Here is a 501,340-nt window from a genome sequence, read left to right on the forward strand (position 1 = left end):
GCTCCATGGCCTCTTTTCAATTGCAGGAGAAAGGTGGCGTCTGATAAACTGGAGGATGTCCCTGAAAAATCAGGCTCCTTTTCTCTCCATTGATATTAACCTCCTTGTGCAAACCAGGCAACAGAACACAAGTTCTTTGCTTTTCAACACGGTAGTAACTTGCAAGAGGAACTGTAGTCAGAATAAAACATTGTGGGCTTCCCAGGCAGAGTCACCCAGGGAGCTGTTTTCAGAGTCTGTACAAACCTTCGCCGTAATGGGAGAGGAAACTGAAGCAGGAGAGGTCCTTCCTCCCCTCCCCACCCCAGAACAAGTGCCTGAGCCTCAGTCTGGGAGAAGCTGGTAGCAAAATGTCCTCTACATTGCCTCCCTCTCCTGCGTTGAAATGAACAGGAATGAATAATTCAGCTGGACTTCTGGGCCCAGATCCTCAAGGGTCTTTAGGAACGTCAATTCCGTTGAAACCAATGGGAGATAGGCACCAAAATGCCTTTGAGGATCTGCAGCCATAGTGCTGCAGGAACCAGACGTGTTGGGTCAGTAATGCCCAAGAAGCTAAACATCACCCTGAGTCATGTAGCAGGGTGCCCCCCATGTTCCCAATGGTCTCTTTCCTCAGCTTGCTTGTAGTACAGTGCCCTGAAAAGTGGCAAGAACTTGCCGGGATAAATGAATATGAGCTTGGCAATTAAGTTCTGCAATCCCCTGCCCATATACACAATCTGAACTGATCTCTGTTCCCTTTACTTGTTAAGGGAAGCCTGAAACAAATTACTTTATGACCAAAGTTTGTAGCGGAGCCTAAAGGGACTTCTAAATAGCATGCAAATGTCTAGGTAACACATTTTTTGTTATTTATCGTAACTCCCTTCCCATTTATTTAACTAATTACAAGAACGTTCTTTGCAGTAACCATTTAGAATTTTTATTCCAATTATTTTCTGATAATTCAAGAGCTTTTTCCCTACTATTAATCAGAAAACAGAAATTTAATTTATTCATTAGCGCATCGAATGGCTGATTTGAAACCAGCCATGGATTATAAAATCATGCTGAAGATGCAAAACGTAGATACACTGCACATAAAGCTGGGGAAAAAAAAGTGCGCTGAAAAAACTGCTAAAAAGTCATGTGTAATGTTCAAGAAGAAATCCAGAGTTACAGTTCCTGCATGAATCCTCACATACTGAGTGTGGCCTTTGTATGTGGCATTAGCAGAGAACATGGACATATATTAGCGCAAAATAACTTCTCAAAAAACGTTGCAATTCAAGGAGGGCTTTTAACAGGCTTGAATCAGCTCCCAGTGATGTCAACAGAAAGGTTCCCGTTGACTTTAATGGCAGCTCTGTTGGGCCCAACATGGATAAAGATTGGTACTTGTATTTGAAAACAGGGTTTGATGCAGTACAGTTATAAAGCTGAGCCTAGAGGGAGAGAAAGAGAGAGAGAGAGAGAATGTGTGTGTGTAACACAAGAACTATCTTGAGTTATTTATGTGGTATATAGATACCAAGGAGAGAGAGAGGATTTAGGCACCAAAGGCTATAACTAGGAGTAAAGAAAGTTATTTTATTTTCTGGGAAAGGCCAAGCTGTCTACGTAAATAAATAGGTGCAGATAGCAAGATTCCCAAAGCACAGGAGATTAGATAACTGCACTTCACAGAAAGGTTTTGGACTTCTGGATTTTTGGATAAATGCCAAAGATTTGATCCTCCCAACTCTCCAAAACCAGCACAGCAAGATTCAAAGCAAGATCTAAGGAGTGATACTTCCAGACAATTTGTCACTGTTACTAGCAACGACTGGGAGAGTTCTATTGGCCCTCTTGAAATCCAGGGCTGAAGGAATGCATTTTGTTATAGTACCTCAAAGGGAAGCTTTCGAATCACTGCTGTTGCAAGAAAGGATGCCGTTTAATACACAACCCAACATGGAAACATGAAGGCAAGGCTCTTCAAAGTTCCTCATTAAATATAATTACATTGGATACAGCACTGTGTCTTAGCTCTGCCTACGCTAACAAAGCTCAACGGCTCGGAGGACCTTTCAGACCTAGAGAAGTTGAATGAACTGTTACTTTGGCAACCTGCAAAGACGCTCAGACACAGCAGAAGTGGGCTGTTTTGTAGGGAAACCTTGAGGGAGCATATATAATTTCTAATGTAGCCCAATCTGAGAGACGCATAACTGTATCTATAGCTAAACCAGCTATAGAATTGATGAATAGGGCATAAGATGCCACAAATAACAAGCTTTTTTTTTTTTTTTTGCAAGAGGCTTAGCACTAATACACAACGCTCCACAGGGAAAGGCTTCACAACACTTTAGTTTCTGCCCTAGAGACACTGTCAACTTAGAATTCCCTGAAAACATGAAAACAAATCATGCTGTCAAACACCATGCCTCAAAAACGAATTAGTTGCTCCAAATGTGTCTTGGCAATATAATTGATAAACGGAGGGTGCCTGAAATAATTGAAAAAGCAGGGAGGGAACTTACAGGAGAAAAGATTAAAATAGGAGAATAATGAACACGTGTAAATAACAAACACAAACAATACATGTAAGTTACTGTCGGACAAACTATAAATAATCAGAGCATTTCAGGCCTCCAATGTGATTCTTCTTTTGGGAAAGCTCCCACTGACAAGGAAAATAAGAAGGATGTCAATTATTGTGGGCCTTCAAAATGTCAGGCCAGATGACTGAGTGCTTGGATCCTTTACTCAGATAATTTACCCTGGGTAAAAAAACAGTAAAGGGTGCTGCCAACCCATTTTCCTGGCCTCAATAAGATGTTGTCTCCAACCACGTCTAGCAATGGTTCTTGCAGCACTGTGCCAGCACTGTTTCAGATCCCTGTATAGATCTGATTAACCATATAAATCCTAAGACTTTGTATACACATAAATGTTGTGCTAGCGTAGTTAAAGTGGTACAGGCGGGGCAGCAAACAGTTCAAAGGCCCCAGGTGGGGGTCGGGGGACGCAGGCCCACCCAACTCCACAGCGTCCCAGCCCAGGTCCCTAGCCGTGGCAGAGGAGTATGCCACAGAGTCAGCGGGGTCCCAACCGCAACACGCTGACTCACTGTCTGGCTCCCCAATCCCCGGACCGGGGGGCCCCTCCCCTGGGCTACTTCCTTCCCCTTGTCCCTCGGGTACCTGATGTCCTGTTGTCTACTCGCCCTTGTCGGGGTAGGTGCCCAGGGGCAGGTTGTAGAACCCCTTGATCTCATCAGGGGGCAGCAGGTTGGGCAGCTCTTCAGGGCCATCGGCAAGGGGCAGTTCCTCCAGGTCCGGTCCAGTCCCGTGTTTCACCGTCATCCTCTTGCAATGCAAGGGTAGCTCCTCCAGGTCTGGCCCCGGTAGGGCCATCTCTTCCACATCTGCATCTGGCAACTCCTCCAGGTCCTCGCCCCTCAGGATCACTGGGTTCGACAGGAGGGATGGTTCCGGGGGTACCGCTGGGCCCCCAGGCCTTGTGCTGCTCCATCGCCAGCACCCAGATGCAGGCCCTGGTCCGCTTCCCCAGGTACCTGGTCGGCTCGCCTGGGTATCAGACCATAGGCAGCCTTGGAGGGCCGGGAGGGATGTCCTTCCCCTCGGGGAGCTGGCCCCTGACTGAGCTCCTGGGCCTCTCTTTTATACTTCCTGTCCCGCCCCCTCGCTTCCAGGCTGGCTGACAGGCAGTCTCTGGCTCTGCCCCCACAGGCCCAGCCTGTTGCTCCTGTCAGTCTTGGAGGGAGGCCACACCCACTCACTACAGGCACCTTTATATTGATATGACTGTGTCTATACTAGGTGTTGCATTGTTATACATATATTGGTTAAAAAAAAATCACATGGCCAGAGTTATATCCGTGCAAAATCTGTGTGTAGCTCAGGCCTTACTCAGGCTATCCCACACTGGGATGTGAAAGAGGGCTGATATGTAGTTAACAAGAACCATTTTCATACATGGTTCTGGCTACCATGGTTTGGTGTAGACAAGGCCCTTTAGGTTTACAGCATGGTATCACTGTTGACCCTTAAGCTGTATGAAGACAAGGCAGGGCTGGTGCTCAGACAGAACAACATGAAAAAATGATTTTTGCACCCATAGCACCAGTTTTCTGGTAGAGTAAATTGTGGCAGAGTAGAGCTAATGGGCCAACTCCTCAGCTGGAGTAAATGGGCATAGCTCCATTGGCTTCAGTGGAGCAACACCAGTTTACACCAACTGAAAGTCTGGCCCAGTGGGTCTAATCGGAAGCCAGTCACATCTGTGCCACTCCCATGGAAATCAATTGGAGTCATGTGCATATTGATTTAGTTGGGGTTGGTCCTGCATTGAGCAGGGGGTTGGACTAGATGATCTCCTGAGGTCCCTTCCAACCTTAAACTTCTACGATATTCCTCAGGGCAGCTCTGTGCCCCAAATGAGTCTTCTTCCAAATGCCTCCATGATCCAATTCATACAGTTCCTGGTCACTTTTTAGCTGTGTGCTATTAAGTGATGTCACTGAATGGGTCTCTTTCATTTGACTGTTTCTCATTAGATCCTACCCATATTTTATCATCTTCCATCCTCGCCTCCTTACTAGGACACAGAGAATCTCCATTAATAGATCCTCCCCTAGTTAAGTTTAGGCTCTAGAATGCATGTTATGATTTTAGTTTCTAGTTAACTCTTCATTTACAATATTTCTGTTTGCTATTGTTTGATTCTTGATTCTTTGTTAAATAAACTTAGACTTGCTTTCTCTATAAACAAATACATGTCTATACTCCAAATACATGTTACACAGAGCTGTGTCCACTGGTGTAACTAGTATGCTGTGGTATACAGTTCCTTTGGGTACAGAGGAGTTGGAAATTGTATGTGTTGTTCAGGGGCTGGAAATTCCCGGGAGACGCTTGGAGGACTCGCAGGTTGGAGTGAGCCAATTGCTTACCTGCAGAGGGAAAACGGAGTCTGTGTGGGCGGAGGGGTGGGAGGTTGCGTTGCTCGGGGCTGGTGGGGCTATCCCACAGCAGGCACAGACAACGCGTCCTCCCACTGAGGGCAGATAGCGGCGAGGTGCCTCACAACAGGAAGCGTCACAGCGGGTCGCTTTGTGTTTCTGCTTTCCTTCATCTGAAATAAAAATAATTTAGACTGAGAAACACAGATTTTGTTCACACGTGGGAAAAGAGAACACCAAGCAGTCTGAACCCTGTGCTGGGAGGGGGATTGGCCGATTGACTTTTACAGCTCTCAGTCCTTTGCCTCGAAGCCTGAAGCCTTCACTCAGTTTTTGCTCAGTTCATACAGTTTCAGCACTTCAAAATTTGCCATTTTCAGCCTACATCAGGAGCAGATGAGCCTAGACTTTATGTAGGCGATGCAAAACAAGGTGCAAGATGCCTGCAATTTTGGCCTTTATAATACAAACAGAAGGTATAGAAAAGCCAGCTCAGAGCCTGAAAATCTATTTAATAATCTCATGCCCTCCGCAGTTTTGTTTTTTCTAAACATAGTATCTAAAGCATAATAGCTAAAATCTGACACGTGTCAGACAGTTTTGGAGTGGTTTTGTTAATGCTAAGCTCAGGTGTACTCAGAATCAGGCAATTTAACATACTATAAGTTATTTTGTCACCAACAGTTGCCATATTGCAAAGAATGTAATTAAGTAATTTTACATAATTTAGGGAGGATTCTTAGCACAGTCCTGACCCCTGATGTCACAATTCCCTCTTGTGATTTGGGTTACAGATGACAAAAATACCTGTGATTGGGATAAAGGTGTCCGACTGTGATGTTTTCTGTATTTGGGATTAGCTAAAAAGACGCAATTTCATGTTGATCTGATATAGACAGTAATAGAAAGGAGTCTCTGGGTAAGTGAATTAGCAGGGTTTCTCCTTTAACTCACCTGTCAAGCTGTTGCTCTTGGATTTCCGTATGCCCTGGTGTGTATCTCAGCTCAGGTCAGCTTTAGTCTGGAAAAATTTCTTTAGTCAGTTCTAATGATTTCCCACCCATCCCCTGAGAGTAAATAACTGGTAGGGAAGGACGTTAGCCTCTATGAAGGTAAAGTGCCAGATCATTTAAAAAAAAAAAAGGTGAAGTGTTCAGTTGTGCACCCAACTAGCGTGTGCAATTACAGGGCTTGCATGCTCTGTCCATGTTGTGTCCTGTCTGACGCCCAGACTACAAGTGCTTCTTTGCAACTTGTCTGTACAGTGCCTAGTGCAGAGGGGTACTGATCCTTGACTGGGGCTCCTAGGAGCTACCACAATAACGGTAAATATTACATTCAAACATTTCTTTTTCACCTTCAAGACACCTTGACAATCTCTCTCCTACCTACATCTCTGCCCTTATTCCCCTGCCCCCTTCTCGCCTCCACTTCACCCAGCCCCTCTACATTTATCTCCTCCTCACAGCTTTGCAGCCCTTTCCACTTCCTCTGCAACCGCCTCTTCCAACTCACCTCTTCCAGGAATTCTTCCTTTTCTGTTCTCCCGCACCAAAAATCTCCTTACATCCGTCCTTTGCTGAATGTGACCTCATGTCTTGCCTTGGCTGTTGAGACAAATGTCTTTGGGGGCAGGGAATGTGTCTTACTCTCTTTGTAGAGAACCAAGTAAATTTACAGGGCAGAAGGATGTAAGAATGCAAGTCTGGGACTTGGGAGACCTCAATGCACTTCTCCAACTTCCTGTCTGACTGTGGGCCAGTCACTAAGGTATTTAAAAATTAAAGATATTTACGTGTTGCTGTGCTCAGCATTGCAATCAATGGGATTTAGGTGCCTAAGTCTTAAATCCCTTTTGAAAAAGAGACAGGCTCCTAAATCAGTTAGACGCTGTCATACTGCATGCAGCAACGGAGAAGTACCTTTAAAAATGTGGTCCTTAGCCCCCCCTCTGCCTCCGTTCCTGATATGTACAATGGGGATAATAGCAGTGCCCTGCCTGACAGGGGTGATGTGTGGATAAGTACCTTAAAGATTGTGATACTACAGAGATCAGGGCCAGATAAACCCCTTAGCTATAATAGTGTTAGCAGACAAGGTGAGAGTAATTAACCACCGAAACCGTTTACCAAGGGTCATGGTGGATTCTCTGTCACCAGCAATTTTAAAATCAAGATTGGATGTTTTTCTACAAGATCTGCTCTAGGGGTTATTCTCCTGTATTATACAGGAGGTCAATAATAGATAATTATAGATAATAGATAATCACACTAGTCCCTTCTGGTCTATGAATCTATGAATCTAAGGAGCAACCCTGGTAACACGCGTCTTAGCCAAGGAATGTACTTTTATACTGATTAAAATGTATGGAAATATGGCAGAAAGGAAATGGAAAAATCATTTCCCATTCAATACCTGGCAGCTCTATGCTTTTAATATTGGGTAACATTAAAGTCAATTAATGTTATTGTACTGAAAATAAGCCAAATACATTGGATGATATTAGCAGACTTAATGACCCAGTCATAGACACAAAAGTCGAGATTGATATAATTATGAATGATAAATGGTTTGTTATTTTTTCCCAATGGTGTTTTCATTTAATTTCATTTGATTTATATTGTAGGTAATGATGTTAAGCTGCCTAGATAGTATGGCGATGGATACTTTCAGGAGAGACTTATTATTAAACAGAAAATCACAATTTGCAAAACTTAATTGTGTAGGAAATAAGCTTGGAAAGAAACTAAGTGAATTAGGTTTTTTTTAAAATCAATTTTTAATACACCCAGTTAGCAGTTTTTTGGGTTTTGGTTTTTGTTTTAAAGTACAGCTTTCTAAAGACATGCCATTAATTTCACAGATTTAACAGCAGACATCGAACAGAAGTACAGATATAAAACTGAAAAATAACATGGACCAGCCACTTCAACACATGATTCAACTGCTGACTCTAAGTACAGCAATATTTTGGATTCCCCCCTGCCCCCCGTTTAATAAAACAAAAGGCAGGCAATGAGGAGTCGCAGACAAATTAAAATTTATTGAAGACAGACAAAAATGTAGCTATTTAAGACTACAATTAAGCATTTACAGTTAACCAAGGAGTTTAGCAAAATGTTCACATTCCATTTAACTCCTTGTGGAAAAAGCATTCAGAATTTATTACGCTATTCTAATTTACTAGGATAGTCTACATTCCATCTACAGTAGGGACATCAAACTTAAACACATAATATTTGGATCTCTTCCTTACAACGCTACACATTTAACAGTAACAGACATCAGCAGCATTGAGAAAAGTATAAAAAGACCAAAAACCACCTACTGTAGAAAGGGCTCTCTCATGTATAGTACCTGTACAAAGCAGTCTATGTATTATGAAGAAACTAGAATGGAGTACAGAAGGGACTGCAATTAAAGCCAAAAAGTGTAAGAAGCTAAGCATGAGAGATCTGGTGGTCTGTAGCAAATTATGACCTTAGAATTTATGTCATTTGCTGCTTGGGGGGGAAAATGCTGCAAAAAACATGCAAATATTAAAATATTCCTATGCCAGAAAAGTACACTGAGACAACAGACTAGGCTGAATAGGCAAAGAGAAGCTTCCACTAACAAAGTGTGTGGTTTTCAATATAAACTTTACATTGGAAATATAAACTGTAGAATAAATATTAAATAAACACACAAAATGGGTTAAAACAATAGCCAACGATATTTTGATGTACTCATCGTGCTCATGAAGATGCCAACAACAACAAAAATGGTCTCAGAAACTGAACTGAAGGGATATTCTGAGCTAACAATAATCGTGAAAAGGACACTTTGAAAAATAAAGCAATACTTGGCAATGTTTCATAATCTCTCATATGTAAAGGAAATGTGACAAAATTAGTCTGCATCTTTAAATAATAGAGCACCTCTGTTTCCATCTTTCACATTTGGAAGGTGAACAATACGAGAAAAGTGGAATATTTTCCTTTGTAACAAAAATGGGAATTAACTCAAGCCAGAAGCAAAGCTAAATGCTCCTGCAAACCTCCTAATCATCATGAAGGAGAAGCCTGAGCAGGGGGATATTTAATCCTGTTGCCATTTGCAATGGCCACTGGCTCTGGATACAGTGTGCTGAATGCCTAATTTCTTTACTACTTCAGTAAACTGGGTTATCTTTTTAAAGCGTCTTCTAAAATCAAAGGGGAAAAAAATCAAGAGAAAGAACTCTGCATTGTCATCCCACCGTTAACGGCATGTACTTTAACTGCTGTCTTAATCGGACAACAGCAGTAATGAGATAAAAAGTTAAAGATCAGGAGTTACTGTACGTGGTGGGAAACTGAGATTGGCAAAATTACAATATTCTTCTGAGCAAGTTGATTTGCCAGGCAGTAGCTCCTCAACGGGTGAAAACTGTCATAGCTCCACTGACTTCAGAGGAACTTTACCTCACCTGGAGATCTGCCCCCAGATCAAGACATATTCTCAGCTGTTTTTCCCAAAGCATGAGATTCTGCCTTACACGATTCTTACCAAAATATGGGGCATTATTCTTTCATCCATTTGGTATAGGTTTTTACATGATACGTTGTATTTCTACTCTACTAAACTAGATAACAATACTACTCTTCTCAAATGATGACCTCCATTCAGCAAAGCACTTAAGCATATGTTTAAAATTAAGCACACACTTAGGTGATTTCCCGTGTAAGGATGCCTTCCTGAACCAGGGCCTCAGAGCTGAACTGGAGCAAAGAGCTTTGCATTAGCCCTCCAGACCTCGATGAGTGTCACCCAAGGAGCAAGAGCAGAAGTTGTCCAAGGCCAAGTTCTGCTGTCCGATGTACACACACAACTCCATTGACTCTGATGGGACTTGTTTACGTGCATCTAAGCACAGGTCCTGGACCGTAATGTGTTCTATTTTATGTTGATTACTTAGTATTTGTTGAAAATAAATGCAGCCAGTCTCCCCTGGAATAGTCACGTGAGCAGAGGCTGCAGGATGAGACCCTAATGCTAGAGAGAATGAGGATGATGACCTGCTGGTGGTGGAGTGGTCGGAGTGCCTGTTCAATTAAGCTGGAAGGCTGGTTGCTTTAATTTAAGGAAACGTTTAAATAATCGGGAGAACAAAGGAGGCTCCTACAGGATCTGTATGTACATGGATCCAGTAACCTGATGCCCTTTGCAAGTGGAACAGAGGGGCTGTAGCCACTACTCACATCCTCCCTACCCGCCTGCACTTCTGAACAGTGCCTGATTATATAGGCTGTGTGGGGAGATTTGACTCTCAAGTCTTTCCATGGTGCATAGTGCCTTGTAGGAGCCTTTTGCACTGGGATGAGCTTAGCACTAGCAGAATGTTGGGGTGATGTTGGCTTTTGTAAGTGATGGGAGTTGTATGGGGGTGATACAGTTCTCAATGATTGCAGATACCTTCTTGATTTCGTGGCCCAGTGGGGTGCCCCTCCTACTTTGACGGTGGGGACAGGGGTTGGTGAAATGGCCAGGCAGTGGGCAGAGACACTTCATTGGATTAAAATCAAACCCAGAATGAAGACAGCCCTGATACGTGAGATGCAAGATATTACCAGTCCTCCAGGGTCACTACAAATAACAACTTAGTGATGTAGAACTACAAGATGTGTTTGTTCCTTTTGCAGACCCCCATCATTTTTATCAAAGGCAAGTAGAAAAGAATTCTTTTAAAGGTCTTGAATGTATATGAAAAAAGTGATTTTCAAGAGATGGAAGCAGAAGAAAAGGATTCAAAGCCCAGCTTCCTGAGGCAGTTCCAAATCACTAGTTTGGTCTGGGACACACTGGGGCTGCAGTTGCTGACCTCACAGCCGTTTTACACCATCTAACCCCAGTAAAATCAATGGCCTCGCTGCTGATTCACACCAGTGTAAACGAGGTTAGGATCAGGCCCATTTTATTGTTCTTCTTGTCATTCATTATACAGAAGAGCAGAACGGGCGTCCCATCATTGTCTGTCTGTCTGATGCTCATCTGGTAGCAATTTATAAACATCACAAGTCAAATAAAGAAGTAGGCTCACCAGTATCACAGACAGGAGACATAACCCTCTGGATCATGCAAAACAGTGGCTGCATTTATTATTTCATTCCACATACACAACCCCCTAAACCAAAAAGAACCGTCCCTCCCCCCCATCCCACCAATTTTAGTGTCATGAGAAATTCATTGCAGGATTCTCCTGCAGCCTGAGCGAGCATCTGGAGACCATGGCATGCTGTCTGCTTAGGGCTAAAAAGCACTCTGGTCCTGCATGGTCGCATAAGGTACGTCTACACTGCATTGTAAACCTGAGGTTGTGGGAACCAGGCTTGTGGTCTCAGCATTGTCAAGCTCACACTTGAGCATCCACACTGCAGCATAAAACCGGGCTAACAACTGCTGGACCCAGATCTCAGCTGTGCTAACACACCCATACTGCACTATGCAGACCTTCTGACCTGTGTCTAGCTTGAGCTGCGTCCACACTGCAAAATGACAGGGGTTGGACCGAGTCACAGTGGACTCGGGCTCTGACACACACCCCGAGCAGAGTTTTAGGACTCAGTCCTGAGTGTTTGCTGACCTGAGTCAAACTCATTTATGTATGGACAGAACGGGGGCTTGGGCTCAAACCTGAGTGAGACCCTGGGCTTAGTGTGCAGTCAGTGTAGACATACCCAGAGAGGAGTAAGAGGGAGAAAGACCCCCTCACCCACTCTCTGTTCAGCCTCACAGGACCTATATCGTCCTTGGTCTAGTGGCAAGAGGGCAAGGCTGCATGCATGGTATTCCCCTATGGGAGTAAGTGAGCAGGGGAGGTTGGGGAAGTGTTGAAGATGGGCAAGAAGCAGGTAGAGTCATGTTTCCATCCCCCGTGAACCAGCCAGTGGAGCTAGCTGCACGCAAGAGGGAGATTTATGCTACATCTTGTAAAGGGCAGATATGGCAGACTCCCCCTGCCACCCCGCGCATACAGGGAACTCTGGAGGACCAACGCCTTTTAGGGGCTGCTCCTGAGCCATGGAGGCTACATGCTCTTCCATACTCAGGGCTGATCCTAAAGGCTCAATCTTGTCCTAAAAAGTAATCCCGGTGACTCAGAGTGGATTGTAGGATTTCCACCAATTGCTTTAGATGCCAATAATTTTTCCTCAAAATACCAAAGGGCAAACCAAACCCCAGTGGATACCCGTGCTGCTTCCTTTTCTATTGACACCAATCACACAGTCCTGCTCTTTATTAACTTTCAGTTCATGACTCCAGACAAACAGAGAATCAAAGAGCAGAAAACAACTAAACTCTGTCACAAGTTGTGTTTGAACCAGTCAAATACAGGCTCATTTGCTATACACAATTCCCACTGTTGAGGGCTTTTCTCATTTTGTTGTGTTATTGTACCAGAGAATTCCATGGATATGTGGGTGAACAAAGCCCTTCCTTTCGCTTTCAAATCATCTGCACACTGACGCTACCTTGATAAGCAGAAAAAATATTTCTCCCCTTCAGACGAGTTCTGCTTGTAATGAGCAGATTTTCTTTCTTTGAAAGAAATTGCAGGCAAAGGATTTGAAACAACACTTCAAAAATAAAACCAGCTCTTGCAGTTTCTAATTGTCAACTACAGGAGCTAGTGTATATTTTAAGTGTGTGCGTGTGTTTGCACATACACGAATTGTAGCCAAAGATTCAAATTACACTGCTAAAATGTTTTAAGTCCTAGCTACTAGTGCATAGGTGCAGTGATGCTGCCCAGAAAACAAGACAAGGCATGGGGAGTCTATTTGTTGGACTTGCATAATAAGATCATACATATAGTGGATTCTCTAGTATGTAACCTTCGGGTTAGAGCCTGCAAATCTCTACTCATGTGGCCTGAGGAGTTTGCAGAATCAGGCCTTCATCTGGAAATGTTTGAAGCAATGCTTTTCCCCTCGGTCACTAGAGACCCTCTGGATAGTAGCCAATACAAATACCAAGACTATATCTGGAAGGTACACTCTGAGAAGGATGTCTGACTTAGGCTCATGCTTCACAAGAACAGTGAATTCAGACTGTTGGCTTGAGGACACGAAACGTAAAGGAAACGGGTAAAATATTGGTAGGTTTCATTTAGCAAACTTTATCTTCTAATGACAGGATTCACCCTCAAAAATGAATCATGGAATAAGCAAGATAGATAAGCAGGCAAAATGCCACTTATACAGACTAATGGTCTTGGGGCAAACTGCACTGCACTGCTGCTTTTCAAAATGCAAGTCAATTCACACAAGTAAGTAGTATCTTTAACAGAAATATAAAGGTTTTCTTTGAAATGCCTATTGGGCAAATTCATTCCTGGTGTAGCTTCATTAACTTCAATGGAATTACTCCTGCCACCTCGGGGTGCATTTGACCCTACAAGATTTTGGAATTAAAGATCTATCATCCTGGGTCACTTTTGTTCTCTTAAATACAAAAATGAACTTGCTTACAAACATATTCTGTCCCTCGACTCCTTATTGTTATCGTGTTGTCTGATAATCTGTGCAAAATAACAAAAAGAATAAAAGACGTGATATGGTACATTCATTTTACCAATGACTTTCAACAGGGAAGGGCAGTAAATAATTTAGTTTCAGAATGCTATGATGCAGCTGTGGAGATATGAATAAGTGGGAACAGCTTAAAGAATCATTCTTCTATTTTATAAGTGTGTATTATAAGTGCATAACATCTCATATTAAGCAGAAAGGATGTTAGTTGGAAACAGGACTACCTAAGGTTATTTTTTAAACAGACTAAATAAATATTAACAATTTAAAATAAAGAAGAGACAGCTTATTACTTTTGATGCTTAGTATCTTTGACAGCTTCATAGCTTCTGAATGAAGAGTCACTTAGAGTAAATGAAGAACAGTCATTTCCAGCAGATCCACTGGTGTGTGATTCCAGAAACAGAGGCAGCTTGCCTGACGTTAGTGCAAACTCTTAGTGCAAACTAGTTCAAACAGAAACCCAAGATCTGCTAGCTGAAAAATGGTTAAAATGATCTAGATTTGCAAAGCATTCCAACATTTTGAAAGGCTGTTAAATCACGTTACCCTGCTATGGGGCCTGAAGTTAGTGGAAGCTGCAGACCAGGGGAGTGTGGAGAAATTTAACTTTGACCCCTCTTGGGGGAGCACATTCTGTGCCACCCCTGGCCTGGGAGGAGCTCGCTCCCCCTCTGTCCCCCCCACCCCCCGAAGAAGCTTGCTCTTTCTTCCCCTTCTCCTGGACCCGGCAGGAGCTCGCTTCCCCCATCACTGTGACCCCAGGGTCAGAAACATTCTGTGTCCCCAATGATTATTGCGGGGCCCATGGCTCTGATTGGCTCCCCTCCCCCGGCGCATGCCCCTGCTGCAGACACTCAGCATCTCTCAGGATCAAGATCATATTGTCTACTATGGAAACTAGGCGACAATGACCTGATCCTGCACATTTACAGCCAATGGGAGTTGTAACATTGACTTCAATAAGGGCAGGTCTGAGCCGGTAGTAACCATTCTTAGAGCACGTGAGAAAAAAATACGGTGGGATTTCTTCCTGACTTAAAACCATCAGTATTAGCGAGCTAGAAGTTATTATACACAGATGACTGGCTCACTGGTGACAAGTGCCAGATACGGGAAAGAAATGGAGGCACCTGCTTTTCTATATTACCTACTGCATAAAAGAAAAGCAATTGCGTATAGCACGATCAGCAAATTCAGTTAACAACTGATGACAAAACTTCTCCAATGTTGATAACATACAATGGGCTTCTAATTCTTGCACTGGTTTGTTGCGCCTCTGCTGTTTTTTAAATCCCATCGGCTATATTTCACAAGCTGTGTGGGCTAGTTTAAACAAAACTAACAAAATTTATAGCCCCGTTGATAGAGAAAAATAATTAACTATAATCAAAAGAGTAGCTAGTCAGAAAAAAGCTGTCTTGAAAATTATAAATGCACTGTACAAAATTAAACAGAGGGGAGAGAGAATGTTTTGTGCCTGGTGTTCTTAGACACAATTGCAGAGATATGAAGTGACTTGCAATATTGTGCAAAACATGAGTCCTCAGAACTGTGACAACTACCATATATAACCAATTTCATCATCCTTATCGTCATCTTCATCTTCATCATCCTCATTAGCTGCTCTTACATGAATCTTCATTCTCCCTTCTTTGTCCTTTTTTGCTGCTTCACGGTCCTCTTCCAAATCATCCAGTAATACAACAGATCCACCACTGCCGAAATCCCCTGAGGTTTCTTGCTCTTCTTCTAAAATAGGTAAGAGTTAAAGGTCATTCTGTTACCCAACACCCCTAAAATTTCTTTAGCCAATCCTCGGCAATGTCCTAACTATTCAAGCAACTTGATTTTTTTGCAGTAACTTGATTTTTTAAAGAGGAAATTTGGCAAAGACAGCACAGCAGGTCCCCTTAAAAATGTACATACATCTGTTGTGCCCGTGACCACATACTTGGGGAGGAAGTAATAGTTCAGGGGAATCTAGAATCAGATACAAGGTCTTGCATCTCTAGATTTCTAATTTAAATCCATCCAAGGTCAATGGTGACTGAAAATCATTACCATCTGAAGATTGTTTGGTGGTCTACATGAAAATGGGTTGGTGGTCTCGGATCAGTCACTGAAAGTCAAATGTCTACGTTAGAACTGGATGGAAAATAATTTTCCCAACCCATGAAAATTTTCAAGATTTCAAAACCCCCATCCAGCCCCCGTTTATCTCAATTCAGGACAAAATGTCAAAATATTGAAAATTTTCACAAACTGAAAATTCCCCCCCAACGTTTGGTTTGGTTCGGTTCCGTTGAAGTATTTTGTTTCAATAATTTTAAAATATTGTGTTTCAATGATGACCGTTAAATGTTTTTTTATTCTGATTAGGTTTTTGTTTTTAAAAACAAAAAGTTGCTTTGAGCCAGTAAGCCAGAATTTTTCATTTAGAAAATACTGAAGCAGAACGCTGACAATTACAATACTCCTTTTCAAAAAAAATTTTTTGAGTCAAGAAATTCTGCAAAACTGACCCTTTCCTTGTCAAAAGTTTGGATTTTAATGAACCAGCAATTTTCCATTAAAATGTTTGGTCAAAAATTGCAAGCCAGCTCTAGTCTACATCACAAAATCCCCATCAGAATCAACACTGACTGCCCCCTCGGTGGCCAGTCTCAGCAGAGCAGCAAAGAACCGAATGTGCATGGAGACTGAAATACCCTCTCAGTGCAACTGCTTCACCCAGGCACACGGGTGGTAGTGTGGATGGGGGTGTGCTATTGCCACCTATACATGGGTTGGGATTGGGCCACCAGGCAGTCGAGATATTGGATTGATCTGCTTCCTCGTGTACATGTTTGCAATCTGCCTATATTGGATGCACGTCTGGATGGGGTGAGGACAGAGGCAGGCACATAGGAATCCGCGTGTACATCTCTGGTCACCACAGAGGCAAATGGTTCTCAAATGCCCATGTATATGTTGCAATTGTTTGATTTTATGTGCGCACATGCATACATGCTCCTGAAAAAGCACCTGCTGACCCTGATATAGTAACTTGGGATGTAACCATGTACGTTTTCGAGCGTCTAAAGCTTTGCCTTCTCTATTCTTGCTGGAAGTAGAGCAACTGAAGCTATTATTACCACTGAGTCACATTGAAGAAACTCCACTTAAATCTTGTTTGCCTGATTATAGAGAGCTATGCAGTAATTTTCCATGTCAGTGTAATAATACTGTAGTGTCAGCACTTTCATAGGGCTTGGTTGTTAATTTATAAAACTTTGTATAGTTAAACCTTCCTTTCTTAGGGAAGCCCTGATTTATGAAGCATCTGTAAATGTGTATTCCACTGTATAAGGAACAATATATTTAATAACCAGGCATAACAACCTCATATCTTTTATTTTAATAGCAACTACTGCATTTTCTAAGCTGGTAACAAAAACATTTTCTTATCAGTGGTTATTGCCAATTTCATACCCTTGTACACGCACTCCAAGATAAAGGCACGTGTGGGACTCTGGTAATTGTGTTTCCTGGTTTGTCAGTTTTTATTATCACAGCTGATCTTACAGCAATTGCAGGGCTTACAACGACGTTACTGTTTGGGTTGTCTTAGGGAAGCATGTCATTACTCACCACAACTAACGGTGCCTTGTTTTCTTGAGCCTGCTATCTCATTTCCATATTTATCAACACACCAGCATTGCCCTGTACTTCCATGACACTGAGTTGCTTTGTAATATCCTTCCTCATTGCACCGGGGAAGGAAAACACCTGAATAAAGAAAAAGGTATCATCAGGAAATCCTAGTCTTTACAGGATCAAGCAGAAAGATACAGTGTAGTGGGCCTGTTTCTTGGTTACATTAAGGTCCCTTTACACTGCTTTATGCCTTAAAATGGCATAAATTACATTTAAGTGAGGGCGTGGCTTTACTAAAAGCAAACCAAGAGATGGAGCAACCTGGAGTGGTTTTGGTTTTACAAACTGTCCTTGGTCAGGTTCTGGATTTGCAAAACCAACACCCAAACTGTGGGTTGTTTGACCCAATCTCCCATTGCGCAACGAATATACTGAAGTCAAATAATAAAAATGACACTGGATGCAAATATATATATTTTTGTTTTAACTTAAAACATTTGCACTGGTTCAAATTCTAGCCAGTGATCCTGGTTTCTGAACCACCCATAAGATTTTCTTATTTTTTATTAAAATTAGTGCAATTTTTAAATGTGGCCTGCCATTCTTATCTTTAGCAGAAGCCAGCTATGTTTCCTTCCTTTCAAACAGATGGTTATCTCGTGGTTGCCTCAATCCCAGCAACCTCCATCTCCCATAGTGATAGTAATAATTGGCACGCAGAGAGCATCTGGTACCCAAAGATCTCAAAGCTCTTTACAAATATGAATGAATTTAACCTCCCGACACTCCCGTGAATTATTTAAGTGTTATCATCCTCATTTTCCAAGCAAATCATCACCTGCTCATGGATGTTCTGCAAGCAGAGAAAGAGACTATGTTTGTGGAGTAAATTATTCGCTATGAATTATTCCCTTGGCGCTACTTATCTATGAAGTTGAACTTCACACACTAAAGCAGAACTAAAAAGATCTTCACTATGCAAACAAAGGTCTGAAAATTTAACTTCGGCAAACAAAGTTATTTAAGCATAAGGACGAAAGGGGGGTGGATGGATCCTAAAGCACAAATGGTATTTTGGTGCCTAACTTCCACCGAAAGCCATTTGTGCATTTTGAAATCTCTCCTGAGATGTCTTGCCAAATGCCTGATGAGTTGAGAGAATTGTATTTGGGATGGGGTGTTGGTTCAGAGAGAATGACCAGGCTACTATGCTACTATATGCTATTTATACGAAGATTGTATGAGATAGTACATTTTCCCTGTTGCAAGGCTGCTCTGAGCATGGGATGGTGCCTGCTGACGGAGGGCTAGAAAGTGCACTAGACACAACCCTATGTACGGGATGGTGCATTAGTTGCACTGTCTGGGCAGGAGCCCAGGGTAGAACTGTGGCTCAGAGATCCACCTCTGAGACACAGTGCCTCTTTTCCCAGGGGAAGGGAGTATGCTGTATCGACCCTTTACAAGCTGTAGCATACACCCTTGTTCCACTGTCCAGTCCCTGTCCAGTGCTTCCACGGCTCCATATACTCCCTGCTCCTCCCCACCTACTTGCTCATAAAAGCACAGGCTGTGCATGGACTTTGTTGTGCCGAGGGTCCGGACCAGGATTCAGATAGCCCTAATGCAGCCACACAGGATCGGGATTCCTTAATTCTCTTTACTCCGGCTGTGTGTACTGGTGCCAGCCACCAGGGCCGAATGAACCTTTTGTGGGCTGGTGCCAAACATATCTGTGAGCCCCCGGCCGGGGGCAATGGGGCACGGTGTGGTGGCCCCGCTCCACCCAGCTCAGCGCAAGGGCACTGTTTACAAACCAGCCGCCACCAGATGCACACTGGCCCGCCCGGCCCTGCGCTGCCAGCGTGCCTTTTCTGCTCGGGGGTGGGCCTGTGCCATGCCAACTTCCCAGTGCCCCCCTCACTGCACAGTGCTCCCCCACAGACCTCCCAGAGACCCACTCCCCCACACTGCCCCCAGCCACACTCGCCAGCCCCACCGGGAGGTGACCATGTCCACCGGGCTGACCGGCAGCGTGGACAGGGCCGATCCCAGGGTGGGGATTGCTCCAGCCCCTCAGGAGCAGCATGATCAGCCAAGCCGGAGAGGGGTCTTCCTGGGCCGGGCTCCTTCTGGACCTACTTGCCTGGTGGAGCCCAGCCAAGCCCCCCATGCTGCTCCTCTTCCCCCCACTGGCCAAGATTGGCCCAGCCTCTGCACTGGTCCCAAGCGGCTCAGCCCCGGGGAGGCAAGCGGGGCCCCACGGGTGGTGGGCAACAGAAACTGCTTGGATCCAGGGCCGTGTGGGGAAGTGGGGCAGATCCCTGGGACGCAAACTTTGAGAGCCCACCCGCATGGTGGAGCCTGGCTGCTGTTTGGCGAGCCCCCTACAGGCATCAGGACCTGCTGACTGGGAGCTGCTCACACAGCAAGGCCTGGTGCTGGACTGCCCTGGGCGAGAGGCTAGACCCAGCTGTGTGGACGGGTTAGACGGGTCTGTAATGGGCCCCTTCTGAGCGTGGGCCCGGCACGATGGCACCATAATAAACCCAGTACTGCCAACCACAATACATCCTTGAATGATTAACATCTCTAGAGGCCTCCTTTCAGGTTAAAAATGCCATTCTTACCCCCTTTTCCTCCCAAATGTAACTCTACCCAAGACAAAATTAATTCCGTGTTTCAATTTTAATTTCCACTTTTTCTAATGTTTATAGTATGATCCTTCCACAATATTATCATTACCCCTGGAAGGCATCCGCCCCTGCTTGCTATTTAATGTTGAAGTATAACTCCAGGCTGACTAGAAGTATTGAAGAATCACTAACGCTTGAGCTTTTCAGGAAGAGACACTAGTACAGTGAGGCTAACCAATAAAACAGCCGAGATTCATCTTATAACAAACACCATCAACCTTTCAGAGTGTGGCACATTCTTGTTTCTTCAGACAAGAGAAGCCAGTGTTATTTCTGCCACCACTTTCAGCAGATATAATACAAATGTGCTTCCCTACAAAAAAAAAAACCGCTTGTCCTTGGAGATCAGTTAGCTTTATCCCCGGGAGAGGGGAGGGACTGAATAGACACTTCCCATTCTCTGCCAACTGCTTCTGTTCCAGGCACAGAAAAACAACCTCTTATTGTCTCAAACGATTTTTGCGAAAGTATCTTTTTTCTTTGTCAAAGATACCCATGATTTACTGGTCACACAATACTTACTTTACTACTTCAGCGTGTGCAGCATCTCTACAGATTGTTCATATGTGTCAAAAGAGCTATTTCTACTACATTTCCCATGGAAAAAATGAACGAGAAAACATTGCCCATATGCTATGCAATTACTTATATAAAAGACAAAGAAATGGGAAGTCAGTCACATATACATTATGAATCTATGAATTTACCATCTCATCCCACAGCAGACGTTAAAGTGGCTGTCTAATTTTTAAACGTCACAAATGTAGTTCTGAAACATTTGAACATTAATCTTTCTATATCTGATCTGATCTCAGAGAACATTTTCACACCTATTAACTGCTATTTCAAGCAAGCTGAAGCAGTGGTTTTAACAAGTTTGGCTCAAGGTACCATCAACTGTGTTCACGCACTAGGACAACTGAAGGGAAGACGAAAGATTATAATTAACAGAGACTCATCTTCTTTATATATCCACAGTCTAATAATAGTGTGGGCATATTAAACCATACAGTTTTCCAAGCTTACTCTCACTGTTCAGTAGCTTTTTTCAATATTGATCCAGAAGGACTTACCATATTCATACTCATTTCCCTTCTTATTTAAAGACTAAGACATGCATTGGACTAGACAAACCTGAAACAGATCACAGAGGATCAGATCCTCAGCGGATGTAAACTGACATAGTTTCATCAGAGTCAATGAAGCTAAGTGATCCTCAGTTAGTGTAAATCCACTGACTGCAATGGCATTATACTAACTTACACTAGCTAAGGACATGGCTCCAAGTAATGTTTGGTGTATGAGTCTCATATTATATTAAAAAAATATTCTCGTGACTTTTTTTGAGGAACTCTAACACCTCCACTGTCCTTTGGAATTCAGTATGTAGCATTTGTGTAATGTTCACACAAATGCTTTACATTTCTTGCAAAAGACAGATTTACAAAAATAATGGGACAAAGTCTCTGTTAGCATAAGTGAGTGCAACTCAACTGTTCTGAAAGGAGCCCCCACTTTTGGTGAATTTGGCCCTGTTTATTTAGGAGTTAAAAGGAAGACAAAGAACAATGCACAGAATAAGGGTCATTTCCCTGTGTGCTGTAATTTTGCACGTGCATTTACATGATGCCTTTGAACAGCTAGCTGTGGATGCAAATACTCTGAGTTGGGGCTGCAACTCATCTCGCATACCATAGTCACTGAACACATTTCCCAGCGCTCTTTAATGCACTCTTTAATGTATTAGCTGTGGGGAATAATCAGGTGGGGGCAGAGTGTCTCTAAGATCTCACATTTCTATGAAACAAAAAAATCCTTTAGAATAATCGATAACATCGACTAAAGGTGTCACATCACAAATCCTGAATTTCTGGCATTCAGATTTCAAACACCCCACATTTAGGGGATAGTCTGATCCCAGGTTTTGGATTGGCCCATCCAAAACAGGGAGAATCTGGATTAGGAGCCAGGCCTCATTTCTTTTCTAATTCCTCTGTTTATAGTCTCCCAATACGATAGGAGTGTGTTCATATTTGGGGTTTTGAATTGAAGCCATCTCCAACATTAAGGTTGTGTCTACACTACTGGCGCTACAGTAGCACAGCTATGGCACTGCAACTGTGCCCCTATGGCACTGGAGCATAGATGCTTCCGACATTGACAGAAGGGGTTTTTCCTTCAATGTAGGTAATCCACCTCTGAGCAGTGGTAGCTAGGTCGATGGAAGAGTTCTACTGTCGACCTAGCCTCGTCTACACTAGGGTACTAGGTCAGCTTAACTATGGTGCTCAGAAATGTCACACCTGGGACTAACATACCTAAGTTGATCTAAATTTTAAGTGTAGACCAGGCCTAAGAGTTAATTAACTCTGCCAATCGAGTGCTTCTTGATTTGTGTTCAACATTCCTGTCCCTCTTCTTCTCTCTCCTCTTTTGTAGTTGCTCCCTTTTGTCTTTTGTTCCCACTCTTATGGAATGTCTACACTACCGCTTAAGTCAATCTAACTTACATCACTCAAGGGTGTGAAAAAGACACCTCCCCGAGTGATGCAAGTTACAGCGACCTAAGCGCAGTCCACACTGGCGCTATGTTGGTGGGAGATGCTCTCCCTCAGACATAGCTTCCGCCTCTCATGGAGGTGGAGTAATTGCTGACGGGACAGCGCTCTCCCGTTGGCATAGACCGTCTTCACCAGACTTTAGAGCTTCTAGTATAGACCTGCCATTAGCTTCACACCTTCTCATATGCTGCCCCTTACACCTGGCACAACCTCCCATACCCCATGAGTCAATGGCTTCCTCTCTTCTGGGTCAAACCATCTTCTTTTGTGATGACGGCTCTGTCTTCCTGCATTTCAACTATCATCCTGTGTGCGGAGCAGGGAGTGTTTTGTAAAACTCTGTGTGTGCTTACATCACTCTAGAAATGATACACTCCTATCAACAGGAAAACACTGCCTCAGTCTTAACTATGGTATTGCTACTGCTCCACTCCAATGGCCATCTTTTGTGGACTATATAGAAAAGGCAATATAAGCTTCTCAGGATGATGCATTGGTTAGAGTGCTAGGCTGGGCCGAGGGAAGTACAGGTTCATTTCCAGCTCTGCCACAAACATCCATTGTGACCCTAGGCAAGTTCCTTAATCCCTCTGTGCCTCAATTTCCCATCTTTAAAATGGGGGTAATAGCACTGCTGTATCTACAGGGCTGTTGTGAGGATAAACGTATTAAAGATTGTGAGGTGCTCAGATACTCCAGTGATGGGGGCCAGACTAGTACCATAGATAGAATTAACTGCAAAGCTGAGACCTAAAGAAGAGCTCTGTGTAAGCTTGAAACCTCATCTCTCTCACCAACCAAATAAAAGATACTACCTCACCCACATTGTCTCTCTAATATCCTGGGACCAACACTGCTACAACAACACAGCATACAAACTGAGAACTGGCTAGCTGGTCCCTGTATTAGCTGTTATATCACAGGATTGATATAGTAGAAGACCCATTTTGAAGCTACTGAGGAAGGCAGAGATTGGGTACCTTAGTGATGAAGGAGAAGTGTGATCAGGCTAAACAGTTCTGCTCTTTGAAAGTACAGTCTCCGCATTTAAATGCACCCTAGGAAAATCTGGCAGGACAAGATGAATGGGACTGTTTACTTTTTAATTCAGACTCCGGGGGTGATGGACTGCATTTGAAAGTCTCCAAATTCAACAATACAACATATTTAATGACAATGACTTTGAAGTACTTTGTTCATTGTCATGTGTTTTGTAAAGCAGAGAGGAAAAAGTGCCCAAACTCCTCATTTTTTCAATAAATCCAAGTTTCCAGAAATCCTTCTTATTGCACAGTGTCCAGAATATAAAGATTTCACTTTACATGTCAGAGAAAGCGAATAATTAAAGGACCGTCCCTTTTACGCTCCTGTCTTTTTTATCTTTACGGTGACTACAAGCAGCATTTTCAGCATGTGCATGTTTTGTTTTCCACCTGCATGGTTTTGCAACTGAGGCAAGAAAAAAACCCAGCGTTGTTCTATTCTGTGGAAATAGCAATGGGATCAGATAAGAGACTCTCAGAGGGGTATTATTATGCAGGCAGACTTTCAAGTTGCTAACTGAACCAGAGAGTTCCTCCTTTCTATATTTTCTTCTAGCCTGTAGCGCAAAGTATTACAGAAACCTGCTGATTTGTTGAATTTAGCTGGTTTTTTTCATCCTTTTAAAAAAAATATTGTAGACTGACATAATTATTTGTGGTAAGAGAACATTTTATACTGGTGGTATTTTGTCATTTTACTCCAGCTATTGTGATTGGATCCCAGTGGCATGCAGAGGGGGTTGTGTGTATGTTGCACTTTGTGAATAGCCACTATTTTCCCCATGTGTTAGAACAAACCATTTATTTTTCAGACTAGATGACATTTATTTCATACTGCAAAAAATAAAGAAGAAATGTAGGGTTGGATTTTCCATGTCGTCTAATGGACATGGACACCCAATTCCCATTAAAAAATAATAGGAATTGGTCTACCCATTCTCTTAAATGGCTTTGAAAATCTCACCCAGAAAATCCTTCATGAGAGAGAGAGAGAACAGAAACCTGTGACCTCCTCTGAAACAATCTGCATCTGAACTGAACTATTTGTTGGCTATTCTACCTATCCTTGTGTTCCTTAAAACTCTCAGGGATTATTCTGATATGTTTGAATGCAAAGGTCTTTGGAAACGAAAATAAATTTAGATTCATTGCTAATCTGACCAGGATGTCAGATAGCAATGCACCTTACACTTAGTCAGCTTGTATGTTCTGTATTTTGCCTAATTAAAATGTATTATATATTTAATATGAATTTTGGATTATAAGGCAAATCTTGCAGTCCTTATACTTGTAATCGTTAGTCAAGTAAGACTCCTGCTAATGTCTTGGGGCCAAATTCAATCCTGTCACTTTAACTGGTGCCAGTATCCACCCCATGTGATTTGGCCCTAGGTAAATTAATAAATTGGAGTACACACAGTGCCGTGAGGTCTTAGTGATATGCAGTTACCCATTTAACGGTCTGACTTTTCTGCTTTTAAAAAAAGAAACTGTATGTCCCAGATCTCTGTATTGCCAACAGGGAGTAGTAGAACAAAACATTTAAAAGTGCAATTAGACAAAATATAACTTCAACAAATGTATTTCTAACATTATAACTGGAAGGAGCTGAACTTCCTTCGTCTATGCACTATGCATTTTTTAATTAGTCGTAGCAGATTTGAATTAAAAAATACTCTCTTTTGCATTTACATGCTCAGATACGGTGACAAGCATGGTTTCAGAACCTATACAGAATAGTATTTATGTTGTTAGTGAGATGATATAAATTTGTTCTGAATTAGTTTATAGAAATGTACATTGCCATCTCATTATTGGTTTAATTTCATGAAGCATCAGGCACAGGCTCAAAATATTAATTTCTAATTGAGAACCATAACTGCACATAAAGTTACAATAATCACAGAAGCTTTAATTAGTTATTTAAACGAATGGCAAGTAATCGAACTTAACTTACCCAACAGACTCTTCCCCCTACTTAGCTTTTGAATCCTGTTCATTTCATTCTGGCAAGGGAGACCTAAAAAATAATGTATGAAAGTCAGTTTCCAGATGGTATGGGACAGAATCTCTAATGGTTGACTTCACTGTTTACATGAAATGCAGTCTATTACTGTACACCTGGGAATGAAATAACCCCATATGCTGGTAATACACTGCAAAACCTACCTATATAATTAACTTTACTAATTAAAAAAATCACAACACTCTCCACTTAATAATAGTGTTTTGTGGCTATTTGGGCTGTTAAGCAGTTTTCCTTCTCCTTCATCAAACTGAAATAATGCCAGGTTTCTAATTTATGATTTGCTAATAGACTAATTTCCACATTCATAAGAACACAAGTTCATAAACTTGCTAATAGCAATAGAACTAATTCCTGGATTTGAATGCCAGTAATTTGATTGGATATGTACATATATGCCTGCTATCTGATTTCTATTCCTTATATCTGACGAAGTGGGTTACAGCCCACCAAAGCTTATGCCTGCAGAAATTAAATTTGTTAGTCTTTAAAGTGCTACAGGACTCCTGTTGTTTTTGCTGTATACAGACTAACATGGCTACCCCTCTGGAACTTTTCAGTAATTTGATTACTTTGTTTGTTTCACGTGAAATACATGTAATTGAGAGACATCTATTACAATTTATCGACAGTATTTGCCATTGAGATATAATGCTCTTTCTCATCAGGGATAAAAAAAGGGCTTTTAAAAAAAATTAAATGATCTATGAATTACCAATTCAAGATAAATAGCAGGGCAGTCAAAATACAAGAAAGATGCAGAAACTGAGAAAATCCTAAAAATGACTACATATTTGTGAAAAAGAAAAACCAGAATAGCTTTCTTATCAAGACAACTACGAGGTATTAAAATGTACAATATTATTTTGAAATATTAATCTGAATATGGTTAACATTTTTGAAGAAAAATGTAATGATACCACAGCAGTAGAGAATACATGCTGCAACAGTCTTGTGTGAAATAATAATAAACAATACTACTACTTAGTGCTTATATAGCACTTTTCATCTGTAGGTATCCAAGCACATTACAAAGATGGGCAAGCGTTACTATTCCCGTTTTACATCGACAAACTGAGACATAGGGATATTAAGCCAAAAGTTTTTAATTTGTCTGGCTAAAGTTGAGTGTCTAATTCCATATTTAGACACCCATATGCAGGGCCGTATTATCCATTAGGCACAATAGGCACAGTGCCTAGGGCCTACGAAACTTTTAGGGCCTACGAAAAATGTTGTGAACTAAAATAAAATGTATCCGAAAATTTGAAAAGCAAACGATAAAATCAAAATTCATATCTTCTTAAATTAAATATATTTATCTAAGGTACAAATTACTATTATATTATTACACATATCCATTGTAAATTTAATTCTGTGACAAGATTTAAAATTTTCTAAGCTTTTAAGGAATATGGTTACAATATTAGCAAAAGGGAATGCATTAAATGCAGGTTTCAATTTTGAACAATTTTTATTTGACATTTTGCTCAGAGTGGCATAACTAGGGGCCACAAAACCTCGCAATTAATATGCTTAAATTAATAGCTTAAAATCAAATTAGTTATTTCAGTCGGGGGGCCTACGAAGGCAAGTGTGCCTAGGGCCTACGAAGGTCTTAAAACGGCCTTGCCCATATGAATATCATGAGATTCCCAGGTGTGGAGCATCAAAAATTCCCATTGACTTCAGTGGCAGCTGCAAGTTGCTCAACACTTATCTGACCACTCTTATTTAGGTGTCTAAACATGACTCTCAAGTGTGTAAATGATCCCTAAAGTCTCCTAACATCCTGTCCAATGCTCTGTTCACTGGATCATACTTAAAAGCCCCTCATTATCTTCCCAGGAAGTATGGTGATGGCTGTCTTGCATAAATATTACTAACAACAACAATAATAGGAAGACATTTTGCCAAATTACATTTTCCATATTATTATTTTAGCATCCATAGTAATGAATTATAGATCAATTTTACATTATATAAGGGAATGATTTACCTCCTGGCTTCTGAAAGCAGTAGCACCATTCATTGTTAGAAAGCTTTCCGTCTTTGAAGGAGTCACAGGAGTTGAAGAGTGGTTTAATGCATGGCTCATACTTATCGAGATAAATTGCATTGATCTCTGAGTGATCCAGCAGGAGGTCATAGTTCATATCAAGTTTGTTGAACATCCAGCCCAAGGAATCCTTACAGATTGGTAGTATGCTGGTATCAAATCCTGTGAGAACACGGGCAAACAATTCTTGGTGAGTCACACCACACAAGTCTTAAATGCATCATTGATAAATTTCCACGTGCTCTCTCTTGCATATTCTTTTAACTGACATATGGAGCAAACTTTGTTTCATATTAACCCTTCTCTGCACAACCAGTAGGAAACCAGAACAATAATTCCAATTAAGAATGAATGAATTGGTTGAATCAAGTCAAGCTCAAAACTAGATGTGATTCTGAACCAAACCCTGCATAAGAATGCCACTGACATTTCTGGGAGAGAAAGGGAGTTAGAGTCCACATCCGATTACTGCAGCTCAAGCCCATCTTTACTCAAAAACCAGCCCAAATTTTTACTGTTTCTCTCTTTTTTCCCCCAGTTGTAAGTGTATTGGCTTGATTTCAAGAAGGCTCAGAAGCATCATGAGAAAGGCTAAATTCACTGTGTTTTCAAACTGGCTGAAATCAGAAAGCAAAAGAAATCGAGAGAAAGCCTGCTCTCATGAGATTACCAGCCCCGTTTCTAGTCCCCTTGTTGAATCCTTTATTGGTTTCTTCTCACTTTCTACATCGGATCCAAGCTTCTTGCCTTCTCCTTCAAGTCCCTGCACAACTTTGCTCCTGCCTGCCACTCTGCTCTAATTTTCTTGTATTCCCTCTCCTGCTGCCTGCACACCTCTCCAAGTTTCCTTTTCTGTACTCCTCCCAACTTCCTTCTTTATATATTTGTCCTTGCTGCTGTTTACACATGAACTCAGTGCACCAAATGACCTTCTGCTCTTTGTTCTCAAATCCCTTCTGAAAACGTACATCTTTTACCACTTCCCTCCATGCTAACCCTATATTTCTGGAAGATCTGACCCTCAGGTTTGTAGTAGATCTGACCCCGAGTTTTTTTTAATCTGATCTAGAGTGTGAAGTTCTTCAGGTTGAGTTTATGTCCTCTTGGCTTGTACTGCTCTGAAAAATCACAGTGCTGAGTTTGGTGAGACCACAAATGCACATGAACTGGGGCATTTGTACGTCACAGCAGCGCTCTGCATTTCAGCCAGGTTAGATCTTTTGAAGCTGAAGACAATTCTGCTCTCCCAACACCTCAGAGAACCGGATTCTTGTTCATTTCAATATCCCACATCCTCAAAGGAATGCAACAGGCAGGAGTACCAGAGGAACACCATTACATTCACGTGCACATTTGCAATGTAAACGTGCATTTCTGCAATCTCTATACACACAGTGAGGGGCGTCGTTTCAGAAAAACGGTGTCATCATGTAGAACATTATATGATTATATTATATCTTGCAAAGTTGGGGTAGGGAGGCAAAAAGAGGAGCATACAGACCCACGAAAAGTTGGGGGAAAGGCAAACCAAGTTGTGTGTGTTTGGGGCAATTGTCTCCCTCTGAACACTGAGTTCTGGGCTTGTTGGAGGAAAGTCACCCAAAAGAGAAGTTGAGATTTTAAGTCTTCAATATTAGTTACTGTACTTGCATTTCCAGAGCCTAGTGCAAATGCTAACTAGCCGCACAACACCCCTCTATTGCAGAAAAGTATAATTCACAATTTCTAGCTGGGGAAAAGGACATTAAGGACTCCAGTTTCACAAAACATGCATGTGCTAGTCAGGGATTTGCACTCATGTAACCCTAACAAGTGGGATTGCGTTAGGCACCTTGCACACACCCACTGCCAAGCGTATACAATGAATCAGTGCACATGCTTGATCCACTACACAACCTGCCTCTCTTGTGTTAGGCTGACCTTCTTTTCAGTGTTAATTCAAGGGACAGTAAAGCATCTTTAACTGCAACTCTAGCTGAAGATTGGCAGTGATACAGAGGAACAGGCAGAAAGGTAAAGTAATGGGAAAGTTTATGTCATTCACAACACACGTTTCTCTAACAAAGTCAGAGGATAACACCGTTTCCTTTAGGCTAAAGACAACTCAGGCAGGGAAGAGAGATCATGCTGAATTTTTCATTATCCCATGTCCTGATATCTGCACCTGTGTTATCTGATCAAGTTTGAGTACATCAAAAAGGAAAACCTATATGCAATACACACCGATATAGTGCCAATTTGGCTCATCTTAGGCAAATGGTGCCATTTGCTTCAATAATTCTACTCTTCTGAGGAAGGCATGCAGGATTTGCCCACTGTGCAAACATCAGCTGAGCAAACTTCTGTAAGAGGCCCATACCCTTCCCCTACAAAGTGCATGGAAGGGGAGAGCTAACCTGCTGAGACCTGCCATTCTGCCAGAGCAACCTCCCAGAGGCAGCACAGTAGGCAGGGGGTGGAGCCTGTGGAGGCCAAAGATCCATGTGGGGGTGATGTCCTTCCATGCTCCCTCTGAATCTTCCTTACCCCTCAGCAATGCCAGCATGGGAGGACACAATTACTTGGCTTCCATTTCACTGCGCCTTCCCTCTGTGGATGCAATCTACGGTGCGGGTCAAGTGCCATGCTGGGGGACTTGCTGCTGCTCAGATATGTGATTACAAGGTCTTGTGTGCGGACGGGCGACCCTCAGCCACTCCTCTCTCTGGTAGCCACTTCTTAGCTGTTTGTGGCTCAGCTTGCGCTCTCCGGCAGGGTCAGAGTCAGTGCCAGGGTGGAAGGGAAGGCTGATGGGGACTTGCCTAACCTCTTCCGATGCTCCCTGATTTGTGTCTTATTTCTGTGACTTGGCGTCTTTTTTCTGCTGTGCAGCCTTGTCTGTGTGTGTGTGTACAACATGCATTCAGGGACACAACTGCCGAACGTTTGCAGGATTAAACTGGTCAAGACAATGACTAATATGGATAAGAAACTGCTCTGTGGCATGCGGTCGGGGCTGTATCAAAGAGGCACTTATGGAAGGTCACTTATGAAGACAGTTGATATTAGTTTAATACTTTTCTCTTGTTGCTATTTTAAACAAACAAGGCAGGTTTCATGATACTGTCAGACTTTACAGGTTAAGGTTTATTTGTAGGTCCCTCTACTAAGCAGACAGTGCAGTCTGTGTGTGTTCAGATATTACAGTGATGGGTGGATATTACTATGAAAAGGTTAATATGAGGATCACCTTTCAGCATGCAGATGAAATTTAGATACAACATCAGTTTCTATCTGCACTTCAAATTGCCTCTTGATAAAAATTACTTCCAATAAATCACCTTTTTGTCCAGGTCAATATCAACAGTCAAAAACAAAAATGCTGAAACTCAAGCTCTCTTCCTCCACCTTCAGGCTTTAAAACCAAGTGGACTCTGAGTAAATAAAGCTGAGTTCAACAATGCAAAGCTCAGAGGAGTAAACTCTCAGGGCAGTGTATTGGAAATCGTTCACAGAACTCCACTACTTTTAATTGGAAGTCACTGCTGGAATGTATAACCCTTTGTGCACCGTAACTAGAATTCACCTTACTCATAGCAGGCCCGCTGTAGACAATCAGCCTCAGCAATGATAAATGAAGTAACTGCATTTCTGGGACCTAAAGCTTTATGATAAATGTGACATAATGTGCAGGACAAAATAAATGCTGTTTACTGCTTTTATTAAGTGAACAGAGCTTGTTTAACAACAGCTAAAGCACAGGCAACAAGCAGCAGGGTGAGTTTCTCTCTATCATCCTGCCCATCTGCCTCAACCCTGCCTGGCAATGACCACCACTAAGGGTGAGAGTATAGCACAGGCCTCATACTCAGGCAGTTATTGGTTCCTCTGCAGAGACTGCCAAGAAGGACACCAATTAGTGTCAGTTGTGGCAGTGGTTTTTCTTATTTGGACACCTGTTGCTAAGAGCTGGACTGAGACCATTACATTTTACATTCCAGCTGACAACAGCTCCAAGGCATAACAATGGCCATTCACTAGGAATCTGGAAGGGATTCAAACTCGTGACCTACATGTGCAAGGCTCCATATCCCATTATTACCCCAAACCATCCATCTCCTCTGGAAGCAAAAGCAACAACAACAACAAAAAACCTTTTAGTGAAATTCCTAATGAAAAATAAACACATCTTCTGGCACATTAAATTCCTTTTTTTTTTTTCCCCTACCAAGAAGACACAAATGAGTTGAGTTTATTTAGTGACTTTATTAGACTACACTACAATTAAATTTACAGGAAAATAATTAACCTAATTTCCATCATCACTAAAAATACAAAGCTAAACCTTGAAATATGTATCTCAAGAGGATTTTTTACATTTCACACAGCTTCACCAAATGTAAAAGATAAAGCTCTCAGACCAGCTGAGTACATTTTAGAAACATGGGAACATTATGAGCTAGCAACAGACTCAGGAGCAATTTGAATCTGATCCCAGCTACTAATTTGTTTTATTAGTTCCTTATTTCAATGCATATTTCTAAAGTCATTCACATTAGTATTATGTACTGAGGTGCTGTCAGTTGGACAGAGACAGAGGAAGACATAGTCCCTGATCCAAGGTGCTTAATTTAAATCTGAAAGACAGCTATTACATCGGATGAAGGTTCAACTCTTGAAACAGTGCAGATTTCCCTCTTTTTTCCTTTTAGGAGAGAAAAAAATTGGAGTGATTTTTTTTCCACCTGGAGGTGAACTTAATACATTCAAAGATCTTATTTACACTCTTGAAAATGTCTTGAAAAATGTATCTTGAAAATGTAACGTAGCATAGAGAAATCTCCACGGGAACACCTTCTCTAGATAGCTGGTGTGTCCAAGGCATCTTAGTCATCTCCTTCCACCATCTGCTCCTTTTATTACTACAGGGGCATACCCAAAATGGATTACTTTGAGGATGCACATGCATCTTAAGGCTCCACAGGCATAACCAAACCAGCTCAATTTAATGCAGCCAAAAAGAATTAGGACTGCAGAATTTGGCCTATTGGGATTAATCCACAAATAAAAGGCCTAATCTTGCAATCCCTTACTGAGAAAACAGGCCCAAAATTTGTGTTTACAATAAAGATTTAAACACATTAATTTGTTTTTGTTTTTTTAATTTAAACACACACAAAAAAATAAATAAAAGCAATATATGCCAAATTTGCAGCTCCACAGTTTAGTAATGAATGGCTTTTAGATGAACAGTTCAAGAACATTAAGACATCCTTTCATATAAAAGCTTCAGGGAATACAACTAGAAAAAATATCTCCTCTGGGAATCAAAGCAAGCAAGCAACCGGGGATTTACTTGAAATGTTTTTCTCACCAAAATTACTTCAAGGCATTCAAACTAAACTACTGTGAGGAATCACAAGAACATAAGAATGGCCATGCTGGGTTAGACTAATGATCCATCTAGCCCTGTATCCTGCCTTCCAACACTGGCCAGGGCCAGATGCAATTTATCAAGTGATCCATTCCCTATCATTCAGCACAGCTTCTGGCGGTCAGAATTTTAGGAACACCTAGAGCATGGGGTTCACCTGATTATCTTGGCTTATAGCCATTGATGGATCCTCCGTGAACTTACCTAGTTCTTTTTTGAACCCAGTTATACTTTTGGCCTTCATAACATCCCCTGGCAATGAGTTCCACTGCGTTGTGTGAAGAAGTACTTCCTTATGTTTGTTTTAAACCTGCTACCTCTTAATTTCACTGAGTGATCCCTAGTTCTTGTGTTATGTGAAGGGGTAAATAACACTTCCTTATTCACTTTCTCCACACCATTCACGATTTTATAGACCTGTATCATATTGCTCTTTAACTGTCTCTCTTCCAAGCTGAACAGTCCCAGTCTTTTTAATCTCTCTTCATATGAAAGCTGTTTCATACCTGTAATCATTTTTGTTGTTCTTCTCTGTACTTTTTCTAATTCTAAAATATCTTTTTTGAGATGGGATGACCAGATCTGAATGCAATATTCCAGGTGTGGACATACCATGGATTTATATAGTGGCATTATGATAATTTCTGTCTTATTATCTATTGCTTTCCTAACAGTTCCTAACATTGTTACCTTTTTTTACTTTCTTTGCAACTTGAGCAGATGTTTTCAGAGAACCATCCACGATGTCTCCAAGATCTCTTTCTTGAGTAGTAATCACTGATTTAAATCCCATCATTTTGTATGTGTAACTGAGATTATGTTTTCCAATGTGAAATACTTTGGATTTATTTACTTTGAATTTCATCTGCCATTTTGCTGCCCAGTCACCCCATTTTGTGAGATCCCTTTGTAACTCTTCACAGCCTGCTTTGGACTTAACTATCTTGAGTAATTTAGTATCATCTGCAAACTTTGCCACCTCGTTGTTTGCCCCTTTTTCCAAATCATTTATATATACATTGAACAGCACAGGTCCCAGTACAGATCCTAGGGGTTCACTGCTACGTACATCTCTCCACTTAGAAAGCCGACCATTTATTCCTACCCTTTGTTTCTCATCTTTTAACCAGTTACTGATCCAGGAGAGGACCTTCCCTCTTATCCCATGACCACTAACTTTGCTTAAAAGCCTTTGGTGAGGGATCTTGTAAAAGGATTTCTGAAAATCCAAGTACACTATATTCACTGGATCACCCTTGTGCACATACTTCTTGACCTCCTCAAAGAATTCTAGTAGATTGGTGAGGCATGATTTCCCTTTATAAAAGCCATGTTGACTCTTCCCCAGAATATTGTGTTCATCTATGCGTCTGATAATTCTGTTCTTTACTATCGTTTCAACCAATTTGCCTAGTACTGAAGTCAGGGTTAACAGCCTGTAATTACCAGGTTTGCCCATGGAGCATTTTATAAACATCGGTGTCACATTAGCTATCTGCCAGTCATCTGGTACAAAGGCTGAGTTAAGCAATAAGTTACATATCACAGTTAGTAGGTCTGCAATATCATGTTCAACTTCCTTCAGAACTCTTGGGTGGATACCATCTGGTCCTGGTGACTTATTACTGTTTAATTTTATCAATGTGTTCCAAAACCTACTCTAATGACACCTCAATCTGGGACAGGTCCTCAGATTTGTTTCCTAAAAAGAATGGCTTGGATATGTGAATCTCCTTCACGTACTCTGCAGTGATGATTGATGCAAAGAATTCATTGAGCTTCTCTGCAACAATCTTATTTTCCTTGAGTGTTCCTTTAGCATCTTGATCATCCAGTAGCCCACTGATTATTTGGCAGGCTTCCTACTTCTGATGTACTTAAAAAATGTTTTGCTGTTAGTTTTTGTGTCATTTGCTAGTTACTCTTCAAGTTATTTTTTGGCCTGCCTACTTATACTTTTACATTTGACTTGCCAGATTTCACATTCCTTTCTATTTTCCTCAGTAGGATTTGACTTCCAATTTTTAAAGGATGTCTTTTTGTCTCTGATTGCCTCTTTTACTCTGTTGTTTAGCCAGGGTGGCATTTTTTGGTCCTCTTACTGCTTTTAAAAATTTTTTTATTTGGCGTATATATAGAGTTTGAGCCTCTATGATAGTGTTTTGTTAAATGTTTCTATGCAGCTTGCAGGCAATTTCATTCTTGTGGCTGTTCCTTTCAATTTCCATTTAACTAACCCCTTCATTTTTATGTAGTTCTCTTTCTTAGAGTTAGATTCTTTGGAATTTCCCCCCCTACACACGTTAAATTTAATTACAGTATGATCACGATTACTGACTTGTTCAGCTACATTCACCTGTTGGACCAGATCCTGTGCGCCACTTTGTCTTTCTTTGTAACCTCTGTGTGAGTCTTTCCCTCCCTGCTGGGTAAATGACAGCAAAATTAATCACTTGGGTTATACGTATAGGGTGCTGTTTTGTTTTTGTTTTTAAATAGGGGCAACAAAAAGAGCAGATGCTGAGAAGTGTTATTAGATACTGGGGATGTATTGCATGAATGTATCTTTTTCAGCACATACAATTTCAGCTTTTCTAACCTTTCTGCATCAAGTAATGTTTCCAGGCCAGTTTTTGTCCTTTTCTCTGGACATTTTATTCCCATTATCATTCCTCTTATATAAGGCTAATTGAAAATAGCAAAATGAATCCTCACTGTAATTCTTGTATGCTTTATACTTATATGCCAAATATTCTGTTTGCCATTTTGCCCATAGTCATATAATGTGGTGGAAGGTTTGTTGTTCTCTCTACTAGCATCTGAACCTTCTGTGGCTTTAACAGCAGACCAAATTGTGTGTGTGTTTGTGTGGTATGTGTCTTACTGTCTTCTTTTAGGACAGCTTGGGGTTCAGAGTACCCTTAGAAATAAATGGGAGCTGTATTTTTTAGCATCTCTCATGATCAGGTCTGTTATATGGCTCAGAAGTCTATTTGCCCAGTGACACTAAAGTGATGAACTAGAGACTGTACTTACTGTTCTGCCCTTTAAATATCTACTGAAACTGTGAGCTTGTCTAGAACTTTATTTTTATAAAGAGTTTTCTTACTGCCTTGTGCTGTGTCTGAGCTTGTTGGCTTAATGACACGATTTGCATCCTCATGAAGAGCACCGAACCAATCTTTTAGGCGGGAAGCAAGACTTCTCAGCTCCTTGTCTGTGCAAGCTGTCAAAACAACAGAGGAACAAATTAAACGGCAAAGATCATGCAAGTTAACTTTTCTGGATATTCTACTAAAACATAATTGTTTTTGTTACTCACAGCATGGCCCTGGCCTAGCAGCTTAGACGTAAAAGACAGACAAAGAGTAGGGGAAAGGGATACAATATATAAGGAAATATAAATCACAATGAAAGGATTTTCTTATTACTATAGCCAACTATCTCCTTAGAGGTGGATGTGAATTGGGATTTAAAATCTAACCCATACACCCATCTCCCTGCAGTTTCTCATTTAGAGATACATGAGTATTTAGGGCAAGGGTTGTCACTTTTTTAGAACTTCAGAGAAGGAATATCAGTCAAACAGGATAAAAAAAACCTCACCTAGAAGTTTTATTAGAACAGGACACTGGGAATAATTTATAACCCACATTAGGGTTAGTTTAAGGCTATTGTTTATGCCATAGGAAATCTGTTTCTTATAGAAAGTTGTCATGTTCTTCCAATTCTACTGCAAATGAGGCTTTGACATCTTAAAAGGTTGCCATAATTCCTTTTTGTTAGCTAGATAAGGCATCTGTTGCTTGCTCCCCTTATGAATTTTTATTGAGAAGCATCTAATTTTTCTATAAATTTTTACCAAGAGATTAACGCCCAGCAGAAGCCAATATTTCTTAGAAAAAAGGCTACATTACATACCACTATTTATCAGAATGAATTTTCCTGCTTCTGCATTATCTTTAGTGCTTGCATTCACAGATTCAACCATTTTATCTTTCTTGCCATGAACTAACTCTAAATTTTAAATGACAGTTTTTAGAATACAAAGCATGGTTTTATGCAATAGAGTCAGAAATCCCTCATGAAATAATCTACAATATATCCTCTCCAATTCACTAAGCATTGTAATACTCCTCCCACCGATTTACCCAAGACCAAGTCCTGCTGCTTGCCTTCTCAGGTTAAACACATTGCTCTTATTACTGCAACGAACAAATCTCTTATGAGTAGTGCAAATAGGTATGGGTTTGCCATTTTTTCTGCTTTCTAACTGCTCCCCACTCTGCTTCTGGAGATAACCCGCTCCTAATTTTCAAGTAAGACACTACAGCTTTTTCAAGAAGTAACTTGGGTCAATGTCGATGTAGTTAAGTCACTGCAGACACTGCATTGCTTACATCAACTGTTGCTGGCTTTCAAAAGCTGTCCCACAATGCCCCACACCGACAGTTCAATCAGTGCAAGTGGTCCTGTTGAGATGTGCATAGATGACAAAAGGAGCAAAGTATAGACATGCACAAGCGATATAATTACTGCGGAGGCTGTATGCCGAAGGAAGTTAGGTCAACTTAATTTTTTACTGTAGACATGCCCTGAGGTTGGGAACCACTTATCCAAATAAGTTCTGCCACTCAAACATTTGGGGTTTGGATAGCATATCCTTCAGATCTAAGTCTCTCTTTTGCAAAACCAAAATAATCCTCAGATTTACCTATCTCTAAAATTAATGCTCCAAAGAATTTTAAGGGCCAGATTTTGCTCTCTGATGCACATAGTCCCACTTACTTCAATAAACTGGCATTATGCAGATGCCATAGCCAGTTAGCTAAATGAGTCTGGAAATGTCCTGTTGCTGCCCAAACGTATACACAAAGATCCCTATCTTGCTCTCATCATTCAATGGCAAAACACAGGGAGCAGGAGCAGGCCCTTAGTTTGAACTGTAACATAGCAACCCTGGGGACACAGCAAACCTTGAAATCAATCTGTACCTTGCAGGACTGGACCCTGGAGGACGCATCCTCTTCACTTCACTGACAACCCTGCTATATGTTGCAAAATGCTATAACCTTTGCTACTTTCTTTTGCTATCCAACATAAGGCAAGAGTGAGCATGACTTAACAGGAAGCCCAGAACAGAAGTTTTTATACATGAAATTTGGCCTTATGTGACATTTTGCAGATACGTCCTGATATTTTGTGACATTTTTTGGAGACATTGTTCAAGGATGATCCATCATAAAATATGCTGAAAGGCTTCTCTGTGGGGACTACAGTCTTTCTGCAGAAGAATAACCTTTCATCATGTGGATAAAATATAAAGCCAAGGATCTAATAATCTGCGGTCGTTAAAGATCCCTTGGCATTTCCCATAAATCTACAGATGGTTAAACCCAGCATCCTGGCCAAATTTCAACTCAATTCATTTCATTCTACGTATCCAAATTTCTCTTGCACTTTCAATAAGACATTGTGTCTTTTTCCATTTCCTATGTTAAATTGCTTTGTGATGTTACTGGGCACTGTTCAGAAATGCACCGTTTGCATTTCACCCCAGATGCAGCTGCATTTCAGTGGTGGAAATAAGGAACCCATACCAGTATTTTCAAAAGTAATTAGTGATTTTGGATGCCTCTGTTTTTTGGGAGTGCTGCCCGACACACCTTCACAAGGCTGATTTTCAAATGGTGGGAGCTCAGCACTTTCCGAAAAACAGGCGCAGTCAAGGTGTTTCCAGTTAGGCACCTAAAATCACTAGGTACTTTTATTTATTTATTTGTGGTAGCACCCACTATGTGTTAGGTACTTTCCAAACATTTAAGAAGGACTCCAAGGAGTTCCAATCTAAGGAAAATCTTGGCTGCTATGTATACATTTGTCTATCAATTTCATTTATAAAACACTTTAGGAACCTTTTGAATGAAAGAGGCTATGCAACTAAGATATTATTACTCTTATTAAGAAGGGGCTTCAGGTAATGTTACCTAGATATTGAGATGGATTAATGCTGTACGTGTATAGATGAACCAATGGTTCCAGGTTGTTATTTAAAGATCTGTAGGGTTCAAACAACATGACTGCCAAAATGAGTGGGACCACTGATTATATAGGGCTTCGATGGACACCAATATGAGGGAAGAAGTCCTTTTATTGCCAGATCTGCAGCAGCTAAAATGTGAACAAAACTAGTCAACATATGGTATAAAACCTGCTGTCCTGAGAACAACACACACACACACACACAACTAGTGAACATATGGTATAAAGCCTGCTGTCCTGAGAACTAAACGTGAGCACATGCACACATGAAAACTTTTCTCTGGTGTACATTTTCTTCAAAAAGAGAAGGATTTAATTTCAAATAATTTCCTACAAATTTTGAAAAGTCAACAACAGAAGTTCCTAGTTCTAGTGTCCTTACCCACTGACTTCTCTGAGAGTTTTGTGTGAGTGTACGTGCCAGGATCAGGCCCAATAAATACTACTAATAATATTAGATTAATCATTGCACTTTTTATCTGCAAAGCACTTAAAAATCAATTATTTTTAACCCTCAAGTGACTCTTAGAGGCAGATCTATATAATTATTCCCATTTTTTTACAAACCAGGAAATTGAGACTGAGAGATTAAGGGCCAGATTCCACCCTCTTAATTCACCCTGAGTAATATCTGTCTAGGTAGTGGGACCACTTGCTGAGAAAGGATGGCAGAATTTGGTCACTCTTAGTGGCTTGCCCTGGCCAGAATCAGTGTAAGAAGCAGGAGTAGAATGAAGCCATTCTGGAATCCAAGTGCTATGCCCAGATCAATAAACCTAACCCTGCTCAAAGTCACTATACAGACAATGACTTTAGAGCAAGCTCTGAAACTGTAGATTTATTCCTAGGGTAAAACAATTTGCATAACAGTTTGGCATCTATTTATTGCTAACAAACAGAAAGCATTGTAGTACTCCTATTTCCTAATACCTATTTCCCCCAAAATAGAAATAACTAATCCAGACTAATGTAAAACCATTACCATCTTGTAATTTAGGTGTGCTCAGATTTTCATAGGAGCACTGCCATTATAGAGTTTTTTGAGTCCATGGTCACTAATGCATACAATGGGGGTGAAGATGAAGTGTCGCAATTTACTTTTATTCTTTTAGTTTGCGATATTCAGAAGTGAGTCAATGCTGAAACTTGAACTGACTTCTATGGAAGCAAAGTTAGGCCAACACTGAGCCCTTTTTATATCCCATTGTTAAAGTAAATCTTTCGCCATATGATTATAAAAGTTATTCCAACTTAACAAAGCAACCAATATGAAATTAATAACTAACCGAATGATGCTTCTAAATCATACTCAGTTAATTCCAAGCAAAACCTAGTATAACAGTACATTCCTTTGTTTTAACATTTCCAGCATGAGAATGTTAGTCTGATTCAATGTTCTCATTTTACCAGGCAATGTAAGTAATCTATACTGTTCAGAAAACTCCTGTAGTGAGATTAAGCAGTGATTTCATAGTTGGCAAATTAGCTCCAGCTCATATAATGTGGGCATAATCTGATTTATGACTATGATTTATGACTTTCCATAGTTGGCACTGATCTATATGGCATACCTTGGCTTTTTTTTTTTTTAAATACTATGTTTACTAATTGGCTAAAACTGAATTTGGAAAATCTGGTCAGATGGAAAGATATGGTTGCCTTATGACACTAAAAGAAAATCTTGTGCAAAGATTCAGGAACAAATTCTTTGTTCCCTGAATATCTAAGAAAACTCAGCAGATGTGAGCATCCCCTGAAAGCTGTACTAGTTGCAGCTGTCTGTGCACTGCTGGTGCGGGGGCTAAGGGTGGGGAGAGAACATCAGAGACAGAGAAGGGAGGAATGAAAAGGAAGTGCTCTAAGAATCATTTATGATGTTAGGTTATAACACTGTAGAATGTTGAATGTTCTACCTGGTTGAATCCAGGTAGAAAAAAGAAGGTGAAGAAAATATCATAAACTACAGGCAAGACAAATACCAAAACAATCACTGTGGCAAACAGGAGTCTTTGGGATTTTTGTCAGTTTACTTTTTTGCGTTCTGTACATCACAGCTAAATATTGGTTTCATTTTTTACTTTATCTGTCTAACCTTGGTCTTCTCTATCACCATACAATATATTTGGTAACAGGACGGTTGTGTATATTACCCCTCTACACCACTAAATAAATACAATGTTACAGATAATATGAGCTGGTGAGATAGACAAAGATCTGCAGTGGATAATGAAGGCAGTATATAAAGGCAGAGGACCAGGAAAAGTGAGCTAACATGTTTCATCCCCAACCACTTCTAATTTTTATTATTCTATTCTAAGTGTGATCTCACACAGTTTTAAATCGGTGTAATCCCTGCTCCCAAAACTTTACAATCTTTTAATATGTGACAAGAAACAATGGCTGACTAAAATCAGACACATGGGGGGTATGGGGTTAGTGAATTGGATAACAAGATACAAAGAAAACAATTATAAAACATGATACATATTATAAGCAGCAATGCAGCACAGCACTTAACATGTTTGTGAGAATGTTCACACATTCTGAAATGTTATTAATTTTTCATTACTCTCCTGCTTAAAAAGTTTCAGACATCCAATCAGGAAGCAGAACCAATACCATGTGACCTAGGTGACATCTCATGAGGTAGAAGCACCAGTACCATGTATATAGGTGACAAATCACATAACATGTAAAACAAAAGGTGAATATTCAAATTAGAACAATTCTCAGATAACATACAAGTCTGAAAATTACTCATCTAAACTATTCAGTAAGTACCTACAAACATGTTAAAGAAAACATGGTTTGTGAATGATTCACAAAGAAAAAAAGGAGCTATATATATAAGAAACATTACATATAACCAACAGTTCAATCATCTGTACTGAAAACATTAAGGACAATGATGTAAAGATTCAATTAAAATGTGGTATAAATCACATAGCTGTCCAAAATTTGTACCTTTATTCATACTTCTAGTCAGAAGTATGACACCGGACAAACACACACAATGTTCCTATAAAACTACCCGAAATGACAATCAGGCACCGTCTAATTAATCATTCAAATAGGTAAAATGCATATATTTAGAAATATTATAACAGCACACTATTAATAAGTGTGATATCAATATTCTCTTCCTATTGTGAGGGACCCAACAAAAGATTATTCTTATCTTTTATATTAAATAGTAATTTTAATATGATTCATCTTCATATGAAAAGAAAATGCTGCTATTTTTATGCTGTCTCTGACCAAAGTTATCACTACGTTATCTCCTCTAAATATGTCAATAACTTTTCCTACTCTACTATAACTGCTTGTTTTGAGCTTGAACCAGCATGACTGACTCTAAAAGAAAAGTAAAAATCCCCAACTATTTTATTTGAGTTTTTCCTTAAATTCGTAGACTTTAACCCCACTTTAGAGTATGCTTCTGTTGTCAGACATGCAGGTGTGCAGCGCATAGCATATTGTGAAATCATCCACTGTACATATCTTGGCAAGTGCAACAGCTGATTTCAGAAAATTCACACAGATACACACCTGGGTATCTGAGCAAAGAACCAATCAATTCCCACGCCAAGTGGTTTATCTCTACTTTCCTGGAAGGACAGTTTTGTCCTCCAGCATAAATACCAATCATCACCAGCAGAATTCTTAGTACCTGAGGTCACCTACTAGGTAGTGCTGCAATTATATGAGTGGCTTCTTTACGGTGCCTTAAGGGGGGTATTTTCTAGAGCTATATGAGATATTTATGTCAAACCTTAAACGCACTGGAGTTGAGCCTTTTGTTTGAGATTCAAGGTGTTCTCAAAACTGGAAAGCTGGTGATCATCCCAGCCAAACTTTAAGTTCTAGCTCCAACCACCTATGATGTCCTGGGACACCCCTTATATGGTTAGAGGGGAGATTCCCGGGATTTACTGGAGGGAAGTGGTGATTGAGGGGATAAAAAAGGGTTGGTTGTGGAGGTTCCCCTTGTAAGCTCTCTTTTACAAAGCACAATGCATCTACGAACCAAACTATGAGTTCAGTTCAGGAATTAAACACCGCAGAGTTTGTGCAGCCATGTTATTTTCCTGTCCATGTGTATGCATGCTTTCCTCTTCTCACTATTAACGGAGGGGAAAATTATTAGAACTGTGGGAATTTTCCATCCGAATGATTTTTCGATGGAAAACATACTTTCTGCAAAATCAAAATTTTCCATAGCAAAAATTCAATGTTGTCAAAGTTTTTCAATTTTTCATTGGGACAATATAAATAGGATATTTGTGTTTCAGATCAAAATCTAAATATTTTGGTTTGAACTGAAAGATTTAGTTTCAAGACAGCTCAACATCAAACTGCAATTACCTACAGTACTGAGTGCCTCATGGGAGTTCAGGTGCCAACATCCTCTCCTATGGGCCATAGGATCAAATTTGATATGGCGACTTTATCTTGATTTGGGAGAAAAACAAATGTTAAAATATCAGAATTTCCTGTAGGATGGAAATTCCAATTTTTGCTGAACTGCAGAAATTATACATATTCACTAACATGATAATTACCCTTAAAAAATACCCAGCATTTGTCAGCTAGGATACTGGGAAGCCTCAGTATATTTATGACGCAAATGTCCTAATTATCCATAGGATTTACTGCTGACATTTCCCTAAAATAGCAGGAAGCTTTTTTATAAATAGGGCTGTCATTTTCATGATAAATAAAGGGATCATACTTTATTACTATAGAAAGGAAAGGTTTTTGTCCCATTCCAAACATGCTTTCTGATCCAATAAAACCTCACCTGTTACCCTCCAACATTTCATGTCAAAGTTATAGTCATACCGCATCTCTGGATTCTGTGGCTATCCTTCCACAGAGATGACACCTATCTTGATAACCACCTCTGATCCTTCTGTCACTTGTTATGCTCAGTACCATAAATAAAGCAAAGATGCCAAGAAACTGTAGTCAAAGCTGTGAGATGAATACATGAGCAACTACATTACTGTGCAGAGGAAACAGGCTCCGATCTGAAGCTTGCACAAAACTGGTGCGTTTATAAGACAAAGCTCAGATAAAACAGTAGAGACAAAGATTGAGGGCTATGCTTTCAAAGGGTATGTGAAGCACAGTGTGATGGTTTCACGTTGTCTGTTTTCATATCTCTTCACATTAGAAGCTTTTGTGAGTATTAATTAATGATGCAAAACCTTGAAAGGTTTGGACATTCAGCTCAGCTAGACACACAAAAAGTTTTGATGTTTAGCTGAAGTTCATCAAAACTATATGAATCTCTTGGGTCTGCAAAAGTGGGCAGAAAGCCTTGTGAAATTTTGTGACAGTACCAAAAGTGGTCAAAATTACTACCCACTATGTATTTGGCACACCCTCCCAAAACCCATTTGTCAGATCATTGTCCTTTTCTCATTCAAATTCTTCCTAAAACCTCACTTCTGCCATGTCACATAAGAGAAATGACTGGATTAATATCTATTTAAAAAACAAGCAAGCCTAATTAGATGGAACCATCCAGACCTGTATGTTTTGCTCAATAATGGTGTGATCTCACACCCTTTCCCTTATCTTCTCTCCCCCTTTTTGTTTGTTTATGACCCTTGATGTTTGCATGTTGAGTCCCCAGTAGGGCAAAGACTTATGCACATACTTAATTTTGCACACTGCAAGTAGTCTCATTGAGGTCACTTGGACTACTCACATTAAGCAGATATGTTAGTCTTTGCAGGACTGGGGCCTTAGACTGTAAATTCTTTGGAGCAAGGCTGTTTGCCTGATTTTTCAAACATGTTGCTCATTCATAGCCATAAAAGTCAATGGTAGCTGTGGGTGCTCAGCACCTCTGAAAATCAAGCAATCTGCCCTTACTAATTTCTGTTGAGCACCTAACATGCTCTTGGGCACTCATAACAACACCTAATAGTCGCAGCTATAATAATGATAATAATAATGCAGAGAAATGAACTTGTTCTGGGTTTAATTTGAGACAGGTCCAAGTTGGTTCTTTCATGCAAACAGGTTCACCTATCCCACTTGCTTGTGGGATTAGAAGAATTGGATGATAAGTGTTCATCAGATTTGGAGTCTGGAGATTCAAGGACACATCTGATAGAGACCCTCACTCCTGACTCCTCTGGAGCTGAATATATGATGTGTCTGGTCATCGTTATAAATAGATTTATGGAAGCTTGACTCCATTTGGCAAATCACTCTTGAATGACAGTGTCCTTTAATGGTCATTGATGATCACTTGCAAATTACCTGCTGAGGTGATTGGTTGGAACATTCTGAAGACCTGGTAAGAGTAGTGCTCCTAAGTTTATGTCATGACTGATACGCCAGTTCCACAGATGCACAAGTTCCTGACAAAGAAGAGTGGACCTTGCTCCTCCTGCCTAAAACATTGCTGTGGGATTGTCTGTTAAGACCTGATCTAATGATACTCTGAGAACTGGAAGGAATGCTATACAAACATGATGAATTGCTCTCAACTCTAGAATGTTTATGTGCAGACGGGCTTCTTGATCAGATCAGAAGCCTTCAGTCTGTAAGTAGTCCAGATGAAACCCCCCAACCCAGATTGGAGGCATCCGTCTTGGGTGGTAACCGTGGAGGGAAAGGCTCTGGAACTTTCTCAGGAACTTTCCACCAATTTAAATATTATAGCACTTTGCAGGGTCCAGGAGGTCTTTGTTAATGGGTGTCACCAGATGATGTAGCAAGATGTTCAGGAGCTTGAGGGACCTCTCCAGGACAACTTCTGCTTGGATCCTTAGCATGTAGTCCCCCAGCTGTGAATATTGATGGAACAACAGCCTAATCAGGAGATGATGAGGATATGGGAGCTCATATTGGAATTCTTGGCTTTTTTAACTCTTCCTCAGAGTCCTGATCCACATCCTCAAAAATAGGGGCTGTTCCTGAATAGTACAAAGTGCTACACTCTGTGATGGTGGAGATCTAGGTCTGGAACATGTTGCAGATGCTGATTTTCTTGCAGACAAAAAACACTATGGAGCCCAATAGGGCCAAGCATGCTGATACACATAAGGAGCAGGGGGCCATGGTGAAGGATACTAGGGTTTCTGTGAATGTTAGAACTAGGATAAACCATAATAACATCCAGATTCCCCATGAGAGGTGTATGGATCTATGGATCTAGACCCCAGGAATGAGAAGGAGATAGCTCTACTGTTGTCAGAGGCTAAGGAGTACTCCCCCTCAAGGGATGGAGCTGATGTGGCAGGAATGCTAGGCCTACCTCAATTCAACTTCTAGTCAGTGAAGAGGAGTGCTTGGTACTAAGATCTGTGAAGCAGTACATAGTGGAAGGGGTAACCTGAGTGACCACTAGCAATGGCAAATCTGAGACTCATGAGACAGATAAGTCTCCAGGCACCAAATAAATTGTCGGCACCAAGATCTCCAGTATGGAAGGCAGACAAACTGACATCACCAGGTCAATATGAAGCTCAAACATGTATCATCCACACAAAACATCAGAAGCAACTGGAGAGAATAATTTCAGTTTTATGGGAGTCCCCCATCTTTATGCACTTCCTCAGGGATCCTTGCAAAGTGACAGATAAATCAGGTTTGTCTATGCTTGAGCAAGATGGAGAGAGATACTCATGAGTCAGCATACGCTGGCAGAAACTATTTTTCTTCTCCATTAACTTCTTTTGCACACCCAGCTATTTTTATTTTACATTGTGCATATCCTTGTATTTATTTTGTGGCTCCCTCCTGAGTGTCTCCAAATCTCATACCACCAGGGCTTCATTAAGACACAATGTTATCTTGTGATGAATTATTCTAAAATGTGAAAACATAAAACTCCAGGAAGGACAATGAGGATTCTGGGATGTTATTTGGATATGTCCCATAGGAATTCTCCCTGCAAATTGTTGGGAAACATGATAGAAATTGAATGTGAAAGCGCAAATGAGACAACATAGATTCTCAGTGGATTGCAAAAGCCCCCTGGAAAGAAATCAAAAACCTCTCTGCACCACTATGCCTTCCACAATCAAGTACAGGCAACTGCAAGTATCTTTGTAAAGTGGACTGTTTCAGATAAAATGTACTAAATCAAGGCAGGAAATATACAGTGGCGACATGTGTATATGAGAATGCATTAAAATCAAGTTATGATTTCAGAAGTAAATATAGAATAGAGAATAAAACTTGATTGGTTCTAAGACCTGAATCTGATCTGATCTTACACCAATTTATAGCAATAAAACTCCATTAATGTCATTGGAGTCACTTCTGATATACACCGGTGGGAAGTCAAGATCAAATGTCTCGATCCCAATTTCCAAGTCCTGAGCAATGAGATTGCCAGCTGGGGCACTCACATCAGGAGAATCATCAGTGGGCTGGTCAGCTTGGTTTTATAGTGCTTTGGTATCTTCAGTGGTGCAAAAGGGCAATATGAGGGCAAAGACTTTGTCCTCTATTATTTAATCACCAAGGTGAGCTTGAGGGTGAAACAGGAGGTTTACAGAGGAGAAGGCATGATGGGTTCTGCTGGTTCTGGCTAGATGGAATCTAGTCATTGGTTCTCCCCTCTAGAGGGAAATTTAGGAGGCCCAGGAGCTACCTCTGCCATGGGCTATGGATGCAGCTGCAGAACAGATTGTTGGCTTGGGAAAGGAAGGAGTTCCCTTCAGAACCATCTAGTGCCCAGATACTTGCCTGAATGTTCATTAGCAAGGTGGCACAATGGGTTAATTTTTAAAGTCTGGGTGCCTCTGTTGGGGTGATCATTATGTTTCTGACGCTTGAGCCATAAAAGCATAATACAGCAGAGGACCAAGCTCGGAGGCTTTTACTAAACTGTAAAGGAAACATCTGCTGGATTAATGAGAGGATAGTTAGCTGAGATACATATCAGAGAAGCCTACAGATAAAACAGGTTGAGAGTAGCTACCACCTGCTGATATACCTACTGCTACATGTGCCATTATCCTATGTCTATGCAACAATTCCATTCCATAATGTATGGAAAAGTGTGAGCCCTTCAACGAGCACCTGGTAATTTAGACACTGAGATAATTAATAATATTGAAAAGCTATAGAATGGAACTGGAAAAATCTCCCAACAAGGCATTTCTTTGAAGAAACCTGTAAGGAGATGCCAATTGGGCCCCCAGTCTTTCCCAGGCATGTGTTTATTTTTGATTCCCTTTAGAAAAAGGCAAAGCTTGGTTTTATGTGCTCATGGATATAATCATTTATTGAAAACATCTGTTTTCTTAAAAAATATTTTAGCGATTAAAATATTTAACCCCCAATATAAAGGAAGAGGGTGAGATCAAACCCAGGCTGTGGAGTTAGAAAAACCAGGTGCTGAGCTCTTCTGAAAAAGGGTAAGAATTGCCTGTATGACAGGTAATTGTTTAAAAATCTGAAACATTTGGAACTGTGGATGAAGAGGTTTTGAAAATGGCCTGGCTGACAGAGTAATATTATAGGGTAGGTGGAAGCTTTTGTAAGCAATTACTCTAATCTTTCTATAGTTCAGACAATTCTTTGAGAAAAAGAGCAAAGAAAAGGAGAAGGGAACTCCCCCATCCCCCAGATGCTTAGTTCAGAAATGCTTAAGCCAAAGTGAAAACAATCTGAATCTAATTTAAACTTCAGTAGTTCTGAAGAAAATTAAATAGCTGGAACTGTAGCTATTGAAAGAAAAAAAGCAAGGAAAGAGTAATACACTGGGAATTGGCCAACAGTCCTCATTTAAATGTAGATATTGTGTGGTTCTTTCAAAACAATCTCTTGTCAGTCCTCATAGGTGCTGTTTGGAATAATTATTTAATCAGAGTGGCTATGGATCAATGCACTCAAAGTGTTTGCAATTAACAAATTTTGTAGAAGGTCCAGCCAGGCATTTTTTATAACTAAGGATTCTGAGCTCCAGATACTACTTTTACATTATGCATACATCATCAGCTTTACAGTGGAGACCATTTAATTGCAAACAGTTTAGTGACATTCACTGCATATCCTTAACAGGTTTCTTTTATAATGTGAATGGATTTAAACAGGAATTCATTGTATATATAAACTGAGACTCTGCTTGGTTATTTAAGTCACTAGGTTTATTTAATTTCAGGAATTATCTAAGGGACTCTGGGCCTGATTCTCCTCCCACTGACACTGCTTTTACAGGGGTGTAACTCCATTTGAGTCAAACCTGATTTACAAAGGTGCAGGAGACAGAAGGACTATTTGTAATGTTTTATCTAGTCTCTTTATTAAAAGCCTATCTCATGCTCTTTGGATGCCAGGACCCCCAATATTTTCAGTGGGTTTTTTTTGATGATGCAAGGATTTGGTTTTTACTTCTGGATGTTTTAATGGCTCTCTACTCGTATAGAATGCTGGAACCTATTGTTCTCATTATTTATGAGGTTTTAGGACATTAAAAGAGCCAACCTGGACTTTGGGAGTTTACAAAACATGCAGTACAATATTTCCGCTTGCTGAAGCTGACAGTCATTACATATAAGGAACAGAGTCCTATTATTCTGTTCTTAATAATCAGCCACAGTGTATGTAGCATTCCAGTCTTAGTCCAAAGACCTTAAACTTTTAAAAGGGTTAAAATAATTTCCAGACTAAAATAATGCAAGAGCACATGTTGGCAGTAGATCATGGGTGTTGCACATAAACCCATGCATCTGAGTATTATCCAAAGTAATTCCAATTTTCACATTTTAAATTTCAGATATAATACGAATTTGTATCCTTCAGGAAGACTGCTCTCAGCTACACCTGTGCTAACCTATGTGGATGCACAGGTGTAGCTCAGAGCAGAATTGGGATGTCTACTCTTTATGTTATGTAGATAACAGTAAAAACTGCTGTTTGGATTATACATTTGGTCCCCAAATGATTCGGTAGGTTTGATAATCATATCTTGTTTAACATGTAATCTTTGGAATGGCTTAAAATATTGATATGAATGGGAAAACCTATATGCTAAAATGGATACATTTATCTATTAAACCAATTAAGACTATTCTGGGTAACTTGTTTTGAGGAGGCTTGTTTCTATTGGTAATCCTTCATCTGGAAAAGAAACATCCGAAACACTAGAAGTTGTACAACATTTGTAAAGTGCATTAACTGAACAATCCATTTTGCAGAATAATCTGAGGTGGCTGGGTTTTCTCAATGGAATAAGCAATTTAAAAGTGATGCCAAATTATCTGTTACATTTCTGAAAACTGTCTAGGTAAAACATTACAATTATCCCTTGTTCTAAACAGCATAGATTGCGTCTTTCACTGCTCATTAGTACTTATGTCCTTCTGACTAATGCACGTGACGGCTAATGCACATTGGCACAAGCTGTACCAGTAGGACTATTAAGTCCACACTTTGTGGGTTATGAATCACTTGAGATTTCAGATCTGGGACTGAGAGATTCTTTATTAAGTTATGAAAGTCAAGGCAATGTCCTTCCTGATTTATAGTTGAGATATCACAAATTACAATCAGCAGAAGTAGTATTTGTGCAAAAAAGTGACTATTAATAAGGAGGAAGGGCCTGATTTTATCAAATGTGAAAGACCAGAGCATGGTCAAGCATTGATATAGTTACATAAGGTTGAAAAATAGTGAAAATGAATTAAGAATTAGCAAATATTGTGTTGATTTTTACATACACGTTGCTTTCGTTATTGAGAATGCTGCAACCAGGAATACAAGAAAAGTTTCATTAAGAGGAAGAATACCTTTTTCTAAGACAGATTTAAAAAAGGAGCAGCAGCCCTCTTTAGAGGCATCTAAGAGAAATGCACATCAGCACATATTTAAGAGACCCTTATTAATTACATGCAGCCAAGACAAGGGATCAAGTCAGGAGCAACCACTTTAAATTCAAAGGAGATCTCTCCTAATGTTCTGTTGGAGTGCAGGTATTCTGGGAATTTTATCTTGGCAGTAGATTTGGTACTATGAACTACATCTTTATCCAGGAATATATAAACATAAGTTAATAGGAATGGCGTTGACCAGGTCACCTCCTCTTCCTTTTATATTTTGTATCTTGGAGCTCATCTAGAAAATTAACCAGGTAGAGCGATTGACTTGCTATAGTCCATGTAAAGAGGCCTCAGGTTGCCTATATGTTCTATTTCCTACAGCCTTTTCAAGAGCTCAAGCTTTCTCCACCGCAATCAATGGAACTTTTGTCGATGATGTCAAAGGGAGCATGATAGAGTTCATGGTGAGCATGTCTCACCATCTCTCTCATGCTGATCTTGGGTACTTCTCTGTTTAAAAAATATCTATAAAACAGCTGGTACAATATTTCAAATGTAAAATACATGCAGGCTGGCCCAAATATATTATAGATATTGTACCAGATGGATGACATTAAAAATTTCATGGATGAAAAATCTGACTTTTTATGGAATTGCTGAAGTTCTATAGAATTTTGAAACCATTAAAATTGTTCCCAAACATGCAAGTATACATAAATTCAATAATCTCTTCTGACAATGAATTAAAGAATTCACCAGAGATAGACTAACCACTTTGGTAAATTAGTCAAGGCAATTCTGAACTGAATTGTAGCATATTTATTGCCGAATTTACTTCTTTGGAACTGAGAAAAACAGTACGTTTCATTTAAGTCTACAGCAGATATAGCTGAAGTTTGAAACTAGATATAGATGTTGTCTTCACTGAGCACTTAGACCCAGATTTTTTGAGGTATTTATGCATTAATGCACTCAGCATCACAACACCTAACTGAATTAGGAGCCTAAATCTCATTTGCAAAAGAAATTTAGGGACTTAGAAGTCTAAATTCCATTACAGGCTCTTAAATTTGTTAGGCATTGTGAAGCTGAGCACAGCAACACCTAATACAGAAGTTCTCAAACTGGGGGTGTGGAGGTTATTATGGGGGGGGTGTGTGGTTACGAGCTGTCACCCCCTGTGCATCCCAGTAAAGATGGCATGGCATGGGGGGGGGGTCATCATTTTTGTGGGGGGGAGAGGGGGAGGGTCATCATGGCCTGAAACATTTTCAAAGGCGGTCCCAGCAAAAAAAGTTTGAGAACCCCTGACTTAACATACATAGAATGGTTTGAAAAATGTAGAGCACTAACTACATGCAATAGAAAATTTAGTTTCCTTAAGTTTATATGTGTGCACTAAAACCTAAATGCAAGGCAACTGTATTTTAATAACTTTTCCTTCCCTTTAACAACACCTAGAAAATTAAAGGAAATTAAAAGTAAAACCTAGAAGCAATGAAACAATAAGGTTGTGAAATCAAGCATTCAGTAGTTAGGAAAGTCCAGAATATAAGGTTGCTCTGTCAATGTTTATTTGGCCATATTGTGCGTAAGCACTATTTTCCTTTATTCTCCTTGTTAAATGTAAATCCTTAAATATCAACCTTTTTTATGAATATAAATAAAATATTCAGCACTCACAACATGGTCACGTTAACAATGCTGAAACAACCTTCACATTTAGAATGTCTAAACTTTCGTGTGTTTGATCTTGCAAACTTTATGTTGCAATTGGTCCAGCATTTTTTGCATTTAATATCTGATTAGCTTGATCTTGATCCTAGTCTAAAAGTTTAATAATCTTAAAAAAATTGTCTGTATGTCCATTCACAGATAATATAATCTAGTTATTTTATTCCAGGTCTATATGTATGTTCTTTCTCTCTCCCCAAATGCCTGTGCTGCACCCATCAATGTGTTATCGATGGGCTTAAATCATTTTAATACTGTGTAACCTAACTTGTTAATACTTATATCATAAGGGCATCACCACCTCATGTCAGGGGATATGTGACTCAGCAAGAAACTTATTTTCAATAACATTTATAAGGTCTCCTGCAAACCCTTCCTTCCCCCCACCACATTCTTTTCTTCTTTTTCCCTTGTGGATCTTTTTCTTATTAACCCATTCTAATAAATCATCTGGAATAAATTACGTTTAGAAAATTTAATTAAAAAATGTCAACTAATTAATGGCATTCTTCGAATCAGGGTCTGTGGAAGCTGACTGAATATACAGTACTAAAGCAGATAAAATACATTTTGGCTCCCAAGCATATTCCAATGCATAGGCTAGAATAAGAAGCTTATCTACAGGTAGTATGTGTGAAATTGCCCAATTCATTAGACCCGTAATTGCTTGTTGTTAAACAGAGTTGTACTACATATCCTCTTTTAGCAGACATGTTGATATGCACAACTAAACACATTACAGGTAAATTGCAGATGCTGGGAAAGAATTTGCTAATGTAATAACTAATAACCCAAATAAAACTACTTTAATGCTTCAACATTGTTTACATGTGAAAGCATTTGGTACAGTTTACTTTAAACTTGGCTAAGATATGTGTAAAAACAAGGTGCAATAAATGATCTTTTGATGTTACTTATATCTTTGACACCACTCCTCGTATCAGAATGGTTCTCGAAAATACTGTATACATTTTATATTCCCTAGTAAAGGTAAAACATACAGAAGGAGGGACAAAGTCTAATATCACATACATCCAATTTATATTTAGAGTAACCCCAGTTATTTCAACTGGGCTAGTCTGGATTTTTAGTGGTGTAACTGGGCATAGAATTTGGACTTTGTTCTCTTTCTTTTCTGGTATTTGCTTTGTCTAATTTACTGCTGAACACATTTGGAAGTTTAAAAGACCCCACATTATAAATACTTTCTTTCATGACGCAAAATACAATATTTTAGTGCACAAATTTCACAAAGTCTGGAGATTAACCATTAACTTCCAGACTGTTCTACAGCAATCTGGACAATGGAAGGAGTACTCCCGTAACTGAGGGCAGAACTGAGACGAATTTCCTGTTTCCTCATTAGACTAGTATCAAAACGTTTTCACTATGAATATCCATGCGAATATCCATGCGTATGGCTTTACAATTCACTTTCAGAAACACTTGCAGCAGTAAAACAGTCTAGCTCAGATGTTAGTGGAAAATGAACACAAGAGACAGACAAGCAGAGTTCATTACATATTCAAATGAGAATTTATGGAGGGTTGTTTTTCACTCTCCACTTAGTGCTACCTGCAACACCCACTGTAGTCAAGAAGAGTCACAGGGTAGTCCCCCTCAGGTTATCTGGATTTGATCAAGACATGCACATGTATGAAAGACCAACACAGGGATGAATTTAAATAGCACGCCTAAAAAATGAGTGAGGGGGTGACACCCCTCTCACATACCAAGCACTGAATTGGGTTCTGGGTGGGGTTACAGGGCTCCTACCATATAACCAATAACTCAACCTCTTCAGCCAACCCCCTACCACTCAGCTCACTTCTAAATCCTCTGGTCCTCTCCAGGCCCTCATAGGGGGTAGAGAGTACCAAGGAGGACATTGATCAGCGAAGACTTCAGGTCTCCCCTTCTTTTTACAGGCAAAAGGCACAACCAGCCAAATCCTGGCTCTAATTTACCTCTGGGAGTTGGGCCTTTCAAAAACAAGGCGAGAACTGGCGATTGGTCAGACTCTCAGCATCCTGTAAACATGGCTCGGCATACGTTAATTACATGGAGGGACGGCAGGGCAGTTATTGATGTAAAATACCCATGGAGGCTTTTAACTGTGGGGAAGAACATGAGAGGCAATTGGCACCACTGTTCCCTCAGGCTGGCCAATGAGAGGCAGAGAAATCTTCCCTCCCCTAGCACATTCCCACATGCATCAGAGATTGGGGGAAGGGTTCTCCCACCCAGGAGTTTGCCATCTCCCTACTAGTCTGACCAACACCCACACTCCCGCTGAGACGAGGAGGAACACTCATGCAGCTGTAGTCTCAGCAGGCAGAATGTGGACTGGAAAGTTAACAAGTGAAGTATCTCATAAGGAGACACTGGGTAGGGGAGAAAAAGTATCTGGTGATTTCTCTCTCTGCATGTCTGTCACAAGCATTGCAAAAGGGCCATTACTTGTGACTGTTGTATGGGGCTGAGCAAATATAAGGACTTATGTAAATCATAACGAGAGCTCTCAAAATAGCTCTAAAAAAGTGCCTAAGGGCTTACAGTAAATAATGTTTTTGGAGAAAGGGTAATCAGACTGCATTGAAAGCTTCTGATCATAACACCTTTCCTTTAGATCTTGTTAGTTCTGTGCATCCTCACAAGTAGGTGTTCTTTGAAGCATGTCCACTCCACTCTATTAATCATAAATGCCCTCTTTATAAAAGAACTTTGCCACTGCCCACACATTTTTCTTTCCAAGAGTTAACTCATTTCCAAAGAAGCAGACTGCAGTGATTCTTGCCAATACAGAGTGACAAGTCTGGTTGCTTTTAGTAAATGTTATACTAAAATCTGTACAACAAGAGAAAATAATGAAACGTTAACATCACTGTACATTTCCAAAGAAGTGTGTGTGTGTGTGTGTGTGTGTGTGTGTAAAAGAAAGTTCTTTATTTAGAAAGTAAGTGATTTATTACAACAGGACTGAGTAGCATATGCTATGTTGTGTTCCAGCTTTAATTTTAGTTCTTCCTTTGCAGTCGCACACAACTTCCTTAAACAATTTCTAAAATGTTCTATATGTCGTTTCAGCCAAAAGGTGACAATTTTTAGAATGTTTGAACAAAACCAGTTGGGACATTTTAAAGTTATGGGAGCATAAAATTATATTTCCCCCTCTATATTTTCTGCTGTGTTTTTACACCATTATCTTTAGCATGGCAACTAAGCACTTTGGGTAATTCAAAAGTAACTCAAGCTAGGAATTTCAAACTTGAATTTTTTAGTAGATCTCATTGACTTCGTATTGAGAATTAAACAGCGGCAAAGTGGGTGAAATGACTGACCCATGCGGACTCAATAAAGCTGTGTGTGTGTCACATGGATCTGCCTAGGTTATAACATAGTCCTATGCAAATTTATTAGAATAAACAGTTTTATGCTTAAGCATCTTTATCTTTCAGTTCATGCAAAAAGAAAGATCTAATATTAGCTTAATTAAAAGAAAAGTGTCTAATTCAGTTCAGTAGTTCAACCATTGTAAACAAAAGTGAGCAAACATATTTAAAATGTGAATGTAGGAGCCCCAGAAAATGTAAATTTATTTACATTATGATTAATTAATTCAGGATGGTTGGTTCCTGTTCTGTAATTATGTTCAATCACGGTCTGTCAATACAATTTTCTATCAATTGTCACTTTATATCAAGTATAATGGGTTCAGTTGCACATGTGCTGTAACTGACTGTCACATGAAGTACTGTGCTACTCAAGGAAAAAAAATAGCAGCAAGATTTTGACAATGAAAGAACTAAGTGGAGATGGCAGAATCACGGATAGCTGATCACCAGGTTGGATGGACCTAGTGGAAAACAGCTAAGAATTTAGACTGCAGCCCCTCATGGAGTTCCACTAAAGATAATGGGGATGTGGAAAGGATGGAAAAGTGAACCTTAGACAGATACAATGAGATCCAGGGAAATTGCATGAGAATAAATGATGGCACAGAACTATATCCTGCCCTCATTTACATCCATTGCTTATGTGTAACAGCAGAATCTGACCCTTTTTGTGAAATGGAAGCAGCTTCAGGCCCTGAGTCTTATTATTATCATCAGGTCAGGGCCCTATTGTGCTAGGGCACTGTATAGACATATAGTAAGTAACAGGCTCTGCCACATGTTCAAAGCCTCTTTTGAAAAAATAAAAACAGAAAACCCTTATTCCTGAAGGGATTACTTGCCAAAACTTATGAAAATAAATTACTATGAGAGGTTTCAAATGTGCAAAAAGTGAGGTGTGTTTACCAAAGCTCATAAAACACAAACAAGGATAGTAACATTTGCTTTTTCAAAACCTATATAAATGAATAGGACCGGTCACATAATTTCTACAACATTCTATATAAACACAATGGATTCTGATCTCAGATACATCATTTAAATCCAGAGTAATGTTGTTCCCTATAATTAAACTGGTATAACTGAGAGCAGAATTTATCCCAAAGTCTTTGTAACATAAATTAAAATAAAAAAAAACTTGATGACATCAGTTATGCTAATGTCTTCCTGTCAAAATAATAAAACAAATATGTTATCTCAGTTTACAAACCCATTTACTGTTTAAGCGTATTGTAGAAGTTAACTTCTTTATCTCAAATATCCTTAATTTGTTAAAAGAGGCCATAGTATTATAGAATATCAGGCATATTTAACAGGAACACAGTAAAATACAAAAGCAGATACTGGTATTATTTACAATGAGCAGTCACAAGGTAGCAGCATAAAGTGTTGTACTACATGGATCCTTAAAGGCACTACAGAGGTGTAAGTTTACATATCCAGTGTAATCAGGAGCAGATGTAAGAGGCAATGCTGTGTAACCTGTACCGATTTGGCATTCAGTGAGAACTAAATTCAGCTGTGGTGTAAGTGGCTGCAAATCCCTTTGACATCAGTGGTCCAAATTCTATCTTAGTATTTCATGCAACTCTATTAATGTGAATGGACTTACTCTGGATTTACACTTGGGTACATGACAGCAGACCCCGTGAGAGCTGTGTCAACTTACTCTGGTACTGCACTTGGCCCTAAGGGAGATAGCGCACAGATAAATTAGAGTACTGTAGAGAGGATGTTTTATCATGCAATATGCTACAATGTCTCATTAGGTACTTTGTCTGTTACTGCCCTTCTGTTCTTGTATTTTTTCTACATACAACCAAAGGAGTACTTTCCACTTCCATTCAATCCTTTTCCCATTGCACTACATAACTAATGTATCAAGTAAGGTAATTTTGTATTCTCAAGGGTAATTAAAATCCCTCTAGTAACAAATAAATGTAAGGTTCTACAGGTCAACACATATATTAAAACAGCCTTCCTGAGCCATTCAGTTAAAATAATTAAAGTAATAATAATAACAAAAACGGAGGACTGAAAAGGATGAATTAAAAAAACCTCTGGCAGAACATTTTCAGTTGAACATTCACAGATTTTTCACAGGATGCAGTGTCGAATTGAATATGTTTGGCTATCAATCTGTAATCACATTTTCTATAATAAAAAATTCAATTATTCTGGTTTCAACGAGTTGCTTTTGTAGAAGTTGCATTTGTGATACACGCTTTTACTTTATCATACCCCAAAATAAAAAATTCAGTAGCTGCTGAATTGAATTCAGAATGCAATTATTCCACTTGTTTGTAAAATGAAAAGATACTAGTTCTCTCCCTCGCCACCTTAAATCACTTAAAAAAAGATTGATATATTTTAGAGAGTAAAAGATATACATCTTTAGTTATCTAATGTTTCTTGTGAAAGCCCTACAGATGTTCCCAAATTTCTGTGGCATGATGGCCTTTTAAATTACACCAGTGTTCTTTGTTATGAAGAACAGGGTTTGCATAAATCCCAGCAAAAGTGTATTTGAAGGAAAATACTCTACTTAAGGATAACTGAGAGTTGAATCTTTAAAAATTTGAAACTATTTGCATTACTTGGTAGAATTCTACTGTAGAAACTGGAGGAAGTGAAAGTTGCATAGATGGAAATACAGATAATTCAGACACTTCTTAGTAAATTATGCCTTCCACCAAAATCTATCTTTAAGGATTAAATCCTCTGACAATGATTGGGGAGATGTATCTTAAACCAGAAGACTGAGGTCAGGGATCCCATCCTCAGCCTGATGAAAATCAGCATTGCGCCACTGAATTAAATGGAACTATGCTGATTTACACCACCTAAGGATTTGGCCTACTATTTTCAATCTATCTTTGAAAAACAGTGACCCTTTCATTGACAGTCTTGTTTTTAATCCAGTCTCATCCTGCAGTGTAGGACTGAGGACCACTTACTTTTTGTCATAAAAAGTCCATGCCTCATTCTTTCCTTTCTGTTAGACTGCTAGTCCAATGAGATAAACATAAGTGGCAATCTACAGGGTGACTTCTCAAAGTGGACCCAGCCCACTAGTGGTATTTGTAATTGGACTCCTTTTAGAAAGGCTGATAAAGACAAATGACTTCAAGATTTTGAAGCAAACTTTCAATATGCAGATATAAAGAGGAGAGAGAGAGCCACAAAGTAGGTGATGTATGACCTCTCCTTTACCTCTCACTCTCCTCTGGATGCAAGTCAGTGCAGAATCTGTCCCACGTTTGACTTTGATGGATGACATCACATCGATTATTCCTCTTTCTCAGATTATTCTCTCTCCAGTCATTACAGATAAGTTTTGAATCAAAATCACAAACTCTGAACTAAATCTCCTTCGTAACTACCTTACATTACCTCTCTTTTCCCACTTTGTACAAGAACACCTACTCCTGCATGAACAACAGTTAAAAAGTTCCCTCAGTAGTTTTCATTTTAAGAAGAAGGAAAATATTTCTTGATTCAGACAACTGTGTTTCTATAGGTTTGTTCGGTTTTAAAACGAAGAGATCTGTTTATGAGTGGACAGAGATTAGGGAAGTCAAAAGCCTTTTCTTCCCTATGTGATTGCTGCAATGCAACAGCACACCTAGACAGTTTACAGAACATAATGACAGCAAGTATAGAAAAGCTGTCAGTTCTTGGATATCTTAAGTGATCTTCCTTCATTTGTCTCCTTTGCCTCTTAGGTGCATCAATAAAGGCAGTTAGAACAAATTTACATTTGTATATACGCTAAAAACACTGTAGCTAAGTATGGGAGGCCTAATACTGAGCATGGTTACCAGGAAATTACAGTTACAGTGCAAATAAAGGTAATAAAACCCACTTATCCATAGCATGATCCATAATGAACAAATGATAATAATTATCTTCAATAAAGTGTTCCTGACCTGCTTCAGCACTCCCTTCCTTTCCTTCTCTCTTCTCATTTGTTTTGGAAAGTTTTGCAGTTGATTTCTTAACACCCACACATGCACTTAGCGGTTTGTATTTCCCATTAATTCTATATATAATAAGAAGAATCACTTCTCCTTGAAACACAAGTGCAAGTTTGCTTTCTCATCACTTAAAAAACTAACTTTCCAACTTCGTGTTCAGCAGAGCTCAACACATCTCATGGACCTTTACTCTGATAACACTCTGTCACAGAATGAGAGAATGCAGTGAAGTATGGTAGGTGTAATTAAAATTGTGTTATGCTGCTGATCCACTAGGCAGATAAATTCTATAAGCATTAAATCACATCGGTTGGTTTGAAAAAAATTACATTTGACTGTCATTTCCTTGAAAGCACTACATTGCTTTAAAGATGGGGGAAACCATGAATCTGAAATGAATTACAGTAGTTCACAAGTTCTTCAGAATAAACATAGGTCTGTGACTCCCTACCAAGAGACTTAAAGCTTTATGCAGAGTGCACTGAACCAGTTTAATAAAAATTACTAGCAGGAGTTAGCCACACACTCAGATTGCCTGACTAGTAGCATATTAATCTATTTTATTCAATCCAAAGTGTAGACTTCTTAAGGGAAAATACAGAGGTTTTCTAGGGAAGCAAGTCAGAGGTTCAAATCAAAATGTTTTGGATGTCTTTTTTTATTTGCCATTTGTTGAACAAGATAGACTAAGTGAAAATAAGCGTTGTGTCACATGTCATGGTGTGGGCAGTCTTTTCTGTTGGCTTTTGTTTTCAATGGAATACCTAGCAATCCTCCAAGTATTAATCGCAAATATTTCATCATCGAGAGTCAATCACAAGAAGTTCCACAAGGCCTATTATAAATCAAAAGTCCTGTTTACTTGTCAAATATGTTTGTGAGTTCAAATGGGCTGGCATTTTATGGGAAAGTTGCCCTTTTATCACATTAATCAGTCGGTGAAAATCAGAGTAAAAAGTAATCCATTACAATCACATCTAGCAGATTATCATCACATACTCTTTCACAAACAACATATATTCTTGGGCTATAGTGGTAACGCGAATAAACTAATTAAAATGACTTTACAAATGCAAGCAAATTATTGGATTAAAATAAAGATAAAATGCAACTGCACAATGTTTTCAACTAAGCATATGTAAAAAGAGTTTTTATTTCATGTAAATGCTTTTTATGGGATATGTTTTGAAAAGAAAGAATACATTCATAGCATGTGGCATTTTCATTCATGTATTGAGATAATTTTTTCCAGAAATGGAATATTACTTTATTTATTCATGAAATTATTTGGCACTGAGACACAGCATGATACATTATGAACAGCCAACAGAGAGGACTGTGCTGTTGAGATGCAAGAAATCTGGGTTCTAATCCCAGCACTGATGCGATCTTTTTGAGAGACCATGAGCAAGCCATGTTATCCTTCCCATACATTGGCTTCCCTATCAGGCAAAAGGGTTAATAATACTTTCCTGTCTCACAGGGGTGTATTGAGGCTAGACACATTCATTTTTTGGGAGGCACCTGGAGATGGATGCCTGTACTATTTGTAGCCTGGGAAGTGGGCGGGCACGAGCCCACCCACTGCTAAAGGCCCCTCCCCCTGAAAGGGAGGAGTCACTGGACCCAGGACACAACTAAGTGTGTGTGACAACTTATGAAAAAAGGAGCGAGCACAGGGATCACAGGTTTAAACGAAGGGAACCAGAAGGGGACACTGAGCAGAGAAACTTGGACAGTGCCCACTGCTCCCGGAAGGTGTCAAGGGAGCCAGAGGACACTGCCCAGAAGAACTCTGCCCGGATGTGTGAACGGACAGAGAAACGGAAGCAGGCCCCACAGTCGCAGAGTGCCCCCCTAGACAACCTCGGCTGAGAGCGGGGGAGGAGGGAATCCGGGGAGGCCAAACCAGGCGGGGAGACAGGGCGATGTACTCACCAGCCCTAGGCAGAAACACCAGCTCCTCTGGCTGCACCAGGGGGCAGGGGCTAAACTAATGTAGGGGGGTGTGATGTGCGGGGGGCCAACTAATAGAAGGGGGACAACTAAAGATGGGCCATGAGCGCTGGGGGAGGAGCAGTAGCATAGGGGCCGGGGCAGCAGAGAAGCAGCTGTGGGCAGGTGATGGTGGGGGTAGATTCGGGGCCTGGATCAGGGCTGGGAAGGCTCAGGGGCAAGTTTCCAGGGCCGGGCGGGGCAGGGAACAAACTAACACAGGAGCTGGGGTGGGGCAAACAAACTGAGCAAGAGGCCAAAGCAAGGAGGGCAGGGCAAACAAACCAACGCACAGCCAAATTGACAAAAAAACCCACAAACAAACCATGGGGGGGAAGCAAAGGGAGGCAGCGGGGGCAGCTACAGGGAAGGGGGGAAGGGCAGGGGCGCCCACAGGCGGTTAGGGTGAAGGGGAGAAGCAGCAGCAGCAGAGAAGGGGCACTCACAGCAGCAGCGGTGGTGGGAGCAAGGAGCCAGCCAGAAAGGCCCCACCACAGGTGGTGGTGGTTGCAGCGGAGGTGGTGGTGGGGCCACTAACTCCCTGCCTCCCGGCCCAACCGGGGGGGGGGGGTCCCAGGCCAGAGGGGCCCCCACACAGCAGCAGCCACAGCAGCAAGGGGTGTGGGGGTGGCAGGTGGGTCTGGCCCCTGCAGGAGAAGGGGAGCTCCGCAGCTCCTTGTAACAAGGTGCTGGGGCCTTCCTCGCAGTCACAACGTCCCTGCTGGGCAGAACAGGGCTACAGACTCATAAACAGGGAGCTTATTCCCTTGACAAAGGCACTGTGGCCCTCCTCGGAGCCTGGGCCCGAGGAAGGGTCGCGACACCACGGGCTGGACCGTGCCACCAGCCTACAGTGCCATAGAAAACATAGGTGCAAGTGTTGGCAAGGATAGGGGGAGGGAGAACATGTTATCACCCGCAACTCTGCCTGCCCAATAGCTGGGGAGGTACAAATGAAAATGCTTCCCCCCTTTCTCTTAAACATGTCTTATGATGTTCCTCCCCATTTCACATTGCCTCAGATGAAGTAAGTCTATGTCTCATCTAGTATAAGCTCCTGTTGGTGAAAGATGAGATTGACTGGGAGAGAAGAGAGGAAGCCTGTATCATCAGCCCCAAACTTTGCAGTAACCTACTGAGGCTCTGGTTGATTGCTTAGCATTGGAATGTTTTCCCTGTATTTTAGAGTCTTTTGACTTGCAAAGCCAAAAACAGGGGTGCCAAAGTAGTAAGAATGAACTAAATATGGTCTAATAATGACATAGATTTAGCACTCACTTTCTTCACATACACTCCCTCCCTCAAATCAGTTTATTTTCTTCACTCTTTTGTAAGATCTTCCAACTAGTGTGGTCAGCCACACTATTAATCTGTCACATCACATTTTTTTATTTAGAGTAATAAAAGTGTCAGTATCAAAAGAGCAATGTTAAAAGTACAGATATGGGACTTCTTAATACGGTAATTCTCATGCAACTGTTGCATTTTCCGGTTCCAAAGTTATAACTCTAGCAATTTTAAATTTCTTTCTTGAAAATTAGAAATGTACAGAGACATTTAATGTTGCGGCTTGAACGCCTGCTTTGATCATATGTGTATCTCAAGTCTTTCATATATTCAGTGGAGCTTATGAAAGGGAATTACATGGAAGTGTTCCATTCACCATCATCTTCAATTTCTATTTCAGTTTATTTGTCTCCTGGCAGATATTTGTCATTTCCTTAAGTATGTCTTCTTCAGCTGAACTTTTAAAAAATCTCTTTTTGAAAAATCTGGTTTTTTATTATATGTCAGAAAAATTCCGACTACAGAATTGCCTCTAGAGTACTGGCATGGGTTTGTCAATCCATAGGTTTATTCAGGAATAGTTGTTCCTGAGTAACTTTATGTATGGATACTCTTATACCGGAACAATGAATAATAATAAATAATAATCCCTAGTTTTTACAGAATGTTTTTCACCAGCAGATTTCAAAATGGTCTGGGTTAAGCAAGCTAAAGAGGAACAAGGCACCCTTATTCTGGAATAAGAGTGCCACACATTGAGTTATTCAGGAATAGCTGTTCCAGAATAACTTCATGTGGAGACAATCCCTAAAGTATATTATATTCTCATGCCATTCATAGGCTCATTTTATAATTAGGAGAGTAAGGATTAAAAAGTACTTTTCGGAAAACATGTTGATTTCACCTATTGTTTATGACCTTCTGAAGTAAACTTACACTATGATAAGAGCCATCTTTTCCCTCTTACCTACCTATAATATTCAGATTCACTTGCACAGGGAACAAAAGAGCAGAATCCAGTTCAAGATTTTGAAAGATAGCAAAAAACTTGGAGAACTAACTCTCCTGTACTCCACCAAGTATTGTCAAGCACTCCTCCAAAAATATCACATAGCCTAGATATTAGATACCACACATGCCCCTTAAATCCACATGAAAAAGAAGCTTATCTGGCTATGCCACTGAAATCAATTCTCTTTGTAGACAGATCAAAACATAAATCCAGACCAACATATGGGTCTAAACTACTTTAGCTATTTGGTCTTCTTACTCCTAAATCAAACCAATTTTTTAGGCTTTATTTTAAGTTGTTGGCCCCTTTGAATAGCTGAATTTCAGTATGTATTTTGTTGTCATCTCCAATTCAGGAAAGCATCCCTATTCTGGGAAACACTTAAGCATGCGCTTAACTTTAACTGCATGTTTATGCCCCAATGAAAAGAGACTTAAAGACATGCTTAAAGGCCTGCACAAGCTTAAAAGCACTCCTGAATAGGAATGGACTAATAAGAACAGACTTAAAGCACATGCTTAAGTGTTTTCCTGAATCTGAGCCCTAAGTGAGCACTACAAATCTTTTATGTCCCTTGGCCTTTGAGTCTTCATCTAGAAGACAAACCTTGGTGTGTATATGTACATCAAGATGTAGGGCCCATCAACCAAAAGCCAATGCCATCAACAGAGGAACTGAGGGCATAAAGTAGACGGAATTTCATTTTTGTTTGTTTGTCATGTCTAAGGTACATTTTCTGTCCAACCAGAAGGAGAAATGCTGATAACATTAACCATACCTACACTGTTACAGTTAATTTTTGGTTTGACCACTTTACATTTACTAAGCTGGAGTTCAGGTTTCATTCTTTACTGTAAACCTAGCTGTAATTTATGTGTATAGAGATCTGAGGGGTAAGAAGAAAGCCAGTTCCCTCAGTAGTCAGCTTTCAGCCTCTGATACAAATGTAAAGCAGGCCATGCAATTACAATTCTGAGAACATTGCAAGTATAGGTTTAAGTGTATAAGGTAACATGTGTATCATTGTCCATTTTTGCCATAATCATTAACACAAAATCAATTTATGTTGTGACATATTCAGTTCTCATTATGATCTCTGCCACAAGAGGAAGATTTAACCCTCCCCTCCCACAAATTTTCTGAAAGACAGAGGCATAATATGCACTCAATACATTATATATTCTGTAATATGCTCTGTTTGTGGTGCTACAGTTTGACTGTCTGGTCACTCCTATTCTTTTACCACCTTGGCACCTGAAGAGGAACAGTGGAATGGCACATAATTAAAATACTGAATCTTTAAAGCGATTCTCTTTTACAGACTAATACGTAGAACATATTCACATTTTGGGGCTTCAGTCCTTGGACAAAAGGCATAAAGAGGAAAGTAAATGGCACCAGATGAATTTGTTCTCGTGGCAGGGATGGGAATGATGGTGAGGAGGAAGAGGTGTTGTCTAATGGTTACAGCAAGTGACTCCTGGTTATTAATCTAGCTCAGCCACTGATTCACTGTGCATTCCAGTCTGCCTTGGCTTGCCCATCTATATACATTGGGAATAACTGTCACCTCAGTGAGCTGTTGGGAGCCGGAGAGCCTGTCTACACGGCAATGTCAGCCCATGCTTGAGCCTGGGCTCAAGCCTAACCCCCCTTGCTTAACACACCAATTGTGTTAATGAACCTAGAGGTAGCAGGACCCTGCAGGGCTGGGGGTCCGAGCCCATGTTAAGCTGGGATCTAGGGTCCGATCCCTATAGCTTTCCTGTGTACATATAAACAGTGTGTATTGCTCCCCCTGTTCTAAAAAAAGAAGTAAGGGAGGTGTAGAGAATGGCTTCAATCCACAGTTCTATGAGTAGCCCAGTTAACCCCTTGATGACCACTTTATTACACACATGAAGCCTTGAAGCCATCAGGAGTTTCAGCCTTTATGTTAGGAAATTCACAAACTCACCCAGATCCACCCTTATCATCCCCTAAACTTGCACGAACAATTGATCCCGTGACCTTGTTCATATTCATCCTGGAAATAGATCAGCAACTATATAAGAACTGAATTCAACTACCAAGAGTTTTTAAAAATACATATAAGCCCTAGAGATATCATCTCCAATAAATGCTGTATCTACAGGGTGCAATACATATGAAAGTGTCTATATATATTCTTTTTTTTCCTTAAAAAATGTGAAAACATGATCTAATGTAATCCCCAAACTGATGATGTACAAATTTGAGATGAAAAGAGAAACACAACAATAAACCTTCAGGGACATGCACAAATCCTGCAATTTCTTAATAGGATGCGTGATCTTATCTTCCACACAGCATTTTAACAATGTTTAGCATCTGCCTTTAGGGGCACCTACAGCATATTATGAATCTCTCTCATTTGCAAAGGTAGCCATTTACTAAATCCTAAGTATACATTATAGCAATGGGAACGGTCACCTCTTTGAAAATCTGTGAGAGCTGAATGGTTTCAACCCCATGTTCTTTCAGAGGTTTTATTTCTGTTAAAAGGAGCAGGAACAGCTGGATATGAATATTCTGGGCTAGATCTTCAGCTGGTATAAATGAACATAGCTTCACATTTGGCCCTGTGACACTAGAGACAATGCTAGAGAAACTGACCACTATACCAGTTCCAGAATCCCAGTGAAAAGGGATAACCCAGTACTTCCTATTTTTAATTTTTTTTTGTTTTATTTCATGCAAATTTCATTACATCTTAGACACCAACCGCACCTTTGGGTGTGGTACAAACCATTAATAAGGACGAAAACCACCATGAAGGTTGGTCCTGACAGGCTTTTTCATGGGAGTAGTTCCACTGCCTTCAGTGGAGCTAGTTGTCTGAGTACAGGTTGAAGGACTGGGCCTGTAATCTGAACCAACCAAATAACTATAATTGTCATAAAATAAAGAGAGACATGGTGGGTGAGGTAATATGTTTTATTGGACCAACTTCTATTCATGATCTAGCTTACTGTAAGCTCGAGAACTTCTCTCTCACCAACAGAAGTTGATCCAATAAAAGATATTACCTTACGCACTTTGTCGCTCTAATGTCCTGGGACCAACATGGCTACAACAATATTGCAGACATAAAATAAAAAGACCATTAAAGTAAATACACAGAGAGAGCTGTGCAAAAGTTGTAAGGGCAGTTTAAAAGAAACTTCTTTATGCAGAGGAGAGTAACTGATGTTTTGGGAGAAAGCATGGTTCAGTGGTTAAAACATAAGACTGGAAGTCAAGAGCTCTAGGTTCAATTCCATGTTCTTCCTGAGGTTTACTGTGTAATATTAGGCAAATTATCTAAGTGCTCCATGCCTCAGTTTACCCATCCATCAAAATGGAAATAATGCTTACCAGAGGCAGTGTGAGGCTTAATTCATTAATATTTGCAAAAAGCATTGAGAATCTCAGAATAAAAGTGCTGAGAGCATAAAATATTAGTATTTCTAATAAAAATGTGTAGACAAGGAGGCGCTGCAACTACGAACACATTCAAAGAAGTTAGACAATACGCTTAGAAATGAGATATTACAAGGAAAAAACGCTAAAGAAAAACTGAAGTTGTTAAGGACCTTCTGTGGCTAGTCCACAAGGCCGCCTTCTCCCGTAACATCTTCATGCAAAATGAATAATTTTGCATAGATTTGCATGTTACTAACATAAGAAAGGATATAATTAACACCACAAATTACATCTCACTTAGATTTCATTTAGTGCTCTGAATTAGCTGATTAACGAGTGTCCTCGCTCCTTATCTCTCTGTGTAGACATTTATACCAGGCTTATCACTGTAGTGCTGAAGCAATTCTCTTCATCCTTGCTATAATGCTGAAGACCTGTATCTAAAAACAGTAATTGAGAAAGAACGGCATCAAAGTATAATGGCCCAGATGAGTATTTTGGAGGAAGGGGAGAAGTAGCTAGCAGAATACAGAGGTAGAGAAACTTTATGCCTTCTTAAAATGATGATATCGTAAAAACATCCAATATTTAAACTGACCTAAACTAAGGCATTAAGACTGAGATTTTAAGGGCATTAGGTGCCTAGCTCCCTTAGGCTTTTTTTGTGAATCTCATTCTAAATGCAGGAATCTGGACCCTTTATAGCCTAACAACCTAGTCATCAGACCATCTGGCTGGTTTGCTTTTTTCTGGCTACTTTATCACCTTCTTATTCATCATGACCTACAACTGAGGACATTTTTCACATCGCAGACTCATAGAAAAGCCTTGTATCATCTTGACTTGCAAGACAGAACCATACACTTGTCTCCTCAGGGAAATAAACATGTTTAAAGAAGCTTTGGACTTGTAAAATGACAAACAAATATAATAGCCAGTTTTCTACTTGCCAAATAAATGACTAGAGTGAGGGGTTTAATTTTTACATGCCCTTGTACAAACTCATCTCTATCTTTATTGCCCACATGTTCTGAAGGGATGCCAATTTCTCTTTCAAGCAGCAGTTACTTTAGTAAGTCACAGTATCCAATTGCTAGAGAGGCTTCACTTCACCTTTCATCATTGGAATCCGACTGTGGAATTCTGGCTATTTGCAAGGTAGCAAAGAGGTGAAGGACGAAAACAAATGGTAATTATTCCAAACTGTGAAGAGCTCGAACACTGGCATTCTCGTACAATGAGAATTAGGGTAAGAAAACAGAGTCGTCAATATGTTGCTAAGGAAAACACTCTGTCCCTGAAGAGGACACTGAATGCTGGCATCATTTGCTATGCTATAAAATATGATAGCTTTATATATGGAAGACAGCAATATTTTGTTAACTCTTCATTAGGAAGTAAGTACATTGTGGTGATGACCAGAGATTGTATTCACAATCTGTACTGGTATGATACTTAACAATATGCCAGTATTTCATAATTAGTAAAAACTCTGCTGCTATTCTTCCACTTACTATGCTTGTAAAATTAACTTCTGAGCAAACCCCTTGACCAGCTAGTTGAAAATAGGAGATGACTTCTTCTAACTTCTTTCCAGTCCAAGTTCGTGCAGCATCTCTTTCACTGACTATCACTGTGTCTGAAATAAAACCCATGTAACTTGTGTTTGTGGGCCTGACCACTGGGAATAAAGAATGTGAGATTCACCCACAGCCTTTCCAGAGATATATTGGCTTCACTGTTAGCCAGCTGAGAGCCAGGCAATATTTACTTTAACACATGTGAGGTAGGGCACTGGACTCATTATTGAATAAGGATAAGGTAACCACCTCCCTTAAACACCTTCATCCACAAGCTATATTCATCTCTATCTAACTCTCCTTGCCATATTTTGTAACAATTCAGGTTTTGGGCATACAAAGATGCTTTTACATCTTTGTCTTAAGATGTAGATATTTAAAGACCTCACTAGACTCTGCTACATTCTTTGATTAAAAAAACACTTTCAAAATCTGCTCTGATAGTTTTGTTGTGACATAAGAAATAAATAATCTCTCCGAACAGTATACATTCACTCAGGGAAGATCTGCAATAGCTACTCCATGACTTCCCTGATTCTTAGAGAATGAAACACCACTTCTTGCTTGTTTAAAAATGAGGAATTTTAATGTATTTTAATTTTCCTAGGCCAGTAGGAAGAGTCTATACATTTCAAAACACTTGTTTTTGACAGCTTTGTTCCACATGAATTGACCTCTCCAAATTTCATCAGGTTCTGAATTTCTTTTTGAATGCAAAGACCAATCATGAAAACAAATCTATCTCTGAGACGCTTACTATATTGTTTTCACTTGCATCTTCTTTATTGTCACTCTTATCTCTATACCTCCACTACATGCAGCATCTTTCCTTTATTGAGGGCTGCAGTTCATCAGCTAGTTCTATAAAGTACCACATACATTCTGCTTTATGAATTCTTCATGTCACAAGAATGTAGCCAAATACCTTGTACCCAAAGGGAATACATGACTTTTGTACAGCCATGCAAAACTGTCATGAAAATTATACCTGCCCATGAACAGAATCTACTCAATCACCTTTGACAATTGTTGTGTTACTAATGAAAAAACTACTGCTGTTTTATTTACCAATCAAGAAGAAAAGAAAAATACATCTGAAATGTTTTTGTTGGAAAGCAATGGCTAACGCACGATATAGCATGTTAATTCCTATGAATGTTACACTATGGCACATTAAAGGGAGATATTTGTGTGCTATGAAAATTTAAATGATTGTATAACTATGGATTTAAAACCAGGTTTTTAGCATATATTAACAGAAAAAAAGAGTATAATTTGCACATCATTTTTTAATTCCTCAATTATTCAGCCAGTAGGTGGGTGTAAAATAAGTGAGGTGTTTAAGGAAGTGAAAGCCAGCTGTTGCTTGTGAGAGATTTGCAAAGTGTGTGCTCATGACTATCTGTGATATTGATTAGATTCTGCCTCTGCCTCAATATGTTGCAAAGGCAACCTTGCAAAATTCTACTCACTCATTCACCCACCCAGAGTAAGATAAACTTTTTCTCTGGGTGGTTCAGTTTGATTTTTTCAGACCACTACAAAATTAAGAGCCACATCTGGCTTATTTTACTCAAACTAGTAGTACCAATACATTTATTAAGTTAACTGACTTCAGAGGAACTACTTGTGAATGATGCAAACAAGGTTTAGCCCTAAATGTCTGTCGCTTTTGGGACTAATATTCTTGCTACAGGGCACAAACATTATGTATAATTTTTTGAGTGTTGAAAACAGAAAATAATTTGTTTAAAAAGAAATGTGAAATATTGTAAAGCTTTAAGCTAACAGATCTCTCTTTTTGCATCCAGCTTTGTATTCAGTTCACTGAAATGGACATTGAAGAGATAACACTTTCACTCTCCTCTTTTCCACTTAAAATGTATTTTAATTATGCATTTCCTCCTGGATCGCAATGTTCTCCAATGTGTAGCTATTGTTCATTCTGTAAATCAGTCACCACGTCTCTATTCCTAACCCATTCCAAAGAACCAAACCACTTATACAATTATGTTCAGTAATAAAAACAAATTCTATTTAAAAAACCTTGTCGAAAATATTGTTTTTGATCAAGAAACGGATGTCATTTTTCCTTGTCAATGTCATACAGTATTACACAAATAGGAAATAGGTTGTATTGTCTCAGTTAGCAACAACTCAGATGTAAAGGCAATTTATTAATATAAAATTATTTGAAATTTCCAAAATGATATTGTAAAAAAACAAAATGAAAGGGAAGTCCCATGCATATTTCATATCACAGTTTGGAGTTTTTTGTCCTGGCATTTCCCCCAGTTCTATGCCTCTAAGGTCTCTACCTCTCTCCCTTCCACAATTACACTTTCAAGAGTTACTTCTCCTGAAGCCTTTCCAGCTCACCAGGCGAAGAAGAAAGGAAACTCACATGAAAATAACATGGGATTTTGCATCATCTCCTAAGGCACACCACACTGCAGCTTATTTTTATTCAAGCCTGCATCAGCCTGAAAATTGAACAGGCTCAGCAGGACACAAACAATGGGCCTGATCCAAAGAAAAATTAAGTCAATGAGTGTCTTTTTGTTGACATCAATGGGCTTTGGATTTGGCCCAATGGCCCCTGTGAGTAAGGGAGAAAAAGTGCCACACTAATACTGCAACCAATGTGACTACTGCCTTATGGAAATGCACCTGTTTCTGCTGTTACTTTGATCTCCTATCCACTTCCTCTCCCAATTGTCTGTTTTTTCACTTGTTGCACATTATCTAGATCCTAGGTTCCTAAATACTGTGACAGGGACTGTATTATTTGTTTATATTGCATAGTATACTTGAGTATATATAATGAAGTATAGTGGAATATAATGGGAAAGGGGTTCTTAAACTGTACTGCAATAGAAATGCTAAACAAGAATAAGATTTCCACATACATTCCCCTATTGCAGAGGGATCAAGCTGCTTCAGCACAGTGTTATAAGCACTGGGAAGAAGTGTTTGTAAGAAATAGCTTGTTATGAGATGGAAGGCATGTATGAACACTAATTTTCAGCAGATTCTAGAGGTTTGTAATGTATACTGGCAATAATCAGCCCCAATCTTCCACCCATGCAACATCAATCACATCACTCAAATAGATTTTCAAATTTTTAGACAAAGCGAGGAGATGCAATGGTTCCCAGAACCCATACACATTTAAAAAGAAAAAAAAAATCTCAATATTTTTCCCTTCAATACATAAAAGCCATTTTTGAACACACTAGAACACTTTTCTGGTAGTGTAAAGGAGTCTTGGTGTAAATGAGACTCAGGCCCTTTGTGTTATATGGCCTTCATGATTCATGCAAAAATAACCCACAAAACAAACGCATCTTGTGTATGTAGTTATTTCTCTACAACCACATACCATATTGTGCCATGTTACCACCAATACCTGAATCATACTACATAGCATCAGTACATTGTATTTGCACACTGGCTATACATGGAACAATCACCATGCAAAATAACTCATTAATCAATAATTTACAGACAAAGGAAAACTAAATTAGTTTTCTCATTCCATACTAAAAAGATGCTGATTCATTATAAATTCACTCATGCTGTGAAGAAGAGCTTCTATCTGGCAAACTGCTTAGTGGCTGTCTCACCTAAAATACTCAGGAGACTGCAGCTCTTAGCAGTTCAATCCCTTCTACTTTTTGTAAGTACCATACACATCAACACTATTTGCAGCCCTTTTAGAACTGAAAGCCTAAACTTGAACTTCAAAACATGGAAGATCAATGAGGCATTTGTAACATGCAATTCGCTGCATGAAATGACTAGAACATGATTTAATTTTGCCCAGTTTTCATTTTTGCTATTGACAGGAATTGCCTGATGAGTGCAGATGAGCTGTTATAGGGCAATAATTATAATTCAGACCATAGAAAAGTTGCCTGTGCCCGTTATCTCCTAGGTGCCATCTATTACTGTAAAGAAATTGAGAAAATAGTAAGGAAGACACACAAAATTATCTTTGGACAAGGAGGATGGAACCAAGGCCATAATTTAGTACATCCTCAAACAATTCCATTGTATAAATTGTATGTTTATAAATTAAGCCCAAATGATATTTCAAAAACATTTCTTTTTAATGATTAGCCACTAAATTCTCTCCATATTTGTTGCAACTAAATATTGTAATACTTTAACTAACATATACCCTGATTACTTCTTTGTTGAAAATTATTATGGGAACTGTAGCAACAGCTTTGTCACAGGGTTGGCCCGTCCTGATGTTTATATTTATTAGAAACAGATCAGTTTCAATCTAGGACCCAAACACATTTGAACGTTTGTAAGCGAGCAGGACTTTGGAATTCAGACCCAAATCCAGATCTGAGCTTCCTAATTGACCCCATAAGTTTGGTTTTCAGAGAGACTGAATACCTGAAGCTTCCAGTGTTTTCAAACTGCAGCTGCTGGTTTCAACACTTCTAAAAATCAGACCCCACATCTACAACAGACTGAATAGAAATCCTGCATCTGCACATCCCAGAATTTGAACTCCAACTCTAATACTTATGTATAAGCAGGTCTGAATGAGCTCTCCCCTGACATCTAGTAATGAGATGGGGAAGAAGACTTCAGGAACCGACCTTGTTTGCAAAGACACAACCACTCTGCCTAGGTGTGTAGCATGATGAGGCTGCTTTGCCCAAATGATCACTTTTGGCTGCTGTTGGATTGTAAGTCACTTTGTTGTTGAGTGCAGGTTACCCTAGTTGTGTGAATAAAGGGCAACAGAACATGCTTGACATGCCCTGATTGAGGTCAGTCACCCTCAACTGAATTGCATTTATTAAGCAGGGGATCGGGGTGCCAAAGGCCAATGGAGATAAGAGAAGGTGGGTACAGGTATTTGTGCCTAGTGGTGTGGGCTCTTTCCAAGAGTCCTCGAAACCATTTGACCTTTCCCCTCTCCCCTGTTCAATGACAGAACTGGTAAGACTCAACTGAGAGTCTTTTGTTGTGGATCACTAGAGATGAAATCATTAATAACCAGGTCTAAGCATTAGACCTGCTACGGGATAGTGTTATTGGTGAAAGAGTGTCCAGCCTTTACTAGCAGTGAGGATCCCCCACTAACTGCTGAAATCGCTGAGAGCTGTGTTAAGTGGTAGGACCTCAAGGCATTCCAGAGGTTGCAGTAAGGAGGGCAGTGATGGAGTGAGATGACGGTGGAGTGGCTGACGATGTATTGCTCGGTGCCTCCTCCGTCCCCGCTGTCCCCAGGGTGGGAGGTGAACTCTCACAGATGCACCACTGAATTCTGGGTGTTTGCTGAACTAGGAAAACAACTGTGAGTGAGGTGTAGTGGAGGGAGAGGGGCATGGCGTGTTAAAGGGACACTTGTTTGTCAGACTACCATGCTGTGAGAGACAGAGGAAAAGGGCACTGCCTAAGGTACTCTGGAATAAGTATTTTGTTAATGGTCATACGTTTTCGAATCATTAGTCCATGACCATGCACCTTCCACTATTATATTCAGGGACTAACAACAAGAACTTTTGCTATAAGCTAGGGATGCATCAGTTGGAAGTAACAGAGGAAGAGAAGTACCTGGGCATATTGGTTGATCACAGGATGACTATGAGACGCCAGTGTGATGTGGCCATGAAAAAAGCTAATGCAGTCCTAGTCTGCACTAGGCGAGGTGTTTCCAGTAGAGATAGGGAGGTGTTAGTACCGTTATACATGGCATTGGTCAGACCTCACCTGGAACACTGTGTGCAGCTCTGGTCTCCCATGTTTAAGAAAGATGAATTCAAACTGGAGCAGGTGCAAAGAAGGGCTACTAGGATGATCCGAGGCATGGAAAACCTGCCTTGAGAGGAGACTCAAAGAGTTTGGCTTGTTTAGCCTAACCAAAAGAAGGCTGAAGGGAGGTATGATTGCTTTGTATATACATCAGAGGGATAAATACTAGGGAGGGAGAGTTGTTATTTAAGTTCAGCACCAACGTGGACACAAGAATTAATGGATGTAAACTGGCCAATAGGAAGTTTAGATTTGAAATTAGATGAAGGTTTCTAACCACCAGGGGAGTGAAGTTCTGGAAGAGCCTTCCAAGGGGAGCAGTGGGGGCAAGAAACCTAGCTGGCTTCAAGACTGAGCTTGATAAATTTATGGAAGGGATGGTATGATGGGACAGCCTAATTTGGTAATTGACTGATCTTAGATTATTAGCAGTAAATATGCCCAATAGCCTGTGATGGGATGTTAGATGGCATGGATTCTGAGTTACTACAGAGAATTCTTTCTGGGTGTCTGGCTGGTGAGTCTTGCCCACATGCTCAGGGTTTAACTGACTGCCATATTTGGGATTGGGAAAGAATTTTCCCCCAAGGCAGATTGGCATAGGTCCTGGGGTTTTTTCACCTTCCTGTAGCATGGGGCATGGGTCACTTGCTGGTGGATTCTCTGTACCTTGAAGTCTTTAAATAATTATCTGAGGACTTCAATAACTCAGTCTTAGGTTAGGGTTCTATTACAGGAGTGGGTGAATGAAGTTCTGTAGCCTGCGTTGTGCAGGAGGTCAGACTAGATGACCATAATGGTCCCTTCTGACCTTGTAGTCTTTGAGTCCCTTCCTTCCTTCTCCGTTCTTCTTTTTCCCCAACTATCTTTTTCTCTTCCCCAGCTCTCTATACTAGTTCTTGTGATCCTTGGTGTCCAGAGGGGTCTAATATTGCCCAAAGCCTTATGATAAAACTGTTAAATTATATCCCTTCCTGTAAATGGAATGGGAAATAACTAATCTTTCCAGAACACTGAGTTCTGTGCTCATCCTCCATATCATTTCGAGCTAATCAATACAGTTGGAGGAAGCTAAGTAGAAGATCAAGGCCAGTGCTTTTCCTACATTGACATGATAAATATCTCGATCAAATGTACTATAATTTTGAGACCATCTTACGTGCAGCATATAAATACTTTGGCGCAAATGCTGCTCTAATCTATACTGGTATAAATTGGGAGTATTAGCCATGAAGAAGCCCTAGATTTACTGTCGATTTACACTAGTGTGACAGAGAGTAAGATTCAGCCAAGTGACTTGTTGATCAGTGCGTGCGTACGTGTTTTGTTTCACATTCTGAGGTAAATTCCACCTTCAGTTACACTCTGGCAATCTCATTAAAGTCAGGTGCTTCTTGAGCCAGACTCTCTCTCTCTCTCTCTCTCTCTCTCACACACACACACACACACACACACAAAACTTCCCTCACCCTCCTCCCAACCCACCCAATCCCATGGAAATCATTCTAAGGGTAGTTCAGTGGGCTTGCATTCTGTGAGGCTGGAGGGAGAGCCACTCTCGGTGGTTTTACGCCAAGGGCATTACCCTACGTAGGATGTTTTCTGGGTAAACACCATTAGTGAACCTTCCTCTTTGTTATCCGCTAGCAGATACTGCATTGGAACTCATGGCTCCCCAGGGAAATGTGCTGCCATGAGTGACAACAGGCATAGGCAGCTGCGCAGAGGTGTTAGGCCTTCAAGGTTATCTGGAGATCTGTGTGGATCGCAAGCCTTTAACTAGTTCAGGAGATTTTACCCCTGGCTAAATGTGACCCCAACCCCACAGTTAGGAGGAAACTCCATGAGTTGAAACAATTGTTGTTTCCTAAACTGGATTTTTCTTTTTCAACCTGAGAAATGAGCTAGTGTCATATTAGTAGTTGATATGGTTGCAATGACTTTCCTGACATTGTACAACAAGGACAGGCATGTTGGCTTAGTCCTTTTTCTAAAATGATTTATGCTGTGTTATTGAAACTGCAACTAACTCCCTGCTTTACTGAACATGTGACACAGCTGTCCCTTGGGAATATGAGCCCATATAACATAATGAGAGTTTATTTAGATGGTGAACATTTACATAAATGATAATCAGAGCTTTGTAAACACTTGTCAAACGAAATGCTAAAATGGTTATTCATTTGCGTTTCTTGGAGGAGAGGGGAAGAGAGGGTAGATGTTTTGGGGGGTTTTCCCCTATAAAGAAAAGATTAGAAAATGATACTTAACACTTAGCATCATTAAATTACAATAATTTTCAGACACAAAGAAATTTGGTATTGGATTGCCAACAGAAAACTATCGAAGTAGCACAGTGTGTTAATGGAAGCATCACCTATAACCAGCAGGTGTTGTGCACTGATAATGACAATTAGAACTGTAAAATCTCTCTTGTAATGACCAAAAACAAATCAATAAGGCTGATTTCAGATACTTTTCTTTCTGCTGTGTACCGATTTCTGTACACTTTTATGTATATCATCGCAATTTAATACCAGAAATGGTTTTTGTTAAATCTCTAGAATCTGCCTGTGAAATAAGCTAATTTTTTTCCAGTGAGCTAAACAATCCAAACCTATTTCAATAAAATACAACAGGAATATACTATTTTATTTTTCAATTTTTTCCTTTGAAGGATCTTAAAGACCAGATTCTGCTCCTAGTCACACTATTGTAAATCTGGAGACATTTCTTCAAAGTCATTGACTTCAGTGACTTTAATGTAGTTACTGAAGATCTACACTGGTGTAACTGAACACAAAATTTGAACCCTATTAACTGATTTCAGATGGTTCATTCCTTTCTATTTTCTTCTATGGATTTAGTCCCATTAATTATGAGTTTTCCTGTTTTAAATTCCATATTTGCCAAATTAGAAGGAGAAAAACAGGATAAAAGAGTAGCCTAAACTGGTTCATAATCTGTAAGCACATCTTTGAATATCTGGAGACTTGGTTATCTCTAGCACTAAATTTTATCCATGAATTTGCATCCTGTGTCATTCACTTCAATGGGCATCCTATGCGAAAATCAAAAGATATAATATAACCTCTATTTTCTACTAAAGACAAACATCAAGACTTTTAGATTAGTTGAAACCAAACCCAGGATCTGAATTTTGGGAGTGTTTAAAATCTGAATTGTTTGGCTTGTGCCCATCTATATTAGAATCCTGATCTAGAAATAGAAAAGGCCTATAAAACTAGAGATGGGCAATATTTTTTCAGTAAATGGTAAATTCACCAAAAAATGTAGTTTCAGGGCAAGTGAAACTTTTCCCAAATTCATGTCAAATTTGGCAAATCATTTCATCCAAATAAAAAAAGAGGAAAAAGCCTTACAAAAAGTCAATCAAAAAAAAGTTCATTTTGATATTTGCAATACTGTTTTGACATTTCTTTCTAAATGAACCATTTTGTTTTAACAATGTGGTTTTGAGTCAACTAAAATCACATTTGTTTTTGTTTCTGTGAGAAAAAAATTAAAATTCAGAGTAATTTCATCCTATTTCTATTGACCAGATTTTCTATTACTCCAGTTTACAAGGTCATCCAGATATTGTTGTATGATATCCCGGTCTTTCTCTGAATTAGCAATACCTCCAACTTTGTGTCATCCACAAATTTTATTAGCATGCTCCATGTATGGACAGAGAGGAGAGCTGAAAGAGAAAGGGGCCAGGAAAGAGACTTAAGCAGGGGAAGGGAAAATCCAGGGAGGATAATACCAGTAGGAGAGAGAAGGTGGATTAAGAACAGGAGCAGTTCCTGAGCTGGTAGATGAAGAAGAGCTTTAGTGCCAAATACTTAGCAGAGGCGTGACGTGTGTACTGTATAGTGTTGCTCCACATCATGAGTTCTCAACATAAGGGCCGCAAACAGATCCATGTGGTCACAAACATCCTTCCTTTCCTTATGACTCAGTGGGAGGAAGGATCTCAAAACTATGGAAAGGGGTCCTGAATCTGTGATCCCTTAGGCTAAATAAGCAGTGGCTCTGAAGGGAGTCGTTCCAGTCTTCCTTACTCAGGAGAATTATCGCAACAATTTGGAAGGGGGCTTGGGCTGGGCTTGGGGTGGCTTCAGTCTTTGAGTCATTTAAAAGTACGAAATTATGGTATGTATACAAAACCATCCAGGCAACTCCCCCCAGGCTGAAATGGCAGCTTTAAACAGACGAGGAAGGAATCTGCTCACAAATTTGGCATTGGTAAAAGAAGATGTTGCTGTTGCTGAATTTACATTATAGCCATCACCTGATAGAATCAAGACAAACAGACATGGGAGACACAGGGATCAGGAATTGATTTTAGGAAGATAAAAAGCCACACCAAGAAGAGATGTAAATTACATGTAAAGCTGACCCAATATGCCTAAATGGGTGCAATTTACATTCTAGGGGAGAACAGGCATAGCAAACCTCCTCCTTTCTTACACTTCTTTATACATTCCTGTTGGCTGTTTTTGCTGCTACAACTCCCTCACTTCTGCTCCCTCAGTGATCAATTCATACCCACTCACTAACATGCAATTTACAGCTGTTTTGGATTTGGACCACAGAGTTGGGTGACATCTTTACAGAAGCAATATAAGATGCTATCAAAAAGGCGGACATAGGATGTGAGAAGAGAACCAAGACCAAAGCTCCACTGGAAAAGACACAAGGAAAAATCCTCAGCTGGGGTCAACAGAGCTCTGACAATTTACACTAGAGAAGGATCTATTCCAAAGCCTCAGCCAGAAACAACAAAGGAGCTATTAGTGATATGGGACATTCTTTTAGTTTCTTTTACAAGGCTGCAAGAGGTGCTCCTTAGATTACTGGTCACAGTAATCACCAATACAGTGGAGGCACCATATGGAAAATTGGAAAGAGTTCAGAGAAGAGCCACGAGAATGATTAGAGGATTAGAAACATGCCTTATGCTGATATACTTAAAGAGCTCAATCTATTTAGCTTAAGAAAGAGAAAGCTAAGGGACGACTTGATTACAGGCTAGTCGTACCTACCCAAGGAACAAATATTTAATAATGGACTCTTCAGTCTAGCAGAGAAAGGTATAACATGATCCAATGGCTGGAAGCTGAAGCTAGACAAATTCAGCCTGGAAATCAGGTGTACATTTTCAACAGTAATTAACCATTGGAACAATCTTCCAAGAGTCGTGGTGGATTCTCCATCACGGACAATGTTAAATCAAGATTAGATGTTTTTCTAAAAGATCTGCTCTAGGAATTATTTTGGGGAAGTTCTATGGCCTGTTTTGTATAGGATGTCAGGCAAGATAATCACAATGATCCCTTCTGGCCTTGGAATCTGAATCTATGAAACCATGCTATTATTTTGTAGGTTTCTTCTATCTCCCACCATGCTCTGATATTAGTGTTCAATGGTGACAGTAAAGGAGTTATGTTTGGTACTTCCCAGAAACATCTGATTGTGGCAGCATCATCATTACTGTTTCCATATCCCATTTCTCAAAGGGAAGCATCTTTGTTAAAAGTCCAAATCCAGTTGACTGTGAGGTTGCCACCTCCATTAACATCACTTCCATACACTAAGTAACAAAGAAAAGCAAAATGAGAGGTACCCTGAACTCTGCTGCTTGTTCTTTCACTCCTCCCACTTTGTCTGTCACTTTCACCTCTGAAGTATAGAGATAAGTTGTCTTCTCTATTTTGGAAACCGCTGTAGTTTGATCAAATCAAAAGATGAGTGCGCAGGCAAGGTGACAGTTAGTCAATGGATGGTATCGTCCCTAACTTGTTATCTGTCTAGGATCTTGATCTGTATGATCAATGTTTCTGTGCTTCATTTCAAAACCTTTGAGCCAGAGCTAAATGCAAAGTAATTCCTCCAGAGGAGACTTCTTTTTCCATTTCAAGCTCACGTCAAAGGAGGCTTCATTCATATACACCAAAACAACTTCTCTGAGTGAGTGTTAAAAGTAAACAAAATATTTTAATTTATTCTCTTTGGTAAAATATTTATATCCTTGTGGGGAAAAAACATTCAAATAACAGAATCAATTCTGAGTTTACACTTCAAACCCAACAAAGTTCTATGGGCAAGCAGTGCTCCTGAATAAAATAGCTATGATGGAAAGTAGGAAAAAATGTACTTGATTTTAGTTATGTGAATATTTTGCAAATGTAATTTTTCACTACCTTAATATGTGCTGCATCAAGTAAGGAAAAATGTACAGCTGAGTGAATGTCAGGGAAAACCATTTCAAATAATATTTGCTCAAATTGGAAAGTGAATTTTGATTTCATGTGTTTGCAACCCCCTTTCACATTCACATTTGAGCTCTTGAGTTTTACTAGTAAGAATATTCATACGCCCACACTCATCGACACAAATTATGCACAAATATTTACCAAAAGTAAATTTAGAATTGTGTTGTTGTTTGTAAAATTAAAAATTCAATCTATATTGGTTAATTATATAGTCATCAAAGTTAAACAAGTCGGCTCCAATCAGGGAACAGAAACAATATCCTATGATGTATGTAACTGACCAAGGGACTGATCTTATAAACATTTATGCACTTAATTTTACTCAGATGAGCAGCTTCAATGAAGTCAATGGAACAACTAACCAAGCTAAGTTACTCATGAATGCAAGAGTTTGCAGCTTTGGGACTCAACCCAGAGCAAATTTTGACTTTTGAATTTGTAAGAAGCTATGCATAAATGATCTGCTGACCAAGAACAACTCTCTTAAAAAATCTGCAAATAATTTGAAATAATGAGAAGTTGATATGTTCAACTAAAAATCCAGAAAACAGTGACATTCCCTGAATGAATTATTCATTGAGAATTACTTGCTAAACTCTAGAAAAATGTTGTATTTCAAAATGATTTTTTTAATGTTTACATTTTTTTGAAAAGTCTGTCTACATATGCAAGTCACATTAGTTTTCTTTTCTGCTTTCTTTTACCTGACATAACTAATATCTTCGTTCATTGGGGTCCTGATCTTGCATTCCTCACTCAGACAGGATTCCCTGTTACTTCCAAGGAAATGTTGCCTGAATCAAGAATATAGCTATTAGACTTCAATTCTTTTTCTGAAGCAGGAATATAAAATGGTGAAAAAGCTAACATTGTAGAGAGTCTCTAAGCCTAAGCAGTGATGTATGCCATTCAGCTCCTATTAACTTTTTTGGGAGTTGATGGTCCATTGCGTCTCACAGGACACGAAGCAGGTCATGTCTGGATCAGGACATTGTGCAATCATTTGCCCAAGTGGAGCCAAAACCTTGCCCTCCATGTCACACCCTTCCTGTCACAATACAGATGTTCATGAGGAAGCATTAAGAAATAACCTGGATTAGGAGCTGGTCTAGATGATTTGAAGGAGAGCTTCCCAACCTTTACAGAATTCCTAAAATTGTAAGATGATAAAGCTGTTTCCCCAAAGCCTGTAATATTTTGCCAACGTAAACCTTTAAGACTTCAGTATCCTCATGTATTCTAGGTTATGACTTTTTGAATTGATATCTTGGAAAGTCTCTCTGTCTCACTTCTGAAACACAGCAAAGCCATTTAATGTATTTTGGATGGTTGTAATGTTAAATGACATTGATTAAAGATGTCTCTTTGAATTTGAAGGGAGACAGTAACTGCAATTGATCACCTCATTAAATGTAGCTGGCCTACAAATGAATGCAAAAAGGCATATGATTGGATGTTATTGATAGGGATAATCATTTCACAGTGATTTGAACAGTGGTTCTAGTGCATCCCAATTAGTAATGTCTGTTGGTGGTTTATAATGGGTATATGTCCTAAGGTGATCAGATTTTCAAAACGAAACAGCAGGATACTTGTCGTATGTGCAGAGGGGGGTTGGGCACCAGTTACGCAGAAGCTCTCATGTAGGCAGGAGGTGGGTGTCTGGGTGGTGTGCCCAGAATGGTTTTGGAACAATGGCTGCTCATTCTGCTAGTTAGTTCCAAACTTCCTCCCCACTTGCCTGGGAGGGGAGACCTTCCTACAGTCTTTGGAAAAGTAAGAATTCACATGCAAATCACTCCAACACCATTATAAGCAAGCGAAAAGTCCATGTGCCTCTCCAACATTAGTTCCTTAGTCATGCTTCAGGGTCTCTCCTTCTCTTGGGTCTCTGACTGATTCTCATGTGTGGTGCAGGATGAAAGTGGTGAAACAAACAGGTTGCTCTCAGACCTGACCTCAGATGCTGGATCTGCTGTGTCCCTGCAACAGCAAATGCCTTGTTCTGCAGTCCACATAGTCTTCTCTCAAATGGCATCCCCATCGCCCAGTTAGGGGACAGCCTGGCAGAAGGAAGCAGGGGTAAGATTCCCTGCCAGCTTCCTAGCCAGCCAGAGCTCTGGGCCCATGGATGGTATGTAGAGTAAGGTCTCCACAGAAGCCGATACGTTACAACATTTTTTAAATGTCTAAATCAAAATGAACCATTGACTTTGTTGAACCAAAGTGTTTCTGTCGACCCAAATCAATATTTTTCCAGAACTTTCCTTTGCAGAGAATTTCTAAATTTGAATTCAGATCAAAGCCAAATTTTGCAATCTCAAAATACTTCACAAAAAGGAGTTTCTGTCCTCCGTCCAGCTTTGAACATTTATCCTTGTGAAGTGCTTGATAGTCTAATACGCACGTTTAATTGCCACAGTACCTAGTATTACTACAGAAATTGTTTAAACCCTTCTCTTCCAGTTATGTAAGAGAGGGAGTTCAGACGGAAACAGAATTCTATTAAATGGCTTTTTTCATTTCCATGAAAAACTACAACAGAGTAATTCTGAAAAGAGCACTCTGTTGGACACAGCAGTCAAGTGGAGTACATGGTGCTGCTCCGGGAACAGCCCCTCAGTGTGTTTTCAAGGTAACAGAGCTCTGGTCTGAAGCTTCTGAATAATGCCTCCTCACACAAGGTATCAGTTAAACAACAGTTTAACAGTATACAGAAGTTCAGTCACAACCTTTTGATGAACCCATTAAGAAAAGTTCTTAGAACAGGAGATAACATCAGCACTGTGTGTTGCATGAATATAAAAATGCTAGGTGGAATTATCATTTCAATATTAGTCTTTCTAATTCACATTATTAACCTTCCCACAATTCTTCCCCAACTCTTACTCAAAGAATAAACCAAGCTGCAGGATCACTGCCTTTATGAAGACTTGGTGGCTGTCACATTAGCTTTGGCTTGTATGGTGTCTGACTCTAGACTAATTTACTGTAAAAAATCATTTTTCATAAGAGACAGGAAATCAAGGACCTGATCTGGATACTCTCACTTGTGCTGAATAGTACTTTATTCCGTAAAATGCCCCATTAAAAGCACTACTTAGTATGAAGTACTAAGTACTAAGTACATCAGAATCTACTCCCAAGTTTAGGGATGGGGGCCTATGTTTCGGAATTGCTAAAATGCATGGCCCTGAAGTCTGTGAATTCCCACAGATCCACTGGAGGCCAGAGTCATCTGCCTGGAGGCCCTGTGCCTCAACTCCCTCTCAGGAGGCAGCTCACATTACTATGGAGGAACCAGCACACATCTGGAGTCCATGTGGGGTGTAAGGGATGGGGATGGGATAAAGCTGGGGAGCACAACTATCCCTAGCCTCCCCAAAGGCCACCTCCGCCACATACAACCTACGGATGGTTTTCTTGAGGTGATAGGAACAGAGGAAACATGCCATGGAGCCAGTACTTTGCTCTTCCATATTCTTCTTCATCCTGGATCCATTTGCTTTTTGTTCCAATTGCAGAAAGAAGAGGGAGGCCTGGTCTACACTGGCAATGGAGGTCGACATAACACCACTTATGTCGATCCCCTAAAGTACGTGTCTCCACTGGCACATAAGTTCCGCTGATCTAAATCGTGGTAAAAGTCGACCTATTAAAACCACCTCCGCAAGTGGCGTAGCGCTGAAGTTGAATTCCATGGATCGCATTTGTGTCAGTGTAGGCAGAGCGCAACGTAAATCGATGACATTGGCCTTCGGAAGGTATCCCAAAATGCTCTGTTGTGACCGCTTTGGACATTCGTGCTCTGCTGTAATGTGGCCACGTAAACAGGAAATAGCTCCTCCCCTCAAGCTCTGGGAAATTTTGAATGACTATTTCCAGTTTGGACAGCACGGAGAGAGCTTTGTAGCTGAACTGCTCATGGCGACTGAACAGTCCAAATGCGCTCTAGCATGAAGTCAACCAGAAGTCTTGGATCTCATCGGTCTGTGGGGCAAAGAGTCTGTTCTGGCTCAGCTCCAAGTCAACAAAAGAAATTTAGATATCTACAAGAAGCTACCTAGCAGCATGTTGGAGAAGGGGCACAACAGGGATGCGCAGCAGTGCCACGTTAAGATAAAAAAGCTGAGGCATGCTTATCAGAAAGCTAGGGAAACTAACAGCCATTCTGGCTCCTCGCCCAAAACATGCCGCTTTTACAAGGAGCTGCATGTGATTCTGGCGTGTGTTTGTGTGTGTGTGGCAAATCTAATTTTTGCCCCAGTCCAGCTTCTTAAAAGGAGTTTGTGTTTTTGAGGGGATGGGCTTCCTGGGTGTTGTCAAACTTCAGTGGAGGGTTACTCCCGGAACAGACTATTTATGTGCAGAGGTATGCTCCGAGAATCCTCTGTGGATATCTCAAGGAAATTTTCATGTAGGTAATCTGTAATCCTTTGCAGAAGGTTTCTGGGGAGGGCAGCCTTATTTCTTCTGCCACTGTAGGAGACTTTACCCCACCACTTTGCTATTAAATAAGCAGGCATCATTGCGGAACACAGCATAGGAGCATAAGGACCAAAGCTTGCAGCAAATCTTCCCTTTCCGCCTGCGTTACACTCAGGAGATTGATATCACACATGGTCACCTAGGGAAGATGGCGTAAGTTTAAAATACTCGAGCAATAAAGTCACTCTGTGTTATTCCTCTGCCATGGCCGGTGTCCCTGTGCGCCTCCCGAAGACAATTCCTAGTTCTGGTTTTGTTGCTATGGGCATTATGGGTCAGGACACTGGTTGCCCTATGTTTTCTGCTGCTACACTTAACCTGTAGTGTCCTTTAATCTGTTTTGCCCACCTCCTCCCAAACCGGTCCTTGGGATGTTAGAGGGGAGCCCCGTGATCCCGCTCATTGCTCAAGTGTGGATTGTGGATTTTAGTGCTAATTAAACCTCTCCGTAAGGGATGCAAGGGTCCCTTGCTTACCATGTCTGGAATGCCACTCTGACCCGTCTGATACTTACAGATTGGAATGAGGGTCTGGCTTAGCCTTGTGAACATGAAGGGGAGTTCTTTTTACATTGTAACATTTCTTTTACTACTTTGGGTCAGCTAACAATGGCAACTTTGTGCTTTTCTTTTCTTACAGTCAACACTTCAGCCCACCTTGCAGAACTCCTGCTGAAAGACTTTCCCAGATTAGGAAGTGGAAAAAAAACCCCACGGGATGACATGAATGCCTTTGTGGCTGCTGACACATAGCTCAGAGCCTGGAGGATGTCTTGTCTGAAAAATTAGACATGGGCATGGAACACAGAAGATCAGCGCAGGAGCATGATACCCAACAGGAGATGTTGCATATTATGAGGGATCAGTCTGACATGCAGAGGCATCTGGTAGAGCTCCAGGAAGAGCAGTGGCAGGACAGACTCCCTCTGCAGCCCCTTCAAAACACTCCACTGCTTACCACTTTGTTATCAGCTCCCACCCCCAAGTGCTCTAGGAGGAGGCTGAGCAGGTATGTGCTGCACTCCCCTGAGGTGGAGGTGAGCAGAAAGATTCAATGGCCCCTTTAAGAACTGCACACAACCACAGCTGCTTGCACAGTGACACTTTACAACCTTAACTTATCTCTCTTTCCCCCATTCAAATGGGTCACAAAAAAAACTTTGCAGCTTTAAAAAACATCTGTCTTTATTCATTCATCGCTTGGGTGGGGGAAAAAAGGGAGGGGGCCTCTGGTGCGAGGGTGGGGGATGGGAAAGAGAAAGGCACAGCAGAGACATATATTACCGAAGTTCATTGCAAAACTGATTTTTCAACGCTTCCTGTAGGCGAAGCGCTCCGCGGTTGGCTCTGAGCGTAGCACTGGCATCTGGCTGCTCAAAATTTGGGGCCAGCCTATCAGCCTCCACAGCCCAATCTTGGGGGAACTTTTCACCCTTCGTTTCACACAAATTATGGAGCACACAGCATGCAGATGTCAAGCCTAGTGAATAGACATCTCCATCGGGCCTTTAAACGCCCAAATGCACATTCCACCACCATTCTGCACTTGCTAAGCCTGTTATTGAAACGCTCCTTCTTGCTGTCCAGGTGCCTGGTGTAGGACTTCATTAGCCAAGGGAGCAAGGGGTAGGAAGGATCCCCCAGGATCACTTTTGGCATTTCAAGATCCCCAATATTTATTTTTTGGTCAGGGAAGAAAGTGCCCGCCTGCATCTTATTGAACAGATCATAGTTCTTAAAGATGCGCGCGTCATGCACCTTTCCTGATGGCCCCACACTGATGTCGGTGAAACGTTCCTTGTGATCCACAAGGGCCTGCAACACCATTGAGAAGCATCCCTTCCAGTTTATGTACTCTGTGCCAAGGTGGTCAGGCGGTAGGATAGGGATATGTGTGCCATCTATTGCCCCCTCTCCTCCACAGTTTGGGAACCCCATTGTGGCAATCCCATCCACTATGAACTGCACGTTTCCCAAAGTCACTACACTTCGTAGCAGAAGTCTATTAATGGCCCTGCACACTTGCATCACAGCAGCTCCGACGGTGGATTTGCCAACTCTGAATTCATTCTCAACTGACCAGTAGCAGTCTGGGGTTGCCAGCTTCCACAGAGCAATGATCACTTGCTTCTCCACTGTCAGAGCTGGTCTCAAGAGAGTATTCATGCACTTCAAGGCTGCTCATCATCCCGCACCTTCATAACGATGTGATCCCACCAATCTGTACTTGTTTCCCAGGACCAGAACCGGCGCTCCACAGACTGAAGATGATTCGCGACAGCCTGCAGCAAACGGGAATTGTTTTGCTCTGTGGCTTGTAGCAGGACGGCCTCCATAACATCACTATTCTCTGTGCAGCAGCTCCTGTCTCGCCTTTGAAAATACTGCAGGATAAGCCGTGAGGTATTTGTGATGCTCACAATGATGGAGCCCGCATAGCTCTGCACTATGTCTCTCTGGCAACGGCGTGTGCACGGCATAGAAAAACGGTGCGAAAAAGCGTTTGCAGTTCGTTTGGGACAAGAAGGGAGAGGGAGGAAACACGTTGCATCATGGGAGGATGACAAACTTCCCAAAAGCCTCTGCAGCTAGTTGCACTGTGAGATAGCTACTCACGGTGCACTACTTTGAACATCGACCCAAGTGTGGTGAGTGGGACGCAAGAGCCCAACGCAAGGAGTGTGGTGTCATCACATTCCTGCGACTTGTACAATTTGGCAGGTGAAAGTCGATTTAAGTGCAGACATACCCGGAGCCCTGGCCCACAAGGAGCAAATGATATGAATTCTTGATTGCTTTTTGCTTTATTTTAATTAAACATTAATTGAGAGACGTGACCGTTATCCACACACAATATTCAGCAAAAATGGAAAAAAGTTAATCTTCCAGTTTTTTAGGCAGAGAATAGTAAAGGCTGATTTCTTTGTGTGAATGCTTTTAGGCAAATAATAACAACATATGTACGGATGCTACCCAATTCAAATTTGCTTAGCTAAGGGCATTTCATCATGTAACAAATTAAAAAGTGTAAACTGCAATACTGATGTAGTGCACAAAAATGTTTGGTTGGGTTATTTTTGTTTTTCATCAACTCACTTATCTGTTGCAAACCACAATTCAAAAGGGTCATGAGCAATAATAACCACCCAGTACACTTGTAGGGCTGATCCAAAGTTCATTGAAGTCACTGGGAATCTTTCCATTCAACTCAATGGGTTTTCATCAGGCCTATAGTGCTTTTTATTCAAGGGTCATAAAATGCTTTACAAACAATTCTATAAGCTCCACAACATCCCTGTGCAGTCAGTATTAATACATGTGTTTAGTACACAGATAAAGTGAGGTTGATGTAGAGATGTTAAGGCCACAATGTTTAGACACGAGGGCCTAAAATTAGACAAGCAAATCCATATTTGGGCACCTCAAAAGGAGGGTATTGAAGCCAGTGGAAGCTGTGAGTACTCAGCACCTCTGAAAATAAATACACTCATTTAGTTGTGCAAATATAGTTGCCTCACTTTAAGCACCCAAGATTAACCATTTTGACCTAATGTCACAAGGAATGTGTTAGGAATGAAATCCAGGCATCCTGGCTATCTAGTCCTCTGTTCTCACCACTGTAGTTTACTGCTTCCTTTCAGTCATCAAGAAACATTAACCTTTCAAAATGTATTTCTCACATGTTAAGGTGTCTTTCCCCATAACAACAAGCTACCTGGAGAAGCTCCCATGACCACCATGCTCCCATGACTACCAAGCTCCATGATACCCACATTACTAAAAGTGTCAGCTGAAAGTTGAAACTCTTTGCTATCCAGAATGGTTCCCAGGGTTGGAGATTTTCTCAATGTGTAACACTTCGCAATTCTTTATATGTGGCAACATACACAGCTAGTTCTCAACTCCTTAAAACTCTATATCTCACTTAAGCAATTCCTGCCATCTTAGAGGCCTCGGGCACAGGTGCACCTTGGTTCTTCCTGTTCTTGGTGGCACATAATAGTCTAATCTCCGGAGTGCTGTAATACTGTGGTCTAATTTTGGTTGTTGGGTTTAGTACGCAGGTTCTGGGTGGTGTTGGTGGCCTGAGATATAAAGGGGGTCAGACTAGATGATCTACTAGTCCCTTCTAGTCTTAATATGACTCTTGGTAATTCCTGATTTCAAAGTGAAGGAGAACAGAAAGGAAGCTCATGTATAAGGAACAGACAAAAGACAAGGAGAATTCTCACGGTTCAATGTTGACATAATAGTCCTGCCTTTTGACAATCTGTGTCATCCACAGATAATAAAGAAATGGGTCAAGAAATCAATACAAACTGCACATGGCTGAGTTTTGATCTAAATAAATCAGCACTCCTATAGAGATTTCTTTTTGTTTTTCCTAATAGAAACAAATACCAGTACCTATCTCAGATCTCTAAATACATAACCAGCATCAAGAAAACATTCAACTTTGTGATCAGAATAGCTCTGACTTACACCAGTTACACTGAAAATTTTGGATTTAACAAACGGATCCAACATATATCGGAATCAGTAATCCTACTCTGCACTCAACTCCAGAGAGGTAGTGTATGAAAGAGCCTAGAGCACAAAACTGACACTTAGAAATCTGGGTTGTAATCCCTGCTTTTACACTAAGTACTGTCCAATCTGTGCAAATCACAAAGCCTATCTGTTAATTGGTTTATCCCTTTGTAAAATGGGATGCAACTTACCTCATGGGGTTGTTGTGAGGCTTAATGTTTGTAAAACTCTGAAATGTTAGATGAAAGGTTCTATAGTTATTATGATTATTAGAAAACAAATAGGTTTTTGTTTTATTATTCCATGAGTTTGACGTCATTCTATTCAAATGTCTTGCTTAAAAAACTGCCCCCAAATTTAAGTATCAGAGAAAGTTTTGACTGAAAACTAAAGCCAAGGGGAGAAACGTTTCCATTGTTCAAATTCAAGAACTAATTTCAATTAATCCATGCTAATTATTCATTTTTACTCTTCAGAAACATTAAAGTGAGGGAACTTTACAGGCACAAATACTAGTGATTAGGTATTTCTGAGTTGCAATATTTGCTGAAAGCACATTAGGAGTGAAACGTTCAGTGCTTGTCTACATTGCCTTGCAGTTTGGACTGTGGGGGTGTGAGTAGCAGTGTGCACAAAACTGCTGTGCTATAACTCCCCCGTGTGGACGCTGCGGGCCTGAACTGAAAGGTTCTTAGGTCGCATGAATGTAGTCAGTCCTGTTGGAAGAGGACTGCATTCAGGCAAACTAGGAAGCTCCTAAATTCATGCCTGCAGTGTCCATACAGGGAAGTTACAGCACAGCACTTAGGTGCACCATAGTGCGAACTGCAGGGCACTATAGATTTAGCCTCAATTGTAATGTGTGGAATTCAGGATGTGTCATTTAGTTATACAAGAGTCAACTAATCAGGGATCAGAAATAGTACAAATCATCCAGTCAGGGAACGAGCCTGAGGCACAGGCTCCGTGGAGCTGCTTCTAGAGGTGGTGAACATCACGCCTCCCAGGGTTCATAGGTAAATACCACAATCTAGACTCTAAACTATACCAATTGAGAACAAGCAGACACTGGATATAGCATACCAAGTTCTATTTCCTGTAACTTGAAATGCTTTCCTCAGTTCCTTTTAGGAAACAATAAGTGACTATCATTTTCCTCTGCCTATTGACTTTGCATTTCCCAGATCAAGACAATCACGTTTCCCTGGGGCATTTTTGCAAGGTCAGAAAGACTTCATCCGCTGATAGTGCACATACAGTGATGACCCTGGTTTAAATGAATGCATCTGTTCACACTCCAGTAGATCTGCAAATCTAACGGAAACAAATCAAAACTGGTATGTTGGAACATAGAACTATACTTCCTAGAAAACATGAAAGGTGGACAAAATCAGGAAGAGACACAATGGCATTAAATATTCACCATCCTGTGGGAGCTGTTGAGCTGTTAATGCATGTGAGTAACAGGAGTTACACATGTGTACAGGCAGCAGATAGACCCTGGAGTGCAGTGATTGCAATTAAGAATTCACATTTGCCAAGAGACATCACCATTACCACACTGCATTGACTCTTTAATGAGATACATTGTGTGTTCAGTGCAACTCTCTTCCTTCATCAGTAGGTTCTGAAGAACTAAAGCCCATGGAGAAGTGAGACCATCCCTATTTCTTCTCTGAAGTTTTTGGCTCACTTAGGGGTCTAATAACGTCTATAAAATGTTAACTGAAGTTGCACTTGCATAAGGACCCTTAGCTAATTTCTATTACATGCATAGTTTTTAAAGAGATTTACATGAAAACCACAGACAGAGAAGATTTAATGTCTTAAACAAGTGCTGTCACAAAGGTGGCACTAAGAATTGTATTTACTCATTTCAAGTCCTTCTTTTTGCTGAAATATTGCCTTTATTCATTTTATAGTATTAGATAACATGGAACATACTCTCTGAAAGGGCAATAAACTTCAGTGCAGATTGCAAGTGCATCTTTATCTCTGGATAACTGAGTTGGAAATTAGTGGTTATCACAGAAGCACATTGTAAAGCGTAACGCTGCTGTGAATAAAGAACCACATCTAGTGTTTTGATAAACTTCAGATATCTAAATGGGTCTTGGGAGGAAAAAAAAAAAGGCAGACAGCACTAGTGCTTTCTCCTGCTTTAGAAATATTCCATTAGTAATCCAATATAATCATGAGTGCTCCGATTCTCAGTGGACTGAGTAAAATTCAATTTTAAAAATAAAGAATATGATTCTGCTGTCTCTTCAAAGATTTAACTTTATAGTGCAAAGCTTCAGCCTTAGTATTTATCATTAAAGATAACTAGCCTGGCGCAATTTTCCTTCCCTACCATTTGTATTGTTTTTTTTTTATTATTATTATTAACTCCTTTGTAATACCAGTTACTACTGTAAAGGGAACTTCATAATTAAAATATTTATTGGTCTTAAATTTTGTTCTCTAAGCTGGGTTGTTTTTGTACGAGCATAGTGGGAAGAACAGGGAAATATATCTCAGACGCTGCAGTCAATTGTACCTCAGAGCACATACACTTAGATTGCTTTTCTTTGATGCTGCTGCCAATTTCATTCACAAGCGTATAAAAAAAAGGTCATGACATTTAGAATAACAGTACTCTGGAAATTAAATGTTCCTTTACATTTTTAATTTCTGAAAGTAATTTATTATGGAATAATATTTGAATATGATTGAATGAATGTGTAAAGATTAATGCAAACTGCCTTTAAATGGAAGTTTGCAAGCACATACGTTTAACCCTGTTGTACAATAGGCATAGAAAAGTTTATGTAATAGCTCAAGGAGCTGCATTTTCATTTTGCTGGAAGCCCTTATACTGTAATTCTCTTTAGTATTTTTCCATTTGACATTCCTATGCGAGGCATCAGCTTCAGCTCTCTATCTATTTCTCTTTAACAATATGCTTGTGTTGGAATGGATTTCACAAACTTGGCTTCTAATAAGGAATGGCTATAGGGTATCATCTATCAACACAATTCTTTTATATGAATCAAGTGCTTGAAACCCCATTTGAGAAAAGAAATTAATCTGAGAATCTTTCTCCTGGTTATACCAGCACAGCAGGATAATGCTAATTATGTAATTGTATTGCATGAGGAAAACTAAACCATTCATCTTTCATACATGACTTCATAGTGCTGTTCTTTCAGATCAAAGAAAGGCAATATCCAGGGAAAAGTCAGGAACAACAATTTCTTGCTCAGCCTAAAGATGGGAGAATACAACGACTCCCAACCAGAACCTTAACCCCAAACTCAGATTGCACCCATTTTTTTTGGAAAGTTTAAAATAGTTTGCAGTTAACAAGAGAAAACAATTTATTTTTGCACTCTAATGATTCTGTGACCAGAGACACTTCATGGTAGTCAGCTGTTCTACGTGTCATAGTCCAATACTTCTCATGAGCATTAGCTTGCAAATTATTAGTATTATTGCATATTATTGCAAAAACTCAGGTGCCTGCCACTTGATCTAATAGAGAATGCCCATGAAATGTAAAAGTACTAAGATTTCCCTCTTCTGAAGTCAGCAGTTCGAGTTTAATATGATCACACAAACCTAAGCAGATCTGACTAATATCCATCCAGTGAAGGACCAAAAGACACACACACCGCAGATTCCCTCTTTGTATACTACTAAAATTATACACGGGTATAATTGACACTGGCATATGGGGTTTATTCCCATATTCCAGTGGAAACATTTTTGTGAGAGCCCCTTGTTAAAAGATTGACAGCACACAAATGATGAACTGAAGACTCCTTGACCCTCAATGTGCCAAATTCAGAGGCCATGTATAAGAAACTGTGTAAATCCAAGGATGACTTAATTGGTGTAATAGGCATGTTGAAGAATCTTGAAGAAAACTTAAGTTACACCAGTTTAGACAGTCCCTTTGATTTTGGTTATTTCTTACATGCCCATATCTCTTATGAAGCCATGGAGATTTGCCCACTAACACAACGGTTTAGTTTGGCTCTCTGAGTTTATAAGCATAAGACCAAATTCTGCAGCTACTCTGTTTGTGGTATAATGAAACACTGTGCGTGGCGTGGCTGCAGAATCAGAAGGCTAGGCCTGTAAAGACAAACAAACACTCTAGGCAGCTATGACTGGCATTGCATCTCCTAAAGTGTAGTGTCTACCAGCTAATTTTCAGAGCTCCTGTAAACTTAAGCAAAAAGCATCCATTTAATCTGCCACCCAGTGATATGGTGATATAGTAGTTGTCAAAAAGTACTGTATAATCTTTAATGCAAATTATGGTGCCAACAATGAATCTCATGATATTTTCATCTGTTTCTATTTTCCTGGATCACCCTTCATGGCTTTCGAGTACCTAGATTTTCCAAGGATAGGTTCAGGGCACATCTACAATAATACACACCTGCTTGGTGCTTCAGTAAATTACATAAGACCACCAAGGGTCAAATTTTGGCTAACACAGAGAAACTGATTTCCACTCTCTAGCCACACAAACTAGCACATGTAGGTACTGCAAAAGTGGCACTACTATATACCTGTAACCTGCCTTATGAGCAGCTCCTTTGCACATATTTTGCATGCAGGAAGAGACTATTCGTGTGTTTGAGCACATATATACCTACTGACTTCATTTCCCATGTGGCCAAGAAAATCTACAAAGCACTCTATCCATGCCTTTCTGGCTGGGGCTGAATCTAGTCAGCCATTGAACTAATATAATATGTTCTTACTGCTGTCACCAGTTCCCATTGTCAACCAGAATTTGGCCCCAGGAAGCAGCAGTCAGAAAAGTAGCTGTGTAGATCACCCAAGCCCTAAAGTTAATGCTTTTCATGTGGAGTTAAAAGGTTTGAAAGACAATCAAAACAATAGTCTGGACTGCAGAATACATACATCCCGTCAAAACAGATTTAACAAGATAAAGGTTATTAGAATTTTTTCAGTTGTCTGAATGAAATTGTAAGCCTAAAATGTAACTGAAGATTTATTAATCTGATACTATAACTGATAAAGGCAATGAAAAAAGCATATAGGGAGCAAACTATCAGAAGAAAAGTGTGTGTGTCTGTGGATGAGAAAAAAAGACAATATGAATTTTCTTAGCGAGTGTTCTGTAAAAATATAATTCAGGCCACATAAAGCAATACTGATGTTATGCATTGTATTACAGAAGTTCACCATCTAAAATGCTTCATATAAGTTTGATCACTGTGCAGAAAAAATACTGATGCCTTCCAAAAGAGGGAATAAAACTGAGTTTTCAAAATCTTAGCTGGTGAATGACGCTTCATAGTTCTAGAAAGAAGATACATCTTTCCTGAGCAGACATTAAACGTATGATACTAAGTTTACTTTGTGTTATTGGAGGAATTTTAAGACATAAATAAAAGCTGCAGCAATATGAGGATTGCTAAACAGAAGAGTCTCAGTACAAGTTACTCTGGTTTTATGCGGCAAATCCTATAGTCTCAACGGAAAGAAAACTCCCATTGATTCCAAATTGAGTTTTGCCTGAATAAAGAAAAGAGCTGCAGGATTTGGTCTTTTGTGTTTAGTTGAATAAGCATCTGTGTGTGTGTGTGTGGGGTACCTATATGTATGCAAGTTATGGCCATATGCCCCAGGGATCTCAATTCTGCACAGCGAATAGTCTTACTCGAGTTAATGGGAATGCTCAAGCGCAGTTAAGCCTGTGGGTAACTTTCTGCAGGATCAGAGCCTTAGTGTGAAATCCACCCTAGTGCCTCGCAGCCACACAAAACCCTCTACATTGCATAAACTCTTAGTGTGAGGCTTATGTGGCGGGGAAGCCCTGGTGCTGGCCCTATGCACTGGCTTTTCAGTGGCTTAGTGTGAAAACAGGTGCCAACAGTCCAAAGTCTAGTTCCTGCCAGCCAGGTGTCTGCAGTACAACCAGCACCCCTGTTAGCAATCTCAGCAGAAAGGCCAGAGCCTGGGAAGATTATAGAGGCCTTTTCCACACTATATTTTTGTTCTTAAAATTTCCCATTGTTACTATCACTGGTGCAGCTCCACAGCGGGCAGCAATATTATAGACAGGATGCCAGCCAGCACTGTTGGTCTTTTAAACACTGAGTCCTCTAATGCTCTAAGGAGGATAGGACAATAGTGTAATTAAAATGCTAATGGACACCGGGAGCCCTGCTGTTGTTGCTGCACTGGTGGCAGCAACTGTGGGAAATGTTAAGAACAAAGGTCCAGTGGGATCACAGCCAGAAAGAAAGCCCCTTTTGCGCTGTCTCTCCAGAAGAGGACTGGGTAGTTGTGAGAAGCCTGTACTGCTGCTGCTGCGCTTCCATCCCAGTTTCATAGCTAGATAGAAGGCACTAATTCCCTTCACACTGGACCATTCTTAGATGGTTCAAGGGTGCTGAGGTGGGGGAATTAGCCCATGAAACTTGCAGATCCCCTCAGATCTATGCATGGATCTCGTGGCAGCAGCTAGAGGGAAGAGCCATCCACGGTGGAACTCTCGCCTTTTAATTTTTCTGTACAGTAATTCAGCATCAGTCTACTACGGTATTGTAACTCTTGCAATGTCAACCAGCCAATCTCTCAAATACTCATGTCTGTACCTCTTTAGGCCGCCTTACTGAATCTGTCAACAACCCATTAGCTAATACTACTAGTTTTGTTAAAAAAAAAAAAAACTGCCTTTACAGAACAATAAAGTCTCCTATAATTTTTTCTCATTTTGTATCTTCTACAATAAGGATATCATCAGGCTGGCTGCCTCTCAAGTGACCCCTTGTGGCCTGATGTCACTCTGTAGCAGCTCTGCTTCAGTTTCTCCACTTTTCAGGGCTATCAAACTACCAAACAATTCTTCTCTGGGGCAGTATACCTCTCCTTGGGGCTGGATTTATTGACATAAAATTATTCCCAAAATAAATTTCTCAAAAATCCTTATCAAGTTCATACTCCCAGTTTCTTTTCTCCTCGGCATCTCCCAGGCCTTTCTCCATCTGGAGCCCTTTTCCCTGAAGACTAGGGGCTCCCTGTGGGAGATTGCTCACTTCCAACAGACTGTGTACTCTCTCTCCCCCTGAGCATCCCCATCTCTGCAGCTTCCTGCTGCTCTTTATAGGAGAATCAGTTTCTCCATATCCAGCTGGTTGTATTAATTAAATCCCACACCCCCTTGCAGGTGTGGTATGTCAAGCTAATTGTATGGAGCTGGCCAGCTCCAGGGCTCTGGCACTTTAAGGACAGGCCATCACGTGAATCGAGGTATTTACTTTAGGCCTTCAGTATTTTCCACTCAAAATAAATAATTGTTAATAATGATTAGCTAGAGCACAATTATTCTGACACCCTCTATAAAGTGGGTGCCAATTTCACTGCGGTTAAGATGTTTGAGGGTTCAATAAGAAAGAACTTTAAGTTTAGAAAATGATTTGCCACGAGCTGAAAACGTGACTCTCATAATACTTCCTGAAGCAGATGTTAGAAACAAAATCTCTCAAGGTTTCTTAAGAACAAAGCAGTACCAGTAAATCACTTAACATTGCATTCAACAGCTAAACTCACCAGTCTTCTCAGTCTTGTGTTTTGGGCTTTCTTGTCCTGGAAGGCACGGGCACGGCCCTTCACATCGCGCTGTGATAGTTTTGTCAGAAGTACAGGCATGAAACTCCAATTTGCACTGTAATTGCAAGAAAACAGGAATGTACTTTGGTTTAAGAAAAAATGTACAAGCAGCAGCTATGGGCAAATGAGATATCACACTTAGGCCATGTCTACACTTCCACTTATGTTGGCAAAACTTATGTTTCTCAGGCTACATGAGTGGTCTTACAGTGATACAGATGTATCGGTATAGCTGCGCCATTGTAGCTTGTCAGTGCAGGCACGGCCTTAGCCATACCAATATTTGACAGATTAAAAAATTCATCCTCTACTAAAGGTGCTATAATTTTAATAATAAATAATTATACCTACTTCTTATATAGCACTTGTCATTAGTTGATCTAAAAGTACTTTTCATTATCCCCATTTAACAGATGAGGAAACTGAGGCACAGAAAGTTGAAGGGACAAGCCCAGGGTCACTCAGTTAGCCAGGGGCAGAGCTGGGAACAGACACCATGTCGTCTAAGTTCCAATCCAGTGCTCTGGCCACTAGGCAACACTGCCATACTTCAAATATGCAGTCTGTCTCTGGGGCCTGTTTATCAAGGACTGCTATAGCTAATATCACTTACACAGAAGCACAGATTAAAGAGCCGGTCCCGTGAGGTGCTGACTGCTCTCAACTTCCAATGAAGTTAATGGGCTACATTGAGTCAATGGCAAAATTCCACTCCACACAATTCTGGAGCCAAGGGGAGTGGAGAGCACTTTGCATCTGTGAGACTCAACTCCTAACCAACATGAGTAGCTCTTCAGTGTGCAGCCTTCAGTGGGACGCCTCCTATGAGGAAAGTTTTAATCATTCATACAAAATATATCTATGGGCTAGATTCTAAGTTGCTTTAACAACTGTTTAAAATCACTCTCCATAAAAGCAGAGTAATCACTGAACAATGAAGCCAAACTCAGAAATATAATAAGAGCAGTAGCCAATAAACATGCCCTCCTGCAAGAAGGTAAGTAAATTGGGGAATTTCCCCATAGCCTCAGTCCTCTTCCAACAGCCTGAGCAAGCAGATGGGTTCTGCAGCAAGTCTCGAAAATCAGGAGACTCCAGATCTTTGGGGCAATGGGGCTTGTGAAGGATTGGATCCAAAGTGAGGCAACTAAGGAAAATTATTGTTTAAAAAACATGCTAATAAAAATGCAGGTTCATAATTTACTTGCTGTTCATTGCCTTTACTGTTATAATTACATATATTTTATCACTGATTTCCACTTAACAGTCTATTTTCACTAGTTGTCCTCCCTCTGCAGTTCTTGTCTTAAAGATTAAGAAGCAAGAGTAAGAAGGGCTGATCATACGAGGTGCCAGAGCTTCACAAGATAAGGCCTCAAATCAGTACTTGACAGTGCAATTGCTGGGAAGTGGACTAATTCACAACGAAAAGGTTACAAATGATAAAAGGACACTGATTTTTATTAGAGATTCTCTCTCTCTCTCTTTTTTTTTTTTTTAAAAAGTAGGTCAGAGTATTTAGTCAGCTGCAGTGACACAATATGTTTTGAAATGCATAGATTGATTAAAAGGCTGAAGGACACCACAGGATAAGTCTGTAATGTTACCATATCAGAATGCAGTGGGCAAACGTAGCTTATGCAGCAACATACACTGAACAAAATGACAGCATCTTTTATTATGTTGGTACAAAAGAAGCAGAGCGAATGGACACAAGATAAATGCCTCCTACTTTGAAAATATTATAAATATCTTGGCTTTACCTCTGTTTACTTTTTGTTGTAAGGGTTCAGCTTTGCCCAGGCTTTAATCTAGCAGTAGGAGACCATTATCCTGTGACTACATCCTATTCTGTCAACATTATCTCCCAGGCCCATTTTGAAGTTCGATGCACCCTGGTGGCTGTATGCTCTATATGATGTTCTTCCCTTCTGATTTAGAAAACGCACGGACATGCATAGGCATATGGCTTGGCGTAGCTTGAGCTTCATATTGCTTATTTCATGCATGGCTAAGGGGGAATGTAAGTACATATTTTTCACCTTTATGAAACAGGCATAAACACAATTGCTTAATCTATGCCGACTGTGCAAAACACACACAATGAAATGCAGCTGAGGAGGAAAGGGGAATGCTCCCTGATTAGACTGTCCTGAGAGCGAAGCCCTCTCTGTACAATTTATTCTCCATGTTTAAAATATTACTCAGACTACAGCAATAAATCTTTTGGCACCTGGAGTTCCTGATCACTTAACCCATTACAGAAAATCAATTAAATTATCTGTTTTATTAGGTATAATAAATGTAAATTATGTATCATAGCATTAGCAATTATAATTCTAAAACTTATTTATCCTTAAGATGGTACAGCCAACTTCAAACCCATTATCACAATCCATAAGAAAGAAAGATAGATCAGTTTCTGGAAATTTTAAAGCTACGTTTTTTTGTGGCTTTCCTTTCTACTGACAAAAAAACCCAGAACAAAACAAAGAAATTAAATAAAACTACAAAAAACACCAACCCAAAAGCTCATTGAGCAAACTGGAATCTGATTAAAACAGTAGTTCTATAACTAGAATGTATAAGGATAACAATGAGGTCACTGAATAACTTAATTTTGCAAACACCTACACACTTAAGTAACTTCATGCACACGAGTAGTCCCATTCTCATGCTACTCATGTGAGAAGCTAGCAATACACATGTTTTGTAGTACTGGGAGCTAAGAAGGGCCCAGTTCTAAATATTAAGTTAGGCTGGTGCCAATTACAGAATAGGGTCATTCAGGACACAAATATGCCAGTCTCTTTAAACATTTTCAATTTCCTAAAAAAACCCCATGGAGATGGTTTATTTTCCCTACGGTGTCCTGTTGCCTTAATCAAAAGACCACAACCTTATTCCATATACAGGAGCTGCTGGTTTTTAATGACATCACCTACATCAAAACAGGTGGAGATCAGAGTAAGGCTGGTCACAGAGGATTTCAGATGGAGGGAATAATAAGTCTGCGGTCTATGCCACTGTCGGGTCTGCATTCCAGGAACAAATGAAGAAAAGAGATTTCAGCCCTCCCCAAGCCACAGAGCCTGCATCATTATTTCCATACCGAAAAAGAAATTCCCTTTTTCTCTTGCCTTCTACTCAAATCCCTCATGCAGCAAATAAAGAAAAACAAAATTATCAATGCCTAACAGGAGCTATTACTGAGGGACCAATTCATAGATTTTTAAGGCTAGAATGAACCATTATGGTAATTTAGTCTGACCTCTGCATAACACAGGCCAGAGAACCTCATCCAGAAATTACACAAGTGATTCTACCACCCCTGACTCATGTTGAGTGGCACCTTGATTTGAAGCTAATCCCATTGTTTTAAAGGTACCATTTAAGACAACCAAAGAGCACAGAATTGGGCACTGTTTTGCTTGAATTTCTTCCATGTTTTCTCTTGCTATCTGTTGTGATTTTCCATTGGTGTCGCTCACTGATTGTGCATGATATTTGTGTTTCTTGTTAGCTTCATGCTCTGAGCTGCATTTGTCTAGAACGATCCCTCAGGGCCCAGATAAATGTTTCTAAATTGTTTTATTGCAAATAGAAATCAGCTCTGTTTTTTGTTGCTAAGTGTATATTGATATCAATAAATAATATGTGGGGGGGAAATGGTGGAATTTATTCATGGAAAATTCATAAATTAATATATTCACTCAGTAATGGGAAATTATTGCAAGGAGTATTCTGACTAAAGCGTTCCCCTGAGAATTTGCTACCCTACTTGTGTGATGATTCCATTTTTGTTGTCAGCAAACCTACAGCAATATGTTTTGCATAACATTCATATTTTGTGGGGGGAAATAAAACAGTTGCACTCAATTTGTTCTCAGCTATTTTATCCTTTCTGTTGTTCGCAGCTCTCCAGCCTGCAAGCTCCTACCAGGAGAAGCCACGGGACATTCCTTTGAATGTAAATAAAGTAGAATGTCTCCTTCTCTCTTTAATTTGGCTTTGGTCGGTTGGAGGCCAGATTCTGATCTTATTTATATCTGGGTAACACTACTGAAGTTACCCAGATCTCATTTATGCCGGTGTAAATCTGACTAACTGTATTGTATTCAGTGGTTTTACTCTGGATTTACCTAGATGTAATGAGATCAGAATCTGATCATAGAAGAATGCTTCAGTAAAATGCAGCAGTAAGGGAAAAGTTGCTGGGCCAGCTGTGCACTCTACTGTGGATATTTTAGCTGTCTTGGAGTGTATATTATGTGAGTGATGTGTGATATTTTGTGTTACATATCGAACCCATACCAACCAGCCTGTTGGGAGGGCCTTTTAAAACAGTTTTCAAAATATAACACTGTCAAAGGGAAAACACTCACTTTGAAATGTCATATGTTTATGCCATAAATTCAAATACGCATTCTGACTGAGAGGTTATGAATAAGTAGAGGCTTTTGGTGGAGTAGACAGAGAAAATACACATCAACAGAGAAAGCGGCCATGAAGTCCCTCCTTCAAAGTCCTGCTGCAGGATTTGAAGCTAAAATTAAATTTTACAGGACACGAGATTAAATGACATCAAAAAAATCTGAAATACTCAAATCTTACTAAAAACAGGCCTCTAGCCTAGAAGACACAATGTGCTTATTTAACACCTTGCAGCTTCTTTCACTCCCACAAGAGAATTATTTTAACACACCATACTGTTTGTTTTATGGAACATCTTTTGTTCGCTCACAATGTGTCTCTTCTAAACTTCAGATATAAATAAGAAAAGCTCATTATTTTCCTCCTTATCTTTTACTTACTGCCTACCAAAGACAGAAGCTGAAACTTTCTGAAATTACAGCACAGATATTTTTTCATCTAGAATATCTTTGTATCAGTGGTTTTTTTTCTTTCCTATCTATCTTAGCAGATAATTAAAATCCATTGGAATTCAGACACCCCTTTTAGAAAGGGTTGTTTGTTTAGAGGCATTAAAGTAGTGTCTGCTCTTTTTCTATAGCGATGGTTCTGTCAGCATTTCCATTATAAACCCTTATATCTGATGTCTCCATCTTGATTGATGAAGAAAAAATAAAGTTGCTATAGGCTACGTTAGGAATACAGTGACTCAGCCCAAAAGCCAAAGATTTTCTTTAAAACAAAAAAGACAAAAAAATTGGCACAACAAAAATCAGTTGTTTTTTTTCTTTAACTCACAAGAGTGGAAATGAATGCTAATATTGCTTTTTAAAATGTTTTCCCCTCCCTTTCCCTCATCTTACACATACATTGAAGCAATATCTTTTTAATGGGGATTTAACTAACTTTTAGGACTTAGGCTCTGATTTTTCAAACACAAATCTATTGGGGTTACTCATGGTAATAAAGTTAAGAATGTGCTTAACTGTTTGTAAAATCGGGGCCCTGATGTGAAAAAGTGGGCCAAATTCTGTTCTAAGCACCACTCACTTCAGTGAAGTTAATCCTGATTTATATCACTATTATAGAGCAGAAAATGGTCCAGATGCCTTCCTGCCACCAATATTGTATCGTTTCCTTGTGCTCCCACGTCTATCTCTGTGTTCACTGTTGTCTCTTCTCTTACACTTGCACTGTAAGCTCTTTGGGGCAGGGACTGTCTTTTTGTTCTATGTTGGTACAGTGCCCAGTGCAATGGGGTCCTGGTCCAGGACCGAGGCTCCTAGATGGTCTAGTAATACAAATGATAATAAAAGCGGATCCCTCACAAACACACCCTAATTTTGCCTCTCACCAACAATCACATAAGGATTTTTTTTAAATCACAATGCTAATGAAGAGCTCTGTTCTACTTGTGACCATGCATAGTTCCTGTTAATATTAATGAAGCTAAACCTGCATGTCAGTGGTGGAATAGGCCCCTAATTAACACATGCAATCTATTGTGTAAATATGTAGTTTTGAAAAGCTGGGCTTTTTGAAATGTGTATTATTTGCAGCTTTGATGTTACAGCTGATCGGGTTGGAAATCCCATTTTTATTAGAGCTTAAATATAGACTGACACTCAAGACCATTCTTGTGTGTGGTGTAAACATATCCACATTTTAAAAAGCCCCACTCGCTGCATATTTACACAACAGACTAGAGATTGTTAACCCACTAGGAAAAGAGAACAGATTTCTCTAGGCTGAATACATATTTATGCAGCTGAATGTAATGGCTCCAAACAAAGGCTTTCATGCTGCAATGTTCTGAGCACATTCATACCCCAAGAAGAGCTCAGCTCTTTGCAGTTATGCATGCTGCAATACTGCAGCCCTAAAGAGTAATCTGAGGGTATGTCTGCACCGCAATGTAAGACCATGCTTGAGCCTGGGCTCAAGGCGCCCCTTGTGTCTACACTACAATTGTGCTGACCCAGAACTCGGACCCAGTGTCCCAGAACCACGCAGGGCTGGAGAATCCAAGTTTGAGTCACTGCGTTCTCCTTGCAATGTAGCCTCAGCCCCACTTGACTGGGGTCATGGAAGTCATCCAGAAGAATCCCACAATTCCATGGGACAACTTCCTTAGTCCTCTCTAGCCCAACCATCTGCAATCCACTCTACTGAAAATGGAAGCCACCCTCTCCACTCCTAGCAAACAGCAGCAGTTCAGGTCAGCATTAACCCCTTCTCTGCTGATCACTGATCTGTAAGCACACCATCAGAGAGCCTCCTGGGTTTGCAATGGAGTACATCCATCGAGACTTCTTAAAGTGAATTGCTTCCTAGTAACGTGCAGGGCGGGCAGTAAAGTTTTCCCACAGTTCACCATGGGCTACAGTGGCCCCATGCTGGTGGTGGACTCTGGGATATGGCCTCTTTGACTTGGGTCTGTGCACTGTACTGTGGATGCCAGAGCCTTATGTTCGAGCTGGGTCAGAAAATTCTTAAACCACGGTTACAACACAGCGTAGCTGCACAAGCCCAGGGTTCCCTTATACAGGTCATCTGCCTCAAGTCCCACTAACCCTGAGCTTACCCTGCAGTGCTGACATACCCTAAAGCAGCAGTTCCCAATCTTGTGGTCACAACCAATAAAAAATGGGGTCGCAAAGATGCTTGACAGCGCCTGACTGGGAGCACCGGGCAGCACGGGGTGGGGCTCCGGTCCGTTCCAGGCAGCAGCAGCGCCGGCCTAGCTGGGTCACGGGTGGGCAGCCTCACTCCTCCCCTTTTGTTTTGTGTTCTCCCCACCTGCGCCCTCCCTGCCGCGGTGAGTACTGGGCACAGCGTGACACCCAGCAGTGCCCGACTCGGTGCGTAAGCCCTGGAATGGGGGGAGGCACTATGCGGGGTGGGGGCAGGAGAGATGGGGGCATCACAGTGCTGGGTGTGGTGGGGTTGCTTGGGGCAGGAGACCAGAGAGGGGAGGTGTCACAGTGCTGGGTGTGGTGGGGCTGCCTGGGGCAGGAGAGATGGGGGGGGGTGTCACAGTGCTGGGGGGCTGCCAGGGGCAGGAGAGCGGGGAGGGCGTGTGGTCACAATGTTGTGGATAGGGCCTAAGTGAGATGAATGAGGACAATTACTGCAAGAGGTGCAGCACAACAAATCTTGCAGCCCTGGGGAAAAGGGATAAGGTGGCTTTAAGACATTTTGTATCCTCCGGTGTCTGGGCTGATCTGGGAGCCAGAGCCACCCATGGCAAAACTGAGACAGCACCAGGAAACAGCCTACATTACAGCAGTCTGTTGCTGGATACCTATACATAGCAGCAGTGCCCTGAATCTCTGCAGTGTGCCCCCTTCCCACACTTCTAAGTCTCAATTTAGCAACTGTGAAATCTAGGATTGTTTAACAGTATGACCGCAAAGTAAATACAAACCACAGTTAAAGCAAAAGTAAAATGTCAGATAAATGGATTTAATAGCTGTTTTAGGTTTTGTATTCAATGTTGTATTTTTTATTTAAAAAAACATTAAAATGATTTTAAATTTTTTAATTGAAAAATAGAAATACCATAAGCATTGCAATGCCATGACTTGTCTGCTAGGATCACCAAAATTTTCAGTGTTTAAATGGGCTCACGCTGAGTAAAAGATTGGGAATCCCTGCTCTAAAGGGCTGCAGGACTTCGCCTTAAGGGTGAAATTAACCCCAGTGCAGAGGGAAAGCACATGGCATATGCACCCTTCAAGTATCACTCAAGCCCTGAGATCACATTCAATAATCCCCACCTCAAGTGTTCAAAAATGATCATCCTGGCTGAATAGGTCTGCCCCATGATAAGGTCCAGACTACAACTTTATGCAGGTGAATGTGGAAGTCTGTGCTTTACTTGATTTATGATGTGTGTTGTTATACTTTTTACAATAGTTCCCAATATCTACATCTATCTTACGTTGCTGTGGTAACTTTATACTTTCTGGTGTCTCCTACTATACTTAAAGCCGCACATCTTTCTTTCAAAATTGGTGTGCACTTGTGCTTGGCAATCTTTCCTTCCCTTCAACAACAAATGTGTACATTTTCTTAGAGGACAAAGGACTTAATTCTCTCTGTGGGTGGAGGCTCAGTGAGCCAGTTCTAGCTTCCTGATTCTCAGGAAGAGAGTTAAAGCTACCTTGTAGTATTTCTAGCCTGCACCAGTAATGCAAGGTCCTTATTAGACTCTACAACACCAGTGGATTATAGGCCATATCCACTCCCAACACACCTACTATACCAATGAGGGGAGGAGGTGGAAAAGAAGGCAGCAGGTGCAGGGCACATCTGCAGAACAGATGTGCTAGCAGAGCGGTCCCCTCCAACAGAGAAATCTCTGCTGTCCAGTAGCAACCATTTTCCAATCCTTTTGCACCTCTTGAGTGGCATAAGGGGGTCCAATCTCATTACAAATTCCAGCCTAAAGTTTCTCAGAGGTAAAGTCAGATCTGTTTCCACATATCCTGACATTGATTTTTTTCAGGACTACTGATTTTGATTATCTTACAAACTTGTAAGTGGATTGATATATTTCAAAATTAAGTTGGTTAAATAATAACCAATAGATCTACAGTTAAATGTCACTCCTGGTGGCAAGAAATAAGGAAAGGAAAAGAAACTGTAGGCTTAAGAAAGCAGAATTTCCCAAGTTGCATCTTTTTTGAAGAAGCAGTAGGGCTACCGCTGGTAGTCGTGTTGAACTGTTTCAATGTTCCAGTGGAAGGGCCGCAAACCAAAGAGATAATCATGTACTACTGAAAAACTGTTCATCTGATCATAGCCAAATCAGTTAATTTGGAGACTTCTGGAGAAAACACTCAAGTACAAAATTGTGTTTTAATATCAAATAAATTGCCCTCAGAAATAGCTAGACATCAGCTCTTACAACGTGAAACAGGAATGTTCAAAAAGGCAGTTAATTGTACCAGTTGGATGATAAGGCATGTAAAGGAGCAGCTAGGATACACTAGTCCAAAGGAGATTAGAAAACCTAGAGATCACAGTATGTTTTATAAGCTCGGTTTGAAAATAAACACTCCTGTTTTATATACAGAAAAGACAACACAGAAATAGCTTTAGTTCATACACTAGAACCTGATATGTGGTACAGAAATTACATTTCCCTAACAATGTAAGGGTATGTTTTCCTCATAGCTGCTTACTTGTCACAGCTACAGTTCTGCTGCTCTCACTGAAGCATTGCATTGCAGATGCTTCCTACATCGATGGAAAGGATTTTTCTGTCCATGTAGGAAATCCACCTCTCCGAGGGGTGGTAACTAGATTGATGGAAGAATCCTTGTGTTAGATCAACCTAACTATGGTTTTCAGAGTGCAAAATTTTTCACAGCTGAGCGACACAGCGAGGTTGACCTAAGTTTTAGATGTAGATCGGCTTTAAAGGTCCAATCCTGGAAATACTTAGGTCTTTGTCTTCACTAAGAAAAAAGATGTGTTCTTAACTCATGTTAGATAACACAAGGTTAAATCATAGTGAGGACAAGGTGGTATGTAGTTTTAACATGAGTTAGTACAGAAAAGTAAATCCAATGCTCCCCAATAGTCTTTACCTTGACCCGCTAACACATCTTGAAACCACAAACTACTGTGTCTTCATTAGAATTTTACCTTGTGTTAGGTAATTTGAGATAAGATCTCATCTTTCTTCTTAGGGAAGATGCACCCTTGCGGCAAACTGCTGGCCCCATTGAAATCAGTGGGAATTTTGCCACTGACTTCAGTGGGGCTAGGATTTTACCCGTACATACTAAGGGTAGTACTTATTACCATGAGTAATCCCATTGTCTCCAATGATACTAGTTGCGGATAAACACTCTGCTTGGTACTGTTGTAGGATCAGATTCCAAGTTAAATAGTGACCAGAAATGTCCTAGCTGCAGTCATTTTAAAAGGAACTTCCTGTATTATATAGATTTTTATAATATTTCTCAATTACATGGCAAACCTACAAAATGAATGTTTCCTGTTCCTAAATGTGAAACAGATTTCTATCTCTAGGAGCTGTATAATAACTCACTAATCTACCGTCTGTTACCTGCATTTGTGAGTTATTACCTATTAATACATTTATCTTCCACCCCAAAAATATTAATGACTTTAACTTGCCTTGCTATTGCATTTAGTTTCTTTCCTTTAAATATTTTCTTTAAATTCTTTTTGCACCTGTCAAACTATTTTTAAGCATCCACAGTTAAGAGTTGACAGTTTACAACTAATAGGATTATTCAAAGTTGAAGCCCGCTTACAAATTCTTTCTAAAGCAAAATTACCTTAGTATAAATGTAAAGAAAACCACACCAACATTTCTAGCTTTCTCTTCTGGGTATGAAAACAATCAAAGCTGCCTGAAAGGTACTGCCATGTAATTGAGATGCATTCCCATGCAATTGCTATTTACTGTTCACATGAGAACAATGATTTGTCATTTTTACTCTCTTCAAATTACTATAGGCAATTTAGTTTCTCTTGTGGAGATGATATACCAGATAACATGAAAATAATCAAAGGGTAACGATCTGTGGCTCCATATATATACAGATGCTCCAGTCATCAGTTAAACGATGGCATACATATGACATGGAGAACATGCTGACCTTCAGTTCCCCAAACACAGGTTTCTATCCAGTTATCTTCAACTAATGGAGAGCAATACACCTGAATGGGTGTGATTCTATTGATCTAATTTTGATGAGTGAAGTAGTACTCCACCCACACTCTATCATCCAGCCATCAATTATATGGGTATTGGCAAACTTGTGTCTGGTGACCTGTATATAAGGGCAGGCGTATTTTATACTAGTCCCATCACTGTGGTATCTACCTGAGCATCTCCAGTACTTCACACCCAAATCTCCCCTCCCTTGAGTAATTCTGAGGCCACATCCCATTCCTGCTGTATTCTCCAATTGGGAACATTTTCTTAGTTGTGGACATTTGTTGTAAATGTCTGTAATGGATTTGGAGCTGTTTTAAAAGTGCAGTATCCCTGTTTTATAAAATACGAGGGCCCAAATTCTGTCTGCTTCATGTGTAGAAGCTGTCATAATTCAGGGCTAGCCATACCTCGGACATGGTCTCCGAGCGCCTGAGTGCACCGACTCCAGGCTTTACACTGCTTGCCTTTGCCTGCCTGGGGTGGGATCTTGCAATCCTCCGACTCTTAGGCCTGGGTCCGAGGCTACAGTTCCTTATAATCAACTGCGATAGTTCAATCCAGACAAGTCTGCTAAGTAACCTACAAGATTTCCCTTCAGGAGGTGTGACCCAAAACAGTCTCTTCCAAACAAAGTACTGTTCACTCTTAACAGTAGGAAGAAAGAATACCAAGAAAAAGGGGACTTAGCACAAGAACCAACACACACACACACACACACCTGCCTTGCCTAAAGCTTAGGTAGGCCTCGTGTATCTCATATACCCCCACTTCTGGGGACAGTGGTTCACTCTGCTTTAACAGTCTCTCTCTCCCTTGTGCTTCAGGGACTCAGATTTTTGTCCAGTCCAAAGTTCTTTGTCTCAGTTTCCTGCCTGGCAGCCCTCCCTCCAAGGGTTAGCAACCAAACTGCTGGTCTCGGCATGGTAGAGGTAAAACTCCAAAAGGAACTGACACCTGCATTGTCCTTTTAAGTCCTGGTGAATGGGGCTATCTAAAGCTATTGTCTGCTTTCTGCTCTACATGCTGTCTGCTCCTGTTGGTTTTAACCCCTGGAAACCCTACAGCGAATAACACAACATGCAAACAGATGAACATATAATCCCAGTGGAAGAGCACATTCCATAATGCTAAAAATGCTTCTGTGGATCTCAGGCTACGCTTGATACAACAAAAGATTATATTCAAAATGTATTGGCCACCACAGAGATTGCGCAAGATAAAGGCCTTAGCCTCTGAAGTTTGTTGGTGCTGTAACAAAGAAGGAACTGATGCATATGCTATGGGACTGTCCAACAATCAGGCAGCTGAGGAAAGAGGAGGACACAAGAGTTAAAATATTGCTCCGGTTCAACAGCCAAACCTCAGCTGAAAATTATATCCCAGGCTATTTACTTTCCAAGAAGGGTTTAACTTCACCACAAAGACTTTGGTTCCCAAAGGCAGCAACGATTACCAAGCACATGATTTTAAAAAGTGGAAAAGTAGGCTTATGCCCAGAATGGAGCAGTGGTATTTGGACCTGTCTGAGTCAGCAATCAAAGAAAGAATATTTTAGTGCTGTCGAGAGCAATCATATGAATTTACAGAAATTTGGATCCTGTTTCCAGATATATATGCATAAAAATGTTGATCTGGCACAAAGAATGCTAGACTTCCTATTTGACCTACCCCTTCTCTTCCCCCTAGTCCCTTTCCTCCTCTCTCTATTCATGTGTATCTTCCCATTACTGGTACCCCTCATTCTTACATGTTATGTTTATATTGTATTGTCGGGACTTGCAGCTTTGACAAGTTGTAAAATTATTTAATTTCATAATTCTCTCAGTGATCTCATGAAGCGTGCAGGATTTGGAAACATATACAAGCTCTAAGTCAGTTATTTTGTACTTTTCACTGCCTGTTTCTTTATGAAAATCAATTAAAATTTATCACAAAATAATATTAATAAAATATTATAGGGAGCTCCCATGTCATTCACATAGGCACAGACCAGAAAGACTTGGGCAGGAAGGGGGTGAGGTGGGCAATGTGCTGGGGTGTCTGTCCAACACTGGCAGAAAAGGGGTTAACCGAGCCCTGGGGAGGCTGCACAGGAAGCAGCCAATAAGAGAGGGGTTGCGAGGAACAGCCAATCAGGGACCAGCAGGCCCATACAAAGGGAGCTGCAGGACAGAGTAGTTCAGTTGCTGTTGGGAGCCCAGGGAGTAAGATCTGAGTCCCTGGAGAGCTGAGGGAACAGTAAGCACTTTGGACACTGGCTGGCTCCTGGGACTGAGCAGCTGAGGCCCTGAGACAAGGGTGAAGAAGGTGCTGGGGTCATGGGGAAGTAGACCAGGGAAAGAAAGCAGCATTGGCCAAGGTTACAAGGAGCAGCAGCAGGAGGTTGCTATTTACAGCTTTCCCTGGTAGGGGCCTGGAGTAGTGGGTGGGCCTGGGTCCCCCCCCCCCCCTTCCCCACCAACTCGCCATTGGGGAAGTGGCTGGACTGTTGGACGGATACTACCCCTCATCTATCCCCAAAAAAGAGAAACACAGATGACAACCCAGCCAGAGGGCTAAATTGAGAACAGGATGCTGTGATTCTGGGAGCTGAGAAAGGAGCTGTACGTGGGATCAGAGACAAAGTGCCCTTGTGCAGACCACAGATGTGGGCATCCACCTCAAGCTAATCCCCAGCATGACCGGGGGAGGTGCTAGTCCGGTGATGAGGGCTGCACTCCATGACAGGCAACACCCAGATTTGTGCCCACAACCTACACAGAGGCCATTTTGCAGGGTCTCTATGGTCGGACCCAGAGAGAAACCCAGGGGTCAGTCAACGTGTTCTACACATTTGTGCTTGTACATCCCAAACCAGCAATGGCAAGTATGACACTCCTTTCTTCACAAACACAGGTTGTTTGTGCTCCCCTACCATGAATAATTTGTTGAGGTGAAGCTGGTGAAATCAGAATATAGATGCACAGAAAGGTCACTCAGCTTATTGAACCTGCTAAGGATCAGTTTTGTGAGCAGCCAGAATTTGGCCCAAAGTTTATATATTTTCACTGCAGTTTTCAATGCCTCCTCAATAAGAAAACAAGTCATTAACCTACCTACCAACAACAATGGTCACTTTACCTGACAGAAGTCAACATATTCTCTCTGTGGTACCAGAAGACACCTAGTGTGTGGCTCTAACCCTGGGAAGTGTCTGTAAAAATAGAAGCATGAGGTTTCATATTGGCTTTCAAGTACTGATTCCACATCGAACTTGCTCGATTTATCAAAGAAGGGCTATTCCCCTTGCCAGCATTGCAAACTCAACATGGGAGCTGAAAGTCAAGCGGTTTTTTTTTTCCCTTTTCATCAGTAATAAAATCCAGCAGGTCAATTCTGCCCTCAGTGATACTTGTACAATCTCATTCCCTGCAAGTTAGGGCTGTCCAACCCTGCTAGTTTGCTCAGGTGTTACAGAAAGCACAAGTTGACCCTCAATGTCTTTTTTACTTTTAATGACACATGAAAGGTAAAGAACAAACTTGCCTTTCAGAGCTCCAGGTGCGTTTTTTTGTAGGGCTTGGCAATGAGTGTTTGTGAGAGGAGCAAACTTGAAGAAGAACTAGTCATATAAAATAAACTTGGAAGCCCGTGATGCCATTTTTCTTGTCCCTTACAGAATAGCAACATGAATTAAATGGCTGAAAATGCTAATTTATATTTTTAAATAAATTATATTTAAACTTCTCAGAATTTGCAAAGCACGAACCAAAACAAAAGACAAACCTAAATACACCAATGAAACAAACCAGTTGGCAGCTGTTAGAGAAGATGCTTAGAGAACGTATTTGGGAACACAGGAACCAACAAAGACTAAACTGACGTTAGCTTTGAAGCTAAAGCTTGCAGCAATGCTTCTGATTTCTAAAAAGAACAATATAAACACAAAAAAATTAAACCAAAAACAAAAGCAGTCTGGGCATAGGTTCAATACCCAGGGAACAGACTTGCCATGAAAGATGCCCATAAAAAAAGAATCTGAATTAGTTTATTCGCTCAAAAATCAAGTAACCACAGCTAATCCTTTTGCAGTATTATTCTGTTTCAGCCTTCGATAAATCTGTCTTAAATTAAAGATGAGACCAGCCAGGAAACACTTTCTTTGATGTTTTCAGTGGTTCAAATAACCCAATTGCCAGAGCTCAAAATTTTAACTAAGTATTTAAAAATCGGAGAAAAATAGTCACCTTTCAGAGGCCATGTTTAGAGGCAGGAGGTTCGGTTTGTGCTGATGACCACAACATTCAGACAACTCGAAACCCAGTGCATCTTTCTGTCTATGCACTGGGGATGGGATCCTGAACTGCAAGTTTCTTACAAGATGGCTCTTGAGAAACAGCTGTCTCTTTCCTGTAATATGATGAGGTCTGTATCGCACGAGCACGAATTACCACACAGAAGATGCACCAGTTTTGCTAAATTGGTGTAACATCCCACCTTTACTTAAACTAGTAAACGAGTGCGTGCGCGCACGTGTTGACAAGCCCTTTAACTCTTTTTTGCAGTGTTTATCCCCTGGTGGGTGACTCAATCTGCACGACGTTAGCATCTTTTGCTATAGCTACATACTATGGAGACTGTTTTTATGTTTTAAGACAGTACAATGTATACAATACACACTCACATAAACAGTGACAGAGCAATCTCAATCATTCACAAGGCCCAAGGCAACTGATGCCATCAAAGATAATCCAGGGAATGACACTCATTACTGCCACTTACGACAGAACTGTGTGTACACAACCACAGTTTTCTAAACTCTGTCATTCACATTCTAATTCATTTGAATTGACAGTCACAGCTGTGACTCTAACCAAGTTAGAAAAGAGACATGATCATCATCATCATCAAGATCATTAGAATGCTTCAAAAGAGAACAAACATTTTAAATTCAACCATTATTTGCTTTCCCCCCCCATACGTGTGACATGATTATTTTTAATACAAAAGTTATCACTCAATCAGATGAGTGAGAAAATTGGGTTGCCATGAACCTGTCAAACTGCAGACAAGCATCGCACACTGCTCTTCCCATAAGTGTCAGATTTAATTTGCAACCCCCCGTTATTCCTTTCCTAAGCTTCTCGTAAAGAGGGAGAGCTAAGTGAACCTACTGCACAGAAGTGATACAGGATATGGATGAAGACGTACGCAGTTGTCATTGAAGTCAGGATTAAAACGCAAGTCTCCACAGATGAAAGGTTGATGCTAACGTTCAATGTGATTACTGCTTAATTACCTTGATCATCCAAGAAATGTGTAGCACATGCAGCCTTTCACAGGTTAAATATTAAACATCTTAGATTAGTGCACTCTTTACTATATAGTATGCACTATTTTGGAGAAACTTGTAGCCAAAAGATGAGATAAATGTCATTCTTCTAGTGAGGATGTTTTCTTCTTCCTACTGAAGAAATCAATTTCCACCCCCCGCCATGTCTGTCATATGACTCTACACATCTGCCTCCATCTCTGATGTCAGCGTAATTCATGTTTCATTGGTCAATTTGTTCTTTTTGCCAGCTTTGTAACAGAAGCAGCAGCAAAAAATATGGCAGGGGCATATATAAGTTGTAGCTATGTTATACAGATACATGTATACAGAGGACTTACTTTAAAAGTTCTACCTTTTTGAAAATTGCTATTTCCTCTCTCTTTCATGGGAAATTCCACCAGGGGCTGTGGCTGCTGCTTATTCCACTGCTCATGACTGTCACTATTCCCTTGTGCTTCCTGTGTCTGTTTGATGGATTCACCTATGCCTCTAGTTTTATCCTTAGGCCTTGTCTATACACAAAAGTTGTACTGCTTTAAGTACACTTAAAGTATGGATGCAGTTATACCAATATAAAAGTGCTTATACTGGTATAGCTTATTTCCTTTGGAATAAGACTTGTATGAAAATACTGGTAAAGGCATCTGGGTAGACTAAAGCTGGTTGTGAATTTTTCGACAAAGTTTTTTCATTGGAAAATACCGATTTCTCAAAACCAAATTTTTCATGGGAATGTACTGATTTCAATAAAAAAATTTTTTTCTGGAACATTTTTTAGGGCCACAATGGATTTCTGATGAAAACAAGAAAGAGAGACCCACCCCAGAATAGCCAATTCCTCATCTGGCAAGTGGGATAATTGGATTTAAGTCCCTGCTCTGACCAATTCAGACCAGGGACTTGGAGTTGAGTCTCCCACATCCAAGGCTAATGCCTTAACCACAGAGAGATTGGCTATTCTGGGCTAGGTCTCTCTAATTTTTTAATAAAAAAACTTCAAACGGTCTTAGTTTTGTCCTGGGGCAGAATGGGAAATATTTTGAACTCTCAAAAAATTTCCCATTCAGCTCTAGTGTAATCTAGGTCTTAGATTTTAAGCTCGCTGAGACAGATCTGTCTTAGCACAATGGGGTCCTGACTTCTAGGCCTACCACAATAAAAACAATGAACAAAAATAAATAAATAATAAGGTAACAGCTTTCAGAAAGGCACACCATTTTAAGGCCCCCCCTCCGAACAATGTGAAAGACATTACTCACAAGGTGATGACAACTGAAGGCAAGTTAAAAAATGACTTATTCTAGTTCCTTAAGGCTTCTACTTGGAATATTACACATTATTTCCCACTTTGCATTCTTTAGAATTCTCATTAACCTTTTTTTGTCAGGGTTGCATGACACATGCCTTGTTGGGTCACTATGTTTTTGAGAAATTTGACATGGAGATGACAAATGCTCATTTGAAAATCTCTTGTTTCATGGACTGGAGATCTGGAAAGAGAATATTTTAGTTTACAGCAGAGTTTTGGTTTTAGCTGTACTCTACTTTCGTACTTCACTGAACTAACCAGATTTTCAGAATTGCATGAGCTACCATCCATAGGGCATTAGAGGAAAAGGTCATGGCTCCTTGGAGGGTTAGCAAATGGACAGTACTTCTCCCCAAAAGTTTGAACATTTCTGGGTTTCTAATAAGGTATTCTGCAGCACGAGTGCTTCCTAAACAAAAGGCTTTTTACAATTTATTTACACTGCCCTTCCTCTTACTATGGGTCAAAGCACTAAATTTCTCAGCAGATTCTATACCCTAAGGGCATTTCTAATGAGATACGATTGAAATCTTGGTGCAGCACAAGGTAATATTATAAATGAAGGCGCCTGAATCCTACATTTAAGTAGATTTTATAAGGCAGTTATTATACATTCAATAAACACTAGTCAGTTATCAAAATATTTGTTAATCCTCAATAAAAAACTATTTTAATTAACTGGCATTGATGTAACATAACTATCCTATTAAATCCATTTTTTATATTCAGTAAGACAATTGTGAATGAAATTTGCATTTATATAGTTCCTTTCATGCACAAAGGAAAGTCTTTTTATAAATACCGCGCCACTACTGAAAGTGCAGCCCCCTCTGCAAAGAAAATATCACATGTAATGTATGAGTACGTTTATACAATGGTTATGGTAAGGAAATGAAGACATTTAAAAATCAGGGAAGGCAAGAGGGGCAGTTAGCTATATTAGAATATTTAACATGTACTCTAATAAAATCAAGATACATGGGTTAACACCTCCATCTGCTTACACAGAATCATCAGCTAGAGTTTCTAAGTTAGACAACTGGCAAGTTTTAGGATTGTCCATAGAGATTAAGATCTCTTTTACTGACAGCCTGATGTCAAAACAGATAAGTCCTATTAGGTCTGATCTAAAAGTATAAAGGTATTAGATTGTCTCTCTTAGGCAGAAGGAACTAGGACCAGAGACAGAGGGTTCCTCCTGGGGAAAAACCCTAGGAAATTTTTTTTTTGAACAGAACTTAGACTAAAACTCAGGTTTCTGATTTTGCCACAGTGAAAAGTGTGTTTTTCTCAATTGTGAAATTCATTTCTGGTTGGTTTTCAGAGATGACAGTTTTCTCATGTATCTCTTTATTTCTGATAATACCTACTTGTTTAGAGGTACATAAACTGGTCAAATCAATTCAGTTTCTCTCTAGTTAACGTCTTTAAAAAACAAGAAGCCAGAATTAAGAAAATTATACAAGTGCAAATACAGAGCCTGTAAAATGATCTGGACACTAACAGCAGCAGAAATATTAATTCCTGGAATGAATATATTCTCAGTCTCCAAAGGGTCACTCTGCACATGAGGTTTGTGACATATATACTATTATTCTCCACCATAAAACCATCAGAAATTAGTAAAAGTTATTTAGTAACACTTAAATGCTATCCCTCAAAGAACTCCAAGGCTCAGAAGGTTAAAAGTGTTTCATTGCAATAAGATGTACAATGACCTCATAAATATTAATAGATCCTTTGAACTGGAAAATGCTAGCGATTCTAGCTTTGATGTAATATCACACTGCTAAACTAAATGAAATACAAGCATATTCTTACAAATACTTACCTCCTAGGAAGCCCAAATAAAACAGCAGTTTGCAAACCATATTTGCATGCTTCAAAAGTCCATGAAAAGTGTTTGAAGAGCCCATTTACCCATTTAAAACTGATTCAGTTTATTAGGCTGAGATGATTTTTTTCTAAACAAAATATAATAGCTTAGTCATGGAAAGATTTACCTGGATAATAAATTGTTATAGCTCAAATACTGTTCACTAAATACTCAGCTATGTCTAGACAATGCCCAGATCAGCACACACAAGAGATTTTTAAAAATATTTCTCACTCCTTTTAAAAAGGATCTCCTGAGAGATTTATGAAGTGTTAAGGTCCGCATGTTGACTGTTGTACACGCAGTTGACCAGTTACACATCCATTTAGTTGAATGTATAATTACCATGCTTTAATATTTATGCTGGACATTACATTAGTTTCAAATGGCTAAGTTGAGAGTGATTAGTAGCGGTTAGCTGTGCTGCTCCTAACCCATTACTTGTGGCCACAAATCTTTTATGGTACCTGTCATAGTTCAGAGATATACATGTAAATACTTAACGAGTGCCTTTTTAAAAAAACACATGCTTTCTAATAGCACATGGTAGCTATCCTCCCAAATGTTTGGCTGAGCAAGACAGCTGGCTAAAATAGTATTGTAAGTATTGTATTTAAGACTTACAAAATTAAAATTCAATGAAGGTCGCTTTTTGGAGGGATACTACATTCTTAACCATCTAAAGGTCTCTGGCTTTCAGATGAAGCAGGGCTGGCTGTGGCTTCTGCCAGAGGCCAGAAACACAGTACCTCAGTTGGCCAGAGGGTATTGCTTGTGAGATGCATGGACTTCTGCCATACCGTGCAATGGTGAACTCTGCTTAGAACTCAGAATGCATGCAGAGTCAGGTTTGCTCATTGCTTGAAGGGGAGACTGCGATGCCTTCTTACAGATTTTACATCTTACAGATAAATTTTACATCTTACAGATAAGACATAAAGATCTCACAGAGTATTTCCAAAAAATAGCACTGTTAACTGGAGAATCCTGATTAAATTTGAACATGAATAATTAGATTCTCCTGCTGACATTTACTACACAATTTCTGTTTGGACATGGGGAGTATTCTTTACTTCCTGTCCTAAACTGAGGTGTAGTTTTGCTGTGTCCTGTTAATCGTTTGCTGATTTTCCCCAGATTTTATTGCACTTTAATGATGGGTGAAGGGATTCCTTTACTTGTATTTTGTACAAAGTCAGGTAGGTAAAGATTGTAAAGTGCTTTGGTGTCTGTCTGGATGAAAGATACTAAAGAAACATAATGGGTCAAACTCATCTTTAATATGAGGCTGTTCATTCCGATAGGCTTATTCATACCAGGGATGACTCAGGGCCAGGAACATCAGCGTTAAAGCCACCGCCACAAGTGTATGTTGTCTGTGCCACTCTTGAGAACAAGTGCCCAGGCATCTGGTGCTGAATGGGGATGTGGATGTCATAGACAAAATGACTGTTTTTACATGCAGTATGACCATCTCTACTGAAATAATCTTTGCAACTGTGGCTTTTAGTGAAATGATTTTGATTTGTATGAAAAGATTGAGATACTTTCAGTGGTTTTAGGTTAGGAAGAGAAATACCAGGAGGCAGAAAATACTAAAAATCATTAATGTGAGATGCAAGAAAAAGATATCACAGCTGGAAAAGCTCCATGCAGAGTGTGGTGCAAAATCAAACCACCTAAAACTCTTTGGGCAGTGGTATGCTGTGGCCTAATTAATAACACTATATGGGGCCCCTACACTTCAAATTATTCTGTTTCTTAAGCTGTGACCAGGGCATGAAAACAAATGCTTAGGGACTGTCACAAAAATATCCCCAGGAAGGAAAGCATAGGTGCACACATACTTCAGACAATGGTTATAGCAGTAAGTTCACCACATCTTCAATGCCCACCATGGTGTCAGGGCTGAATAATAGGAATTTCTAAAGCTGATACTATGGTGGAATATGATCTGGACTGCCCACCTTGCAGGCTTTTCATGGCTTCCAATAGATATTGAGCTCCCAGATCTGGCTGATGATTTGCTGGCAGCCTACATTGTACCTATCCTTAAAACATTATTTCATCAATTCTTGCAGCTATATAAGGTGATCTTACAGCTGATGTCTGATGGACTTCCTGTGTCACCTGGAAGGTTAAATTTCTCATTTTTTCCACCAGCACAGCTTGCCCTCAAAGAGAGGACTACGCTATGAAAAGAATAGTGGTATCTTTATTGACAAACCCTTCAAATTCTTAGAAATGGAAGACGCGAGCACCATTCATTTTAGCAGGCATCCCACAGGCTGCTCACACTGACGGTTCATGGTGTATACATATTTTGTTTTTGTTTTTTAAAAAGAAAAAGCTGTGATTTTTGTTGAAATTCTGAAAATAAACATATAATTTGAGTTTAAGTAAAAACTAGCATTTCCTTTCCTTGCTAGGTCTGCACGGTAGAAGCATTATTGTGCTGAACATTTGGTTGAAGGGACCTTACGCTGACCCAGACCAATATACCTAGGAAATAGTGGAGGGGGAATCAGGAGGTGCTCCTTGTGCAGTCCTCCTAGCCTCTAGTCACTGCAGAAGACCAGTGTCTGCTCCCTCACCCTCTGTGAAATGAGCCAGGATTCTGTCCCAAAGAGAGCAGACCCCTCTGGGGTCTGTGTGCGTCATGGGACTATGTCTGTGGCATGGAGCTATCTTCCTCCACCCTGGCTCTCAGACTCTGTGGTCATCCTTTCTTGTCCAAATGGCCATATCATCTGGAGGTGAATTACCAGGTTCCGGTCTGGTCATAACTGCCACCAGGACTCACGTATAAATGGGAGTACGCCCAGTGCAGAGAATGGTAGAGTAAATCTTTCCTGTATAATCTCTATGGGGCTGGCGAGGGGATGATTTGCTGTGTAACCTGTCCCCGACTCCAGTCAACTGGCCTGGCCCCTTCCACCATGGGGAGATGCTGCCATGGAGGTGTCTGACCCACCATGTCCTTGCAGAGGGATGGTGATGCATTTAACAACCGGCAGTGGATTCTGACCTATGTGACTCTAACCCATGTCAGGTGACCTGGATGGAGAAATAAGGCCCACTCTCTTTCAAGCACTCTGGTGTGTCACTCCTTTATTCCAGTTCCATAAAGGGAGGGCCCTATTTACACAAAGGCTAACAGTATGTCTACACTTCAGTTACAAACCCATGCAGCTGAATTAGGCTCAGGGGGCTCAGGCTAAGGGGCTGTTTAATTTCAGTGTAGACATTCAGGTTCAAGCTGGAACCTGGGCTTTGGGACCCTGCGAGGTGGGAAAGTCCCAGAGTTCGTCAGCCCTTAGCCTGAGCCCCATGAGCCCAAGTCAGCTGGCCCGGGCCAGCCAGGGATGTCTAACTGCAGTGTAGACATACCCTAAGGGGGTAGGATCCGGTTCATGCCATTTAAAAACAATCAAAAATGTTGATTGCAAACTCTGTTGCCAGTGCTACATAAAAGGATGAAGCTCACGAGGGGTGGGGTGGCTGACAGCAGCATTCGCAATTCAGCCATCGTGCTCCTCAAATGATCACCAAACGCCTCCCACCACACAGCGTACAGGCTGCTTGTTCGAAACCACGGGATCGTTACTGATATTCACAACTTCCTTAAAGTAAAAAAATTCAATTTAAAAAAGATTAGATGTGGCAATTTCCCCTGACTTGCCAGGCCCCAGCAATGTGCCCTAGCCAAGACCTTAAATATATTCTCAACACAGGCTGTCACCAAGGCTACATTTCCTTGTCATTCTCTAAGTGTGACTGATTTGCCAAGACTGAGAATATATTCCTGCTCAATAGCAAGGGTACCTAACCTGAATTATAGAACCAGCTTTCCACCTAAGCCCCCTGGATACATTAAAGAAAAATGCTTTCCCCCCTATACAGTTACTTTTGGCATCCACAAACGTCCTGTGCGTAACAGCACGTGACAGCATGATTTACTTTACAATCTCTTTTTTGCCCCCAAAAGACAGATCGGCTATTTTATGTGAAAACTCATATAAAATGTGTTGTTGGTATCAGAGCGCGCCTTCCCCCCTTGGAACAAACTGGGAAAGGAGGCAGATGATGATGTTTTTTCAAAGTGAATTTAGTGCTAATGAAAGTTGGTGATGGCTTATTTCATTCTCCCAGGAACAGGTGAAGCCTCCATTATGGGGGCTGTAATCACACAAACAACAATGGTCTCTTCCTCCAATAGAAAGGGGAGGATGGACAACAAAGACACAGGAATCAGCTGATTACAGGAGACAAAATATGAGAAATAAAACAGGAACAGGAGTCAGGCTATACGGATAAAACTGAGGTGAAGGGGGGGTGTCCTCTCGGGGGACACTGAGCAGAGAGCTCAGACATCAGCCACTGCTTCGAGAAAGCGCCAAGGAGCAGTGGAGTGAAAAGTGCTGACATTTAAATTCTAAAATTGGTTGTCAGACCATAGGCGCTGACTTTTATATTTGCCGGCGGGTGTTAGGGCGGGGGAGGAGCCTTGGGGTAGGGGCCGGCTAGGGGAGGGAAACGTGACTGGTCACATGTCTTCTCTGTGCAATGCCCCGCCCGTGGCTGCCGTGCTCTCCCTGCCCCACTTACCTGTGGGGAGGGAGGCTCTGTCTTTTTCCCGCTGAGCCCCTCCCCGCCAGCACGTTTTGCTGCTCTCCCTGGCAGCCGGGCGGGAAGCCACTTCCAACGCCGGCCCCTCCCGGCCACTGCTCTGCAGCGCAGCAGCTGCCTGCGAGAGAGCCTGGCTGGGGAAGCAGCTTCCACTCACTATCCAGACTGGCTGCCAGGGACAGGGGCCGAGTGAGCCGGAAACGTGCCTGGGGGGAGGGGGGGTTTGCTTCCCCAGCCAGGCTCTCTTGCAGTCGGCACCTCTAGTCAGAGCCCAAACCAAAGAACGCTTCCCTTCCGGCCTTCAAATGAGGCAGGAGCCACCGAGCCCAGAGATCAACAGACTATGGGGGACACAATCAAAAAATAGGGGTGGGGTGCAGGTCACTGGGTCAAAATGAGGGATCCAGAGGGGGTTGAGTGAGCAGAGATCTCCAGACAGTGCCCTCTGCTCTGAGGAGACCTCATGGAGTCAGTGGAGTCACAGGGGTTGGACTGAGAGCTGGAAGATGAAGTCTTGAATGTATCTACAGAGCAGCCACACCACAGAGAGTGACAGTGCAAGCTGCCACTCTACAAACACGCCTCAAACCTGACTTGGAGGGACCGCCTCTAAGGGGAAGAAGGTATTGGAATCTCAGTGACAATTCAGGTCTTGGATTCCCTGAGAAAGGGCTCTGTTAGTGGCCTGATGTGGTGCTGGCTTTTATGATATGACATGACACTTGTCCAATGGGAATTGGAGTGCAAGCACTCACTATTTTCATATAGGCCACCAAACAGAAATCAGATGGTAACAACTTTCAGACACCCATGTAGGCTCTGCAGAAGAAGGAAAGCTAAATTTTACTGTAAAAGGTTATTTGCAGAAGGGTAAGAGAGGGTCGAGTCTTCCAAACACCAATTCAAGTTGCTGTATGCAACACGGCATCTCACTCTTGAGTAGAGCCAGCCGAACATTTTTCATCAATAATTAAAAAAAAAAAAAAAAAAAATTATGGCTTTTGATTGCTGAAAAAAGAAAAAAATGTCAAAGAAAAATCAATGACAGTGAAAAACATTTTTCCATGGAGAAGAAAGAGAGAAAAATCATTTCCCAACCAACTCTATATTTGAGGAGCAGAACAGTTTCAGGAATACTAGTAAAGGATCTGACTGGTATAAATGGAATGGGTCTAAAATACTAGAACCACTATCTATGACTATCCTCCAGATATTCTATCCCAAACCTACTTGCAGGTATGCTATCAGGAGATGGGTGAATAATTCCCATCATTTAATTTATCCAACAAATTTCACCTATGTTTTCTGTTCACAAATTGTCCTGGTACAGTTTACAATTTTCTTGAATTTATTTGTTGCTCAAAGTTTTTCACCTATCAATCTTGGTCTGAAGACCACGCGGATAAGTGCACTGTAAAACATGTATGCATAGATAAAACACATAGACTAGATAAATAGCTTGATCCTGATTAGAAATAATGTCAGAGCCACAAAATTATGACAAATGTTATTTTACATTTATCTGCAAATATTACATGGTTACTCACACACACTTGCCAGTCATCTGTCAGACTGTACAGAGACAGAAGAAAATTTCTCTCCTGCATTTCTGAACTGCAGTATTATGTAACCTAAAGATGGATATTAGCCATAATTCTCTAACTCTGTTATTATTATATTAATCTGAAAGAGGTCAGTGAAAAACAAACTGTTATCAGATATTAGGCTATACTTCAGCATTAGAAAGCAAGCTCAGATGATCACACTTTCAAGGGCCTGAATCTGGATTTATATTGTTACAGCTAACAGGTAAAGAATTCTTGAGCTTTCCTTTGAATCAAATTTACAAAAATCTTCTCTCTCTGTTATATCTTTGAAGAGCCAATGACTGACATCTTCTTAGAAAACTTTGAAAAATTATTTTTGTTAGAAGCGATATTGCACCTACATTTCTGGGCCTAAGCTAATGGCCTTTCTGGTCAGAACCTGCATTGACTTCTTTGTGAGTTAGACAGGGATACACAACCCCTGTCCCCTTGCTTAATACAAACCTGAAGTCACAGCCTAAAGTTTGTATTAACGTTTCACTTCATTTTACATCAAATTCTGCCCTCACATTCACCCATATGAGTTTGTCACCTTGCCTGCAGCTGGCCGTCTTGAATACCTCCTTGTGAATATTCCTCCCAGAGTAGAGAAAATGGAAATGATAAGAAAATTAACTGGTCCAATCCTTCAGCCCTTACTTGTTGGCTTCCACAAAACAATTTAGTGGAGTAAGGGCTGTAGAACTGTGTTGAATATGATGCGAAAGAAAAGAAAGAAAAGAAAGTTGACAGCAGCTATTTGATGATTAAGTGTCCCTGTCTAAACTCTGAGATTCATTATTTCATGCACTAGCAGACAGAGGATGGCTTTTTCAAAACATCTGATCTCCTGTCAAACTTGAACCATATTTCCCTATTTAAACATGCAGGGGTTGGTTGTTCCTTCCCTTGTGGAAGTGTGTAACTGGGAAAAAGATGCAAGGAACCTTCCTCCTTCTTACACGCCTGCACAAGGCCCATACACAAAGGCATTCTTTGGCACTCTCTTGAGGGAAAAAATTGTTCTAAGCTAGTACTCCTAGCCTCCTCAGGGCTGGAGGGGATTGGCCCATGGCTGGCAGAACTGGCCTTATGTTGGGGTGTCACAGACTGGCAGTGGCTCTTTAAGAAGGAAAAGGCCAGTGTCCCTGTGACTGGTCAGCTGACCCTAGTTGAGCTATAAGAGAAGGCACCTGGGCCCTAGAGGGGACGAGCTCTCCTCTGTTCTCAGACAGCTCTCATTTGCCCGTCCTGACATCCTTCAGGTCCCAGGTGCCCTACCTCCCTCTAGGTCCCAGGTACCTGCTTTCAAACATAATGGAGGAGAGGGGAGTGCCAACTGACCAGTCACAGTTGCACAAGCCTCTTCTCTCTTAAAGGGCCAATGTCACCCCATAACATGGGGGAATGCCCATTGCCCACCTGCCACGGGTGTCAGAGCAGCTACATACCTCCTGGGCTCGAGATGACATTGTTTCAGTCTGCAAAATGGTACCTCTGATTAGGGTAGTGCATCACTGGCCTATGACTTACTTAGCTCATATTTCCTTATGAACTCCAACCTTGTTCTCAGCTTTTAATTATCTTTTTTTAAGGAAATAAAGACAAGCCTAGAAAACTGCCACAAGGTAGGCCTGAGAATTTCTCTGTGATATAACTTATACAATTTGGAAAAAAGGATCAGGAGTATCAGGCTTATGTTCATGTTAAAGCCTAAGAGTTCAAGAATCAAGAGATTCTACCCTGAAAAAGTAAGGGCAAGAGGCTGAATACCTGAAGTGTGTGCACTCAGAAGGTAAGTCTACACTGATGGCGGCAAAGTCGCCGCCGTCAGATCGACTTACCTGGATCGACTGAGCAGTCAGTGTAGACTCGCTCAATTGATCAGGAAGTCGATGCAGTAAATCCACCCCCTCAAGTGGCATAGCGCTGCGTCGATGGGAACACGGTTCCCGTCGGCGCAGTGCAGTGAAGACGGTGCGCAGAAGGGAAGCACAGCAGTTGACAGAAGTTATACAAGCTACTCTGCGTAGCTTGTGTAACTCCCGTCGACTGCCACCGAATCGCCCGGTAAGTGTAGACCACAGCAGAGACTAGAAAGGGCAATTAGCCCCAGAAGCATGACAAATACATAGAGTAGAACCTCAGAGTTAAGAACACCAGAGTTATAAATGACTGGTCAACCACACACCTCATTTGGACCCCGAAGTATGCAATCAGGCAGCAGCAGAGACCAAAACAAAACAAACAAAAATACAGTATAGTACTGTGTTAAACGTAAACTACTATAAAAATAAAAGGAAAGTTTGAAAAAAGATTTGACAAAGTTAGGAAATTGTTTCTGTGCTTGTTTCATTTAAATTAAGATAATTAAAAGCAGCATTTTTTTTCTGAATAGTAAAGTTTCAAAGCTGTATTAAGTCAGTGTTCAACTGTAAACTTTTGAAAGAACAACCATAACGTTTTGTTCAATTACGAACCACCTCTATTTCCGAGGTGTTCATAACTCTGAGGTTTTACTGTATACTGAAAAAGAGTTTCCCCCTCCTTTGCCATTGAGGCAGCAAAGTCATGCCCTGAAGAACTGTTCCAAACTGTGAGTGGGTCTGTAAATCCAAAACGCCTCCACTCTGTCTCATGCCATCAGAGAAATTGTTGCATTCTGTGTGGGCTCACAGAACACCAGGAGCGCCAGTTGAACACAGAGTCAATCCCTTCCTTCCACGGTTTTGACCCACAGACAGGTGGAAGTAATGAAAGCACTAGCAGCATTCAGGGATATCTCAGATGTTTGTGAGCCCTGCTTCTCCAGGCTAGTGAAGAGAGAAAATCTTCTTGGACCCCTACTGACAGAGTTTGACAGAGGGAATCCTGTCCCTACCCTAAGGCCTGCAATAGTCCAACCAGTTCTAAAGACAACATCACTGTATGCTGTGACTTTGCTTATTAATACTCTGTACTGACCATTCTCCTCCTAAGCAAACTAACTGCGAAGCTAGCAAAAACCAGTCTCCAATACCTGTAAGGTATCCTGGCTCCATCTCTGTCAGCCTTCTGGACAGAGCAGGGTAGATGGATAGCACTCTGGTGGATGGAGCTCTTCCTGTCCACTGTCTGGGGAAATAGATATATTTTCCCTGATGGACCTCTCCATGACATTTGATACCACTGATCACCAAATTTTCCCGTCCAAACTCCAAAACACTACAGTGATGCACAAAAATACCGTAGGTGCTTCTTCTCAGAATGAATCCAGAGGACATTATGGACAACTGTTCCTCCACTTCCAAATCCCTCACCTGCAGAATCCCACAATGCTCAGTCCTCTCCCCTGTATTATTCAGTATCTATCTGAAGCCACTAGATGCCAGCAATATGCACGATCCGAAAGATACCTACACCTACGTCTACTTTACATCAAATGTAATCAGCATCATCTCTTGACTTATGCCTAGTGGAAATAAACATCTGGATGAAGAGCAGCTGATTGAAATTGACAAGACAAAAGTGCTACTAGTAGAAAGATGACAGTGCTTTGGAAAACATGTCTCCTTCATAACATCCCCTTCAATCTGAGATCTCCTGACTGCAGGGCCTGTTTGCAGCTGTGGGGTTTTTTTTTTTTTTGTTTGTTTTTGACTCCTCAGTGCCTTTGGATGCCCAAATAGACACAGTTGCAAGAAGTGCCATCTTCCATTTGTGGCTGGTAAAAAAATGCACCACCTCCTGTCTGACACAAATCTGGCCCTGGTGATCCCTGCATTTGTGACCTCCAGGCTTGATTCTTGCAACTCCTCATAGCTGGGAATGAAGCCAAGCAACCTAAAAAAGCTTCAGCTGGTTCAAAACACAGCAGCCTTTTTGCTCAGCTCATTGTCATGAGCTCATGACCCTGATGCTCTACTCTCTGCATTGCCTCCCCGTTGAATACATAGAGTGTAAGGGCAGGTCTACATTGCCCTGCGGTTTGGATTACAGGGGTGTGAATAGGAGTGAACATCAAAGAGCCATGCTGTAACTACCCATATGGATGCTATGGGTCCAAGCTTAAAAGTTCCTAGTTCACATTAACATAGCCCTCTTCAAACAGAACTACATGAATGCAAAGTAGGAATCTTGGTGCACACTGCTGTTCTGACCCCAACAGTTCAATCTGTGGGGCAGTATAGACATGGCCCCTAACTTAAGGTCTCTGTTCTGATGGCTGTAGGCCTCCATAGGATTGGCATGACTGTACATGTGTTGGCAAAAGGAGATGGCCAAATTGTCAGTAATTTTGCAGAAATGATTGAATATTTTCTATTCCAACTGAAACTAAGTCAGTAAGTAAATAAGGCTTACATTTTTTAACAGGAAGGTAAATAACTATTGGAACAACTTATCAAGGGAAGGTGGTGATGGATCTCCATCACTGGCATTTTTAAAATCAAGATTGGATGTTTTTTAAAAGGTATGTTCTAGTTCAAATACGAATTATGTAGTTCTATGGCCTGTGTTATACAGACTAGATGATCAGAATGGCCCCTCTTCTGGCCTTAGACTTTATGAACCTGTGAATCAAAGATTTGGATACATGCTTTTAAATTTAAGGAAAGGCTTAATCTTTGAATGACTGCTTTGGAGTTTACTGACTTGAGATGAAAGACCTTTAAGCACCTCATCAAGGAGTTATATAACTCAGAAGGGTTTCTTTGTTCAATGCTGTCTGTGCAAGATATATTTAAGTAATAAAACACATGTCCAGCACTAACTCTCCTAAAGAGACCCTGTGATGATAGATTTTAGTTTTGAAAATATGGAGAGGTCTGTGTACAGGCAGCTATTTCTCTTCTGTTACAGAGGGTTTAAAAAAACCAAACAGAATTGTTTTGATACCAGCTCCTGCAGAACTTGATAAAGCATTGAGTACAAGTGTCAGGTTTGTTCTTGAGTGTAATCCGACTATATTCCCATTCCAGTGCACTGCATCAGTTCAAATGGCTTTTCATTTCTGTTTCCCTGCAATCTAAATTGCCTTTGTATGATCTGTAAATGTGTCAGATATTCAGACTTCACAGTGTATCTTACCGTACATAACACCCTTGGAGGCAGGTTACTCAATGATGTGCCTCTCTCACTGAAGAATGTTAAACATGAAGATTTTCAAATTGGAATTTATAGTGGGTAGGTTTCTTATGGGCATTAGGCTGGATATTTCTAAAAATACTTTGGAATCTGAAGTTAATAGGGTAAAGTCCATTAACAATTTGAAGCCATGATCTACAGGAGGCTTTTAGCTCTCCATCTAATGTAATATGTATATAATACAACAAAGATATTTTCACACAGTGCAACTGCATGAGGAACCCCCTGTAGGAGGAACCCCCGTGAATGAGATTAATTATTTTGGTGATATTGTACTTTCTGTAATGTGTAGTTTAATATCTCAAGGTCTTCTATGTTCGGAACCAATATATGGCACCACCAGTATTGTTTTCCCCTGGAATCATATAATTTCCTGAGATAATTAATCTAATCAATTATTTCCCTCTATGTGCTGCTTTTAAAGAAAGCCATTTATGAGGTAGTTAAGGGGATAATAGCATATGGCATTTTCAGTTACTAACATCCCCTTACAACTATGTTGTAACTACTGTATGTCAAAAGCAAAATCTCCCCACAAAAGGAGGACAGGCTATTGATTGTAATGAAGTTCAAGAAGCCTACCTTAGGGATGTTGTTTATGGACCTGATCCTAATGAAGCAGCCTGGGATTAAATATGCTTCTTGAGTCGCATCCGACCACAGCTCCCTTTTTCTTATTGTTTGGCTACCAGTTCTATTCATCATACACAGTGAAATCGTGGCATTAAGCCACAGCTCTGCATTGGGGGCTGTGCAGAAGTTCATTGCCTCAATGGGACTTCTAGTAGGCAGAGAATGGCTAGTTCATCACATAGCGCCCATGTCCCCACTGCTCTGCCACATGGTTTGGAAGAGAATGGGGCCTGGTCCCCTTTGCAAAAGTGAGATACACTAGCCCTGAGAAGATCCTGTGTTCCCAAAGGACCACACAGAAAGACTGGGGCACAGTTTAGGGTGATCTTCCAGGAAACAGTGGTCAAACTAACTTTTATAAAAGGATTTTTTGGGCTGGTGATATTCAAGACAGACAGCTGTAAAATAAGTAATTGCTTTGTCACAGCAAAGAATGATAAAATAATCGGTTTTAAAATATGGAAAAAAAAATGCGCACTTCTCATGATTAGGCAGTTTATTTTTCCCTGTCTTGTGTCTCTTCTGCAGTTGCTTCCCCTCTTTACAGTAAAGGAGGTACGGTGTCAGATTTGATTTGCAAGATGAGATTTTTAAGAAGCTTCTTTTAATGATTTTGTATTATGTTCTCCTAGTACAATAATGGAACAGAAAACAGCATTACAAACAACATGCACCATGTTACAATACTACCTTGAATTAATTGGTTTATGTAAAAGAATGTGTATTTAAAAACAACACAGAAAAACATAAACAGAGCAAGCCTCCCTTGATGCAGAGTGAAGTGGATACTGTTGCGAGAGTCCTGTATTCTAAGTGGAACACCCAGCTTCCTTGGACACATTTGCCAAAACAAATCCAGGTTCACAAAAAATGACTATCTGAATAAAAGTATCTGTGTGTAGAGGAAATGTTCAAATCTTTTTTTGACCAATACGCTTCCAACTGGGTGAACTTCACCAGTTAAAAAACAAGAATGACACCCATAACTACAGCAAGACAAAATTTCACGTCACAGTTGCTATTACATTGTAATCTCTTTGAGGCAGGGACTATGGTCATAATCCTCTGTCACACCCAGGCTCCTCTAAGTGGGGGAGCAATAACTCAGCTGATAATAGCTCACTGGTCCCTAGGGCATCCAGGATTTGAGGCTGCTCTAAACTATACACAGCTGCAATGGTCCCCCCAGAGGATCATCTGCCAAGGCTAATACAATACTATACTTTTCTCCAGCCATACCTTCTACATAGGAAGCTGGGAGAGGGGTGGCGTAGGTCCAGCTGCATTAGCTTTATTCTGCATAGGAACTCTAAATTAACAGAATCCTCAGTTATTTGAACTAGCTTTGTACTGGCAGAGCAACACAAAGGGGCCGTAGCAGGGCACAAAACTAGGCCCTTTGTCTTTTATAAATCTGCAGAGCTGCTAACACATTTTGGATCTTACTGCAATATCAGTTATAAATAATAAATAGTGCTGGTTAAAAAATGGAATTTTGGTCCCACATGAAACGGCGACATTTCGAATCAGAGTGAAAAATCAACATTTTTTTCTGAATCTCAAAGTTTTTTTCAGAATTTCCATTCTGTAAAACAATCTAAATCTTTTGTTTTCATAATGCTGTATCACTTCAATAAGCGAAAATATTTCACTTTGATAATGTCAAAGCATTGTACTATATAAAATATAAATATTTAAATATAGAAAAAGAGAACATTAAAATTAAAAGTCCAAATGAAATGAGAAAGTTGAAATGATTGATTCTGAAACTTTTCCATCAAAAAATGTAGTTGAAATCAAAATGTTCCCATGAAATGTTTTGATTGAGAAGAAACTGCATTTTCTAATGGAAAACTGTTCTATCAAAACATCGAATCTGATAATGAAAACAAACAACAACAGGCAGATGCTGGAGCAACTTCTTCAGAGAGATCTGCTTATGCATCACACTCTTGGCCTTTTAATATCCTGCTCATTTAATACTGGACCCTGATGCAGAAACCACCTGCTGTGCCAAATTATGTTATATTACAAAGCTAATGGAACAGTGAGACTGAAATGCTGCTTTTCTCAGGGTCACTATGCTATTAAATGTCCGGTGCTGCAGAGAAACTACAGTATCCCTGACAATGGGGGAGTTACACTTTTAACATCATTGTGTAAATGTAAGTAATTTATATTTCTTTACCTGATTTATAATAGCAGTAATAATCAGTGGCTCGGGTAGTTCCTGGAAATTAATGACTGGCTGGTTTAACAGCCCTTGGCTTTGACTCAGGATTCCAACTACTTGCCTTATCATTCACTGCCAGGAGATGCTTCCTCATTGATCATCGTTCCTTGCGTTAGTGAGGTGGACAAATATCTACTGGCAACTAGACTGAGACCATCAGACTAATTTTACTGGAGACCAGAAGTCGACCTGAGCTCAGGTGACAACCTAATATATTACATTACACAACCCATCATGCACAGTCAATGAGCACGTTAACAATGAGCACGTTAACGATCTTGAAAGAAAAGAACGTATCTATTTAAATGGATAGGAAACCATTTCAAATAAAGAGTTTGGCCCACGCAAGATTCTGAGCATCCTTTCCTCACTCCAACAACATCCTGAAGCATGTTCTAAAATTTAAAAGTATTCCCATTATCCTCAGTGGGATGCCATACATTGGATTAAGCCCTAAAAGATGCTGCTTTCGGTTTGGGCCATGGTTGGTGTTTCAGGTGAGTGCTGTAGGTCTCTGAATCTGTTCTTTAACTTGCGAATTGCTGAAGAAAGAGAGCAGCCTCAGCACTGTCAGGTGAAGTCAAATACTTAGTTTTGCTACTAGCATTATCCCCCATCAGTTCTAGGCCTGTGGAGAGTCAGTACGCTGGGGAAGTCATTAGTTCTGTCTTCGGTAGGAAGAAGAGGTAGTTGCTGAATGGCTCACAAATACCCAGATTCCACCTCTTTAGTTAATCAAGTCAATCCATCATTCCAGCTAGCCCCTAACTGCCATCAGAAAAAGGGGGGAATAAAAATGTAAACTAGAAAATTTAAAAGGGAAAGATTCAATTAAAGGGAAGGCACTTTCAGTGCAGTATATTGTCATAGGCATAAATGAACAGAAGAATACGAAATATTGTAATTTGGTTCAGGTTCCATAGGAGAGGAAATGCTATGCTCGAAATGGAGATATTAAGGCTATGGGTCACTTTCAGGTCTTGTTTGACTCATGGGCTCAGACAGGCATATGAGAACAGGGCACAATATTCTGATGCTGACAGAGCCCTCAAGGAGAGTCTACAAGCATGTTATCCCTCTGGCGAAGGAAGTCATTTGCATGAGAGATACAGTCACGCAGAGCTTAAAGTGGGCCTGAAAAAAGTGGCAGGTCTGTCTTCACCCCCACATTGGCCTGTTCCCTTGCCTAGCAACTGAGTCTTCCCCGCAACCAATCCTGTCTGCTCAATCTCCCCATCAATTCAGCTCGCACATCTGCTCTGCCCTCACTCCAGTCCCACATCAATTCTGTGCCCCAGCTTCACTTCTGCTCCTCCTGCAGCTCCTGGGGTTCTTCACGCTCCTCTCCCAGGCTTGAAGAGGTGCAGTGGGTCCTCTCTCTTCGCAGGCTGGGCCTTGCAGGCAGGGAGAGGTGCAGTGGAGATGCCCTGTCCCCATTGCTCACAGGAGGGGGGAGAGGATGGTGCAGAGCTACCCTGAGCTGCTGAAATCTTTCTGCTCCCTCTCCTCCCTCCCCTCAGACGAGAATGGCGTTGGCTCCTAAGGGGAAGAGGACAGAGCTTTGCCAGGAGGCGGACAACTGGGGAAAGCAGCCAATCAGGGCATTTTCTCCCAGGTAGTGATTAAAAATGTGAACCCCTTTGTGACCTGGCTCACTTTTTAGAAATTTTATTTCCCAGATCTCATATATCATCCTTACAACAGCCCTGTGAGATAGCCCCATACTACTTCTGTAGCTCTCAGTCTTTCTAGCAATATTTTCTTAAACTTCAAAATATAAAATACAAATGAACATAATGCTACATCTAGGCCATGATTTGAAAAAGTATCTTGTCATTCAGTTCCCTCAAGTGGTGAAGATTTAAAAGTTTCTCCTGTGCTTTACACTATCCACACTACTTAAAGAAACTTTTCTTTACAAAAGAATTCAGCACTTCCCCCCAACTCAATTATTTTCTGAAAATCTTTTTGATCTGATAACATGGGTCATTGAAATTCCTCTGAGATGACTGCTGCACTATCAATCTGCAGACATTCATACTGAGATCTCATAACCAGCGGTATTGAAATTTGAACTTGGAAACTTCCCTTTTGCCTTTATTTTTCTGCCTTTTCATCAGCACCTCACATAAGAAAAAGTGAATTCAACCAGCTAGTCGCAAAATGACCTTCTCTAGATTCTTCTCTCAGCCTACACACATAACAACAATGGGAGACAGATACTTTCATCATGAAGAAAATATCCCCTAGTCTTACAACGGTAACAAAATATATTACTTGGTTCTCTTCTAGGGGAAGTACATGAAAAGTTTCTTCAGCAAGGATTTAACTTTTATTCAGATTATATTTTAGCAGGCTGTAGGGATCTTGTATGGATAAAATCCATTATTTACTTAGGAGTTTTGAACACACTATTACTTTCCATATATATATTTGTTCATACATATAGCACATAAACTATATGGAAAAAAGTATGTGTCATTTGCAGAATTCACTGTAACTGTCAGAAGACCAATGTATTTTACATAATGGTGCACCCACACCTAAAATTACCACTGATGAAAGTGTCAGAGGGGGGAAGCTGAGATCTCAATTTGCATTTTAAGGGCAGTGGATTCAGGGGTTCTCCTAATGTATCAATTTATCTACGTACATCTTTATATGGCCATCGTAAGTCACTGAGGATATACCCAGCATTAAAAACAATGTTTCTCTCTCTCCCCTCAGATTGTAGAGGAATAGTTGTATTAGTCTATATGTTGTGTGAGAGAGTTTGTGTGTGTGAAGAATTTATTGAGGGATAGTTAAGTGGAGGAGACATTATTTGCATTTAATTCTGAGCGTGGCAAGGTTAGTTGTCATTCTTATCTTTTCTGGTGGTGAGTCCATAGGTTTGGTCCAGCTCTTGTGCAAGTTTATTTTTACTCCACTCACAAGTCTCCCGCTATTGGTCAGCAGTCACATGGCTACAGTAGACTGTAGCTGTCATGGGAAGTTGTGGTAATATAGGGAGAAGAGAACTCTCTGGTAGCCACAGCTAATCCCAGAAGGGCTTTGAATATCAGCACAGATACCTTGAACTGGCCTCTTGATTGAATGGGGAGCCTTTGACGAAAGTGGACAGCCGCAGTGATGTGTTCAAAGCAACCTGTTTTGATAAGCGATGAACTGCTGCATTTTGTGCCAGTTGGAGCTTTATTTTTATTAATGTCTTCTCTGGCATGGTCAGATCTGTCTCTGATAAGAGGGACAGCTAACTTCTGGCCAGTCACACATGAAAATGGGAGCTCTTTTCCTTATTTTACAGATAAGGGGAAAATGAGGCTACAGGAAGGTAAACAACTCACCCAAGGTCACAAAGAAAATAAATGACAAAGCCAGAAATGGAACCCAGATCCCCTGGCTCCCAGGCCAGTGCCTGCTTCACTGGTCCACATTCCCTTTGTGCCGTCAGCACGAAATATGAGTCAGAGATAAATCTAGCTCTGGAGACTGGGGTTTTTACCTTCTATCTAGTCAGAGTCAAAAGATTAGTCAAACTTCAGAACAAAGTTGAACCAAATGAAAAAAACACGTTAACTGCCAATTACAGTTGCATCTTGTCAGCTTTCCTCAGAAACTCCTTTGTATCAACTCCTCAGCTGCCATGGTTTGGGTCTGTACACTATACTGGGGACCTGAGAAAAAACAGATTTTTAAAGAAAATTCATGGCAAGGTCACAGGTAAAGTAGCAATTTTCACAGGATATGCACAGAACGCAGTCAGCAAAAGGTCACTACTGTGTTCCTTTGCCCAAAACCGGCTGCTGAGTCCCTCCTGAACTGCTGTGATTTACTCAGGCAGCTGCAGACTTTTTCTCCCCTCTCTTCCTTTCTCCTGCTCGGTGCCTGCCCACCAAGCTGGCTCACTGCGGCAGACTCCATTTTTTGTGAGGCACGGCTGTGGCCTCTTGGAACATGAGCAGCCGCAACCTCAGCGGGGAGGCAGTAGTGCATGCTGGCTGCCGAGTCCCCCTGAACTACTAAGATTTTCCCAACAGCAGGGAGATGAAAGCGGTCACCTGTGCATGCCAGTTTCACACTTGCCGTGGCTTGTAGCATGTGGCAGTGCTGTGCTGGAGCAGCAATGTCTCTTCGGCGTAAGAGCCAACACCCTACAAAGGCCATGGGGGCAGTACACCTCTCTCAACGTTATCATTTTGGAGACTCTGCAGACCCCGACAGACAACACAGGATGTACGCAGTTCACGTTTTCTAGGGTCTCTCTGCAGCCATTTGGGCTAGAAACATAATTTTAAAAAAAATGAGACCGTGACTTTGGAGCATAAATATGTGGCAAATGGAAACACTGTGGTTAATACCAATGCCTTAAAATCACTAAAAACTTGAGGCCCTTAATATGCTTCAGGATGAACATCTGCCATGTCTATCATGCAAGTAATGGTATTTTTTGCTACTATTCCTCCGTCACCTTCCGAGCTCATTATTCTAAGAAGTTGGATCCTTCCAACCCTGCACAACAAAGATTGTGAGCTCTGGGTGGATTCTTCATCCAACACTTATTTACTTTAAAGAGTCCATTAGTCAATATTTGGATCTGCTAATGTTTCCTTGATTGCTGTAGAAGATTTTCACTCATATGTGCTTGCTGGTCCAAATCATTAACCACTGATACTAATTTGTCAAATTTTCCTATGATTGCTGAAATTGCTCCCTTTAGTCCATCTAGTTAATTCTGTTTGAAAAATTCCTCATCTCATAGACCAATCCTTGAGCACAAATGACAGTGGATGTAATAAGCAACTCTTATCATTCATTTTCTATGTACAGTGTTCCGGATAGAACAATCTGGGCTTACCACACAATAAACATTAAAAAAAACACCCAGGGGATATTGTGAAGGTCAAAAGTATAACTAACTGAGTTCAAAAAAGAATGAGATATGTTCATGATAGATAGTCCATCAATGGCTATTAGCTAGGCTGGTCAGGGATGCAACCCTATTCTCTGGGTGTCCCTAAACCTTTGACTGCTAGAAGCTGGACCCGGATGACAGGGGATAGATCACTTGATAAATTGCCCTGTTCTGTTCACCCCCCCTGAAGCAACTGGCCATTGTCGGAAGACAGGATATTGGGTTAAATTGACCATTGGTCTCACCCACCATGTTCTTATGTTCTTAATGCATATTAGCATGCAGGAAAATGGACAACAGAAAGACCACCAACATCACAAAGGGGGGAAGAAGGGAAAGTGACAGCAAGACATCCTCAACTCAGTGCACCTCCTCACAGAAAGCCTGAGTTATCAGATAGACTAGGCTAAGAACAGACTAGGCCACTGGTGACCTCGTGAAAATCAATTTCACTTGAGTGGGGGGTTTGGTGGTGAGGGCACTAGCCTGTGACTTTGGAGACCCCAGTCCAGTTCTCAGCTCCACCACACAGACTTTCCTGAGTGATGCTGGATAAGTCACTATGTCTCTCTCTATGTACTAGTTCCCCATAAATAAAATGGGGCAAATAGCACTCCCCTATCTCACAGGGCTGTTGTAAGGATGATACATGAGGATATATATTCATGAAAGATTGTCAGATGCTTAGACAATACAGTGATGGGGGCCTTATCAGTACCCAAGATAGGTAGATAATAAAATTATATTATTGAGCTTCGTATCTGATCATCTTCCTCTCACACTGTTACTTCCCTCTCTTCCCCCCAGGTAACATCTTTATTATCTCCTCACTGATTATGCAAAATAATGTGACACCATATTTCACTTTTTTTTAAATAAAAAAAAGGATTAAATATATTTAGTTACATGTAACCAAATTGTGTGGTACAAGCCGACTTTGTTTATTTATGCATAGATATCACACCAGTGTTTAGAATAAGAGACGTATGTTTTCTCCCCACCATGGGCTTCTTGCCACATTTTGACAACTCACAGAGTAATATCAATCTCAGGATGCATTTTATAGCCCAATTATACTGTAGAAGCACACTTGAGCATGATGCATAATGTATAGCAAATACACACATAGATCCCATTATTGGCTAATGTAAACTATATGTGCACTGCACTTCCCACACACTGTTTCAAAACTATACCCCACAGTATCATTTTAAATAATTCACATGGTATAAACCAGCTATTTTAAAACCATTCCTTTGCTTCCTGAGTTAGAAAGGAACCAGAGATAGTTTACAAAGAATGAACCTTATGGCTTTAGTCCCTTTGAGTGTTGAGTCTTTCCTTTTGCATACTAAAAATGCAAAGCAGTCGGTATCATTCAAATAATCTAATTTTCCAATCCACCTTTGTTAACATTGCTGGCTGTAGCCAATTACAAATGCCTTAAGGCTCACACAGACTCATAATCATAGTGTGACAGGTCAAATTTTATTGTTTGCTCCATCCATCATTACTGACATGCTAATTCAAAGTATGCAAGGCACAGTCTACTCGCTACTTCTTCCTTCTCCCTGTGCACCAGCTGTAATTTTAATGCAAAAGGTTATTAAGAAGCACATTGTCTGCTGTCATTCAGAATTCACTTCTTCCATGCATTTGAAAAGATTGCCCATAATTTTACTTTTCCTCCTACTGGTATCTAAAGTTCTTTACGGTCTTTGGGCAAACACACCCAAAGAGGTAATCAGTGATGAAGTTTTCAAGTAACAACCTATTTTCAAATAATATATTGGAAGATAGTGATGGGTTTTCAAAAATCTGACCACAGAAAGTTTTGATAGTACCTAGAAAATAATCTAAGATGTTCACTAGCTTTGTAAAATGCTGATGTTAGACCAACATTTTCGAACTCAGGTGCCTAAAGGTAGGCACCTAAATCCAGATTTAGACACACCAATGCCGCAACAGCATTTAAACATTTATGCATATTAAGTGCTTTGGTGAATCATGTCTTAGGCTCCAGCTCAAGCCAATGCTTAAATATGTGTTTTAATAAATCCCTGTTGGAGTACAGCACTTAAGCACGTGCTGAATATTCACTGATTTCATTCCTGCGTAATGCTGCTTTTTTGGAATCATGGCCTGCTTTCCAGAAATAAGGAGCATCCAACAGCCCCCATGGAAGACAATAAAAGCAGTGGGTGTTCAGCACCTCTGAACAGTGAGGATATTTAATTAGGTCCTTAAGTCTGAAAATTTGAAAACTACAGTAATGCAAGTATTGAGAATTTGGGAGGAAAAGCTCAATAATTTGGCAAACATTAAGAAATATTCAAAATATCTTCACACCAAACCATAAAAATCCCTGGGAACAATAATTTCACAGGGTTTGCTAGCTCTTTTCAGCTTTATAAAAGTTCATTGTCATTCTTTGCTCCTCTCTATATTTCTGTGCACAAGAATTTGCTAAAAATTAATATTTTTCTATCAACTGAAACAAACAGGAGACTAGATTAAAATATTCTTATATTATGCCAGAAAGTTGTATAATGAAGTCCAAAAAGAGAATCAGCAGTCTGATTACTTACTGGTTGACAATACTATGTCTTTATGCTAAAGAACATCTTCAATGTGTGTGTGTGTAATTTCCAGAAATTATTTTTTTTTAATTTAAGTTTTTAATTCTGGGCACCACACTTTATTTGTTGCTACAAGGAGCTATGCTATTTTTGTTATGCTATACTGATGGACTCGCTCAATACAGGATCTGGAAAAAGAGTTAGCAAATTTGTATGTTCAAAGAGAATCATGCAATGAATATATTCCGTGTAAACAAGTCACATTTGAAAAATTAATTCTATTCATTGAGCTAATCCTTTTAAATGAGTGCAACTTAAAAGTAATCAATAAAACGTTGCACACAGATTGTGTTTCTGTGAGGGCATGGGTCAAGCTCACATCACTAATAATAAAGCCTTGCATTTCTATAGTACTCTAAAAGCCAAAGATCTCCAAATCACTTTAGGATTCGTATTATTATTTGACATGTATTATTAGCACCATTTTAGAGATGGAAAAACTGTGTTGCAGCTTAAGTGACTTGGATGAGTTGAGAACAGAACTTGGGCCTCCGAAACGCCATCTCCTGCTTTAGTTACTCAATGATAATGCTTCCTTATTTAAAATCTGGAGGATATTATTTTTGCATTGATATATTGCGGGATCTTCTAGGCAAGATCTGAGTCTGATTGTATATGCTCAGAATACTAAAATGGTACGCCTAGTGATTCACCATTTACTTCAAGAAGTATGATATGGAGAAATTGATCTGTAATGTCCCCCAAGTATTGTCTTGCATTGACAACTAAAACCTTGCAGTGGTGAATAAGCCTATTTATGGAAAAATAACAGGTTAAGGCATAAAAATATGAATCTAGAAACTGACAAAACATGATAATCAGAAAGGAACCTGGCTGTGCAAAACCAAGCTCCTAACAGTCTGGAAACAATTTGTAAATTGTTTCTGACTGAGCAATGTAAGATCAAATGGAAACAAACTGAAAATATACCTATCTTGTTAGACAGGGTATAGAGCAGGGGTTCCCAAACCTTTTGTCATCACGACCCCATTTTGATGATGTATTTTCGGCCAGGACTCCAGACAGCTTGGAGGACACCATTTTGCCCTTTCCACAGTTTGACCTCGCATGCAAGGTCATGATGTGTGGAGCAAAATGGAATCCTCCACATACTAGGGATTTCTGCGTGCCCATCTGCTGATGGTGTGATCATTTAGGGTCACGACCCACAGTTTGGGAACTGCTGGTATAGAGAGTGTGTATACGTTGCAATTGGGAGGTATGATTCCCATTGTGGATAGACCGAATCGTACTAGTTCAGCTTGAGTGAGTGCACTAAAAATAGCTGCATGGACACTGCAGCACAGGCTGTGGCTTGGACTAGCTGGCCAAACTCAGACCCAGGGGGTCGGGTGGGCTTGGCCAGCGAGCCCAAATCGGCACCTGTGTCACAATATTCACACTGATATTTTTAGTGCACGACCTTGAGCTAAGCTACCGTAAGTCTGTCTACCAGCGCTGGGAATCACACTTCCCAGCTGCAAAGCAGACACTTCCAAAAAGGAGAGAAATATTTCTGGGTCACTGCTAGACTGGTTGGCATTATCACATAGTCCATGTGACTTAATAAAACTTGAAGATGGAACTTTTGACAAATACTTTGCTATTTTAAAAGGAAATTTTCAAATTTGACTTCTCTTCTCCACTTGTATCCGTATGCAACTTCTTACATGCATATTCTTTCCAAACAAATGCCTTAGCTGTTACCAGCATTTACAAGCAGTTGTATATATCAAAGCAGAATGCAGAGGTCACAGAGGAGGTCACAGAATGCAGAGGTCAACAGGTTCATTTTAGTTTTAATCTTCCCACTAGGCAATTGAAACAGTGCTGATTAGAAGTCGATGTTTAAAAAAAATGTATGAAGTATACCTGGACAGTTTCCGATTGTAAATCCATTGACTTTCCTTTGAATACATTTCTGCATATGTTTATTCCTATTACACAAGCTGTATGAGACAAATCTGTTTTGTCTAGTGCCAATCCACACATGATTTAATTGACAAATAGATGATTTTGACTACTTTCTTCCTCTTCTGACAAGTCCATTGATTAGAGATAAGTAATGATTCTGCTTGTTGACACAGTCCCTGGGTTGTGCAGGAAAGAGATAACAGCCAGGATTAATGGGTAGGTTTTAAACTGCATTTGCAGGTGCAAGTGCACACATGCATCCCTTTTGAGCTCCACTGTCACTCCCTAGTTTGAACTTTGACCTCTCCATTCTGACTCTTGCTTTTTTAGGCCCTGAACGTCTCTTCCTTTCCACTCCAAGTAGGAATCTGATTTAAAAACACAGGTTCCAAACAGTGTTGCCCCAATCACCCAAGATGTTACATTTGTATTTGCAGAAAACATTTTAGAAAAAGTAGCTCAAATCCCAAAGTCCTTACTTTATAATTGTTGTTTGTATTGTGGCAGCCACTTGACCAAGGGTCCCAGTGAGGATCAGGTCTCCCTTGTGCTAGGCGTGTAGGAACACAGGGTCTCTAATCCTTAGCCACCTGGGCCCAGCAGAAGGTGAAGTAGCAGGAGCCTACACCAGCGGAAAATTGGGTCAAGTGGAGCTCTGCCCACACCCTGCCTCCCAGAATTCCCTTGACTCTATTCCTTGAGCCAGGTACAGGAGGTGAACAAAGCTGGAAGCAGCAGAGCCACATCTGCCACCTTTCCTACAGTGGAGAGTAACCTGAGCAAAACATAATAAAGACAGTTTGTCCAGATCCATGATCAGAAGGCTGTGAGTAAAAGCAGGACCTGTACTGGAAGAATCCAAAAGGGTTCTGGTTTCCACTAGAGTTTCATGCAAACCAAAAGGATGCAGCCAACACCTGCATTTTCAGAACAAGAAGTTAACTAGTTTTGTATTAAGAATTTAAGTTTCTTTTCCTCCCCAAGAGTAAAGCAATGTCAGCAAATATATTTTCAGACAGACCATCACCCTCCGCTCCACATTAAACTCTGATGAATTAATAGCACTGTCAAGTCTTGCAATATGACAGAATAGGAACTGCACAGTAAAAAAAATATCACTCCTTTCCTGAACACGGATTGATTGAACAAGCTTCCTGGGTAAGTTGAGCAGATATCTTGGCTCTAGAAGAAACAGTTTGTTTTTCTTTAAAAAAATTGCTCTAATGTTTCAACTTTTTTTTGTAAGGACACGGAGGTGTCAGACAATACTCGACATTAACACACATCATCAAGACAACAGCCCTTTGGCAGTAGAAAAATGAATAGATCTTCTAAGCACTAGAGATCACCTAGCTCTCTCTCTGTCTCTTTATACAATATATATTAGGTTAGCTGAAAAATCTGAAGAATACCAGTGCATTTATGGGCACGGTACTGGGGCAGGCAGAAGAATAAATGCAACCTACAGGTGCCTATGATAAGAAGAGTGACAATTTCTGCTGGTTACTCAAACCCACGGTCGAGGTGGGACAGGAGTTGGGTTTTTTAATTGCTTTTTTCAGGTAATGGACAACCAATACAGGTGATAAAGTGCACAAAAGCAACTTCAACTACAGTAAATAGCAGAAAAATGAACCCTCCACCCCAATTAAAAGGAAGGTGCTCAGGAATTTATTGGGCCATGTTGACATTGAATGCATGATTAAAAAGTCACTCTTCCTCATGGCCTTATATACTTCACAATTCCACAGAGCTTAGCTCCAGCATGAGCAGACTCAGATCTGATTGTCTAGGATGGTATCCTTTGCACCTTGGGAAAGATGACTTTGTCAGAAGGGTACAAGAGACAAAAGGCCATTTGTTTGGGTACACTGGGTGCAAGTAAAACCCTATTTTATAATCTTAGGCTTCCGAATGCACGTGTGAACATATCCACAGGAGATGACTGATCAGAAGGTTGTGCCATTGGTTCCTGGAAATGGGATGTTCTCGATTCCTACCAGCACCTCAATATCCCAAACATCTGGCCTCCAGTATGATTCAACACTGAATGGGCACTCCAGGATTTGGCCTGGAGCATCTTTATTGACATTGAAAATCAATCTCAATTTTCATTTCAGAATATTTCTTAAATGGACATTGGCTTCATTTCAATAGGCTCAGAGTCAAAGTCTGCTTTCAGCCATAACAGTACAACCTGAAATAACTCCAGTGAAGATAAAAGAGCTGCTCTGAATTTACTCTGGTGTGAGATTAGAATCTGGCCCTTTAGCACAGCTACACCCTGATCTCTGCACAAACTGCCTAAGCCAGAAATGAAAAACAGCCCCGAATCAACGCTGTGTAATTTGCAGAATTTATTTGCTCGTATAAATGAATGATGATGATAACATTTGTTTGTGATATAAAACATAATATATATTTTATTAGCCTGAGACAACATTTTTTCAAACCATCTTTCTTTGAACTGTTTACATGGCATTGTCTTTGATCATAAACAAACAGTTGTCCAGCAGCTTTGCTGAGAGACAAAACGGGCCCATTGTATGCTAGCACACTAGGTGTGGCCAGGAACAAACAGATAAGATGAGTAGAAGTGTGGCATGACTTAGGCCTGATCTACACCTAAAACATAGGTCAATTTAGCTATGTTGCTCAAGGGGTGTGAATTTTACAGACATAGTTAAGATGACATAAACCCTTGTATAGATGATGGAAGAATTATTCCTTAGATCTAGCTGCTGCTTCTCGAGGGGGTGGATTTACTGCATCAAGGGAAAGACCCCTTCTGTTGCTGTAGCAAGTATCCACACCACAACGGTGTAGCTACAGATGTGCCCCTGTAGCACGGATAGTGTAGACATTGCCTTAGTTCTCAGAGCATGACTTCTCCCTTTGTTTTAACAGGCTTGAATGTAGGAGGTCTCCAATCTTGGGTAATTTTAATAACAGTAGCAACTTGCTTTTCCATTTATATGGCGTCTCATGTCCAAAGGGCACTGGATACCCAACAAAATATAACTGCACATGCCATCCAGAAAAACTAAAGCAAGCGGGCCCAATAAATGCCAAGGAGGTTTAGGAACAAAACCACAAAATCCACCCCAAACAGCAAATACAAACTAGGGACAACTAACCCCAATACCACTTAGCACTTCTATATAGTGTTTCAACCTGAGCATATTGCTATGCAGACATTGTCTACTTCATCCTCTCACAAGCTGTACACGCCTTGACAGGCAGGGATTTCTATGTCCACTTCATCAATAAGGAAGTTAAGGTTGGTTAACGGATAGATTTTCAAAGGTACAAATGGTGCTTAAGTGTAATCTCTCTGCTTGTGAAAATCCATTCCTGAGCAACTTGACTAAGGCTACCCAATGCTTTGCAGGATAAGAATTCTGGTCTTCTTATCCCCAGTTCTCTGCTCATTCCTCTCTAGACCATGTGGCTTCACCTATAGAGAGAGAAACAGCAGGCCAGAGGTGGGGTTTCTAAAAGCACTCAGCTTTGATTTAACTCTGCTCCAACTGAAGTCAATTGGAGTTTTACTACTGATTGAAATGGGATCAAAGTTTGGTCAATGCTAAGTGCTACTGAAACTCCCAACCCAAATTAATTGCTGAAGTAAAGGAATGCAGCTCCCATTAAAATGAAAGGGAATGATGCCTCATTCACTCCAGGACTGAAGCTGACTGGCAAACTGCTGACTAGTGTCTTGGTAGGTCATAAGAAGCACAATCCAAAACCTGCTGAAGTTAGAAAGAAAAGTCCCATTGAAGTAATTGGAAGTAGGATCAAGCCTTCACTGAGAACAATGCACAAATAACACAGCAGGTAAGGCAAAGGGCAGAGAGTGTGTAAAGGTCTCCCTGGGCTAGAAGTCAGAAAATATCGGATCTAGCCCTGCAGTCCTTTCCTTACTCAGACAAAACTCCCTGGTCAGTCAATAGGGATTTTGCCTATCTTAGGGTAAGAGGATATTGTCAAAAGTGTGAGCAATTTTAGGACACATTGTAAGACCCAGCTTTTTTGACGCAGCTTTTCCAGTATAACTGAAAAGAAAAAAAAATCTCTTTCTATGACTTTCTGTAGTCTCCAAGCAGAGCTACTGGGAGGCAGGGTAGGGGGAGTATTTTAATATAATGTAACAAGTCTAAATGAATGAATCAAAAGGTTAAAGTTGAAATGAAATGTTTACCTTATAAAACATGTTTTTATCCAAACAAAGCAATTTGCTGGTATCAAAACAAGTTTCAAAAGTCTCATACGGAAATTTTTCGGACTTTTTATTTTGTGGAAAATTCAGACATTTCTAATTTTTTTTGTTCCAAATCAGAATGAAAAGACAAATGTTCAAAATTTCCCACAAAATGAAAACTGAAAATTTTCAATTTGAGCCTACTGAAACATGTTTTGATAACAGCAAATTGCTTTGTTTTGATGTAAATGTTTAAAAAAGGTAGACATTATGTTTCAACTTTATCCTTTCGATTCCTTTAACTCAGGCTTTTATAGTACATTAAAATATTAAGTTTAATTTATTATAGTTGTATATTTGTTACATATTTAATTGAAACAAAACCAAAACAAAATATTTTTACCTCATAGAAATTAAATATTTCAACCTTACTGAAAACAAATGAAAAAGTCAAAATGATTCCTTTTGACTTTTTCCCATCAAAGTCAACACATTTTGATTTCAATGAAACTGCTGCTTTTTCTTTTCACAGAAAACTGTTCCGTGAAAGATTCTTCAACCAGCTCAATGTGAAGACCGGAACATTACATGAAGCCCACTATAGACTTCCATATGTATATCTGTGCTGCCTTAAATACTGTACAGATGATTGCAATAAAAAAGACAGGTATTAACCTCTAGCTCTTATATAGCACTTTTCATCAGTAGATCTCAAACACCTTTGCAAAGCAGGTCAATGTAATTATCATTGTTTTAGAGAGGAGGAAACGGAGGCACAACAAGGGGAAGTGAACTGCCCAAGGTCATCCAGAAGGTATGTAGCAGAGCCAAGAATTGAATTCAAGACTTCCAAAGCCCAGTCCAGTGCGCTATCAGCTATGCTATGATTTGGCCCCTGATTTGGTGATAGATTGTGAACTAAGGAGAACAGAACACGTACATAAATTTAGAAAAAGAACTGCAGACGAAAGATAGAGGCCTGAATTATTTTCCACCAACAAATTCTCTTTTATCCTCAAACAAAGCACAGGAAACTAAAAGAGACCGGGCTCCCTTTTATCTACTCTTCCTCAGTTTTCTTTGATTATTTCCCACCTACTCTTCATGCTCACTCATTTTCTTTCCCTGTCTTTTTTTTTTTTTTTTAATTATTCGTTAAAAGAGAACTCCACCCAACTCTTTGTCCAGCTGAGTCCCTGATCCTAGCCTTGCCACCATTCTGGTGTTTCAGAGGTACTGTGTTTAGAGCTGGGTGAAATTCTTTTGGACCAAGAGTTTACTTATCGAAAAATGTAGTTTTGGACTGAGCAAAATGTGACAGGAATTCACCAAATAGGTTTAGGCAAAAACATTTTCAGGCTAGATTCATAAGGGGACTTAGGTGCCATTCACAAAACAATTGGAGGGTGAAGAGCTGCTGGTATCACCAGCCCACATGGTGGCTAGGCCATTCAGCTGGGACATGGGAGACAGGGGTTCAAATCCCCATTCTGGAGCAGGGACTTCAATCCCGATCTCTCCCTTTCTAGGTGAATGCCCTAATCACTGGGCTATTCAGTATAAGGGGAGCACCTCCTTCTATGGTTTTGTGACTCTAGACTGGGGTAGTCAATAGGCAGCCCAAGGGCCAAATCCAGACCACAAGATGTTTTTGAATGCACCCCAAAATCTTTTTCTTTACTTATTATCATCATCGTTTTTCTTCTTCTTCTTCTTCTTTTCTCTGTAGTCTGGACCTTGACTATATCTTGGCCATGAAATTTGGACCTTGACAAAAAAATAATTAATTACCCCTGCTCTTGACCATCATTTCCTTTGCTTTTATTAAAAAACAAAAAGGTTAAAAATGCCTGGAAACCAACATTTTATTTTGGATTGAACAAAATGTTTCATTGGACCCCAAATGAAAATTTTGTTGGCTTTTTTGACTTGCTGAAAATTCCAAAAAAGTATCAGTGTCTGTTTCGGTGCAACCAAATTTTATTTTTATTTTTTGCAACTGCAAGTGAACTGGGAAAAAAAAAATCAATTATTCACACTCCGCTCTAGTTGTGTTCAGTGTCTGTGACAGAAAACCAGCTGTGTTGCTCAGCAGTGCCTATTTGCTGGCTAAGAACCACCAGTGAGGGAGAAAGCTGTGCCAAAGGAAAATTGCCTACTGGTACCAACAGTCTGCATGATATCCTGCAGCTAGGTAGGTTATGAAATTCTAAGGCACGTTGTGCTAAATGCCTAGCATGTGGAGTCTCTGCAGATATTTACTAATTGTGTTTCTGAGGCTGCCTGCATGGAGAGCATTTAAAAAAAAACATTATGAAAACATAAAGTCTGGTTATTTTAGCCCAATCTTTGTTGTGTTGCTTTCTCTATTTCCATGATTCCTGGAAGCAGGGCCCAAGCACAATTTTTTCGGGCCCAGTACAAACTTGTAACACGGGCCCCTTCCCACACACATACCACAATCCCTCATCCCATACGTACAATCTCATGAGCCATGAAAAATTTTTTCCTCATGGTAATGGGGGTTGTAGCCTGGGCCGGGCCCCCCAGGGCCTCCGGGCCCCGGTAAAATGTACCCTTCTTCTGCTCCACGTGGGGGTCCTGCCTGGAAACAACCTTGTTTGTCGCTTGCTTCTCCTGATATCAAATTAGTTACCTAGTGCTATGACAACAGTAGGTGACTTTTCCATTTTCATACAAAAGAGACATGATCATAGGCTTAATTAGTTTGCAATGGTTTAATTAAAATTTGCAACACAACAATGTACCTAATTACAAGTATAATAATTATACCAATGTACTTTTCAATCTTTTAAGGGACTGTTAGTCACTGAGGTGGTGTATTTTGCAATTTAAGATCACCCTTATTTTCAGTTTCTGATTAGTTAAGTACAGTCATTGTCATGTTCAGGTAATTGCTTTATTAACTACCTTAATTAAACTTCCTGTAAAACTGACAGCTATGCAGTTATTCTTCTTAATGTGTTGCTGACAAAAGTGTAAACTAATTATGTAACACTCTTCATAGGGCTTAGCTACCTCACTATCTTAATTCATTAATATTTAGAGCTTTTAGAACCCCGAATGGAAGACACTGCAAAAGTGCTAAGTATTGTCAGAGTATAAAATGGACCTTTGTATGCAGGAAACAGCAGCTTCTCTTTATAAAGGAAAACTTTATCATGAGGGAGAAATACTGCATATTGTAAAGCCTCTGCAACCCAAGCAATAGCTGCATTCTGTCTTTATTGAATATTATCTTTCTGGGCTGCGGGTTTCTTTTTTACAATGAGTTGAAAGGACAAGGGGAAGCTGATATTCTGATAAGATTCTGTTATTCTGAAAAATGAATCTGAGCACTGTAAGCATGAATGTGGGGATTGAGGTGGAGGAAGGTACTAGCCCCTCATGCCTCTTGCGTTTGCATTTAGCATTCTGGCACATAACACATCAAGGGGTGTGACCTGAGACACCCCAGAATGCATAGTTTGATAATGCGCAGAATGCAAACATAAAAGAGGCCATGAGAGGGCAGGGCAGGGCATATGGCAACCCAAACATTGAGGCACTTGGGCCCACCAAAGAATTGCAAGATGCAGTGGAAACACTTCCAAGTTCATTTTCTGCCTGGAGCTCTGCTCACCTTCCTTGACCTTAACAATGGTTGTGGGTCAACACAGCATGAGCCACCAGTGCCTAGAGCAACCTTGGAGGCAAATTTTCCAAAGAGCTCAGGGAAATATTTGCAAAGGCTCAACACCCACAGCCAGGCTCAGATTTTCAAAACAACTGAGCTCCCATTTAAGAACCTAAATGAGGTCCAGGTTTACAAAAGTGCTCAGCACCCAGCAGCTCCCATTGTTACATGACCACATTTTCAAAAGACCTCAGCAACCCACGTGCCGAGCTCTTGAGAAAGTCTGTTCTCAGTTGGTGTTGATCTAGTCTTCGTGATCTTTCTACTCTTTCCCTGGAGAGTCTTGGCTCTCCAATGCAATGCTGTGGTGAGCCAGGAATTCCCTTTTACCATCATTGTCCATAACAGCCTCCATTTCAGTTAACATCATCTATGTTGGTATATATATAAATACTTAACATATAAAGTGCCAGAAGATGGCACTCAAGAATATGCACCATAATCCCTGGGTTTTGTAGGCCCAATAAAAGTTCTTATTGTGCTTCCTTGGACCAGCTCTTTACAATCACCCCTCATGATCAGTGTGTGTATATGTACAATCAATTCCATGATTCGCCAGCATTGTAATTAACTTAAGCATAAAGTTTTCTTTCCAGTTGTGGTTATACAGTTTGATTCCTGTATGAAATAGAAGCTATATGTACAGCACTTTGAAGAGTGTAAAGTGCTAGCAAAGTTCTAAGGATTATCATGCAATACAAAACAATATGACAACAACGCTTTCAATTATTTTGTCATCCAGTTTATAAGAATGAAAGATTTTATCACCCATTCGAGAATGACTAACAACATTTAATAAAATAGCATAAATTAAACCTCCACATTTTAAAGATAACATATTGGAACTCGCTGCCCGAAAGCTTCTTGGCACTTCTACAATACAAGGGCAACTCCACCAATCTCCCCTCCCCTCATGAGCTTTCTGAGATACATCACTCCAACGTCACTATCCATCAAACCAATTATCGTTGTCCTATTTCTGCATTAGACACTGACATCAAATCTTGAAGTTGTGCCCCCATAGTTGTTCGGAAACAATCCTGAAGGGGAAGACAAACTCAACCAGGACAGATTCTGATACTGACAAATATAGGCCAACTACAAACTACACAACTTTCTGCATGGTTATAAGAATAGCTGACTGATGTTCATATTCATTTAGAAGGACATTGTCCCAAAAAGTAGCTGCTGCCCTCTGTCCTTTAGATACGAACTTGATAACAACCTTCTCATTTGCCACACCTCCTCCTCCACGACATTATACTTGTGCAAACTAGTTTGTGAACAGGCAGACTACATGCTGTGCCCATTCGATGCACACACATGCACAAATACATAACAAAATGTTACATGCCCACTTTACATTAAGGTGCATTTGCATGGTCCACACTAAAATATCCACAGCACCAATATTCACCAATAACACTGCACTGGAAAGGAAAGAATCAAAGAAGAGCACCATGATTTTAGAAACTATATGGTCCGAAGTGTTACTGGAGAAAAGAGAGAAAACTCTGCCCTGGAGCCTCTGGAGAATTCTAGGAAAGTAGCTCCAACCCGCCTCTCAATTCATCAGAGACATTAAAAATACCCGATAGTTACTTACAATAAACATTGTATTTGTTAGGACATTAAAATGTGACCTTTAGTTTTGTAGCAGTCATCTGAAACTATTAAGATTATGCTGAAAATTAAATAATCTCTAATGGTGATCAGCTGAAATAAAGGCCAAACCTATAAAAGCACCTGATTCTGACAAGCAGAGGAGTGCATTACAATAAAATTATTATGCATTACACTTGTCAACTTTAATTTTTTCCTTAGAGTTGAGCCCTAACACACCATTTGATAATATGTAACAGCTATTTAAGAAAGCAAAGGTGGGAGCTGACTTGAGTGAAGCTGTATGATTCTACAGAAGCTTCCGTTGATGGCAGATGCTAAGTCCTGCCAAGTGCTACACACAGAACATACTTGTCTTCCTGTGCTGTGAAATTCTTCCCTCTTTGGTGACATTCTGAAAGTGCTAGCCTCAAGATATCAAGGGCCTAAAAAGTCCGATATTTGAATGGCATTTTGCCACAGAAGCCGTGCCCTCAGAAAGAGAATGCTATAAATTAGCGCCTGTGTTCTAGCCTCAACATACAAAGGAAAGTGGCTGTAACAGCAGAATTTATGAGGCAACTGTGGCTACTTTAGGAGGCAGATGCCATGGCGGGGTCCCCAACAGAGTATCACTAAAACCTTTTAACTTGCCATAGTTGCTATACAGAGAAGGTGGGAAAGATGCCTATAGCTAACTGACTTCAAAACTGTACATCTTTCTGGATTCAGTCCAGGAGAATCTCCAAACTATGAGTAACTCAGTAAGAAGAATTAAAAATTGAAATTACTTCACTCATGCTTATTTAATTTATGCTCATTAAAGAAAGTACCCTAAGAACAGGATACTATAGAAAGCTAGAAAAAATATATACAAACTTCTCTGTTAGGTATCAAAAAAGAAAACTGGGAAAACTAATGGGAATGTATTCCAGCTATTCTACAAACTTCCAAGGGAGATTAGGCAAGTTTAGGAAATGCTGCAAATCCTTCCTCTTTGAAAAGCCCCTTTCCACCATAAAAATGGTATTCACATCTTTCCCCCTTAAAATCACACCCTATAAAAAACCAAACCAAACCCTGACTGAAACAAAACAACAAAGAGAAAAAACTCAAAGTAAATTAATATTAAAAAAAAAAAAATCAAAACCAAACACCCTACACCAAACAGAGTTCAGACCCTGTAAAAGCAGATGTGCCAGAGACTCCATGAAGTCCACTAAGGACTTCGCTATTGCTACTGATTTTACATGGAAGGTGTTCAGATGCCAGTGATGGGCAACCATATAAAACCTTAAGACAGAGCTGACCCTGTGAAGCAGGATGCTGCAGTTTAGACCCGTCAATCTAAATGTGTGGGAACACTAAAGAAAATATCCATCTAACACTCTGGTGGTCATAGTGGCTGACAACAGATCATGCTCTTCACTAATGGCCTGATTTTCAGAGGTGCTGAGCACCCACACATCCTATTAAAGGTAATGAGAGAGTAATGAGAGACTCTCACCCAATAACTCCTGCATCAAGCTTATAATTCCTCTTTGAGCTACATTATATATTTTAGAAAGATAGTCAGCCTTGATTTGAAGACTTCTTTTTTTGGGGTCTAGGCAAATGACCTTTGATCTCTTCCTTAAGAATAGAGTTGGGTATTTTCTCTGGATTTTTTTTTTTTATACACAGAAAATAGTTTCAGCAAAATTGAAATTTTCTATGGGAAATTTTTGATTTTGCAGAACTTTTTTCTTTTCGGAAAATCTATAAGAAAAGGTTTCATTTGGATCAAATTGAAACAATTAGTTTGGCTTGGTTCCATGTTAATCTGTTGTTGTCTGAGGTACTGCTGTGGCTTGTGGAAGTTGACATGGGGCATCCAAGTCTTCTATGGGCCAGGCTCCAGGGCTGGACCACATTTCCCATGATGTTCTGCAATCTCTACTCTGGTTGAATTACTGCGATACATCCTGAGTGTCATGTGATCATGGTGCATCATGGGAGATGTAGTCTGGCTAGGGAATCCAGCCCATAGAACAATAAGGACATGAGGCATGGGAGCAGACATGGGGCACACAGATTAATGTTGAACTGTTTCAACATTTCTGAATCAATTTTTTTCAGATCTTTCTGTTCCGTGGAACATTTCAACATTTTACCTTTTTTCCTGATTCAGAATGAAAACAGATGTGAAAATATCAAAATTTCCCACGGGATGGAAATTCTGATTTTTTCAACCAGCTCTACTTAAGTATGCAAGCTTTACTTGCCAAAAGATAGCTTTTGAAAAAAAAAAAGGCAACTGAGCAGCACTTTTATGGGGACACCTGTAGTGAAGGCAGGAACCCACAGTGCTTCACAGGCTGCTGTAATGATTTGCACTGTACTGAAAGAGGTAGTACAGCTATATATTGTTACAACATGCTGCAAAGAGCTATTGTGGAAAATTGCTACTACAATGGATCTGTTACCTGTTTAATAAAGGTCAAGCATGAAAGTATTTGGTTGCTGGGGCTGACATGGCTGTTCAGGGATTACTGATCATTACATGGTACCAGGAGAGGCTTCAATCCAAAGGAGATTTAAAGAAAACTAACTACAAACGTGCAACATGAGAAAAAGATAAGACTTCTGTCCTACACTACAATATAAGCAATAAATCTACTGTTCCCCAGCAAATATTAGGTAATATTGACAATAATTGGAAAACTTTTAAGAAGAGATTCATGCTCCACTGCACAGTAGCTGGTGCATTTGAAAAGTCTGACAAAAATGTACAGCATATCTTACAACTACAGGGACTTCAGCAATTTATATATAAATAGACAATAGATAAAGATGAGCCAGCGTTGCTTGTTCACAAGTCAGATGCATATCACCCATAACAGAAGGAGACTTGTGAGCGGTATGGTATGTCTTCCACAGAAGAACATTCAACAATAGGAGTCATTTGATGCTTTCATTACAGCCCTTAGGCTCACAGCTCAGTTGTCAAGTTTTGGTGAACTTATCACATCAGTGGTTTTGGATCAAAAAGTATTTGGCATTAAAAAAAAAAATTGGAGAGGTCAGCTAAGAGATCCAATGCAAAAGCTGAATGATGAAATTATGCTGAGCCAGTGAAATAGTATGACAGAATGAACAATGAAAACCACTTACTATGGATTTACCAAGTAAATCCCAATTTGTCCTATCTGAACAAATGTTCTGAAGGGCTAAAAGGAGAACAGAAGGGAAAGATAAACATCAAAGGAACGTGAAAACCTATTTTGGGAGGGAGAGAATTGGGGTGAAGGGGAAGGGAGATGTCAGGGAGTCATGTACGATTATTTGGGGAGAAAGACTAGTAACGGGCACTGGGGGACAGCAGTAGAAATGTATTTCAGTCATTTGATTGCAATTTCAAAACCAGCCCAATGTTGGCACAAGGCTAATCATTGATGAGAAAATACTGTATTGGTGGCCATGCATCATGCACAAACTTAAGGAGGATAATAGATATCAGGCTGTCTTTAAAAGTGATGTGTTTAGTTGAGAGCTCATAGCATTCATTCTTTATTGATACATGGATGCAGGTCAAAACAGACAGGAAAATTTCTGCTAATTTGCTCTGTTGGCTATGTGGATCTTTTTTACTCAAGTAAAACAGCAGTTTAAATGGATGAGCCACAGTCGTGTGCTAATGTCTGTATCTCTATATTTAAGGATGGAGTATTTTACCTTTACAGCAGCAGCGAGAACACAAGAATTAGTGCTACTGGCCTAAACGACCCTACCTTGCCCTCCTCTGATGTGTTTCAGGACTTTACACTACTGATCATTTTATCTTCCTACATCTTTTGGGCCACCTTGAAACTCTTAAAGGTAGTTTTACTGGCTGTCAAGCCTTATTCTGGCTATTAGTAGAGAAGACTCCATCCCTAAAGACATTAGAGACATTCCCCAGACATAATTCCCCATGCCCGAAGCATGATGTATAAATATAGGGCCCTGCATTGTACAAAATGTGGAAGGCTTAATACCGAGAGCATGAGATTTGGACTGCTGAATTAAACATGGCTGTGGAGCTGGTTTCTTTTATTGAATTAAGCCCTAAGGCAATCATATTGTCAATATGACACTGGGCCAGTTTATACCTACTGGGTTATGGGAGTATTTTTTTCTCAGCTTTAATGTATGCTATATATGAAACACAAGAGTGTTAAAACCATGACTTAAGTGAACTGTAATATATTATCCATGCAACAGGAAATCCATCGCAGAATGACATTGCCATTCTGAGGACAAAGCTGGCAGTGAGAAGTGTACCAAGGGTTTTGTTATCTAATGAATGAAATGAACTGGTGCCGCATCATCAGTGTGTAAAAGCATTTCACCTCATTGGGGGAAAGAGCAAATACTGTATAGGGCAAGATCAATTCAGAGGTTCTGGAAATAGGTATTTTCAATTACACACTGGTGTTTTCCCCCAAATATCATAATTATAAAGTCCTCAGCATTTTTTTATATACAGAATATGTGGCCTTAGCACTGGTGTCTACAAACTGTTTTAATACTATCTGTTTACTACAGCAAGAACCTCTTCACCTTACAACCAGGGAGGCCATTGCAGACAGAGTTTCTGACTGTAAAGTGAATTTACCTTGGAAGTGTAAGTATGTCCATCAGAGCCACAGACAGAGCTGGCATGCATCACTGGACATGGCTTGCACTTGACTAAATTGGCTGGTCCAATCCAATGTTTCGGGGCCAGATTTCCTTTCTTTTGCCAAAGGCTGAAAAACAAAAAATACCAGTCTTGGTATATGCATGTGAAAAACAAGAACACAAGAAATTCTCTTAGTCAATCAAATCCTGTTTATTCACTGTATTCATTTAAAAAACCTGAAAATTAAATGTAGCTCATAGCTATGTCCCCACAATATGGAAAATTATACCATACTCTCTACAATGCCTAGATAGCTCTCTTTTAATCTATAATTAATATATTGTACTGTTAAATTAATTAGACTTAGCAGCTACATTTTGCTTTATAGCTTCAAAAAAAACTTATTTACAAATGTAACATAGCTAATCCTTCAACATTCCTATGAGGCAGGAAAATATGATTTGTATCATCATCTCCATCTTATATCTAGAGAAATGGTGACACTGAAGACCCGATTTTCAACCCTGCCTTTTCTGGGCCTCCGTGTTTGAGCTAACAAGTAATTGCATATGTAACTGACAGTTTTTTAGACATCCGTGTACCTGATTGCACTTGCAAATCAGGTAAATGCACATCTAAATGACAAATTCTGCTTGCAAACTGCGTTCATAAAACGTAGGACAGCTTTCAAAAATCTACCCCAGAGAAATTAAATGATTTACACAAAGCCGTATATTAAGTCAGTCAGTGGCAGAGTGTTCAAGCTTTCCAGAAAATGTTAAACTATGAGAAACTTCTTAAATATAATTGTTAAGATGGAGTTCAGAATGAGAATGTATAACAGTAACTTAAAGGCAAAAATCTCTGTAGAAATGCTGCAGTTTACATTACAGATTTGTAATTAAGATCACCCAAACAACTTTTGCTCTTCACATGCAGTGACATCAACGTCCATCTTCCCTTGTTTGTTCCCTTCACACCAACTTTACAACGTGTGTTATTTTTGGACCAAGAATATTCCTAAATAATTTTAGGAGTCGAAAAAGCAGCTAAAGAGATTGTACCACTGTCATTCTTCCTTCCCTTTGATTAGTTTTATAAATTTTCTGTATATGTACCTTTCCCAAAACTGTAGGGGACTCAGTTACAGCATTTAAAAAATGTGTATGAAACCACTGGATTTTCACCTCTGTCTCAAAAAGATAAAATGAACACCCAATACATGCAAATGATTGTTGGAAAATGGAGATCAATAGCTTCACTTTCTTATTATAATTAAATGCCTTCAGTACTGTAGTAATTTACAGTACCAGTAAGTAGTGTGGCGTGCATGTGGCAGACATAAAAGCAAAAGCCATTTGTAGCAGGGCCAAAAGTCAGGGTCCTAGCCTCAGTGCGCATTCTGCCAATCAGTGTGTTCTGGCAGCATAATGATTCTGTCTTGTATTTGGTTGGTTGTACGTGATGTCACTCAGTATTCTGTGGGAGTGGTGTTCTTTATAAAGCAGAGACAGGATTACATCTCGGTAGATAGCTTGAATTCAGCTCTTAAAAATAGCAGCCATTTTTTCTATTTCATCTTCAGCTTTCAGGACCTGACTTATAGAAACCATAGAGCACATCTAGGCCTACTTTTGCATGCCACTTACCACATGCAGGAATCCCGCAAAAATCCCATTCCCTATCCATGTGGCTAGACAGATGGCTATTCAGTCATGTGGGAGTGCAAATGCCTGGTTAATGAGTGTGTTTGTGGTGAGTGTGTGTGTAAGTGGTAAATGTGCATTCAAAAGAAGCTTTACTAGAGTGGATGAAAAATCAGGTGTGAAATTTCAGACTCAAGTTATGAAAATCCAGCAGGCCATTCCACTTTATTCATTACAACACAACAAATGAATCAGCAGCAACTCAAGTATTCCTTTTTCATCATTAAAAATGTTTGTGTGGAGAAGGCTCTCTAGGATCCTCCTCATAATCCTCCACTATCCTCAAAGAGCCCCCATCACAGTGACACTTTGTATTTCCAAGTCTGACCAGTATTTTCCGGCATTACATTAAATCATTACTGAAAATACACTGTGATGGTGCTATTATCACTAGCACACAGTAGTAAACTCATAACATGCTTTTTTCATTAACAACAAGCCATGGTCACCATACAGATAAGTTCTTCTCTTTCAAGCAACAAAATATTTACTAGTGAAGATATCGACTTCATTGCAAACACAAAGAAAAATAACCACCATCCTACTGCTTCGTCCTTACAGCATAATATAAAATATATCACACAGCCTTTTAACTACAAATGCATTTCAAAACACCACTGAATGACTTTGTCACACTTTTAGAAAAAAAAAAATATATGGATACATTTTTAAAGCAATTCCACTACAGACTGCAATTTGCTACACAATACAAACTCTGATGTAATGTTACATTCAGCTGTTAAAATAATAAAAATTCTATTCTTTCATTTCAGCTCAAGTCTTCTTTTCTAACCTTTGTCACAGTGATGAATAGTGCTATTAGGAAGCTAGTGTCCACAGAAAGAACCCCATCACAATATCATAAGACTACAAAAATAAGAGCCTATGGTCAAAGTCAGCATTCCCTTGTTACATTGAAGAAGCCCGCAATATAAACTGCAACTTTCGTCTCTCGAGGAGTCCATTCAATTTTACATGCTAGACTTACCATTACTTATGGGCGATTAAATCCTCTGATGCAAGCACCCACAGATAACTGAGTTTTTGGTTCTACATCTGAATCTGATTGGCCATGGATCCTAATCTGTGTGGCTGCAGGAAAAAAATCCAGCTGCAGACAAGACGGCCAAAATCTCATGAGAAAATCTAGCGAGATTCTGGACCCATGAGAGGCCACTGTACTATACAGTCTCTGTCACTTTTACAGGAAGTAGTAGGTTGGGCAGCGACAGCAGCTATGGGGCTGGGCTAGAAGCAGGAGCAGTGCACATTGCTTAGGACAGCACTCTTTAGGCCTTCTGAAGTGGGGAGAAAATTTGGAGGAGTGATATAAGGTGCAGAGTGACCGAGGAGGGAGGAAGGGGAAAAGTTTCCTGTGGAGGAAGCTGTACACCGCAGTCCCAGCACAGACCTACAGGAACTTAGCAGCAGGAGGATTTCCATTCTACAGCTCTCTCCATACAACACCCTGATCTACAGACAAGTTGGGGGGGTCCGAGGAGAAAGAGAGTTAAGGATGCAGGGAAGGACTTTCTTCCCAACCCTCTGCCAGCAAGGAACTGCTTACTGAAACCTCTGTACTCACAGCAGGAAGAGTTTTACTTTACTCTGCAGTGACTAAAAAGGGCCCTCCATGTCCTAGCATGGTGATCTCCAATCTAGACAGCCAAAGCAAACAGGGTAGTCAGATTTATAAAGTGCAAACAGGATGGATTCAATGGAACATCTCAACTTTAAAAACGAACCTGTCCCTTTTCTCCATGTCGATACCCATTACCAGTTGAACCAGGGTCCCTTCCCCTGACTCAAGACTTCCACTATTTACATATTGTCTTTCGATCTGTTGGCACAATTAAAATCCTGACTTTTCTGCACCATGGTATGTACAGGTTCTGCACTATTTGATGTATCACCTCTGAATGGAATGTATGTTTGGAAGTATGCTGAGAATGTGGCGGTAAATTTAACTAAGAGAAAAATAAATATCAAGATGTCAAGGGCACCCACTGGACACACACAGAGTACTGTCTCGGGTAACATACAGCTGTTCTGCACACAAGGCTCAGTTTGTGTTTACATGGCATGGGACCCATTCATATGAATGGATATGCAGAGCCTCTGTCTCATGACTCGTCCACCTGTCTCAGCATCAGGGATCTGTATGGTGGACACTTGGATTCACACATTCTGGATACACTAATCTAGTGCCTCGTCTGGCAGTGTCAATCTGCCTTTTGTGTGGGGATGTGTCCTGTGTACTCTCCTATGATCAGCTGAGGTGCCTGAGCTGCCAATCTTTAGGTTTAAAGAGAATGCAAGGTATTTTTGGTGAAGGGTACTTGATTTTGGAACCCCTATTATCTCTGGTCCATCAACGTCCAAATTTGTTGACCTTTAGGGCATGCTGAGAAGTCCATCCACTTTTCCAGGCTCTTCCAGTGCATATGCATATATTGTGGGGGTATGGGGGGGATTGGACTGAGTAGGAGTGGATCAGAGGGAAGAATCTCCTCATGATTGAGTTGTGTGTTGTAGTGGGGGCGTTATTAGTGGTGCACAATGATCCCAATTGTATATGTCTGGATTTTGTAGATGTTGTGTATTGTGCTTAGGGCAATGGATAGATAACATTTAAAATAATTCTAACTTAATAAACATAAATAAATATCCTTTTTGATCGTGTCTGCCTATGGGATTCTTTTACTGTTTCTTGTGAGATATGACTCCAAAACCAAAAGTGATTTTGGCTTGGTCTTTGGAAAGGCAAATACAAGATGGTTATGGTTTTGCCAAAGCTAAAACTAAAATATATCTGGTCCAAGCCCATTTCTATGCATTAATGGCAGCTGCCATTTGTTTTAGCCCATTTTAAACATCATTCCAAACTGTACATACATCATTTGTAAAATCCTGTACAGCTTTTGCTTGGAAAAGAGGAGACTGAACTTCTTTGTGCTATATATGAGAGCAACAAAGGTCACCAGAAGGACATGGACATCTTTCAAGTCCCTCTCACTCTCAGACTAAGTAACACAACTTGTGGAGCCTAATACTACCACACAAGTTCAGTCCTGGTCAAGGAAATAAAGAATGGACTAGTGACCAAACCACAAATCCTGTTTTGTTTAAATAAATAAAATAAATAAATAAAAAAGCTAAACAATCTATAAATGGAATTGCTGATATGAAGTCAAACATTGGGCCTTCTAATGTACAATATTTAAACAGAAGACAAGAAAGACCAGTGATTAGTCCAATCTAGAGAGAGGAAGGATGGTTTTCTGGTATTAATATCTTCCTACTCAGTTAAAGTTACAGATTTAGGCTGAGATTTTCTAAAGTGCCTAAGGGAGTTAGGAACCCAGCTCCCATTGGAAATCTTATCCTTAAAATGTAAAGACAGGCCAAGGTCCAGATATTTTAAACTATTTAGATGCCTAAGTACCTTTACAAATCTGGTAACATATCCGTAAGACTCAACTCAATTTCTAGTCAGGCAAATGAAGTCAGGAAGAGTTTTGACAGAACAAAGACTTCAGAATGTGGCCCACTATGCATAAACTAGTTTGTTTTATGTTGGATTTTTTTTTTTTGTTTTAATTTTGTCAGTAACTTCATCCCTGAACAGCCAAGCTGAGAATACAATCTTTACAGGCTGTGGGGGATTTCTTACTAAAATTAATGTGTACAGTACAGTCAGTTTTAATTTCACAGTAGGCAGGCATTTTAGTGAAAGTGTATCTTTATTTAGTTTACCATTTGTAATCCAAGATTACATGAATTTAAAGTAGTTAATAGTAGTATTTACATTATTACTCATGTAAAAATAATATTCAATCAAAAAAGTGATTTTGTAAAATGATGTTGGCCATTACCCTTTTCTGTGCAAAAGTAAGCAGCATTTATATGCTCTATTTGCCTCTAAAGTATCATGAATATTTTACTTTCTAGAGCTGTTTCCATTACAAAGATGTTTGTCTTTTCAGTTTGACAAGAAAGCGTGTTCATTTACCTTTATCTATGTGTCCTACACAGTTCTGGGAGCGTACAAACTCAGAGTCAAAATATGATCTGTCAGAATACAGAACCTGAGAGAAAAAGATTTTCTTCCCTTATGCCTGTCTATTTGGGGATGTTATCTCACAGATGACATTTATATTATCTCAGAGGGTTAAGAAGACTAGTTTTTGAACACCCACAGAAAGCTTTCTGTGGAAATTGCCACATTTCTCACTGAACAGAAGCTGTTCAAATTAACGACTATTATAGGAGTGAATCCAATGCATGAACTGCAACTGAATACTAACCCATTTTGAATTTTTTATTTATGAATTCTGATGCTATTCACCTAACTTATTTTTCAAAATCCAGTTCTACCATAACGTCTTCGTTTAGGCTCCAATCCTGCAAACATTTACACACATGCTTAACTTTATGACCATGAGCAGTGCAGATGGGAGTACTTATGGTAACAAAGTTGTATAGCTGCAGAAGTGTTTGCAGGATCAGAGCCTTAGGTTCCATTCTAGTGAAGCACTTCAACACATGCTTAACTTCTAGCATGTGAGTTAGTCCGACTGACATTTCCAGCAAAGCACTTAAGCATGTACGCAGGTAATGTTATTGGTGTCAAAGGGACTACTCAGAAACTTGAAGTTAAGCGTGTACTTAAGTGCTTTGTTAGACTTGGGCTTGACAAACCTGATGATCTTGAGGCATTGACTCCTGAGTATTAATGATCTGAATTTAATTCACACACACAGTTTAAATTCATGCTTTGCCTGAGACGATCTTACAAGATCGACGAGCTCCAGGAGTCAGGTGTTTGCTTTTCTCTCTTTGCATGGCTTCACTGCTCAGCCCCTCTATAATTCACATGGTGTCCCTCTCAGAGTTCATATTTTGGGGTCAGTTGCTGAAGTAAGATCTCCTCTGGTGCTAGTGGTATTTGCTACCCTCCCATCTCCACTCAAAAAAAGTAATGTAATTTGTCCATTTCAAGTAATTTCAGTAACTTATTGCATCTGGTGGCCTTTCCACCAGCATAGTGAGAACAAAGGGAACATGCGCAGCCTTAAGGCTAAATTCTGCCCTCCGTGCAGCCACTTGAAGTCAGTGGCCATGTGTGTGTGTGAAAGCAGAACTAAACCATTAGACTACACAGGCTAATGACGATCAGTGGTTTACCTGATTTTGATTTGAGTTATTTTAATTACAACACATACTGTATAGCAGTAGAATTTCCTTCTATTCCTTTCAGTCAGTTCATTTTCAGCCATGAACATATTCCTGAAGGCTCTCTTTCTTTTGAAGTTTGATATATATTTACTTTCTCGAACAGAATGCTATTTAATAAATGTGAGAGTTAACAATGGGGCATTATTCTTTCAAAGAGAAAATGCAACTTGTCAATTTTAATAGCAATTTGTTTAACATGCACAATTGAAGCAGCAGATATACGCAGGAAATTTGTTGTGCTCGTTTCTGCATTCATGGCTCAGTTCACAGTACACGACTGCAAGGCTCTCAGTTGTAGGAACCAATTCAAGTTTAAAAAGTGATTATATTATTTAAAAGGCTGCACAGGAGTGTATAGTTTTGACAGTAACAATAGCATATAATGTCACTCTCTGAGAGGAGTTAAAGTCATTTTAGTCAGTAGGCCAGGCAAAGAGCAGTAGCTGAAATTTTGAATTGGATTATACCAAATTCTTCTCATGCTTATGCCGAAACATAGGTAAAGACTTCCTAAAGATGACACATACCCTCTAAGAATAAGGGTGTATTTTTTCTGTGGTGATTTCTGGAGACATGGAACAAGACATTTTTTTGGATGCTTTTCAATCCTATAACTCCTAACATCACATCAAATGTCAAAACAAACAAATTAAAACCCAGTCAAGAACACTAGGTGCCATCAATTGACAGACTGCAAATCTTTATTCAATGGAAGGGAACACACAAACACACACACTCACGTCTTGCTATGCCAATCATCCTGCTTATAATAAATGTGTTGAGAACAGCATAGTGCAAAGCAAATGAAGCCTGTTTTTTGCTGAAATTTCACTGACTCTAATCCTCCTTTAAGATTGACAGTTGAAAGGACCGACTGCAAATCATTAGACGAAACAACTAGCAACAGGGAAGCAACCTAGAAATTCCTTTCTGGATGTAAAATGGTGGAGCATCTACAAGAAAACAAACACAAGTAAATCCAGCAATCAAATACAACTAGAAAAATTGGAACCTTTTACCCAACTCCAGGGGACTTAGATACAAATCACTGCATACTGTGGTGGGAATACAGTTCAGTAATATAGTATCATTTCCTTTGTACTGCTGAACTAGGGCACAAACGGGTGCGAGTTTTATAGCATTAAGTCAGCCTTTTAACATTGCCTTTTGAGTCTATGGATGATGTTGGCCAAGATCCCCAAGTAGGGAGCACTTAAGAGGCTGCAACCACTACTATGGAGTGGAGGCTATGGAGCGGCTGCCACAGACACTGGAGGATTCTATTGCCAAACCACTATACAAAGCTTTCTGGCTTGACTTTTTTGGGGGCAGAGGATGAGAATTTGGACCAAGTCTTATTACCTGTTTTACCTGTGGATGGTTTTCATGTGTAGCTATGCTGAAATATAGATGGAATTTTTCAGTAATTTAATGATAGGGTTGGTATATAAAGGCACGAAATTAAAAAAGGACTTTGTAGATTTAATAGAAAATGGGTAAATCAAGAATATAAGGGTTTAACTACAAGACAACAGTTTTACAGAGAACACTGGCCTCTTATGCTTTCACTAGTGGTATAATTTTGCTATATAATATAATGACTCTGATGATTCAGAAAAACAAACGGAGAAATTATAACACCATTTTAATAGCAAGTGATAGCGATGGACAACATGTGTTCCACTCGAATTAACATCCATCAAATCAGAACTGGTTCAAAATAGTCAAGATGTCAATAATATTACATAAGCAACACCAAGTTCAGGTTTTTATGTAATTACATTTGATTTTACAAGAGCAAATTCAATTCTGATTCTAAATGAATGTAATATTAATAAGAAAATAAAATGCATGTAAGTCAGACCATGTATAAACAAGACCTAATACCATTGCAGAGTGTTTACCCTTTGATTCTTTTTTAGCCCCAGAGATGAAAAGTTATTTACTAAATGGATGGATAAAATACTATCCAGAAAACTCTTTCTGAATATAATGTCATGGGATTATGAGTCTGAGATTTCTGCTGAAGACCAATGAGGATCTTTTTGAATATGGTTATGCAGGTCTTTTAAAAAGATTCAGACGCCAGCTCGTTTAACCTTTGCTGCAGTTCTAAAAACAAAAACATCCAGGAAATTCACACTGGAAGTTAAATATACAAGAAACCCACACATGTGAAAGTATGCAAAGTCACACTTAAGTATCTAAAACTATCTTCAGAATGAAACGTGGTGAAGATCTAATGAACTACTGATAACACACATTTCCAGAAGAAAGGAATTGGTGGCCTGAGTCTAATTCCGAGAGGACAACCACCAATACATGGGGCCACTAACTAGCTCCTGGTTGGCAAAGAGGACCAAGACAGAATGGTCAAAAGAGATCCTCTCCTTTATCTAGGTAATGCTTTCAGCACACAGTCAAGGCACTTTGGCAGGGAAATCCTGCCATGGCACTGCCAATGTCATTCATATTCTGTGGATGAAGAAAGGATCTCTGTCTTCTGGATTGTCATTACAACACCACAGTCATTCAGAAGGAACAGAAAATAATGATCAAACTGTTCAAATACCCTACAAGAGAGACAGAGAAAGAGCACAATTACTGTGTAAGTACATTCATATTTCACTAGTCCCATTTTCAGAAAAATGAATATTTTCTATCAAAGAGACAACTAAGCGGCTGTTCAATTGCGGTGGAGATGTTCAGGGTTAGGATCAAGGAAGGAGTCTCCCAGAATCCAGAGTCCAACCTGAGCCTGAACACACCTACACTGCTGTTAACCAGTCAGCTGACATGGGGCAGCCATGGGTGTTTTAATTGCAATATAGACATACGCTGATTCTCTTCTGAAAATGGGACTAAGGAACCTAAGTTACATTGATACTTTTCAAAATGTTTACCTAAGTGACTTGCTCAAATTCGCACAGGAAGTCTGTGGCAGAACAGTAAATTGAATTTGAGTGCCTCAGGCTAACACCCTAGCCAATAGACCATCCTTCCGCACTAAGGATAAGATACACCCTATCGTCCCCCTCTCTCCAAAAATCTCCTAGGCTTCATCTTAACATATGTGACCCTTATATCAAACAGGAGCTGAATGTTACTGATGAATCAACGTGTGTTAAAAAAAAAATTAGGTGTGCAAAAAAGCGGCTCCAATTATTTACCTTTACTGAGAAGGTAGAAAAAATTTTGAAAGTTAAAACAAACTTCAATATTTTACTGCATGTGAAACAATTCATTTTAAAAAGGGGAACAAGTTTTAAATCTAGTGTCTGTACCTTCTCTGTTTGTTGTCCACATGGTGCTCTTGTCTCCAAGAAAGAAAGCAAATCATTATAAGAATACATCCAGCAGTCCTTGGTGTGCTTCTGTCTTTCCTCGGTGTAAGTGGCTTCCCAGGTTTTTGAGTAAGAGATTGATTGATTTGGAACTTGGCAGTATAAATGCCAAAGCGGTGTTCTCTCTTTATATCACTTTTGTTGTACATTTACTTGAGCTAAGAGTTGACTCATTTCTACAATCTTTTAAAATTTTTATGAGGGCAGAATATACCTTGGGCAGCCACCAGAATCACTCCATCATATTTCTGTTGCATGAAGAAAATAGTCTCCTTGTATTATGTTGACAAAAAGGATATCGTGCCTTTGAATTAGACACAAATTTCTTCATTTACTGCAATAATTGTAAAATGACTACAGACCAAGTAGTAACTTCTCCCCTGGATTTTATATTCTCATAACAAAGAATAATAATGTGCAGATATGTCTTGGCATTTTACCACTACCCATTGAATTTGGATGCACACTAGCTTTCTTTGGGAATTTCTGTGATTTCATTAAGGGAAATGACGGCATTATCTGAGTGTACTGAGCCTGCTGATGGCTTTCGGTTTCTGCAGGCATATCTACTCCCATACAGAGCCATCCAGAATAATGGCCACTATGTTCAGTACTGTCTGTGTTCAGTATCAAGTATGTGTGAAGATGCACATTCGTACACTGTGCTGATGGAGCTCATACCCGGCTCCCACATTGAATGTCTTGATGGAGATGAGCACTGATGTGCATTCCAGTTACTCTTTCTGTGCTTCAATACAATGCCAAAGGGACTAATTTGTTCCAGTATATGGAGTGCCAATCGAGAGACCGTTTCCAGGTTAACTGGGCAACAGGGATATACTAAGCAAATGGACTTGGAGGTCAAGAAGTACAGGAAGGGCAGAGGAGAAGTTATTTGAATCCAACATGGTGTGGCCAGGAAGGGAGAGTCCATGTGTCTGTATCTGTAGCAACCTGTATGGAACTTGGAAGGAAGAGCTTGGAGGATGCACCAGGAAGTCAGTTGACATGAGTGAATGGCTGCAGTGCTAGTAGAAGTGGCAGGATCTCTGTAAACTGTCTTAATAAAGAGCCAAGCTAGTTATATAAGCATGTAGTCCTCTCATGTTACTACCCAGCACATCGCACAGGAATCACCCCATTACTGGTAGACAGAAGGTGCTCCTACTTCCTCAAGGGCAGAGGAAAAGTAGAGAGCCTTTATTTCCCAGAAGCCAAAAGAAAGAGGGAGAGAAAGCAGAAAGAAGAAGCCTCTCGAATTCCCAGCAGCCAGAAGATGGAAGAGAGTGTGCCTGATAAATGATGGACTGTGACATCTAGAAATAGGGAATACTGGAAATGTGGGGGTTGCAATGTATTTGCTTAGAGAAGACCACCACATCCCTCATGGAAATTCCATTGAAAATTCTCATGTGGGTTCTACTCGTTCCAGTTAGCAACTAGCTTTTAGAATAGAGCAATGGGTCTATTGGCCTGCTGGGTCTCAAGATTACTTGTTCTACAAGATGAAGGAGTCTAATTGAGTTTACTATAATTTCCACTAACAGGTGTTAAAGAAAGAAGATCAAAGAATACAGAAGGGGCTAAGGTACTTTGGGGAGCCCTTGAGGACTGCACTGACTTCCTTAAAGGGGGCAAGAAGCACAAAGCAATGATGTCGGCAGGAATGCAAAGTACAAAGGCCAAAAAACACCTGGTATTTGAAAGCCATTATGGTCTATTGAATAAACAACAGAGCTCCTTACTGCTCCCAGCTCTCATACATTTTCATAAGAGAATTGTTTTCCTTTTCATCGTTATTTTTATACTAACATAAAAGAGAATCTCAGACACAAAACTATGTAAAAATAACACTAAGTCTGAAATTTCAGGAGGCAGAGAGATGGCAGGAAATTTATAATTAAAACTGAAATCCTCTCTCTAACTCCTCAGTTTGGAGTAGTCATCAGGACACTTCAGAACACTGGATTTTGCATATTGTATAAGCTGCAGTACCTTGGCATAATATGCTCAGTGGTGAACCGCAAAGTAAACTCAGTACATTTTTGGTGTTTGTCTTTAGTAGTTCTTTGTGATGTAAAATGGTAGCCTATATTTCCCCCCAAATGTCAAAAGAAAAAAGGGGAAGGCAACTGCATTTGCTGTTTTAGTATTAGAGTATCAGGCAGATCAGGTCTGCCTCTCTTTGTTGGAAGACGTTGTAAGATCTTTTGAGGACTTGAACAGTGGTTCCACTCGAGACTGTACGCTGAGCTGCCGCTTTCCATCCCTCCAGCTGAGTGAGGAGGAATGCTGATTGTTGCCAGCTGTGCCCCATGTATAATGGGGTTAAGTGGCTTTGCAAGTGGCTGTATAATTCACCTCTTTGGCAAGATGACATATGAATCTCTGCTAAAATGCAGAAATAGCCATTTCCCTACCATCTTCCAGCTTCTCAGCTTGCCTGCCACCATCTTGTTCTTCTCTTGCCACAACAGTAAGCTTTTCTGTTATTTCTCCAGACAGAATTACTCAGTGGATTTCCTACACCTCTTCATCTTAAAAGGAGAGGACAGGAGCTAATGAAAGATAGACTCTTCATAGCTCAGAACATCAGAAAGCCTAAGAGAGATCTTCCCTATCCAAACTGCTCACACAGGCAAGGGAGCAGAGCTAGCAGAAGCAAAGAACCAAGGGCAGGCCTGAAGGAGGTTGCAGCTGCCACCTGAAAGTGTTAAGCAATAGAGCAATGAAACTGAAAAGCTCTGACATGGCTTTTACATTACGGTTAAGAGCTCTGAATCTATGCCTGGTGTGGCTTCGGAGCTGTGCCAAAGGGGAAGGCACCAGCTTATTCATAGTTCATAAATTCTGGTGGATTTCTCTGCAGCATTCTAATGAATACCACCGGTGCTCAAATGCTCTGGCCTTGCCTCCAAGAAGTGGCAGAAGCGAATGGCCTGAAAAGCTCTGGTCTTTCTCAGAACAAACCCAGGTCATCATGGGCAACTGTTTCTCCAGCATCAAAGTTCTTCCCTGGAGAACCCCACAAAGCTCAATCCTCTCCCAATAATATCCATATTTACATGAAGCCATTGGGTGAGATGAATAGTCTGAAATGCCAGTAATGTGCAGCTGACACGCAGCTAGGTCTACATCTCCTTCACTTATTTTAATTTCACAATAATGGTTTTAGCTGAACTAACTCCATTGATGGAATAAACAATGATTGATAACAGACAACACATTTCTTACTTGTGTACTTTATAGAACTAAATCCATAAGCAGTGTGGGTGCTCAGAAAGCTTTAGTCACTTTGCAACCACCGGGGGCGGGGGGGAAGGGAGGGAGAAGGAAGGGAAGCATCCTTAGACATTCAACTCAACTGTGTTCTGCTTCATTATGTTGATTTTGCTCTTCCTAAGGCAAATAATATGAAATCTTCACAGAAACTGACATATTGCTGCTAGTGACTAGAAAGTAAATGCATTTTTTTTAATAAAACGATAATAATTCATTGCCCTTAAGGCACTAAACCAAATGTTTCTTTTCTAAAATTACTGCACAGTACTTCTGGCATACATGTGCGCACGCAGACACACACACGCCCCACTGTGGCACAAACAATTAGTTACAAGCTGTGCGAGCAAAATGATCACCCCTTCTGACAGCTTTTATTAAGAGGGAGGTTTATTAAATTCTAAAGAAGGCTACACCAGATTAAACTGTAGGGGATTTGGTACAATTAGTGTCGATTGCCCAAGAATTCATGTAAGATTTCTGTACGGAAAGAGACTATTTATTATCCAGTCTGGTCAAAGAACAGTGTGAAGAAAAAAATCCCAGTTTTCACCTCCTTCCCCTCAGAGTGCAGTCAAAAATCAGACATTAAGGGTAAGTTTGAACAAAATCTGAAATCAGTTTTCCACACCAGGATAAAATGGATGTTAACAACTCATGATGACCATATTCACTGTACATTTTATAAGGAGTGGAGCAAGTTTAAAATCTCATTCTTTTGAGCATCACAACGGCCTAATGCTCCTGTTGCTTATTGAGCACCGTTGATTTAGGGGATGTCCGCACTGCACGCAGGGGATGTAACTGCATCTCAGGTAGACTTTCCCCTGCTAGCCTGAATCTAGACAGCACACGTACCGATAGCAGTGAAGCTATAGTAGCAGGAAGATCAGTGCGCACTAGCCTGGAAAGGTTTGTGCCGCTGCAGCTTCACAGCTATTGCTACACAAGCTAATCCAGGTATATCTACACAGGCCGCAATCACACACATGCTCCCACCGTCCTCCGCCGATTGCAGTGTAGACGTGAGTGCCTGAGTGTCAGACAGGACTTCTCAACTTATTCAGTGATACTAGCGTTGAGCCGTTAATGTCTATGCCATTCTCAGTTCTGAGAGCTCAAGACCATTAATCATTCCTTGTCAGGCTGTTTCTTAATGAAGGGTGACTAGAGCCTTGAGAAAAAGTCCCAAACCAACAGGTGAAATTTCCAAAATCACATTAACTCGTGGCCCTGAGTGAATCCACATTATCCAGTCTAGAGACAGTGAGTGGTGAACACACATATTTAGGTAAACATGAATATGAATATTATTTTTAACATCAGCCCCAAACATCCCAGTAATTGTCTATGCACTGACGCCCAAATCACAGGAAAGAAATTTCCTGATATATTTCTACCAACCTATTAAAATCTTTTTATGTGACCCTGAATCATGAAATCTGGCAAATCCTACATTATGCACCATCCTTTCCGTATTCTTCAAATATGTTGCTCCAGATGTCACCCTAACTATGGAGGCTCAAACTGCCATTAAAATGCAATAACGCCATATATTTACACTTTTGAAAGTGTCAGCATTTTATAGCAGCTTCTACAATGGCATGTTTTAATTTTGTGAAAAAGGAGTGGGACTCAACCAGTGATATATTTAGATATGGTATAACATAACCTAAGAAAATGACAGGATTTGTATATATATATATAAAAATAAAAAAACACTTCTTGTACATTGAGTAACCCAGATGATTTAAGTAAAGTAAATAAACAAATAAAAACCAGACAATGCTCTAATACAGAAGAAGAGAACCCTGGCAGAGTCGGGCTCCTCCCCAATTTCCAAACCAACCCGTCCCTCCTTTGAATTTCAGCCCATCAGATTATTTCCCCTTCTTCTTCCTTGTTGCCATTATCTCCTGCATCCCTGATTCCTTGCCTTCTGCCATTCTCTCTGACTTTGACACCGCTCTCTCTCTCTCCTCCCCTCCCTGTTTTACCTCTCAATCTCCTACCTTTGTCCTTGGTAAATCCAGCTCACAGCAATGTCCAGCCAGCCATGTAACCTCCCACTGCTTCATAGCCATCACCTCATTTGGCTTAATCCTGAATCAACTCTCCCACTCATGAAGATGGTTAGTCTTTGAACCTTGTCTTCCTTTGGCATTGCTATCTCCCTATTATAGGATTTCCTCTCTGATCAACATCTCATGTCCTCCAGTGTAACACTTCTACCGCGCGTCCATCCGTCTTTCCTATTACTTCCTGTCTAGCTACATCTATGAAATTAAGTAATACTAAGTCTAGTCATGTGAGTAAGGGTTATAATGTAGTAGCTCGTAGGCTGCACCATATTCTGACACAATTGTGCTCTGGATTCATCCCCTGTCTCCAACAGAACTTCCTTTTTTCCTTCTAAAGAAAAAGGCATACTGCGCATGCTATACACGGATCAACATGGATCAAGCATGCCACGTATGTATATACGGATCAAAGCACTGAATTTTGGGCACACCATTATTTCACATTTGTATTTTCTGACAAGACTATAAGCACACACACATTATCTATCTAGTCTTGGTTAATGCTCCTATGAAGTCAGTGGCAAAGTTCCCATCTATTTCAGTGAGAAGAAGACAAGTTCTAAAATTCGGCACGAACACACCAGTAGTGTGAAATCGAGAGCTTGGCAAAACTCATTAGGAAATGTACTGTTTCATTTTGGGTTTCCTCACAAACATGAAGATCAGCCTGTGAAAGTATTGTGAAGCTGGGTTGATTTAGGCTTTTGATGCACAATCAGGCAAAAAACTGTAATGTCAGCCTGAACCAAACCCCCAGAGCCAACCAGCCCAACTTTAGTGAAATACAAAAGGAACAGTAACCTTGCTTTACACAGATCCAGACTCGAGTGTCACCTTTTACTAAGTTAAAATTTTGTTTAAAAAGGAAATCTTGTGCACAAATTCCTCCATCTCCTGTGTTTAACTATAAATGAGACACTAAGTAAGAGTGACTACAATATAATTAAATTCAAACCCTGAGGGTGGAAGGGGTGTTGGAGAATAACCTAGCACAGACCCACTTTTTTCAGCTAAACTAGGTAAGTCAACACTAGAGACGTTTCGGAAGGACTTAAAGGTAGGTGAATGGGCAGTGCAATAGCAGAAAAGAATTCAGTATTGACAAATGTAAGGTAATGCACACTGGAAAGACTAATTTGAACTATCATACATCTTAACTAATTGTAATCACTCAGGCAAAAAACCTCTCTGTTCCATGCGCCAAGAAAAATAACAACTAAAGTGTTAGGATGCACAAGGAATGGGATATAGAAAATATGGTGCTTCATGCATCTTTCTCTGATGCATTTGGGTCCGGCCAGGTCAAAGATAAGCTACTAGACTAGAAGCATGAGTCTGAGGAGGCATTGGTATTTCCTACATCTGTAAGTATCGACAGTATCTCAACTTCTTGCCACATTGGGGAAAATAAAAGTGGGTGTGTGTGGCGGGGGAGGGGTGAGGGGAGAGAAAATAAACCAAAGACTTTACCTTCTGCTTTACTACCAAAGCTAATTAGTCCTCTGTAGTTGATGCTAAACTGCTGATAGTTAATGAATTAGGAATTTTTGTTTTGTTTCATGAAAGAAGACATGAAGAGTAAGAATCAAAACCTGGAAGATGGAGATCAGGTAAATTAACAAGACACCATTCCTAGCTGTCATTCTAGATACATAATGTATTAACATTTTCATATAGCTATTATGGTAATACAGCTGTGACAGGGTTACAGGAACAAAGCTATTATGCTTTCATGCTAAACATTATAAAGTATGATTCTGGGTAATAAAAATTTAATATTCTTTTTAGTATCTGCATACAATGCAGTATAGCAATAAGCCATAACAGAGTATGCATTAGTAGGCTATTGGTGCACGCCATGGGTGGTTTGTGAGACATAAGGCAGGCAGCCATTAAAGAAGTTCACCAGCAAACTAATGCATACCCTGACATGGCTTACTGCTGTTGGAGTGTCAGTCCTCTTAAAATCACACCTTTTTAGCTTTGTGCAACATATCCTTTTATTGTGAAACGAAAGCCACTGGAGAAGGCCAGGAGAAATTATAGGGTAAAGGTAATGCCCCTCTGTGACTGTATTTGTCCAATTAATTGTTTCTAACCTGTTTTTGCCTTCTAGGCTATTCAGACCTTTTTTTCTTATTCCCCATTAGCTCTGCCTTTTGAGCAAAGCTTTGTAGCCAAATGTCAATTTTCTGCTCACTTTCTATTTAAAAAAAAAAAAGTGGAAATAATATTTCCCAAGTCAGTTTAATAACAGAGAGTGGGCCAAATTATCTCTTGAAATTCACAAAACCTTTTGAGTTCAAAGTAACTGGAGGTGCATAAATTGCTGCCTAAAGGGCAGAAAGCAGGCAGAGGCCATTTAAAATAGTCACATTTTCTCCAGCCCTTTAAGTCATTCTCCCTTTCCATCCACCTGCAATTACAGCATAAATACTACTTTAAAACAGAACTGGGAGCCTTAAACTAACTCCCAGTTTAGCATGTCAAAACTTAAGTTGCAAAGAACCTACTGAGCAGTGCTGTTAAGTATAATGTGCCAGTTTCTTTTGATCAATTTTACAAAAGCGCAATAACTCTGACTTTTCAAATGCCATCTCCAAAATTTTCAAAAAAATACTCCTCTCTGGCAGATGACCATCCACCAGAAATGTATAGAAGATTGGTTCAGTCTGGGTCAACAGTAGGTTTTTAATGGAAAGCTATCACAGTTCCAGTCATAACTGTCTGGAGACTACCATCACTCCATATTACAGTACTCCAGTAAAGAATGAGAGAGATCTAAAGAGAAGATTATTATCTTGTGCGCCAGTGTATGAGTAACACAAACATAAATATCAATTTCTAAAATAAACAGAACATAAAATATTCTATATGGTCAGAAATAATTGGGATTCCAATCTACTGCACAGTAATGCTGCAGCCACTGGTATATTTCTCTTTTTGATCAGGTAGTGTCAATATAAAATTACACATGGCTTTAACAGCCTCAAGTGCTTTAAAACAAACTAAAACAATGAAAACAGCAAGGCAATTTCAATTTCATATAATGAAAGCAGCAGAGAATATCTCCAAGATACATAACAACTTTCCTACTTTCCCAAAAACACTGGCATAGTCAGTGTTTTGAGATGGTCATGAAAAAACAGAATGTGTTTTTTTCTCTACTTACAAATTCATAATTGAACATTCACAGATTGATAGATTTCAAGGCCAGAAGGGACTCTTGTGATCCTCTAGTCTGACCTCCTGTATAACACAGGCTATAGACCTTCCCCAAAATAATTCCTAGAGCGGATCTTTTAGAAAAATCATATAAGCTTGATTTTAAAAGTGTTAGTGACGGAAAATCTACCACAACCCTTAGTAAATTATTCCAATGGTTAAAAATACATTCCTTCTTTCCAGTCTGAATTTGTTTAGCTTCAACTTCCAGCCACTGGATTGTATTATATCTTTCTGTGCTAGATTAAAGAGCCCCTTATCAAATATTTGTTCTCCATGTAGATACCTATAGACTGTAATCAAGACACCCTGTAACCTTTTCTTTGTTAAACGAAGTAGATTGAGCTCCTTGAGTCTATCACTATACAAGGCATGTTTTCTAATCCTTTAATCATCCTCGTGGGCTCCTCACCGAACCCTCAACATCCTTCTTGAACTGAGGACATCAGAACTGGACACAGGATTCCTGCAGTGTTCGCACCAGTGCCAAACATTAAGGTAAAATAACCTCTCTACTCCTACTCGAGATTCCCCTGTTTATGTATCCAAGCATCGTATTCGCTCTGTTTGCCACAGCTTTGCACTGGGAGCTTCTATTCAGCTGATTATCCAACACACCTCCAAAATCTTTTTCAGTCACTTTTTTCCCCCAGGATAGAGTCCCCCATCTTATAACTATGGACTACATTCTTTGCTGTATACTGTAGCTGCAAAATGCACATTGTTTGCTTGTGCTCTGTTTACCAACCAATCCAGATGGCACTGTATCAGTGACCTGTCTTCTTCGTTATTTACCACTCCTCCTCCATATTTTGGATCATCTGCAAACTTTATCCGTGATGATTTTATGTTTCTTCCAGGTCATTGATAAAAACATTAAATAGCACAGAGTCCAGAACAGATCCCTGCAGTACACTACTAGAAACCTACCAGTTTGATGACGATTCCCCATTTACAATTCCATTTTGAGACCTATCAGTTAGCCAGTTTTTAATCTGTTTAATTGGTGCCATGTTAATTTTATATTGTTCTTTTCTTTTTTAAAAATCAAAATGACACATGGCACCAAGTCAAACACCTTAGTGAAATCTGTTTCATCAACATTATTACCTTTATCAACCAAACTTGTAATTAACGTCTTTTGGGGACAGCTATATACTATCAATAGTTTGTGTGCTCCTAGCATAACACGAATTTGTCATACTATCAACATAAGGAGCTGAGCCACTGAACAAATCAGTCAGATTTTTCTTGTCTTTCAGTCTGTACATTGGAAAGTCACAATACTGGATGGAGTTCATTCTGCCACTGAAATGACAGAAAGTACAGAGTAACAATATGAACACAATCGTTAAAGTTGGAAGATGGTTTCCATTCTAAGCCTTATTTTTGATTTCCTTAACTTGCTCAAATTACATGTCAATCTAAAAGATCACTAGAAGACACTATTTGTGCATTCACCATGGTCAAATTAATGGCACAGACTTCAATGGCTGTACAGAAATTACTATTGAAGGAAAATAATTGTTTGCTTGACCACAGTTACTCCATTTTAGTTTCTTTAAGTGTTCTGTTCTCTGCTGAAATCACCTACCCCACCTTTTTCCTTTTATCCTTACAGTGCTTATCTAGTGCCAGGGTCAGAGAAAGATTTCCTAGAAGAGGCAAGGAGACACCCCCAACTGGTTTTAATTAGTTACACAGCCTTGAGAGATAGATCAGGTAATTTTGATAGATAAGTTGAAATCTTCTGTTAACATGTTATCTGTTATGTATACCTTTATAATTAGTAGAAGTAGAAAAGTATAAGCCAATAGCAATAGTAGTAGTAATTTGAATGTACCTATAAGCATCAAGAACTTATGCATATGTAATTTCTTTGTCTTGTTTGTATAAATATGCAAAAGAGCATGCCTTCGGGGTCTCACACTGACCACTTGCTGGGAAGTGTTTGACCTCTGCAGAAATAAAGCTTGGAGACTGCCCAACTATCTGCGTGGATCTCTTTTTTTATCTGGTGCAGGGTAAACGAACCTCATTTGGAATCTTTTTTTTCCAACACTATTGACTAAGAACAAATCTAAAAACGAAGGGAAAATCAGGGTAAAAAATATCATATTTTAAGTACTGTACCTAATTACAGTGGTTGCCATTATAAAGCCACCAGTTACATTTTAAGTGATGTATGAGGTATCATTTTTTTTCCCTATAGTAGTTACAACAGCAAATAATTGTGTGGTATCCGCTGGCAAATGCTGACTTTTTAAGTTGTAACCATTGTAGATCATGTCTGATGGATCACTTATGATCTATCAGTTAAACAAGAGAACACAAATCCTTTACAATTCAAGCACAATGGATGCTTGCAAAGCCTCATGTCACTAATTTGCAAACTTTATAGTCCTCCCCAGGATCCCCAGCAGTCTGACCACACTATTCAGCAAAGATTTAATAGATCTGTAGCAAAGTTTCATGTTAATTAAGCTTCATTAGTATTACAGTATATACTACAGTACATTTATTATTAATTTATGTATTTTAAGAGCACTAAAATGTTCTCAGTTATGCATCTCAGAATAAACATACACTCCTTAATAAAATACACACTACTGGATTTATAGAAGAGAGAGAAGAACACGATACCCCACCCCAAACAAAAAAACACAATGGGCTTCTGACCTTCAGGCCTGCAAAAATGAGATAGTTTAACGAATAGGCCCTGTTGTAAAACCTCAGACTTTTCCGATGGATAGATGTGAATTCTAGAATCCAGGGCCCTTCACTAGAATGCCTCCAGGCCATGGAAGCTAGGGAGCTACATCTTGAGAAGGACAGGGCTGAGCAACTGTAACTCATAAGTTTCAATGACAGCTGTAGATGCTCAGTACTTCTCAGGATTGGCCTTGTGACTCTTAGCTTGAGCACCTGGCCTTGACTTCCACGGAGGCTCCCAGCGAGAAAGGCAGATAGGTAGAACCCAAACCATTAGCGCATGGCAAATTTCCACCAAACTTTGTTCTCTCACTTGCTAGTTTTCACAATTGAGTCATCTGCAATTAGTCTGTCAGTCATCAGTGGGAATTAGATAGATTATACAGGAGCTAAGAAGGTATGAACTGTAAATTTGATGCATAGTCCCCTGCGAGGCTAACAATGGAGACTCAGATGTTTATAGTTAATTTATAATTGAAACAGTGCTACATTAATGGACTTATTTAAAGAAGCAAAATATTTGGGGTTAATTTCAGACCAGCATTATTAATTCATATGTTCAGAGCTTGAAACAGACTTGTACTTTATGGCTGATGTCCATAAATAATGTCATTCATGGTTCATTGGTCAAATTCATCTGATATAAAATAACTAAATTGAAAATCTGTAGGTTGAGCTCTTGATGAATTCTGGCAGAGCACTAAGCAGGCAATCGGGGGCGGCTTATTAATGAAAAAAGAGAAGGATAGAAATTGAAAAATTAAAGCAGTAGGAAGCAACAGATTGAAAATTAAACTTGATAACAACTTGCATCAAATAAAAAATACTTGTTCCCTTTTTACCATCAGCTCCATAAAATACCCCAAGTTTTCAAAAGAGTTCCACTGGGTTTAGCTACATAACTCCAAAGGAGACAATTTTAGACCAGGCAAATTCTCTATGGTCTTCCAGGGAGTTATAACTTCTGCTGATAGCCAGATTCATGCCACTGGGGCTCCCCAGGTTTATTGGCCATGGGAGCCACTGATAAATCTATCTGGAGCAGTGCCAGATACCTTAAATCTCTGTTCCAGTAAGGAACCTGGACCCCGAAACTGGTAGTTCTGGAGGGGCAAGGCCAGGGTGGCAGGGAGAAGTACTGATTCAGTGCCTCTCGTAGGCAGATTCTGTTGCTGGACCATATTTTAAACCTGCTCTCCCCAGCAGAACTCTGGAAAAGGAAACTATCATGAATGAAGTGGAAAAGGATGTCCCTCAAGTCCAGAAGGGTGCACTTCCCTGCACATGGAAGTGTGACTCTGACTCTACGTCTGAATTTGGCCCAAAGATATCAATACCTTCCATTGACTATATTGAGAGGGCTTGTGGATAAATCTTGTACGAATCTTTGGAAACAAAACAAAAAGTATAACATTTTTGTACAAGATAAAGACCAATTTCTATCTGATCAGGTTTAAAATTATATACTCATTGAGATTGTGTGACATATACACAACTGTGAAAAAATTATTAAATATACTGACCGGTGCCAAATGAAAAGCAGTATTTTTGAAGGGCTAATTTGCAAATTTCATACAGAACAGTTTAAATTTATAATACACACTGCAATAGGAATTTGTAAAACCGTTTATCTAAAGGGGTGAACATTTAATGCTTTTACCAATACAGTGGGATGTTGGAAATTGAAGAAAGGCTTTAATAAAACTCTTTTCCAGTAAACATCAATCCCAATCTTATAAAAACATGCCTTTTATTAGCACTAAAAAAAGACTTCTACTCAACACATTCATGTCCTGGGGCCTCTACACCAAAAAAAAAGCAGCAATAAATCTAGAATCTCCAGTAAGTAGGTTATTGTATAAATAGGGAATAATTTACACAGCAGCGGGAGTCATTTGTAAACATTAAATAATAATTTCTGAATGAATGGATTACTCAACAAATTTCAGATGCAGATAAACGGTAAAAATACAGAAGCACATATTAAATATTACTACAGTGTTGCTGGCAGAAATTCTATGGCTAAGATTTTTGACATACTGAAAACACTGCGATCTTTTATTTAGGATATATGTCCTTAGGCATGGCAAGCACAGTAAGACCGAAGATCCTGGTTCCCATGGGAGGTTGGCTATTCACAGGAAAAGTCAGCCAGCTGCTAAAAGATAATAACAAATGAAAAATGACAAAGTCAAAGGTCAAAAGTGGTGGCACTGACACGGAAGTGGAGAGCCTCTACAACTATACTCTTGTGGCCTCTAAAGCCTGATTTTGATAACTTATAAACCGAAACACTGAAAACAGGTATGATGCTTGTTTTAAATATTAATAATGATATGATCCAAATAACTGCAGTAGAAGAATGTTAAAGTTGCCGATTAAACATTCAGAAGTCAAGAATTGACAAAGTTAATGATGCATGTACAATCTGAATTCGTCCCCCATGTGCTGAGGGATACAGGCATAGGATTCATTAGCTATCTATCTATCTAAATATCATCAATCTCTGCATGTTCTTTTTTACTGCTCTTATCCTGGATGACAGGTCCTTTCCTGAGGGTTGCTGAGGAGACATTTATACCAGCTTTTTACTATTATCATTTGTTTGGCTCACGCTCTTAACACACATGATCCAAACAAATGATACACAGATTTCCACACAAAAAGGGACTATTAGTCCCTTACCTTGAAGAATTTACAGTTTAAAAGACAGGAATGGACAAAGGGTAGGTGTGATGTTTTGGGGATTACCCAGAGCAGTAAAGGGTTCAGTCACCACTTGCCCAGTAACCATGGGTGCCTTTATTCTGTGCAGCTTTGGTTCTGATCCCTGACACCAGCAGCTGCACACAAGCACAAGATCTCACGCTGACGTCCACCAGCCTAGTTATTTGCTTGCAGGGTGACCCCAACAGCCCTTCAAGTCCGGAGTCTCCCCAAATCTGTCCTTCCCGAGTTCTTATCTACCAGGCACTCAGACTTTTCCCCTCTGGTTCATCACCCCCAAAAGAGTGAAACCAGCGCTACACCAGTTTTCAGTTCACTTTGGGGCACACACGCCACACAGTTTGGACAAGAGAGACCAGATTAGGATAAAAATAAACAAAAATATTTACTAGAAAAATCACAGATTCAAAGATGAAGCAGTAAGGAAAAGCAGACACAAGTTACAAAGAAAATAAAGATGTAACCTTAGGCTTTTAGCTTCTATAGTAGTTAAATTCCCTTTCTAATACAAGTTACCTATAGTCTCTGAACAGTTTCCCAGAGAGCCCTCTGTCCTAGAGGTAGTCCAGTCTTTCACATATAGCCTCTTGTTTGGATTCTGGCATTCAGTTTCTGATAGTCTTGACTTCAAACCCTCTTCCCTTTCAACAGGTTTTGCAGTTTCTTTTCCCCTTTCTCTCAGGTGTGGCCTACACTATATTGCTCAGGAGTGTGGAAAATTGTAAATGTAAACAAACTTGTTTATCTTAGTGATTGGCTAAACAAGAAGTAGGACTGAGTGGACTTGTAGGCTCTAAAGTTTTACACTGTTTGTGTTTTTTGTGGGGTTTTATGAGTTTTTGAGTGCAGTTATATAAAAAAATAATTCTACATTTGTAAGTTGGACGTGCACAATAAAGACACTGCACTACCGTACTTGTATGAGGTGTATTGAAAAATACTATTTCTTTTGTTTATCTTTTTTACAGTGCAAATATTTGTATATAAATAATAATAAAGTGAGCACCATATACTTTGTATTCAGTGTTGCAATTGAAATCAGTATTTGAAAAATGTAGAAAAACAGCTAAAATATTTATAATAAATTTAAATTGGAATTGTATTATTTTTTAACAGTGCAATTAAAACTGATTAATTGTGTCTATTTTCTATAATCTCACGATTAATTGCGATTAATTTTTTTAATTGTTTGACATCCCTAATAAAATACTTTATAAAGCTTTCAACTTTTCTCTGATGTCTTGATATTTTACATATCATGTGACGTACTCTGCTCTGACCTCAAAGATCTCTCTCTTTTTGATTTGGTAGGGCTCTCATAAAAGGATGTAGGTAGGCACTTGCATTTGCTTTCTGTACAAAGTTAAGCTGCATAATGTACCATGGGTGATTAGATATTAGCAAGAATAATAGTAATAACAGAGTAATGTAAGATAGTTTACAAACTACACAATATATCATTACTATATTCTATTCACATTTAGAGCTTTCATTCAGAGAAAATTACATTAATTTTCCAAGAGAGCACAAGGTATGATAGGCCCAACATTTGACTATTCTTTAAATTTTACTGTATATTTGTTTGAAAAAAGCCCGTGCAATTTGTGTTTTTATGTGTGTGGGTTTTATCAAATACTTCAATGCTCTTTCTTCTAAAGCAAATGCTGGTAGATAAGAAAAGTCAACGTTCAGCACTCATAAGCAACCCTACAATAACAACCCAGCGTATATGGCCCACAATTCATGAGCAACTCTGGTGTAATAAATAATAACAACTTTACATGTTTATAGAGCTTTACATCTCCAAAGCGCTGTACAGACATGAACTATTTAACCTGCACATCAATATTGTGAAGTGAGATGGTAAGCATTATCACCGTGACAAACTAACGTATGGAGGCCCAGCGCTCCTGGGTAAAGTTCTTGGACTATGAACTACAGAAACGTGTTGTTCTAGAAATGACTTTGGGACTCCGCACAGATTTTTTTCATCTCCAATACAGCCTGTACTTTGGGTGGATGGGCTGCGCGTGTCCTGCTGCAACCTGAATGGTCACTAAACGTTACTTTTTGTTTGCTAATATTAAATAATAGTAATATAAATAATACATGTTTTCCTGTGGATTTTCCAAACTTCTTGCAAAATTTGGCAATATTTCCCACAATAACCCAGTGGTTTAACTCATGACCAATGGCTATCTATGACTGATGCAATGAGGTAGAACTCCCATAAATAAGGTTAAGATTCCGTCATTGCTATTTTTAGTAAAAGTCAGGCACAGGCCGCGGGCAAGAAACAAAAATTCACAGAAGCCCTGTCCCTGACTTTTACTAAAAATACCCTGGGGAAGGTGGGGCAAACAGAGTGCTGTTGAGGCTTGCAGCTGCTCCAGCCCCACCACTGCTGCTGCGATCGGGGCCGGCTGCCGGTGATCCAACCCCAGCTGCAGCTCTGCGGGCCACTGCTCCATGGCCGTGGGGCTGGCTGCTGGTCATCTGTTCCAGCAGCCACTGCTCTGGCAGCCACGGGGATAACCACTGCTCCAGCCCTCCCCCAGAAGTCATCAGATAGGTCCCGGAAAATCACGGAATCTGGGACCTCCGTGACGGAATCGTATCCTCACTCATAAATAAGGGATCATGTTTCCCTTTCCTAAGCCTCTTCCCCAGTTTCATCATAAACAGAAAGAAAAGAATGTTTCTAACTTACTGGAAAAATCAGACACTGTCTTTTGAAAGAAGAATAAATGAGTAGTAGTAGTAGTCGAGCTGGCTGGCTACTCTCAGCAGAGAAAAGGAAAGACAAAGAAAAAAGATACACCATGCTGTCACTTGTCTTAGTCCTCTGGTCCTACAGTTGCTGGTTGGCCTTTGTAGAGAACAGCCATTAAAATAGTAAGCATAGTAAAGCAAGCACGATTATCTCAGTGATACACTGATAAATACACCAACGCTTCGAGTGCTCAGCTGAGAAATGTTATTTTTCAGTTCTCTGTGGGACACAGGTTTTCTAAATATCACCTTCAAAAAGATCTATTTTCTGAATTGAAATTAAAAATTTAAAATAACCACAACACAGCATAAAGCTAATTGGGGGGAAAAAAACGATGCTATTACTAGATCCACAGCTAATTACCATCTCTCTGGTTTGACTCTGGTACAACGCAACAGAATACAGACTGCTCACATCACTGCGTAAATCACAAAGTTAAACAAGGGACTGCATAAGAAACAAACACTCCCTCAACTTGGTCAGGCTGCTAGTCAGGTGCTCAGTACAGGAAGAAATTACCCACAGAGGAGAGCTTGGATTCATGCCAATATCTCATTATCATTTAGCACTACTGGTGTAACATGAAAGCAAGCAACAGAAAGGCACAGACATGCAAAGAGACAAAGAGGAGATTAAAGTCACAGTGTCAGGGTATATGGGCTCCACATTTAACACATATTAAAAGGAAAAGGTGTTTGTCTAATACAGAAAACTCTTGCAACAAGGCTGTTACACAGCCCATACTTCTTATCTGGGTAACCTTTCAAAAATGCTCAAACAGCAGTGGGTTTGCTGTGATCAAAGATGTGTATACAACACTCTGACCTTCACCATCGGTTCTTGAAAGCAGGCCGATTACTGACATTCTTGCTATTCTTAATCTCTCTCTTTCCTGAATTCCCTTTCAGATACAACCCAAACAATTAGCATGTGGATCAGCTGTGGTACAAAATATGCAGTTTTACACATCTGGTAGCTTTTATTTGCCAAAGGGTCCTAACTAACCAGAAATCAAGGTTTTCTCGTGGTATCATCCACAGATATTTTATAGAGAGAGAGAGATTAGTTCACTCGTGAGGAAATATAGTGGTCAAAAATGCCTCCCTGGTTAGACTAACCCTGTGATTTAGAAGGACGGATGTTTCATCTGGTAACTTGTCCAAATTTTAAATTAAAAAATAATAATAAAATAGTGAGACACTTAGTACTGGCTTCTCTTCTTGGCAACAATGGCACCAGCACTACTGGAGAGCATACTGAGCTAACTGCTAGACTTTGAAGACTCGGTACAGAAGTACTATACAGAGTATATACCACTCTGGGATGATGAGCTAACTAAAAATTGCAAATTATATAGGTCCAGTAAAGCATTTTCAAAATCGTGGTCACGTCAACATGTCTGCTACTTCTTTGCCAATTTCTTTTCTCTTCTGTGTTTCTACACTTACCTTCAAATTCGATGGCAGTTGACGGGTTTTCGTAACTCCTCTTCTATGTGGCGTCTTCACTGTGCTGCGCCACTTTAACGCGTCAACTTCTGGAGCAATTGAGCGGGTCTTCACTGACCACTCAATCGATCCAGACGGATGGGTCTGACGGTGGTGAATTTGCTGCCATCAGTGAAGACGAACCCTGAGGCTATGTCTACACTACCAGAAATTTGTCGACATAAGATGTGTCGACTTTCAGCCACCGGGGGCTGATGTCCACACTGCTCTTCCTGGATCGGTGGAGTGCGTCCTCACTAGGACCGTTTCCACCCACCGAAGGGGCAGTGTGGGGAGAGCTGAGACAGCCATCTCTCAGCTTCCTGTAGGGAGCCCACAGGCTCGCAGCTGCCCCCCACCCCCCGCACTACCGATCCCAGCCAGGCCCCAACTGGGCTGCCAGTGGGGCTGCAGCTGTCTGGCTGTGAGCTCGGGTGTGGGCGGCTGTAGTCCTGCTGGCACCTGGGATGCCGGCAAGCCCCGGGGTCGCGCCGACTGACTGCGAGTCCACCCGCAGCTTGCCGGTGTCCTGGGGCAACAGCCATTCGCAGCTTGCCCTGGCTGGGAGCCAAGGTAGCTCGGCCTCACAGCCAGGCAGCAGCTGCCCATGACCTGCAGCTGGAGCCCAGCAGCTTGCGGAGCCGGGCTCCAGCCACCCCCCCTTGTCAATTTCACTGCCCCAGTAGAGCAGGGAAATTGACAAGTATGACAGCCCCTCCACCGCTCTAAGGGGACACAGTGTCCATACTGTCTATACTGACACTGTTGCCCTACCTCTGCAGACAAAAGCCCTATGCCTTTTGTCAAGGTGGTTTTATTTTGTCGACAAAACAGGGCAGTTTTGTTGACAAAAGGGTGGTTGCGGTGTGTATACCAGGATTGTTTTGTCGACAAAAGTCACCTTTTGTCGACAAAACTCTCTAGGGTAGACCAGGTCTCAGGGTATGTCTTTACTGACAGCGGCAAATTCGCCGCCGTCACATGCATCTATCTGGATCGATTGAGCGGTCGGTGAAGAACCACTAAATCGATCCAGAAGTCGATGCATTGAAACCACCCCTCAAGTGGTGCAGTGTAGTGAAGATGCTGCGTAGAAGAGGAGTTATGAAGTCGATGGGAGTTACGCAAACTACACAGCCGACTACCGCCAAATTTGAAAGTAAGTGTAAACCAGGCCTCAGAAGAACTTTCTTATGAGCTGCACTCACAAGAGAAGCAGAGGAGCAGCCTGAAATCATGTAAAGTGTCATGTCAAATATGCAATATATAGACATGTAAATATCTCTTCAAGAGATATTTACTGTGTTTATTGTATATTCAAACCAATTAAGCATCTTCCTGATAGATCTTGTCCAATTTAAAAGGTTTTGCTCCAGCTACAGGATTTCACAAGTCACTATTATGAATAGTGTACCTATGGAACACATAGGAAGAATTTCAAACCCATCTCTTTTAGGTATTCTTCAGTCGCTGATCAGCTATGACTGTCTGCTCACCCCCTGCCTTTGTTTGTACCAGGCCTACCCAATTTAGATGATCAACTCCGAGGGGCAGAGACTTATCTAATCTATGTGCTTTGTAAAACACTATGCATGACTATGATGCAGGTAAGAAGTCTCAAGACCAGCTCTTTAGCCTGAGTAAATGAATGTACTTCCATCAAAGTCAATTTTATACATTTTATCAGCTTACTGCAGCGGCTTACAAAGCATGCACTTCAGAAAAAAGAATACGAAGTCCCAAGACACGAAGACTGAGGGCCAATACCGTCCATTAAGTCAATAGATTTAAGTCAGCGAAGAATTTGGCTGGCTACTTTCTTCACTGGTATTTCTTCCCTCTGAGGAAATTAGCTAGCTGGAGATTTTGAAAGTAAGAGCTCCTCTGTGACACATGCGCCTATACCGTGCATCATTAGGAATTTTCACAGTACTACAAAACTTCCTGAAAAATGTTTGAAGACGTTTTCAGAGTAAAGTGGGGAAAAAAATTAAAAACTGTCACCATAGCCACAGTGCTACGGAAAGTCTATCAGCAACGGCTCCAGGCAGCACAGGGATCCTCAGGAGATCACAAAGTTTGACTGATTTCTGGAAAAAAGGGACATGCAGCTTCCACTTTGTACCGTTCCTTCCGGTCCACTTTTACCAAGTAGTCTGATTGCTTCTGAGACAACAAATATTGGAAATAGCCCAGGAACTATTTTGCTCAACACGTACTTTATTTATACGCAATGCTTTAAATTTCTTTGGAGGTGTAACATGCAGTTGCATAACATATATAACTTTCTGATAGCATAAACACTGTAAACAGCCATGCACTTAACATCCTTACAAGCTTCATTTTATGTTTCAAACTGCAGGTTAAAAATACTACTTTATCCACCTTAGCTTTGTATAATAAGGCAAAATATATGTTGAGAAAACTGTTTTGCTTGTCTGAGCCATGTATTGCCACCAGAGTTCCGTTATATACTAGACAAAATATTCTTAAAGGAAGGATTTGAACGTTACTTATGTAAGTAGCCATTGATTTCAATAGGGTTACTCATGAGAAAAGTTGAACATGCATTTGTCCCTGCAAGACTAGACAGAAATCTTTTCCATTCTTAAGAGCTCTTGATAATTATTTGGTATTTATTAAATATTTGATGTCACATAACTGTATGAAATTGAATGCCTCTAACCAGATTTTTACTAAGACACCCAGGCACCCCCTGAAAACTCTATTTGGCAATATAGCATTGACACTTTCCACCAACATTAAAAGCTTAGGTATGACATTGCTCCAATTTATCTCTGGACAGTCATCTTCATCTTATACTGCTTTTATCCTGCCAACTTGATCCCAACCCTTTGTAAGAAGGATTTTGCAATCCTTGTGAATGAAGCTTGATTATGACAAGTAAGTTTGACAGAGCAAGCAAATGTATCTTGGCACAGAAGCATCAGCGTCAGAATGGGATAGCCAACAATCCCACAAGTCATCCAAGATCACATTATATTCATCCTACCTTAAAGCTTTCACACCTGTGTGTAGTAAAGTCCCACTGATTTTTCATGTCTTTTACTGATGTTCAAGACTTTCTTTACTCTGTTTTATTTTTCTGATTATCTTTCAGTGTATATTACAACTTGTCCTTCAGGGTGGAATTTTCAGGGCAGCCAGTCACATAACTCCCACAATACTCAAAGGTATCTGGGGGCCTAAATCCCCTTAGGTCTTGTCTCCACTGCAATGTTAGCTCAAGATATAAATCAAGTGTAGCCCTTAACTTGACTCCAGTCCACACTCAGAAATCTCTAGCTCAGGTTAACTGGTGCTTTAAACAGTAGCTTGCAAGCCATCAGAGGGTATGGGTTAAAAGTTGAATTCTGCAGTGCAGTGGGAACTCTGACAGTCAGTGCTGCTAATCCAAATATTCTGTGTTGCTCTTCCAAACACTGTGCAGCTGCAGCTTTATTTTACAGTGTAACCACTCTCACTCCAGTTAGGCTAACTCAGAAGTTAACTGGAGTGTAGAGAACTCCAGCTGACACCGCAGTGAAGAAATCCTTAGTTTCATCTGAAAATCCCTAAATTCGTAAAGTACCTGCTATTTAATTCAGCCTTAATTTAATCATTCAGCAATAGGATCTGAAGCCTTCTGTAATTTTGTGACTTATCTGTGGAATACTCTTCCTAGAACCATCAAAATCTCCAACTAATAAGCACAGCTTTTGCTTATTAAAACCAAAACAGAAATTCCCTTTGTTTGCTACTGTTTTTAATTGTTTCTACTTAATTTATTTGTATTGTAGAAGTGTACAGCATCTGGAATGTTTTCATATTTAATTAATTCAGGCTTTTATGCACCATGTCTGAAAAACCTCTTCCAGAGCTAGGTAGTATGTATGCTGCAGTGTACAATTCACCCTGTGGGTACCCTGTGTTCCAAAACATCTGATCTTTCTGGAACAGTTTCAACCCTGCTCTAGCCTCTATTACTAGAAATGGAAAAGTTACACTCAGCAACAAAAGCAAATGTAATTTAAATTCTCAAAGAATGGATCAAGAATCTCTTTTAATGCTCGCTTTTGAGATTTTTAATTTTGGTGGTTCATGAAACTTTAATAGAATGGAATGACAGTGCATCCTTACCTGTGCACCAGCTGCTTCCGGCTTACACAAATAGCAGTCTCATAGTCGTGAGTGACGCACACTTTATGTGGGCTGCACTTTACCTTCAAACAGGGATCTTTGGAGGGATCAAGGGCTATTAAAAAACAAATGTAAAAATAACAAAATTAGACGTTTAAGTGAAGTTCTCTCACCGTTCCTAATCCAAATAAAGAACATACAACTAGTGGGAATAAATACATCCACAAATGACGAATACGTGTTTTTTCACTTTACAGTTGTTAGACTGGGGAGTTTAATGGAAGCTTACACTGAGTGATTAAAGTTTTTAATTGCAGAACAGTAATTCAAGTCCATCTTGCCATTCAAATAAATATAAGAGGTGCTTGTTAAAGAAGAATAGCTCATATAACAAAATCCATCATACATTGTTTATCTCATGTAGAAGTCTGAACTGTAGTAAAATACACCCATAACTAACATAATAAATGATATTCTAAAGTTATTTTGTGATAACTGGAAGCTATGTAGCAATTACTAAACTCATTTTGATATACCGTACATAATGTAGTATTCATTATGCAATAGGAATTCATTCATCTTTCCCTGCCCCCATTATAATTCTAAAGGCAACAAAAACACTATAGGTTGATTCTAACAAACGTTACCCTGCGTTGAAGGGCAGTAAATAATAATAAACTCATCATATGTTTATACAGCACCTTTCCTCCCAAAGGATCCCAAGGAGTTCACATGAGCACATGATAACTGTTTTATCCACTACTTAAATGTAGTCACCTTTGGAGTGAAAGATGGCTACTATTTAACGGAACACAGCTGTATGTCTTGAAAGAATGAATAAAACTAATGAAACTGCAGGGGGACTGAAGACAGAAAGTAATTACCAAAATTGGCATTTGGCCAGGACACAGAGATTAAAACCCCTGCTCATCTGGAAAGGTTCTTTGGAGACCACAAATGGCCCAGTGACATGCTGCCAATATTGTAACAAGGGGCTTGTACAAAAATTCTGTATTTAGCCTGTGCTAAACCTTTTGTCTCAAGGGCATAGAATAAATATAGAAAGGAGGGGTGAGTGAGTGAGTGAGGAATCTATTCTCCAATCTAACTACAAAATGCTTTCTCTTAATGCTAACCAAGGAAACTTGCAAGGAACATATATTATATTGAACTTTGCTGGAAATGTTTATACTTTTTCCTTGACAAGTATACTGGCTATATCATCACGCACCACAGTGCTCAACTTGTAAAATGTGTAGTGTGTGCGTGCGCCCGGGGGAGAAGAGGGGAGGAGAGGGGGAGGAGAATTTAAGACATTGTAGGGATTTGTTTTTAACTTTTCAAGGGAAATATTTTTAACGTACCTTGCTGCAGTCAAGTCCCAGTTCCAAACGCAAAATAAATAAAAAAGCTCTCCAAGTACACTTATGATTAATCATGCCTGACAGGGATGGATTAGCAGTATTCAGAGAGGGGGGAAGGGGAATCCACCAGAAGCAGGGAATCACCTTCATCTTCCCTGTGGTTGTGTGGTAGAATGTTAATGAGTGCATTCTGTGCAGCCCTAAGGATTCCCCTCCAACACATCACTGAAGAGGCCAGGACCTTGATTTTAGGTCTCCCAAACATAATGGCAAGGTTACTTCCCCACTAATTTAAATGATTTTTATATCAGTTTGATTTGGACTTTAATTTTATTATTTCTTCCTCCCAAAGACTTCCCCCCTAGTTCCTGCTTAGTATCCCCTATGCCCCTTCCTTCCCATATTTATTGCTTATCAGAAACATTTTTGTTTTCATTTTGGAACTCCACATAAGGCATTTATGTTAAAATTACCCTGGCTGCTTTTTCCGTCGTTGGTAAATGCCCTGGGAAGTTTTTAAAAAGGACATTGCTTTAAAAAAAAAAAAGATTAATTTTAAAGTTCCAATTCAATTACCACTGACGTTCTCCACATGGCAGCAAATGTATTTCTAACAACTAGAGGGTTCTTTTGCTCTCCTGCAGTGCCAAAGTATTGCAGCTGTTCTGCGTTGGTTTAAGTAGTCAGAGCTGCAAGAGCTCACCACATTAACACCCATTACAGATTTGTGATGGGCAATTGAGCACAACCAGTGCATATGTATTTAGAGGGATTCAAGGCATTGGCGGTCTTAAAAATAAAACACAAATGTTAACAGCTTTTGCTTCTAAATCCATTAACTGATAGAAAAGGTGAAAGAGGGGGAAAGGTTGTAAGTTTCCCATACCATTAACATCCAATGAGTATCCATTAGGAAAATATATATATGGGTTTACTGTATTGTCTATGACTAGATCATCCTGTAAACTCCTGCAAGCAAGGATCATGACTAAACTGAACCCAAGTCATGGCAGGGATAAACTTGGTTTTGTGGATAATATTTTACTCAAGGAAATCAATAGTAGTTGGGCATGAGTAAGAGGAACAGGATTTGGACCATTATGAAGTATATGGCACCAAACACTGTGTCAGTTCTCAATGAATAAAAAATGGTACTGAAGAATTCTTTCCATAATAGTCATCTCTGCATGTGAATTCTGAAACCAAGGATAAAAATTGGTGCAGTTGCAAAGTGACTAAGCCCTAAGACAGCTTCACATTATAACTATTTTAATAAAAGGTAAGCAAAACTTTTAAATAATTTTCACCAAAAATATAGAGCACTCCAGTACAATTTTCCTACGTATAGAAAGTGTGTTTTGTTTGAATGGTCTTGTGTTTAAAGTGCAGAAATGATAAAAGGTGTGGGATGGAATCCCACAGACTTTAATGGGGCCAGAATTTCACCCTTAGATTCCATTTCGATTACAGACTCACAACTTCTGTGTGCATCAACATTTTCTCTCTGAAATAGGAATAATAATAATAGTAGTAGTTAATAAATACTACCCTACCTCAGTTAGGTGTTGTGAACATTAATGTAATTAAACTTTCAAAAGTACCTGGAGATCTTTAGACAAAAGGCACTATAGAAGTGCAAAGTATTATTCATTATACATACATCCATTTCCTGGTCATATTTATAATTCAGCATAGTAAAAGGAGGTTGATTAAATACCAGCACAAGTTTGGTTTCTATGAGAGGATACTGAAACAAATAAGGTCTTGGATTGTCAATTTTTGAGATTTTTGCCACTTACGTAGAAGGGACAATCTACACTGGGTACAAAAGCTAAAAAATGTGATTGCCAAAGAGTTTAGAATGTTAGAACGTTAAGAAAGTTGGAAGTTATACTAATGCTATGCAATACTAACCTAAAGATAGAACACAAAATAAGAAATAATTTCTAAAATATGCTAATCAAAGATCATGCTTTGTTAATCAGATTTTTACATCACTAGAAGCTCACCATCTGCAAAAGACAAGACCTTGGGAATAAGACAAAATATAAAAACCATATTTACTACACAGTTCTTTTGTCCTATAGCAATGAACGTGAAGTCTTTTAAAATTAAGAACCAAAATTATAACTACATAAATGAAGGGGGAAAGGGAAGGAAAAAAGGAAGAAGATTTTTTTTTAAATAAAGATCTGAGGTCAGTTTTATTACAAAAAACAAAATTTTATAAGCATTCAAGGGAAACTGCAATATCCTGAAACAATTTTTTTTCTTGTGAAAAATTTCAAAGATTTCACTTCTCATTCCAATTCATGATGATTCCCTGCCCCATACACCCCCAATCAAAACAAGGAAATTCCATTTTCCGGCCAGTTCTACTGTGGACCTAAACCCTGCAGTTTCTTGCTCTCTGAGAGGACAAGAAAGCAGAGCTCTCTGGGCTGGCCAAGGTTGTGGTGAGGGCCTGGCTAGCGAGTCCACTACTTTATAGATTCATCAGCCACAAAACTTGTGTGTGAAAGTCAAACAGCACTGTACCTTAGCTTGCTGGCTCTAAAGGTTAGCTGTATAAAAGTGCCAAGAAGCCGTGCTTCCATCCAAGTGTGATGTTTCCATCCCTTACACAAGGCCAATTTATTCAAGTTGTGAGTGTGGAACCAGAATTCCAGCCATAGTCATTGAAAAGCAAAGTGCATACTCAGTAGCACACAGGTGTCATTTCATTTTCATTTGACCTTTTATTATTTATTCATAGAAACTTATGCACTTTATTAAATCTATAAGTCCTCTGTGGTTCCCTCTTAGAGTTATCAAGAGGGAATTGGAAAGTAAACAATGGTGATTGCATCAAACCATTAGCAATCTCCTAACAGTACGTTAGCATCTCTTTTTTACAAAGCATCAATATGAACATAATTACAGCAGTTACATTCTGAGAATCCTCCCTCACTAGCCAGAGAAGAAAATGTTTGGTTATGAATAACACAAATTATTCTCTCCCCTCCCCATTACCTGTCACCAAGAGCTGCAGGTTAACAAAATAAATCATTGTTGGACAAACAGCTAACAATAGTGTTTGAGATACTTTTCCATTTCATTTCATGTTTTTACGTATTACAAGACATATGACTCATAGGAAACGATGGAGTTCAGACAATAGCAATACATTCAGAGGGTTGCAATATAAGACTATATTGTAGATGAGGGTCATGTTAATCACAACAGAGCAAATTTATTTTTTCACATATCTGACTTTGGAAGTGTGGTAACAAATAAAATGTCTTGTAGCAATAGCTGTGTGATTCTGCAGAACTTGTACAAGTAGTTCACAAGATGATTTATGAACTTGATTTTGTCTTCATGATTATTCTTTTGAGAAGAGTTCAAATTCCAAACCCACACATATTTAGTAAAGCTTATATAAAAAAAACCAGGCAATCAAAAAGAAAATGACATGTAAACACATTTGGTTTCAAAATTGACCTACAATAAGTACTATGATCACTCCAAAACAAAAAGACTTTTGAAAAATGAAATGTCAAGAGCAATTGCCTCACACAATCCTCTTGGAACAGTTCTCAGTATAAGAGAACACAAGACCATCTGGTGAGAAAAGCGATGATGAACTGGAAAATGGGACCTGAAGTCTATAATGCAAAGATTCTAGTTAATTTTGTATCACAATAGAGCATGATAATAAAACATATATTTTAAATGATTCACTGAAATGTACTTCTGTACTTTATACATTATTTGTCTCCAGCACTGCCCACAAAGATCTCAGTACTGTAAACAAAGAGGAAGGCATAGCTCCTGGCTGTACAAGCGAGCAGATAGGATGGGGTGAGAAAGTCCCTACTGCTTGGAAGCCTGTGAAAAGCTGAGTTAGGACACAATGAAAGACTACCATTCATTATTCTAGACTCCCTGCTAGGCATAGAACAATTACAATGACTAAGGCTGAACTTCAGATTGAGGAGGCAAGGTCTCAAGTCATTCCCTACACTCTCAGCAGCCCAGCAACTGGACAAAGAGCAGGGGTGAAATAAGCAGCTCACTAATGACTCAAACAGGCAATGGATGTGCTAGATTCTTCCATGTGGGGAAGGTCAACATGAAACAGGCAGCTTCCAGAATCAATTCCCCATAATCATACACTGAATTATGGACCTAGATCCAGCACCCACTGAGAAAACTAGACGACTATCCTATTTGACCTTCACTTGATTAGGAAAAAGTTGTTTTTAACATTTATTAGCTAACATGTTAAGATCCTAGTGTAGGCAGACAAATTCTAGCTTTAACTAGTTATGGAATGGAAAACCTGCCTTATGAGAGGAGACTCAAAGAGCTTGGCTTGTTTAGCCTAACCAAAAGAAGGCAGAAGGGAGATATGATTGCTCTCCATAAATACATCAGAGGAATAAATACCAGGGAGGGAGAGGAGTTATTTAAGTTCAGCACCAATGTGGACACAAGAACAAATGGATATAAACTAGCCATTAGGAAGTTTAGACTTGAAATTAGATGAAGGTTTCTCACCATCAGGGGAGTGAAGTTCTGGAACAGCCTTCCAAGGGAAGCAGTGGGAACAAGAAACCTAGCTGACTTCAAGATTGTCCTTGATAAGTTTATGGAAGGGATGGTATGATGGGACAGCCTAATTTGGCAATTGATTGATCTTTGACTATTAGCAGTAAATATGCCCAATGGCCTGTGATAGGATGTTAGATGGCATGGATTCTGAGTTACTACAGAGAATTCATTCTGGGTGTTTGGCTGGTGAGTCTTGCTCACATGCTCAGGGTTTATCTGATCATCATATCTGGGGCTGGGAAGGAATTTTCCCCCAGGGCAGATTGGCATAGGCCCTGGAGTTTTTTTTTGCCTTCCTCTGCAGCATGGGGCACAGGTTACTTGCTGGTGGATTCTCTGTACCTTGAAGTCTTTAAATCATTATCTGAGGACTTTAATAACTCAGTCTTAGGTTAGGGGTCGATTACAGGAGTGGGTGGATGAAGTTCTGTAGCCTGTGTTGTACAGAAGGTCAGACTAGATGGTCATAATGGTCCCTTCTGACCTTATAGTCCATGAGCTGGTTGACGTAAATCCAGGGCTACCCTTTAGGCTTTACCTTGACTAGCTAACGTGTTAAAACTAGAATTGCCTTGTCTGTGCTAGGATTTTAAAATGTGTTAGTCATCCTGTTTTAAAATAGCCCTTTCTTTCTAGTGTAGACATGGCTCTTGTGTATGTTGTTGACTACATTCAGTTTAACTCTGCTTTCTTCTCCCTCTGAATAGCCTGGCTCCCAGTACAGATGAAGTAAAATATAACCAAAGTGTGGTCTGAGTGTACACTAGCATTCAAGCAAAGAGAATTAGGAATCTGTTTACCCTGTCCTTTGAGTGAGTCAATGGCAGAGGAAGGAAAAGAACCCAGAAGTCCTAAATGCTAATCGCTTACTGTGCTCTAACTACCATAAAACCCTGCAGTGTATTGATACACAGTAGATGGGAAGTGCCTTCTTCCTATTCTACTTTATCTTATGGTTCATTAAGTCATGGCACTGATTTGATAAGCAATTTTTTTTGGTTAGTGTGGTTGGTTGTAATCTTTGATGCCATAGCTATGATACTATTAATAAACTTGTTTTTACAAAATACTATTTGAAAGAGTAGATTAGGAAAACCCCACAATATCAGTGAGAAGTAATTACCCGTTTTTTTTTTCTGTTTCTGCACAAGTTGGCATAAACCATCCTGCTTCGTTAGAGAAAAAATTGCTAATACCTTTTCCCTGAGTCTGGAGGAGTGTATGTCTTCGACTAACATACTCAGATATTTAACTCTCACTTTCTTTCGCCTCATAATTACTTGTAGCAATTTGCATGTGGAAATCGATTCAGCTCAAAATTAATTAACAGAGGATTGAATGCTTCAAACATGTATGTGAATAATTTTCACAATGCAACAAAACCGTAACAAATCAAGTTGTCAGGACTTATTGAATCACAATGTTGTATTGTGTTTTAGAGAAATCATCATGTTTGAGCAGGTAAAGAGCTCAATATCATGGAAAGAACCATCTATTTTAATTTATATGGGCACTTTCTCAGGACCAACATATAATTCCTTTTGACACTGCTGGGGGCTATGAAGGCTAAAGATATTGTAAAGGAGTGTGCTGATTTGCTTGCCAAGTTACATGATAAAAAACCTGAATAATAAGAGTCTGCTTGACATACCTATAGAAATGAAGTGCAGTTACAATACGTGAAGAGAGGATAGAATATGCAGGACTTAATGTCAGTGAAAAGCCTTCTTATGCTAAATGTATATTGCTGAATTTGATATAATTGAGGTGCGAGTGTATAAATATTTTATTCACTTAAAATAAATTGTCACACAGATTTAAAAAGTTGCACACAGTTAATTTATTTGCAAAGTGAAGAGAATCTCCTGGGAAATGCAAAGCATCCTCAACTCCCACTGAACGCATCTGAACACTTGCACCTGTCAGGATCAGGCCCTCTGTGTTGTACCATCATCATTATTCCCTGAATCTGTACAGATAGCAACAACATGTGGACCTAGTCCTGCAAGGTGCTGAGCGCTCTCATGTGCTTGAGGATGCTCTGCACGCCATAGAATCAAGTCATATGAAAGGAAGGGGAGCTGGGAAACATCTGGGCAAACTAGGGTGAAACAAAACAAGAGAAATCCCTCTTATCCCTCCAAAGAAAACATCTCGGGAAACTACAGATACTGCAAATACTAGTATCAGAAAGCTATTGAGACACTTATAATATCCAGCTTGCGTCCAATAGATCATAAAAGAGAGGGATTGATGGTAAAGTAGCTATGCTTTTTGACAAGGGAAAGTTACAATTTATCTCTCACCATATGTTGGTAATGTTTTCTTATAAAAGGACAGGATACTAACCCTAGATATATATTCAGCTTCCCACTCCTTCCGCAGTCACTCTGCCATTGCTCCCCTGTACCCTGCCCTGTTGCTTTTCATCTCTATACCTTAAAGGACTTTTAAGGAAAGGGCTTTTAAATGACTTCTGTTGGAAAACTACTGCTTTCCCTCATGCTTTCAGGCCCCGCTGTATCAGTTCTGGGCAGAGCTATGCTGCTTCCCTCTTTGCCTGACACCTCCTGACTGAATTGTACACACACACCCCCGGCAGTGTATTGTGATTAGCAAATTCATTTGAGGAAGACAGAGTGGCAGCACATTGGGTGCAAGCATGGATAGAGCTGGTCCCAAGAGCAGCAGAGATTGGGTGAAGACAGGGGAACGAAATAGCCAGCTGATGACCTCTAGTCAAAATGAGTGAAAATCCGGTTTTACTGTAAGTGGCAGTGCCAGAAATCATGTGCTTACACCAGAATCTTAGTTTTTATTGTAAAAGAAGTAAGATTCTAGCCCTCATAGCTGCCCAGAGAAGTTTGAAAACATGAACTTTAAAGGCTCAAAAACCAGAAAGTACATAAAAAGAGACCCCAAAGTGATTATTTTTTAAAATCACATGATAATTAAGCCAATCTCATGATTTTGGCATGTCTGGGATTGGCACTATTGTGATGACTCTGAGCTGACAAATATAATACTTCATGTAAATTCTCTTGGCCAAATTCAGCTCTCAGTTCAACTGGGGTAAATCTAGAGTAATTCAATGGACGCTGGTGGAGTTTCACTAGTGTAAACGGAGAGAAGCATTGGTCCAATGTCCACCAAAAATGAAGTAGAAGACAATGATTTATAACATTCATATGTTTTTAAAGACACACCTTTTCTCATTTTAGGTAAATACACATAAACTTTATCAATGGGTCAGAGCAAAGAAGTTACGCTCTATGCTATAAAACATTTCTGTAACTACTCACTGGCAGCTGTGAAATATGCTTTTCCTAGAATGACAGTATGAACATGGGAAACAACTAAGATACCGGACTCTCTTGCAACTTTGATTAAAAGCAACATTGAATTATAAGGGTGAACTAAGCGAACTAAGTGAGTGTAAAACCAAAACAAAACTGAACTGAAACAAAATACCTAAGAATATACAATTTCCTCCTTATTCTTAATATAAAAACTTTTCCCCAAGCACATTATATAGCTTTTCAGTAGGTATTTTATATTTTAAATCTGTATTAACACATACAAATAACAGGAACGTTTTATCATTAGATTTGTAAACAAAATGTGTTTCAGAAGCAAAAACTCATTATTAATACTGAGCACATTATCATTTGGTAAAAATTTAGCACTGAATTTGTCAGGCTTGTGAATCTGTATAGCAGCAGGAGTAATAAAGCTCTGTTTCTAGTAAATGGTTACATGCTGTTAGCTGTGTGCCATGAGATTAGGAAATTTATATCCCTGAAGGCTGAAGAGTCACATGTGTGAGATTGCTTTGTGTGTTGACATATTGAATGTTAGTGTTATTACAGTTGCTACAATACTCAAGCAGTGAGCCCAGTCTTACATATCCAGAACATGCTCAGATTTAAATCTTACAGTTAGACATGGTGGGAGCTGAATTCTGATCTCAGTTACCACTGTACACAGAAGGAGAAGCCCCACTCATTTCAGTGAAGTTCCTTTGGATTTACTGTGGTATGAAAGCAGAATTTGACCCCAAATATTTTCACCTAACTAGGGCAAAATATATGAGATTATTTTACGGTCCATGGATTCAATAGTACAATGTGGCCTTCAATCTCATTAGAAACAACATGCACAAGGAAGAACCACCTTTTTTTCTTGATTTTATTCTTGTCCTCAGTATCTTAGTTAATGTGCAGTGGATGATCTTGTTGCCTTGTGACTGAAGGTGGGATGCTTCCTGTCAGTCAGGAGGCTTGCGTTCTTTTCTGATTCTCACTGTGAGACTTTGGGCAAATCACTTAGCTACTCTGTGCCACGCTTTGTCTGTGTTTACAATAGGGTTAATAACACCCACCCACTTTTATGAAGCACACAGAGATCCTTAGAAAGCCCTAAAGCATAAAAGCCCAGAGTCACTGTGAGTGACAGTCATTGACCAATAAAGGAATTACACAAATCGGCTAAAATCTTGCAGATGAGCCATGTTAATTTAACACAGTTTTTGACTGTTGCCATGGAAACACATGCCAGCACTTTATTTTCTATATCAACACACATAAAGACTTGTTTCCATTTTACGTTAGTTTTAGTCGACGCCTAGCAAAACCAAACATAAGTAAAAGAGAGGACATTTCAAAGACTGATCTGGTCCTTATATATGGAAACCGAGTAAGTAGGTTCAGTTTTCATGAATGAAGAAAAAATTCATGGGTCAGCCTTCAGCAAGAGTGAATTAGTAAACCTAGCTGTGAGGGACAAGATCCTGTTCTGTGACACCTATGGAAATCTGGAGGAGCCCTCTGAAGTCAGTGGAGTTCCCCTGGACTTAGGGCTAAATCTGCAAGATGCAGAGAGCCTTCTGACATGGGAGCAGAGAGCATATAACTCATCTGAGGACACTTCCACCCCTAGAATGATGGGGCTCTTACATGGGTGTATTAGAGAAAGGCACCGAATGGAAAATGGATAAAATGATTACACACACACACCCCAATACATAATTATACCTGTGGAACTCACTGTCATAAGAGATCATTGAGGCCAACACCTTAGTATGATTTAAAAAGGATTAAGCCTTTAGGTGGATAATGAAACCATCTTGTCTACATCTGCATTATACAGGACATTTTCTAGAAGGGATATAAACCCTCATGGTTCAGAGCATAAACTTTCCCTGTTGGAAGATTAACGATAGCGCTGGGGTTCCTTGAACCTTCCTCTGAAGCACTGTATACTGGGCAATGTCGGAGATGGGATACTGAACTAGTATGGCAACTCCTGTGCTCCCGTATTTCCTAATTTACCATTAATGTCAATGGCAGCTGCTGAGAAAGAGACCACATATTTAGGTGGCTAACTTTAAGAAGCTTTAAGATTTCCTTTACTCAGTTTTACCTGCTGAACACAGGTACTGCATACCTTCATTATATGAATTCATGTGGATAAGGACTTCTAAGATTTTTTGTGTTGTTATCACACTCTCATTTTAGTGCATATAGGTGCATAATGTAGGAATTTGTACAGTATAAAATAAATGCATTGTGTGTCATAATGAACTACTGGTTGCCAGCCTCATTTTAGATTTTTGGCAAATGTCATTTTCATCACTTCCAAGAGAAACTACTGTGCTCAGGAATGATTAAGATCCTGTGTAGATAATCAACTAGTAACATACTTTATAGACTGGAAATTGTTGGTCAGTGAAGTACAAGAGAGAATCAATCAGGGCAAGCAAGACAGTTCATTTAAAAGATCTGAGGCAGAACCTAAACTGGATGTTTTTAAAATATATGAATTGTAATTGTAGCTTAAAATACCCTCAAATTTAGGATTATCTAACAGAAACAAGTGTTGTGGACATTAATGAAGATCTAATACCATTACTCACTTAACATTTCAATTGACGTTTTCTAGTCTGAAACCTACAAAGATGGCTTGAAAAGTTCCTAAACAAAGAAACTACTCTAGTTCATAAAATCCAGTTGCACTCTTGGGGGAGCTGTACTTAATGTTGGAACTTCTAGGTCAAAAGACTAAAATATTTGCACATCCGAAACAGTAGGAGATGGTGTCTTCGGTACCCAGTGTGACAGAGGAGTAGGATAAACAGATAATTTAAGTAGAGAGCAAAGCTGCGTTGTCAAGATGCACCGCATGAGCAGTGGCTAAAAGACTAATAATTCTGCAGTCTCAAATTATCTAGTGGTAAAGAGGAATAGTATCAAGTCATAGGAGAAGTACAGTAGTTCTACAGGACAATACAAAGGAAAAAAGAAAAACATCCATTCTTTTCATATACTTACTCTTAGAAACATTTTGAGTAGATCTGGGAAGTTTTAGAGCTAACAGAGGGGAGTGACTGAGGACTCTAAACCAGAATAGCTCCTTTGGCTCTGACACCACTCTGCCGATTTACATTAGTTCAGGATCTGGCCCAAAGAGTCCTTGCTAAAGCGAGGCACTCTGCAACCTTCTCCTCACCATTCCCTAGCAAATGTGTCTCAATCCAAACCTGTAGCATCCGTATGGCACACCAGACCCTCCCCTGAGCACAAACTGACATATGTTGCAAACAGTCAGGAACTTTTCTGATTTGGACAAATACCATCTAGTCATAATTAGACTGAAAACATCTGCAGTTTAATTAAAATACTCTTTGTTCAAAACTATATATTTGCAGTGATCCTATAGAGAAGAATTATTGGTTATTCTGTCAAATGCTCTAATTAAAATACCTCTGAAGACCTGATCCGTTTTGGAAAGGACTGGTGTTGGAACGAATTGTTTGCCTTTATGGACACTTGAATAATTGTCTGGAATATCTAACATGTTGTTACATCCTTTCCCACAGAGAAAGAACCCAGGTTGCCTCTGGCAATACAAGTACAAATTCTATAGCTTTGCATTCAGCGTAGTAGCTAAAATATCCTCCTAAAGCAGAGAAACAACTGTTCATAAGAGAATAAGCTGATTTCTGGTACACCTGACTAAGAGATGGTATCAAAACAGCAAGCTTTCCTGAGTAACTAAGCAACATAGAACTATTCAGGAGTCCTGATATGCATAGTTCCTTTTGACTAGAAAAGGCAGACGCCATAGACGGTATGACTACATTGCAATTAAAAACCTGCAGCTGGCCCATGCCAGCTGACTTGGGCTCGAGGGGCTGTTTAATTGCAAGGTAGATGTTTGAGTCTGAGATTTGGGATCCTCCCACCTCACAGGGTCCTAGAGCCTGGGCTGCAGCCCAAGCTGTACTGTCATCAAACAGCCCCATAGCCTGAGCCCTATGAGTCAGCTGGCACGGGTCAGCGGTGTAAAACTGCAGAGAGAGCAATAATGGAAATGCATTAAAGAGGAGTTGTGTTTTGTTTTCTTCTAGTGCATTTAAACCCCACTCCCGGACCCAGTGCGCCTGATCTTTCTTCCCTTGGAGTTAATGGGAACTATGACATTGCCTCCAAAGGGAATAGCATCATGCCTGACATTTGACAAGAGAGAGACAGAGCGAAGGGAGAAGAACAGCATGCTCTGTACTTAGTGGGTTTATTACTTACATTTTGTAGGAGCAGTTATTGATAAGGAAGGCCACAGTCTGTGTATAATTCTAAATGAATCTTGATCAACCCTGATATGAAAGATGCAGGAATGAAGTAAGGGTAAAGGTGTGAGCCCTTTTATAGTCACTATTCCCTATAAATATGGAGAACCCTAAAACGATAAGTGGTGCATCTCACGATACCAGGGGAAACCAAATAGTGCAGAAGTGGATGCCTTTTTGCTTTTGAGCAAGATCCCGGCTCAAAATGGCAATAAGTGGAGAGCGGCAGGGTGGCTGTGACCTTCATGTTCAGCAAAGAAAGACACATCTTTACCTATAAAAGTGCTTTGATGTTAAGAGGATCGAAGCTGTATTTCACTGTGACTGATGCATTTTACTGTTTCTTATACGGAAAGTTATTTATTGATGAGTTGAGATTTTTATAGATTCCAAGTAAGGGTCATGAATATGTAGATGCTATAGAGGGAGGAGCACAGGGCGGTGGAGGCTGTTCTAGCCATTATGTATGAAGTAGCAACTGTGGAGCATTTCTGCTCTCCCTCTGGTTCCTGCTCCTTCCCTCATGGAGTTCCCAGTGCCCAATGGAGTTACATGATGTGTAATTTGATTGGGAAAATGGAGTTAGCTTTATTTAACACAGTAGAACATTACAGCCCATCCAATGCAGAGTCCCAGGTATAAATGTTAGTATGTCTGACGTTCTGGCTGCATTTTGTATTTATAATTTAAATGAGGTCCTTTCTCAGTGATGACTTTAAGCTCCTGTGTTGCCTCCAGGGATAGGGCCAGAGTCAGAGGACCTTCCTCAGCTTTCAGGCCTCTCTCAGGCAAACTCCCATTGAAATCTGTAGAACTTTGACCACACAGAGTCTGACGGTTAAAAATGAGTAGGGACTTCAGGAAGGATTTGGTCCATAGAAAGTGAACAGTGCTGGAAGTAAAAACAAATCTCTTTGGTGAGGGATGGAGGTGGAGGACAACTGTGTAAGAGGGCCACCCTAAATTCCAGTTCCTAACAGACATGCCTTAATCCAATAGGACGGGTGTACATTTTGACCTCAATGGAGCTGTCAGCTCATAGGCTTCTCTCATTAGCCTAGGAAAGAACCAGTTCCAGGCCCGAGCAACTTTCAGGTCCTTGCCTGAGGGCAGAATTCATCGTTCAAAACCAAAAACTCATGAGTTACACAATAACGACTCAATTCCCCCGACTACCACTAGCTGTAGTCCCCAGTCGCCTTCCTTCAAGCCCCTGCTGAGTCAGGTGACAGATCTAACACCAGCTGAGGATCTGCCTCCCAAGTTCCCTGAATGGTCTAACCCCAAAATACTTGTCCGTCCAGCTTCCAGAAACTATGTGGGCTTCAAAAAGCATTTGAGAGACCCAAAGAGAGAAAGGAACTGCAGTATATTCCTCCCAGTGGTTTGGTAAGTAAGCATATTTGTTCCTTGTGTAGCCCTGTTTGTTTGTTTTTCCTTTCCCACAGCTCATGCTGCTTTTCCACCATCGCTATAATACTTCACTGAATGCATCTAACAAACCCAGAAAACCAGAAATCCCAGAATTTCACTGAAACTCTGTGCACTTCCTCTTCAGCGTTTTGCTACTCAATGGTCTGTTACCATAACCTCTTCATAATGATGAGTTCATTTTCTTGCAGCAGCCCCTTACTACTGTTAAATTTGAACCATTTCTGTAATTGTAGCTACTGATTAAAAAGCCAGTGATTAAAATATGGCAAATAGTAGTAATAATATTAAGTCTATATTTTTTTCTTTAAAGTGCAGTATAATCATTAGCTAGTTGACTCCCCCAACCTCCCGGTGTGATAGGTACGCATGGAGAAACTGAGGCAGAGAACTGAGTGGAAAACAAAATAAGTGACCTGATTGCCAAATTCTGCTGAATACTGAACAGTTGCCCTTACTTACCCTATGTGCATGTAATGTTCTTTTGGGCCTCAGATACATATATAGAACACCCATTAAAGTAAAGAGAAATTATGTATAATTTATCTAAGAAGAAAACTTAGACCCACTGGGTGAAATTCTAACCCTGCTGAAGTCCATGTGAGTTTTGGCATTGACTTCAATAGGGTGAGGATTGCATCCACTGACTATAATGCATGGGGCAAGCGAGTTGTGAAGGGAGAATCTGAGTGTGCAAGTCATTATCTTACAATCTAAAATTTAGAACTAGCGTTGTGGAGTCAGTATTCCAATTCAGGCTGTTTCATTCGAAATACTTAAAACAATGGTCTCCCTCTCTCTCTCTCGTACATAATATGATGAGTATATATAAAAAGGTGAGGAAGTCATTAAATAAAATTAAAGGAAATTTCAGTCTTTTTAATATATTATTCCATGTGGAGGCGTAATATAACTGGGCTCTGAAGACACATCACAAGGACTCACAACAGCAATAGACTTTGCACTGACATGTAGGACCTAATGAGAGAATTCCTTTCTCTGCTCCTCTGCAATATCAATTTCATGCCCAATAGTTTTTAAATTGCCCAACAAATCTCCTTGATATTTTTCCCCCTCTTTGCAGAAAAATGACTACAATATCTGGTGCTTTTAATGTGAGGTGAATAGCCAACAAGGGCAAAAGGTATTTAGTAACCACAATAGACCTCCATCTTAACATGATATATATGAGGACATGATCAATTGCAGATATGCTATGTTATGGGGATTAAATACTTTCCATACGGAGATTGCTGTGCATAGATATTAATATTTCTGTTAGCTTTCTTTTTGTTTAGGCTGACAAACATTTCAAATAGGTAAGGCACCAGTGTCATCATTTCAGAAGAGAGATCCTTATTTCCTCTTTTCAGTGGACTGTCTAATTATCCTCTCTCTGAAATTTTGCAACAAGCTAATTAATGTACCAGTCTCCCAGGCTGGGGGACGATATTGAAACTCAGCATCCTCTGGTAGTGATGATTTATTAGCGTGTCTAAATTTTGCATAGCTAAACAGCTTTTTAGGTGTGTTTTCAGATCCAGGATTTTAGGAATAGTCTGGTACCCTAGCGAAAGAGTACAAAACCAATGGTTTTGCCAACATCTGCCATCTAATGAAGACTGAGAAAGAGAGTAGACTAAGAGGAAGTCCTGCAGTTTTATGACTATTAAAATAAAAGATTATTGCACACCTTTACTGGTTGTGAAATGTCTGATTTTGATAGAATTGAAATAAAATAATCCCATAATCATATAATGCTTCTCTTTCAAGTACAGAACACCAATTAAGCATTCAGCTTTTTAAAAATTCTAGTGCATTTCTGCCTGTAGTAGAAATAAGGTGTCTGATCCTGTGAAAATGCTGAACACCCTCAGCTCCCACGAACAGTACGAATTGTCAACCTTAAAAAAAATTAATCCAAATGTTATCATCAATCCACAGCCATCACTATACGGTGATGAATGCCCATAACATAGAACTTGCACTATCTACAAATGGTCATATCCCCCTATACTCTCACATTTGATAGGCCGGAGGCTCTGGGTGAAATCCTGCCCCTCTGAAGCCCCTGGGAGTTTTTAGCCATAGATTTCAATGGATCCAGGATCTCAGCCTCTGCCTTGAAATTGCCCTTGTTGAATGATTCACAGGAAGGTTCAGTGGGAAGACAGTAAAGGGGAAAAACAGGCTTCTCCAAAAATGAGGGTTTATTTGCCAGAGGATTAAAATACTTATATTCTACTGATAATGTTGTATCTAGAAAAAGAAAAAACAAAACCTTAATGCTGCCCTCTGATAAGCAGTGCTTGACTTTTGCCAGAACTGAGCCCCAGAACCTCTAGGTTTGGCACGTCATAGCCCTGGCACCTCTGGACTTGCCACATCAGTTATGAAAGTTAAAAAACTCTTTGAAACCCATCACCTAATCGCTTGAGCTCCAGCATCTCTCTCATTACAAATTAAGCACTGCCGATAAGCAGCTGCATGTGCTGACTGTGGTATATAAGCTTGTACACATTAACATGCCTATAAGTTCTACCACCAGGATAAAGAGATATTATGACATCTCCTGGGTCAATATATATATTGTGGTGAAAAGAGTAGGAACCTTCTGGTGCTGGCCACCGTCAGAGATATAGTACTGGACTTGACGGATCCGGCTTCTGATCAAGTCTGGTAATTCCTATATTCTTATGCAACGAGTAGTTCATCTCAAGGCTATTTTTTTAAACTCTAAATAGTTGATCCCAAAATGAGATACAGAAGTTAATGGAAATGAGTTAAATTGTTGCATGCTTTGCCTATTGATTTTACTCATTAAAGTACAGATGCCCACCTGTACAAAGCAAAGGAAGTCTCAGCCCCTTGAACTACTCCAACATGTGTGCGTATGCAAGTTAGGAGGAAGGCATCTTTAAAGCCCCACATAATTAATGCCCAGCTCATGCATATAGCATCAAAATGATATCCAAGGCTGTCTAACACATTATAAGGCAAATGAGAGTACTGTAATGCATGTGACATTATACTCCGATGTCCTGAATTACACTGAAGCTATACACCATGCATGTCACTTGTTATGTGATGATTTTTTAAAAGAGCATGCACTGCTATCACATATTTTTGCAGATGATTTGCATTATACGATGCATAGCTACATGAGATGGACAAACCCTGAAACTAATCACCTGCTGCATGTCTGGGGGACTTGGACGTTTTAAACTATCACTATTCTTTATTTATGTGTCGAGAGCGAGAGAGCTGGGCAAACGCGTGGCTGACAATCATCAATACAGCGGCCTCTACACATTATCTCTAGGGTTTTTACAAAGTGTATAACAATACTTCAATGGTTTATTTGTTTCCTCTATTCAGTGCTACAATTGTATGTCTTAGAAAGACACGTAAATGAGTTTCGATAGTTTTCTGATCCCTTTCTCCAGTGCCTGTTTGTATTCGATAATATTTTATAGACAATGATTCTTCGGCAGTACATGACTCTCTAATGAGGGGATGGGTAACTTATTTCATTTTGATGATTGTGTGAGACATTTTTCCAGAGAACACTAAGAGCTGGTGATAAAGGCAGCAGGGGGGAATCATTATATAGAAAATTATTCTCTTTATGCTATTATTTGAAAGGACAGCACTGAAGCACACTCACAAAAGTTCAGTCTTGAAATGACTGGTTTTCTTAACAGCAGCATCTATGCAACACCGGAAATGATCATGGGCTTCTGTATTGCTAATAGACAGCGTGCGTCATGTGAAAGTGATGAAATTATCAGGTGCTATGGCCAAAATCTTGCTGGGCTTTGCAATGGCAGCTGGGACAGGACCAATTTAGAGTAGCCTCAGGACTGCTCTAAATTGCACTGGCTGCAATCACTCCCTCCCCCCCCACCTCCTCCAAGGACTATTCTGGCAGCTAGGGATTGCAGGAGTGCTTTGGCAATGCCCCTTATAATGGGATTGTATGTGAATAAGTCTGCTTGTATTCAAGGTACAAACCTCCATGAGTTATATGGAAACAAAATGGTGTGAGATGGTCATAGGATGAACATTTGCAACCAAAGTATTGTAACAATTAGTTATGCTGCACCCAGAGGAAATGTGGACTTTAAAGATGACCTTCAGAAGGAAAACAATACAGTGGATTTGTGACCCTTTTCATTTATTGCTTTCTTTTGTATAAAAACATCCTGAACACTTTTGTTTTTCTTTAACACTGGAAATTGAGGACTCGTCTAACCTGGTTTCTCCTGGAAGACTTTACTGGTGCTAGAACTAGTAAGATTATATATGACACACAACAAGAAAGTGACAGCTGAGCGACTGAGAAAGTAAGTGGTCTCTTTAGAATGCCTTGATTTTGTTTTTTGTTAGTATCTATTTTGCTCAGCTGCCTGAGAAACAGTTTGGAGAAAAGATCTCTTTGTTAAAGACTCAATGACCTCAGACTTCAGGACTGAGGACGCTTCCATTCTAGTTCCATGACTCTTTCAAGGAAAATGTAAACAAAATATTGGGAAGTCCAGAGTCAATATCCCTAATATTTCTAAGATTAAAAAAATACGAGACAGGAAAAATAATTTATGAAAGACATCTTTCAGAGCAACTACTCTATGCAGCAGACACAGAATCACTGAAACTGGCACAGGATAACTTTAATGCAAGACCACTGGGGAGTTGGGTTAACAAACTGATGAGAATGGGAAACAAACACAGGACAGTTAACGAAACGGAATGTGACTGGGCATCAAACAGTGTGACAGCCTATGATAATCCTGAAACAAGGATTAAATATCTGCTCTTCTCATAGGAATAACACAGATTCCTGAGGCAAATCTCCAGCATGCAGTACAGAAAACAACTAATTAAAGAGCACCCAAAGAATACTTTGTTTTATGTGATGAATAAAGGGACTCAGATACTGCATACTATGTGCCTCACTAGTGAATCACCCTTTTAATCTGGGACTGCAGAAACTCTGATTGCTTAAAGTACTTGAACTTGAATGGCTAAAACAGGTGAATAGAAGCACAGGACATTCTTCTCAAGTGCTCAAGTTTAAGTGAGCCCACTGTCTCCATAGATATCTCTAGCACATGGCTTGTATGGAACTTGACAATAGCATTTGGTGATTTATAAAAATGCCATATTTCAGAATGCCAGCATTTCTTGGTGTTAGTGCTGTTTTCACTAAAGATTCCCTATTCATTCACATTTGCGCTCGTTTGCACAGAACAACCACAAAGTCTGGAGACAGCCTGAAACGATAGCTCAAGGGAAGAACACACATTTGAGTTTTGCACCACTCATTGTTGTTAACATTTAACTCCAAGCCAGCAACTCATCCCCAGGCTGTACCCCTATCTTTGATGAAAGTGGTGCTGATTCCATTTGAAATAATTTAACAGAGGATTCAATATACAGTCAAGCTTCTAAACATCTAACCCTATCATGAAACATATCAAAGCTTACTCACTAAACTTACTTACCAGCATGGCTCTTGTTTTTATTATTTGATATTATATTGCACATTATAAATACTTGTTGCAATTGCATATTGATCTGGCATAGAAACATTGTGTACACTGAACGGTGTTAAACAACAACAAAGTGCCACACCTGAATCAAACAGAGTCAAAAGCTGGCTGTAACAAGAGAGATTGGTGTTTCACTTTTGGGGAGAAATTTATTAATCATGTGTCACCAAAGAACCTGCCAAATGTGAGCCAAGTGTAATGACACTGTGTTGCCGAGGTGAGTCTGGAGACAGTCTGAAACAATAGCTTTGAGGGAAGAACATGCAGCTCCCACTCATCTCATTTGGCTGTTAACTCTGAAACCTACAGACAACCACTTAAATGTCAACATTGTTCAATATTTTAGCAGACATCCAGCTGCAATCCCAAACCACCTTCCTAAAAACCCCAGCTGTATCCCGTGGACAAAACTCTCAGCTTTCCCTAGCCACTTTGACAAAGAGCAGTTCTTTTTCATAAATACAAATATGTATGCCAAATTGAGACATGAATATTTAGTGATAGGGTAGAATTAATTTAATTTCACAATAAACACAAAAACTGATTTTTATTGCATTTGTTAATTTTCAGATTCGAACAAGCTGTCTGTAACAGAGTGGCCACCACCCGATTTTCCCCTTATAGCTAGAAGTCGCTGCTGGTTCTTCTGCCTCAGTTTGTTCTCTTCAAAGCCCCTTCAATAAACTCCACCAGTGCTTAAAACATTCCCCTCTGGCTCTTTATAGAGACCAGCTGACCTCCATTTTGCCCCATCAAGAAGCTGTTAGTGAGGCACAGGTGGGCTGGCTCTGTACCAATATAAAGGGCACAGACCACCCGGTGACACCCTCCATTTTCAAAGTTTATCTGAATCTGATGCAGACTTTTCAATCAGCCTTAACAGAGTGCCTTGGAATTTAGGTCCTGCTTGTTGCAGAGAACATGGGGCTTTGCCTCTACTGGACATAAAATAAGACCTTCTCCAGCATATGTCTTCTTGGGGCTAACCAACAAAAGAGAAGAAACACCTATGATAGTAACCAGAGCAAACTGAAATTTTCATTTAGCTCAAGTTGCTGCTTTTGCAGAGTTTTTCTCTGAAGCTGTATGCATGTAATATAACTGATGACCAAGGCCTCTTTGTCTTCAGCTGTAAATTCTTCAGTCTGATGTGCAAGAAGCAGCTGGTCAACTGAATGGATTGTGAACCACACTGAAAATGATGCGACTCAGACAAGTCAGTGGGAGTGAGGGGTCTTAGAAAAACATGACTGATCAGGAAATGAAAAAAGAGAATACTCGGGCAGGAATGCAGTGCACTTACTGAAGGCAGTTCCATTACATTGTGTGCAGAATGGAAGCTGATGGCATGGCAGGAAGAAATAGCAATGACAACAAGAAGGCAGAATTTGGATGGAAAGATGTGGTGACAGCAGTAATTGGGGAGAGAAATTGGAATAGGGGAGACATTACAAGGCTGGCTGCGTTGCAAAGCAGGCATAAAACATGGAGGGCATGGCACCAAGAGATACAGCTGTTCAACTGTAGCTATTGCACGTACAGACAGACTGCTATTTCGATAGCTCCTGAATTTGTATGTTCCTACCCGTAAGTCTAGTCAACGAATGTAACAGTTTATCATCTTGATGTACTACACAACGGACAATTTTCCTCATTAATATAAATTGAACTTTCAGTTCCAAGCAACTCACCAACAAATTATAAGGGACACTAAGAACTTCAGCTCCCATGAAATAATTGATTTGATGCACTCTGCACCTCCCAGCATTTGTCCCTGATAAATGTGTGTGTGATCATTTTCTTTATGTCACACATTTCAGAATTTTACATTTCAAATACATCATAAAAAAGCTTAAAATGCTGAGAATAATTTTGTTTGAAACAAAGGTTCAGCCTCTTAATTTTTAAAAACATAGGAGCTGTGAAGTATTAACTTGCACTCTAAAACTTCATATGGGGCAAGAAATACACTTTACTGCAACATAAGTTTTTACCATTAGATTACCTTTTATAAATGGCATTCATAAGTTGCTCTCATTTCCCATATGAATATTTAACTTAACTGCAGAATTTACTTTTTCAAAAGGTGGCTGACTCAACGGAGTAAACAGAAGTGTTTGAAATGGGTAGGTGCACTAAATTCAATGGCAGCCCCAGACATTTGAAGGAAGAATTAGGCCCAAAAGCTTTTGTAGCCTTTGATTTTTGGTGTCTTGAAACAATACAAAGAAGGATATTATTATAGCTCATCATACCATACATACTTTTTAAAAATGAATTTCAGTTCCCATATTGTAGCTAGAAGTCTTAAAATGGATGGAAGAATGCTATCATATCAGAAGAGAGAAATTTGTATATAATTTTAAAAAATACATTGACATTCATATAAACTGATGTCAACTGACTAAAGAATTAAAAACTACAGTTGACTGCTTTGCCTTGGCTATTCTTGATTTTAAACACTTAAGCTGTACCTAATGTAAAGATATTCTTTTATCTGAAGGTTCTGGTTAAATGAAGAAGTAGTTTCATTTTCATACTTAATCTAAACACCAAAGTTTATCTGGGATAAAAATTGTGGCAAAATAAGTAAACGGGTATCAAACAATAAAGCAACAAAGAAATTGTTTTATAATATCAACTTTTTACAGCTATTTTGCTTGTACTTCACTTATAGTTCTCTGTTAAGTGATCTCATTATTCTGGACAATTTGGATTTTCTTCTTCTTTTAGACACAAAAGATGCCTAAAGACTATAATCCTGAAATCCTGGCCCTAGTGAACTCATTGACAAAACTCAATTATTTCAATGGGGTCAGGACTTCCACCTTTATACTTATAAACTGAATCCAAACGACAGTACACAGAAATCATTCTCATACAGAAGATTACCACTGAAATACTACCATCTTTGAAAGATGCTACTTTTCTCAGCAATACTACATGAAAATTCATGAAAGGAAGGGAAAGATCTCTGACCGAAGTCCAGGGTGCCCTTCTAGACATGTATTGGAATTTGGTCAAGATGCCAGAATTAACATCCCTTCTTTGAGAATAATTCCATGGGCTCTTTAATTACCACAAATGGTCAGACTCTCGATTCTACATACACATCACAAACAGCAGTTCCAGCAGCACAGTACCTGATAACACTATGCTGAAAAACTGGTTCGGTTCTGTTTCTTGGAAGAGTATCATCAGCTATGGAATCACCAACATTAAAACTTCCAGCAACTAGCTTCCAGTTAGAGGTCTCCCAACCAAGTTCTAACAAAGGTCCTATTTATTTTATGAGATGGCATAACATTTAAATTACTTTAGTCAAACCCTAAGGACTTTAAGATGTGTTGCTTTGTGCCTTACAATGGTACAACAAATACACATTTGATCAAAATATATTACACACAAAGGGCCAAATCTTGAGAAATGAGAACAGAATGTTTTATTGTTACAAAAAGTTCAATGTAAAGTTTTATTCAAGATGCCTGAACACCTGTTCTGGCAATTCTGCTGCATGGTTTAATACCACATGGAGTTAATTCTATGCAGGCTGCTAATGGTGATGGAAATTGGCATTTCAATAACACATTTTCAGACTTAATTATCTTAGCTATTGCAAAAGGTTTTCAAAGTGCTTGCTGATCGTTTTACTTAAGGGACGGGGTCCGTCCAAGCAACACATTTGGTGCTATCTTTTTCCCTCCAAAATGATGCAGGGGGGGAGGTATTATAAACAGCAAGGAATCTCTAACAAGAAATGAAAACATTTATCTCATTTAAAAAAAATAACTCAGTCAAGTTTCTATTAAAGTTAAACAAATCTGTAATTCCGAAATGGTTGAGTCCATGGGCCAGGAAACATAATTTTATATAGAAATGTCAAGATAACCTTTGCTGTGACCATGCTACCTATTGATAATGTAATAATCTATAGGGGAAAAATGAGATTACTTCAATCATTTCCTATATTAATGCATATTATGAGATGGTGAGGTAAATACTAACAATATTTCATAGCTCTCAATGCTGCCACACAGAAAATTTAATTATAGAAGAGTCTATATAAATACCACTGAGAGAATCTAGAAACTCTTATCTTCGTTATTTCATTTATCCTTGGATTTGGGTAATTTTATTAAGGTGACTTATTTATATGGCTAGACACATTATCTTCATGCCATGCATCAAAAAACCTCCAGAAGGCATCAGCACATTGAATTTGGTTTATATGAGCAGGTATCATTGTTATTCATAATTACCATGTTCAGCTAAGGACCAGACCCTGTAAGCCTTTCCTGTGTGAAGGACATAGAATCATAGGGCTGGAAGGGACCTCGAGAGGTCATCTAGTCCTGTCCCCTGCATTCATGGCAGGACTAAGTAATATCTAGACTATCCCTGACAGGTGTTTGTCTAAGCCAGTGTTTCTCAATTATATTTCGCCGCAGCACCCTTGCGCGGCCATGCGATACCCTCGGCCGACAAGTCCAGGAAATCTTCCCCTTTTCAGCGGCGCGGTGTAGGATGGTTTCGGTGGCGCGCTATGTAAGCAGTTTTCGGCGGCAAGCTCACAGCTGTTCGGTGGCGCGCGATTTGTGTTGATTTCGGTGGCGTGGTTCTGCTTTTTCACGGAACCCTTCAACGCAGCCCGCGGAACCCTGGGGTTCCGCGGAACACTATTTGAGAAACACTGGTCTAAGTTGCTCTTAAAAATCTAAAATGATGGAGATTCCACAACCTCCTGGGGCAATTTATTTTAGTGATTAACCACCCTGACAGTTAGGAAGTTTTTCCTAATGTCCAACCTAAACTTCCCTTGCAGGATCAGACTCTCAGAATATCTAAGTACTGGAGGAATCCTAGTTTTAGACCATAATAAAGTAGCTATGTCATTCTTAGCCTGAACATTTACACTTTATTCTGCTCTGTGGGCTGGGAACGCATTCATATTTATATTATTAGCATCTTCAAAATATTTTATGTTCATTAATAATCATAAAAAATGCTTATGAAATATTATTAGCCACATTTTACTATGTGGGAAAAATAAGGCAAGAAGATTATGAGATTTGGACAAAGAAATATAGGGAATTAAAGGCAAAGCTAGACTGAGAACTCTGGTGTTTGACAACTGGTCCTGGGCTCAATACACTAAAATGAACCCCTCTCTCAGAATGAATTATCCAGATTATATGCCAGACTCCTTGAGTCTGCAGAGGTTGGATGTTTCTGAATGTGACTGAACATGCACCAAGAGAACAGACCTCTGTCATTACTTACAGTGGCCTCTACTGGCTGCTTGAAGTACTGTATTGACAGACATCCTCGCTCTTTAATCCTATTCGTGCGGTGTACAAGAAAAATCCCTGCAAATTTACAGATACGAATAGAGCCCTAAATGTGACATGGTAAATCTTAGAAGAGATACTGGCTCTGATCCTCAGCTCAGAGCTTTTTGCTGATTAATTACAGATATATACTGCGAAGCAATCTCAGAGCATACTGTGTGTCTTGCACTGCCAGCCAAGCACTGAGTGCTACAGTGCCTGCCAGAGAGTGATGAGGTTGAGGAGGAAAAATTGGGGTAAGGAGGAAAAATCAGGAGAAAAAACTTTCCCATAACAGCAAAGCTTGGAGGATTTTGTGTGGAGTTTCCCAACCACAAAGACGAATCAACACTCAGAGAGCTGGAAGAAAACAAAGTGCTAACCACAGGCATTCTATTGTATGTACTAAGCTAATTCACAAGAAATTAACAATAAAATACCACAGTTTACCAGTAGCATAATGGGCATTTAGTGCAACAACTGGAGTAAAGTAGATTGTTTTACTGATGCTGTAGAACATAGTTTCTCAACCTGTAGTATGCGTACCCCTGGGGGTACGTGAGACACAGGCAGGGGGTACCTGGGGAGAAACAGAGTGAAGGGGAGGCAGGCGGCAGCTGCCAACTTCTGGGGAAGCTGGCGGCAGCAGCCCGCTTCCCACTCGGTCCCAGCTGGGAGGCAGGTGGCAGCTGCTAGCTTCTGGGGGAGACGGGCAGCAGCCCCCCCGCTTCCCGCCAGGTCCCAGCTCTCAAATGGGAGCCTGATGGCAGCCCGCTGTGTCTTACAAGCTGGCCTTGCAGCCACCCACACCCCGTCTCTGAGCCGAGGGACAGCCTCCAGTGCCCCGGCTTGAAGACGGGCAGCAGCCACCTACCCACATCCCTGGGTCCCAGCCGACGCGGAAGCCTCCTCTGCCCCAGCTCGGATTGGGTGGCAGTCGCCCGCCTCCTGGGTTGGCAGCCAGGCAGCAGCTGCCTGCATCTTGCCCAGGTGGCAGCCCCCCTCCTTGGCTCAAAGCCCAGTGTCCAGAAAACTTGTCAATTTCACTGCTGTAGCTGAGCAGTGAAATTGACAACTATGACAGCCTCAGATTTTACCAGTTACCCTCTTTTCCTTTCTCTCTCTCTCGCCCTCCTTCCCTGTCTCTCTCTCTATCACCTCTTCCTCCTCTCAAATCTATGGCAAAAAATTTGGCCTGGTGCTTTGTATTCCCCAGCATTGGCATGCCGCTCAAAGCCTCCTAGCTTTGGCCAACATCACCTCTAGCCCAGGTACATACTTGAGTTGTGCACCCCTGGTGTAAAGGTGGTGACCTGCCCCACTAGATCTGACATCTGTCACAGCACGGCCTTATATACTCAGCCCTTCTTCCAACATATGGCTCACATTAGTCTGTAAATATAAAATCCCGTGGAAAATTGAGTGTTGGGGTACTTATTAAAATTTTCAGAAGTTAGGGGGTACTTGCTACTTAAAAGGTTGAAAACACTGCTGTAGAAGGACAATTCATGCTACCACCACCACCACATGCCACACATATTTAACACTAGAGATGGGCTTAAACTGCAGACCAAACAAAAATTGTCCATTTTCAAAACTTATATTTCAACCTGTGTTCAAATTTCCAACATTCATCTGCCTGCGTCAGAAAGTTTGGAATGCCTGAGTGGGGGTGCCCCCCAAATACACCAGTGAGATAAACCAACCTCCTTTCACAGCTAGTATTTAATTAGAAGCTTTTTTTATGGCACTGTGCACCATAGTAGTAGTGATGAACACTTCATAAATATTCCTGGATTTATACTCACAACTCCCCTTGGGAGGTCAGGAAGTATTATTCACCCCATTCACAGAAGGCATTGGAGGTGCAGAGTAGTTAAGTGGGTTGCTCAACATCGCAGCAGAAGTCCACGAAAGTGCCGGGAGTTGAATTTGTATATCCTGATTCTCAGTGCTAGGCTTGAACCACAAGACCATCCTTGCTCTCAACAGAATAGCTCACAACCCTTGCTTATTGTCGTAGACAGAAAAATTCCATAAAAAGACTTCAAGCTACAATGAATGCTGACAGCATAACAACTGAATTCATTTCCTCCCCTACTTTATTTTGTTTATTTATTTGTTTCACATACGGATAGTTTTTAATGGCATAAAAGCCCTTTTTGGGAAAACAAATGGCTTAAGCAAAAGGAAGAATGATTTTTAGTTTATTACAGTGACAGCAAGAATAAAATGTTATTCCTTCAGGAGGAGATTCGTGTCCTCACATATCTCTCTGATAATTATTCAGACATTCGGAGGCTCATGTGCTTCCCTCCATGGAAGGAAACTTTAGTAGCATAATCCAAAAAAGGAGCCTATACTGCCACTGAGCAGCATATTAAGTACAATGGTAGAGTAGGGGTATCTCCAGAAGCAAGGGATATGAAAGAAGCATTTGAGGAACACTGGAAGCTTTCCAGAAAATATGCAGAATTCTCCCTAGAGTTGAAATCAGTCTCCAATGTGCCAATGGAAAATGTCATTTATCATGACAAAGATTAATGCTGGCATGCACTATAGTGGGCCAGTGTAAAGTGGGTTTTGTTAGAGATGATGCAACCCAGTTTTTGCTTCGGTCTTGCAACAGTTCTTCTGATGGATTTTTACACTGATTTACATGGAAGAGTTCAATACGGCCCTCCATGTAACAGATGCTTCCCCTCTGTGTGCTCATCCTCTGTCTCTGGACTACGAAACACTGTTTCTATATCTGTTCCCCACAGCGTTGTACAGTTCCAGTACTTTTGTACTGTAATCTATAACAATTGAGTCTGAAGTGAAGCTATTAAAGGAAGACAAAAGCACCTTGCTTCCTAACTCTCTATAAATGAAAAACATATTCCTAATTTCACATTTGTATTTCATTTATTTAAGACTTATGAAAAAGGTCTTGTTCTCTAATCATACAAATGGGTAATACATTTCCGTTTCCATTAAGCCTCTGATGTCAACTTTCCCTTCAATATTTGAGCTTAACTTTCTTGTTATTGTCTCATATATTCTACTGAGGATATTTGGTCCTTATATGTAAATGAATGTAACAATAAGTACAGAGATGATAATAGCTTACAAAATGGAAAACCTGCCTAGCTACACAGCTGTCTCTCTGAACATTTAGATTCTACCAAAGTAAACCTTGAAAGGTTATAATTGAAAGAGGCTACACCGCTGACAGGTTTTACAGTGATAAAAAGGCCACGATAATTAATCACTTGCCTTATTAGAAAGATATGTTTCTTCACAATGATTAAAAATGACTACAAGAGCTGATAACCTGTTAACTCCTTAGGAAGACCGCTCTGCTAATGTAAGGGACAAGAAGAGAGAGTAATGCCACTGACAGAATATAAATGAATTACAGGAAAAGACATAAGGCCTAAACTGGCATTAACAAGAGATTATTCTAATACTACATACTTCGAAACAACCTCAGCCAGATTTGAAGGAACATTGCAATGATGAGTGGTAGCAGCTGGCAAGAAAAGTTCAGCATAGATCTGTGGGCAACTGCACAGATTTTTATTCTTCCCTCCACTCAATATCACCCTCTTTCCCACCCCCCTTCATTCATTGTTAAGCAGCCCCTCTGGTTTCCTACCTGAACATGTTTTGCTCCTTGTGCTTTTAAAACAACCATATTCTGCTCAACATCTTTGGTCTCAGATAATCCACAGAAAGAATCATTTGCACTAGTTTCTCAAAAGACACCTTGAGAGAAGTTAGTGGAAAGGATTCTAGGGCTTCATCTGAAACCTGAGTGTGTCAGCCTGCCTAAAGACACACTAGAAATAGCAATGACCTGTTCAGAGGCATAATCTAGCAAGAGATCAGAGAGCTGGTCCTTTTAAAATAAACGGCGACAGAGCTTTACTGTGACCTGATGACACCAGCACGGGTGGGTTCTGACACAAGCATGAAAGAAACACACAGAAAAATCAGACCTGTTAAATTCTAAGGTTAAATCAGCCATTTTATTGACTCCCAGCCTGGTGCCTTTCCCCTCCTTAGTGACTGATAAGAAAGGAGAAAAGGATGGAGAGAGAGGGGACGGGGTGGGAGAGTGAGTTTATGGAGAGACAGAGAACCATGTATAAACTATGAAATTCACCCCATGCAGAGGACCAGCACATTCTTAAAATAGGTCTAATGTGGGAATGAGGCTGGGCATAACACCTTTGCTAACCCTCTGAGCAGGGTTGAAGTTATCCTTAAATAACAAAATCTTCTGATTTTCTTAGCCAATTTAAAGTATACCATTTTTTATTTTGTAATCCAGCTGAGTTGTGTGCCCCTTGTTTCTGGGACCTCCTTAAATCAAGGTCTTCAGACTCATCAGTGATCTCTCTCTCTCTCTCTCTCTCTCACACACACACACACACACACACACACACACACACACCCTCCCCCCAAGGTTTTTTAATCATGTCTGCACTATGAAAATGATCACACAGCATGCACTGAGCTCCCAGTCTCCTCCCAATATGCACTAGATTCAGTGTCACCTTGGGTTTGTTTCTCTGGGAGGGCCATATGTCATCTTTGGTTCTGGAATCCTGGTATATCCCAGAATGTAAGTGATAGCAAAATACTTTACTGAACTAGAACAAAAATGCTTTAATTCACAGATGTTTTCTTGTTTGTTTCACCCTATACCAGAGATTAGGGATGTGCACAAGCAGGGCCCAAGCATAATTTTTTTGGGCCCAGTACAAACTTTTAACACGGGCCCCCTCCCGTAATGTGGGGGGTTGCGGCCTGGGTTGGGCCCCCAGTGGGCCCAATAAAGTGTACCCTTTCCCCCTCCATGTGGGGGCCGTGTGCACAAATACAGAGAATGAAACACAAACAGCATGAGCATCAGGGCTGTGGAGAGTCAAATATCATAGAAGTTGAAGCAAAAATTATTATACAGAGAGACTTTGGAACCATATTATTTCTGCCGTAATTATGTAGAAGTCTGTTTACTCATGGCAAGCGTGATTCACTGGCCTTGTCCACCCACTTCTTATCTCCTAAAAACTTCTTATTAATTATCTTCTTTGTCAAAATATATGGGTACTTGTCAGATTGGAAAGCCATCCATTAAATAACCATATTACAAAAACAAAATTTTACATCACTGTGGCACTTAGAATTAATATATAGCACTCAGAATGTCCATTAGTAGAATTGTTAACCTTTGTTTGAATAGGGGTGTGATGTTTAGCACGTTGATGTTAATGGGATGATCCTTTCATCCCACTTTCATCCATAATGATCATGGATCATTCAACTCCTTGCACTTACAAGAGCATTGCAAAGGGAAAAATAGTAAGGGAGGAACAGGATATGGGGAGGGAAGAATAGTGATTGGTGCTCACCATAAATCAGAGCAACCTGATCCTTCATTTAGGTGCAGTATTTTAACTGGTCACACAGATTAAAAAGTTGTCTTTCAGGTCTTGCTTTGATTCTGCGAAGCTTTAGTCTCTGTGCCAAGACACAGTTATAATGAATAAAGAGAAATAAGGGAACAGACGTTCACCCAAGCTGCTTATTCTTTGTAGGTTCTAATATCACAGGTTTTGTAACATCAAATAAACCCAAAGTGGATGCACATGTTACCACCTATGCAGCTATTGAGCTATGCCATTGTTAGTGGTTCACAACCTATCCAGGCAACCCTCCACTGCTGGAGGAGCACATTGCCATTTCTGAATACCCAGCTAGAAAAAACAGTGATGCCATTAGACAGCATCACCATTGCCACCAAAATTAAAGGCCCACTTGCTGCCTTCTCTACTTATACAACAGGGTGGCAAAGAAACAAACAAGAAATGCAGCAGTGCAAGTCGTAAGCAACCTGGGCTACAGTGAGCACATCAAACCTGTCCTTCGTTTTCTACACTGACTTCCCATACAATATCACATCAAACTCAAGGTCTCTGATCTTATCCTTCAAGGTACTCAGGCATTTGGGCCCAGATACCTAAAAAAATTATTTTAAGGTCCGGGATGAGGATTGAAGTGGACAGCTCTCCTCCTGGGATACAATGGGGCTGTCTATTGCAAGGGTAAAGCTCATCTGTACAGGAGACAGCGATTTCTTGGGGGCTGGTCCAAGGCTGTGGAATGAACTTCCACAGGAACTAAGAACCACCTCAAACCTCACTTCCATTCCGAGAACCCAAGGCACATTTCTCTGAATTTGCTTCAACAACCCAGACCGCACAGTAGCCATAAAACAAACATTAAATAATAAAGCCTCACATAATTTTCCCCTTGGGGAGAAATTGGAGAAAGGAGAATCACATGTGACAAATGCTAGTCATGTCACTTAATGCACTATAGGAAGGCACTCAGATATTTAAGTGATGGGTATAAGAACTTGAATAGAAAAGAACAAATAAATTAAACACACATATTTGTTGTTAAAAGAGGACATGATAAAAGCATATCAAATAATTAATGGTCTAGAGAGGGTAGATGGGGAAATTCTGCTCTCCATGTCTCACAGCACAAGAACAAAGGGACATTCAATTAAATTAAAAAGTGGGAATTTCAAAATGAGTACAAGGAAATACATTTTTATGCAATATTTAATTAGACTGTGGAACTCACTGCCACAGAATGTCACTGAAGTAAAATATTTAAGATTCCCAATGGGACTGGACATTTATATGGATATCAAGAATATCCAGAGTTATCATAATTAATCACAACATTTTCTGTGACAGGGATAGCCAACCAAACGCTTCAGGGCTTAAGTCAATTTCTAACTATTAAAGATCAGGACGAGACCTAATGTGGGAGGCTGATTATCCCACATCCACTCATGTGGGATTCTTACACTAACTTCTGAAGCATGGGATACTAGGCACTGCTGAAGACAAGATATTGGACTAGATGGACCATGACGCACAAGACTTGTGCCGGCCATAAGCACAAGCTTTGATGTCACTCCATAGAGGCTAAGGTCTCCCTTGCTATTTTAAAAAAATATCCATGAAACAAATGACACTACTGCACACCACAATGATCAACTGTTTATTTCTCTTCATCATCTGAAAGGACTGTGAGAAGACCAAAAGGGCCAGCTGTAGAGATAAATAAAAACCAATGAACTTTAGAGTCACTTGAGTGACACTGTCTGTACTATTTATTATTTGTATTGCATTAGTGGCTACAGGTCCCAATCAGGAATCAGAGTCCCAGTCAGGAACCATACACACTGTTAAGGTATAAGAAGTATTTAGGCCTGTGTATTTGCCTGAGATGGCATTCTGGGCCTGTGTGCCTGCCCGAAAGTTAAAGCCTCTGAGATACACGTCGGCAAAGAACAAATTTTGCCTGCCCGCAATTAGATGGGTTTTCTTTATGACTATGAAAAAAATAAGAGATGTAGATAAAATGTTTCAAGGCATAGTGAAGGTGTGATACATGAATGCACAAAATGAGGGAAGGCTCTGACTCCTCTTCAAGGCAGACGCCAGGGCAAGGCCCAGCAACCAGCTGGGAAAGCAAGGGAGGTGAAGGAAGGTATTAAATAAAAACCCATAAACATAGGGCCATAAACTAACCATGGCCAAGATATGACCCTGCTCCCTATTCCTCTCATGGGGTACAAAAGGGGTTGCCCTAAAGCCTCCAGACCCAGATCCCCCCCAAACAAAACATGACTATATACTGTAAGGGGTGTTACTAGGGGGAGGGGCTATAAGTATAATTAAGGCTATCAAGAAGAAGCAGGGAGAGAGGGGTTTCGTTGGCATACTGAGCCATAGTCAGGAAAAGAAGGAGTTCTAGGAGCATACAGAATTATGGCTGGGGGGAAGGGAACTCTATCAGTGTATAAAAAAATAAGCCCAATTGGTGTAAAGGGCTTGGAGGTATGGATATGATTTTAGGGTTCTCAGTGTAACCCCCAATAAACCCGTTGCGGAGTGCCTGCAGATTGGACTCTGGACTGTTGCTTTCCAGTGAACCGTGTCTGGGAACTGAGTGGGGACCGTGCGGGGGAGCCCTAACACACAGAATGCAAAAAACACTCCCTGCCCCAAAGAGCTCTAAATTCCATTCCAAAAACTGAAAGAGCTGTAAATTCCATGCCAAAAACTACTGCCTCCTTCATGCTCCTAAAATGTGGATTATTACTGCAACCCATGCCAATTCACAATGATCTCTCTTTCTTCGTCTGTTATGATTCCATTCCCAGAATCTGTCCATCCAATAAGGTAAAATCAAAAACCTATGTGCCAGATACTCACAACCACATGCACGTGGCAGCCAATCCATCTGCAGCACACCACATGCCAGTTATTTTAGATAGAGTGGATTGGAAGGGGAACCCACTGGATGTCTACAGTTAATTAATAAACATTCTCCTCTCCTTTTATCTCCTCTGCCTTTCATCTGGGATGCTACCACTGCAACAGATCCTGATCTAGCTTAAGATACAAATAGTGTTACAGGGTTTATATATAATCCCCAAACTAGTTAAAAAGTTACCGATTTACGGCTGTTTTTTTTTTTTTTTTTTTTAACCTATTCAGTTAAATTAATTTTGGTAGGCAGAGTATTTAAACAAAACAACTTCTTTTGATGTGCAGATTGGCAGATCAAGGAAATGTAATCACTGAACTAAATCTTTCTGAGAAGCACTGTGGCATGCATAAGCTCATTAGAGCACAATATTTCTGCTTATTTAGCCTCTGAGGAAAGTCTGTAAAGAGAAATAAAGAGAATTAATATGACAGAGCTCAATGACTGGAATATGTGGACACCCAGATCTTTATTTTGATTGAAATTATATATAATAGTTTGATTAGCCAAAGGTCTCAAGATCACATCAAATCTTGAAAATCTGGGGGACAGGAAAATTGATGGAATTACAAATAACCAGCACAAGGAGCAAATTATCAAGGATCATGGACCCTAGTGCAGTTGTATTTAGTTATTTACCATTATATGTGCAATATTCTGTAATGCCATAATTTGATATATTTTACAGAAATCTCAACTTTAGGATCTTGAAATGCAAATATACAGCAAGATTTAAATATGTGCTTCTTATAAAGATATGTTAATGAACATACTGTTTAAATAAATAAGGGCCTTGTAATACAAATCAATACTGTGCCTGCTATAGAGTGATTGAAACCACGGGAACTATGGTAGAAGCACTACGCTCCTGGTCACTGAGCAATTTCAAATAGAGGTGGTATTGAATAAGAAATATACAGGTTTTTTTATCTATCAGATAAATAGAAAATAATGTGCTGTATTGCAAGGACACGTACTATTTCAGTGGCAGGACATCTCCCCCGGTTGAAATGTGCTTTTTCTTTCCCACCTCTATTAACATTCCAGAGGACAACCAGCGAGGCTCCTATCCAAGTGCTTTGTCTCCACTGCTCTCCCTGACTTCCCCTTCACCCCAGAAAAAACTAAGTACTGCTTGATAGATGACTGGGAAGCCACAAGAGGCATTGCATCTACAGAAGTTCTTTCCCTGTTCCCTTAGCTCTCTGATAGCATGTCTCCTGTAGCCACAACTGTCCAGAGGGTGCAGGGGTACCTGTGCAAAAAAGGTAATGCAACTGGGGTTATTTGTCTAAGGACCACAGGTCTGGAAGGAGGAAAATGTGGACCTCCCTTCTCTGACACCCCCAATCATCCAGTCTTCTTTTCATCTCTCTAGCCATCCAATCTTCTCTCTATCCTCATTGCACATAGATCTCCGGACTCCATCTCTATGAGGGTCCTGGTGCTATTGAGGCAGTTCAGCCATTCTTCCATGCAGGATACGGATAGAGCTAAGCAGAGGGCACCTTCTGTGCACAGTTCTAGGGGGTATGACCGGGACCACTGAGAAATGTGGAGCACTTGCTGAGCTCTTAAATACTCCCATTAAAGTAAGTTGGGTTGTAGGTGTTGAGCGCCTCTGTGGATTTGACCTCAGGTATATATATGCTATATATATATTCTATATGCTATGTCATTATACTATCTGCTTGAATTTTTTAAGTGTCTAAAACCAGACTTCTACAGCCGAGATGCCACAGACATAACTGTAAATCCTATAAATGCAACCTAAATGGAGCTGCTATAAGGTGGGTGCATAACTGATTGGAAAACCACTCCCAGAGAGTATTTATCAGTGGTTCACAGTCAAGTTGGAAGAGCATATCAAATGGGATCCCACAGGGATCAGTTTTGGATCTGGTTCCGTTTAATACCTTCATCAGAGATTTATAGAATGGCATGGAGAGTACACTTATAAAGTGTGGGGACAATACCAAGCTGGGAGGGGTTGCAAGTACTTTAGAGAATAGGATTAAAATTCAATATGATCTGGACAAACAGGAGAAATGGTTCCTAAGTAAATAGGATGAAATTCAGAAAGGACAAATGGAAAGTACTCCTCTTAGGAAGGAACAATCAGTTGCACATGTACAAAATGGGAAACGACTGCCTAGGAAGGAGTACTGTGGAAAGGGATCTGGAGGTCATAGTAAATCACAACCTAAATATGAGTCAACAGTATAACACTGTTGCAAAAAAACCAATCATCATTCTGGGACGTATTAGCAAGAGTGTTGTAAGCAAGAGACAGGAAGTAATTCTTCCGTTCTACTCCAGGTTGATGAGGCCTCAATTGGAGTATTGTGTCCAGTTCTGGACTTCACATTTCAGGAAAGATGTGGACAAATTGGAGAAAGTCCAGAGAAGAGCAACAAAAATGATTAAAGGTCTTGAAAACATGACCTATGAGAGAAGATTGGAAAAATTGGGTTTGTTTAGTCTGGAGAAGAGAAGACTGAGGGTGGGGGGGGGGGACATGATAATTGTTTTTAAGTACATAACATTTATGTAAGAAATTTTCTTGTTAACGACTGAGGATAGGATAAGAAGCAATGGGATTAAATTGCAGCAAGGGCGGTTTAGGTTGGACCTGAGGAAAAAATTGCTAACTGTAAGGGTGGTTAAACAATGGAATAAATTGTCTTCGGAGGTTGTGTAATCTCCATCATTGGAGATTTTTAAGAGCAGGTTAGACAAACACCAGTCAAGGATGATTTAGATAATACTTAGTCCTGCCTTGAGAGCAGAGGGCAGGACTAGAAGATCCCTCGAGGTCCCTTCCAGTCCTATGATTCTATGGTTTAATAACTGTTGCTAGGGTCTTTAAAGATGGATACTGCAGTAATATTTTCTATAAGGGTGACTAGGTGTTTGTTTTTGTTTTTTGTTTTTGCTGTAAATGAGTATTACAAGGTTACCTTACTGGTGAAATTATTCGCTGTACCTTTTCCCTTGAGGCTGCATGTATTTGTTGAACATATTTTCAAATCATTACAGAGGGTTTGAATAAAAAAATTCAAGCTGCTTAAAAATGGCAAAGAAAAACACTGCTCTGGATCTTGGAAGAATGTTACCAGTCTGATCATTGCGCGTGCAACCCAGCCATGTAGAAGCAAAGCAGGGTTATATTCCTTGGCACATAGGACAACTCTACCTATTACAGATATCTAGTGCCCAAGGTAGGCGTTTCATTTTCTTTTTCCAGTTATGAAAAGTAAACAGTGTAAGGTTTAAAATCACCAAATGAAAAAGGAGTTTGTTTATTTATAGATAATATCTTATCTAATATCTAATAATATCTAATTAATTAATATTAATTATTATCTAACTAATTATAATATCTAATAATATAATAAGATAATATCTTATCTATCTGTATCTATATGGAGGTTTCACTCTGATTCTTGCAGTGCAGTTCAGCCTGTGCCATCTGCTCAAGACATTCTAGAGAAGCACAGCACTGTTCTGACATTTCATTCTCATGGAAGGGAAGAAGCTTCATAAAAACAATTGTGCATCACACCATGTAAGGTTTCTCTGAGAATAGTGCCTCAGTTGTGGAGTGATAAAATTTAAAATAATTGGAGTGGAACAAGTGTATAATGCCTTCTAACCCAACAAGGCACAAGAAATGAGATGATACACACCTGTCTCCAACAAGAGGACAGGTTATGGTGATCCATTTAGATATAATAAATATACTTTACACACACTCCTACAGTCATATGAGTTGATCCAGGAAGCTGTTCACACCTAACATTTCCAAAATCTCTGTCTCTCCATGCCTACTGTAGTGCACTGTCAATACCTACTTTCATGCCTTAGAAAAACATTGTACTGTTGTATATTTGGCAAAAAAATTAGAGAGACAAGGTGGGTGAGATAATATCTTTTATTGGACCAACATCTGTGAATTCAACGCCAGGTTCATCCCTTCTATAAATGCATTAACTTCCATGTGCTCACAACAGGGATGCACTTGGTCTAGGGAATCACGCCTGTGAAAAGAATGCAGAAGGGGGCCCCAGAAGGCCTTCTTGCCAATGCAGCTGGTTAAGCAAATGTAAATTGTGCACCTGTCCAGCGGGGAATAGGAACAAAAACCCCACAAGCAGCAGCTAGATAACAGAGAAACTTGGACAAGAAAATGTACAATATATAGAATCACAATCTACTTCACCGTTCAACGATATGCACATTTTCTTGGTTTGTTTATTGATAATGCACCCAGCAGATTAGTAATAAAACTATGTAGCAATGAAAGGAAAAAGTAGTAATGAACAACCACTCTGAAGCCTTTGTGAATTAAAGGATTAATCAGTAAAGTCTTATTACTTTAATCTCTGTTTTTTTAGTTTTGTTATTTTATTTTTAAACCAACAAACTAATGTTTATTGAAAACTTTTGAAGGGAGGATGGATGGTCTTGTGGTTAAAGCACTGGACTGGGACGCAGGAAATGTGGATTCTGCTCTGAGGTCTGCTACGGATTTGCAGGGGTGGCCTTTGTGCCTCAGCTACATGAATATAAAATTGGTATAATAATAATAATAATACTTCCCTAACTCATAGAGTTGCTGTGTAGATAAATGCATTAATGTTTGTGAGGCACCCAGGAATTACAGTGATTGGTGCCATATTATTATTATTACCCCTTCTGAGATGACCAGTTAGAGAGTTCCAAAATTTTTACTTTCTTGAATTGGGATGAAAAAGTTCATGAATCGAAAAACCAAAAATCTTTTTGATTCAGGTTAATGAAAACATTTTATTTTGATAATTCCAAAATATTTCATTGAGATTTTGACCTTTTCTCTTTTTAATTCCCCCACCCCAGTCTAATAAGCTTAAATTAGCAAAATGAAGTCATTTTAAATCAGAAAATTGGAATATTTTTTGTTTTGAAAAATATCTTAAACAAAATGTTTCAACAGTTTCAGAACTTTTTTCCAATTTTTTTTTGACTTGGGAGAGTTGTGAAACTGATGCTGTTTCACAAACAATTTCAGTTTTGAGATGAATTGGTGTTTTTCCACAAAAACGATTAGTTGAAAAATTCAGGACCAGTTCTAGTGGTTAGCCAATATTCAAGGCACTTGCAGGTTGCTTCTGTGAGGAGGAGCAATTGATGATAGAGTAAGGTATTCCTTTGAGGCAATCTTGTTTACATACAAAGAATGTTCACAAAATCCTATTTCCCTGAACACTGTAGGAGTCAAACAACAAGAGAGAGTTACTTTTCTCAATATTCCAAGCCTCTTTTTCCAGGGAGCACTCTGCCAAAAAGTTCGCTCTCTCTCAGCTTTCTCTCATGGTCACACTATCAATGCTTCTCTGGTTAGCCTTGGCTTTCTGTTGCCTCCTCTGTTTCTGTGGCGTTTCTGGCTGCTCTCTCTTGGTCTCTCTCTTTTCAGCTTGGGACTTTCTCTGGACTGCAGGCAGAACTTAATTGGACTGCTCAGCTATAAAGTGGCCAGGAACAAATTTAGACTGGACATTGGAAGGAGGAGTGAAGTTCTAGAACGATATTAGGGCTGAGGGCAAACAATCTCACTAGTTTTAAAATAGAGGTTGAGAAATTGATGAACAGCATAATATGATGGAGTTGCCTGCGATTACAGCAGGCTGGACTCTGTGACCCAGGAGGTCCCTTCCAGTCCTATACACTCTTTTGGATGAAAAGGACAGATTTGATTAGCAAGTATCTTATAGACGTTGAGAAATCTAATGAGCAAGACGACAGATAGAATGCTAGTAATTCTAACAAAGCTAATACCAGTAACGAATATTTACAACAAAATATTGAAACAACATTAAGGTTCTCATAAACACACCCAAAAGAAAAGACACTGGCAGTTTGTTCAGACATACTTATCAGCATTATATAACATTAATGCGCTCCTCTGCTATGAATAGCTGTTTCTGAATTTACTTCTTGGCTCTTGCTGTAATGTTTGTTTATCAAAAATGAAATGTTACAATATTTCAATTTGTTTTTATGGAAATTTGAATATTTCCCTTTTTAATACATAAGGCTTTATTGAAAAAAGTCCCAGACAACTATATTAGGAACAAATCCAGGCCGTGCTGCCAAATTCTGATTTTATCATTAGATATTAAACAGTAATAAAATTTGATTCTGATGGATGTGTGATATATATTATTTTTAATTTGGAAAAATAGTGATGGATTGTTCTGGTGTAAAAACTCAGATAGTTTAGACAGGAATGAGAATGTATGAAAAACTTAGCTCAGTATGATATAGTTAGAATCAATTTTAAGGAGGTAAAACCATAGGATTGTTAGGACTTAATAGCAGCGCTTAGCACTTATACAATGCTTTTAATTTTCAAAGTGCTGTACAAACATTAATTAACCCTTAGAAGAGTGCTGTGAAATACAGGAGATATAATTATCACTTTTTAAAAATGAGAGAATTGAGATAAAGTGTCTTGATACAGTCACCTATAGCTATTTTCATCCATTAGCCAGCTAGTCATCAAGGCCAACATTTTCAATGTCCAGGCTGGCACAAGAGGCTTTTTGAGCACTCAAACTGCGCTGCAATACAAGTTTCAATGCACAGAGAATCTCAGAAGAGGTGTTTCGTTGTGCCCAAGTCATCTGAATGCGTTGGGTGCTGACTGCTCCAACAGGGCAATGCTGGAAGGCTTGAGGGGGCAAGAGTGTGGGTGCTCAAACAGCATTTTCAAAAATGTTCAGAAGCCTCCACACACTCAGAGAGGAAGCATAACTAAGCCAGGGGGCACAAGTCATGAAAGTCATCTCTGCACACCACATTCCCTCCTAGATTTGCATTCCGAAATACCTCAAATACACAGGACAGCACAGGGGAGAAAAATTCTCACAGGTTGAGGCAGGAAGCTTGGAACCAGAATTCAGGTTCAGAACCAACTCTATATAAAAGTTATTGTAAAACACTCACAGACTGAGATTTCTTTAGTGGCCTTTATCTGGAACATTTTAGAATGGAAAAGGCATGGTGGCAAATTACTCACTCCCTAAAACTAACTAGCTGTCTACAGACAGCTAGCTCAGATGTGTGTGTAAAGGCCGAAGATGAGGATAGGAAACTTGGGCTATAAATAAATGAATACATAAATATTCATGAATTGTAAGCCTTTTAAACTTACTGGACAAGTGGTTAAATGAAAAAATAGATCTGCTGATCAGAAGATGTTGTTTTAGGAATCTCATACATATTCAATATCTGGATGCTCCTTAATCAACTAATCAAAGCACTCGAATAATTGGATGTTGATTGCTTGCTGCATTAGGGTGAAACTCAGCTATCCCAGTCCTAGCTGGAGTTATTCTAAGAATTGATGATAGTTAGGTGTTTTAGCCATCTGATTCTTCATTAGTACATTATCACTCATGAAACTTCATTCCACTCTTCTGAGTACCTTAGTTTAACAAGTAGCTGATTGGCACCATCTCAGACTTTCTTTCTAGTAACTTTTGCATTAGCAATGGCTGATAAATTTCAAGAATTCATCTGAGTTACCAGACATTACTACTTGGGATTCCAGCTAAAACACATTGCTCACGGCCTTGATGAAGAAAGAAAAAGAAGAGACTTGAGGCCTGCCCATGCAATCCTTATTTGGGCAAAACTCTTACTGATGCCAGACTGAGCCCTCTTTTTAAAAAGTGCATGTGACAAACAGATCCAATTTCATCTACTCTGTGCCAGACTCTTGGGATAAGAGGTTTCTCCTAGCTGCCAGCATTATTTTTTTTTCTGATTTCCCAAACATTGTTTGCATTTCATACTTTTGTTAGAACAATACAAATATTTTCTTTAAATAGGAACCTAGATAAATGAGAAAATAATGTTGTCATCAGAATACCCAAAGTTTTTACAACTGATAGCATTCAAACCAGTTTTAATGTTTCTTACCAAGCCTTATTGTCAAAAATTAAATGGAGCAGGGAGCTCCCGTTTCAATAAAACACTGCAGTACTGCACATGTAAATAAGAAACCATTTAATTCAGCTCTGATGAATCATCTTTAATGCAAAAGTATCTCTCCTTAAATTACTCGATCCAAGTGACAGTTTGATGAAGAACTTTAAATAAGAAAATATGGATTAATGACCACCTAAAATCCCCACAAAATATATTAATTATTCTGTGGTTCAAAATGACTCGTGAAACAGAAGGGTGTCACATGTTGCCTTTCATTTCTGCTCTAGAATGAGTGTTGCTGTCAGAGTATGAAAGGGCATTAAAGGATACCGTCACTTTGCGACACATATACACCCTCCTAGAGTCAGTCTTCATTGTTTTTGATGAATTTAAGGCTCATGAACGATGCTGCACTAGACTGACAGCTCTGGAAATTGAAGTCTTTTGTGGATCCACATGAGGAAAGATCTATAGCAAAGGCAATGGCAGTGCAAGCTTCTTGATATCACTGTTACTCAGTCCTGAACTGGAGAGACTATCTTTGCAGGTGAGACGATAGTTTGGGTTCCTGTGCCCATTTGAATGCTTAGTCTGTCTATTGAGACTTCCAGGATTGCTAACTAGTCCTGTGGCATTTTAGGATGTGGATATCTAGCCTCCAAGAACAATAATTCAGGTTCCAATCCTGCAAAAACATATGCACATGCATCTCTTTATGGACTTAGAATACCCCCTTAGGACTACTCTGAGCACATAAAGTGAAACCCATGTGTAAACGTTTTCAGGAACAGGGCTTTTTCTCTCATAGGCTGCTGAGCACCCATCGGGCAGTAGGAACCTTTGGTTACAACCAGTATGCTAAGTGGTGCGCAAGCAATCATTACTAATTCTTAAAACAGCCATTCCCACCTTGGTGTCATGAGACAGATTATGTTCACAGGAGCACCCAGCATTACAGCATTACATCGTAGTGGTCAAATCAAAACAGTTTCATGCTGAAAATTAGTGCTATAAGTAAGATATAGTACAATAAAATAAAGATAGTGATGGATCCAATGTGTAATTTCGTAAAGAAAAATTATGCACTGTAAAGGTACAGATGGCTATGAATATACTTAAAGGTAGAGACATTATGGAGTCATACTGTATGTGGGCTGTTTCAAATGTGAGAGAGTCCACTGAGTGGCTGAAAGGAAAGATGATGTTCAGAAGACAATTATTGGATATGCATGCTCTCATTCAGTTCATGGCCTTGGTTTTTTGGTGTATGTGTGAGGCTAGCTGAGACAAAGCTACCTGCTAAACCCTCAACCAAAGGCGGATGGATGGACGGAGAATACAGAACAACTGTCACTCCATCAGGCTAGAGGCCAAAGGGTGGGGCTGAATGTGTTCTCCCTCACTTATACACAACAAGAATTTGTGTACATCCAAGCAGAGGTACTGCTATGTACTGCTCCCAAAGCAGGGTTCTGTGTTTAAAAGCAGCTCTTTATAGTTAAATAAGCATTATAATTTACTGGTCAAAAAACTTTTAAACAAGAACTATCAGTTTTAAAATAAGTAGTGCATTCATATTTCATACTATATATGGAATGAACATACCATGCAGCCACTTTGATTCTGTAACTTACTGCGCTGGGAACGTCTCAGCACAGAGGGGCTTTGGACATGTCCTTAATTTGAAGCAAAGAAAGGATTACTAATACTTTGAAAAGTACGTTTATGAAATAAGCCTAATAAACGCAGAGAGCATTTTTTAAAAGCAAAACCTTTTCACAGTAGGGACTTGTCCATGTTCTCCTAGCACTTGCTAAAGCTGAATAGCTGAACATGTAATTTGCTGCTACCCTGGGGCTATTATTTTACTTTGTACTGTTATATAAAATTCCAAGGACAGCTTTCTCCTTACATTTACTCTAACAGCCAGAACTGAGTTCCACTCTCAGTTATTCTAGTGTAAATCGAAAGCAAAGCCTCGACAATCATTTCTGCTACTGTGGATTTACAGTTTTGTAACCAAGAGCAAAAATGTGACCCTAAACAGTCTAGGTTATTACGGAATAATTTGCAGGAGGAAAGGATGTTACTCTAACAACAGAACACAGAAATTAATCAAAAGTGAATAAAGTCAGAATAATGTGACACTTCCAATCACTTTCACTGAACAAGCAGGAAATCAACGTGTTTTACCACAGCAACATTTACACTAATCCATCTTTTCAGCAAGCTGAATTGTAATGTAATTGCAAAGCTATCTAACTCCCACAAGCATGTTGTGTACAAGAATAATAATCTGCCAACAATCTCAAAGTTTTCGAGAACAAAACACTACTGTGCAAAAGTTATTCTTCCTTGTTTTAGTAACCTTCTATCTTTTCACAGCACTATACTTTCCTTTGTTTGTGTGACCATTGTGGATAATTTTTTCTAGTGCTTCTAATTTGCCTTGCAAATAAGATATTGTTATAATTTATTTCCTTACTATATTAGCTCTAGCCCACAATGGAACAGTTTCTAGTCCTGTTTTCACTTATAATTTTCTGAACCTCATAGACTTATAGACTTTAAGGTCAGAAGGGACCATTGTGATCATCTAGTCTGTCCTCCTGCACATTGCAGGCCACAGAACTTTACATACACACTCCTGTAATAGACCTGTAACCTATGGTTGAGTTACTGAAGTCCTCAAATCATGGTTTATAGAATTTAAGTTCCAAAGAACATTTACACTAATTTAAACCTGCAGGTGACCCATGCCCCATGCTGCAGAGGAAGGTGAAAACCCCGCAAGGTCTCTGCCAGTCTGACCAGGAGAAAATTACTTCCTGACCCTAAATATTGTGATCAGTTAGACCCTGAGCATGTAGGCAAGACCCACCAGCCAGACACCTGGGAAAGAATTCTCAGTAGTAACTCAGAGCTCTCCCCATCTAGTGTCCCATCACTGGCCATTAAATATATTTGCTGCTAGCAGTTGCAGATTGGCTACATACCATTGTAGGCAGTCTCATCATACCATCCCCCCCCAAACTTATCAAGCTCAGTCTTAAAGCAGTTGGATTTTTTGCCCCCACTTCTCCCCTTGGAAGGCTGTTCCAGAACTTCATTCCTCTGATGGTTCCTTTCAAGCAGAAGTTTTCCAGGCATGGTTACTGTGCAAAGCAAAAATGTTTAGAAATTTGAACAAAGATGGTTCCACCTTTTTTGAGAGCAAGGAGATTAGAAGGAGGAAAAAAATCATCTTGCATTTTATAGCCCCTCCTCCATACTACAGCTGATGTGTCTGGAGGTAGAAAGTTAACATTTATTTGGCTTTCACTGGAAGGTGCCTTTGAGTGGTCTGGTTAAATTTGGTTTTGATGGCCATCTGTCATCTGCACAACATATTATGTATGGCGTTGCTAAGGCTCATTAAGTTTGCACCTATGGATGTATGCATTGCATATATTTATATGGATGGTTACCCGAAATGTCTGCAGAGGCTCAGTCTGTGGGAATGGTAAGGTGTAAGGAAAGCTGCTGCACATTTCACAGTGAGCTCCTCAGTTGCTCTGGATGGTAAGAAAGGGGATCCTTCCTTTCTGTGCATGTCTTAAGGTGAACAAAACAGAGGCTGCCTCCTACACACTTCATAATGTGCATGGAATATGCCGTTCTAGTGATGTCTAGTGAAATAGTTCCAATTTATGGACTGTATAGACCATACTGGCAATTTGTTGTAAGTAGTCATATTTTCATGCCTGTTTTTTCCCTTGATCTCTCTGACAGCACAGACAACCAGAATGACAATCTGTGCCAGTCATGGTGGTGATTTGGAAAGGTGGACACATGTTCACTGAGAACTGCACTGAGATGCAGCAGATTTCAGAAAGACCACTAAATACTCACCAAGAATAGTGTCACTCTAACTGCAGACCACTGTTAGAAATTAACATTAAAACACACTTGACCAAGGCTTCTCAAGAACCATGTTTCTTACAGGCAGTTGAAAGCAAAAACTATTTTGCCAGAAGCCAGTCGTATATCTTACAGGCAATTCGTGTAACACTGACACTGTACAAGCACCCTCTTCTGCTAACAAACAGTTGCACCACTGACCTTAGTGTTCATAAGCTTAAAAATGTATGAAAGAAACTAGCCAAAAAAGGAGCGAGAACACAAGCTTTCAATATATCAAGACCCCTTTCTGCAGTGTTGTCAGGTTAATGGATTTATCACTGATGGACATGGCCCCACAGATCATTCTATAAACATTCTAACCCTTGTAAAATGTGAAGGCAAATGCTTTACCTATCAGAGCCAATTCAGGAAACACGTCTAGTCTAACAGTTAGTTATTCAGAGTGTGCATTACTATATGTTGGTTTCATTTTTTCTTAAAGTGAAGACCTTAAAGAACAGCAGAAAATTGGAAGCAGCATTGCATAACTTGCGATTCGATACTGTAAATGTAATACTTCGAAATTTAAAGCAATACTTCCTCTTCTGGCTTTACTGAAACTGATAGAGACACTCTAAATTTACTTAACAGAAGTAGGAAGCGAGATACATTACCTTCGGCAGGAAATATAGAACCGTTTTCATAACAATTTGTTTAGCCGTGTACCCAAAAGCTCTTTATTTCCAGCTAGTGAAATAGATTACAAATCACTGGGACTGATTGAAGCAGACTAAATGCATAGTGCATTATAGTATATAACATATAAAATGCCTTTGGAAGGTTTAATGTAGATGTCAGTAAAAAATGATGCAAAAATATGAATATTCTGAGAGATTAGCATAATCTTAGAAGTCACAATGTAAACTAGATTGAATTACAATTAATCAAGTTATTGGTCATTTTGTTTCACTTTCATCAAACATGAAAACATTGCAAAAATATACCAGACAGGTAAATACAGGGGTCATAGTAAAATAAACATGGATGTAAAGCAGTTATCCACAGATTTGCAGGGCTCTAGATACAAAATTTGTATATGCATCTGATCTGCAATCCAGAAAAATGGTCTGTGGATATCGTGGATTGGCAGGTCTCTAACTATGCAATAATGGACTAGTAAAGTGAGGGAGGCCACCTGGACAGTGCAGTAGAGAACATTAGCCAGGTGGACAACAAGCTGCACAACAGTAGGTAGAGAGAAAACAGTCACAATTCCTTCCCTGTTCCCCTCTTGCTCAGAAGAGAGGGGAGTAAGTTGCAACATGCTTTCCAAGTTGTAGCATACTTCTCCCTTTGCTCTGGTCTGCTATGCTGGGTGGCATTGGCTGTAGTCTGGCCATAGGTCTCCCAACCCATTGATTCAAATGGGAAGAGCATCAGTTGTGCAGCCTCTGTCCTCCCCATCTAAGGCCAACTCATAGTTGTAGTAGGGGCTATACAGCAGCTGTGCAGAGAGACAGAATGGGGGCTGGTCTTAGTCTCTCTTGCTCTCCTGTATAGCTGCATCAGGCACAATCTTGTCCACAATTAATATTTTACAAACATATTATCCTATCATTAGGCACTTTATTGCCATTTTCAAGCAATTCATGGCACCGGACTGATTTGTCAAGGCTCTCTACTGACATACACCAAGTACAGTACGTGTGCAATGTTCTTGTATGAGAGACAGCCAGCTCAGCCAACGCAGTGCAACCCTCAGTCTTTATTCGTTCCTCCCCATATCTAGTCCTGTCTCATTAAGCGCTTTCTGAAAGAAGAGCTGTTTGCCAAATATCTAGACATTGCACAATCATACTATGATGCCCCCTTCTGGGAAGCTATTGTAATGGCAAATGTAGAGAGTACACAACAAAATGTATTCGTCCTACAAAATCCAGGAATCATGCTACATATTCCCAAGTACCACACTAGCACTTTGTCTGATAATTAACTATTTATACTCACACAGCTATAGAGCTGCTCCCATCACTCGTCCAATTCATATTACTCTGGCTGCAGATTATTGCATAGGCAGTCTTTGAATGGCAACAAGTCTGATTCCTGGAGTTCTGATGCAACACTTAAAATATCAAAACAAGTTCCACATCTTTATGTTGCCATCACCTCTCTTCCCCCCCCCAAAAAAGAGCAATTACATATGGTCTGACAAAGAGAGTTTAGTCTAATTTATTCACACGTTGCTCATCATTCATTTGTGGTACTGAAAACATAGACTGCAGAAAATAGTTACTTAACTTCTAAAAGTAAAATAAGAAAATACAAATGGAGTCACACAGCTAAAGAAAAATGTGTTGAAACACGCTGATATAGCAACTAATGCATCTTTGCATGTCCACTTCTAATTATATTACAGACTAGCATGATGAATTCCGTCAGATTTCACTGGATTTATTGTTCACTACTCATCTCTCTTTCTGGCTCTCTTCAATGCAAACAAATACAGAAAAATATTTAAAAAGCATTCAAATATGCTCATGCGCAGAGGTCAGACTTTGGCAGTATCACAGAGCTGCCCGTATTTTAATGAAGCAGTAAAACAACATCATCCTATACGTGTAATTTTTCTAGTAAAGCAACATTATGGGTAAAATTTTTAAAAGCGTCTTAAGTCCCATTTCCAAAATGGAGCCTAAATCTTACTGAAAGTCAATGGGCCCCAGGGACAAGATTTACAAAGGTCTTTAGGTTTCTAAAGATGCAGACAGACATCAAGGGGGATTTTCCAAAGAGCCTAGGCACTAAACTCCAATTTAAATCAATGGAATTTAGGTGCATACTGTATTTCCCCCCAGGTATCTATATGCATCTTTAGACACCTAAGTATTTTTGGCCCCACAGCTCCCAAGTGCCCCACTTATATTTGCATGTGGGAGTTAAGCTCTTAAGTCATTTAGGTGCTTTTGAAAATGTTACCCTCTATCTTTTATAAACACGGTTTACAGGCAAAACTTTCAGCTTGGGTCACATCAACTGGAATGTAATCTAGCTGCTGGCTCTCTATTCCTGGGGCAGTCATTACACGTAAAATCCAAGAATTAAGTCTGTTTGATGCAAAGCTCGCTCCTGCATGACATTACAGGCCAGCACTTACAAATTTAAGAGAAGCAACAAACTTCCCTACAGGAAAACCTTTCATCATCCTGCCTCCAAAGAGCAAATTCATGAAATATTGCGTGCAGTAGGTCAAAGTGATGACATTAATCTCCTACTCTCATAACTGCTCATGCAATCATCAAGTGTCATTCCCTACCTGTTTGCAAAGAACTTTCAGGCTTCCATAATGTTTCTTTTCCTTCTCCAAATTGATGGTGTTTATGTTTTCTCTATTTTTCATTCACTTAATCAAAGCTGAGAGGGCCCAAGGGACCAGGAACCTGATTCCCCTTCACTTAAGCAATGTGCTTATGGCAGTTTTGGAGCTGATCGTCTACAAATTCAATATTGCTATGTAAAACATATTATGGAATTACTGCTTTCATTCAATAAAAGACTCCTGCCAGGATTCAAAGGGGGCGGGGGGAATTTTTATACATCAATGGAGCCGTTACATCAGTATCCTTTAGCTGCTCTTGGGGCCTGCAGCCATTATTTGCAAATAATAAAAATCTTCCTTCTCTTTTGTTAAACAATTTTTAATAAAGCAAGAGTTGTTCGTGTTGGTGGACTAGTCAGACACTAAGAAACCTCACAATGCTCCATTTCAATAGAGTGAAGCTGGGATTTTTCAAAGGTGTCTATAGGAGGGAGGTGCCCAACTCCCAGCAAATTTCAGGGAAGTTGAGGAACTAATTTCCTTTGAAAATATCTGCCTAAGTCCCTTTAAGTGAGTTTCAAGAGACCCTCTTCCTCATTAATTGAATGTGTGCCTTTTACAGCCACCACCAGGATTTGAGAATCATTTTCTCTCCATTCTTCAACACTCAGCCTATCAGATCTACAACAGAGAACTTAATGTCTTGTCACTCTGGAAATAAGAGAGACACATTTCTGAAACATTCAAAAACAAGTAACTTTAAAGAAACAGTCAACCTCTACATTCATAGTGCCCCCTCTCTAGTCACCTATAACATTATTTTTAGCCATGTTGGTAGTTCTTTGCAATAGTTTAAATGGACTTAATTCAATTTTAATTGTTAACTATTTTAAACTAGCAACTGAATTGCTTTCCTAGCTCATCCTTACTTCTTCCTGCCCCAGACTTGCAGTCTCCTGAAAATGAAGCAGGAAGGAGGATCCACTAGCACAATCTAACTCACGAGTGCAAAGCCTACTTACGAAGTACTGGTCCTGTATTGAGGCATGAAGAAAGAGTACAAGAAGTGGATCAGAGGAGCAACCCTGTTCCGGCATAGCCTATGGATAAGCTAGGCACTGAAAGGGCACAGATCAAATCGGAAAGAGCACAAACTTGAGATTTTTATATTCCACTAAAAATTAAATTTAAACATGAACAGCCTGATTTGCAAAGGTGCTCAATCCCTTCAATTCTCCGTGATTGACGCATGAATTCTGAGCATTCAGCGCCTCTGAAAAATCAGGTCTCGGGCACCTAAAAAACCATTTCCAAACACTGAGATCCCAATTCTGATCCAAAAAGGAGTCTCATGTCTCTGAGTCTCCTCAACAAAATATGTGCTGTACAAAATATTAAAAGTGAAAAAAATCCTAATCTAGTGGGTTTTGGCTGTTTATTGATATTGGGTGGGATTTTCAAAAGCACCAGAAGGAGTTAGGAAACAAACATAAATATAACATAGGAAACCCTGAGATGCTTTGGAAAATCATATTAATCGACCATTTCAGTAACTTCAGTAACAATTTCCCCACTGTAGAGCATACATAAAACTACATATTGCTTCAACTTCAACATTTTATTTTTCAACAACTAAAAAGTTTTAACTACGTTTACTGGTACTAACTGGCAATAGACACAGATGTATTTGATAGCATCTCCCTAGCTGGAGAGATGCAAAAACAATCAAAAGGGATTTTTTTACCTGTTCTCTTAAGAGATTCTCAGTATTTTGCCTGAAATGTTTAGAGTCGTGAAACTTTGCATGATTGGAAACTACTTTGTCTATCCGCTGATTGCCCTTACTGCACAGCAGAAAAACTGTGAGCCTCAAGACATAAAAGTTTATTGGCCCCTTGCCCATGTTCCAGGACTTGACCCCTTTCTTTTGGTGTACTATAGAACACAGAAGTATTCTTCCAGCTATGAGTTTGCCTTGGACAGCCTAGTATGGTGCAAAACATTACTGACGTGGCCTATCACTCAATAGCAATCTTCTACCTGCCACTGTATCTACTAACTGCACTTTATTCTATTCTGGCCCATCATCTTCTGTATCACTTGCAAAAAAATCCTACATTCAAAAGTGTATATTTTATTGTGAGATGCTTTACACAGCTCTACTTATAAACCCAAGAAATGCTGGCATGACATGATAACTGTACTTTAGCTATAGCAGAATAAACAGTCCTAATACCGTATATTGTAACATATGAGCCAATTATGTTATGAAGTTTCACTTAGGTTTGAGTGAACCTCATGATTTTTGAGATTATAAAAACCTCTCCAGCTATTTTGGGGATGATTAAAATTTGTTTGAAATCACTAACATTTTTCTGCTGTAATTTAAACTCATATTTTTCCCAAAAATGATTTAAACAAAAATCTTACCATATTTTTAGTTGTAGAAAATCTGTGCTGTGTATTAGAGATAAAAGAACTTCACCCCTAAGGTAGGCTGGTATGAGTGGATAACCTAGATACAGGGATTGCAAGTGTGGGATTACATTAGGGTGGAAAAGTGGAGTTGTTTGGCAAGAAAATTTCTTTCATGATGGCCATGATGAGTGAGCCAATACAGATAAAAAATGTTATACCTCACACACACACAATTTTTGATGGCTGTTGTTGCAAGAACTAAGCCTACTTACTTTGAACAAAAACACGTATCCCCCAGGGTCCCTCATCCTCAAAGCCACACCAATTTAATTTACACTGCCACATCTTCACTTCCTTTCCAATAAAACAACTGTGCTCCCTTGCTGGCACCAGCTCCCAATGCTTCCTGTTGCATGTTGGGTCCCATCTGGGCTGAATTTGGTTTTGAGTGGAAACACTGGCAAAACTTGGTGGTTTCAGCTGACTTGTGTATTGACTTTTAGGAAACCAAATTCAAAGTGAAACTTAGGTGGTTAAAACTCTGGTGAACTGAAACAAATCAACAAGATTTGCACGAAGTTTCTCTGAATGGAAAGAAGTATGAAATCCATTCATTAGCCTACTCAATATCAGCACAGAAATTAACTGTGCAGATGCAGCTCAGACAGTTAGCCTCCTCCTCTCCCCCACACACCTGCAACATAAGCCAGTTTCATAAAATACAAAATACTGAAATTTGTATTTAAGTCAAAGCAGAAATGACAGGATCCCAGTTTCCAGAAGACATCTCTTCCCATTTCTCATGCCAGACCCCAATCATAGATTCAAAAAGCAATAATGAGGATTTAGAGAGAGCAACACTGAGACACACGAATATCACTGATGGAGTTAGAAGCATTAACCAAGGCTTAAAAATATGATTGCACTGAGACCTAGCAAAACAAAAGCAACATCTACCCTCTAATAAAGATTTACAACCTGACCCTGAGCTCTTCTTTAAATAAATTGAACATTTTAGAGCTGTCTCCTTTGAGAGATCTGAAGCCAATATGAGATCTCGGGTGACTGGATGGTTGTTTAAACACATCATCAAACCTCACTGAATATTTAAAAAAAAGCAATTAACAATCATTTCACCATATTCTCTGCAGGCGTGACTGCCAAAAGGGAGGTAGTAGCAGCATTATATCAGCCAAGTCCCTGAATCCACTGACTAACAAATTTACTCCAGCACCTTACACAAAGTTAAGGGTATTCACTGACACATCGGTAGTGTTCAATATTATTGATGCTTCATGCTTCTGGCCTCTGGAGTATTTCAATCAGAGGGCTGCAAGCAAAAACATTCTACATTTAATAGGCAGCAGTTTCAAGTGCTGCATTTCAAATCATCTGAACTCAAGGAGCTAATTCATTTCCCCCTGTTTCTATCCTTTGGTATCTCAATCTGAAACATTTAAAAAGAAAACTGATTGCAAGTTCCTAGAGCAGCACAACAGGTATAGGAAACTTAATATTTAATATGGGAAAATTTAATAGGCAGCAGTTCAGCAGAAAAGGACTTGCGGGTTACAGTGGACAAGAAGCTGGATATGAGTCAACAGTACGCCCTTATTGCCAAAGCTAATGGCATATTGGACTGCATTAGTAGGAGCATTGCCAGCAGATAGAGGGAAGTGATTACTCCCCTCTATTCGGCACTGGTGAGGAGTCATTTGGAGTACTGTGTCCAGTTTTGGGCCACCCACTACAGAAAGGATGTGGGCAAATTGGAGAGAGTCCAATGAAGGGCAGCAGAAATGATTAGGAGACTGGAGCACAAGACTTATGAGGAGAGACTGAGGGAAGTAGGCTTGTTTAGTCTGCAGAAGAGAAGAATGAGGGGGGAAGATTTGATAGCAGCCTTTAATTACCTTAAAGGGGGTTCCATGGAGGATGGAGCTAGGCTGTTCTCAGTGGTGGCAGATGACAGAACTAGAAGCAATAGTTTCAAGTTGCAGTGGGGGAGGTCTAGGTTGGATATTAGGAAAAACTTTTTCACTAGGTGGGTAGTGAAGCACTGAAATGGGTTACCTAGGGAGGTGGTGGAATCTCCATCCTTAGAAGTTTTAAGGTGTGGCTTGACAAAGCTCTGGCTGGGATGATTTAGTTGGGGTTGGTCCTGCTTTGAGCAGGGGGTTGGACTAGATGACCTCCTGAGGTCCCTGCCAACCCTCATCTTCTATGATTCTATGAAACCTTTCAGGTCCAAGCACTTAGAGTGCTTCACACTCACACAGGCCAGCTCAGCCTGGGATACAATTATGCTAAGATGCATTCAGGTACTAGCTAAGCATGAATGAAGATGAACAAAGCTCCCTCAGTCTATGTTTCAATATATTGACCCCGTGTTGCTCATGTGTAAGGCAAAGGCTTCCAGAGGCTGAACACAGTGATTATCTTGGACTATGTACTGAGCTGTCTGTGAAGACAACAATCTCCAGCTGAGACAGTGTGCCTTGCAAAAGCAAGCCTCAGGACCGATTAAGGAACGACAATGAGAATTTATAGTATCTATCCTCAGCTGGTGACCATGGTTGGGATTTTCAAAACTACTACGTGAATTAGGAGCACAAGTCTCATTAAAAAAAATCAACTGGTGAAATCTCAGCTCCATTGAAATTAATGGCAAAACTCCCACTGACTTTAATGGGCCCAGGATTTCAGGCAAGGAGTTTTAAGTCGCTAGATCTTGAGTGAAATTGAGATCTGAATGTATCTCCAAGCTCAAATGGGTGTGGAGACATTCCACCACCTCTCTTACTGACGGTCAGCACTAATGTTATGGCTTAAAATGATCATAGGCTTAAAATGTAGAGATCTCACAGGAAAGTCTGGGACTTACAGTAGTGATAAAAAAGTATTTTAGCCATGTTGGTCCCATAATATTAGAGAGACAAGGTGGGTGAGATAATATCTTTTATTGGGCCAACTTCTTTTGGTGAATGAGAAAAGTTTTTGAGCTTACCCAGATGCAGACCTGAAGAAGAGCTCTGTGTAAACTCAAAAGCTTGTCTCATTTACCAAAAGAAGTTGGCCCAGTAAAAGATATTACCTCAACCACCTTGTCTTTTCTATATCCTGGGTCAAACATGGCTACAACAACATTGCAAACAACAAGGGAGAAATGTGTGTTTTAAGAAGTTAATAGGCGGAGGGAGGATATACTAATTACTTTAAAACTTGAAAGAGTAACACCACCCCCTTTGTATATTCATATGCACAGTGTCCGATCCCAAGTTCATTGAACTCCAGTGTCTTTCCATTTACTTTAGTGAACTTTGAATTTAAGCAAGTCACTTAATCCAAGGCATCGAATCATTTACAAAGGTTCATTTATCTCCAGTGTTTCCCAACGTATGTATAAAGTGCAGGATATGCAGCTACTCGATACGGTGTATTCCTGTATCAGTACCCATGTATAATGTATTCCATTTTCAGAGCACTGTCAAGTCCATCAATATTCCTGATAGCCAAATTTGTAGAATACTTCTAGAACTGGTAATAACTCTAAAATCAGAAGGAACTTTCTAAGTGCGCCCACCGTAATATTTATCTTGCACTAGCAATATGAAATGTTATGATCTATTTTGCTAGACAGGGCTAATGACAGCCAACTGAACCAGAAGCAGCTCTGTGGCATTTAGATGATAGGCTGTACTTTCATGTGTCTGCTTTATCTGATGCCAAGTCACATTCAGTCCCTTTCTTTGGGCAAGAAATACTGGCTACTCCATGGAGCTCCTCAAAATAATATACCCAGCTTTGTCTACAGACTGAAGAATGATAACAGATAAAATATAAGGTAAGAATTAAAACTGTACACAAAAAGAACTAAAACTAGAAATGATGAATGTTTCTCAAGACAAGGCTATCAGTGGCTGCACACATTTCAGTTCAATTATGCCGCCTTTACTTCACAGTTAATATAAATCTACAGCATAATGCTTCTTTATGGAGATTGATGGACATTTTTCATGACAATTCTTTCTAGCGTTAGTGAGGCTTTATTTGCCATGTCAAGGAAAAAATGATGGCAGACAGCCTAGCAGAAATGCCACTGCATACTTTAAAATGTCATTAAATTGCAGACCAAATTAAGCTGTTTACCACACGCATATGCCAGGGCTTGCTATCCCTGCCTTAGGGCTAAACTGACACTACACGGGTATCAACCTTTTAGATCAATGACACTTAGATTGCACAGCAAAGACTACATGTTCGCAATGAACATCAAAGAATGTGCATGTAAGACAGAATTTAAACCCTTCTGCCCTTTTAATGAATTAGATAAAAAATGGTACTGGGGAAAATATAAGGAAATAATACTGCTGTAAATATAATTAACCTTAAAAGATTTAACCAGTATTTGATTTAAAACAATAGTCCAATTCTTGAGACTGCCATGGCCCTTTTGAGCTGGCCTGCTAGCACAAAGAGATTATGAAGCTGGCAGATTTGGCCAGCTGGAACTCCCACTGAAAAGAATAATCCCTGAGTGGAGAAGAAGCCAGAGTACTGACTACACACAGTCCTTTGCAGCCTCCAGGATAGGAGATTTGGCTGACATGTCACTGTACTCTGGCTTTTAGAACAGGCCTTTGGGGCCATAGGGAGCAAGGCATAAATTAGAGAAGACCTGACGATGTTTTCATTTGTGCTACGGGCCAAGAGAGATCTCACTCAGCCTCTGAACACAGGAGTCAAAAAGGTGGCAAAAAGCCACCTTTGTCTCCTTTGGGTTTTGTGCTAAATGCAGTTTGGCTAGAAGTAAAATTTGCAAAAGCATCTTGGGCCCTGCTTTTTAAGGTATTCAGGTGTTGCAGTGCTCAGGGTTGCAGTACTTAGCTGATTTAGGAGTTTGAATCATTTTCAAAAGGGATTTAGGCACTTCGAAGCCAAAAACCCATTGACCATCAATAGGATTTAGACTCCTAAGTGCCTAAATCCCATTTGAAGATTAGATTTAGCGTCCTAAATGAGTTAGGTGTGATACTGAGCATAGCAACACCTAAATATTTTTAAAAATCTGGGTCGTACTTAGGTCACCTTGGAAATTGGGGCTTTAGATCTGAAGTGAAATTTTCAAAAGCACCTAAGAATCGAATCCACTATTTCCTCAAGTATTTGTCAACTCCAGTTAAGTACACTTCATCCCTGCTATAATTCCCCTGAATTCAGTGGTTTTATACCAGGAATGAATTTGGCCCCACAATAGTATAAACTGTAAGCTAGATTATGCATAATAACATTTTGCTATTATGTTAGAAATATTTGTAAGTGCTATTATTAACTAGTGCAAGAGAAGATGTAGTGCCAGGTTCTGATCTCAATGACAATGGTGTACATCTAGTGTAATTTCATTGAAATCAATGGAGTGATTCCAGAGTTACATCGGCGTAGCTGAGATCAGGCTACTCCATTGCACAGACCACTTTTACATCATATTTGTAAATAAAAAGCTTCAAGTTTTGTCAGGCTATTTAATCTTTCACACATACATCTAAAACACAGATATGGCAGAATAAGAACCTAAAGCTCAATCCTGCCAGGTGTTCAAGTCAATGGGACCCAGAATTCCTGCCGGCAAATCTGAAACAAGAACACGTAAAATACTTTGTAATGAATGATGTTAGTAGAATCAGTAAATGCATCAAGGTGTAAAATAAATAGCAGAACCGTCTATAGCCTCAAATCCTCATTCTAGAGTTAACCCAGAGCAGCCGTGCTGAGCACCAGGTGGATGCATTTGGGGCCCGGTGCAGGAATATTTCTCTCTAGCTAATGAATATCTGCAGTGCTCCTCTGTGGAGTTACTGCCTAAGCATACTCTGCACCCATGACGTGTCCCTGCGATGGGTGAAGGAGCAGTCGAACAACAGATTCTCTGGCCCTTGTAGGCTGCCACGCAGGGAGTAAGAAAAGTCCTTTTCAAATTTCACTCTCTTCTTGCTCAGTGCACCAATGTCATAGTCAGGTGAGCCTCTGGATCTGCAAGACCTGTCCAACAGTCAACAGTCACAATGGCACTGCTCATTGTGAAGTGAAATGCAAGTCCCCGATTGTTTCACTCTACTAACATTTTCTGCTTTTAAAAACAAGCAATCAAGCAGCACCCTCCAACTCCTCCAGTAAACTTAATTTTCTTATTCCCCCATGTTAGAGCTTTGCTCCTGAAGATTTTGGATTAAATTTCCAGCACCACCAGCAGGGAATTCAGGATAGTGATCACCCAGCTTCTGTGTTTTGATCCATATGGTAAGTGCCTGTGAGACATAGAGAAAGCATGATCCCTTATCCATCATCCTTGTTCCCATGGATCTCTGAAGCTGCATTATCGGTTACTGGATTGTTGGCCAAAATCAGCTATTCAGGAGGCTGCAGCTGCATAGGATCAGTGCACATAATACCCTAGTTACAGTAGGATAATTATAGTAGCTACAAAAACAGCACAAAGCAATCTGAAATGAACAGATATATTTTTAATTTTAGTACAAAATTTTAACTCTTGGGACTTTATAGGTTTATAGCACAAATTTGGAGAAAAAGAGCTAGACTGTAGCCCATATGCAGTTAGGACCATGGATGACTGGGGAAGGGGAAAGGAGTAAGAATTCCCTATGCTCTGCCTCTCGTGCAGATCCTGCACTCAAGCATCACAGAAGCTGCTACTGAGATGTTCCTTTCCAGGAGCAGCTCACTGAGGACAAGAGTTGTAGAGGGGTGGAGCCAAAGTGAAGGGCTGGGGTTGTAGCATGCTGCACCCTTTAAAGGTCTGTAACAAATTATTAATTGCATGAATTCGGAATCCCCTTCAACTGATCTGATTCTCAAATTACAACCTTAATGGTGCATTTGTGGAGTAATGTTCTACTCCATGTGAATAAAAGGTGGCAGAATAATTCCCGTAGATATTTCTTCAATCACTAAACCATTCACAATCTAATCTTTAAAATTAAATGTGGAGTAGAGAGGCTGTGGGGGTAGGGGAGCTGTGTTTACAGATATTTACAGTTTAATTACTATACCACAATCATTGTAGGAAATCAATTTTTCCTTGGTGAACTCTCAAGCCACAGAAACAATCTCAACACATTACTTCACTAATTATCTGGTTTTGTTGAGATCTGCTTTAATCCAACAGTGTGAGGTACATTTGTTGAAGTCAAAAAATCCAACATCGATACATTTTAATTAGAGGAATTAATGACAATCTGACCCACATCACCATATTCTGAAAATAATACACTAAGTTCTAATGACAGCTTTATTGCAACCACACATTTTGTTTTAGAAGGTCTTTTGGGAAACCCATAATGGTGCAGAGAAGAAAGAAAACTTTGGAGAAAACTGCAAATGGCACACTTTGTAGCTGAAAGAACATATTAAAATGATGTATTCTTTTGACCACTGTACTATTCATTTTTATGGATGAGTAAAAGTAAGACAGATTGGGAAAATGAACATCCCCTTCGGGAGGCTCTGAAAAGACATAAATTAGATGAAATTGCTCTTGTCTTTGTGTTTGAATACAGAAGCAACAAAAAGTAATTTCAGTTCCGAGAAGCTTAAGGTAAACAATAGTAATCTTGGGTTTCATTTTCATTCCAATAGGTCTTCTCATTGATGACTTGTCCTTAATTGCTTTTCTAGTTATCTAACTGAGCATAACTGTGTGTGATCATATTTAAACAACCTCACTTGGTTTTAACAACTCCTACGGGCCCAAAGCTTCATTTTGACAGTGCACTTTGCATTTGACTTTCAGGAACAGGAGGCTCATGCTTTAATTGTTTGCCTAATATAATATTGTGCACACATTTTAAAGAAATACTATTTATTGATTATTAATTTTGTCCCCATTTAGGAATTTCACATTTGATTACTACCCTCTAACTAATGCTTTATGGTCACATCCCATCATTTTGCTTTGTTACCTTTAAGCCCTATGGGGGCGATAATGTATTCCCACACTATTGCGTCTGCTCTGATCCATTTGATCACATACTACTCCTCTCCGTGCTCTTCCCATATAACACTGGCAGAAGAAGCGAAGTATGGATTAAAGGGAGCAATTGGGCCCGCCAATATGGGAATGACATAAGCAGCTCTTCTATGAGATGAGAAGGATATAGAGAGGTGAGAGAATGAAAAGAGAAGAGGAGGGAATAGCTGGGATAGACACAGCAGGGACAAAGGTAATGAGAGGAAAGGCAGAAGGGACACCAATGGAAGAGCAGTTTCACAGGAGGTAGAGGGGAAAAAAAGACATTTGAATAGATACAAAAAGTATTACAAAATCTAAACTAAATCACAATACTCATCTCAAAAGGCCTGCACCTAAATAGGGGTTTTATTTGGGGGGTTCAACAAAAGATTCGGGACCTCAAAACAGTTCAGACAAACTCAGCTTTGCTTCATTACTCGCTTCAAACGAGTCAATGGATGAATTTCATAAAGTTTCCAGTTATGACATGAAACATTTAGAGAGGAAAACTAAAAAGAGACACTAATGAGGCAGTTAAAGCTAACAGAAAGGCAGCTAAAAGGCAGAATGAGTTAATGCCAGTCAAAGATTTGTAGGGAATAAGAGAAGAAAATGTTTACAGATACAGTGGTTGGAGAGAAAACAGGCCTGACTGAGAGAGAAGCTGTTAGGAGGCCCTGGTGCAGAGTTTCTAGTAATGAAAACCTTAATGTAACTCATGTGGAGAATTCACTGAGAGCCGTCTACGGAAATCCACAGACCCTTGGGGCTTTTGCCCCGAAGCAGCCAATACCAGCTATAGCTGAAGGCACACAGGTAAGTTAGGGTCTCCCCTGTTGCCCCACTGGATGTAGGAGAATCCATCTAGGATTAAGGGCCCAGCAGCCTCCCCCCCCCCCCCCCAATCTCAACCTCCACATGGAGAACAGGAGCTGGGAGAAGTTTTCCCAGCTTTCTGAGATCATCATTTGCTCAACTCTGAAACCCGGATGCTGGATAGTTTTTTCTCATTGGGTTGCTGATGTCCCTTTGTCCCATCCCTCTCCTACCATTACCTCAGTTGCACAGCCTCACTCTCCTCCCTGCCCATCCAACCTTCATTGCTCCTCCCTCTCCTCCACCCACTGTGTTTCTCCATGTCCTACTTTTCCCTCTACATCTCTCTCCCCACACTTCCCTCCCCCTTAACCATGTATAATACTTTAAAGGTCAATATGTAATTTAAAGATGCTAAGCCCTTCCTGGTAATCCACATACAACTTTTTCTATCTATGCCTATTGACATACTTTAAAAGAATTCTTCTGTTGTAAAATGCCATCATTTAATGCATTGATGGTGATGCTGATTCAACTGTCTGCCTGCATAAACATTGCCTAAATCCCTTATTCTGAAAGAACCCAGTTGGCCCTACATGTAAGAACTCTTCTTCTAATCATTGCAGCCAGAATTAACGATCCAGCAATGACACTGCCGTTTGATAAACTGATCAATCTGACCTCATATACTGTATGATAACATTGCATATGCATCCTTTTGTAAAAGCATTTAAAAAAAAAAAAAAAAAGGGAAGATCTGCTGGTATGGAGCCCGGATTAAAGGATTACTTAACCGTACAAAAGCAACGAGGGTGAACTTTCAAACAATGTGGAAACACTGCTTGTTTTTTTTAAGTTGAAAGCTAGGAAGTCTGGTAAATGTCCCGACGAAGGCAATTGCTGGATTGTTTTGTTTACGGAAGATATACACCTAGTAAAATCCAACATGCATGAAAGAAATGCCCAATTCTGTTTCATTTCATGTGCAATAAAGTTTGTATATAAGAAATAAGGCAAAAATTTATTTTGATCAAATGTATATTAGGGAGCAACTATATGAATGCAGATGTCTAAGACCAGCTAAATAAGCTATTAACACTCAAGCAGGATGGTGGGGATGTACTGCAAACCTTTTATTCAGCGTATTCAATACTTGGCAGGAGACTATTTGATATATTTTAGATTTATTATGGGTCAGTTTAGGAATATGTGCCAATGACTTTCCAACTGTGCATGCACCAAGCTCCTGTTCAATGGGAGTTCCACACATGAAACAACAGCAAGACTAGACCTGGTTGTGAGTAAATCACTAGACAAGATTTCCCACGAGTTTAAGCATTAAGAAATATTCAAGGTGGCTGCATGCAAGGATGGAAGGAAAGCAGAAATAATAAAGAGGAAAGAATAGAACGAAAATAAGATTGGAACAAATTGTGGTCCCCAGCATGTCGTCAGAGCAGTCAGGCTTTGTGTGATGGACCTGCAGAGACCTGTTGGGGACGAATCCTGGTGGAAGGAAGCATGCACGGCTGTAATATGTTCTCAACTGCTGTGGTCCCACACCCTCGTGCTAGTTTTGCCAGTGAATCAGCATAGTTGAGGTCTTACCAGCCATCCATCTCACCCAAACACCTTTACACATGTTGAGTGGAGTAGGGTGACACAGAGCATTGCTCTGGGTGCGGTATCCGCCAGCACAGCATCTCCACAGCCTGAATCCCTGCAGCCCCAAAACAGAAGAATCACAGAACCTGTGGTACCTTTTGTACCTGGAGGAATGCAGTAAGAATTGGTCTCAAATTACTAAACTTAAAAGGAAAGCAAATCACTTGAAAGTGCTGTTAGTGCCTACTACACATCCTACTCTCTCTCTCACACACACACACACACACACACACACACACACACACACCCCCCCACCCACCATCTACACAAAACAATGCATAGAACAAAATCACAACTCAGTCATCTTTTTCTGAACATCACGTATCTCTGAAGCGCCAACTGGCTTTCATGCTTGCAGACTTTTGAAGGGCTGCTGGCTTGGTGGTGCAATTGGCAAAGCTTTTCACGCTAGGATCACTTGAATACAAGTATTGTGGACATATTTAGGTCCCCTGAAGAACAGGCAGGTGGATTTAGCTGTTAGCTAGGTCAGCAAAGGGCCACCTACGCATCATGGCATGTGCTGTCTCTGAGGTCGTCTCACCACAACCTTGTCAACAATTCTAACCAGGAGGGGAAGATCAGACACTGTATAATAAATTCATCAGATTGTCATGTCAAGGGAGGATATGGGCTCAAATGGTAGTCATACAAAAGCTATTCTAAAAAGAACTGGCTACCTAATGTCACTTCCCCACTCATCTTTACCAACCAGGAAGGATATGAGTCAAAAGCACAGTATTCCTATTATATCCAATACTCTGTAAGCAACAGACTTAAACCTAAAGAGAGAAAACCTATTGTTCCAGGCAGTGCAGTCCAAATCTGCCAGATTTTATCCTCACAGTAACATGAAATACGTTAGATTTGAAACGTGTGCGTGTGTGTGTGTGTAGCGTGTCTGAGGCGAACCTGGTGTGTCAGAGGAAGTGAATGAGGATACCCAATAAGGACTAAGCCAGCATTTTCAGATATTTATTTTCCTCATGAAAGCATCCACACAATGCAAGGCCTGGTTAAATTTAGATTAGTCATTTTGGCTTTAAATGATCTGATCTGAAGGCCACTGAAGTCAGTCAAGCCTAAAACTTTGAATACCTGTACACCTCTAAGCAAACATTCGAAGTCCAAAACGCAGCACAACTGGCTGCCATGGTTCTGCTACACTGGGGCAGAGAGGCCATGGATGGAGACTCCATACCTTTCGTATGCTTCAGAACAGAACCTGGCTGGACTTCAAAGAGGTGCAAATTCTGAGAGCAGAATCTGACACTTTTAAAGGACTCTGTTTTTTGTGAACTACTTCTTAGTATTCCACTTTAAAATCTATTGGTCATGCACTTCTTCAGTGTTTACATTCGCTCAAAAGAATATCAGCTTTTCCCCCCAGAAAAGAACCCAAAGAAATTAATTAATTAAGATTTAATGCATAATTTTAATTGCCAGGCCAATTCAATTATATTATAATTCATTTAAATAAAATCCATTCACCACACACATATGCACCTTAGGCTCTTTAGATTGTTTGGCACCCACACGCAAATTCATCCCCATTCAATGGAAAGTAAATGTTACTATTAATTTTTATTAAAATACTAGTTAATTCACATCCAGCATATTTGATATCCAAGACAAAACATTATTAGATCTCTACTACATACCATAAAAAAGATTGCAAAAATTTTTATTTAGTCCGCACGCTGATAATTAATTTCTCAGAATAACTGTTCTTAGCAATGAGATTGCCCACACATAAGAGCCACCCTTTTATAATTATTCAGTGTCTTATAAAACCATGCCTGTGAATATTTTAACCTTTACAAAGAAAACTCTTAAAAATTAAAGTGTTATTGTACTAATTCTCTGAAACAATATTCAGCAGTAGAGATGTGAAGGGATCTCTTTATCTTCCCCCCTCCCCCCAACATTATAATTAGAAATGGGCTGAGCTGCAAACTTCACTTCTAGAGGTGACCTCTTTTCTGAAGTTTGGAGGATTCAGATCCAGGGCTTTGGTCCAAGCTACCAACTATAATAATAAATAATACAAAACCTGCACAGAGAGGGTAAAATACAGTCCCTTGAGAAAGGTAGGCAAAACTCTCTCTTCACAGGGTTGACACCATAATGCAGAAAGCAAATCAGACCTATCCAAGAAGTGTTGTGCAGAAAATCCAGCATTAAAATGTTTGACCCTTTTAAACTTTATTTCACTTACATATTGCATTTTAGCTTCTCTGCTCAATGAGCCCCCCTCACTCTATACCCTTGTTCTGCCAACCTGACTTAACACCTACATGTTTCCTTTCACTGAAGATCTGATATCTTGCCAGATTATTAGCTGGATGAATGTGTCAACACTCCTGGGTCCCACTAAGATCACACAAGTACATGAAGGGGCCGAAGGGGCCAACATTTTCAAAGGAGGGAGCTTGATTGTGGGAATGACAGGAAACAAAGGAAGGAAAAAATCCTGTTTTTAGCAGGGAGGAGACTGTGTTATTGAGTGAGGCACATTTCTTGTGAGTTACTTTTGAAATTTCATGATCTGGTAGAATTTAGGGCCACTGAGGTGTTCAGGAAACCTGAATAAGCGGCAGTTTTCAGTCATTTGTAGTTGTGAGGCTAACATCGTGAATAATGTATTGCTCTATTCCCTTCCTCCACCACCACCCTCTTTCCCTCTCTGCAGATTTTTGAAACATGAAGCATTTATTTTATTTCTGTAGAGGGCTCATCCCAGGCTCCTAGTTCTCTCAGTCACTGTTTGCCCTCAGTCTTTTCCCCAACACACACTTGCATACAAACTGAAATGACAACAAATTATGCTTGAGAAGAAGACTATGACAGAGGTCTAGCTGTCACCTTTCACCTTCAAGGAATCATTGGTCCTCACACACTGGACCAGCTAAAATTTCTTACTGGCTTTAGGCTTAGATATCCCTCAAAAACCCTGCAGCTCATTCAGGATCTCCTCAGACCACAGCTGTCCTCAGGATTCCTTTTAGAGGGATGTTCCCTACTGTGAAGATGACTCTGTGGGAAAGACACCATAGACTCAGGCATTTCTCCAATAAAAACCATGGGGCCACTCAGGGATAGTAGTGTCTCTACCCCATACAGGGCTATTAACTCCCACTCAGCCCCATTCCCTGCCCCATTTGGGATTCCAACCCCACACAGTACACACATATGGCCTGAAGGAGTTCCACCATGATGGTGACTGATCTCCTTCTCTCCTATTTGGGCATGGGGACGTTGGTATATGGAGGGTCCCTGTCTACACACAGATCTAGTGGACATCGTCCGGCCCACAGAGTCTAGTTAAAGCTTGCAATCTGCAATGAGATTCATTTTCTGTGAAAAAAATATCACCAGCGTGACAAGATATCAGCTCTTCAATATATTCCTCCTGTTGAAATTATTTCTATCCACCCACTGGGCCTCTTCCTTGATCTGTCTTCCTTCATCTCTAACCTTTTCCTATTTTGAAAACTGGAGTTCCTAATTGACTGATAACAAAAGCCTATTTTCATATCACATAAACAGCTGCATCCATCAAAAAGTTCATCTTCAGTGTAATTTCAACAGCCAAGCTATCCACGCTAGGAGCAACAGTTCCATAGATCAAGCACACTGCACACAAAACACACCAGATGACAATCTAACAGGGAATGCAACTTCCTAAACAAATTAAAGGAAAAGCACAATAATAAAAGCCAAAAGACAATGAATTGTGTCACAGGCAGGGAAGCCCCGCTGATCGCAAATTTTCTTTAAAGCCAAAAGTGTATTTCATTTATTTACAGACAAGGGAAAAATATTAATGGTACAATATGCAAATACACTAAAATGCCATTGAATCAAAAAAAAGACTAAAACTGAAACAAAAATGAGCAATATCTACAGTATTAATGCATCATACTTCATATAAGATATTGATGCAGCCAAGAACAAAATTATTAAACAAAACAGATTACTAAGCACAGCACATTTCCAGAATCAGTATTTTTTAAATTATTGTTATTTGTATTGTGTTAGAGCCTAGGAACCCCAGGCATGAGCCAAGACCCCACAGCGCTAGAAGCTGTACAAACAAAACAAAAGCTAAGTAATTTTTATTTAAAAGATTAAATTAATTAATTGAAAACTGTATTTAAATAAATTTAAACTATATCTTGCTTTCTCATTGTCATTCCCACTGTACATTTGAAGGCACAGTTCCAGGTATATGTGAGACTGAACATGCAGAATAAAATTTTCCAAGGCAGGAACAATGTGTACGACTGTAAAAACACACATTCAACATTTACACAGCATAATTCCATATTTGTATGTGCACATTGGGTAACTGTGCAGGCAAATGGGTAAATAAGAGCAGAATCATCCAAACTCCACATTCACATTCCCATTTTCATGTGCTTCTGTAGGTTTGCAAGTCTTTGAAAATTAAGCCTGCCCTGCTCATTTTCTGATACTGAAAAGAATTAATTATACTCACGTAAAATTCACAGCAGGAAATAGAGCACTTGACCTGTATTTTGTATGCTTGCTGTCTAAAGGCATCTTTGCACAATGATTTGCAGTCATTCCTATTACTGTTTAAATTAAAATGGATTGCACTGTATTACAGCAGCACTCTGGGAGTGTCATAATAGTTAAAGGTCTGTTGGTGTTTTTATGATAGACTAGCTTTCCATGGCTTTACTTGGATATCTCAAAGTTCTTCAGCCTGAAATCTAAAAGACCTGTCAGCCCAAGCATGTTTTTTTTAAACTCTGACTGTTCTGTTTGTGTCCTGTTAGGAAAAACAAGGAAGAAAAGCCTGATGTTTGGGTGGGTCTGGATGCTTTCTTCCCACGATTTAGCAAGAGAGATTTAATTGCCAAAATTTTTCAGAAACTGTCACAAATAACTGAAATTGTGAGCCAGACTGCTCCTGGCCCTCGCAAAGGTGGGCAAGCAGAGTGGGAAAACACAAGTAGGCATCCCTTACTGCACACCTTAAGCACACGGAGGGACAGTCACTGTTTAGGTCAGTGGTAAGTGCGGCCCCTGCAAAAAAAAATTGTGCTCACTCATTCAATTTTTTTTAAGAGTTTCCTTCCCTTACACTTGTATCCCTTGGCTTAGCTCTCTGTGAATACTCTAGCGAATGAGTTTGGTAACAGGGATGTTCACTGAAATAGGGATGAGTATGTAAATATTACAGAACAGTCACAGAAAGCAAGTATTAGACTGATAACATTTGTATTGAAAATCTGATACTAAGAGTTATGTTCTTTCAAACAGGGAATGAAAACATACCATGTGACTTACTGTCCAATCAAAATAGCTCATCTCCCAAACTCCAAATACTCACAGCAATGTAGTACATTTGTATAAAATATGTGTCGAGTAATTCTGAGCAAGCTGCACCTTCGTCATGATCAGTTTTAGACCATTTGCAAACAGACAAAAAAGCAACATTTGACTAATTGATTGGTCTTTGCAAGTAGTACATCCAGCTGTAATGTTCAGCTTGGTAGTTGTAAGTGTGTTCCTGGTGCCCACAGAATACCTTCGTATGAGGTACCTTTAGAGCTGACTAATGTCCCTGTGATACTGGGCCCTCTTCTGGCTAATCTGTGTGATGGCCTCATTTCAAGACCGAGTGGCAGTTCAGGGTCAATTTGCAATGATCCAAAGATGTGTCTGCTTTGGGATGAATAGTCCCTTAAGAGGAAAGTAGATCCCCAATAACTTGCTTCATTTGAAATTAAATTAAAATTTAAAAATTAAAAATTAAAATTTAAAAATTAAATTAAAATTTATTATAGGCACTTGGCATCACCTCTGCTAGAACTTTATCATGATTATTGGTGCAATCTTAGCTATATAAACAGAACCAGTTATTTTTTAAAAGAAATAAAGCATTTTGGCTCAATACTAAATTGACTAAATACCATTCTTCAGACATTAGTTATCCTACATCACTGACAATGAACTTATTACAGAAATATCTTATCTCAATTGTATCCTTAGCGACTAGTATCATCACATATTGAATACTGTCGTGTACGTATACAGAAATGATGTTAAGACTGCAAATGAAAAAAATGTAAATGGGTAACAACCTCTGTGTACTTCTTAAACATAAACCTTTGGGCAGGGGATTTCCTGAGTATACATGGCCGTTTGGAAGAGCTAGTGTGGAGCATTTATTGCTAGGGAACTATCTGAACTCAGCTAGTTTTGGGGATTATAAAATAAATTTTGGTAACAAAAGGTTTTAAAAATCATTTTTATATCATTATGCATTTTTGGGTTCACTGTGATATGATGGAGAGAACAGGAATAGCTATAGAATTATTGATTGACATAGTTATATCATTGTGACTAATCTGCACATATTTGTAATAAGGAAACTTCGTACTTACATATCAACTCACCTGAGGATCTCAAAATATTTTTTAAAACTCTGTATTTAATTAAACTTCCTGTGCTTAATTACTGTCCTGTACTCCTGGGAGGTAGCTAAGTATTATTATTTCTATTTTAACTGTGGAGAAACTGAGGCTGTGGGTTAAGTGAGTTTCACAGGGTCACACAGCCAATCGGTGGCGAAGCTGTGAATAGAACATAAGAGTCATGACACCCAATCATGTGTTTTAACTATCAGCTGACACTCTTCTCCTACTGGTTAGGGTCCTACCAAATTCACAGTCCGTTTTGGTAAATTTCACAGTCACAGGATTTAAAAAAATCTTAAATTTCACGGTTTCAGATATTTAAATCTGAAATTGCAGTGTTGTAACCATTGGGGGTCTGACCCAAAAGGAGGTTGTGGGGGTGGGTTGCAAGGCTACTGTAGGGGAGGAGGGATCATGATATTGCCACACATACTTCTGCACTGCTGCTGGCAGCAGCGCTGCCTTCAGACCTGGGCTTCTGACCAGCAGCCGCTACTCTCCAGCCATCCAGCTCTGAAGACAGCACAGAAATAAGGGTGGCAATAGAGCAACCCTCCTACACTAGCCAGATTTCACAGTACGTGATGCGTTTTTCATGGTCGTGAATTTGGTAGGGCCCTAATAATGGTACAAGGAAAGCTTGAAAAGGTTCACCATTTGCCAACATTTCTCCATTCGATATTATGCAAAGCAGCGGTTCTTCACCTTTTTAATTTTGCAGATTGCTATGCACCCACCTCTCCCACTCCCCACTGCTTGATTCTTAAAATATTTCATTCCTCAGGCTACTGTGAAGACCTCTGAAGACCACTAGTGATCCAAGGAGTACAGGTAGGGAATTAAGACTTAAAGGCTTGATCCTTCAGAGCACAGGCACATATGCACTCAGAGGCTACACTATATATGTATTGATTTTTTCCCGTGTTTAACAGGGTAGTGCATCTCCACACATGCATGAAGGTTTCGCATTAGAATAATTACACAAACGTGTACTTATATCCCATTGAAAAGAGCACTGAAACGTGCAATCAGTCCTAGGATTGTTTATTTGTATGTTCATTTATCATGGAGTTATGATTATGATTATCTGATGTGGAGGATCTGATGGAAGTAAAGTGAATTACCAGCTCAGCTTATAAATTAAAGCTGCCCAGAGATAGCTTCAATTTACACTGTAGATTTTATTCCACCATCTTGCTCCTTGGTAACAGAGAACACAAGTTTAAGTCCTTCACTGTGGACAGTACATGCCCCTCGGATAACTGTCAAGGTGTCGGAGGGATGGATGCCCAGTTCTCAACAAGAGAAGGCAATTTTCACATAAATTACAGAATAAAATTGCTTTACAGGCTCATTTGGGTAAGTTGTACAAAATCCTGAGGTAGATGTCTCTTAACTGGTAGCAGAAGAGAGATCTGCATATCAGTACTCTTCAGACTCATCTCCCTCCCATCCACACCCATAACACAACAAATGGAAAGCCCAGTCCTTGAATTGAATGACATTTTGAAAACAAGCTGCTGGGCAGTCATTGACAATCGGGAGATGTGTACTAAACGAAAGGCAAGATGCACTGACATGCCATAACCAGGGTGGGGAAAAAAATAAAATGATCAATGTGAAGAGATTGAACTTTTCCTACCAAACTGAGATTATATGACCCTGATGTATGATTATAACAGCAGCAGAAAGAACTCTGTTGATCAAATCCCAGTGGAAAAAATGTTAGAAAATGCAGAGCGGGGAGGAGGTGCTATGCATGTGATTTCTTCTTGGCAGAATGTGGGAAGCTGCACTATAAAATGTCCCTACTCCTGAGGTATTTATTATTACTCTTAATGCATTCTGAAAGGTTGCCTTCAATTTACACTTTTAATTTTTGATTTGTGAGAACTGCAAAAGTTATTAAAAGACACAACAGATAAAATTTATTTTATGATGGACACAACAAAATGTGACACATGAAAATATAGATCTCTTAAAATGTCCTTAGTGCAACTCCATTTTTCTATATTATAATAATCCATCAATATCTACTATAACATGACTCAGGATTTCAAAGTTGATAGCTAACTACCCAGATCAGAGGAGAGGTAGGAAAAATAACATGGTTTTATGCAACTGTATTGGAACATACATTTATGCAAATCTGGTTTATCTGATGGAATAATAATAGACAGAAGAATGGCAATAATACAGTTAGCGTTTTGGTGACCTGGGCATTTAGACTTCTTGCAGAAGGTGGTTTAATTCATAAATATATGTGTAATATAGCATCCACAGATTTTTTTTAGAAGAGTTAGAAGAGACTTGTCTTAACCTTCACCTAATCCTTTAGGATAAGCAGAGAATAGGACCCCTACTTCACACATGCTTAAGCAGATATAAGATCCAAGTAAAGCACATTCTCTGGGTGGCATTATTTCCAGTGACACGCCATCTTAAAAAGTGAGCCATCAGAAGCCAAAGGGGAAGAGGTAGTCAAGACACAGTGTGCCAAATTCTGCCAGTCCCCTCTGAAATCAATGTGGTTGCATGACTATAACTGACGGCATAATTTATCCCAAAGTTCTGGACATCACTCCCATCAAACACGGCCCTGCAAGCTAATTTCCAAAGTGATGTGCCAGAGGAAAAACATGTCTATGGTGTTCTGTAAAGGAGCTACAGCACATAGAATATTTAATGGGTTCCCAGTCAAAGGATGGGAGAATAAACAAATGGCAACATTCTTCGTCTTCTTTCACCATGAAATGGAATGACCTCCGTTAATCAGAACACAGGGATTTTGTACAGTTACCAACTCACAACTGGACAGAATATTATTCAAATGTTGTGAAAATTACTTATCTGATTGATTAATGATCTCAAAACTCACCATATGTACAGTAATTATTGGTCACTGTGGTATCTAAGCAGTTTCATATCTAAAGCCTGAGACTTTGTCATTGATATGGTAGTTAAATCTTCCTGTAACTGGAAGCATGCTCAGTTTAAGTACCATTCTGAGGTCAATAGTGGAGCAATTAAGGGCTAGATCTTGGGAAACTGAAAGCACCTACAACAGAAGGCTTTAAAAGCACACCTGTAGGCACTTCTACTAAATGTACTTCATTCTTTAAGATTTTGGGCATTTGTTGCAATTTTTCCCCCAAAAAGAAATATTTGATTACACTACTTGAGATCCTATACATTGTACAGGACAGAAACCATCAGGACTGGAGAACCCTACATTCTTATGGACCCCAAATTCTGTTCCCACTGAAGTCAAATAACATTCCCAAAATCCTCAAGATCAGTCTCATATGTTGTATGTAATTCCCTTTAAAAGTGCATGAATGTTAGCTGCATATTCAATGAGATCAGCCATATTAAAAGAAAATCGATAACGTTATTGACAAAACTAACAAGAGCTCTCTCTCTGCCCCTCAACCTTCCAAAGTATTGATAAATTTCTAGACATAGCAGCCTTTTGATTCTCATCTTAATTTAAGAGCGTTAGCCACAGTATCAACTGAGAAAGGAACCCTATCTTCATCACTTTAGATGTGATATTTAATTAAGTTAGTTGCATGGAAACCTAGTAGGGATTTTAACATTAATCTAGTAACACATGAAGACAGCTATATTTGTTTTCTTCATCAGCCTGTGGCGTGAGAACTACAATAGAATATAGAATATATTTGATGGTGTTTGTTTCATCTGCAGTATTTTGGCTATTGTTCTCTGTTGATTTTCTTGGATGTTTTACAAAAAGAGCTGATTTACTGATGATTTACACATACAATTCAGAACACATTTTTTCTATTAATAAACCTCCAAAAGTAACACAACTGTGAAAAACTCAATTGCAATATAAGTTATTCAATCGAAATCTGCCATGTGAGGCAAAGTAATGGAAAAGACTTCTTATAAAACTAACATATTTATGTGCAGAGAGATAGGTATGGCACTGAACAACTCTTGAACATGGATTTATTCAAGCTCCTTTGAAAGCACATGTTAACCAGGGCTAACAGAAAATTGCAGGTTCAGAAATAATTGTAGGTTCCATGATTTTCAGCCTGCATAACAATTCTCCTGTTATCTTTTTTTTTTTTTCCTCCGGAATGCTCATTAACGCTAGGCAGCCTTCCTTTCTCCAGTGCTGTGGGAAGCCATTTCTGGAGCTGGAATTCAGCAGACATTGGAAAGAGGCAGATACAACTCCCTGCAGATGAAGAGGAAGCTGAACAGAGAAAGACACATTTGTAGGCGCAAGGCTTTAGCGAGTATAAATTCACCTCTGGGGGGCTGCTGGACTGTGAAACTCCCAGGCTACGCAGCACTAGAGGCTGCCATCTATTCTGGAGAAGCGTTTCTTCTTCAGAAGTGAGGGTATATTGCCAGTTTAGCCTTCCATGACTGCACCGGGGAGTTCTTGGGGAGGAAGTGTGATTCCAGTCTGCACGCGTGTATTTGAGATCAGAGGGCTGGATCACATCCCTTTGATCCACACACAGGGGATGACCTCCATGTGTGGATCACAGAAGGGAAACTTCGTGGGAACATCCTCACTTCCCCTGGATCCCACAGAATAGTCTGTGGGCCTGTGAATACAGGGTGGGGGAGAATAAGCACGCTGGGGTATGCACACAGTGCCCCACCGGCCCTATAAAGTTTGAGGAGGAAGGATACCGGAAGTTCTAGGCCATAATATTTTTCTACCAGGTGTTCCCCAGGTTGGTGAGTGAGGAAAACCCCAGAACAACTGCTGGCTGCAGGAGTCTGGGCAGCATGGTTTCACTAGAACTGTGAGCCTGGGTATAGTATGAACAGGGGACATCTGATTTGGTGTGGCACCAGGGGCCTAGGTGTGCAGCCCAGAGCCAGGCTGCTACCGCTCAAACAGCAGGTCCTCACCATGCTCACTACAGATTTCTCTCCTATAATTCTACTTGCCTGCTGCACCACTTATTACTAATGAAACATCAAGAAGTGGGGGGGGGGGGGAGGGGAGGAGGCTAGAGGGGGGACATGAAGCCACAAAATTGAATCAAAGAGCCTTGGACTCCCACTGATCGTATGGATTTATGGAGTTTGGGAGCTGGCCTCATGGCCTGTTCCTGCAGTGATGAGGGCACATCCTGGTGCCTAACAGAACAACTGGGTACAAATATCCACAAGGAAAACCTCACAAATTGTCTAGCCTTTTGCCCTACAGAAGGATCTCCCCACCCACAGGGGGGGCAACTGGGCCCTGCATTTGGCCCGTGGTGCTGACACTGTCATTATTTAAAACCACACACAGGGCGTTGCAAAGAGGTGTAACCAGCTCTCACAGGTTGGTGAAGGAATGCACCTGGGCCAGACATACCCTCTTCCAGGCTTCTCTCAGGACCTTTGTGGGACAGGGACATAGTTGCTGAGGAGGAAGAAGCGGTCTCAGAGGCAGCTTGGGAGTAGGGGGGCAAAAAATCCCAGATTGTTCACTCTAGTTTTAGGGCCCAAGACAAAGATTCCAATAGCAGGGTGCGGTGGGATTCTCCTCACCCACAAAGGGGAAAACAATCTATTGATGGTGCTAGCTGGCTCCTTTGTCTCAGATAAGGAGAATGGGGTAGGATGGGAAATGTAGTTCAAGTGGGATCCCATCTCAATCCACCGAAATAAATGAGAGCTTTGCCTGAGTATCTAGGAATTTAGCATAGCTATTAAAAATAGAAGTGGCTCTCAGCAGAAATGATAAAGAAGGCTTTCTGGGATTTATTTTGTTTATTTTTTTATCTAACAGCTTTCACTCATACTATTGAATAAACTCTTAATGAGTTAATTTACTGGCATATACAATTAGGTCTCCATTATCATACACATTTAACTGTTATATTGAAACCTTTGAAATGAGACTATTATGCTATTTTCCTTCATATTTTTCCCTTACATGCAACCTACTGGAAAAGTATGTTAAGTGAGATCTGTCAACTGCTTAAGAACTTTCCAATGACCTTGTCAAAAAGAAAGTCTTTGATTTATTTTTTAAAAATCCTGACTAAACCTTCCCCTTACGCTCTCTTGCTTCCTACCATCTGCATTTCTGACAGAATCAAATTAAATAATAATGGCTACCAATCATTTTTAGGCTCCAGGCTCTCCATGTTTCTACAGTTCCAACAGCTTGTCACGGTATGGCTCAATTGGTAGCACTCTCACCTTTGAACTGGCTTCCAATAGGTTCATGACTAACACAGAAAACTGAGCAAGTAGAAGGGCTAAAAACGAATGCTGATAATCGAAGTACACTACTAGATGGTGTCTAACTGTTATAGTTGCCTCCCTTTGATGACATGTTAAGCAAAGGTACCGTGCATCCATCTCTAGGGACTGTCTAGTAGAAGTTAAAGATGCTATGTCCCTTTTCTTGTAATATAATTAATTTTTTATCCATTGTTACAGAAAGAAAAGAGTTATTTTTCTGCATTACAAGCAATTAGACGACACTATTAGAATTAGAAATTAGAAAAAATGACTACAAAAAAACCCCACCTTACCTAAATACATGAATCAGCTTAACTAAGCCAACACCCTTCAAAAAAGAGTAAAGTGCCCTGGCCAACGTACCTTCATTAAACCAAACATGCACAGAACCAGACAGTGGAGCTATGCTGATTTACACCAGCTGAGAATCCGGCTCTGTCTAACATCTGTGTGTAAGCTGTTGTGGAGTCCATAATGGCTGCTCCATACGTCTTTTGGCATACCTTTGTAAGGCATACCAACATCTAAATTCCTGCCCTACCAAGTCTCAAAGAGATTTCAAAGTCAATCTTGGGTTCACCTCAAGATAAAGACACCAAAACTGCAACTTAGTTGAGAATCTTGACGATATACAAGCCAAACACACTGCTAGCCAGTCCCAAAATGATGACGATGCCAATCCAGCTCCCACTAAACCTATAGCAAAAATTCCCACCAACTGCAGGCTGGGGCTCCTAATCAGTGACTCTGATACGCTATCTAAACACAAGGATCTGAAAATTCTCCAGCCCCTTACCCCCCCACAAAGAACACAAAATAAAAGCTGTTTCTGACTGTAAAATTACAATAGGTTTAGTCCTGCCCCTGGGAGCAGGAGAGCTGTTAACACAGGAACGTGAACAGGAACTTGATGGAGCTTAATTTCATGGGGGAAAGTCTAAAAGACAGAATTTTAAAAAATAAATGATATTGCTGTCACTAGCAGCCCTTAAAACTTTAGAATCAATCCTGCTTACTGTTCCTTTTCCCTTGTTTGGAAACTGCTAGACAACAAGACTTTGGTGAATTATGTGCACCTGAAGAGAGAGCACATTCCTTTCATTGTATCTCAACACTTGCTCTTCAAATAATACTTTTTATCTTTAACCAAGATTTAATCTTGTCAATATCCAAGTCTTACATTACATGTAAGTTTTTACTTGTCTCTTTTCCTCGCCTTCTGGGTAAACAACATATGAAAAGACCTGGGTCTATAGATTCATGCACTATACAAAGGATCATCTAGGCATTTTTAGTTTTAAAATGAACTACAGCTCCAGCAGGTGAATATCTCATCCCCAAGACATGGGGAGAAACTGCAGCCTTGGAGTAAATGTGAATGTAATTGATCTAAGCAACACCTTTCTAATTCAGAAAGGCAGCATTGCGTAATTGATAGAGAACTGGACTGAGACTCAGGACACCTGGGTCCTACTCCTGGCTTGGCCACTGGCCTGCTGGCTGACTTTGGGCAAGTCACTTCACCTCCCTCTGCCTCAGTTTCCCCAAATGTAAGGTGGGGATAATGATGCTTACCTCCTTTGAATGCTATCGATCTAAAAGAACTAGGTTTTATTATTAATCCTATTTGTGTTTTGTATAAGAAACCCACATAACAAGATACTGTTCTTTATTTTGGTAGCCCTTTCTGGGGGAAATCTGCCAATGCACACAGGCTAGTGAAAGGCCTACAGCACCATTTAAGCACTCAAGATAAGGCTTACATGGGACTAAAGGGATCTCTACACTAGGGTGAATTTCACCCTTAGAGTGCATGGTTCAGTTACTTCTCCTTCTAACGACAGACCTTTGTATACTCTAGGAAGAGAGGTTGTATCGTGAAAGAGAAATGACCTCTTTCCTTTCTCAACAGACAGGCGACTGTAGCAGATCTGTGTCTGTCTGAATCACTTCAAGGCATCCTGGGGTAATTTTAGATTCATATTTTTGTCCACAGTCAGAAATCCCAGTAATACTGTGCATTCTGCACTGATTTGCTAGGATGCACATTTTGGTTTTTTTTCTTTGAGAAGACAGAGGTTCACAAGAGATTTTCAAAAGCACAAAGGATTTAGGAGCACAAGTCCCATTCAAAGTGTTATGCTTCTAAATCCCTTGTCTGGTTTTAAAAATCTCACCCAAATAGGAGGCTTTTATTGCATATACACAGCTTGATAAAAGCATCATATTCCCCTTTCATTACACACTAAAATACCCTTTTCCACAGGGATATAAGATCTATTTTCCTTGCCAAACATATGCATAACTCTTCACTAATGTTACTGAGAATTGCGCACACACAGATTAGATGCTGTAATCCATGCACTGACTAGAAATAAATCCAGGGTGGAATTTCCAAAAGCACCTAAGTGACTTAGGAGCACTAGTCCCATTGATTTTCAATTTATGCTCCTAAATCACAAACTGTATTTGAAAATCCCATCCTCTAAACTGCCAAAACTGTTTACAGAGCTAGAGCAGAGCTCTTCAGTAATTTTTTGACCAAAGGTTTTTTTTTTCGGTCAGAGAATTCAAATTAGTCAAAAACGAAACATTTTGTGGGAATGCACCAGTTTCAATGAAACCCTCATCAGGAAAGTTTCTCAGGCCCAGGATCTTATCAAAACCTTAGAGGGGGAGACCCCGGAACAGCAAACAGCCTGGGTCATCAGAGCACTCACCTGGGAGGTGGAAAATGGAAGAGCAAGGATTTGAATATAGGTCTCCTACATCCGAGGTGAGTGCCCTAATCACCAGGTTATGGGCTGTACTGGGGTCTCTCTCTCAAAAATTTCTAATGTCTCTGTATTGCCCAAATGTGGAATGGGGAAATTTTTGAAATCTCAAAAAGTCTTAGGGGTTGGGAAATTTGTTTCCTAGCCAGCTCTCTCTGCGGATTTCCTTCTTTATTCCTGGTGGGCAAAATTAATAAGTGCCAGAGCTCAAGTTTAAAATGCATGAGGAGCACAGTTTCAGGCTATGTCTACACTGCCAGGAGTTACTGTACATAGCTTACGTATCTCACATTGACTGCCACCAAAATCCGCAGCCAGTGTAGACCAGGCCTCATTCTCTGCAACCCTTGATATAGTGTCCACCCCTTTATTCACCAATCTCTTCTTCCATTTCCACTGAGTCACTCTTCCTCCACATTCATTCTGTAACTCACATTCATTATTGCATCCACTCTAACTTTCCCTCCCTCCCTCTATTCCACACACGACCTCCCTCATTTACACTTATAGAGGAAGGGAGAGTGAAAAGAGAAACAAGGAGGAGACTAGTGGCCTCAGGGTTATCTGGGGAAAGAGAGAACAAGCTGGAGGCCAATAGAGCATAGCTCCCCAGCACGGAAAGTAGGTTTCAGTGCCTTATAGCAAGAGGTATGGCTTCATGGCTTAGGAATAACCCTGGCTTTCTGATATTGACATATATACAACTCAGTGACCGGATTCTGATCTCAGTTAACTACTTTGAAACCTAACATCAGTGGAGATGCCTTGGATTTAGGCCCATGTAGCTGAGAACAGAATTTTATCCCCAAGCTTTTGCACAATGCACACACACAATTTCTTGCCTGTGGAGTTTTTACGTTGGGCACACTCTGCATATCATTACATACCATGAACACTGCACATCAATTTTATCTGTTGAGTTAATTGCTCTAGTCTCCTTTGCTAATTAACTGGGCAAAATTGGTTACACAAATTACAACAGGACTCAAGGATCTGCACCAGCTTCCAATGCATTTCCAGGTACAACTGAAGGTGTTAATTTTCACAATTACAGAATAAAGCCTTCAATGGGGAAGGTCCTGCTTTCCTCAGAGATTGCCTCTCATCCCAGGAGCAGCACTGAGATCATTTAAGCACTCCAGCCACTATTCAATGGCTTAATCACAGGGACACTGGAGGCAGGTCTTTCTCAGTGAGGGGCCTATCATTTCATCAGAGATCAGAGCTGTAATTGTTTGACCTTCAGGTCAAAGTTCATTTATTTTCCCACATATTTTTTGTTGGGTAGGCATGAGTAGCTGGCCACATGCAGAGTATGTGTAGTTAAATACTAGAAATTGGTAAGAATTGGTTTTGGTTTTATAATATCTGTATATGCACCCAGAACAGTGGATGGGTGTGTTTTTCCATAAATAGGTTGAAATTGAAAGGGATGCAAATACTTCACCCAACTCTGACTATTGAATGCCTAACTGAAAAATGTTAGATAAAAATGAGGAGTCTATACCTATTTTCCGTTTCGGAGAGAAGCCTTAATGACATTCTCAAAGATAACAACTTCCAGGCATTCTGAGCTGTATTGTATTTATTGACTCAGAATGCCTGTAAGTTACTCATCATTTCCCTTGTTCTGTCCATAGGAAAATAGAACACTTCTGTTAACTTCCTGAAAATCCATTTTCTTTTATAACTTCCCAATTTATGAGGTCCAGTTGCTCAATCATTATTTTTAAGCATGGATCCTAATTAAAAGCCAGAATACAATCACTTTTGGGAGTCTTTGGACATTTGGGAGTCTTTGGAAAAGATGTGCAGAGTCACTCAAAAAGCCCTGAAAAGGGAACAATACAGTCAGGGGAGGGAGCAGTGAGATTAGCAGTTTGAAAACAAACCAATTATACAAACACGAAGCAGGAAAAGTGACATAATTAAAATTCTAAAAACACCAGGACATCAGCAGCTCAAGAAAGGCAAGATAACAAAAAACTACAAATAATACTGAGCAGGAACAGAAGCATGTGGGATATTTATTTAAAATCAAGTTATATGTACATACACAATTTAAAAAAAAAATTTGATGGCCATTTTTTTTTTAAATTGAGTTTAACTGTGTGTCCAAGAATGTGTCTGCATAGTCTGCCCACACAAATACCATTATTGCCTGGGAAATCACAATGATTACGCATCCATCTAACTGGTCATTTGTATTCAATGTGAATGAAAGGGTCAGCGCAAGGTTTACTCACCATTTAAATCCTACTGAAGTCCTCAAAGTAGGGCTTAGCTGGTGTACAAGCTTGTGCTGAATCTTCTGCACAGAGGTGAATTTCATCAGTATTGTAGTGACTGTGTATATTATGATGCATTTCGAAAAATGTGTTTCTGATTCTCCTACCAGATGTTTGGTGCATGACAGTTCAAGGTTTACATTGCACTGTACATTGGAAAAAAAGCATACAGCTGACAGAAAAACAGAGATGACCTTTATTCAATACATATCAGTACACGCCACAGATAAAAGGAAATATGGCCATGGGAATCTTAGTTGTCCCATGCATTCCCCCGGAAAAAGCACATTTTAAAAAGGCTCAAGAATATAATTAAAAGCAATCCCAAATAGCTTCATCTTGTGCCCTTTTGAGGTATAGGAGCGACTAGTGCCTCGGTGCCAGAGAGTCTTTTATATAATGGCATGCCACCAACATGCTGCGTTTCTGAATATGCAGTTCAGTGGATATATAACGAGGTAAAATGGAACCTTCTGATCTTAAGTGCACAATGATGGCCTATTATTAATTTGCATTACTTTCATGACTACCCTTCAGACAAATGGATTGTTATGGTTTCTTTGTTTCCACTGCCCTTTACTGAACCGACATCAACCATCAAGCACAGCGCACCTAACGATATCATGCTTTTAGTGTGTCCACTGACATTCTACTCTGATCCCTAGGACAAAGGTCTTCCGCTACCTAGCCTGCTCTCCGAAGAGTACATTACGGTCTCTAAATGTCACTGTGTCATCTGTGGGAATATTCTGTAGGTCATTGATACTCCGCATACCCATCTTGCAAGACATCCAGGTTTCTTTTCCTGCCATACCTGTTACTTCTAGTCTGTTATGCTGGCCATATAAAACAGAAAACTCGTGTTTCTTTTTTCCTATCCCAGGGTGCATGCCCTGGTACACCGGGCTCCTTATATCACTGACCTGCTTGCTTATTGTTGCCAGGCTTGTCTGGGTAGGGTCATTTGTGCAGTATCTTTTCTGACAAGCCTGTCAGCATCCCATTGTCCATACCTGGCGCTGCTGTGCACTAAGTGGCTCCCTCAATCCTTGCTGAGCACTGACCTGTTTCAGTGCATAGCAGGGACGACAGTCTTATGTAGGCTGCATCCTTACTTTTCAGAACATTTTCTTTGCCTCTGCCAGCTTCCTTCCACTCAAGAGGACAATCCGATTTGAAATAATCCTTGCACTGCCAGTGTGATTCAATTGCTAATACTTACCTTTGGATTATGGGTCACGTTTTCAAGCCCCAAACCAAGACATTTTTGCACATAACCATCGCTGAAAGCTGCAGTGCAGAGTACTAAGCGATAGTGAATCGCTAGAGGTTCCTTTGGTCAGAAAAGACACTATGCTAAGGTCTGGTTATGCAAGTAAACATTCTGATATGTAACTTGTTTTTCACTGTTTCCAATATTACATATGGAAACATCAGATGTGAATAAAATTTGGCAGAAAATGGAGATTCCGTTTCTTCAGCTTGCATGTTGCATTAATGTTGCTTTCTCCTGTTAAGCTGAATGTGAGATGCCTGTTTTTTCAATTGAACACTCGAATTCAGTCAATCATCCTATGGTCTCCTTGTTTGTGGTCTTGTATTATTGCAATATATATGTTCTCTCTCATTTGACTGCTATCCTAGGGCTTGTCTACAGGTGGAAATTTAGTGGCATGATTATACCAGGATGCCTCCTATGTGGACACATTTATTCCAGAACAGAAGTGTGCACAAGGGGAGTTATACCAGCACGGCTCTACAGCTGGGAGCTCCGGGGGAGCTGACAGCCCAGGCCCTCGGTGCTCATCAGACGAGATCCCAGCTGGAGCTCCGCAGGGAGCTGAGAGCCTGATCTCTAAGCCCATGCAACTACCCCTCTTAAGTCGGTACAAGCTCTCCTGGTGAGGACGTGCACCACCAGCAGAGGGAGAGTAGTGTGGACATGAAAAACTGCAGTAATTACTGCGGTGGCTATTGATAGTCAACATAATTGTGTAGCGTAGACAAGGCCTTAGACTAGCTCTCATAGATTATGGGAATCTTGCCACGACTCAACAACTGACTGAGGCAAAGAAAGTGTAAATTATTCTAAGAAACATTGCTGGTATCATTGTCTGAGTCAGTAGCAGATATACAACGGCTTCTTGACTTGGGAACCAATTCTGCAGTCTATTCTCAACTTAAAATGCTGCTGAATTCAAATAACAGGTATTTGCGTATTAGACAATAAACACAATTGAAGTTGCAAAAACACTCATTTAACTCCATTTTCAACAACTGTTAATGTATGTTAAGTATCTCATTTTAGATGGTATTTTATTAGATCTTAACTCCCAGTTACAGCAAATCTTTCTAAGTATACACCAGGGTGGCCAAACTGTGGCTTGTGAGCCATCTGCAGCTATTTTACAGTTAAATTGCGGCTCATGGAGCCCCCAATGCCCCCCTCCTCTGCCTACCAGACTGGGGTGGGGAGCTCAGAGCTTCTGCCCTGCAGCAGGGTGGGGGGAATAGAGGATTCTGCCCAGCGGGGAGGGAGATCTTAGGAGGTCAGTAAGTTTGGCCAACCCAATATACACATTAACACCAAATGCAAATAGGAATGGAAGAGCATTGAAAAAGTACAGTTGAAAAATATAAAGCTAAGTCAAACCCTCAGATTTAAATTATCCCAAACTTTGAGTAAATGTGGAGATGCATCTAATTTTGCAGCACAGCCGATCACTGATAGAGAGAGAGAGAGAGACAGAGAAAGAGGGAGAGGAATATGTGTATACCATGAAATATTTTAGCAGAGCATATCCAGTAAAATTACTATTTTTACCTTGATCAAATGGTTTGTTTGGGTTCCAGTTTCTGAAATAATCATCCTAAATGGAGGGAAAAAATAGGAAATTTAGATAAAATGTAAGCAGTTTTTTTTGTACAGTTCTACAAAAATACCTGCCTTCTCACTGCTCGCTGAAAATAATTTTCAAAAACCACCAGCTAAAACCATTAGCAAGCTACATCATAAGATACAGACTGAACACAGTTTAAAAAATTAAAATTAAGGAATGTTTATGGGATTCAGCATTTCATTTCAATGCCCTCTTCCAAAATAGTTTTTCCAAATCTGGATTTTCATCAAATAACTTCTGTACACTCTAGATCAGCAGTTCCCAACCAGTGGTCCAAGGAAAAAAAAACAACAACATCCTCACCAAGGAAACGTAACATTTCAAATAAAACTAGTAGCATATGGTGGTCTGCAAAATGTTTGGAGGTTGAAAAGGGGTGTGCTCACTCGAGAATGTTGGGAACCGCTGCTCTAGATCATTTGATAGCACCTCATAATACAAAGTGACAACTTGTGGCAATAATGTAGATATTTTATTGTTAAGACAATGCAATATGTGCCAAATCAGGCTCTTACAGTTACCATACACCAGTGTAAATCCGAAATAATTCCAGAGATTTTAGTGCAACTGCTCCAGAGTGACAGTGGTGTAACACATCACGATTTGATCCTAAACTGTACACGCCAGTTATAGCAACCACCTAGTAGCAAAGACGTAATTGAATTTTTGTTGTCCATGTTCCCATTATGAAATCTATTTCTTAGGAGTTTGTAATTCAGCTTTGTAATTTGTAATGTGACTTGTGTTTTTGTTTTGTACTTTATGTCACTCAAATTCTCACATAATTTAAACTAGAGAACAAGAATATCAGAAGCCATTAGTGTATCTGGCCAAATAAATACCCCGTTTTCAAAAATAAATGTACACAAATGTTCTAGCAGAAAGCATAGAAAACCCCATCATGCATTTGACCAAAGTGTATTTTATACTCCTAGCAAATGTTTATATGTTGAGTAAGTTTCTATGCTTCCGGCAGGCCATCAGCTTAGGCCCTGAAGTATGCAGATTCAAACCCTGTATTTGGTTTCACCATATTCTGTATACCTTTCTCATAGCCTTCTTGAGCAGAAGCGATCAAAACTGAACAAAGGATTTGAGATGAGGGTGCACCATGGATTTATACAATGCTATTATAATTATTTAGATATTATTCTTTGTGCTTTTCTCAATATACATTTTTGACCAGCACAGACACTGAGAAGATATTTTTATTCAACTGTCCAAAATGATGCCTAGATCTTTTTCCCTGAGACAGCAATTCACAACCCATAAGCGTGAATAAGTAGTTTAAATTATGTCTTCCATCGTGCTTTGCCTTGCATTTGTCTTCAGTACATTCAATTCCATCTGTCCTCATGTTGCCCAACCACACAGCTTATTTGATTATTTTGGTGATCCCCTTTGCATTATACTAACTTAAATCATTGTGTGTGGTCAGGAGCAGGGAATGTGTCTTATTCTGTGGGCCAGACAGTGCCTATTAGACTTAACTCAGGCGGATTCTAAGGAGCAGTGCAGACTCTCAGTGGCCTGGGGGAGCACCAGGAGTCGCTGTGTTTCGGGCTGGCAGAATTCTTCCCTGAATACCATGGGAGGCATGCCTGCCATTGCACCCTTGTAAGGGATGCAGCCTGCTCGTCTTGCATGCTGGCCTCACACTATGACCTGGCATTGAGCGGTTGTAGGGCTATAGCCTCCTTTGGGGGCACTCTCAGAGGAGGAGGAGGATGGATGGGGGGCCTCCTGTGTTCACTGATTGATGGGGCTGCGATTTTGCCTGGCTTTTATTCTGACTGTATAACTTTTGCACAGCCACATATCAACTAAGCAACTCTGGCCCAAAGCCACTATAAACACCATGGACAGTTCTGATACTTAGTAGCAACTTCAGCAAAGATGCTTATTTATATTTTATAGGCATCAAAGTGTTCTAGGCTTTTTCTTCAAAAGGACAGGGTTTGGCACCCAGAATGGAGACTGAGCCTTGTCTTTGAATTCCTTAACTTTGTTGCACTGAAAATGTTTTATAATTGATTACGCTTTGCTGCTAAATTTACCAAGCATTAATCACTTTTGTTAAATGAGATTTTTTTAAACTGAGTCCTTTCTTCTGGTAGCAGAATATTCTCTTTTTCCTATTTACAATTTTCTGAGTGTTCATTTTGCTGCTTTTTTTTTTTTTTTTAAAGCAACAGAAACTGTTAAATAATTCATAGCCCAAGGAAGATTTCTTATGCCGCTGGCATATGGAACTGGTTTTGAAATCAGGTGTGAAGGATAAACTTGATGTACCAAATGCTCAGGCACTTGAGAATGGTTTTAGCTTAACTTCAGTGTTACATGAACATTTTACTGCAAACACACCTTGTGCTTAAAAAGGTGCAAAATATAGATGCTTTTAAACCTATGTCTAGTCCATCTTCCAGTCCTATTTGCCTCTCTTTTAAAAAAAAGACCAAACAAAAAGCAAAAAAAGAGCTGAAATAATGTTATTTCTTTTAGAACGTGCATGGCACGACTTCATGACAAAATACCATAGGAAAACACAATAAAAATAAGAAAAAACCTACAAAAGAAAGGAAAACTTATGAGTTGTGTTGCTGTGTTTTTTGTTTTGTTTCTATTAAATGCCTTAATGAGGTATAAGAGTAAAAAATGTGTACACTCAGCTTCAGAGAGACAACTGCTCAACTGTGAAGCAAAGCAATACAAAACAGTCGGAGAAAAGAAAACATAACACTACAGTTTCAATCTGATTGTGTTCATTTCTGGCAGATCCAGCAGCTGACCGGTATCTGAAGGGTGAAATTCACCCATTCATTTCTGTGCAGAAGGCCCATAAAAAACTTTTTTCTGCTTATATTTAAGTCCTACTTAAGATTATGGCTTCAAGTGATGCATTGATTTTGTGTTGGTTCTCTGTAGAGGGGTGAAATTCACCCTAAACAAATTTGATATATGAATTTTGAAAACATATTTTTAAAACTACCAGACACTCTTAATATCTCTCACTATAAATGAGTGTTTCAAGATGCTGCCTTATTACTGCTACTTCTTACAACAAAGTCCAGTGCAGTGATATAAGGCTATTTAATGCCTCTCTGTTTTATGCCTGTAAATAGGCAGCAAAACATGAAGAAATGTTCTTTATGGCAATTTGGGACACAGTCTGCCATTGAAGGCGATAAAATAATTTAACTGGCAATAGGATTGGCTAAAAAATTAATTCTAAATACAAAATAAAGAACCAAAATATCAGAACTGCTGCACAGAAACACACACCATTTTGCAGCTTTTTAAAACTAGGATAGGAGTAACATAAGTGGATGGTTCTTCCAGTGTATGAGGATAAATTTCTGCACAGCTGTACAGTACCAGTGGAATCTTTAAATGAGATCTACACTTCTTCACAGGAATAGAAAAGTCTGATCAAGGCCTGCCCATGATTCTATGCAGCTGTGTAACCTGCAGGTGTTTGTAATAGGTTTAACAGTGCATTACAGATGTTCATTATATTTATCCCTGAACACTCTCTCCATTTCTGAATGGAATATAGGGCTAGTGAGACAGTCACCATCTTCGTCAACATTAGGGGCTTAATAGGTGATCTCCAGAAAGCAGAAGTCTCTAGAGTTTAAACTAAAAAGCCAGGTTCTGTAGCTAGGGTTGCCACCCATGAGGTACAAAAAACCCCAGCTATCCGGGATGATCCTGAGCCCACAAAACTGGACAGCTGGCAGTGTACTCTGAGCATCCTTATGGATTTCTCAAGACAGCTACCTCAAAAGAGAGACCATCCTTGGAAAACCTGGACAGGATGCCTGCAACAGAATTGTACTCACGCACAGAGCAGAACACACCACACACTGACCAGGGGGTTTCACTTGAATCTTTATACACATACCTTTGAACTCACTATTGGGTCTGCCATTATATGCATTGCCAGAAAGTAAGTTGCTGCCGGCAGCAACCTGAATAGGTAACCTATCATCATTTTATATTTTTTAAACAAAGTTTTATGCACTTTAAAGAGGAAGATTTAGATGAAAATGAAAAAAAAATTGTTGATATTTTCCACAGAAGAGCTCCACATTCAGTGACACATGTAATATTTCGATTCAGCAATGCTGCTGTGGTACCTTATGGGAGTTGTATTTCGATGCCTCATTCTCCCACTCTCCGCTATGCATCAGGTTCTCTGGTCAGATGATTTCTCCCAGAATGCACCACATTCTCCCTCATGACAAGGGAAAGGTGTTTCATTTATGTGAGTCTCTGGTTATGCCCCAACATGGGAGATGTCATCTGACCAGGCAGTCCAGCTCACTGACAGGAATGGGAGAATGAAGAAATCACACTACAACTCCCACGAGGCATCAGAGTGGGATATCCAAATTGAAATATTTCACTTTTTGGCCAAAATATTTTGGATTTTGACAAAACCCCGAACAACTTCAGTTTTCCAATATTTGTTTTTTTCAACAAAAAAACTTGAACATTTCTTTCTGTTTAGTCAAAAATGCAATTATCCATCAAAAATAAGTTTCAACAGAAAAATTTTGATAAGACCCAGCAGGCACTCTCTCGGTTTGTGCTCCCGGCAGCTAAGGACAAGAGATGGATAGTATCAACCACAGTGTTAGGCGAGAAGCACCATGCGTCTCTTCTGCTTTGACACTGAAGGTAGTCTACATTTAAGCTGGGAGGTGTAATTCGGAGCTCACAAAGACATAGCATCAAAAAATAGCACTGTGTCCATGGCAGCATGGGTGGTGGCTTAGATTAGCAGCCTGAATACATACCCAGGTGGTTGGGCGGATTGTACCTGGGACAACTAGCCCAAGAGGCCACCTGTGCTGCCATGTCCACCCTGCTATGTTTAGGCACTGGTTTGAGCAGACCTAGTGTGGATGTCTAAGCAAGCTGGGGATCACACCTCCCAGCTCCAGTGTAGACATACGCTCCAACTGGAGAATTGGATGAAGCACCTACTGCACTCTTTTAAGGGATCCTGGCTCCCACTCCTCAATCTGCTCCCCCAGAATTCCAGACACACTCTGAGGGGATATCCATAACACCGTCAGGGACTGCCAGTAAAACAAAGGGCCATCCTTTCCATTACCTCCCTTCTGTCCCTATTTCCACTGCCTGCTCCCATTTCCCAAATGCTGCCTGCCCCATGCCTCTTCCTTACCCCTAGCTAACCACTGGCAGGGGCATTGAGAACAGAGGAAAGAGTCTCCTGCTCCTTGTCCTCAGTACAGGTGGCTGGTACCACACTGCTCCTGGTGATTAATAGGCATAACTCAAGAAAGTACTGTTGCCAAGTCTCTGAAGTCCTGGTGGATGCATGAGACCCCAGCAGTGATGTAGGAATGCATAACAGGAATGCCAAATGCATTGAGTGTCATGTCCAACGCATGATACTTGGCAGCCTTGCTTACACTAACTTTTGCTGCATCTTTTCAAAGCAGCAACAGGATGCATCTTCTTATGGGTCCGCTAGGGTATGTCTACACTGCCCAGGCTTAAGTTGGAGCCCAGGGTCTAGGACCTTGTGAGGAAGGAAGGCCCCAGAACTTGGGTTGCAGCCTGAGCCCAAACATCTACACTTGCAATTAAACAGCCCCGCAAGCCAGAGTCAGCTGGCACGGGACAGTTCCGGGTGTCTAACTGCAGTGTAGACATATCCTTAGACTACCACATGGAAATTTGTCTTGCCTGCCAGCATGAATGCAGCAGTGGATATAACTGTTTCCCCTTCCTATGTTGGTCAGGGCAGAATTCAGCCTGAAGTTGGCAGGATAGCTGATAGGAAAATGGATATATTTCCATGGGAAGTTTCATGGAATTTTCTCCTTCCATTTTTTTTAAATAAAAATTTCCAAAATTTCTTGACCACCTCTATTCGGCAGAGAGACAAAGATATCAGCTTCCTGTTTCTTCAGTGATTTTTAATTTATTCTTCTTTTAAAAGATCTGATCTTGTCAAGAGACTGCTCACTGCAACGCAAATAAGTCTAGTCACAAGCTGGAAACTTGCTGCTTTATTTAACTACATCACACCAAGGGTGTGTGGGGGAACTCCCATTGACTAATCAGGAAGTAAAGGATGGGTACAACATGGCTCCATCCCATAACATTCTGGTTCACTCAGTTAAATTTATCATAATCTCTTTTCTACAATTATATTAGACAACAATTTAAAAATAATTATAATATAAGCGTATTACAAACTGGATGAAGCAATTATAAATAAGTCACAATTTGCTGTTTTAAAAACAGTTACCATTTGCTAAATATGTCTTATTACACTTCTGAGAAGAGTCATGATTTTAAAAATATGTCATTTGTGCTTCATATGAATAATTCAGCAGGAAAACACAGATAATGACTGACAATCAGACTTGTTCTGTAATTAATGGGTAATGAAAGCAATAACTATACCATTCATATGCATTTGATAAATTGAATCTACTGGATGTATAACTGAGGAGGGGTTATCTGGGAGCTAAACACATTAATAACTGAGATTGACAGTTTAGAATACAATATACATTACATTATATTGTTACAAATTCTATCATTCATTCTGTGGCTATTTACAATTTAAAAGTAAAAAACCTACCTCAACTTCCTGCATAGGTAAGCATTACAAATGAGAAAAAAAATAAATAAATAAAAGAATGAAATCAAACAATACAAAGCAATGTTAACATTTTCCACTCTCCCCCACCCCAGCAAATTTTAAAAGCATAATCAGGAGGTTCAGGAATCTTAACTTTCAAATGACAACTGTATATTTAACTTTTTTGATGAGCAAACTAGTATCCTTTGCAAGCCACAATTTAGTTATTCTGTCAGCTGGCCTAATGACAATTTGCAAACAAATTTTGTGTCCCAAAAAAGACTGGAAAGCTAAAGAACCAGTTTCTTTTGGCTGAAAAAACAAAGGCATGGGTTGTTTCTCCCCCCCCAAAACATAGTTAATAGGGTTTTTTTTTTTAAACTGTTTTCATTCAAATCCCTCACAATTTAAAATATATTCTGAAATCAACAGATTCAACAGTTAAAGGAAAACTGAGCACGTTTCCTTTGTTAAATGAGAACAGAATTCTGTGAGGTCACGAATCTACAATAGATGATTTTCTTCTACAGCAATATTTTTGCAAGAGGACAATTCCTTTCTCAAAGTCTGTGCTCATATTAGCTTTCATCGCATTAAAAATACCCTGCCATGCATGGAATTCTCACTAATAGGAGTTTTGCTTATGGATCCATGGCAGGATGAGGACACTAAGCCTATCCTTTAAGTATATTAGAATAAAATTCAACTCGTTCAAAGGGCCTGCCCAAAGGCCTGTGCACCACTAAAACCCTGCAATAAGATTTTCAGTGGAACTCAAACGATGCATTGGACCTTGTGTAGGATGCTGCACAGGGACTTATCTGACCAGTTAGTGAGTGTATATTCAGTTGTATGAAAGCGTCATAAAGTGACTCACAATAGTTTATCAGTATATTAACATAGTAAAAGCCAGATCGCCATTCTTACTCACACTGAAGTACTCACTGTGGGTAGTCCCATTAATTTCAGCGGTACTACAAAGTACCATTCCATATGAATAAGGACAGCAGAATGGGACCCTATGTTATGGTTTCTGTTTATGATGTTTGAGGTCAACATTTCATAGTAGAAGGATAATTGAAAGCCTGGTAAACTCACACTAAATATTGCATCCACGCTACCAAAGCCCAAGGCCACAACACATTTTAGAAAGAGTCAAAATCTTAAGTATGTGAATGCAGAGGTTGCCTTTGAAAACTTGGCCCTGTGCATCTTGCCTTGTGGCCAAAATATACAGTTACTGTGGAAGTGAAAATACTATATTATTTCTTAACATCCATAAGCCAACCAAACATACATGCCATTTACTGACAAAACTCCAGAGTCTCAGACTTTACAAATCTTTTCTTTCCTTATGTTAAGAGCCTGACAAAAGACCTCGTACAGCCAGAAATAAAATGCAGCTTCTGCTACAATGTCTTCATTCTCACATCAGCTAAATGTTCACTAACTCTTGACTACACAAGAAAAAACGTGCAATACGTCAATTATCATGATAAAGTCCTTTAAAGCCACGGAGAAGTATTTAGCCTCCTACCTGCTTTCTGATAACTATGGCCAATCCCCTCTCATCCCCTATGGAAAGCTATGGAGGAGGTTTTTTGCATGGAAAGCTCTGAGGATTTCCTGGTGAAGATTTCCTCACAGCATCCCATTGTTGGAGTGGGGTTTTCCCCCAGGGTAAGTCTGTGCAACCTGCTCCAAACCTAGCAGATAGATAGTATTTTGACTCCTCCTTTCCCTTTGGAACTGCACTCCTAAAGTCTCCCCAGCCTGCAGTAATTTATGAGGCCCCTGGGGCTGTATTATGTTTTCCTGATACTGTCTGAGGCTGGAGGGGGGAGACCATTTTTATCTCCACTAGCTTCGTCCCAAGCCCATCCAGTCTCTTTTGCTCTCCCCAAGGAGGACCTGATCTGATCCAGCCTGGCTATTCTTATGTTCCTATTTTCTCATATTCTTTATGCACCTTCATTGCTGACTCTTCTTTCAATAACCATGACTTGTTTTCTTTTGGATGATTCTTAATCCTACTCTGACAGTCTCACGTTTGATGCTGGTACGTGGTCTTTTTCATAGAATCATCATATACGTCCAACAGAAAAATGTCACCTGCAAAGTCAAGATCTTGACGTTTTCCTCTATTCCTTTTAATTCCTGTATCTTCCTTTGATGTTGCTTTTTGCATCACAATCTATCACAGTGTAGAAAAGCAGAGGTGATAAGATGCATCCCTGTCACATTGCAGTGATCAGCCTCTCCACTTCCTGTCCTTACACAGTATTTTGAACCTTCATACATCATCTTAGAGAAGGAAATTGTCTTTCTGGGAAGCCCGTATTGTTGCATGATCTTCCATAACAACTCTATGAATGCACTCATAAGCTTTGGTGAAATCTATAAAGCCCAAGACTAATCTTCTCTGGTAAGCAAGCACTCTCTCAATCAAGTGTCTCAGGGTAAAGATGTGATCTATACACAATCTTTTTGATCTAAAGCCTGCTTGCTCAGTATGCAGTTTTCATCTATGACTAGCCTGATTCTGTCCAATAGTACATTACAGTCTTGGACTGAACGTGGACAACTGAATTCTGTGGGAGCTTTGAGCACCATCTCACTAGACTCAGGATCAGGCTCTCTGGGCAGCTTTCCTCCAGTTTCTGAGATTTCCTCCTTGCAAAAACGTAGTATCTGCCCAGGGCAGATACAAGTAAGGCAAATAAATTGGTCCTGCCCACCCACACATAGAAAGACTCGTGCTTGTATGACAATGCTTAGCACTTGTAAGTTTACTTAAATTGTAAGCTCTTTAGGACAGGGAACCATCTTTTGTTGTCTTTGTACAGCACCTAGCACAATGGGATCTTGGTCCATGACTGGGGCTCCTAGGCACTTCCGTAATACATATAATAAATAATGACAATAATAAACTGATAAGCAAATACGATCTGCATGGCTCTTGTGTTAGTTCTTTATTGGATTTTTACTACTTTGCTCTGGATGATCAAGAGATGAGATGAAACTCATTCTAAAATGATTTAAAGCCCTTTCCCAGTATCTCACATAATAAATTCTTTTTTTGCTAACAAGAGAGAAATATTCTTTTATTATTCAATATGTATGTGTCAAACGTACCCAACTCAGATTGATACCATCATCAACAAAGTCAATCTAGTGTATAACTGTATGTATGATAAATTAAGTACTCAAAGGGTATAGCAAAAAAGTGCTAGTTTAAGAAGCTTACATTAACTCCCACAAAAGCCAATTTCTAACAGATATTGCTAGAGGTTCCAACCCACTTTCATCAACATTTAACCCAAGACCACAAAATACATAGGAGAATCGAACCTTAAAGTACAAATTGTGTTTGTACACTGACTGGATTTAAGGCAGTTTCTTTGAAATTTTCCCTGGAGAACACACAATTTTCAGTAAGATAGGCATCTCAGAAAAAAATAAATATATTGTGGCAAAATGAATTTATCCCCACTTCTAAAAGGAGGACACGGAAATTGTCAGCTATTTCATTATCGATCCAGACGAAATATTGAAAGAGACAACAACAAAAAATACGATACAGGCAGAATGTCTCAGAAATCCTGTCAACTGGGTTTTGATTTAGAAAACTGAACCTTGATCCAGCCGAGATTCTAATCCAGTCCCCTATTAGTCAGATCAGAGACGTGCAAGGATGGGAATCACCTCTTAAGACTAATACATTCCCATATATTGCAGGAAGTAGTACGGCTAATTCAGCAGGTGACACTGAGTCATATCCCTCCCTCACCATGATGTCTGCAAGCCTGCAAAGCTGAGACCAAAATTAAGCCACATGTGTGACTTCAACTCATCTCTCTTTAAATTAACAAAGTAAACAAACAATCCAATTGTTTTTCAGTTCCTCTAATGAAGTTCCCAGCAAGGTAACCAATTTCCTCCTATTTTTACTTTTTGGTTTTGCTATTCCCTAACACTTGGCATTTCCAAAGAGTTAGTGAAGATGGCTGACTGTAACGCAGACGCACTTTCTATACTTGCCTAAAAGAAGCTTTCACAGGATGCTCATATTTATAAATAGTGGCAACATTATCTAAGTGGGTGCATAAATATTTATGTTTTGTCAGATGAATTGCACTTATCAGTTATTTGTCTGAATCTAACAGAAATGAAATGTTGACTGAAATAACTGCGTAGAAAATCCTCCTCAGCCTGCATCATTCACACATTTGGAGAAGCGCAACACTGATTTGAAGCTTGTTTTGGTCTCTCCCCCGAGCCCTGGGAAGAGTACACTGTAAATGAAATGGGAAAGCCTGTTGCACAGCAATCATTAAACCACAGACACATTTTCTTCCAGATAAGTATAAAAACAGGGCCTCATTCTGAGATATGCTGGACACCTCCTGTGAGGTAATGAGCACCCTCAACTCGCACTGGAACCAATGGGTGCTGAGGTTCCTAAGGACCCTTTCAAGAATTGGGGAAATAAACTTTATTAACACTGGTTTGCAGCCTGGTTATTGTTACTCTCTTCCATTCTAGACCAATGATTAAACCTCTTACCCTCAAAGAGCATTGGGGAAAGGTGGTAATTACTACCTCATTGCTCTTTTAAAATTAGCTCTAGAAAGAGGCAGCTGCACTTTTTTGCTTTCTTCTAGCTCATGCTACAGAAGAACATTCCAACATGAAGCAGTTTGAAAGCACCAGCTGCTGCTTCCTAAAGTTAATCTAGCCTGTATCATAAACGTCTCCCCAAGGCCTATTGCCCATGTTAAGCAAACAGTTTGTGTCAGCAAATTACACACTTTATTTATTTATTTTAGGGGAGGAAAAAATATTTTATCCCTCTGCTCTTGCTGTGAATAGCAATTCCCTAACGGTAACTGGTAACCAAAGTATGCATTAATCTCAAGAAGTGATTCAAAATTCCTATGCACATTAAGACATTGCTAGCCACTTCTGGGCTTCTCTTTCCTGGGAAATGGGACCGTGCATCCAACCAGGATGGTCTCACTTAGCAAACGGGTAGTGTATTCTGCCGCAGATTTTTCATTTCATCTTTGGCAGAAGAAACCTTTGAAACATCCAGTGATAAAATTTCCAGGAAGGCCTGGAGTCTAGGGGATCTACTTCTGGACCTGGCAACATAAAGTGATGATGTTGTTCTGGTCTGAACATTTTCGTGTACAGTAAAAGGGAGGTGGTGTTGGGGCCTATCTAAAGGACTGAAGTTTAGTTACTAATAAAAGTTTAATGAAGACCTTGGCTTAGAAGACAAATAAGGCTTGTTTAGAAGGGCTTGCATTTGATTTACAAAAGAACTAACTAAGAATATGAGCTTTAACACCTTAATTCATGTTACAAGGTGTCGAACCTTTAATAAACCTTCCTTTATCCACAATATTAATTATTCATTAGTGTTAAATAGACATCAATAAAAACAAACAAAATACTGTGGAGATATAAACAATCTGACTAAAAATCCCTTCCCCTCTTAATTCCTCAATTTTCATGGTCTTGGCTCTTCTGGCATCACCATTTTACAAATCCTCCAGTCTTCGGAGACTGCTCTATAATTTCTTATGTTAAAACACAACTGAGGGGGGAAAACCACTCCCCCTCTTTTTTGAAAAAACTTTTTCGCCTTGTTTATCCATCATGAAGACCATCAAAAGGGCAAGTGCCCAATTTTATTTTTCTTTGCAGGTTTATCTTTAATAAAATAACTTTACAAGCAACTCCTCTATTCCTGCCTGAACGTTTCATCTAGTTAGCATCTGCTAAAACGTCTACTTTCCCCTTCAAGAATGAAAATAACTGCTATTGAAATTATTTATTCCAAGTTCTTCACATTGTGGTATGCCTTGAAGCCTTACTAGTTTGAGCTGTGATCTGGTCAGCTCTCACAGGCCAGCCATATTCAGGCCAGTGAAATACTTGGAAGGCGCCACCAAGTTCCCTAAAAGGAGATGCCAGTGCTCCAGGAAGTGGAGGTCTTTCCTCTGTCCCAGGATGGCATATGTGAAGGGTGGCACTATGTTACTGGAGGTACCATCTTTCAGATCAGAAGTAAAAGAAGGATATGCAAGAACAGGTTTATGGTCTTACCTCCTTATAGTGAGGTGACACTTGGTGCCATGGAGCGGGATGGCTCGGACGCCGGGCGGAGCACTAACTCCATGAGGAGGGCTTTTAACCAGATCTCTCCATCCTTTTGAGTCCGCGGTTTAAAAGCCCTGCAGATCTTACATTTCTCTTTCCTGTGCTCTTCCCCCAGGCACTTAAGGCACCGATTGTGAGGGTCGCTGAGTGGGAAAGCCTTCCCGTAGGAGGCACACACATTAAATCCAGGCGACCGGGATGACCCGGGCATGGCCCGGCCGCTCTAAGTCCCTCAGGGACTTCTTATCTAACTACACTTAACAACACTTACCACTACTTAACAATTACTTAAAACTAACTAAAGTACTTCGAATAACAAAGAGTTAAAGAAGGGGAATAGTACTTGCAGAGAGCAAGGCTAGTTCCAGCAACCATCACGGGCGGAAAGAAAGAACTGAGGGGGCATAGGGCCGGCAGTGCCTCATATACCACGGCGTGTGCACGGGACTCCAGGGGGCACCAGAGCCAGCCCTACGGGATCTTCTAAGGGGAAAAAGTTCCAGGAACCATGCACGGTTGCGTGCACACACCTATAGTGAAATGGACATGAGTAATCACTCGAAGAAGAATAAATAGTTAGGTCAAGGATTCCCTAACACCTTTATATTCATACTGACAGATACACATCTAAACATTCAAACAGTGATGTGGAAAATAACTGAGAAACAGGTGACTTGTTCCTATTGCAGTACCTATGTGGGAAGACTAAAAATGAATGACAAAAAATTATAGCCCATAAAAATGGCCACCTGCCATCTACTTGAGATGATAATATTATGGCGATAAACATTTTTGCTGGCGTAGTGTTTCAAAAGATTCAGATGGAATAATCAATAAAAAAAGGAAATAAAAAGATAAAAAGGCCAAAAAACAATATTCTGGTGCGGGGAATGAATTGCTAAACTGCAAAAATGGCCCCAGTGGGACTTAAATGCCAAGGTTGTTAGTGTCCACGCTGCACACATTTCCATAATGATTGATTCTATTTTATTTTAGCAAAAGGCAGAATCTGAATGCCCAATTTTAGCATAATTTCTTCTTCAGAAGAGCTCCACATAATATTGTACAAAGGCAACTTTAGATCAATGCCCAATCTTTTAAAATGGATAAATCAGACTACGGATCCACTTGCAGTCTCAATGAAAAAGGCTATTTAAAAAGTTTAATTTGCACTCCTCCATTTTTGTGCTAGAATGAGTCCCCTAGGCCTCAGAGAGTGGCCAAAGCCAACATTATTTTCAGGGGTGCAAGTTTTTTCCTCTCCTAACAGCTGCAAGGTTCACGATACTTTTCCTCCAAGAAGGAAGGCAGAACATGTGAGTTGGCACTCAGATGTCAGCGTGATTAACACACTAACATTCTCTCCTGCTCTGGCCAAGTACCTAACCTAAGCTAGTTGGATAACTACGTTAACTCACTAAGCAAAATTTCATCTCTGGCAAGGCAATGCAAGTGCCTTATTTTTTATGGGGTAACACCACAGTTTGGTAAGGGCTAATTAACAACAGTTAATATACCATATAACATCAGTTACATAAGAACAATTTGAAGTTAGCATCATAATCAATCACTTCCAAAACCTAGCAGGCAAGCCTCTCTTTGGACAGAAGATATTAGCCATGTCTAAAATTCTGCTAAGTAACCTTCTCATTTTAATAGGATTTCCCTGGATTTAATAGGATTGCACACTGTGTAGAACTTAACCTAACAATTCAGCATGAAGGGGTGTTTTATTGTAGATAAAAATACAAGCCAGATTCTTTGTCCTGGTTCAAGCCCCTTTGAGCCACTCAGGTAGCACGAAGGGGAATGAATCTGGCCACAGGTTGGCAGCTGAGAATTCCCTTGGTGTGAAGAAACCTCCAGCTGATGTAAAGCAGACTTTTATAGAAATCCCATCCCTCCCCACTCCCTTGTGCAAGAGGCATGTTCAGGGAAGGAGAGGGTTAGGGTAGAATTCTGCTTTGTTTGGGGCAGTTTGTGACTCAAGGAACCGTAACCAGATCCCTCCCCTCCCTTCCCCGTGCGGGGGCAGATCTGAAAATGGGGAAAAAGCAATAGTAGAAAATGATATCCATCATTTCATGTATTTATCACTGCACAAGTACATACTGTAGGCAGCCATAATGTGAACTTAAGGAACTCAATGGCTTTCCAAACTGTACTCAATCCACCAGACCAGGCTTTATCGCCATGATTATTATTATTTAATGTTTACAGCACCCAAAGGTCCAAACTAGGATTAGAGCCCCATTATGCTAAGCACTTCATAAACACATAGGAAGATATGGCTCATGCCCATAAGTTTACAAATTAATCAATGCTGTTAAACCCCACACCAAGTGTATTCTGCTTGGGAGAAGAGATTAGCTCTGCTTTAATACAGTTCAGTTACTATTTTATTTAAAAAATGTTTCTAGGTACTGTGCATTATGAATGATGGCTTTATTACATAGGGTGAAGGCTTATTTTGGGGAGTTACCTCAGCCCACCTGACTGGCTTAATCAGAAATTGGACTAGGGTCCCATTCCAATTTCTATATTATATAAAATTAGTACTGTGCCATTATTAAAAATGATTGAATACTTTATGGTACAAATCTCGGGTTGGAGAGAGAGAATTTGAACTTGTGATTAATAATAATTGTTTCTTGAGGGAAATTGTTGAAGAGTACAGGTCCAGTTAACAAGCAGAATGGACATTTCCAACCTCTCTCTCTATTCAGTAAGAGACAACAACTCACACCAAGCAGTGTGTGGCACACAAACACTTCAGTAGCCCTTTAACAACTTTTTCACCATCAGTTTTCCACAAGATTTACTGGTTCTTGGCCAGGCTCCTGCCAGATAACAGGGGGTATTCATTGTTCTATGGAATATGTTCACCCTTATTAGATTAGAGTAATTCTTTTCTATCATTTGTCCTGCTTGTTTCAACGGTATCAATCACGGGGAAGCTAATTATGGGCCTAATCTTGTTGGGTCACTCAATCAAGTGGCCTCTCTAAAGCCAATGGACTCAGATGAAAGATGGCAGGATCTGACCAGCATAACTTTTTACTTCTTGTTATCAATACAGTATCTCAAAGTTTTCAATATTTGCTCTTGCATCCTTATTATATAGTGAATAAATTAGGACAATGTAGCTAGGGCAGGTTACTTTATCTACAACATGTAAGGGAGGAAGGAGGATTCACCTCTGAGCATTATATTACCGGATCATTCACAAGGTCTGGCTGCCATAGTGGCAAAGCCTGAGAGTATCTGGCTGACAGGTCTTAATGTAGCCTAAACTGTGGAGAAGTTGGAGTTTCTGAGCTTATCCAGGCTGTGATGGGGAAAACAATTGTTCTCTTCTGTAATCACATGCACTGTATAAGGCACCATCAACATGGCACCTGGATGAGCTTTACCTGGAAAGCATAGAGCACAGAAAATGCACATCTCACCAGGTGAAAGCTCATTGTCTTTGGGCCTGATCCTGCAAGGGACAAGTGCCTCCGGATAGAGGGGCTGTGCCCTCAAGTCCTAATCCATGGGATATGGGAATGGGTGGTAATCTGCACCTCCCATGTGGGGATCAGTGCCTCACAGGATTGTGCTCTCCAACTATAACAAAGTGCCAATTACCTTCATTGTGTGTTTCTGGAATTAGAGACAAATTGGAACTAATCAGGTAAGCAAGAAAATTCCCTTAAAATTAAAAATTAACCCACTCCAGGCTGGATTAGGCAACAGTGGGGCCTGAGCACTCTGCCCATGGGGCCCACGACTCCACCTGCTAGGATGGTGGGAGATCCACTGTTCCTTATCTTAGGGCCAGCTGAATTCAGACCACAGCACAGCTCCCTCTCTTCAGGCACAGAAGGAGGATTCCGTTCCCACCCACCTGAACTACATGAATGGGGGACTATGTCAGCACCATCTCAGACACATGTTGGAAACAGGTCATCGGTTCCCCCCCCCCGCAGAGCTCCTATGCTGGGTTGTATAAAAAACATCCAAGAATAGACTCAGAGTTAACATCCTATTGATACAAATAGGGAAATTCACACCTTTGAGAGCTACTGTTGCAGGCTCTCTACAAACACAGGCATACATCACTTCATCAGCTATGCTCAGGTCACGTTAAGGTTTTCTTTACAACCATGAGGGCTAAAAACAGAATTTTAAAAAATAAACATAAGCTGAGATATTGGTGACTGTAGGAGCTCAGGCCCCAGAGATAGGCCTATTATTCCTCTGCCTTAATTTGGTCCTAAACTCACCATTTAAACTCTTAGTTATGTAGATACAGAGATTCACCCAATGTAGTGTCCCAGGAGCACTATTCTTATGAACAAGTATGATCAACCATTGAATTGTGCTCAGAGTTTCGCACAACAGGATCAGCGGGAATAAAGAATCATATACAATTCTGTATTACACTGTGTTTCTATATGTCCACGGATGGTAACAAAGCAGAAAACAAAGCTTAGATCTTCTGTTCAAATGGAACCAACTATAAATGATCTTTTTTTAGTTTTTAAACTAGCGCACTTACTTGATCAAGAACAGACATCTGAAAGAGTCTGTAGTAAGGAAATGTAATGCACTCTTGAACTTGCCAGAACATGTGCCTTTATGCTCCAGTGATAAAAGGTCAAAACATGACATGGCATGGCATGGAATGAACAATGACACAAGAAAATCAGATGTAACAAAACATTATTTTACAGTTTTCCGACACCTTCTAACCAATTAACCATGGCTCAAGAGAATATACAGCTTCCATGCCTCTATACTGCAGTTTTGAACAGATCAGCTATAAGCAGAAATATGCTTCTGATCTCTAGACACCACAGTTGCTCCCTGTTAAAGGGATTAATCATGAAATGGGAAATACCTATTAAGTCACAAGAGAAGATTAGGTGTAAGATCACAGATGATCAGAATTCTAGAGTATGATAGAACTAGTTATTTGATTTTAACAACTGAAAAATAGCTCAGATATGCGGGGTAGCTCATCTTTCACATATTTTAGAGTGTGCTTTTAAAATCAGATGAAATGTATGTCCTAAACAGCAACTGTACCTTCAGAATATTGGATTAGAAAGGAAACACTACAGGAATGCCTGGGAGAGTGCTCTAATAGGAAAACGTCACAAATAAAATTTGGTAGATCCATAAAGATTGCAATGACCAAAAGTTATAATTACTGTGCTCTTTACCTGAACTTTGCTTCTTTCATATTGGTTACCCAAAACGGCAGTTTAAAGTCACATGCCTCCCAGACTAACTCCCTTCTTGGCAGTTGGCCACTCCACTGCAGACAGATAGGGGAGAAGAAAAAAGTAACTTGCAGTGACATGATCAGGAGAGCCAGAAGAGAACCCTCTTATTGGCAATGTACCAGAGAAAATTTCCACAACTACTGACTCAGCCCCCATGGGAATCTGACTGCCTGTGGAACACCACTGTCTGCTTTCTTATCAGTTTAAGAGGGTTCCACCCACCACTCTTGCTCCTCCTCCTAGTTAGTCTGGGGAATCAGCTCTGCAGGTCCCAGTGCCCCACACAGTTGTGTCTCGCTCGCCATTAGGTCTCCACCTTAGGACCCACATCTCTCCAAAGCCTGCATCGTCCATTTCATGACGCAGCCCTCCGGCTGTGCTACAATCTGTGCTCTCCCTGCCTTCTGGGGGATTCTGCAGTCCCAGTCTAGCCACTTCCTTCAGTGGCAGCTGCAGTCCACTTTCAGACCCTTACCTGAGGGCTCTCAGCTGCTCTTTCTCCGGAGTGAGATGCTGCTCTGTCCAAGGCGCTGACCTTCCTCAGTCTGCAGGGCCACCAGCCTTCCCCCTCCTGAGCTCCTGGGAGTGACGGTCCTTTCTGCTCTCTGCTGACTGCCTATATAGGGCCTCCTTGGCCATGATTGGCTGTTTCTAGTGCAGACTCCCTAAGGCTTTATAAACCTTTTCCAGGCTAGTGTGGGGCAGCCACCCCACCATAAGCAGCATATTGGACTTTTCTCCTCCACCAACCAGTCTGAGTTTCTAATTGTCCAGGATCCAATCACATCCCTCTAGTGCTCAATCCTGTTGAGAGAGTAGCTCCTATCACAGCTGATTTTTCCCTCTAGTCCATTGCCAGCTCCCATTTAGTAGAAAGATCAGGCAGCTGTTGCCTCCTTTGCCATTGTAACCCTCAACCTTGGTTAGACTGCAGGAGACTTTGGGGCACATGTCCTGTTATGATATACCCATATGAAACTTCTGGAGCTACATAAATGTATGTTTCCCTCTGTCCCTCCCTGGCCTGGTGAGCAGCAGTCTTTAGTACCCAGTGTATCATAACTGTGTGTGAAAGAGAGCATGTACGCAGCTAAGCTATAGCCTGCAGTTTGTGTGTGATTGTCACAAATGACAAATGTTGCCATGTGACAGCAGCAAGCAGTGTTCTTTTACCTGTGAGGCACTAATGCTGGTTTGTTTGTTTTTTAATGTAATGTAATGTAATGTAATGCAAATTGCCCAAGCCACAAAGTTGAGACCAGGAATCTAATGTTTTCAGTGTGTAAGAATGTGGTCCAATTCAGGGCTTCATTTCAATGAATGGAGCCAGGTGACAATTTCAGATCCTCCTGGAATTTGGTTTTGGTTCAGCTCATTAGTAAATGCCTTATATTTGAGACAACCACAGATAAATCAACTTTAGGGTTACCTTCAAAATCTCCCTGAGTAAGATCTTTTTTCCTGTCTTTCAGCTATCCCAGTTAAATCTTTCATGGAACATTAAGAATGTAGTTTTAAAATATTTCAACAAGTAACAGCATCTTAAAACATACCCACTAAAGTGGGAGTTAGGACTTTTACCAGCACTATTAGCCATAAAATAATAAATTCACTGTCAATATGACATCACTACTATAATGCATGGGAGTTAAGGCACAGCTTTTAGTACTGCAATTAATATTCCTCTCAATCAAACCAAAATACCCATTTATACTTTTCACAGCATACCTTTCAAAGCTAATAAAACCACAAATTAGAAACTACATTTCCAAGAGTGTTGACACTGCAAACCCCCAAAGCACAAGACTTATTTTCCACAATCAATACAAAGTTGCTACCTCATATGCATTTCAGATTTATGAACAGCTGAACAACAATAAAACATGGAGGCACATGTAACTTACGCACAAAGGCCTGACACGTGGCAAATGTCATATCAAGCAACTTTCACTGAGGAAAATGGAGTTTTTTCTAAAGCAGACGTTGTTTACTGGTTGTGAGGTACAATGGATTTTTAAAAGAGTATTTTTAATTGTATTTTTAAATACTGATCGAAATATATTTGATTTTAGCTCACAAGTTAATTCTTTTAACTACTGCACAATAAGGTCATTCATACTGTTGGTTGAGCCCCAAGCTCCCTGAAACAATTTCAAAACATATTTAATCTGTTAATATATAAACTAACAAGAACACACAAAATAAGAGATATAAGCAACACAATGGTACAAAACAGAAGATGCTACTTACAAGGACGATCAGACAAAAAAACTGCATATTCTGGATATGGAATCCTTTTAGATGATTAGTCTGCCCAATCAAAGGTCATATGAGTCAGTAGAATATTTTAACAGAAGTGACCTCATTTTCATTAGAGTACCTTGAGAAATGGTTGTGAGGAAAATTGCAACTTGAAATCAATAGAGACGAATCTGGGGTTTGGCCTAATGATAATGGACTGGAGAGGAAAAGACCAATATTCCTTATACTATTATCTCCTACATCTTCCCAGCTGTATAGGTCTATGTGTGTTCAGTAATTTATAGTTAGCCTCACTAAAGTTGCCAAAGATTTTCAGTAGTTGCTTACGGGGAAACGTCACCTATTTTGCTCAGCATGAGAGTTGAAGGCTGATCTGTGAGATGCACTGTGAGATGTTAGGTGGATTAATGAAATGTAAATCAAGTTTAAAAGTGGCAGCAGTGAGTTCACTGCCTCAGTTCAAAGGCCTCAGGCTGAAAAGTGCCACCATATGTGACAGTGGAAGAACTGGGCCTTCTGTGGAGACCAGATTTTTGATCTGCGCAACCAGGCAGTGGATACCAGGGGAGGGAAAAAGCATGTTTCTTTTCCTCACCATCCAGTTTCTTCCCTCTTCTCCAAACTCTCTCACACAGACATTCACACCTCACCCGCCCTGTGTCTCTGCCATGCACATTCCCAGCCATCCCAACCCCCATCCTTGCATGTTACTTTAACAGACACTGGAGCCCAATTTCCTCAGGTCCTTACTTCTTATACTGGTATATTAAGGAAATCCCTGGGAACTGGACAGTGGGAGGGGCCACAGTGGTGACTGAAGGGGAGGCCTGCTGAGTAATGGCATTCTGGCATGTGGGATATTATCCAATGGCAGTGTGATATGCAGATGGCAAAGGAAGTGAAATAGCTGCAATGAGGCAGCCAAGGAAGTAGGGAAGCAGCAGCAAGGTGGGCGGTAGGACCCAGAGAAATAGCTGGCACATGGGCATGGGTCTGGTATTTTGAATTATTCTCCCCCTCACAGCTGACCCTCCCCTGAGATTATATCTGGAGTAATTATTTCTGAGAGAGGCAGGTATACCGAAAGTTGCTGGAAGGCATCATTATACATCGGTAACTATCGTTTCAACCACCAAGTATCATTAATCATTGATAAGAGTCAAAATAACTTAAGGAGATAGGCCATTATGAGCTTAATGTCTATTCAGAAAGGATGAATAAATACACAATTCATACCAATGCCCCCAAACAACCGAGCACTATTTTATCTGCTGTACATTCATTACAAAACCAAAAACAGTTATCAAAATGAATCCTGCCGGGACAGTCATTATGATGAAAGTATATAGGAATGCTCATTGGTAAGAGAGAGTAAACATAGGCTTATGGATCTGGGAGGGGAATTTTCAAAGGCATCAAGGGCAGTTAGATGCACAAACCCCACTGACAGGAAAAGGGCCTGGCTGGTACCCTAATTGTCTTTGTGCCTTTGAAAATCTCCCCCCCGATTCTCAGAGTCAGTCTTATTTTCTGCTGCAATTCATATACAGCATAGAAACAGGACAAAAACAGGAACAAAGAATAGGAATCTTTTTGCAAGAGTCAAAAATGTTCTTAAATAACAATCTCCGGGGTCTTTACCCGAGCGCGAAATCCTAAATGGCTATGCGAAGCGAGGGAATGTTCTAAATAAATGCAACTGCAGCTGTGACATTCACATCCATGAGTTTATCTAACTCAATTAAAAACAGACAAGTCTGGCAATTACTAGGAGGGATTGGAACCATTACAACTATCCCCCGTCCTTTTTTACACTTTGAAAAAGTGCTTGGTAAGTATTTCTTTTCCTTTATAATCTACACACCACAGCTGCAGCATGAAATTGGAAGGGATGTTTTGTTTTTAAAGGCACCATAATGTTAACTGTTTTCTTCAGTGATCTGTTGTACATTTACAGTGGGTATATTTTCAGCTTGGATTTGGTACGTTAGACTCTTTGCCACCCTCATCAGTGGGCAAAGTCCACCGATGTCATTAGAATTCTTTTCATTGGCTCCAGCAGGGTTTGGATCAGGCTTCTGGTACTGGGCAAGGCGGATGCCTGAGTAAAACAGCATCACTAAACCAATCTGCTAGACTTGTTTCAATGACAAGCGCATGGTATTTCCCAGTCAATAAAATATGAATGCATCTGTGTGAAGTTCCTGAGCTGAGGGGAGAACAGGTCAATGATACACCTTCAGTGAGCGAGTTCCTCTAATTACCCTAATAAAATGCTAAACAGAAGTCACACTTGCCATAGGCAAAGTTAGCTTGAAACCCAGTGAAAAGCTCAGTTGTAAGTCTGTACACATCCTCCTCCTCCTATGTTTTCAGCATCCAGCTCTCTCTTCCCCCAACCTCTGGCTAACAGGTCCAAATACCTTTAAAATATAGAAAGAACATATAATTATACGCAAAATACCCATTCCACACCTTTGAGAAGTGAATGTCACGTCCTCCGTTCTTAACAGACCCTAGCCGTCATGGATAATAAACCGTGTACAAGACATTTCATTAATAAAATACTTCCATTTAACCACTCAAAGGGCATGGAATGTACAAAAGTTTTAAGGAGTAGCATTAACCTGGGTATGTTACACTTCTGGTATATTTTAGCACCTCTATTTAACAGCTGAGAGTCTGCTGAAAATCTAGGCCAGGGTTTTAATTCCTTCCTCCTCCCACCCCTTTTTTTGTCTGTTTTTAAAAACACACGTGGCTTCCTGCTGCAAAATCTTCACCTACAGAGAGTTTGTATATAAAACTTCACAATAAAAACATCCTGTTGCCTGAGAATCACGGACGCCTTCTTGTTATGAGCATAGAAAGCAAGAAGAATTTTGCAAAGACCCTGGTAAAGATCTCAATACTGATCACTGTACATGTAAATACTGCATAACGCTTCTGTGGGTTTCTGCAAAGAAACACTAATTGCTGCATGGAGAAGCAACATTATGCTGTTTAGTCACTGTAAATAACCAAAGACCACATTGCCAGCCCCCAACAGAAGGCTAAGGATGTGGAAATCTCCATGAATTAATCCTTACTGAGCTCCTCCCACATTCAGGGCCAGCCTTATGCATGGGCAACATGGGTGGCCGCCCAGGGCCATCAGGGGGTCCTAGTGTCGCAAGCTGGTGGGCCTGGGCTGCCAGAGCAGGGATGAGTGCAGGTGAACCCAGGGCTGGGGCCCCAGGATAGCCATGTGGGGGATGGGCAATGCTGCCCAAAGCTGTCAGGGAGGCGCAGGCAGCAGGGCTCGCCCCTGTGGAGCCAGCAGGCCGGCCCCTGGGTCCTAAGGTGACCAGATGTCTTGTCTTTATAGGGACAGTCCCAATATTCAGGGCTGTGTCTTATATAGGTGCCTATTACCGCCCACCCTCTGCCCTGATTTTTCACACTTGCTATCTCGTCACCCTACTGGGTCCCCCCTTCCCGGGGGCTCAGGTGGTGGCTGCACACCCATTCTCCTCCAGCTAGGGTGTACAGCCAGGGGAGACCCAGGGCTCAGAAATGCTTCCCTATGCAGCCCAGCCGGTCTCCAGGGCCAGGAACTGGTCCTCGTGCCCTACGCCCCACATTGCTGTTCTCAAACTCAAAGTAAGGGTGCTAAAATACAAGTTTGCCCAGGGCCCCATTTTCCCTAAGGCCCGCCATGCCCATATTGTTCTGTCACAGGTGAGGGAGGAGATAACACCCGTCCTACCAAAAAAAAAAAAAAAAAAACGTCCAGGAGTCCAGACCCAAAGCCCTGTGGATCCCAATATTGAGGATACACAAGAAGCTGAAGATTTCTACTCAGAGCCCTGTATCTGCCACTCCCATCCAAGGGAGCTGCACTTTCAGTTTGGCCACAGCTGGCCCTGAGACAGAGGATCTCTGCCTACACCACCTTTACTCTGTCCTCTCTACTCGGCAGGGAAAGAAGTGCAACCCCCAGCCCTGATGTCAGCCAGCCTCGCATTATAGCAGCTTACTACGCCAGCCATGGTCTGCCCAATCCCATATACAACATAGTTCCAGGAAGGAACAGATGGTGTTGCAGAGGCAGCTGACCACCTATATCCCACAGGTCAGGTTACTCTAGCATTATATGACCTTTATGTGATGTTATTACAGAAAGAAGAGAGACAGGATGGATAGTCCAGTGGTAGGATTTGGGATTCAAGTTTCAAGTCCCTTTTTCACTACGTCCGTCCTGTGTGACCTTCAGCAAGTCATCTAGCCTTTCTGTGCCTCAGTTCTCCACCTGTAAAATGAGGATAGCAGCAATTCCCTACTTCACCGGATTGTTGTGAGGATACACATATTAAAGATTGGGAGGTGCTCAGATGCTACAGGAATGGGGGCCAGACAAATACTTGAGACAGACTGAAAATAAAATGATTTTATTAGAATAAAAATAAATACAAAATCAATTGGGCTGTGTGAAAATGCTGACTTTTTTGTTCTTTAATTTTCAGCAGTTTTGTTTTGCAGACTTTGGGGAATTTTTCAAAATTTCACAAGAGTCAGAATCTGGGTGTGCTGGAGTGTGAGATTTACAAGCCTGTGTACTTTTGCCACCTAAAACTATATTTTGGTTTGAAAATGGGGCCTGTTTTCACAGCAAGTGATCCTCTATCAACATGATGGTTTTGTGAGATTTTCACAAGAAAAACAGGAGCAAGTTTGAATTTGCAACAGATTATAAAAAACACAGAAGTTTCAAACACTTTTAATTGGGCTGCAAACATCTCACACACCTCTATTATTGGTATTATTGGGTCATTATTGTCTGCCCCGAACTAATGCAGAACTGAATATATGAAACCTTTTGGTCTAGACTAGTTTAAAAGTCACAAGCACTGGGGCCCCTATCCCTTCCTTTGGGAGACTATTCTACAGTTCCTTTACTCCAGCAAAAAAGGTAACTAAATCCTGCTCTCAAGTAGGGTTGTTGTTGTGTCTGTTTGTTCTTTAAACACAAAAACAAAACAACTAGGAAAGAAGCAAGTTAAACAGTTATATAGCTCACAATTTGTTATGGCTTTTGACTTGCTGACCTCATTACACTGGAGTAGCTTAGCTGAAAGAAGCAGCGCAAGATCCACTAGTGCTATGTATACTGTCAAACTCAGCACCTGCTGAATGCAGAATATTATGAACTCGGAGCTACAAGCTGCCACTATCAGTTCCACGCTTCCTCTCCACTTATTTCAACATTTCCAGTTCTGCAGTTACAGGCACAACAGATGGACTCTCAGGTCTCTAGACAACAAGATAACAAATAAAAATGAAGGAATGGGTTTCATGCAGTTTAGAGAGATCCAATATCAGGCAGCAAAGCTGCTGTTCCCTTCAAAGTTATATTTTACTACTGTCTAGTCTGGGGAGTTAAATAAGAGAATAAATCAACTGTCAGGGATGAAAAACAATGGCCAGTGCATTGTATCACAGTAATTGGAACTCTAATGAGAAGACAGGAAACTACGTTACAGTGACTGCATCAGCATGATACACAGAGAAACGGATCCAGAAAAAACAGTGCCATAAGCAAAGCCTCAGAAGATAAGGGACAAACTTTTCTCAGCTATTACTATTACAAAAAACACAACTTAAGAGAAAACTGATTCATCACAAAGATACCTAGCCTTGACAATTTCCACAAGTGCTGCTGGAATCAACATTACACTGAATAATTTCTTCCAGCACAGAATTTATTATGGTACATTCCTTAACTAAGTTCTTGCTCTGCATTCTAGTGGCTAAGACATCGGAAGCTCATCTTCCATGTGTCCAGTTAGTAGTGTTTCTATGACTATGACTAATCATAGTTCCTATGACTATATGGGATGGTGAAGTATGTGCCTATGGTGGTGGAGAGCTACGCCTATCGCTCCTCTGCCTATTAAAGCAATCGGTAACGTAAAACACTAAGGGCAGGATTTTTCAGAAGTGCGGAGCACTGACTGAGTCTGCTCCCAGTGACTACAATGAGAGCAGAGTTAAGCCAATGCTGAGCACGTTTTGAAAATTCCAGCCTAAACCTATGAAAGTAGGTCTCTTTTCGAACCACATATAATATTATCTAATTTCTACAGCACCATTTTCTATTATATGAATCCTATTATAGCTAAAGAGAATAAAGAGAACACTTGAAAACAGATTAAAGCTGTCGGTCAGCTGACTGATGCAAGTGTAAATTGAAATCTCATCAAGGGCTGGAGAGGCTTTTTGCACCAGCTTTTACCTCTGCAGACTTACAATCAGCAGCCTAATAAGATACCCAAGTGGGCTGCATGCACAAATCCAAGACTCCTCACTCTGTTAGCTTAATACACGATCTTGTAGTGATTTTCATGATCATCATTATACTTTCGCAGTCATCTCTCTTAGTTTCCCTTAGTATCTATTTCTAAGGTCTGGTGTACACTGAAAACTTTTATCAGTATAACTATTTCCGTTGGGGGGGCAATTTTTTTTCTACAACAGTTATACTAGTAAAGATCTAGTGTGGATAAAGACCTAAAATCGGTATAGTTTATTCCCTTTTCTGTAAGGGAATAAGCTATGACAACAAACACTTTCCTAACAGCATAACTGAATCCACAATGGGAGTGAGGGGAGGGGAGGTGCGGGGGATGTTATATCACTTTAGCTATACCAGTATAGCTAAAATGATACTACTTTATAATGTAGATAAGGCCTAAGCATTTCTCTGTCTTTTACCTTCACTTAAAACTACCTTGTTACTTAACCCCACCTATGGGCTCAAAGCTTACGGCAACAAGTTCTTTGGGTTAGCCCATCTCAAAGCTGGAACCGTACAATGGTGAGGGAAGCAAAGTCATTATTTGTAAATCTTCATAACCTTGGAATTTTAAGATCTTTAAAAAAAAATTCTGAGTGTTTTCTTGAACTTAGTGAGATTTTTTTTTTTGGAAGGTTTTTTCTAACAATAAAGAGTACAAGACAAGTACCTGTATATCTTTTCTCTCTTTCTCTCTCTCTCTGTGCAAGGTTCAGTGCCTCTACATTTTACGATCATAAAGATTTCTCTGCAAATGTTGATGATTCCAGCAACAGAAACAATGTTTACCAAAGATCTTAGCAGTTATTTTTCCCCTGTGGCTGTTGCTCTGCTTTAGTATGCAACTCCCCCAAACACTTCTTGTCTCGTATCTCTTCTCCATTTTTGTTCAGTCCCCCTCCTTGGTTTTATATCTACCTGTCCAATTCTGCCTAAATTCTGTTAAATTCCTTTCCTTTTTATTTTGGTTTTCAGCCTTATCACTGTAAGCACATGAAAATATTATAGGAAAAGACAGTTTATTGGTGATCTCTTCATTCCCCACAGTCTTTCCAGCCAAATATCAAGTTTGCTCCCCCTTAGTGAGTGCTCCTGATTTTATCATTTCTTTCAGTATGACTATAGTCTAGCTTTCCAATTTGATGTCTCCAATACATCCTAAATTATTATCTCTCATTCTGGCATTTGTTCAGCATATTTTAGAAAAACAATTTCTATTCTGCAGTCCATTTCACTTCTGGCTATCATTTAGGTGCCATGATTTTTCATTGTCCGTTCTGAGCCATTTGATGGATTCTATTCCACATTCTGTCTTCCATTTGTCCTTGGTATCTGTAATTATCTGTTTTTCTCTGTTCACTTTATGCTCACTGACAGAGTATGCTCTGATCAATACCAGTGTAAAGCAGAAGTAACTGCATTGAAGTCAATGGATTTACATTGGCGTGAGAACAGATTCAAGCGCAGGGAATTAATTCTCGATTTATACTACTGTAACAGAGCAGAATTTGGCCCAGCATTTCCAAATTCTTTGTGCTGTGCTATTACAGAATTCCTTTCTGAACATCCTTAAACCCCTTTTGCTGTTATCCACCTCTAGCAGCAGAATATTTGGAGATGCATTGTTCCATGGAATGCTTGTACTGCACATGTGAAAACAGAGGTATGTGACAAGGTACTGACAGTATGTTCTCTTTCACATACCTGCTGTGGAACAAAGCAATGAAGGTGGAATTTTAAAAAGTGCTGACAGGAGTTAGGCACTCAACTTCTATTGAAAGTCAAAGTGGCTAACCCTGATAGTCATCCATTTCAAACTTATTCTGTTACGGTGACATATTTTGCTGGCATAAAGATTTTTCAGGACCTTATCAACATCAGCCCAATTTCAGTTTTACTTATTATTGAAGATAATGGTTCACACAGTTTTGGCTTCCCATGATCCTGATACTTTCAGATTTTCTCTGCTCTAGTAACCTTTGCAAAGTTATCTGCATAATTATTTACACAGCAATACTTATGGTATTCTAATCCATACTGGGTATTAACCCTGCTCACACTCTGGGATATATTAACTAGGGAGTGGACTTCTCTATCTTACATTAGATTCCAAAACCACAGATTGTTAGATCCCAATGCAAAACCAAACCGGATTACAGATTTTCATTTTTGCAGATTTAATCTTCCAGCAGTTCCTTTTGGCCATCACAAGTAACATGGACATAAAGCCACTGCTGTTAGTATATTGCTCATGCACGTGCATACTTGGCTCCTTGTGTTGGTGCTGCATGTACTGCGTGTGCTTCTCTCGGTGCATGATGCAGAGCAAAATAGGTCGGTATTCCAGTATGCAACTTGCCACTGTGCAGTGCACTGTCTTTTGGGAAGTTTTGGCAGTGCATGTTGGGGTAGAACCAAATCACCCAGGGGTAAGAGAGAGCAAGGGGTCAAGTTAACAGCATGTAACTTTCTCCTTCATTTAATGTCATCCATATCCTATAATTTTCATGCCTTTTTAAAAGAAAAATCCCACAAACCTGTGTGGCCCTCCTTGCTTTCTGCCATGTCTGACAGAAGCATGGAACCTGCGCTGCTCTGCACTATTGTCCTGAGTGTTGCAACCACAGGTTGCACAATCCTATGCTATTTGCGGAGCCAGCAGAAGACCCACATCAGCAGGGAACATGACGATTTCGCAGAGGACAAATTGCTGTGGGACTAGCGAAAACCCATTCAAAGTTGTTCATGGCATTCACGGAGCAGTAGCAAATGGAGATGCCTGAGAAACAAGCATTCAGTGGTGGAATCATAATGCAGGTTTGGGATGACAACCAATGGCTGCAGAGCTCTTGGAGGCGAAAGGCCACATTCCTGAATCGATTAGCTGGTACGGTCAGCTGGGAAGAGGCACACAGCAATGGAGAGCTGCTTGGTGTGCTCTCCAAACTGGGCAATCAGGAAAATGCATTAAAATTTTTTGCAGTTTTAAGGCAAGGGAGAAGGCTTCCAGTCTACATGATCCCCAGGCAGTAGAGTTCATAATTGTGACCAGAGCAATCAGTGTCAGGCATTGAGGGACAGCTGCTGGAGGAGTGTTAGGGTTGACATAGGTAACACAGTGTCTACACTCGCACTGCATAGACCTCAGGATACCGACCCTGGCTTAATGCTGTTCGGGGAGATGGTTGTTACTGCATCGCCGTAACAAGGTACATACATCGGTGGGAGACAAATTTAAGCATAGACAACACATGCACAACTAGGTCGAAACAAGGCAGCTTACATTAATCTAACTGTGTAGAGTAAACCAGGCCCATCTCATCCACATGCCTTGAAGCATTGCTACTCTTATATCTTCATTCCTGTTTATCCACGGATGATAGAGCAGACATTCTCTTCCTTCCTGAGTGAACAAAGTTTTCTTTCCTCCATCACCTCTAAAATTTCTTCACCTGCTTCCAGCTTTTCTCATTCAGGACCAGTGTTGGCTTCACAGCCTGTTACCTAGCAATGCCTGACTCAACTTTCAACTCTGAGGATGCTCAAATTTAGAAGCTTATCAATCATACATCATAAAGGACTTTTCAGGTCCCAGGGGGGTCTTTCTTTGTCAATTCATTGTCAATGTAAGCTGAGCCCTGTGTGGGTCTTTAACTGAGCTGCCACCTCTGTGAGCTGAGTTAGTACTGGTATCTCTACAACCAAAAAGATTTATAGCTAAACCATTTTTATTCACACTATATAAATTCTGCGTGCTGTCACAATGCTTGATTTAACTTTTCTGGAGGGCATTGCTAAGATGAGGTGGGGGGAGGAGGGGGAGGGATTTTTTTTTTTTTTTTAAGAGAGAGATGTTTTGGAGGCGAGAAAACACTTAATATGCCTCTAAACCAGGAGTGTATCTAGGTCACCCTTCTGTCAGGCCACCCCTATTTAGATCAAAACTCTTCTTATTCCAGCTCATCTGTCCTCCTTGGCAATTGCATAACGGAGAGTAGGCAGAATGGTCTAGGTACATTTAGTTTCCAAGGGCAACTTTGTATAATCACACTGATACTCAGTTCAGTTAGATAGATTTTTGTCTTCTGAAATGTGATGCTCTCAGCTTCCAAACAATAAACGCTTAACATCTATTTTGCTATTATAATATTCACTAGAGTACTTGGTCAGGTGTATCTGCCTCACAAGAGAGCCTGGGAGGATTAGTTCATTTTTGTAAAGTGCTTTGAAGATGTAAAGACATAGATAAGTACTAAGTATCATACCTTCAACAAACACGAAGTGCAGAAATTCTTTGCAAGTATTAGGTGCAGTTTTCAAATTGTGTGTTTTCAACAGGTATTTAATTTTTTCTCTACCTCATTTTTGTCTTGTGTTTGATACAGACAGAGAACTTGACATAACAAAATATTTTTAATTTCATTATTAAAAATCAAGAAACTCACTAACATTTCAATTCATGCACACAAATGCACGCACATTCACACAGTATTCATATGGTGAAATTAGCCATGTAACATAATTGCATAAGTCACAAACAATCTTCCTGTCCCAGTGTATTGCCAAAGACTACATAAATATGTAATCTGTTCCTCTTTTCCTATCACAACATGCCACTGGGGTGTTTCTGATTAGCTGTTTCCCTACTGCTGCAGTGAAATGCTGCAGAGTGGCTGATGGATGTATACAGGGTGTGAATAAAGAGAGTTTCTGCAGCCATCCATAAACCCAACTCATTTAAATTGCTAGCTGTCTGCTACCTGAGGACGTGTGGGGGGGAGGGGAAGCTTCTTAAAAAGAAAGAAGTTTGGCTGTTTTGTCTGGAATGTCAAATAGAATTATTGTATCCTAATATAAGGCCAGATATCACTCCTGATTATGATTAAGGCATACTTCTCCCCTTTTTCATTCATTTCCCAGTGAACCAAACAGTGAACTGAAAATATGTAACAGCATCCTATTTCCATTCTTCTGGAGTGTGTGTGTGTATATTTCACCATATATAGATGAAGAGGTATATCCTGGGAACGATGAGAAAATCATCTCAGTTTATAATAAAGCTAAGCAGGCAAAAGAGTGAATATATGTCACTGATGTTTTAGAATGGGTTCGAAGGGGCTGTTTTTAAAATTCTACCACCCAGATGATGAAATAGGGCCAGGTCCTAGGCTGGTGTAAATCGGCATATGGATTGATGGTTGATTGTGAGCTTAGCCCCTCTAACATCTGCCAGAGATAACATGAAAATGCTTCTGAAGGACAATTTTTTTGCCTTTAAAATGGACCAGATTTTACAACATGACAGATATTTAAAAAACAAAAACAAAAAACACTTCCCTAGGGAGGATAACCCCCACCACAAAATCTTCATCCTAACTCTCATTTAAGATTACATATTGAACACAGTGCTTTCAATTTACTCGATATATTCTTTCATGTCACATTGCTAGCAAAACATGGCTTTGTATGAGTTTGTTGCTGGCTTCCTATGCTTCTGAAACAGTTATTTTCATTTCAGTGCATGTCCGCACACGCATACATCCCCCCTCTGCAATCACATGCACCTCTGATAAATGGGGATTGTCATGGACTAAGAGGAAAAAATTAGTTGCAGCCTTTATTAAAAATACTTGTGGCACAATGCTGAAATACTTATTCAAAGAATAATACGCCACAAATCTAGAAACAAAGACTGGATGCAAAAGATGGGTGACATGTAGAAGCATTTGGAGCCACAAGTATCCAAATGCTTGTAAAGTATGTTTTTTTGTTTTTAAGTCCCAAAGGGAAACTCTATTAACCTTGCTCTTGTAAAGGGTGTAAAAATCTCATGATGTCAAAAGGCAATGGGTAAAATAAAGAAATTTTTCAGTCCCCAAATTAAAAAATAGCAGAGGCAAGAGTGGCTTCCTAAACCTAGTTGAAAAGGGAAGAGAACCAGAGACTCCAGGAAGTGTACTACTGCTAATAAGGCCTGATCTATACTGCCGGCAAAATTGGCGGCAGTCGACAGGAGTTACGCCAGCTATACAGAGTAGCTTGCAGAACTTCGATCGACTTCCTAACTTCCGTTTGGCATGCCGTCTCCACTGCGCTGCACTGACGGGAAATGTATACCCATCAATGCAGCGCTACGCTTTTTGGGAAGGTGGTTTTATTAAAATCGACTTCTGGATCGACTGAGCAGGTCTTCACTTCCGCTCAATCGATTGGATAAATGGATCTGACAGTGGCAAATTTGCCGCCATCAGTGTAGACATACCCTGACTTTACATGAAAGGGGTGCAGATACTGGTTGGCAGTATAAAACCCTAGGATAAAGGGACAGAAGAATAAACAGATCATGCCCCTAAATCATATTTGGACTAACTTATATTAAAAGAATTGGAAAAATTTAGCTGTACAACTCATGGAGCTAAATCCACAATAAACCAACATGAACTCAAAATCAGACAGCTTTGGGAGCGGAACAAATAGTACTGAAAACACAGTAGAGACCTTGGAAAAAGTTACTGCAGATGTTGGAGTCACCATCTAGAATCACATGGACAAAGCTGAAAAACTTTCAACTGTTGTAATGGAAGAAAACAATCACTGCATTAGAGAATTAGACTGTAGGGCATAACATGAGAGTATCTTGAGCTTACTGGTTTTTCAGGGAAGAGACTGTCTCTCTTTGTACAGCACCTACCACAACGGAGCCCCATTCCTCACAGGGACCTCAGGGGGCAACTGCAATACAAATGAATAATAAATAATAATAGCAGATAAGAAGATATCCTTAAGTCATTCCTGTGAAGGAGATTATTCAACAGATATTGGATATATGAGACAAAGGCTACATCACAAAATTCGATCGTCAAAAGAATATAACAGCAAAATCTCATTTATTTCTACATAATGAGTAGTGGAGGTCAATTTTATTTGGACATTTTTCATGAAAAAGGGAGTTTTTTCACAAAAATGTTGTGAAAAACTTGTCTCTTTTTTTGAACAGCTCCAATATTCAGAATTCATAGATTTTAAAGTCAGAAGGGACTATTATGATAATCTATTCTGACTTCCTGCATATCACAAGGCAAAGAATCTCACACAATAATGTCTGCATCAAGCCTATAACGGGTTGGGGTTTTTTAGCTATAGCATATCTTTTAGAAAAAATATTCAGATATTTAAAGACTTCAACGGATAGAGCATCCATCACATCCTAGGTAAGTTATTTGAATAGTTAGTTACTCTGACTGTTAAAAGGGTATATTTTATTTCTAGTTCAATGATGAGTTTCCAACCACCCTGCATACTATATCATAATATCATAAAGCAAGCATTTGCAAGGGAAGCATTTGACATCTTCCCTATTCACTGAAAATTTGAGAATATGAAATGCTGGCAAAAGATTTACCTTCTGGGATCCCAAGCAACCTGCAGCACTATCAGCAAAAAATGTCGACTCGTCAATTTTACCAATACAGCACTTCGCATGGTGTAATTAAATATAAAAATTTCTAGAATATGAATATGGAATAAAACCAAAAACTCTTCTTTATGAAGAATTCCATAATTCTATCATTTGGTTTTTATTACATCATATATTCAAAACCAGATTCTCAACTGGTGTATATTGGTATAGTCCATTAAATGTACCTCAGACATATGAAAGCAATTGGTGGTGGGGGGGGGAAGGTAATATGTTGCAAATATATATATATATATTTTTTTAAATAAAAATGATGTCCCGCCCTGGTTTCATTGGCCTGCCTCCACAAGAGAACTGCCACCTGCACGCCTGTGAAAGAGATTTGTAAAAAGACTGCTCAGTGCACAACACATACACTTTACATACAGTGCTGCAGGCTGGGAATGTGCTGCTTTATTCAACTATAAACAAACACAGGAGGAAAACCCACACTACCTAAAACAGGAAGTAAGGGAGGGGAGAGCATGGCTCTAAGTTAGTCTCTTGATGCCCACTTTACTACATCCCTCCCATCTTTATACAACCTTAACTTACAATTTACTAGAAGATGTGGTCTTTTAAATAACCAGGGGTGGTTCTCTCTCTCTCTCTCTCTCTCTCTCTCACAGGGCAGTGACTCTCCATGGCACCTTTCAGCCCCACTTCCTCCAGTCTCCTGGTCCAGCACTGTACATAACCCCATCTCAGCCATTCCCAGCAAAATTGCTTCCTTTCCTGGCCTCAGTTCCTTAAGATCAGAGATACTCAAATGGAGGCTTTTTAACCTGTCTCCTGCTGCTCTTTGCAGCACATGATATTAAAACACGGTGTGATCTAATTATTAACCAATCCGGGTGCTTTTACTGTTATTAACCAATTGTAGCTGATAAAATAATAATACTTGGTCAGTCATTTTGCAAATGAAACAATGAATTCACACCACTGTGGCTCTTTTGGGTAATGTTGATCACTAATTTGGTTCCTGAACCAGTGAGGTGTGACTATCACTGCTCTAGATAATCAACACCCCAATGCAAAGGCTCTGGTGCTTGCACATAACTCCGCAAGCAGACATGATCCTGATGTCAGCTTACAACTCGACCATCACTGAAATGGACTTTAATAAACAAAGGTCCAGTTTACTCTAGCATAGTGCATGGAATTCACATTGGCTGGCCCCTCTGCCAGCAACTGCTTTTTTTAATTCTCTCATTAATACTGCCAACAAATCTGTGCCACAGCATATCCTCAAGGACATAGACGAATGAGCAATATTCCTTTAATCTTTTCAGCTCTGCCACATATGCAGCTACATTTCATCTTGCCTCCCATCCCAGCACAGAGCTTGAAAGGTTCCAGAAAAATGTTTGGCTCAGGTGTGTAGTGCTCTGCTAACACCTTTTGCAGATCTTCTAAACTTTCATCTCCTGGTTGCTGAGGGAGCCATGTTTTGCTGCCATGGACACAGGAATATTGCCCTCTGTTTGTCATTCTCTGTAAGCTCATTTGCAAGAAAACAGTGGCCCAGTTTTTCAATATACTGCTGCCAACCCTCATTTTTCAAACTCCTCAATTTTCCCATTAGTTGCCATTTCTATGTATTTCCTTTTCGCCAGTTTTGTAAAGGGACTGCTCAGCGCACAAGAATCAGGCTTTACCTACAGTGCTATAAACTGGGAAGGTGCTGCTTTATTCAGCTATATAGCAGAGAGAGAAAACACACACTAATTAAACAACATGGAACATAGCTCCAACCCATAATACTCCAAATAATTCAATTAACCTCGTGATGCCCACTTCATTACACAGAAAGTATGTCCATACTGCAACTAGAGATGCGACAGCAGCACATTTAGACACACCAAGTTATAGCTGCTATTTTTCTTCCAAACTAGCTAGATCAAAACTATGCCTGTCTGTGCTGCTGTCATGCCTCTGATTGCACTGTAGCCATACCCTGTATTTCCTGAGTCACAGCCTCTCCTGAAGTCTGAAATGGCCAAATGGTGACACAATCTGCTGCACATTCATCCAGAGTTCTGCGTCTACAGGGTCTTAAGTGCAAAGTTTGCTAGAAAGAAATGAAACTATGTATAGACACAAAATATAAAATAGACAAGATATAATGACTCAAACGTATTGATATGGATTTGCTGGTTGGGTTTATTTCAGTGGTCTTTGCGACAGCTTGGTGGCTCTTCACCTGAGGAACATGGCTCCAGTGTATTTTTAGGAAACATCCATAGGTGCTGGAACTAGGGGTGCTGCTGGAACTAGGGGTGCTGCCGCACCACCTGGTTTGAAGTGGTTTCCACTATATACGGAGTTTACAGTTTGGTTCAACTGTTCTCACTATAAAAGCTCTTCTAGCCCCGTGAAACCATCAGTGACTTTTAAAGCTCTGACGTCCCCAAAGGCTGATAATTTTACTTCCATTTAAAGCGGTTACATGAATTTAGTAGTAGGGAATGGACCAGGAAACAGAAATCCTGTTTATTGAGAACAGGTACTATCATACAATGGTACGGACATTCCCAATAATTATTAATATCCGGCTCTTCGTACCAGCATATTTCAAAGGAGGTCAATATTGTCAGCCTGATTTTACAGACAGAGAAACTAAGGCAGGGGGAGGTGAAGTGATTTTCCCAATATCAACCAACAGGCCAAGGGCCCACCTAGGAATAGGACCCACATCTGCTGAATCCTAGTACAGAGCCCTATCCACTGGGCCACACCATCTGCCTAGTCAGAACTACTTTCCCACATAGACAACTAATGCCTCTCAAACCTGTTCTAGTGAGAACAAATTTAGAAATGAAAAGCTAGTTTTAATTCCAGAGCAACTGAACAATCCACCCTATCAGGTCCAAGCCAACAGGGGAAGGGGGACATGCTTGTCTGACATGGTGTGGGTTGTGGAGACATCAGGAAATCTCAACCACTGCCCACTATATTCCCTTAATCGTCTTTTAATCAATAACATTATGCTCCATATATCTGAAAAAATAGGTACTGAGCTGTTTTCTTTTCTCAGATGCACAGTGCTCACCCAATTAAAATTAACAGAGTTGCATGGATTTAACAGAAGGTAGAATCTGGCCCACTGTTAAGTTACAGTTGTTTTTAGATAAAAACCAAATTGCATGGTGTTAGCCTATTCTATTATATAATTCAATTGTCATCCTCTCCATCACCTTTATTTGTTATATGGAATAAAAATCAATTCTTCTCTGCCCCCCGCCCACCCCCTTGTTTTGTGTCCTTTGGATGGATGGAACATGGATGAACACATTGAATGTTGGGGATGCTGTCTTGGTGAGTGAGAGTCGATCATTTTCTTTGCTCCTTTGGCCTGCAATAGAAATCTATAGCACATTAATCATTTCTGAGCTCAATGCCAGTGTGAGGTGGGAACACTGTAATTTACTATGCCTGCATTAGATTTGTTCTTTCACCAGCCTTCTTTACAGCTCACTGGTAGGAATCTGTACCTCTAAACTTAACAGGAACATACTTTTGCCATGGTTACCTAATTATTAATGTTCATATCTTGCTAAGAGTTAAGTCCCTATTAAATGAGTATTCATCATACAATAAATCCTGATTTAATTGATGTCATAAATTAAACTAGATATTTCTTCCCCTATAAGACAGCAGACATATAGGTGTTGAGATACTATGGTGATAAGTGTAATAAAAATGGCCAAATAGATTAGAGAGACAAAGTAGATGAACTAATATATTTTATTGGATCAACTTCTGTTGGAGAAAGAAACAAACTTTGGAGCTACACAAAGCTCTTCTTCAGGTCTGGGAAAGGTACTCTGTATCACAGTTAAACAGAGGTGAAGAGACGGTTTAGCATAAGTAGCTAAACACTTATTCTAAGAGACCATTCAAGGTGAGGTGGCCCGTTAACACCTCTGCAGTCACAGGACAAAAAGGGGAGGTAGCGGGTTATGGATTGTTGTTGTGAGGCATCAATCCAATGTCTTTATTAAGACCATGATTTTAGTGTCTAGCAAAGTTATGAATTTAAGCTCCCATGCTTGTCTTTTGAAGGTGTTGTGCAGGTTTCCTTTGAGGATGAGGACTTTTGGTGTAGGTCCACTACACGGTGCGAAATACCCATAGTAAGAGGTGAGAAAACAAGGAAAATATTCTGCCATGAAATTGTACTTTAAAGGCATCCCTTTTCACTTTCAGGTCATTGTAGGCCCTTGGCATTTTGATTTTCCTAGGAATTTCAGGGCAATGGATAATATTTTGCATCAAATCATGTGAAAGTGGAAATAGCCATTTTCACACAAACCATCATGCTCGCAGAATTTCAGGTGGAAGTGGAATAAATTATTTTTCAGATGGAATGAGAGGACAGGAGAACATGAGTAGAGGTGTGTGAAAAAATGATATTTTGGTTCATTGGCAATTCTAAAAAATCAAAAAACATTTTGGGTCAAATTTATTTTTTCCTTTTTCCCCAATTCAAAACAGTTTTGATTTAAAAAATAAAATCAAAGGAATTTTTTAACCAAAGTCATTTCAAACTGAAAAAAATCAAAGGTTTCATTTAAAAATGTTCCAATAGAACGTTTTGATTTTTTCCGATTTTTTATTTGGTAGGGTTTTGGGGTTTTTTTAAACCAAAACAATTTAGCGAAACCAGCACAAATTCATGAAACATTTCAGTGTCATTGAAGCTGAATTTTTTTTGCTCAAAATATTCAGAATGAAAAATTTCAGCCAGCTCTAAAACTGAGGGAAAAAAAACTCCCACGAGAATATGGGGTGAAACAGAGCTACCACACTCCCAGGGAATCTCAGGAAGGGCTGAAGTTTCATAGTGACCATATATGAAATATATAAAGTTGGAACCATGGAAACCAAAGGAAGAATAGGACCATAACACATATCCATGTAGAGATTTTCTTTTCAAAAAATGCATAAACTGAACCCAACTGTTGCAGAGCTCAGGATAGCGTAGGCACAGAGGGGCAGAACCCACTGGCCATTCCTGTGATGGGGTTGGACTGAGAGTAAATCCTCCTACTCCATCCCTGATGGAATCTTTTCCCCAAAAGTGGAATTTGCCTTGACGGAGGTTTTCCTACTGAGCAGCAGTATGTGGCCCACAGTTTGCCTAGCAGTTTATATTGGAAAGTTTGTATATTCACAATAAAAGGAGACAGAAAATCACTGTATTTTAACTGAAACCGTAGACTATGCAGCATTTGCACGTACACCCTCCATTCCTGGAATCCCTGATGCTCACAATTTTCTCCTCTGCCTACTGCTTAGGCAGGGTTTGTTTTGCTTTTAATTGTGGGAGTATGTGCAATAATGCTGCAGAAGGGTCAGAGCTTCATTAGACTCTCCTAAAATTATTGCAGGATTCCAACCAAGCATTCTCAAAAGGGCTGTATCAAGTGCCTCTAATTACTTTTGCTTCCCCTAAACCATAAGGACTGTTTTTATGTCAAGTTTCAAACTTTAGCTATGTTTTCTCTAGCACTGTTCAAAAAAGCGTGCTGAGCCTATTTCCACAATAGGAACTACATATTTTATCATTTCCCATAAGTCAGGAACAGTCAGAGAAATTTCACTCAAACATTTTTTCAGAAAAATCAGCTTTGGGTAAAGTCCAGGCAGAGGAAATTCCAGCCCTGATTTAACTGTTTAAGAAAGCTATGAGTGTGTGAAGACTGGGGGCTAGAATAAGTGGGTAGCTGTAGTCAAGGTTACACTATAATATTCAGAATCCATTTTTCCCCACACAATCCAGATGATTTACCTAGAGACACCTGTTTTACACATTTATTTTGACTCATTCATCCCCTCTTCATGCCAGGAGACATCTGGCAAATCAGAGCCAGTGTGTTAATAAAACACCATATTCTATATTGTACTTCAGTATGAGTTTAGAAATAGAAAAACGGCAATCTATTTAACTGACAAAACAACGCAAACATATTGTGTTAAGGCCATGCAATAGCATCCATTATTTATTGCATGTACTTTGGAAGTATAATAATGAGTCACACCTTACTTAATCACCTGTTCTAAATGTAGCTTCTTTCTGTCACTTTCCTACTCTTTTTATAGTAATGATCTTTTACTGAAAATGCGAGTGCAAACAAAACAAATGTGTGCATGACAGAAAACAAATAATGCCACCTCCAGACATTAAAATGCACCAGCAAAAACATAATTGTAATAATAGATGCATTATATATTCCTAATGTCTCTTATTAATCAAATCCTGTTTATATTAGGAGGGGAGGGAAATCACTGTATCCAAATTAAGTTGCCAATATTATAGATACTATTTAAAATCTGGAATGAAGAAACATTACATGCAATTATGTTACAAAGTCATATTGATATAAAGAACCGTACTGTAGTACCCACAATAAAAGATAAGTGAGGGTGTTATTGCAGGTGCTAGGGTTTCTGGTGGTAATAAACTGGAGACAGAGGCATCTATAGCCCACGCAAGAGCTCAAACAGAGGGCCAGATTCTCATTTCTCTTACATTGAGGTAAATCACTGGAACATGTGTAGTTGGAACATGTGTAGTTATGCCAATGTAAAGCTTGTGTAAATAAGAGGGGATACTGGGCCTAAGTGCATCTGGTCTAGAGTGGGCAGGCAGGAATGCTTTAACACATATGGCCCTGGTCCAGGAGTGGTTGGAGTTGGTGGTTTCGTGTTGGCCTGGTTAATCAGGCAATATATAGGAAATGGATCTGGTCTCAAGGAGTGGGGATGCAAGAGATTCAGTTCTCTCTTGCAGCCCTATGAGCAGATGACTTCGGGGGTGGGGGGCCAGAGAAAAGATGGAGAGGTTGCTGCTGGAGGCACGTCCACATGATCTGCCCTTTTATAGGCTGCTTCTAGAAGAGTGCTGTTGCTGCTGGAGGCCCTGTAAGTGTGATAAGCACCGGCCACAACAATCCAGCATCCTGGAACAGCTCCCCAGTCAGGCTGGAGGGGAGAAAAGATGAGTAGTTGAGTCCCATGAGGAAACGCACGACAGAGTAAACTCAGTGCTGACTGAGGGAGGGAGTGGGTGGTCTATAGGTCTGTTGTGTCTCTACGGAGACAGACCATGACAGCACATATATATCACCATATGACATGCAGACACATCCCTCAGCCACGGTCAGGGAAATGCAGATTTGCCTCCTTCAGTGCAACATAAAACATACTGAGAATAATTTTTTATATTGAATCAAGTCCTTAATGAGGTAGCAGTGCGATGTGGGAGGCAGATAACCAAAGCAGCCATTTAATTTGTGTAACTGGGTTGGGGGATGAAAATAGAGTTCACTGCTTATGTAACGTAAGTGATCATTTCTCAGTGTTAAAATATACATAGATGTATATTTAAATTTCAACTCTGCCAATGGAGACTGCAAATTTTTTTCTGTACTGGCCATTTGCCCCAGTGTCAGTCATTGGTGGCCACTGGTACAAGAGCACCAGTACAAACCCCTAGTGTAGATAAGCAAATCACATGACTCTGATTTGCACTGGTGCAGTTTCCCCGATTTCAAACAGCAGGAGGCTGCATTGATACAAATAGCATCTTTGCCCTTCTTCTCTGGTGCAGATACAGCACTGACCAATGGCTGAACTGGGGGCAAATCCCCAAGGAAGACAAGGTCTAAGAGATACAGAACTGTCCTCATTTCTACATACATGATCTGAGATCCAGTCATCCAGACGGTCAGGTGCAAAGTTGCTGCTGTCAGATCGATTTCTCTGGATCGACTGAGTGGTCAGTGAAGACCTGCTCAGTCGATCCAGAAATCGACGTACTAAGACCACCTTCACAAGTGGCGTAGTGCTGCGTTGACAGGAATGCGGTTCCCATCGGCACAGTGCAGTGAAGACGGCGTGCAGAAGAGAAGCAGAGAAGTCGATGGGAGTTACGCAAGTTTTTTGCGTAGCTCATGTAACTCCCGTCGACTGTCGCCAAATCCTGGAGGTAAGTGTAGACAGGTTTCTATGGCTAGCCTTACAAGAGTCTACTAGTGAGATGAAAAAGAGGCTAAAGGATGCCAACAGAAGTTAAAATAGGAGCAGTATCTGGGGAGCCAAGTTATATATCACACCACCTCCATCACTAAGCATATTTCAACTTCCATCTATCTATGTACTTACATGGCCTTTATCATGTAGTATCAGAGCACCTTCAGAATGCTTTAGCAATTAGCTTATTTATTTGTGCGATCCTAGATGGGAAAACAGAGACAGGGAAACAGTTATGAGCCTGATAATGCTATCCCTACTCACCCTGAGTGATATCTTACACCTCATGTAGCCTATGTGAGTATGGGTGCCAGAATCCGGCCTTTAGTAACAAGGTGGTGATGAAAACCTTGACTAGCAAAAATTGGATTTCATAAGAGTGTATATGTGACACTACAGTAGGAATGGCTTTATCATTTATACAGCTCCACCAGGTAGCAATGGGTGATTGTAATGACATGGCAATATTATATCTGATCTAGGCACTAGACATTGAACCCCTATGGATAGCTGATGATCTCAAAGTGATAAGCCATTTCACAAAAGGTTTGAAAACCATTTCGTTCCTTTACAGTAAATTGAAGATGAGATTTAAAAACTGTCTTGCTTTGGGTATAAGCAGAATACCTGTTATCCATCTGTCAAAGAAGCTATATTATTTAGGATGGATCACTTGATGATTATCTGTTCTGTTCATTACCTCTGTAGCACCTGGCATTGACCATTGTCAGAAGACAGGATACTGGACTAGATGGACCATAGGTCTGACCCAGTATGGCCATTCTTATGTTCTTATTTGAAGGCAAACTTAAAACGTTTTGAACAATGCAACAATAAAAAGGTTGACAACACATCAAACTACACCATTAAGGGCTAAATCCCACCACCCTTATACAATAGGGCGGTTCAAGGAACAAAGTGCTTCCCAACGTGACTAATGCTGGCAGAATCAGGCCCCAAATGAGAAACACATAGAAAAGAAGTCATTACACTGATGTTTATAACCAGCGACAAAAGATATCAAAAGACTCCACAGAGTTTGGTATTTCCACAGGTTGATAGGTGTAGGTTTACTCATCGCAGTGGTAAAAACTCTATACACCAGCAGACTCTGGTTTATGCTAGGACTCTAATGGTGGTACTTGGAGCTCTAGTGAACTTTTTTTTTTTTTTTTGCTAAAAATCCCCAGTGTAGTATAAGAGAAATGTGAAGCTCACCTGTATCTCAATAGGTGTTAAATGGAATTATGCTCTGGCTACAAAGTTAAGCAGCAGAACATGCTGCTGAACTGGACACTGTTGATGGCAAGACATACCAAATTCTGCAGTTCAGGCATGTCCTTTTGCCTGGAGTTCAATAGGGGCCTATAAGGGGGTCTCATTCATCTCTAGCAAGCACCCCCTGTCCTCATTCATGTGTCTGCACACTCTCGGCATCACACTCAGTTTGTATGTGAAGTAAAAATCCCTTCCAGGGAAACTGTCCAACAGGGGGCCTATCCCAGTGCCCCTCAGTTGGCCTTTCTTCCCCTATCGCCCTCTCTGGTCTCAGGCCCTTAATTAGTATGGCAGTCTTTAAAGTGGCCTTGACCCTGGTATTGAGCCATATTCCAGGGCTCTGTCCTGGAGGCAATGTCCTCGCCCTCTCTGGGCCTTTCGAGCTCCAGCTCTCCTGCTGGGCCACTAAGAGTTCAGTTCCCCTTCTGGGGTGCACTGAAGTCCAGGCCACTTTCCCAGCGGCTGGTGGAGGGGACCCGGACCCGCCCTCTTCTCCAGGTTCCTTCTCACAGACTCTAAAGATAGCAGCAACGAAGCTGAGTTAAAGGGACATGGAAGATGGCTGCTATGATTCCCTGGGCCTCTTCCCTGTAGCCCCAGCATGTCCTTCACCCTTACATCAGGGCCTTATCCTGGTTGAGTCCCAGGTACCAGCCTGGAGCTCCTTCTCATTCCCACTGGTCACTACCTGTCCAACGACCTGTAGCTCCCTGTCAGCCAGCCAGCCAGGCACACCCTCCACACTCCTCCAGTTCCAGTAAGGAATTGAACTCATTGCGGCCCTGCAGCTCTTCTTATACTAGCCTGCTGGGCCAGGATTGTCTGCTCTCTGCAGCCCCTTTCCGATTGGCTGTGTGGGACACAGGTGGAGGACACTCTCCACTGCCCTTTTCTCAGCTGGGATGTGGCAGGGCTACGAGACCTCCAGCACAGGGGCCTCAGAGTCTAGTCCACTCCATCATAGGACCCACGTATGAAAATTATTTATGACTGCATGTAAATATGCACCACCATATGAGATCTTTAAAAATAATTTTGCTGCTACTATAATCTTTGAAAGTAAACGATTTTCCCCATACATATTGCACATATTACAATAATTTGCTTCTGACAGAGTTTTAAATGTAGCTCTTTATGTCAAAAATATTAAGAGAAAATGCTGCAAATTTTTGTTACCCTCGTTAATGGTAATATCAGCTAAAGCTAATATTTTCTGATTCATTATAGAACATGGAGTATTTATAAACTGTCATCATTTATCAGCTTTAACACTAAAAATATAGGCAGAATCCACCTGGTTATAGCTCATAAGCAAAATCCATAATGTAAACTGCTGTATCACTCTTCCAGAGCATTTAATATAGTTGTTGAAATGTTAAATCAAAGAGGTCAAACAGAGTTGAAATCCCCAGAGAAACTGTATTTCAATAATGAGAATGTTTCTCCTCAAAGACAGTATATTGCATCTGGCTTAAACATTACAATTGTTTGGTTGCGCATTTGAAGTTACACTGAAGAGTTTTTAGGCTAGCTCCATTAAATTCGCTAGGATATTTTATTGTTATTCTGTATTAATGAGCACTAGATAGTTTATTTTCCCTCAAAGAAATATTTTCATCTTAATCAGCTCCTGTTGTCCTTGTTGAAAAATATAAAACTGACCACAAGAAAACAAACCTCCCTTTTTCTCCAAATGTTGAAAACAACCCTTGAGAACAGATTAGAAATCCCACTGTGCTTCACATAAAGTAGTTATCTCTTTTAAATATTCACATTTATAGTGGCACTATCCTGTTCCTAGTGAGGTCAATGGCAGCACAACTAAGCCTGTGTAAAGCTGAACTTTCTTATTATTTTTCTAGCTTTCTCTGATAGGGTAACAAGCTTTATGGATGGGGGAAACGGTAGATGTGGTATATTTTGACTTTAGTGAGGGTTTTGATATTGTCTCACATGACCGTCTCATAAACAAACTAGGGAAATACAACTTAGATGGAGCTACTATAAGGTGGGTGCATAATTGGTTGGAAAACCGTTCCCAGAGAGTAGTTATCGGTGCTTCAGAGTCAAGCGAGAAGGGCATATCAAGTGAGGTCCCACAGCGTTGGGTCCGATTCTGTTCAATATCTTCATCAATGATTTATAATGGCATAGAGAGTATGTTTAAGTTTGCAAAGATACCAAGTTGGGATGGGTTGAAAGTGCTTTGGAGGATAGGATTAAAATTCAAAATGATCTGGACAAACTGCAGAGATGGTCTGAAGTAAATAGGATGAAATTCAATATGGACAAATGCAAAGTGCTCCACTTAGAACAAACAATCAGTTGCACACGTACAAAATGGGAAATTACTCCCTAGGAAAGAGTAGTGCAGAAAGGGATCTGGGGGTCATAGTGGCTCACAAGATAAATATGAGTCAACAGTGTAACACTTGCAAAAAAAAGCAAACATCATTCTGGGACTATTAGCAGGAGTGTTGTGAGCAAGACACAAGAAGTAATTCTTCCATTCTACTCCATGCTGATTAGGCCTCAACTGGAGTATCATGTCCAGTTCAGGGTGCCACATTTCAGGAAAAATGTGGACAAAATGGAGAAAGTCTAGAGAAGAGAAAAAAAATGATTAAAGGTCTAGAAAACATGACCTATGAGGGAAGATTGAAAAAATTGGGTTTGTTTATACTGGAAAAGAGATGACTGAGGGGGGGACATGTTTATAACATGTTTTCAAGTACATAAAAGGTTATTACAAAGAGGAGGGAGAAAAATTGTTCTCATTAACCTCTGAGGATAGGACAAGAAGCAATGGGCTTAAATTGCAGCAAGGGCGGTTTAGATTGGACATTAAGAAAAACTTCCTAACTATCAAGGTAGTTAAGGACTGGAATAAATTGCTTAGGGAGGTTGTGGAATCTCCCTCATTGTCTAATATGCCCTTAAAAATCTCCAAACACCTGTCAGGGATGGTCTAGATAATGTTTGGTCCTGCAATAAGTGCAAGAGACTGGACTAGGTGACCTCCTGAGGTCCCTTCCAGTCCTACTATTCTATGATTTTATGATGGAGAAAGTACTTTGGTTCTACAGGGCTGGGAGTCACAAACTCTTAAGTCCTAACGCTGGGCTTGCTGTGACACGGATTCTCTCTATCAACTTGGGTAAATTGCTATGGCCTAATCAAATGCCCAGTGGAGTCAATGGAAAGGCTCCCACTGATTTCAGTGGGCATTGGATCACTCAATATCTCTGGCCTTAATCACGCCACATCCTTTCTTTCCTCTTGTGTGCGTGGAGTTCTCCATGTGTAGACTTCCCTTCTGCCACACACAAATGTGGCTTGGGTGCCTCTACAGCAACCTGTCCCATTGCCTGGGCTCTTGGCATGACCCAGGGTTTCTGTGGGGGGAAGGGGCTGAAGTTGGAGCAGGCATAGGAGTGAGCCCTGCAGAAGATACCCGGCAAAGTTAACACAGCCTTATGTCTGTGTACCCACCCTCTTCCAGCTACTTGAGAGTGGAAGTAGCCAGGGATTGTGGGGAAGGGGATACTGTGACCCACAGCTGCAACAAGGTATGGGGACTCTACCCAGATGTCCCTTGCCTCCCAGAGATCATCTGGAATTTGCCAGCCAATGATAGGCAATTTGCCTAACAAATCCTGAATTTCCCAAAAGGCTCTAGGTCTGAGCGAGGGGCAATTGTTTGGGCCAGTTCTTATTTGGGCCAAACTTGTTTCTGTACAAACTACATCCAGTCAAACATTGTTGTTATTACGCAGTATAGCCACAAGAGGCATAATATTGCTGCAATTGTGACTCATTTGACAGAATACCACAGAATAAAAATAACTGAGGACCTTTAAAATGAAGTATATTTCAGGCCTGCCTTCTTCTCAAGCTATTTGAAGAATGAAGTGAATTACAACCTAGAGGTCAAAACTGTTCAAGTATGTTCATTCATTGAGTATTAGAGTCTTCATCACTGCAAGGCATGGCTCTTCAATGTGCCATAGTTACTAAAATCAGAATCCACATCAATCAAAACATTTTGTCTGCATTTTCAGAAAGTTGCTATTTTATTTGACTGAATAAATAGCATCCACACCATAAGACAATGTTGTATACAGGAACGTGACATTACTGCAGACAGAACTACATTTAATACCCAGAGAAACAATGAGGAGAAAGCTAGGAAAGTGCAAAGCATTGATAAATAAATTTATAAAGAACTGGCTTCCAGTGCTTCAACTGATGCGAGACTCTATTAGCTGGAATCCTATTAGAATGATAACAGAATTCGTATCCTATTGTAACAAAGTGGGGGAAGGGCTAATGTTTTATTTGTAGGTGCCTCAGAAGATTCCCTACAATTCTTCAGAGAAGTCTAAATGTTGTATGCTTCCCTTCATTTCTAATAGCCTCTTAAAGCTAAAACAATTAATTCTGCTTGCATGGATGCGCCTGGCAGCTCCATGCCACATAGTGCACATTTGTGCCTCTTTTCAGGAAATTTCACTGTGCTCTACCAGGGCTACTTCAACTGCTGCAGCACAGACCACACATCAAACTTTATTATTTTGGTTTTGATCTTCATGAAATCTTATTGGGAAGATTAATGTTTGGAAAATGCTTGGAAGCCCTCAGATGAAACATCCTATCTAGAAGGAAAGGAAAAGTGGTAATTTCTGTGACTGTTTTAGATGTCTATAAAACCAAGACATGTTGCAATCTGTGAGCCTTTGTGGCCACTGTAAACACAAACTGTAACCCTTGTTTACTAAAGCAGAAGCAGCTGGATCACATGAAGGGATGACACAAAGAACACTATCTCCTTTCCTAATTTATTCATTCTTTTTCCTGTTGCTTTTGTCATGGGTCTGCTCACTTGGGAAGACAAATCAAGTGGGAGCCCACAGCCACATGTTGAAATTCATTGTGCCTGAACTGTAGCAAACAAGTCTACTACTAGAAAGAGTCTACACTGGGACATTTTGCTGCCATACTTCAGTCTCAGCCCTGAAATACAGGGAGCAATTTTTGCCCTATACATTTAACTAGTAAGAGAAACATGGCAAATATTACATAAGTTAATCAATGCATCACATGTACGAGGAGCTCCCTAAGAAATATGGAGACATATCTCAGTGTTCCATCAGACTAGTTACGTAAGTCAATCAATACACTGCATATGCAAGGAGCTCCCTAAGAAATACGGAGAAGGACATACCGCACAGTGTTCCATCAGACTAATCACAGGAGACTAGGAGGATTAACAGCCCAAGCTTGCTGCCCTTGAAGCCAAAACAGAGATTTTGCTTTTCTTGAATAGAAGCAAGAACAGTTTCACAGTGAAATATGAATACTTGGGCATAAGAGACAGAGCATTTGTTCATATTTTAGCGCTGGAAACACATTTCTTCATTATCAAATTGCACAGTCCAACTATACTGGAGAATTTAGTACCCTCTTCTGGAATGACTTTCCATCTTCTGAATTGGCAGCTGACATTGCTACTTCAGATTTTTGCCAATCCAGAATTTTCTAAAACAGTAAGGGTCTGATTCTGACCTTATTTACACTGGTTTAATCTCAGTCGCTTTGGTGGAGCTATTCCTGATTTATGTCATTGGAAATGTGCATAGAATAAGCCCTCAGAGAGAGGACACATGCATACTATACTAATATGACCTGATACTAATATACTGTGTTTGATTCTGGTCACACCATCTCTGAAAGGATACAGCAGAGATGGAAAAGATTCAGAGAACAAAAATAACTAGAAGCACAGAAAGACTTTTACATTAGGAAAGATTAAAAAAGGTTAAGACAATTTAGTCTAGAGAGTGAATAGAAAGCAACATGATAAAGATATATGCAATAATAAATGCTATAGAGAAGGTCAAACCTATTTATCATTCCTCATAACAAAAGGGGATAACCAATGAGATGAAAAGGAGACAAATTTAAAACTGACAATTTAAAATCCTGCTCCAGAGGCATGATACTGGATGAGATGGACCAATGGTCTGATCCAGTCTGGCAGTTCCTCTGCACCTATAATGCTACAAAACTCTCAACTGAAATCTGGCATGGTTTTTTTACGCTTAGTTCAAATTGCATTAGGTCTGAAGAAAGTGTGCACCTCCGTACAGTCAGCTATTTTAATATTCCTTCCTGTTATGACAGCATCTCTACAATGTGTGTGTGACACTGCCATAAGAAAAAGATTTTGCAAACAAAAAACAGTGTGGCAAATATTTTTTCATAGATCCTTGTTCCTGACTTTGCACCAGCGGGACAACCATTGATGCATATGAGTAACAAGTTACTTATCCATGTAAATCTACTTATAAGTATATGTATCTGCAAAATCAGGAATTTAGGGCTAGATCACAACTTAATGACACTCATGGAGTAGTGTGTTTCCGCACTGGAGGAACCCAGGAAGTGACAGATTTTGGGATTTACAATCACCGTCCTTGGTCTCCCTGCAGCTCTGGGTAGAGAATAAACTGCACCAGTTCTATACCCAGTGCAGCGTATACTCCCTGATGCACCTGCATAGCTACATTGCCAGGTGTGTTGGGGGCACAGTCACTGTTCCCTCCCTCCCACCTGCAGAGAGGAGGTTGCAGTTCTGCAAAACCTGCTTCCGCTCCTATACTGCTATCTACACCATAGGGGGAATCTTACACTCCTGTATCCCTTGTGCCGTTACCTAAATCAGATCATGATTTAGGTCTGAGCATGTAAAGTTTTCTGTTGCAATACATTATATTTAGCTGGGTAGCTGCACCTTCCTTTTCTCTCACAATAGCTGGTAAGACAATGTATTGGCTACGGAATGCAACGATTAGCTGGGGTGGGACCAGTGCTTAATTTGCAAGGAAAGAGCTGCTGGGTCTCAAGCAATTGGGTGCCGGGGCTCAAGCAATTTTTTTACTTTCATAACTGACATGGTAAGCCCACAGGTGCCAGGGCTATAAAACTGCCAAGCCTAGAGTTGCCCGGTCTTAGCCCTGCCAAGCTCAGGCATAAATTAAGCCCTGGGTGGAGCTGGGCAGGACAGCAACTCATTTCAATTTCCCTCCAAAGTCCACAAGCACCATTCTGAATTATTTCAGAATCTTTTCCACAATATTGCTCCTCCAGAATTGCATCCTGGAACCCAGAAACCCAAAGGATATAGGCTGTGCTCCATTATTTCCTTTTGCATGCCAAGAAAAGGGTCATATTTTAGTGGCATAGGGGGGGACTCCATCCAGATGGTTTCTCATTAGCTATGGTGGTCAGCCATGTGAATTTGTTCATTTGTGTCACGTGCAAGTCACAACCCAAAAAGAAGACCGTCATGGCCAGCAGGCCAAAAATTGACCTACTGTGTCTGTTGTGATTTTAATTTCACACTTGTACATTCAGAATTTCTCTGTACTGTGCGAGTTGCTTTTTTCATGAATCCTTGCAGTAATGTGAAATGTATAAGAATAATGCTCTCTGGGGCACACAGAATGCAGGGTTATTGTAAATATCACTTTACTGCTGTGCCTGCATACAAAAAAAGCAGAGAAATAGGGAACCGCCTTACAAACACATGTATGCCTGTATTGCTGGCCCATATTCATGAGGGCACAGGTAATAGTATTATTTAGACCATCCTATCTAGACCTGAGTCCTGCGTCAGTCCAGGGGACTGGATTAGATGCCCTATCGAGGTCCCTTCTGGTCTTACATCTCTAGGAGTCTATGATTAGCTTCTTGCCAGAAAGGCTTTTGAAATGGATTTTAGTTTTTAAAGCAGTTACTCTCATAACCTTCATAGCTGTCCCAACCTTGTTCTCTTTCACATCAAGCAGTGTTTCCTTTGTCAACATAGTTTAAAAGAAAACAAAATTACCAAGTTTGCGTGTTTGAAATAATAGCAATACTTGGCTCTTAAAGAGAACATTCATAAATGAGGTCTCAATCCAGCAAAGTAGTTACCCACATAATTCAGTAGTCCCAGTAGCAGATGTACTTAAAGTGAAACATGCTTAACGCTGGGCTTGCTGATACAAGTAAAGTTTCTCGCATGTGTAGATATTTGCTGGCCTTTATCCATAATGCTGCAAAACCAAATCCAAAGTGCTTTCTTCTTCTTCTTTTCTTTTTTTACACTAACTACAAAACCTGCATATTCTTCTGATACAAAAAATACAAAATGAAACGTGCACCCTTGAACTCCTCTCTGAGGAATAAGTTCTATTAAGTGTTTGGTGGTTTCCTCTCGGGCAATGGCTGTCCTGCAGAGAATATGACATTAGGGATGAAAATAAAATGCTTCACCACAACCTCAGAAACTTGACAGCACTTTTAAAATTTCATCATATACTTTTCCTTCCCTAGGACTATACTGTGAAAAGCAGCTACTTTATTTTGCTCCTCAAAGACAAGAACTTCTGGCTTGTCAGTCCACTTTCCGCAATAAGAAGCCTTCTCTCAGACCAAAAAAAAATCTAACCTATACGTGACAGTTTAAACTAACTGAGATTTCACCTGAAGGATTTATCAACCTCTAATAGGAGGCAAAAGCAGCCTTATCAGTATTGCTTGGGTAGCTACAGTTCAATTAGAATAGCTTGTAGCAGACTCTCGCTTTGAAGCTAGCTGACCCAAGGTTGGTATTGATTGTATAGCTATTGATGGGGATTTTTCCTTAAGAGCTGTTTATAGCAACACAAAGATAAAGAGATGAAGCTAGATAATCAATATGTACCCAGAGAGAGGGACCACAATAGCACTGCTGAATGGGTAATTATTTGTTACAGCCTCACCTCTCCTGAGTTATGTAATTCTGTCACGGGGGGCTGAATCTTGTTCCCATTAAAATGAGTGTCTGATTATCTAATTTGACATTATATCCCTTATCCGAGGTTTATACTATATGCTGTGTTTACCACTCCACCCCTTCAAATCTCCAAAGTGGAAGATGGTCAAAACTTTCTCTAGAAAGAAGCAGATTCTAAAGCTGGAAGGCTCGTACTCGTACAACTTAAAGTGTTCCTTTCCGTGACACCTCTTCATAAAACCCCCATGGAATGAATCTCAATGAACTTTAAATGAATAATTCTCTTGATTCTGTTTGACAGATATTTCTCGTCACTGACCCAACCATCTGTTCACCAAGTTTTGATCTGCCAAGGCACCTATGGTCATCTCTGAACCTGTTTCGAACAGGACAGGGCAACTGTGCGGCCAATCTCTTTAAATGGGGTTTTTCTAACGGTGCATGATGCAGCTGCGATCAATTTCAGATTGTTGCATATCATTGTTGAATGCCCACTGACTTATTTCGACGGCAGGCTAACACACCTGTCTGATGATGATGCCATTAAATGGCTGGGCACATTGCACATACACCGATGAGTGGTCCCACTTCTTTTCTTCTTTTCTTTTTATTTATATGGCTAAAAAACCTTTTATTCTTAGTTTCAATTTCCTTTGCAAGATCCAGATCTGTTTGGCTTTTGGCAGATCTCACTTTTTTCCTACATTTTCTGACATCCAAGAGGGAGCATTCCTTGTTGATCTATCCATTCCATTCCTTGGAGGCTTTCTGCTTTCTATTAATTATCTGCTTAAGAGGCTTTTTCATCTAATTTGGTCTGCAACCCGTCCCTATGAATTTTTTCCCTGTGCTTGGGATGCAGGCTCCAGACACTTTAACAAAGTTGCAGAAACTAATTCCAAGCCTCCTCCACATTCAAGTTTTCTTAGTCCCCAGTCATGTAGATCCTGCTTCTTCTTGGTGTTGGTACAATTCTTTGACCTTCTCCCTTCTGTTCTTTCTGGCTCCAAGATTTCCTCCTGCATGCTGATCCCCTTAATGGGGCATTTTTGGGGGGAGGGGAAGAGGACAGCAGAACCATTTTTTTAATTAAATAAATCTTGATTTAAATTAAACAAGTTTATTTTTTTTTAAATAAATCCATTAACCTTTTAAAATTATATTTAAAATGGACAAGTTAAATTAAGTTAAGGCCTAAACTTACTATAATCTATTAAAGTGATTGAAGTTAAATACAAAAATAGTATTAAGCAGTACGTTTTCTGCCAAGTTTCAAAGAAAGTCAAACCCCTGAACTAGTTTTAGTCATGGGCTAAGCACCTAGAATCAGTCTGTTGAAGTCCTAAACTAACTTTTGATGGCAGAAGGCTCTTGTGCAGAGACAGAAATAATATTTTCTTCATTTAAGCGTATTCGACTAGTTTAGTTCAATGTCTAGTTTATTCAGAGTTAAGAAATCAACTGGGAGTTGAAGAAGCAGGAAAGCGTGTTATCCTCTTCCAATCAATGACAGGATGAGATCTACTAATTCTAAAATCTTGCAGGATATGGTGAGCAGAAATAATCAGTTCAATTTATTAACTACATGGCACTATCTCCCCATGAAATTTTTGGGTCGCCATGAGCTCCTGGATGGATAAGGAGGAGCAACTCCTGTGCTCCCCTGAGGCAGGGATTGAAATTCTCCTTGGCCTTCATGCAGGCTGTGCTATGGAAAAGAAATTCTCCTTGTCCCCTCCCCCTCCCCCTCACGCGCACTCTCACTCTCACTCTCACTCTCCTCTCACTCTCACTCTCCCTCACTCTCACTCACTCTCACTCTCACTCTCACTCTCACTCTCACACACACAGCACCCATGTAAGAGTCAAGCAAGATCTAGTCTTTAATTAATAGCCTCTCTCTAATTACAAGACTTTTTTCATCCATGTAGAGAGATGTTTTCTAAAGAAAGAACATTAGGGAGGCAATGGATACTACTGGATAGTGCACTGAACTGGGACTTGGGAGACTTTGGTTCTATTCTCCGGTCTGCCACTGACTTGTTGGTAACCTTGGGCAAGTCACTTCACCTGCCTGTGCATCAATTTCCCCATTTGTAAAAACAAGGATAATGATACTGACCTCCTTTGTAAAGTGTTTTGAGATCTATGGATGAAGAAGCACCACTAGGTATATTGTTATTATTAATATCTGAAGCCAACATCCTGTAAGTTAAAGCAGTTGTAGATTTAGGACCCAATCCAAGGCCCACTGAAAGAACACTCTCATTGACTTCAGTGAGTGTTGCATCAAGTCTAGAGTATGCACAAGCTCATACTGTGTGTTTAACTCAATTTGACCCAGTGTTTGAGAAATTTGATTTTTTTTTAAATGAGCTCTAAAATGCCTTTATTTTGGTATACTTTTTAGCAAACTATAAGGTACTTAGCCATAAATAGTTAGGCTAGACAAACAGTGGGGAATACTTTGAAACATTTTCATTATGAAGTCAAATTAACTGTATGTTGCTTGCACAATATGTAGATGAAACCATACATAATATTGATATTATGTGAAGGACAATGCAGTAGGTTCTCTTTAAATCTTTCTCGATAGCAAATAACTCTGTCTTGACTAATTGTTAAAACCAGTGATTTCAATATAATTGAATGGAAAAAAAGTAGTTAAGCATTTAAGACTTCAATAACCTTCTTAAAAATCAATACTTCTTTTAAACTAGCCTCACAGGACGGAGATTTCACAGGTTTGTAGATAGCTAAAAAAGCATTGTTCTGCCAAGCCATGCATATTTGTCCCTTTCACATAGGTCATTTAGAGAATGAAAAAAGAAAAGTTGTTAAAAAGGGTCTCTTTTGAAAACTCTCTAAACAAAGTCAGAATCAATATTTCTCTAGGGAACAGAATGCAGGATATGATTACTGCTAGAATGCATATGTGTAGCTGCCAGTGTGAGATTGACTGTCTGGATGTCTGATGGTAAAGATCAATAGTTTCTTTAAGAAGAGCTATATTCATGAAAGATGTTGGACCCAAATAATTTATTGGCTTGTTTTCATCCTTTTGTCAAATGGCAACCCTTAGAGTCACCCATGCAATTACATTGTACGTTGATTTCTTTGTAAGCTGGTTCACTTACTTCTATGTCACACTATTTTTCTGAGTTTAATGAAGATTAAAAAATAAAAAACTGTGATGTTATAGAATAAGGATAATCATACACATCAACATATGAAGCTGGCACTTAATGGAATTTGTGCTATAGGGAAATACTACAATTATTCTCAGTCTCTTATCTCTGGCCTAACTATCTTTTGGAAATGTGTTAGATTTGTGATGCTGACTTTTGAATATCAATTGAGTCAGACAAGATGGGTGAGGTAATAGCTTTTATTGGACCAATTTCTGTGAGTGAGAGAGACAAGCTTTCAAGCAACGAACAGTTCTTCAGGTCTGGGAAAGATACCCCCAGTGTCCCAGCAAAATTAAAGATGGAACAGATTGTTTAGCATAAGTAGTTAGCACATATTTTAAGACGCCATTTAAGGTGGATAAGAACAACAGCAGAAGTTGATCCAATAAAAGATACTACCTAACCTACCTTGTCTCTCTAATATCCTAGGACCGACACAGCTACAACAACACTGCATGAAAGACTAAGTATTCAGTTTCAGATCAAATAATCATTAAAATGTTTGTTGGTTCATCTCAAGCTATTTTATCTAAACCTCCTGAATTTACAAAAACCGACTAGAAATTAATTAGTCAATGCTCGTGGCATGTTCATCTCTTCTTATTTGATCGTTCATGAAGTTGTCAACCATAATGACATTCCAGTAGGCTCCAGAGTCAACATGGCATTGCTATAAATATGATCAGTTCACACTTCTCTCTGAGTTATGGTTTCAGGCTGTTGGCAGTCTCAGACAGACCTTAGTGTATCAATTCAGACTTGGCTCATCTTCTGAATGATGTGTACACAACAACTAACTAAAGATAATTGTTTTTTCATCTGAAATCTTGGATCCTGAGCAGTCTCCAGAAAAAAAGTTATGGCTACCTGAGCCACTACAAGCCAACCTTATTCCACCTCTTGATGATAAATGTTGGGTTGTTCAAGATCGGTCACCCCAGCCTCGTCTGTTTTTGTTCTATCAGCTTACTTAGACTGGGCCAGATTCTGAGACCTACCGTTGTGCAACATCAGTGACTTGAGCTTTCAGCCTCCTCCACGCACACAGGGAAACTGTCAAATCTTATTTCAGTGTTAGTTACAAAATCATTAATATGGGACTGCCCTGATGACTGCAGAGCATTCCTCAGGCTTTGATACAGTACATTGTGTTCTCCACTATATAAATCTATTTCTTCCTGTACAAATTGTCAAAACCTGTAAAGTCTTCAAGAAATCAAACTTCAAAATTTTACCTTACATTTATAACCAGGGCTCAGAAATATGATGCACAGCAATGATTAAAACGGGGCTAGATCTATAAATAGCAGATACAGTTTTGTAACAGCTTCTGATTGATATCACAGTGATTGGGTGATAGACAGGTTTGTCGTTCAACAAGATATTCCCTTGTCAGAAGAAAAATGGGTGGATACAGTAACCTGGTACATTAGCTTGGTCTATGTGACCCACCTATGCCGAGGGTAGCCCATCTGAAAATGCCAAGGTCGGGCCAGGCTGCAAAGAGGAGAAGAGATTCTCTCAAACTGGTGGCTAACATTGCAGTTAGATTCCCCCACAAGTTACAAACAGTGCTGCTGATTCCCCACGCTGGTTATCAAGAAGCTAAAAGAAAGACTACACAACCCCTTCATTGCATTTCTGTCTCTGGCTACTGGACCTAGTTGCTAACTGGGAAAGATATAAGTTATTTAAAACTCCACTCCCTTTACCAAAATGTACCAAAATCACCCCAAAGGGTCAGCCACATTACCAAATCAATATAAGTTTGGCTCTTATCCAAAATGGCACACCACCAGCCAATCCTTTAGTAATTAAAACTAAAGGTTTATTATAAAAGGAAAGAAACAATTATAAGAAAAAATGTAAATGGTCAAAACAATCAGATATATACGAATGACTAATGTCCATATATATGAAATTCTCAGTAGAATTGTGGAGCTTGCAGGCTTGTACAGTTCCTCTGGCATACATCCAGTACCTGGATGGGTTAGTCATTTGTTTCACAGCTTCAGCTGCAGATGAGTTGATCCAGAGGTAGGAAGCAGGAATGAAGACAAGATGGAGTTGGTGAAGTTGTATTTTATAGTCTCTGGTGTGCAAGGTGGCTTGATTCAAACACAGGCCCACATCACATGAGCAGGGAAAGGTTCTTGCAGTCCCCCTGACCACAGCCATGTCCCTACACATTCTGATTCATAGGTGCCATCCTGGCTTCTCTCACTGGGCTCATTGTAAAGGTAATGGCCCTTGGTGAGTCTTCAAGGCTGATTCCCATCTGCCTAGAAAGTGTACCCAATAGCACCTCACAAGTGTGTTTGGATACAGATATATTACACCCATCCAAAACTTACAGTACCAAGATGTTACATGTGCATAAACAAAATCATCATATTTAGCGAATTACAATCTTTCCATCAGTACCTGACATGGCATATCTAGTCCAAATTATTATCATTTGCAATACTGCTATCACTAGTATTATGACTGGTCATTCATATTCCACACAGCATCACAGTCTACATTATTCATCACTTTTGGAGAGTGAAAAGCAGAGAATATCCTGCAACGCTCAGATCCGAAGGAAGCAGCATCAATTGCCAGCCAGATTCTCTGTCCTTATCTGCTTGAGGAACTCTGCATATATCCTGTTGCCAACATGTTAAATCCTTTATGCCAGTCACCATGTTAAAACCATCCATCAAAACCACCTCCTCTGCCCACTTATTTGGTAAAGATGTCAACAAAAATCACTTCTGAGGTGAGGCTATAGCATCTAGATTTGTCAGAGCATTAGACAGCTGGGTTGCACAACTCATCCACTGCTGTTTCAAAATATAAAAAAAAATGCAGAGGTGCTAGAACAGAACATGGTTATTAAAAGTGCAGTGTACAAGCAGGGCCCCCACATGGGGGGGGGGGGGGAAAGGGTACACTTTACCAGGGCCAGAAGGCCCTGGAGGGCTGTGCCCAGGCTGCAACCCCCATGGGTATCTGTGTGGGAGAGGGCCTGGGTTGCACGTTTGTACTGGGCCCGAAAAAATTATCCTTGGGCCCTGTGTGCAAGACAGCAGCATGTTCCACTTTGAAGACAAAAAAAAGTATGTCATATTCCACATTTGTCATCCAGTTTTCAAAAGCACATCTCTGCTTAGAACTTCCCTAACTTTTCTAGATCAGTTTGGATAAAGGGTAATATTATAAATACCATGTAGCAACCTAGAAACTACTAGCCAAACATATGAAATTCCACAGTGACCATAATCTGAGCCCTTTGCACAAACAACTTCCCACTTGTCTCCCAACTGAGCCCCTCTTGCCTCTTGCAAATCCCTTAAAACCTCCTTTTTCCATGAAGCATTCCAACATTGATCCGTTCATTGATCCAATTCCTGCCTCCACATCATCTCTCATATTACATGTACTATTCACTCCACTTACTGTGGTTCACAAGGTTAGACTGTAAGCTCCTCAAGGCAGGGTGCTTATCTATTTAAGTGATGCATAAAGCACCACACACACTGCGGATGCTCTGCAAAGATAACAGTACTGTCACTTTACTATAACTTAGAGCCTTAGAATCAGCTCCTAGTGTGAATCCAAAGTAATGTGACTGAATTTAATTAAACTTACTCCATAATTACACTGGTACAACATAAATGAAAATCTTGGCTTTATCCTAATTTCATCATAATATCAATTTTTGTTATGCCAGTTAAATGAAATAGACCAGGCCAAATTCTGCTCTCAATTCCACCACTGTGGAATGGCAGTGACTTGTCATTTTCACTATATCAAGCTTAAAGTCCTACAATGCATGTAATCTTCACCCCTAGTTTACTAATCTTACTAGCTACTAATTAGCAAGTGGTTCCATTAACTCAGTTCTTCATTGTTCAAAAGCAAAGACTTTCTCCACTAAATAAAATGTCACATGTACCATGCAGCTCGGAATTAAACTGAATGTCTCAATTAGAAACCTGCAACATCTGTCCACTTGGATTTCATACAAGTCTTTTTTTATTGTAACATTATCTGAATAACATCATTTTTGTAATTACTGATTAGACAAAAGTGCTTTCAAATTAACTATTACTACAGAGGCAATTCACCCCTTAGGTGAGAAAGACATCAGCATTAGACTGGTTCTGCTTAATACTCACTGAAGAGAATTTAGCTACTAGCAGATAATAAGGTAATTCACATGCATGAGAAAAATGGAATAAAAATCACCATGCTTGTGAAGGCAAACAGGATTCTATCTATAATACATTTTAGAGTGTAAGTTCTTTGTGACAGGGAATGTTTCTTATTTTGTGTATGTACAGCACCTAGCACACTGTAGGCACTACAAATGAAGAGCTCTGTGTAGTTCAAAAGCTGGTCTTTCTCACCAACTGAAGTTAGCCCAATAAAAGATATTCCCTCGCCCACCTTGTCTCTTTAATCAAAGGAATAGTGATATTATAATGCATACAAATACTTTTTAGTTCATTAGTTTCTTTTCGCTGAGGATCTCAAAATGGTTTATGAATATAAATGAAGCCTATGAGATTGGGAAGTTGTAGGGTAAAGAAATGGAACAAAGGAAACCTCACTTCCAGAGACTTACTTTAAACACTAGGCTCTATCAGTGTTACTTTTTCCTATTACTAGGCCATGTCTATACGTACAAGTGCTGCAGTGGCGCAGCTGTACCGAAGCACCGCTCTGGCGTATCTGGTCAAGATGTGTTGGCATAAACCACTCCCCCTCCACAAGTGGCATAAAATATGCCACAAGCGCTGGTGTGCAAAGTGCTAATGTCGGTGTAACTTATGTCGCTGAGAGACATAGCTTTTGCCAACATAGACGGTAGTGTAGACATAGCCTTAATGTTGCGGTTTGCAAACAGGACAATGGCAATATTCATTTTTCTCCTCTTTCTTAATGTTGTAGAATAAAAAAAAAAAAATCTTATGGGAAATTTACTGAAAAAAGTTGGAAAATTAATTTCTTGTAATTTTTCAATTGCATTTTACTTATACTTCATCAAAGTCAAAAAGCAGTCTGTCCATGCTGAAATAAATCCACTGGCTAGCAAGACTAGCCGGATAGTCCGTCACATTATTGTTGTGTAAGTGGCTTATTGGCAGCATTCTCAAGTGCTCTCCCTTTGTTTGGAACAAAAATTTCTCATCAGATTGGAGCAGGACATTTGAACATAGGGAAAATATGCAAAGTTTATTAAAATGTGTCAAGCATTCCTGATCAACAGCCAGTTAACGGCTTTACTATCTGAGTGACAAGTACTGCAAACAGCTGCAAGGGGAAAATTCAGATGTCCCCTTAGGAAAGCATCTTCAATCAACCTATCCACTCTGGCTACAAAAACTGTTCCAGATATTTATCTTCAAAACAATGGCTTGTTCCAAAGACAAATGCAGACAAAGGGATGGGATGATAATGGAAAGGAAGAGATCTTGGCTTCTAGTATCACTCTGTAGTTCAGCTTTTTCAAGCTATGCTGTTAAATTATGACCTCCAAAGGGAAATAAAATAGGTCTGTCTTTTTTGTTTCTTTATAACAGCATAATAGTTTTTTTATCTCCTATTCTTCCCCTCCCAATACCACCAGAACTGTAAAAAATAAAATGTTGATTTCTTATTCTATTTTACATTAGTTCAGATATTATCTATTCTAGAAGACACTTTGGTTACTGGACTACTGCTGGGTGAAATTTTTCATCCAATGTTTTTGTTGATGATGATGATGATGAAGAATGCAGATTTGGGTCAACCGAAATATTTCACAAATTTATGTCAATTTCACTGAATTGTTTCAGTTGAAAAAAAACTAAAAGAAAGTAAATATAGTTTTATATATATATATATTATATAAATAACCCTGAAATGTTTCATTTTGACATTTAGAAACAAAACATTTCAATTTTTTATTTCAAAATGACTTTTCATTTCAAAATTTCCCTCAATTTCATTTTAAAAACAGCTTGAAATCTAAATGAAACATTTTGTTTGACTTTTCCATTCACTGAAAAATTTTGAAAACGTTTTATTTCAGGTTGAGCCAAAATGAATTTGCCCTTTAATATTTTCAAACTGCCAGTGAACTGAAAAAAATCTGTCCTTCACACAGCTCTGTGCTGGAGAGCTAGAGAGACAAGATGGGTGAGGTATCTTTTATTGGACCAACTTATGTTGGTGAAAGAGACGTTTTGGAGCCACACAGTGTTCTTCTTCAGGTCTGGGAAAGGTACTTCCAGAATCACAGCAAAATACGAAGTGGAACACAGGGCTTAGCATAAGTAACTAGCACATATTGTCAGGAACCATTCAAGGTAGAGTAGCCCGTTAACAACTCTGCAATAATAGGACAAAAAGAGTGTTATGTGGATAACAGATCGTTGTATTGAGCCATAAATCTACCTTAAATGGTTCCTTACAATATATGCTAACTACTTACGCTAAACATTCTGTTGCACTTTGCATTTTGCTGTGATGCTGGAAGTACCTTTCCCAGATCTGAAGAAGAGCACAGTATGGCTCGAAAGCTTGTCTCTCTCACTAAGAGAGGTCGGTCCAATAAAAGATATTACCCTCCTTGTCTCTCTAATATACCAGGACCAACATGGCTACAACTTCACAGACTACAACCAGAGAACTAGAGAAATTCTGACATCACAAGAGCTAATAATAAATTATGTGGCCAAAATATAGGTATTGTGGATGCCTCTGGCCCCTGCCCATTTTTGTGGGCACACCAATTGGCCTTGCCATGTGGAATCTTGCCCAAAGTGTCCTCTCAGCTGGAGACAAGGTGGGTGAGGAGACTTTTCTGTACTAACTTCTGTTGGTGAAAGAGACAAGCTTTTGAGCTCTACAGAGATCTTCCTCCGGTCAAAATGCCGTCTCTTGTGGAGACAAGTGCTAAAGTTAAGCATAACCTATAACAATTGAAGGTCAGACGCAAGCATGAACCTAAAGTCAGAATTTGGCCCTACTGGAAAAATAATGAGTGAGATGAAGAGTGCAGGAACGTAGATTAGAAGTGAAAGTTTAACTGATTCAATGCCAAAGGATAATTAGTCCCAGTCCCAGAGATTTTGAGCTGTGCCACACGTTTTGCTTTTATGCACAATGTTAACCTACCAGGTTATACATTTTATCATTCATATTCTACAAAGCTTAATCTTTCTTTTGGGGGCCAAATCTCTGATCCAGCAAGCAATCTGGGTGTCCAGACAACAGCAGAGCTGCACCATGAGAGAGAAGAATTCTCATCTCCCTGGCTACAGAGTGACTATGTCTTCCTATGGATACTTGGGTAGCAACAGGGCTGTAGAGGTACCACAGGTTGGTGTATTTGAGTGCACTCCACTGGAGAATGACCAATGGATCTTTGCAGCAATGAATCTGCTGGGTCTGCTTTGCTCCTCACCCAAAAATCAACCATGCTGGGGTGAGAGGAGCCACCAAATCCCACGCCCTTTTTGGCAGCAGAACCTACCTGATGTACTGGGTTTATGTCCAAAGCCCCCTGTGGCTGCAGGGAAGAAGGCAGGCTTTAGCCCTAAGTGATCACATTTCTGCAGGAGGGACTAAAAGGGAGATTAATTCCCAGTGAAAGCCAGACACCTGGCTGCCATTGGAGCCTTTGAAAACCTGCCCTCCAAGTAATTAAGAATGATGCAGTTTAAAAACATGTAAAAAGCAAATCAATTTTGTGTCATCAGATTCAATATCAATTAGTTTCGCCACATGTTTGTCTGGATGCAGGGATGGTCAATTCAGCTGAAATCACTCCACTTAATCAATACTCATTTTATTTCTGGGAAACATATGGTAACAGCTGAATGTTTTCTTGTTTGATATTTAACTAGGAGCTGAAAGCTCGGGCTTTCACACGGTTTTAATTCCTATAGAGTCGTGTGTAAAAAAGCCAAAAAATGGCTGAGAACTTAAAAACTAGACCGTGACAGACTGTGAATTCCAGTGATTAATCAACCCGGTGATACTCTAAACAGAGAGCGCTCTCAACCATGTTTGTATCTGTTTCCATCGTGTCACACTGACTCAGGCATTCGAGGAGTTAGAGTGACAATCACAGACTCTTATCAAATAGATTGTAACTGGATATGCTAGACATACAACAGAACGATTCTTTTATTTGTTTGCCATGATTGTTTCCACACTCTCTAAGGCTCTGATTTAGAGCCACTTTTTAGATATCCAGTCTCTCTTTTTCTAGCAGCCAGATTTTTAAAGTTATTGAGATGTCTAAAGATGTAGAAAGGCACCTAGCAGGATGTTCAAATGCACTGAGGTGCCTAAATGCCATTAGTTTCATAACCCAAATTGAGTTAACATATAAAATAGCAGGGGGAAGACAGCCTGAGAAAGAGAGGAACTGAGATTGACTTCACTGAGGCTATGGCTACACTGACGGTGGCAAAGTCGCTGCCATCAGATCAATTTCTCTGGATCGACTGAGCGGTCAGTGAAGACCCACTCAGTTGATCCAGGAATCGACGTTTGAGCACGATTCCCATCGGCGCAGTGCAGTGAAGACGGTGTGCAGAAGAGAAGCAGAGAAGTTGATGGGAGTTATACAAGTTTTTTGCGTAGCTTGCATAACTCCTGTCGACTGCCGCCGAATCTCAGAGGTAAGTGTAGACAGGGTCTGGGAGTCAGGCACTTAGACACTTTTGAAAGTTCCACTAGGTGCCTACCTAAATCTTTAGTTGCCTAAATACCTTTTTTAAAAGTCTGCCCATTGCTTCTCACTATGAAATCACCAGTGCCTGCTCAAAGAGAAACACTTGCCTCCATTTGAAAAGTGCCGTATAAAAGTTAGGTATTATTATTATGTTTAGCCCAGCAAAACCAGCAAGAACTCACTCCTGGAAAATGCTGAAGTCTGCCAGGAACCCAACTCATACAGAGTCCTATTCAAAGGATGACTCAATGAGCGTCAATGATTTCAGGACCGGGCCTTAGGATGGTAAGATTAACGTGAGTAAAGCTGCTCACCCGAAACAGATTTTATATATACACACTCTTTCTCCTCTCCTCCTTGATCTGGGGTATAATGTATGTCTGATCGTACCTATAGCTACTCAAAGGAAAATGTAAAGTACCCCGCCAGCCAGTCTGATTGATTCGTGCTATGTTCCTGAGATGCTTTTCTTTCCACTAGCACCAGCTATGTCATTCATATTTGAACAGATATACTTTAAAAATCACCCTTACTTTCCTGATTAAACAAAGGAGGGAAAGGCAAAGGGAGCTGCAGAATTCAGATGGAAGACTCCTTTATGCTACCCCCTGATCCTATTTTAAGCTGGGGGCTGGTAGCTTGAGCTCGTACATAGATCACAACAGACTGCAACAAGGTCAGAGAGAAAAAGGCAGTTATTTAACTAGGCAGGTTCCCAAACACTTAGGACCTCACAGGTCAAACTAGGCTGACCATACGTCCCATTTTGGCCAGGACAGTCCCTTTTTTAAGCTCTCTACCAGACATCCCAACTTTTTTGGCAAAACCAGGCATTTGTCCCATTTGCCTTTGCCAAGTTGTCATGAGCAAATGGGACAAATGCCCAGTTTTGTCAAAAAAAAGTGGGGTGAGACCCCTACTGGGGCACAGAGGAATGTGCAGGGGGGTGAGCAGCAATGCCAGCCCGGCGCGGGAGGGAGGGCTTGGGCGAGCAACTTGGGCCAGGCCAGCCCAACCCAGCCCTGAGAGTGCAGCAGTGACTAGGAGCTCGGACCAGACCTGCGTCTGTGTGTGTATGTGCGGGGGCTCGAGTCAGTCCTACATGGAGTCCTGTTTTCCCTTTGGGAAAATATGGTCACCCTAATCAAAACCATAACTTGGTTGAACATCCATCAAACAGCCAGTGCAGGTGCTGAAGCACTGTTGTAACATATTCGCTGATCCATACATCGTTTAATACGTGGGGGGCTGTATTTTGCACTAGCGCTGCATGGTCCCAAGAGGTAGCACCAAGTAAAATGCATTACAATAGTCTAATCTGTAGCTGAAATGACAAGCACTCCTTGGTCTGATCATAATCCTATAACAAGAACCTCTTCTCATCCTTACCTGCCTGGAGTTTACTGGGAAATATAAAAGATGTATGGAAACCTCAGCTCTGCAATTTAGATGTCAGAACAAGAAATGTCTCTCTTCTGAGCAGAGTCATTCTGCCGACATCAAGAAAGGCAGACACTTTATGATTTCAAAAGCTATTAGTGTTCTCAGAGTGGTTAATGATTTGCTCATGATCAGTTGTAAATCCTAAAGGAACACTAAACAGCTTGGTCAAGTGCATGGAATTAATAGCTGAGCTAGTAAAAGTGATCTTAAAAGAAATGTGAAAAAGTATATTAAGCAGCAGGGCCTAATTCAACATGTGAGGTTAGTAAACCAGAAACCTTATGAGTGAGACACCATGTGATGCTCTCTGTTTGAAAATGACCATTTGTATCACTGTTGCTACCACTGTCTACAATTGCAACAAATCTTAGAGAGAAGTGTAAGGTGTCAATGAAAAAATTACGATCTATCAACTATGATTATCCTGGCTAAATCCACTGTATCTGCATCTGCAATTATGAATATTGGTTACATATCTGTATCTCAAATGTGTTTTTTCCTGGGGTAACACCCACAAGGTAGTTTACATCCAGTCTCGCCAGCCCATTGTGAATGGACTATTCAAGCACAATGGACCATTAAGAAGAAGCAACTTCAGATAGGTCTTCTTGTGGACGCCTCAGCAACGGCTGTCCCTGTGAATCATCAAAACATGTAAGGACATATGATATGATATGTGAGCCTGGACTCCAACTTAAGCCAGTAACTTTCCACAAACAAAGATAGTTAGTTTCCAGACAGATGGCAGAGGATACAAAAGGTCCCTGAGAGATCTCCATTTTGCCTCTTTCCTGCCCTGATTCTCTGGACTAGCGATTAACAACTAAAAGGAGCATTTTGAACTATGGACTAGGATCTTCCAATCCTTTGGAAGTTACCAGAGAGACTTTCAAGACTTCTATCACTGCTACAAACCTGATATAAGGACTTGGCAATTATTTGTATGTATGTGATCTATTAACCATTTTAACTTTCTTCTTGCATTTTATTATTAAACCTTTAGATTTTAGTTACTAAAGGGTTGGAAGCAGCACGATTGCAGCTAAAATGGCTGATCTCTTGAGATTAGTAGAACCCTATGTTTGATTAAATTGGTTTTCAGTAACCACTCAGAGTCCAGTGTCTGGGTGGTGAAACAAGGGCAGGAATTCCTAAGGAGACTTCACCTTTGACTTCCCGTTAACTAGTGTGGTGAGACAGAAGTTGACTTCTGTTACTGGCTTGGTATAATTTAATGATAGAATAACCACCAGTTTGGGGTGAGACTGCCTTATTTCCCAGCAGTTTGTCCTGAATCAGGTATTCTCAGCCGTGACCCACTGAGGCTCGGTTACACAAGGTGGGTGAGATAATCTCTTTATTGGACTAACTTCTATTGGTGAGAGAGACGAACTTACACAGAGCTCTTCTTCAGACCTTCAGGGCTCTGTGTAAATTTGTCTATCTCACCAATAGAAGTTGGTCCAATAAATGATATGACCTCACCCACCTCATCTCTCTAATACCCTGGGACCAACACGGCTACACCACCAATGCAGAAATCTTGGCAGTGCAGTTCCATTTATCTTATAAAAAATGCCCAGTACGTGCACATTGCATGATTTTGCTAGGTTTTTCAGATTTGCAAGTTCAATATAGCATTATGGTGTCTTTAATCAATATTCCTGTTAGCGATTTCATGATGTCAACTTGTGATTGCATCTCAGAACTTATCAGTAGGATATTTCCTAGAGTTACCCAGAGAAGCCAAACAATGTTCTAAATTAGTCAGTCTACGTGGAACAGCCTCTAATTTAGAATCAAATGAATCAAATTTTGTTTGCAGAGACTCATTTGCAGTAAATATGGCGGGATCCACTCTGATCTAAATTCACCAGTGAAACCCCATTGACTTAAGTGGAGCTACTCCAGATTTACACCAGCGTAAGTGAGAGCAGCACCAGGCTTACTGTTGAGATAAATCCTTACAAGCAGCATTAGTTACAGATTTATAAATAAGCTCTTTCCCAGCTGATCATACAGCTTCCCTAATGTACACAGAGATGCATGTGTAATGGACAACAATGAGAACAAAAGCCCCCATGCATCCTGTTTGCAATTCCTGGTATTATCATCGATGAATCCAGCGTCAAACACTTTTCTACTGCATCTCAACCCTTAGCCTTCTCTTTCCAGGAGATCAAGTGAAAGAAAAAAAAGGGGAGAAAAGACACGTTATACAGTCACAAAATTGCTGGGATAAAAAAAAGCTTGGTGAGACAGGAACAAGAAAAGCAATATTAAAACGCCCTCAGTGGACCATGACAGTAAATAGGGCATCAGTGTATTTCCCTGTGCAGAGTGGAAATGAGCCCAGAGGGACTCAGAGAGAAGGAAAGAAAACAAGAAAGACACAGAAAGTGCATCTAATCAATAGGGATGAGTGTAACTGGAGCATGGGCTTTATCCCCAACATTGGCACTGGGTATGTTCAAGTACAAGAGCCAGGGATTCCAGCAAGTAGCCAAAAGCTTTCTTGAAGACACTGGTGTATGCTTGTACCACTAGTCTAAGTTCTCCCTTGAACCTAAAGTTCAGCTATGCACCTCAAGAGACATCAATGGAAATGATGCCTATTATCTCTATTGCAAAATTAGAAAGACATAAAAGGATCCATTGCGTGTGCTACATAACTAAATAAAAACACACACTTGATCCCTGATTGTAATGGCAGTGAAGTAATAATCAAAGAAATTGAAGATAGAAAAGTCCTATTAGATCTTCTCTTTTATTCCCTACCAATATAAGATTGTTCCCTAGAGCACCTTAATTATTTAGGGTGCTCTACAGTCCCATTTTATATGACTCACGAGATTGAACTTTGGTTTTAGGAGACAATTCAGGAGTCTGATAGATTTTAGAATAATGAATATTTAGTCTGGTTTTTCCATTGTTTAATTTCATCCTTTTACTTCTAATTATGTTTTCTTGAACTAGCTTAAATAAATCTCTCCTCCTCTTTGGGGTCTGCACCTTTCCAAAACTGCTAAACAATTATATTCCTGGAGCCATTTTCTGGACAAATGATACATACTTACTTTTTAATCTTCCATCCTAAATTAAAGACCACCAGCCCTTTTTAAATTTGTTATTGTTCTTCCTTGAATGCCCTCCGATTTTTCTTCCCCTTTCAGGTTTTTAGTTGTTACAGCTCCACTGTTCTCAGTGCACTATTGAGTAGCATGATCACTTCTTTGACCTCTGAGAGATTATATCTAACCTACAACTGCACTGGCTTTTATTGCTGTCATTTCTCATATCTCCTTTGCTAACCACTAGTACTGAGCACTAGACTAGTACCACTGGGTCTCTCTCAGTGCTATGGCTTTTCATGGACTCCCACTGGATTGCTATACTTCGGATTATTCTTCCCCAGATGTATTCGCTGGCATTTGTGAAAGATGGATTTGAGTTTGTTATTCCCTGCCTGTAGTTCAAACTTCTCTAGGTCCCTATGTATTATATCCATGGTCTCAATAATATTCACAATTCCTTCTAGCTCATTATCATTGGTGAATTTAATTAGCATGTTCTTTCTCCATCTGCAGATCTTTAAGAAAGTTAACCTGGATCTAACACCAGTCTGGCTCCCAACATGATACCGCCCCAATTTCCAAACCATGTGGCAGTGCTCTGCCCAAGCCATTTTGAATGGATTTTTCTAGTAAGATTTTGCAAGACACTGAATCAAATACATTATTGAAGCTTATCTGTCTGCCGAGCTAGGAATTTCAAATGCATCCACCACTCTAGTATCTAGTTATCAATTACAGTATTAGTAGAAGCAACTTTGCTGCCAACCAGGATTCCATTCTCTGTCCCTCGTAACGATTAGGGGCATTTCTATAAGATTAGTCCCAAAGACTCATTACAGTGGGAAAGAGGAAGAAATGATGTTTTGCTATTTTATAGCTCTTTACAGGGGAAGGCCTGTACAAGGTGGAAGTCTTGAATTGTACTCATAATATGATTAGACACAAACTCAACCCGAACACTGGAGGGAGAGAGTAACTAGGCAGAGGGACAGTTGCTGAGAATGCCCTGCCCCTCACCATCACATTATATGCAATACTGCCAGCCACAGCATCTCTGTTAAGCAAAGCATGATGGGTGAGATTTGGAGACTGCCATGGAGACAGGTGATACAGCTAGTTGAAAAGTGAAAAACCCGGTGTCAAGAAAAGCATTAGGAAAAAAATGTAGGGACGTTCATCGAAAACATGCTTAAAAACGTTACCAAAATGGTTACCTACATTCTAATTTAGCAAAACCCAGGTTCTCAGTAAACAGAAAAAAATTGTAAAACCGTTTTTATAATGCTTTTGATAAAATGTTTCACAAAAAACCAGAGGCACAACAATCTTCCCTCACTTCCCTCCCTCCACCCCCCATAAAATAAAACTGTTGACAATTTTGCATGAAAAATTTTGTTTGTGAAAAGAGGCCAGTTTTTGATGACAAAAATATTGTTTGAAACAGTTCAACCAGTTCTAGCAGCTATTTCATTTGATGGCTTTGAAGAAGAGGACCACAGTGTTGAAGCAGCTTTGGTATCATACGGGGAGCCAGTATCATATGGGGAGCCACTGAACAACAGTGTGATATATGCTTGTGTACTGGATTAATTAGGAGCTGGGCTGCTGCATGTTGACCCAGCAGAAGCTTTCCTGTGGTGTCCATTGTCAGCCCCCAGATAGACTGTTTTGTGGTAGTTTATCTTGGATGTGACACACGCACAGATTTCAATGACTAGGGCAAAGTCTCAGAGGAAGGAATAGTCACCTGAATTCTGAATGGAAGACAACACTTTTTCCCACCATCGTTATTATTTACCAGAATCTGCTCCAGACTTTGTGGCTAGTAGTCACCAAGATTACTTTTCCTAACCATTTTTTAATTTAGGCGCTACATTTGCTTTTTTCATTCCTCTGGTACCTCCCAAGTTTTCCAGGCCTTTTATGAAGGCTGATGATCAGTGGCTTAGCTGCAGAGTCAAGAAAGCACTTAAATACTTTATTTTAAGCATTAAGCTTTATTTTAATCCTATTGTCTTCAATGGGGTTTAAGCATATGCTTAAACGCTTTCTTGAACAGGATTCTTTCCTAAATTGGGGCCTTACTCAGTTTACTACTTCATTTTCTTAACACCCCATGATACATCTTTCAATTGGGCCTGCTAACTTGCCTGGACAGATTCCCCAAAGAATCTCATATCTGTTTCTGACTTGCATTTTATAGCTGTTTTTACCAGATCTTCATTAGTACTCTTCATTAGTTCCTCTGAGACTTTGCCCTAGTCATTGAAATCTTCAATACCTCTTTTCCTTATTTTTGTTTCTGAAGTTAAATTTTAAAAAGCAGTTCAGAATCTCAGCAATATTAGAAACATTAGTTTCATTTCCCTTTATTAGTGGGATTAAACAATTTCTCTATTATTAATTATCACCAATATACCTGAATATTCCCTTCCTATTTTCCTCTTTGCCTCCACTAAATCCTTCTGGTTCTTTGTCCCCTGAAAATCTTAACTTTGTTAGAGGAGGAGCAATACCCTTTCCTCTTATTTAATGATCAGCTGTACAGCCTTCAAATTGTTTATACACAGTGAATTTTGATTTTGGAGTTTTTACAGTAGAAATTACAGTAGAAGCAGCAAAATCAAAACCAGAATCCCTCTGGATTTTATACCATACCAAAAATAGTACTTTTTAAAATCCCACCAGTTAAAATCCATTATACAGTTACTTTCCTTTCATACACCAACATATCTCATATATAGATAACAGAAAATAAATATAAAGCAATATACTACCTAGTGGATAAGAGATTTATAGTATGGTCCTTTTTACAAGAAGATTATATTTTCTTTAGATTAGCATAATGCTATTTTCCTGGTAATTCTTTTAACTGCAGTACAAGCATTTTCTGATATTTTTATCAAAACATTTTTAATGCTGTAGCTATGTATAGCCATAAGAGGTAAGAAGAGTTTCTGTCCATTTGCTTTCCAGATGTTGTTAAAAATCAAAATCTGATATTCCTTTGCAGACCCTTTCATGAAACTTTGCCAGGGCAGATTAAACACTTAAAAACACAGAAAGTTTTCCAGTGGCTCCCGATTAAATTTCAAGAGTTTCAGGATGAAATCAAGAACCTAGGTACTTTGAACTCGAGTTTAATAGGAATTCTGACAGCACAGAAAAAACTAACTTATCACAAAGCCTACAACACAAGAAAATAGAGGACTACTTCTTAAGGTATCCTTTCTGGATCTGAAGGTTAAAAATTGTCTATCACAGCCAATTAGCCTCAAAGAAAATCTATATAAACCTAATCCACTAGGGAGTCTGTGCTATGAGACCAATATTAGAAATAATCTCAGGGGAGATGAATTTGTTTGAAATAACTCTCTGTAACTGGGACATACAATTCTGTGGACACAAAATCTGTGATCTTTTTACAGCAATGTTACGTTTTTAAAAAGCTGCTCTGGATACTGTTATTTTTAATGTAATTAGACAATGTGAGCACTGGAACTACAGAGTGATGAATGATGTCACACATTATGCAATTGTTTGAAAATGATGGGAGACTGTTGGAAGAGAGAGAGGAATCAAGTATATGGTTGGTGGAGCACATCAACACTTTTTTGGCTTATCAAATTTTTCACCCCAATTCAAACATTGAGTAATAAGGGTGATGTCGGGGTCGGGGTCTGTTATAGACCACCAGACCAGGTGGACGAGGTAGATGAGGCTTTCTTCAGTCAGCTAGGGAAAGTTTCCAGTTCACAGGACCTGGTTCTCATGGGGACTTCAATCATCCTGACATCTATTGGAAGAGGAATACAGCAGAGCACAGACAATCCAGGAAGTTTTTGGAGAGTGTTGCAGACAACTTCCTGGTGCAAGTGCTGGAGCAACCAACTAGGGGCTGTGCTTCTCTTGACCTGCTGCTCACAAACAAGGAATATTTGATAGGGGAAGTAGAAGTGGGTGGCCACCTAGGCAGCAATGACCATGAGATGGTTGAGTTCAGGATCCTGACAAAAGAAAGAAAGGAACAGCAGGATACAGACCATGGACTTCAGAAAAGGAGACTGACTCCCTCAGGGAGCTAATGGGCAGGATCCCCTGGGAGGCTAATATGAGGGGGAAAGGAAAACATTATTGAGGGTGCAGAAACAAACCATCCTGATGTGCAGAAAGAAAAGAAAATATGGTAGGCGCCCAGCTTGGGTTAACAAAAGTCTTTGGTGAACTTAAACACAAAAAAGAAGCTTATACAAACGGAAGCTTGGTCAGATGACTAGGGAGGTGTATAAAAATGCTGCTCGAACATGCAGGAATGAAATCAAAAAGGCCAAAGAGCAATTGGAGTTGCAGCTAGCAAGGGACGTGAAAGGGAACAAGAAGGGCTACAGCTATGTTACCAACAAAAGGAAGATTAGGGAAAGTGTGGGCCCCTTACAGAATGGGGGAGAGGCAACTAGTGACAGAGGATGTGGAGAAAGCTGAGGTACTCAATGTCTTTTTTGCCTCTGTCTTCATAGACAAGGTCAGCTCCCAGACTACTGCACTGGGCAGCAGAGAATGGGGAAGAAATAAACATCCCTCAGTGCTGAAGGAACAGGGTCAGGACTATTTAGAAAGATTGGACATACACAAGTCCATGGGGCCAGATGCAATACATCCGAGGGTGCTGAGGGATTTGGCTGATGTGATTTCAGAACCACTGGCTATAATCTTTGAAAGTTCGTGGCAACTGGGGGAGATCCCTGATAATTGGAAAAAGGCAAATATAGTGCCCATCTTCAAGAAAAGGAAGAAAGAGGATCCAGGGAACTACAGCCCCGTCAGTCTCACCTCAATCCCTGGAAAAAATTACAGAGTAGGTCTTCAAGGAATCCATTGTAAGGCACTTGGAAGAGAGGAAGGTGATTAGGAACAGTCAACATGGATTCACCAAGGGAAAGTCATGCCTGACCAACCTGATTGCCTTCTATGAAGAGGTGACTGGCTCTGTGGACGTGGACATGATATACCTTGACTTTAGCAAAGCTTTTGATACAGTCTCCCACAGTATTCTTATCAGCAAGTTAAAGGAGTATGGGTTAGATGAATGGACAATAAAATGGATAGAGAGCTGGCTAGATCATTGGGCTCAATGGGTAGTGATCAATGGCTCGATGTCTAGCTGGCAGCCGGTCACAAGCGGAGTGCCCCAGGGGTCGGTCCTGGGGCCGGTTTTGTTCAATATCTTCATTAATGATCGGGAAGATGGGATAGATTGCACCCTCAGCAAATTTGCAGATGACACTAAGCTAGTGGGGTGGTAGATACACTGGAAGGTAGTGAGTGACCTAGACAAATTTGAGAATTGGGCCAAAAGAAATCTGATGAGGTTCAACAAGGACAAGTGCAGAGTCCTGCACTTAGGACGGAAGAATCCCATGCACAGCTACAGACTGGGGACCGACGGGCTAGGCAGCAGTTCTGCAGAAAAGGATCTGGGGGTTACAGTGGATAAGAAGCTAGATATGAGTTAGCAGTGTGCCCTGGTTGCCAAGAAGGCTAATAGCATGTTGGACTGCATTAGGAGGGGCATTGCCAGCAGGTCACGGGAAGTGATTATTCCCCTCTATTCGGCATTGGTGAGGCCACATTTAGAATATTGTGTCCAGTTTTGGGCCGCCCACTACAAAAAGGATGTGGACAAGTTGGAGAGAGTACAACGGAGGGCAACCAAAATGATTAGGGGGCTGGAGCACAGGACTTATGAGGAAAGACTGAGGGAAGTAGGCTTGTTCAGTCTGCAAAAGAGAAGAATGAGGGGGATTTGACTTTAACTACCTGAAAGGGGGTTCCAGGAGGATGGAGCTAGGCTGTTCTCAATGGTAGTAGATGACAGAACTAGGAGCAATGGTCTCAAGTTGCAGGGGGGGAGGTCTAGATTGGACATTAGGAAACAGTTTTTCACTAGGAGGGTGGTGAAGCACTGGAAAGGGTTACCTAGGGAGGTGATGGAATCTTTAGAGGTTTTAAAGCTGCGTCTTGACAAAGCTCTGGCTGTGATGATTTAGCTGAGGTTAGTCCTGTTTGAGCAGAGGGTTGGACTAGATGACGTCCTGAGGTCTCTTCCAACTCTATGATTCTATGAGCCTATGATTCTATAATATATTATGACATGGTCATATCTGACTAGAAGTTTAAAATCAGTTTATAGTATCAAGCTATAGACTAAGTAAGTAAAGCTGGTCCAAAGCATTCAGTTAAAATGTTTTTCAATGGAAAACAGCTTTTTGATTAAACACATTTTTGTAGAAAATTTCCATATTTGTCAAAAAACTCAAAGTATATTTACTTTCGCTTGATATTTCAATGATTATTTAAAAAAATGTATTGAACTATTTCATGGGAAAAATCATTTACTGATCGGCTTTATAAATAAATCACGATTTATAGAAGAGCAATACTGTGCTAATGGTTTTATTATTGCTTCTGATTCTGTGGTGATGGGGACTAAACAAATAAGTTATTTGCAAGAAATTATTGGTGCGCTATTCATTGTAACTGAGACAATTATTAACAATATTTTAAAGGTCCAAACTAGGGGTCGCTTTCGTTCTCGGAAACTGGCCTCAAGTAGCTGGCAGAGAATTTCCTTGGCATGTGGGAACTCCTTGCTGGGATAGATGTGTTAGATGTGTGTGTGCATCCTGTGCCCCTACCTACTCCTCACCACTGGTTTAGGGGGCATGAGGGAAAGTGAGGGGGCATGTCAAGTTTGAAGTTCTGCTACACCAATCCTCCCCTGGAGGAGCAGCCATTAAAAATGTACACCAGTGGTGGCATGTCAGCACAGTCCAGCAGCTGCTCTAAACATCATAGGGCCAGGGCTGTCTATCAGGATCAAAGAGTCATAAGAGACTCCCTAATGCCCCACCTCTCTCTTGCACTGATCAGAGCAGAGCACAGCTGTAAGAGAGAATCCACCCCTAGATTACTATTGATTAGATAGACAGACAGAAAATCTACTTTAAGGGGTTGATGTCTGTGCTGGCACTTTAAGAATTTCTCTACACTTGGATTGCCAAGATGAATATTTCTAAAAGCCTCGGGTAGGATATTTAATTGTAGGATTGTACAATGCATTGAGAACGACAACATTTATCACCAAGCAGAGAAAAAACCACATGCACAATGATTTGCACTGTTGAAACCTTTGTGTTACAGATAAAACACATGAGTTTTTGGATAAAATATGAACTGGACCATATCATTATTAGTATTCCCTGGGAAGTGTAGGAACTGCAGGATGATCGCAACATAAAACAAGTTATCACAGAAATGTATAGTACATTCTATGTCTTCTGGGGTATACTGTATTATTTTGGGTGCACAGTTAGCATCGACAATATGGGATGCAACATGATCCCACTCTTTCATATGATTGCACCAAGTACTATTACTAGACAGATATGGGAGGATTACACAGGTCAAACCAGTATTTGTATGGCTCATTCCAGTTACTTGGTGTATAACACACTAACATGGGAGACTGGTTTGAAGTAACAATTTACACAGACAATCGGCAATTTTGCATGCTGCAAAACCATATTTTACTTTCCTTTTTCCAAGACACAGTCTTCCCCAAAGCACTGAGGGACTATGTCTTGGAACAAGGAAAGTAAAATATTGTGATGTGCACAGATATTCAAAACGTTATACGAGCAGGAATAAAGCATCATAGTTGGGGGGGAGGAAGAGAGGGGAGGTGTCTGTTCTCTTCAGTGCATATGCTTAAAGCTCTCAACTTCAATGGGAATCATGCATCATGTCACAAAGAGGATTGCAGCCCCTAGGTCCAATTTATTGAAACTAAACAATCACCACACAGGATATCTAAATTCTTCTCAAGAAGAGGCACGTATCCTTCGATAACCCCTTGCTGATTTGTATATAAAGCTTTACAATGTTTCTCTGTTGCTTTGAAGAACAACAACAGAAAAAACACCTGCCATTTGTCATTTAATCTCTTTAAAGAACTTTGCACTTTATTAATCTCTGTCAAATGTTTGGAAGCAGACATTCATACTTCCCAACAATCCAACCCAGCTCAGCAGGCAGCATCAATTCTTCTCCAATCCAAGGGTGACACGCTACACCGCTCATAGGTCATCTAATCAGCAGTGAAATAAAGAACTGCCAGAGCTAATAAAATTTAAGCAATCTACCTGAATGAAGTATGCTGTGTATGCCACTGGGAACTGGTACTAAACAGGCACTGTAGCATTTAGAAGCCTTACTTTAGATCTATTTTTACAGTTTTACTTTAGGATCATGTTTCAGCACAGGCAAATATACTAGCCTAGGCAAAGGAGGATTTGCAGTCACTCAGTTTAACATGAGGATGGAGAAAATATTTATGTGTGCACAATTCACATTGGGTCTTCTGAAGCCAGTGGGACTTGTGAGCTCATTGAGCAGGGCAGAACTTGGACTAGTGTCATAACTGGATAGATGCAAACAACAAGGAATTAACTTTGCATGTACCTCCTGTAACAGAATAGGCACGGAGCATAGGGCAGGCGGAGGGCAGTTTGGAAAGGAGGCTCAGGTTTTATCCCTGCTGATGTGATGTGAAATGTGCAAGTGCCTCAAAGAGCCTGTAGCAGCTGTGCTAGCAGCTTTGTGAAATCGGCAGGCAGCTTAGATGAGTAATAACGAAGGAAAAAGACAAAAAAATTAAAGGAACATATTTGCCTCCCAATCTGCAATTTTGTTTTCAGTCCCTTAACTGCATCAGCTCAGGCAAGGGTTATTCTCTTCACCTGCTAGCACCGAAAGGCAGAAAAGCCTTTGTCTCTTCAATTGCCTTAAGGAATAATTTTATGGGAGAGCAATATATGATGTAGGTCGGTTTCTCTGCCTATCTGCTTACTTTGGTTCTGACTATTTTATTCATTCTTTTTTCTTTGCTCCTGGAGGCAGAGAGAACAAGGATGAAATTCAGAGGTGACCCTAAGGGAGCATCAATCTATACAGCACCTAAGTCAGTAACAGTGTCTATGTTGTGCTAAGTTAGACTCGGTCTATACTTATTTGGTAAAGTACAAGTTAGGCTATTTCTATACTACACTTTGTGACATTAAGAACAATCCAAGGGACTCCCTGATATATAGTGATGAATTTCACCTGGCTTAACCATTTAAAGTGTACGACAATTCTTTAATGTCATGTAATGTATCTGATGAACGTCATGCAAAGTATCCAAAAAAATTCATAACTCACTGGTTATTAATATGACCACATAATGTACCAGCACAAGCAACTGATTCAAAGTTATGGACATAAACCAAAAGTACAATTCTGAAAATGTGTTTACCAGCCAAGCAGGGGTTACCACACCCTAAACAAAGGAATGTGGTTTCCCCACCTGAGAGTCACTTCCACAATACTTTGAAAGACAACAAGAATGTATTTATATATTGCTGAAACAGACTCATCAAGCTAACAAGGGGTGAAAGCAAACTTCATCCTATCATGACAGGGGAGGAGATTTAATATTAAATATGTAATTGTCATTCAGTTGTGTCAGAAGGGCCAGGAACTAAATAATTTGCATCTTAGTAGACAACCCAAGCAGGAGAAGAAGCAGCAGGTCATTTTCTTAAAGTCAAACCCCATGCTGCCTACCCCTCACTGGTAGAGGCCTGGAGGTCTTCAGAAGAATCCATTTAAAAGATTCAGTGGACTATAAAAGAGGGTACAGAATCCTACGTGAGCTATCTTTCACGTAAGACGACAAAGGTACAAGCCCTTTGACTTTGGAGGACAAATACTGAATCAGGAGCTCAGCCAGCCATCTTGATAGAAGCATGTGGTGAGGCTTTTACTTTGAACCAAGTCAACTTGTTAAGTTTTTAGTTACTAGAAAGTATTTTATCTTTATTTCTCTTTTAACCATTTCTGACTTTAATCCTTATACCTGTACTCACTTAAAACCTCCGTCTTTGCAATTAAATAAACTTGTTTTATTTTTAATCTAAACCAATCCAGTGCTGTCTTTGAACTGAACTGTCTGGTAATTCCAGCTAAAGTAACAAACTATTGGATATTGACTCTTTATAGGCACAATGAACTTCAACATTCCCGATTGTTCCAGGACAGGACCGGACATTTCAGAACACACGTTATGGGGAAATTCGGAGCTGGAGAGAGTGTGGTCTCGCCTTACCAGTTGTTAACCAAGGCTGATAGAGACTGTCGTATTGCAGGCAGGCTCTTGTATCCAAAGTGCTAGACCAGAGCTGCCCAATACATACACAGAGTTCATGCTTGTTGCTGACTGAGGGCATGCCAGGCAGAGAGCTGCAGTAGTAAAGCACATAAGGGTTCCAGGGTGAGAAGTAACAGCTCTGTACTGGTCTGGATTGTAGCCCTGAGCATAACACATGTTTAGCTAAACACCACAGTGAAAGGCAGATTGCGTCCATATTTGTCACTGCAGTGTGTAGCAATACGTGGCAGGGAAAGCCTCCGGCTTTTCACAGCAGCGAGGAAAGACTGGCAAGGGGGAGGTTATGGGGAAAGGTTCTGACAGGGGTGAGCTGCCAGTGTCTTTCCCCACTGCCTCCCTCTGCAAGAGCCTTTCCCTGCAGCAGGAAAAGCTCCAGCATTGAAGAGACAGCAGGATACTACATTACTAACAATAGCAGCATGGACATGGCAGCATTGCTTGGGAGAGATGTGTGGGGTATACAGTCTCAGTGTTCAGGCATGCAGGGCACTCTACTCTACTCACCTAAACTGTGTCTCACCATCTACACCGCTATTTATACCCATGATAGCTGGGCATGCAGTGCCTGTACTCTACATGCTGCCGTAAGTGTAGACGTACCCGGAGACTCTCTCTAGGATTCCTTACACTCACGCCCACTTACTATATTCCATTCCCCCAACCCTACCTGCTTACACCTCACCTCCAATTCCCTATTCCTTACCCTAAATGACTAAAGTTAGTTTCACATACTAGAAGTATAGGAGAAAAGAGCAACAAGAAACACAAATAATGGATGGAAGTTAAAGGAGATGTTAGGCTATGCTGACTTTTCCTTGGACCTCCAAACCTCCTCTTTAAGGAGATTGCTGGAGTAGCCACAGAAAAGGAAGTTGGAGAAGCAGTACTACAGGGTCCATGAATTGATGGGGATGGGAGTCTCTGCTAAGCCTTCCTTCTTGAAGCGTGGGAGTTTCCAGTATCCTGGAAGGAGAAACAGCGGCAGGAACCAAGACTCATCCCTATTTGCAATGGCCCTTGTACTTTAGCCACAGCTGCTGCTAAGATTGTTGAAATTAAACCTGTATCCTTCTCAGATTGCTGAGAATATCTTCTGTATTGCATATTACAGTGATGCCACAGAGAATATTGTTCTACAATAGCTCAAGTTTTGTTAATAAACAAATACTCAGATTAGAAATAATGTGTACATTTTTAAAAGTTAGAGTAATTAACCACCGGAACAATTTACCAAGGGTTATGGTGGATTCTCCATCACTGATAATTTTTAAATCAAGGTTGGATGTTTATCCAAAAGATCTGTTTTAGGAATTTTTCTGGGGGAAGTTCTATGGCTTTTGTTATGTAGGGGGTCAAACTAGATGACCACCATGGTGCTTTCTGGTCTTGCATTTATGGATGATGCAGGTCTCCAGTGGAACAATCAGACTGGCTGCAGCTTTCACCCAAGCGATTTTATGTTAGCATTTTTAGTAAGGTTTTTGACAAAGTCCCACATGACATTCTCATAAGCAAACTAGGGGAACATGGTCTCCTATGCTGCCTGACAATCTGAGTAATCAGCATGGACTACAGAAAGTGTATGGCCCTAGCAATATTTGGCTACTAGAATGTTTTATGGGCTGTTTCAAATTAGAGTGATCTACAGGACATGCTGTGCACTTTTTAGTTAGACCAAGATTCGGCTCTTTAATTGCAAAGACATCGGGACAAATTCTGATACATTTCTTAATTCTCAGATCCGAATCTAACTCATTGGATTAAATTCTTCCATGGGACATGAAGGCAGCCAGCACCATGTAGGATTAAACCCATGGGTACACTGTTACTTCAGAGTGCAGAGTGACTGCACTGAAGTCAATGGAATTACTCCAGATTTGCATTAGTGCATTTGTGAGTACAATATAGCACTAATGCAAATTCTTAGCTGGTGTAAATTGGCATAGGTCCTCTGAAGTCAATTTGCCATTTGGCCCATTGTGAATACTGCACCACTGGCTTTTTCTTAATCCTGTTTTTATTTACGGGCAATTCTGCCTGCATAGAGACAGCAGATTTTGGCGGTATGTACACAAACTACTTTGGATCCAGTCTTGCATTCTTGTCTCAGGCACTGTCATAGCCATGTGACCCCAGCTCCAATTATGTGATTATTCCCAAAGACCCTGCTAGCACAAGGTGAGTAGGATTTGGTTCAAGGATTTCTCTAGCTGTATTTCCTTCAATGACAGTGTGCTCCCCTCCTTGCTCACTCTAGTGTCTCTCTAATCAGAACACTCATTCAGAAGGATGAGACTTTAAGTTAATTAATGTAAAAATGTCTCTTGAGCTGAACAGGATTTATATCACTTACATTATAATTTACTGCATTTTTAGCATGCACAGTAACTATTATTCATGCAATCAAAAATGTTTTCCTGGATCAATTTATCCAGTTTTCAAACACACGTTATAACTGACCTTATTATATATGCTAAAGCACCACTTACACAAAAATCACACAAAAGCACAGTTTGTAGACTGAACTGTCAAACAACACTTACATGCATGAATCAGTGCTAATTGCTTCATATTTAGCATCTAAGAATTCACAGCATGGTATGAGCGCTCAGAGAAACATCTGTGTAGGTCACAGCTTGGCAAAAGCTCAGCCACCAAAACAACTGGAGAAAGAAATCCAAACAACTGAAAACAGCTAACAACCTGCAAGCAAGGATTTACATCTTCTCACCTGTCTCACTCCAATCCAAAGCCACTATAAATTATGTAAACATGCAAATCACAACGTTAACATTTCCTTCTTTTTGCCTTGAACTCCAGGCATTAGTTTAACAACAATGGAGACTATACAGAAGATGGGATACTTCCACATCTTCAGCATGGCTGTTAGAAACAAATATATTAGTAAAATAGTCTAAAATGGTAGAAAAGATTCATCTTAGTTACAGTTCAGTCAATGGATACATTCCCTCCTGAGGACTTCCATAAACAAATTAGTACCTGCATCAAAACACAATACGTTAGAATTATTCCTTTGAGTAACCTCTGAAAGAAGGGTACCCCAACATTAGTAGGATGAGGAACTACAAATAAGAAAAGGGGCTGAAACCCCTACTGAATTTGCATTAGGCATAGTGGTTTCAGTATAACACATTAGAAAAGCTGTAACCTGGCCTACATACCTGGGGAGATGCCAGGATGACAACCATTGGTGATGATGATAAGGAGAATATAAGGAAGGTAATGACTAATGTTTTAGGTGGTTCTGCTAGGGATGGTGTGAGTATATGGATGTTCAGATATATATTCTGAATTATACTTATCTATCTTGCTGGGTTAGAGTGTTTGTGAATTTGCTAATTGAACTAATACAACTATGTTGCTATTGTGCACATTGGGGCTCCCAAATGAACAGTAGTTCTGATAATATTGGGCCTGATCTTGAGACAAGAACCTACCAAATTTCAGAGTGTGAATTGGGGAAACTAAAACAGTAATGTAATCAGTATACTATCAATAGATCAGGCAACAAATCAAGGCCAATGAATTCAGGTCATCCCATTTCCAGTCATGTGTTCTAACCAATAAGACCACTGCCTGACCCAGCCAGTAGACATTGACTTAGCGACACTGAAGACAGTGGAGCTACACCAGGTTGCACCAGCTGAGGATCTGGCCCCCCAAATTTTATTCATCTAAAAATCTGAAGAGCAAGTGGATGCCATTTAAGAAGGGACTATTTCAGATCTATTCTGTCAGGATGTTTTCCTATCCTACAATCAGGAGGCGGACCCTGCTCAGCATAGTAACCACTTAGTCTCAGTAGCCAGAAGGACGCAGAGGGAGAAAAATAGCGTGAAAGGGCCCCAAATATTCTCTCTTCGGAATCAGTTGAGAAAATAGACATGTTATTAGGGGAGCAGCCTTTCCCCCAAGTCTGCTGGGCCCAGTGTGTGGCCCATGATGCTTCAGACATCACATGATTTGATCATTAAGGGCCTAATTTTCAGAGATGCTCAGCACCTGCAGCTCTAATTCACTTAAACTGGACCTATAGACGCTCAGCACATCTGTGAATCAGGCCCCAATGCGGTAATGAGACCTTCCCTTTGTATCTGTGAGCATACATTGTAGCTGGGATAAATGTATCTGCTTTGGGGGGAAAAAAAAAAAAGAAGAAGTGCTACTGTGAGACTGATATATGGCCAAAGCAAGGAGATATAACTGAGGTGCTCACCCGTCATCTAAAAGGCTGCTTTTTTTTTTTAATTAATTTTTTATTGATTTTCATAAAGAACCAGACAAGAAAGACTGCAAAACGGTAAATGACTCGTAGCCTGTGTATGTTTCCAAACACCACATGCTTCATGGGATCTCCAATAAATTATGTAATTACACAATTTTACAACTTTTTAGAGCTGCAAGACCAGACAATACAAAAGCAGGCAATACTACATAGATATAGCACGTAAGGGTAGGTGTTACAGTAATAAAATAGCAGAAGTAGTACATGAATAAGGAAAAAAGGGAAGGGAAGAAGAGGAGGGGGTCAGTGAAATGGAGGTCTGACGTTCTTTGAGCCATTTCAACATTTTTTATCCAAATCTATCTAGAAGAAAGGCCCACATTTCTTTGAATTCATGTAATTACTCTCTATTGCAATAAGCTATTCTTTCTTTGGCTGCTAACTCAGACAATCTCAGGCTTCACTTGATACAACAAAAGATCTTATTCAAAATGTACTGGATGCCACAGAGGTCGCACAAGATAAAGGCCTTATCCTCTGATGTTTGTTGACACTGTAACAAAGAAAAAGCAACTCTGATGTATATACTCTTGGACTGTTCAACAGGCAGGCAGCTGTGGAAAGAGGCAGACAAGAATTAAAACACAGCCAAACCGCAAATGAAAATTATATCCTAGGGTTACTTACCTGCTAAACTAGCTTCACCAAAAACATTTTGGTTCTCAAAGGCTGAAAGATCACTAAGGGCATGATTTCACAAAAATGGAAGAGTAAGCTGAAGGACTACGGTATGCTTTCAAAAATACTATCTCTTGGTTTATCCTGAAATTCCATCCACTGACAGAGCAAGCAGAAACTGATGCAACAGAAAAGCAGCTGAGAGAAGTTTATTGGCATAAACAGGTCCCATTGGCTAGGTAACAGACAGGATAAGTAGATGATAGTGAAGTTTAAATGATTAAATTTAGCCTTTTCACTTTTCTTTTGTTAATTCTCTGTTTACGTGCTTGTTCCCGCTCCCCATTTCCCTGATCTTTCTCTCAGCATCTCTTTGTACTTTTAGTCTGCCTCTTTGAATATTCATGGTCTTTAGCCCTCTCCATCTCTTTTAAGATCATTTTCTTTTTATTTCCTTGGAGATTTACCAGACATGAGACTCAGAGCCAAGCATGTTAAAGAAGCTATCAGTTTATCATATTAAAATGAACTGATGTCATTTTGTCAAATCAGAGCAGAAGGTTAATAACCAGAGATTTATTATATACATTGTAAGGTTAACCCACAAATAGCACCTAAAGGTCACAGTGGAGACCCTTTACTTGTATTTGTGAACACCCATTAGATCACATTGGGAGTGCACATGTGATTAAATGCTCAATGGCAAGAATGCCTAGAAGTCTTTAGCCATTAGTGTTATACAGCACTGATTGTACTTATTAATTAATTTACGGAAGAACTTTAACACAATGATTATAATTCATTTCCACTGCCTACCACTGATGAGGTGGGCCAAATTCTGATCCCCACACCTTTCAAGCCCCTTCTTTAGGAACAAGAGAGGTGCCATCATTCCACCAAAGAAGCCCATCTTCAGACCTGTGAGCCACTGGAGAAGTTCAATCATTCATGTCTGAGATCAGAACAAACATGCTGTTGGAAATAATTTTCCCAATAATTTTCCTAAGGTTAACCATGACTCGGTTTCCACATAAGCATTCTTTTATTAGTCCAAAGGCTAATTGGTGTTGGTTACATCCAAAATGCTAACACGAGCATATACGCACACACATTCTATATTCTAGAAACAGTTATAAGTATTGGCCATATACTCAATTCAGGGTCAGGCCTGGGAGATACTAACCCATCATGGCATGACTCAAGAGGTGTAAGGAAAAGCTCTGACAAAGAAACCCCTAAAGACCTTTTTTATTATAGTGTATAAAAACAAGTGAAATCATTGCTGGTTATCTGGCCTTAGCTAAGACCAAATAAAACAGTTTAGGGCCGAATTTGGTCCTCTGCTCTGGTGAAGACAACATTTACCAACCAAACTTGAAATCTCATGTTAATTTGATAGGATCTATTTTCCATAAACCTATATTGCATTAATTACCTTATCCTTCTTTAATTATTTATTAATCGTGTCCGTTGCAGATCACCACTACTGTTCCACTGCTGGCCATCTTGATATCACATGTAGTTCGGACTGGAAGGAACTGCCTCTCACACTCCCGTTCCAAACTCCCTCCACAACTCCCGTTTGCTACCTCTGTTTCAAGCTCTTCTGTTCAGCTAGCAGGTAACTTTTCAGAGCAAGTCTTCCAGGATCAGCACAGCTCAGCCCACCCCCTCACCCCGTGAAAGTCAGAGGGTAGATTGTGGCCATAGGCTAGCTGCATGGAGTACAGGTGAGATAGCTAAGGTAGGGCAGCAGGCAGCATGCCAGCCCCATGTTTACTTAACAGCACAAAGAAGAGGGGATTGCAGAATACACCCTCCAGTGCCACTCAAACTCTGGTGGAAGACCAATGAAGAAGCCACCAGCCCAACGCTAGGATCCCTACTTTGCAGAGAAGTCACATTAACCCCTCTACTTCAACGCCATGTAGATGAAGGGGGCTGAAGGACCCCCATTAATCATCTAATTATAGGAGTCCTGCCACTTCAGGAGGAGGAGTCTGCCAGATTCTCACTTAAAAAGGCCTATGACACCCATTCCTCCCCTCAGCACACAGTCCATGTATATTGGAAAAAGTCCAGGCCAAGATTTCTTCCCAGACTTAGCTGCTACAAACACACTACATGGACAGAAAGGGCGTCTAAGCAGCCTCACTCTGAGACCTGTTTCCTCTTTTAAACTCTGAAGCTTGATATTGCTGGCAGGTGTTGCCAAGTGAGATCAGCATCAACCCAGATCCATGCAAGGCCATTAAACTCTCTCCTGCCCTGATCCAGTATGGATTTTGTCATCACAAGCTCCAATTCTCTTCCCAGCTACACTTACATAAATCAGGAGTCAATCCACCGATGCAAATGAAGTACGCTGGTGTAAAATCGGTATGAGAACAGGATCAGATCCTGTGCATTTAGTTATGAACCTTGTCATTGTCAAATTGCACGACTGAATAAATACTTTAGTAGCTGAATTTCCATTCCCGGGAAGGGACAGAACTGAGGAGCAAGGATTATCAGAACACCTAATTTGGGCATAATCCTGATGTGATATGGCTAAAGTAGTCAAAGGGTACAGTGCCAAACTATGCCACTCTTAAAAATAGAACGCCTCCCTACAATCACGGAGGAGTTCTGCTTGAAAATGAATGGCAAATGTGGCTCAAAATGAAGAAACACTATGCTGACTGACAAAACTACTAGCATTCCCATTCCATTTGATTTGTAATAGGCAGCCCTCGTCACAAGCCATAAAGGGGATAATGTCTTTGATTTATCATCATAAATTATTTTATTCCTAGCCATAACAGCATAGTGAAACACTCAGAGTAGTAAAAACAGGAAAGTTGTTGAGACATGATTGAACTGAGCTGGTCTGTCCCTTATAAGATGATTTGACAGTCACATATGAACTAGACCCAAAGATTTTTCCTGAGTAATTTAAAAACGTTATTTTAAAATTTAAAGGGCAACAAAGAGCAATTTTAACAAATGCTAATAACATTAGCTGTAACAGAAATGGGAGGTAAAAGGTGAGGAATTAGAACAGCGAATTACTAGCCAGAGAGTCAAAGAGGAACTAAAGGGCAAGATGATTTTTTAAAAATTCAAATAGAAAAGAAATCACTTTGAATCATCTGCTATGCTCACTGGCACTTGCTCAATAAATAATATGTCAGTATAATAAGCTGTAGTAATAAAGACACCAAAGTTCATAACATGCATCTTTTTTGGCATTTAGCTGAAATGGTAAAGTCACCAGTGCATTAAGAGAAGCTAAAAATGAAAGATACCATCTTTCACCATCATATATAAACCCATTATATTCTTTTCTGTAATAATGAAATTCTTCTCATAATGACTTTTTTCCTCTTGAAAACAATTTCAGTGCATGAAGTGTTTCCCCCGAAGCAACTTAGCCAAAGCCAAGTGTCTGGCTTAGCTTTTTGTCAGAACATTTACCTTTTGTAGTATTTTGCTAGGAAAGTTCATTATAGATTAAGTTGAGAATCACAAATAGTTGTCAACTGTATTCAGATTTTGGGAAACATGAAGGGAATGTAATAAATTGCTTCAAAGTTTGCTGGCTCGGATTCAAACTCCAGGCAGCAATATGTCATGCATACGTGTATTTAGTAGGATTGATTGAAATTTTTCCATTACAATTTTGTTTTGATGGGGGGAGGGAGGGAGGGAGTTTTTGGTCCATAGATTTCTGTTTTTCATTGCTAAAAACAGAAAAATATTTGTTTTTCGAGTTTTCGGTCAATGAAAAGTCAAAATTTCCATGGGATTTCCTCTCCCCCAACCAGTTCTAACACTTACCAAATAAAAATACTGTATAAACCAGTGTTTCCCAACCATGTGCCGCAACACACTGGTGTGCCGTCATGCTTGAGCAGCTGTGCCACGGAATTTTTTTTTTTTTTTTTTTTAAAACACTTGAAGAGTTCTGGATTGGCTCATGAATGTTCATTTGGAGACTATAAGGTGGTGTGCCTAAAACTAATTGAAGGTATCAAAGTGTGCCATGGCAGAGAAAAGGTTGGGAACCACTGGTATAAACTATACAAAACTTATAGAGGGAGATGGGGAAAGTTTACTGGGAAGTTAGTGAAATTTAGGTCCTGATCATGCAGTACATACACAGGCAAAAATTCCAAAGGTTTCAGTAAAGGTCTTCAGGTTCCAGCTACTAACAGGCTTACCCCCAAAAATAGATTACTGGTGTATTGTACCTCAGTGGATGTTCCCAGGTAAAGCTAAGAATATGTAAATTATTCATGAGCTCAGATTTTAAGGCCAGAAGGGACCATTATGATCTATATTAAGAATGTATGCTCATCAGGGCACAGACTGTCTACTACGCTATGTTTGTACAATGCCTAACGCAACGGAGACCCATTCTTGGTTATCCCCCCCCAGCACTACCAGAATACATTCATTCATACATAGTTTGCTCCCACAGGCCCTAGAATTTCACCCAGTAATTTCTGTATCAAGTCCATAACCCTTGGAGCTACGGCGTTTCTTTTACAAAAACAATTTAGTCTCAAAGAAGTCTTAAACATTTTTGTAGTAATTTTTGATAGCATGGTAAATGTTAGATGCCAAAGCACCTACTCCTGCATCCCATTGCAGAAAGGAGGTTTGCCATTGGGTTCAATGGAAACCAAATTGGGCCCAATATTTAGAGGAAGGCCAACCTTTTAAATAAGTGAGAGGTTAAAAACTCAAGGGAGATTGACATGACCAACATAGTATGTTCTGAGAGGCTCCTTCCTTTCACTAGGCTCCAATAAGATTAAAGATTTGTTTTGTTTTCTAATGATGATCGGATAAGTAGAAGCTCATTTGGTTTTTATAGATTCATAGATTTTAAGGCCAGAAGGGACCTTGTGCTCATCTGGTCTTACTTTCTGCTTAACACAGGCCATAGGATTTCCCAGTATTCATTCCTGCTTCATGTCCAGTATCTGTGCTTGATGTAGAGCACATGCTTCAGAAAAACATCCAATTCTGATATTGTTATTACTATTATTTATTATTTGTACTTGTATTACAATAGTGTCTAAGACCCAAGCAAAACCCACCCTACTGTGCTAAGCACTGTGCAGACAGATAATGGAGAACTTACAATATAAATAGACAGGATGGGCAAAGGGTACAAGACAAAAGAGAGGTGAAGTGACTTGTCCATCATCACACAGTAGGTCAGTGGCAGATCCAAGAATATAATCCCATACTCCTGACTCCCAGTCCAGTGTCATCTGCATTGGGCCATGCAAAAGACATTGGGCCATACTTTGTTCCATTCCATTCCATTTAAATCTTAATCTAAAGTCAAAGCCATTTTTCCAAACCTCAAATAAATCCATTTGAGGTCCCATAAATTCAGTGCAAAGGAACTTCGGTTTGGAAGCAGCATATATGATAGTAGAAAAATAATTAACACGTTTCTAACAGATTTCTCATTTGATATAACCAGTGTTTGATTTAGGTAATGAGAAATATCCAGCTACAAAAATGTACAACTATTTCAGGAGCTGAGAACATGAAAAATGGAATATATTCTTAGTCAGAAAAGAACAGAAAATTATTCATCAAGAGAAACTGATATAGTGTTACTTTTGGATAACTCTCAGAAGTGAAATTTATTAATGGGTTGAACTACAAATGGCAGAAAACAAGGAAAAAAACAGATTACTATAAATAGCACAATCTAGCAAAAGGAAAATAATTTCAGCAAAATCGAGAAGGCAACAGTCATAATAATAAAATAACACCACCAACTAGCTCTTATCTAGCACTTTTCATCAGCAGATCTCAAAACACTTAAAGGAGGTCAGTATCAATATCATCATTTTTCAGATGGGTAAACTAAGGCACTCAGAGATTAAGTGACTTGTCATCCAGCAGGCCACAGGCAGAGCCCGGAAAAGAACCCAGGTCTCCTGAGCCTCAGTCCAGAGCTGTTTCCATTAGGAAGACAAAAAAAATGACCAATCATTTAAAAGGGTATTACATAGCAGATGAAACTAACATTGTGGGTGGGATTTTTAAAAATGCTCAGTATTGGCCTAATTAATTCCACTGAAGTCAATGGAAGTTCCATTGACTTCAATGGGTGCAGAATAAGGGCAATGGCAAAAGCTTTTGAAAAAACCTCAAACTTTATAAACATATAGGTGACAATCTTCTTTTAAAAGACTATGGGGCAGATCCCCAGCTGCTATAAACTGTCCTAGCTTCACTGAAGTCAGTTGAGGATGTGCCCCTAAAACAACTTAACATATAAAGTCTGGAATTCCAAGGTGCTAACAGAGTAATCAGGTAAGGAAGTAAGTGCTCTTCTACCTTGTCTTGTACCTAACAATGGCCACTTTGGTATAATTAGAGTTTCGTTTCTTTTGTCTGGGGTGTATCACAACATGGGACACTACTGACATGATTTTTGTTGCATCACAGATCCAAGAGAAGTGTAGTGAACACCACCAGCCACTGTTTATGGCACTTATTGACCTAACCTTTGATTCCATCAGTCTGGAAGGATTATGGAAGGTGCTGTCTCGATTCAGTTGTCCATTGAAGTTCATTTGTGTTCTCAGGCTACTTCATGATAGGATGACTGCCACCGTCCTTTTTAATGGGTTGGAGATGGACCCCTTCATCATCTGTACTGGTGTTAAGCAGAGCTGTGTTATTGCCCCAATCCTTTTTCCCATCCATTTTGCTGTAATCTTGGTTCTTATTTGTGACCTCCTTTCTTCTGGAATTGGGATTGAGTATCACATGGATGGTCAGCTCTTCAATCTGCAGAGTCTTCATTCTAAAACTAGTCTCCAGGATTGTTGTTACTAACTTTCAGTATGCTGACAACTATCCTCACGCATACCAAGGCTGACTTTCAATCCACCCTACATCTTTTCTGAGGTGTCTTATCATAGCCTGGGACTTTCCCTCAACGTTGGGAAGACTAAAGTACTCCAACAGCCTGCCCCAGCACAAGTTGCCTCCCTTCTCCCACAAATCATCATTGGCGGTGAACCCCTGGAAAAAGTTGAGCATTTCCCTTATCTTGGTAGACCCCGCTCCCAGATGGCCAGTCCTGATGTGGCGATTGAACATAGGATCCGTTGTGCTAGTGTAGCCTTCAGAAAGTTGCTCCGTTGTATCTTCCTTGACAGAGATTTGCGGATGGAAACTAAAATCCTGGTCTACAATGCAGTAGTCATCGCCACTCTTTTTTATGGGTGCAAGACATGGGTGACATACTGAAGCCATCATAAGCATCTGCAATAGTACCAACAGCACTGCCTTAGGAAGATCCTCTGTATCAGATGGGAAGACCATTGTACCAATGCCAGCATTCTATCTGCAGCTAACCTCACCAGTGTTGAGACGAAGATTATGAAACTTCAGCTTCACAGGGCTTGTCACTGTGTCCGGACAGCTGATACTCGGCTTCCGAAGCAAGTCCTCTTTTCCCAACTTAGACATGGTAAGAGGACCTGCGGGGGGACAGAAGATACGCTATAAGGACATCCTGAAAGTATATCTTAAGAAGGGAGGCACTGACCCCACAAATTGGGAAGAGCTGGCTGGCAATAGACTGCAATGACATCGCATCATACATCAAGCCTCAGCCTGTTTTGAAGAGAATCGCCTTGCTCAAGAGGCTGAGAAAACGGCAGAGGAGGAAAAAGAGCATACAGCATGTCAGCCAGCAGTTGTTCTCTCTCCAAGCAACCACCTATCATATTTATGGAAAAACCCATAGAGCACAAATTGGACTTGTCAGCCATCTTAAGCCTTATCAATGACTTTTCCCCCTGGAAGACATCATACTCAAACTGAGGGACAGCAGACGATGATGATCACAAAAAAGCAGCCAGTTTGCCTTTAATACATTGAGTGCATTTAAAATGCAACGAAAGGATTGATTTGAATGCACTGCACTGCTTTACAACCGTATGACAGTGCACTGAAAATGGACACAAAACAGCTTGCCACTTACTTTGATAGACTTTTATTTTATTTTATCAAAATAGAAGTTGGCTTGCCAATGATGACAGACTCACAGTTAGCTCAACACTTGGCATATACATGAACGTTTTTGATTCAAGAGATGAAGTAATAATGAATGAAGTCAAATACAATAGCGATCACAGCCCAATTTGAAAAGCAGTCTGATAAGCCTGGCATAACAAGGTCTGAGTAATTTTTTCCCCTCAGCATAGAAGCTAAGAATTTTGAATAGGAAAACATCCTTTAATCTGAAGGAAAATCTCTCCCAAGAGGCCCTTCTAGTTGGTGGCTATCTATTCACAACTGCCTCCAAGCAAACCTTTTGTTACACGTAGATAAAGCATGTTATTGGAGAAAGCTATCATCTGAAATGCTACCGTAAAACAAGACGTGGGTGATTTTCCTCATATGGCTCTGTCCCATGATCCGTCACGACCAAGGAAACTCCATGAGTTTGCATTCATAGACTTTCCCTACAATGATTCTGTTGGGATGGCAGGGGTCCTGAGGGAAGAAAGTAGTCTGTCTAGTGGTTAAGCTACTACCTCAAATCATCTGCTCCATCACAAACTTCCAGTGGAAACCTGGGCAAGTCACAGTCTCTCTGTGCCTCAGCTCCTGTAACTGAAAATAATAACTGTAACTGAGGATAATAGCACTTCCATATCTCCCAGCATATTGTGAGGATAAATGCACGAAAAATTGGAAGGTGCTCAGATACTATGGTGATAGAGACCATATAAGTACCCAGGATAGTTAGTTAGATTCTCCATTATCCTTCCTGTAGAAATGGTTCACAAACCTAGGAATTTCAAAATATCCAATGGAGAAAAAAGTCATTGATGCAGAGAGCCAATGCCTTTGTTCTGCTACAACTAGACTTTCCCTTGCCTCTCTGGCAATATGGTTCCCATAAACTCCCATGCAGGCTGCTACCCATGGAGTTTTCCCTCACCAGGGGGTTTATATCATGGAGAGCGGATGTTTTGTACATAAATATCAAGCCCACTCTCTCTCTCCTCCTCCCCCGCAGTAATCTACTGCTTCCTAGGTTACAGAACCAGACCTCCACAGAGAACCTGTGGAGGGGCTTCTCATGGTAAGAACAATTCTAAGCAGTAGCCATTCCCACTTCCATAACTCCCAACCAGGTTTCCCTGCATAGCAGATGTTCTAAGCCCATATCCGGGGAAGGCCTAATCCTGCATTCCTTGAAGCGAACAAGAGTTTTGTCTAAGTAAGAAACTGCAGCCTCAGATCCTAAATGCAGCAATCCGACATTTCAAGGCAAAAAACCTTTTCACATACAAGGTCAGTCCACAAGCACAACTTTGAGCTCCCTTAAATTCATAAGAGCTCCGGTTTTACAGACATCAGTGGGAAGCTATCATCAGTCCTCATCATGACAAAGATGCACCAAAGCATTTGAAGAGAATTTCATTATTCTGAATATGTTAATCGCCTTAAACAAACTAGATCAAACAACTACAGATTCATCTTTATCTCAAAGAAAGACTTCTCAGGCTCTAAAGGGAATGTGTTTACAAGGCTTTAACATACAAGAAGAGAGATATTTAACACCCAAAAGATATTGCCAAAGTGGCAATATCTTTATGTTTACTTTTTGTTAAACAGTTTACAGGGGAGCAATGCTTTCTTTGCAGCAGTTCTTAACAGTGGTTGGCTCTCTCATTGCTTTTCAATTGTATTATAATAATACAAGGTAAGGAAATTATTTTAATCTTTTTTTCCCCATTTGCTCATTAACTATCTATTGTGTATGCAGCTGTTGGTAATACAGGAACCCCATTTAGGAAGCCAAATGAAGCCAAAGAATTCTTGCAGACAGACCCTATAAGTCATTGTTGACTGACAAACATTTCAAATGGCCTGGCTCCTCCAAAAAGAGTCAACAAATGAATGTGTTTTCAAAATGATTCAGACCTTATTAAGGGTTTCTTAATAAAGCACCAAGCACAATGGCACTAAAAGACAATTCCCTTTTGTAAAACGAATCAAAAAGAAAATGGTCACTTACTACTTACTGTCATGTGCAAATGGGGAAGCTGAAAAATTGTGTCTAGATTCATTTGCTTGAGCAATTTTAGTTTCATTATTTCATCAGTTGTTAAGTCACCTTAAATCAGTTTTTAGGGACACTGAACATGATGATGCTTGTCACTGTCAATGTGCAAAAAAGTCATACAATCCAATATTAAAAAAAAAAGGGGGTTGGTCCCAAATTAATGTGCACTCATATCACCCACACAAGCTAAGGAGGAACTCAGGCTATACAAGGAATGCTTGCCTGGAGGCTCTGCATGGGCTGCGCTTGGACAGGTATAGTTCCAAAGGAAAATGTATGGGACTGACACTGCTGCCCTGACCCGGGGTGTAGCACAGCCCAGCTGCCCCAAGAAGAGCAGCCGGGAGATTATGCCTCTGGCAGACACTACCTCTCCCAACGTTGTTCTATGCGCACAGGAAGACATTAGGTGGAAGTGAGAAATCTGAAAACAAAAGACCACTTTTACAAAAATTATGATGGCTATCATAGAGTTGGCCACATTTTTTCCAAAATTTGAAGTTGCTCTGAAAATTTTTCATAAAAATATCGACTTTTTTGGATCAGTTCTAATTTTCACCCATCAGTAGTGGTTCAAACACATCCTATAAACCCATGGTGTCCAACCTTATGACACAGGAGGGCCACATAAATCTAAGCACAACCTTGTGTGGGCCAAACAGATTCTATATATTTTAATGAGATTTAAAGTCACCTGTATTGATTTATATTTTAAGTTCGGCTTGTTTTGTACACATTTAGATAGACTGTTGTCTTTTTACACACTTGTATAAATGAAAGTGATGTAAACATGACGACAAAATGCTAACGTATTGGCTGTTAGCATACTGTGTTGAAGCAGGCCATGGGCCTTATTAAATGCTCTGGTGGGCGATGTATGGCCTTTGAGCAATAGGTTAGGCAACCTTGCTGGAACCTATGCACTGATTTATAAATAGCAGATGTATGTAAAAGGAAAAAAAACCTGAAGATCTACAATAAAGTCTTCGATTTCATTTGCTGACAGCATGTCCAGGCCTCTGGCATGTTGGTGTCTTCACCATCAAGATATCTTCATAGAATCCTCTCATTTCCTACAGTGTAGACAAGGATTCCGTCTTATCTTACCCCTTTAGGATTCAAAACTAACATGTGACAAAGAATGGATTTGTGTGGGGAAGAAATCAGAGCCAGATCCACCAACCAGGCTGGAATAGCATCCAGATGTAAATCCAGATTAATTAAGGAGTCAATCTTGTGAAGTGCTGAGTTTCTTGACACTGAAGTCAAAGAGCTTAACATCACTGGCTGGGTAGGCTGCACTCTGCACCATCCTACTTTAAACTATATTTCTTATTCAGTTTTTGGAAGCAAAGAGTTGCAAAGTAATCTCTGTGTGCGTGTCAGGTTTATACAATACATAGAAGTAATCAAGTAATCAGGGGACTCAGAGAGAGAAAAACAAACAGCACAGGCTTCACTGGGTGCATGTGCAGTGACAACGGAACACAAAGGGAAAGGAACAAACAAATATGGGGAAGATACACTGCATATGGTGCCTAAACTGGAACAGCCAATGTACAGCTGTCATCAATGCCAAGCAATATCAGCCAGTTGCTTGTCTATACTGTGGCAAAGCTCTCCTCTACTTTGGTGGCTTCAGTGCTTCCTTCTAGCGGTAGGTCAGGGAACTGCTTCACCCTTTAGTATTCTTCCACCCTCTAGTGGTGGGGGAGGGTTTACAGCCTCTCTATGATGGCCACTCCCTGCTGGCTCTCGGTCCTGTCTCTGGTTCTCACAGGCCCTTGCCTCTTTGCTGGGGCTCTTGCCCTTCCAGTTAATGGCTGGTAGGGGGTGAGGGGCCCGGTCCCACCCTTGACTCTGGGCCCCAACGCAGGGACCCTACAAGTAGCAGCCTTGCACTGTGGCTTCAGGAAAGCTGCTAGCTTCCCTGGGTTACTTCCTGTGCCCCTTGACTTAATGTCCGTACCCTGCTCGGACAGGGGTTCTTTCTGACCTTCTTGCCAGGGAAGGCTCTTGACCCCTGACAAGCCCACTGGGTGTGGTAGTGCCCAAACCAAATGTCCAGTTCTATCTTTCCCTTCTGGCAGGGTCTCTTCCCTTAGGCCTCCAGGCCTGGGAAAGGTCCTTTGCCCTCTTTGGGCAGGGTTTCTCTCTCCCTAGTATTTGTACCCTGCAGGGTTCTCTCCTGCCAGCGTTCTGCTCCTTCTAAAACCTCCTGGTTTCTGACAGCGTCTTGCCTGCTCTCACGCTCTCTGGTAGCTTGCCTCACTCCTACAACTCCAGCCACACCCTTTCTCTGGAGGGGAGGCTTTTAACAAATCCTAGGCGGGGCCTTGATTGGCTCCAGGTGTGTTAATTAACCTGGAGTAACCCCTGCTCAGCTACCAGGGGAAAAGGGACTTGCTGAGCCTGTGGCTGATATACTGGCCTTCTAGCACTCTCTGGTAGCCATCCAGTCTGACCCTGTCACAATACCCACCAGGGCCAAAAATCCAGTGCCACAAGCTCCACCACTATGCCATTGGCTTTGGGTCATTGCCTTGTCCAAAAGCAGAGCAACCAGCATCAATAATCTCCCTGCCAGGGCCACAGATGCCAATATCAGTGCTCATTCTGCTACCGCAACAGCTGCTGCACTATACTGTTCAAATCTCTCTGATACAGTATATATGTGATTCATGTCTGCAGCAAAACTAAATCTTGATAAATAGGAAAGACTTTTCTAAAATCATGTCCTAGGACATTTCCCTCCTCCTTTCAGGATACTTACTAATCTAAGTCAACCAAGAGTGTTTTCATCTTTAAATGCAACCTTTTTCCAGAACTTCCAAGGAAGAAAAATGCTCTCAGACAATGTTCTGATACCTTTTATGTTCAATATACTTTACATACAGCAGCAGTTCTTTTACTCGTATTTCATATAATTGTAGAGACAGCCACTAGAGTCCTCTTTAGAGTACTGAAGGGAAGGGAAAAAACTGAGAACTATGTTTTCATGCCCACATTCACATCTCCACTGTCAATGAAACGCACAGAGCCCTTTTCTTTTCCTCTCCCCCCCAAGCTCTCATGAATCATCTGTACAAGAAGTCCAACAAAACGCAAAACAGAAAGATAAAATTTCAAAGCTGATAAAGAGGTAGAAATTTTGGGCCAGTACTGATCTCAGTTATATCAGGGGAACACCTGATTTACAACAAAATCTGGGCAATTTGTCTTTAAACTCATCAGGACATATTCAAAGCTAAAATAACTGAAAATAAGAAGGCAATATGTGCTGAAATTATGAGAGAAGAAAGACATTTAAATAAGTGTTGAAAAAAGTTTTAAAGAAGACTAAAGCAGAGAACCAAATTATAACCTTTCCCCTCCATCAGGTGAGCTCAAAACCTCAAAATGAACTAAATGAGCTAGTTAGTTAACAGTGAATGAGTCAGAGAGGAATTGTATAGCAGATTCAGTCTTATGGATAGATTTATTTAGAGAAGTAGTTTATTTTATTTGTCAACTGATGCTATAATAAGGTAGAATAAAATTTACATAAGACAAAAGTACTTTTTCTTGTGCTTAATCTCTTCATGTTCTAGGATCAAAGTGCTTAGAACAGTTGTTGGCTGGTAAATTATAAATTTTTTTTTTGTAATAAGCTTGCCATTCTCCTAACAGTGAATTTCCATAACACTGAAATTATAAATAAGTGCTTATTGTTTAAAAAGCGAGAATGCATTTTTAAAGGAACATTAAATATTTTCACATCCCCTTATGCTCTGCATTAGAACCACATCTGTTGGGGCTGATAGATCTTTCATTTTGTAGCACTAATAGATGTTCCAGCGCTAGAAGAACCTCTGATTATCGCTGAGAGCTGTCCAGCAGTGGACATGTGCTGTAGTCTGTTTCCTATTTTTGCTATCTGCTCAGACCTCAGCCCCATTATAAGAATACTCTGTATGCAGCATACCATGGGGTGATATATTTATACTCTGTTGGCAGTTTCCTAAATTGCGTATTGAACAATGCATAACAAGGTTGCTTTACGCATTGCATGTACCAGAGTGCAATTACATCAACATGTTATGTTTTGTAATTACACAATAAAAACACAATTTTAGAAGCACTCAATATTAGTTTAAAAGATACACAGTCGGGAGAAAGGCGCAGACTATTTCAGTTCTCATGTCAAAATGTGTCCCCCCACTTTTCAAAAATCTTTCTGTTTCTCATATATCCCTACTTTTTAGGTTAGTTTTGCAAGGACTTTGGTCTAATCTGACATACACAATTACACATTTTGTTCCTATTCTTGCTCTCATTACAGCTACTCATAAATCTCCCTCTCATGATGCTCCTTAGGGATGAAGATGGGCTAGCACGCCCATTTTGAAGAGCTCCCATTCAATTCTGAGATTCGTTTTTAACTAATTTTCATAATTCCCTGACGACCTAGTAGAACCACAGCAATGAGACTTAACAGCTTGATCCTTCTGTTGCATCAGCTAATTCCAAGTACAGAATATCCTTCTTCATTGCTCCAAAATCCAAAGCAGAGATATCATTTTGTATTAGTGATGTATAAATCCAACAAAGTTAAAGTTAAATATATACACATTCTACATTGTCTAATCTTTCTTCCCCAGGAAGAGACAGAGAGCAGCTTCAGCTTCTTTCATAATCATTCACCTCTTGTCAGCAGCCAGGTAATCAAAATCACGTCCATTATTATGATTCGCTCCAAATGCAGCAAGCACTGCTAAAGTGAATGAAAATTCAATGCTGTAGAGTCTTTCAGTCAAAAGAGAAGACACAGTCTTGTTTACACAGATTTAACCCATAGAAATCTTATACTTCTTCCTCTGTTTTCCATTGTACACCTAATATTTGATAGGATAGGCCTGAAGTTTCAAAATACTGGTGGAACAATTAAAAGTATACCAGTGGATCACCACAGTGTTATTTTGATATTCTGAAAGGATTGTGCAGGGAAAAAAAGTCCAATTTTTTCCTCTATATTTCTTTTTTCAATCAAACTTTGACCACATCATTTTTCAGAGCAAATGTTACTATTAATCAGTACGTCTGGGGTTTATAACAATGAATAGTCTGTCCATCACTATATCAAACGCTGCCATTTAAAACTTGTATGACCAGAATTTTCTTCTCTTTTCCTCTTAAAATAAATCCACTTTTCATCGGTCACCCAATTCATTAAGGTCTATATTTTCTTATGGAAACAAAGCATTAATCTGAGGAAGTTTTCCTTCTTTTTTAGGGCTGAGCTCAATATCTGGTGTGTAATTCTGGCCCCACTGAAGTCAATGGCAAAATCCCCCATTGACTTCAAGGGGATTATAACTCTAGAGTCTTTCCAGATATTACACCAATATGTCAAAAAACAAAACAACAAACCTCTCAAATAATAAATTATGTAATTTGTGTGGAGGAGGGGTATGGAGACAAAAAAACAGTGATTTCAGTTGGTAGTACAGTATATTCAAATAGGATTCCAATGGAAGCAGAAAATAGGCAATTCTAGGTGTCAATATGACTATTATTCCCATGGAGACCCTACAGATTTACTTTATCGCCCAAAACAATATGGGTGTAACCCCAGCCCCCTTGAAGTCAATGGGAATTTTGCCATGGATTCAAATGGTGCCAGGATTTCACCCTATTAATTTTATTCATGTGCTCTTGCATATACAGTATACTGCATTACCTGTCACAATAACAATTTTTTTATAATTTTAATTACTTGCTTTAAAATAGTCTTTATTTCACTCAGTTTTACCACCACCAAAATATACTTTGTTTCATTCCAGTCTACACAACAACCCAAAAAGTCACAAAAGTCTATGAACTAAATCATGTGGTCCTTAATTGAGCAAATCTCCAGTTGCCTTCAATGGTATATCTGCTCATTTAAGGGCTAAAGAATTTGGCTCTATCACACTTTTTGTGACCCAATAAAAGTAGCATGGTGTAAAGGTTAATTAATTTTTTTTTAAATATAGATAGTTGGCTTCTTTTTCATCCGCCAGTCAAATACAGAGTAGGGTCATTTTGTATAGAAAAAAGATGAACTTTTAATAGCGTGTGAATCGGTGTTTCTCAGATCCTGAGCCAATTTGTGTCCCTAAATGGGAGCCTTTATCTAAGGACAGCATGTAGCCATCTGGTCGTAAATGCCTGAATAAGACTGAATTTTATAAATATTAGATGAACTGAAGATAGAAAAGGTCATTTAATGGTCACAATGTAATTTGCTTATTCCTTCTGATAAGAGCTAGCTGATTGGAAAGATAATGGTGGAGTATGTGGAGGGTAATAAGGGCACACTTATCCTACTCTGGCCTGAAAATATTCAAATGCAATGTCCTCGTATTATACAAACGTACTGAATACAACAGACAACTTGTATTAATGACTTATAGTCATCACCCACCTGCTGATTAGTGATGGAATGGAGGAGGGCAGTGCATAGATGCTAATATAAAACACAAGGGCCTGATCATGAGAGTAGCTTACCACTTGCTGAACATCTGCAACCTCAAAGCAGATGTCAGTGTTTTCATTCCCCAAACTTTCGCAGCTGTCTGATCTGAACAGCACTTGAGCTTTCTTGGAGCATTCCCTTTCTCTCTCTCTCATTTATGTAGTTTCTTGGTTCCAGGAGCTAGAACTGCTTGGGCTGACTCTGAAAGGTGAGGAGCACTCACAACTACCAATGAATCAATCCTGCAGGTACTTGGCATTTTTCAAGATCAATCTCACAATGGTTGTAGTTCCCAGTTATATAGTAGTAAGTGATACACAGGTAGGAAGGATGGCCTAACACAGAGCACTGGACTAGAATTCAAGAGACTTGGGTTCAATTCCTGGCTTAGTCACACACTTCCTGTGTGACCTTGGGCAAGTCATTTAAACTACCCAGTGTCCTCTTCCCATCTGTAAAATGGGGAAAGTATCTCCTAACCGCAAAGGGGTGTTCTGAAGGTAAAATCCATTAATAATGGAGAGTTACAGAATGCCATCTACAAAGTATCTACAAATGTATCTACAAAGACAGAAATACCCTTAAATAGGATAAAAATGATGCATCAGATGGGCTGATAGAAATTGATACATTTCAAAATTGAACCTCCCCATCCTCATACTGGAATGATCTCAATGACGTTTTCATGATTTACCCTGGGTTTTATCCAGCTTCATATAAGACTGAAGTATTCCAGTATCAAAATTTCAGAGGGGAGGGAAGGAAAGCTTTTTTTTATTCCATGAAAATTTCCCCTCTCTTATTTTTGATCAGCTCTTGTGCTGAATCCTTATGCTTCCCTCTGCACAAGGTGAATTACATCCCACATGACAAAATTCACACCAATATAAAGTTACACAATCTGACTCTAAGATTGAAAGCTTTTGGGGACGGGGTTCTTGTTCTCCTGCACTAGTAAATAGTAAATACTACTGTTAGACGTAGTGCTGGTAAGAGCTGGCTAGGAATATACAACAGTTACCCACCCCAAAGTACTTTAGAAATTACACTGCCTTTCTCTGGTCTACATGCTGCCTTTAAGCAATTTATTTAATTTACTCCATTGATTATCTCTTTCACAAACTTCTTTATTTTAAACAAGAATTTAAGAGAACTGAACATTTATTTCTATTGACATGCAAAGTCATGCAGCTGTGATGCTGAAAAAGATTGTAGGCAGAAAAAAATACAATCATTCACTACCAATAATCCACTTGTACATAGCACTTTTTCATAAATTGATATAATTACAGTAAGCAAGAATATAGGACAACTGCATACAGCACTTAAGCTTACATCCAAAACCTATTCAAGAGCTGCACAGAGGCATTTTAAAATAATTTTAAAATATTTTCTCTCTCTATTACAATTCCTTGGACTGAAATTTTTTCTATCAGCCTGTTACCCTCAGTTGCTTCTGTGAATCACTTTGGTTTTGTAAGGTTGCTTGCAATGACAAAGATGTTACATTTGCTACTTTTAAAAGGCATTGAACTATTTGTTTGAACAAAACCAAGAAGAAATGCATGGCCTATTCAAAAAAATTAAAAAGAGTTACAAATGGATTTCACAAAACTGAGTGACTGGGCAACAAAATGGAAGGTGAAATTCAGTGTTGATAAATGTGAAGTAATACACATTGGAAACCATAATCCCAGGTATGCATACAAAAATGATGGGGTTTAAATTAGCTGTTACCACACAAGAAAAAGATCTTGGAGTCATTGTGGATAGTTCTCGGAAAACATCCCTCAATGTGAAATGGCAATCAGGAAAGCTAATAGAATGTTAGGAACCCTTAGGAAAGGGACAGATAAGATGACAGAAAATATTGTAATGCCACTATGTAAATCCATGGTACACCCACACCTGGAATACTGTGTGCAGTTCTGGCTGCCCCATTTCAAAAAAGATATATTAGAAATGGAAAACGCACAAAGAAGGGCAACAAAAATGATTAAGAGTATGGAAGAGCTTCCATATGAGGAGAGATTAAAGAGACTGGGACTATTCATCTTGGAAGAGATGACTAAGGGGGAGAGGAGAAAATGATAGAGGTCTACAAAATCATGAATGGTGTAGAGAAAGTAAGGAAGTGTTATTTACCCCTAATACAAGAACCAGGGGTCACCCAATGAAATTAATAAGCAGCAGGTTTAAAAATAAACAAAAGGAAGTACTTCTTCACACAACGCACAATCAACCTTTGGAACTCGTTGCCAGGGGATCCTAGGAAGGCCAGAAATATAACTGGGTTCTAAAAGGAATTAGATAACTTCATGGAGGATAGGTCCATCAGTGGCTATTGGCCAAGATGGTCAGGGGTGCAACCCATACTTTGGGTGTACCTTGGTTTCTGACTGCCAGATGCTGGGACTGAATGGCAATGGATGGATCATTTAATGATTGTCCTGTTCTCTTCATTCCCTTTGAAGCATCTAGCATTGGCCACTGCTGGGAGACAGGATACTGGGGCTAGGTAGATTACTGGTCTGACCCAGTTTGGCCAGTCTTATGTTCTTATGCTGTACAGTTGTAAATTAACTGTAAAATAGTAGTAATATTACTGTAGCGCCAAGGAGTACTAGTCATGGCCCAGAACCCCATGTGCTAGATGCTGTATAGACACAGAATAAAAAGACAGTCCCTGCCCCAAATAGTTTACAATAGAAATATTAGACATGGGACAAGGGATGGAGTCAGTCAGATAGATGGGGGAGTACAAGGAAACATTGTAACAGTATTGGTCAGTATGGTGGATGGGGTGTCAGGACAACAGCAGCCTACCCTTGTCAAGCTTTTCATAGGCTTCATGGAAAGAGTTTTAAGGGGGTGGGCGTGGGTGTTCAAAAAGGACACTTACACATTACTAAAAAAAATATGGTTCCTATGCTCTAAAACTAACAAAACAACATTTCTTTGGCAAAAAGAAAAATAGGAAAATATCTGCAGAAGTTCTTCTTGCACACAATGTTTATTATATAAACAGAACGGAGGCTCAGGTAAATAAATATTTTCAAATGTGCTTAAACTATTGGTCTCAGATAAAACAAATTCTAGTTGTCAAAATCTGTTGTTCTCTAGAGAGGGAATTTGAAAAGAATTGAGATATTTTGTTTAATGTGCTACCCACAATAATGGAAAAGAAAATACTTTTCAGTTGTCCTCCCTGTACATTACAAAGGGTATGGATCTCCAAAATCCATATTAAAAAGTTTGGATCTAAACATTTCTGACCACAGAATGGAGTGTTTATTTAGAAGGGCAGTGGATGGAACCAATCTTGGAGTTCATCATGTCCGAAAATAGCTCTGCCTGGAGGAGCTGTCAGCATAACCTTGCTTTAAATGATGAAAATCTAAACAATTATTTTTTCTCCTTTCCAGATTCCTATGTGCAAACTATGTATGAATATGGAACATCAGCATACCGCTAGGTACTTGCAAAGCAGGAGGACAGATAAGTTTATGACATCAGTGAATTTTATTTTTCACTATCACAATTTTCAAATGGTAAAATATACTTTTGTCTGACACGGCTCCTCATTTCTGATCCATTCCTTTAATTCTTCATGAATCTATTAAAATGTCAGATATACCATTTTTTAAAATGTCATTATCATATAAAAGAGGGAAAGTCAGCAGGTATAATCTTTGGTTTTAGAGTGACTCTGCTTTTAGAATGAAATGAAGCGTTATCTAAACTAAATACTCACTTAATGTGTCCTGTAAGTAGTTTGAACATGGACAGTACCTTCATATTTACAATTAAGGGGGCCTCAAATAACAAAATGACTAACATGAGCATTAGGCACAGCAAATAAACAAGGCCGAATGTTTCATTATCATGGGGAAAAACTAGTCCAAAAACTTCACAGTGATCACTGTACAGACTTGGAGCTGCATTCTCCCCTTCAGATCCCTGGCTACTACTTAAAATGGCTTTCCCCTCCCTTGTGCTGTCTAAGGCCTGTACCCCTACACGGTAACATGGCTTTATTGGAAGCATTGTTGCCTCTGGCTGCTTTTCATGTTCAATGTTTATATCTGAGGCCTGGTGGAGACATAGGTACTTGCACACGAGTACTTACTCCAGGCTGGGGATGGTAGGGAAGAAGCCTTCCTGGGAAGAATCGCTCAGACATTACAAGACAGACATACTAGACTTAACTCATTAGTGTCTGAGCTGTGTACACAAGGCACCTGAACACTACCTCTATCTCTGCTGCAGAGAGGATAGTTACATTTATACATGCCTAACCTCCTGCACGGATTTCCCATCAGAAATCCCACAGGTCTCTAGGGAAGCAAAGAGTGCTTCCTCCCAGCTCTGCTGCACTCCTGCCATCCCCCGCCTCCCCAGGTCTCCTGTTGTCCCAGGCCTGCTTGCCGTGGGTTTTTGTGGGCTGCTAGGGAAGGGGGACATGCCAGGGAACCCTTACTTCTCCCTCACATACTTTCCTCCCCAGATCTGCCGGTTTGCTTCCTTCTATCAGCATAATTGGGGACTCAAGCATTTATTTTTCAAACTACAAATCACAACTGCATGTAAGCATCCAGATATATTACAATCGTAACCTGTCAGCAGCTTTTTTTATGCTTCCTACTGCCTCTCGAGTACACCAGCTGCACTCCGTTATGTTCTATAATACCTACACTTTTTTTTAAGCCATTAGAGCTCATGTAGCTCCAGCTTGTCTGTCTGTCTGCAAACATTGACTTTAACAAAATATAAAGGACACGTAGGACCATGTCTTTTTTCAGATATATGGGATAAAACTCCCATTTGACAGGACTACAAGAGCTGAGTGCTCTTTCCGCCCTACACTTATCCTGAAACACTTCTGGGCTTAATGTAAATTCTGCACACAAGAGGTCTAAGTGCTGTAATAAAAATGCTGGAGGTGTATAAAATGCAAAGGGGGGGGGGGAAAGATAAGCAAAAAGGGCAGTCAAATATGGCAAAATTATCTAAAGAACTATTCAGAAAAATTCATGTAAAACATCTGACAGGAACAGTAAGAAGAAAAAAAGATGCCATTGTCCCAGTGTGCCTTCTTCAGATGTCTTGAAACTTGGAGCCAGTTTTGCATCTCTGCACTGACTGCTGTCCATTAGGCCCTGATTCAGCATACCACTTAAGCACATGCTTAAATCCAGCTCTATTCAACAAAACATTTAGTGGGAGATTTTCAATGGGAGTTAGTTGCCCAAATCCCACTGGTTTTAACTTTGGAGTTGGTTGCCTCACTGTTCTTTGTGCCTTTGAAAATCTCCTCCTTAAATATGTATTTCACTTTAAGCACGAGCTTAAGAGATTTGCTGAATCAGTTATTGGATAGATTGGAGAGGAAGTGGTCATTAAATTTTTCTATTTCCTCTCAGTAGGGCTGGTCCAGAACCCACTGAAGTCCCTGGAAGGACTCCCACTGATTTCACTGAGCATTGGATCAGTCCTAAAGTGCAATGTTTCCTATTTGCAAGGTTTTTTAAATCAATTTTTATACATTTTATTTTTTTGCACCGCATATTAAAAAGTTTTAGACAGTTTATAATGACCCTTGGTGAGGTCCCTGGGCAGAATGAAAATGGATGAGCAATGTGTTAACAGTATTTTTAATAATCCATTTTAGGAATATCGCTTTAATTTGAAGAAAAGAGGTAAAAGCATTCAGCATCACAGCAGGACAAAAAAAGTAAGAAAGAGGCCCATCTTAGTCCAATAGCTCCTCCACAAGGAAACTATGAGCTTAAATGCCTGATAATAGTTTGCATTTGCCAATGTAGCTTTGGTGTTGCCTCACTAATAAATATAGGATGATACTGTAACATCTGTCACAACTGTATCACTGATTTCATAAAACAAGATCCACTCCAATGATTTGATTGGATATGCAAATCATACCAACTCACTTACAATTGCACCAAACATTTTGTTTAGGGAACTACAGATATATGACAATAAGCAAGTGAGAAAGCAAGACTGCACTACACAGATAACTGGTTCTCTAATTAGAGAATTTGGCAGACTAGCAGAACTTTATGTTTATATAATAGATATTATTGCCATAATTTCTTAACAGCTAAGTGATCAATAAAATCTGTGCTACAGAACCTGTTTATTTTTTAAATGAATTACAAGCCTGAGAAGTATTTTATAGACTAATTTGAATATATTGTCTACATGTCTCAGGCACTTATAAGGCCCCCATTACTGTAGAATCTGAAAGTCTCACAGTGTTTAATATATTTATTCTCACAACACCTTTATTTTACAGATAAAAACCTGAGAGCCATGGAGACTTGGGGCTTGTCTACAAGGCACCAATGAAGCATTCAAGTGGTGTATGATTTGTAGAGTGCTCGAAGGTGTTGCATTCTAACTGCCCTGTGTAGTCCGTACTGGTGAACTAGGTAGCTTTCAGAGCACACCAGTAGGGTTCATACAGGGCAATCAGAGTGCAACACGCTAGAGCACTCTACAAATCACACCCCTCTAGAACACTTTGCCATGCAACCTAGACAAGCCCTCAATTTCATACAGGAAGTCTGTGGTGAAGCCGGTCACCCAAGTCCCAAGATGGCCCCTGAACCAATCATAATGATCTGCTGACCAAAGAGAAGGCATCTATAAGAATACTTTTTACACATGGCTATGATGATGTGGATGTGTTAGAAGCCCATAAGAACGTCTCTCTCTCTTGGTGACAATATTTTCACTGAGACCTTTGTACACAGGATTATCTATTTTTTATTGCAGATAACTGAGAAAACTGTGTTGCTTTCATTTGTACAGGAAAGGGACAGTCAGAAAAGTGGTACAGGAGAGACCACAGGCCTCAATTCTCCCCTAAGGTTGAGAAGGGTGGCTGGGCAGTTAAGGCTCTCAGATTCAAGTTTGATCTGTACAGGGGGCAATGCTAATTTCCACCCAGGGTCCAGGAGAGACTGTCAGAACAGCCAGCCTCCTTCCAGGGCTCCACCCACCTGGAAAAGGAAATAGTCAGATACTGTCCACTTTTTCTCATACCCATCATAACTTGCCAGAAGACTGGACTACTAATACACCTGCAGTGTGGAGGGCCGTATCAGCCTACCACTGGTTTATGATATGCCGGCCTCAGGGCCTAAATCCAAGGTCATGAAAATGGGCTTTCTATAAACCCTAAACTTCTTCCTCCCACAAAGTTGACAATGTCATCTCATTTTTATAGGCAAACCCAGGATTAGCAGCATTGACCATAGGAAGCCTCATAAAACCTGCACACCTCACTACATTCAGGTTTTCACCCAATTGTGTGTTTTATTCCAAGTCACCAATGGTGGCATCAGCACTGGCACTAACTATAATTCTTAGGCTTCTGTAAACAATAGGGTTGTTTGGCAAACGTGATGCTAACATTTCAAACTGATCATCCCTAAAATGAGCCAGATGTGATCAATGCTTGTTACTTCACTGCACTTTGTCCTCAAAAAGAATCAGAAAAAGTCTATATTATTTGATGCATCTAACAAAAGATAATTTCCCTGGAATTCATGCAACATCTGCATAAGAACAAACAAACAAGTGGATTTCCTGAAATGACTAATAAGTCTATAAAATTACTTGTTTGAAACTCGTGCTTAGGAATTCACAGATCTTTCTATTTAAACTTTCAGTTGCTTTAAAAGTGATAAGTTACGGGATCATTCATGAAACATACTAATTAGGAGAGTTTTGCCATTTCCCCCTAGCTACATACATAAGACTCTTATTTTGCGCCAGTGTAAAACAGGAGTAACTCCATTAAAGTCAACGGAGTTAAACCTCCATAGAGAAAATGATAATGAAGCCCAGGTAAAAACCCAAAAGACTCACTTTAATCAGTGAAAACCACTTACATTACTATGTAAACACTACAGTTTAACTGCTCCCTTGGTTTTCTTGAAGAGATAGAAGACAATCACAGATATTCCATGATGTGGAAGGTTTTTGTATTCACAGGTACAGTAAAATTAAGATGAGTTTGTAAGTCTTGCATATATTTTAATTGTCTAGTAAGAGTGAGCATTGCAGGAATTCAGTCAGCATTTTAAAAATTTACATTTTGGTGACAATCATCTGGACTAAATATGAGATTAATATTCTAATGTCCTTTGGAGTTCACGGTTAGATGTTATCATAAATTGCTATAAATTACCGTAAAAAGGATCCTTTACTCCTCATCTGCTGAATGGCAACTAACACTTATAAGTGTTACAGTAGGAATTCAGAAGGTTACTGGACTGCCTTTAGAGCAGCCAATTAATTATCAAAGCTGCAATGGAACACTGGAAGCACATATTCCACAATTCCCCCCCCCCCCACAATGAACCTTGCTTATTGATCTTATTTTAAGGGATGTATTGTTGGTTTTCACCTCATAATAAGAAAGTACCTAAACTACAAACAACAAAAATTAGACAGGCATTATAATTGCCTCCTGGAACATGAAAAAAACCACTTAAAATGGAGATGGGTCAGTAAGATCCCCTTCTCAAAAGGTCACGTTTTACCCTAACACGCATTTCCTGTTCCATGTACAGTCATTTCAGTATTGTACAGACTATATAAATGTATATGGTATATGCAAACATAGAATGCATATTGCGGTGATAAAAAAATAATTGGGCCTGATTCATCACTGTGTTACTGCAATTTTACACTGGTATAACTCCACTGAAATCAGTGTGCAGAACTGGAGTAAAACAGTGATGGATTAGGTCCAAAGAGTAGAGGGTGATAAATGACCTGCTTCCTTATTCATCAGCTGCTTCCATTTTAAAATTAAAATAAGTTTTAATCATTTGTTTCCCATGATGAAACTGAATAGTCTGATCTGTTTGTACACCACCCTGCACAACGGGCACCTATTGTATAACTATCTATCGCCAACCTGTCAAGGCTTGTTTCCCAAAGTGTTCAGTCATATTTTAAATTGCTACAGACACAATTTAAACAGAGCTGGTCAAATAATAAAATCCTAATGGTGCCCTGGTGGAAATGCATTCCTCACCTAAACCCAGCTGGACATTCATGCTGGGAGTCCAGTCCCAAAGGATTAGCAGGAAAAAGACAATATATATATATATATATATATATGGTGGGAGAAGCTTGAGACCTTCTGTACAGCTCTAGATAATAGCTTTTGGCAGGTTTCCCTTCTTCCTTTGTCATTGTGGGTCTGATCCTCATTTACACTACCCAGCTTTAACACCCATTCACATAGCCAGTGCAGCATGAAGGGGCCTTAAAGTAAATGAGACTCAGACCCTGCATAATTTTTATTTCTTTGTTTTAGTTCAATGCAGTCTGAGCTTTTACTCTGCAAAAGTTATTACCTATCCGAGTATTCTGCTTTTTATCTCCTTATTACCATACTCTTGATATCCTACTTTCACAGACACTTAATCAGAATGATTTTGTGTTTTAGTCTAAACTACTATCAGCTGCGATGTGCTTTTCAGATCACAGTCAGTCCAACCACTGTTTCCTCTCATGTTTTCAGTGCTCTTTCATATGTATCCTTTATTTAACTTCCCTTCTGATAATATATAATTTTAAAAAATAAACCTTGGCTGTCAGGATTTTAAATCTTTTTAAAATTTGTTCTACTAGCTATCATGAAATCAGAGCTCCTTCTGGCTGTTATAAACAACAAGTACAGAATAAGTAGGTGATGTGGAAATGGGAACAAACTTCATATGACGTTCACATATAAACCCGGGGCAAACGCCGCACTGCATTCAAACACTACTACTGAATTCAACTGAAACCTTGTCTCAGCAGAACTGCAAGATCTGGTTCACTATGCAGTCAGGATACGAACATATATTTTATGGTACTGAAGAACTAGCACATCACGAACAGAAATGCAGTTCTGTGTTTTTAAATGGTTTATTTATCTTCATCTACTGCAGAACTAAAGACAAATCAATCAAGGCAATAAATACAAATTGCATTTATTTACATGTTGTAGCAAATTCTATTTGATGCAAATTTTACTTTCATAGATTACTACTATTACTAAGGTTCCAACAACAGAATTTGATCACTAAAATAAAGAGCTAAAATTAAAAATTGGGTTTATGCTTAGATAGCATTACTAATGGAATTCATACTAAGAATCTGTTCCAGAATTAATTCAACAGGATTATAGTATCCTACAGAAACTATTAATGTATTTTCTCCTATAAAACACCAAACTCCATTACACAGTTATAAAAAATGCACCTAAAATGTATTTCCCTTTCTCCTCCTACTCATCTACCAAGTCACACAGTATAGGAGAGAAAGTATTTAAAGAACAATCTCTGTTCTGTTAAATATCAAAGCATTTTGATACTTAGGTCCAGATTCTGATCTCAGTTACACTGATGTAAATACAGAATGACAGCATTAAAAGGCATGTGCAGCACACTGCTGTGTCTAGAAGCCAATGGTGCATTAGGAGGGACCAGTTCTGCTTTGATGGCACTAAAAAACATCCCAAGCCTTACACATAGTATCTTGCAGTCAATTTAAAATCAAATCACTTTTTAGTCTCTGTAGTCACAACTCAATCACTACACAGATCCTCAAGACCAGATTTTCAAGAGCTCAGCTCCCATGTGTGCACCTAACTGAAGTACCCAGATTTCCAAATGAGCAGTGGGACACTGAACTACAAAACATGCAGGGCATTAAGCACTCCTGAAAATCTTCCTGCTTAATTTTGGTGCCTGCATGGGAGCTGAGCTCTTTAAACATCTGCTGGGTGGGAGAGGATATGTTCACTCTTTTCTTGGCTCCAGAAGAGAATTCTTACTGCCACCCCGCTACCTTTTATTTCCCCCCACGTGCAGCAATGGAACCCAGTCACAGGCTGGGCAGCTTTGAATTACATCACTTTGGCAGCAAGGAAGAGGAAAGCCCAACCAGTTACCATCTTGCTAGGCCAGGCAGACACTAGGGATCAGAACACCTCCTTGGCCCTCAATTGCATGAGGTGGAGCATGCGTGGGAGATGGGAACCTCCATAGAAAACAAGGATAAAAAGAAAAGGGAAAGGACTGTGTAGAGGATAGAGAACATGTTATTTCCCATCTTCAAAGAGTTCATTGAGAGTAAAAACAAAACAGAGAAAACCATTTAATAGTAGTTCTTTTAAATGTTTCTGTTTTAACAGGTGCCCTGGCTCTGACTGTAATGTTGGAAGAGCTCTGGAAATAAGGTTTCTTGTACAAACATGGCTGTGTGGCAATTTCACGAATGGAGTGGCAGTTATTATTTTTAATGGCTATTTAGAATTCAGGGGGATATTCCCCACCATATTAAGAATCAGAGCTAGAATCTGAGACCAAAGTATGAGGCAAAAATCTTTTACATTCCTCATGGGGCTTGGCTCTTTTCTTCCTGTTTCCATTGCTGAACATGATCTCAAAATGGTTACATTCAGAATGCATGTCCTATAAATCTTAAGAATTGCACTGCTATTGATTTAAAAAAAAAATTCTTAACACTTAAGGAAAGGTGTAATTTGCATAAGCATCAAGCTTGGAAAATTACAGCAGCATCAAATGAAAAAGAACCCCATGTCCCAACTCCCACAGAATGTAACTCAGCAGGAGTCATATGTATCACAGCTGTTCAGGCAGCCACTCAATGAGGGCAGCAATTTCAGATATAATGGGCCAAACGGTTGACAAAAAACCCTATAAAAGGGCAAGGAGTCACCATCCAGAGTATCCTCAAGGTCTGCGTGTCTTCCATAGCCCCCTTCAGTACTGGGATATGGACTATGTAGCATAGGTTTTTATTACCAGTGAGTGAATTTAAACTAATGCTATTTGAAACTGTCAACATGCACACAAAACATGGAAAAGAGCATTTTCCTTCATCCTCTGCAATTTTAACATAAGAGTGGCCCACTGGATCAGACCAATGGTCCATCTAGCCCAGAATCCTGTCTTCCAATAGTGGTCAATGCCAGATGGTTCAGAAGAAATGAACAGAACGGGGAATCATCAAGTGATCCATCCCATCGCTCATTCCCAGCATCTGGCAAACAGCAATCCTGCCTATCCCGGCTAATAGCATTGATGGATCTGTCCCTCAATTAACTTACCTAGTTTTTTTCTGAACCCCCTTAGAGTCTTGGTCTTCACATCATCGTCGGGCAAGGAATTCCACAGGTTGACTGTGCATTGTGTGAAGAAATACTTCCTTTTGTTCGTTTTAAACCTGCTGCCTATTAATTTTATTGGGTGACCCTTAGTTCTTGTGTTATGAGAAGGAGTAAATAGCACTTCCTTATTTAACTTTCTCTACATCAGTCATGATTTTATAGACCTCTCTTATATCCCTCATTAGTTGTTTCTTTTCCAAGCTGGAAAGTCTGAATCTTATTAATCTTACCTCTACTTTTCCAATTCCAATTTTGGAGGTGCTTTTAATGTTGTAGCAGGAAAAACAGGTGGGAACCAACTGATTTCTTCTCAACATTAACACGGGCATGGCAAAACTTCCACAAGATTCAGCCAAGTTACACAGGGGTGACCATCAGTCCAGCCCAGAACCCTAAGTTTTGGGCTCAGGAAGGACTGACAAAAGAGCAACTGATTTCCAGATGTTTTCTCTAGAAATGTATTTGCAGTATTTGAGCCAACTCTCACAATATAGTCGGCAAGTGATCTGGGATCTTAAACGTATTCTTGAAACATTTATGAATTAGACAAAGGCGCTTTCATTTAAAAGTCACATATGCAGCTTTGTTTTGAAAGCGCAGAGAACTTATCACAAGCTCCCAAAACATTTTTCATTTGTGTTTTATTTTGTAATTTTAGTTTATACTGTAAAATTCTCAGAAGTTCAGAACTGAAAAGTATTTACTTCAGGTACTTTGTCATTCTCTGGGCTATGGGTGAGTTCTTTGGGCCAGGATATATTATACTGAGAAGAGCATGACAAGAGCTTAATATGCAAAAAATGAGGCTTATGGCCAATTTATTGGTTGGTGCTGCATATGCCCAAATTCTTGCCTATGCATCCATAAATGGGTAATTGCACAACTGGCTACCCATCTGCATTGCCGATTATGCACTGGCACACAAAAAATGGACATTTCCAGAGGCACTAGTGACTGGCATCCACAAAAATGCATGCACTTCATTCTGCACGGCTTTGAAAATGGTGCTCTAAGAATGTCGGTATCCAGGACTTCAAATACTTACATAAACTATTTCTGAATATTGGACAAAATCATCCCCCTATACATATATGGCCTTTGTAGGGGCCAGAAAACTCCACAGATTTCCTCAAAGGGAGGGTTTTTTGCTGCTTTACCTCAAGTCTCAGGTCACCCAGTACTTCTGGGGAGCTGTACTCCCATGGTATCCTAGCTGACCACTACCTCCAGCCTCCTACACAAGGGATTGCATTTCTGCATTGTGTGTGTTCCAGACAAGTACACCAGACACTGTTCCATCCTACCAACTCCAGGAGGGATAGGGCTATGCCCCACCCACCTTCCATACCCATGAGATAATTGACCAAACATAGAGGGGAGTGCATGGATGTGATACCAATGTATGTTCAGGAGCCACTGAAAGAAAAACTTATTAAGGCACAGTGTTTCTGGGGACCTTCCCAATATGGGCCTCTGCTTTACTAGCAGAATCTAGTCCTCACTGTAGTCTGTGGAGTACCAAATTTTATAAAGGCCAGTAATAGCATTTTCTAATGTTCAGATGCACTATCTGGAGTCCTTCTGTACCGACAGATTCATTGAGTTTTTTCTTTACCAGGATTTTAAACCAACATTTTATTTTGGTGTAACACAGTGGATTAGTTCACCCAGCAGAATAACATTTATTACTAATGCTTTTATTGATCTAGTGATTTTTGTAGTTTATTTTGATGAAGCCCGTTAAGACCAAAGTGCACTAAAAACAGGTTCACATTAGGAACCTGCCCAAAAAATTAAATATAAATCTCAACATAGTATATCACATCAACTGCTCTGATCAATATTTTCTTTTAGAGTCGCTCACTCCTATTAGCCATTACTGGAAACAAAATTCAGTTTAACTCTTAGAAATTGTGCAACACCTCTAATACTAATGAGTTACAGGCTTGACTATTACAGATGCCCTGAATATTAAATGCTTTCGATCTTTCAATGTGTATCAATTTTTTTCTAGATTTGAAAGGTTTAATATTATTCCTTGCACAATATTACTGACCCAAATGCTACGTCTCTGGTTTTGATCATTCCTACTTTATGCTAACAAGGACACCATGGGTATGTCTACACTGCAATCAGGGGAGTGACTGCAACTCAGATAGGCATATCTTCCATCTAACTAAGGGTATGTCTACATTGACGGCAGCACCATTGGCATCGATTGAACTGCAGTGGAGACACACACAATCAATCCAGAAGTCGACGGCGTTAATCCACCCCCACAAAAAGAGCAACACTGCATAAACCGGAGGGCATTTCCCATCAGCACTATGTAGTGGGGACACTGCGGTAAGTAGAAGTTAGGAAGTCGACGGGAGTGAAGACGCATAAGCATGGGCTGTACAAGCCTGTGAGGAACATTGAGTACATACTCAGGCTTCTACACCACTGGCCCAATTCCATACCACTGCATATTCTATGCTATTTTTAGTTGTGTCAGCTAAATTAAAGCTAGTGTGCAAATGCCTAACTGATCTGCAATCACACCTCTGACTGTAGTGTAGACATGCAGCAAATTGTGATGTCAGAAAGCAAATCTATGTTATTTCCTGGGCCTCTGAAATACAGACATGAATCATCCACTGGGGGTAATTCCACTGAAGCCAATGGAGTTATACCAGCAGAGAATTTGGCCCATAAAGTTTTACATTCAGAGGACCTTTGTAAGACTACAGAGTCCGTCCAATTCATCACAGTGGTACTCCAGTTGTACACTGGTGTAACTCTATTGATTTCAGTGGAGCTATACTGGCAGACAACTGGGGTCACAAAACAGCGAATTAGGCTCACAATATATTGCAAGAGAAGATTTTGGCATGCCTTGTCATTTGGTTCTCTGCCGTGGGACTTGGGAAATAGCCAGTAGCTTGTAGTCATGGGAGGTCAATTACTAAATCGGCCACAATCAGTGAACGAGTTACTTCGGAATGTAAGCTTGTTTAACTGTATTTTAATTATTTCTATTCTAAGATAGATCTTCGGCTTACTTGTATGCTAATGATGTTGGCTTGATAGTACAAAGTTATTAGCAGGATTAACCCCATAATTAAGGCTTGTAGAGATTGCTTTTAATTGATATTAACTAGACGCACACAAGAAAAGCTTTTAAATTAAGCAGGGTGGGAAAGCTGACTGGAATAAAACTGTCTGAGGACTAACAGCACACAAACACAACACAGAAGACCACTCCAATGAGCACCAAGTGAAACCACAACATAAAAGCACATTAACCAGCAATTATACTGACTACTTTTGTTGTTAGTTCAGGGGCTGCAAAGCACCATTTAAAGTGGGGAGCGGATGCACAGATTTGCCCCCTTTCAGGTGCCATCCTCATCCCCCCAGCAACCTGATGCCCCTGGCCCATGAAGCCCTATACCTACTCTCTCTAAATTTGAGAAAGTGGCACTGCAACCTGGTGTGCAGGATTTACGGCATCACTCAGGTTTGGCCTGGCCAAAAAGTGGTCAGGGCATGGCCTGTAGTGCCCTCCCACGAGCTCTATGGCCTTAGTATTGGTGAATATCGCTTAGAACAGATTTTCACAAGCTCTAACTTTATATTTTAGTGTTAATTCCACTAATGTTCTTACTGAATATCTTGAAGGCAGTGACGTCAGTACACATGTAAATGAAAGGCCTATGAAATACAAGACAGGAACAGTTAAGGATGTCTAAACACACGCACTGATAGTGGGGTCTGGACATTGGCTAATGTCCCAGGCATACTTAGGCGGATGGACACTGAGATGTCAAGCTAGTCCACCAGGAAACTCTGTGACCCTCAGAGCTGTACCCTTCTCCACCACCACTTATGGGAAAAGTATGTTTTTCCGAATGGTCATACAGCTTCCTCAGGAAAAATAAGGAAGTTTGGAGCAGCTGAAATAAAATTTCTGGGGTAGCCCAAGGTCTCAGGATGTGCTGGGATTTAAAACAATATATATATATATATATATATTTATATGTATTGCGGAAGCACCGATAGGCCCCAACTGAGACTGTGGCCCCCTTGGGCTGGGTGCTATACAAACACATAGCAAAAGACAGCCCACCCACCCATACCTTGATTCAACATCCCTGGGTGTCAACAGAAGAATCCCAGGAACATCTCTAGGCACCGGCTCAGGACCATAATCAGGGACTGTCTCTTGTTGTGCTGTACAAACACATAGCAGAATCCCAATCTCAGTATTTAAATCAGGCCTTCAAGACTAAAGCCCTTTGTAGCTTTCCCAGGATGAAAAAAATGGCTTATTTCATTAATATTCAGCTCAAATTTGATGTTGGACTCTGATTTGGTACTTGAGTGTGAAATGGCTTCAATGTTCAGTACTATGAACATTAAGATTGAGAACAGAGGGGTCATATTCAGGTTATTCATATTCAGAATTAAAACAGAAAAGCCCTATAAAAATATTAAATAAATGAAACAAGGATAGAGGAGGAATCCAGATTGTATTTTCCAACCATTCTATTTTTTAAAAACTGATAACTGATTTTCAATACAAAAACCAAAAATGAAAACAAGAACAAAAAAGCCCACTACTAAACAAACACCAAAATTGCTCAAATATATCCAAAACACAACCACTATCGGCAAGGCTCATCTGCAGAATAAATCACAAGAGGTATATTAAGAAACAAACATAGAATTAAATGACCACTAGGCAGCTTCATGAGAGACACCTAATCACCAGTTTAGAAATGGCTAATAGACTGGGGAAGATGTATGCACAGATGGAAAACCACAAATACTTTCTGATTCCACTCAGATTCCAGTGATAATGTTTGGCTAATATTTATAGTGATTAGTGAAAGATGCTAGTGCTACAAAAGAAATCTGTTGGGACTCTTGGATTGATACTGATTGCTTCTCGGCCTATTAGGGCTAAGATCAAGTGTTAATCTAGGCTGCTAACCCATGGGAAGCATCGGACCAGACTTATTACCCTTTATCCAACTTCCCATTAAACTGTCCTGTTTATCTTCTGGTCTGTACTACGAATGCAGACATGTGACATGCTGGTATTTCTAAGGCCACCCCCTTTTTGCTCACGTCTGAGAACTGGACCATCATAATGCTTAATCTAATTCAATCTTTGTAAAGGCCGGTGTAAAACTAGCCCTAGATCAGACAGACCCTTTTCCCTTATGGTCTTCCTCAGCCAGGGTGAAGCAGAGCTTCCAACATTTCAGTGGTAACTCTCAAGAATGGGTCAGTGGCAGCATCCACATGTCTATGTAAGTCACTGCTCTTGTTCCATTTCCTTTTAAGACTAAGTTGTCTGGCATGCATTAGGCACAACTTGATATTTCATTACAACCGGGGATTTGTCAACAAACATTTGATACATATAATACATTTTACAGGCATCCCTGAAAGCTTCCATTACTTGACAGATCTCCCATGTCATGGATAAGATAAAAATGCAATAATTTTATTTCTGAAAGGAAAAGCTGTTAATTGTGGCAGGATGAAGAACACATGTGTAATCAAGGTAAGATTTTGACAGTGTCCAAATTAACCAGCAATATGGTCAGAACACCACCAATCAGCAAAAGGCTCAAAGCACTAGGGACTAATTCTAATCTATACTATGGTCCTTCTGATTCCTCTGGTAGTGTAAAGGGGTTTTAGAGACCGTATAAGTTACGTTTACATTACTCCGGCCACTTTAAAGTGCCTTTATATTGTAACAGCAGTCAGAAAGGACTTTAGTGTAAATGAGAATTGGCCCTTAAGCCTTTGTATCTCACATACCAAAATGTTCATTCAGATTTTAACCAAAATGTTAAAAAATCCTTATCCCCAAACATCAGCATTTTGACTATATATTATCTTCCATATACCCTCTGCACTTTCCACATACCTCCCAGATGATCATTTCTTTATTGCTGACCCTAAGCATTCAAAAATCATGAGTCAGGCTCTCACAAAATCAGAGAATGTTAAGTCATAAAATTAAAAACAAATAAAGTATGCGTTTAAGGTATTTGCCTTCGACTTGTTGAGCCTTTAAGGTGCACCTCGGTCTGGTTTTCAAGATCATCTCCACAACGAGGGCTAGAAACTTACTTTTTTTTTTTTTTTTAAATGAAAGCTGAGCTGTTCCCAAGAGTTGAATCTTAAGAAAAACACCAAAGATGATGAGACTCGTGATTAAACGCCAAGCATCTTTTCTATACACTCAAACTGGGTCTACACTAAAATTATCCCTCTAGCATTTCCCACTCTTGCCACCTTTGGTGCAGGTCCTTCAGTGGCAGCAATGATAGGAGTCCTAGTGTAGACAGAGCTCCATTTTACCCACCGTGATCCTAGACTTCTACTACAGTAGGTCTATGTGACCTACCTGGAGCCTCCACTGGGGGGCCACATTCAGACAATTTAGGGCGCAAGGCACACCATAATCTGTGTGCCCCATCCCTGCATGGTGGCCCTGTCCCCAACTGGAATGGCAGTCACCCCGCCTAGGGGATTTAGGAGCAGCAGCAGAGGTCCCCTCTCCTCCCTGGAACAGGGGTGATAAACCTCCAGGAGGTGTATCTTGAGCTGGTGGGTGAGAACTGTTGCCCTCTTCTTTGCCTGTCACATGCAGAATCCCCTGCTGGGGTGGAATTAGCTGGCTCCCAAGGCAATGGTCCCAGATGTAACCCTTCATTGAGATGCATGGGGCAGTTCACAAACCTCAGAACCATTGTTTGAGTCTCTCTGCAGACTCAGGTGGACATCGCCACGACAGTGATCCACATTTTCAAGTTTTTCTTCATGACGATGAGGGTTAGAAATGGACTTTTTTTTAAAAATGAAAGCTGAGATTCTGATGTCATCACACAACTTCAGGGGCCAGTGCCCTAGGTACAGGCCTACAATGTTTGTGCCTTAATCAAGGTCTATTGACACCTGGTGCACACTAGTACCCCCATAGTTAAATAACAGTGGGGAGCTTCCCTAATGGTAGCAACAATGGGAAATAATAGGGAAAACAGTATATTGTAGGCAGGGCCATACATAACCTAAGAGAAGAATTTTTTTTTTAAAGCATCTATATCGTATCAGAAAAAAATATCGGAAATGCAAACCTACAGCAAAAAATAATTCAGTTGAGTCCAATTATATACAATTATTTGGAAGTTCTAATAGCTATAAGTGAGGAAACAATTCATGACAGAAATTCCAATTACAAAAAGAAATGATATGTTCTGCAACAGCAATTTTAGTGACATTTATAACACATAAGAAATCATGAAACTTAATTATTTGAATTTACTGGTGCTACAGATGCTGCACTGAAATCTAATTAAACAGATCTAATAGGACTTTCAGACTGTAGACTGCAAGTGGGGAATCTGCTGATCCGTGTATTAGTTTTAAAAGCAATTCTCGATGACCTCTAAATAGAAGGAGAATCCACCTTTATTTTGCAATCATGGGGGAAAATATATCTTTGTATCTTGATTTTGGGTCTCTCCTTGAAAATCATTTCAAACGTCCTAATGGCTTGGCAAAAGTTCTCTAACTTAATCTGGATGAAAAAAGACGTAATATTTTTCCTAGACTCAGGCTCTTGTGGGATATAATATTGCCACTTAAGTTTCTTTTTGGAAAAACTTTGTTCAGAATACCAAAGTATTTCTTTTGCCTTTGAGATGAGGCCCAGGTGCAGAATAAGGAAGCATCTGGTTTTATTATAATAGATGATGATTTTTCTCATTCTTCTCTGGAATTACATAGGTTTACTCTTTGTTCCTAATTAATTTAGATTAACTCAGCGGATATGACTGAGAGGCTGCAGGAAATGTTTGACAAATCTGTGGATATGAGCTTCCCTTTCTTTTTTTGGGCACTTCTCAAATATATAATATTTATTCAATATTTTTAATTCCATGATTTTTAGTAAAATAACATACGTTGAGTGAATCACATGATTTAGCAAATCATCACTTTCAGATAACCTTTTCCACACATGCCTCAGAGATGACAATGTCTGAAAATAAAGAGTTGTGGAAGGGATTGCTCATACCATGGTTCTGGCATTCTTGTTAGGCTCCCAAAGCTAAAATCCTCCATAGTAGAAAGTGGCGGGTTATCAACTGCCACTAATACCCTCAAACCAATAGGTACCTTAGCAGAGACTCCAGGGACCTCTGTCAGCTCACACTCCTCTATCATGCTCTGAAGAGCTTTGCTAAAACTTTTGCAAGTTTCCAGTCTACAAGCCTTGTAGAAGATGATGCAAATAAATGTCCACGTTACACAAAGTTACATCCATCTTTAGTTGGATTCTTATCACTCTATTCAGAACAATTTCCCATACAGTGCATTTTGTGTTGCTCTCTTAGTTCCATCATCATTCAAAATGGAGGTCTCAGGGGGGAGGGGAGAGGAAAGGAGGTGAGACTGGCAGATTTCAACTCTTGATTGACGGGAGTCAATGTCTGAGCAACTCAAACCACCATCAGAGAGTGGGATGATGTGCAAACAGATTACCATTTGAGTATTCATTCTCTAATTAATGAGCATATGTTTAAAATGCTGCCAATTATCTGAAATGTTTTTTCAAAATGAAGGCATCTTCTTGAGGCCATGTAGTTTTATTTGTTGATCCCTTGGGTTCTGAGTTGTGCCTTGTTAATCTCTATCTGATTAAAAAAATCACAGCTCCATATCTATACACAGAGTTCCACATGACAGCAAACTAGCAGAACTCTTGCTGCACTACTCATTTGGAAATTATTTCTGTTCAATTACAGGTCAACGTGTAGCCTACTTGGAGTGTTAAGATTTTATATATTTTTTTGATATGTCTGATTTGATGTAATTATATTCTGGGCTGTCACACAACATTATACACTGCAATTTGGCCAGGCGTCTATGGTGAGTGACAGTTTGACTCTCCCTGGTGACTCCTCAATAAAGCTTTTTATTTCTATTAATTATCTACAGATTGGCCCAAAGTTCAATACCTCTAACGTGAACACACCTGACCCCAGGACAGTTTGGAATCAAATCCAGATTTGCACTTGTGGCTCAGACTCAGAGCTGCTGGAATAATTGTTATGTCACGCCATCCTGCCTATAGGTGCAGGGAGCACAACTGAAGAAATAGACCTTTATACATCACAGACCTCTGTCTGCCATAATGGCCTGTTAGGGCTGTTGGCAGCCAAAATATGCTAGAGCAACCTTCATGCCCCTGGCTGACCTGGCACAGGGTGGCCCTGGGATTGAAGAAGCTCAAAGGGTACCTTTGGACCTGTACCCCCCTCACCTGCAATGAGCAATCTGAGGATCTGGCCCCTTGAATATCTACTGCTCCTGTTTCCATTATCTTGATTAAAAGCCTGCTTTATGTTGTGTGGTTAGTAAATCTTTCTAATTGCACAGCAATAAAAGAAATGCAATTCCATTTTAGTTCTTTGTGGACTATTATTCTGTATCACAAAACTAGCACATAAGCACCATATTCAACAGTCTCAGAATAATATCCAGAGAGCTTGAGTACTTATTTGACAGTGAATATCTCCAGTGGTTTCACAGATTCATATATCCCAAGGTCAAAAGAGATCACTGTGATCATCTAGTTTGACCTCCTGCATAGCGCAAGCCAAAGAACATCCCCAAAGTAATTCCTAGGGCAGATCTTTTAGAAAAGCATCCAATCTTGATTTTAAAAATTGTCAGTGATGGAGACTCCATCACAACCCATGGTAAATTGTTATAATGGTTAATCCATTTCACTGTTAAATATTTACATCTCATTTCCAGTCTGAATTTGTCTTGCTTCAACTTCCAGCCATTGAATCGTGCTATACCTTTTTATGAAGAGCCCATGATTAAATATTTATTCTCATGTAGATACTTACAGAATAAACTACTCATTCCTTACTCTTTGTTAAAATGAGAAAGACTGAGCTCTTTGAGTCTATTGCTATCATAGAATCATAGAATATTAGGGTTGGAAAGGACCTCAGGAGGTGTCTAGTCCAACCTCCTGCTCAAAGCAGGACCAACCCCAAATAAATCATCCAAGCCAGGGCTTTGTCAAGCTGCACCTTAAAAGCCTCTAAGGATGGAGATTCCACCATCTCCCTAGGTAACCCATTCCAGTGCTTCACCACCCTCCTAGTGAAAATGTTTTTCCAAATATCCAAACTAGACCTCCCCCACTGCAACTTGAGACCATTTTTTCTAGTTCTGTCATCTACTACCACTGAGAACAGCCTAGCTCCACCCTCCCTGGAACCCTTTTTGAGGTAGTAAAAGGCTGCTATCAAATTCCCCCTCATTCTTCTCTTCTGCAGACTAAACAAGCCTAGTTCCCTCAGCCTCTCCTAAGTCTTGTGCTCCAGTCCCCCAATCATTTTCGTTGCCTTCTGCTGAACTCTTTCCAATTTGTCCACATCCTTTCTGTAGTGCGGGAGCCAAAAATTGGACACTACTCCAAATGAGACCTCACCAGTGCCGAATGAAGGGGAATAATCACTTTCCTCAATCTGCTGGCAATGCTCCTACTAATGCAGCCCAGTATGCCATTAGCCTTCTTGGCAATAAGGGCACACTGTTGACTCATATCCAGCTTCTTGTCCACTGTAACCCCCAGGTCCTTTTCTGCCAAACTGCTGCCTACCCAGTCAGTCCCCAGTCTGTAGCAGTGGGATGTAGTGCATGGGATTCTTCCATCCTAAGTGCAGGACTCTGCACTTGTCCTTGTTGAACCTCATCAGATTTCTTTTCCCAATCCTCTAATTTGTCTAAGTCAGTGTTTCTCAATGACCAGTCTATGTACCAGCACCAGTCCCTGACATCTCCCTGACACAGTATAAGAAGCTGGTCCCTGGTATCAAAAAGGTTGAGAAACACTGATCTAAGTCACTCTGTATCCTATCCCTGCCCTCCACCATATCTACTACTCCCTCCAGCTTAGTGTCATCTGCAAACTTGCTGAGGGTGCAATCCACCCCATCCTCCAGATCATTAATGAAGATGTTGAACAAAACTATAAGGCATGTTTTCTTTAATCATTCTCATGGCTCTTCTCTGAACTCTGTCCATTTTATCAACATCCTTCTTGAATTGTGGACATGAGAACTGGACACAACATTCCAGCAGTGATTGCACCACTGCCAAATATAGAGATATAATAACCTCTCTACTTCTACTTGAGATTCCCGTTTATCCATCCCAAGATCACATTAGGCTCTTTTGGCTACAGTGTCACACCAGCAGCTCATATTCAGCTGATTATCCATCGCAAACCTCAAATCCTTTTCAGTCAGTGCTTCCCAGGAGAGAGTTCTCCATCTTGTAAGCATGGCCTACATTCTTTCATCCGATCTGCATACATTTAGCTATATTTAAAACACCTTCGTTTGCTTGTGCCGAGTTTACCAAGTGATCCAGATCCCTCTGAACCAGTGACCTGTCCTCCTCATTATTTACCACTCCCCTATTTTTTTTTTTTTATCATCTACAAACTTTATCAGTGATGGTTTTATTTTTTCTTCCAGGTCATTGATAAAAATGTTAAATAGCATAAAGCTAAGAACCAACTCCTGGAGGATCCCACTTGATCGTTCTTGTTCAAAGTGCCTTAGCCTCTTGACAATGACAGCTGGAGTTTCCGATTTCATGATGCAGGATACTCTGTGATGGTCATAAGAGCAGACACAAAAGGGCACCTATCCCAGCCACTCTTGACAATTAATGAAAAACACTCCCAAACATAAAGACCAAACAAGCAGCAATATCCATGCATCGCATAAGGCAATAATTAAATCAGACCTTGCAGGAAAGGCAAAATGAGGAATAATACCCACCCTTCAGAAATGTCTGAAATTTCTCTTCAAAGCACACTCACTCGCGAATTGTCCCTGTAAAAGGAAGGACCTTGCAGCTTTGCAACGAATACAGAGAGAATATCCTGCGAGCAACTCCCTTCCTGCAAGCAACTCCCTTCTCTCATACTGCAAGGGCTCCATGCTGAATGTCTACACTAATCTCAGCTGCAGCAGTCTGGCACAAGAAGAGAAACAGATACATCTAACCCATTTAGAGCTTTCAAGGTCAAACGTGCACTTTCAACAAGTGACCAGGGCAAATCACAGGGTCATATTCTTGTGACAAAAGACGTTGTTTAACAAGAGGATTTGGCATTCTGCACTAGTTTCCGCATCTGAATGCTGATGCATAATCCCAGGTAGAGTGTATTGCAGCAGGTGACAAAAGCATAAATCAATTTGCAAGGTCCACATTGGGGTGAAAAAGTTTAGAACAAAATCCCATATCCACTGGTGCCATACGCCAACTGTGGAAATTTGTTGGGAGAGCTCTTGTGGTCATGGAAACACCTTCTAAAAGCTGTTTATTTTCAGCATATATCCCCAGGGGAGAAAACGGTAGAATTCTCTCTCTCTTAGTCCCAGAGGAACTCCCTAGTGCAGAGCTCAGCTATTTAGACTGTGTGCAGTGGCCAGCAGCTTGGCATCTGAGAGGAGATTCACATTAGCTGGGACTTGATGTACGCATAATTAGACATTTTCATTCCACGTCACTAATTCCAGAGGATCACTCTGCCTGTACACCAGGCTCTTACCACACTTTACAATCATGCTCAGTGTGTTGAAGGCAGGTTTTCTATGTGATCTGCTGGTACTGAGATATCTGCCAAGAACTACAGCTTCTTTAGTGTCTACACAGTGCCTAGCACTGTTGGCACTACTAGAAACCAAAAGTTAAAAAGTTAATTCTGTAGGCAGTTATGCACCAATGAAGTCAATTAGAGATTGTTCATTGATTTCAACTGAAGCAAGATCAGGCCCTCAGTCCTTAAAGCAGATTGGACCCTTTCAGCACTTAAATAAACAGAAGGAGCTGTACTAAATCCAGCCTCTTGCTTGGAAATACAAATTACACCTCCCTGTGCCATCTGATCCCCCCATGCCCTGGGAGGATGCACACAGAGAGATGGCAGGTGAGGTGCGGACATGTCTTATCTTTCCTCAGTGTGTTATCTGTGTCGGGATAGCCTTAAGTGATGGTAAGGGATCCACAGGATTCTCAGTGGGCTGCCTAAGACATTGCACCTTTTATCTAACAAAAAGAGAACTTAAGAAAGAAACAAAAGCCTCAAGTACATTGTTTTAGCTCATTTTTAAATTATAGTGTAGCAAATCTGTGGCCACTTAGGAATTCTTAGCTGTCACTTCAGGACATGCCACAGACTTCATAGTGACAGCATGTCAAATACTCATAACTTCATAGCAAGAGCAGTAAAGGAACTCAGATCCTTCTGCTCCAGAAGCTGAGTTCTCTTCTACTTGAATCAAAGTTCAATCTCCTTTATCTGTTAGTTGCACAAGGCCTATGACACACAGATAGGCATTTATGATTCTTTCTAAATGATGCAGTGACATACATATACACGAGCCAACCCATTACAATAGTTTAATTTGAAGACATTTCTAGACAGCTTTGATTTTTGGATGATGGATTCTGTTAACAAATATATTATAAGCCAGCTGCCATACCGAACATCACTTCCAGTTCCTTTTTAATTATAACAGTACGGTAGTGTGCAAACTGATCTGAAATGTAATATTTGCTGTAGTGAAATATCCCAAAGAGGACACCATAACCATGACGACTGGCTTTCTTGACACCACCTTCTTTTTGCTGCTTCCATTATATATAAACACACAAGCAGACCAAATGGTAGCTAACAGCAGCTTGTAATAAGTTACCTGGTTTTAACCTTAGACTCAAACTGTATACAGTTCAGTAGCTACATTTTCTAGCATAGAGATCACCAGCACATTATTAATCTTGCCTGACAGCAAGTTATTTCCACTGTCACCCAGGGTAATACATCAGCAAATTCCACAAAGTAGTTTTCATGACAAAAGAAAATCTGTAAGAGGATCCTTGCAAATGGAGGAAATGTTGCCTTGGAAGTGACAGCACTGGGCCTTATAATGGAAAGTGTCACTCATGTCCTTTTGCGTTTAACGGGTACCTATCGACTCCAAGAAACAAGTTCATCACACAGCCAAATGACCTAGAATGGGTGTGTAACAAAACCAACAGCAACCCTAAAACAAAGAGTAATGATATGAAAGAAACCCAATGGATGTCCCTAAGTGCCATATCATCATGCATTAATGTCCTTAGTTAATGTCAATCAATGCCTGACAATTAGAAAAATATCCACTCTCTTCTTTGAAAAATTACTGAATAATAATAATGTCAACCAGGGATTTTGACTAGCACATGCACAGAACAACCTGGAAGGGTAGAAATAGAGGAAAAAATTATAAATGAGGAACTGCCACTAATGTAGCTTTATCAGCAATTGTTCTCCGTTAAAGTGCTGCTTGCCTTTCTAAGGCTTTGGAGAGCCAGCTGTTGCAGCTTTAGAGACACCTGCTGGATTGTGCATTGCATGGTCTGAGGCTCTGAGCAGCCTTATCAGATTCTGTTAAATTAACAGCTGTGAACACTGCAACAGGACCAGGATAAAGGGTGATTTTATTCCCCCCCCTTTTTTTGGTGAGGGGGGGGTCTTCTCCACATCCTCAAAGTATGGGTATGCGACCCACAAAGACAGAGCTACCACTGAGAACCTTAAATGAATTGGTGCTTCCTGACTGGTAACGTATCATATGGTGTTTGGCTAGGGTGCCGAAACCACATGCTATGCTATTTACCAAATTACAGCCATTGCAACAACACTGTCAACTTACTGTACAGTCTCTCTCGACACAGGAGAAAGGAATAGAGCGCATTAAAAAGCTCCAGAGAGGGTTTCTACGTCTGCACACAGACAAACATAGCTAATTGCAGGGGTTCCTAGGAGATATTGGAAAACAGAAAATTAGTTTGTTGCTAGGCTTTTTATCTTGTGATAATATTTTCAATAAGATAAAAGCCAAGTTACATTTTCAACAGTCTACTTGAATGTGTTTCACCCCACAAAAACTCATGTGAATTATACCCATTTCCTTTGAGCACTTGAAAGATATTTCCTTACATGCATACACGTATTACAGAGACAAGTATTATCTTCACAGGTTTAATAGGGCTAAAAAGCACAGTCATGCTGTATTAGCAGTGAACATTCATGTGCTTTTAAAGAAAATGTTGCATTTGATCTTTTTGTTTCTCACTGTTTTTTCCCCTTTAGATATCAGTCTACTGGGAGTAGAATCATGGCACTTAAATGGAGCAAGATGATGCAATTACTCTGTTGCAAAGCAAAGAAAGTGGCAGTGCTATACCCACACAGCTGTATGACACTCCAATGGGAGCCTTCACAAGAATGGTGGCCAGGGCACTGGGCACTTTTCATCCAAAAAGGCATATGCAGGTCACTCCAGGGCAACTGATTCATTGGAACCAAACAGAAGAGCCTTCTGAGAAAACCTAAGGGAACCACACACTTTCATGTAATATAAAAGAGGCTCCCACAGAAAGGCTAAGGGACCATAATATCAACCTTTAGAACTGTCTAGTGCACATGTATGTAGGGACTTGACACAAAAAAGTGTTCGCCCTTAAACTGTACTGCATCTACATGCATTAAGGGTTCCATCCTGCAACGCATGCCAAAGGTGACCAGTGCTTTCAACCCCCATTGAAGTCAGTGAGAGTTCAGGGCGCTTAGTATTTTTTCAGGATGAAGTGCTCAGTCATATTACTCAATTGTGCAGAACTAGAAAGCCATTTCATTAAAGGGAGAAGCAGCAGAGAGTCACAAAATAGCACTGGCCTGATGGCGACTGTATGATGACACCAAGCCACCACCATTCAATATAATCACATACTGAGACAATCTCATGATCAAATCATTGCACCCACAGTGTCAGGATGACTGTTTTTATGGCTCCCCATACTAAATTATTTCCATATACTTAAGACAAGGGACATTTTTCTGCCATTTTAAGGAAAAAAGAGCCTAGACCAAAGAGTAAAAAGAACAAATTCACAAGAACAAATTGAATTCAGCAAATGCCAAATATCTCACAAAGATAAATTTGAACTGTGGCCCTGATTGGGCCTGGAGCCTCAACTCCAAATTCATCTTAACCTTAGCATGGATCAGAACAATGCCTCATCTGGACACTTCTAATCATAACCGATTACTGAATCTTCCTTTGCTTCCATAATAAGACTATTTTTCAGGGATCTCCACCGTATACATCATTTTGTAGGGCTTTGTGTGTGTAACAATATATCAGTTGACATGTATGCATTGCAGAGCTCTGAAAAATAATGCAGGAAAGAGATAGACATACGTATATAGTACAATGAAACCTGTAGAATACTACCCTTACTGGGCAAATTTAAAAGAGTGCTCCAAAAAAACAAAGAATTTCTGCTCCACATTTATTAGAACAATCCTGGTAAGACATCCATTTTTGTTGGTCTCTTAAGCAGTTAATTAAGACATTTTTCATACTATATACTATTGAATATTACTGCTAAACACAAAAATAGCAAGGGACCATTCAAAATCCAGACTATATTCTCAGGCAGTTAATATTCAAACTGAAGCAGTACAAAGTACTATATTTGGGGCAGTTTAGATGGGTTGTCAAATGAAACTATAACTGTGAAAATTGCCATTTCAAATTCAGTATCGCAAGGAATAAAATCAAACAGAGAACACTGCCTATATCTGAAATTACCCTGAACTACACTACTGGAAAACATACATACAAATTGATTGAGCAGAAATATTGTAGCACTCAGACCAGAACCACACATTTAAACAAATTAAAACTGCTAAAGCATAATCTAGGTAACGCCTTCTTTATAAAATGACAGTTGAAAGAATATGGTTATTGGGCATGACAGCAAATCTAAATCAATGTATTGTGAAAGGATTTAAAGTTATGACGCAGTGTAAGCATAACAGAATGGCGTGAGTGGACAGGGGTGGGGGATTCTTTTGGCTATGATTTAGAAAACAGGTGCTATTTCTAGGATGATTTTTGTTAACAGTACAAATACAAAATGATAAGAGTAAAAGCACTAGATATCTAAGAGTAAACAACTTTTATTCATCAAGTACACAACTATGGGGTCCTTCTTGGACTCTGCTCCTATCAGATTACGATAGTTAGCTAGTAGTCAAAGATGCCCTCTCCCATATATAGTTAGCCAACAGTTTGCAGCCTATTTTAATAGGCACCCATTTTAAAGAGCTGAAGGTCCAGTCTGGGGTCTAGAAATGGTTTATTCATTCATTAATCCTTCTGACTGGCTGTAATTTCCCAGTGAAAATAAGCTCTCTGGTCTGATCAATGTTGAAATTGTTTCAGGAAGAAATTTTCAGTTAAATAATATGAGAACGAACTATGGTGTCATGTGATACTTCCAATGGTTTGAGCTGGTGCCAAAAAAACACACACAAAAAAAAACCAATCATGGAGATGAACGGACGGGAAAGAGGGAAACAGGAAAGGAAGAGAGGAGACAAAATAGCAGAGAAAGGATGAGGGGGAAAGATATGGGAAGCAGAAGGTGAAAAGAGAGAGACAAGAATCACAGAAATGTAGGGCTCAAAGAGACTCAAGAAGTCATCGAGTTCAGCCTCCTGAGCTTGTAGACACATGGTTAAAAGAAGAAATGAAATAAAGTCAATGGGGGGGAACAAATTTAAAAGAGATTGAAGGAACTAAGTACAAAAACGAACAAAGAAAAAAATGAAGTGAACAATGTAATATAGATGAAGGGAAAACTGGAAAAGAAGATAAGGTAGATTCAAACTGTGAAAAGACAGGGGGGAAAGAAAAGAAGTCACAATGCAAGAAAGAGAGAAAACTCAGCCTGTTGTTGGAAAAAGTCACTTATATCTTCCTATAAAATGAAATGTTTTGACTTTTTGGGCCACGTTTCCTGTAGGGAAGGATCGCAGTTAGAATTAAATACTATGCCACAGACATCTCAAATGTCTGTTTGAGCTTGTAATTCCACATGCATTTCAATAAAAAAATATATCTTCATAACACAGCACCACTATTCTTTCCTCAATTAGTATGTGAACTCATTGGGGCAGGGATTATGTGTTCTCATATGATTGCTATAGTGTCAAGCACACCAACTGCTGAAATAATAATAAATCTTCAGCAGATAAGAGAATGGAGCTGCATATTTATGGTTAATAGGAATAAAAAGTGATGGCTGGATATACCGTAGATTTGATGCATCTTCTCCTGTTTATGCAAGACTAAGTAGTATAGTTAAAACATAGATCTTCTGCATTATACTAAAATTCTGCCCTCCTCTCTGGGAAATATAGGCAACTTCATACATTAAAGCTGAGTTGGAAGCTGTTTAGTGCACTTCATCCAAGGTGACACCAAAAGAACACTGGGACCCATGATCACATGACAGCTGATCACTCTGGAATTTCTTCTCTTTGCCTGAAGAGAATCTGCTCACCTAGCATTCCAACTCCAAAAGGGCGTCCCTATTTCTGCTCCATCAAGCACAGCATTTAGCTCTAGTTCTTAAATATACTGCCCTCTGGTTAGCTGCCAAAGCATCACTACAGACAACTCAAAGGGTTCTGTGGAACATTTGGGCACTAAAGGTGCCGACTCTACATAACCGAATACAGGAGACCCCCTGATGGAAAAGGGAGCACCTCTGACAGACGTATCGCAGGTAAGGAGAGCAGGAGAATAGAGGAGGAGTCACTCCCCATCTTTGTTAATGGCCCAAGGCCTTCTTGAGCTACAAATGCTGGAAACACTTGGATATGGAGAAGCTCCACTTCATCCTTCTATTGTCAGCTACAAACCTCCTTTTCTCATAAAAAAAATTTTTTAAAGCTTCTTTCCTTTAAAAAAAATGAGTGGTTGAGCAGCATGAGTTATTTTTTAATGCTTATGGCAAAGGACGGGATTGCACTAGTAATTACTCATGAGAGTCGATTTGGAGGCCTAGCAGTTGCAGCTGCATCCCACAAAGCTTACGCCGATCCTGCCACAGGATATTTGTAAAGGCAGCTTCTGAATATTTTCCGTGTTCTGCTTTGAAATTACCACTTTGAACCAGACATCTGTGACTCATAATTTATACATAAAAGACAGGTGTCACAGAAATGGCAAAAGGGGGACAACACAATGATTCAAATTGGACTTCTCCATTTTTTCAGATTATTTTCTTGTCCTTATATAAAAAGGAAAAAAAAGCTGTAAAAAGCCATGGAAGTGGGGGCAAAGAGTCACAGTAAACAGTCTGAGGGTGAAAGCCTGATCCCATTGACTTAGTGGGGCCTAGATTTCACCCTTAACAGTTTTAAAGGTTAAGGAGTACTATGTATACATATGAAATTGTTACCATGTACGGGCTTAAATCTAAGAAAGCAACAGGGAAGTGTTCAGGTTCTTGAACAAATGGCTTATTAGAGTTTGTTCAATAACAAAGAAAGAAGTAGAGATGAGCCATGGTGAAGGTGTTCAAGGCTGGATCTGGATTAGGGTTACTCTAGGGAAGGCATTAGGGTTTGGCTTCAGGTTTAATCCTGACAACACCAAAACCTCACACAATTTCTGCCCAAAATAATGGAAGTCTTATAAGCTAAGTGATATCTGTAATCTTTCATGTTCTTGGAGGATTTCAGATACATTGAAGCCAGGAGAGAAATATAGTCAGTTTACCATTTTGAAACTGAACTATAACCAAAATGAACAGCTTTGAAATTGAGTGTAAAGTTTTGGCCTGAGCTCAACTCTCTCATGAACCATGTGAACGAACCTGGAAGATCTTGCGAAATCAAACAAATTATGTTCTCCGATATGCAGCTCCCATACTATTTTTCAGGTTTGTTTATCTGAAAATTGTCAATGATCTATACTGTATATATTTTCAAATCTGTTTGCAGCCACCTCAGACTGCAAACTTGTCAAATCTCAAGCTAATCAGGATAGATCAATTCTTGCATTTCACACCAGCTGCTACATTTTACCCGAGAGATGGCGGTATTTCATTGATAGGCAAAGTGTTTCATATCTATAGGTCTTAGTCCTATAATCTTTAATGGAAATTTTTCTTGAGTGGGGACTGCAGGACTGACTCAAAATGTGTAAGTCTATGACAAAGTTGGGGGGGGGGCAAATATAGAAGAGTTTGTAATATACCAGACTTCTTAAATAAATCTAGGGATCTAAATTTTCAAAGTTGGGTATCTAAATGTATATCTAGGCCCTGACCCTGAAAATGCAGGTTCTTAACTCAGAGCTTGCAAGCAATCCCCCTAAATTCACTGGGATTACTCTTGCACATAAAGTTAACTACATGCTTAAATCTTCACAGGATCAAGGCCTATATTTGAATATATTATAGGTTTGCTACAGTTACTAAAATGCATGGCACCATCCTTGCCTTCTATTAATATTTAAAATATAAAAAATAGCAAAATATAACAAAAACAAAAAACAAACAAAACCAACCAACCAACCAACCAACCAACCAAACATTTATTTAGTCCCCTTCAGAAAACTGTTTCATGTGGGGCTTTCTACTCCGGAGGAAAAGCTGGCTTTTCATATTATTCTTTTAATCTCTAATTCCCCTCTTCAGAAGATAGCTGTATTAAGTGTAATAAGAGAAGGGATCATGAGTATTACCAAGTCGATTGGTCTTCCTTTCTTGCTTTTGTACAGTCCTGTCCCCTATAACTACCTCTCTCTGCCTTCCCTCAGTGACCTCTTGCTGGCTCCAGAGGATTTGAAAAGAAAACCCTTTCAAGTTGACTGCTCAAAATCTGGCTGATAGAATGTGGTTTCTTGGAGAGTTGAGGATTGCTAGACAGGTGAAACAATTGGGTGGAACAGGCTGTTGAAGGTCAGCAAGGAAGCCAGTGCTGGAGATGTTTAGACTATCCCATCTATGAGACAGCAAGTTGAAGGAGAAGGAATAAAGAGAAATTAACATCCGAAGGCAGCTAAACAGAAAGACAGTTTATGGCCAGCAGGCAGATAAGTATAGAGGAACTGAGACGATAGACTCACAGACTTTAAGACCAGAAGGGACCATCACAATCATCTAGTCTGACCTCCTGTACATTGCACATCACAGAACCTTATCCACCCACTCCTGCAATAGGCCCATAATCTCTGACTGAGTTACTGAAGTCCTCAAATCTTAATTTAAATACTTCAAATTACAGAGAATCCACCATTTACTCTAGTTCTAACCAGCTCACACTACAGAAGATGGTGAAAAACCTCCAGGGTCTCTGTCAATCTGACCTGGGGGGAAAATTCCTTCTTGACCCCAAAAATGGCAATCAGACCCTGAGCATGATGGCAAGATCCACTAGCCAGACACCTGGGAAAGAATTCACTGTAACAACTCAGAGCCCTCCCCATCTTCTGTCCCATCTGTGGCCACTGAAGATATTTTCTAATAGCAGTCACTGTAGGCAATCTCATCATACCATCCTCTCCAGAAACTTATCAAACTCAGTTTTCAAACAAGTTAGGATTTTTGCCCTTGGAAGGCTGTCCCAGAACTTCACCCCTCTGATGGACAGAAACCTCCATCTGATTTCAAGCCTAAACTTATTGATGGCCCCCCTGCTGTTTTTCCCTCTGATGTATTTATAAAGAGCAATCATAACTCTGCTCATCCTTCATTTCATTAGACGAAACAACCCAAGCTCCTTCAGTCTCCTCTTGTAAGGTAGGTTCTCCATTCCTCTGATCATCCTCATAGCCCTTTTCTGCACCTGTTCTTGTTTGAATTCATCTTTCTCAACAGAAATCAGAACTGCATGCACTGTTCCAGATGAGATCTCACCAGTGCCTTGTATAATGGTTGTAACACCTCCCTTTCACTATTGGAAATATTCACCTGATGCATCCTGCAATTGCATTTGCCTTTTTCATGGCTGCATCACATTGGCTGCTCAGTCATCCTGTGATCAACTAGTACACCCAGATTTTTCTCCTCCTCTGTTGCTTCCGACTGATACATTCCTTGCTCATAGCAAAAATTCTTGTTAGTCACTAAGGGCATGACCTTGCACTATGCACTATTAAATTTCTGACAGTAAAATGTTGAGTGTAAATTAAAAGGTTTAATTTAAAAACAAAATCTAGGGACAATGGGAATTTCCCAGGGAACATGAGAATTTCACAGACTCCTCTTCCTTTGGTTAAAGAGAGTCATTTAAATATTCCAGATGGATATATGCCAATCAGCAACCTCCATTAGATTTTCTTTCGCAAGAGAAGTGGTGTGGGACTTCAAAGAAAAAGATATGCTTCACATCTAAAGCTCTCAGGATTTCAAGAAATTTCTGTTTTGACATGTAAGTGACCAGATAAGTAGAAACCATGGATTTCCAGGCAGAAGATAAGAGAACCTAAGGGGAATTATTACCTGAATTTCTGAAATATGCTGAAACAGTATCTTAAATCTGAACATGATATAGCTTTATCAGGAAAAGCACTTCACACCTTCATTATAAACAGCAATTGATCTGGCTTCAGGCATGTTTGAAACAACATATCGTACATATATAATTGCTCTAGCTGCAAACATTAAGTATAAAGTATATTACATTAATAGTGACTTGATCAAAAGAAGAAATTTTAATTCCATTATATTTTACATAGTAAGGATACAAAAATGCCATTTTCATGAAAGATAGCTTGACATTTGCAAATGAAATTCATTTTTAGACTACAATATCAAATGCTATATATCTGCTGCTGAAAGCTTTAATCTCAGTTTTCAAATGACTTTTTTGCATAATGCAACTTGCTAAACACAATAAACTTTCATTTCCTGTATTAAATTAGCGTATCTGCTATCTTTTAGCATCCATCCCTTGTGCGCAATGGTCCAAGACTGCTCTGTTCAATTTATTTTCAGAGCAGACAAAATTATGCTTGTTAATGAGATCCTGTCTAACAGGTAAATTAATGGGTTTAGTTACACTTTAAACTTACTGAAGAGATTGCACTAACATGATATTTCTATGCCACTTGACCATTAATCTAAATTTCCCCACGTAGATTAATAATACCAGGTATTTATTTAGCACCATAAATTGACATGAAACCCTCAACCATAATATACCCAGCATTTTACTGAAACGCAGAAAAGGGCATGGTCCTTGTTCACAACATAATGCAGCGATGCAAAAGGCAGGACAAAAGTTGAGGGAAGAACCAGCTTTGCTAATAACAGAAGGAAACATGCTCAAGGTGAGTGAAGAGGAGAGCAAGGGTCAGGAGAATTATGGGAGGCATGATTCAAATGAGGGAGGGAGAGATTAGTCAGACCAGAAGAGCAACAACACAGGGCATCCGATTATGTCAGAAGAATCAGATACCGAGAAAGAGAGCAGTTGCAGATGGCCCAGCAGAAGAAAGGTGACATCGGCATGGTGACTGGCCACGTGTTACAGAGCTGCCTGGCAGGCAGCAGGACCAGCACTCCTAATATCACAGAGAAACAACTAGGAAGCTTCAGAAAACTTCACTGCCCCACCCAATCCTTAGGCCTGTGTGCTACTGAGCCACCCACTAAAGAATGAAAGGCAGTGCACCAATGGAGTTAAATCTGTATTCAGCCAGTTTACACCAATGAAGATCCACAACAACTGACTCCAGTGAATGAAATATCACAGACAGGATCATCTTTGGAGTTTTAACAACACGGTGAAAGTTAATATTCAGGACAGGGAGACTATCAGAGCACTGGCTAGAGGCTACAGTTCAGGCAAACCCAGAGCAAACAGCCCTGCCCCCTCAGCTCACTCCAGGTTTGAAACCCCACTGTTTCCTTTAACCCTTTATCTACTCAATTGTGCCAAGTAGTTCCACAGTGCAGACAGACGTCCAATAAGGGTTAGAGTAGCAGTCAAACCACTCTGCTCATTTTTCTTGTATTGTGTCCAACTCTAACCCACTTTTACAGGCATTAAAGAGAATGCTCCCTCCCCCTCTATTCCCCCCAGTGAGGCACTTTGCTTCCTTATGGCTGACTCAGGAGACTCAGAAGTGCAATCACTGGCCAGATGGTCAATGAATTTCATGCTGTATTTGTAGTACTTTTAAAGCCTCAGTTCAGCAAGATACCTAACCCTAAGCACATGAATAGGCCCACTGAAGTCAATGACACTACTCGTGTATTTGAAGCCAGGTATGTTGTTACAGAAACAGAGCTAGCTGCATCTCTGTCTCCCTTCTGGTCTCTGAGTGCACCCCCTCAGGTGATAGGCGTCTCTTGCCCTTACCTATTTTGGGACAAATCTCACAACACTTCAACTCTTAGACTGGATCCTGGGTATGTTACCCCATGTACCAACCACTTAACGCCCTGCAGGTCTGACTGCACGTCTTGCTACCTGGGGTTATCTGAACCCAAAGCTATGGTAACTAGTGTCTGTCTTCCTGGTGGTGTCAGGAAATAAATCAGTGGGGGACACAGTACCTCCATCTGATAAATGATTGGTACACACAAGAGTCCTTCCACCTCAAAATCCTGGTCTTTACTGAGTACAAAACAAATGCATCAAAATAGCAATTGGCCTAGAGCACCCCAGGTAAGTATAGTTACCCAAAGTTTGAAGTAGTGTCATATGAGAGCAACAGGGTTCTGGTGGCCAGGCTTCTGCCTGGCTGTTGGGGAGTTTTTATGTCAGTGACTCCTTGCTCGTAGAAAATCCAAACTTCTCCAAAATACACTGTAACTAAAAACTCTTAAAAAGTTTTCTCTGGGCACAACACAACTCATAAAAGCCTTTAATGGGCTAACAATTTTCCTAGCAACAGCCAATAATAATTCAATATTCTCCTTATCAGCAAAGCAGCTTCAGCAAGAAAACTTACAAGCACAGACAACCAGAATCAAGGTCAGTTTTCCACATTCACTCCCCCTGACCACCTTTTCATGAGTCTGTCCTTTCACTTTATGTATCCCAGTCAGTGAAACTGCAGCTTGCAGCTGGGTTTGTTCTGTCTGTCTAAGCAAGGCCAGATTTTTTCCTGACTCTGTGGTGTCGTCGCTTCCAGTTTATGGGGGCTAGGTGCACAAGATGGCTGTGGATTATATCAAATCCAATTCTTTCATAACAGCCTGGCCCAGGCCCTCTGGGGTGTGTGTGAATATGTGCAGGAAATGGGTATTCAGGCCAATTTTTGCTCTGGGATGGGGGCACCAGCACTTTCTTCCTCCAATTTGACAGTAGTGCTAGTCACTGCAACACACAGCCTTATGGCCATTTTTCACAGTACAAGTGAAGGAGGGAAAAATCCCTTTTCCTCACTTACTGGTGAGTCAGATTTACAAAAATACATCCAAATGAACATCAGCTCTTTGGCTCCTCTTTACTTTAACTATGACAGCTGACTGCATGACTCAAATGGATGATTCAGCCACTGGTGCCCTCTCAGCTCATTCTAAGCAGGGGGAGAAGAAAGAGAAAGATTTATTTTTAAAATAGGTCTTGTTAAGCATATTTTAGTGAGAAATCTTTTCAGATACTTTCTTTCCTTGCAAGTTTCCTTCCTTTTTAAAGCCAACTTCAGAGATAACGAAGAATAGCTGGCTTCCAGGGAATCTGGAGACAAAGCAAGGAGTTTTAAAGGAGAGAAAGAGATGGTGTTTTAAAGTATATTGTGCCATGTCATTTGCTGCTTTGTCCTAGCTAAGTAACACATGCCTTCAATAAAAGCATAGAGCTCAGTTCTCCACTGAGTTAGAACTATGTTATGCCACTCCAGAGTCCAAGGCAGCCTGAAAGCTGCTTTAAACCAGCCCTGATGACTTATTTCCATTGAATTGATCCACAGTAGCAGCTCCTACATCCAAAACTGAGCCATCAGAGTTAGCATAACCCTGAGGCTGCTACCATTTACACAAGGGACTGTCTCAGAGGCTGAAAAGCTTAGGTTCCAGGGAGCACTTGCTCAGCTGAGACAAGACGTTTCATGCTTCTAATCTTGTGGTTATATCACCTCTAAGCTTCCAAAAATGGTTTTTATGCTAATTCACTCTTCTCAACAAGATACAAAGTTCTGACTGAATTCCATAGGGCCCAATCCTGCTTGTTCTGAAATCAATGCAAAAATTTCCATTGACTTTGGCTCAATTTGACCTAGGCCCTGATCCTGCAAATACTTGCACATTTGATGCACATGCAGAGGCTGTAGTGTATGAAATTATCACAAATGTAGTTCAAAAATAAAAATGCATGTTATAAGCAGCTCAAAATATTGTAACATGCATGAGTGTTTTATAGTCTGTGTTAAATATTACTTTATAGGTGAAAAGGGTTAAAATTCTTAGATTTGACTCAGCTGCATTTTAGTTCAATAACATGATAGAACAGGAAAAAAGGTATTGCATTGTAAATATATGGAAATGGCAACATCATTTATACAGCAGAGTGTAATAGTTTAACATCTAAACAAGTACTCAACCTTATTTCACTTTACAGGACTACCACAGTCTGTGATCATGGTAAACATCTGCAGATCTCTGCAGGTACAGGTTATTCTGAAAATCCATCACACATTCCAACACAATAAAAAGCTTTTGTTTAAAAAAATAAACAGCACAATTTCATTATTCTGCTCCATCTCTATGAGTCAGAGTGCAAACCTCTTAATCACACTGGTGAGCAATAATTCATGTGAGTAGCCTATTGAAACTGATCAACCACTCGCAGAAGTGCTCACCTGTTTGAGCAAGAGCTGCTTCTCCTATATCTGAAAAATAGTACCAGTGACTATAAAAAGTGTGATATTTAGTATACATTAATTTCAAATTTTAAATTAAAAGAAACACATCTGGTCTTTTCCCCCCACTTTCCAGTCAAAATATATTGAGTTCTCGTGAAATCTTCCTTAACAGAAGATATATTGGACAAAGGTCTTCTCATGGAAGCACATTGTCCATCTCCGCATATTCAGGACACACATCCATGGATATCAAGGGTGTGAGCACAGAATGTAAAACAAAATTAAGTCCAGAAGATAAAGTACTGGTAACCACAACATATTGCATGTTCATGATGTGTTTCCCCAGATGATTTCAAAGATTAGAAATTAGAACATTTTAGAGTGAAAACAGGCAACAATGTGCATTGGTTGCATGTTTCAGTGTGAATTGGGCCATTTTCTAAAGATTTCATGAAAAATAAGATCTCTGGGTTGCAAATGACAAAAAAAAATGCTTATTTCATGAAATGTCATGTTTTTGTGGGAGGTCATTCTCCAAATCATTAGCTCTGAACCCTTTACTTGAAAACTCCTCACTGGACATGAAGGGTTACACTCTTTGCTCTTAGACACACACTTGTGTGAGGGGCAGGTGTGTAACTTCACCACTCAAACCACAGCCTGGGAGACAAGGATTCACAGAATCACAGTTCCACCTATGTTCTACTCCTGCTCTGAGGAGAGCAGTTTACAAATCCCTGGAAAGTCAGACAGCCAGTTCCTTGGCCCACTAGGCCCCCTTGTGGGAGCATCAGGAGCACATTCCGTATGCTCTACACAGGACCCAGACCTAAGATCCAAAGAGTCCTATCAGACCATGCAGGAAGGCTGGGGCATTCTTCTTTCCTCAGTCTCCTCCAGAACCATGTTAGTGCTAGTCACAATATAGCCTAAGAGGAATACTCCTGTGGTTTAGCAGCTAGTGCTAAAACCTGCTATTAGAGGAACTGCTGTGCAATCCTCCTGCTTTTCAAGCCAGTTGAGGTTGGAAGCAGAGGAGCTACGATACTTTCAGATTCTTGGGAATGAGGTCATTTTGTCTTGTTATCTCATGCTTTCAGCAATTGATTAAGAAACATCTACTCCAGAGGCTGTGTGTTATACTTTCCTGGTCACTAGAAAAGTGCAGAAGGTACCGGGGTAAGAACTGTGAATAGGCACAAGAAAGAAAATGGCAACCCAGGATGATGGAGAGTAGACTGAGAAGACCTATGCACCCAAATCAATATAATAGAGCACTAGTGGCAGATGTTTTAGGGTAAAATGAAGAGCTGACATCCAAGTTTTGTAGCTTTCTACCAATCATGTACTTCCCCTCTCTCCTCCAAGCAGTTTAGGAAATACCTTTTAGAGGTTATGTCTACATTGCAGCTGGCAGCACTGTCTGCCTGAGCTGCCACCTGTGCCACAGTGGCCACGCTGCTATTATTAGCCCACTAGCTCAAGCAGACTTAGCGCGTGTCTGTCTGCCTGTGCTGGGAAGCATGATCCCAAGCCGCTCTGTAGACAAAAACACACTACTTTAAACACATTTCAGATGGAATATTTCTTTTGTTTCAACATGATTTTGGGAAAAGGGAGACACTAGATTGTTTCATGTAACACAACATTTACTGTTATGCTCCAAATCGGACCTCATTTTTGCACACTTATATTACACACATGTAACATTCTTGATAATCAAGTAGATGAAGTCCACATTTACTCATTTATGCCCATTACTTACCTCAGTATTGACACTGTGATAGCTTCAGTCCTGTTTTTTTTTTTTTTTTAAAGTCTCCAACCGCCAAATAAAATGTACAAACACGAGGTGCATAACTCTGCTGGCATCATTCTATGTCTGCACTTTGAGCTGGAGGTGTAATTTCCAGCTTGAGGACACGTGCCTACACTAGCTCTGTTCAAACCAGTGCGCCAAAAACAGCTGTAGAGGCACAAGCAGCTGCACAGGCTAGCTGCCCACACTTCTATTTTTAGCATGCTAGCTCAATCAGAGCTAGCGTGGGTATGTCTCCTTGCACTGCTATTTCCACCTTCCAGCTTGAAGAGTAGACATGCCCTATATGATTTTGCACACACACACACGCACACACTCTATACAAGGATATCCCTTTGTAATTCTTTTTCTTTGTTTTGTCTTTGATGGGAAATGGCATTTTAAATCCATTTGTTTAGCTCCAAAAAGTGGGGAGGGAGAGGGCTGAGCTGGGCAAAGGATCAACTGGCTCAAACAGTTTTAATGGGATTTAAGTAACACCTCTGACAACAGCTTGTTCAAGGAGGTGAGTCTGACTATGTTCTAATGGCCTCAGGCTTAGTTCTGTTGCAAAGTGATTGAGAAAGCCATTGAAACGAAATCGCTGTAATATGTCCTAGAAGGCTATGAAACCAGCTTTATAGGAGTTGGCCAGTGGAAGAAGGGAGGGAAGTAAGTATTTTAAAGTTATGTTGACTAATACTAACTGCTATCAACATGACCTTGGGGGGACAGTTATCTTGTCTAACAGTAAATTTAACATTTTTGATTTAGGAGGTAGTTTGAAACTAGCCAGTGGCCACACAGGGGTTCAGACTATTTTTATATCAGCTCTTTAAAGAAGGAGGGGAGAATGCAGGCCAGAGAGGGAGAGAGAACAGAGGGGAGAGTCAGACTTTTTGAAAGATGCTCTCTCAACAAACACTCACCTGACCGTCAAGTGAACCTGCTTGCCAGCTCTTAAAATCTTCTTAGATCACAGCAAGAGTGACCTACTAGGAGTAACAGTGTCTAGATTTGGGTCAAAAAAGCATTTTCCAAGTTATTGGCAATTTCAAAAATAAAATGAAGGAAGAGAAATGGTTTGTTTTCACAAAATCTAAATGTTTGTTTTTGACCATTTTTAACTGTTTTTTGAAGTTTTAAAAATAAAATTAAAGGCAATTTTTTAAATGAAAAGTTGTGCCAAACCAAAATACAGAAACCTTTTGCTTCAAAAATGTCAAAATGAAATGTTCTGATTTCTGGGGATTTCTTTCCCCTTAAGCAATTCAGCAATATTGACACAAATGAATGAAATGTTTCAGTGCGGCCAAATTTGCTTTTTTTTGTCCAAAAAAAGAAAAAAATATAGACAAAAAGTTCTGCCCAGCTCTAGGAGCATTGTCAGTGGACTGTGAACTGAACTGAATCAGGAGACTGAAGTTCTACTCTTAGCTCTGCCACTGGCCGTGTCTATCAATAATATTTGTATTACAGTAGTACACATAGACCCAACAAGATCAGGACTCCATTGTACTAGCTGCCGCACAGACAACCACATAGTAAGAGACATTCCTAGTCCCAAAGAGCTTACAATCTAAATACACTCGAGAATCAAACAATTCCCAGCTGAACTGGCAGGACAGAACCTGTGTTCCATAAGTGCAAACAGTTCACTGACTTCATGGCAGAGGTGAAACTGGCATACTGTGATTAGAGCTTCCTGGTGGGATGGGGGAGTGTTTGGTAAAAGCAGGCAAGCTTCTATTTTCTCACTGGGGAAAAATAACCCATATATTGAGTTCTTTAGTTTAACTTACAAATTGGAACGTACAAGGTTTTCCAAGCAAATACAAATGGTTTAAACACTTATCCTGAGTATTGTGAGGAGACCCGGGAGTTTATGATGAAGTAAGAAAATACAGCTCACAATATATCATCAAAATTTATAGTTCACCGTATAGAGCAGAAGTTCCATAAAAGATAACTTCATTGGATATTACTGATACTGTCCAAAACATACTATATGTGTTTAGAAGAAGTAACAATTCCAATCACTATTTTGGCAGAAATATTTTTATATCTGTATTCTTAAAGTCAGTTTCACAGACTAACAAACACCCAGTTCACTGTGACTTGAAAGTAAATACAGGTCATCTCACACCGATAAACATCAACAGTTTATTTTTCCTAAAAAAAATAAATGAAATACTCTGATGTTGACTGTATTGGATAGGCTGCAATAATGCATCCAGCCTCACTAGAATAGAAAAACAACATATTCGTTAGATTAGGGGATGAAGAGTAATTTTGGAACAGTTTTCTCTCTCCTAAGACCCCAAAATAATTCAAATATTTTAACTTTTGGATTTGGAGTAGGGACCCTCACAACTAATCAGTTAGCTTTCACATCTCAGATTTCATCATCCTTAACATTACCTCACACAAATCTTAGTGATTGTCCCCTGCAGGGCTACAACTGCTTTCTAAAGAGATTACATGGACCAAAAGAAACCACTTTGTTTTGCCCTCTGGCTTTCTATGTGAAACAAGTGTCATGGTGAAAGGCTGACAAAATCCTCTGTTGGGTTCTCTAGCTGTGAGGAGCTAAAGGACGATGCTAACATTAGAACGGAAAACATGATCAAAATACATTCACATATTCCGACATGGCGGCACACCATTTATCAGAACACGAAAAAGATAAAGAGAATTGTTTCCCTGTGCACTACTGAGTGAGAACACAGAAAGAGAAAGCCTTTTCCAGCTGTCTCATTTATATTTACAGCATACAGGACAGCAGAATTTATGACAGGTTGCATCTTTGCAAATCAGCACTGGATGAAATTCTCTCCTCAGTAACATAAGCTGTATGGAGCACATGAGCTCTATTTTGAGAGCTTATGTGGGACCTAAGTAGCGCATAGGCTTTGTGCTCGTAACCCCATAGTGAATTTTTAATTCTCCTGCCCCCTCCGCACACTCCCAAACCAGTGTATTCAGTAGACAGAGGTAAACTGTTTTCCAAAGAAACCAGCAGCAGCACAGGATCAGTTAGGGGATGTACAGATTCAAACCAAGCTTTCACCATCTGTTCCTCTTCTAATTATGAATGCAACAGATATTCACAATTACATCAGCAAAAAAAAAGTTAAGTGATTAAAACACGTGTTCTTTCTACAGCGCATCGGCAATGCTTTTCCTCAAATTAAGATCAATACTATGCAACGTGCAAATCGCACAGCAGGAAGACCTCCCTGGGTCAGCTGTTCCCAGCTCCTCACCTGGCAGGGAGTCAGTGATGTGCTCAGAGCCCTGAGAATGCTGCATGAGCATGGCGTGATGGTCTCCCCACTGTGCTGTAGTACTAGTGCTGAAGGCAGGAGCTTCACGAAGCCAGAGGGAGGTGAAAGCTGTCCATCAAGGCCACTCCTATTCTGTGGATGGAAGCCTAAGTAGTTCTGACCTTATGTGCACTCCTACATCCTAGAGCTTAATTAACCATGCAGCCCATCAGTCTGGTGGCTAACCAGCAGAGAGCCCGAATGGGTTCAGACAGAATACACTACCTTTCTTTTTTCCCCACCCTAAGCAATATGCAGACAGCTCTCTCTAGAGGAACAGGCGTTTTCCAAGCAGAACAAGGTTTTTCCATCCACTTTACCCATGTGCTGCCTTGGCGAAAGCACCCTTCCACAGCTCAGTATTTCATTGCTTATTCTGCATAAATCCCTCCCTAGGCTTAGATCCAATCACCTCTTACGTTTAGAAAGGAATTCCTCCCACTGGGTTTTCCCCCATCTACATTTGGCTCTACAAGGGTATGTTTTTGTCTCCAACAAGTTTTTGCTTTCCTTGGGGCTATTGAGTTCTTGCACACTTATTTACTCATAACACAGCTGGTGAGTTTTGGTATTTCTTAGCTTGCTGGTCCTTGTAGTCCTTGCAGATAAAGAATGATTAAGAGAGGCAAATTCTGCCAATGATCCCAATTTCACCATTCAAACTCTTGGGGGAACCAAAGCATACGAGCACTCACTGTCTAAAGCCTGACCCATTACAGAAGACAGTGGGACACACTTGCATAAAGAACCAAATTAACCAGCTGGGACCTTTGCTAGGGCATGGACATCCAGTCCCTAAGTGGAACATATCAGCTGTACCAGCCCTGGATGATCAGTACAGCTGGTCCTGCAATATTTCAGACCAGTTTTGGCAAGGATTTCCTGCCTGGGGGGGCTAGGTATCAATTTAGTTTCATTACTAATAAAAGCAGTGACCAATATGAGCTCACACCACGTCCATCTTTGTTTGCACTTTCCCCTCTGTAATACTGAGTCAATTGCTCATCCTTGGTTATACAGGGGCATATCCCACCATTGAGCCATGCATTGAATTTCTCCGTTGAAACCAATGGGGAGCTCTGGGTTTATAAAAATACAAATAAAAATTAATAGCAGGATATGGGCCATGGTGATGAAGGTTTTGTTGTTGGTTGTTGTAATACAATAATGGAATTGTTTTTGTGGGAGAGAGATGACTTCAGGATTGGAAGCCTCAGGGTATTTTAGAATGGCACTAAAGTGTCTCACCTTACCTTTATATGACTGTATCTCACAGCTCAAAATAGCCTGCTTGTGCCTATTAAAGTTATTTTTACACATTTTCTGTATCTTAAGTCTCATTTTCCTCCTACAAGGCTTTATGCACAGTATTATAACTGTTTAACAGAATCTAGGGGATGCTTGCTCACCATACTTAATCACCAATGCTTTTGAAAATGTTATGTCACTTAACTTCAGGATCACAAAGTTGTTAAAATATTATACACAAACCTTTGCTAAACCAATCATAATTTTAAGATTAGTTTATCAAGACACAGTGCATGTTTAAAAACAGACAAAAAAGAATAAAAAATTGTCTGTACAGCATAATAATCATGATGTCAGCCTAGCCCAATTATTGTAACAATAAAGGAATAAATAATTCTGTATCTCATCTACATAACACAGTAGGTCAAATATGACACTTACCCTCATGAATGAGGCAACTGATAAGATTTGTAGCTAGAAGAGAGTTATCAGAGGTTTTTTCATGAGTGAAAAAATATGTCATATTGGTTCTCCTCATGTTGTACACCTATGCACAATTATTTGTGCAGTGGCTTGCCTGTTCTCTCAATTTTTTATAATTTCTAATTACATTCTCAAGTTTAAAATTTGCTTAGTATGAAAATCAGGGTTTTTAAAAATATTTTCTTTCAGCAGCAGCTTCTGATTTGCATGCTGTTATCTACATTACATCCAAATGTAATGTGGGATTTTTGGTTGTGTTTAAGGAATGTGATTGGTCATGGAAACGCTAACGTATTTAAAGAGACGTAATGATCAGCTACTGATTTGGATTTGGATGGCAAGTTACTAAAAAGATAGCCTTCTCCTCTATCATTCTGAGGCAACTTAAGAAGATCCCTATATTTTAACTTATCGTCAGTACACAGCTTCAACAGATGGTGTTAAATATAAAGTTAAAATAAAACAAGAGACAGGAAACCTGCAGTGGATGGCATCTCAGCTGTAGGAAATACCTACTCCCATATCAATAGGCCATCACATGGGTCATGTGTATATGTGGTATAAAGAGTAAAGACATATCCAGACAATATCAAACTAGATCAGTTGCTAGGTTTAACTTAGATATTGTAGACAAAATTCATCCCTGACACCAGGGATGATTTTCAACAAGTAAATTCTGTTGTCAGATACTCACATAACCAAGAAAAGAATTTGGACCTAACCTTTTAAAATTAATTTTTCTTGATTCTAGTATAGAATTTGATTTAATGGATAGATCTGGGACTCAGGAGGCCTGTGTGCTGTTCCTGGATCTGCCACTGGTTTGATGGTGGAATTTGGGTAAATCATTCTAAATCATCTGTAAAATGGGACTAATAATACTAACTTCCTTTGTAAAGGTCTTTGAGATCTACTGAGGAAAAGCAACCATATAAAAGCTAGGTGGTGTTATGATGTATATGAAGAACCTAGTGGAATGATTCAGCACTGGACAGCTCCTTAGATGAAAAAGGCAAAATCCTGCCACTATCATCATCCAAGGCTGCAGAAGGCCTCGTACATAGCTGAATGGCCACAGTTGTGCAGAGCAGGGTGGGGTTGGCAAGTAGAGAAGCAAAATATCCCATTGTGTGCCAAGGAGCTTGACTCCTTGAATCTTACTCCATTGCAGTGTATGGGAGAGAAGATGTTGTGGGTAGACATCTGGTGTGTAAGACAAGTACAGCAAAGGTATTTCTAATGGGGCTGCAACCTGTATGGACCTGTTGGCCACTGCTTCTATGGGGTGGGAGTGGAGAGTTGCAGGTTGTAGTCACTTTTATAGCTGTGCTGGTGCCCTATGCCTGCCTGTAGGATGGCTGCTGAATTATTCCATTAGGTTCACCTTATGTTTTGTAACACCAACAGCTAGATTTTATACTGTACCTTTCATTAGGTAACCACAAAATGCTTTACAAAGAAAGTCAGTATCATTATTTCTATTTTACAGATGGAGAAACTGTGCATACATAGTAATACAGTCCTTGCTCCAAAGAGCTTACAGGGTTAAATATTCAAAAGTGCCTAAATCATTTTTCAGCAGGGACTTGGGCGCTAGGAATGGAACTTACTCATTTCTGAACATTTTACCTACACAGTAAATAGACAAGACAGAATGAGGTTGGGAGAAAGGAATTATTATCCTGATTTCACAGACAGGGAACTGAAGCACAGAGATGTTAAGTAACTTGCTCCAGGCTACACAGGAAGTCTCTCATAGAATCAGAAACCAAACATAGGAAGTCCACCCCAGTGTCTTAAGCACAAGAGCAAAGACAACTTCTTTCTATCATTGTAAATTTAATAATCACTGATGGGTACATCGCCTGATGCATCACTCAGCAATAAACATGGCTAAAGTGCCTATTGTCATGTGCTGTCTTGTCTTCATTGGTCAAAGAGGACCATATTTGCACTTACCAAATAGATTTTACCATAATATATTTAAGCCCACTATTTTAATGACTCACAAAAACAATTCTGCAAAGTTAATCCTTTTTGTGGTCTTTATTTAGTAGAATTTTACTAAAAGGCTTTCACATGGGATTATTGCTGATCTTTTCCCCTAGCTGAAGAAAGTTAACTGGTAATAAGAACATAGATTAGTCTCCTAACAACTAGCTTCCCAGTGTCTGCTGGGCTGGTCACCAGTTTAGGAATTAGGAGAGCCGGGCTCTATTACCAGCTCTGCTGAGTTTAGGCAAGTAGACATAGATGCCATTGACTTTTAATGAGACTTAAGTTCCTAAGTACTTCTGAAAAGTTTACTTTCAATTCTCTATGTGTCTGTTTCCCAACAGTAAAATGGAGATAAATCACTGGGATTTTCAAAGGAGTTCAGGGGAGTTAGGTGCTCAAATCCCATTGAATTTGAGAACCCCACTCATAATGCTTAATCATCTCAAAGTGCTGTGAGATCTATGGAGAAAAGTGATGTACAAACACGAAGCGTGATTAATAATCTTCCAAATTTTCACTTAGTTTACAGAAGTGGAAAAACTTCGCCCCCACTTTTTGTTAGTTAGCAAACATCAAAACATCCTCAAACATTTTAACAGTACACATTCCACAAATATGCTGTATTAGATCCGCCTGATTTTTAAGTTTGTTTAGTAATAAGGTGACTCAGAAAAACTCAAAAACTTGAAAGGAACATAAGAAGCCTTATTTTACTCAGCGTGAACAGTGAAGCTCAACTGCCCTGATCCTAGTCAATCCCATGATCTGATTTTCATGCACTAAGACAATGTTGTAGAATTTCAGTAAAGTTTCAGACGTTTTGAGGACCAAAACCTTTTAATTGACATAAAAGAAAGAAAGACACAACCATTAAACACAAGCTGTCATTAAACCAAAACTGAACACTGGGCCTAACCTATTTGTCAGTGTCCCTTGCAAATCACATCACGCTTGTTTGAAGCATTTATTCAGGCCTGGCCCTTTTTTGCAGCCACTGGATGAAATTCAAATCACTGCTTGAGAAGCCCAAGTGAATGGCTTTGCATGGAGTAACAATGCAGATGTGTAAAAGAGATGCCCAAGTCCCTTCTCAAAATGAGACTTAGGCACTTTTATTTTGGAAAATTTAACCTTGTAAGCTCTTTGGGCCAGCAACTATATGAGCATGTTTGTACAGTGCCTCACACAAGTCCTCAATCTTTGTTGGAATGTCTGAGCCCTGGTCTACACTCACCTGGAAATTCTGCGTGCCGTCTTCACTGAACCGCGCCAACAGGAACCGTTTTCCCATCGACGCAGCGCTACGCTACTTGAGGGGGTGGATTTACTGCATTGACTTCCTGATCGATTGAGCGGGTCTACACTGACCGCTCAATCGATTCAGAAAGATCGACCTGACGGCGGCGACTTTGCCGCCCTCAGTATAGATATACCCTGAGTATTACCATAGTAGAAATACAGTATACTCCCAACTACCTGAACAGCATGGGGGACACTGATTTCATTTGGATAATTGACAGGGCAGGAGCCATTCAGCAGCGGGATGGCCTCCACCACAGCCAGGCACTCATCCTCCTTGCACCACTGATGGGAGTCTGCTCTGCCACACTCATTCCCATGACAGCAGGGCTGTAGAGGGCTCCCCGCTCTGCTGCAGGGGCAGAGACACTCAATCCCTGAAGGCACAAGGTACAGGGCACAGCAGAAACCCCCAGCCAGGACTCTGCCCTGCACCATGCACCTGCAGGACTGGGTGTCACCAGCCCTGCAGCAGCACAGGGGGCCTTCTAAAGCTCTGCTGTCACGGCTCGCCCACTTCTGGGATCAGCAAGGCTGCAGAAGACTTCCTGCACTGGCCCAGGAGGCATTCAGCAGCCTAGTGGCAACCCCAGGGGCCTGTGACTAGTCTTCCTCCTCTTCACAATCCTGGGGGGCGCGGGAGGGAAGGCATCTGCTCTATTATTATCCAAACCTCATCATTATTCAAACCCTTCCCTGATCCCCCAGCATGATATATAGCGGGGACAAGGAAGGGATTCAGATAATGCAGAGACATTGATAATAGGGTTTCGGATAAAATGGGAGTGGACTAGAATAATCAACAACAGGAAATCTGGAGGAGACCTAGGGAAATACAATATTCATCTCAAGACTTTTCCTCAAGATTTTAGATACTGGGGGGAAAACAATACCACCCCCTCAAGTCAAAACTACTCTGAAAACAACATTCCGAAGTCCTGATTGTTATTCAGATTTTCTTAGCTTTACAAAATAATCTCTTTTCTCTGTTTTATGATTACCACTTTCACTCAGACCAAGTGTTTGCACAGCACATTCAAAAAGCTTAGGAAAGCTTCAGTGGAATCAAAGAAACCAAAGCCTTGCAGCATATTGGATCTTGGCACATATAAGAGCAGTATATGAATAACAGAATTCTTTCATAAGCTCAGAGTGTTCAAAAGACTGGGAGAAGTGGCCATATGTCTGCTACAGTTCAGTTACAGAAACACTGCTGTGGGATTTAAGTGTACTTTGAAATTTTCAGAACTATATAGGGACCATTGATCTGAATCCACTATTAGACTTGAAGGGTTAGATTTTTATTGGTAAATGTCAATAAATGCTGATTTCACCACACACATAAACTAACATAAAACATTACCATCGATAATAATCAAAATTTGCTGCTTGAGAACTTATTAGAGTTTGATTTAAAGCTATTTACTTGGTATATTTTGACATATGATGTTGACAATTCATGTTTTAACTGTTACACAGTCTTATCTTATTGAATCTCAGTGTCTATTGTCAGTAAATTATTGTTTGACTCCCCGATCTGATCCTCCAATAATATTCCACGACTGAAAATGTAAATCAATAAAAACTGAAAAAAATGCTTAACAGTGTAATAAGGCAGAGTGGCCTCCCTCCAAGCCTGAAGAGAAGGAACTACACTCCACTCCTGATGGGTGAAGCCAGGCCGGGACCTCCCTTCGCGCTGGAAACTGAGAGGGTGACAGGAAGTATAAGAGGCAGGGCCTCCTGCTCAGTTGGGCCAGAACCAGGGAAGAAGTCTCTGCCTTGCCACTGGCCCCTGGACAAGAGACCAAGCTGTGCCAATCCCTGCCCACATAGGAGGGCCCTGAGGAGCTGCTGGGACTAACATCAGATGAGTGCCCCGAAGAGTTGCTAGAACTGCTGGAGGCCAAATACCCTGAAGAGACTGAGGATCCTTGGGCCACGGAGCCCTATTCCCATACTGTGGTAGGAAGTAGCCCAGGGAAACCGGACTTTAGTCTGATTTTGCTATCAGAGCGCAAATCAGCATCCTTCAATGGGATTCCCTACCACTGTTAGGGCCCTGGGCTGGGACCTGGTGGAGTAGGGTGGGCCCGGGTCCCCCTTCCCCTGTGCCAACCCCACCCTGGGGTGGAAGCCTACCCAGTTTAGGCTGAATGGCTTGTGTTTGTCTTTTGTCTGCCGTGTCCAAAGCTCCTTAGACTGCTTATTGCTCTTCCCTGCCTGAGAACCAGAGTCCCTGAGACTGCCTATTGCTCTGACCCACCCAGGGGGCTAGAGCTCTGATTTGCTAATTGCCCATTAATTAACTTTGAACACTGTGATGCACTGAGGCTGAGTGGCCTCCTTCTGAGCCTGAGGGGGAGGGACGGCCGCCAATGCACTACAAACAAACTAATTTGTGCAACTGTGAAAATTTATTTTTGAGCATTTTTTAATCTCTTTAAACCAATATTATCCATAAAAATTATTTAAAAAATAAAAATTGAATTCTGCCAAGCTTTGCTATAATGGATAGTGGAGAACATATATTGAAATAATGTGGATAGATAGCAAGATGGGCGATTACATGGTATAGTGTAGTGGAAAGTTTTTAGTACCATGAGTATGAGGTGACTACAATCCTCTGAAGATGAGAAGCCATGAAGCTGGTCATTCTAAGGGAGGGGATGATATAAAGATATAAAGAGAAGAAGAAATTTTTGCCAATGGATTTTAGGAACTTCTGAAGGTGATCTACAATGCTGTTCTGTGCATAATAATGTAGAGATGTTATAGCTCACGTTAGAAACAAATACTTTACACCAATTGAAAGAGACATTCAAAATCTCCTTGGGATAAAACACTCATTTCTAGTCCTAATGGTTCACGACATACTGGATACTATATGTCATTGGCCCATGAGTATTTCCCATCCTGCATCTCAAATCCGTGTAAATGGAGAGAAATTCCACATTTGCAGAAAGAAAGAATCACAGTCCCACTGTTTATCATATAGACATTGCCATCAGATAGGTGGCATGCAAATAATTCTGCAATTTTTGTTGCGAACATGTTTGTTTCCATTTAAACAGTTTAAACATAATGAAGAACCAGCTCCTGCCCTCCACTGCATAGTTATGATAACGAGTACAGAGGAATGTCATGGTCTCTACACAGCAGAAGGACAGGGTTCTAACTGAATAACCAAGGAACAACTAGGGAGGGGGACATGCCACGGCACTGTGGACAATGGGGCGTGGTTTGGCAGGGTAGGGACATGGGCGGTTCTCCCAACTGTCTAGTGCATATACAGTGTTCTGCACTATCAGCTAGGAAGGACTGTATGCTGGTCTATTACACATGAGCAGCTGCATGCACCTGACCCATAAGCATGTCCCATTAGCCATTCCCAGAGATCCTGCATTTACTGGCAGACAGAAGCACCACAGTGTCTCTTCTCATTGCTAACCAGAATTTGACCCTAAGGAGGGATAAGTATGATGGGTCTCCCTCAGAAACCAGATTTAACACTGGTCCTTTGGCACTGGCCTTATTTAAACAATTTTTCTACCAATCCTAGAAGTGGATTTATAATACTAAGTTCATTAAGAAGTGAGCTAAGATCACAGAATTAATTCTAAGTCCACTTACACCTATTTCATGAGAATGATTTTCTGTTCCCCTGGATTACAAACCAAGCTGCAGAGGTGACAGGGAAAATGACTGATCTACTAAGGCACAACAGCTTCCCGGCCAAAACCTCTGTTCAGTAACTTAGCAATTATTTCAGCCACAAAATGTATTTTGAAACATAACTTGCCCTTGAAACTCATCAAGTAGGTGTTCGGTTCAAATGAGCAATTCAAGTTTTAGCTGCCAGCCTGCAACAACAAACCCACCGATGAGATGACTGAGGAAGTGCTACCTGTATTCCCAGACACTTTGTTAAGATGGAGGTAAGGCTGCAAGGTTAGGGGCAAAAGTACCCTGCAAGGAAGCTGAAATTATAAATAAAAAACAAGCACTATATACTGAGATATTTTTAAAGGGTGCCATGTGACTGGAAGAGATTTGAAGGGCTAGATCTTGTGTAAACCAACAGAGCTCCATGAAAGTCAAAGGTATGCCAGTTGATCCAGAAATTATGCATCTTACTAATTAGGAGTAAAGATGGGAAGACTGAGGATGGTCTCACTAGAGAGGGAAAGGAAGTTAAGGTCACTTTCGGTGCCTTAGTGTGAATTTCCACTTTCAAATATTTCATATTTTAACCTTATCTCTCCTTCTCCAGTGAGATCATGCTCCGTCTTTCCATCGTCACTCCTACTTTGTAAATTGCCTAATTTCTGGATAAACTGGCTCTTCACTGACTTCTATGAACTTATGCTGATTTACACCAGCTGAAGTTCTAGCCTTTTAAGTTGCTTCCAGTCACATGGCACCCTTTAAAAGTCCACCATAGCCTGATGAGCTATTCAGACTTTCTTAATACACCAGCGACTAACCTTCACCTTTCCTTGGCTCAGATTTGAGCCTATTCACCAAGGATGAAATCCTGGCCCCACTGAAGTCAATGGGACTTTTGCCCTGGACTTCAATGAGACCAAGATTTCATCCTAGTTCTTTTGGATAAACTTCTTTCTGAGTTTCAATGAGAAGCAATTTTTCAGATAAGATGTGTTAAAGAATTCTTTAACAGAATTTTCAAACACACTCCCCCTCCCTCAAACCCCTGCATCTTATAACTGGTTTGTCTAAATCACCTCAAATGCAGAACAAACACTTGTTATCTATTCAGAGAGTAATCATGCAAAATGAGAAATGGAAATGACCTTTTTAAGAGGATTTTAGAGGAGCTGGGAGGATCACAGCCAGGCAAGTCTCAGTCTTAACACTGTATTTTTGATAATGCTATTCAGCTCTGGTGCACTGTTTAGCTTTACAAACACAGGTCACTCAGAAGGAAGATAAATGTTAGTATATTTAACACCTCCAACTGTTTGTACAGACTAAGGAGACTATTCCAGAAATAATTACCACAATTTCCTCCCCTTATGTTCAAAAGCAAGAAACCAACATGGAGGCATCTATGTTGATATATTTAAGCAAGCCTGAACTAATAAGCCTGATTCTCCTTTATGCTTAAATCAGGAGTAACCCCACTGAGGTCCTAAGAATAAAACTAATATGAACAAGACTCAAATCACACATTATGGGCAGAGAATCATATGCCCTTCTGTACAGCTATATCATTACATAATAGAATGTGGTCTAATATGCCTACTTTTAAATCCACTGTGCCTTATATTTGCTCTAATGAATAGCTAGAGATATATGGACAAATTTTGCTCTCAGCTATACTAGTTCTATTGTTCCTAGGATTTCACTAGAATTGCTAACAATGGAATTGGCCCACGTTTCTCTTTATTTGAGGAGAGTTGGGTTTTGATTAATATAAAAATACACGCACTAAGTACAGATGTTTGGGTTTTGATTTGCCTGCCCTTCCCCATATATGAAGTATCTCTCACTGTGTGCCATGTGCAGGTACTTAAACTTCCAGATTCTCTCTTCATTTCTCAACCTATCATTCATCAAAAAAACAGAAGATTACACTTTTGTCCATTCAAATGAATAGCACATCCTCTTCGTCGCTACATTTCCTATTGCTCCCACTACAATGCTCAAACTGCACAATCTACATCCAGAAACATATTATAGTTTCCTTACCTTTAAGGAATTTGACACAGATACAGTTTTAAATCTGTAATAAAACCACACTTATGAGAAAAAAAGTCCTATAAAATGAAATGGGGACAAAATCCAATAGGATCCATCCTATAGTGGTTACTCTAAAAACCTGTCGAGTTTAAAAGACATTTTTAAGCCTATAGAATTTTATACCAAGGATATAATTGTGATTAAATTCTACAGGCCTCTTCCATAAGGGAGGAAGTCATTGAAATCCAAATCACTGTTGTATTTCCATATAATATTAAATAAAAGCTAACATTCTACTTTTCTAGTACCTATTTAGCACTGGAATCTCAGGTCATCCATAAGCAAGCTATGTGTGTTAGTTAATTATACACATTGGACTCTACCTCTATTATTTCAGAGTTAAATGCCACTTTTCTCTTTGTCCACAACAGAAGGAAAATGCCCTGATGGAAAAGGGCATTAAAAGCAGTGATATTTAGAAAGTAAATTTTCCTCTTTAAAAACAGATTATGAATTAATTTAGCCAGATCAGGGCCCTAGTCTTTTGCTGCTGTTATTTAAGCTTTGGATCACAGCTCTGGCCACTGCACCTCAGTTCTGCTTTGCAACAACCCATGTATTTTAGTATTGTTCCTCTGTTGAACAGACATTGCCATGCATACCAGACTGTGCTGATGTGCCTGGTGAACGTACACAGCCCAATTTAGCCATGGTGTAAACAGGTGCAGGTCCACTGGAGTCTATACACACAAACATAGGCTAGAATAAGAACTCATTCTCAATCAATTCCTAAGGCAAACTTGGAACTCAAGTCTTCGGACGTGAAAGGCTAGGGTCCTTCTGTGTCCCATCACAAAACCTAGACCTTTTGCTGATTTGATACAGCTCTGCTATATGGCACAATTATGGGCCAGATTGTATCCCCTATATCTGTGCACATGGACCTCTCTCTCCACTTCCTTGTAGCCAGGTGAGGAGGCTCAGCAGTCTTCACACAGCAGTGTGCCCACCACTCTATGAATCCCATGCAGTTTTGTCTGGGGTCCTAGCTGGAAGGAGGAGTGGAAAGTGAGAGAGCCAAGGGGAGAAGAAGGTGGGTGGACGGAAGGGATGGCACATTGCTTTCTCTCTATCCCTGGGGAAATTAGATCAGAAAGGACAATATAGCCTGGGACTGTATTACCTTTTCTACGGAGCCCGGTGTGCATTTGTAGTCAGAGGGAGTCCCTGAAAGTTTGGCTCCATTTGAACTACGCTATCAGGGAGCACCCCACTCTCACTCGCAGTCAGGGACCAGAGGCAGTGTGAAGGCACAGGGCCTACAGCTGGACGGTTCTGGCTCCCTGCAGATCTCTGGGGATTATTGTTATTTACTTGTATTACTGAGATCAGGACCCCACTGTGCTAAACGCTATACAAGCACAAAGTGAGAGAGCAGTCCAAATGATTCAGAGTTTAAATCTAAAGAGAGAAGACCGATGGGGAAGGTGGAATAGAGGGGCAAAGTGGCTTTCCCAAGGTCACACATCCCACCACTGTGATTTTTTTCCAGGGATGGGAATAATGGGGGCCATTAGTATCACAAGTGTCTCAGAAAAGCAACGTATTTAAATGAATTGTAACTTTTTATAGTGCTCATGTGTAAGAAGTCTGAGAAACTATTCATACATGTGATAAGGACACCACTTCATGCCCGGTTTATTATGTATATATACACACCATATTACACTGAGTATACCATCCCCAAACAGCACTACATGAAGAAATGTAAGAAATTACAGCTCAGCGTACAACTCCATAAGGCAGAAAATTCAAAGAATGCTTAGTTAGTGCTCAGAAGCTGGTCTGACATTCTGCCATGCACAAGCATGTGTTAAAGGAGGCGTTCAAGCCAAGATTTTTAATTTTCTGAAATTCCTAATTGGTTTATATTGGATCCTTTATATTCATTTAACTTTTTTTCAATTTTCTGCAGTTTAATACACAACTAGTTGAACCTACTACCTTTTTATATATGTAAGTATTAATATAATGTAGCAGACATGACTTCTAGCTGGAAGTAATAGAATTAGTCCATCCGTATAATTTTGATTAATGACAGACCTAACGTTAAGAGAAGACTCATGCCTGGCCTTATGTGCCAGACCTCCATGAACACCTTGAGCTGTGGCAGATTGGCTTATTATTCACAATAATGCAGATGGTTACTCACATAACAGGCTCATAAAAACTCACTTCACTGCATTTTGGCCTCAGTCACGTACTCAGGTATAAAGATCCATCCATAAGATTTGATTATAAAATTAAGGTCTTAAACTGCATTTTCAGAAAATCAAAGGGCCTAATTCAACCCTCAGATTCCTATTGCCAACTTGCTTTGCAACAATGGAGTGGGACCCATCAGCACATATTTGAAGAAAAAATATTTCTTTGACACAAAAATATGGGCCTTTATTTTTGTTCTAGATTTCAGTTGGGTCTAACTTTTTTCCAGCAGTAACTGCAGGCACAATGGTTATTTAGGCATCTATCAACAATATTGCAATGATAATAGGTATTTAGGCATCTAAAGGAGTTTAAGTGAAATTGCAAGTAATGCATTTAAAAATTGACCTTTTAAGGGCAGATTAAAGGTCAGCAAATCAGAAAAAACTTCACTTATGTCTTCCTGAAATACTGAGACTGGGCCAAATTTAGACCCAATGCAACTCCAATGACTGGAGTTATGCCAAGGCCGGAACTGGGCCCCTATGTTAAGAAACTTGTTGACAGCATGCATATCAGATTGACCTCCACCCAGTCACAGCAAATCCATCGAGTCTGTAATAGTGTTGATTCACAGTGAATGGTCAATACCTACTCCATCCATGTTGCAACCCTATTAGGCCATCACAGTCCCCCTCTCTGGAAGCACCAAAGCAATTAGCTATTGTACAGTTTTATAAATGGAGAACCCTACAATGACTAGGAAAAAAGTGAGGAAAAATACTCAATGAAGTACAAAAGAAATGATTCGCCATTTAGAAAACTATTCCAGAAAGTCAACCCAAACAGCTTAGTATCCAAGTACTGTGGGAAGTGGCTTAAATAAAATGTTTAAAATTACCGTAAGTTATATTTCATATTATTCAACAAAGGACATGAAAATATGTATTTTAAAACAGTTCACTTTGACTGAATACTTTAAGGTATTTTAATTTGTTGAAAGGTCATCAGTTCATGCTGTTAAAGTTTAGTCAGCCTTAAAAAAAACCCCAAAAAACAAAATCCACACACCAACTTGATCACCAGCCTGATTATACATAATGCAGACTTCAATGAGGTGCACTTCAGTGCTCTGTTCTCATAGAATAATAATGACTACTGGGCCAACATATGCAACCATCCTGCTGTCTTTGCCCAAAAGAAAAATGGGTTGTTCTAGAAATACAATCAATAGCTATCTTCCCAGAGCAGACCATATTGGACCATTGGCTTGATACGGCAAGAGAACCACTTCATTTTGCAAAGTAAAATTGCCAAAAGTGAAAAGAAAGCTTGATTTAAAATTTCAGATTTAATTAAAAGTCAAATTCAAAAACTATGTTAATGCAACATTACGACTAAGATTTATACATGCAGAAAAGTACAACACATTCAAAGCTCCCATTTCCACAGCAACCATATCTCAGTTCTCTTGTGCATATGTAGTATTCTGTTATTGTATATATTTGCTCTAATCATGCAAACATCTATGCTTACTCACATGACCAGTCTCTCTGAAGTTAATTGGACAACTCGAGGAAGGAATAACCATTGCCCCAATCTTGCTGCCATTGATGCCAATGGCACAGGATCCGGCTTTCTGCCCAGTAGTGCTGGCAGAATCAGGCCGTATAGTATTAACTTTAATTCCTTCCTGTAAAATTCTTGCCCCACGTATAAGGCCTGAGTAAAATGTTTTATCCAGTGATACTGAATGTGGTAGCCAATTGGTAGTAAAAGACCTTTCCCACTGGCTGGGCACAAAACACCTGCCCCTCTACAGTGGTTATTACTACATACTTAGAGCATGTCTACATGGGGACCCTCAGGAAAGTTAAGGCAAATCAACTAACGCATGACATTAAAGCATATTAAACTCCCATGTGGATGCTCTAATTCAGGGGTAAAGTGGTCTTAGCTCGCTGCAATTTAATCCTCACTACGATGTTTCCACACAAAAGATTCATCAGTGGATCTTTGAGGAATATGCCCTGAAACTGTAGGCAGTGTGGAACCACACTAGTTCTGCTATATTTGAGCAGGTTCTTCCATGGAGGATTTGACCCTGAATAAATATATCAAGTATGTTTGGCATACAGTTGTTGCAGAAGCCATAACTTTGAATTTCCTGACTTCTGTGCGCATAAGATCTCACACAACATTCCTGAGTATATCTTTTAGTGAAATAAAGCTATCATGAGCACAATTCCATAGTACCATGAGAATGCATAAAGGCTTTTATTATTTCAAACTTTGGCAAAACGTGTGCAACCCACACGATCTTATGTGACTTACCAGCTGGTGGGGAACTAAGTGGCTTCTGGTTGATCATAGAATCCTAGAAATGTAGGACTGGAAGGAACCTCAGTAGGACATCTAGTCCAGTCTCCTGCACTGAGGTAGAACTAAGTATTATCTAGACCATCCTTGACAGGTGTTTGTCTAACCTGTTCCTAAAAACTTCCAATGATGTAGATTCCACAACCGTCCTAGGTAATTTATTCCAGTGCTTAACTATCCTGACAGTTAGGAAGTTTTCCTGATGCTGCAATTTAAACCCATTACTTCTTGTCCTGTCCTCAGTAGCTAAGGAGAATAATTTAATCACTCTCTTCTTTATAAACAATCTTTTATGTACTTGAAGACTTATGCCCCCCCTCAGTCTTTTCTTCTCCAGACTACAAAAACTCAATTTTTTTTCAAATCTTCCCTGATAAGTCATGTTTTCTAGACCTTCAATCATTTTAATTGCTCTCTTCTGGACTTTCTCCAATTTGTTCACACCTTTCCTGAAGCGTGGTGTCCAGAACTGGACACACTACTCCAGTTGATAATCTCGTCCGTGCTGAGTAGAGTGGTGGAATTACTTTTTGTGTCTTGCTTACAATACTCTTGCTAGTATGCCCCAGAATGATACTCATTTGTTTGTTTGTTTTGCGCAATGGTATTACACTGTTGACCCATATTTAGTCTGGAATCCACTATCACCCCCAGATTCTTTTCTGCAGTACTCCTTCCTAGGCAGTCATTTCCCATTTTGTATTTGTGCAGTTGATTATTCCTTGTTAAGTGTAGTACTTTGCATATGTCCTTATTGAATTTCATCCTATAAATTGAGACCATTTCTCCAGTTTGTCCAAATCATTTTGAACTTTAATCCTGTCCTCCAAAGCACTTGCAACCCTCGGCAGCTTGGTATCCTCTGCAAGCTTTATAAATGAACTCACTATGCCATTATCCAAATAATGTATCATCATGTGTGTCTTCATCATTGTTGATTACATACATGCAAAGTCTGAACTGGCTAAATAAAACCAATTAAGATATCTGAGCATAAAGATATCTGAGCAATCCCTTCAGAAACTCCCATTGCTTATGTTTAGATATAGAGACGCTCAAAAGTTTTTCCATCAAAAATGTTTCTTTTTCCTTTAGAAAACAGCTTTGACAATTAAAAGGAATTTTTTTGCAAGAAAATTCACTTTTTCTTCAAAAACTTTGAGGGCTTACTGGTCAAAAAAATGAAAATTTGGTTTTTGACAACTGAAAATTTGAACTTTACAGTTTTTGGCTGTCAAAACCAATCTGTCCTCCCTCCTGCAAAAAAATTCAAAGAAAAATGTTGATGACTATGAAAAAAAGGTCATCTTCACTGAAATTTTTCAAATAAAAAAAAAATCATTTCCCAGCCAACTCCACTTGGAAAACTAAAAATTAATTAAACTAAAATAAAATCCTGGTGATTAAACTTTCTTCAAACCTTTCAGATGGAAGAATGAGAAGCTTCAATTTAAGTGTAATTTTTGGAAGGGCTCAGAATGAAAGAAATGTCTCAATTGTTGGAAGATCTTGAGAGGCCCTTGTTAAAATTCTGCCCCCAAATTAAATGAAAGTTGGATTGATTTATTTGCCTTTAACAGTTTGCACCCTCTCTCTGAATACTGTTAAGTCATCACACTGGGCTTGATGCAGAAATTATTGGGTTAAACCTCATAGCCTATGTTATGCAGGAAGCCAGAGTAGATGATGACAATGGTCCCTCTGAACCTTAATATCTATGACTTCATAATATGAATATATTTGTAGGAACCCTTTGTTAAAGGGCACAGCTTTTCCTAAGTTTCATCAAAAGAGAACAACTTCATCAGTCTCAATAGATGGTCCTTATAATGAGAGTTCATGGACCTATTCCCTGACACATTAACTTCTACCATTGTTAAGGCAATACACGCCAAGCTCCTTATAATTGTAAGAACCTAGGCAATTATTTAGTATAAAGATGATGACCACCCCATGAAAGAAGTCTAAAGTTTAAATGTAAAAGATAGGTACCAAGGTTTCTCATGAAGGAAAAAACAAACAAGGCAATCTGCATACAGAAAACAAAAGGATAGCAATCCACAACCACAATTAAGATTTAGTCTATAAAAATTAGACACAGTTAGGTGCCATTTTTATTATTGCACCTTGTCTCACTCTTTCCAAGGCCCGACAAAATGTTAAGGGTGCAAAGCACAAAATTTAAAAAAATGTAACATATAGTGTCTGTTCTTCCTTACCATCTCCTTCCCATATAACAGCCAGCTGGCTGCACTCCCTTCTTCCATTGCCCATTTATAGAATCACACTGCAGACATATTGCACAAGTCATATGCAATAAGGAATATTTAACAGCACTGTCTTTGCTAATGGTCAGCATTAGCATTCAGATGTCCCCTTTCAGTCTTGGATAGACACAAGCAGGTCTCTCAGTATTTACCCCCCCAATGTTTGCATATAACAACAAAAAGAGCACAAGGAACATATATATTTCACCTCCTACTGCATTGCCTCACTGCATCTGCATGGAAACTATGGGAATTCGAGACTTGTTCCCTTTTGCAGCATAATACACGGAAACAAAACAATGCAAAGTAACTGGATTCGGTGGAATAAATACAGGCTGTAACAGATCTTTAAGGTATTTCACGTTGCTTTTTGTTACAGAAAAATGTACTCCGAAAATTGCTCCCTGAACCCTGTACTAGCATCAAACATTAAGCAGGGTTGATAATAAAATCCACCAGCTCTATTTCTCCACCACCTATGCAGAAGGAAAGGTTGCTGGGTTTACCACCCCGTGCCTCGAATCAATAGATTTTTTCGGGGATGTTTCACCGTTTCCCAGCCACCGAACTCTTCCTCAGCAGGCAGGAGAAACTTTTCTCAAAGTTACTCCCTGATGGACTATTCTTTATAGGCTGAGATCCAGCTCAAAGCGCTGCTGATCGTTTGGGCACGACTGGTTTAATGTCCTCTGCTTTTACAACAGACCTCACCGACGCTCAGCCAGCAACCGGTGGCACCAAGCGCACCTCTCCTCTCTCCCACCCACGGCCACTAGCAGACGGGGAGGCCGCACCCAGAAGCAGGGCGCCCGGGCCAAAAAAAAAAAAGCAAGGCGGACTTACATCCCTGAACTTGTTCCAGTATTTGTCCTTGTCGTACTGGGAAACGGTGCTCAGCCACTTGTCGTTGTCCAAGGCATTGCCCCGGGGGCTGCTGCCGGCGAGGGTGTCCGGCCGCCTGCCTTCCACTTGCAGGAAACACCAAGCCACCAGGACCACGACCCGAGTCATCTGCAAGGAGAGGAGCAGCGCTGGGTGGGGGGGTGGGTGCGCGGCGCGGTACTGGGGGGGAGGGGGGGCAGTGTGCCTCAGCCACAGCGGGGAGCCGCGGCGCTGTGTCTGGGGGGGGGGGGAGACTAGGAACCGGGGGAGGGGGTTGGAAGAGCCTCCAGCCCGCTCCCCAGCCAAGGGCAACAAGCCGGAGGCCGACCCCCAGCCCGGCAGGGGCAGGAGGGGAGTTCCCGGGGGGGGGGGGGGGGCGGGAAATAAGTTGCGTTTCCTTGCAGCCCTTCCCCAACTTCGGGTGGGGGGAGACGCCCCCCGGCCAGGGGGCAGAAGGGAGCCGGCGAGTAGCCGGGGACCCCCCGCCCCGGGGAAGGGGGGACGCTCGGGGGGCGGCGGGAAGTTTGGCGGCACGTACCTTAGAGCGGCGGGGTCGCCGAGCCGCTGCCGCCCGTGTCAGCCCCGCTCTGTGCCGCCGCAACCGCCGCCGCTCGCGCCCTGCCTTGCGGCCGGAGACACGCTTCGAGCCCCGAGCCGGCTTCGCCCAGCCGCTTTGTGCGCCTGTCTGCCGATGCGCGCTGGCCTTTCCCCGCAGGCGGCCGGCAGCAAGAGGCGAGGTCTGGCGCCATCTGCCGGCCGAGCCCCAGCAACGCCGCCGCAGATGAGGCGAGAGGCAGCCCAGCGGCAGGGGACGGGTTCTCCTGGCTCTGCCCGGCTTCAGGGCGGGTCAGGGGACAAGAGGGGGCTACCCCCCCACATCACCCCCACCTTTGCCAGGCGCTCTGCCGCCAGCCCCACACGCCTGGGGACCGCCCCAGGCCCTAAAAGGGGGGGAGGCAGCCCCCGCCCCTCGTGACACAGGGTGACCAACATTTGAACCAGGGGCTCCGGCTCCTGGCAGCGGGCGGGAGAGAGGGTGGGGGGTAAGAGGCGCCTATATAAGACAAAGCCCCGAATGTCGGGATTGTCCCTATAAAATCGGGCCCTCGGGTCACCCTAGGCCGGCGGGACAAGCAGGGAGCGGGGCCTCCCGTCCTGGGTGAAGGAGGGCTCCCTCCGCCCCAAGGCGGAAACCTGGGCAAACAAGATGAGAGCAGCTTCCCTTCCTGGGCGTTTTCATACCTCGGGCCTTGGAAATATCCACCGAGCAAATTGATGGTGTGGGACAGTGCTGGGGCTGTGCTGTGAGGCTCTGGGGGCGTTGGATGGAGGAAGGGGAGCTCCTGGCTAGACTCCGGCTGTAGGATCCCTCTGAAAAAGTAGGGATCAGCTCTGTCTTGGAGAAGCCAGTGTCAAAAATAAATCTTGCCCCGCCAGTTTTTTGCTGCCCTTCCCAGACACCCCCAGATAGACTGTTACCCTCACTGAGAGGTACAAGTTTATGTAACCTTTCATCCCAGCGTGGTAAATGTCATCCTTTTCTCTTCCTATTCTGATAAACAGAGCATTCTTTCAAGCCTTTCTCACAACGCCTTTCAAAGCAGAGATTCTGTCTGCTCTACGTGAACATTAAAGTTCTTGAACCTTTTTTCATAAGATTAAGGGATTCCCCCAGTGTCTAACAAATACTCATTTCCCCCAGTGACGGGTGGAGTCCTCTGTTCCACCCAGCTGGTCCCTTCCACCCCAGAGAGAGCTGCATTTCAGTGATGTTATATATGTACAACATCATTTGTTAACAATGTGGGGATTTTTCATATGAAATCTGCAACTCAAATGTTTACTGTTATTACATTCTAGTTTTTACTTTCCGCCTCTCTTTTGATATAAGTCATATTTACATAACTTAATTTCAACTGTTTCTTCAACAGTAGGCTGGGATTTTCAAAAGCACTATCATCATTGAACTGACTGCTCCCAGTGAAGTCAATGGGAGTTTTACCACTGACTTTAGTGGGAGAAGAGTTATGCCAATGATGAGCCATTTTAAATATCTAACCTAGAGGTATGAAATGCATTTGTCGATAGCATAGTAGGCCAAATTCAATCTGGCTATCAATCCCTTAGTGTATTCAATATAGTTTAATTCAATTTGTGTGCATTTGGTGCAATACATTTACTGGGCAGAGACTCCAATGGTTTATATAACTTAAGCACTGTATGTAAATCAAGTAACATAGGTGACATTTATGTCAGAAATGTATGTTTCTTCATTTAGCCAATTACTGCATAATCCCATATTCAAAATATTGTTACTCTCTTTTGACTCTACAAAACATGGACGCCATATTTAATTTTGATTGTAATCCATATCATTCAGCAGCTGCATGTCACCTCTGTCTGCTTTATCATTCATGGCAACAATTGAAACACCTTGTCAGCTGGTTTTTAATATTAGACAATATTGTAATAGCTCTTAATTCTATTGCAGGGATAGCAATAATATACCGTATCTTTCTATGGGGGATAACATGACATTTATATTTGTGATATCACCTTCCACATAAGTTGATTAATCTAATTGGCATAGTGTGTTGGGGAATTTATTGCCTGTAGCTGGACCAGCCCCTGTTACTCTATAAATTGCTGCAAGAGACAAGCAACTGTGGTCATTTTCTAGTCAGAGGGAAGGTATTAACCACCTTTCCTGTCAACCTCTGAGTGATATCATGCAGTTGTTGATGCAATAGTTGTGAAGGCTAGTTTGGACTCTTATTGATATTTTTCTGTTTCTGTGCTGTTCACTTCCTCTTTTTTAACCTTCCTGCAATACTGAGTCACACTCAGTATCTCTGTAATAATTAATGTTCAGAATACAGTGAGCATAAAGCGCATTTCTGCACCAAGTCAATCCCCTCACTGGAGATGTGACAGATTTTATATTTTAATAATTTTTTTAAAATCTAGTTTTTAAAAAAGGTAAAGAGTCAACGCCACTGCAGATACAATCCCTTTGTGTCTTCCACACAGGACTGTGTGTTTAATAGACAAGTTGTTTTCTCTATGATTTTCAGGACTGCAGGTTCAGCTTTGTTAGTTCTGCTGTACAACAGTGCAGAACAGCTCATTTAGCCTCTGCTGGAAATGATTATCTGTTTGTGAAAAATTCTTCCACATTCCAGCAAGCTGCACTTCATTTCATGTCCTTTCGCCCATTTAAAAATGCAGCAGAGTTGGACTCGCACTTGAACTCTTAATTTGCAACTTCCACTGTGTTAGCTAAATCCCCTTTCTGCAGCATATGGCTAGGCAGGAATATTTTATTGTATCAGAACCTGGATTTTATCAAGAGTTTGCCGTATATCTTCATAATTAAAGGTGCAGCAGAGAAACATGGCATCTTGCAGAAAAGGCAATCAGAGCAAAGCTGCACCCACCATTTTGTAGGTTTTGCATATACTCCAGCACTCAGCAGTAAAATATACTCTCCTATTGAAATGGACCAATTCTGCCCTCAGTGATCTCAATGGGAAAAACTTCCATTCATTTTGACATGAGCCAGATCAGACCTTACCAAATTAGCAGATTTTGCAAGGCATTCACTAGTCCTAAATAGTTATAATTACCCATGAAAAACTAATTTAAGACCTTACTGTTTTGGTCTGTAGCTGCCAAACATATCCTAAGGTGAACACAGATTTTTGGCTGTATATAATATGGGGAAAGAAGAAATAACCCAAGCAAAAAAGAAGAAAATGGCAGATTATTAATGAAGCATCTGTAGGCCAGATTTCTTTGCAACATTTTCCGGCTCTATCAAAAGTGTCTCATCTACAGCTCTGTACACCCATATATTTGAGAGAGGAAAGAAATAAACATTTTAAAATAGAAAAGGCTTGTGTTAAAAATAAATAAAAGAAAAGAAAGGCTACGTTTAAAATAAGAGGCAAGATTTAGGACCTGCACAGACGGATGCATGCAATTACCTTTATGCATGTGAAGAGTCCTACTGAAGTATAAGCATCTGTAGTAGTGTGGGGAAAGTGGGGAGAAATTGGAATGTGTTAGTCCTGCACTTTTGACAAATTGTTTATTTGCTGTTTGTGTACACCTATTTGACTGTCTTGTCTTTTTAGTAAGATTCTTTTTTAGTAAGATCTAGTCTTTTTAGTGTAAGATCCTCAGGGCAGGGGCCATTTTGTATAACGTTAGCACAATGGCGTCCTTGTTCTAGCAGGGGCCTTTGGCTGCTACTGGAATATATATTTACACACACAAAAAATCTAAGTTAAAAGAACATTATAAGGTTGCAGAGGCATGCACTCAATAAGGCCCTTTTGTGGTTGTCCATTATGAGAAATAGTCTTTAATTATATGGTGTCATACTATTTTTTCAATAGGGGAGATTCCATAATCTTGGTTTTCATTCCACACTCTGGAGCAGAGTTTGTTCTAGTGGGCATAGACTCTTCTGCCAATTTCCCCAAGCTGGACTCCTTCTGCACCCCCACTCCAGCTTGTCCCTATCCCATCTCTTCTTCATCTTGGACTCTTTGCCTGAAGTCCCATTCTTCTTGTCTAGACAGCCCCAATCTCCAGTCTTCTCATCTTAGTCTTATTTTCCTTGCCCAGCAAGTCCTACTCTCCCACTCCAAGCTCCTTGTCCTCTGTCCCCTCCTCCCTACTGGCTCCCAGTCTTAATCGCCCAGCTCTTCATCCAGACTCAGTCTGCCCTCAACTCCTCCCCAAATCTCCCCATCCCTGGCTCCATATCCATCTAATTCCAGTCTCTCCCTGGCCTCCAGCTCCTCATCTGATACCAGTGTTCTCCTCCCAGGCAACTGGCTCCTAGGGCCCCCCTCTTTGTCTCACAGCTCCTAATCTCAGTCTCCCTCCACCCAGCCCAGCTCTCAGTCCATCTCTGCTTCCCCTGTCCCAGTCCCCACTCTTCCTTCCGTCCCAGTGTCTTCAGACTCCTTGTCCCAATCTATTCCTTTCCCTCTGCCCAATCCAGCTTTTGTTCCCTCTGCATTAGGCTCAGGTGGTTTCCTTCTCCATGCGTCCTGGATACCAGAGTACAAAGTACCAGAGGACAAAGAAGAAAGAGGCTCCTGATTTCATGTCTGCTGCCCAGAGCCATTCCAGCCTAGAACAGCAAATACAGGGAAAGTCTGGTTTTGCCCCTGTAGCCCTAGTTTGAAGGGAACATGTTAAGTTGCTCTATGGGGAGGATACATTTGCAGATTAATCAGCACTAGGAACTTTGAGCATTGAAGTTTGCTCAGTAAGGATGAAATATGCCAATATTTAGCAACTAGAATTAAAGAAGACTCTAATGAGCATGTGCAAATGGACTTTTTTCAAAGGCTTCTAATTTGGCAAAATCTGGGCAGATATTCATTGAGGTGGCAAAAAGCACATCCCTGACACAAAAGCCCCCTTACGGCCAGATGTCAAGTCCCTGCTCCAAAGCATGGGAAGCACTAGGGCTTCTTAAGGAAAAGACCATCCGAATTTTCTTAACATGAGCAAAACATCTACATTTTTCCCTTGCCTCGTTCTTGGGATGGTTGAACTGTTTTGGCTGAAACTTTCCAAAACAATTCAACAAGAGAGACCCATTCAGCATGGATCATTTCAACCCAAATGGTTAAAGTTTGATAAACAAAGGAAAGCACAGCCTTGTAATGAGAAGTGTCAGGCAATCCTAATAATGAGCAGTGCAACCAGCTCTTACCTATATATACACAACAATGTAGGTTTAGGGCCTGTACGTTTTTCAGGGCAGGTACTGTCCCTTTCTGGGTGTTTGTATAACACCTAGTACAGCTGGACCCTCTTCTGAACCTCTGGGTGATACCACAATGTGAACAATAAGCAACGGTGATGCATACTGTATATATTTGCGGCAGATGACAGCTTTGAAAGCAGAACTTAAAGGTAATAGTCACACAAAAGAAAATGTTTTTATTTTTTACATGAATGTAAGTCTGAATTCCTCCCATTTTTTCTCCATATGACCCCTCTCCTCCCTTCTCTTCCTGCTTCTTCTCTTTATTCATCCTCTTTTTGCATCTCTATTTGCCGTCTCTCCTTCAAACTCTGATATATCTTTTTCTTTCCATTCCTTTCCCTTTGTGATGTCTCTTCTCCCCTCTTTTCCAGATTGCCCCCATACCTCTTCCTCTCTTATACGCTTCTTTCTGCTCTCTTTTCTCTGTTCTTCTCCATCACCCTTTTCTTGCTTATTCCAACATGTATTAGGGCCATTATGAGAATGATGGCTTTTATGGAGATTATTGTGCAAGTCAGGAAGCATCACTGCCTGATGGAGAGTTTCTCAGAGCACCTTTCAGCTGGAGAGATCAGGCCTGGCACCAGCTCTTATGCATATTTAAGGCTTGAAATTGCTGAGCAGTGTGAAAACTGCAAGATCTAGGGGTTTATTGTGCCAAACAGTCTTCTGGGTTCCTTGATCATCTCTCTTCTCATTAAAAAAAAATGAGAACAAAAAAGTATTGATGCGTAATAATTAAAACACTGCAGATGAGTCATAGAGGAGCTGTAATTGTTTCAATGCCCATAAGACCTCACAGATTTTTGTTTCTTAGATGGTTTCCAATGGGGGATGGCATTAACTGTGCTAGAATGTAATATGCTCAGTTGATTTAGAGCAGCAATCTCTTTTCTTTTTTTCCCCCTCCTTTAAAATGTTTGCATAGAACTGGTGAATACTGCCAGTGGAAAGAAAAATGGGAAGATGAGAACAATCTCTGGAGCTTGGGAGCCTTTAGGGAAATTACACCAGGTTAATTTCTCTCATAACCTAATCCATGATGGAAAACCAGGGGTCAATTTGTGCCTTAACTTACATACATTGTAGTAATTGTAGGTAGTAGCCTACAATTGATGGGAAATGTGAATGCAGGCTGGGCTTGATTCTCTCCTGTACCCAGAGGTCCATGAGGGTGCAGAAGAGGGGCTATATTGGAGTTTTCAGGACTGCCTGATTCTCAGAGGCCAGCCCCAGGCCTGATGAAGCTGGTTAATTAGGTTCTGCCATTGCCTTAGGATTGCTAATAGACCCTATGCCAGTGGAAGATTGGAGCACATCTCCTCAATGCCTTCTCCACACCTGAGGTATCCACTACACAGAGGTGACAAGTGTAGACACAGATCCAGTATGCTCAAGCATAGCAGAGGGTTCCCCTATGCCAAGGGAGCACCCTCCTGAACATTTGTGGCCTTATTATGCTCTATTGCAGTGGCTCAGCACCACAAACAGGCCATAACGCTGTATATAATCTGACCAACTGTGTGTGAGGGCACAGTTTAGCTTGAGGAATCCAGAAGTGAAGGATGTGTGTGTGTGTCTCTTTCTCTCTCTCACTATCTCTCTCTCTGTATGTACTGAAGATGAAGTCAAAACATTCCTCCAGAAATCTGGAGAAGCTGAAATTGAGGCTTGATATTTACAGCTTGGGTCTATGTAACAAAAATATAGTAGGGCAGGGTGTGTGTGGGGGGAAGATACAGGCTATGGCTACACTTAGATAATGTCACTGGCGAAGATACTGCATGAAGGTTCAAAATGATGCTTAAAGACAGAAAGTGGAGATACGGACCAGTTTGGTGTTGTCACTGAAGTGTGCAATGGATGAATCCTGTTGCATTGTTCTCTCTTCTCTTCTGTGTTGTGATAGACTACAAGATGTGAAAAGGAACATCAAGGGAAGATACAGGAATTATGTGGAGTAGAGGAAAACTTTAAGATCTCAGTTTTGCAGATGACATTGTGCTGTTAGACACTGATGATGATGCGATGAAAAAAGACCACTACCAATGTCAAACACGAGGCTGCCAAAGTATGATTAAGAATCAGCCAAAAGAAAATGAAAGTCATGATCACAGAAAGAAGAGTTAGCAATGACTGTGCATATGATTGACAGTGAAGAATATGACATGATTAACAAATTTGTGCATCTTGGAAGCACAGTTAGTGACAATGGCCAACTCCATCAGGAAGGGGAAGCAAGAACTGGGATGGCAAGGGGAGCCTTTGAGACCGGGAAACATCTGGAAAAATAAAAGTGATTCATACAAGAACTAAGACATAGTTATACAATACTTCTGTGATACTCACATTGTTATATGCATCTGAAATTTGGTAAATGCCAGATGTGCACAACAGGAAACTTAATGCATTCCATCAGAGATGCTTGCAAAGAAGCCTGATGCATTATAAAGGATTGACCAGCAGACTGTAGAGACAATCATTTGAGAAAGAAGTGTGAAGTGGTTTGGACATGTTTTATGGCTGTCAGAAAAATGTATTCCTAGACAAGCCCTTGACTAGATATCTTCAGATGGAAGATGGAAAAAGAGGAGGACAACAGATGACATATAAAAAAAACATTGAGAAAGATGTCACTGCCATAGAAACAGACTATAACAGAGCAAGAAATGTGGCATTAGATGGATGGAGGTGGAAAGTCTGCATTGCCTTAAGTGTCACAAGGCACCTAATAAAAAAATAATAAAATATGCATGGAGCTGAGTCCAGGCTGGTGTGAACTCAGGGCGGCTAGCCTGTGCCACTGCTCGCGCTACCACAGTTACTCTCCTCCTGTTAGTTTGCTAGCTCACTTAGAGCTGGCATGAGTATGTCTCCACAACCTGGGAATCACACCATTAGCTTCAAGTGAAGACAGCCACAGAGAGAGAATAAAAAATGTATACAAAACGGTGTGAAAGTGAAACTTTATCTTACTCACAAGAAAAAAGCCTTGTTAGAATGCATTTGTCCCCACCCGCAATGGAGGGGAAAAAACTTTTAAATGTTCATGTCATGCCTTCTGCTATTGGGATAAATTGCTGTCACAATATTAGGCCATCTTATCAATGCAAAACATATTCTCTCTTTTTTTAAGTTCATAAATAAAGATAAGGAGAGAAATGGGAATAACCAAGATAGTGTCTTTCTCACTATTAAAGAGACTGATACCTTTCAAATTACTAGAAGCTCAGCCTCATGAATGGAATAAATGTACCTCTATTGTTTATTTACAATTTTTGCCTTTATTTTTATTTGATTAAACCATTTTACAGTAAAGTTGCTTATTTTTCTCAAAAAAAATCATAAAACATAAGACTTTAAAGAAAGTTTAGCTGTGGTGTGCTGGATAAGGAATTTCAGAAATGTATGTTGACAGACAAGTTAAATAATAATGCAGCATTGCATTCAGTGGCCTGAATGTGTCTGCTTTAACATATGCCTCTGTGTACAAGAGGTTGTACTGCTGTTTATCTGATCATTTCAAAAACAGCTGGGATTTTTGAAATTGAAGATGTCTGCAATGACAGACCAGCCCAGGATGATCGGAATGCTAGGAGAATTCCAGTCTGCCTTGTAAATGGCCTGTGTTTTTGCCAGGTTGTGCTTGTTTTTAACTCTTCCCAACCAAGCAAAAATACGGGCCATTTATCAGACTGGTGGTGAGTCCAATTGAAGAGTGCATTAGGAAGGAAACAGCTTAGGAGCATCTGCAGCGAAGGAGAGACATGTTCACTGTAGCCTACCATTGCTTCTTGGTCTGTGTTTGCATGTGAGGGATAGGTGGATGAGTGGAGTCAGCGAGCAGGTTAATAATTGCGCCAAAGTTACTGACAGTCTTTAGAGTATGGCCCATTGGACTGCCTGCCCACTGAGCACAAGGTATCATCAGCCACATCGCATGGACACAGATGTAAAGTAACACCCTCCTTCAGCTTTCTCAATGCCCAGCTGAGTTCTACGCTGGAATGAAGAACATCTGGCAGAAGCTGATCCCAGAAAAGATGCTGGTAGAGAGAGGAAGGTGTTTCAGATGACTTGCCTCCTCCATAACATTGCCTTCCACTGAGGGGATCAGTACATAAATTGTCTGTTTGCAGCCTCAGTTCCCTGTTGTACTGCACGTTGTGATTAGATGCCCTAATGAACAACTCCACTTACTTTCATCAATAGTTAGCCGGAAAACTATGCCCCCACCTATCAGTTTCAGAGCTGGCCACTCACGCTCTGCAGCTAATATGCTAGAAATGAAAGAACATCTTGAAAGAGCTCCAGCTGGTACAGAATGCAATAGTTTGTCTCTTTAGCAACATAAGCCATTGTGAGCACATCACCCAGTGCTCTTCTTCCTGTCCTTATGACTTCTATTCAGGCGTGGCCCTACCTACCCTGAGGGATTGAACTGCACCCATGATACTACTGGCTAGTAAGGGAAGATTTATGTAAGGCCCTACTTGACTTGCAGGATGATTGTCAAAACATTGTGCGGCTGAGCTGCAGACAAGCCATGGAAAATTGCGGAAATGTAATAATAGACCTTATTATTTGCAGTAATAAAATCTATTATTACTTTTTCACAATTTTCCACTATTGGCTGCCCACTGCGGGGAGCCGGGCTCCTGCTGTCAAAATTGTGGTGGAAGGCTAATATTGCAGAATCCACTATTTCCACACTATCACAAGTTAAGTAGGGCCTTAATTTATGAGTGAGGGAGACAGAACTTTCACAGAGCCAGACAGACTTTGGCATTCACTCCCTGAAGACATAAGAATGACTACTAAGCTCAGTATATTCAGAAATAACAGCCAGACTCATTTCTTCCACTCAGCTTTCCCTCAAGAGACACATCAGTGCATAAAGAGATGGCAGATAGAGTCACAGGTAGCATTATTTTATACAGAATAAATTTTGCCAGACAAAATGAGTGGATGAAGGAAAGGCAGTGGATGTAATATATTTGTATTTTAGTCAAGCATTTAATACAATGTCTCATAAAGCCTGAATTGCAGGGAAGGGTGTTAGGCCTGCCATATTTAACATCTTAATCAATTATCTGGTGGAGCAAGTAATCAGCACAGTAATGAAATTTGTAGATGACACTGAATTGGAAGGAGGTAGGGATGCCAGTCAGGACAGAGAAGTAGTACAAAGAATCTGAAGTGACTAAACTTTACACTGTGATGAAGACAGATAGAAACCAATAAGATTTACATATGACAAGTGTATATTATATTAGTTTATTGCACAAAGTGCCCTTTGACAAAAGGATACATAGGTTGTAGCCTATCCTTATTTTAATAACCCATCCAATTTCAAAATGCTGAATACAGGTTCTTGAAAAACTCTTTGATTAAGATATACTGTTCCCACCATGCATCAGTCATAGGGCAGGTCTACACTAGAAGTGCTACATCAGTGCAACATCGGTACAGCTGCGCTACTGTAGCACGTCTGGTGAAGACTCTGTATGCTGATGGGAGAGCACTCTCCTGTCAGCATAAACTCTCCCTCTGCAAGAGGTGGAAGCTAGTCTCCCGCCGACAGTACAGATGTGGACAGCACTTAGGTCGCTGTAACTGGTTTCGCACAGGAAGGTGTCTTTTCACATCCAAGTAACATAAATTAGATCAACTTAAGCAGTAGTGTAGACCTGCCCATAGATATTGTAACATGACAATAAATTTGATGATGAAGTCAAATATGCCTTAACGAAAAACAATTCACAAGAGCTATTAACAATTAGCAACTTATTCAAAATTAGTCAAGAAATATACATTAATTTAATCTTGAAAAGTTTTAATTTGGAAAGGTAGTTCACAGAGATGAGTCAGGGGAATTTAAAATCATTAATCTGCATATATTGAAATCCACTAAGGAGATGAATGTATATTTGACCTCTGATTTTCAGAGATCCTGAGCACCTACAAATCCCATCAAAGTCAAAGTGAGCTGCAGATGCTAAGCACCTTAACAATCAGGCCCTGAGTGTTTTAAGAGTTTATAAATGGCAGGGGATGCTGTAATGTGAATTGGTAGAGTCCTTATGTCTAAGTTATGGAGATAGTTATTGTGATGAAAAAAATGGGGGTTAGGAACCTAGCACTTTTGAAAATTCCACTAAGCACCTAGATTAACCTATAGTACAAATAAATACATTTTAATGCCAAAATACATTTAAAACTCCAGCCCTTAATCTCTCTGGACTTGTCTTCACTACGCAGCTCCATCAATGTCATGTATGCTAGTTATGTTACGTAAGTAATTCGACTGAGGTCAATGTATCTTACATCGATTAGCCACGCTGTCTTCACCATGCTACGTTGACGGGAAACACTCTCTCATCAACTGAGAATGTCTTCACCAGACCCACTAAATCGATACCTCTGCATCAATGACCATGGCCCCCATTTAGTGCCATTGTGAAGACAAGCCCTCTGTACCTCATCTCCCCATCTCTAAAGTAGGAATAAAGTAGAGTTACCTGCTTTGTTGTGTGTTGCCTATTTAGATAGTAATTATTTTAGGGACTCTCTCTTACTATGTGAATGTGCTGTGCCTAATATAGTGGAGCCCTGATTCATTTGACCCTCTAGGCACTACTGCAGTATAAATAGTCCTTGTACAGCTCATATTAGAATTATTCATTCTGATATTTGTGGATAGACTTGCATAGCTGAATTGTTTCACACTCCCCTGCCCAAACATGCTGATTGACTCAATAAGAAAATTAATAAAGGTGCATTCAAATAGACTTTGCTCTGCTGCACGCAGTGGACGTCCCAGATTTCTATCACCTAGATATTGATCTATACAGGATGGGCCAGGACACACATAGTAAAAATTAACACCATCCCTGCAATCTGACAAGATACATAATCCAGTTGTCAGGCTTGAACAACAGCAGATCCTGAATGGAATTAATTTCCTCTTAAAAGCAATGTTCTAACACATGCTGTAGCAAGTATCCCTTTCACTCTCACTCCCTCGTGTCTTCCAAAGCTGGAAATTTATATTGTTGTATAAAGCCTACTGCTATTTGATTCACTCATGGCAGTTCCCACTGACCTATAATTCCTTGCATAGTTAATATTTGCAAGCAAAGTCTCATTGTGTCTGTTTTTATTTTAAAAAAACAAAAGTACCAGTTAACTAGAAACAGCACAGAATACATCTTGCAGGCTGGAACGTTGGCGGGTTACAATTCTGTGTCCAAGATTTATTCACTTCTGCCATAGCAGAGAAAGCATGATAGGTGGAAGGAGGGTTTTGCTTAAGACACTGGAGTTGGATTTATAAGGCTTGGGGCTGATTTCTGGCTGTGTTACAGACTCCCTGTGAAACCTGGTGAAAATCACCTAGGGCCAAGCTTTTAAAGGTATTTAGTTCCCTAAAGATGCAGATTGGTGTCAAGTGGGATTTACATAAGTATTAGTTGTCTGCATCTTTAGGCTCCTAAATTTAAAAATCTGGCCTTTAGTATCTTTCTGTCTCAATTTTCCTTCTGTAAAATGGGGAAAATAGTACTTCCAATCCCATCTTGCCTATTTAAACCCTGACTCAGGAAAGTATCTTTATTTAGGACAACACTTAAGCATGTGCATAAATCCCACTGATGTCAATAAGACTTAGGCACATGCTTGTAGTTAAGCATGTGTTTAAGTGCTGTCCTGAATGTGGTCATGCTGAAGCTGTCCTGAACTGGGGCCCAGGGGCAGGTGCTGTCTCTAACTATGCAATGCTCTGCTAACATAATGGGACCCTGATTTTGATTGAGGTTTCTGTAATTTAAGTAGCAGGACTACTTTACCCCAGTCTTCAGAAGTGAAACAAAAGACCGTCATTTTCTGCTCTCAGTACTGCAGTGGTGTAAGGAAGAAAGGAGTCTGGCTCTCATAAATATAGGATGAATACGAATAAAAACTGTCTAGCACTGAGATGTAATAGACAGTTGACTAAACTCCTGAGGGAGGTATTGGAAGCCCCATTGCTTGAGACTCATAAGACTAGACTGATTAAGTCCCTGGAGGATGTACTCTAGGGAACAATCCTGTAATGACCGGGGACTGGACTAGAAGACCAAATAACTAATTTCCAGCAACTTCTAGGATTCTGTAACATGGAATGATATCACCAGTAGCCAATCAGAAAACTCCAGAGATGTAAGATTATTTCTTTTGTATATAAAATTAATGTAGGGGGATCAGAAACTCTTGTATTCAGCATATAAATGTACATAGCTCTGTGATCTTAATGGAGAATACGAGCACTAATGACAGCAATGGTTAAAATATATGCACAGTAACTGCCATGATATTGCCCTCAATGTATCTGAATACAAAATGGGATTCTTCTATTTCGTATTACATTCCTTTCGGTTTTTAAGGTTTTACAGTCAAGAATAACCTTTTTTTTTTTTAACATTAAAACTCATGGATGGTGATCCTTAATCTAAATCGACTTTCTTAAGCAATTAAAATATGTGTTTAAAAATAAAAGTTTAAATATTGTGACATACAAAAAGCAACTGAAGGTTTATGGTGATTAGCAGCAGAAATGGGGGGGGGGGAAGGGAGGGATGTATTATTCAAGCTCTGGTGCTTAGTGCAAGATCAATTTTGTTAAGTGTTGCTTAGCAATGGATTACGAGTGCAGATCCTGCATATTAATGTGGGGTGGGGATAGCAGCATCGCTTGTGAAAGTACACGTTTTTTAGAGTTTCCTTGGTGAACTACAGGCAAATGTATCCACAGAGAATTCCATTATTGCAGAAAACCTGGCTTCCCCCATGCATCATTTACTGGCTGCTAAGCTAGATGGATGGGAACATATAGCTCTCATATGCTGTTATGATGTAGATATATTTCTGATGTGTAACCAATACCCTAACCAAGGGGTCTGGCTCCTGATCCCTATTGAAGCAAGCAGCAAAACTTCCAATGACTTCACAAAGACAGCAGGATCGAGTGCTTTATTATATTCATTTTAAATGAAGATGGAAGATGTTTTTATGAGATGAAATCATTTTGTATCTGACACCCAACATATTTTTTCCGGGATGTGTAAAGAATGAAGACAGGAAGTATTATTTCCACGAGGGAAAGCATGGTGAGCTTCTGCTCCTGATTTGGACATAGGGATCCTTACAGTTTGGGATGTACTTCTCTCTATTATAAACATAAATATTGTTTACAGGCCCCAACTGAGATCAAGGCCCCACTGTGCTAGGAGTTGTACAACTGTTTATGGTCTTAAATAAATATTTTTAATAATACATAATTTGCAGGGAACAGGGCAAATCATCTTCATGCAGCAGGCCAACTAAGGCTCCACAGCTCACTAGAAAAGGCCTCACTAGCTGATAGGTCTGGTGTGGATGCTACCCAGTGGAACAGAATAGGCCAGCATGACAGGTGGTGATAGGAGCACACTAGATAGGATCCATAGATAGGATAGGATAGGCCCATAAGAGCCACTGAGACAGTGTGCTGTGGAGGGCTCCACTCCTGCAATGGATTTGCAGGTATGGATTTGTGTTGGCATAGAATTCTCTCTATCTACAACATCTTCCAGCAACATGCTTGAAGACAGATCTGGGCTGAGAACATATTAGCAAAATATTGAGACCATTTCAGTTTTATACCAGTCTCAGATAGTGCCTTCTATATTCAAGGTTGCTGCAGAGTTTGTAATTTAAACTGTTAATTTTAAAATTGTGTGAATATTTGATACGACTAACTCGGAAGAGAACCATAAAAATATATCATTTTGATCCTCTTTTTAGGAAATACAGTCTCTATTGTTTTTAAAATGTTTGATTACTTGAACAACCTGTCTGTTCAGGGTGAAATGGAAGACAGTTTTAGCAGTTTTATATTGGAGTCCGTATTGTGAAAGACTCCCACAATTTTCTTCTAGTACCTGATTTTTATTATCAACTAATGCTTCTGTGGCACCTCACTCGCTTGATGATAGAGGACGAACTGCATTAAGAGTGTTGCTTAGAAAGCTATCAAATTCATATCAAATTCACCATGATTTCCTGGCAACATGAATATTGGAGACTCAGTTCATTTCTCTTAAGACTATCTCTTTGCTAATGGTTTACTCTTTAACAAAATACTTATGTGACTTTTTTATTATTGTCCATTTTATGTGCACAGGTTCTGCCTAACTAAAATATTGTTTTATAGCTTTTCAGGTTTATTCCTTCCACACCCCCTATGTCCAGTAGTCTCAGGACATCTTGCTAATTTTTCTACTGCTGGTTTTTCTCCCACCAGATTCTCTCCCATCAGGCTTTATTAGAATACCATAATGCATGTTTTTGGAAGCAATTTTAAATAAAGTGTGTGAAAACAACATGTGAGAAGAGATAATATATGTGTATTAGCCAATACATATATGTGAGGCATAGTATACACCACATTAATAGGTATTATTCACATAATATTAATACGATATTCATTATATACAGATGTTGGGAAGTTATGTTAACTGAATGTATTATGGTCTTCCCACAATTCTGTTCAACAATGTCAAGTATCCCACAATACATCACACAGCTGAAGTAAGTGTTAGCATTAGATAAGAAAAAACAAAGACAAGATACATGAATGGTGTATACCAGCACAGGTTGGGAAGTACCTCTATGCCCAGCTGATTTGGAATGTGTTATTCAAAACAAAAAGATAAAGAAGGTACACCATGGTACCTAAAAACAAGGTAAAAAGCTGATCAGTGTATTTTAGACCTGAGTGATGTATACAGTGCTTTCTAAATTGTAAACAGCCCTTATATAAATAGAGGTAGTTTTGGGGGGGTGTCTTGAAAGCACACCTTTGAACATGCTGCAAAATAAGAATTGCCTCCTGAAAGTAAGGGGATGTATGTGTTCTTTTCATATTGTACTGTTTTGGCTTTAAGCAACAAATGGGCTAAGCATGGTTATTTAGTCTTTTAAACATTTTTAATAACAAATCATGTGTAGTCAAGAAAATTCGCTATACTTTTAGCATTATGTGCAATTGCTGATTGTACGCCGGTACTATTTTCAGCTAATTATTAGATTGCAAACTCTTCAGGGCAGGTACTGTCTCTTACTCTATGTTTGTTAGCACAATGGAATCTCATTCCTGGTTGGCCACTAGGATCTACCTTAATAATGTTATTAAATATACTAATTTTGTTATTGGTGGTATTATAATACCACGCAGGTACTCCTTGTGCTGGGTACTGTACAAACGTAAATTATGAGACAGGTCTACTCCCTACCACAGACAGCTTACAGTCTGGGGCCCTATTTAAGCAAAAATGATTCAGCATAAGAATAACTAAGCATAAGTAGTTTTATTGACATCAGTGGGCTACTCACATAATTAAAATTAGGTATGTGTTTCAGTTCCTTGCTCCACTCACTCGACCTTGAAGAAGGGGCTGCTACTGCTGTTGCTGGTGGTGGTGTAATTGACTGAAAGAGGGGACAGGCAAAGAGATGGGAGTAACAGTGAAGGGAACACCGGTTACACAGACAGATCTTTGGAATGTGTACAGTTCCTTAGTCGAAAAATGCTTGATTTTCCCTTACCTATTTGATAACATTTCACTGAGGTGGAACATTAACCTAGCCTTTAGTAATTTGCTCCTTCTGAATTCTGCTGCTGAGCTGAAATGTTTTGATTAGTAATTCACAATCTAAAATGCATTAAATTCTGGGACACAAGAGTTCAGAGAAATCTTATTAGTCAAGATAACATCTTCAGTATGGTCTGACCACTCAGGTTTTGAATAACCAGCAGGGTACCTTCAGGGCTGTTCCTCCCCCCGACAATGCACTTCTCTTGATTGGTAAGGCTAAATTAGCACCTTTTATCTCTTCCCCTCTCACATGCACTTAAATGGAGATTTATTTTTGGTTTCCAGATGTTGCTTACCTTTTACTGCTCCGAGTCCTTTTTTTTGTCTTCTGTTAAAATTATTGCTTATGTTACCTCTTGTTTGTGTCACATATTGCATAGTTTAATGTGTTATTTCAGTCTATGATAGGAGGACAGGACTTGGTGCATATGTATCGGGAAGAACTGGCCACTGTGTATGTCTATCACAGCACTCTATTAAATAGACTGAGAATTGCTTAACTGTGTGTTAAAAGCTCTGAAAAGACAACTGTGAGGTTGAATATCAGAAAATATGTCCTGAGGGTGAGGTCTAACAAAATGTGGAATAGCTTCTCCAGAGTAGTGATTAAAAGTCTGTATGCAGCTAGAATAATTTAAAACTAGACTCAGAAAAGTGATAGAAAATATCCCAGTTAATGTGTTGTTCCTTTAATGTGTATCTTCAATATGGTATATACATTTATATACTGCATTCTTTCCCAGCTTATATGGGCAGAGGAACTTTTGTATAGTTGCTTTAAAAAATCAAATATATATCTCATACGGGGGCAAACCTGTATTGGGGATAGATAACATCACACAATAGGCCATTGGCATCCCCATTTATTATGGCCTCATAATGACCTTCTGTGCACCATTATAAGAATTCCTATCTTTCCTTAAGATGAGCAGAAGACACTGCACTACATGCAGCACAGTAGATTCATAGGCCAATGGACAAGGCTTCTTCAGCAGGCATCCATTATACTCTATTGTTCACACTGAGGAACTCAAGAAAAAATAATCATCCATTTCTGCAGTGGGGTACAGGAGGTGAAGCGTGGTGAGGAAATAAGGTGACCAGATGTCCCGATTTTATAGGGACAGTTCCAATATTCCGGGCTTTTTCTCATATGGGTGCCTATTACTCCCCCACCCTCTTGTTCTGATTTTTCACACTTGCTATCTGGTCACCCTATGAGGAAAGGTCCTTACATTTGTTTTGCATTTGTTTGTGCGGTTACATTGTCCTTCCATTCTCAGAGCTAAAGTGAAAAGGAAGTGAAAATGATGAACTTGAGGCTTCTAAAGTCCATTTTTCTAATGCTAGGAGCACAGCTCAGATGAAAGCAGCAGAAGAGAGTATATGAAACATCCACAAATTCTGATTACACACTCAAAATGACAAACAAAATCCGGAGTGCTCTGAGGATTGAATTCTCATTGCAACAAGCATGCAATTAAACACACAACATACATCTTCCCCTTCTGTATATATGAGAGAAGAGGAATTTTAAGGCACAATTTTAAAACTATGAATTGTGATTGTACTAGAGATTGAGGCATAAAAGTAAAATGAGCAGTGGGCTGTATAAATGCACTCGCTACTTAAAAACATTAAAAATTTTAAAATAGGATTAATAATAGGATTAATCAACATTAAAATATTTAATATTATATATTATTTTATATTGTTTATTATTTAATATTTAAAATATTAAAATAGGATTTTTAATCTAAAACGGGCTTATTTAATGTCTTTCTAAACACTTAAAATGTCCTTTGTTCGTAGAAGCTGCATTGCAAGGTTACCAAAAGAGCTGTTGCTATGATCTGAACTCTGTTTAGCTCATGGGGTTTTGTGTACATATGTATGTGTTCATAGGAAAGATTCAAAACAAACCTGTCTGTTCTGAATGTAAAATGAAAGTTTATTAAAGACTGGCAAGCAGCAGCTATAGCTGCACAGTACCTATACAGCTATCCAAGAGAAGACAACAAGATGACCCATTTCTGTCTCTCTGAACTTCATATTAACCATTTGATTACAAGAAGTGGAACCTGAAGCTATGCCATAAAGAATATATTAGGGATTGCTGCTTTGCATGATTGATTATGCTTATGCTGTCCAATATAAGATTTGTAACAAAATCCATTGACAAAAGAAAAGAAAACATTGTGTATGTCCTAGAGATTTTAAGTTATGCTGTATAATCGCGGAGAGTCTAGCCTCTACTGACTAAAGAAGCTATATATTATAATGTAAGTTTCATTGCTATGCTCCAAATTTCTGCAAGGGAATATGGCATTTTTATAAAAATAAAAAATAAAAACATCTTCATGATATCTGACCAGAGGGAATGCACTACTGACCAAAGTATAAAAAATGATCTGCTTTTGACAAAGAGGTCTATCAAATCTAGCTGTTTCGGGTATTTATAGCCCATCCCTGTAGTATCTGAGCACTTCTCTCGCTTACAGGCCTATTAGTCCATGTCCAGGTTGTTCTAGAATTGCAAGTCAGAGACAGACTCTTTGATTACAGAATAAATTACTGAAGTTTGGGAGTTGAATTATATTATTGAAAGGACATTCTATTGACTATCTCGCTAATCAGAATAGCTTATGCAGTGTTAAAGAAAATGTTCTGATTGTCAAAGAGCTAATGACGTTAATCTACCATAAATTGTCCCATGTCAGGGTCAGTCAACATGTTCTTATGTAAAACATAGTTACGCTTTTGAAATTAAGCCAAACTATGCTGTGTGCCCCAAATCAAGAAAGCATTCCTATTCAAACACTTCAGCATGTTCTTAGTTTTAACTCTGCTTTGTGTCACCTTTCTGCCAGATGTCATTAGCAGTAGTGAAGTCCAGCTTTGTTTCTGTGCAAGGGTCCCTTTAAAATAAATAAAATGATTGGCTCACGCCCTCACTTAAAACCTTACCCACTCCCAGCTTTTAAGAACCAGTACCCGTCTGGTCAGCTTTCCAGGTGGTTTTCTTTATGCAGGAGTCCTTGTAAATGTGAATCACAACTACCTTTTTGTTGGAAAAACAAGATAGACATATTTACATAACAAATGGAATTAGCAAAGCCCAAACAATGGGATCCCCATCCCAGTTATTAGTTGCCTAGGTTGTTGGGGTCCACAACTCTTATTCCTATCACAGTCCTCAACAATCTAAACCTCACTCATGAATCCAAGTAGACTCGGTGGTGGTCAAGCAGGTGGCAGCTCCTCTCAGCAGTCCAGTGACATCAGCTGCCAGGTCAACTTCTGCAAAGTTGGATCCTCCACCTCAACTGCTGCCCAGTCTGGTCCCATGAGAATGCTTCACCAGCTCAGTTGTTGCCTGGTATGGTCCTGCAAAGTCAGCGCCACTAAGAGGAGATGCAGTCCCACCAAGGCAACGCCACACACGCTCAGACCCCTGAACTGAGTCCCTGCTCTCTCAGTCTCTAATCTTTTCTTGCATTTACCCAAGGTCCACTCCTTGTCAGTTCAGGGTGACCCACTTTCCCTGGACAAAACCTTTCCCAATTTCTCTCTTCCACTTAACACACAATTTACATACATAATTTAATGTTGTTTCCAAAAACAGAACACAAGCTCCAGACCATACCACATAAAACATTTTATAGAACCTCAGTGGAGCAGCATTACAATCCATAAATTAAGGCTTCCAGAGCTAGCTTTTCCTCTGCCTCCTACGCATCAGGGCCTGTGACTGCAATCCAGAGGCAGTGCTGAGTGCTGAGGCAGAATGCAGTGATAACTCATGCACCAGGCGGGTAGTAATTCTTTGTTTACTATGGAGAGAGCACTATACCACTGCAAATTATTCACCTTTATGATCATTAAAATACAACTATGTATAATGAATGGCCAAAACATTATACTGCAATATTCTATTGTAATATTGTATACATGCTTGACAATGACTGATATTTTCCATATAGATAGCAGAACCACGGTCCTCTCAGTATTTGAATCATTAAGCAACAAACTGAAGCCCTTTGACTAGTAATAATCTGTGCTTATGTTTTTAAATGTATGAGATTGTATCAAGATTAAGCAGCCAAGAAAACACGTATTATTTTTTCTCCCTTATATGAACAAATCTGAGAGAGGGGAGAGAGAAATATTCTGTTATTTCAGGTTCTGTCAAATGGGTCTTAGAATGATGTTTTGAATCTATGTCCACAGGCTCTACATGTCCACGAAAGTAAATATTTTCTTTGGCTGAATGCCAGTATGGAGCAAGGGAAGGAGTTACAGAGGGAACATGCTTGCAGGGGAAGCCAAGACAGCCACCTGCGCTTTTTAAGAGGGGCAAATTCATATTAAGAAAACTGGTTTGTTTCAATAAGTGATGCACTCTAGTTTATAGCTATGAGCTGGTCACTTCTGAAGTTACAGATCTTAACAGAGACTTAATCTCTTTTGAAGTGCAAAAGATTTTGCATTGCTGGGATTACTCTGCATGCACATAGTACAGACCATCAAGAACAAAGAAAACCAGTGTTATTTCTTACCGCTGAATTATTTACAAGAAAGTTTGGTGAAGCAAGATCTCTGATCCAAAATAAAAAAGATTCTTTAAAGCTGCATAAAACAAAGTACTTTCCTGTAATCTGTACATCATCTCTATATTTCATATCTCTGTACAGAGTCTCCTTTAATCTCATCATATTATCTTGATGTCACTGAAACTTTGCTGAGCAAAAAGACATGCTTGAAAAATGTCTGTGATGTGTCCATTAGGGAAAAAAGGGCTATATTGGTCTAGATCTTACTTTTCTCCCTCGAACCATTTTATTTCCTCTTTCATTTTAGACGGGCCAGTGGTGCCTTAACATCAGCTCACTACTATTCCCGCTTCCTTCCAAACCAACGGGGACACAGAATGGCACAGAAACAGAACTGGAATCTTTGCTGTTTGCTGCAAGTGGGTGGTGTCAGCAATTGGAATTTGCTGGTTACGTTTACTGCAAGTCCTCAAATAATGGACCATACATTGCTAAATAGATTGTATACTGCAGCTGCCTTCATCTTTTTCATGGAGATTTGGCATGTTGAGGCTGTAGTCCCCAATAAAATGAGGACTGAGATGGAGCAACGCGTAGAAGCTGCCTGGACAACCGCAAACTGGGACCTGTAGACTTTAGGTAGCTATAACCTTCATTAAAGGATAGTTAGGTGAAGCTGTTGGTTGTTTGCAAGATACAAATACAACCTACCCCCTGGGGTGCTTTTCTGGTTTTGTTGCCCCCCCCCCCCCCCCCCCCCATGACTTATATTTTTGATTTTATATTTATATTTTGTCATTTGGTATCATTAATGGCAGTGTATATTTATCTCAAACCAAATGGTACTGTCCATGTTTCCAGATGACTGGATCTGTGATTTGGAGTCCATATGTCATTGTTGCACAGTGCATCGCACTGGTAGCGCTGCAGGCCAAAAGCAGGGTGGGAAATAGTTTCCTAAACTCTGGATATTTTCCTGTCACAGTCTCACAATGGGTGTACCCAGCCAAATAGACAAACATTGCTCTTTTCAATGGACTGGTTTAGATGGGGCGAGTTCTGTGAGAGCTAGCACAAAGCAGCACCTCAACACCTTGCCCTAGAGCAGTGCAAAGGCGCAGAGAGAGAGCTTTTGGATAAAGTGCTGACTGAGGGGAGCTTGGACCTGTGAACAAAGAAACTATCTCCTGGCGATTGATTCGCACTGGGTTCAGGGAAAGAGGACTTTGTACATTCTTTGAAAATAAGCAGGATTGCATCAAGCAAATGCATATCTCCATGATCAATATCTCCTCCTGACCAAAACAAGCAACTAACCCCTCAAAGTGAACTGAACACTCTGGTCAAAAAGAGATAATATATCAGTGTGTGAGCTTGCCATATAACTCGTGGAAGTAGATTATTGTGACCCAGAACTCCTTAGCAATGGGTAACAAGTCATGTACCGGACATCCTGATTCTGCTCTCAGACACATCAGGGTAAATCCAGAGTAATTTAGAGGAGAATGTGGCTTTTGTACACAACCAAGGAAGCAAGGCTGCACAATTCCTTACACACAGTAATGAAAGTTAATCCCTAAGCTTCTACAGGAAAACACTGACATTTTCCATCCTACAGTGAGAACTGTTCTCTGAAGATGTATTTAAATATTCATTGTAAAAGCAATGAAAAGAAAATTCAGTTCCTTAGATTTAGTAACTAAAAGAAGAAGAAAAAATCCCTTAACAGATATTCCCCAGTTCCCTGCACTGGGCTTCACTCTGAATATGGTCATACTGGATGTCATTTGCCATTATGGCATTAGTATTCTAGTGCCAAATCCTAATCAGATTTTACTCAGTTTTGCACAAGGATGTTCCTTCCCCCCACCCCACTGTCTGTGTTCTTTCAGTTCATTAGGACCAGCCCATCATAGGAATACAAGATGAGGAAGAGCTCTTTTGCCTCTTCCTACTATTCCCCTTGCATGTCACCGACAGTCCCATTGATTGTTTTACTGTTTAGAACAGGAAGTCTACTGTGATTGTTGAAGACAACTTGATTTGTTGATCTGCCTATTATGCAGTACCAATTTTCCAAGATCCATTCATCCTTAGAAACACTCTACCTTTATAATTCTGCATAGATCAGTAACTTTTTTAAATCATTGAGCATATTAATGACAGACAGACAGACAGACAAGCTAAGTCTCAGAAACAGCTCTCAGCTGAGTGCTTGACTGGAATGTTTTCTGTAAGTCTGTTGTCTGTATGAATCAATTAAGCTTGCTGAGATCTCCTCCATCATTCCTCTGTGCTCAACAAGTGTTGTGGTATCTTGCCATACAATAAGAAAACCAGTTTTGACCATATTTCCATCCAAACACTTTATATTAGCTATCTGTCTGTATGCAAAATGTAAGTCCTTTCAGTACATGGTTCTTCCAAGATAATGTATCTATAAATAGTATTTAAATGAGAGGAAAAACACTTGAATAAACTGTCTGGTCAGATTTAAGGCAGCTCTTAAGCATGTGCTGCTGTCCCTTTGACTTCAGTAAGAGATCAGCACATGCCAAATGTTGTCCTGAATAGCACCATTTTCCTTAATCGGGACCTCAGCATGTTGAAGTGAGGAGTTTTGTTTAAGTATTGTATTAAATTTTTCATTTCAACATTCAATCTGCCTCGTCTGTAGTTTTATCTGCAGATTCCCCAAAGCTGTGTTTTTAGTTTGCACATTCATCTTTTTACATGCGTCGTTTCAAACATCTTCCCAATAGCTAATGATTCATATAATGAAGGATGATTTTGGTAAATTACTGGAAAGCCATGCCTCTGAATATACAAACAAACAGGACTAGATATTTTCTGCCTTATGTTTAATTCCAAGGACAAATCCCTCATTAGTTATTTTCATTTTTTTGTTTGTGGATATTTAAATTTCAAGAAATTGAGAAGTCTTTCCAATGGATCCATCAATCAAAGTTGTCAGAGATAGCAAACAATATTTTCATTGTATAATACAGATTTTTGGCAATAATGCAAAAATCTTTTGTTGTTTGTTTAAAAATATTTTTGTAGATGTGGGAGGATGACTAGTCTTGTAACCTTTGAACACCGTGAGCCTGATTCGATTTGTAATAATTTATATCAGTGCAAAGGGAATGCAAGATGCTACCAAAACAAAATGGTAGCCACTTTGTACTGCTGTAGATGACTAGAGAAGGTGCAAGGTAATGGAAACTTAAGCTCCTTATTTCCAAAACTGCACAGGTCAAAGGCCTACAGAGTGGTGGGATATTTTGTCTACCTGTACAACTGTGAACACCATCGCTGTTGCTTTTGTCATTCTTGGAAACACTGCTGCTAAGTGTAGGTTTTCAGGGGAATGTAGTGATAGATGCTTGTGGGCGGACTCAAAGGCTTCGGGAAATGAAAAACTAAATATGGTGCCTTCTCTGTAGGCCAAGTTCTGATCTGTTACACCAGTGTAAATTCAGAATAACTATATCCAGAGTAATGTCAATGAAGTTAGTCTGGATTTACCCCACTGTAAATGAGATCAAAATCTGGCCCTGAGGCTAAGCATTTTGGGTTTTGTGGAATACTGATTGCCTTATGTAGGTTTACTGATCCTTGCAATAGTTACAAGCAGAGTTTGTTGAAAAATTTAACTGAACCTTTTTTCAGCCAAGAAAAAAAAATGCAGACACAACACTAACATCTCATGAATTTGTGTGTCAATTTCATTGATTTGTTTTGGTCAAAAAAACAAACACAAACCCAAAAAAGTTAAGAAAGGAAAGCTATTCTGGCTTTTCAAAACAAAAAAAAAAGTGTTTTGATTTTTTGATTCTAAACAGCTTTTTGGTTTTGACTTTCCTGTAATTTTATTTAACTGTAATGTTAAAAATGCTCAACACTGAAATAAAACATTGTGTGGCCCAAAATGTTGGGTTTTTTTAAAAGTGTTTTTCATTGAGAAATGGATTATTTGCATAGAAAGCTTAAAACATTTAGCATGAGTGATTCTGATATAAGCAATGTACCTCTGTTAGTAAAGATGCTTTGACCATTTTGTAGGTTACAAATCTCATTTGAAAATTGTCAGCCTCTTTCAAATTGTAGAAGATTTTGCATTGCTGGACTTGCTGTACAGTAACATGCACATACTAATGTACCTCACTTACTCTGTACATCAGATAGCACTTTATTCCAAAAATAGTTCCATTAACTTCAGTGTAATTCTATCAAAATCTGACCTTTACTGATTTCTACCATGAATACAAAAAGCTAACAAGCTCAGGAATGTATTAGCAAACATGTGCTTGGAATATGTATTCCTATAGCTTTTCATTTGATTTTATACATTTTTTACCCAGAGGAGTCTCCTGCTGCTAGGAAGTTATTTTCCCAATCCAAAAGACTTTTTTGGCTGTTCATCATAGGACAATTAAATCACTTCCTCTTGGATATTGAGTAGGTCATTTGACTCCAAATAGTATGTTAGATGTTCAGCAATGTTTCTGTCCTGTCACTTTATACTAGATGAAGTAGTTTCTTGCTCCATAGTTGTGCCATTGGCTGGTTTCTAGCAAGAAATATAGGAGTTTCAAGTTTTAGTCCCTAGGAAGATACAAGGAATAGTTCCTTAAAGTTCGCATTCATCTTAAAAGGAAGTACTCAGCTGTCAGAGGCTGGAGCTCAGTGGCTAGGATTAGCAGCAGGGGATTTTGCAGTTAATCAGTCCTGCCTTGAACAATAGGTATTGCTGAATTAATAGGAATTACTATAGAAGGTTGCATTGAACTGGGGAAAATGTTAGCTGTCCAGAAGATAGCTAGTTTTCCTAGTCACTTTTTTGCTATTAAAAATTACTTAAAGTTCATGTTTATGACTTTCAGGTACAATGTTTCAGATGTTATGTCTTATAGGAATAAAAACGATTCAATTGTTATTTATCTGCCCTTTCAATGAGAATAAAAGAATGAACTGATCTACACTCAGATAACCATTTGAGTTTACGGACTCCAGACTTGTGATTCTAAAGATTCTTATACAATGAGAGGCAGAAGAGAGCAATACATCCTCAGTTGTTTAGGATTGGCTTCAATGTTAGGTTTTGCCCTACATTTCTTCTGTACAAATGAATATTCACTTAAATCCTCAGATATGGAGAACGAGTTTTGATTCTGCTGGAAATTTATAAGATTCTGAAAGTTTCATAACATTTGCAATTCTATGAAATTTTGGAGCATGCTATGGCTGAAGATGCATGGTTACTCAGAAAATGCCACTTTTGGTTCACTAGGCATGAACAGCGACTTTGGATCAGGTCTTAAGTCCACTGAGGTCAAGGGAAGGACTCCCATTGACTTCAATGAGTTTTGGATCAAGCCGTAAGGACTGACATTTGACGCCTTCAGAGAGGTTCTGAGTGCTCTTAAGTCCACTTTGAATTCACTAGAAGCAGCAGGAATATGCTCTGGAGCAGCAAAAGTAGCCCAGCAACAGTGGCAGCATCCAAACTATCTGCATCTTCCTCAAAGGGAATATCAGCACACTCAGGGTACCTGGAGGGTTAGCATAATCATGGAATCTCAGGGTATATAATCATATCTCCACGCATATTTGTTAGTATCTGTGGAAGCCACGTACTTGCACTGAGAAGAGACTGTATCTTTAAGAATCTTTAGAGAAATTCACTGTGGTTTTGTCATTTAGCGACTGGCAGCCAGGAATCCTGGGTTCTCTTGACAACTCTACTACTGAGTTGTTCTGTTATCCAGGGTAAATCATTTCATCTTTCAGGTAACTCATCCGTTAGGCTTTGTAACTCCGATAGTATTGTATTTTTCAATGTATACAGAGGACACTGAAGGGCACCCCGAGTTCCAGATAAGTTCTCTCTGGGGTGAAGGATTTTTTAAAAAGAAAAGACCAAATCCAAATAAATTTGAGATTGCTTATGTAAGAACACTTCCTTGTAGGTTTTGGGGTCTTGATTACCTATGCCTGTCTTTATGCTTGAAAGAAATAATATGTTTGTAATATGGGCAAAACTTATGATGCCCTTAACCATTTGTTTGCTTTCCTCTGTAAATGACGTGATGACTAAGTAGACTATTGCCACCTTAGTAGGTTTTTTTTTTGTTTTTTGTTTTTTGGTAAAAGGGTTTCTGTTTGGGGAATAATGTCTGGCATGGGAGATGTGACAAAATAATTACTGACTACCCTAAATTCTGCAAGCTGCAGTGTCCACTTATTTACACAGCCTTACAAAACACCTAAAAAAAGAAGGTTTCTACGCTGAAATCTAACTTAAAAATATAATACAGGGGTTGCCAGTTGGGGATGGACCAAGCTCACTAATGGTGAAGTAACCCCATCTTCCCTCTTCAAAGTTGAAATGATTGCATGTCTTCATCTCACAACTCTACAAACTATTACAGCTGTGCTGAATGCCTGGGAGCATAACTAACAGAGGAAATAAGACAACAAATCAGGTTTCAGTGTTTGCCTGAAACATCTCAGCCTGTTAATAGGTGTTGATCCTACTGAGAAAAGTTAAGTGGGTTGTGTTGACTCACCAAGGCAAGTGACTTTTTACTTACCAGGATATAAAGGAGAATCTAAGGTGTGAGCTGAGCAGTCCTAGGGAGGAAATCTATGAACACCAAAGGCTGGCGATAAAGCTTGTGCTGAACTTTGTCTTGTTAATTCATGGTCAGTAAAGACAAACCCCAGAAAGAGGGTGAGGTTGGAGTCTGCTCAGGGGGCAGACTATGTCTGAGAGCAGTTTGGGAACGCAAGGTCAAGACATGCAGGACCTTGAATCTGAACTTTGACTTTAAGCTCTACTTCTCTTTACACTCTCATAAATAAGGTTAGCTTTAGCGTAGCAAGAATCAGCTCTTACTGCAGCAGCCCTTTTGATTTCAGCAACACTTGCAAAACTACTCTGTGGGAAATGTGCTTCTCCCCCACCAGCCTCTTTTTGTAAAACCAGCAGCAAGCCACAATTAATCAATTTCAAGATTTTTACACAGACTCTATTACCATATTTAGGAATAATTGCTCTCCCCAGAAATGATTGAAAATAGGAATGCACGTAGCCTGCCACAGTGTCTTAGTAAATGCACTCCAGACAAACTGCAACCAAAGAAATCCAGTGCAGCTATCAAGACTTCAGGAAAAAAAAAAAGACAAACATGTAAGTGACAAATCCTAGCTAATGGGTGTTTTAATATTGAGGTACCTGGTGCTTTGAATCACTTGCTAAGTTTCAGTTGGTGATCTTCAGATTTCACAAACCCAGTGAAAAATCCTGTGTCTTTATGAATTGCTATTGGCAGATTATGCCTTGTAAAAACCAGACAAGTAGGAAAATGTTTGAACAGTCATGGTCTTTGAAGGAAACTAAGTTACGAAGCCTGGATTTTACAGACACAGATATTGCAAGAGATTATTTTTGGCCAGATAAATGCAGGGAAGTGTTTAGACTTGAGCAACTATAAAGCTGGAAGTAAGTACTAGGACAAATCACAGTTTAGTTTAGGCCTGGTAGCTGCAAAACTCTGCAAGCTGTTCTTATGAGATTTTAGTTCTTAATGGCAGAAACCAACTGTTCATTATGAGACTTCCAACATTTTGAATGGAGGAGTCCTCACCATCTCAGTTTCCCTTCTGAAATATCTGCCATCTGGGGCCCAAATTTTACAAGTAGAATAGGCTATCACGAGACCTCAGCTGCACCTCAAACAAAATCAGAGAACAGGTTGCTTCCAGGTGGGATCTGACCCAGAACCAAAGCTGTATGGACAAGTCTAAATCCTGGGATTTTAATCTGATGTTCCCTTTACCCCCTAAAAAACCCAAACCCAAACTCAAAGAATTTGGATTGTGTTCATGTTTCTTCTCTTTACACTGAATTATTTTTGACCCTTTTTTTTTTTTTTTTTTAAGGAACGTTTAGGGTTTTAGACACGTTGCTATCCTGGACTAGAAAGATTTTTTTGCTTCAGATGGTTCTTTTGCAGTAAGGACATTTTACAACAGTGACAGGAACAAATAGAGTTTCCAGTTTTGCTCCAGTTTGCCAGCACTCTACACCATCAGTATAGGAAGCCAGAGAAGGCAACAATACCTCTAAAGGGCTTACAGAAACAGCTACAAGAATGAATGAGGTAGTTGGGTATCCTGATTTCTGGAGAAGAGTGTGTGGGGGGAAATTAGTAAAGAGAAGACCAGATTAAAAGAAAAAACCCCACCACCCTCTGAAGATATTTCCTTGAGTCTCTTCTGAGAGATTTTTCCCCAGTTAATCCTACGCAAAGCTCTGTTTCTCTCTCTTTAAAGATAAGGAACATTTCACTGGTTGGATGAATGAGACTTGCTGAATCAGCTGAAGAGCGGAGTGGGAGAGGAGACATTCATATTGGCCCTGATCAAGCAGGCTGCTCTGCATGAGTGGGCTTCTGTGCCCACATGGAGCCCCAGTGACTTCCGTGAGACTCCGCAATAGCTTGCAGAATTGTGGTCCTACTCACCAAACCATTTACTCTAGACTCAGTCCTGCCCCTGCTGAAAACAATGGATGCTTTATTGTTGACCTCAATGGGAGCAGAAAAGAGAAACTTTCCACTAGGGCAGCTGACTGTGTGCCTGATCCAAAGCCCATTCAAGTCATGTGGTGGAGATCTCTCCATTGGCTTCAGCTCAGGCCTCTCTGAAGTTAAGGTTGACTGGATGTGGAAGCCAAATGGGCAGCTCTTCTTGGCAAAGTGGCAGGACCAGGCTTGGGAGAGTTGCAGAGTTCACTCTTACAGACAGTAGCATTATAAGCAGTTGCAACCTGCTGAAACGGAGGTCCCAAAAGCGAAGGACTTCCAAGCCGTTTGTTAGTTACAGTCCAAAAAGCTTTTTATTAAAAATGACTTTATATTTTGTTGCAGAGTGAGGTAACAACAACATAATTTCAGTAAACTCCAGACAATCAATATATTAGCACAATGATATTTGTCTAGGAAATTAGAAAGCCATTTTCAAATACTGATTATTTGGAATTAGTCATGCTGAAATAGTGCCTTTTTTATTATTGTCATGACATGACTTCCTGTTCTGCACAGATGGCTTTGTCTGTCTTACTCTAATGGTGCTTTTTTTTTATAGCTGTCTAGCAACCCATCTGCTAAGGTTATTATTCTTTTGTCACAAAGGAAATATCAATTCTTTCTAAGGAACAAGGAAGGATAAAGATTTAAAAAAAAAAAAAAGGGATTGAGTCTCACTTTTAATTACAATGTATTTCCTATCCTAATACACTATAAATTCTGCAGGTGTAAAGACAGATAATACATCTCCTTATACAGTACGTGTGTATATATGCATTGTCCATTCAATATTAGAATTTGAACAGGAATCCAAAACCACCTAGAGAAAAGAACAATGACTCTTAAATAAAACATATATCATCCTCAGCTAGGAATATTACTTTTATTGGGAAATCAGTTCTCTTGAGTTAAAAGGACATCTGAGATTATTCTTTTCATGCCACATTGTGCTTGTGCTAAAGCCTCATAAGACGATATTTGAATAACTTCATGGTTTTTTTTTGTTTTTTTTACAGTATGTATGAAATTTTCAAACAGAGCATAAAGCAAACACAGAGTCTAACAAAGTCAAACTGCATCAACACCATCAGCTGGAACATAAAATTACAATATTTGGAAGTGACAGCTAAAGATGTTGGCTATTTGCGGTAATCTACAAGAAACTCCACCAAAAAATAATATAGCCATGGAAGGACCTGTTATGTCTCACTATGGCTTAGAGAAATGCATAGCTGTTGTATGACTCAAAGAGAGAGCTATCCCATAGTGGAGCATGAAGAAAATAAGGTTGCACTACTTAAGTAATGGAACATGCAGATAGGTGAGCCATTCAGTTCCTTCCTGCAGCAAAATTCTGCTTGTTGCAGGAAAACTTGGTCCATGAGGGAGATGCTTACAGCTTCCTGACTGAGGATCAGTCCAGCTATGACAACAAAGAGCAGCTGCACAAACAGAGGACCAAGATTACCACAGTGGGCCTGAGGGAGCATAGGAACAGGGCCTGGATACACTAGGCCTGCACCAGTGATGGGTTGCCCAGCAGAGAATTTCCCTGCCAAATAACCTCTCTTTGCATAACCCAATTCATGCAAAAGAGGCAGTAACTGCATAGAGAATCTGTCCCAACTTCACTAAATGGAATAAATTCCCTAAAGCAAAGCTGCCTATCTGACGGAAAATAATCCCACGGTCCACTTGGAATAAAGCCCAAGCCCTCTAAAAGTATGTCTATATTTACTTGACTTCAAGCGTAGATGCTGATCCTAACCAAATCTTTTGAATGAGTTGAGGGAGAGTAAGGACTAAAGTTGCTCTCCAACAGAGCAATTCTGCTTTACAAACTCACAGCATATAACGTTTCTCTCTGACTGTTCAGGGTTGGTACCAAGTGTCTACAACTTGCAGAAACTAATCCTTACGCTTCTTAAATTCAGAAATCTCATCCAAGACCTGTCCTTTGGGCAAGACAGAGAAATGGCCTGGCCCAATGTGGCTGCCTGGTATTATGCACGGCTGAAGGGCCATCCTCATCAGATAAATGGGAACACAAGGTCAGATTTCAGCTATACTTCAAGTAACAAAGAGGGCAGATTCTTCAGCTCAATGCAAAATGAAGAGTGACCTTAAAAGAGACCTTTCTGAGATTTTTCTCCTGGCCAACACAACTTCAAATCAGGGAGACATAGGTAACTTTATTCTAGCACTGAGAGGGAGGTCAAAATGTTTCACTTTCAGATAAAAGAAATCTTTAGCGAGACAGTGATATTTAGCAGAAAATTTATAAACTAATATGATATCACAGTTCAAGTGCCTAGCTGAAATAGACTGCAGTTCTTTCAGTGCTCATGGCCTTATTTAAGGTAAATGTAGATGGCAGGAAGATAGAGGCCATCTCTGCTGGAATCCATATTTCTGCCTCTTCTTCTCACACCATAACTATTGAGAATGGCCAGTCAGTTCATCATGCAGGGCCAAATCCTGCTTTCCTTACCCATACGGGTAGTTGTATGTACTTAAATTTCACTGTCTGAATAAAGTAGGCAGGATTTGGTCCTTAGATATCGGTACGGAGATAATGATGCTGTTGTGGGAGTATTCTGTAACACACCGAGTTCTATAATATAGCTCTACGTGCAAATTTTATACCAAAATGAGTTGTTCTTGAGTAGTGACTTGATATTCAAGAACTGGTTTGAGATAAACCTGTAACTAGAAATCAGGCTGTAACACATGAATCTCTTAGGTATGTGGTCCCCATTACCATAGTATTTGATTGCCTCACTTTTATCCTCACAACACCCTTGTAAGGTAGGAAAGTGCTATTATCCTCATTTTACAGATTTACAAACTCAGGCCCAAAGAAGCTAAGGCTCAGACTTTTGAAGTATTTAGCTGACTAAAAATGCAGCTGGATATATAGTGGGATTCTCCAATAGTGTCTAAGTGCCTATCTATATTAAAAAAAAAAAAAAATCTGACCATTAGTGTCTTGTCCAATGTCAAACAGGAAGTCTGTAGCACAGAAAGGATTTCTCGATACCCATATAGTACTAGTGTGTTTGGGTCCTGGGATTTGGATCAAACCCATCTCTATTTCTAACAGATTCATCATCAGCATCACCTATCTAACTAAAGGGTGACTGGAGCTTCCCCTTTCAGCATCTCTGAGTGAGTCCTAACTTGTCTTAATCTGCACTTGCTTTCTGGCTGAAGCCTCCCAGTAGACAACGTGATGGATTCTTTGACATTGTGATACAACCTTTTGAACTTTGCTTTCTCAAATCTCTGTTCTTGCCTGTCACAATGGCAGTTCCTAAAGTTAAAGGGAGACCAATAGCCCTTTTCTTAAGGAAAAGGTCTATCTTTCAATTGACTGGTGACACTGTAAAATGCCAAGGAAAAGAGTTCTTCTTCTCAACTGGGAATTGCTTTGTGAAAGAAGAGTTCTGCATTGTAAAGTCAACTGACAAAACAAACAACAAAAACAAACCAACCAACCAACCAACCAGCCAACAAGAAAAAAACAAACAAACCCAAACACCAATATGCAAAATGTAACCATCTTTGACATTTTATAGATACTTCCAAAGAAACACTAAGCCTTTAGAGAATACAAGTGGATACTTGGTGTGGGGAGAGAAAGTACTTAATTTCCTGACCCATTATTTGGTGTTGAAATAGTTCTGATATCATCATCTGTCTTTCTCCACCCCAACGCAGCACACATACTCTATTTCTCGGAGACAGCTCTTTACACGTAATTACTGCAAGCAGCAAAAATTCTTCTGCACCGACGAAACCCATGGGGATTCGAAATACACAAAGAGCTGAATGAAGTGCTCCCAGAGCTTCCTTTGAGATGACCACCAGTAGGACTTCTGAGCATTCTGTTAGTTCCCATAAGATTTTCCATGCAGCTGTAGGTGCATCAGCTCAACATGGTATTTTACTTAGATGTGCATGTTATTAATTTCAAAGACTGGGTAGCACGCATTACATTGCATGGTGAGGCCTGAGAGTGTCCCTGAATTTACAAGAACTACAGTGTGAATCCAATTTCAGTATGCAACTTTTGCTCTAGTTCTTAACAGTCTCACTTTTCTTACTACCTAAAGAATTATCTAGTCTTTCAGTATCTGAAGTTCCCTATTTTACAAGAAAAAGGGGACAAATTTAATGCCACCATTAACAGCCCTTTGCACAGATGTTCAGGAGTTTGAACTTTAGAGCCTCATTATACCCTTTTCTAATGTCTGCCAGTAACGGTTGTGAAGCTCCATAAACCTTTCCATATTTACTGTTTACACATATGCAGCTCTGAGATGCTCAGAGTTCCAGAGCTGTATCTTGGCAACTAACCAGTCTGCAGTTTGTTAGTATTCAATCCTTCCCTGATAGATGTAGCCACAATTTATTTTTCTCATTAATGGTTCAACTCCTCCGTTGGATCCCAATTTAGGTTTCAGAACAAACAGAAGAACAGTATTTTATTTTAGCTCAGTACTTCAGTGATACTTCTAACTGTAAAAAAACCTCAACACTGAGTATAAACTCTTTACTGCTGTATGAAAGCAAAAATATCCAAGTGATTACAGCTAGGAATTGGCGCTCTTTTCCAAGGAAGTCAGCATCTTGATGTTTTGAAAGTGGATTGGAACTAATGCTTGGCATTCATGATCACATCTTCCCTTTTTAGAGGGAGTCTGCGGCTGAGATGAACCTTTGAAAGGGGTCAGCACTATATACCTATGATTGGTTTTTGTGAGATCAAGGGAATTCGGCATTTAAAGCCAAAGCCATTAGAGCCGCAGCTCTGTGAGCAAGTCCTGTTGGAAGGCACAAGAGAACAAAAGCCCAGCTACTTACCCAAGGAGGAGAGAGACCTGAGATGTCTGAAGGGGAGCAGCAGCTGCTCCTAGGTCTCTATGGGCAAGGTCCCAAAATGGATGAAGGGGACTCAACACAGACTCTAGTGAGAAGCTGTGGAAGCTACTCAGAGTTGCCAACTATCACAATTGTGAATGTCATGATATTTAGTGCTTTCTGCTGCTGGAGCAGTCACTAAATCTCAGCTGTAATGTTTTTTTTTTTTTTAAAGTAGGTTTCTAGCTCATGCAGTTGCACAAGAAAGCTTGAGAACATGACCTCTAATGGCAAAGAACCAAAAAAACTGTTCGTTTTCAAAAACCATCATGATTTTTTGGGGCCAGTTCATGATTTTTGAATGCTCGGGAGTTAACAATGGTGGAAGATACCTGTCCAAGTGCTGGGATATTTTGTAGGAGACTTTATTAAAACAGATTAATGGGAGTGGAGAACTTGGTTTTGAAACTGTAGTGATTGTGTGTATTAATTTACCACATGCAGGAAGGAAATGGAGATAGTTTCAGCTAGCACCAGAGAGAGGTCAGCTATGTTTGCAAGGAAGGACTGTAAAAGGTGATGGGGTTATTGTGCCAGCACTGCAAATGGAAGCTACTAGATGATCAAGATTTTGGAAGCATTTGCACAGCAGGGAAAAAAAAGCAGCTGCACTCCATTTCAGTTCAGTGGAGACTATCCATGGGCACGAGGAAAATTAAGTAGGAGGTAGAGTTCTCAAAGGGTCATGCCCCTCACATATCTGCTCCCTTTGTTTCTGAATGCAGCAGGTGAGTGGAGAATGGGTGTGTTTGAGGAGATGAGCGACTAAAACATATTCCTCAGTATTGCATTCTCCCGTTAAATCTGACTTGAGGCAGGAGTGACTCAGCAGTTGGCACAGTCTCACCTTCATCATTAATGCAGGATTACCTCCTTCCTTGTTACCTTATCCACCCTGCATTGTGAGCGTCAGCTGTTCGGGATCATATCCACTGTCTAGAACTGCAAGGAGTCGAAATGCAAATCGCAAGGAATCCTCCTGCTATTTTACGGAAGGAAGAGAGGGTTGAAAACTACAGTGTGTCTGGTCTGGGAATTCTACTCCTTGGGAAAGTCTGACTGTTTGGGAAAGTTTTGAATCAAAATGAAAAGCTGAAATTTCAAGATCTCTCATTAAATGGAAATTCCAAAATGTTTAGTCAGTGTTTAAAATGTTTTGCTTCCACTTTTATACTATTAAAATATTAAATACGTTCGTACCAGAACATCAATTTTCCCAATTCAAAGTTTCATTAAAATAGGCACGTTTCCACAAAGTGCTTCAATTTTGACCGCACTGCATTTTTCGATGGAAAACAATCCTATGAGATTTTTTCCCCAGTCAGCTCTACAGTGCAGGGACTTCAGGAAGAAGCCACCGTAGAAGTACATCTTAACATGGTGTTAACTGGGTAACAAGAGAACAAATATAGAAGCACAAAAGGTTTGGGCCTTTTTTCCTAGATAGAGGAACAGTATACATGCTAACAAAAAAAGAAGTTAAATGTAACGTCTATGCTGCAGTTTTCCTACAGGTAACAATAGATCCTTGCTTGTATTTCCTAGGACTCATTAATGGAGTAAACACATTGGCACATTGCAGATGTTGGCTCTTTTGGCTGTTGTCCAAGAACTTATTTTTAAAAAATGATTAATACTTTGTAGATAATTAACCGCTAATGTGGAATAAGATGCTTTGGTAATTCTGAAAAATCGGTTTTTACTGGGTAAACACCCGAATGCATTACTTTTTCTGCTTGCTGTTCTACCTGCTCCCTATGGGCCGGATCACAGTCCATCCTGCATGGAGAGACAAGGAAGTAGTGGCGATATAAGGTCTTTCCTTACTCCCTCGTGCCAATGTACCATATTCTGTCTTATTGCACATAGAGGTGAGTACAGCTGTGAGAACTGCTGATTTTTCAGTCTGTGGCCAAACTGAAAAATTGAAGAAAAAGGTTTCAGGTTGAAGAAAATATTTTCAAATGTCTGACCGGAAAGAAAGTGTTTCATCTAAAGCGTTTATTTCTCCCGCACCCACTTACTTTCTTTCTTTTTTTTAAAAAACACCCTACCCTCTCTTTAGAAAAAATCAAAATAAAATGGAAGTGACATCTGAAACAAAAAGTTATTCTGCAATGGAAAGTCAAAATGTTTCTCTTTGGAAAGGCAAATATGAAATGCTTTGACTTTTTCAGAACTTCTTTCTTTTGGCTGAAACCATTTGGGGAATTTGACACAAATTTGCAAAATGTTTCAATTGGCCTATTTTTGGTGAAAAAAGTTTCCCCTGAAAAATTTGCCGAGCTCTAGAACTGAGTTTCATAGAGATGCGACATTCCCCCTCACCCCCCATAGACACGGGTCAGTGGGAAATGGGCTGACCCTCCAACATACCTTGCAGTTGAATAGTTACATTGATGGAGCAGGGAGTGTATGCTATGACGGACACAGACTTGCCACCATTTACTCTGTCATGGATATGGTGGGGGACTGGAAGGCAGATTGTGACTGTGACTCATGTACAACATGCTACCCCTTCCTATGGCCAAGGCAACAGATGGACAACCTAGCCCTATGTGACAAGCTCCTAACATGAAAGAATGGGTTCCATTGTCTTCAAAGGGCATTTGCTGTTTAAATCACAATGCTGCCAACACTTGGTAATTTAATCACATTTGATGGTTTTCTTGGCACTCTAGCTCCTGGAGCCATGTGGTTGTGATAATCTCAGCTCTCATTTAAAATAAGGAGTAAGTTTCCTCTAGTTTCCTGTGGTTGCAGAGAAAAGCTTGAAAACAAACCCTGAAAACTCAAAAAGTAACTATCCCCAAATGTATTTTTTAAATTTAATTCTTTTAAAGCCAACCTCTGATTTTTTGGGGGGCCTGGACTTTGAACACCTTAGTTGGCAATACTGCATCATTATAGGTTCTTGGGTTTAAAAAACAAAACAAAACAACATGTTAACTACATCCCCTACGCCTTCAGAGTTTCTTCCATAGATCACAAAGTACTCAAAGGGCCAATTTCTAATATCCTTGCTAGGATTGTGAAGTCAGTATAGCACTACTAAGTGTGAAGAAAGGGAACAAAATCTGGCCCTGAGGAAGATAAATATCATCTCCATTTTACATGGTGAAGATGAAGAAACTGAGGCACAGAGACAAAGTGACCTGTCCAAGGTCACATAACATCTCGGTGTCAGAACTGAGAACAGAACTCTAGCTTCCCAGCCTGGTCCACTATCTACTTCATCATGTCATTCCCCCTCAAGAGCATGTCTGTTGGAGGCCCAGTGCAATTTGAGTTGTCTGACCATTGTCCTACAGGCCTAGCGTAGCTTCAGTTGCTTGTTTGGCTATTCCGACCCCTGTAGCATATCTTCTGGTTGGCAGAGATGAATAGGACTACTCAGTGACCCTGCAGATGTCTCACTTTCTGCATACCACAGCACATAAGGCAAAATACACCACTTGTGCTTGCAGCTGCACATACATAACGGTGATGGGAACAAGAAGTTACCCTTGAACATCTGGGGGTACACTTTTTCACTGCCAAGGGGCATATTTTTACACTGTCCCTCCTATCACCAGATGTTGTTTTGACAAGCCCAATTACCATGGTGAAAATGGAATGTAGTAAAGGGTGAAAACCCAATATAGATCGTTAGCATATATGATAATGAGTAGAGAAGTAATTAAGTGAAAGCTGTTTATGGAAGGGTATAAGAAATCATTACTTAGACAAAGGGGCATGCTCTATCAACACCTGACTCTGCAAAAGGTGCTGCCGGTTGAACCAGAGGCCACTGACTCCCCCGGCAGGGCCCCTGAAGAAAGCCGTTCTTGTAAACAGCCTTCTGAGTGACTGCTTAGCTCTCCAGGCTTAGTGAGCATGATATATTGTAGTTAATTTTAGGCTTTGTATTCAACTAGTATATCTATAGAAAACCTTGCACATTAAACCTTATTGATCTGCAAATCGGGTGTACCATGTCCCACTGGTATCCACATGGATCACTAAGCGTCCAGTATCAACAATGTCATCCTGAAAGAATAATCCAATAAGACTAGAGTTCTAATGTAGAGGGAGTAAAAACCCTTCTTCATTACAGAAACTAAAAATTAATTTCTATAGTAACATAGCACTGAACAGCAAATGTGATGGCTGTTTATTGGATCTGTTTGGTAAGTAATACATTACATGTTAGAGTGAGATAGTGGACGGATAATAACCATCTGGAATTAATCCAGATGTACTCTGGTGTAATCGGGAGCAGATCCTGGCCCTTTATCTCTGATATACATAATATTGCATTTGGAAAAAGAATCTCTCAGATGCAGATGCCTTTGTCATTAGAACATCAGATTAAACTTGATATATTCTTGTGATGCCTCATGCTGACCACTCTTCTAAAGCTTTATTACTGGAGGTAAGGAAAATGTATTGCTAAAAATGAAGGAGAGAGGTGATGGATATGTTCTCATTTTGAGCATCCCAGCAGCTTTCTGCCAGAGCTGAATTTTATTTGCAACAAATGGATTTGAAATTCCAATGTGCCAAGTAAGGCCTGGCTGTGGGACAACATAACGGATGAACATCAAAGGACATGAGCCACTTTGGATGGGAAGTTTGGGATAAATGAAACTTGGAAATCCCACATTTATTCATTTATTTCAATTTATAAAATATGTATTCATCCAGTACTCTGGGCATTTGTACAGTCTGTATAAACCTACAAAAACAACAACTTGGGTGCATTTTCAAAGCTAAGACCATCCCACATATTCTAAGTCCTCACCTCCCTTAGCTGTCCTCTAACTGCCAGTAAATAGCATGGAAGAGACAAGCCTTTGAATGTGGCCTGATGGCCAACAAATTCGGGCTCTAGTGAACTGACTGCCAATGGTCCCATGAAGATGGATGTAAATGAATATTCCGCACTGGGGAAATAGATCTGATCCACTGGTTATAATACACCAGTTGAAAGTTGTTAATTTATGTCGCACATACCACTGAGCATGAGGTTACACCTAGCATCAAATAGATTCTATGAGCAAAATTCTGCAATCAGTTAATACCTGTGAACACCTACTGAAAAATCAGGGAGGGGGGGGCGGGTTTCAAAAGTGTATTCGTAGGCAGGATTTGGCTCAACAGATCTATTTTACCACCAGATGTGTTACATGTACTGTTTCGTGACTTCTCACTGATTACAGTGAGAGGGCTGCTATTGACTTTCTATTGGCTAAATGCTATTGCCATTGATCTGTAGGACTGGTTTAGAAGTAGGCAAGCAGTCTTCAGTGCCCAACAGAAGGCAGAATACAGATCTGAATAAGATACTTTGAGATTCTTTTTCCCTGTATGGTCAGGGGAAGGCAGTATATGTTTTAATGGCTAGCATTGGATTCTTTAGTAAAATGTCATGAATTACATCTTTGTATAGGCTTGCACTGGCAATTTCCTATTGCTTTTGGAGCCCATTTTCCTCTTGGTATAGAATAGAACATATCATTTGTAAAGCACTTTGAGATGCTTTCATAATCAAAGGCATTGGTCTTCGCGGACCAGTATCATGTACAATTTGACTGGTTTTCCTGCTGATTTGGCACCCAGGCTTTCTGTTTAAGGAAGAACTAGGGTTTTATGCTGGCACTGTGGCATTTGGTAAATTAGACTTCATCAGAGATGGGTAATGGCAATTAAAAAAAAAAAATGCTATAATAGGCTCACCAGTTTTTAATGCAGTTTAAGTTTAAAAGCAGATCAGGGCATTTCACTATTGACAGATTAAGATTTAGGTTTCTGAATGTCCCCTTTTTACTACCTGGAAGTTTGTACAGTAACTGTGGAAGCCTCTTAATCCAAAAAATATTTGCACCAGGTATAGCAAATATATTCTTCTGGGCATAATGATTTCCTGCTAGTGGAATGTTTGCATTCTTGCCTGCTGTTCGTAATATCGTCACTCAATGCTTGTTCAGTGTAATATTGTATTAAATCCTATCTCAGAGGAGTATTGTAGAGAACAATTGGCTGTTCTACTAAAACTACAGCACCTACAGCTGAGCTAAATAAACAGAAAAAAAAATGGATGGGCTGCACAGGAATTACTGAGAATTAATTCCAGGGAGGGCTTCACCAGCATAAGCCTTATGTGTTGAACCTGAGTCAACAAGTGTCTCACTGCAACCCATGTTTTGCTTAGAGTGTTCAGATCCCAAGTAATCTTCAAACGCTGGAAACGATTACATATTGATGAGTGCTGGACCAAAAGCAAATTAGGACATTTTGCAACTATTAGAGCTATTGCAAAAAAAAAAAAAAAAAAAAAAAAAAGAGGCGTTTTAGTTCCTTGAACTACATATCAAAAATTGCATGTTAAGCTAACATGGACTAAGGTACTTAGATTAAAAAAAGGTCACCACAGCTCTCTTGTCTTTGACTAGAGATAAGTGAAAGCCAAAGACCCAGTTTCATGCACCCCTTAAGTCTTGCAGCTAAGGCATTCAGAATCCAAACTCTAACCTGAATTTTGTTACTTGGCTCTCTCTCCTGACTTTTGGATGTTGGACAGTAACATTCTGAAGACAAAATGATTATGACTTTAAGGCAATACTTACTGTGCAAATTATTGGCACAATAATATACATCACACCAGATGGATAAAATTAACATCTTTAGGAAATCTATGGGCCAGATTTTCCACTGTCTTGAACCTTGTACAGTCATTTACATCTGTGCAAAGCAGATATAAAATGCTACCAATTCTGATTTGCTACACAGACTCAATTCATGAAGTTTAGTGCACCAGTTCTCTCTGTCTCAGATACTGGAGAATGAGGAACTTCCATTTGCATTTCTTTCACAAGAGATTGTGTGCGCTCTTGGCCCTTTATATATATATATATATATATATATATATATATATATATATGCTTGACCAGATCATCTTCCATGAATATAGCCATGTCTGTTTGTTGATGCTGATCTTTTTGTAGCTTGTGTTTTCTACCTCTTCACACATGGATCTTTATCTGTTATGCCCTTTAGAATGGGAATCCTTATCACTTGAGATTCATAAAGAAAAACCAGTTGATGCTTTTTGAATCGTATTTATTCAACTTAGCTTTTGGCTCAAAACAGCACACTTGTCCTAGGATATTATGCATTTATAAAATGCTTGGGAATGTTAGTACTAAAGGGTTGGAGGCCTGAAACAAATGTACGGTGAATTCTCATCAAGTGATCTCATTTCATTTTACTAGTGACAACATTTTTAAGATGAAGCTAAAATGTATCTTCATCCAAAACCTGCATACACTGACTCTTTAGAGGAGCTGTCCCTTATTTTGCGCTTCAGTCCATGATTTGTGACAATTTTTCCACTGCAGAGACATCTGGGACAAACATTGTCACAAATCATGGACTGAAGCACAAAATAAACGTCTATGCAGTGGAAAAATATGTCAGAACATCAGTAACAAGTGAACTCTGAGGCAAGGCTGGATTTCCCCACCAACAACATGCATTTTATGTAAAAATAAATCTTAGTTTACCAAAGGAACATATGGAGATATGTATAAAAATACCCCTACTCTTCTAACTGTGACTAAAATCACAAGGATTTCATCATGAAATTAACATTGGGGAAGAGTTTAGCTACAGAGGGTATTGGCAGTTTTTTGGGACCTGATCCTTGCCTCCAAGGAGATGGAACTGTGGAGAAGTAACACAAAAGAATCCCCCCAAAATTCAAAAAGAAAATGATGCTTTCATTTCACGTAAATGGGACTAAGTGACTCCGTTGACTAGTAGAGTTACACAGAGAATGAATGTAGCCCCTTGACTTTCTGGAACTCCATTGGATCCCATGAAGCAGATCTTCATCTAGTGTAAATCAGTATTGGTCAATGGACTTCAGTGGCACTATGCTGATTTATACTAGCTGAAAATCTGGCCCTACATCTGCAAAGGTTTCACTTACTAGTTCCCTTCCCTGATTATGGTACAGCCCAGGTGATCACAAACAGTGGTCCCACAGGGTAGATGGCAGTAAGTTTTCCCTAGGATTTGAAGGGCTGTAGCTCCAGTTTTAATCTCTTATTCTGTACTATGTGTAAAAACAAAAGATGGACCTTTCTACATGTATTAATATGCTGGCAACATATGCAAGCTGGAAATCAGTTTGTACATAGGCTGCCTTTTTCCCCTGATCAATTACATTAAAAAGAATGGTAACTAAGATATCACAGTTTTGGAGAACGAGTGAGATTCTATTATAGACTACTCCAATCAAAAACCTCAAAGTGCTTTACATTTACTCAGCTTCAAAACATCCTGGTGAAGTACCGTTGGGAACTATTATAACCTCCCACCCCTTTAAAGATTGAGGCAGTGAGGGACAGGGACGAAAACTGACTTGTCCATATTTATGAATGTACCACAGGAGACTGGTCACCCAAGTCTCTTTTGGAGAGGACCAGTGACCGCAGAATGGAAAAATATGAAATCAGGCAGAAGAGAGTGACAATGTTCTTAAAAAGGTAATAGATTAACAAATGTATTCATGACAATTCTCCGACTGAAAACTGCCTTTTTAAAAAAAATCACATTGTTGAAGCAGGGCCACCAATCCCTTTGCAGGTCAATTGAAAACAAACATCTGAAAACACCTATTAAGATTTCCTAGGGTAATAGTCAGACTATTGGTTCTCATCTACAAATATAAACCTCTGCAAAGTGCTATGAAAATCTTTATGATGGACGAGGGCAATATCCTGTAGTTGATTACATGCAGGTCTATCCAGAGACAATGGAAGTGTCTTCCCTGGATTTAAAGAATGGGGAATACTCATTCCAAAGGATGTTCTTTCAGTATCAATTAAAGCTGTAAAGCTAAATAATGCTTCCATTTTCAGTGGAATTCCAGGGCATTTTATATTCGTTTTGGAGAAATATCAATCCCTCTTTTACCTATGTTTTTCCTAGAGATCCCAAAATATAAGATAATGCCCTTATCTCTGCAATCAGCCTTTAACTTTTGATAGTTTAGGCAGACTGAACATTTCACCATTAACATTTCAAAGCCACTGTCTAAGACCTCTTAATGTGGGAATCATGGTCTGTTGCAGAAGAATATATGGATCAATAGATGGAAGTTCAGCTCCCTTATCTAGTTCACCTAGAAGCAACTGGTTTGTTGTACATAATTAATAGGCACATAGGAGTTGCCATTCTAGATCAAACCAGCAATCCACCTATGCCAATACCTTGTCTCCAGGAGGGGTTGGTTCCAGCTACTTCAGAGGATGGTCAAGAAGTCTAGTAGTGAGCTGTTATCATCATGTAATTTATGTCCAGGGAAAGTTTCCTCTTAGTCCACAATTCGGTGGATAATATGAAGCATTTATTTGATCTTACATTTTATAAACTGAGGAACACACTGTCCACTTGGGTATTTTGAAGCTGAAAATGTCTGAGTGAACTAGAATTTTTGTTATACTAGCTTAGCAGGCCAGTTTGCAGAGATGGCCAAGGACTTCTTTGTGCTTTAAGCCTCGTCATGGGTTACTCCTGATCGTCTTTACACATTCTGAGAACCGAAGACATAAAGCTCAATCATAGTCCCAATGGGCACTTGATTTCAGCGAAAGCAGGACCACATGAAGGAGTGGTCAGAATCTGAACTTCTCCTCAACTCCAAAGATATAAAGTTTGGCTCCCCCAGCCCAGCACATTCCTGTGTCAGACAATAGGTCATGCTCTAGTTATCTGCTTAACTGCGAAACACAGCATCCTAGTTTGTCCCTCCTGCCACTGTTTTGCATAGTGGTTCTCAAACTTTTTGTATTGGTGACCCCTTTCATACACCAAGCCTCTGTGTATGACACCCTGGCCCCTATGGGCACCCCCCTCCACTCCGGACTCTGGGGTGCCCCCTTTTATCCCTGGACCCCTGCACTCTACCCTCCCCTTCGCACCTACCCCCTGCATCCCCCCCCATGCACCCACCTGGGGAAATTGACCTGCATGCATGGAGCAGAGGCCCCTGTCGAATGCTGCTCCTCTGTGCATCCCTAGGGGGCTGTGAGGGGAGGAGCGAGGAGCAACGTCACCAGATTTTGCGTGTTGAAATTAAGTTCAATTTGTGATTGTACATACTGTTGCAAAGCATTATTCAAAGAACAAATCACTTAACCCAGAGCAATGGAGTTATTCCTTATTCACACTAATGCAAGGGATGGCGGGGGAGAACCACCAACCAAGAACTAGGTGGCCAGATTAAACACCTTCATTCTGTTTCATTATTTACATTAATGAAATCATTTTAATTTCATGCTCTGTAGGTGCTCTGAAAGTTTTACATCGTTCCCCTGTCCTTTAATTACTCTCATTCCATTCCCTCCTCCAGCCGGAAGGAACTGAGGTTATAAAGAGGGCCATATCCCCAGCAGAAGTTCACTTCAAATGGAACAATGCTAATCTACACCAGCAGGGGATTGGATCTGGAATGAGCCAGTGGGGAAAAATTCAAGTGGTGTGGTGGGGGGGGAGAATTTATTTCTTTGTCTGCCATTTGCTGAGCCTGTCAGAAATCCCCTACATAAAGAGAAGTCTTCATTGAGACTCTACGCACATTTCCCAGTTCATTTCAGCATGTCATTGCCCAGAGCAACGGATTAGGTTTGAGCGGTTATCAGTGATGTTTTAGTTTTCACTATAAATGAATAATTTCAGCACTTTTCCTATTATAAAGGTTCTTTGCTTTTAGCACACGAGTCATGAGTGAATGAATTCTTTTCCTGCAGAGAATTATACAAATTATACTGTTTCAACCATTTGATGCATGAAGAATATCACTGATGTTACCCTCCCTTGGACTACGGTACAAGAACTGGTGAGTGTGATGGATCGAACGTTCAAGGCAGATAGCCCCACACAATGAATTTGGTTGAACTTTGATGGTGAGTTGGTTTACAAGGCAGCAAAGAGGCATGCCGGTGACTTGAAACAGATGTCAGGGTAATAAAACAAATAAATGTTACAGTAAATAGAAGATTACACACACGCGCGCGCGCGCTCAACAGGACAGAAATGGGGATTTTAACTAATCTGCTACCATTTGGACGATCAGATTGGTGGATTTAAGAATTGAAAAGGAGTCATGGTTTCTCTGAAAAGCTGTCAGTGAAAGTATCACATACTAGGAGAGAACCAGCTCTCATGATGTCAATTATGAATACAAGGGTATTCCCTAAGGCCCTGATTCTGCCATGAACTTTATGTTGAAACATATGTCCAGCCACAGGGAACTCACTGTAGTATCAAAGTTTAAAATTCTCTTGGCTACAAGGCCACCAAGCATTAAGATGCATTGTTCAAATAAGTTACATAGAAGATGAATGTGGTTTTAATGTATAGATAGGGAAGCAGACAGACGCTACATCTCTATGTTTCAGTGTTGCTAGCTATGCATAGACCGTACTATTGTTACTTTTCATCAGGCACTGGCTAATATGTCACTAGTTAATCATGGAGTTAGGACATGTTTGTTATGAGACCGCAACCCTTGAGTGTTTTGCACTAGTCACTCTCAGTGCGAGTCAGGATGCACCTCATGTTCCTCTCAATATGCACGGCCCACAGGCTTGTTAGAAATGTCCCCTAACAGCTTTACAGGATCAGCAGCAGTTGAGTAGAGAGCTGGAACTACAGTCACAAGAGGAAAAAGTTATTGTTCTACAAGAGACATTTATCAGGTGCTTGTGTGAGTGGTACAAGGCTTAGGAGCATTGTTTCCTCAGTTGAAGACACCTTTCCAACCAAATACTTCTGCCTCCAGAACTCAAGGAGCTGCCATTCCGAAATGCATGTCTGATTTACCCAAATTAACTGTGAGAACCAAACAAACCATTTGGAACATATGGATCCTGTATTGTTTTTGATGCTGAATATGGAAGCATGAGTTGCTTCTGGGGGATGACAAGGTGTGGGGAGGGCTGTCAAGGAGTACTACGCTGCCCTGGGGTGTCACTGTCAAAATTGTTTGTTTCCCTAGAGAAAAGAAACAGTGGCCTTGCAAAAGATTAAGGGTGAAATCCTGACTATGTGGAAGTGAATGGGAATTTTGCCACTGACATCGATGAGACTGGATTTCACCCTTGAAGAGTTTATCTGCATGTATTTTTTCCTCTCTAGAACTAAAAGGTATATTTTAGCTCATAATTCTTACATACATAACCTCTCCCTACAGATACTCAGCCATTCTTCTACTGATCCACTTTTCTCCTACCAATTTTCTTCCTCCACCTCCCTCTCCGGTCTTCTTAATGCGATCCACTACTTGCAATAAAGGAGATGTAGGAGGAATAGTATGGCACAACAATTTGATTTATTGCATTAGTGAGTTCTTTGGTTAATATACAGAGTTTTAATCCTTTCAATAGGTAAAAAATATTTTTTTTATTGGTCTACAATTAGGACTGTGCCTTCATTCAGTTACCTCCTTCCTTCTCCTATCTGCGTCCCTAATGTTGCATAGCAGGATGTCACTCTTTGCATTGTGAAACATCCCTATATGAAGTATACATCAGAACGCCATAACACAACCTTTCCAAAATGTCTGCAGCATGCAGAAAATTTCAAATATGCATGCCGAGCAATGTACAAATTGTTCTTAGACAGTTTGGTGGTGCTGATAATACGTTCAACCCTTTCACGCCAGACCTATTCTGAGAACACTTCAAATCCAAATTTGTTCTGAGTATTAATTTGGCCTTGAGATGAAACAGCTGGCTGAATTTCCTTGGAAGGAGACCAGTTTAGTATTAGGAGAGGCATTGACTGGTCTAGCAATGTTCCTGATATTGTCCTATCCATCCAATGTCCACAACAGTAGCAATGATCTGCTTCTGGAAGGTATTTTGTAGCTTGTGAATATAATTTGATGTGCCACGGTTAAACTGATCCTCCTTCTTTCCCGCTCAATGTTCTTCACACTTTATTTACAGAAACCTCACATCCCACCACCACTGGTTTAAACAGCCATGCTTTTTTATCCTCCTGGTGTTTGTAGCTCTGTCATATTGAGCGCAACTGAGAGTTTTAGCCATGTGCACTCAGATGCCACTAACATGGGAACATTCAGTCACTATGCAGGATCTCTGGCTTTAAGGATAGGCAAAATGCTTCAGGTAAATTGGGAACTGATATGTTTCTAATTGGAGTACTTCTCCACGTTTTTCCTGTTTAATTAGCTCTTTGCTTTTCCCTTTTCTTACAACAACTAGCATCTGTCTATTTCCACTTGTTGGATCACTTATCTGCAGTGGAAATTTTTTTTTTTAAAGATAGCTAAGTAGAAGTAATATGGGAAAAAAATACCCAAAGTACCAATGGCGTATATATATATCCCCCACTGCTCCCAAACACAGTTTGTCATGTTTCTGAAATCCAATGGCTTTTAAAAATGATCATCCAGTTTCCAACAATAGAAGGAAATGGACTGTTCTAACCATTTTAAAAAAATGAACTTGAAGGAGGATTAAGTTGCAAGACTCTCTAAAAGTTAAAGAATGAAATCTAGCTCCTTGGAGTCAATGGAAAACATCCTATAGTTCAATGGAGGCAGGATTTCATGTCAGGATTTTATTGTGTCTTTTACAATAATGGGTGTAAAGATACTGTCTCAAATAAGCTCTCTCCACCTAAAGTGGAATTAATCATCGCATTTTCTAGCTCAAACAGACGTTATGAGTTTGATGCAAAAAATATTGGTGAGGTTCTCTGGCCTGTATTTTGCAGGAGATCTGACTAGATGCTCATAATGGGAGTTCTGGCCTTAATAAAAGACTGATGAACAGGGGACACTAGCCCATAAAGGAGTTTTTGGAGGATATGATTATGGAGTTCTGATAATGATAAAGGAAACAGTATGGAAATGGATGCTTTGAAAACTCAGTTCCAGTATGTATTTTTCATCCTCACTAAATGACAGAGCACAGCAGTTATGCTCTGATTTGGTGAAAGTGTAGACTTTGGCAATCATCGGAGGCTATTCTATTGCTTATTTAATAGTTCTGGGGTTATGGTAACCTAAAATGGCCTGTGCGCTGCTTGTTAAAGAGTTTATGTAACTTCAGCTAGGTTAACTACTGAACATTTTCTGTGTGATTTCAGTGGGAAGAAAGACAGCAGGAAGAGGATTGGAAGGGGAACTTGAGGGAGCTGTTTCACAAATAAGATTCCTTAATCTACATTCAGAGAGAGAATTAAGGGTTTGGGTCAGAGAGAGCAGGAAGATACAGAGCACTCAATTGTCCATCTCCTGGTTGTCCCCAGTATTTTTGGGGCTATTGTACCCATGAAGTTATAAATCCCGGATTTTTGGAGGTTTAAAGTCAGGATGAGAATTTTACTGCTCTGGGGCATCTCTAGTATACACAGGGTAGTAGCATTGATGGGGACCATATTCAGCAATGCCTTTCCTCCCCTCCACCCCTACCCCCAATAAAGTTCCAATCCTTATTGCACTGCAGTCAACGGAAAATTTGATTTTGGCTTCTAAAGCAGTAAGATTGCAACCTTGTCTGTATCATTGTTTTTTTAAAAAGTCACTTACTGAACTTACTTAATTTCTCAAACATTTAGAAATAGCTCCTTGTATAAAACTTTGTTTTAGATGCTTCTCTCGCCTCCACATCTCATTTGATCCTCCCTCCATTATGTCTGATATTTTAAATACGCCCTCTTTTCCTTTCAGTGAGATTCCCCACTTACTGAAGTTCTCCTAATTTTTAACATTTGAGAAGATGGAAATTAGATGGAGCGAGATAATTTGAGAAACTCTTCCTTTTGTCTAAGATACAAAGGGAAGCTAACGAGCAGGAAATCCATTCTTTGTGTGGAGGAGGGAAAGACAGCTAAAGATGGACAAAATTAATTTAGTTACATCAATGCAATACCCAAGCCGCCCTGTTTTGTGCATTTTTTTTAACTAGTAACCAAGGAAACATGCAGTCACTCTGTAATTTATACAGATTTAAACAATTTAAGTTGACTAATTTCAGAAGTTTAAAGGATCATGACATGGCACATCTTAAATTTTGATTTTTTACTTATTTATTTCTTTAAAATTGTGTGGGTTTTTCTGGTTTCCTCTTGATATTTAGGTTTCTGATATATGTAAGGGGAGTCTAAGAGAACCATCACCAAACAGGATTCCATACCATCAGCTCTCATTCACAGGGCAAGGGGAATGTCTGTGGGTCCATTATATTCCAGCCACCACCCAGCTGCTGGAATGAAGGTTTGGGTTGCTGATTGTCAATGTAGATTAAAGCAGCCCTCAGAGTTCTCCAGCTTACACTGGGAACCAACCTTACAGCCTCAAGAGTGATAGGTTCAAATCTGACTAAAGGCTATTTTTGCACACCCCACCCAGAGCCTTCTCCTAAGTGCTTCCCAGCTGCACCAGAGAACTGGGACAACTGTGTATTCCCCCCCGGTGATTCTCTTTCCAGTAAGAAAATTAAATACAGAATCATTTTGGCTAACAGTGGAGGTTGGGCCAAATCAAGATGGGAGCTGGTTGGGAAATTCTCCACCTTCGCCTAGTTGTTTATCAGAAAATGCCGGATCATTGAAACCAAAGTTTTGTGGCAATGTATCAGTTTTGATAAAGCTTTCATTGGGAAGGTCCAGGATGGAATTTCTGCTCAAAACCCCAGAATAGCTAATGGCTTGTGGGCAAGGAAGTCAGCTCAGCTGTGGAAAACCCAAGTTCAAATCCCTAGTTTGAATCAGACACACTATGAACTTGAGCCTGGGTCTCCCTCACCCTAGGAAAGTGCTGTAACCACCAGGCTGTTGGGTATTCCAGAATGGTCTTTGAAGTTTTTTCAGGAAAAAAAACAACAAACCACCCAACCCAAAACTTGTCTCAGTCTGTTTGTAGGATGAGAAAACTATTCCCCACCCTTAGGGAGCCTCAAGCTTTAGTGGTGTTTGAAATCTGACTTTTGTAGCTGGAGCCTTCTCTAGCTAAAGACTTTTCTGTGATTTTTAACCAACATGTTGCTTACGGGATTGCAGTCCCTTCAGTTGTATCCGTATTTGCAAGATTTTTCTACCTTAATGGGAGATTAAGGCTAATAGTGAGGAGAGAACATGGGACAAAATAAAAATAAACAACTTTCTATCTGTAATTATAATACACAGAAGAAAGCATTGTTGGTGGATTAATACTTAGCTATGCAGATTACTCCAGTTGTTCACTTGTTCTCTGATCCTCCTACTCTCTCATTTTCTTTAATGTTCAAAACTCCTTCCTTCTCTGGAACTCAGCTGCTGTGTGGCTCTCACAGCTTCTCCTGTAGTTTCCAGTGCTCTCAATGAGCCTTCTTAAAAACTTACAGTACACAGGTTGTCCATACACAGTGATTTTGTTTATCAGTTAAGCTATCCTATCCAATGCCATGTCAGACATCTGACCCCCTTTACAGTACACACAACTTAAAATGCACCTATTTATAATTTAAAACTATCTACTTGACAGAGGGCAAAGATACAGAAAAGTGAAAAATAAATGCATCATTTGGGAAACATGCAGACATTGTGGATCTGATTTTCAAATTCTCAGAAGTCCAGGTTCACAAGCAAATAGGTATACACATTGTGCATGCTTAATTCATATATATACGTTGAGCGCTTGTTCATACACATAGCCAGTAATCTATTTAAGGGTTTATATAGTGCCAAATACCATACTAGCTATGTCAAAAGCTCAGGTGGCCACTTGCACAAATGAGCTGTGGAGCTTGATTTGCTGTGTTCTTAACTTTCGCTGAACAATAGGCAGGTTTCCATTGGACACATGCCGGTGTTCTAAGGTTGACCGCTCAGCAGTAGACAACCTGGCAGCTAGGTATCTGGGGACTGATACTGCTATGTCAATTTCACATTTTATTTCAGAAACATCATCATGATTCAGTGTGTCCAAAAGTTTTTGATTCACTGAGGAATTTCATTCAGTTTGGTTTCGTTGCCCTGCAGAATGCATCCAAGTTTTGAAATCCCCAAGTTTATTGTGAACCAAAAATGGGAATTTTGGCCAGCTCTAGTCCTTACCATGGCTTGTTGGGCATTGCAAGAGATATAGCACCAGAGTGAAGAACCAGGGCGGGGAGAGGGGGAGTACAGCAGAATGACTGTCAAAGCTGCCTCCTGCATTTGTTACTTCTGGAGGGTTGGCTGGAGGTCTGGCCTTCATGTATATGATCTACAAGCTGGAAGTGGATAAGCAGTTTATCTGGACTGCTCTTGAAGAAGAGCACAAAAGATGCAAGAGCCTTCAGCTTCCTCATGAAGATGCTGCCATGTGGTGGAAAGTAGGAGTAAACTGATCACATAAGTGAGCTAAAGGAAGCGTCGCACTGGAGCGTCCGTAAGGGCATAGCTGAATGCAGGGAGGAAGCTGGAATACTACAGGGGGTGTCACTGAAGGGAAAATGGCATGGAACAGCTGATGGGTCTGAGGAAGCTATCCTGGACCTTGTTCAAAGACTTCATCTGACTCTTTGGAAACTTTTCCATCACTCATATCTGCTCAGGTGACAGCAAATAAGTTATTTAAACAAAAATAAGGTCTGTGAGAGATGTCCTACATGGCTACAAATTCTAAATAGGCTTGATAACCTATTGACTGATTCCAGGACAGACTTTTTCACACCAAAATGAAAATGTAATATTTGAACACACAAGATGAGGCTAGGCCAGCTTTTAAATGCGGCAGGCAGGGACATAGCTGGGGGACTCCGTACAATAATGCATTCTATTCCCCCGGGTGTCTGCTGCAATGCATCCGAGTGACTCCACAGGTCGTGATGATTTGGAAGTCACTATGATCTAAAGGCAGTTTATAATGAAGAGACTTGTCTGAGTTTTATTTCAGTCTTCAAGACCACTTCAAAAGAAGTCTGAGAAGTCAGAGAGGGGCATGCCCTTTACACATGGGATTCATCACAGACAGAAAGTCCCTTAAAATCTTAATCATTCAGAGCAATGACTTTGCCTGACCTATCTTTCTCCACACCCCCAGCTTCGGGGACACAATTCCAAACAAAGCTATGACTGTTGTTCAGACCTTTGGCTAATCCTAGTCGGGGCTGCATGGCTGACATTGGGTCCCTTATTTGAAGGACGAATTTGAAGGCAAAATTCAGCCCTCATTTACACCCGTGCAATCAAGTTAAGGGCCAAATTTAGCTCTGTATTTGACACTCTGGGTGTCCCTTGAGAGCCAGGGAAATTGCTACAGATAACTAGGCAGAATCCAGGACACCGAGTATTTGCTGTTTCTGTTTGAAGCACTTGACAATCATTACCGTAACTTTAAAATAGTAACTTATAAGTTCTGCTGAGCACTCAGATAAAGGCTTCCATCATCCACTAGCTGACTGGCCAAATGCAAATACAGTAGCCCAGCCTCTGGCCTTGGTTAGAAATGTTCTTGTTTTTAAATGTATCTGACTGTACTGTGTGTCAATGGCGCCGTCTGCTGGTTTCTTTGCTCAATTTGGTTGATTACAACAGGCATTTCAAAACTGTGGTCCTTACTGTGCGGATTGAGACCAGTGGCTCCTTGTGTGCTGAGAAATTAGCAGTGAATGGGTCATTAAGGAACAATTTCGAAATAAAAACATTCTACAATGGATTTTACAATTGTCAGGGTTTTTTGTAACCTCAGAAATGAATATCAGTAAGACCACTGGGAAATGTATTAGAAATGAAACAGGCAATTGGCACCCCAATGATATAAATGAACAGAAAAGTCAGAGCAGTAAGCTCCAAAACAGTGGGCTTTTATGTACTATAAAACCAGCATGGAAACAAACCAAAATTAACTAGCATTTAATTGCCAGAATTCAGATAATTACTTTGTTAGCTGCTCTTGCAGTTACCCAACAGCGTACCGCCAGCTGAGCTGAAATAATGACAGCACTTCATAGGTAAAGCTGTCACATGCGGCCACTTCAAGAAATATCTGATGACCAGTTAAGTCACATTTTCCTTTTAAAAGTTTATTGTTAAGAGCCGCAGGATTTTTATGTCAAGATTACTTTAGTTTTGGGAAAATATTTTTGTTTCTTTCTTTCTCTTGGAGCTGAAAAAAGAAAAAATACCCAGATTCGCATTTTACTAGAATTCCTGGTTAAGAAAACCCAACCAGATACAAATAAAATACATGGACACATTCAGAGCCTGTGTTTCAACTTTGAAATGTGACACTACTTGGCAGGTTTTCATGATTTACATACTACACCCCTGAACAGAGCAACACTTGAGCAGACCCCGACTGAAACTGATTGAAATAAAAAGTGTTATAACTTTCTGGCTGGAGACCCAAGCTTACTGAATCTACCAGAAAATAATCCTGTTAACTCAGCATAGAATCTGATCACCACACACTGCTTCTCTTGGCTTGTGCCTCAGTCACAAGAAGTACTCTGCACTGGAATGCAGCAGATGCTTCTGTTGAAGATGTGCAACATGGGATATAATCCAGCTCACTCTCCTGTAGATGCATTAGCTCTGAGGGGCAAACAGGAATAAGTGACTATGGTTTTTTTGTTGTTGCTCAGGTCGATGTCACTTGGCATACACACAGCAAACTCCTCTTCTGAATGTCTACACAAGCGTGTTTCCAGCCAGCAGAGCACCGTTAGGCAATGACAACCCAGAGCTGTACTATGGTACTGCTGGTTGCAGGTTTCAGTGCCATACAACTTGAGTTTCATATATGTATTTTTTTCCCTAATTGGGCCCCAGTCTGAAAATGCTGCAAAATGACAAGCCCAAATTCTGCCTTCTAAGTCCACGCATGGAGGGGAGATTCTGCCCATGATTCCCTCCTGGGTGGAAGTGTGGGTCAGCCTCCCCTGCAATATCATGTCTTCCCATTCTGGGCCCGGTGGAGGATTAGACTGTCCCAACTCCATCACCACAAAAGCTTAAATGGAAAGATTAATACAGCTTAGGGGTGTGTTCAGTTTTCCCTAGAATCCCCCTGTGGGGCACTGGGGTGTATAAGAATTGGACGGCATCCTTTAAGTAGTTTGGAAGCCCCACCCCTCTTTTAGTGGGCCTCCCAGTCTATTTAAAGGGCTATCGTCCAATTTCTATACATCGCAACAGTCACAGGGAGAGATTCTTCAGACTGTGTCTTTGCAATCACTCTGCAAGACTCGCATGATTCTGTCTTGAGACTTAAACCTCACCCTACTCTGGCCCACCACGCAGATATTTGTGCTCATTCCTGATACTTTATGAGGCCCCTCATAAACCTGTTGCCCTTTGTGAACTGAGACGGCAGTGGGACTGCCATGTATGACCAGGCTACAAGGTGCAATTCTGCTAATTTCTACCATGGCAGTTCACTCAGCATGGCATTCACGTGTGCTTCTGTGGGTACATCCACACTGCAGTCTCAAGGTAAGATTGCAGCTCATGTGGACACACCCAAGCTAGCTTTCAGGTAGCTGGGACATTTTGGGGATCACCCAGACCAGTAAGGGGTTATATCACCAGCCGCCCTGTAACCATGGGTGCCTTTATGCTCTGCTGCTTTGGTTCAGATGCCTGACACCAGCAGCCTGCCCACAATCACAAGGTCTCACCCTGGCTTCCGCTAGCCTACTTACTTCTTGCAGGGTGACACAAACAGCCCTGGCAGTCTCGAGTCTCCCCAAAGCCATCCTTACTAAGTTCTGAACTACCAGGCACTCAGGCTTTTCCCCTCTGGCTCATTACCCCTGAAGATGTGAAGCCAGCCACCCAGTTACCCGCTCACTTTGGCACACACAGTCCACACCAAGCAGGTCTCTCTTTTTTTGGGGGGGGGGGCACAACAGAGAGTTTATTTAATAGAAAAATCACGGACCGAAAGACATAGTAATAAGGGAAGCAAACACATGCAAGTCACACAGAAAATAAACAAAGATGCAGACTCAGGCTTCACACTTCTATTTTAGATCAGATCACTTTTCTGATACCAATCACCTCCTGCTTTTGCACACTTTCCAAGAGTGTCCCTAAAAGTGGTGGGGAATCCAGCGTTTCCCTTGCAGCCTCCCACCCAGAGGCTGGCCCTCAGTTTCTGGATACTAATCCTGAGACACAAAGTTGCTTTTAAAAGGCTTCCTTCCTCCCCTTAGACTATGGGTGACTCAGGTTTGTTCAGAGTGTGAAAACCCCCTCTAGATTCGAGAGCCGATACATCTCAGTATATTTCCATTATCTCCAATGACCCCCCCCTAGTCCTTTCCTGAGCAGGACAATGGATGGTAATGGAAGTTGGTTTCATGTAAACAACTGGCTTGAGAGATGCCTGTTCTTGACTAATTGCTCACTGTCCTGCTGTGGGGTGGAGCCAAAGATTTAGGAGCACAGTTCTCTATATACACAAATGCATAAAATCATAGCCATGGCCTGTACATATAACTCATAACGACAGAAACTTGGACCATCACAAGCTCTTACTTGCCATGTTTTTATAGCAGAACAACATCGTATAGAATCAATGGATTTGACTGCTTATTCTTTGGGGTTCAAACCCCTTGTTCTCCTCCTGGGGTGACTGGACCCCGAGGGACACCGTAGCTAACTTGGGTACCGAGAACAGGGACGCTGTAGCAGCACTGGCTTCAGAATGGGTTGCACAAGCCCACCCGGAGCCCTGCATAACTACTCAGGCGGCGAAGCCTGCTTCGAAGCCTGTGCTGCAACCTCTCTGCTATCGACACATAAATTAGCTAGATTATCGCTAGCTTAGGCACATCTGCATGTGCTGCAATCATACCCCTCGTCTGCAATGTAGACACACCCACGATCATCCGGAGCTTCCAGAGAACCTAGGGGACCAACTGAATAAGATGTCAGCCACCACTGGGGACAACACTGGTACATACTCTGCCCTGATTTAACTTGCAAACGCAGGAGTGGTCTCTAGAATCTAAGGGGCAGCTCTGGGTCTTTTTATTTATTGTACGAGTGGCTTTTCCTCTATCATGAGCTTCACATTGTTGAGACATTGCAGCCACCTTGTGAATCTTCTGCAGACCCACGTGCTCAAACATTCTCCTCTCAGGGCATACCTGTGAAAGCCATCCAGAACTATATAGGATTCCAGGAACCTTAGTATAAGTGGAACAGCAACGGCCAACTGCTGCCATCGGTTGCTATAGGACCTGATGTCATCATAAAATGCCACGGTTTCACTTGACAGGCCGGGATTTTCTAGATCAGGATTTTATTTATATTTAAATGGAGAGATTGATTGAAGACAGTGGTACTTTTGTTTCCCTTTGAAGAGCAAGATTTTTAATTTCCGAAAAATGTAATTGTGCACTGAGTGGCAGTGAAGTGCTCTAAGAACGGAGCGCCTGAGTTGTAAAAGATCCTAAAGCTTAATTAATCACTCCAGCAACGGATAGCCCTGTCAAATTGTCAAGCAAGTTTATTGAGCTTAAGTGTAAGCTCAGTGTAAGTCAAAGACCAGCAAAATAATCTGCAGAACTGTGTCAGAACAGCAGCTAACGAGGAGTAATAATTATGGAAAGGGACAGATAAGGCACCCCCGTGAAAGATTAAAAAAGGAAGCGTGATGGAGTGGGGTAATACTTCAGTGGGAAAGGCTGCAAGAATTGCAACTTGTTTTCAATTTAAGAAAAGCTGGCTACAAGAATATTACAGCTTTGTTTTGGCCATGACTGTAGAAAGCTGCATGAGAATGAGGCAGAGGAAAAGCAGTGAAGCTAGAACTCAAAGAAACGATAAGGAAATAAAAGGAAGAAATAGAATATATATATATATACACACACACACACACACACACACACACACACACACGGTCTCTAGTGGTTCCAGTCTCCAGAACATGGGAGCATGCCTCTAGGCTGGGGAGACAGTCATCTGCAATTCTACTTGAGTTACCGTGCTGAAAATAGCAGTGTAGACACTGAGGCTTGGGCAGCGGCACACGCTCGTCACCTGAGTATGGACCCTGGGGGTCAGGCTTGTACTTCAATGGCTAGCCCAGTCTGCTGCCTGCGCCTCAGGTCCACACAGACATTTTTAGCGTGCTGCCTCGAACACATCTAGTGCGTGCCTGTCTAGCCAGGTTGGAGGGCAGGCTCCCAGCTGCAGCTTTCACACAGCCGCCACTGCCTGAGGCCTGGTCTACACTTAAAATTTTGGATGACATAGTTATGGTGCTCGGGGGTGTGAAAAATCCACACCCCATACCACCATAGCTCTACCAGCCTAACCCCGGATGCAGACACAGCCAGATCAACAGAATTCTTCCATCAGCCTAGCTACCATTGCTCAGAGAGGTAATGTTCTTACAGCAATGGAAAAATTCTTCTGCCACTGTAAGCTACATCTGCATGACAGAATCCTGCTGGCACAGTTCCAACATTGTAGCTATACCACTGTAGTCTCACCAGCGCAGACACAGCCGCAGGGACTATAGCATGTCCCACAGGATTGATTCTAGGACCTGCTGCTGAAGAATTAGGCAGACTTCTTGCCTCCGTCTTTAATTGGAGCAGCTTCCCTAAAAGAGTGGAAGGGAGCACAGGGCAACTGGCTACTCCTTGGCAGATCCGAAAGATCAGTTCCCCGACAAACACATGGCATCTGGTAGTGGGAGTCCAGATTTGCTGGTAAGGGGATCAGTGGGAGATTTAGAAGTGAAGGTAGAGTGAAGATGCCGTAGTTAAAATAGTGCAGGTACGTTTTAGATAGGAGGGAGACTGGACTATGGGAAATTAAGCCACCAGACTGCTTTACAGCATTAAAAGGCCAAAAAGAGCAATGAGAATGGAGTCCATTAGAAGATTTATTCATTTTAGTGCAGACACCTGGACAGTCAGTCACCCTCCGCATGCTGAAAAACGGGATGGAAGAAAGGTCCCAAAAGAGTTCAGAGGGGCTGAGTGGTTATTGAACAGAAACACTATAGAGGGCTGGGAGAAACGCAAGCTCAGTCACTTCAGTCTTCAGCTTCAAGGACATGAAGTCTGTCTGGTGAGCTTTGGTATCTAGCTTATCAGTTTATTCCTCTTGGCATTTCCATCTGACAATAACTCATCTTCGTTACCTGAAGAGAGCAGGGATCTATCTCCCCAACATCCCTCCTGTTTAAGACTGAAGGAAAGGAAACATTTAGCTTCTCTTTAATAGCCTCATCCATTCCAGTTGCTTCCTTCCCTGATGGTTCAGAAATTTATGATTCTTTCAGAGTTTTCCTATTCTGATATACTTATAGATGGCTTTGTAAGCTGCAAGAGCATCCTTTCTCAGGCACAAGAGTTTAATTTCCTCACTTCTGAATTACGAGCCTTTTTGATTTGTTACCCGATTATTTGGTTATATCCCTCTGTATGTAAAAGTAGGAGGCCTGTCCTAAGAGTCAGCAATTAAGTTGTTTGGCCCACTGAAAAAATTGACTGGGAAATTACAGAAATCTTAGCCATTGACAAAGAGGCAGTTTTTTGTACTAGTCATCTGTCCACATTCTTCCTTGCTGTCTTGTTTGCAGGTGACTAGCACAAAACATTCCCATTATGGATCTATTTTCGTTCACTGACTGCAACAAAAAAAAGTGATTCCTTGACAAAAACCCATGTTCTGGTTTGAGAGCTGGTAGCCAAAGTGAATGATACATTTGGCTCACCCCGATAATCAGCCAGTGATTTTTTTTTTAAACTATTCAACTTTGCTGTCTGTGACATAGCTAGTCCTTCCTCTGCAATGAGTGGGAGATCAGATAGTTTGAGAGCACTATTTCCTATTCTCTGAATGTTGACTTTTGTTTTACAGCAAATTTAAGAGCTAAGGAGGCCAACTTTGATAACAGTCTAGCAATAGAAAACACTAGATTTACATGTGCCACTACTCTTCTTTTCAGAAAAGTTTGCATTTTTCTCAACTTCATCTTACACAGGAAAGTCCTCGGAGTTATGTTCCAAATGATCTAGCAGTGTATGTATATAAGGAAAATAGAGGTTATACTATGATTAATGAAAAGCATTTTCTTTAGGCTGTAGCAGTGAATTAACAGAATGGCCAATACAGATGTTTCTCCATAAAGTAGAATTTAAATGATCACATAAAAATAAGGCCATACACAAACACCTGTGTGTGTTTTTAAACAAAAACTTCAGGATTTACTAAATTTCTTCTGATTCACCTGAATATCTGTATGGGAGTGAACAACAGGGTTGGAATGACCCTCCTCCAGCCCAAACAAGCACTAAACCTGCTCCCCTGAGCAAAACACACACACACTTCAGAACTGCAGAGGAAGGAAGCCATCAGCTAACTTTTCTGCCTTCAACAGACTCCCCAGAGGCACATGAGCAAGTCCCACTTTACACAACTCACTGTGGAGTATGAACAGATCTGTCACTACTACACCTCACACTAAGGTGACTGATGCTACATAACATTGTAATAAAGATATTTCTGTGAATATGATACTGTAGCTGAAGGTACATAACAGTCATTAGGGCTTAGTTATTCTTGGAAGAAAGCTGGGAATTTTCCAAGACTTTTACCTTATAAAGAAATATCCTGGGTGGTTCAGTTAGTCTCTTCAGTAGAGTATAATATCTCACAGGCCTCAGGCCCATAGCTCCCCCAGGCAATGCATAGGCCCCAGTTGCCCCTCAGGTGGCTCCAAGTGAGTCCACCCAGCTGTGCTTGTTTCTCTTCTCTGGGATGCAGCTGGGAGGCTCAGCTGTTCCTTATGGTAGAAGTGGGACTCTACAAGTGAGTCATTGACCTTTCTTTAGAGGAGCTCAGGGAGGCAGGATGAGTGCCTACCTGCCTAGATGGATGGGCAGTAACATACACAGTATGGTGTGTGAATTCTAATGGATACGAAAATGTTGTGTGCTAGCTAACTGTACTATGTTAATGGGTAGTAGGGAACTTTTTAGGGCATGCCTGCAGGGTCTGTACAAGCCACTTGGTGTGTAAGATACCCCTCTGCTACACCTTGCTGCACCATTCTGCTAAGGCTTTTTAAGGTTCAAGTAGTGTTTATGATGAAGTTTTTCTGTTTCCAGAGGATCCCAGACTGAGAAGTTTAACAAAAATAACCCATTTTTGTCAACACCCCCCCCCCAACAAGGGGACCTGACAACACCCTCATCACCATGTACAATTTAAAGGGTGTTTCTTATACTAGTCATCTGCTGCTTATGCTTAAATCTACCTCATGGCAGAACAAGGATTAAAACCAGAACCATGGGGTAGGGGAAGAAATAGGACCCAGAATCTCCCACTGCCTGCCCATAAAACATGCCTTCTAAAGAGCAGCAGTAAGGGGAGGGCAGGAGCTGTGACTCCTAAGGACATATCAGCACACAGAGGCAGCTCTCCAGGAGACTGCCAGGTGGGGTTACTGGGAACAAGCATGTCCCCCTTTCCCCAGAGAGGATATGGCAAAGGATAGCAGCTTGTGCTTGAATCCTCTCCATTCTTCAGCAAGCAAGGCTGTCCTACTACCTGGACAGGAGAGAGCCACTGTCCCCTGTATCTCTCTGGTGGGTTCTAGGACCATCCTTGTTGCATGTCGCTGATTGCTCTAGCCATGTGTTATTTAGTCTGTTCAGACGTTTTCAGTGTGGCTTGAATTCTGACTTACTATTCAATGCCTGGATGCAGGGCCTGATTCTTATTGCATGGACACTTGCATCAAGGGTGACAAGTGAGGGGAGGAGACAATGTGGCCTAGTGGCTGGAGCACTGGACTGGGACTCATGAGACCTGAGTTCTTTTCTTAGCTTTGCTACTGGCCTGCTGGGTGACCTCGAGCAAATCACTTCCCTTCCCTTCGTATCCCCAGCCCTGATGCATGGCTGCAGCCTTTTCTCCTCGGGAATATGGGTCCTAGGTTCATATATAAGAACACCTGGTGCCTTCACCCAAGGAAACCCCCCTAAGGCAGAGAACACAGAGGGCTCGTCCCTTGGGAAAATACCGAACACACGATATGCTACTGAGGAGTGTCAAAGGACAAAAATATAATAGCTATCACAATTCCCAGAGTAACAAAACAGTAAGAGGGGCTTAATTAGGTAGGGGGGGCTCAGGATACAGGACAGTGGAAAAAGGGATCAGGATAATAGAAGATAAAACAATACATAAAGTCTACGCCTTCCAAATATAGAGCTAGGAGAAACCTCCCTGTGCTCCCTCCCAGCACCTTCCTATGCAAACAGGAAATTTAAGCTCAGTCTTTGATGGGTGGAGCAGCACTGAAGTCGGTAACTGGCTTAAAATACAATAGTACAGTAAATAAATGGGTCTTCTGACAACGTATCCACGCCCAGGATCATCAGACTGTCCTTGGGGCTCTCTGATCTGGATTTCAATGTGCAGTTAGGCTGGCTCTTGGTAGCCTGACCAGGACTCCCCTCAATCTCCCGCGTTTCTCATCTTTGCTAAGATGACACTATTCAAAGTCCCAAAAATTCCAGAAGGACTCTCAGTCTTCCCTTGGGTAGGAATTTGGAGGGGAGAAAGGTCCTCCCTAGCTGTGATGCTTCTCGCCCTGCTACACTCCAAACTGCCAAAACTGAAAAGTAAAACCAAACCCTTGGTCTCCGAGTTCTGGTGCATGATTGGTTCTGGAAGTGGTGTTCTCCAGTTCTAGCTCCGCCCTGGACCCTAGGCAATCTGGGAAATGGTGTCCTGAGCCTCTGTAGCCATTGGTGCTATAGTCAGGGGTGAGTCCCCAGAGGCTCAGTATGGTATTTCAGGACCACCTTCTCCAATGGGGTTACATTTGTGTCTCAGTCCCCATCTGTAAAATCGGATAATGATGCTGCACCTCCATTTGTAAAGCACATCAAGATCGACCAGTGGAAAGTGCTACAGAAGTTAGCTAAGTATTGTAAAGCAGGAAAACCACCACTGCAGTCTGAAGAGTTGCAACACTGTAAAAATGGTCTGAGCGCAGAATCAGGCCCATAGCATCTGTGTCGTCCATCCCAGAGGTGGGCTGTCGACTTGCCAGTCACTAGCAACTTGTGATATGTGACAAGGTGTGTGTGTGTGTGTGTGTGTGTGTGAGATGCCATTTGTTACAAACCAAACAGGTGACACTGCATCTGGAGGCTGGAAAAGTTAAAGTAAGCTCATGTTTTCTGTGCTGAGCAGATTTCACATCAAAAGGAGAAAGTGGTTTATTTTTAGTGACAGGTGTTACAGAGACAGTGATTAATGCCCATTTCAGGGGGGGGCAGTGCATGATTAACTGTAACTTAACTTACAAGTAACTGTAACTTATAAGTAACTTACAAGTAACTGTAACTTAACAAGTATAAACCCCCTCTCCATAGGAAGGTCTTTCTCAATTTAAAGAGCTGTAAGATGTTCCTGACACAGGAGGGCAGCAAAGCCCTGCATAGTAACCAAAACCAGCCCTCAGAATGTACTAGAGGGGACTTCAAATTAGTTACAGATTAGAAAACAGAAGGTAAACGCCAGAAATCCAGCCATGATGTGTTTTGTAGTAGACGTAAAGAAAAATTAAAAAGAGGGAATTGTAATAAATTGTAAAGAACCGAGAAACAACTTTAGTTGGCAAAGAAGCCTCTTAATTTATATAGACAACGAAACACACATTGAAAATAGGGACTGAGAATATACGCTGTCGGAACAAAAGAATGAAGAATGCTAGAAAATTCAGAAGACCTTAGATGAAAGATATAGTGTAAAAAGAGCAAATATGTATTAGTTGTTCCCACAGTATGTGTGTTCTAACCTCTTAGGCTCGGCAGTAATTTCTACAGCTCTTAAAGGCCTGTGTGTTAAACGTATATCAGAAAAGAACAAGTAGTGTGTGACTTAATCCTGGCTCAGCAACAATATATTTATGCATCAGGCCAATCCTTTAGCACTTGAAGTGTGACTCAATATGGGTTTGTATTTGTTTTAGGGTTTGCTAGCCACGGAAAGGGGAATTTGCCACAACTTGCTGCATACTCACCACAAGCAGCATGGCTGAGAAAGCTGGCTTATCTTATAATGGGTCAGTCAGCCCACCAACCCAGTTCCTAGGACTCACACACTCAAGTGAACTCAACTTTGGGGCTGGTCATCTCCTGTGTCTGAGGCCAGTTGCAAACGCACAGCTGCCCTGTCTTCCTCTTGGCTCATGCTGAACCAGGTAACCAGCCGGAAAAGCTAAATCATCCAGCCAGTTATTAACAGTGCAAAGGTCAGTTATAGATGACGGTGATCTTATTCCTTATTGACCTTGTGTTGCAGGATTGGGTCACGTGCAACCATCGTCCTGTGCTCCTGAGATGAGGTTCCACTGTGTCCTTGGGGAAAAATATAAATGTCACTCTGCTGGCTGACACATGAAACTACCCGTACCTGTAATGGCATAGATTGAAGGGTTTACTTATGATGCTCAGATTAATTCTCCTCCCTGCTCCTTCAAAGTCTATCTGTTGGCTGTCCTGTAGCTAGGCTTAGTTGCCATAAAATGTGTATTCAAAAGTCACAGTTGCTGAAGTTGAGAGTGAGAGTAGGAAGCTTCAGAGCAGGGAACAATGATCTTTGTATTGATTACCCTCCAAATGTTTAAGCCAAACAACAATCCAACACACTCCAAAGTGGAGTGACAACCTAAGTCCAAGACCCCCCCACCTCTAAAAGAATGAAATGGTGACTTTTCCCTCATGCACACACCACACTACACTGATAACTAGCAGTGAGGGGTATCTTGCCCCTCGGCTGCTGAGGCTGCACTGGTAAACTATAGAAGGAAATAATGGGGTGGGGAGGTCAAAGGAGCAGATCGTGCGGGACTTGCACACATCAGCAAGGAGCATCAATCACATAGTCTCATGATTACAAAATCATTGTATGGCAGAAAGATTATATACACATGAATCATGCAGACCAGATAATATAAACATGTAAAATAAGCTACATTATGATTTCAATCATTTGAACAGGGTTTTCTTATGATTTCGCATGAATGTGAAAAAAATTGTAATGTTTCAAACAATGCATAACTCCCCATGGGCAGCTTACAGGAAAATCGATGCAATTAAATGATGATACCATATACTGGAGCAGGGTAGAGGCAGTGACTTTTTCCTAAATCTTTGAATTATTCATATATGTCTAAAAGGTGAGTAAATTCCATTATATTCACAAATGTTCCATTTCCCTCTATGCATTCAATAGTCCACTTCAGCACCAAATACAATTAATATTCTCAGTGAATAAGAACATTTTTGATAACACACTAAATTATTCTTCAAGCGCCATTGAAAACTCACAGCTTGTACAATGGGTCTGCTTCATGTGCGTTTACACCAAGAATGCTGTGATTGCTTCTATAATGTTCTGATGGATCTCCTCTCCCCCCAGATTTGACAAAAGAGATTCTTCCACGTAATGACCAGCAGCCAAATTGTGACCACAGTTACAGTGGTGTGTGTCTGTGTATGGTAAATCTGGAGTATGTCCTTTGACTGATGGACCTGAGATCAGAACCTGGCTCTCTGTGGAATACATCTTTGGAGTACCAACCTTAAGATATGAACATTTATTCTCCGAGACAAAACCACATAAAGAATTACAAGGATTTTGCAGAGAGGTATTTAAACTAAGGCAAGCAACAGGCTCTGAGCCAGATTGTTTTCTGAGATCTGGCCTTTGTTCCACTCAGGCGGCATAAAAGGGGCCAGATTTCAACTCGAAATTGTCAGTAGAGGACTTACCCCGACAGCAGAACTCCCTGCTGATGCATCTCAGCCTGACTGGGGCTCTGTACCTCTAGCCACTCCCTCTGCTCTGCGACACCAATTCTCCATTGGGATGGGATCCATCAAAGGACCCTATCTCAGTGGCAGATCTTAGAGCTGTCCAGAAGCTATTCTACGCAGGACTGGCCTTGAGATTCAGGGAAGTGAAGCCACCTCCATGACATGCTGTTGCTGCCTTGTGCCAGCCAGAGCTCTGACGCAGGGGAGAATCTGCGTTCATGACTAATGATAGAAAACTAAATTTACTTAAAACCCTATTATATAGAGTACATTAAAATATCAGCGGTTTTGTATTAATAGGAGTTAGTGCCATGAATACTAACTGGCACCTCAGCAGCATACCGTCTGAAAAGCGGGACGCTTCTTTTCAGGGCATTTTTTTTACTCACAAATGCTATTTTGACAATCTAGATTTTTCATTTTTCTGGTAGACAATAGCCAATACAACTAAGAGAAATATGCAGATAGTAAAAAGCCTGTGGACTATAGTACTATTAAAACTGGGCAACACCATAAACCAAAATTTTGCTTGCAGTTACAAATTAATTTGCTTTGGCTGTACCTGAAACTCTTCTCTCTTTCCTTTCTGTCAGCAGTGAGGCGTTGAGTTTCACCTACGCAACTTTACTGCTAACCAGTGGTAGAAAGGAAATAAGAGTTGTAAGCATGGCCAAAGCCAACGGAACTTTAAGCTAATGCACATTAGTACTCTCATTGCAAGTGGTATATTTATAGGGGATAAGGCATTACAAGCAGAGGGGCAGGGTTCCCGAAACCCCTTTCCAGGACTCTGCTACAAAGACAGTTAAATAAACTAGGCACGATTCCTTTCACAACTGGGAATGCACATGCAATTGCTGTACATTGTGTGAGTGTGGTG

General features: G+C 40.2%; 1 protein-coding gene across 1 annotated transcript; it reads right to left on the reverse strand.

The window, feature by feature from the left end:
* Window positions 1–14,978: 14,978 nt before the first annotated feature.
* Window positions 14,979–434,822, reverse strand: SPOCK1 (SPARC (osteonectin), cwcv and kazal like domains proteoglycan 1). Its single transcript, XM_067566726.1, is given in 12 exon segments — window positions 14,979–15,252; window positions 17,134–17,271; window positions 25,397–25,459; window positions 27,465–27,686; window positions 36,047–36,163; window positions 97,832–97,946; window positions 155,316–155,448; window positions 188,034–188,148; window positions 270,943–270,988; window positions 434,035–434,202; window positions 434,612–434,800; window positions 434,802–434,822. Coding segments are annotated over 12 exon segments (1,518 nt in total). The 3' UTR covers window positions 14,979–15,061.
* Between the last annotated feature and the right edge of the window lie 66,518 nt (window positions 434,823–501,340).

This window comes from Emydura macquarii, unplaced genomic scaffold (genome assembly GCF_026122565.2).
Source record: "Emydura macquarii macquarii isolate MOO-44397 ecotype Brisbane River unplaced genomic scaffold, CSIRO-AGI_Emac_v2 contig_2768, whole genome shotgun sequence".
Lineage (NCBI taxonomy): Eukaryota > Metazoa > Chordata > Testudines > Chelidae > Emydura > Emydura macquarii.